The sequence below is a fragment of the Parasteatoda tepidariorum genome, chromosome 11, assembly GCF_982258835.1.
Source record: "Parasteatoda tepidariorum strain Cologne lab strain chromosome 11, Ptep-v5.0, whole genome shotgun sequence".
In the NCBI taxonomy this organism is placed as follows: domain Eukaryota; kingdom Metazoa; phylum Arthropoda; class Arachnida; order Araneae; family Theridiidae; genus Parasteatoda; species Parasteatoda tepidariorum.
The window spans coordinates 21,905,249-22,404,007 of record NC_141765.1 but is presented as its reverse complement, the minus strand read 5'-3'; the positions used below and the strand labels follow the sequence as shown (position 1 = coordinate 22,404,007).

The 498,759-nt window shown below is 28.4% G+C and overlaps 3 protein-coding genes and 1 long non-coding RNA gene across 6 annotated transcripts; 2 read left to right on the top strand and 2 right to left on the bottom strand.

Annotated features, from left to right (window-relative positions):
* The first annotated feature begins 24,914 nt into the window (after window positions 1-24,914).
* On the top strand, window positions 24,915-91,300 carry LOC107451515 (uncharacterized). Of its 2 annotated transcripts, none has more exons than XM_087154995.1 (25): window positions 24,915-25,302; window positions 43,273-43,598; window positions 47,282-47,408; window positions 57,708-57,922; window positions 59,707-59,877; window positions 59,964-60,338; window positions 61,702-61,856; window positions 62,643-63,024; window positions 64,793-64,964; window positions 67,213-67,382; window positions 71,360-71,468; window positions 72,320-72,384; window positions 73,145-73,252; window positions 73,869-74,010; window positions 78,148-78,398; window positions 79,482-79,655; window positions 79,902-80,075; window positions 82,448-82,654; window positions 82,821-82,952; window positions 84,364-84,660; window positions 86,077-86,359; window positions 87,171-87,340; window positions 89,021-89,129; window positions 89,774-89,924; window positions 90,813-91,300. In XM_087154995.1, the coding sequence occupies exons 1-25, from the start codon at window positions 25,292-25,294 to the stop codon at window positions 90,999-91,001; spliced, it is 4,665 nt and encodes a 1,554-aa protein (XP_087011121.1). In that variant the 5' UTR covers window positions 24,915-25,291; the 3' UTR covers window positions 91,002-91,300. The 2 variants fall into 2 exon arrangements, with proteins under 2 accessions (XP_087011121.1, XP_087011120.1); XM_087154994.1 differs by lacking the exon at window positions 24,915-25,302 and adding an exon at window positions 28,626-28,769.
* A 2,822-nt stretch (window positions 91,301-94,122) lies between these two features.
* LOC107451514 (uncharacterized) lies at window positions 94,123-99,242 on the bottom strand. Its single transcript, XM_016067643.4, has 3 exons — window positions 98,538-99,242; window positions 97,120-97,268; window positions 94,123-95,485 (listed from the first exon to the last, which is right to left on the bottom strand). The coding sequence occupies exons 1-3, from the start codon at window positions 99,230-99,232 to the stop codon at window positions 95,319-95,321; spliced, it is 1,011 nt and encodes a 336-aa protein (XP_015923129.4). The 5' UTR covers window positions 99,233-99,242; the 3' UTR covers window positions 94,123-95,318.
* Window positions 99,243-130,556: 31,314 nt separating this feature from the next.
* LOC139427033 (uncharacterized) lies at window positions 130,557-270,803 on the bottom strand. The gene is made up of 3 exons (XR_011638168.2): window positions 270,614-270,803; window positions 189,867-189,979; window positions 130,557-130,667 (listed from the first exon to the last, which is right to left on the bottom strand). It is a non-coding gene; the product is annotated as an uncharacterized LOC139427033 (long non-coding RNA).
* Window positions 270,436-492,705, top strand: kn (EBF transcription factor knot). 2 transcript variants are annotated; one of them, XM_071187402.2, is made up of 14 exons: window positions 270,436-271,497; window positions 278,588-278,741; window positions 307,473-307,536; window positions 320,502-320,557; window positions 342,400-342,473; window positions 347,516-347,584; window positions 452,613-452,694; window positions 472,790-472,907; window positions 479,692-479,822; window positions 483,624-483,750; window positions 486,256-486,344; window positions 487,737-487,905; window positions 490,248-490,421; window positions 492,473-492,705. In XM_071187402.2, the coding sequence occupies exons 1-14, from the start codon at window positions 271,355-271,357 to the stop codon at window positions 492,574-492,576; spliced, it is 1,554 nt and encodes a 517-aa protein (XP_071043503.1). In that variant the 5' UTR covers window positions 270,436-271,354; the 3' UTR covers window positions 492,577-492,705. The 2 variants fall into 2 exon arrangements, with proteins under 2 accessions (XP_071043503.1, XP_071043502.1); XM_071187401.2 differs by having other exon boundaries at window positions 479,680-479,822.
* Window positions 492,706-498,759: the final 6,054 nt, after the last annotated feature.

Sequence of the window (498,759 nt, the reverse complement as noted above, 5' to 3'; positions counted from 1 at the left end):
TAACAGAGATAAATATTGTAAAGGATGTTATTCTGTATTTTTCGGCATATATGAATGTGGTTTCAATTTTATTGTTGCATGCTGAATTTCTGTCATTCTCAGAAGGCGCAATCAAAAGTTAATTAATTCTTGAGAATATATGTTTATTTCATTTGTATCTTTGTTATTTATTCATATCTGGAATATCTTCCATGTCAGTAAACTGTTTTTCGTCGAGTAAAAATGTAGAATTTTCTTTTCTAAATTTAAAAATTTATGATTGATAGTTCAATTATTTTTTTGCAAACAATATTTAAAAGAATAGAATATTGAAGGTTTTATTTATAAATCTTTATTTAAAATTATCACAAAAATTGTTAACACTTCTAAAATAAGAGTAGGATATTTAAATCTATTCTGGAAAGTTTTTTTTCTTTTTTTTAAAAAAAGAATGTGTGATTAAGTGTCAATTTACTTTTGTCTTTATGATAATGGAATAGTATATACAGGAAAGATATATTAGAGAAATATTGAATCTATTTTTATTTGAATTATTCATTAAAATTCATTTTTTTTTTTTTACTCCATTGCTTTTTCTAAGGAAATAAAGATTTTGCACTTCTAATTTAGTGACATGTTTTCTTACGGTTCTCTCTTTCTTTCTGTAAAAATCTTCTAAAACTTCTTTCACTTTCTTTACTGAATAAACGGTCTGTTAAAGAAAAGCTTTTTAACCCATTATTGAAATTTTAAACAAATTGTGCATAGTAATTCAAAATTTCTGTTCAAAAATTTGAATTAAAAATGTCATTCAATCAGAATTGAAAAATAATAAATCATTATTCTTATAAATAAAATCCCTGGTGCTATGTACTGCACTTAAAAATGTTTCTTTTTCTGTAATGTAAATTATGAATCGATAAAAATTAGATGTCAATGAGGCAAAAAAAAAAATTTCTTTTTGTACTTAATTATTAGGAAAGCATGATATTTTTTATTTAAGATCCTTTTTCCTTTTTTTTCTTTTAAGCTTGTGCCAAATGTATCTTTAAACTTTTAAATTTTTTTTTTGCATTTAATAAATCATAATGAAATATTTTTAGTTAATTTTATTTGAATATTTATAAACTTTCTCTTATGCAAAATTACATGCATTTAAATTTGCTTTGATTATTACTTTTTTTATTTATTTGAAACTTAGTTTTAAATTCACCTTAGATCTTGTAAATGTTATGATGCATTTTTGTTAAAGTAAACCCACCATTCACCTTAATTCTATATCATGATTTTAATGCAAACAATATTATTGTCAATGAATATTGTGTAACTTATTAGTGTAACTGTTTGAAATTTAATTTTTAGGATATTACTGCTTAAATAAATTTCTTCTTTCATTGCATGCTTTTTTATTTTTATAATGTAGCTTTTATTGTTTTTTTTTTTTAAAAAAAATAGAGCTGATTTATAAATTAGTGTTTTCTGATTACTTTTATTAATGCTATCTGGCAGTTTAATATATATCATAAGGTTTTTTTTAAAACTAAACAAGAACAGACAAAGCACTGTGAGCACTTAAATTTTTTTAAGCGTAACTTGTTTATTCACTTTCTATATAACATCTAGTGACCACTAAATGATAAGGTAAAAATGTTTTAACATTTCAAATGCCTATTTTAATTTTTACCTAAATTTCAGGAAGAATTCAGATTTTCAGAATTGCAACCACATTGTAGTGTTTATAAGCAATGTGTCATACTACACTTTTTAATAACAAATTTTTCTTTGCATTTGAAATACAGTAAACTCCTGATTATTGACTGACAGATTATCTTCATGTTGTGTTTAGAACAAATCTTTGAATGAAATGCTTCTATAATTAAGATTTTTAACACTATTAGGATTTTGTCAGTGTAAAGTTTTATCCATGAAATATTGTCTAGGAGATTCTGTTCCACCATATTTAATAAGCAAGATTTTTTTTGTGATATCTTGATGGATATCCACATTGCTTTCTTTTATCTATCTATATATATTTTCATTTATAAAATGTTTTTAAGCCACCAAATACTTTGAATATAGAGGTGTTTTGGAATAATTAATTATATAAAGGCACAACATAGTATTTAGCTGATTGTGCCACTTCTTTTCATGGATAATTAGGAGTTAACTGTAAAGATTAATAGTTACAACTCTGCTCTTAAGTAACATATCTTGTGTCATTCAGCAGAAAATAGTTCAAAAGTGTATTTTGCAATTCATTTTTGAAAAAAAAGTGTTGAGAGTTAACATTTGCTATCAGTTCTTTTCAGCAGACCTGATAATCCTTTTTAATTAACCTTCTAGGAAATGAATTTTTTTGCCATTTATTTGTAAAGGGTACTTCTGTAACATAGCTGTCGTTTTTTGTGCTTCCTGTTTAATATTCTTTGTAGTGGTAGTGATATAACAACTGCATTTACAATTGTGAGCAGGAATTATTTTAACTTTGCAAACATATTACATTTCTTAAAGAATATTACTAGAAATTTTTTATTTATTTAAATTCTTCATGTGTAGTGGTGGTCAAAATCATTATAAATCAACTTTGTTAAACTGAGATAAAACTATGTATTAAAGTATAAATTTTTTTATCACTTTAATTAGAAAAAATCTCCCTACCAAATCGGGTGATTCGGTTATGCTGTAATATCTACATTTTTAATATAAAGAATAATTTTGTTTATATTTCTCATAGAATTGATAATAGAAGTATTAAAATGAGTCAAATGGCCTTATAACAAACTAATAATCTTAATTCAATTAAAGTAAATAATTTTGATAACCAATGTACAAAAATGATTTTAAAACTTTCTTTTTTTATTCTAATTTCAATGAATTCATTAATTGTTGTTAATAATTAAAAAAAAGGAATCATTCACTTAGTTATGAGATGGAAAAAAACATTGTTTAGAATTTCTTTTAGAGTTTTTATTTATTTTCTTCCCTTTCTTTTAGTCATATTTTATGTATAAATTCATTTTAAATTGTGCAATAAAATGTAATGTAAAAAGAATAAAAAAATGAAACAAAACAATGATATTTCAATTTTAGTAAATTAATATATACATATAAATATTATATATTTAAACATTGCATATCATTGTTTTTATGTGCTTTTAAAGTCTTATAAATTGTTTTATTTTTTACCAAAGTATTATTTATAATTTAGGTTATCTGTTTGATAAAATATTTAGTTTTATGTTATTTTTATTTTTTTTATATGAACATGCTTTAAAATGATGTGTTTTGTTTTAGTGTAAATTTTTCTTTTCTTTTACTTTATGTGCATTTTTCTAGGATAGAAGGGATATGGCCTGAACAGCTCGTTAATTATCAAAATTTATATAAGAAGCAATTTTGTATAATTGCTTAAGTACTAAGTCATGTGATTCAAATGATTATTTTCTAAATATATTAAAGTTTACAAAATTAAAACTACTAGTGAGTTTATGTATGAATGAAAAAAAAAGTATCCGACTAATTGTTATTTTATCTGTCTGGTTATTTCATTAGAGTGAGAATACTTTTTAGTATGTTATTTCTCAAAATGAAATTTACCCCTGTTGAGTGAATGCTTTATAAACATTCCAGATTTGCTTGTGAAACCTTCCCTTTTGTATTTTCATGCATGTAGAATTTTCATTGCACTTTGCCAGTTCTGTTATGTTTTTATGCAAAAATTCTGTACAGTTTCTGTATATTATCACACTCTGGTTATTATTTTTGTAAAAGGAATTTTTGTATTTTCTACATGAATTCCATAAAATAGCCTTGAGTGTAAAATTATGTGTACCTCATTGGCTATTTTTGATACATGTGTGAATGATCAATCAATAAAATAAAAATGCATTTAATATGCTCTCATGTTGTTTAATTTATTATATGAAACATACAGTAGAATCCTAGTTACCACCCTTCTTTGCCTAAATAATCAAATTTATGTAATTAAAGATGGCAGAAACCAGTTTGCTCCAAGGCAAACCAGTTTCATTGCTGGATTCAACTTCATTTTGTCAATTCATATGAGGGAAATTCATTCAAGAGCATTTCTTCAGAATAAGGGTGAAAAAAGCAGTAACAAAAACATGTGATTATAAATAATTCAAAAAGGGTGTGTGCAAAATCTGATTTGATGAATCATACCTGATCATTAAATTTGGTAGGTTTAAATACTCTGTTAAGAAATTACATTCTAAAATTTGAGAAGCCCAAAAATTTATAAAATGCCCGAAATTTTTTTAAATGTTCAGATTAACACTTTGTTCTCCTTATTTTTTTCAACTATTATTTCTCTTGGTCCAGAATGAATGCTCAATCTGAAAATTTCTATGGAATCTTGATTATCTATCTGAAAATGCCCCAATATTCTGTTTTTAAGACAGCGAGGATTCTTTTTATTTTGTGAATTTTTCTTAAAATCACTTTTTTTTAAATGAATAAATAAAAGGAAAGGATTTAATAAGAATTTTAATAGGATTTTTATATACCACAAATATCGTAAATGTTTTCTTTTTACAAGATTTATATCAATTGGTTTAAAAACTTTTATAAAGACTAAAAATATTTATATATATTTACCAGGTTATACTAAGTTTGGTTGAAAATCAAATAGATGCCAAATCAATATTAAATTAAAAGTTCAAATTATTAATAAAGTAAATAAGAAAAATTATTTCAGTGTTATGGGGTTAAAATTAAGTAAGAAGTATTTGCTTTTGAATTAAGTTTTAAATTTCTTTACTGCTAAAAATATTTTCAGCTAAATGTACACCTATTGGCACATTATTTTTAATGAAACAAAAGTATTTTTTATTGAAAAATACTTTATAAAGAAACTGAAGTATTTTTTATTGAAATATATACAGAAATTTAGGCGGGCTTGAATAGATTTTACTATGCCAGACAAAAAATGCATAACGTCAAACTGTTTCAACGGTGTTATAAACTAAGTCTAACTCAAAAGGAAAAAAATATTTGGAATAGAAGGCAATCCTCATGAGGACTAAGTTGCAAAAATTTTATCATACTTTACGATTACTATCGTAATCAAGATAAGCTATCTTATTTTAGGATTATTATTTATGAGTATTTTTACAAGTAATCAAGCAAGAGTATTTTTACAAGTAATGAGTATTTTTACAATTTAGAAATGCGGGTTCTGTTGGGGGGGGGGGGTTAAGGGTCAGACTGGCCATAGACCTAAAAAGGTGATCACCCCATGGGCCTAGCCAAAGTGGGGGGCATTCCTTAAAGGTTCGGCGCTCTGACTCCATGCCCTTTTGAAAGAGAAAAAAAAAAGCATTTTACAAAAATCAATATGGTTTTAAAACATGCTTTCTTGTAATTTGTTTTATTCTTAGCACTATGAATAAAATATTTATTTAGAATTTTATTTAATGAATACGTAAGTGCAACACAATTTAAAGAATTAAGGAAGCTGCATCTTCAACTTAATGAATGTGCATAAAATTCTGAGTTTACAAACTTTTGAGAGTGCAAACCGGGCCCTACCTACAAAATTTTGAGATTAAGGGACCAAATCAGCCTCTCACTAAAAATAGGAAAAAAAGAAAGGTAACGATACTTCTACTCAAAATTATACTTCATCTTCGCAATGATGAATTGTGAAACATAGATATACATTAATATTGTGGCATATTGTGCATTAAATTCTGAGTAACAAACCTCTGGTCTTAAAAACCAGGCTCCACCAACAAAATGTTTGAAACCAAGAGGCCTTTAAAAATTAACTCCGCCTTTCCTAAAAATTTAAGAAGAAACAATTCTACCTAAAATGATACTTAAACTTTGCAATAAAGAATTATGAAACAAAGACATACTTAATAATGCGGCATTATAATGTGTATTTTAAATTCTGAGCTAACAAGTTTTGGTTGTATGAACCTTCCTGTAAAATGTATGAAACCAAGGGGATATTTAAAGTCACCCCCTCCCTAAAACAGGTCGAATGAAAAATACTTCTACTCAAAATGATACTCTGGGAAAGATATTGTGGCAATAATATTTATTTCTGTTTAACATTTTGATGGCTATTATTAGAAATCCGCTTTATATTTTAATATTAAACAGAAAAAAAGTTATATATAAAATTTATGCAGCATTTATCAAGGCTAATTTAAGAAAAATTGATGAGCTTAAACTCCTTGGAAAAAAAATTACTTCATTCACAGCTAATTTTTGCGTAATTCATTGGCGTGAGCACAGCACAAGTTGGATGATCCCCTGCTCCGATGTATTTTTTAAAAAGCAAATTTTAAAGTTAACAGATTTTATAATCTTTAGTTAAATTGGTAAAAATCTAAGCAATAAAATATATTATAGTTCTTCCTATTTAAATCTTTTTTTATTTGTTCGTTTTGGCCAACGTCAAGGTAATAAACGCCTTTTTTAAAGAGGAAGGGAAAGAAGAAAAAAAAGGAAATTGAGCAATTGTCTCTTTTCTCGGAATTCAGGACCCCCTGGAAATTGTTTAACTGATCAGATCTAATTTCAAAAACTTTTAAGTCAAACTTGAATGGAAAAAGGACTCAAGAAAGGTCTCAACATTTTTTTTGGTTCCACAGATTTATTTTCTTTTTTCTGGGCTCAAAGATGTATTATTGTTAAAATAATTAAGACTCCGGTGCAGTTAAAAGTTGCATTTGAGTTGTAAACAGTTTTTAAGCTGTTTCATCTAAAACTGTGAAAAAGTGTTTTGTTAATTTCTGTAACATCTCGAAATAAGGAAATAAGTAATATCTCATAACAATGTATGCCTTTCAATACTTTTTGCTGATGCGGAAGATCATTTGTTTGATTGTCTATAGTTTTTTTAAAAATTGTTTTCACATATTAGTTCTTAAAAGTTGAAATGCACATCTCAGTGGAATATTTGTGACAAACATTTATGTTTCCGGAATTTCAATATTGATTGAGTAAAAGCAAAACGTGCTAAGAAATTTCTTGGATTACACTAGTTTATACGACGTTCGCCGCTCGCAGTCTAGAGCAGAGAAAAAATAAAATATATTTTTAGAAACAGAACAAACTAGTTTCCTGTCAAATATTTTATTGATAATAATTAAATTAAGGTCTAAGAAAACTAATTTTTTAAAATGTTTTTTTTTTACAATAAATTCTAAAATAAACTATGTGGACTAAAAAGTACGTGCTTTAAAATTAAATATAAAATATTTAGCCCATTAAAAACATATCTTATCATTGAATTATCTTATAATTTTTGCAAATCAAGTTACTAAGAGATATCAATTAAGCTTTTTTAAAATTTCCTAAAATTTGAGGACATTTCATTCTTTCAAGGGGCCCCTAATTCAAGTGCCCCCCCCCTTGGGCCGAAACTCCCAGTCCAACTCTGCAATGGTCGTAACTTTAAATTAAATTTGCATGTTGTTTACATACAAAATGCTTTCCAAATATATGTAATGCAAGTACTTATATATATGTTAGTAAATTTAAGCTTATATTTACATCACTTTTTGTTAACTCCTGATTTTAATAGACAATTCCTTAGGAAAAACACACATAGCACAAAAGTAGTTATAGCATTTAGCAGACTCCCATAAATGTGGGAGCTTCTGAGGCCATATGATAAATCAGCCATTGGTAATGATATTTATAATCATATTTTGTCCTGAAAGAAGTTTAAAAGAGAAATCGATGCAAAAAATAACACAAAGTAAATTTATTTCGATTTTGTCTTTTATTAATAATTTTCATAAGTTTGTGTTTTTATCAATAAATTTAATTCCGAACTTTGTTAAACTACAGCGGAACAGAAGAATTAGTATTTAAACTTTTTATAAAACTTTTCAGAATCAAAATCATAAACTTACATTTTTCATTTCATTAATAGAGGACGCCACTGTTGATTTTGTAGAATACGTATTTTTAAAAATATTTTAGAAAATAAAGTTTAAATCTGTGTACTCTTTAATAAAGAAAAAAATAAAGGAATATTCCAGTGGAGGTGTAAGCTTGAATTATAAATATATATTAAACACTATATAGATAAAAAAACACGAATATTAATAATTAAGTCAAATTAGATTTTTATTTGAGAAGGAGGAGAAAGAAAATATAGATTTTCCTTTTCTTACTGAAGAATAAGTACAATTCAAGCATAAAATTTTCTTTTAAAATTTTTATTTTGTTTAAACTTAAATTCGCGTTTTATCAAACAGCTGCAGTTAATAATTCAGTCAGTCACAATAAATAAAAATATAGCAAATAAAAATAAAACAAATAAAAATATAATAAATAAATTTCATTTGCAAAGAGTTTCGTAGATATTAATCCTTTAATAGTAATCCGTTGCTATTCAAAACAAAATAAAAAAAGTTTTAAGGTAGAGCTAATATAATTTTTGGACACATGTAAAATAAGAGTAAGCTTTGAGGGTTTGTTATATCATACCTGTGCAAAGATAGATTTTCAGCAGTTGGTGTTGGAGTAAATATCGATTGAAAATAAATATCAAAAAAATAATGAGAGTAGTTACATTAAGTTTTATACCACAATTTGAACAGATATGTAAAGAGCAGATAGCTTAACTACATCACACTAAAATAATTCCCAATACTATTCCCAATAATTTCCCAATGAATAAAGGAGTGTGGATGGTAAATTTCTCTTTATTTATATTTCCTTTTAACCTTATTAGTAGAGCCCGGATTTTGATGACCTAAAAAATCTCAATTAATGCCCTTAAAAAGTGCAAAAAATGCCCTTACAAACTGCAAAAAATGCCCTTAAAAGTGCAAAAAATGCCCTTAAAATGCGAAAATTGCGCTAAAAATGCTTTATGACATGACTTAAATAGAAGTAAAAATATTGAACTAAAACAATGTTTTACTCTTTAAAAATATAAAGCAATGCAATACTTGTTCTACGTTCATTAAAGTTTGAAAAGTATGTTTTATATCCTAAAATAGCAAAAAAAAGGAAAATATATTGACTCCAAAACATTTTCATTTTGTATAGAAACTTAAATAAATATAACAACTTCCATCTCATAATATTACTAAATATCAGAATTACAGTGGATTATTAATTTTTTTTTAATATTTTGAAATGTAAACGAGCGTCTCTTATCTGAAAGCAAATTTTTATACCAGGAGAATCTTCTTTCAACGTCGACTGATGTTATTGGTGCGTACTTGAAAAGGACGGTCACACTTACTGACAATTCTTCTTCAATTTGAAAAGATGTTGCTTCACCTTTTAATATCCTAGAGATTTTCTTCATTGTTTGGAAGCCAGTGTAATAATAAAAAATGATAAAAACTAGAAAAAAATTAACAAAAAATTCAAAAAATGCTTTAAAATGCAAAATATGCCCCAAAATTTAAAGAAAATGCCCTATAAATCTCAAAAAATGCTCCAAAGGACAAAAAATGTCCAAAAATGCAAAAAATGCAAATGTCATCAAAATCCGGGCCGTACTTATTAGTAATACTTTCTTATTTACGAGTTGTATTAGCCATTTTTATAGTCTAATTGTACAGAAAACATGCATTATGGCATTATGTGTATCTGTATACTATAAATACTTCAGACAAATATAAGACTAGGGTGTCGTGAAAATTCAAAATATTTTTATAATCTCGTAAGGGTGCCATGCCTTTGAAAAGGTTGGTCATAATTATTTCATGTTAAAAGGATTTCATCTTATCCGATACATTATGAAAACAATTTATCACTTATTATTAATATATATTATGTACTACATTAATGTATGTTAACAATACAAATTAAAATAATCCTAAAACTTGTACCTATTTTATTTTAATAATTTTATTTATCTGCCCATTTGCTGCTCCGAACAAAGGGAGAAAATGGAAATAGCATTCCTCAAATAGCACTTTATTCACCTGCGTATTATCTGTGCTGTGTCCTTTCATGTTAAGTGGTAATCAGTTTGAAAATTTCATGTTAAGCATGTCAAATACAATAATAATTGATTGCTGACTTACGGACCAAGCATGTGTTTCACAAAGCGATATTTCACGTTGATTTTGCACCAATGAGGTTCGACCGAAGAATTGAGACTTCGAATGTAGTTTCGAGGAACGAATATGTAGTTTCGAAGAACCTAAACTCATAAATGCGATGAAGTAACTTTTTTTACTTATTTTTAATTGGTGTATAAGAAATAATAAATTTTAATTTTTGGCATTTGTAGTATACTGTAAAATAATTTTATTGTGCGTTTCTCCATATTTTGGTCATGCAACAAAATCCGTCAGACTCTAATAAAATATTTATATGCTAAAAAACTGTCCAAAATTTACTTAAATCGAATTATTTACCTTTTTTTATAATTTGTCATTGTAATTAACATCTCTGATTTACGAATGTAAATACAATTACAATTTTATCTTAACAAGAGACTAAAGGCATACAAACTGAAAAAAAAACTAAAATTTTTTTAAGTGATAACTTAGTACCAAAAATATTTCAATATATACGATGAGCCTCTGGAGGATAAAGCATTAGGTTGTTCGGAAAATAATTTCATATTTTGACAGCTGATATAGCACGGCTAGCTTCTGAAAATGTGCGATTGATTCTGCACGGTAGTTTTTGCTGGATGGCCTTTCAAATATGGTAAGGGCAAAATGGAATTTTTGGCATATTTTATAGCAGGAAAAGTAAAAATGCTGCTTAAGCAAGAAAAAAAAAATCCTATTTATGTGGAAAAGATGTATTTGCTGTAAGCGAGAGTCAAAACTAGTTTGCAAAATTTCGATTAAAATGCACCACTCCAATTTAAGTCTATGAAGACACAATAAAGGCATTAATTGATGCAAATCGGCGAATAAGAGCTTGTGAGAGAGCTGAGACATTAAATTCATGAAATTCATCAATTCATGATCATTTGAAAAGCCTAAGGTTTAAATCTCAAAGCTCGACGTATGGATTCATGTTCTTACAGAAAGAAATTTGTGCCTTCCCGTTGACGTTTGTCATTTGCATCTCAAACTGGCCATTTTTGAAGTGCATCATCGCTGGAGACGAGAACTGGGTAGCCTACAACAATGTCCCGGTCTCTTCAAAATTTCTTAGATGATAAGACCTTTACTTCAATTAAGGAGGTCAAAAATGACCTGAATCAGACTTTTGCCAACAAAAAACAAAAATTTTATGCTCATGTAATCATGCTACAGCCAGAAAGATAGCAAAACGTATTGGACTATAATTGACAATATACAATTCAATAAAACATTTATTAATGATAAGAAAATCTCCTTTCATTTTCATAAAACAAAGGAAATAAATTACTTTCCGAACAGCCCAATAGAACACGAAACTCATGCAAATTACTTTTTACTAATATATAATTTCATTTTAAGAATACCAAGGGTATAATGTAACTTTTGCACTAAGTGCTATTGAATCTAGAAAATGAATGCCGCATTCACTTTCAAATCGATCCATTGTTGAGCAGAAAACATTTAGGGAAATAACTTTTATGCGAATTGAGTTTGCAATAGTGTGTCAAGGCGGCGGCTTTCGTGATTTTGTTTAGTATTAATTGGAGGAAGGAAAATAGAAAATAAAAGTGATGAAGAAACGATGCTTTCTGTTTTACTAACCTTCACCTTGTAAACATGCTTGGACAGAACTGAAAGAAGTTCAATAATAAACAACCAGACCATGAAGGACATTAAATAAGATAACTTTCTTCTGTATGAACTATGAGTTTATGGAATGAGAGAAAAAAAAATTAAAACGGTTAACAGAACCAATGTTTCAAGTCAAAATTTTATGCTAAGTGTTTTTTTGGATTTAATATTGTTAGTTCACGTTTTATAATCGTTAAATCAAATATTTATGTATTTACATTTAGGGACGGAACCTTTTATTGAAATCTTACTATCTATAGAATTAAAATATTATTCAACTTTCTCCTTTATTTGCTTTAGACATTTTCATGTTTCTTATTTTTTGCTTTCATTTACCTAATTGTAAATATTCTTTGCTAAATAAGTCACTTTGTGTATTTTTAGGTGATAATTCAAACCGCAAAAAAAATCAATTGAAATTAACAAATTATTTCATTCAAAGAAAAAAAACAAGAACAAGTTGAAGTTTATTGAAAGTATACAACATTGGCTGGATTACTGAAAGTTTGAGTATAATCTATTAACTAATTGATAAATAATAATTAAATCTATTAATTATTTCGTTCACGTTTTTCACTTCAGTTTACGTAGCACGCAGTATATCCTATCCTCCTTTTGGATCTTAATGATTTTTGATGTAGTGTTCGAATTGTCACGTATGATCAAATCTAATTCTCATGGTTCGAGGGGTTCATTGTAAATATGCAGCTATTTTTCTTGCTCAGAAGATATTTTAGGTTACAAAATCAGACGCAAAAATGTACTTTATCTGAATATATTCCTTTTAAGACTGATTTGGATTAATAACTCTTAAATTAAGGGGATTAACCACAATTTGGAAAATATCATCCCGATTGCTAAATGCAGGAAAACTGCCGAAAAAGTTTTTGTTTCTTTAGTATGATTTAGTGTATTTTGTCTTACTATAGGAAAAATTTAAGAGAACTTAAATTTTTTTTGAATACAATTGTAAAATTTGTTTATCTTAAGATATAAATGTAAAAAAATAATTTCTTAGACTAAAGTATAAAACAACGTGAGCAAAGCACAAATCAAGTACAAAAATGGACATAATTTAATAATGGTTTTCTAGACTAGCTGTTCGTAAAAGGTGTTCTATAAAGGGGAAGGATGACTGAGGCTCCGAGAGTTAAAATATTTTTTAACAGTAATAATAATATTTATATCCTACCAATGATCCCTTATTTGATATTTCGCTTCGTATAAGAACTTCTTTATATAAAATGTGAATAAAACGTAGCAAAATTTAAAATACATGTTTTTAAATAACAATATATTGAATAAATTATGAAAAGAGTGTATATTTATAAAAGTTTCATAAATATTTCCAATCAAACTTTTCAATTCAAAATAAAATAACTAAATTCATGAATAAAGAATAAAATTTTTCCAATAACTATTCTTATCGTATATAACAGTTCCTTTTTAAAAACCATAATTCAGCTTTATTTTATTTATTTTCAGTACTGTACACTGCAAAAAATAGTTCATAATATTGAATATTAACTCATAATATTATATTGAATATCTACACATTAAATAGTTTCAAAATAAAAAGTATCGTCCTTTTCTTTTTTGGTTAGTATATTCGTAGCTGCTAAGGAACTTCTTTTTTTACGATGCAGGGAGTTCCGCTGAAAGAAGCTGGATCATTTAAGGTTCCATAGCAAAATTACTCTCTAATCATTAAAATTGCATTTTAGTACTCCAATCATTAGACTAAAAGTTATTTAAGTGCTTCCTTATTTTTTTTTCGTACTGTGCGCAAAAGAAAAAAGCAGAAATATATGAAGAAAAGCATTTTTTTTTTTGGTTTACATAATTATTTTTTTAAAAATTTTGTTGGCGCAAATTAAGAAAGTCATCGTATAAAATAATTGATACAAGAAATTATAATTATCCCAGTTTAAATATGCATGAGAATTATGACGCATTTTATATCATGCAGTCTTAAACACTGATTTTTAAAACAACTTATACAATAAAATTATTTTCATCGTTGAAATAAATATAAACGCAAAAATGTTCACTTATTTTTAAATATATGCATTTCTTTTTCTATTAACGCATTACAAAAGGCAAAAAAAGTTGTTAATTGTTATGACTGTTTTTTCTCTCCTTTTAAATCCGTTTTGTTGAGAGTTGTTATGTTAGGAATACAAATTAACTTCATAATTAACTTCAAAACATTTACAAGATTTTAACTTTATAACACTTTGTTTTTGCAGTTGTAAACTTGTTGGTAAGGTAATATAAAAAAATTGTGAGCCATAAATTCTAATTAAGTGCATAAAAATATTGTTCATATGCATAATAGTTATATATTCGTCTCCCTCAGAATGTGAACTAGGTTAAGCGGTTAAATGCGTCTCGTTGTCAATTTGACAGATCTTCATTTGCGTAATCTCTAAAAATAGATATTACAGTTTGCTTCATTATTTTTACGTTTTTATTTTCAAGGTTACTGGTTGTTGGTGGTCAAATTTACTGAGAGAGGATAGTCAATACGTATGAAATGTTATATCACCGTTTATAATGAAGAATAACTAAAATGACAATATAGGCCATTTTAGGGCTATTTTCAAAAATGGCTATTTTTATGTTTCGTGTGTACATTTTTATTGCACGCATTTTCATTTATATTTATGCATACAATTATTTAAGTTTGCACAGTGCTCAAATTAAAATCGGAACACCTATAACTTTTGATCTAGTGATCGGATTTTCTTGTGTTCTAAGACGAAATCCTAAAGGTTCCAGAGTCTAAACCTAAATAAGGCGCAATTATTTGGTGTAAATGATATTTTAAAATTACAAAATTTGACACTTTAAAAAAAAAAAAAAAGAAAAAAAGAAATTTTGTTTACGGCGGTCTAACATTTTTGACCGTCATAGTATGTGGGGGGGGGGTAGTCGCAATCTGGAAAATATTGACCCAATTGATTAGCAGAAACTCCAACAACTACAACGGATTCTCAGTAGTTTCGAATAATTTTTTTCAGTTGCAGTGAACTAGAGCAGAATTTTTCAAACCTAACATATATATTTTTTTAAAAAAATATTAGAACTTAAAAACTTAAGCATTCGTTAATATGATTCGTTATATATATCTGTTAAGAAGCCTTGTTAACGACGATATTAGATTTTTGAGCCTTATGAAATGTAGGGGGATGTAGCCGTAATCTGCAAAATATAGATTCAACGGATTAGCAGAAACTCCAACAACTACTACGGATTCTCCGTAGTTTCGAATAATTTGTTTCAGTAGCAGTGAACTAGAGCAGAATTTTTCAAACCTAACATATATATTTTTTAAAAAAATATTAGAACTTAAAAACTTAAGCATTCGTTAATATGATTCGTTATATGTATCTGTTAAGAAGCCTTGTTAACGACGATATTGGATTTTTGAGCCTTATGAAATGTAGGGGGATGTAGCCGTAATCTGGAAAATATAGATTCAACGGATTAGCAGAAACTCCAACAACGGATTCGGAAAATATGTTGGAGTATAATGTAGATTAACCCTCGATATAACGGATTCTCCGTGTTACTGCTGTTTATCCGTAGTTTCGAATAATTTTTTTCAGTGTTAAGGAAGTAAAGTTTAATTTTTTGAGACAAGCAGATAATTCTTAAAAAATTATTAGAACTTAAGAACTTCAGCATTCATTTATAAGTTTTAATATATGCATCTGTTTAAAGTTATTGTGTTTAGTGTAAGACAAAATTCATTTAGTTCTAATTTATTATATTGAAAATATACTATCCTTGCTACCATTAGGAAAAATCTCCTTCTGGAACTACGGAGAAACCGTAGTAGTTGGAGTCTCTGGATTAGTCAAAAAAGCAGTCGTAAGTTTGGACCTTTTATTATTAATTATTTTCTCGTTTTGTATATTCTCCTATGTCTTTGTAACTATTTATGTGAAAAAAAAAGTCCATATAATTATAAAACATACATTATATATCAAACATAAATTTTTTTTTATTTGATTTAGCGTTTAAGCGATTAAGAATTTTATTGATTGAAATTGATTAAGCTCGCCTTTGTAACAGCTTTTTATCGATTTAGTTAAGAAATAAAACGTATTTCCATAAAGCTTTAACAAACTGTCACTCTTTATAAAAAAAAATTCCGAGTTTCAATTGCTTTGTAGTAACTTAAATGCCACAGAGTGACCTATTTTGCATCTCTTCATCTGACATTTATCAAACTTGTTTAAAGTAACTTCCTGTTTCTACAGTTTTTCTTAGTTGTCTTTAAAGCTCTTTTATCTTCTTTATTACATAGTAATTTCGTACAATCAAAGTAAATGGGAAACGAGATTATGTTGTATAATAATGTGATATAAAAAAAATAAAAAGTTGCAACTATTACCTCTGAAAACATTTTCAATGGGAGTCAAAATAAAATGTGAGTTACAATTAATAGGAAATTCGTGTTTAAGAAATAATTGGAAGTGTAGTATAGAAAGAAATGTAAGTCTAACAAGGAAGAAGCAATCTTTTTCGTTTTTTTTTAATAAACTAAGAATTACTTCAGACTTTTAATGAAGTTGTCTTTTATAATTCCTATTTTATAATTCAATTTTATATTTTTTACATATATTTCAGTAAATCACATTTTCAAATTTTCTATGGTTCACGTCCTGCTTTGTATTTTAAAATTCGCACACTAAATTTCGCATTCATTTTTCACATTGATTATGTCTGAAATAGATGTTTAATTGATGTGTGTTTTTTAAGTAATGTAAAGTGTGCAAAAAAGTCATATCTTGATTATCTTTTGACTTTATGATCACATATTTTCATTAATATAGATTGAGTCTTAATGGTTCAAAGGAGGTATATTTCCTTAAATATTCTAACTAAGATATGATTATTAAGTAAATTATAAAATCATAAAAAGAATGGATTTTTCTCAGAAATTAAATTTTTCGACGGTTTATGACTCTCAAAGAGTAAATTGGAAAATAAGTTTATAATAGTAAAGAGGTGGAAAATTTAGATTCCTTAATGCTATTTTTACCTTTTGCGTTCTCTATATCTTTTAAACTAATAACTGAAATTTCAAGATTCTTGCTTACAATTATGTTTAACAGGACATTTTTATGCAAAAACACTTTTATATTAATTATTTCATAATGATTAAAAATTTGGGAAATAGGAAAATATGCCCACAAACGTTAAGAGGTAGAGAATTTGGGTTCTCTAAATGCTAATTTTACTTTTTGCGTAGTTCTCTATATCTCTTAAACTGATTGTGGGGTTTAAAAGATTCTTGCCTATAATTCATTTAATCGGCAATTTCCATGCAACAACCTCTTTTTATTAATTTTATAATGATCAATTTTTTTTAATAACACGGGGGATCATTACTACGGAAATTTAAAATTTAATTTTATATAGCATCATAATTGCATTTACTTACACTCAGAAAACAAAAGCAAATTTGTCCTCACGTGTCTTTTAAAAATTTCTTTGTCTCATAAGTGGAGTTCAAAATTGCAAGGTAACAAAGAGGTCAATCGCGTGCAAAGGGAAGGGGTGCGAAGAAACAATGGCCCTAGGCAGCCAACTAAAGAGCAATCTAATCGACGACCAAGGACACTAAAACTTTAAAATTTAATTATTTTTAACAAACTAATTTTTTAATTTCATGTTTGGTACAAGCAAATGGGAAATGAATTGAATTTGATTTTTAAACAAATTTTATATTAGAGTCGTAAGTCATTCAAAATTTTAAAAATTTTTTGTTTCAAATAATAAATTTTTTGCCATAGAATAATTTTTGCTTATTTTAATATAAATATTAATTTTAAAAAATCGGAATTGATTACAAAAAAAATATATGTATATTTTTTCACCTCTTTCCATTTGCCCCCTTAAGTTCTTTACACATTTTTTCGGGACACCTAATTCTAATTGAGGAGTTTGTTTCGGACAACCTTACACTTCTACATGTCGAATTCTTTTTCATCTACAAAAGTAATTTAAAATTAATGAATAAAAAAAGTGAGTTTTCAAGTTAATTAGAATCAACCATGTAGTTTCAAATGCTAATTTTTTTTTCTCAAATCATTTTGAAAACATTTTTTTTCAGTATTTGAAACTTCATGGTTTATTGTAGGTAAACCTGAACTCACTTTTCTCTATACTGTAAATTGTCAATATCAAAGGAAGTGAAACAGAATTTGTCATGAAAAGTTTTTCCCCCGTTGTAGCGTTCTTTTAAGGCAGGAAATTTATTTGACGTTGATAAAAATAAAATGTTCAGAAGGCCTAGAAGATTTGGGGAATAAGACACTCTTTTTGACGTCTCTAGTTTGTTTTCACTTAAGGTTATAGCGAATGGTCATTTAGGCTAATATTAAAGTGGTATAACATACCTGTTGTTATTATTTCTAATGACACTTGGACAAGCCAAGCTCGCCAGACATCGGCTTCGCGAATTAAGTAAGGAATGTTCACTTTTGCTTGACAAGAGAGCACCGCAAAGGTGAAAATACGTCTGGACCTAAAATTCCACGGATAGATGGCAGCACCAATCATTCGTAAGGTCACTTCCTCAACTTAGACATAGATTTGAAGGGGAAGTGACCAACCACAGGATTTTCGATTCCACAGATTTTACGAGCAGGTATACCGCATATACTCGGTATGAATTTTTAGCGATAACTGTGCAATTTCCTTAAAATGACGAAATTTTTGCTTACCACTTTCAGCACATGCACGCACAAGGATTTAAACCGGCACAGTGAGAAACAAAATTTGAAATGTTTATTAGTTTAATGTTTTTTTTATTTACTATTATGTTAACGTCATCTTAAACAGTCTCAACAATATTACATAATTATATAATATATATTAATATTATGGAAGAAGTTTTCATCGAAATATAATTGGGGTGAAAAATTTGAAATGGTGTTGGAAACATGCTTTTTAACATGAAGAAAGGTACAGAACACGCTCTGACAAGAACGAAGATGGAAGACCCAGTAATTTGATTGCTGCAACCTGTTTTTTTTTTTTTTTTTTTTTTTTTTTTTTTTTTTTTGTCTATTCTGTTTGTCTTCCATTATTTGCATTGCCATTATTCGTGTTGAAAATACCGTTCCAACTCCATTTTATTTTATTTTATTCTATTTTTTTTTCTACTGTGAGCACAAAAAGCAAGGAAAAAAGTGGTTGAAAACTTTGAAATTCTTTCTGTAACCGTATGAGAGTATGATAATCTTTTTTAATACTATTCTTTATAAGCGCATCTTATAATACCTTTGAAGAAAATCTTATTTCCTTTTCTTGAACGATATGCTCACTGGAGGTTCAAATGCAGTACATTTTGCTACCTAAATACTTTCAAGTACTTAACATTTTTCATATACTGCTTTAATATAAATCAAAAAAAGTTTGCATATACTATCTAAATTTGTATAAACGTTCCCAAAATTTTTCATATATGTACTATTTAAATTTGTATAAACGTTCCCAAAATTTTTCAAATACTATCTAAATTTGTATAAACGTTCCGAAAATTTTTCAAATACTATCTAAATTTGTATAAACGTTCCCAAAATTTTTCAAATACTATCTAAATTTGTATAAACGTTCCCAAAATTTTTCAAATACTATCTAAATTTGCATAAACGTTCCGAAAATTTTTCAAATACTATCTAGATGTTACATTTTCAAGATAACATCATAGAAAATTTCTTGATAGGATATAGAAATTCTGTGTTTTGGGGATATAATAATAATAAAAAAAAAAAACACTTTTAAAATCTTAACAAGATGATTTGAGCAACTGTAGCAACTGAAACAAATGGGAAGCTTTCGAAAATTTTAAGGGCAAAAAAACTACGCTGTGTATTGGAATGAAATCTTGTTTGTTTTAAAGTTGATCATTAAAGATTGCTAAAATATTTTTAATTTTTGATCTTAAAAGAGTTTATTATCAATAAAGCTCCTTTTGGTGGATGCTGTCACAAAAATAAAAATGCCTGCTTGAAATTTAACCAAAGAAAAATAATATTGATAAAATCATTTTATCCTATAGGATTGTTGTTATCAAAAAAATGACTATTTAAAAAAGGCGATAATATCAAGACTTGTCTAAAGTAACTAAAATAGTAAAGCATTAAGTAATAACATGATTCTTAAGTTTTTGGTAAAAATATTAAAAATGATGTTTTTAACAATTAATTAAATATAAAACAATAGAATTTTTTCCGCATTATTTGTTTCCGGAGAGGTTAGTGACTTGTTTGGAATCAGTTCCTCGTATTTTGTTGAGAGAATTAGCTCGATTGTTATTAACAATGACACTGTCAATTTTTCACCGCTTCATGAACTGAAAACAATACTTGGTATTTTGAGAATGTAGCTATTTAAAAGTAACTCTAATTTATATTAAAGAACGCTGAAAATTATTTCGAAATTCGAACTTTCTACTTTTTCTGCTTGGTTGGTTGATAGGAAAAAGAAACTATTTTAAATAATGAGATTGTGAAATTAACTTACTAAAAAGGGTCAAGTGAATAGGTAACATGAATTCCATATTTCAGTTGTAGTCAAAAGTTTTTTAGTCTTTTAGTTCATAAAATGTTGAATCATTTTTTTATTTTCAATAGAAAATATTAAGTAATTTTATATATATTTATTTATGAAATTTATTTATGCCCATATTTATATTTATACCCATATATATCCATATATACTCATATCTACTCATATATACCACTTATATGTACCCATATTTATGAAACAAAATCAATACTTAATAAGGTATCTAAATTTTTGAAATGACGTAATTGTAAGACATTGTTAATGCAATTCCAACGATACGTTTTTCAATGCTAATCTTTACGTCCCGTGGTGTAAGAAAATGAATTAATTAAAATATTTATTACAATTTCATCAAAATATTTATTAAATTTTTAAATTTCACTGCACCTTTTTATCTCAAACTGCTGCAAAATTGAAGCCTTAACAGTAAGAATAATAGAGTAGAATAATTATTTAAATCAGAAACATATTAGAATAATAACTTTTCTCTGATGAAAAGAATTGAGAGTAAAAAGGGAGTGTTAAGAATAAATAATTAATGCGGAAGTATTAATTATATATTTTTAATGCCAAATTTAAGGAATTTGGCTATTAATCTCAAAAATTAGCTCTAATTTTATATTGAATTATTTTTCCATGTATTGTAAATAAATAATACTCATAAGAAATGGAGTTCTTAACTGTGTATGGGCATCGGTTTTTAGCGGAATGAAGAATTTTTGAAAAACTTAATACACTTCAAAATTTCTTTATGAGAAATCCATAAAAAGTAGGAAATATAGTATTATATACTGAATAAAAGTAAAAAAATAATTATTCAGAAATATTTTAGCTTTCAATCAGTAAAAACCATTTTCCTTTAAAAAAAGTTATAAAATTTTTTAAATATATAATAAATGTAGAAGTTCATGAAATTTTTTTACTAAATTTTTAAATAATCTAACGTGCTGTGGTTTCAAACAACTAAGACTTCGATAAATTATGTATTTTCCATCTTTCGTGTCTGTTCTTTAGAAGGATTTATAATTTTATTATTTTTTTTTTGGTCAAAAAATCTTGATAGAAATATACTTAAAAAAAATCAAATAATACTTATTTTTTGGTCAAAAATAACAAATTAGTTTCAGATTTATTTTAAATTTGCTTTTCTAAATTGTTTTTCATTTAAGTTTCATTCTATTTTTCATTTCGTTTTCTTCTCATAAATAAACGAACTCCAATTTTAAAACGATAATAACACGTACGTTTTACATAAACGATTTTAACGATTTCCTCCTAAAATTCCATGAAATTGTAAACAATATTGACTAACTCCACTTAATTCATAATCTTTAAGTACAAATTCTTGAAAAAATAGTTTATTGGTAAATAAAAAAATAAAAGTAAATAAAAAACCAATCAAAAATGTTAATACACGAGTCTGTAAGCCATATAGTAATTAACGCAGACGACAGTTACTTCCAATGCTAAAATGATAGAATAGAATTCATATAACATATTGAACTAATGCAGGCAAACAAATAATAAACGAGACGGGTCCATGTGTTTGTTGCTTTGCTTCTTTCATAAAATCTAAAATTGTAACATTAATAAAAACGCACGCATTTTTAGACTTTTCACGTGTCAGACGCTTAAAAGTATCGACTTTTCCATATTCTTCGTTTAATTTTTTTCTTCTCTAATTCATAGTTGGAGGAATATGAGATTTAACAGCTGGAAAATCTGTTTTTCTACTTAAAATGGGAGTTATCGATTCCGTTAAAGAGTCAGGCACCTGGCAAGGGGGGAAAGGGAAGAAGCACACCTTTCTATCAGGTGTTGGAAAATTTTAATAAAAAGTAAAATCTTTTGTTCTTCTTTACTGAAAAAAGCTGTTTAAAAAATCTGTCTGCCATATTTCTTTATTGCTGTAGAAAATAAAGTTTTTTTCTTTTTTAAAAATGATTTAAAGCTTATGGCAACTAATATTTACTTAAAAGAAAACGCTGCATTTAAATTTTCTGAACAAAAAAAAAAAGAATCTATTTTCAAATATTTCTCTGTTTACAAACTAGTGCTAATTCACTATATTTAATTTTATTTAACGATAAAGCTTTCAAATTGAAAATTAGAAAGCGATTCCAAAATTCCATTCTTCATGATTATCTTATCAAACAATCGTCTTTGAAAATCGAAAACGATTCTGAAGTTTCATTGTTCATGCTAATTTTATTAAACAATCTTATTTGAAAATTAGAAAACGATTCCAAGTTCTACTATTCATGGCTGTTTCATCAAACGATCGTCTATGAAAATTAGAAAACTGTTCCAAAGCTTTGTAATTTGAGGAGTCATTTTATCAATCATTCGCATAATTTTTCTTAATTTAAAGAAATATTTAAAGACATGTACAAGATACTTTTTGGTTAATAGCTTTTTTTACCTTAAATCCTGGATAAAATTTAAGACATTTGAAATAAAAATGTAAATTGCTGAATTTTCTTTCTTTTTTTCTTCTTCAAATGATCATAAAGATTCAATAATAAAGAAAAGAAACTTAATAAAAGTTAAATGCGAAAAAAACTAATCAGAAATATTGTATTGCAGTCGATGTAAATATTTAAATTTCCAACTATGTAAGTTAAAATGAAACATATAAAAACATTTATTATTTATGATATTTCAACATTTATTCCGTCATGTTTAAAATATACAATTGTTATATTTCGAATAAATTACGGATAATTTGGATCTATGAATAACAAAGTCATTTACTTGAAATATCAGTAGAAACAAATATAACTTAGCGAGGTATTTTAAAAATATTTTGGTATTTGTTTCCGAGAAAAATAGTTTTTAATGAATGAAGATAATATTCGACAGTTAATTAATTTTAATTCAAACGAGAATGTGATTTTATTTGTTATTACAATCATAGCATAACATAACGCAACCATAAATAAAAATTAGTCTGATAAATTTCTCGATTAGAATTTTTAAATTATTCCCAAATATACAAGAAAATAAACAAACCATTATGACTATTTAGAAGTTTGTTATTGTTTATTATTTTAAGAAATTAGTTATGTTTTACAGATATAAATCAAAGTAATTTTATTCCTAGAAACTAACCATTTTATACATTTTTAATGGAAAATTAAATTTTTGTTCAGAAAAAAATATATTTAGTTGTTAAATTTTGCAAAAATCACTCATAAAAAAATTCAAACAATTTTAGTTCTTTCACAACTTAAGAAGGTTTGTATTAATTTTATGTTTGATAATAGTAATTTTCATACACTTTGAATTCATATTTTCTTACATATTTTCTCATCACTGTAAAAAAACAGTGTTGTTGGCATCATCTTTGGATTTGAGGTAAACTAAATAAACTGTAGTAAATAATCTAAATAGTACAGAACTGTAGTTATCATAGAAAGAGTTATATAACACTGATAAAATAACAATTGTTTGAAAGAATTAGTGCAAATATATTACGTATTATAAAACTTATGCTTTAAACGAAATGCTTTTGCAACGAAGCCATATATTGATTGCTCTTGAAAATGTGTTGTTAGTAAGCAAACAAAAAATGAATAAGTAAATTAGTAAAACTATATCAGTGAAAAAATAAAGAAAAATGTGACTACATGCACTAAGAAAACGAATTTTAATTTCCCTCGACTTTATAAATGGCACCAAAATTTTTTCCGGAATTTCAACATAACTAATTGATTATTTCTAGTCAAATAGCGCAAAATACGGTAGCTGGTGTACTGAACTAAATATAAATATTATTTGTAATAAAAACGAATGGTATCAAACTAATTCTGGGACATAAATTAAAAATAAGCAAAAAATAAAAATAATAAATAAAGGGACAAAAATTATCAGAGATTCGTGGGCTCGTGGAGCCCATGTTAAGCTAAAGAAGATGAGAGGAAAACAATCTCTTAGTAATCAGGACAATTATGCAAAATAATTTATGTTTTGGCAAACTTATCATTAAATTGTTGTCCAAGTTTTACTTTAACTCTTAGTTCTTATGCTTATTTTTTTTATCTTATTATTTTTCTTAGCAAATTATAAAGGAAGGTATTCTGCTCTCCCACGGATGACTGTAAAAACGTTGTGTGCACAAACTTAAACTATAAAAAAATATTTTCATATAAATCTATTTTTATTTAAAAAAAAAAATACTTTTTTACCTCCATCAGAAAAAATATTCCAATTAACTAAATAGATGTACTGATACAACAAAATAAAACGAAATGTTTGAGTAAATGTAGTTTTTTTAGACCACTTAATCTGCGTGTGTCAAAAAATAAGGCTTGCGTATTTCCTGCAACTTGGTTCCGAATTCAAAGACAACCGCGATATCACTTCATGCCATGCTCACCCCTAACTGTTTCTTTGATCGCAACATGTTTGACTGTCGTTGAATCTCAATTATAACGCTATCATCGGGTGCACATTGATCTTTTTTTTTCTTTATCTATCCTTGTGTGTCGCAGACCACCCCTCATCAAAAAACTTACATCTGTCGAATTTCACTTTTCTGGGAATAAGGTTGATCCCACCAGCAAACCGAGACTCAAAGTGGATTTGGACGAGCTCACCCCCCTTGTAATACAGCACCTGGCACCCCCTTTTCGCGTGTTTCTAAATGCATCGCTAACTTTCATTCTAAAAAAGATAACAATTCGAACAGTTTCAAGGTTTGGGAGGAGGCGGCTGGACACAATGTGATCTTTAGACCGAAACTGTAGAATCTCCAGAAAAAGAATCCAATGTCTCGAATTAAGAGAGAGATAGTTACCTTCCTTAACATTCTACTCAAAGACCTTCAGTGATTTCAATGGATTGCTGGACACTAGAAAACCTTCATTAAAAATAAATGAAAATACGTCGGATCATTTTCTGGAGGTATCTGAAGAGTTATCTACTATTAAATCTTTACTTAGCGTGATTTTCTTGAGAAGTTTGCAAAGAGGAATCTCACCGTTGGCGATTTGGAATTTTAAATACAAAATACATTTGGATTTTACCAATCTACTCTCATGACAGTTTGGTAAGTACATTGATATGTTTTTAAGTAATCTGAGTTATGCGCACAAATCAGAAAATATTATTTCATTCTAATATAACTTAGAGGGATATTTTGACAACCTAACTCTTTAATAGAGGAAAGAATCGTTAAATTAAAATTTTTGATTTTGAAATTAATTATAGTATTAAAAATAAAATAGCAAAATATACTGCGTTTGTCATTTAAAAAAAAAAAGAAGAAAAGAGTGATTTTATTTACGGAGAAAAGGTAGAGCAACAATATTTTAAAAAGGGAAAGTTCAAGTTCAGAGGAAAAGTTTAAAATAAAATGCAAATCAGCATTGCAATAAAATATAAGAATGAATTAAAACAAAAACAGAATATAAAAATAAAAAGATAAAGAGTAAAAATAAGTCAGAATAAAATCAAGAAGAAATTAGAATTGAAAAACGTCATTAAAAATAAGAAATCTGAATAGAGAGAACATAATAAAAAAAGGAGAAATTAGAAGATAATGCGAAGCAAATTATCTGAATTTCAGGCAGGGACATCGCTTTGTTGTGCTATCAGTAATTGATTGTTAATTTTAATTCCAGTTTTTAAATAACAATGAAGCTAAAAATGTAATTAGTTAAAAGTAGTTTTGCCTTTTATTCCGTCTTTGGTAAAAAAAAATATCGCAGAATTTAATTTTGAACTCAGGGAAAAAAGAAATGGAATCTGTCCCTCAATAACTGCAAAAGTAAAAATAAAAACAATAATTTTAACTCTATTTGATCAGTCAAAAATAAAAAATGTGTTTGGGTTCATCCAAATATTTTTTTAAGCTTAATTCTACCTAGAGACATAAAGCTGAAAACAATGCTTTAAATATAAATAAAATAATTTACATTTTGCACTAGTTTCACGTTATTCCAGCGCGAAGATAAGTTTGCTTTCTTTCCGTTACAGTTTATAACCAACATTTAAAAACTGCTTGAATAATATCTTCTAAATTGAAAGAATACAAATCAGTCGAAAAAATTTATGTTCTTTTAGAAATTGTATGTTTTCGTAATATCTACTTTTGTATCTTAAAATACCACCTGTTGAAATTAAGGTAAGCATAAGCCTATATAAAGTTAGCATATTAAGTTTTTACTTTAAATAAGTTCAAGTTCGAACTCTGTGATATTCTGAAACTTTAATGGAGATAAATATTAAGCATGTATTTAGCCAAAAAGGTAGTAAATAGTGCTGACAAAATAATGTTAATTATTGGGAAATTTTTAAAATTTTTTCATTTCAATTTTTTAAAGCTATCACAGTTGCAAATTTAGATTTTTATTCTAATATATAGATACAATGGATTAAACTTTTAAGGTAAGAGAAATGTCTTTATTTATATATATATATAAAAACATTACATAAAAATATGTTTTAATTGCTTATTAAATGCGTTACTTATTATGCATTTAGGCCATGACTGCATTAAGAAAGAAATAATGTTTACCCTAACTAAGTCTAAGGAATGAAAAAAAATTAAATATCTATGAAATTGTAAAAATTTAATTATTTCATGGGTCATTTTGAAATATAATAATAAAAGGAAAAACAAAGCGGAACAAAAAAAAATTCAATTTGTAAGTCAAAATTTGTTGAATCAAATTAAATTTGTTGTATTTGTATTTCTATTAGTTATTAAAACAGTACATCCAAAAAAAAAAATAAATAACTATCCTAAACGCTAACATAATTTTAGGAAATACTATATTTCATACTCGTCGATGAACAGCCGACCCAAAATTTTAGGTTTACGACTATTAATGCTCAACTCAGTTCCGTAGCCTCGTAATGTTGAACCCAACCTCTTGGATCAAGTATTTGGAGGAATTTACCTTTTGTGGAATACTTTTTGATGGAACTATCCCGCATTTGCGTTACAGGGAGAGGAAAACCCCGAAAACCTCCCAATGTTAGCCTTATGGCAAGGAGGGACTAACCCATGTTCCGTTTACCACTGAGGAAATTTTACATCAGCATTGTGGTCAGTGCAAGCCGGATGCGGAATTCGCATCGACCAGTCATCGCTAGGATTCGAACCCGGTTCTTCTCATTGGAAAGCGAACGCTCTATCCCCTAAGCCAACACGACTCTAGGAAATGCTATTTTGTTTTATAGCCGTCGTTGAATAGCCGGCCCAATTTTGGATTTACATCTACTAATGAACCAAATTCAGAGGACAAGGGAACTTCTGGACCAGTTCTCCCAGAGGTATTGATATGTTATGGGACCTTGGAGGACTTTGTGACTCCGTCAGATTTAACGTGCACCAGTCACCATTTAATACACGGGGACTCTTCGGCTGGTTGGATTTGAACTCCCGTTCTCACAGACACGAGTCTAACGCCCAACCTCAACCAGGCTATCTCGGTCCAAGGAAATACTATAGTACTGGAAAAAAAGTATTGACGTGAAGCATTAGTTGTTTGAATGAAACGTTTAAAAAGGTACAAGATTCCGTACCGGCTATACAGTGCCAAAAAAAAAAACATAACGTACGCACGTAAATAAATCAAACGGTAAAAGTCTAATGTAAAAATAAAATGGGAATCAAAAATTATCAAAAGAGGAAAGAGACCCGTATTTACTCGAAAAAGGGGTGAAAAACTAATGAGAGGGTGAAAAAAGTATTGAAAAGAATGTGACAGTACGAATCTTGCTTGGTTCTGTGTGAAAAATATCATCCACAATATTTATAATTTAAATTTTGAATATCAGATTGAGAAAAGGGTGATTGTGTATTCCTTACGAACTGTGCATAATTCTGTATGATAATTATAATTTCCATTATTTACATTTTAAAATCTGAACACCAGAAATTGAAAAAAGCGATTAATAGTTTTTATGCTAATTCCACGTGGATCTGTAGGACAAATAACACTTCCAAAATTTATAAAGAAAGAAAATAAGGCAATAAGCAAAAAAAAGCTATTACCTATTAAAAAAACCTATTAAAAAAAAGCTATTACTTATTTGTTAAATTTGAAAGCATTTATGCAATAATTCTTTCCTATTCGAAAATCCAAGTTTTCACCAAATCTGTAAGTAATCATCAAAGAAACTGGGATAAAATAGAAATAAGTATTGCGCTTGACACCAAAAATGAGAGAAACTGGGAATACCAATAGCACTATTTAAAAAAATTATTCTAACAGTAAAAATACGATAATTAACGTGAGTGAAATGGGCAAAATTGGGAGGATGTCGATGACACTTGTTCGGGATGCGACGAAAGAAGAAAAAAAAAGCACGTGCATTTTCGCGAAATCGACAACACACTTTTTCCCCACCTTCAAAGTAAGTGAGTAGGCGAACTGCTTTTGAGATGCTCGACCAGTTGCCTACGCTAGACCAACTCATAACCTCTTTCATATTTGTTTTTCTCCCAAATCATTCTCTCCATCATTAGATCTATTCTGACCGGTAATCTTCAAACATGCATCCTAGGTATGTTAAAGATCAATTTATTACTATCGTTACCAATTAATTACTGAATGTATTATATTTGTATGAAAGTTATTAGTTTATCAGCATAGTTAGAAAAGATAGGTGCACATTAATTAATATTTAAAAAAAAAAAAAAAAAAACTGTTTCATTTCGTATATGTATTTTTCTCAAATCATTATTCAATGATTAGTTTAGTCAAACCGGTAACCCCAAAACATGCATGCTAAGTTCATAAAATATTAATTTATTAGCTTTTGGTTAATTAATTATCATTGGAGTTGATACACGATTTTTGTACGAAAGATTAGTTATCAGCATAACATAGCAAAAATATGTGTGCCTATTTATTTATAATACTATAATTATTATTATAGTTTATATACAATATTTGTATGAAAAATTTGTTAGTTATCAGCAGAACATTGCTAAAATGTGCATGTTAATTTATAATACTATAAAAAGTATGTTTCATTTCGTGTAGGTATTACCTCCAAATCATTTTTCAGTCATTAGTTTTATTCAAACTGGTAGCCCCAAACATGCATACTCGGCTTATACCATATCAATTTATTAACTTTTGATTAATGAATTATCATTATTATTATAGTTGAAACACAATATTTGTACGAAAGATTAATTTGTTATTAGCATTACATTGCTGAAATTCACATGCATAATAATTTATAATACAATAAAAAATTATATTTCATTACGTATATTTGTTTCCTTAAAATCATTTTTCAGTAATTAGTTTTATTCTAAACATTAACCCTAAACATTCTTGCTGGGCATGTAAAATGTCATTTTTTTAGCTTTTGAATAATGAATTATTATTATTATAGTTGATACACAATATTTGTTCGAAATATCAGTTAGTTATCAGCATAATATCATTTTTCAATCAGTTTCATTCTAACCGGTAACCCCAAACATGCATGCTAGTTATGTGAAATACTAATTTATATGGTTACGACTAATGAATTATAATTATAGTTAATAGACTATATTTGTACGAAAATTTAGTTATCAGCATAACACTGGTAAAATATGTACAGATTAATTTATAATACTAAAAGAACTGTGTTTCATTTCGTATATGTATTTCTCTCATATCATTTTTCAATCATTAGTTTTATTCTAATCGGTTACTCCGATCATGCTCGCTAGGAATGCAAGATATAAATTTATTCACTTTTGACAAATTAATTATCACTATTATTATAGTTCATACACAATATTTGTGCGAAGATTAGTTATCAGCATAACATTGTCAAAATGTGCTTATTAATTTATAATACTATAAAAACTACGCTTCATTTCGTATATGTGTTTCCTTCAAATCATTTTTTAATCATTAGTTTTATTCCAACCGGTATGTAAAATGGCATTTTTTAGCTTTTGACTAATGAATTATTATTATAGTTGATACACAATATTTATACGAAAGATAAGTTAGTTATCAGCATAATATTGCTAAAATACATGTGTATATTAATTTATACTGCTAAAAACTATGTTTCATTTTGAATATGTGTTTCCTTTACACCATTTTTCAACCATTAGTTATTCCAGCTGGTAACCCCAAACATATATGCTAGTTACGCAAAATATAATTTTTTTAGCTTTATTACGTAATTAATTATCCGTATTATTAATTTATTTAAAACAAAATATTAGTATAAAAGATAAGTTAGTTATCTACATAATACAGGTAAAAATATTATTTCTCATTAAACTATTCCAGTATAAAACTATATTTATTTCGTATGTGCGTTTCTTAAAATCATTAGTTTTCTGACCAGTAACCATTAAACATGCTTGCTAAGCATGTAAATTATTAATACAATCACTTTCAGCTAACTATTTATTGTTATCATAGTTGCTACACAATATTTGCATGAATTTATAATTAGCTTATCGACTCTAATATTAGATCAGCACATTTAAAGCAGAGTGAACCATAATCAAGTGCATCAAATAATATTATAAAAACTACGTTTTGCTATACAAATTATACAAGCAAATAAAAAATTATTCCTTAAAGAAGAGTTCCTTTAACAGTTTTAAATAAGCAGTCAATAAAACAGGTACGTTCAAACGTATTCAAACTTTTAGCGGAAAAAGGAACTATATTATATATAATTTTTTCATTTGCATTTACACATAATATGGTTCATTTTTGCCTCACAACTTAAGATTTTAGTATATTGTGAGGATATTTAGATGTAATTAAACAGTTATATGGTTTAACATTCTTGTATTATTGTTCAAAGATTATTGTTCTGATTTTGTGGTTATATTCTAGATATTTTTTTCCCCTTTATGGAATAGAGTCAATAGTACGAATTAAATAAATTGTGCAAAATTAAGTTTATCAGTGGAGTTAGTTTTGAAAAAATTTTATAGAATTAATATTGATTTTAGAAATAAGAAATGTTTGAATTCTTTTAGATATTTTAACAGGCATAGAACCCTTGTATCGTCCAAATTAGATGCGTCTCTCATGCGGTCTTAAGATACATGTTAATAAGAAAGTATATTCACTTGATTACACAGTAATATAGTGCATTTGTATCAATACAAAACAATATCACGATTACAGTGATATTCCATGCCACTTGTTAGTGAAAATTGGTCCACCTAATTATCAGATAGTTTAGAATTTTTTTTATCCTTCTCTTTAACCATAGATTGAGACTGGTCTACCTGATTAACAGATAATTTACATTATTGTTTTAGCTCCCATCTTATTCTTAGATTATATTAATCAGGCTTCCTCATGAGGTATACTAATTCATAAATTATTAAATTACTTTGAATTTGAGGTGCCAAGAAGCTTCATAAAATTATACTTCTTCAAAATTTAAAATGTTGTACATTTATATCACAACCTACTTAAATGAATTTTTTTTCATGATTTTTGCGTGATGATATTTAGAGCCTATACAAAAATTCGACATATGCCTATGAAGTTCAAATATTTAACACTTACTAAAACAAGCTATTGTCAAATGTTGTAATTTGGAGAAGCTGTCTGCGGGGGATAGAGCATTCGCCTCCCAATAAGGGAACCCAGGTTCGAATTCCAATGAAGGCTGGTTGATACGATTTCTGTTCCCTGCTCGCTCCGATCACAGTGCTGACGTAAAATATCCTAAAATCCATCACCAACCCAAAAATAATCAAAATATTCTATATAAAAGAAACGGACCAACCTGAATAACTTTTGATCTAATAATCGGTTCTTCACATTCTAAGACTCTTTCTTAATGGTTCGGGAAGGTGACCTCAACTATGTGAATTAATTAGTGGCAGACGATATTTTAAGTTTCAAAATCAGACACAAAAATGTACTTCTCTGAATAAACTTACCTTTTTTTTTTAACGGATTCAGATCAATCTGGATCAGCAGCAATCTGGGAAATATGGTCCTGGTAGTTTAGAGAGTAGTCCAAAGTTGGGACCCCTTATTGTTAATTTGACCTTTTTTGCGTATTTCATTATATCTTAAGAACTTTTTAAGCGAATTGAAAATTTTTTCACACAATTATAAAGTTAGTTTATTCGAAGATAATTTCACTCAAAAAATAAACTATAGTAAATATTTTTTTTTATCATTTTATTTAATAATAGTCGATAATATGTTGAATTCTAAGGTTTACAATTTTATACGTAATTTCAAAGTACGTAATTTTACATGGCAAAATACAAAATTTGAGTGAAATCGTTTCTGAGAAATTGAATTATAAGGAAGTCGTTTATTTGAAACTCAATTTCCCAGAAACTGTTCAACCGATTTCTCTCAAATTTTGTAGTTTGCCATGTAAAATTACATACTTTGAAATGATGCAAAAATTACATATCTTTATATTCAAACTCTTTTCGATTATTATTAAAGGAAATAACGAAAAAAAATTTGCTAAAATTTATTTTTTTGCATACGATTTATCTTTGGATAAACGTATTTTATAATTGTTTACAAAAAAGTTTTCAATTTTTCAGGAAAGTTCTTGAAATATGGCGAAATACGCAAAAAGTTAAATTAACATTAAGAGTTTCAAACTATGGATCGCTTTCCTGACCAAACTATGGGATCATATTTCCTAGTTGCGGCTATCTCATATTTTGGGGGTCCAAAATCCGAATCCGTCGAAAAAAAGGCATGTTTATTCAGAAATAAGACGTTTTTGTGTTTGATTTTGTAACTTAAAATATCGTCTGCACTAAATAATTAGCATATTTCAGGAACTCCTTCGTACCATTAAAATTGAGTCCTAAAACGTGAAGATCCGATCATTGGATCAGAAGTTATTCAGTGTGTTTTTTTTTGGCACACTGTACATTATAATTGTTTTATAATTGTGTAAAAATTAATATTAAATAGCTAATATATTTTTATAAAATGTAAAAATATTTAAAGCAATTAATATCTAACTATTGCTGTGGATTTTAAATGTTCTTTTCTTTGATTTGGCATTTAACTCACATAGTTATTGCCGACTCGAAATATTAAACTGTGCTAATTGAAATAAAATGCTGCTAGTTAAATAGATGATATATTTGAGGTTTCAATGTTACAACATGTGTGAATAACTAATTATTAAATGACGAGTCACTCAGAGTAGATGATTCTTTTTTCATCGAACTTTCGAAGTTTTTTTCCTCCATTTTTTATCTTGTAAGTAAGGACATTCTCAGAGAAATCGGTACAAAGTTGAACTAAATTAAGATTGCTGAGATATTTTGGTAACGGTATTATGGTTGATCTCACTCTTAAATTTCTAACAGTATAGGCATAAGAACAAAAACTAATTTTTTTTCCTCACACAATACGATTTTTGCTTTTGATTGTAACATACTTATATTGTGCTTGAAAGTAACATACTTAAAGTATATTAATGAGAAATATTTAAAGTATTAAAAAAAGTTTACAAAATAATTGTTTTGTTTGTCATGGAAACTTCATTTACTGCACTAATTTTTAAGATCTTTTTATTTTTATTTAGTATAATTATTTAAATAAAACTGTGTTTGCGGTTTATATCAGATTGGGCTTAACTGTAAAATAAAAATACAGTGAGTAAACTTCATTTATTGCACTAATTTTTAGGATCTTTTTATTTTATTTGGAATAATTATTTAAATATAACTGTGTTTTCGGCTTATTTCAGATTGGGTTTAACTGTAAAATAAAAATAATACCGTGAGTAAACTTCATTTATTGCACTAATTTTTAAGATCTTTTTATTTTTACTTAGTATAATTATTTAAATAAAACTGTGTTTGAGGCTTATATCACATTGGGCGTAACTGTCAATTAAAAATAATACAGGGAGTAAATTAGAAATAAACTGTTGTCTTAAAACTATTGCTAATACATATTTTTCTATTAAAAAAAGTCGGCTTTAAAAACAAAATTGATTTGCCCTAAATTTTGATGAAAGTAAAGTTATGAAATGAAAAGTTTTCTACTAATTTAAATTTTCTCGCGGTTAAAAGAAATATTATTGCATGATGAACAATGATTTTCTTTGTTAAAATGTAGGTTAAAACAACTTAAATACACACATTTTTTTTTAACTATTTTTCTTAAGAGTTGTTTTCTTTTTTATGTTGCTTCAGTTCATCGAAAACATAAATAAATTTTAAGGTCTTTTTTTCAAGCTGGAAGTCTTCTGCTTTTTCCGTTTTAAAATGTACATGTTCAAAAAAATATTTCTTCTCTACTTCTTTAATTTGTATTTACGATTTTTTACTGCTATATTTCGTAGTTAAAGGCGTTTAAATAAATGATATTAATGTAAAATCTCTCATAAAATTTGTTTTATAATTCAATACTTTATTATATTTAGTTATATATACATTTAAATAACTTGCATGCAAATCATACAAAATAATTTTTTTAGAAAAAAACATATGCTTATTAATGATAATGATACATAATTGAGACAATCTTTTTTTTAAAACTATAAGCTTAAACTCACACGAATGAGACTGATTCACCATTTGACTTGACATAAGAGGTTGTCAAAAAATATACGATTGAAAATAATAATGATACATAATTTCCCACCTGAGTATCTTTAATTAGAAAAGTTGAAGTTCGCAAAATGGCATTGATACATAAGTCTACACAAGAGATAATTTTTTAAAAATACGTATTTGAAAATGACAATGAGATATAATTTCCCACTAGAGTATCTTTTCTTAATAATACATAAGGTGTAATTCGTCATAATGTTTTCTGAAAATATGTGCTTAAAAATTACAATAATACATAGTTTTCCATGAAAATATCTGTCCTTAAAATTTAAGATGATATTCATATAAATGATGAAAATAGAGAGTCAATTCTTTGAAAGCATACCTAAACTTTGAAAGCATTTTTCTTCAAGGTATCCAACTAGTTTCAACAAATTTTTTTCAATATTAATATAAAATTTTAAAAAACTAGTTTGCTTATTATATATTATAAAAACTTATAAGACTAGCAAAGAATTATTATTGTGAAGGGTCATTTTTAAGTAAAAATAAAGAAACTTTTTTCATATAAGCCAAACACTGTAAAAAAAATTATATCACCTAAAACAAAAAATCCTTTGAGTAATTCATTTAAAATGATATCAACTCTGTTTTGAACTATTATCTTAAAAGCAAGTGAATATACTGTTAAGTTAGGGATCAATGTAGTTAAAAAAAGAAAATTTTTAAAAATTTCCGCACTTGACTTAGCGAAAAAACATGTATAAAATATGAAATTCTACTTTTTTCTCTTAGTCTGTTCGAAACATGTAGGGGAGAGGGAGGCACATGTGAATAAATTTTTTCATTTCTTCATTTTTCAAAAAATATCATCAATTTCTCACAGTGAAGAAGTTCATATGTTTAAATAGTCTTTTCTTAGTCTTATGGAATTTTTTGAGATTTTTCAATAAAATATTTCTTTACTTTATGATATTTTAGAAAAATGACTTCAATTGTTCACATGTGCCCCTATTGGGGGCACATGTGAACATGCCTGGGGCACATATGAACAAGATTAAAAACAAAGCAATCATCATATTTCAAAGAAAAAAATCGTTAATATGACAGATATAGATACGCATTATACTGAAGGGGTTGTAGCTTACTATGTGAATTTAAATTGTACAGCAGTACTGTCAATAAGAAAATAATTTTTCAGTTGTACAATAATTTTTCCGCTGTAGGGTTTTTCTCAACTTCATGTTCCTCAGGAGTTGTAATGGGCCTTTTTCTTTCTTCTCTAATACTCTGTCATGTTTTTTTTTTCATTTTTTCTATCTTTTCATTTGTAGCTTTAGCAATTCTATCTTTCTCAGGTGTATCACTTAATAAACGTGATGCGTGATCAATCATTTAATAAAAAAAAATTTAAAGAAAAGATTGATAAATTAATTATGGAAAATTAAATAATAATAATTTTAAATGCATGCACATTTTTTAAACTTATAATATTATGAGGATAAAAATCTTAATACTATGTAGGGGCACATGTGAACTGTTCATATCTGCCCCAGATGTTTTGCTCACAAGTGCCCCATCATCCTACTTAAACCTAACTTGAAAAATAAAGAATTTTTAATTGAGTAAAAAAAAAAAAAATAATTGTCATAAACTTACCTGAATGTTCATATAATGGTCTGAAATAGTTAATTTTAGTTTATTAGTTGATTTATACTATGCTATGATTTATACTATACTTCACTTGAAGAAGCGAGTGATTATAATATATAAAACACCAACTGATACATAGAAATTGTCAGCAAAATGTCTCATTGTTTTGCAGAGAGGTAGAACTAGTACTGCCATCAATTGAAAATTTTTCGCGATTTTTTATTTCAAATCATATTGGTAAAACATACCATGTTCACATGTGCCCCCTGTTCACATGTGCCCCCTGTTCACATGTGCCCCCTGTTCACATGTGCCCCCTGTTCACATGTGCCCCCTGTTCACATGTGCCCCCTGTTCACATATGCCCCCTCTCCCCTATGTTATTATCATAATATTATGTATCATATTTTAATTATATCTATTCTCACATATTATGTATTATATCTATTATCGTAACTTATGTATCATATTTTACTATGTTCATATTATGTATCATATTTTAAGTGGTGTGAAATGTGCAAAAATCTTATTTTGAGATAACGCATTTAAACACTTAAAATGAGTCTGTCCTTCGTTATCACCTTGCACAAAAACGGGTATAGCTTTGTAAATAAAAGGAGTACAAACAATAGTAAAATATTTTTAGAAAGCTAAGAGTACAGGAATGTAAATTTATAATAAACTCAATATCAAAAACTTTCCAAAATAATTATGTTTTTGCACTAGTTAGGTACCTTAAAATGTTTTTAAAGTTCATAAAAAAAATTTGAAAGTGGTAAATAAAATTTAAGCTATTATTAAATTCATATGAATTTATTGCAAACTTAATTTGATGCAAAATTAAATTCAGTTTATTATTTCTATTTGTCCTTTTTATAACAACATAAATGAAAGATTTTCTTAAAGCTTCAAAACGGAAGAACAAAACTGTCTAAGTTATTTTGTAGTAATAATTCAAGGATGTCCTTGCTGCATAGTTATGGCTATAAGAATTAAGTGCTCTTTTGTTGTTTTTCCTTGCCTTGTACCCTTTAAGTCAATCTTTGGGAGAACATTTTTTTCATGTCTTAAACACAGGTTGTATATTAATTTTACTTTTCCTTAATAATATCTTCCAAATCTTTGTGGCTTCGTGCGAAACTTTCTTCCTTAACGGATATATAGTTTGGAAATCCTAATTTCAAACACGAAACTTTTTTCTTAATTGTCGTTTTTCATTCAATTTTTCAATTGCACGTTAAGATTCGTGTAACCGATCAGAAAATGATGAAATACTTCAAAATTACTTTGCTTTTAAACTAATTTAGGAGAGCTGTTATTTTGACCAAAAATCACATTTTTTTTTTATTTATAGTAATATTGAAACTAAAAGATCTCTGAAACAATTTTCATAGCTAATTACCCCTAAATTAGTTAGTTACTTTACTATTGAAACAGCCGTATACATTTGTATTTTATAGACTAGTTTTAATGGTTAGAATAATAGTATAGGCTAATTCATTAAAATAAGTTTCTAATTCAAACTACCCTATTTAATACTATTAAAAAAAGTTACTTTGAATATTTTAAATGAGTTTTAAGTAAAAACTAATTGTACACAATATGAATATATAGAGGAACTATTCATTTTTGAATTGCTCTATTGTTTAAAGGGAATAAATAAGGTTGTTTTTTTTTTAACTGCAACAATAACCTCTCTTTTTACACGAACAACCGTTAAGTACAACCGAGAACGAATTTGCGTCAGCAGATTTGACTCACTAAGAAAGAATATAAATAGTATACAATTTATAAATAAAAAATGTATTTTATTGTAAAATAAAATAAAACGAAACACCTTGATAAACTTATGAAGTGATAAAATTTTCGTTCCCAAAGTAGCGATCCCAAGTTACATTCCTAAACCTACGTTCTCAACCCTTTATTCTTGAATTTTAAAAAAGTCAGCTATTTAAAATTTGATTTCTCAGGAACTATTCGTTGAATTTCGTAAAAATTTTTTATTTTGCCATGTAAAATTACATTCCTTAAAATTATGTAAAAATTTCTATACCTTACAATTCAAAGTTTTCCGACGATTAATAAATAAAATTATAAAAAATAATAAAATGTTATTAAAATTCATTTTTTGTGTGGCTTTATATTTGTATAATTGAATTTTAATTGCGAGCAAAATTTTATCAATTCGCATAATAAGTTCTCAATATATGGTGAAATACGCGAAAAGTAAAATTAACATATAGGGGTCCAAACTTTTATTCGCTCTCCTGACCAAGCAATTAAGATCTTTTTCCCAGATTGCTGCTATTCCCAACATTTTGGAAGTCAGAATTCATAATCCATCGGAAAAAAAAGTAATGTTTATTTTGAGAAAGTACGCTTTTATGTGATAAATAAATATTGTAATCAACAAATAAATATTGTGTGTAGGGGAGAGTGGGGTCAATTGTAACAGGGTACGATTGTAACAGAGCAAAAATTTCGAGTGTCGGGTTCTAGATTTGGTTCCTAGGTGGCGCACAAGGTGTATTTAATAAATCTACATGTACACCCCTGCTGGCAAAAATTTTTATGTACTTTTGAAAGAGTTACATTGCAAAAGATATTTTCACACTATGTAAGTACTTTTTTTGGTATTAGAATACTATATTGTAACAAAGTAATTTTGTTTAAACAAATAAAAATTATTGACCGAATATGTAAGTGGACACCTTAATTAACATTTCAAAATAAAAAAGATTAGTTTTGTTAATTAACTAGCATTGTTTTTTAACAAATAAAGCTGAAATGGCGTCTTGGGGACAAATGTAACAATAAGTAAAGGGACGAATGTAACAGCTGAAAATAAATAATCTTATGTTTACAAACCATTACTTAAGTCTTTAAGAACCACCAATAGTTTCCTATATCATTTATATTATGTTGCATGTGCATTATTTCATTTGACACCTTTCACAGCATAAATTAAAATTTTAAACCCCTTAAAGTTAAAAGTTTAACCCTTTAGGTCTCTGTTCATTATTATTTTTACTCCTAAAATATCACTACTATTTTGATCAATAAAAAAATATATCACAACTATGATAATATGTATAATTAACTATGTTTTAGTTGAATTTATGAACTGTTACAATTGACCTCGTAAGTGGGGATAATTGTAACAAGTGCACGACTGTCAAAAATTGTTAATAACTAATATAATAAGATTTAAAATAAGGTATTTATTTTTTTTCTAGTAGAGGATAGTCTACTTTACTCGTCTGTCAATTAATACTAATAATATATTTCATTTTTTGTTAGTTAAAAATAGTTAAGTAAAAAATTTTACAATTGACCCCACTCTCCCCTACTAACCAATTAGCATATTTGAAGTCACCCCCTCGAACCTTTAAGGTTGAGTTCTAGTACGAGAAGATCCAATCCTTAGATCAAAAGTTATTTAGGGTGTTTCGTTCTTATTTGTGCATTGTGCATTTGAAAAGTCAATGCTTGCCCTAACATAGAAAAAAAAAGGTTTGTCTGATTATATAAGCGAATAACTACAGGCAGTTACGCAGATATTTTTTAATATAATTTTTTTGAGAATATCGCGTTTAATTTTAATTGAAAATCGTCCTGAAAAAATGTCTGGAATATTTTTACAATAAAAAACATGCCAAAAATGGAAAAATAAAAAAAAGAATTCACTTTTGCTAACTTCAGAAAAGAATAAAGTTTTAAATATACATTTTATATCTGAAGTCCTTAGCTGAAAATTGAAGATTGCTCCTGTTATGAGTTCAGCCAACTTGAAAAATGCAGCTTCGAAAAATAAGCCTTTGAAGTTCGTTAAACAAACCGTACAGAGCTGCTCAGAAATTCGAACTTCTTAGACATTTTTCCTTGTCATAAAACTTTAGGTGCATCATTTTAGAGTGCAAAAACACCCACTAAGTTTTTTCTTCTTCTAAATCTCAGAGTGGCTTTTTCCCTTAACTAACGACTTCAAGTAAACTGTTTTTAAGTACAGAAGTCTCACCCAATGTTGAAAGAAATAATCTTACTCTATATGCATTCATTTTAGCCACAAGAAATAAAAATTGAATACGTTATCACGATTACAATATTACAATTTCTTTTTGTGCTCATTAATGATGGCTAGTGCAAGTTCAAAGGCCACATTTATTCACATCCTGATTGAGGATAGACAAGCCCCGCAGCATTTTAAGCCCACGCCACTTCGTTGCCGCCTCCGTCAAACCAAGGTCAGAAAATCTTACCAGCCATTTACTGCCTTGCAAGGGCGGTCATATACCTTCAATTTCTTTCGGAAAATTTTTTTTAGATCGGAAAGTTCTAGGAATTTAAAGCTAATGTTTGTCCTATTTTTTTAATGGATATCATTTAAGTAAATGGGAATTAACAGATCAAAAGTGATTTTTTAAAAATCCATCGTTGTGTCTACATTGTTGCAAAGAATGGACAGCTATTTGGCAATTGGATTGCTTTCGAGTACATGGTTGCATTTTGAAAAATAATAAAATACCCTATCTTTTTGAGAATTTATATCCAGTACAAATCTTTATTTCATGAACAATGCTGAACAGCTGATTTACATTATAATGAAAAATAACTCAGAAGCTCGTAGCACTGTTAGCATATATGACTTTAGAGTCCAGTTTATCTATAACGTTTAATTCAGTAATCTTATTCTTTATTTTATAACCGTTGTTGAACAACGGACCCAATTTTACGGGTTTACGACTACTAATATTCAACTTAGTAGCCTTGTAATTTTGAACCCAATCCAGAAGACAAGGGAATTCCTGGATCGAGTATTGGGAGAAATTTGCCTTCTTGGAGATTTTTGATATTTGATAGATTATTCCTACTTGTTTTTCACCACTTTATTTACATTGTTATTTGTTGACAGCAATATTTTACTTCAAAATGATTTATGAGGTCCCCAATTTATTTTTTAACTTTAGACGCTTATATTTTGTTTGTAATAAAATGCTTTTGCTCTTATAACGGCTCTCCGTTGCTATTATTTCCTTTTTCGTTTATCATTTTTAAATTATAATATCTCAAAACTGAAAATTGGTGCCTGATATAATGATACATAACAATGTTTTATTATGTGGAGAGAATCAAATTCCTTGTTTTATTTTAACAAAAACAATTGTTTAGCAATTCCACGAAAATTAAAATTGAAAAATAATTATCGTAAACAAATTAAAATCCATGCAACCTCGAAGTACTCTAAACAGAAAAAGGAGAAAAAAATTGTTTTTAACCTGTGGATTTTCTTGCTCTGCAATATTTATGTGTACATAATTAAAATCTATCAATAATAGAATACCATTTTCACAACTAAAGCGAGATCCAGCTTTGATTCCTTTAATATTTTTTTTTGTATATTCAATATTTTTATCCGTAAAAAAGTAAAAAAAGTACTCGCATTAACGCACAATTTATTTCGTTAGTCTTGTGCTAAAAAATACCAAAGAAAATTAATAGTTTACCGTGATATTGATCCGAAATATTTATCCTCCTTTTAATTATTAATTGTTTAATTTCTCTCCAAGAGTTCGCTTTAAAAGTTAACTATATGACATACAAAACCATATAACATATTTGAAGAGTGCTATAAACTGTATTATAATTTCTTATCAAAAATCGTTTAATTTCTCTCAGAGAGTTAGCTTACAAAGTTTATTGCATATCGTACAAACCATGTAACATATTTAAAAAGTGAAATAAACTGCATTCTAATTTCTAATTAAAAATCACTTAATTTCTCTCCGAGAGTTAGCTTCAAAAGCTTACTATTCAACATACAAGACAAAACATATTTTAAGAGTGCAATAAACTGCATTCTTATCATTCATTTAAGGGGCAGAATGCGAATGAGCTTAAATTATTTAGTAAGGCAATGAATCTTAAAGCAAAGTTTAGACTGATTCATCGTGACAGAGCGAATTTGTCGATGGATGATAACTAGTTGCCAGATTCTGTTGTTAATATATTTTGTAAAACGATCTTTGCACTTTCAGTCTGGCGCCTATCTACAATCTCAAATGGCTTCGAAGTAATTTCTAGTTCCTTGAGGGCCGGGGAAAAAAGTGCTCGCGCGTGATAAATTAGTTTCTCAGACAAATTAAGGATGATTATTAAATAACTATATCTCATTTGTATTTATTAAGTAAATGGAATGCTTTCATTAGGCCTTATCTTTGAAACTGCATGGATTGTACACAATCAGTAAAAGAAATCTAGTTAATTTTGATCGGTACTATGAGAACCTTTATGCGGCGTAAATTTAATGCAACTTTAATAAAGTTTAACCCTTTGACGCAAATGGAACACCGATGTCCCATTTAAATATTTTTTTCTGACGTTATAATTACAAGAAAAAAAATATTTTGGTATTTGTTAATTATTAAAAATCAATCTAACAGTTACTGAAAAAATCTGTTAAATTATCGGAATTATATTTGCACTAAAATATAAAATCCAAAATAGTAGTTTGAAACTTTTTTTTCATTCATATTCAAAAATTTATCAATAATTGATATTATAAATTAAAGAAATTTTATTTATGAAATACTGTTTCTATTAGATCTAGCTAACTGTAAATAAGTAGGAATTCCAAAAACTACTGTTTTGGAATAAGCCGTGTCTGAAATTTTCTACATTTAACGCAGAAAAAGACATCGATGTTTAATGCAATATTTCATAACCACAATTTATTGAAACTAATTATAATATTTGCTACGTATTTTGACTTAAATTAAAACAAAATAATGAAAAAAGTATGAAAAATATGTCGTAGCTAAATAAATATTTCAACGAAATTTTTATCTGCAATTGCTTTGTTCCTTACAGGTTTCGAATTATTCTTTTAACTGTTCTGCTTGAGTTATGGCTTCAAGTATTGATGTCCTCCACAGAAATGGTCGAAGTTCCAATAATTGGACGAAAAACTCAAAGAATTGTATCGAGAGTTACTCGAGGACTGAGATTACACAAAAGACAACTTGGACGATTCACTCAACATTTGAAACCTGCAAAAGAAATCGATCCTATACCTGAAGGACCTAAGGTTCGTATGCCTAGAATATCAGCTGATGAGATGAAAAAATATATAGAACAAGCTTCAGAAGTGGTACGAGTAAGAATGGAAAGTACAGAACCAAGCATTTACAGAAGTGGTAAGCGCAATTTCATTAATCTCTTCACTGCATAAGTATAAAGGAATACAGCAAAAAAAATATTTAACAGTTACCTACATAAGTTATATGAAGATAAACAAAATATGAATTGTACTGCCAGGGACTAATAATTTTAGGTACTCATACGTGGAACTCCGGTTTTAACTAAGTAAAAGAATATAAATATTTCAAATGTTAAATTGCACCTAAAATAGGAACAAACATGCATATTGTTATATTTTTTAAATAAAATGATGAATGGCTTTAATAATTATTTAGAAAACAAAATAAATTTAAAAAAAAGTTTTATCTAAGCACAATGCAATACTGCACTAAATCTCAGTTTCAAAGCTGTTTTAATTATGCAAACCATGCAAAATAAATTATTATTCAAAAGAATCTAACATTAATTATAAATAAATACTTATTTCTTGGGGCAAATATTTCAAAATTGTGGAAAAAAACACAAAAGTTGAAGTTATTAAATGTATGTATGTACCTTAATATAAAATAGTTAATTGAAATACGCATAAAATATTACTAAATAAATATAAAATTAAATACTCATAATATTATGAGATTTCATTTGACTATTATTCATTTGACTTCTAAATTTCGCTATACGTACCAAGGTACGCATGCGTGGACCAGCATGTTTTTGACTGTATTATTTTTGAATTTTAAGTAAATATAAATTTCATACGAATCGCAGAACTATTATGTCAAAAGAAAAATATTATTTTCAAAATAACTAAATTCTATGATATTTAAATTTACTTACGTTTTCGAGCACGTTTATTTAACATAATTTTTCGAAAATCACTTCTGATTACGTCTGTTTCTATTCAAATTACTTACATGTTCTGCATCTATTGGAATCCCCAGAAAGCTTAAACGCCCTCGAATGTTTCAGTGAGGGTAAATCTATGAATTTTCTTTTATGCAAAATAATAATAATCATAATTTTTATTGATTAAAAAAAATTAAGTGAAATTTTTGTAACGTTCACTACAAAGAAATTGTTTTTATTTAAAATGCGGTTATTCTACAATATTCAGCTACATTGGGAGTGTGATCGAAACATTATCCATTTTAAATAATTTTGTAAAGCTCAAAATTTGATTGTTTTCGTTTTGTTTGTAAAATGCTTTTTTTTTAAAAATTTTTTTTGTCTAAACTAGTCAGATGGGGATATCCCTTCTAAGTTTAAGCACGTTCCCCATTTCCGGAAATAAAATTCCGTATGAAATATAAGTTTATAGTTATTTTTCACAAAATGCGATTCTTCAAATTATTTCATCGCCAATAATAGTTTGAAAAACATTATCAAAAGGCAAAACAAAATTGGCGAAAAACAAAAGTTTGGAGTGGCATAATAATTATTTTTTTGTTTGTTATTTAGGATAAAGAAGTTGTAGTTAGTGAAAAATAAATCAAAATGACAGGAAAATATCTAATCTAAGTAAAGTGACCAGATTTATAAGTCATGATCATATTTATAAGCCAGTACAAATCAGCGGAGCATCTTCAAAAAATTTAACGATATGAAAACATCCATATTTTTAGAGAAAATATTAATTTATAAGTACATCCAAGATTTTTGTAAATTAATGACTAACATCAGGTGCAGAGCCATCTTCATCGAATTTGATTTCATTACTAAGAAGTTTTCAAATATCATATATTTTGCATTAGAAAAGTAAAATTTATGAGTACATGATTATTGAAATTTGTTTTCTTTTTGTCTGAAATTATTTTAAGATGAGTCTGACGTTTTCGTCTGTTAGTTTTAGCATGGTGCATTTTTGTTTTTATTCTCTGTATTACAAAACTATCTTGTTGAAATAAAAGACATACGCGTTCCCGATTCTTTTCGTTGATATTTCACTACACATAAGAAAAAAAAGATTTCATGCTTTCAGTGAAATTCGTGGACATTTGCTGGCACATGTTAAAATTTTTTCCTCAAATAATTTGAAAACCGAGGACAATCAATAAAATTCGAGAACTGCTCTCAATAATTTAGGATGTTTGGTCCCTTTAAATATAAGTGGTAAAAATGAACTGTGTTTTAACTAACAGATGAACTAATGCGAGCTTTCGTGTTACTGAATAACACTTAAGACACTATTTTTGCATTCACACTAATAGTTTCAATGTGCTAGAAAAGTTCACTTAGTCTCTTCTTTTAAATAAATAGAATAAAAGTTTAATCAATTTAAAAAAAATAGACTACGAGTACTTTAGTCTATGGTATGGATAGAATAAAGTAAATCAATACCTTATTCCGAACCCAAATCTGTTTACCAACCAGATTTAAAAACTTTTTTCCTTTTATTTTCTATGTAAAAATAATGCTTTTTATGATCACAGGGAGTCAATTTTTACATTTCCGACCTGTAAACGTCATTTACTTTTTCTATGCTTATATAATTTTAATATACAAGGTGTCTTCCATTCAATTAGGCAGTTTGTAATCTATACTGAAGAATAGTTTAATTGAGTCGGGTTACACCCGTATGCAAGACAACATTGTCACCCAAACTATATTTGAAATTTTCCGCTGTATGTCCTGAACAGTTTAATAAATCAGTAACATCCATGAAATCTTATGCATGCTTTTAGTATTACGATCGCCAGCTTTTTTTAATGACAAATTTATCTTAAAGTTTTTAGTTAAATTTAAGGGCAAAAATACGCTTAATTTTAACTTTAGCTTAGGATTAATTGTAGCGGTTAATAGTTACATTTAAAACTTATAAAATTTTGAAGGAGTGAAGGAGTCAGTATGTTAAGTCAAATCACAAAAAAAAAGAAGAAAAAAAGATAGGCATGCGGTCTGATACTGAAAGAAGCGAAATGCGATCTGATACTGAAAGAAGCATAATGCGATCTGATACTGAAAGAAGCATAATGCGATATGATACTGAAAGAAGCATAATGCAATCTGATACTGAAAGAAGCATAATGCAATCTGATACTGAAAGAAGCATAATGCAATCTGTTACTGAAAGAAGCATAATACAATCTGTTACTAATATATTACGTAAGGATGTTTTAGGTACTGATGGGCTTGCCCTATCCCTGCTTTGTCAGCAAACAGCACAGGTTTTTTTTAATTGCAAGTTTAAAATTAATTTGGGGCCTAGGCGAATATAGTCGGTGCGACGGATCACGATACAGAAATTTTCCAAAACTAAAACGAAATATATAAATTTATGTATGTAGAAATAAAATTTGTATAGTATTAATTGTGTATTTATCTCCAAAGGTAAACGAACTACGAATGATTCGATTTAAAACTTCCTTTTCAAAACGCTAGATTTTTATTATAAAATTACTTTTAAATTAAAATAATTTAATGAAAGTTTAATTGGCGAATAAATTAATTAAGTATAAAATAATTGCTTTAAATACCATAAAAAGAGGTTTACAAGTAAAAAAAATATAGAATACTAGTTTTTAAACTTGAATCGACGTCACTGGTATTCACGAAATGTTATATCATTTGAATGATTCGAAAAAAACAACAACTTGAGAGTATCTCGAACGCTTATGAATATGGTTTATGTATTTAAGAGCCAACGATATGCGAAATTTAAAAAAAATATTTAAATAAAACAATTGAAGCGCTGTTTTTGATTACTATAAAGTATCTAAATTAAGTATGGTTTATTTTTTAGGAGCTATTCAGAAACCTGGAACATCTGAATGGTATGCTTCAGCTATATCCAGATTAAAAAGTGCTGCTAAAAATTATTCTCGAATGGCATTGATTGCTGAAGAGGCAACGAGAAGGATAGCGAACGTGTAAGTTAACAATACATTTTTGTAATAATAATCAAGGCAAAAATATTGAGGGCCTAAAAATTGGCAAAAAATGCTCTTAGCCAAATATTCCTAGAAAAGTGAAAGTTCTCACACGGATTAGTTTAGTAATCCGCTTTAAGTAACATAATCTGCGCAGTAGGGGTTAATTAAGAAAGCTATCACAAAGTTTAGACAACTGGAAAATCAGATTTCTCGTATATGTTAACTCGTGCGGATGGCTTCTCCCTTCAATGAGTTGTTGCCTTAACAGTGTTTTTTGAAGCTCTTTCACCAAGCAAAATAGCAAAACCAAAGTTCAAGTGCCTTACAGTCGAGGCAAAGCCATAAACAGCAAATGTCATCTTACCGTAAAGAATTATTTGGGACTTAGAATGGACCAATACCTTAAATATTTTAAAAGTTATTAAACATTTTTTAAAAGTCAGTAATTTGGCTAGAGTTCTCCCTTGATATAAATCATTAAAATCAATAATTTTATATTTTTTCAAATATTTATGGGCCTGAAATATGAAATTTAAAATTACGATTTTAAAAGGAGTATATCAAGATTGTATTCCATTAACTCTTTTTGTCACTTGAAGTTACACTTTCTTGCGAATTTTAATAATTGTGAGGTTGTGACAGGTATTCGCGACTGTTAGGTTAACTTTTGAATATTTTCAGAAAGTGCCTCCTATGATAATTATAAAAATGGTACAAAATGCTTATATGAAAAAAAGCCTCAGATTGGTGTACATGAAAAGTTCTTGTGATTTTATATTTTAGTATTTGAAAAGCTACTTTGAATTATAGAAATCTGCAAAAATTGAGAATTAGGGAACATATTGCAGCATTTAAATCTTAAATGTTGTTTTTATAAATGCATGTGAGGTTGTAACAGTAATTCGCGACTGTTAGATTAACTTTTGCCTATTTTTAACCAGTGCCTTATACTAATTATGAAAATGATACTAAATGCCAATATGAAGAACAGCACTTGCGATTTAATTTTTTTATATTTGAAAAGAAACTTCAACGTCGCATTGTTTAGGTTCATCGAAATCTGCAAAAATTTAGAATTTAGGTGTTAATACCAAATTTAAATTCTACGTCCCTCTGGAAGTTAATATTAAAATATGCGTAAATCTTAAAATTAACATAGATAAACATAAAAATTAGAAAAGAAAACTACTTGATAGTTATATTTCATTTCTTTAGCGAATTATTTTAAAAATTCGTGTTTTCAAAGCAGTTTTGTTTGGATAATATTTTTTTTAAAATTAAAATTAAACATATTAAGTTACTTTGCGAGTGTGAATAGTTTTTAATTTATGTATATTTTAATTTTTCTCCAAATTATTATTAAAAATTAATATAATCATACTAAATAATAAATAAGCAATAATTTAAATACAAAATTAAGGATAAAATACAAATACACAGAGTAAAAATTTCAAAATTAAAAATTCAATTTTATGAATGGGCTTCACAAAATATCGCAACTTGTATAAATAATTATGAGACGAGCACGATATGGAAAATAATTATTTAAATATTTAAAACGGGGAAAAAAACATACATGGGTTAATTTTAATGACATTTTTCTGATCACTAAATGGAAAAAATAATTTTTAAATATTTTTCATTTAATCTTACTGTAATACTCGTTTCACTATTGAAAGTAATGTTTTGCATAGTGTATTGTTATTACATTTTTAGTAGTAAAGCATCAGACATTAGTTTTATTTTCAGCCGGATCTATACATAAACGATCACGTATGTTCATTAAAATATCAGCCATTTCTACCACCGATTCAATTAGTGTCAAGGGACTTTCTCCTCATTTAATGCCATTTGGAAAAAAAAGAAAAGATTTTCACATGGTAACTCGTATCCGAATCGCAAAAACGGGTTGTAAGAGAAATTATTTTGTCATGTCGATCATGAATAATAACTTAAAAATAATAAATTAGTCTATCGATATGAAAAAAAAGAATGTATTGCATAAATTATTAAACTGTGTTATTACTCTACGAATTACGCAATTTTTGCTTCATATATCATTATAACAATAATAATAATTATAATAACTATTGTAACAATTATGATAATAATAATAATAAACATTGGTGGGAATTTCAGGGTAAGTTCAAAATGACAAATGACCGTATTTATTATTTCCTTTTGCTGAAAATAAATTTGAAAAACTGATTTTAAAGTTTAAATCAGGGAGCAAAATTTATTTATAATACATAACATATTGTAAGCTTGTACTAAATTCAAGTGATATGCCTATTATTTGTAAGTGTAAATAAGTTAAACGAATATTCTTTAATTGTTTTTGAAGTGATCGTTAAGTGTTTAACTTCTAAATGTTTAAATCAGTCATATATTAAGTATACATATAGTATTTGAGAATAATTTCAATAGAATTTGACTGATTTGGCAATTAAAAAAAGCAGATATATTAGTATCTATTCCTAACGATCTACTATGTTTAGAAAGAAAAGTTTTTATTCCATGTTTTTCTTTAATTTTCTTTCATTTTAAAACATTGATTAAACTGCTCCGCAGGAAAAAAAAACTAAATAAATAGAGCCCCTATCCATGTAAAATAACGTTCTGATTCCAAATATGATCTCCGTTTTTCTCTATCACATAAGGACGCTCATATGTAATAAATAATAGAATAAATATGTGTATATGATGTATATAATAAATAAATGATACATATAATAAGTTATGTATTAGAAATTGAAATATATAATAAATATTTTACAAAATTTCCAAACTTTGTGATAATGGCTGGAATAGGATGAAAATAAGTGAAAAATTAAAGGGAGAAAAAACACTAAACTTTTTATAGTTTTTTTAACAATCAAAAAGGGAGAAACTTCCAAATCTCCATCCTCGTTTTAATTGTTCATATTTCATAATTTTTTATCTCTTTACTCTCTCAGAAGGAATTAAACAATTAAAATATCAACTTTATAAATTTATGACCATAAAAATGTTTAAATTAAGCATATATAAAAGAGGCATCTTTAGAAAAAAGTAGATTATAGGAGAAAACATGGATCCAATTCGGATAAAGGATTTTTTTTTACAAACGAATCTGGCTGATTATAATGAAGAACATGATAATCAATGATAATAATGAATCAGGGCTGATTAACATGTTATTAAACAACTATTTAGTTTTCATTCGAAAAAGATTATTCAATGTTTTATTATAGACACATTTTTATCAGTAAAATATGTTTTTCTTTTAATTGAATTCGTTTTATTTTCATTCTTACACTTTTGCGTTTTATAATTTTAAATTTGTCAAATGTTTTCAATTATTTTTTCCACTCGCTATTGCCACCACCTTGAGTTATCGCTATTTTGAATCAACGATAAGAGCATGATAATCAATGATAATTATGAATCGGGACCGATTAACATGTTATTAAACAATTTTTTCATTCGAAAAAACGTTATTCAATGTTTTTTTGAGAGCCAATTTTTATCAGTAAAAAAAAAAAAATGTTTTTTTTTTTTAATCGAATCAGTTTTATTTCAATTTTCCGCTTTCTCGTTTTAAAGTTTTAAAATCAAATATTCCGATGTTTTCATTTATTTTCTCTCCCCCATCCCTACACTTTCTATCGTCATCACCTTGAGTTATCGCTATTTGGAACGATGCATTCGATAATTATATTCCGGAAACGACGAACAGGTGGGCTATATAGACGGGGGAGTTATTTCATGCAGAAAAGGTTGGGGAAGCCCTTTTTACTTCCCCTTTTCATATGGCCTATATCTATCTCCTTTCTTTTAAACCTCCTTAATAAACTTTCAACATTTAGCTCTTGTTTGGAAACCTTATTTGCAAATTAACGCGCGAGTTGCATATTAATAACATCCGGGCATCTGTAATTTCAAATAACAAAAATTTCACGTTCAGCAACCACCTACGATCTTATATCTATGATACATTAGAAGAGTATTGAACTTTTACTGACCCTGAAAACGATAATTTTTGTGTCAATTACCTATTTTGTTTTTTTATTAGCCAGTATTTGTGTTGTGTTCGAAAAGTAAAAGATGTTTTCTCACCTTTCCGTTTGAAACGCCTGAATAATTTCGAATGAAATTCGAATTTTCATTTGAAGAGGAAATAAAAATTGAGATTGTGTTTTTATTATTTGATTCTATCCCGACCATCTATTGTTTTCAACATTTTTCGCCTTTTATTTTCTATTGTTTTTTCTATGTATTTCATTATTAGACTTGTTTTAGTAGTGTAAAATCAGGTTCAGTAATAACGCTAAATCTTTTCTTTCTTCTACTGGCTCTAGGTAAATTTTACTGCAATCGTAATTTATTCAATTGGTGTAATTTTTCCCCAAAAAACAGAGACAGAGAAATTAAGTGAAAAAAATTAAAGAATTTTTTTTTACACTCTTTTTATTTCCATTTAATCTCTGTTTTCTCCCAGGATATTAAAAACAACCATTTTTATACAGTTTTTCAAAACTTCTACAATTGAATTTACTTCAGCGTTTCTTTTTAAATATTTTAAAAACAGTGAACTTTAAATCCAAACAATGCTTAGTTAAAAAATCAATTACGAGCGAAAGTTTTAAACACGTGAATAAAAGATTAGAATTTTTGAATACTTTTCTGAAATAGAATTTCTTTTTTTCACAAAGTGATATATATTAATTATGAAAAAAAAAACTTTAAAATAATAAATGAATACGTGCTCACGAATTCATGTTAAGCGAAAGTATTATTTCTGTTAGGCTATTAATAATCTTTAATCTAGACTTGGATAACAATAATACTTGGGAAAATTTTCTGGGAATAACATTGTATATTTTCTTTGGGTCTTCACATATTTTAATAGTTTATTAAAAATTATGAGAACTAAACATAATTTTCATACATTTTTTTATTATTTTGTAATAATTTAGGTCAAAATAAATGAAAATTATTAAATTTGTCATTTTAATAATTTATGATTATGAAATACAACATGAAACCTCGGTGCCTTTTTCTGAATTAAAGGTAAAATCTTCCAAGCACGGCTCGCTTTCAAACAATAATTCTTCAAATTTGCATTTATTTGCAATTAGATATAAAAGAAACATTTATTGATCATTGGAGTTTTTTCAAAACTTGTTTACAAAATCAAGTATTGATTAATTTTTTAAATACGAATAAATTTTTTTTTTCAAACTACTTCTTTTGGATCTCATATTTTATATAGTACAATTATAATTCCGATAATATAACAGAATATTTGTAATAATTATTGGACTGTTAATACGCAAGTAAATTTTGACATTTTTGCTTCTAAATATAGTATATATATATATATATATATATATATATATATATATATATATATATATATATATATATATATATATATATATATATATATATATATATATATATATATATATATATATATATATATATATATATATATTATCAATATCTTAATCTCCTAATGTATACAGACTACTCGATGAATCATTAAGGACAATTGTTGTGTCTACATTTTAAAACAGTTATCACGTGCCCCTGACCGTGACCGTGAAAGAAGAAAGTTAAATGGGAAGTAAAAAGAATGCTCACAGGAAATTACGCTTTGAAAATCTGGCTTTTATCAAAATCTAACAATAAGTTAAGGTACGCTTAATGCATCACAGAAGCTGAATGTGTTAATCACGTTGTGATACAATAAAAAATTAACTTCATTGGAAGTAAACTCACATTAGATTGCACCATAAAATTATTTCGTTTAAACTCACTTTTTAGAGGACTTAACAAGCGTTTCTTTTAACACTGAACAAACCAACACTTTATAATACAATACAAGTTACAATAGCCGGTCTTTTGAGCGGTTATGGTTAGTTTAGTGCTACTTTTTAGTTATTCTTGAAATATTAACTAGATATGATAGTAAGAAAATGCTCACTGACTGAAACCTCTCATAGATGTGAAATTTACTCTTTAAATAATACCATACCGGAGCATTAGCCAATTTAGTTTTGGATCTCGAGAAAGTGCAATTGTCTGAAAAAAAAGAAAAAAAACTGGTTTTGGAGCAATGAGTACTAGAAGAAAATCTGAATGTATAAGATAGTAATTTATAAATAGCGACGAATGCCTCGCAATATAGTTAAAATTTCTTTAATAGAAAAATAAATTTTAACTAAATTAAAAAAATTAATTTGCAGATGCATTGAAATATACATTTTCCAAATCTTTAAACATTCGACGCAGAATAATAATTAAACATATTTTTTAAACTTTTGATTATTTTGAATTAATTTTAATGTTAAAATAAGTGAAAAATATTATATTTAGCATTTTAATTATGGTTATATAATACAGTATGAAACGTCGGTGTCTTTTTCTGCGTTAACGGTAAATTCTTCCAAACACGCCTCACTTTCAAACAATAATTTTTCTAATTTGCTCTTATTTTCAGTTATTTAGATCTAAAGGAAGCGAATATTCATTATTAAAATTTCTTTAATTTATAAAATCAATTGTTGATTATTTTAATTTCATTATCAAAATCAAATTGCTTTTTTTTTTGGATTTCATTTGTAAATGAAAATTCAATTCTGATAATCAAACAGGCGTTTTTAGTTACTACTAGACTTTTTTTTAATAGTTAAAAAATATCGAAATATATTTTTGCTTCTAAATAGAGCGTCAGGAAAATCAGTTAAAAGTATGATATCAGTTAAAAGTATGAAAAAGTGTAACAGTAAAAGAAAAAAATTTGGTTTAACTAAGAATTTTAATTAGATGAATGAAATCATTTCGTTTCATATTTCTTTCTTATTAAAACTTTTCGTCAAAAAATGAGTAGTGGAGTTAAGTGAAACGCACATAAAAGTATAATAGTGAAAAAAACCTCTGGTTTAACTGAGAATTTTCATAAGATAAATGAAATTACTACACTTCGCATTTTTTTATTAAAATTTATTGTCAAAAAATGAGTAGTCTTGTTTGGAGATCAATGAAAAGTATAAAAGCGTAACAGTGAGAGAAAAACCTTTGGATTAATTAAGAACATTAATGAAAAATGTGAAATTATCTTGTTTGATACTTTTTCTTATCTAGGGTTTCTCTTAATTTTTTTTATTCTATTTTTGAGACAATTTAAAAAAATCACCTCCACTTAGAATAAACTATTTAGGACTCCACACTTGTTTCTTAATTTCATTCCAACATTACTGAAACGCCCATTGAAAGTTCAGTTTCATAAACTAAATAACGTGCTAATTTAATATACCTCATGTTCTAACTAATGTACTACACAATGTACTAAATAATAAAACTTGCTGAACAATAAAAATTTGTCAAGTTTGTTTATTAAATGTATAATAACTTTATAGATATAATTTCATAAACTATAAGTTTATACAAAAGTTTTAATAATAGATTTATAAGTAAATAAGCTCATTATATGTTTATTATTTTATCAGAATTTATTATTTATCGATGAGTATAATTATGAAGACAATGAATGAAATACAAACTTTCAAACTCAGGCATAACTTTTTATATAATAATCTAGTTTTTCTGCCAATTTTTTTTCTGATACGCTCTTTGAAGTACAACCATAATCCCATGGTCTGTCACTTAGCGTATTTTATTCATTGCCAAATAACCATTGGTTAAAAATTGGAAATTTTTACTTAAATGTATTATAACTATAAATTACCTATTATATACCACCATAAATATTATATACCTTTTCTATACAAACTATACTTTCCCCGTGAAAAGAAATCCCACAATTGATTTTATATCCCTTTCCTAACAAGCATCAATTTCAAAGTAATTTCTTGGAAACAATTGCTTGCAGACAAAAAGCAATTTTTCATTCATCTTAATCTGTAACGGGGGATATCTCAAAACTTCTTGATTTAAGCAGTTGTCTTAGAACTAAACAATAGCAATTTTAATGCTTCCCTTATATCTAAGAATGCATTCTTTTTGTCGAATAAGTAGCTAACTAAAACTGATTAGCAGAGGAGACAAAAGGAAGAATGAAGACCCACTAACCCATGCTTTTCAGCACCCTTCGACCTTCTATCTTGTTTATATTTTGTCAAGATAGCTCAAGGGTAATCATATGCGGAAATGATGATGATAGTTCTTTTGGAAGAGTTTTTTTCACCTCATAATACGGATATTCGATTTTGTAAATTATTGTCCAATTGTCCTGCTTACAAATCTGATTCACACACCCTAGGTTAGTTGTTAAGGGATAGCTACCTATTTGACCTTAATACCTCGATAGATTTCAGCATTTGACTTATACCCAAAAACTACACTGTTACCATAACAGAGTTTAAATTTAATGCAACCTTAATATGGTTACGGTATTTATTAATATCGTATTTTAAACCTAATTATATGATACTCTGGCTCAACTGAAACGAGAACTCGATTTAGTTCCGTATTAGGGTAACTAAGTTGAAGGCACTAAACCTTAATTTAGTGCTGATTTTAACGCATTATAGTATTTTTTTTATATACTTTGCTTTGAATTTAACGAAAATATGGCTTGATTTAGTACCTCATTAAGGTTAGTAAAATGACAGCGCAGATTACACGAAACCTTAATTTGGTACCGATTTCAACATACAGTAGGGGAGAGTGGGGTCAATTGTAACATTTTTTACTTAACTATTTTTAACTGACAAAAATTCCAATATATTATTAGTATTAATTGACAGACGAGTAACGTAGACTATCCTCTACTAGAAAAAAAAATAAATACCTTATTTTAAATGTTATTATATCAGTTATTAAAAATTTTTGACAGTAGTGCACTTGTTACAATTGTCCCCACTTACGGGGTCAATTGTAACAGTTCATAAATTCAACTAAAACATAGTTAATTATACATATTATCATAGTTGTGATATATTTTTTTATTGATCAAAATAGTAATGATATTTTAGGAGTCAAAATAATGATGAGCAGAGACCTAAAGGGTTAAACTTTAAGGGGTTAAAAATTTTAATTTATGCTGTGAAAGGTGACAAATGAAATAATGCACATGCAACATAATATAAATGATATAGGAAACTATTGGTGGTTCTTAAAGAGTAAAGTAATGGTTTGTAAACATAAGATTATTTATTTTTAGCTGTTACAATCGTCCCTTTACTTATTGTTACAATTGTCCCCAAGACGCCATTTCAGCTTCATTTGTTAAAAACAATGCTAGTTAATTAACAAAACTAATCTTTTTTTCTTCAAAATGTTAATTAAGGTGTCCACTTACATATTCGGTTAATAATTTTTATTTGTTTAAACAAAATTACTTTGTTACAATATAATATTCTAATACCAAAAAAAGTACTTACGTAGCGTGAAAATATCTTTTGTGATGTAACTCTTTCAAAAGTACATAAAAATGGTTGCCAGCAGGGGTGTACATGTAGATTTATTAAATACACCTTCTTCGCCACCTAGGAACCAAATCTAGAACCCGACACTCGAAATATTTGCTCTGCTACAATCGTACCTTGTTACAATTGACCCCACTCTCCCCTACTACTTAAACATGATTACGCGATACTGTGCTTTTACAAAAACAAAAACATAGCTTGATTTAGTATATTAAGGTTTCCAAATTGATGGCGCTGATTAATAGGAACCTTAATTTGGTGCTTAGTTTAACTTATAGTACTTCCTATGGTATTATATGGTGCTTGTAGTACTTCTTAAATTTGATTACACGATTTGATTACACGGTTCTACTTGAACGAATACATGGATTGATTTAGTACCTTATTAAGATTACTAAGTTGATGGCGCTGATAACACGAAACCTTAATTTGGAGCTTAGTTTCAATATTATCGTTTTTCTTAAACTTGATTATACGATTTTATGCTTCTACTTGAATGAAAACATGGCTCGATTTAGTAGCTTATTAAGGTTACAGCAAATTTGTATCATTCAAGGTATCGATATTATAGAGTTCATTTTAATGACTTGTTGCAACAAATTTGCTCTATGTTGTGGTTCAAGGTATCAACATTATGGTCTAAAGTTGAAAAAAAATTTTGACAGGAAAATGGTATTTTCCTGAAAGTATGAAGTAAGAAGAAGTCACTAAATTGATTACCGAAATAATATAAATATCTGCAATTTTCCGAAGTAGAGGAAATTAATATTCAAAAATTATATAAATTTATAATGAAATAGAATGTCTGTTATATTAGCCAACAAATTAGCACTTTGAACATCTTTTCATGTCATTTCAGGTATGAACTAAGTAAAGACCAGGTTTCCTATGGTCTACCTACTGCTGATATAAGAGGTACTGTTTTAAGTACTAACTGTCCCTTTGAAGTCAATTTTCCTTGTCAACCAAGAAAGTACAGAGCATTTAGCGGCTTTTGCAACAACGTGCAAAATCCAAGTTGGGGAAATTCAAACAGACGATTCGTCAGATTTTTGGCCCCTGATTATGCAGATTGTAAGTAGAATTTCATTGAAATAGCAAAAATTACAAGTTATAACATGTTATTTGCAATAAAAGCCATTTTTAGATGGTGCTCGGATTGCACTGGGGAATAATTAGTTTTTTGTTTTCTATTGCATGAGATTTTTTTAAAACAGATCTTAGAAATTTTCGTATGGCTGTTTATAAATCTCTAAACTGTTTCTTTCTCTATGCTTAAATTTTTTTTTTTTAAAAAATGACATTTTTAGTCTAGTTTTTGCGAAATATACAAGTTTAAAAACGTTATATATAGCAGAGGGATCACGTAAATGTTGCGATGAACTTTTTGGGGAACTTTGAGGATTAAAATTGCATAGGTACCATGCCCGGAAATGTCGACATACGCCGCTAAAAGGCACTTCCCTATTATGAACTTTTTTTCGTGTGCATCTGAATAGATCATAAAAGGGAAGTATCCTTAGGAGCGTACTATGCAATTCCTATTGGTTCCTATGCAATTTCAATCCTGATGATCAATCCTAATTTCCGTACTGAGGTTTGTCTCAACGTTTACGTGATCCCCCGTTACGTATAACCTTTTTAATCTTGCACATTTCAACAAAAAATAGACAAAAATTGTCACTTAAAAATCTCTGTAGTTTTAAGTGCAAAACTAATTTTAGATTGAAAAGGCAAGTTGAGTTAATTAGGCAAGTTGAATTAGGCAAGATCAAGTATTTGTATAAATGTAACAAAAGTTATGTTTTTCAATGTTATTGGTAAATTTATGGCAACATATATATTATCAAAATATTTCTTACATATAAAAACAGAACAACATCACATATCTTTAAGATAAGCACTAGAAAATTCCGGTACACTTTTCCAAATGATAGGATGGCTTAGTAGTTAATGTTACATGTAAATTAAAACAAAGTATCGTCCAAGATGATCTGAAAAAAATGATAGGAACATGATTCCTCGACAGTCGTCTAATACATGGCACCGTACGTAGATTCTGTTCTAGAAATACCCATGTATATCGGCAGAATTTGTTTTTCTTTTTTATCTTACACGATCACAAAAAAGCACTATTGCTGATATCAACAAATTATACTTTGCTAATTTTATTCAGCAATTTCCTGAAATTTTGCAAAACGCAAAAAACTATTCTGTTTGTGAAGGAATAGATAATTTTGCAGCCACATTCAACAAGCTGTCGTTCGAAAATAATTTTATCATACCAGGGCACTAAATTCGCATTGTTAAAGCGTACAAGATAATAGTGATTGTAAATTTCAATCAAAACAATGTTAAAAATCACAAATGGTAAAAATTTTATTATAAACCCATACTTGTTTTGGTGTTACAATGGTTTACCTTCATCAGCAGGATAAAATATATTAAATGGTAAAAATTCTTGTATTTTATCCAACTGATGAAGATGTACTATTGTGACACCGAAACGCGAATAAATTTTTCAAATTATGATTTTTAACGTTGTTTTTAATAAAATTTAATTTCATGGCAGAAAATTTTATATACTAATTGTGGTATAGTGAAGGAATGAAAACAATTTTGTTAATACATTCAACAAACTGCCTCAACGATATCATGTTAAGTTGCTGATATCAACAGCTAATACTTTGTTAATATTATCTAGCACTTTCGAGAAATTTTGTAAAACGTACAAGGCTATAGTTATATTAAAGTAAAAAATGATTTTTCTGATAAATTCAAAAAATTTTTTTAATTCGTATATTTTCACCAGTTTATTTAGAACTTATATAATACAGAAAAATACAATCCTTTTTCAGCTGTCGCTCTACCCCGTCAATCTCTGAATAACGAATTTTTACCCAGCTCCCGTGAAGTCAGTATGACAGTACATACCGATTCAGACAGACCTCACACACATGTAACAGCAATTTTGGCAATATTTGGAGAGTTTGTTTACCATGATTTGTCTCATGTAGCTCAAGCTGGAGGTAACTATATCTATTAATAAAAATATTTAAGAAAGGATACTTTTATTTATCTTTTACTAAATTGCCTTCAATTATTGTTAATGTAGGTTTTCAAGGAAGCCGGATAAAATGTTGCGGAGTAGAAAGAAGCCAATTCCATCCAGAATGTTATCCAATTCGTATACCACAAACAGATCCTGTATTTGGACGTCGAAATCAAAACTGTATGGAATACACTAGGACTTGTTCGGCTCCTCGTATTGGTTGTACGCTAGGACCCAGGGAACAAATTAATCAAGTAACCTCTTTTCTGGATGCATCTGTTATTTACGGGTCTTCAGTTGAAGAAGCTAACTTATTGAGGACTTTCAGAGGTGGAGAGTTGAAATCTCAAAGAACATCAGTGGGTCGAGAGCTATTACCTCCTGATAATGAGCAAATGTATTGTAAAAGTCAAGGAAAAACAAGATGTTTTCTAGCAGGTTAGTAGTTACCATAGGGTTGTGGTATCCCAGTGGTTAGAAAATCAGATTCCGGTACTGAGGGGCCGGGGTTCAATCCTCAATTCTGCTAAAGCCCAACAAGTACATGCGATATACGAGCCCGTAAAATCTGTGAAATTGAAATTCCTGTGGTCGGTCACTGAGAACTAAAGAAAACTTCTTTCCCCTTCAGATCTATGTCTAAATCGAGGAAGTGGCTTCACGAATGAGTGATGTTGCCATTTAACCGTAGGGTTCTGAGCTAAAACATACTTTTACCCTTGAGGTGCTTTCTTGTTAAACGAAAGACTCATCTTCTTAACTTAATTCGCAAAAGGCCAATGGCTTGTGAGCTTAGCTTGTTCAAGTGTCAAAAGAAACAGTAGTCATCATGATTGTTGTTAGTTTGATTTTATAGTATATCGTTTATGTGTTTCTTTTTTTCTTGTATTAACTTGAAGATTTATTATCAAATGCGAACAAATACTCATGAAATATTTTCTTTAAATCAGTGCCAAACGTTTTTCAATTATTTGTATACAAAGCTTGTTTCAAAGGATATAAAAAATTAGCAGTCTGTGTCAAAATTCGCCAATTACAAAAATTGAAGAAATTTAGGAAATCGAAAACTATACATCGTAAGCAATCACTTGTAATTGTAATTATAGGTTATCAAAATTCATGACTGCTCTCAGGTTATTTGGATAATTTTACGTAATTAAAGATTATAATTACTATGATTAAAGATTATAACAATAACGCTATTTGTATATATTGGTCTGGTTATAACGCATTATTTAATTTGTATGTCAGATCAGTGGTCTCCAATCCCCAGGCCGCGGTTTGATAGCTGTCCATGGATCAAATGATACCGGGCCGCCCGGCAATATAAAATTATTTCCATTTTATTTACCGTAGCGTATTTTTTTCGGGTTTGTACAACTTTCCATGGACGAGAGGTTAGTCGCGCGGTGAGAAAAATCATCTCAAGCTGCACCAATACCGTGCAAGTAATTGCGTTATTTCGAAGGCCTGTTTAAATACAATTAAATTTTAATTAGAAATCAAAAAATCTAAAATGTAAGCAATCACCCCCCCCCCCCCCCAATCTCAGCGGGCTGCAGTAAAATTATCGAGCGTTGACCCGATAAAACTGTTCAGGAGCTCTGCGTTAGATTAGTTTCTGCTCTGTACTGGTATACTTACTTTATCAAGAAAAATTTAAAGTAAATAAATAACTTTAAAGAAGAAAGTAAGTAAATACATTAAACTTTTTGTACCTAAATTTGTGATGAGAATTTTCCTCAAATATTTCTGTATAAAATTTGCCAAAGAAATTATACTCCACGTTGTCATAATTTAGGTGATATTCGAGTGAATGAAAATGCTGGTCTAGTTGTTATGCATACAATTTGGATGAGAGAACATAATAGACTGGCACGAGCGCTTGCACAATTGAATCCGCATTGGGATGATCATCAACTCTTTGAAGAAGCTCGAAGAATAGTGGGAGCAGAAGTATGAATGAATTATGAATATATTTATTTTCAAAAATAATTACTTGCTACAAACATATTCATTGATGAATTTTCCAGAATGAAGACACTTTTCTTATAACATTACTATAAACTTTAATGCAAACAAAAAAAATTTTCCAAAAAAGGAAATTCTGCTTATTGAAAATAAAAGAGCGGTAACGTGCTGTATAAAATAACATATTACAATTATATAAATTGATAAAACAAAATGTTCTCTTTCAGTTTACTTACTCGAAATTTAAAGAATAAGTTTCACTTCGAAATAAAATATTTTGTTTAATGAAAATTAAAAAGCGTTAACAAACATAGAAAATAATGTATTACAATTGTACAAATTGATGAAACAAAATAGTTTTCTTTTATATTATTTACTTGAAATTTAATAAATATATTTCATTTCGAAATGAAATGATGGTTTGCTTAATGAAAAGGAAAAAGCGTTAACGTATATAGAGAACAATGTGTTCAAATTGTTTAAATTGATGAAATAAAATTCCCCTTTTAGTTCACCTACTCGAAATTTAAAAGAATATATTTTACTTCTAAATACAATTGATATTAGCTCATTTTTATTAATTTCAACTAGCCATATGATGCAACACATGTAACTAGCCACATGTTTAGTTAGATATTTTGTTTCTGCTTGAATTTAAATTTTTTAATAAATGTTTTAAATGCTCTTGAATAAAATATAATGTTTCACAGATTTTTTTGCTACAATTTACCAGTTTTTTGGCTATTAGATAATATTTTTCAATTTGTTTAGCTTCAGCACATAACTTATAAAGAACTACTACCAGCCATACTGGGACAAGATATTATTGATAAGTTTGATCTTCAGCCCCAAGGAAGCGGACACTACACAGGATACGATATAAACATCAACCCAGGAATCTCAAACGCTGTGGCTTCTGCAGTTTTCTCATTTTTATTTTCGATGATGCCATCCCATTTCGAACTTTATTCTCGTGATTATAAAAAAGTAGGTTCCAAAGCCATGAGTGAAACCTATTTTCAGCCATCTGATATGTATGATCCAAACAAACTGAATGAATATCTTCTCGGATTGGTTAGTCAAAAAGCACAGAACCGGGATGAGTTTATATCAAAGGAAATGACTAACAACATATTTACAGAAACCAATACAGGTAAGCAAATGACATTTACATTAAAATCTAATAGCTAGCATGTCCCTGAATGTAACTCAGCCACCGTAAGAAGACGATTGACTTTCGAAGAGTTCCCTTCGACGCGAGGCAATGCCTCCTAGAAGAGAGAAAGCCTTAACGAGAAATCTGATCATTTTAGTAGTCCGAACGTTGTGACATCTTTTCTATTTTTCCCCACAGCGCAATTTAGTAGACCTGGCGATGTGACATCTTTTATTTTTCTTTCCCTGTGCAGTTCATATTTGTTACATCGGACTACTAAATTGATTCATGCGGAGGCTTTCTCTCTTCTAGGAGGCGCTGTGCGAGGATGTCATTGTGCTAGAAAATCGTCTTTGGTGCCAAGTTCAACCCTTCGACTATAATAAACTTCTTTAGGTGCTTTTCTATGTAATCACTGTCTTAGCCTTATGGACTTAAACTACTCCATCCTCTTCTTACCCTGGATGAACTATACAGGGTGCTTTGTAATCAACCCCCTTAATATGTACTTTTAGAATCCACGTCAAAGATAAAATTATAAAATGAAGCATAAGGATGACTTATTAGATTTAACAAAGAGAAAAAGAACGTTAGAAAAATCTAATAAATCATTATCAGGACAACTTTTCTATTGATTCCATAAAAAAAATATTCATTAGGTTTTAATAAGGTTTTTAAAACTTTATTTTTAACAAAGATACCAAAAATGTATATAATGATAGCGATGGTTGTAGAATATCCTGTACATCAGTGTTTCCCAAACTTAAGACTTTTATGTACCATTTCTAAATTTTTCGTAACGCTGTGTACCACTAATAAAAAAATTATTTTTTACTATAAAATAATTGCACAAAAGTAAAAAATCACAACTGACTGTCGACACAACTAATTATTAACTGTTAACTCTGCAAAAAATAGCCAATAGAAAAATATGTAATCGTAAATTTTCATGGCTAGCTTTGTTTTTAAACAAAAGTTTTTGAAATTTCAGTTGGTTGCAAGATATTTTGCATAAGAACGCGTACCCCCGCTAAACTGTTCCCGTACCCCTGGGGGTAAGCGTACCACACTTTGGGAAACACTGCTGTACATGATCCCCACTTTTTTAGTAGTTTTAGAATTCACGTAGATAATATTTGTAAATGCATTTCCCGTTCTCAATAACTTATTCAAGAAGAAATAGCTCTTTTTTGAAACCTAAAATAACACTATTTTATACATAATTGCAACAAACAATAAGTGTATAATCAAATTACTCATTATACAAGATAATTGTCATAATAATGCTGATAAACTTATATCCGTATTTAAGCTTAAATATATGTAATTAATAAGTTCATTAACTTTTCGTGCTTTCATTGCGAATTTTACAATTTTTTTTCTCACTGTATTGCATTTTAATAATCACATTTTAAAATGCAATGACCCGACCCGACTGTATTGCATTTTAATAATTACATTTTAATTAAAAATTCTTAGTTCCTAGTTTTATTAAAATAAGTTTTATTAAGTTGTTAGTTTTATTAAATTGCAATTTTATTAAAACTAAAAACGAAGTGGTTAAAAAAAATAAAATTGAAGCAGTAAGTGAATAAATAGAATATGACTTATTTGCATTGTTCAAGTATTTATATTTTGAAAAAAAAGAAAGAATTTGAAATGAAAATGTGTGAAAGGAAAATGAATGAACTTTATAATTAATGAAATGAAAAGTGCTAGTTGGCACTTGCTAAAAAGTAATGGAGAGTTTATTTGGATTTTTAAGGTGCTGGTACTGATGTCGCAGCTTTGACAATTCAACAAGGTCGAGATCATGGCATACCTGGATATACGCATTGGCGGAAATTTTGTCGCCTAGATCCAATAACCAACACTTTTAATGATTTAAGAGCTGTTATGGCCAGTGATACAATCGAAAGACTTTCTAAAACATACAAGTAAGTACTATCAATTTTTTTTTTCTCAAAATGTTATGTTATACTAGACATGACGATAGCCACTCGCCGTATGGCGAGTCAACCAAAAAAGGTGACGACTGAAATAAGCAACTGAACACTTTTTCCCTTTTTTTTTGTTTGAAGATTGGTTAATGATAATAAAAGTACACCATTGCAGAGAGACTCTGCAAAACAAAATTTTTATTAAAGTGTCCCATTCAAAATTTTGATCCTTCAAAATCATCAATTTGTGGTGGAAAGATTGAAGATGAAGGAGAGTTCTTAAAAAATTGTAATGTATACATTAAATGTATTTTGCATCTTCAAATATTTTTTAATAAAGTCCTTTAAAGTCAGTATGTTTAACTAAATTTGTTTATATTATTTTTATTGTTGAATTAAGTTTTAATAGCCGTTGATTATTTCTAATACGTTATTATTTTAAAAAAATATTTAATACGAGGAAGAAAAAGTTTGTAAAAAGTGGCTATTTAATAAAAAAGGCCTATCGATACTCATTAGGCTTGAGGAAACCGTGGTTAGTATGTTATTAGAGTCTACCGGCCTCTGGCTACTAACTGAAAATTTATATTTTCAGGTCTATGTTAAACGAGTTTATTCATTTTTTAAATTGACGGTTAAATTCTTACAGTTTATATCCATATTTTACTTATTTCCATATCTGTGCTACCTGAAAACTTTTAATCTTTTATGGTAGGCTTTAGTAGAATATTATGAAACTATTTTTGTAGAGAAATTTGAACTTATGTGGGAGAATTTAATTAAATATTAAAAAATTATGGCTCATAGACGATATCTGTATGCTACATGCGACGATGTTTAAGATTAAGATATTTTTATAACATATATTATGTAAAATATATTATATAAATACTATATAAAATATTTTATGTAAACAGACCTCTTAAGAATCGCTAAAAATAAATCCAGTTCCTTATTCCCATTAAGTTATTTACATAAATAATTTCATTTTATTATTTATTCAAGAAAATTAATCAATTTTCTAAATATCATATACTGCCGTGCAGTTGAAAAACCAACGCAAGTGCTTTAGAATTAATTTCAGGAAAAGTGGGCTGAAAACTATTTTATCTGTATTGCTAACTCGATGGAGGGATAAAACAGACTTTTAAAATAAACTTATACAGCTAAATTAATCTCTGAATTTTTTTTTTCAATAAGTAACTTATAAAAAAAATGGCCAAGTATATAAAAATCTCAAATTTGAATATTTCGCCGCTTGCATAGATTTTTCTATTGCACGACAGTATAACATTTAATTGAAAAAGTTTTTTAGTAGATAGTTTGTAGAATATTACTTGATTGAAAATTTCATTCACTTAAAACATATACAGATTAAAAATAGTCGACATGTTTCAAGCGCTCAAAAACAGGCACTCACTGTCAGAAGTGAATGAAACAAAAGTGATTTGAAATATAAGACGTCAAGTTGCCAACAAAAATGGAAAAATAAAGGTGTCAAACAAACCTAGAAAAACCACAGAAGCCGAGGAGAAAAAAAAAAGTGAAAAACAGAACAAGAAAAACCTAAGTGGCTGAGAGCCAGGGTAAAATGAATTTACACACTCTAGATAGTGAGGCGCTTATGTCGTTAACAAGGGAATTGGCATTCATATGAATAAAACAAGATTCCAGGGTATCAAGATGAACTGATGTGACTGGGGTGGAAATAATTTTGGTATTATCGAAATTGAATTTATGTCAAAGATTCCAACAATGTACAACAGTTGATGATTTTTCAAATTCTAAATTTTAAAGAGAGTCTAGTTTGTCCGATGTTTCTACGATCTCACTGACAAGGGATGTGGTAAATGCCCTTACGATTATCAAAACTAATTTTTAATTACCTATACTAATATTTAATATTGAAAACAATATTAAAATTATCATTAATTTTATTTTGTAATATAATAAATGTAATACTAATTTTTAATTAAATAAACTCATTTTTTTTCAATTTATTTCAGTTTTGAGAATAGTTTTTTTTTTTAAAGAAAAGAGACGGAAAAATTATTTTCTTTATGAACTTTACGCAATTTACAACTAGTTCGTATAGCAGTATTTTAAGATTTATAATATAAATATTTTGTTTTGATGTATTTTGCATGTACAATAAAATGTTAAGTATACTAACTACGTAAAGAATTCTGTCACACTTATCTATCAAATATTCAGCCTGGTTTTAAACACTTTTCTGTCTTTATAGAAGCGTACATGATATTGATCTTTTTACTGGAGGTTTAGCTGAAACTCCTCTGAACGGAGCTGTTATTGGGCCTACTTTTGCATGCCTGTTGGGAAGACAATTTCACTATCTTCGAAGAGGAGATCGATTTTGGTATGAGAATGATATACCTCCCTCATCTTTTACAAAAGGTAAGATATTAAAATTTTTATTCGAACTAATAAGCTAGTGAAAAAAGGGTTTTGCTTTTTAGTGCTTGAACTTCAAGCATAAGAGATTTTATTACCATATTTCTGTTATTTCTTTTGATTTCTACTACGTTTAGGGAAGTTAAAATTAAAAAAAAAAAAAATCTCATTTCCGTTAAAAAAATAAAGTAGTTAAATAAAGGGATATAAATTTATATATATTGAAATTTCATATAAAAGAAATTATTGAGTTTTAATATAAGGAATAATATAATCTTAGATAATTTTTATTACATTATAATCTAAAAGTGGATATATATCAAATAGTTGAATTGATTAACTAAATTAAAATAATTCTTTCTTTCACAAATTCAACTTTCTTACTCCTATTTATTATTCTCCACCCATTTTTATGAATGTATTCTAGTAAATTTTATTTTCTTAAATTATGACCAGGAATTACTTTAATACTAAGAATTTGTTTTCTTCCACTCCTAAGGAAAACTTGGTGGCGTATAAAAATTGATTTATAAATTTTTTTTGTTTTATAAATATTTGTGTTATCCTAGAACCTTTTTAAAAAGAATCACTAGCCTCCTGCTTTAGATATATAAAATATTTCATTAAACTTAAAAAAATCCAGCCATTGAAAATAAGAAAGAAAAAAAATTAGAGCAATTTTATTTCAAACGGTAGTGCTGCCATCTAATGTAAAATAGGAAACATAGATGCTCAATTCTAAATTGATTCTCAAAAATCAAATCAAATTTAGTTGTCTTCCTTTTAACTTATTTTTCTTGAACTGATAAACTTAGTTATTTATTTAAACACGCGTGTTTTTCTTTTATTTTTTTAAAAAAACTTTTCTCCACTTATATACATTGAGAGGATGAATTCAAAAACTTAAATATTTTATTAAATAGTGCTGCCATCTATTAAGCACTAGAGTATTTCTGACTGCAAATATAATTCTACTATTGCTAAGGATGTATGTAAACAAAGGTGTAGCGTGAAAAATTATTTGAAGGGGGAAGCACTTTTTTTATTTCTTTAATTTATAATATATATATTATAAATAAATATGTATAATATATTTTTTATAATATATGTATATAAACTCGGAGAGAAATACCCAGAGAAAATTTTATTATAAGCTTCGCCTTTTAAGAGCAATTTTCTGGCATAATTTATACGGGCATTAATTAAGAACTTTTGTGAAATATGACGGATTCTGCAATGTATTCAGGGTCAGGGTATACTGTGGAACCATGACCAATCTGAATTTTGATGTTTTATTTTCTTAAAAATAAAATAAAGAAATAAAAATCCGTGGCAATTCATTTATTTTTCTTATTTTAACCACTTCTTATCACTGTTAAGATTGATATACAATCCTATTCAATTATTGAAAATATAAAAAATTGATTTTTCTTTTCTTCTAAATGTATTTTTAAACAATTATTAAAAAAAATATAATAGTTTTTTAAACTTCTATTTCTAGAATTTTTTAATATTTACTTCTTAAAACAAATATTAGGAAATCGTTCTTACAGGAATTATATTTCAATTTAATTTTCAAATATATAGATGTGATTGAGAAATAGTAAAAATCTAATACAATCTTAATCGTCACATAACATATTTTTAATAAAAAGAATAGCAGGAATAAAATTTACCAAGGCATGTAATTAGTGATAATGATCGCTTAACCCACTGTGCCCAAAATGTTAAAAAGTTTTTACAATTTTAGTTCGTTTTAACTATTACATGGAGGAGTATGAGAAAATCAGATCCATCATGATGCACTTTATTTATAATTTAAAAGTGCAATATCTTAATATGCGATTCCCTTAAAGTGTAAAAGAATAGCAGTTTTATTATGTGCAATGAGACATTTTTTGAAAATATTTTTATGCATTTAGTGCCTATGGAACCTTTTGGCTAAAAATTACAAGAATATTAAACATAAGTATTTCATCAAATTATAGCTAGAAATTTATCCTTCGAATAAATCAGAATGTATTTATCCTTCATAAATCAGATATCCTATATACAGTCGAACCCCGCTATAGTGAACTCCCGGGTATAGTGAACGAAATGCTCGGTCCCGTGCCTTGCTATACACGTATAATGTTATTTTTAGTGGATATAGTGAACCAAAAAAGTGAGAAAGTTGGATATAATGAACTTTTTCCTGTCTCCGACTGATTTCCCCCCATTTTCCTTGTAATAATTTTGAAATTTGTACTTCAAAATAAATACATATACCGATTTTTAAAACCATCTATAGAAACTACTTTTATGTGCTCGAATGGCAGGTTAGACAGGTTTAAAAAGCGAAATAACAGAAATTGAGGAAAAATTATCTGAGAGTCGGGAAGTGTTTCCATATCTGATGTTGAGGATTGCTCATCAGCTTAAGATTACAAATTTTTATTTGCAAGACGAAGAGTGATGAAAAATAACACATTTTTTGCTACTACATAATATTTTTCAGTCATTTCTATGAATATAATGTAATAAAAGGGAGGAGTTTGGGAACCATTAGTGAAATTGCCTGCGTAACGGATATAGTGAACTCCCGGTTATAGTGAACCGAAATTTCGGTCCTTTGAAGGTTCACTATAGCGGGGTTTGACTGTATATATATGTTACGGTGAAACACCGAAATCTGGAGATTGTCGACATTCACCGGTGAATGTCAACACTCACGTAGTCGCTTGGTGTATGTCCGAAATATTTGCTAAATACTCTTATTTCTGACTCTCACCGGTGAATGTCAACAATCACATAGTTGCTTTGGTGAATGTCCGAAATATTTGTTATATCCAATTTTATATTAATTTATTCGTTAATATTATTATATTTATTTGATATATTTATATTTATTCTATATTTTAATACTTACTGACGATAAATTAGAAGAAACATCAGTGTTTGCAGTATCGGGCAAATATATACCGGGCAATAGCACTTGACCTTAAAAAAACATCAGTGTAGGGTATACCCGGCAAATGTATACCGGGCAGTGGCACTTTACCATAAAAAACATCAGTGTAGATGCTGAATTCATTAAGTACTAATCGAAATAATTTTTTACAAAAAATAATTAATTGATCTTAAAGATACCACTTACATAAAAGTGATAAACATAGGAATATTTTGTTCAATTATTAATAAACTATCTAAAATTATTGATTTTTTCATTAAATTTAAAATAGTTTTCTTTTTGGTGTTTAAGAAAAGTAACAATTTAAAAAAGTTAAAAGTTAAAGTTTTGAAAAGTTATCGAGGGACGCGTGCCCCCTCCGACGCTACGCCAATGAATGTAAAGTAGTAGACATGTTTTGAAGATTTAGAAATTCCTTTCTAAAAATAAATTTGGTAAATTTTCAGATTTTGTTTTGTAATTAAATATTAATTTAGATAACTAAGTGTGATGAAGCGAACTTTCAAATATTAAAAAAAAATTATTTTGAAAGTTGTATCGAAATATTAAATTAAAAGACTTTTTTGAATGAAATAAATATAAATCACTTAATTTCTTAATTTTAATTTTCCAAAACTACATTAAAAAGATCAAATGTCAAAAGATTTTCGTTATATTTTTAACCTACTAATTTTAAACCATTTACTATACAAGATTTTTTAGTTATATTTTATTTTTACACTTGTTTTTATATTTGTAAGCAAATGCCTGTATGCGCATGATTACAATCACTCATTAACAAAGTTTAAATTAACTGTAAAAATGTTTCCGCTTAAATAGGAAAAGTTACCAATTTATTCAATTATAGATAAAAACTTTTTTTTTTTTGAATTGATATTTTAGTACAGCATTTAACAACATTGTGTATTATATAAATTTACTTAGCTTTAAATAAGATAGTTTACTTTCTAAACAAGCTTACTCTGAACACAAATTTTTATTTTCTATTTACTTTTTTTCTGAAATTTGTATTATTTTGCTTTATTTCTAGAGCAACTGACAGAAATTAGAAAAAGCACGCTGGCTCGTATTTTATGTGACAACGCAGATTCGGCTGATTTTATGCAGCCATCAGCTATGTACGTCAGCGATCCGTTTTTGTAAGTATCAACAAAAAGAAATTAAAATTTTTTTAAGATCATATAGACTTTTTTCATTCTCAAGGCCGGACACAGATTTTGCAAAACCCTTCCTTGAAGCTCAAAAAATTCTAGTTTTCATATTTTGTAAGACACTTGGAAAACCTTTTTCATAATAGTAGTTTACTCTTTGGTTCTCGGAAGACTTGGAAAAACACTTTTCATAATAGTAATTTGCACCTTGGTTCTCGGAACACTTCGAAAAACACTTTTCATAATAGTAGCTTACACCTTGGTTCTCGGAATATTTGAAAAAACCTTTTCTATAATAGTAGTTTATACCTTGGTTCTCGAAATACTTGAAAAAACCTTCTCCATAATAGTAGTTTACACCTTGTTTCTCGGAATACTTGAAAAAACCTTTTCCATAATAGTAGTTTACACCTTGTTTCTCGGAATACTTGAAAAAACCTTTTCCATCATAGCAGTTTACACCTTGGTTCTCGGAATACTTGAAAAAACCTTTTCCATCATAGTAGTTTACACTTGGGCTTTCAAAATATTTGTTTTTATTAACATAGTTAAATTTTAATTTCCTCTTGTTTTATTAGGGATTTTTTTTTTTTGCTTAAAACTAAACGCATTCTACTTCTTTTAATCAAATTTATTTTATGCATAAAAGAATTCCCGGCCATCTTCTCTTAAAATAATTAATTAAAATACAATCCATCCACTGTTTGTGATCAATTTCGATCAGGCTTTTAGGAATTCCAGGTCTAGGGATGCTTGTCTTTATGCCCTCCTCCCTTGAGTCCGGCCTTATTCATTCTAAATGCTTCTTATTGCATAATTAAAATTTATTTGAATTTCAGAAATGCCTATCAAACTTGCAGTTCCGCTGACATACCTGTTATGGATTTAAGCAAATGGGAGACAGGTAAATATGTTTTTTAAATAACTGAAATAGTATTGTTATTTTAGTAAGCTTCATAAATTATTGAAGTTTTTCTAATTAGTAAAATATTACTTATCTATTCAATTTATTAAAATTACTTTTTTAATTATTAAAAACTTCTATTATATTGAATATTTATTGTATTTTCTCTCTCTCTCCATAGTGTAAAAAAATAAACAATAAAAATGATTTTGTTCGTGATTTTTTGCACGTAAATGTGCAACAGCGAAAATAGTTCTAAAAATTCAAGACCTTTCAAGAAGTCTATACTTTTCAGCCCTTATACTTGGGCTTTTATATTTTAGTAGTTTACGTACCTTTAAATGCAGAGACCTATACTTCATAAAAATATTTCTGATCACTTTTAAATTTAAAATAATAGTTCTGAAGCTATCACTGATTTTAGAATAAAGAAAAACGTCTAAAAATAAATTTAAAAATTATTAACAGTGGTAATTTATTCAAAAAAATAATAATTTCGTTTTAAAATTCCACATAATGTCATTTTTGAACTTAAATTTAATAGTAATAAATAATAAAGCGATAATTATTTAGGTTAGCTTAATTTGGGAAAAATTTTTGCTTGATGCTGTATTAGTAATATTTTTTTTATAAAAAATGTTCATATTGATAACTAACGAAATGAATTTATTAGCAAAAACAAAAATGAAATACTAGTTGTGTTCCACAAACAGCCTATAATCTGTAAATCTAAATTCCTAAATCTCTAATTCTGTTTTAGTATCTCCTCGATTTCAAGTATCTTCAAGCACTCTAAAAGAATCTTTATCTCGAGCAAAAAGACAAGCGGCTGAATTATTGGAGACAGAAAAAATTTCTATTAGCAAAAGTAAGTGTTTCGGCATAAAACAAATCTCTACATTTCTCAAAATTCTTCATTTTGTTGATGTATTGAAAAAATTTTATGTCGAATTTTAAACAGTAAACGAATCCTTACTTTATAAGTTTTTGTGATGAAATAATCTGAATTTCATATTGTCTTTTGTGTATCATTTAACAATTAAGGCAAAAATGAGAAGGTAAGTTGCTCTTTTTCTAAAAAATAAATATCATATTAAAGGGTACAATTTTTTAAACTCAAGGTAAGCTTTTGATTTCAAAGATGATTTCTTATTAAATATAGTTATTTAAGTTTTTTTCATTGAATGTCTTTTGTAATAAAGGTGAAATTTTAATAATTGTAATTACTCTAAAATGCCAATAATTGCTTCAGGGGAATATGTAAACTTATTCAAATTTAAGAATTGTTTACCCTTGAATCTTACAAACTTAGAAGAAAAAACATAATTTGTTTTAAATAAACAGCTTTATACATAAATATTGTCCTTTTTTAAAGAGCATCTTTAGAAATATTTCATTTAAATGTGCTGCATCTAGCTAGATATATTTTTAGGTACTGTACTTACAACTAATTATTTTTATAAAATACATAAATTAATTTTCAGAGAATGGTTTGGCTGATAGTAAAAGTCCCCAAGCAGCTCATTTAAGTTTCTTGCGACCGAAGCGTCAAGCACAGCTCATATCGAATCAATCCGTTGTGTTGGAATTCGCATCTCAAACATTTGCAAATAACTACCTCAATCGGTAAGTAAAATGAATGATTGCTTCAGTAAAAAAATAATAAGTACCGCATAGTTAGCATTATATGAAATTTAACGAAAACTCGAAATAAAATTATTTTACCTCATTCCCCATATGACTAATATTCATTTATATTTGAAGTTTCAACTTCAAAGAAATTGAAGTTATTTGACTGAACTAGCATTTATTTTCATACTAAATGAAAATTTTAACTTTGAACTCTATCTTAAGTATTTATAATAAAATCCTAAACAAATGAAAAGCGAAAACAAAAACAATCGAAAAAACATATTGTAAAGTCATGAGCACATAATAAGTTTAAACAATCACAAGTATGCTTATTACCAACAGCAAATTCAGTTTCAGGAGTTCGGTTGACGCGAGGTCACATTTTATATTAAGAATCACAAAATTATTCAAAATTAAACACACTAATACCACATCAACATTAGTTTTAACTTAAATGTGATTCGTAAAAAATAGAGATATTACAACAGTCGGAAAAGTAAATTAATACTTACTAAACACAACTTCAAGCGTGAATTCAAACTTCCAGATTTATCCATTAGTAAGAGATCATTTCTCTCTATATAAAGTTCTGTAATAAAGTCCACCACAGATAGCACAGTAAATTTGAAGATTTAGTATTTTTTTAAAATCTTTTTTTAAAATAATAATATGAGATTTAATAATTAATTTCAGGTTTATTTATTTTACGTTTGCAATCTATTTAATTAGTTACTCATATACACATACAAACTTATTTATTTATTGGTTCACATTCACGCATGCTTGTGTGCTCAATTACATAAGTACGGCTTATAAGCCCTTAACAAGTAGAAAGATAGTACAATTCAGAAAAGGACAGCACGAGGGTAAATTTGAAGATTTAGTATTGTATCCAGGGTTACAATGGGAGTCGAACCCACTGCTTCTACACTACAGAGCGTTTGGCGGGAGACACTGCTCTGCCAGGGACGCCCCCCTTACAGACTTGTGTCAACCTTTATTTTTATTGCTACACATACTTACGCTGGCTTGTTCTTAATTATGTAAGTACTGCTTATAAGCCTTTGCCAGTTGAAGAGAAGATAGCGCAATTCAGAGAAAGACTGTAGAAAAATACATCCTGGTTTACGTCAGGATTCGAACCCGCTATTGTGTCAATTTATTTATTGGTACATATACATCCGTAGGCTTGTACTGGTAGGTAGGTAAGTATTTTATTTACGTCACACTAGAGCTGAACAATGGACTATCGACTATGGTCTGGGAAACATGCCATTGCAATTTTGATCCTCTTTAGAGGGAATGGCTCCCTTGCTTTGATAGCCCTACGACCTGCGCGTGAAGGAGAGCACTTTACGGTACAACAGTTTAACAAGAACAGATATGGCGATACCCTCGGTCCCTACACAGGTTGATCAAAGTAGTCACCCACCCGCTTACTGACCGCTGACAGTGATGATTGACTTCGGTGTTCTACTGGGAGGTTAGTACTGTGTCAATCTTTATTAGCTTCACAGGAAACGCTTTCAACACCTATTTCCACCCGCTAAATAGTCTACCCAACGTAGTCCCTTGGATTAAGGTTAGATTTCCCGAGAAGGCTAATGTCCAGACAGCGACACATGAGGCTACAGGTTCGTACCTCGAAATCAATGAGACTTATAAAATTTACGTGACCTTTGGATATTGTTCTCTCGAAATAGGCTTTAAAACGTAGATATGAGAAATTTGGCAACCTTTGTAACACTGGATGTATCTATCTTTTTTCTCTTTTTAATGTCCAACAGTTATTTGCGCTACCTGTTCTTCATTGCAGGAATAATACAATGTGAAAAGAGTTTATTATTCACTCTTGCTCACTAGTCTGAAGATTTATTAATGAATGTCTACAGAATAATATCTTAGCTTATATTACTTCAATCAAGCGCTTGCATTTTGTTCACTTCCAAGCATCGAACTTCTTTAGTAATTTCGGAGAACGAAACTGTGACATTTTCTCATATAATACTTGACCCAAAAATGCCAAAAAAAAGGTGCTTAATTGTAGAAGTAACCTTTGAAGCACGAGAAAATGGTCTCAGACAGTGATATGAAGATTTGTGGGCTCATGCTAATAAATTATTGAATAAATAAAAAAAATATAAGTGAATAATACATAAGAGCTTAATTGATAATAAATTGGAAAATGTCCATCTCCGGAAGAAGAAAAGGACTCTGTGGATAAAAAAATTTTCTTCATTGATCACTGTGAAGCGTGTGAGGTAGCTGGTTCGATTATTACTTTTTTTTCGTAAGCCTTTTCTAATGGCATGTGCTGGTTTTGCAATTAAGATTCTTTTGCTATTCGTATGTTAGTGCTAAGATTTTACTATTACTTCAGATGGCTAACAACCATTAAAGAAGATCGAAATTTAAGAAATAAGCTCGAAGATTTATGCAACAAATTTTAATGTAATGGCAGAGGATCAAAGTCTTATTCTAGGACGTAGGAGGCAGTGAGTTATATTCTTCATCGAAATATTGGGTGTTTTCCTTAATCTTATTTCGATGTCATCTTCTATGCTTACAAGCTAACTAGCTTTTATGCTAACTAGCTCTCAAGCAGATCTTGAATAAAAACTTATAAGCATGAAGTATCATGAAGCCAACATGAAGTGTAATCAAATTGGGGAAAAATTCGGCAGATTGTTGATTCAGAAGACTGTTTGATTCCCTTTATGCTTAAATAAACAGACATTCTTTCATTCATATCAACAGAAACTAGTTTAAAAATAATTTTTTGCTTACTTTTAGAACTCACATTGACTAATATTTAGGCACCTTTGCAAGAGATTAAACAGCATAATGTAGTTTCCGATAACAGTAGTACTAGTACTTTATTTATGTCGCACTAGAGAAGCTACACAAAGGGCTACTGGTGACATCCCCGGGGATGATCCGAAGACATACCCTCAACATTTTGTTCCTCAGCGGAGATGATTTCTCTGCTTTGCAAGCCTGGCAGCCTGCCCGTTAAATCGAGCACTTTACAGTAGAACGGTTTAACGAGGATCGATACCGCACTCTCTTGGTCCCTTAGCAGTCAAAGCATAGTGGTCACCCATCCTCTCATTGACTACTGTGCTTGACCAGTGATGTTTGTGTACTGTGGGACTTCCTGTAACAGACTTATTTTGCCCACTAAATCCTTTTAAAGCAAGCTAAAATATTTATAAGTTGAGATGTTACAAATATATGGAATCTGATTGCCACTGATAACTTGTCAATAATTTCTTTCTTTCTATTAAACAAATTGCGGCTGATCAAAATTTCATTTTAATTTTTAAATTAATAATTTTTTTTTAAATGTGCCGGAGGCAGTTAGTGTTTTAAAACAAAAATGTAAAATTTAAATATAAAATTTATAATTTATATTCTAAACAAAATTTTTAAAACTGAACTCACATTCGAGTGTTCGCTTACTTGCGATTTTGAAGCGTAATTGTGGAAAACGTAATTGCTCGAATTTATTAAATGCAGCATTACGCAACGTATAGTAAAATCATTAAAATCTTTTCATAAGAGGAATCGCTTAAAATCTCCTTAACACGATGATTTTAGGCATGTTAAAAAGTAAAATCGAAAATGATAGTTTCATAGAGTTTTCAAGTACAATTGTCACTCCATAAAACCAAAGCTATTGGAAAAAAAAATAAAACATTGGGAAACGATTTGAAAATAACTCAGTTCCAAAAGCTTTCAAGTTATAGTGAACCGGGGATGTAACCGCTATCATAGATTTAAAATTAAATACGGAAGGAATTAAACTATAAAAGCTATGGTCTTGAATAAGACTTGAGGCGAAATGTGAGCGAGTGATGCTAATTTACATCACGAAGTATTTTGTAACGAATTTTGCAAGCAGTTCTGGGAATTGGCTGGCGATAGCAAACAGGGGGATAGAATTGAAACATATTTGAAACAAAGTACAAATAAAATTTAGATATAAAAGTGGGGAAAAAGAATAAGAAAAGTTCCAAGGGTTGGTGGCTGCAAGCGGACAAGGAGCCCCCAAGTATTTGTTAAAAAATGATTACATTTATAAGCTTTTATTATGTTGTAGAATATTTATTTAATTTATATTTTTCATAGTGATCAAAGAGATGCAGAGTTTGGATATTCTCTGAATTCCGTCCAAGAACTAATGTCTGCTTTACCAAATGTGGATGTAACAGATATGTTAGATATTCCCAAAGTATTTGATTGTGATGATCAAACTCTTCCTTGTGATCACACCACTAAATTTAGAACGATAACAGGATGGTGCAATAATCTCAACAATCCAGAATTAGGGAAGAGTATGAGAATATTTTCACGACTGCTTCCACCAGTATATGGAGATGGTGAGTGAAGATGGTGTTATGCTTTGCATCTTTGAATCATATGTCTTTTATTTATTTAGAGCTTTATTTAGTAACGGGTAAACGAAAGCATAACCCAAAACACATGAACTTTGAGAAACAATCCAAAAGGGAAGTTTTTAAGTGTTTCCTCCACAAATCATTAGTTTAAACTGAAAGAAACTAAAATTAACAAATTCATTCTTGCATCAAAAGTAAGAAAATTGCGAGTCCTGTCCAGAAAATAAGTTGACCTTTTGGAAAAACTCACATAAACCATGTTTTTTAAAAACAAAATGTATTTATACATGAAATTTGAGTCGTCATAGATTTGTGGTGATTGCATGCAATACAGAGTCTGAAAGCTGTTGAAACTCGTCACAAAGCATTCTTATTGTGAATTGTTCTTATTTTAAGAACAGTTCACAAGCATTCTTATTTTCACAACTTTTCTCATTCACTTTTGCAGTCAAGCCATCATTAACAGCAAAAGCCTTTCCAGTCTGTGTTTGGCCATAAACATTAGCACGTATATCATTGAATTGTCAAACCCACTTTTCCACTTATTACTATCTCCTCAACTGATAAAAAATTTCAAGTAGCCGAGCATTATTTGCGTTCAAAAATTCAAAAACCGAATTTCAGAATGCACTTAACACTTATGCAAGAAGTGTAGTTGTTGTCATGACCGTATTTATACAAATTGTTAAGTCACATAATTGTAGAAATTTTAATGACTCAGCATTTTATATTAGTACTCCAATTTATTTATAATATTTTAACAGTTTGAGCATACTTTTGGTTATAATGAGTGTTTTGAGTATAAAAGTTTGGTTTTCCGATGAAGAAAACAGAACAATTCCGAAAAGGTACTATTAATGCGAAAATAATTAAATTGCTGAATTTTATTTTAAGCTTTATTTCAATCATTTTCGCTGACTTAATGTTTAGGCTTAATCCTGTTAAGCCTATCTAAACATTAAAACATTTTTTAACTGTGTTGAAAATGTTTCGATTATTTTTTGTAGCTTTTTGAGTAAATAAAACAGTTCATCCAACTGCTTTTAATTTTATTTCAATTTTTAGACATGAGTTCTCCTAGACTAACAGGCCGTTCTGGAAAATTGCTGCCAAGTGGACGTGCAATATCCACGCAAGTGCACTACGATGTTCGAGCACCACATGTACGGTATTCTTTGATGGTTATGCAATGGGGACAGTTTGTGGACCATGATATGACATTTACACCCATGAATACTGGTAGGAATTTTTTATACAGTTCTTGATATTTATGTAATGTAGTGAATAAAATACAATAGTGCATTTTATCGAAACATTGATGTTAGATATTGCATTTTTCAATTAAGTAGGAAAGCAATGAATTACCTAAATGGATTTTTAATAGTTTATAAATGTTCTTTTTTAATAAAATTCCAAAGAAATGTGAAGTTTCATTTTATTAGGTTTCCTGATAGAATATATGATTATCTTTTTTCCTTCTTTCAGCAAGTGGTCTTCCCTTAAATTGTGCTGATTGTGAATCAGCAAAGAATATTCATCCTGAGTGCCTACCTATTACAATACCGCCTAATGATCCATTTTATCCACCAATTAACAAAACTACTGGGCGACCATCTTGTATTTCTTTTGTGCGATCATTGGCAGGGCAGCTGACATTAGGTAAATTATTTATATGAGACATTTTGAGTAATTTTATTAATGTATATAAGTATCAATCTCGAAACTTTTAATTAAATTCTAAATTATTAGTTAATTTAATATTTAATGCAGTCTAAACATTTGAAGATGAATGGGGAAAAGCGGTTTATGTCCGTGAAAGCTGATTCTGAGAAAAAACGATGGAAGCTCGCGGACAAAAACTATTTTTCCATAGTCCGGCCCTGTGTAATAACTCCAGGGGAGAACCGATATTTCACTTAGTTATTTTTCGAAATTTAGTAATCCTCAAAATTCAACACATAGTGATCCAATTGTTATTCTTATGAAAAATAGACATAAACCGTTCTTCTTTTTTGATCTTCATTTATTATGCAGTTCTAATTCTTCATTTATTATACAGTTTGTCAAACAGTTTATTATACAGTTCATTCTAAACTGCATTAATTTTCATACTTTTCTCACTTTTGAAACATCATTTAATGCTTAGATGCTACGTAAACTTGCAGCCAATAAAAGTTCTATTTTTCTACCAAAAAAACTTCAATCATTTACTAATGTAACAGATTTATGCTTTCAGAAATACTAATGTTATGCTATTATAGAAATAAATATTTGGTCACGCATACATTTTTTCTGAAATGTTTAGAAATTAATGGCTGTTGATCAGTCCTCGAGGCGTTTAGGGTTAAATGCAAAAGTTTACAGAATTATTTAATTGGTAACATAACATGCAATAATAATAATAATAAATTAATTACAATCAACTGGAAAATACATTTGCCTTCCTTTTAACGGTGAATTTAATTCTCGATGAGGAAGTCTTAATTAGAAACATTATCAAGTAAGTATGGAAATTATTTGATGATGTTGAATGACATATTTCCAGTTGTTCGTATCTTATTCCAGAGTGGTACAGTCCAGCAATTATATATTAAACATGATAAACTAATTAAATGAAGAATCAAATTATGATTAACAATAAACATGTTTTATTTCAGATATATAAAGAGCTCCAAAGTAAGGAGGAATGCTCATTTTTCAAAATTAATAATAAAATAAATAAAGAAAATAGCCCGGAGAGTGGGGCTGTAGGGCTAAGCCCCACACTGCAAGCCCGTTTATCCAAAAAACTAAAATGCAAGTCATGTGCACGTTAACATAGTTTTCGCCAAGGAAAGTTAAGAAATCCATGTATTGGCTATTCATTGATTTAATCTATCGCCAAGACTATTTTTCTCAAATGTGTTGGAGTAAAATAAAGCGTGAGAAATAATAATGAATTTTAATGAATTCAAAACCCTAAAAAGTTCTATTTAATGTGTTCTATTTTATTTGTTGTAAATTTTTTTAAAATTTTTTTTAAGTGCTCCTCACACTATTGTATTTTGCTTTGGCTATATTGATACAATATTAGAAAGCACTCCTTTTCGTGGATATAATCGTGTGAGTTGATGAAAAGATTATATCTTTCATTTTCCAAATTTTTATAATTTTTTTTCCTTTTATCCGATTTTTTCCCGGATTTTTTCAAAATTATTTTATTATTATTTTTATTTTTCCCTTTTTTTCATTGTTTTGTAATTTTTCCATGTTTTCTCTACATTTTGAACATATTTTATGAGGCTATTTACTTGCAGCTTATGAGCTGTTAATAAAACTTATTGTTTTTCTTAATTTTCTCTATTTTTTCCTTTTTGCCCTTTGTGTATTTATCTATTTATCTATTAGGCTAAATATATATATATATATATATATATATATATATATATATATATATATATATATATATATATATATATATATATATATATATATTTATATATATATATATATATATATTTATATAGTAGTAGTAACTGGGTCCAAATTATCTGAATCTCACAAAATGGCAATCAAGAATTCATTCGAATTTTAACTTCATAATACGAAATATCCTAAAATTAAAATAAAATTAATAAAAGAAATTGTTTACCTATAAATTATTTATCTCTCATTTAATCAGATTTTTTTATTATTTTGTTCGCTCTGTCATATGAAAGCAAGAATTTTCCCCATCGGTCAGCAATTGCGCCGTATATTTCTTCTGAGAGGGGATGCGTAAGGGATGATTCAAGTTTTCACGAAGGAAATGTTAAAGCACGTTTTAAATTGAGACATTTTCTTAGAACTCAGACACAAAAATATTATCTACGTTTTTTAATTGTAAATTTAATTACACAAATATTGAGTGAAAAATTATAATCTTAGAAGTTGCAGTGTCCCTTCATTTATGTGAGGGGCCTAAAGCCCCCTCTGACCCCCCGATTCCATGATCCCTGTTTTCAATTATTTTTACTAGTCAAAATGTCTGAACATTTTTTGCTTGAATTTAGGCCGCCGTGAACAGATGAACCAAGTAACAGCTTTTGTAGATGCATCTGGAGTATACGGATCAGATCGTTGTGAAGCTCGAATGCTGCGAACATTTATTGGAGGCAAACTTAATGTTACCAGGCATCCTCAGGGAGCTAAAGATCTCTTACCTCAAACCAGTAACCATAAAGATTGTGTTGCACCTTCTGGTCATTGCTTTGAAGCTGGTTAGTACAAATTTTGATATTAGTCACCTAAATTTTTGTTACTTTATTGCATTTTGTTATGATGTATTATTACAAAATTGTCTTTTCAGCCTTTGAACCAACTTTATAAAACGTTTAAAAAATAATGTGTACATGTTTTAAATATTTCTCTATAATTTAATTTCAGGAGATTCAAGAGCAAGTGAGCAACCTGCATTGGCAGCAATGCATACAATTTTTATGCGTGAGCATAATAGAATTGTAACGCAACTGCAAAGAATCAATCCTCATTGGAGCGATGAAATGATATATCAGCATGGTAAGAATAATACTTCGTTTATTATTATTCTCAAATGCAATCTTAATTTTTATTTTGTTTCTATTTATTCTACCACAGTGAATTAGGTTATGTTTTCTTAATTAGACCGATGATTTGAAAAAATTAATTTAAAAAACGTGGAAACAGAATCAGTCCTTATTGGAGCTATGAAATGTTATATCAGCATGGTAAAAACAATACAACGTTTATTCTTCATCTCAAATCCAATCGGAAATTTTTCTTTTTCTTTTAAATTTATTTTTTATCACAGTGAATTAGGTCATGTTCTACAAATTAGAACGAAGATTTGAAAAATAAATTTAAAAAACGCGGAAATGGAATCAATCTTTTTAGGAGCGATAAAATGGTATATAAGCATGGTAAAAACAATACAATGTTTATTATTCTTTTCAAATGCAATCTTAATATTTTTTTAAAACTTTTTTTATTTTTTTGAAATTTGTTTTACCTCAGTGAATCATTGAATAGACTGACGGTTTAAAAAATCAATTTAAAAAACGCGGAAAGAGAGTCAGTCTTCATTGGAGCAATGCATTGTAATATAACCATAGCAAAACCTATACAACGCTTATTATTTATTGCAAATGCAATCTTAATTTATATTTTTTTGAAATTTATTTTGCTACTGTGAATTAGGTTATGTTCTTTGAACCAAACCGACGATTTGAAAAATCAATTTTAAAAACGTGGAAAAAGAATGAATCCTCATTGGAGCGATGAAATGTTTTTTCAGCATGTTAAAAACAATACAACGTTTATTATTCTTAGCAAATGCAGTCATAACTTGAAATCTATTTTACTATAAAGAATTAGCTTATGTTCTTTCAACCAGACTGACGATTCGAAAAATAAGTTAAATAAACGTAGAAAGAAATGGAATCGTGTAGTTTGCTGTACTTTACTTAGAAAACCAGGACTTTATTCTTAATAAGTTTCAAAATAAGTTACAAAAATCACCAACTGATGGAGTCCGTGTCTGGAAGAAACTACAAAGCAATGTTTCATGCTGAATATCAGAATATTCTAAATGAAAGTTTCGCACAGGTTTCTGTTAACTTTATCCTCAGACTGCGCCAACGGATGCTGCTATTGGTGGTTATTTAGACAAAAAGTGTTTTATGGTTTTTCACAGTTACGAGCACCATATTTTGACAAGATGAGTAACTAATTATGAAACTTGGTTAGAAAAAAATGGTTTTCTGAGCAGAGTGCAATTATTTTTTATTTCTATGCATTTTTATCTCTTCCTGTTTTCATTTTAATTGTTTCAAAATCCCAATTATTTTTTTGACATCCAGCATGAACTATTATTTTTATTTTAATGATTTCATGCAAATTAAACTATTTTAAAATTTATAAAACCAGCCTTAATTTTTAAAAATCATTACAGGTCGAAGAATTCTATCAGCTGTTATGCAGCACATTACCTACAATGAATTCACGCAGAGAATTTTGGGAAAAAGTTTTTCAAATAAATACGATTTGCATCCACAGGTAGAGGGATACTTCGAGGGATATGATTCTAAATGCAATCCTACAATCTTCAACGAATTTGCTGCTGCTGCATTTAGATTTGGACACAGCCTTTTAAAACCAGTCTTTGATAGATTAGATAGAGGATATAGAGTTCTGAGTGAACCACTACATTTAAGAAAAAGTTTTTTCAATTCAGATATGCTATATACTCGTAAGTTAAATTCAAAATTTTTCAAATAAATTAAAAATAATATTGTAGTATAACAATAATTTATTACACACTCATTAAGTAAGTACCGAAATTTTTACTACTATATTGTTTAATAAATTTATAAAGAAAGGCATGCTATTTACTATTAGGTCAAGTTGAAAATTAGATTAATTAGTCAAAAATCATAAAATCTCAAAAACTTTAAAGTTTTTTGTCTAACTAAAATTTCCTATTTTTGTGCCAGATTTCTTAAATTCAATTCTAAATTTGTGCCAGAAATTTGTGCCTAAATTTGTGCCAGATTTCTTAAATTCAATTTTAAATTAAGCAGTTGGAAACAAAAATAGTGTTGTTTAGCTTCTGTATGATATCAAGTTTTAAAACAATTTATATTCTATGCATTAATAATTTGCATTAATCATTAGTTTTACTTCATTGCAATTAAGTTTATGTACTTTTTATATTTAAATTTACTACTACTAAGTATTATAACGAATAAAATATTCAAATAAGTAAAGTATACAAAAGTTGATTTCAGCTGCTTTGAATCTCATAGCTTTAACAAATAATCTGTAATTTTTAAGAATTATGACCAGCTCCTTATTTTGTATATTAAATTATAATGAACAATATGCCTGGATTTTGAGAAACAAAACAATAAACTTCCTTGAACTTTGCATGTTTCTCGCATTTCTACTAGACAGCTTATACGCAAATTTTTTTTAAATTTTCATGGTGTATTTCACAAAAAAATGCTCTTCTTAACTAATTAAAAAACATGGCTTAGCAATATAAGACCCGATTCTTTCAATTTAGGAAAGAAAAAAACAAACTGAATTCTACCACTAACCCTTTCACGCAGATTGCACACCGGTGTACCTTTTGCGTATAAATATATATTTTGATGCTCTAATTACAAGCAAAAATGGATTTCGGTATTTTTTAATTATTTAAAGCAGTCTAATAGTTGCTAAAAAAATATGTTATTTTTTTGGAATTATACTTCCACTAGAATATAAAATTAAAAAAAAGCAGTTTGAATTTTTTTTTCATTCATTTTTTTATTTAAAGAAATTCCAGTGATGAATAATAGGTTCAGTGATGAATAGAGTCTAAATAAGTGAAAATAGCTGCAAATTTGAAAAATTGATCGAAAAAGTACCTTAAATGCAGAAAAGGAGCTGATATTTCATATCCATAACTTATTAACATGCTAAATATAATATATTTTCATTTATTTTAACCTAAATTAAGTAATAAAAATAGTTTGAGAATATGTTTAATAAAAATTATGCTTCAAAGTTTCAAAAATTATGCGTTATCATTAATTAAATTTAAAATTAATATAGTCAAATTAGTAACTATTATTAAAAAATATTCAGTCATTTTTTGAATGCAATTTCTCCGTCTTTTTAGAAAATGCTATTGATCATATTCTGAGGGGTCTTGTTACTAGTAGTATGGAAACTTTAGATCATTCTATTACGGAAGAAGTTACCAATCATCTTTTTGAGCTTAAAGATAAACCGTTTTCTGGAATGGATCTTGCTGCTCTGAATGTTCAGCGAGCCAGAGACCACGGGGTACCAGGATACAACGAATATCGCCAATTTTGTAATCTTACTAAAGCTAAATCCTTTGATGATTTGACTAAAGAAATACCTGCTCATATCGTTGATAGATTAAGAAATGTTTATGAGTAAGTATTTTTTAGTTTTAATTGTTAAAAAAAGCATAAAATCAGGCTGTCCCAGGATTATTGGGACAAACTTTAAGGAAAGGAAGGAGACATCACGAGAATTCAGGTTTGCATAGCAACTCATAGCCGGAAACGTCTTCTTTCGCCGCTAGGTGTTGTTGTTCTCAGGATGGAATGGGCGTGGTGGTCCAGTTCTCTGGCCACCACGCTCTCCTGATTTAAGCAGCATGGGTTTCTTTCCTCGGAGTGCACTTAAAAATGCTGTGTGCGTAATACCTGGTGATTCCGAAATGAATCTGGTTCTAAGATTCGTCTGTACTGCTGCGGGTATTGTAACAAAATTCAGGTGTATTTGGGCGAGTCCGCCAATCCATGGCCAGTCTGTGTAACGCATGCTTCGCTGTCAATGTTTGGGGATTTTAAACATCGTTTGTGACATTTTCACGTATTATCTACGGCAGCACATGTGATATCTTTGACCAATAAATATTTGAGATGATTTCAGACTTGTGTATCTCTCTTTCTTGTACTTCTCATACTACTTTCCCATGACGTTTTCGACAAAGGGTTGCTGTACAATTCTGAATCCTTGTAATGTTCACTACCACCACTTAAAGTTTGTTCCAATAATCCTGGGGCACAATGCATGGATAAATATTTGAACAATTCTGAAAACATATATCTAGTTCTTAATTACGATTTATTGATTCACTTTTTATTTCAGATTTGATCCATTAAATTAATAATTAAATATGCATTTACTCGATTGTATAAATATGCTATATAGTGAAAAACTTTATTTTATTTGCAGCAATGTTGATGATATTGATCTTTTCTCTGGCGGCTTGGCGGAAAAAGCACTTCATGGGGGATTAGTCGGACCAACATTTGGATGTATTATAGCTAAACAATTTTCATTGCTAAAAAAATGTGATAGATTCTGGTACGAAACATCTAATCCATTGATAAGATTTACAGAAGGTAAGAAATTTTTCGTTCAATAGTATTGAACGAAAAAATTTTATTATTAAATTTTTATTTTATTATGTTTTATATCGATTAATACTCAATATAAAACAATTATCTTATGCATATAAATTCAGTTCTCCAACTTTCGCACTTGTTTGATTGTGAAACCATTTCTTTGTTATTTTTATTATTATTTGGTAAAGAAAGTCCCATAAATATGAGTAAAAACTTTATGGGGAAGTAGGGCACATCATAAAGATCGAGAATTGCATAGGAACCCGTAACCGAAAGTATCACAGTACGCCGCTAGAAGTGCTTCCCTATTATTAACTTTCTATTTGTGAGCTTTTGAATTGGTTCATATATTTTGCTAAGTTATCTTAATATTATGTTTTCTAATAACTATTGCCGAGATTCATATTCAAGTAAGCTCAGAAACTACTGTTTTATCGTAATTTCAAGAATTGGTGCTACGCTTAACTTTCAAGTTAGTCGATAAAACGGGTGTTTTTGAACATATTTAGAAGCGATTTTCAGCAATAATTATTAGAAAACATAAAATTAAGATAATTTACATAAATGAATATACATTGTAAAAAATAGTTTTTAAAAATTGAGCAAAAATATGTCACAATAACTTTGAAACAAACATAGTCAAATTAAAAAATCCCATGTACTCATTAAGTATAGTGACATGCTCAAAACAACATATACTTATTTTTAAGCAAAATACATAGTTACAAAAATCACATATTATGTACTCATTTGTAATTTCTTGTTTAACCATTCGACGCAGAATTTGTATTAACCATAATTTTTATTTTAATAAGCATATTTTTATTAATTTAGATTATAATAAGTGAAAAAGTATTATATTCAGCATTTTAATAATTTATGGATGTGAAATATTGTATGAAACACCGGTATTAATTTTTTTTTTTTTGCGTTTACGATACACTTTCAAACAATAATTTTTCCAATTTCCACTTATTTGCAGTTGTTTAGTTCTTAAAGAAACGGTTATTTATCGTTGAAATTTTTTTGACTTACAAAATTAGTTATTGATATATTTGTGAACATGAATGAAAAAAAAATTGAAATTGCTTTTTTTGGAATTTATGTCTGAGTACAAATATAATTCCGATAACCTAACAGACTTTTTTTATTAATTATTAGATTATTTTTATAATTCAAAAATACTAAAGTATATTTATACTTGCAATTAGAGCGTCAGAAAAAAAATATATAAAAAGGACATCGGTGTCCTATTAGCGTCAAAGTTTAAACGAGAAAGAGCATAGTCTTAAAAATAACTTTATGCTGTTTTGAGCATGTCACATACTCAATAATGAGTATATGTAGTTTCCAAATTCGACTACATTTTTTTCGGAACTATTTTGATCTATTTTTGCTCAACAGAAAGTTAGTAATAGAGAAGAGCCTCTAGCTGCGTGCGATGACTTTTCTGACCATGAATTGCTATGCAATTCCAAACCTTTATGATGTACCATACCTCCTAATAAAGTTTAAATCAATATATATGTGACATCCTGAATAGGGATTAACAATAAGATAAGTCTATAGTTCCGGATTTAAAATTCTAGCAGAGTTTCATAGAGTTATATTATTAAAATAAGTTTTTTTATTTGTAAAGTTAGTTTTGTTGTTAAAATTTATTTCATTTATTTTCAGCACAATTGACTGAAATCAGAAAAGTTTCATTATCAAAAATTCTATGTGATAACGCCGATACAATTGAGAGTATTCAACGACAAGCTTTTGATTTACCTGATCCTTTTATGTATGATATTTTTTTCCTTTTTAATCGTATTCTTACAGCCTAGTACTTTTTAATTAATTATAAGAGTAAAATTAAATTTTTTACTAATCTCGTTTTTTTATCTGCATTATTTATTATTTGTTTAAATTATATTTTATAGATACATATTTTATTCTTCTATAAAGGAAATAATAAATGCAACTAATATTTTAATGAAATGATGTGCAAAAAAAAAAAAAATGCGCATAACTAACTTATTGCACTTTTAATCAAAAGGATAAAGCATATCCTTTCATAATAAACTAAGCATTACATTACTCAATGAAATAAGTAACTTTAATAATTATTGAATTGAAATTATTAAATAATAAGATATTTTGCTGAAATTTTTTTCTGTATTTGAAACTCACATGAGTTTTAAGCATTCTGTATACTACACTGTAAAAACTGTGGTGCAAAAAAGGAAAATTGTGGGAATGTATAGCTTACTTTAAATTAATATAAAATCGAGGGTTCGTGCAAATTTATTATGGGCGTTGTTTATTCTGTATAAGAAAGATTTCCATTTTTCAAAGTACCTAATCATTTCAGTGATTAATTTTTCAAATAGATTTGAAACATTTTCATTGTGTCTTAATCACATTATTCACATTATTTTATTTTAGGAATCCCCGAGTTTCTTGTAGTAGCTTGACATCTATTGATTTAGAGCAATGGAAGGAAAGAGTTTCATGTACTGTAGGTAAAGTGACTATAGATGTTGGATCAGCAGATAGAATATCACCATGTGTCATGTGCACATGCACGAAAGAAGGGGTGCGTAAATATTATTTTGCTAATAAAAATTTCAATTGCACAGCTAATTTAAAACTTAAGCAACCGTTAAAACCAATAGCAGAACACCACAGCAAAACTTTAAAAAAAAATGCTTTTTCTAGTTTTACATGATTCAATGGAATGCATATTTCTGAATATTGTGCGAAAAGTTTTGGTAAAATCTCGTGCATTTTAAAACGATACGGTACTTTTTAAGTTAACCCATATATAGGTAAAATAAGCAAACTTTCAATGAAGTTTAACAGTACTTTTAGCATTAATGTGTGAATGGATAAAATTAGAAAACATTCAATTAAGTTTTTTGAAAACCATGTTTTTCATGCTCATATACATTGTGAAATCTTTAACATCAAATCAATTTAACTAAAGGTTTAATAGTATGTATACCACGTTTGCAGTTAAGAATCAGAAAGGGTTGAAGGCTTGAAATTTTGAATTTTATTTAAAAGTATATGTTTTTAATGTAAAACTATTAGACAAGTGTTTTTTTTTATTTTTGCAAAAAAAAAATTCTCAGGGTTTTGGGGTCAAAATTAAATATCCTCTGAAATTTTGAGAAAAATGCATCTATTTACATGCGGTACTACTTTTTGTGATATGAGCGTACAACAGCACTGACCATTGCTTTTACCATTACTATTTCTACACTAACTATTTAGACGTAAATACACTCAGTGGACCTTTACATTGAAGGTAAAAGGTTATTCAAAACTCTTTGAAATATGGCTTAGACTTTTATCACTTAAATATACTTGTGCCAACAAAGATATAAATTTCTGTGAATGCATATTAATAAATGCTTGTAATTGTTCAGTGGAAATGCTTGTTTCATTTCATTAGTACTAATTATAATTCATTTCTTTGCAGCCCATCTGCCAATCTTTAAGGATCAATAATTGCATTCATCTTGCTAGTACCTATTCCAAAGAATCTGTACTAAATGATCACGTGTGTAAAGTACAGTGTGCTTTTGCTTTCCGTGCTCTTCCACAAGTTGACGCTGTGAGGAATTCTCGTACTTCGGGAGGAAGAAATGTCTTAGGATTTAGTACTTGAGGAGGATTTAGTACTAAAGTACTACTTAGGATTTAGTACTAAAGTACTACTTAGGATTTAGTACTAAAGTACTACTCAGGATTTAGTACTAAAGATACTGTAAAATTGTTGAATGATCTGTAGAGATTTGTTGCAATGAAAATTGTTGAAACTTGCCAAAATGACTGCTTCATTTCTTCATCCTGAAAATGTGGATATGGTTCATAGCATTTGGCTTTCATATTGTGATACTTTTCATAAGAAGATGTTTTTGTACATTGCTAAATATTTCGCCAAAAACTCATGAATGATATTTATTATTGACGATTCATTATTATTGATTTTTTTATTGATCATATTGATTTTCATTGCTGTTTCTAGATCATTGGCTTTGTTATATATTCATCCCTTTAATTCTTCATTGACTTAATTGTGAGAATGCTAGAAAACTGTTTATTGAAAAGAAGAGCAGTGTAAATTTTTAAAAAGGCTTTATACTATGTTAATTAGTTGTTTTTGCTATAAAAGTTGACGTCAAAATTTCCAAAATTGTGATTACTGAATATTTGATTAATTTGTTTAGAATGGTAAAAAATTTAATTGTTACATTGAAGTAAATTTAAATCGAACGAAAGTTTTTGCTATATTTATGACTGTTTTCAATGTTTAGTTAGTAAATTATTATTTTTTAAATAACAGGATTACGAAATTAAATTATTGTTATAAGGATTTTTTTTAATAAAATTTATTTGGGTGTGTTATAGATTTAATGAGGTTATTTTATAACGTACTGTTAAAATGTGTAACACATTAACGCAAATTTACAATAGAATTTGATTTTTCTGATTGAAGAACGTATTACTTTTGTATATTCTTAATTATTGTTTTGGAAATATTGAAAGAAAAAAAATTATATCAGAAATGTACGGTAATGAAAAAATATTCTCATTAATGACAAAATCTTCCTCTAAATGATAAAGTGTTCATTGTAATGACCAAATATTAATTCTAAGAAGTATTGTGAGATAAAATTTGTTGCAAAAATGATAATGAAGACCTTTTCCTTACTGGCAAAATTTTTACCATTAAAATTTTATTTTTCAAACATCTTATTTTAATAAAATTGAATTATTTTAAATATTATTTTAATGAAGTAAATATTTATGAATTCTTTCTTAAAATAAATGTTTTGTTTGAAAAAAAAAAATATTTTTTTGATGGTTAATTGCATTACAATCGAAATATATAATAATCGAAATATAGTAATATATTAAAAGTATATTGCATTCAAATATCTTTCAATTATTTTTTTGATTTATCTGCAATTTATTTTTAGGAAATTTTAATTTCTTAGTTCATTTTTGTTTTTACGTAGTAATGTTTTTTTTTTTGAGAGCTTAAGCTATTGATTTATTTCTTGAAGAAAATTAAAGAAAAAAAAATACGAAGCAAAAATCTATTAATTTTGTGCTTTAAATTACAATGCTGATTTATAGTTTGATTATTTGTAAATATTCGAAACTAAGCATTTAGCATACAATTATTCAACAATACAATTTATTGTAAGTTATTTTCAATAAAATTTAAAACAGGTTTGTTTTAAAAGTATTTCTTGCTATTTGAAAAGATTCTTGTTGATGCTTCTATAACTACTTTTAAAATTTATTTCTCCAGAAAATTCAAAAACATATTGAAGACATGCTGTTATTGTTTTGAGCCTGATTATTTATTACTTAAATACTAACATTTCTTTTCTACTTTTTGAAGAATATTTAAAAAATTTTGATTATATAAAATTAAAATTAGTATATATTTCACATAAACATGCTTCTATTCTATTTAAAAGCATAAATTATAAGCATAATATAATTTTGATGTTATTATTTTGAATTATACTTATTACCATCTAATTTGTATATGTAATACAGTAATACTTTGTTAAGTTTTACTTTTTTTATATAAAGTAAAGGATATTTTCGAGGTATTTATTTGCAATTTTTGTGTATAATTATTTAAAACATTTTCCGTGTTTAAAGATGCAATTACGTTTATTGTGAACATGTATTTTGCTTCTTAAATTGTGATATTTGTAATGGAGAATTAATATTCATTTTTTAAAATTTTTAAATATAATTTAAAGAACACTAAACATTCCACTGAAGATTTATGTTTTGAAATAATTATTTAAAACATTTTCCGTGTTTAAACATGCAATTACATTTATTGTGAACATGTATTTTGCTTCTTAAATTGTGATATTTGTAATGGAGAATTAATATTTATTTTTTAAAATTTTTAAATATAATTTAAAGAACACTAAACATTCCACTGAAGATTTATGTTTTGAAAAAATTATTTAAAACATTTTCCGTGTTTAAACATGCAATTGCGTTTATTGTGAACATGTATTTTGCTTCTTAAATTGTGATATTTGTAATGGAGCATTAATATTTATTTTTTAAAATTTTTAAATATAATTTAAAGAACACTTAACATTCCACTGAAGATTTATGTTTTGAAATAATTATAGCATGATATAATTAGTGTGATACCTGTAGATATAAGTGAGATACCTGTCTGTTAAAATGTTATGGAATGTTAAAATGAATTATGACCAATGAACTGTGACCTACTGTGTTAGTGAGATGACTTATTTTTACTGAATTTTAATAAAGAATGTTTTAATTCGAGTTAGTTTTGTTGTTATTTGGAGAAATTCTCTCTAATTTATAACTTTCTTTAATATAGAGTTTTTTTAAAGAGTCTGTACTAAAAAAAATGTTTGTATTAAAAAAAATGTATATTTGACTTAAGTCAATCAAGTTGTCTAAGTTAAAAAAAAGTTTAAAGGAGCTTAGTGACATCTAAACGACATTTTTGGAAAAGTTCAGATTTATCGAGGAAAGATTCTATTTTACTCTTATTTAACTACATAAAATTTTTTAATTGTGGTGTTTTTTTTTCTTTCTTTAATTTCGAAGATCTCAGTGGAAGAAAATACTAGATGAAAATATTTGTGTGCTTCGGAGTGGAGGAAACTTCCAAGTGCATTTAACAACTAACAGTAGATATTTAACCTTAAAAAGCTTTAGTTTTGGCAACAAATTGAAATGTCAAGACAACGAACATAATGATGCCAAAATAATGATTGTAAGGGATTTATTGATTTTACAAACTGAAAACTTGTGAATAAAAAATGAAGACAAGACATTATTTTTTACTTTACTGTGAGCGGATTAATTTTAAAGCGAATTTACTCAATTCACTGAAATGTTATTAAGAATCCTCATACACTCAGCTCTTCAAATATACTAAATAAGGGCTCAATTTTCTGTACATTGTTAGAATTTTCATTCCAATTTACTCCAAAATTACTGTAAAATAACCGGCAGCAATCTGTCTATCCAATTAACCTTAAAGTTTTGCTTAAAAGCACATTTTTCTTCTTTTACGGTTTTGATACCGTTTTCAACCAATATGTTTAAAAACCACGAATACAAAACTATGCGTTTTTTAACCATTTAAAACTAGCATGGTTTCAAAACCGCATATAAGAAGTTTAATAGGACATTGAAACTAGGCTTTTCGTTATGTTATGGGCATTGGAGTTAGGTTGTTTTTGAGTTGTGCTTTGTCGAAAAAACTGTGGAATGTGCGTTAATTAGTTAATCTGTTTGTTACATCGCTTGTAAGAGATGGGAAATACTAGACTTTTTTGTGTTAAGCAGCTTTATGGAGCTCCCATCTATGCTTGAATAAGAGTGTTGTATTCTAATTGTCCAGGGTCACAAATAGGGAAGCGCAGGATACTGAAAACTCTTCGTGTGTTGAAGAGATTGGTGGAAATATTGTAATATTCACGCTGGGACACAACGCGTTCTGTCGTCTATAAGATTGACAGATAGCCCGCTCGGCTATAATATGTACCCAGCTGCAAGGAACTAAGTGGGGTTTATAGGTGGCACGATAAAATTCTGGTTGTTTAACCGTATTAGGTAAAAGCAGCTAATAAACGATTTTTCTCACGGTTAACAGTTTGAATACCATCTTATTTATGGTTATCTGACTATTTTGTTTGAATATGGTAAAACAACAATTGAATAAGTTGTTATTAAGCATTTTTTTTCCGAGAAATTTCTAACAGTGTATGATAATTAATTTCAAAAAAATTAAGTTTTAAATATGAAACTAAATTTAGTGTATTACTTACAATTTTAAAGCTTCATTATAAATAAAAATTGATGTTATTATATTGCAAAATAATGTATATATGCAGTTCATAAACTAAAAAAAAAATTTAAATATGTATAAGAGTAGAAAAGAATTTTTTTATTCAAATTAGTAACACTGAAGAGAAGAGGTGTCTAATTCTGCGAGTTTCGTCTTTCTGAGAGCTCCATGGTTCATACATGTGATGCTTTTGAAATCATTTGATTTGGGAAGATTGTTTGATGTTAATCTGTTTTTCAACGGTGCAAGACTGCAATCACAATTGAAGGGGTTTTCTGAAAGGGATTTTATGCATTATTATTTATGATTCAAGCTTATAAATCAATATGAAATATTATAGTTCTGTATGAAGTATATCATAAAATTATGTAAATTGTAGCATTAAAATAAGGTGAATAGCACAAATATCGTTAGAAATTACTTGTACATTTTCGATAGGTATTTTTTCTTTACAACAGAATTAATCCACTGAAGGGTCAGGTAGAAGGATGAAGTTTTAATAGTAAAGACATATTTAGGTGTAATTAGGCCATTTTTACAGGTTAAACTTTGAACACTGTTCTTATAAAAAATTTTTTGAGTTTGATTGTTTATTTTTAGGCCGTAATTTCTTTATTTAAGGGAAGTTTTTGGTCACAGGTTAAAATGCTGTGTGCGTTTTAAAGATAAATTTTACTTCCATCGAAAATTTATACCTTTCATAACTTTACTCACCAAATTCGGAATTTTAAATTGCACAATTAGTAAGCATTTTTACCCAAAGTGCTATTTTATAATTGTTTATTTTATCTTTTTTCTGTCGTTAACGTATCTGTGTTTTCAAAAATTATTACATATAGATTAAACTATTATATATGTAAACATCCCCGCCCGGTGGCTGAGTTGTAACACTTCGCGCTGTCGTGCCACAGGTCCTGGGTTCAATCCTGGGGCCGTGCAAGGTTGACTCAGCCTTTCATCCCTTCAGTGGGTCGATAAATGAGTACCAAGCATGCTTGGGAACTAAACACTGGGGATTTCGCGTTACCACCTAACCGGAACATATGCTTCTGCACCCCAGAGCCCAATGTCAAGAAAACTGAGATGGACACAGTAGGCCTTGGCCCTCTATGGGCTGTCGCGCCACTGAGTTTAGTTTATGTGTAAACATAGAGTTTCATTGTAGAATCAAGTTTACATGAATTAGTTAGTTTCTAAAGTTATGTTATGTATCCGTAGAACTAGTGAGTAAAAGATAAAAAGAGAAGAAAATAAGTAGAAGAAGTAGTGCTTAAAACAAAAAGCATTTAGTGAATTATTTATCAGATTTAATAATAATAACTTATTATTAAATCTGATAAATAAGTAGTTTATAATTAATATTATTTGAGTTATGACTCATATGACTCCACTTCCTCAATGTATTGAAAATAAGCGGAAACGGGATAAAACCTTGAATATAAAATAAAAAATACAAGTTTTGAATTTTTAATGCCATTAAATAAAGGCATATTCTCAACAAATAAATGATTTTAAGATGTTTTAAATGAATAGTAGCGTCGTCGCGTGTTGCAGGAGTAAGATGCATAATTATGACATATTTATGGCACTTTGTGAATGGTATCTTAATACGTCGTGTGTGTGTAACTTGGGAAGAAGGGTTTTCTTTATGCCACTGAAATTGGCTTTTTAGAAAACCTAAAATATAGATAAACCTTTAAAAAAAAAAACATTGATTTTCGAATTTAACATATCAGATCATGAGATCAAAAGTTATTCGAAAGCGGAATATTTTATTGCTTACTTTACATTAAATCTAATCCATTTAAATAATATATTTCGGTGGATTGAGAGTTAAAGTGTGAAAGGCACAGCAGGAAACACGGTATAAAAAACAAAGAAACATGGAAAAAGAACAAAGAAGACTTACCACTCAAAAATAAAAACTCTAGCTGATTCCATAAAGGCGAGAAGGGAACACTTTCGAACTTTTTGAAATCGTTTCTGGAGAAATCTAGGAATTTGAGGGCAGGCATGTTTTCAAACATATTCTCATTCAAAGTGAACAGACGATTGTGCCTAAAAATGATATGTTATAAAACTTAGAAATTATGTAGACAGTACACAGTAAAAAATTCGGAATCAAATTACAGAAAAAAGTATTAACACCCTGAGTACATCATCCGTAAAATTCACTTTACCGTAATTTTTACAGTAATATTTATTTAATTGCAGAGATTCAGTGATTTTGCAATAAATATTTGTATAAAAATTACGATTGGTCAAATTATTTTTTTCCGTAAAGTTTTGTAGTATACGATAATAATTATCTAATTTTTTGTATCATAATTTCTTAACAAATGAAACTTATGTAAAAAATACTTGAATCAAAAGGGATATTTTTTGTTAGCTTTTTAGGAGATAAATTCTATATTAGATTAGATTCAAATTTTAATACAACAATCTCTCAACGTATGAAAACTTTTGCACGAATCTGATGTCCTTATGATTATGATTATTTTCAAAACTATAAAACAGAAAGTTGATATTAGGGGATGGTTTAAAAATTTAAGAAATGTATTATTTATATAAGTTCATAACATAATTTATGCTTTGCTTTTTTTTAAATTTAAAATTAAAATAATATTAAAATTAAGAAAATTAAAAATTTAAACATATTTAAGAATTTTTAAAAAAAATATACTTTAATTTTTTAAAAAGCAAGAAAGTGGATCTAATTTTATTCATTTTACATTTATCTCATTATTGCGAAGAGTCATATAAAAAAATAAAAAAAAATGTTTTATAAAGATAATTGTTACTAGCAAGCGTTACTTCTTTCAAATTTGTCTAAGAATCTTTGTGTAGTAAATTAAATGTTTTTTCTCCTACAGTTTCACCAATCTGATACCTTTTAGATTCTTATGATTATGATTATTTTCTCACTATGAAACAGAAAGTTGAAATTAGGAAGGGGGGTTTGCAAAAATTTAAGAAAAATATTATTTACATCAGTTCATGAATCAATTATAAGTTATGCTTCTTTTTTTATACAAAAAAATTTTTAAATTAGAAAAAATTTTTTCAATTTTTTTGAAAGTAAAAAAAATGGAACTAAATTTATAAGTCTCATATTTACATAATTTCTCGAAGAAAATTATAAAAATCTGAAGAAAAATTATAAAATGTTTTATAAATAACTGCAAGCGTTATTTTGTTTCAAATTTTTTACAAGATTCTTCTTGTAGTAAATAAAATATTTTTTTCTTACAGACTTCATTCGAATGTTAATTAAACATATCTATGCTTAAGTTAATATCAATCAATAAAGAAAATGTTTCAATTTACCTAAAATTCAAGATCTCTAACTTAGGAGCTGGATTAGGGAACATGGTTCGAACCAGGTATGGAAGATTATTGCCTTCAAAATCTGCATGAAATAAATTTGTAAGTTCTGGGAAAGCTTGAGGATGGATTCTATACACTCTGCTATTCCTAACTGAGATGCTTTCCAGAGATCCTTCTCCGATTTCAGCAAAAGTATGGCCAACAAAATCTAAAGGAGAATTTGTTACTGATATTTTCCTCAGTTTCTTAAATTTCTTTACATCTGGCCACAACCATTTGTTTACATCCATTGTGTTTATAATATGAACTTCTCTTAATGAATCTTCAAGACCTTCTAATGGAGACGGAGTTGCATCTTTAGGTGAATATAGGTTACCTACAAAACCATTTACTATAGAAAGACTCTTGACTGACAAACCTATAGATAAACCGGCAGGTAAAAATGGCACCCGAAGATTGTTTAATTTCAGGTTATCAATTGGGTAACCACGGAATTTCTGAAGTTCTTCGTACAAGGTGTCTTTGCTATTTATGTTAGAGCACTGTACTTCAGTACCTTCTCCATACGAGTCGTATTGAGTCTTGCATCTACATGGTGAAGAGGAGCTTAGTTTTGGGCAGGGATCTGATTGTTCATCAGCAAGCGCCAAACTGGCGATCAGGAAAATTAGCCAAGCCTTGAAAACGTGCTCCATCAGTTTTACCTGTAAATAAACGGGTTGTTTTAATAGTAAATAATTAAAAATTTATTTTGTACTGTTCGAGTTTATAGGGTATTTAATTTTAAGGAAAAATACACAGGTATTTTTATTTATGGTAAAATAGTAATTTTTATTTAATTATTGCAAGGATATATTATAAAGACTATTTTTGCTCAGAAATTCAGAGTATTGAATTTGAATGAAGAATATAGTATATTGCTAATAAAATTGCTGATAAAATATTTAAAAAAAATGCAAGGATATATTATTAAACTTGAACTCCAAGTGATTATAGAGCAATAACGACTAAAAATATTTAAATAGAATAATAAATGAACTTTGAATTTATCACATACGTAATTTAATATGAATAAAGGTTTCTAAATTGCAGCCAAATATTGAATTTCATATGTAGTTAACGTAAATATATTTTTTAAAATTTTAATGAGGATGTTAATTTTCTAATTTTCATTTACGCCCTTTAAAATATTGGTTTACATTAAAATTTCTGAATTAAAAACTCAGATGTATTTAGTTTTAGGGTTTTTTGGGGAGTGTATGAATTAAAATAGTTGTTTACTATTAATATTCGGTGGTAATCAGTTCATTGCTAACCCCACTCTCAAAATTGCAATTTCATAATTACTATTATAAAGCCAAAGAATTTCAATCATGTTTATAAACTTGAAAAAAGAAAGCATTTGATCATATCTGGTTAAAAAGAAACACAGAATGAAATTCTTTTTTTCATATATATATTTTAAAAAATCTTATAATTCTGTTTAATCTGTGTTAAAATTTGTATAAATTTGATTTGAGATGATAAAGACTTCAGTTATTTAAAAATAATTTTAAATACAAGGAAAGTTATTTTAAATGGTTATTGCTGGTATTTAATGCGAAAATTAAGTTTATTATATTTATACCACTTAATTTCGAAACGTGTCAGTTACTTGCCATTATAAAAAACATTGACTCGCGTTAACTCTTTCTTTGACAAATAAATGACACTTTTTCATTATGTTATGTATACTTAGTTATATTTAACCCCATATTTAATTAAATCATTTATAATTCTTTAAAAGATATCATATGAAGAAAGTTAAGTAAATATTGTGGCGTATGATTTAAATTTTCGATAATATTTCTTTCTACAAGAATAAAAGACTGCATTATAATTATTTATAAATTGTTTAAAAATGATAACTCAAGATCTTTTGCTGTATCTTTTGCTGTATTTGCACAAATGCTTGATTTTGCCTAATTCGGACGAGAGGATTTCAAATTATTTTTGCTCATAAAGCAGCAGATTTTTTTTAAGGTAATTTTTAATCCATTTTTTTGTTGTTAAAATGTACAAGTTAAAAGCATTATTTATTGCAGGGGGTCGAGCATATGTTGCGCCAAACTTCTAGGTGAGTTAGAGCACATTATAAGAATCAAAACTGTATAGAAATCTATGTCCGAAACGTCGTTGTACGCGAATAGGGGAGCTTCCCTACTATGAACTGATCAAAAGCACACAAAGAAATAGTTTATACTATGGAAGCGCCTCTATTGACGTATGACGACATTTCCAGGCATGGAATCCTATGCAGTTTCAATCCTGATGATGTGCCTTAACTCCCCTAGAAGTTTGTCGCAACATGTATGGAAGCCCTGTTATATATAACGTTTTTAAACTTGTACATTTTGACATATAACAGACCAAAAATGTCATTTGAAAAAGCCTGTAGCTTTCAGAGAGAAACCAATTGTGGATTTGAATTCAGCGATACGCAAGTATTTACGATCTGATAAAAAGTTTCATGCAACAGAAAAAAATTGTTCTCCAGTGTAATTTATCTCTAAAGCAGTAAAAATTAAGGAACTATTGATTCCAGCAAAATAAGCATTGAATAAATTTAAATATAAGTGCAAATATTCAAAAAAAAAATGATGAAAAACTAATACATACCATTTTGTCTGAAAAGAAAAATCACAAACCAAAAGTCTATATATATACTTTTTCCAACAGAGATTAAACAACTGCTTTTTCTCAGCATCAGAAAACTGATAAGATATATGAGAATTTTTACAGCTTTCGAAGAATGACAATTATTGTGAAGAATGCTGCTTCAAAGTTAAACTACGATAAATTTCAAAGTTATATTTTAGTACAATTATCTAGTTTAACACAATAATTACAATATCATTCTTTGATTGAAAGTGTATGCCTATTAATCTCGCTAAATGTAAATGAAATTTAAAAAATAAATAAATAAAAGTGAGCAAAAAGTAAGAACTGGAATTTTGTTTTGGCAAATACTTTATTTTTAATGAAAACAAATGGTATAAAAAAATGGTTTTGTTTTAATGAATTTTAGATAAAATAATTGATTTTAATTTTCTTCATTTCGTTTTGTTGTCTTTTTATTTAATTGCTTTTCTTTTCATTCTCCGTTTCATATTTCTTAAATAAGCGCAATTCGTGTTTAATTCTCTCAATTTTTGTATATTTCTTTCCTTTAACTAACAGTAAATGTTATCAAACTACAAAATAATAAAAAAATAGAAGAGAATTATTTTCTGCAAATGGTATTAACCAATCTCTAAACTTTAATTTTTTAAAAAAGAAAAAAAAATTTTTTTTTAAGTAATATTTTTAGTAAGAAAATTAAACAGTATCGTCGCCGTGTTAATTTAAAAAAAAATTCCCTGCAAAGCAAAAGTAAAAATTTGGTGAATGTATTAAACTTGTGTTGTTGAATAAGATTATTTCGTAATTTGAAATTAAAGCTCCTATTGATTATTAAATATTTAAGACATATTAAAATTATGCATAATATAAATTTATTTCCAGCTTTTTTAATCCTTGGGACCAATAATTTTTTTAATCCCTTCAATAACACTTTACTTCAATGCTTTCTGTAATCTCCTATGCAGTAATAAATTTGAAAACTATTAGGTGATACAGAATTTTTTTTTCGTAAACTGATAATCAATTTTCCTTACTTTTTATTTCAACCTTTTGAAGCAGAATTTTTATTAAACTCATTTTTTCATCATTTTGTATTAATTTAGGACAAAATAAGTGGAAAATATGCTTAGCATTTTAATAATTTATTGTTATGAAACACAACATGAAACGCCGGTATCTTTTTCTGCGTTAAAGGTAAAATATTTTAAACACGGCTTACTTTTGAACAATGCTATTTCAAATTTGCAAGTATTTGGAGAAGAGAAACAGTTATTCATCATTGAAATTACTTCAATTTACAAAATCAATCAGTTTTGTATTGTTTTACTAAATATTACAAAGAACTCTAATTGTGAAAAATCATAATTTCCTGCCAACAGTTATATGATAACAGAAGACATATGAACGGAAAAATTACCAAATGAATGGTTTAAATACCGTATATTTTTAATTTAATAACAATAATTGTATTTTTTAATTAGAAATGTCATTATCATACAGTAGGGTAATTTCACCAGAATTTTTTTCTCCGTGCATTCTAAGTATTTAGATTAAAATTACACCCTTTAAATTGTATATAAAACTTCAATTTAGTGTTAACCAGAAATAAAGTCTGACGTCACACAATTTTTGGGGTAGGTCAGCATCATATTCGGAGAGACATTACACCTCATATTTTACAGTAACTTGAAATCATAAAATTTAGAAATCAATTTTCTTTTAAAAAACAATCAATTCTCAATGATGGTGAGGCAAGTGTAAGTACTGGCCTGATGGATTACAAGTAGAAACGTCCTTGGTCTATAAGGATTAGATGAGATTCACGCTTTAAGATTGGTTTAAGAAAATGATAGACACTAAGTGCCTTCTTGACGGGGTTTTAAGTGTATTAATTATGTTGTATGTATACGAGGTTTAAATATATTTCAACCAGTAAAAAAATGTGAAGAAATTTCTTTGCTTTTCTTTACATTGTTCCTATTTACTTCAGTAAAATTAAGATAGCTGTGACATAATGATCTGCACCGGTTTAAACTTAAAAAATTAAAAAATTTCTTTGATGTGTTATGAAACACGTTCTATTAAGCACAAGTAAAAATAACAATTAATAATGTATGCAGTTTTTAAAAAAAAGCCTTGAAAAACAAGAATTTTTTACATTGTTCCTAGTTGCTTAAGGTGCGTGTGATAGCTGGTAAGAAAAATTAAGCCAGCTACGTCCTAATGACTTGCCACGGTTTATTACTTCAATTAAAAAATTTCTTTAATGTATTATGAAACACGTTCGATTAAGCACAACTAAAAATAACTCTTAATAATGCATGTAATTTTTTTAAAACCTTGAATAACAAGAATTCCTTTGCATTGTTCCCAGTTGCTTCAGTGTGCTGACATGAAAGATTAAGTTAGCTGTGAAGTAATGATTTGCAACGGCTTAATACTGCAGTTTTAAAATTTCCATTATGCATTATGAAATATGTTTGATTAAGCACAACTAAAATAACTTAAAAACTAAATAATATTTTTAAGAATTTAAAGAATACCATTTAAAAAAAAAATCCTTGAAAAACATAATCCAAAACTGAAAATAAAAGAACTCTTTTAAAATTGCGAGCGTTTTATGGTTTATAAACATGGGTTTTAATGGTTTTATTGAGCGTTATGTTATTTATTTCTTAGAAGTTTGTTAAGTAGAACCCAAATATATTCGTGTAAATTTTTATTAACTATATCAAAATGATGTTTTATGATGTAAAAGAAAATGAAAGTTTCTCTAATAATAAATTGGCTCAGCTGAAGAAGAGTATAAATTTATCGGGCAGTTATTAAATAATATGTGAAAATCAAATTCGAAACTTTCCGTTAAACTTTCCAAACTTTGAAAATATCCCACAAAAAGCAATTTCTAAATCTTTTTAATAAAGTCTCGAAAAAAGAGTAAGAAAGAAAAAAAAAATCCTAAAATAAAAAAGCAAAGGAAAGAAAATATCCTAAAAATTACTACTCCCTTCCAAAACTTTGCACCAATTACCAACTGTCTTTAGCTCCATTCTTGGGGGTAGGGTGAATTTTTCTTAAGAAAAACAAATAATATCGAAAAAGAAAAATATATGGAGAGAAAAAGCTGAAGGTGCGGGGAAAAATTGTTTCAGTTTTAGGGATCCAATCAGGTTGAACGGGTGGATCGAAGCGGTGGGAGTTGACATGCCTCTGATGCATCTGTCCCTAGGGTTCGATTTAATTTCGAACCCTAGTGCTAGAGTTTGGTAATAAATATGAGTTTCATTTTTTCCCCTATCATGGTTCGAATTCAAGACTCCTTGTAGAAGAAGAAAATACTATATAGATATAAAGTTCTTATGTGTATAACGTAAGTAATTTATAGCAAGACATCCACTGCATATGCATCATCTCTTTTTGACAGACCTACACTCAGGAATTTGAAATGAACCCTCGGCGTGAATATTGTCCCGCACCTTTATGCATACAATCAATCTGATTATTTTCAGACATTTATCAACTTTTTTTTATTTCTTAGATGACTATTCACTCAAAGTACTCTCGTAAAAATTCAGAAATTAAAAAAATAAATAAATAAATAAATAAAAAAAATGAAACATAAATAAATAAAAAAAATTGTGAAGTCAAATAAATTAATTTTTTAAGTAAATTATACCAACTTTGAAAAGAAATATTGCAATCGCCATCTCGTTATTGCTTTGCAAATTATGCGAGAGACAAATAGTTTTAAATCAACTTTAAAAATTGCATAGATGTGCATTATAAGGGAATAAAACAGACAAATAGAAAATATAGTAGAACATATGTAATACTTCATTCACAGAAAAAATTTAATAGCAATTTTCGTCAAAATGCGTCTTAATCGATCGTTTACGGTATCTTTGTTGGAAAATTTACTTACTCGGTCGGGCATGTAAGGTCAAAAAATATATTCAGATCGGAATTCTTACATGCTTTATACATTATAATTTTTCAGCCTTGGTGTTCTCTAAGTATAAAATAACTGAAAGTTTTTCTATACATAATAGTAATACATATAGTGATGAGTGTTGTATTTTGGACTAGTTTAATTACCTGTTTGCGTAACCCAGTGGAAATTCGTATTCACTATACGTGGAAGACCGGCGACAACAGATACTATCTGTTATGTTGGTGACCATTTCAGGTATTCCAAACACGCGTTTAAGAACCTTTTTTTTTCATAAATTTTCAGTAGTTAAATACTTTTTTCATTGGAAAATAAGAATTTAAAATACTTACCAAAATGTTATTCTCAATACCAGAATGTCATTCTCAATAAGATAAATAAGATTTTTTATTAAATGTCTAATCCTTGTTGGGTCTAACAAAGTCAAAAAAGTGTGACAAGCTAAGTGCAATAAGTCCAGCTAGCAGAAATATATTTTCATGCTGACTTCGTAACTGTAACATTTAAAATTTTTATGTTCTTAGTAAAGTTATAAAATTTTTAATTACTCCAATAAAATTTATTCGGCTTTTAAATTTATGATTAAATTGATTTAGTTTAGCTATATGAAAAATAAGTTTCAAATGCATGAGTATCTTAGTATATATCAATAAAGATGAGTTTTTAAATCACTGAACGGAAATAGTTTTTTTATAACTGTATTCATGTTCAAATAGAAGAATCAATTTATATTTTCAGTTTTAATAGAAATATTTCGGTAAATGTACGAACGTGTAGATTAAGAGCATTAATCTCCAAAATGTTATTTATTTATTTATTTACTTTTTGTTCAGGTTCACCTTATTAAAATTTCAAGATATACTAAGTTCGTAAAAATTGTTTTTTCTTGTTTATTATTCCATTTAATCATTCTATTTTATTATACTACATTATAATCATATATTATGTAAATAGCAGAATTAATTTGCAACTATTGATTTAAATTATAATTACTAATCTACTTATTAGATGAGTAACTAAGCACAAAAGCATATATTGTAATAATGTAAATAGCGTAAATAATGTAAATAGCGTAAAGGATGAAACGTAGTTTTTCTAACTAAATCTTAATTAAATGTGCAGAAATCATAGATATTTTATTTATTTATTTATTTCAATATGAATAGTTTTAAATGAGTGAGTTTTACAACTTTTTGTGTAACTATATTTCACGACTTACTTTTAAGATACATAAAAAAGTAAAAAGCCAGAAAAAATTTTATGATATAAAATAAAATTCCGTATCATACTTTTGAGCTAAGATGACATAATGTTAGATGTTCATATTGCATTAGTTATTAAAATTGAATTTAAATGTTGAATTTATTTATTGATAATTTTTTTAAAGCAATTACAAGGTTTTTGTTCTCATACATGCATAAATATCCCAAATTATTGTTTGGTAAAATATTTTTTTAAAAATTTATGTAAAATATTGTTAACATTTCAGAACATGAGGTTTTTATTAATAATTATTTTAGGAAATAGTTATTTTTAAAAATAATTATTAATTTTTAATTTTTATGTTCCTTTGAATACTCTTTTACTCTTATATTATCAAATATATATAAGAGTTGATAGATAAATATACACGTTTAGCTGTTTGTTAGAGTGAAAAATGTGTTTGAAGTAACTTGAAACATTAAAAACGTATACCAAAATATAAGAAAAAAATTTCTTTCAGAAAAGATTTCGTAGAACATTAATAGATGTCGCCACTAGATACCTTGAGAATGAATTTTCGCTGGGAATTTTTCTAAAAGTTATCCTGATCAAAATGAAACATTCTGACAATTTATTAAATAATATAAATTTATAAATTTATCTATAATATAGTATCTTAAAAAGTAATCAAGCGATTTCCTATTCCATTACTGTGGTATAATCATTATGGAATAAATTAATATAGAGTTGGAATCAATTTTAATAAGAAATCATATTAATAATGACATTAGTTATGAAATATTATGTAGTAAATTAATAACTGAAGGAAACGAAATAGAATATTTTTTAAGGCTCTGAAATATATTTTTAAGCATTTACATTCGACAAGTGGTATAGCATCATCCGTTTAATTTTTACCTCGTATTTTTGAAACTTATCTATAAAAATCTTTTTTCATTGAATATTAAATATGTTCACTACACTATTTTATTATATATTTATATATGTTAGATATTTATTTACACAAACATTTATTTTCTTAAAGTATTATGTATTTACAAATTTGAAATATTACGCCGTTATTCTATGTTATAAGCAATTTTTATTTTATACAACAATGTTTTTTTCTACTTCTTTTAAATAATTTGAGGGGAAAAAAAAACTAGTATTCTCTGACAAAAGTAATAAGACATGCTATTAGATTATGCCATTTACTTCTTTCAATTTTTAATTTTATTTCCTTTATTTTGATTAACAAAGTATTTAATTAAAAATTTTATAAAGTCACATTTTAAAATATAATTTTAAGCAATTTAAAGAAGAATATGTCGGAATAGTTTGTTTGAAATGACAAAATAAAACAAAGCTATAAATTTTTTTATCAAAAAGTTAACGGCTTTTTATTTTTTCTGTTTATTGAGACAACAAATGTTAGTTAATAATTTATTTTTGAGAGCAAGAAAAAATGCTTTTAAATTTTAAAAAGTTTAAATTTTAAAATTGTATGTTGGTATACATTTTAATCGTGAGTTCTTGCAATAACTTCCCATAACTTCCCGCCAAAAAAAAAGGAATAATTAACGCTTTAAGCTTAAAAAATGCAAAAATATATGATTTTGTGGATATGTAGCAATAGAGTAATTTAAAATGGCAGTACATATTAAAAATTTTTATTTTTAAAAGTATAATTATTCTTTTAAATTATTAAGTTGTTATTACATTATTTTTAGTTAAAGGACACTTTTTACATAAATGATGGTCTACATCATAATTTGATGAATTTCATTTTCAAACCGAGTTTTTGTCAATAAGGCAATTTAATATTAAAATTAAGTTTAAAATTAACCAAGAATTACAAGACATATTTTTAAATTTTGTTTCATAGAATACCTTAATTGAATGTCAAGTATTTTTCTCTCAAGTATTTTAATCAGTATGACACAATTGTGAAACTTTTCAAAATGTTTATTTCTTATAATTATTATTTTATTATTTCAAGCTATTGGGGGTACTGTTCATTGAGTAAACTAAATTTGTTCACGTATCTTCTCTGATACATTTTAAAAATTTTATGGGGATTAGTTATTGATCTAACTAAATTACTATACTTTAATATTAGCAATGGTTGATTTATTTTTTCGATAAAATTACCCATACTTTACTTTGTCTTCAGAGCTTCAGCAATTAGCTTAAAAATAAAATTAAACTTTTAAATTTTAAGGAGAATTTCAGTCTTATTCTTTTAAATACATTATAAATCAAAATTTAAAAAGAAATTTGGTTCTCCTGAAGTAAATTACCTTTAAATATGAGAAAAGCAAAGCATTCCCGCAAAACCCCATTGTAAGCCAGGGGTTCATAGAAGTTAAGTCACCACAATTTCGTGACCAGCGACATTATGTCGTAGGCACCGACAAGGGTCAGCGTTGTACACCGACTGCCTTTACTTTTCAGACAAACTGGAGCCTATCGATCTGAATCTGGGTTGGATTCAAGCAGCCACCAGGGAGCGAACCCCACTATTTCACATTAGCGGTCCAGTACCTTAACCATACGAAATCTTACATTATCATCCCTTCCAACTTGTGAGACATATCCATTTTATAAGCGTTGTTGAACAGCCGACCCGATTTTGGGTTTACGACTACTAATGTTCAACTCCGTAGCCTTGTAATTTTGAGCCCAATCCAGAAGACAAGGGAACTCCTGGATCAAATATTAGGAGAAATTTGCCTCCGTGGAGCACTTTTTAATCTTACCTGCATTTGCATTACATGGAGATTGAAACCACGAAAAACTCCCACGGTAAGTCTGACGCCAAGGGGACTCTAACTCATGATGCGTCTACCACAGAGGATATTTTTACGCCAGCACTGTGGTTGGTGCGAGTCGGGTGAGGAATTCGTATCCACTAGCCATCGCTGGGATTCGAACTCGGGTTACATTATTGGACGGTGAACGTTCTATCCCTCGAGCTGCCTCGGCTCAGACATTTGAATTTAAAAATTGTGAAAAAAAACTAATCATGAAACAAGAATTCAAAATCTCATGAATCTAAGCAATAAAATTTTTTTTATAACTGCTTTGAAGATAACGGCATTATTTTCTCTAAGCAATTTCGCAAATCCATAAATTTTCAAGATTTTACAACCCACAACCATGAAAAAATCAATACACTTAAACTTTAACTTGTTCAATTAAGTGTATACATCTATGTTTTTCGAAATAATTTTCGTTACATGATTAGTATTTATAACAAAGTGTGTTAGCGTATAACATAATGTGAAAGATTATGGCGTGAAATTCCTATCAACAATGGAATACAATTTCTAGAATATCATGATTGAATGAAGTGATTGAGTGGGTATCATTGAAATTCTGCTACATTTATGAAAAAAAGTTGGAAGTTTTGACAAAGAGTTCGTATTATCCCGTGAAATTTCGGAAGTCATTAAGGCGATAAGCTATTTTATGCATATCTCTATGTTGTATACTTAATGAACAATAAATAACAGTTTATATACTTTTTATTTAGTCCTCCAACTTCTAAATTCTTTAAATTAATTCTTGAGAAAAGTTTGGGAAAAAATTAACAGTTTTTTAGTTTAAGAAATAAGGCTATAAGATTAATTTAGTTCTTGACTTTACTGCGGCTGTGGTTGACAGCAAATATATCGATTGGTAAAAAAAAACTTTGATTGCTAAAAGTAGACATAGGATAAGAAAAACTTAATCGAGTCACTTGGTCAAATGAGTTTTAAAAATATGTGTAAAAATGATTTATAAAATTTCACATTTCTTGGATCAAATATGGCTAAAATAACTTACCCATAGTAATTCTGTAAGCTTCAAAGTTTTTTTCTGTAGATTTTGTGTCCGATGACAATAAAGTTATATTTTAGATAAACAAAAACAGATGAAACAAATGCAACTTATCAAACTCTACTAGATAGGCTGGACATAATGGAATACTGTCAACCCAGGAAGAAGACCGCTGATACACAATTTCCTGATTTATAACCTCAGAGCCAGCTTGTTGTTTATAAACAAACATTAACATTATATTACGTAATGTTAACGTTATATTTATTTGGCTTGTTTTATTGTCAACTTCTTTCCCTAGTGAATGAAAATTAATTGCTCATTTCTTTTTTCTGCTAAGTATTAATTACCTATTTCATTAATTTATAATAATTCATTTTTTTCGAGATTATCGCAAGATACGATCGGTAGTTGTTGTTCATTTGTAAGGTGTTTGTACATTATTTACCAATAATTGAAGCAATTTTTGTTGTTTTCCACCAGAAAAAAAGCTAAAGTGATTAATGAGAAATAGTTTTGCCGCTTGATTATTGCAAAGAGATAAGAGACAAAAGTTGTTGTTTTTTCTTAAGAAAAGCTCAAACGAATATGCTATAACCACGCATGTCCTGAGCAGGAAATAATAGAGCGTTGCAGCAATCAAATTCAATCACATTTATGGAAAAAGATCAATGAAAAATTCAACCAAAGAGTGTATACGTGCCGACAAAACAACGGAGCCATTTACCCGGTATACTAGTCTATACATAGCCCTATGCTGTATTTCTGAAGAATCAATAATAAAAAAATAAAATTTTTAATTTAATGCCTGTGTTTTCAATCAAAACTATTTCTTTTAAATTGGAATTTTTTTTATTTACTTTTTTTTAGAAAAGGGATAAAAAATGAAGGATCCATCTATTTTCTGAGCGAAAATTTTCAATTAACATCCTGTATGAAATTTACTTAATTTTTCTAAGTTTTTTTCATTGCGATTTAGGTTCTGATTTCAGGATTGGTATTTCAGATTTTTAGTTAAACTCAACTTTAGTGCTGTAGTTTCAACATTTTTGCTCAAACTAGCGTTATTATACTTTGCATAATAAGGATCACAAATAAATAATTAATAGGGATATTCAGGAATTAAAATATGAAATGAATCCACAAGCTGAAGCTAGATGTTTTGAAGTTCAGAATTGACTCTAAAATTTTGAAAATTAAATTTATTAGAGAAAATTATTTATTTTAATTTATTTTAATTTCATCGATTCCAATTTATTTTTTCCAATTTTTCCAACCAACTGAAAGTAGCAGTACTTTTTTTTTCTACTTCATTTTTATTTTCTTTATTAACCAATGCAGTATTACAAACGGAGTATATGGGTCATTTTAAAAACAACTTGCACTTTTAATGTATCATGACTTTCAGTAATTTCAGTTAATGAAATAAGGTACGGGTAGGTACTTTATTTGAGTCGCACTAGAGCTGCTCAATTGGCTATTGGCGACGGTCTGGAAAACATCACTGAGGATGATTTGAAGACATGCTATCGCAATTTTCCTCTGAAGAGGGGATGGCTCCCCTGCTTTTTTAGCCCAACGAGCGGCGCACGAAGTCGAGCACTTTACGGTAGAACAGTTCAACAAGGACCGAATCCGCGCACCCTCGGTCCTTACGCAGGTTGGCTGATTAAAGTGGCCACCCACCCTCTTACTGACAGCAGCTAGTGATGCTTGACTTCGGTGCTCTACTGCGTAAAATAAAGTTCCAAATAACATTTTTAAGAATTTAAATTAATTTACTATATGTTTTCAGTAAATGTATATACGTAGAAATTAATGTTTTAAAAATGATCTCTGTGTAATAACTTTTAAATACGTCTGATACAGTTAATTTGCTATGTATCAGTCTTCTTTGACTCGTATTTTACTGTAATTAAAACTAACTGTTAATTTAAAATAATTTTAATTTATTTAGTTGTAAAAATTGTGCTATGTGTTATACACAGCTTACCGTTTCAAAATTACTTCTGATTAAAAATTAAAAGCTTTAATTTTTCCCCAGGATTTTTTTCGCTCTGTTACCATAATAATTATATTAAATATTTACTGTTGAGTTTGCAAAGATAACTCCCATGGCTCTCTGGATGGTCTAATTTTAGATAAGGAAGCCAATTTAAAAATTGTCATCATACTTGCTATGCTCTAAGAGAATAAAACTTTGTCAAGGTAGTAATGTTCTATTCACTTTCTCCTCTGTTTCTAGCATAACTGTTTCAAATTAATCTTTCTAATATTCATTTGATTTCTTTATAAGATCAAATTACGTTTTTTTGCTTACATATATATATTTTCCTTCAGTTGATATTTTTGATACTTTTTCTTTAAAAGTAAATTGAATTGCAGTTTCTTTTTTTTCCTCTGTTTCTTTTCGTATTTCATTGTATATTAAGTTTATTAAAAAAATATAATTAGTTATTAATATTTGTATGACTAAAATTCAATAAATTGTTATCAACGAACAGTTAAAAATTAGCTCAACCGTCTGTCTTTCCCTTTGTTACCTTTTTCTGCTCCAACCATTTATTAAGTTTTATTTCACTATATAATTTAACAAAAAGCAAATTTAGCGATTTACAAGTGTAAATTTGACTGCAGTATGAGTTGTTTACTTTTTTAGGTAACATACTTTTTATTGAAATACTTTAGAACGTTGATAACACAGGAAAAATATAAGTTAATGTTTCATTATTTTTATTTTATGTACCAAATTAAAAAGTGCACTGCATGCTTTAAATTTTATGGGCAAGAAACATTCCAATTGCAGCTGAAATTTTCATTTAAGTAGTAATTGAAATATTTAATTTTGAACATTAGTTTGGTATTATTTAAAAATTAGTAAGAAAGGGGAACATGAGTTGATAATTTATTTATTTTTTATTTTTTTAATTTCATGTCCCAACCCTTATCAAAAAGTCGAATACTGCTTTAAGTTTAAAGGGCAATGAACATTCTCACTGTGGGTGAAATTTTCATAAGTAGTAATTGAAATATTGAGTTTTTTATGAAAAAATTTCAAAATACCACTCTATTTTAATAACGACCCCTGTCCATTTTTGTAATCTTGTGCAAAAGTGCAACCACTTGCAAATCTCGCTGTCTGTTAACTTGACCAAATGCGCTTTGTTGGTAAAGGGTTTAGTTCATTCTCAAAAGAGGGTGCAACACTTAACCGGTCGATTCCGTAATGATTGGTAAGATTTCGATAACCATATTTTCTGACATAAATGCTGATTTGGAACGTAATATATAAATTCTAATTACTTAGTCTTATCGAGGATTCCTAAAATATATATAATGATTGGTGCTCACAAAATACCCTATATTTTTAAATATATTTTAAACGAAAGATTTTTCCATTAATTTCTAGAAACGTTATCTATCATGTAGAACATTATTCGAAAATTTGGAAGAACCAGTAAGACTTCATGAATGGTCAAATCTCCGAATTTCGAAGGAAAACTCTGGGGATTGGTTGCAGTGAAAGGCTTTGTATGGTTTTCTTCTAGATAGAAGGAGGGCTACTTCTTGGTCCATTCGTCAAGTAGAGCAAGCTGGCGTTGATCGACGATCTACCCTAGGATCGTTTCGACCGGCTTCTTCATTTGTCACTCAAAGATGGATTGTGGGCCCGATAATCAAACAGTAACCTTCCTTCTACCAGGAATCGGAAACAAAAAAATGGGAAAAAAAGAAGGAAAGACCATCCTGGAATGGATTGCTTGTGGTTTGGGGTCTACAATGGAAAGATGTAGGCTGTGATGGATTGGAAGGCAAATATTAGGGACTTGGGAGTCTGAAATCTTGGTACCCCAATCTCACGTCCACCTACTCTCGATCTCCATTTTAGAGAGAATCATTTGTCTTTTCCTTTTTTCTTTCACAAATTCCTTCTCGCGCAATGATTTGTGGCAACAGAAACGAATTGACAATCTCACTTCAAGGTTATCGGAAACAAATCACACATTCTTGGTTTTATGTTTTCAATATAGAGTTAAGCAGCTGTTTCAGTTTTTTCTTACTGTTGATAGTGATAAGACTTTGAAAAATATATGAATTGGTTCTTGAGGAGATGTCCAATATTTCATGTGATGAGATAAATTCATGACTTACATAAACACAAAACACCAAACCTATAGCAAGAGATTTAAAAAATTTTAGTTTCGAATGCCCACAAAAAATTTATCAAAGAACCATTTTTTGTTGGTTATATCATTTCTATTATTTCGTTTTTTTATCGGAAACAAATCACATTCTTGGTCTTATTTTTCCAATATACGGTTAAACAGTTGTTTCAGATTTTTGATGAGACCTTTAAAGATATGTGAATTGGTTCCTGAGGAGAAGTCACAATATATCATGTGATGTGATAAATTCGTGATTCATCTAAACACAAATCACCAAAACATAGCAAGAGTTTTAAAAAATTGTAAATTCGTATGCCCACAAAAATTTAACTCAGTACCCTTTTTTGTTGGTTATATCATTTCGACTATTTCGTTATTTTTAATTAAAAAAGGAATACAGTTAATTGTTTTCAAATAAATTAAATTTTTCTTTTCAGTTAGATCATCTTATTTTTTAGACAAAGGCTATCCCATTATTGGTTTTAGCTTTTGTTTAGTTCAGATGTTAACTAATAATGCAAAGATAAAAAGAATTTTTTTTTCAGACATTGAATTTTTTTTCGAGGTTCTTCCAGTTGTTTTTCTTTTTTTTTTGTACCTTTAAATGAGATTTTTCACTATGATGAAATTTAAATTCGAAAAAGATAAAGCCTTGCTAAAAATCAGAAACTTCCATACAATTCCTTTTGTTCCTGTAGTGGCAAGTATTTTTCTCATTAATATTTTTAACATAAATATACACTGGTGTGCAAAACTTAAGCAACAAGTGCGCTTTTTGCCATAACTCTACAAGAAATCATCCGATTGACATGAAATTTCAATATGATGTACATTATTTTGTACTTAAACGATGGTAAAAGAATAATCGCGCAGAAATGAATATAAAGCTTAAAGTAGGGTATGGAACAAAAAAAGGCTTTATTTGACATATAGTGGCGTTACACATGATTGCCTGAAGAAGTGTAAGTACAACTGGTATAGTATGGGCAAGTAATAGTTCCCTAGTATGGGATATGCCCTCCCCTTACTGTAATTGTTGCTTGGCATCGTCTCTCCATGCTTAGCACCAGATTATCCAGGAGTTCTTGGGGTAAACGTCACCATTCCTCCTTTAACGCATCTTTCAGCTGATGGGTGTTACCAGGAGGATATTGTCGCGTCGCAAGACGTCTCCCTAATGCATCCCACACATGCTCTATGGGATTTAGATCTGGAGAGTAAGTTGGCCAATCCATTCGTGTGATATCTTCACTTTCCAGTAGCTCTTGAACATTAGCAGTACGGTGTGGCCGGGCATTGTCATCCATAAAAATGAAGTCTGGTCCAATGGCCCCTCGGAACAGACGCACATGGGGTAGGATTACCTCATTGCATAAGCGGTCTCCAGTTACAGAACCTCGGTCGAAGATCTGAAGCTCAGTCCGCCCGTTCAACATAATGCCACCCCAGACGACAACTCCAGGACCACCGTAACGATCTCTTTCCGCGATGCTATTGGGATGAAATCGAGCTCCAACCACTCTCCAGACCAACTGACGTTGAGAATCCCTTGTAGCGCTAAAACGACTCTCATCTGGGAAGAGGACGCGACTCCATTGATGAGGTGTCCAGGTTTCGTGTTCTCTGCACCACTCTAAACGGTGCCGCCGATGGCTAACTTTTAAAGGTATGCAGCGTTCAGGACGTCTAGCAAGTGAGCCACCTTTGTGGAGGCGTCTGGCCACTGTAAATCTTGATACTTGTCGTCCTGCGGCTGTGCACAGTTGCTGAGATATGGCGCTCGCTGAATGAAAACGGTTTCTTTTCGCCTGGAGGACAACGTAACGGTCATCTCTTGGTGTTGTTTTCCTTGGACGGCCACCACCAACCTTCCGAACAGCTGTACCAGTAGTTTCAAAGGCATTCCAAGCACGAGAAACAACACTTTTGTTGATCCCGAACTCTTCGGCGACACTGGTCACACTACGCTTCTCCTCAAGCTTCCCAATCATTCTTCCTCGAGTAAAGTCGTCTAAATGATTTCTTGAAGACATGTTTCACAAAACAAATCATTTGCACTTGCAGCGAATGTCTTTAACTACGGTGCTCTTCATCCTTTTATCACAGCTTTGACCTGCTAGCGCCGACCCACAAGGCTTACGTGCACTTACATCACCTACGACGTTTTATTTCTAAAATTTGCATACAAATACTCTTTCTACTGAATTACGTGCATATTATACTGCAATTTCATGGCTATCTTATACTTTGTTGGGGAGCTGTGGCCGACAAACCACTTGTTGCTTAAGTTTTGCACACCAGTGTAGTTAAAAAATAAAAAAAGTTAATAACAAAATAATTAAAACATAAATTTAAAAATAGTTCTAAAAGCAAAAACAACAAAAACTTTGAAATTCCTCTGTTTGAAATCAATACTTTTATCCTCTGTTTCTTTATTTTAATTCAAATCTACTTTTTCTTTACTAAATTAATTTTAAGAGTCATTGTAAATAGAATAACAGTAAACAAATATTTAAAGAAGAAATATAAATTTAAAGTAAGCGTTAGCACAATTCAGTTCTTTATATCCTTAAAATAAAAAAATTACAATAATACTGCAAAAATAAAGAAATCATAAGCTCTGTGCAATCTTAACTAAAGTGCATTTTAATATTTGAAAATATTCCAGTAGAATGCAATTTGTATAAGATAAACATTATCTGATTTTAAAAATATGATTGTATTAATCTTTCTTTTCATTGAACCCGCATTTAAGCTAACATTTTAGCTTTTTTTTTACCTTTGCAATCTCTTCACAATTCCTAAAATTAATTTTGAAATTTCTTTCCTTTTATACCACTCGAGAATTTAAACAAAATAAGTTATTATTTTTGACTGACAAGTCATCCAATAAATTGTCTTAGATAATTTGTCTTTGCTTAAAAAAACTCGCAGTGGAGATCCATTCTTGCGCAGAAATGACTCCAAAATTCTTCAATATGAAAAGATGTTCAATCCAAATAAAAAATACGATTCATAAATTGAAGAAAAGTTAAAAACAAAAATACTTTTTTAAAATCTTTCCAGAGAGTTAATTCCGAGTTGAAACAAACGCAATTTTTAATACGTGCCTTGGAGATTTCTCTACGATGATCAGAATGGAATATTCTGTCTCGAAAATAGGGCGATTGTTCACGTTTAATCACTAGCGAGAAACAGTTTTTTGATGGACCTTCCCCCCAAGGGGCAGTTCTTTAATAAAAGCAGCCAACTCATTTCAACTGATCAACGTAAAACAAATTTCTATTTCATCTTCTGAAAACAAGCGCATTTATGCGAGAGATTTGGAAATTGCCAAGAGAAATCATTTAATATTAAGAGAAATTTCGACGAAAGCTAATCTTATCCCTATACGAAAGGCAAAAGTTAGGTCTATGACACGACCATTATTAATCTTTCTTCATTCTTAAATCAGAACAATACGCTCGGTGAGACGGGAGCATAGAATCAAATCTCCGTAGGCTTCGAATAGCAATCCTCCTATAAAACTTCCAACTCTGTGGATGAGTTTAATTTCGAATGTATGTTGTGCACGTTTAAATATGCTGGGAAGAACTCATCCCCCCATGGTGAGTTGCGATTTCAAGTGGTAAGATAGAAAAAGATAGAAAATAGAGATTAATTGTGCATTTTCTCGGAGTCGAAAGATTGGGAAAAGAGTAAAAGTTTTGATTTGACTTCCAATAGTATAAATAGCCTTTTCGTTTTATTTTCTTCTTAATCTATCTTGTCTCGCGTCTTGACCGAATTGCGTATTTAATAAATTGCATCAAACATTTACAAACTTCTAGAAAAGGAGCGAGGGGAAATAAAAGACTGAATAAATGATTGAGTGCTTCTCTAGGTCTTCCCTTAATTACTTGCTTTCCTCCATAAAAATGTGAATATATTTTTACATGGGATAATAGAAGTTGCCGGGGGAAATTTTTAAACGAAATTGAATGAAGACCAATCTTTAAATATTGACGATCAACCGAATTTAAATAAATACGGCGAATGGGAATTATTTTATTGCTCAACATTTTTCTTATTATTTTGATATATCACCTTAAGACTTTCCCTAAGTGGCAAACTAACTAAAAGCTGCGTTGATGTTTGAAATAAAAATATATTTATATTCACTAATGATATCTTAATTTTATCACTAGCAGAAATTTTTATGGCTTTTCTCTTTTAAAATGTCTTATTTTTATTACAATTATGATTGTTAAGCAAAATAATCACGTTTTAAAACGGTACTTTTTAATATAATAACAATAATAACTTTGCTTTTAATTTTTCCTTGGGTGAAAAGAATCGAGTTTTGGCTAGATAGTTAGTTCGACTATGTAAGGCAAAAATTATATTATTTTTGATTGCATTTAAAAATTTTTTTTAAAGAAATCGTTGTTTTTCCTTACGTTTTAATTGAAGTAAAGGTAGGATTAAAAATGCTAAATTCAGGATATTTGTTTGAAAAAAGTAGCACTATTAAGGCTATTTTTATCATTAGAAAATCTCAATATGTGAGTATTGTGATAGAAAACGAATTAATATGAAAGATATATATTGAAAATAATCAGAAAATATATTGAAGATATTTTTTTTGATCATTACAGAACGTGTGATTTAAATTTTTTTTTTCTTATCATTCAAAAAACCAACTATTGACGACATGTTTTCCTTATCATTCAAAAATAATCTTTTTTTTAATATAATAAGGGATATTTTTTTATATGTAATGTCTTCTCAAAGTGATTTTCTCGAAAATATCTCAGAGACATAAAAGGTAACAAAATGTATTTTTTAATCATTAATGTCTTCCAGACATATTTTAAACTATTAAAAAACTGCAAAGTTTTGATGTTTGTTACGCTAAATTAAAAGTAACAATAACAATAAAAATACAATAATAAAAATGATAATAACAATAAAAATAAAAACCATTTATAAAAAATAAAAATAATAATAAAAATAAAAATAATAAAATTAAAAATAATAAAAATAAAAGTAATAAAAACAAGAATGATAAAAATGAAAATAATAAAATTAAAAATTTTAAAAATAAAAGTAATAAAAATAATAAAAATTAAAATAATAAAATTAAAATTAATAAAAATAAAAGTAATAAAATAAAAAATAATCGAAATAATAATAAGAACAAGTGGTTAGATTTTCACGATAAAATATTTAATTAAAAAGCAGTATTTTTTTAACTTGTTGTAGAATAGAATTTCTGAAAAAATATGTTTCAAAATTATTCACTCTTGATTGGTTTTAAAAAGAATTAAAAAATATTGTTTTAATAAATGAAATAAATCCCCATTTAAGTAAAATTGTTTATGGGGATTTAAGGTACGCTCATTAATGTCAAATGTATGTTATTTAAACTGTGGTTATTTAAAATGTTATCTAGCTTTTAAAATTCTTCGGGTTATCATAATCAATATAAATTTTACATTAAATAGCACTGTTTTTGAAAGCATTAAGCATTATCTTTCAGAATTAGCAAACAAGGTGGCATATAAAGCTTACAAGGTCATCTTCATTTACGAAAAAAATTTTTGACTTAAGAATTAACATTAGCCTTCAGATATGAAGTTAATTGTTTTTTCAGTTAAATTATTTAAAAATTTACCAAAATTAAATTACAAGGCAGATGCCTGAAGTGCCGTTTGCTGTTTACGGTTATATTTTGTATACATATGAAAAAATTTTATTATTGGATAATGATATTGGAAGAAATTTTGTTGATTATTTAATCCTTTGAGGCAGATCAGTCACCTTTACCCTTTTGTGTATCTTTTTATCTTTTTCTGACGCTCCAATTACAAACAAAAATATATTTTGATATTTTTTTAATTATAAAATAGTCTAATAGTTTCTAAAGAATCTGCTAGATTATCAGATTTATATTTGTGCTAAAATGCAAAATCAAAAAAAAAAATTCTTTACACATACCTAACTTTTAGCGCGTAAAAAGACAGCGGTACTTTATGCTGTCTTTCCTAAGCATAAATTATTAAAATGCTAAATATAATATTTTAAATTCATTTTTCTCTTATTTTGATCTGAATTAATACAAACTAAAGAAAAAAGTATGAAAAATATGTTCCATAAAAATTATGAGTCAAAGGGATAAGAAATGTCGTTTATTTCCTTCCTATATAATTTTCGATTTTTTTCATGAATTTTTAATTAACTCTTTTTTTGAAAATATTTGTATAAAAAAATGTGGATTTCAGGGAAAGCATTTATAATTAATTTTTACAGCATGCATTTTTAATTGTGTAGTCAGATTTGATATAAGTACACAGTGCTCCGAAACTAGTTAGCTTTAGTGTATAATTTAAGTTCTCCTAATCAAAGTAATATAAATCTAAAATTTATCAGAAAACGAAAGAAACAAAAGAATGCTATATAATGTGATTTTGCAGTTGGTAAAAATTTGATGATTTTTTTCCCCAACTCGGTTAATGCTTGTGCTGTTTACGCTTTCGAACTCTCTTTCTTTCCGATCAGAAGCTCAACATCTCCAATTACTTTAAACGAAACATATTTTTTACTTTTCCAGCGAAAACTGTCAAAGATCGGATTTCATAAAATTGTTTGGTCATTTATCGTTTTTCTGTGGTTGTTGTCTTCTTAGAAGTCAGAACAGTTGAAATATGCCATTAGATAATAGGTTTTGAAGTTAAATTTCTCCCTAACTGTGTGTCTCTCGTATTTATTCGCAAGTATTCCAAATTACAAGAACTTTCAGTTGGAAAAATACGGATCTAGGCTGCTCTAGATCCGTATCTCTCTCTGAATAGATGAATGATAATTGTTTTCAGTACGTTAAGTACTTATTTGATTTACACCCTCAGAAATAAAACTCTCCGTTTTAACGATTCAGCAATCCCTGAACAGTATTACGTTAATTTTAAGAAACTTTTCGTCATGAAATCACATGATATGTGACGAAACGCAAACTCTCAAATATATGACGAAAATGTTTCCTCTATTTAAAACCTCATTATAATGCATTGAAGGAGATTGTTAGCTAGAATGACGAAACTAGAATAAAGACTAGTTAATCGAAAATAAATAGACGAATTAAGATGTCTGACCTGCATGGCTGACAAGAAGTTGGCCTATTGGTAGGAAGATCCGAGGTTCGAATCCTCCTTCGGGAAAGGGTGTAATTTAACTCTCTGTTTTATCTGTCATTAATGTGTTGTGCCACCTATATGGTCTCCAATTAAAGTGATTGTTAGAAAAGTTGAAATATTATACACTACGAGATTTCCTCCTTTTTTTAAAAAAAATATATAATAATGAAATATTTCTCTGATTTTGACGAAAATCATTTCCTCGAAGAAGTGGCGAGAGTCGTTAATTTCGTCACATTGACAAAATTTATTAGGAAACAGTTTCGTCAAAAACGAAGAAAGTTTCGTGGTATTGGAATATCCATTTTTTAGAGCGAAGTAATCAGAAAATTGTTTAATTATTGCAGTGAGAACATCAAAATGTAATATAATTTTTACCAAGCACTTTGGTAATACATTTTGGTAAAATTAACAGTAAAATAAGATTTTATTATCATTCTAATTGGTGGTAAATGGGGAAAAATTTGATAATTTTGCCAAAAAGTTGGTAGTTTAGCAGTACTGGAAAAATTTGAGATAATACAAAAATGTTAAATTTGACAGGCTCTGTATTTCTTGTAAATTCTTGATAACTTTGTTTTTCGACTGATTCATTTCCATACAAGCTATAAGCTAACAACCAAAAACCTTTAAAGCTGTTAAAACAAATGCGTAATTGTAACTATAAATGCCTTGGCAAGGTAAAACTAAATCCTTATCTGTTAAGCATCAGGGCTGATCGGAAAAAATCGCTCTAACAAATGGTTCGAAATTGATGTTTTCTACACCCAAGACATTGATCTAGCATATTACATTTGAAGTACCATTTAAAAGATATTGATTTAAGCACAAATAGTGCTTCAAAAAATAATTAAAAACTGTTGAGAAAATTAAGATAGATGCAATTTAATTATAAACAGACTTTGGTAATTAGGGAACTATTACAATTCGTCTTTGGTCTCTTGCTAGTTAGCGTATTTCAGAATAAACAGAAAAGTTAGGGAAAGTTAAACTACTATTCTTACAAATTTTGCAATTTACTATCCGATATGCGGATTGTAATCAAGTACTTAGATTTAAAGTACCTATGTAATGATCTCTATTTAAATACAAATAGAGCTCCCAAAAGAAAAATTATTACTACTCTTAAGAACATTTAGTTTAATTCCAATTCATTTAAAAAAAATCTATATATTTTAGCAAACTGTTACATTTCGTCTTTAGCTACACAAAGGCAAGTTAACTCCTTTCAGAATAAGTAGAAAAGTCGAAGGAAAATAAATGATAGGTTATCCAACGGACCAAGCTGGTTTCTTCGCCTGATTACCAAGGATCAAGCTAGAACGGGCATCGGCAATCCTCGTTAATCCCAGTTCTCTGGATAGTTGGAAAGAGAACACTTGCTTTCCTCATCCAAACCAAAAGAATGAAGAAAGAAAAGAGGGTCTGTCATTCGAGTTACCCATTTAGAAGCATTGAAAGAACCCTCTAACTTTGCTATCATCCATTATCAATGACTTCCATCAAATATCAAGACGTAAAAGAGTTGTCTTTTATTTTCGGCTGCTTGCCAATGGGGATCAAGAGTAGTGTGGTATAAATTTTAATTGAGGACGGGAAAGCGAAGAAAGACGATGAATGCATTGCTTAACTTGAAAAGGATGAAAGAAATAGTCACACTTCTCATTCAAGCTTAGCCATGAATTATCAGCCGACTTGATGAATATTTATACGAAATCAAAGTCCATGCGTTAATTGTTCTTGAGATGGCTTGTTTTCTAGTCTAATAAACTTTGAAAATATTTTTTCTCTGCTTTGAAACTTTATTGTTAAAACAATGTAGCGTGACCTTTACTTCAAAGCAGATGGTTATGGAAATGCAATATTGTATTAATTTAAATTTTATTTATTTATTGCGCTCAGAATCTCACTATCGTGTAAGTTTGATTTCAAGAATTTAATTCCATACCCAGTTTGTTTATTTTCAAAAACTAAAATTTAAGTTTTAGGTGTATCTTTTTAAACCTTTTTAAATAAATTTTTATTTACTTTTTATGTCATACCCATATTTTTACTTTATTATATTAGTTTAAAAATAAAATTAAATAAAACTAAATTTCAATTTTATAATTCTACGTGATTTTTCAGTTATTTAATATTTTCTTGATGAAATGCAGTTCAACGGAAAAAATATGATAGAACTTAGGTACTTAAAACAAAAATTAATGAACCCAATGATTTGTATGAAGATTATCTCTGTTTAAACTACTTTTATTGATTTAAATACTATTTTTTTTCAATTGAGGACGGGAAGGAGAGGAAAGACGAGGAATGCATTGGTTAACTTAAAAAGGATGAAAGAAACTGTCACACTTCTCATTGAAGCTTAATCATCAACCGGTGATTTTGCTTGATGAATATTCATACAAAATTAAAGTTCCTGCGTTAATAATTCGTGAGATGGCTTGTTTTTTATTTTTTCTTTGTTTTGAATCATTATTTTTAAGACAATGCAATGTGACCTTTAATATAATACTTCAAAACAGATACATGTCGAAATACAAAATTGCGGTTATTTTAATTTTATTTATTTATTTCTCTCAGAATCCAAGTATTATGTAAATAAGATTTTAAGCATTTAATTTCATAATCAGCTCGCTTATTTTTATAAACTACTTTTAGGTTTATTTTTTTAATAAATATTTATTTATTTCTACCATGCTCATTTTCTTTTTTTTTTTTGTATAAGCTTAAAAACGAAATTAAATAAAAAGTTAATTTTATTTTTTATAACTCAATGCGATTCTTCAGTTATTTAATACTTTTTTTGTCTAAATACAGTTTGACCAAAATATAGGATATAACTTTGGTATTTTAAACTAAAATTAATAAAACCTGTAACCTGTATGAAAATTATCTCTATCGAAACTGCTTTTCATTTATTTATTTCATTTGTTTTCATTTATTTATTGCATTTATTTTGCTTGATGAATAAGTACGGGTCTTATATTTATACGAAATATAAGACCATACGTTAATTGTTCTTGAGATAGCCTGCTTTTTAGTCTAATAAACTTGGAAATTATTTTTTCTTTGTTTCGAATCGCTGTTTTCAAGACTATGTTATGTGACCCTTCATATAATACTTCAAAACAGGTGCTTATAGAAATACAAGATTGCGCTTATTTTAATTTTATTTATTTATTTTGCTCAGAATTTCACAATTGTGCAAGCTTGATTTTTAGAATTTATTTTCATACCAAGCTCGTTTATTTTTATAATCAAGTTTTTGGAGTATTTTTTAAATCTTTTAAAATGAATTTTTATTTACTTTTTACCATAGCCATTTTCTTAATTCTTTTTATATATATAAGCTTAAAAGCAAAATTAAATGAAAAATTGAATTTTATTCTTAAATTTTTTTGTGATTTTTCATTTATTTAATACTTTCTTGGAAAAGCATAGTTCAACCAAAATATTAAAGCTATGGTTTTTTAAACTAAATTTAATGAATCCAATGATTTGTATGAAGATTATCTCTATCTAAACAGCTTTTTAGTTACTTAAATACTATTTTTTTAAAATTGAGGTTGGGAAGCGAAGTAGACGATGAATGCGTTGCATAACTTGAAAAGAATGAAAGAAATAGTCACACTTCTCATTAAAGCGTATCCAGGAAGTATCATCCAGTGATTTTGCTTGTTAAATATTTATCTAAAAGTCCATGCATTAATTGCTCTTGCAATGGCGTCTTTTCTAGTCTAATAATCTTTCCGTTTATATTTTTTCTGAGAACTTAAAGTCAAATTCAATTCAATTTTTAGATAAAAAAATTTAATTTTTCTTTTATTTTTTAATTTGTTGGTAAGTCTCATGGTTTAATTGCTTAAACTATTTTTTAATCTACTTCACTTAAGTAAATTTTTTTTTTAAAAAAAATCTTGATTTAAAAGCAAAGAATAAATGCTGAATAGCTTTTTCATAATTTTACATATTTTTTAACTAATTAGTCACCAAAATATCAGACAGAATTTAGATATTTTCAACCAATTATAAGAATTCACTGATTTATTTCAAAATCAACTCAGAACTACTTTTCTAATTTACTTGAAAGCAAAAAAATATTTTCTTTTTTTTTGACGCTTCCGAAAACCCAGGTTTGTAAGTTTTGTTATTTTACAAAAATAAAATTATCAAGTTAGTTAAACTTCTATATTGAAATTTAGAATTTTCTTAGATAATTTTAAATTTAAAAAAAAAAATTTGAAATACTGCTGCATATCAAATGGTGCTGCGCTCAAATTACTTTGGCTCTAAATATAATGAAAAGTGGTTTTCATGGTGAACAATTAATTTCCGGCCTTCATTCATTACAAGCATTGATTGAAATTATATTCATACGTTTACCGCATATTTTCTAAAAATTAATCTTGATAATTTTAAAATGAGACATTTGTTTTAAATTAAGTTAAGTAAATTTTTAAATTGTTTTGTTGTTTTAAATAGTTATTGGTTGGAAAACACGATGCAATTTTGTTACGATACTTGCAAATTCAGAATATTTATGACATATAAAAATTTTAATTGCTGATTTCTCTAATGTTTGTTGGTGAATTTTATCGAAATAAGCTCTATTATATTTCAATTTCTGGATATTAATTATTATAAAAAATGTCTTCTTTTCTTAGACGCTTCTGGAAACCCAGGTTTGTAAGTTTTGTTATTTTACCAAAAATAAAATATATCAAATTAGTTAAACTTCTATACTGAAAATTAGATTTTTCTTAGATAATTGTAATTTTAAAAAAATGCAGCTGCATATCAAAAGGTGGGCTCAAATGATTTTTCCTCCAAATATAATGAAAAATTATTTTCATATGCGAACAATTAATTTACGGTCTTCATTCATTACAAGCGTTGACCGAAATTATCTTCAGACGTTTACGGCAGATTTTCTGAAAATTAATCTTTATAAATTAAAAAAAAAATATTTGTTTTAAAATCATTACACTTTTTTAATAATAAAAGATCCAAGAAATGAAACTGAAATGAACAACTGACGAAAAGTACTTGATGTGTCTATGAAGAAAAAATTTCTGGGGAAATTACCGTACTGCATAGTAATGACATTTCTGGGGGAAAAAAGATATAATGTTAGTTTATAAAACCAAAATATGATGTATTTAAACCATTCATTTGTAATTTTTAGTCTATATGGTAACGGTTTACCGGAAATTCTGGTTTTAAAAATTATAGTCTTATAATCACATAGTTAGTCACACATTATTTTATATCATATATTTAATCACCTAATATCATATATTAATCACATATTAATTCACCTGAAAATATTTTTACCTAACTACTAACATTTCAATTGTTTTAATGTTAGTCATTAGCTTTGTTAAAAATGAATATAACACAACAAAAGAAACAATATTCAATGGCTATGTAATCTTTAAAAAGTAAAAAACAATAAAAAAGTAGGAAAATAATTTTAACATTGTGCAGATTTCCACAAAAACTATAAAATGCATTCGTTTAATGTTTATATTGATATAGCTCTTTGACAAAACATTTCCTCTCTAATGAATTAGATTACAGTGGATAAAATGCGTAAAAGGGAATATCAAACCTTAATCGCGATATAAAACATAAAAGCAATAATTTCAAATACTCAGCAAGACTTATGGAGGAAATTATTAAGAACACCGGAAAAGATTCACCCAACATTTTGATTGTAAATTCTCAGCAAATGAAGAGCTGAAAATTAAATTAAATGCAAGAGTCTCAAATTCTATTTTATTCCACATATTCCTCCTATAAACGCTTTAAGCCAAGAATCTGCGAGTAAAAAAATAAATAAAAGCAAAGAAAGAACGTCTTTAAAGTTAAAAAAAGAATAACAGATTGCAGCAGTAAATTAATCTTAAAGAAGATGCAACTGCAGGAAAGTGGTTTCACCTTGGTGATTTCCATGAAATCCGTGGTATTCTTTCTTTCATTGAAAGCAAAGATAAAAGAGTTTGTCCGAATATTTAACGATGCACTTCACGGATCCTTCGTTACTCCAACCGTAAAGTAATTAAAAGTTTCTATTTAAGAACAGAATGAGAATGCAAAATCACAATGCAGTATTCATTTGAAAGGAAAAGAACTCTTGGATTTCTCAAAAATGAATTAGACGCCAACCCATCTTAAGAATCAGTTGTTGGCGTGTCACGTTCAAACGTGTGTAATTAAAGGAGGATTCAAAAGGGAACTTTTCTTGGCGAACTTCATAGGAAGAGTTGAGGGGGTGTTGGGCTTCTAGCTCTCTTTTCCACCGAAGATCATTCGCGAAACGTGATGCGCTAATTTCGTTAAAATAACGAGATGTTAATATGAAAAGGAATATGAAATATTTTGCCCTCGCAGTTCGAAAAGAGATTTAAAACTTTTCTCTGAGTTTTCCTCACCGAAGAAAACGTGGTTATGTCTTTCGGAGTCTTTAGATGTTCTCTTCAAAGCATGGAAGAACCATTTTGTTGGACATTCGTCTTCAAGAATAGGATTGAAGAGTAATCTCTAACAGAATTCTTCTTCACTTTATTGTCTTAACTCATTCGAGTTTCTCATTTGGATCTTTTAAATTCAATTTAGAGCGGCCATACATTTGCTAGAACTTTTGCTTAATGTTCTTTTTCTTTGAATTTATGGAACAAATTGGAATAAAACTCTAGTTTTAATTTTTAAATTATATATTTTGTAATCATATTTATGGGGATTAATTAATTTTTAAATGTCTAAAATAAATTACTTTCACTGTTAACACTGGAAAAGCATATGCAAGGTTCTTTTTACACTGCTAGATTTTTTCTTCTAAAATGATGGTAAAATAATCGGCTGCAGTCTCTCCATCTAATTAACCGTAAATTTTACGGTCAAGAAAATTTTTGCTATTAAACTGTTTACAACTATTACGGTAAAAAGATCTTTAATACGAAACTATACGGTTTTTTAACCATTTGCAACTAGCATGGTTTTAAAACATAGTGCTGCCATCTATGTGTGAATGAGTGTATCGTATTCTAATAGCTCAGAGTCGGGAATGCAAGACACTGGAAACTCTTCATGTGTTGAAGGGCATGTAGAAAATATTGTGGCGTCAACACTGGGACTGGGGGATAATTTCTCATGAGATTGACAGATTAGCCCTCTCGGCTATAATATGTACCCATGTGCAAGGGACTAAGTGGTTTTATTAGGTTCGTCTAGAATCTAGATGGTGCAATAGAATTCCAGTTGTTTAACCGTATTAGGTAAAAGCAGTCAAAAAATGGTTTTTCTCACAGTTAACAGTTTGAATACCATCTTATTTATGACTATTTAACTGATTTGTTTGAATATGGTAAAATAACAATTATATAAACTATTATTTAATAACTTTTTCGAGAAATTTCTAACACTGTAGTTCATGTTTAAAAACTTTAAAAAACTGTCTTTATACATTTGCATATTTCGTGTGCATCGTCGACTGTCAAAATATAATGAGTTTAATTTTTCATAGTATATATATTTTTTCAATTATAAAATATGGAATCGTGAAATGGATTGTGGCGCTGTCTTTAAATTAATGCTAAAGAACACTATAATTGCCAAAATGGTAATAGATTTTATGACTACTCTAAGCGATCTGTACTTTAAAAAATATGAAATGATTTGATAGGCATGGAGACCGTTAAATTTTAACATAAAATAATAACGTTTTACATGAAATTCATGCTTAACTAGACACTTAATTTTTTAACAGCAATTTTAAAGTAAGATTTAAAATTAACGTATTCGCATGAAATATTTCTTTAAAAGTAAAAGTTATTTTACTAATTATTTTTATATGAAATCTTAAAAAGCATGAATTACAATAATAATTTTTCAGTCAAACATGACTAGGTTCAGAAGTTATCATTGGTTCATATTTTCATATTTAACTGTTGTTTCACTGTTTATGAGCAGTTAGTAATATCTAAAATAGCTGCAGCAATGTTCTCATTATCTCATTTTTCTTCTGTCAATCAGTTAGCCTCGTTATTTCTAGTTTTTATAATCAATGCAATATGTTTGAACTAAGCTAATAAATCGCTAGTTGGTATTTAGTTCACAGCCTGTAAATTATTCCGTGGCAAGTTTTTCATTTGAATTGTATTATGAAAATAGTTTAGAAAGGTTAGGGTAAGTTGAATAAAACCAGGTTGAAAATTGGAAAAATTGATATTTTGAAGGGTAAATTTATTATTTTTTGGAAGTATGTAAATGCTCAAATTAATCCTACCTTGTATGATATCGAGTAATTATTGATATAATGAAAAAAACCTTGTTTTTCCGACTGAAATATTCATTTACAGGATAATATTTATTCATAGCTGTTTAAAAATGAAAGAGCGTAAGTAATTTTGTATTTATTTTGTTGGAAATTACAGTTAATTATTTGACCTAATTTAGAACAGAAATCACAAATAAAAACTTCAATCATGCTATTCTGCATAGCTACAGGTTTCATGTGTTCTTCATTTACAGTAAAAACACTGTATGCAACCTACCCGAGCTTTTGTCCTGTAGATTAGTTTTTTGCACTATTCGGTTATTGACCAGAAAAAAAAAGACTTAACATATTTTGAACGAGATGCGAAACCGGTTTTTAAAACTTAAACAAATAGCTTAAAGAGAAGTCATCATCCAAACGAACTTACCTGAAATAATTCTTCAAGTAATTAGAAACAGCCGAGAAAAATCAGTGAAGATCATAACTTTTTATTCAAATTTTTCAAAATATTTCGTTAATGAACAACAGCTATTTGCTATATCTTTCATTCATTTCTCAATAACAAGATAAATGTCTGCAACCAGTTTCAAGTGGTTTCTAATAAATAGCTGTAGTAATCTAGTTCAAGTTTTAGATATCTGCCCGGTTTTGTCTAACTCTCTCTTACTTTATTTGGTGTTTAAATACTTAAAATTTTTTACACTGTTCATATTGCGAGAAATAATTTTCCTTCTGGTTTTTAAATACTACAAATAAAATTTAAACTTACCTATATAAACGTTCAGCTTGATCTAAATATTATCAGCAGAGTTTTCTTACAGATGTTGTAGTTTGAATGCTACTATGCAAGACCATATAGAAGTTTTAAATTCTTTTCTAAAACGATAAAAATAATATTTAAAAAACTTTTATAATTACAATAAAATTTATTCGAAAAATACATGCATGCATTACTAGAAAATAAAAGAATAATTTTTTTGTTTCTTTTGTTTGAATAACTATGTATCTGACAACAATCTATACCCATAATGAATTTGCGACAAAATTTTGTACATTTTTTGTAAGCAGATCAAATGTTAGTAAATCGTAATTGAATTTTTTTCATTCTACAGTTAGAGGACTTTGGCCCCTACATCTTCTGGAGTAACAAGTTATCCTAAAATATTTTCAGGGACGATGATTAGCTTACATACCTGTGACAAAGAATGGTTTAAAATAAAGTAGTGATTAATTTATGTAACTGAATAAGAGAAGAATTTGATAACTTTTAAACCTCGCAACACATTTTCACTCAAAATAATTTATGCGGTTCTATGTATAAATATATATATATATATAAACAGAAAATTAAAAAACAAATAGTTACAAATTATAGGCTTCTCATAACCACAAAAATTAATCCTGTTACTCTTTGAGTTTCATAGTTGAATAAACTCTGGTTTTGGGCAGTATTAAATTTATACTTAATAGACAGTACTTTCAAAAAAGCTTCAGTATGCAAAGACCTTTTTAAAAATGTCAGGTTCTATTAATAAGAAACTTAAGAGCCGTTTTTTGCTCTTTTATTGTAAGTTTGACAGGCATTTATACTCTGGGATAAACTGACGGTTGGTTTAGAAAAAAATGGTAATGAATTTTACAGTACTTACATGTTCTCCCTTTTGTGATCAAATCACATCCTTCGAGTTCCCCAAATTAGGGTTTATTCGAATTAAAAGAGTCTTATTCAGGTAAGTAATTATTTGTAATAATTGAAACTACTATTTATTAGAATTACTTATTTACTGATTTTATATAGCAAGATGACAGGTTTATACTTTTTTCATAAAGTAACGTTTTTACTTCATGGTTATAACGAGGAATTATTAAACGAATAAGAATGTTTTCCTGAACTTCTTATTTCTTTAATATTTATAGTAATATTTAATTTTTAATATTTAATTTTAATATTCGTTTAATACTTATAATTAAAAAAGTCTATTTTAAATTTGTCTTAAAGTCAAAATAAAATGGTAAATTTCTTTATAGATAATTTGAATAATAATAATAATAATAATTTTAATAGAACGGATTGGAGTTTTTCAGAAATAACGAATTAAGTTCAAAGATTTAATTCATGGTTCTCATACGGGAGAAAAAACATTTCCTAGTTTTAAGTCTTCAATGCTTTTCTACAATTTGATCATGAATGGATGGGAGTTTTGCAGAAATAACGAAGTAAGTTCAAAGATTTAATTAATGATTCTCATACGGGCGAAAAAAAAATTCCTAGTTTTAAGTCTTCAATGCTTTTCTACAATTTAATCATGAATGGATGGGAGTTTTGCAGAAATAACGAAGTAAGTTCAAAGATTTAATTCATGGTTCTCATACGGGAGAATTTTTTTTCTTCCTAGTTTTAAGTCTTCAATGCTTTTCTACAATTTGATCATGAATGGATGGGAGTTTTTCAGAAATAACGAATTAAGTTCAAAGATTTAATTCATGGTTCTCATGTGGGAGAAAAAAATTTTCCTAGCTCTAAGTCTTCAATGCTTTTCTGCAATTTGATCATAAACGGATGGGAGTTTTGTAGAAATAACGAAGTAAGTTCGAAGATTTAATTCATGGTTCTTATACTAGAGAAAAAAAGTCCCTAGTTTAAACTCTTCAATGCTTTTCTAGTGAAATTTAAGTGTAAAAATCATATGTCCATCGTTGAAAAATAAGTAGATTACATTAGGGATAAAATGTTTAATAAAATTAAGATTAAGATATTTGTACAAATATAAACAAAGTATAGTCCAAATTAGGTGTTTTATGTTTATGCCAGAAATAAGAAGTTTCAAAGCAAAATTGGTTTGTAATCAGCTACGAAATAGTATTCCAATTTCGAGCAATGAGTTAAAGGGAAATTAAGCAGTTAATTAAGTAGACAAACTTCAGAATTTAATTAATTTCACCTAAGTCTTATTTGAATCATGAACCAACTCCAACTGTTTAATAATGGTCTCACTTTTTTTGCCTCACTTTCATATTCATACAAGTTTTCTCTTTCTTATTTTAAAGCTAGTAAATCACCAGCTTATTTCTAACTCTAAGTGAAATACACAACAAATCAGACAAGATAAAAATAAACAATATTCTCACTAGAGTTTAAGGTTCTGTGCGTCAAAGTAAAGAAAAAGAGAAGGGTTAAGATTAGGGCTTCTATTTTAGCTTATTAAACTTATTTGTTATGTACCTTTATCTACCACAGTGTACCTTTATGTACCTCTATCTATCCTAAAGGTGAATCGAAATACATCTATGCAGATATTATCATAGTTTACCATATTGTACCTTTTTCTTTTTTAATCCATTTGTAATTAAATTTTTATGTGAATTTATAAAATTCATTATGAAATATTTATTTAAGGAAAAGAATAAAAGCGAACAAGTTGACGAAAAATATGTACTTAATTAAATTTTTGTCATATGTTCTAATATCCTACAAGCGGTTTTTGCATAGTTATATTTTTTCAAATAACCTATGATTTTTCTCTCTTAACAATTATTCAATTGTCTATTTAAAATAGCCATCGCTTGCAAAAGAGTTAGAGATTTTTACACTAAAATATAAATATCGACACTAGTGCATCTAATCAACGATTGCTGATGAATTTCACAGTAAAAACCGAAACTAATATTCAATCAATTTGATTATTCAAACGTAGTGTAAATTTATCACTTTTATATGCATATATGAAAATTTTTCTGAAAATTTCAAGCATTGTTTTAGTTAAGCTAAACTCTTAACCGTAATTCATACCTACTGTAATGTATGTACTCATCATACTCTTTCTCATCCCCTATTCATGCATTCATATTTCTAATTATCATCCAACGAAATCTATCTGAGACACAAGATTCTAAAATTTAGTTTCCCCGAAATTATTCTCCTTTGAATTAAATAATTGAATCTCACTTTCAATACAGAAGGGTTGTTGGACCCTTAAACCGCATTGTGTACATATGCGATTTTGAGTTCCATTGAATCTGTTTAAAATGCATCGCTTGAAAGTGGCGTAAAAAATGGCCTATTATACTTTCTGGAGAGAGAAAATCTGAACAGAAATGACAGCTTTCCGATGATCTAGAGGGTTAATGAATATTCAAATGAGTATGTACACATATCTATATCTATATTGGAGATTCATGAGGTGATGCATAAAGACGCCGCATAAGCAAACACGTTTATTGAAATCGGGGCCTTTAAAATATGCGACCATCTTTGCCTTATTTGTCCACGGACTTTCCTTTGTGCCCTTGGAGAGTTGGGTGTGCAAATGTGGAGCCTTACCACTCTAATAAAATAATCGATACCCATTGCGAACAGTTCGACAGAAAAACGCTTGACCATAAATAGGGGAGGAATTTCTCCTACACCAAAGAACAACCTGTCAATAAAGGGCAATTTTATCATTAGAGATTTGGGGGATGCAAGAAAAAGGGTGCTCGGTCGGGAGATTCAAAAAAGAAAAGAAAGAAAAAAAAGTCTGAGAGGGGGACAAAAATAAAGGTTAACCTTACTAAACAGCAGTCACTTTTATTTTCTCCCTTCTATTCGACAGCGCAATTACGAATTCCATTCGGGGCCAACTTTTCTACACTTTTCGCTATGTCTTTCGTTTCCCCGTGAAGTGTATTTATGCAGAGCGGGCCCTTCTCCTTTGCTTGACACTTGGATAATTGGGTTGTCCCGGCGAATTCGTAGGCCCATTCCCCCAGGCAACTTGGAAAGGCACCAGGGACCAGGGCTAGAAATAATAACTTTTGGTATCGTAACTCGTTTCCCCTAGTTGCTGCTGCTGTTGGTCGGGACTCCGCGCGCAATTTGCCTGGCAAAGTGTGGACCCAATTTTCGATGCGGGACTGTGACAGTAATTTGCTCTGTGTTTTAATCTCGTTTAGAGCAAGCTCATAAATAATTATTAGCTCTCTCTCTCACTCTTGAAACGGTGGAAAACTTAGTTTACTCGCTACATGTCACACCAGCGAAAGAATCTTCCTTACTCTTCCAATTATGCAACGGAGCTGGCCTAGTTAAAGCCATTTTCTTACTTTCAAAGATTTCCTCTCCTTGCGTGGAGAAAAATATTATATTTTACCCTCGCTCATCCAAATTCGGGACTTCCCCAAAAATACTGTCCGCAAATATTAAGCAAATGAAATATCGTTACTTATGAATAAGTAGGGGATGGGGGGATATTTTGTATTTCTTCGCCTTTTTACTTCTTAAACGATGTCAGCTGGATTGAAAAATTTAACATTTTTCCGTTCGTAATTCTCGGAGAAAATGTTTATTTAAGAGAGGTTAAAGCTGCAAATCTGAAATTTAAGATTAAAAGATGAGAGGAAATATTTTAAAAAAAAATTGTAAAAAAGTTTATGCTAAAGAAATATTTTGAACAATCCAAGCGAAGAAGTAAACAAATAGAAGTTTTCATGTTTTAAAATCGACGGATCTTGTATTAGATTTAGTATTTTAGTTTTGTTTTGATGAGTTACTGCAGCTGCAAAATAATTTTGTATTTTTAATTTAAAGTCTTTATGTCAGTTGAATCTACGTTTTAATGAAATTATCTTTGCATAAAGAGGTGGAATCATTTAAATTTAAACCAACAAATTTTAAACTCCGTAATAAGTCTACTTTAAAATGTAGTGTAATTTACGAGACCATTTTTGAAGATTGGTTAACTACTTCCTTCTGGCATTTCTTAGTATGAAGTATGGAGTATAAATCCTAGATGGAAAAAAATCATTCTTAAAGACGACTATCTGAATGAGTATTCCAGAAACGAATTTTTTCTCTTCTTGAAACTGAAACAGTGTTTGAATAGTAAGCGATGAAATTTTTCCGGCTATCAAATGACATACAACTTGCAAGTTTCTGATAAAAAAAAAAAGCAGCTAGGCTAATACGATAAACAAAGGAGATAAAACTAGTTAAGTTGAAAAATTGCACCTAGTCTCACAGCCACAGCAAAGCCCCGATCACTGGCACGTTGCTAAGTTTCTGCAGTTGCATTTTAAAGAGAAAGCTAATTTCAGTATAAAATTAGGAAGTTTGAGCCTACTTAAGAACACAGAAACTGGCATTGCCAAAATGTTACTGAAGTAATTGACTCTAAAAATGCTATTAATTATGCAAATTATGAACACTATTCCTTCCCTCACTTTCTATGCTGTTTTAGCAATGATTAATGTTGTATTTACATGCTTTAATTAGTTTAATTGTTAATTTCATCTCTAATAAATTGTATAAATGTAATCTTATCTTATTCTCTATAACCATCACTATCTAACGATTTGTACTGGGCAGTTACTATTTTATTTAATAACCGGTGTTGTATACAGCCGAGACGATTCTGCGTTTGCGACTATCAAATGTTCAACTCCGGAGCCTTGTAGTTTTAAACAACTCGACCCAGAAGAGAAGGGAACTCCTGGATCAAGTGATGGGGTAACCAAGCCTTCGAGGAGGAGTTTTTAATGGAATTAAAGCTCATTTGCGTTACACATGGAGTGGATAATCCGGAGAACTACCCATGGTTAGCTCGATGGCAAGAAAATTCCAACCTATGATCTGTCTTCTACTGAGGATATTTTGTGTCAGTACTGTGGTCTGTGTTAGCTGGAAGCAGAATCCGTACCAAACAGCCATCGCTGGGGTTCGATAGAATTTGGGTCTTCTCATTGGGAGATGAATGCTCTATTCCCTGAGCCCCCGTGACTTTGAACAGTTTTTAGGAAACATTAAATAAGAGTTCACAAAATAATTATGGACAAAGAAAGTAGTAGATAATTGTATGGAATTAAAAAAAGTAAAGCATTTCAGCAAGCTGGGGACACTGCACATGATTCAGCAAAAGTCATCTTTTCTTCCTAGACTTGCTAGGACTTAGGATCCATTGATCTGAAGTTGATGGACTTCAAGCCACTACTGAGGATTTAACCTCAGTCTGTTATCATAACAGCTCAGAGTCTTTAACCACAGTGATATCGTGAATATGGAAGAAATAATTTTAAAAATCCGCTCTGAGTTTTTATGTTGTTTTGAATTTGAATTCTTACATATTTCAATAAACCAACAACAACCATGAATGCACTAAAAACTGCTTCTTATATAAATATAGCTGGGTTTGAAGATCTGCTTTTAATATTTCTACTACGAAATTTTTACAATAATGTATGTCCCCAACACTATTCAAAATGATATTTAAAAAGATGATGATATTGGATAGATACCTCAAACTGAAATTCTTTATGTTATACATCCTCGATTTATTTCCTGATGATTCAAAAATAGAAGTCTAAAATTCAAGGTCTAAATCTTTTTCGTCTCCAGCTATAAAGGGTAGAATGGAATAACCTCACCCTCTAAGAACTAGCAAAGCTACAGATTTACGAAGGAAATGGCTTTCGGGGACATTCGGATTTCACAGCTTTTCTGACTCACGGTCAGGCAGAAAGAAAAGTGGTCATCTTCTGCTTCCCCAGATCCAATTATGTCCCTGGCTATTGCCTAGCCCGATGATTGGTCTACAGCTACAGGGCAGGGTTTTCTTCGTGAGTTACATTCAACACCTGAAAAGCCGATTTACCATCCCTCTATTCTTATCTTTGCCCCTTTTTTCTTCTCTTTTACCCCGAGAACTTTCTTTTATCCTCTCGTCTTTAAAACACTAAAAGAGGAAAAGAGATTGTTACCTTTTGAATATTTTATCTTAGATAAGTTCTTAAAGGCACCTGAGGAAACAAATAGTATAGTTTTTTTCTTCCCTTTTGAAGGAAAAATACAAAATTTAAAAGTAACCTTGTATTATACCCTTTTTCATGAAGAATATTCTGATTTTACTTTAATCTCAGTTTCTACCTAAACATTTAAAGTATGCACTGTAAAAAAATGGATTCTCAAATTTCACGAAGCTTTCTTTATTTTTGACGAAACGTTTTTCTGGTATATGCTCTAATTGTTCATTTCGTCAAAGGGACGAAATAACTGTCTTCACTCCTTCAAATAAATGAATTTCGTCAATTGTAGAGAAATATTTCGTAAATCAACTTTAAAAAAATCCTGATGATTACTTTATCGTGGGCACCATATAGGTGGATCAATGTCACCCAAACAACCCAAAAAGGACGAAAAGAACAAAGAGATAAATTATTGCACACATGCTCGAAGCGAGCTTCGAACCTGGAATCTTTCTGGTACGAGGCAAACTCCTTAATCGCCATACATCCGGTCGGTTTGTTTCGTCATCTTATTTTCGATCGTCTAGTCTTTATTCTAGTTAACAATCTCCCGCTATGTACATCTCAGTTGAAGAAATATTTTCACCATGCATTTGAGAGGCCGCGTATTGTCACAAATAACATGATTTCGTGACGAAATGCTTTGTGAGATACTTTGTATGGTAAATGTGTGACTACTTAGAGGTCTTCCTCCATCTATTTTGCATTGGGTGCCATGGATAAGCATTTATATTCGAAAATAAAGGAGGTCACTGAAACATGATCTGATTACAATTTTCAAACTTGAAATAACAAGCTTCTTTAGAAAATCATCGATGCTATATCCTACTTTTCACGAGATGTATTAAGATGTGTATATCTAGGCTAAATAGAAATTCCGGCTATTTGCAAACTGTCGACGTTTCTGACAAGGTTCTCCGCAATGAGCGAAACAAGTAACGACGGTAGTTTGCCAAGAGTCGAATTTTCCAATTAGCCTATGGACATGATGGTATCTATAAAGTTAAGCAAAAATGATACAAACTACCTAAATATTTCTAAACAAAACACTCTTGCTTTTATGAAAGAATTTTGGCACATACTGTAATTTTTGCAATGCTGGGTGTACGTTATACTGTAGATTTATATATAAAAAAACAATCTCTTTTGAGTTTGAATGGTCAATAAGATTTTTACTCAAATGTAAGCTATTGTATGTACACAAATGTAATTAAATTTAAGTAAATCTGGAAACACGAAAAAGATATTTTAATTAAAAAATAATCCACTTAATTTTCTTTTAAATGATGAAAACATTTTTACCTCAATTAGAACATGATGTAAGGCTTTGTTTCTTTTTCCACCATATTGAACTTCAATTGATGTTGAAATTTCAAAAGTTTTTTTTCTCCATTATATATTTTTTCCTCCAAGTTTAAATTTAAAACGATGTATATCTTAAAATCTAATTATGATAACTGCAAAAACTTAGAATATTTTTTTTAATTATATACATATACATACTGATGGAAAGAAAATCCCAACACAAAGAAAATATTATTGTAGATGAATGAAATTTCAGCGCATTTGTCTGAGTAACATATTCAATAGATTAAAGTTTCAAGATTCAAATGTGAAATACTGGTACATTAATAACCGGTGAAACAACCAAAATTTTGAATGCAAGCATGTAAACAGGCATGCATTGTCTCATAGAGATGTCGTATGTCATTTAGTGGGATGGAGTTCCATACCTATAGTACATCGTCAGTCAATACGGGGATAGTTAATGCTGGTTGTGGATGACGGTGAAGTAGTCGTCCAGTGATGTCCCATACGTGCTCGATTGGTGAAAGATCTGGTGATCTAGCCCGCCAAGACAACATATTGACAATCAATTGAGCATGTTGAGTTACAACAACAGAGCGTTATCCTGTTGGAAAATGCCCCCTTGAATGCTGCTCATGAATGGCAACAAAACAGGTAGAATCACCAGGTTGACGTAAAAAGTTGCAGTTCAAATGCGTGAAATAACCACGAGAGTGCTCATTCTGTCATAAGAAATTGCTCCCCAGACCTGGTGTATGTCCAGTGGGCCAAAGATCGGTAGCAGGCGCTCACCTAGCCTCCTTCTAACGAATATACGGCCATCACTGGCAACAAAGCAGAACCGACTTTCATCTGAAAACGTAATAGATCTCCCCTCTATCCTCCAGTGGGATCTAACTCGACACCACTCACGTTGTAAACGTTAATGGTTTGGAGTGGAATGCAAGGAAAAGGGCGTCTCCTTGGAGTTGTACTTGAAGTAGCCGATTCGTAACAGTTCGTTATGTTACTGCAGTACCAACTGCTGCTCGAATTTCTGATGCAGACGCAGTACGATACGCGACAGCCATACGCCGTACATGGCGGACTTTCCTCTGAGTAGTGCTGCATGGTCGCCCAGAACCCGATCTTCTTGAAGCAGCAAAGCGGTGAATTGGGTCAGAATCCCATCTGGTCGATACGAAATCCACACTCGGCTCTCACCAACCGCAGTGCTGATATAAAATATCCTCAGTGGTAGATGGATCATGGGTTAGATTCCCCCTGCTGTTGGGCTAACCATGGAAGTTTTTCGTGGTTTTCCTCTCCTTGTAACGCAGCATTATACACGGAGAAAGTAGAGGACATTTACCAAGCCCTCTACGAAGGCAAATTTTTTCCAACTCTTAATCCAAGAGTTCCCTTGTCTTCTGAATGGGGTTCAAAATTACCAAGCAACGGATTTGATCATTAGTTGTCGTAAACCCAAAAATTGGGTCGGCTGTTCAACGACGGTTATAAAATAAAATGAAAAGTCATGCACAATGGATGCATTTTTTCCCAGATTTCCTGCAAGATCACGGAAAGAAAAATCAACCTTCCAGCAGCCCTATAACACGACCACGTTCAAAGTTAGTGCGCTGTGGATAATGGCTTTTTCGTCTTATTAAAGGCATTCTTGGCTAACAGCAGCTCACTATGTTAACATTAAACGAAAAATAAATCTTACGATCTGTGCAACATGTGTTTAAAGTAACCCTGATTTCCATTTTTACAGTGGTGCTACTAGTGCCAAACTAATGCACTCTTCACGAAATTTGAAAAGACATGATCTTTTGGTTGTATAAGCAAGTCAACCAAATATAATTTGTCTAGCACAACTTCTTCTTGTTGTTGGGATTTTTTTTCAGTCAATGTTCATATATAGTAATCTTGAATTGAAGGAAATAAAACAAATTGCAAGTTGAAACAGTGCCAAGCTAATATTACAACTGGACGAAAAATATTTAAAGAAATTAGAATTTAAATAAATAAAATGCAATTTAATACAAAATACCTGTCAAAAAACACCAGGAGACACTTGAAACCATCTCAAATGCACGAAGAATCCACAGACAACAGCACCACAATTTAACTAATCAAAATTGTAAATAAAATAGAAAGTGCTGATAACATGACAGCTTCCTTAGGAGGACATTACTAAGAAGTCAGTGCAGAAGCAGATTCTGCAGAGTGGTGGCAAAATAGCACAAACAATCCTATGCCCCAAAATATAAGCAAGAACCAGTCAGATAAATATTATATACTGTGACACAATGAAAACCGAAGTAGAAGTATTGAATAGATGGAAAACTCTATTTTTAAGATAAATGTAAAATTTCTGTGAGTCGAGCATTGAATTGGTTTTTAAATCCACCAATTGGAAAACCTAAAATCATAAGTCAAGGTAGAAAAAAATTGAAGGAACAAAACATATCAAATAAATATGAAGAAAAAAATTGAATGACAAAAAACAAGCTAAAACCAAATTTATTGGCAGTATGAACAGACACTCAATTATATTTCAAGGCAAGCTGATCAAATTTTCAATGCTAAAGTGGCTCTACCATAGCATAAAACTAAGCAATACTTCAATATTCGAGACAAATTCGGACGTAAAAAAATCATGTTTTTTTTTTTAACTTGATACTCATTGATTTTTTTAAAACAAAATCGTATCATAATTAAAATCTCAACGACTTGTGTTGTATTACAATACATTCACATCAAAAGCATAGTTCAAATTAGTTATTTCAGACTTAATAAAACACTGTTCAAAAGATTTTGCGAAATCTGATTTTCGTTTAAATCCTTGATTCGAAGTGCTGTTATCATAAATAGTTTTAATGTCATGATATGGCAGAGTGTATGGTAAAGTTTAGCATCTCAAACAAACTTTAACTATTTATTTTTCATGCAAAAAATAATAATTTCAAAGACTTAGACAATTTGAATACATAATATGTTTGTCTTTTGATATATTTTTAGTGAATGAATTCTGCGTTTCACTTCAGAAAATATTTTTAATAAGAAAAAATGATCCAAGGTACAAAATTGTGTAATACCTTTGACCACCATACATTGTTCTTTGGATCATTTGATGCAACTCCTTGGATAACACTTATTTTCACTTATTTTCCTTCAAACTTGTTAGTTGATAGAATATTGATAGCCATAAAACTGATGTTTTATTTTTTAACTAGTTATAGTAAAAAACACAAATGTGTTATTTTTTTACAACTAATGTTTTATGTATCCAGCATTAGCTAAAATAACGCAAGTTAAACATGCATGTAATGAAAATAATATTTTATTGGAATATTTCGAAAATTTATAGCTCTACTGAGATCGTAATTTTTCTCATATATTAACAGTAGCATATCCCACAAGTCCGTTTTCATGCTTGCTGGACCTTTTGCATATACCTTCGACCATTGCAAGATCAAGGGTATATGTAGACAAGCTCAAGGAACAACAAGCACACCACACTTGTTTGATTTTGGTGAGCCTAACTAAAATAATTTACTTTTTCTTAAACAAATGGTACTTTATTTAAAAGAGAATCACATTTCCAATTATAAGTACTATGGGGTTTTATTTTCGAATAAAATTAGTTAGAAAAATTACTCATCAATGGCAAAATAAAAAAATTCTCTAGCGCATTTTTAAAACCTAAAATGCAGCTGTACCTCTTAATAAGGAACACTGTCCGGGAGCAGATGTTTTGTCTCTTACATAAGGATGCCCCTTATTCAGAGAATGCATAAAAACTAAAAAATGGTACTAAATTAGCAATTTAGGTTCACGATTTCATTAAACTTTTTTATGCACACCAATACATGTTGCGTATCTACTAATATTTATTCATCTAAAACAGTTATAAAAACGATTGTTATATCATTAAACTTTTCTAACTATCCATTTAACAACTAAGCTGCATTTTTCCACAAACAGCCCGCGCAATAAATAAAAATGATAGAAAGGTTCACTTTATACACATTGAAATGCTCTTTTGAATTAACACCTCATCATTATCAATGGATGGTTCAGTCATTTGATCACTTTTTTCCCTAAGTAGTTAGCAGTTCCTGGGTGATAAGTCAACTTCTCCTTTATTGTGCATACATACACCGATAAAAATTCTTTGAATGTGAAATTCATGTTAATTGCACCGTTTTCACCTTTCTCTGCAATCCTCGAAAGAGAAGACAAACATATTAACAAAGAGTATTTAAATTTTTTTTCAACCTCACTTTTTTAAGCTTTTCTCAGCGTCCTTCAAATAGAGTGTAACTTATTAAGTGATAAATATGCCAAGGTTTCAAATAAAAGAGACAGGAACCAACAGATCTGCCCTTCGAATAGAGAGTGTCTCTTGGAGTTTTCCCTGACGCGAGTACTACTATAGTCTCAAACACGGTAGATAGTTACAGTTGTTACATGTATTAACGATATATACTGAATGCAAAATTCCTCCTCTGGCCGGTGTAAAAAATAACAATGTCATAGGTGCGTGCGTTTGAAAGTATGACACTCTCCTCAAAACACCTTTTCAGAAAATTCGTTCAAATTTGAACCATAACATCAGTACTTTCAACCATACATCGATTAAATTTGCTGTAACCTTAATAAAATGTTAGATTAAACCATGTTTTATTATAAGGCGAACCATACTATCATGTAATCAAGTTCAAGAAAGAATACTCCATAATATTGTTCAACTCCATAATATTGTTCAACTTGGTATCGTATTAAGTTTTCAGCAAATTTAAACAGGTTAACATGGTTCAAACTTTCTAACAATTTACGGTGATATCTTTTATAAAATTGTTTTAATCGTAAAATATACGATTCCTTATTGATATGAGAATTTCGCGAAAAAAAGTTTTTGACACATGCAATCAAGAACCAAAATCTTAGAGTTATTTGACATTATACAGTTTTTTCTATGTGACCAAACTTTGTATTCTATCAGTAACTTTTCCACGGATATTTTCCATATTTTGGAAATCTAATGTTTTAATCTTTATAGCAGCAAGAGTTCAGTATTGCTCAGATATTCGAAAAGATTAAATATTTTCGCTTTATGAGTTTTCTCTCGGGAGGCAGATCTAAGGGAAACCACTTTCAAAGTTTAGTTCGACTCCGGGGACTCTTAAATCCTTCGGGAATCGGGAAACGACGAATGCTATTGATCGAGATCCATCTTAGGATAGAATCTTTGCATAATATTTGCGACCCGTGAGTTATTAACGTAAGGGCAACTGGAAGCCCCCTGTGTCCCCAAGATTAAAAATTTCCTAACTTTGTCAACTTGACGTACACTAAGTGAAGCTTTAAAGAAGGACGCTAATAAGAGAGCTGAGAGATTCGAGATGTTGGCTAAAACTTGACTAGATGAATCCTCGGTTGGCCGCTTTAATCCTAAAGCAAATACTTGCGGCATACTGCCTACCAATTCTTTCGAGATTTAGAAGCGGTTTTAATGATGGCAGGATACAAAATTGCTGAAGGAAAAGTGCCGTCTTTCCCCCAATGTCTTAAAAACATTGTCCTCCTTTATTACTGTCTTATTTAAATGATTCGAGAAGACTTGAAAAGTTCTTCCGCAGTACAATATAGTATAGTTCTCGTAAATCGAAATGACAGTAATTAGTGAATATCTTAAGAACAAGAAATCCACTGCTTTAACAATCAGACTCAAAATTCAAGCCATTTGTTTATCACAGTAAGAATTTAATCGGAGTTTATGATATGGGGATGAACAGGATGATTGTAAAATATCCCATAACAAGATTGCCTTAAAAGTGTTATAAAATATTACCATTCAATAATGAATAACCCTAGATTTCAAAAAATCGTATTAGAGGCCAATGTAGAAGTTATTCATACATGCTATGCTTTTTTATGGGTGATTTTTTATACCTTGCTTATGTGTGTAAGTTCGATAATAGAGATTTAAAAAATCAGAAATATAATTAACGATTTTATTAATTTGAGAATCTAAGAAAATTTATCAAAGTGTAAATTTGCATCCTGCTGTTATAATAAAATTATTTTTACCTTTTATGTTCAAATATTTTCTAATATTAGAAATAGGGATAGCGTACTCTATAAATAAGACAGCATGTCATAGGAATAAAAGTAACGATATACGATAAAATATGATACGAGTCACGTTATACGATAAAAGAAGAGATTTTAAGTTTAATGTTATTAGTTTAACACATTTTAATTCAAACTTATACTTTAAAATGTTTAATAATATTTTATTGGTCAAATTATTAGGCTTACATTTATTTGTAATAATAAAACAGATTTTCTTTCAGCCATTGGGAATTTCAAAATTTCCCTAGAGAATAATAATTTTCCTTTTAATTATTGTAATTATAATTTTTTAATTCAATGTATTTTAGAAACGCTCAACTAATTCGGCCGATATTGAAGCCCACATAAATAGAGGCCTATGCTGTGATAGGAAAAATTTAGAATTTTTTGTTCCTGAGGAATATAGATGACAGCACTTTATTGGAATTTTTAATCGTTGAATGCTTTTGGCCTTTTTTAAAATTTTTTCGAAAGGGGTCAGCACTAAAAAAATTTCTGAAGAAATTTTCTTAAAGATTTGGCAATTTGTATTTTAATTTATTTTGATTTGGTTATTCTAACTGTAACTATATCATTATTTATTTTCTTATATGTGGACGTTTCATTGTTAGTTTTTTTTCTCTGTGTACTTTTGTTTCTGTATCATTAAATTTTCGTTACATTTTCATTTCAATACTTGAATTTTTGATTGCTTTTTCTTATTTAGTTTATCCATTATGGGCCTCGGGGCACAGTCAGTTTTTGGTATTACCACAGACGACAGAAAGGCTCTTGTGTGTTAGCAGACAGTGTGTCCCCAGATGAAGTGTTGCTTTTACTAACATACATATCTTTAGAAATTCTTCTTTTTTTTGCTAGTAACGATATAGTAATAAAAGTAACGATAATAATTTTATATTCATTAATTTGATTGCTATTAATTGATTCTGGTTTTGTAATTCTAATCCTCTTGCATGTTTCATTTATTTTTAAATGATGGAATTCACAAAAAAGGTGGTTAACATAGGAGAAGCGTTGTCATGTAACCTAAATAAAATCTCTTAAACAAAAAATTATTTTTAAGGAAAAAATTAAAGTTGAGTTGCTTAAAATATTACACGTAAGAAAGAGGTTATTAATTTAAAACTTCTAACTCTCTTAATTTAATTTTATTTTTATCCGAATCTTGAAGTTTCAGAAATATTCTTTTAAAAATGAATTTTTAAACTACATTTGAAGTTGCTGCAAAAAAAATATAATATGGATCTGCCTCTGTTATAAAACAAATCATTTTTATCTGTCTCATTTTGTGACTTAGAAACAACTCGACAAATTTTATATTGTCTAAGTTGTATATAATTGTATTCTGCATGATACTAAGTAGCACTTTAGTAATTTCTAAAACTTAATTTATGATAAGTGCTTTTAAAATAGGCTTTATGATTTTAAAAAAAATAAACTTTTGCTTAGAAATAGCTAATCTTTAAAGAAAAAAAATTTAAAACATTTCTGATGGAACAAAGATCAGTAAACTAAAGTTGAACTATATATATATATATATATATATATATATATATATATATATATATATATATATATATATATATATATATATATATATATATATATATATATATATATATATATATATATATATATATATATATATATATATACCAGCTAACTAGATACGGCGAACAGCTTAGCGGAGGTCGTTTAGCTCTTCACTCCTCAGATATTGGCGATAATATTGGCATTAAGATTTTTACCTGTACCCAGATAACGGATAAATACACGAAGAATACATTCTGGTAAAATGACGGTACTATATGTCAGTGACATTTGTCGCAACCGCCCCCCTTATTAATCGGGTTAATAAAACCACCAAAATATAGTGTATTTAAACTATTTATTTGGTAATTTTTCCATTCATATGGTAAAGGTTTAACGGAAATTCTGGTCTTCAAAATAATGGTTTTAATTAACACACATTTAGTAAGTAAAACAAAGAGTAAATTTAATCAAATAAATGATTTTTATGCCATGCTCTAAGGTATTACAAAAGAAATACCAACTTCCACCACATTTACCAAATTTTTAATTTATTATAAAACAATATTTTATTGCTAATTTTACCGAAATCATCACCAAAGGGCTTATTTTAAGGGCACGAAATCCTTTAGTAGGCATTTTCCTGCTTTGATATTTCGGGATTTATATTGAGGTTTCAAGAGTACTCGGTGTAAGCTGATGTTTATTATATTTTTTCAAAATACTCTCGTTTACAAGGATTTCAAAAACTAAATACTCAGGATTTTTATATGAAAAATTGCGATCAAAATTAATATTTATAATCTGCAAATAAGCTTACAGTTTCGGTGTTCAAACCCGCTTTTGTACCGAAGACTATGAAACATGCTTAGTTTTTGTGCCAAGTCGAAAATATGAAAGAAATAGCAAAAGCCCTCTTTGGTTTAAGAATTTTACCCCTTTTTTGAAAAAGCACTCAAACTTGACCGACCATGTTGGGGAGTGAGTACTGGTAACTGGTTAGAGTTGTAGATCAAACCTTTGACCTTTAACTGAAGCGTCAAAAACCCTACACTTTTGACCTATGCACTGTAACATTCTATCGAAATAATTTCTGGTAATAACTAAGAACAAAAGCTACAAACAAGAGTCTATTCGAAATTACTTTTTTTTACCTTTATATTTATTCACTTTTAAATACTTACTTTTATTCCTTTAACATTTTTAATTCCGATTTAATAAAAAAGTTAAAAAGCAAACTGTAAATATAGCATTTAAAAAAAATCAAACATAATGCTTTATTTTTCGATAAACAACAAGTCATCTGTATTAATAGTTAATAAAATAATACTTAACATTTATTATATAAAAATAAATATTGAAGTAACAAATGTTTGTTTATAAAATAATCCTACGTTTTATGAGTTTCAACAAAAACTCGTAATTCGCTGAATGATTTCAAAATACAAGCTGAAAATCAGCGGTTGATAATTCCCAAAAGAGCATAAAGCAGCACATACACAAAAATGCTCTTAATTTTTCGGGATCAAATAAATGCTTTTGTTAGTCACGTGATAACAGAGTGACCACGATTCCACTGAGAATTATGATAAAACAACTTTTTTTCCCTTTAAAATACAGCTAATTGTCACTTTAGTACAGATATTTATCTTTCTTAGAAGATAATTGAGGATTTAATTCGTAAAATGCCGTTTGTCTTTTTCCTTTTTAATCTCCAGGGATTAGAATATCGATTAAAAGTAAGTTTTTTATCATTCAACTAACAAAAATAATAACTCTTTAATACTAGATTTAGCTCAGAATAGAAAAAAAAAACTTTTCCAACAAATCATGTTTTTAAATATTTAATGGCTTAAGTAAAGAATTTTTTTAGAGTCATTTATTTCGAAAAACCCTTTTAAATCGTGAGCTTATAGAAATATTATATTATTAAAAATATATTATATTTGAATATTTAAAAAAATATACACTGATAATTTGAGTTCAAAAAGAATAAAGTAAAGGAATTTTTACATCGTTAACTTTATATTTGAATTTGTTTTAAAATAAATATTCTTTAAATTGCTTATTTTAATATCAATGTTGTGTGTCGTAACTTGCATACGATTTTGTTTCATGTTATGATTGTATGTGAAATATGTGTTTTACAGGATACACTAAATTTTTTTAAGTGATTATATAATTAATGTTAAGTGCTGTTAAGAAAAGGACCTCGTATTCATAGAGATAAATTTATTATTCTTTATTTAGCTATTCTCTCAAGAAATTCTACTAGTAAAACTATAGACACAAATTTAAAATTTGGATATTATTTACACATTAGAAAATTTTAGAAATAGTTTGACATCATAGCAGCATACTCTCTCTATCTGCAGCTTATCACATTAAATATTAATTTATTGTATCATATGAAGGACTTGAGGTAATATAATTATATGCGGCACTTAAATTATCCGACTGGGAGAAAATCAGCAATTTTGACGAAATTTTTGATTTTCCTTTATAGACTATAATTTTATTTTATAACCGTCGTTGAACAGCCGACTCAATTTTTTGGGTTTACGACTACTAATTAATTGCCTCCGAAGTCTAATAATTTTGAACCCAATTCAGAAGACAAGGCAACTCCTATATCAAGTATTGGGAGAAATTTTCCCTTCATGGTGGACTTTTTGATGGAACTAACCCGCATTTGCGTTACGTGTAGAGGAAAACCATGAACACCTCCTTCGGTTAGCCCGACGGTAAGGGGACTTCTAACCCATAATCCGTCTACCACTGAGGACACTTTACGTCAGCACTGTGGTCAGTGTGAGCCGGAAGCGCAATTCATATCAACCAGCCATAGGTTGCATTCGATCCCAGTTCATCTCATTGGAAGGCAGATGCTCTATCCCCTAAGCCACAGCGGCTCTATTGTCTATATAAATTTTTGTTCATTAACTTTCTAAATCTCTTTAAATTTTTGTTCTCCTGCTTTTAGAACCAAAATTATAGTTTTTTTTTTTTTTTTTTTTTTTTTTTTTGCATGCTGATAGTCAAAACAGAATAGTAATTGCATACTTTAAATGCATTTTCAGAAAAATACTGATTTTGAGAAAAATCTTTTTAAACGAACAAACATTACAAAAAAACGTATATTATAGAATCATTTGAACTTCGAATGTAGATTTCGTATAATGTAAGCTGTGCCTTGAACTAAAAGCTACAGTTTAAGTATGAATGTATTATTTTTATCATGCTTCAGGTAAGAATGTTTAGAATATTTTTTAAAAAAATCCATGGAACAAACTATTTAATTCTATTTCATTGTATATTTAAAGATTGACAAAGAATTTAGTTCAAACCACACGTAACTATATTATTGATCTAGAAATTTTTTTGAAAACATTTACGCTTTATAATCTGTTGTAGAGCTATTAGCATGACCTAAAAAACTAGTAGTTTTTATGCTCAAATTCGCAACAACAAAAAAAATCTTAGAAATTTTTGAAGCTTACTGTAGATTTGTAATAGAACCCTTACTTACCAAAAATAAAATGAAAATTTAATTAAGACCGTTTTAAAGAAAATGTGTGGATGCCACAAAAATGATTCAAGAAAGCATATTTTTAAGGGCGTTCTTTCTAGAAAATACCACGATTCCCAAGAAGAGAGTAAGAGCTTTCTGTTTATTTTGTTTTTGCTAAGTGAAAATTCCGAAAAAAAGCATTTATAGTAATCTATCTAGAAACAATACTAAGGAGCAGATTCTTTTGAAAGCTCTATCTTTGGAAAAATGTGACTTATCACTATATTGCTCCAAGTCTACACATAAAGATTAAATTTTAAGTATAGTAAATATTTTGAGATACTGAGTTCTTAATACCTGCATGCTCAAAACGTCATGGATTTTGTTAGGCAAAATAATAACAAACAAATTTATCAGAAATGCATTTAACTTAAATTTGGCACATCACATATTATCTATCAATTCTTCATTTATTATATTCAAGTTTTCACCTAAACTACTATTTATAAATGATTTTTAAGTATTGACAAAAAATAAAAGTAAAACTGCTGGATAAATTTATTTCATGGTAACTTGGCTAAAAATCAATTTTGGCAATGTGCAAGTTTATTGCTCTCGAAAAATTGGTTCTATTTTGAACCCTAACATTTTTACCTATTCAAACTAGCTGAAGTTAGCTAATAATGTTCATAAAAAACCGTACAAGTGCTCCTATATTCTTAGAAAAAACGGTTCAAAGTTTAATATTATTCTTGGTACCTTTGTGCAGTCTCAATAAGTTGATATCAGACATAAGTAAGAGCTCAACTCTGCAAAATAGTTTTCAAGCAATAACGAGTTTACTGCAGAAAAAACCGAAACAATCTGTTGAACAATTTTTCCCTCGCACGATGTGAAGGGGGGAAACATTTTTTAAAACTATCTACTTGATGCTTTAGGAATCAAGAGGTTAACTTTTTATAATTTTTTCTGCAGCTTTATCAAAAATTGTACAAGCAACTAATGAAATTATAAATCAAAAGTTTTAATATAAAATTATTTTTAAGAGCATCACAAATTAGAAAATTGTCAAAAACTTCCCATACATAACCCCTGAAATTACTTTCACAACTTAGTTTTAATGCTCTACCCCAGTTTTAGAAAAAATCTCTCACGGGTCAGAAGCGTTGTAACATGATATATATGTATATATATATATATATATATATATATATATATATATATATATATATATATATATATATATATATATATATATATATATATATATATATATATATATATATATAACATGGTTTTTTAAGGTCAAGTGCCATTGCCCGGTATACCCTACACTGATGTTTTCAAAAGTCAAGGGACACAGCCCGGTATACCCTCCACTGATGTTTTTTTAAGGTCAAGTATCATTGCTCGGTATATATCTGCCCGATACTTCAAACACTTACGTTTCTTCTTATTTATCGTCAGTAAGTATTAAAATATCGAATAAATGTAATTATATCAACGAATAAATCAATATCAAATCGGATGTAATAAATATTTCGGACATTCACCAAAGCGACTATGTGATTGTCAACATTCACCGGTGAAAGCCAACAACCACTGATTTTGGTCATTCACAGTAACATGGGCAATTCCATGAAAAAGGGGAAAAGCATTGGAAAATTCAAATAAGAATAATGTTATCATTTTGGATGTTTTCTGAATTAGAAAGGTTTGAAGTTTGATAATTTATAATTATTTTTTTTGAGAAATTAGTTTTTTAGTGTTGGTAACCCATTGAACATTGGCATTTACTTGTTCTGATTTGGGTAAAGAAGTTGGGTTAGCTTTTGAAAATCAGTTAGTTAACATTATTTTAATTTCAAAATGTTCCAAAGAATAAATATTGTTTATTACACTTAATAGAAATATTGTGCAGTGTCAAAATAAGTTTTTGTTGTTAAATTCACTTAATTATATAAATTTCAACTAAACATTAATGCATGTAACGTAAGTTACCAAAAACTAGAAAAAGTTTTTGTGTGTAAAAAAGAACAAGTGATACAAAAGTAAGAATAATATTTTTTCTTCCTTAGAGGCTAACACTAAATAAGCAGCAATAGTTTTCTTTTCAAATATTACTTATTTATTGTTTTATGCCCCATTCAATATGTGTAACGTAAGTTACTGACATGCATGCAACGTAAGTTACCAATGTGAAATGAGTTTATTCCTCTTGAAAATTGGCATACAAACTAAATAAGATGTATCCAGTTACAATACCAAAGTTTAAATAAATTATCACTGCCCTAAGATATTAATTTTAATGAAACTCTTTGCTTTAAGTTATTAATTTGGGTGTTGGCATTCATATGTTTTCAAAGTTGAACGAAATCTTTCGACAGGCACCGGGAGTTAAGGATGTAGTTATAATTAGAGATGCTAATGGTAACAAAAAGAAAGTACAAGCACGGCATCTTCATCATTCAGTTCGAGAAATGCACCAAATGTTTATGGAAGAAAATCCAGAATGCAAAATTGGAAAAACTAAATTTTTTTGATCTCCGTCCAAAGCATGTCTTGCTTAGTAACAAACTTCCAGGCAATGCTTGTGTTTGTAAGCATCATGAAAAGTTCGGATTGACTAAGGAAGCCTTCAGCAAAATTTATAATGTTCCATCTTACGAAATTCCTTAGAAATTTATTTTATGTTTAGAAGAAAAAGCTGAGTGCGAGTCTCTCGAACAGATGAGTGGAGTGTCTAGTCTATTCTCAAAATTTCCACAGATTAAAAACATTAAGCAGATCCACCATTTAAGAGTACAAGAAGGCATACCAGAAGAGCTTTTTTTAGTGAAAGATGTTGAAAAAGAAAATGATGAATCCAAGATAAATACTGGGGGTTGATATATGGTTAGATAGGAGGACATGTTATATCCTGGTGTGGTAATGTCTGTTGCAGAGAAAGAATTTAAAGTCAATGCAATGGCTGTTGTGGGAATCTATTGTAAATGGCCTGAAAAAAAGAGATGAAATATTCTACCAGAAAGAAAGCATGGTGAAAAGAATTGAGCCCCCTGTACTAGTTAATAACAGAGGACTTAATAAGTTTGCAGTTATGTGTGAATCAAAAGTATCTGAATTTACTTCATGTACACTTTTTCTCCCTTGCACTATACTGTTTAAATAACTTAATTTGCATTTGTACATTATTTGATAAAAGTTTGATACAAAGGGAATTTCGTAACGTAAGTTACTGTAACGTAAGTTACCCACTTAAAAAATTATATTTAATAACTTTTGAAATAAAATCTTAAATCTAGGCATAAGAAATATTTAAACATGTCAGAAAAATGATACATATAATCTTAATCATGAAACTTTTGTATAAGAACAGAATTTTGACTTCAAGTGTATTGCAAATTTATGCCATTCCTTTTTCGGTAACGTAAGTTACCACACTAATTTTAGGCTTTTACACTGTTTAAATTGAAAAATAATAATTATTTAATTAAGATTCCTTTTGGTTTTGATTGTAATTTTAAGAAATCACTTTATTTTAGTATGTGTATTCATATTATTTGCTTGCTTCTAAGTTCTCAAAGCAATAAAGTTTATGTGAATGTAACGTAAGTTACCGTGGAATAGCCCACATGCACATCATTTACATAATAACCTCATCAGGACGTTTACTTCATACTTTGCCTAAATAGCATCCGGCATTATATATAATGCCGGATTTCATACTTTACCGGTAATATATATATATATATATATATATAGCACAATAAAAACAATTAGAAAAGCGAAAGTTTTATTAACTGCGCATAAGCTGCAAGTATATAGATCTCATAAAATAAGCTTAAATATTGAGAAAAAATGGAAAATAATTAAAAAAAAAAGTGACAGGAGAATAAAATTATTATAAATAATTTTTCAAAAGTATTTAAAAAAATATAATTTTTGATATCTAAGAAAAAAAAAAGAAATTAAAAATCTGGAAAACAAAACAAAGAAAAGAAATAATCTCTTCATCAGCCCACACGATTATATCCGCAAAAAGGAGTGCTTTCTAATATTGTATTAATATAGCCAAAGCAAAATATATCAATACAATAGTCTGAGGGGCACTCAAAAAATTGAAACGAAATTAGAACACATTAAGTAAAAAATATGTACGCAAAAACAAACAAAACTTATTAATTTTCTTCGTTTTTCTAATTGTTTTTATTGCGCTATGTTATAGTGATCATATTTAAAGCAGCTTTAGAGCTTGATATTATCTACTACCTTCGTTTTCTTTTTGTTTCCGTTTTTAGTTTGGTTTTGTTTTTATTGTGCTATATATATATATATATATATATATATATATATATATATATATATATATATATATATATATATATATATATATATATATATATATATATTGTATATATATATATATATATATATATATATATATATATATATATATATATATATATATATATATATATATATATATATATATATATATATATATATATATATATTGTATATATATATATATATATAATTATTATTAATTATTACAAAATATAATAAATATTTTTTTTATATAAATAATAATTTTAAAAAATATCACAATTCGATATACTTCTGGAAACAGTTTAAACAAATAAGAAAATTGTCAAGATCCTTCACTTCTAAATCCTGAAAGATTTTTACTATTAAGTTACAACTCCTTTTAAAATGCTTCACCCCCACCTTGGATACCTTCATCTATCGGCATTCCCGGGAATGAACGCATGATGATTGATATATTATTTAACTGCCTATTTGATGTTTTAGGGCTCAAGAAGTTAACTTGTTTTAAACATTTTGTAGTTTTAAGGAAAATTCTTTGGATAAGAAAAAAATTTTGAGCCAACTAAACCGTAAAATATTTTTTTGATGATCAAACTTACTCATCGTAACAAAAAAGAAAAATAACTGAAATCTTCTTATTTCCTAACTTTTAATTTCTTTACTTTCAATCACAATTTCTATAAAGTGTATTTAACATTATTTTTAACTATTGCAGTAAATCAACTACTGAATGTATTTTTACGTATCATAAGCACATGCGTTTCTCTCTTACATAAAGTTACATAAAAATTTGTAAAATTTTGACATAGATTGTAAAACCATTAATATAAAATTGTAGAGAAGTCCTTATTATTCAACGAATATATCAGAATGGCATTTATTCTGAATAGGAAAATTATTTAAGTAGTAGTAGTAGTTCATTTACGTCGCACTAGAGCTGCACAATGGGCTATTGGCGACGGTCTGGGAAGCATCCCTGAGGATAATCCGAAGACATGCCATCACAATTTTGATCCTCTGCAGAGGGGATGGCAGACTGATCCAAGTGGTCACTCACCAGCAAACTGACCGCAGCCAGTGATGCTTGACTTCGGTGATCTGCTGGGAACCGTGTCTTAACGTTTAGTCCACTCTAAAATTATTTAAAGAGAGTTAACTTGTAGAGCTAGTAGAGGAAACTTGAACTAGCTGGTAGAGGAAAAAGTGTTAAAAAAAATTCATCTCAGTTGGAATTTTTATTCTAAAATCATGGTAAAAAAACCGGTAACTGTCTGTCCATCCAATTAACCGTAAAGTTTACGATAGAGAACATTTTTTACTTTTGCGGGTTTGAAACCGTTTACAAATAGTATGGTTAAAAAATCATGAATGAAAAATTATACGGATTTTTAACCATTTACATCCATAATGGTTTAAAAACAGTTAAAAAAGAAATCAAACTAGATATTGAGTCGTTTAGGTAATGGGCATTGGAGTTGGGAGTGCAGGACACAGGAAAATTTTAATGTGTTGAAGGGAATAGAACAGTGTCTCGCTGCGACTCGAACCCCCATTCTGTCGGACATGAGATTGACTCCCACTCGGCTATTATATGCACCCATCTGCAAGGAATTAGGAGACTTCATTGGGTGGTGCGATAAAATTCTGGTTGCTTTACCGTATTAGGAGAGAAACTGTTGATAAACGGGTTTTCTCAGATTCAACAGTTTTAATCATCTTATTTAAGGTTATTTGACTGTATTTTTTTAATATGGTAAAATAACAATTAATAAATTGGTATTTAACCATTTTTTCCCATTAATTTCTAACAGTGTTTAAAGCAAAATAACTCGATTGTAGAAAAATAAGTATTGAGTTGAGGTTGAACTAGGTAATATTAAAGGAAAGATTGATTACTGTTTTAACCAATGAGGACTTACAGAATGTATTTTTCCCAAAGTAAAACTTTTTTAACTACAGACTGTATCCCTGCATATTTAAAATTAAAAGGAAGTTCAACACTTACTTTATCCACATATAACATTACATTCAAACTTAATTTTTTCAACATTTTGAAGCAATATAATTTTTTTAAAATTTTTTAGAACTTTTAATTTTTTGGAATTTTAAAACTCGTTCATTTAAATACCTGAAAAAACAAGGAGCTCTAGAACTTCGATAAATCCACTAAAAAAGTTTAGTGTAATTTTAGATACATTAAAATTGCTCTTTTCTATTATCTGTATAGTTTGCATGAGTGAAAAGTTAAGTGTGCACTTATTTAAATTTTTAAATAAAAAAGAAACGTAATAAAGGAACAGTTGCCTTTTTTTAAATTTATTTTATTTATGTAACTGACAATTGTTATTCTTCTATTTATGAAAATTTTGTTATACGTAAGAAATCTTAATTTTAAATCTTATTTTTAATAATTTTAACACATCTTGAAACACGTCATCTTTATCTTAAATATTTTATCCTTAACAAATCATCATCATTATCTTTTTGAAATAATCTTTTCTTCTTAGAAAAATCCTTCCTTTTTAAGTTCAGTATCTTTCAGTTTTGAATTCAGCATTTATTTTAAAAAGAATGCTGCATAAGTATAAACATGATTAAAATAATTAAAATTAAAATGGTACAAATGGGGATTTTTTAATTTGAACCAAATTTTTTCCACTCAAACATTCCTCTTCATTATTTAAAGATTTATTTATGCATTTGAAGTTTACATTTTAGTTAAATCTAGCATTGTGCAGAATTTTAAATATTATCATATACTTGTTCTTTCATTTAACAAGGCTAATTAAATTACTTTAAATTAGGTGGAAGCTTAGTATCTTTTAAATTTGAATGTTAAAATCATTTGTATATCATTTTACTTTCAGGAAACAAAAAATATTTATTTATCTTTAAACTGAAAGTAAAAAAAGGGAATGCGGTATGAGAAATATTTTTGAGGCCTATATTCTTTAGAGATTAAAATTTTTATGCAATTTATTAAAGCCTAATACAGAAAGTCCTCATTTTAAGATTAGTAAAACATTTTTAACACTTCTAATTTTAAGTCAATCACAAAAGGAAAAACTCTAACAAATAACTCAAAACTCAAATTAATTGGAATGAGACTGGTTCGACGGAAATAATTCTACTTTGAGAATTCGAAAAATTATAAGTAGTTATAAGTATAATAATTGCGAACACGCATCATTTGCAGATTCTACTAATAAATTTATGATTATATTTAAATTTCTTCTACGCACGTTGAAGCTTGATTTGAGGATTGAAACTGTTTCAAAAGAAATGTTTTCAGTTTTTTTAAATTTTATTTTGCGAATAAGAACTGAAAATCCTCCTTTAATAATGTGAAATATGAATTCTTTAACTACGGCACACCATGTAAAATCTGTAAGATATATCAAAGATCAAAAACAACCAAATCTAGAGACTCATTATTTTCAACAAAACCCCATACCCCGTAGAGACAAAGCAAAGCTAGGGTATAAAAAGTTTTTATTCTTAAACTTATCGAACCTAATTTCCCTTAGCTCCAGCAGTCTTGAATTTTTGGATTTCAAGTAGAGGAGTTAGGAAAAAAAATATTATTATCTCTTCACAGTCTTAATATCATTCGTTGAAGAAAACTCTAAAAAGAAATTTTTATCTTTTCTAGAGATACTCTCGAGACATTTAAAAGAGACCTACATAGAACCGAGTAGAGTACTTCCCCCCAAAGTCGGCTATTAAACAAATGAATTTAATTAAGAAGCTATGAAATTTATCTTTAGCATTCATCATGCATATATCTTTCATTAGTAGTTATTTAAATGACAAAGGTAAAAGAAAGACATCAACTGCTAACTGCATTTTTGTTTTACGTACGAGTTATAATTTGAATTTTAAGTTCGAATTTTACTTAAAGGTTTTTTTTGATGAATTTTTTACTATAAATATCGAATAATTCTGCACACTGACCGTTAAATTTCGAAACCACTAGAGAGATGAAATATTCAAGCGATCATTTTTTTCGGTAACTGTGTTTTGTTTTATCAAAAAGCGTGTACTGGTTTGAGATTTAAATGACGGTGTTTACTTTTAAATTGCATTAATGAAGAGGTATTTCTCCGTTTATAAAATATGCGTGCTTACTTTAGAGGAAGATATTTTTGGCTAATTAGTAACAAAACTTTTTTCAAGCTGTTTTCTTCCAACTTGTAAATTTTCTTCTGATTATCTTTTGAGTTATCTTTCTCTTTTTGAATAATTATAAGACTCTCGACAAACAGGAATGTCATTATTGATATTGCGTTCTCCAAAAAAAATTTTCTTCCAACATCAAAAGTGCTTTAAAACTCTTTTCTTAAAGGTTTTGTTTCTAAAAACTCATAATGCTACTAAAAGAATGTGCAGTTTTACCTTTGTTGGGATTACCGGAATATTTTTTTTATTCTATTTTTCGCTGTTCCCTCTCTTTTGTATTTTAAATTAATATAAACTCCTCGCGTATATTTACTTTTTGTTGTTTGTCGGTTTGTTTGGCTGTCTTTTTTTTTCCTCTCTCTGCTTTCCCATTCCTTAGTGGGCGACTAGGCAATGATAATTAGCGCCCTCTGCCTGCAGAACGTTGTAACTCATGGTTTATTCATGAATCGCGCGAAAAACGTTGACTCGTTCTAATGAAGTTCTCTGCTGGGACAGCCAACTGGAAATGCTGACCTGTAAATGCTTTCATTTTTGACTTTTATTTTTTTTCCACACTACTTCAGCCTTTTTGGTGACAGACGCCAGGGGATTCACTGTCATGGCACTTAGGTTTAAACAAAGACGACAAATATCTCTGGAGCATACCCGGGACCCGATCTACCCTTCTATTAAATCAAAAATTGCCAGCTTTTCGCTAATAACATTAAAGAAACGAGATCTTTTTTTTTCACACGCTAGATTAGAGGGATAGGTTTCTCAGTCCCTTCTGTTTACTGGGAAATATTAGGCTTTATTTACACGCCCAATGCTTTATTTTGCCGTCTAATGTCTTTATTTGCATTTTGATTCAAACCATTTGACGGCAACTTTTGTTGACTTCCTTAAAGAATTTTTTTTATTTATTTCTTACGTTCTTTTATCCGGTATAAATAACGGGAATTTATGAGAGAGAAAAATGAATAAAACCTCGTTAAAACCGATATCGGCCAGGAAAGATAAATTCCTTTTTTTTCTTCCTAATTTCTTTTTGTCTTATGAGTATGTTTGTTGGAATTCTTTTTGCACTCATCAGTGGGAAGTTCAAATCCTCAAGGATTTTGTTAGAAAAGTTATGTTTTTAAATTTAATTTTCTTCTGACAAGAAAAAAATGACACCCTTCTAATATACGTAATCGTATTACATAATATGTCTATCCGAACTATTTCAATATTTGTAGATGATTCCGTATGGGGCGCTCGTTTGTGAATAAATGCCAGCAATAAAGCGCTGCTGTATAAATATTAGTTAATGATTTTAGTAGTAATTTTCATTCAGGATATTCTAATAAAACTTCGCGAATTCACGCATATAATTACGAGTTCTTAATTACATAAAACTTGATCTTAACTGAAGTATGAATATCACTTTAAATGCTCTAGAGGTTCAATAAATTTATACAATATATAAATAATATAAAATTATTATGGAATTAATATTTTATTGAAGTCTGATTCATGAGACAATTTTTTTTTATACAAGTAGTTGGTGGTTTTATGTAACATTGGCGACAAAATAGTGTATTTTTCATAAAATCTAATAGAATTTCCGAATGAGGGTGCTCATAAATGATTCTATTAAAATGATTTATGTAGCTTAGTATCTTTCTTTTGCACTGAAATATATAACTTGAATCATTAATTTTCATTAAAGTTGCACTAACATTTCTAAGAAGTTAAGAAAATTAAAGTTTTTCATTACGAAAACGAAAGAGATATTATTGATAACTACTATATGAACCATAAGAATTTTTTCCATCCTATTAGATAAGCATTGAGAAATTCGTTTTTAAAAATAAAAATACACAGGAAATGGTAAGCAAGTTACTAAGTAATTATAATCTTAGAAAATTATAAGTAGTTCAAAAAAAATATTACCAAGTTGTAATTTTTCAATAAAATGTTTTATTTGTATTAATATTTATTGTTGATAAATTAATTTGAAAACTATTTAAAGAAATTGTGTCTTAAAAAAAACTCATTTTAAAATATTGAAAAAGGTTCAATCTTTTGTGTTGAAATAACTGAATTAAATCATTACTTTTCATTAAAATTGCGATAAAATTTTTAACAAGGTAAAAAAATTTAAATTTACAACAAGTTTTAATTATTAAATTTAAAAAAAATATACGAAAATGAAATTATTGCTTGCTATATATATAATTTTTTTCCCTAAATTTTCGACACATATTTTGGCAACAAGCAAATAACACAAGATATATCATTAGATAAACATTAAGAATTTCCTAATTTAAAAACAAAGAAATGAAATTGTAAGCAAGTTACAAAAAAAATTAAAATCTTAGAAAACTATATGTCATTCAGAAAAAATATTTCTAACTTGCCATTTCTTCAATATAAACTTTTATGTGCATCAATATTTAAATAAATGAAAAACAAAATACTAAAAGGAAATTATTGCTTGCTATATATATAAGATTTTTTTTCCGTAAACCATCGACACATATTTTAGCAACAAGCAAATAACACAAGATATGCCATTAGATAAGCATTAAGAAATTACTTATTAAAAACGAAGGAAATGAAATGCTACAAAAAATTATAATCTTAGAAAATTATAAGCCGTTAGGAAAAATTTATCCAAATTGCCATTCCTTCAATAAAAACTTTTATGTGTATTAATATTTATTGTTGACTAATTTGAAAATTTTGCGTCTGAAAAATAACTTATTTTAAAAAGTTGAAACATGCGTTGAACTTTGTGACGCAATGCGAAACATAAAAAATTAGTACATAAATAAAATAAAAAACTGTCAAAAAAGAAATTAAGTGAAATTCCCCCCCCCACAAGAAAAATAGAAGATATATATATATATATATATATATATATATATATATATATATATATATATATATATATAGCAATTGGATAATGCGAGTTACAAAGATATTTCCCGTCTGTGGAAAAAATAATTTATAATTTACCAACCTTTGTGAAAAACTACTTGAAATTAAAATATGAGGTGAGTTTGAAAATGAAATTCAAATGTTAAATTACGCTAGATGCGTGCTGCCACAGATAAAATTTATGTGGGATGAATACTTAAATAATTTATAGCAAATTTTATTTTAAAAATAAAAATAACGTGAGAAAATTTGGAATTTTTAAAACTGTCCCTAAAATGAGACACTAGAGTGTTAAGACAAAATGAAATGAGATTTCGCTTTTTCTTTACATGTTTTATTCCTTTAACTTTACTTCTTTAATACATATTATGAAATTTTATTTTTTTATTTTAGCTGCACTGGCTAGAATTTAACAATATCTGCTGAAAGTTATTTAAATAAGCTTCCAGAAAGGAGAAATACTTTTGTTTACCAAGGGACAATGCAAAACTCGTTAGCACCTTATTAACCGTTGATTTTCAAAGACGGATTATTTATTCATAAGGTTACTAGAATAATTTAATTGTTAACATATATTTTATAAAACTTCCGCATTATATTTATCATAGGAATATATTTATCACTATATTTATCATAAGAAATCTGTTGTATGTATAAAACTAAGGAAACGTTTTTTTTTTCAAACTCTAGTAGTAGCTAACAGAAGAAAATATTCATTCAAATTAAATACAAACATATTACCATATTTTAAATACTATAATTATTTGTTCCGACTACAGTATAAAAACTCGGGCATTAATAGATTAAAAAAATATATATAAAAGGACTACCGTGATTTAAGTAAAAATGAAGAAAAATTTGTTATCCCACAAATGATGTTTTATTTTTTCAGTCAGCTCTTATATTTTCATTTTTACCTCAAAAACGGATTTTCTTTATTCCAGATGAAAACGTCACAACGGCTATCAGCGTTGGATGACCGATTTCTTTCCCCAACTTCTAACTTACTAACGTAATTTTCCCACGAATTCAATTTTCGCCCAAAGAAGCCAACCGAGAACTTTTAAAAACCTTTAATGCGGTGAAATTTTGTCCTGGAAACTGGTGAACTATAATTAAGTTTGTTCTATTGCTGCCTCTGAGAGAATTTTTCAGTGATTTCTTTTTTTCTTTCGTTGATTTACGCGTTGACCAACAATCTTTTTGGCCATATTCCCATGATGCTCACAATTTCAGGGCCTTGTTAATCTCGGCAAGTCTCAAATTCGTGACAAGAATCTGCCGAATCTTTTAGTTTCATCTAAAGTTTAGGAAGTCTTACGAGTTATACTCAATTGATCAATGAACATCGGGTAAAGTGGTTTTCAATTGGCATTAAGATATTTAAAAGTTCTGTATTTTAAATTTTTAACTCAATCAACAAATGCTAGTTACATTAATTAAGATTTCATTTCATTTAAAAAGGTTTTCTATAATTAGAAAATTGTACAGCTAGTTTATTTATACTTGAGAACATAGAAAAAATTTGCTTATAAGAATTTAAACTAAAACAAGAATACCCCTGGTTAAATATATATTATATGTCCCATAGTTAAATGGTATGAATGTTAATGTTGTATCCCATAGTTAATTATATAGCTAGTTTATTTATACTTGAGAACACGGAAAAAATTTGCTCATAAGAATTTAAACTAAAACAAAAATATCCCTGGTTAAATGTATATATGTCTCATGGTTAACCGACATGAATGTTAATGTTATGTCCCATAGTTAAATGACAGTTTAAACTAACCAAAACTGTTTTATAATCATTTCAGTAAAGCTCGTATTTGATTTTACTTATGCTTATTTCCTATTTCCTTGAGTCTAAAAATGCTAGTATTGCTGATTGTGTTAAAAATTAATGTGTATATTTTTAACACAATCAACAATTATTAAAATTACTTAAGACATTATTTCTTTAACAAAGCTTTTCTATAATTTGAAAATTATGTTGCTAGTTTACTCATAAACTTGAGATAAAAAAATACTTAAAAGAATTTAAACTAAATCAGCGAGATCCCTGAAAGTTAACTATCAGCTTAAACTAACCAGAACTGTTTTAAAATTATTTCAGTAAAGCACATATTTTTTTAATGATGCTTGTCTTCTATTTTACTTGAGTCTAAAAATGCTAGCATCATTTATTGCGTTAAAAAATAATTTTATATATTAGTTTCATTACTTAAGATATTATTTCTTTGACAAAGCTTTTCTGTAATTTGGAAATTGTAAGGCTAGTTTACTTATAAATTTTGTTAAACATCAAAACAATTTACTCAAAAGAATTTAAACTAAACAACAATATCCATGAACGTTAAATGCGAGCTTAAACTAACCAGACACTTTTATAATTATTTTAGTAAAGCACATATTTCGTTTTACTTATGATTGTTTTGCTAATCTTAGTAGATTTTATTTAAATTAATGCATTTATGGATGAGATAGTTTGCTTTATATTAAATCAGATACATTTATTAAAAAGTTTGTCTTTTAAAAGGATTTACGTCTTCTTGTTTCATTATTTGTTTCGTCTTTTATTTATTCATTTTATTATTTCCAAATTTTTTTTCATATACATATTTTTTGCATTTAATTCTCCAAACCTATTCTTTAAAATAGATGGAAATATATAATTGCGATATTGCACTGATAGTTTACTTATAAACTTCAGAAAATAAAAAATAAAAATTACTCAAAAGATTTTGCTTTAATTCATGAATTTAGGATAGGATTAACCTGTTTTATATAAAAGCAGATGAATTAATTAAAAAATTTATATTAAAAAGGGATCTGCGTCCTTCTTTTTTCATTATTTGTTTATCTTTAATTATTCCCAAATTTAACACTTGTTTCACATTTAATTCACTAAAATTTCTTTTTAAAATTTATGCTCAGAATATTATATTTGTTTCTAACTTAAATTCCCATCACAATATTTATAATCAGACAGCTGCAATATTTCTATGAACTAACTAAAAGCAGCAATATTAGAATTATAAAAAAAATTCTTAAAGTTGTAACGCGTGGAATACTATCACTGCAACAATATTTTCAATATCATATTGTTTGAAGAGAACAGGAAAAATTGTTAAAAAAATATGGGCAATCTGAAAAAAAAATTATAAATCATCTGTAAAAAAACAGGAGTGGTAAAGAAAAGTGTAAAAAAAGTAAAAATAACTGGAGAAGTTTTAAAGATGAGTGAAATCACATGAAAAAGAAATGAAAATCAACTGAAAAAGTTGTTGTTGTTGTTAATTTACGTCGCACTAGAGCTGCACAATGGGCTATTGGCGACGGTCTGGGAAACATCTCGGAGGATGATCCGAAGACATGCCATCACAATTTTGATCCTCTGCGGAGGGGATGGCACCCCCGCTTCGGTAGCCCGACGACCTGCGCGCGAAGTCGAGCACTTTACGGTAGCACAGTTTAACGAGGACTAATACCGCACACCCTCGGTCCCTACGCAGACTGATCCAAGTGGTCACCCACCTGCGCACTGACCGCAGCCAGTGATGCTTGACTTCGGTGATCTGCTGGGAACCGTGTCGTAACGATCAGTCCACTGCGGGACCAACTGAAAAAGTAGAATTGTAAATAAACAAAAAAATTTGAATTAACATACGTGTTCAATTCAAACATTTGCCTATACTAAGAAATAGTTCTTACATTATTATTAAAAATAGTAAATTTGTCTCCACAAATAAAATATTATTAAATTGATTTAAATATTTGCTATTCATTACACATTACAAAGTTTTGGTTTAGTTTAATTTTAAAACTAGAGAAAATAATTTCCCAATTGGTGATATAAATTTAAATTAATTAATATTAATAAATAACTTATTTACAAAATTTAAAACCGTAATTAAGAAGCTTAAAAGTAAGATGATATATTTTAATAACATTCTAGGTAATTAAAGCGATTATAATGAATTAAAAAAATTAACATTGAAGTTTATAACTAAACAATGATCCTAAAACAAGAGCAAGATTTTGAGTATTAATCTCTTCGCGTTTTAAGATTTTTCTTGAAACTAAGTTAGTTTTAATTGGAATTTTGATTAAATTTAAAACATATTTCTAAGAAATTATAAACGAAAAATACTGCGTTTGTCTTGTTTAAGGTAGGAAGTTATTTTTTCTAAGTTCTTAAATTCTGCGAATGAGGTAAATAATATACTTTGGTCGCCAAAGGATTCATTGATTTTGAAATTAAAAAAAAATTGCTTTCTCCAATGTTAAGTACAAACGTAGGGTTCAGCCCCCCCCCCAAAAAAAAACGAATTTGAATTTTCAAAATAAATTAATTTGAATTTTAATCTTTCTGTAGTGGCTAAATCTTGTTTTACCCATAAGTAAAGTGTTGTTAATTTAATTGTTAAGTCTAATGTTGCGCAAATGTTATGAAAGCCATCAGATCTGTAAAGAATTTTCCCATGAAATTTAAATTTCTTTTCAAAAATAAATGTCACCTAAAACCTTTAAGTAAAACTAAACTCTAATGAACTCTTCAATTAATGTCTTGATTATTTTAAAATTTGAAGGAAAAGTTAAAAGAAAAGAAGAATACAGCCGCATGTCTTTTTAAAATAAGATTTGCTCAACACTTTCCAAACTTAGCATTTTTAGAAGAATTATTCAAATACTTGATCGGTATTTCAGATCTTTTTGATGGTGATCTTAAATGTTTTTGTGTTCATTGCATTAAGAAAAAATAAAATTGTATGCATACATTCCTTTAAAATTTTATGCGTTTTATCCCTCAATAAGTAAATAAAGTTGCAAAAACCATGTATGAAGCATTTTAAAAAGTTTCAAAATTTAAAACTTCTAAAAATTTGTTGCTCTTAATTTTAAATAAAAATACCCAAACTTTAATTTGCATTTAAAATTTGTTATTGCATTTAAAATGGTTTAAAATGCTTCGAAGGGTGAATATTCACATTTACTTTCGCTTTCAAATCTTCTAAATGTTTTTTAAAAAAAAATTATTTTTTAAATATTAAATTTTTTTTAATTGAAATAGTAAAAATTAAATTAAAATATTGAATACTTATAATTATACTTAATACAGCTATTGTATATAATTTTGATATACCATATACAATTTTGAAAAAGAAAGAAAAAAAAAACAGATAAATAAGCAATTGAAATTTCACTTGAACTTCGGTTGGGAACGAAAAGAAGTAAGTTTTTTTCGTACTGTATATGAGGTGAAAACATATTTTCACATCATTTAAAGGTAATTAATTTAAATTACACAAAAAGGATCTCAAAATTTACTCAAAGATTTTCCAAACAAGATATGCGAGAAACAAAATTTAATGAAGTATTACCTCATCAAATTGCTACTTTATATCCGCATAAAATTGTGGTTATAGTTGAAACCTAATTTTAGAAGTTATAGCCTTCGTTTGTCACCTGACTAGACTTTCAAAATACCGCGCATTGCAAGCGAAAAAAAACCAGGTAAATTTTTTATACTGTATGGCAATGACATTTCTAATTAAGAAAAAAAAAACAATTCTGGTTAATAGAAATCGCACATATAAATTTTATCACAGATTATAAAACCATAATTTGTTGTTGATTTATTAAAATTTTTCCAGTGTGCTTCATTAAAAGTTACCTAGCTATAGAGTCAGAAACACGGTAAATTTTACTATATTCTAGAAGTTTTGATCATACTCTTTTTCAGAGTATGTAATAAATGAATGAGGGAGTAAAAAAAAACAAAAAAACAACGTAAATCTTATAAAGACGAAAATATGGCAATTTCTTATTTATGACAGATTTTTGTGACAATAGAAGCAATAGCATACATAAAATAAAAAGATTTTAAATATTGGGGTGCGTATTATGATGTTAATCAAAAACATTAAAAATTTCCTGACAATGATAAAATATATTTTTGTTCGTATAACTTGCAATGCTGGAAAGAAAGTCAGGTGCAAGCTAATGTGTTTTATGATTTAATTCTACCAACATTAGCAGCAATAGAGACATGAAGACTATGGTAAGTAACATGAAACACTGTAATGCTTTACAAAATTAACTTCATATTACTCAAAAATTTAAATTAAGTAATACAGTACATCCTTTAAATGCATCAAAATTATTGTATTATACATCCTTTAATGTAACTCCCGGAAGTAACAGTAGCTTGGGAATATGAAAAACTATTATTGTCAAAATCATCTATGTAGTAAGTTTAGTAAGTTTACTGAAAACATAAATTTTGAAAAAAATTTTCTTTTTAAAAAATGATGGCTTTTTCAACCAGAGCTTCGAATATTTTGATTATTGTAAACAAAAGAGATTATAGAGTATAAAACAATGTATAAAGCACATACTTGCCTTACTTGTATAGTAACTGACTTTTCTGGTTTAAAAAATGGTAATATAATCAAAATATACAGTATTTAGATCATTTATTTAGTATTAAAGAAATAATACCCAGAAATCGAAACAGTAAGATATTACCTGATTAAAATTCATTTCAAAAATAAACAAATTGGAAATAACAGTCAACATGTTCCAAGCTCTTAAAAACAGGCACCCATTTTCAAAACTCACCATACGTGAGTGAGAAGGGAAAAAGCCAAACAAATGGCATTTATTATTATTTAGACATTGTTTTCTTCTTGTTCATGTCTGATAAGTCAGGAAAATGGGGGCCTGTTTTTAAGCACTTGAAAAATGTCTACTGTTATTTCCATTTTGTAATTTTTTTAAAGTGATAGAATTTTTTAATCAAGTAACATTAATTTGATTATTTTTACATTCGTATGGTTATGGTTTAATGGAAATTATAGTTTCCAAAATTATAGTTCTTATCACCATACAATTAGTAAAACTACAAGACTGAAAAGTAAATTAAACTGAATAAATGGTTCCTATGCCATCACAAAATTACCAAATTTCACTGCATTTACTACTAAACAGCTTAGTAATAAAACCATATTTTATTGTTAATTTTAACATAAGTTATTACTAAAGCACTTCAGTAAAAAAATAATGTGCTTGTTGGTGTTTCTCTAGAGCCAGAAACACGGTAAATTTTTACGGTTTTACAGATAATAATAAAAGGTAAAAAATACGCATTTCTTTGGGAGTAGTAATTATTAAAAGTAATAACTTTATGGAAAAAAATGATAGAAATCATAAAATTGTAAATCATTCTATGTTTTATAACAAAACCATTAAAATATTTATTAAGGAATTATTTACTTATTTAAAAAAAGCCTGTTTTGCTAATTACTTTTTAAGGTGTGTTCTTCCAACTATCATTTTTTTAATTATTAAGAATTTCTTTTAAATGCAATTTCCATATAATTGCAATACTTAAACGTTAAAACTTGGCAATGATTAATGTTTGTAAAATAACGTTTTATTATTATAAATTTTTTTTTGTCTTGCTTTTTGTAAATTAATTTAATTGCACGTGCCTTATTGTTAAATGAGAAACATTTAAAAATTGAAGAGTGCATAATATAGAGAATTAAATTAATTTTGGCAAGCTATAGTTTATTTTTAATTTAACATAAACTAATTAGAGGCATGTTGACCATACATGAAATAAATTAATCGCATATCTCTAATAAAATAGCAAATCCTTTTCAACAAAATTCTTTTTCAAATCTTGTTTTAAATAGAACCAACTGAAAAATCCAAAAAATTTCTGAGATCAAATTTATCTTCTACTTATAAAACTAGATTATTGACCAAAAGTGTTACATAAGTTTTACCGATTCTAAAATATTCTTACACCATCAAACCTATCTAATAATAGAAAATCTTAAACAAGATAACAATATTATGGCTAGTATTGAACATGAAAATATATGTTTTATATAAGAAACACTATTAAATAAAGTCAGAACATGCATCTACGATATTGTCAATAATTCAGAGAATAATATATTTTTCTTTGTTTGGCTGTGTTATTTTGTGTTAGGTGGGAAAAATATTAGAGGCTTGTCTTCCCCAATAGGATTACGTCAAGATGGAGGAAAACTCGCAATTATTTGATGTCGTTAAGGCTCTTATAGGCGGGAATGTTCTTTGTAAGTAGTCCACGGCACCTTCAGCGAAATTCCCTTGCGAAAAACCTCTAATGTCGTTATTTACCGCTATTGCAATAACTAACATCGCCAGCAATTGCGCTATTTAGGTTTCATATTCGATAAGAGATGGCGCTACTAACCTTTTTGAAGTTGAAAAATTTAGGTTCGAAGAAAGTTTATTTTAGAGTTCTTGAAACTGGCTGGGAGAACGATTAAGTAAGAAAGTGCTAAAATATATTGGATAGCATGAGTTTACAAATTATAGATGAAAGCTTAGATTTGAAAGTGAAGGATATATATTTTAAATATTTACTGTTAACATTTGCGTTTTCTACAATATTTCTGAAATGCTGAAATGTAAAATCTCTAAATGAAATGTGAGGTTTAATTTGAACTCGCCTAAAGCTGCCAGAAACCCAATATGAAAATAATATGTGGAAAACTGTTATCAATTTATTCCAGTTACATTTTAGATAGGGTTTGAAACTTTCTTGTGAAACTGTTGTGCCATAGATAACACTTTTTTTTTTTTGTTAGAAAAAAAAACTTTTTCTTCTTTATTCCAGTTTCATTGCATTGAGTTTGAAACTGCCTTGTGCGACTGTTGGGGCATGGATCTTTTTTAACTCCTTAAAATCATATTTCTGTTTCAAAGAAAGTTAGGAATGAAAAACCTTAACTGTCACACCAACTTCTAATCACATAATTGTACAGAAAAGTACTTAATTGTGAAAACCTACAGCAAGATTAAAATTCTTATGACATTTAAAATTTCACCTACCTGCTTTTTTTCTGCAAAAGTAAATTCCAAATTATTTAAGCATATGGTATAGACGGTGTCTCAAAATTCTCGTAAAAAGTATTTGTGATAGGAAAAGCAAGTTTTTATTGCAAAAATGTTTATTTCTCTTTTAGCTCATAGAGTATGCAGTTTAAAGTTATATATTTAACAATAGGTAAGGGGCTGGATGGTTGCTGTCACATACTCACTTTTTTGTCGAAATTTTCAATGATCCTTTTTGAAAAGTGAATTTCATTGCTAGGACACTGAATTTTATCCATCAAAGTGTGAATGGCCAAAGGCTTGTAGGCTTAATTACACTTTAAATAAATCTAAAGTAAAAAATCTAACTAAGTTGAATGACATAATGTGCGGCGTCTATGCTGTCACTAAAACGAGAAATTGCGTGACCATTAAATGATGCACAATGCTTAAAATATTGCTCTCGAATATCCTTTTGTGTATCATTCTATTTTAATGATCCTGAACTATCAGCTGACACCCTTTTCTTTCAAGTTGAAATTATTTTGTGGCATAAATAATGTAAAATCTAAATCTTGCTCGCAATTGTAACAAATGCAAACAAAATAATGCATCATATTACTATTTAAACTAAAGATATAAATAAAACTTAAAATCTTTGTGGTAATTGCCAACGTCTCATTGAAATTGAATATTTCCAATATTTTTGGATAAAAACTTAATATAACATTTGGATAAATGTACGAAAGATCATTAACTGTTTCAATATGTTGATATATTGATCTGCTACATTTTTTTATTATATTATATTTCATTTTTTTATTTAGTTATTATCTCTCCCTGAACTATAAAAATTCTTCTTTTTTTATCATAAAATACATTTAAATACTTTTTTAAACAAATATTGTTTATTTAAGTGTGAAATTATGGTGAATTTTCTTTTAACACTTTCGCACACACAAGCAAAATTGTGAGACAAATTTCAATTACTGTTCACTCATTTTTGTATTATATATGAAAATTAAAATATCATAAACATTTTTCAAGATAGTTTATAAATACTTTTTAAAGAAGTATTATTCTTTAAAATAGAGAACTAAATTATACATTTTTTTTAACTTTTTTATTATTTGTGAGAATTGTTATCAATAAGATAATTTTTGAGCAATTAAGAAGAAAAAAAGAAGTAAAATAACAGAAAACGAGAAAGAGTTATTTTTAGATACAAGAAATAAATTATTATCAGAACAATGATAAATTCGCATAACTTTTTTTTCTGCACTATTAAAATGGTTTCTTAAAATGATGCGTTTCTTTTTTCAACTGAGAAAACCGTTATTAGAATTCTGTTTTAATGGCAATGAAGTCAAAGTTTTTTTTTTAACATCGATTCGAAAAATGAAGTATTTTTACAAAAACACAACGGCAACAAGAGTTTAAATAAAATCACATGTTTACTAAATTTGTTTCCCTAAATTAACTCAATATTTAAATTAAATTTAATGAGGTTTTACAAAATATTTGAAACACAAATGTTCAGATTTGAAATAAATGTCACCACAGTTTTATTTTTTTCCAGTTGTCGCTACAGAATAAAGTGAGTCTAGCTAATTAAAACCAACAAAAGCGAAAAATCCACTTGATTTTAGTTTTCAAAAAATTTAGATAAAACCTGATTATTTCAAACTTTTTTTAACTATAATATTTAAAAATAAAACTTGCTTAAATTTTTAAAGTAGTTTTTAAGTTTAAAATTCCTTCCTTTACTTTTTTCTGGATTTGTCTATTATGCTTTAATGTGCCTTTTTGTATAACAGCATTTAAAACGATAACAGAAATTGATGCAGCAATTTTATGTTTAAAAAAAATAATGGTTATGCTTGATTAATTTTATTTCACAAACAATAAATAACGCAAACTAGCAATTTAACAACTATTATAATACAGCGTTCAACTTGTTTATTGCTCGTGTTGCTTATTTTACGAATAAAAATAAGAACATCTAGTTTACGGTTCTTAGAAATAAATCATATTTAAAGTCTTTTTTTCTCACTTTTAATAAAGGTTGTTAAGGGTAACTGATATCATTATTAGCCTTAATAATTTATCTTTATTTTTATGTTAAGGGCAGCAATAGACTTCAATTTTAACTTTTTCAATTCATATTAAACCAATTTCTAAATTCTGATTTTCCAGAAATTTCAAATTTCAGCTTATTTATTATATATTTATCAAATGTTTATTAAGATCTTGATAATTTTCAAATGCATCAGTTTTTTAAACTTTTAAGTTGGATTTTTTTTCATATCACATATTATCCATAAATTCTTATGTTTTTCTTTTTTTTTCAATTTTTATAAGAAGTGAAATATTTTCCATAACATTCGCATTTTTTTTTCAGAAAAAATAATATATTTAAACAAAACTGATCGTTAACTTATGAAATAAAAAGGTAGCAAATTTCACATTGTACTTAAAAATTTGAAACATTTTGATGCAAAAAAAATTATAAACATATATGAAAGCTAAAACAGAGTAACTGCTTGTAGTTAAGTTACAAAATATAAATAAAAAGAAAGAAGAAAAAGCAAAGGAAAATGACGTGGTAGTTTTAAAAAAACCTAACTTTAAGGAAAATCATTCTTTTTTAAAAAGCCTTTTAACAAAAGGCGAATTACTTAAAGTGCATCAGAGAAAATTAAAAAAAACATATTTTGCAAAATTTTTATAAATATAATGGAATAACAATAAAGGTTATAGTATAACAAAAATAAATGCAAATTTTTGGCAAAATGTTTTAATTATAAATAGAATTTTTATAACTTATATAGCTAAATAATTTTAAGTAATTTCGTACTTTAAAGCAATGATATTTAGAAATTGCAAGTTTATTCGAATAAAAATTTTTACTGTGATTTTGTATACTGAAAAAAAAATATGGATAAAAGTGCCAAAATATGGCAAAATTTACCGTGTTTTTTGGCTATATGGGACACTAACAAGCTCAGTAGTTTTGAGTACTTTGGTAATGGCTTTTGGTAAAATTAACAATTTAATACGGTCTTATCACCATGCTGTTTGGTAGGAAATGTGGTAAAATTTGGTTACTCAATTTGATACCTTAGAGCATTCCATAAAAACCATTTATTCGGTAAATTTACTTTTCAGTGCGGCATTTTTACTTAATGCGAACTCTAATTTTGAAAACCAGTATTTTTGATAAACCGTTCCGAACGGGAAAATTGTCAAATGAATAGTACCGTATATTTTGAGTTTCTATAACAAAATTATGTTTCTTTTTTTTTTACCAGGAATGTCACTACCATACAATTACAGTAATTTTACAAGAATTATTTTTCTTCTTATAGAAATTTACTTGAAACGTTTGCTTTCAATTACTTAAAAGGTTATTAACTAAGCGTTTTGTCTCATTCATTATGCCACCTTTATCAAACTTAATGGATCTTCTATTTCTTTGATACAAAAACAATAGATGGCGTTATTAAAAGGTCTACTTTAAGTATAATTAAAAAGAGAAAGTTGCTTTAATTAACAAAAGACCGCTGAAACAATATGAAATTAATTATTACAATTACAGTAGTTTTACTAATTTATTTTTTGTAAGAATTAAATCGCGTAGAAATTATTCAAACTTTGATGTGAGTTTTTTAAGAAGTGCATTAGCACTTAATTAAATTATTGCATAAGGAAATGCTCTCGCGCTTTTGAAAAACCACTCAGTTCCAATAAAAAGTTTAAAATTTATGCGATTGTGAAAGATTCACTGCATGACTCAAAGGGTGGGAAAAAAGAACAATTCTTATAAATGTGATAAGTAATTTTAATCCAAGAGTGCACTGTTTGTTCATTTATAAGTTTTTTTTACCTATTGCGACCTTTTTTTCTAGTGACGTTTTTAATTTATGATTGTATTTTGCAATTAACCTTTATGGGGAGTTCTTCTTTCGGTAAAAATGCATAAAATCTCGGTTTCATACTTATGAATATTTATGAACTCTTCAGCTAAATGCTTTTTCGTAATTTTTCGGGTGAACTTTCATGAGGGTTCCATATAAGTAACTGTTTCAGCAATGCATGCATGATTCCTTATTAGCATATGGTCCCACTCTCTCGTATTAGTAATTTGGTGGTATTAAAAGCTGTGAACAAGGAAATGTAATATTTCCATGCATAATAGAGAGCAATGCACTAATGAAATTGACAGAAAACGTCCCTTCTACCCCACTTGGACTTACCCTCATTACATTGAGGGGAAATGCACACGGGGAAATATAGATTAAAGTGGATTGGGCAAAAATTGCCCGCTAATAGAGTCACTGGAAGGAAAAGAATTAGCATAATAGAATACTTAAGCTCTGCCTTGATGACTTTATTTAGGTCAATGATCGAGAGGGGATTCAATTGACTACTTCAACTTTCCCTCAATTGGTATACTTTTTGATCTCAGGTCCCTCAATTGAGATTTTGTAAACATTTTGGTCAAAACAAGTGTTACGCTTATTTAGCGCAGTCACTATTGAATGAAACTAATAAGAGGCGTAGTTAAATTTATAGATATTCTATATCCGCATTGATCGGCAGACTTGTAACTGGAGTAGGGGTAAAATAGATCAATAGTGTGAAAAGCGCTAAGATTAGGATACTTATCAAAAGGTGGAAACAATAATGTTAACTACAGTTAATTTTGAATTCTACTGTTACTTATGTTATATATGAACTAAATATTCGTTCCTTATGTAATAATGTATTGTAATTAGTATACTTTTGTGATTCGTATACTTTTTGATCTGAGATTCCTCAATTAATGTTTTGTAAAGATTTTGGACAAACCAAGCGTTACGCTTATTTAGCACAGTCACTATTGGATGAAACTAATAAGAGGCGTAGTTAAATTCATAGATATTCTATATCCGCATTGATCTGCAGACTTTCTACTGGAGTTGTAGTAAAATAGATCAATAGTGTGAAAAACGCTGAGATTAGGATACTTATCAAAAGGTGCAAGCAACACTGTTAACGAAAGTTAATTTTAAATTCTACTGCTACTTATGTTATATGCATTAAATAATCCTTCCCTACGCAATGTATTGTAATTAGTATGCTTTTGTAATTGGAATGTCTTTTATCTGCGATCCCTCAATTGAGATTTTGTATACAATTGAGATTTTGTATACAAAACAAGCGTTACGCTTAATTAGGGCAGTCACTATTGAATGAAACAAATAAGAGACATAGTCAAATTTATAAATATTCCTTATCCGCATTGACCTGCAAACACGCTGCTAGAGTAGGGGTAAAATAGATCAATAGTGCTAAGATTAAGATACCTATCAAAAGGTGAGAACAATAATGTTAATTACAGCTAATTTTGAATTCTATTGTTATTTATGCTATATGCATTAAATAATCTTAACTTATGTAGTGCACCATTAAAATAAAAAATGGGCACTACATAAATTTTTTCACAGAACATTAGGAAATTTGATTATCTTAAGCGATAATTTTATGGGGAACACTATCAATATTGCAATCCTGGGTCTATTTGCTGTTTCAAGTGTTAGAAAATAGCATTTTGTCTCAAAATTATTTTAGAAAGATATCAGAGAGTAATTCAAAGGAAAGATTATTTTATAGAGATTAAATGAAAGATTATTTTATGGATGAATAAATAAGATTAAAGTAGTTACTTAATCTATTTTCTTTTAAACTTTTAGCGCTAATACGATTGTTATAATGGGACATGCACCAAAACTTTGTCTTTTTTCCCGAATTCCTTCACATAGTAAAATATAAATCATATAATACTACTATTTGTTAAAAATATTATCAAGTAAACGTTCAAGTAAAACTTTATTATATTTTTTAACGTTTGGAAACTGTTCAAAGAAAGGTTCCTGGTTGATTCAGATTTAAGGCCAAAAACATTAATTAGCTTTTTTTGTATGAATAAGTATATAAATAAATAGATAAAAATTAAATAAAAAAATAAAATATAAAAATTATTTTTTAAGGTAAAAAATTTTGATATAATTTTATGCTAATTACTATCATGCGAGAGATTCATAAATATGCTCTCAAAATTTAACTGTGAATTAAACTAAATGAATTTAAAATTAATTTTTATGAGGGCTTAAAGTTTAGATTTGTTTGAATCTCTTTTGAGCCCATCTTTTTTTAATTCTTCATTAATGGGTTTGGCTATTCCCGGATTTTGGAAAGATTATTTCATGCTCATTTATGTTTTTCTCTGTCTTAAAAGATGCCTTGAAAGACGTAACTACAGTTTAAGCAGGAAGAATATCTAAAAATCTTATATTTAAATTCTTTTTCATTTTTTGCAGCTGTTCACACTTTGTGGGCTTTCAGAAAAAAAAGAAGCCTAATTCTAGAAACTACAATTTTTCTTAAGATGACTAAATTTAAAACTCGAAAACTCTATTGTTATTACAACATTATTAAAAGATGCACGTAAGGTTATTTAATTTTATTTCATAGTGTTGGTTGCAAATAAATTTCTGAAGTATTTGTTTGAAAGTTTAGAAGAATTTCTTTTTTTAAAAATGCGCTTTTTTTGATAAAATCTATCATTTAAAAAATACCGCGTTCTGTGCATTTTTTAATTATATATGCTGTTACCATATGTAGTAAAAGTGCACAGAAATAACTTATTGCCAACTTAAAATAAAATCGTGAGGTTCTTCACCCTAAAATGTTTTTCCTGAGCAGTTTGAAATGTGCCTTATTATTATGTCACCCCGAGCTCTATATAAATAAAATATTCCAAATAAAATGGTAGTATGTCAAACCTTAATTTAATTGCTTAGTTATAAAATTTTAGAAAATTTTTTGCAACAAGATAAGAACTTTTTAAAAATTTGTCTCTTATAAGCCATTATTTTATAAAAATTTTTTTCCTTTCTGCTTTTTAAATCTACCGTCAGGAAACGTTTCAATTTTTAAGTTTCAATCGTAATCAAGTTTTTTCTATAACAGATATTAAAACATAGTCTTACGAAAACATTATAAAAATGGAAAGCAAATATAATCAAGGTCTACATTTAGTAAAATCATCAAATACTTCAAACAGTCGTAATATAAAAAGGGAAGGTATACATTTTAGATCAATGGCTTATATTTCCCCCTTATGCTTGTTTTATGCATTTATTACAGTATATGGTTCATAAAATAAGGTTCTCGAGTTAATTCAGAATAATCGTACTCAATTCAATTATTAAGTATGAACGATGTTTCTATAACAATCAAATGAAATAGATTATAAAATTACTTTTGTGTAACAATATTACTTTTTGGTAGTTTTATTCGGGATATCATGATCCTATCCAGCGAAAATGGATACAATTTATCTTTCGTCACCAGCATGTTTAAGAAACTTGATTATGAAGGAAATAGTAAGTAAATAAAAGTAAATGAAGCACTGCAAAATCACTTCTCAAACTTATTAATGGAATATACCAATAAATAATTTTCTAATTATACTTTTCTACTGAAATACTTCACTTTTGAAGGAAAACCCAATCGATTGTAGCATATCTTTCAACATCCACAATGAAAAGAGCTGCAAATAAGAAGTGCATGTTTAATGCAAGAGCAAAATCTTGACTGAGCAAAAGCACTTTTGGACGAATTTTTGACATGAGAACTTTGTAAAGAGGCAACAACAAGGGCTCTCATGACAGCGCCCATCTATCTTGATACTGGGACGTAATTTATTCGCGCGGACGTCACTTGTTTGCGCTAGATGGAAAAGCAGAAAGTGTTCTAATAGAAAGAGTTTTGACTAGACCGACTTCAATTACTTGCAAGGAAAAGAGATACACTAGTATATAATGTAATTGAGCAGACGGCTTGGTAATCCTTTTAAAGGGGGAACCCCCTTTTGGCTTGAAGAATGAAATTTGATGATAAGTTAAGGAGAACTCACAACTTCGTAATTGGCGACGTTCTTTAATGATATTGGCGAAACTCTGCGATCCGTTGACAGTAATTAAGTAATTTTGGGCTTCAATAATTATGGGAAACCTGTCGATGACGGCAAAAGAAAATGCCACGATACCATCATTTATCGAGGTCTTTGACACCTCAACTCTGCATCAATCTTTTCTCCTTAAAAATGAAATTATTTTCTTCTTGATTGATCTTCATTGCCAATCTGTCGTTTTGAAGTTTTGAATTTTTCTTTTTCTGACTTTCTTCGAGAGAAACAACGTGAAAGAGTGGAAAGCTGACAAACTTTATTTCAATTTAATTTTCTATTCTTGCGTTGATTTATTATAACTGAATGAAGTTATTTCTCATAATAAACGCAATGATTAGTTTCTAAACATTAGGTTTGTGTCAGATTTTGGCTGTGGATAATATGCTGTAGATAATGTGAGGAGTAGATCGGTTTAAATATTATTTATTTTCGTACGAATACAGATATGATTTGTTTGTTACATCTTTAGCTCAGATGAGATTAAAATTAGGCGGTTCATGAAGTATATTTGTTGGTTATTTATAGAGACAGTTGAAGTTGGCAATTACTATATGTTTAAAATGGCGGTTTTGTTTCTGCTGCTACAAATAATTCATCTTCGATATACATTGGTATCATTAATAGGACATTTTTTTTTCTCTTTTCTTCGCTTCATCATATTAAATGTCTGTAAACATCTTAACATATTTTCACGGAAGGAGTCTGTCTATTTTAAAGTGGTTGAGCTGATGCAGCTTAGGGGATAGAGTTTTCGCTTCCCAATGAGGTGACCCAGGTTCGAATACATTCGGTGGCTGATTGATACGAATTCAGCTCCCGGCTCGCATCAACCACAGTACTGACGCAAAATTCCTCAGTGGTAGACGGATCATGAGTTAGAAAACCTTTACCGTCGGGATATCAGTGGGAGGTTTTCCTCTCCATGTAATGCAAAAGTGGGCTTGTTCCATCAAAAATTCCGAAGGATAGGATGTTCCAATGCTCGCTACAGGAGCTCCCTTGTCTTCTGGATTGGGTTCAAAATTACAAGGCTTCTAAGTTGATCACTAATAGTTGTATGCTCAGAATTAAGTCGAGTGTTCAACACCGGTTATAAAATACAGAATATTTAGGTAGTTGCATTATAAGTTAGTTAAAAATGCCATTTTAACTTTATAACGTCAATTTCTACATAAATATAATAGAAAAAGAGCACTTGTTGTAAAAGTTGTTTTTTTAATATTCTTTTTCAGTCAGGTTGCTAAAAAATAAAATAAAATAAGTTTTTTAAAATTTTGTGCCACTTAAAAAAGTTTTTACGGTTCGAATTGAACCCCAACACTTAGCTATAATAGCTCTGTTTCTTATCTCCTGTACCGTTACTGCACAAATGATGAACTTATCTGCAATAAAATCAAAGTTAAAAACGTAATGACTAAAAATTAATTAACCATTTTTAAGGAAACATGCATCTTTAATTTTATTTTTCATTTTTCCCAGTATTAGTAACTAGTATAATAAAGTTAGGTATCTTTATTCGGAAATTTTTATAAAAAAGTTTATCTAAACATTTATATTGTTTTACTTATTTAGGAATTGGTATGCATTTCTTCTCATATGTAATAGTACATGAACTAAAAATTAAGATAGATTTATAATGGCAAATAAAAATTAGCTTTTTCGAAGCAGATATTTATTTTTATTTTTTATTTTTACTTGATATCAGAACTTATTTTTTTTAAGTATCAGTATTTAATGCGCTTAAATGGAAGGATTTTCTTATTGAATTTTTGTAATATTATTTTCCTGTACCATTTATTGTGTTATTCGTATATTATTTAGGCATTATTTTTTTTTTCATATTATAAGCATATGTACTACTAAAAATTAAGATGAATTTGCGGTGCCCAATATACTATTACGTTTTAGGAGGAATTTTTTTTAACACACTTCATGACATTTTACCAGATAAATTGTTCTAAAATCCTTAAAGCATAAAACTGTCTTATATTCCCGCCATTTTATACAGTTTGACTACACGTTGTTAAAAAAATTTCTACAACATACTTCGCAAAATTCTCTGCTATGCTATTTTTTCCCGTTTCAGTACGGAAGCTCTTACGTATTCAGAACGCTATCTTTTATCATCTACAATCCTATTTAAAATAGAAAAAAAAATACAATTTTCCCGTTATCATTCTCCCCTTATTTCTGTCTTTTTGTTGGAGGAAACGACGCCAAAATTTAACCCTAAGTTAGAAAAGAGAAAAAGTCAATTTTGCATCGAGTGTTATGCAGGATACGGCTCAAAATGCAATCAGGGTCTATATCTTTCATCAGCAAATCTTTGATCCACATATAAGGGCTGTTGCTATGGTGATAATCTGGAGTTGGCGCAAAATGAATGACAGCCTTATATCCCGGTGATTAAAATGAATAAATGGAGAATGATAAGTTCTCCCTTCTCTTAGTTAGCGTTCGCTTGATGGACAGCATGAAATGAAGTTGCACTATGCTTGTGTTCTGTTTTAGGTAACAAAGGCTGTCCTGATTGCTTCTTCTGAACTAAATGACGCCGTGCAAGGGTTTATTCAGGCCCATCGCGTGACACTGTGGTTTCTCAACAACACAATTAGTGAAATTCCCTAAGGTGGATTCAGCTGTCAATAGAAAACTTTTACGTGATTCTTCCTACCATCATCACAACCTTCAAAGACTTCAAGGAAGAAGATTTTATTGATTAGTAACTCTTTGTGTGTTAATCAGATATTTGTTACTTTCTTCAATAGTTAGAGAAATACAAACTGCTGTTGTACACTGGCATAAGGTTTGCATAATGATATTATTTTAAATATTATATAATAGGCTATATGTTTTAATATTCAAAAATATATAAGTAAGAAATAACAGTCAATATGTTTCAAGTGCTCAATCAAGCTCAAGCGTTGATAAGTTTTACGCCTAAATTTCATTAAAAAAATGTTCAGAGTTTAAAAAATATATAGAATCAGATATCTGTTGCTCTCTTCAATAGTTAGAGAAATACAAACTGCTGTTGTGCACTGATGTAAGGTTTGCGTCATAATATTATTTTAAATATAATATAATAGGTTATATGTATTAATATTACCTGATTAAAAACTTCATTCTTTTCAAAAATATATAAGTAAGAAATAACAGTCAATATGTTTCAAGTGCTCAATCAAGCTCAAGCGTTGATAAGTTTTACGCCTAAATTTCATTAAAAAAATGTTCAGAGTTTAAAAAATATATAGAATCAGATATCTGTTGCTCTCTTCAATAGTTAGAGAAATACAAACTGCTGTTGTGCACTGATGTAAGGTTTGCGTCATAATATTATTTTAAATATTATATAATAGGTTATATGTATTAATATTACCTGATTAAAAACTTCATTCTTTTCAAAAATATATAAGTAAGAAATAACAGTCAATATGTTTCAAGTGCTCAATCAAGCTCAAGCGTTGATAAGTTTTACGCCTAAATTTCATTAAAAAAATGTTCAGAGTTTAAAAAATATATAGAATCAGATATCTGTTGCTCTCTTCAATAGTTAGAGAAATACAAACTGTTGTTGTGCACTGATGTAAGGTTTGCGTCATAATATTATTTTAAATATTATATAATAGGTTATATGTATTAATATTACCTGATTAAAAACTTCATTCTTTTCAAAAATATATAAGTAAGAAATAACAGTCAATATGTTTCAAGTGCTCAATCAAGCACAAGCGTCGATAAGTTTCACGTCTCAATTTCATTTAAAAAAAATGTATAGAGTTCATTTAAAAAATGTGTATAGAGTTTCTTTTAGGAGCTGATGTTGTGTTCGCAAAAATAAATAAATGAACAAGCAAATAAGTAAATAAACAAACAACGAATAAAAAATAATGCAACAATGACAATTTAATGCATCCGTAATAAAGTGTTTAATATTTTTTCGAAACATACGCGCATGATGCAAATATTACTTATGAAAAGGCTTTTCATGAAGAAAAAAATTATAACCAATAATAAATTTTAACAAAATGCTTGCTGAAATTTTCAGAATTTATGTTTGTAAAGAAAAGTTTTATTTCCTAATGAAAATATTTTAGCAATATGTTGTTATTTTGAGAGAAACACTTACTTTGTATTTAATAAATATTTGATAATTAAATAAAATAAACAAAAAGTATTTTTTTATTTACATTTTAAAAAAAGCGAGAAGGTTTGGTGAAATTATAAATACTGAAATACAGTTAAAGAGAAAAACATAAAAAAGTTTAAAAACAGACTGTGGTTCTCGTACAGTGCGCGAAATAAAAAGCGGATCACCCTCAAAAACTTTAATCTTAACGGTGGGATCTTCACGTTCTAGGACTCAATCTTAATGGTTTAAAGAGGAGATCTCAAATAGGACTCAATCTTAATGGTTTAAAGAGGAGATCTCAAATAGGACTCAATCTTAATGGTTTAAAGAGGAGATCTCAAATAGGACTCAATCTTAATGGTTTAAAGAGGAGATCTCAAATAGGACTCAATCTTAATGGTTTAAAGAGGAGATCTCAAATAGGACTCAATCTTAATGGTTTAAAGAGGAGATCTCAAATAGGACTCAATCTTAATGGTTTAAAGAGGAGATCTCAAATAGGACTCAATCTTAATGGTTTAAAGAGGAGATCTCAAATAGGACTCAATCTTAATGGTTTAAAGAGGAGATCTCAAATAGGACTCAATCTTAATGGTTTAAAGAGGAGATCTCAAATAGGACTCAATCTTAATGGTTTGAAGAGGAGATCTCAAATAGGACTCAATCTGAATGGTTTAGAGAGGAGATCTCAAATATACTAGTTAATTAGGGCAGACGATATCTTAAGTTACGAATTCAGGAGCAAAAACGCACTTTCTCTGAATAAACGTACCCTTTTTTCGACTGATTAGGATTTGTGACCACCAGAATATATGGGGTGGTCGCAATCTGGAAAATATGGTCTATATAGTTTGGTTAGGAGAACGGTCCTAAGTTTGAACCCCTTAATGTTAATTAAACTATTTGTGTATTTCGCCATATCTCAATAAAGTTTTAAGCGAACTGAAAAATCTTTGCACACAATTACAGAATTCGTTTAGAAACAGATAATTCCATGTTAGAAACATTTAGTGAGTATATATTATTTTTTATTATTTTATTTTGTACTAGTCGAAAACATTTTGAATTGTAGGATATAAAATTTTTTACATTATTTTAAAGAAAAAAATTTGATCAAAAGCGGTCGAATAGTTCCTGAGAAATCAAATTTTGAAAATACGATTTTTCAAAATATAACACAATACAGTTCTGTTAAATCATTTTCTGGTGCTTTTGACAGAAATAGAGTTGCATGTGTCACGCAATCACCCTTCTGTGTATCTGTCATTTTGTGTCAAACGGAATTCTATCATCATAATTGTCAACATACTCGAATTTGATGTTATCATTTATCGATGCATTAGGCATTCAATGCGAAATGAATATAATAATGTTTGAGCTAGACAACAATGGCAAATTACAGTATTGGTTCAAAGTATTGCTGCGTTACGGAAATAAATATTTTATAAAAACCAAGTCCTCTCTCGCTCTTATTCTCCTTTTCTTTTCCTTTGTTTCTTTTTTAAATAAACTTCGATATTTATGAAGTATTGTACACTATTTCTCTGAATTTCTACGACTTTGGAATAAATCATTAATTTTTTTTCCTTCAGTTCTAGAATGAAAACAAAATTTATTCCATGTATTGTGACACTAATCATCTAATAATTCTAGAAGGTCATGAAAATTTAAGATTTTTAACTATACTGATTTCTGAAATATTCATTTTACAGCTATTTATGACTTTAATGCCTACCACACCTCAAAAAATTTCAGAGACTAATTTTGACTCGATAAAAAGGTTTCCGAAAATCTCAGAGAACTTCATTCAATATCATGTTTCCGATCAATTGAGAATCGATTTCGAATTAATTGATTTCCTTTATTATTTTGGAAAGTGCAAAACAGAATCACATTGACGCTGATTCAGTTTCAAAGGATTTTTTTTTGATAGTGCAACTGTAAAATCTTACAAGAAGATTCCTCTCTAACCAGGCAATGACCATATTAACATCATAGATAACTTCCACAGTAAATGACCACATTAGCATCATTCTTTTCATTTGCGTTTCAACACGTTTCATTTTAGAACATTATTTTATCATTCGATCTAAACGTCACAGTCTTCTAATGGTACTGGAAAACATGAGGTGCAGTGATGTAGTATAGTGAGTTGGGTTGTTGTTACATGAAAGTAACGTATTTTGCTTTTGAGGAAAAATTAAAATTAGAAAAAAAGATGGAGGTGCATTAGAATTAATGAGTGGTGGAATTACGTGAACTACTGAAAACTTAAAACAATTGTTTTGCTCGATAAGTATTCAAATTAATATCGATAATTCTGGAATGAAACATTCTTAACTCTACTTGATAATGTAGAACTTTTTTTGCTTCAAAAATATGAAGATGGCAATGAAAGTTAATGTGTTTCGAGAGGTCAAAAATAGGCGCCACTATTCTCAAGATTCGCCTGACGCGAATGAGGAAAACAAAAATAATTTAAAACAGAAAAGGTAAAGTTGGCGACGAAAAAAATAGGACTTAAATGCAAAAAATGAAACTAGAAAAACCTCGATAGGTGAGAACGAAACAAAAATAAAGTTTAAAAGCAATAGAAAAACTGCAGTAGCTTGGAAGGACAAAATGAATTTCCACGAGCTATGGAGACGTGGTGAAAAACTTACATCGTTAATATCGGAATTGGCATTCATTTAAATGAAAGAAGAGTTCAGAGAATCAAGATAAGCAGATGTGACACCATTTCTGTATCACGCGTAAAGTTGGCAACTTTGCTTTTTCTGTTTCAAATTATTTTTGTTTTCCTCATTCACATCTGGCGAGTCTTGAGAATGGGTGCCCATTGTTGATCTCTCGAAATATGTTGACTTTCATCACCATCATCTCAATCTTTTCAAGCACATGAAGTCTTATAGCATCAAGTCTATTAAATTTTCTAGGGATTATTCATTCAATATTCTTAGATCTCATTTGAAATTAAAACGAGACCAATTTTTTGGTATGCTTAGTCACTCTCTTCTTCAAAATGTGATGCAAATATAAGACCATTAATTATATTGATTTTAAAATATTATGAAGCTAAATGGCAGAACGGAAAGAAGCTTTATCGTTTCAGGAATGACCAACTTCAAAATGCTTAGTTATATCTAAGTGTTTATATTTACAAATTTTATAACTGGATTACCGACTTTTCAATCATGTTTGACTCATATGTTATTTATGTAAACTACACGGATCCTTTGCACAATTTGTTTTATTTAAAAAACATGTAATTGAATGCCAATTATTCTGCAATAAAACATTTATAGCTCTAATTTGAGATTTAAAAAAAAATGATTCCACGAGTTAAGTTAAAATCTTTTTTTTTTTCCAGAACGTGACGTAAATTTAAGATCATCAACTATATCGATTTCGAAATCGTATGAGCTAAAATGTTGTTTTAGAAAGAATCCAAGACTGACCAACTATAAAATGTTAAATTATATCTAACATAAGTGCTCATCAAAACTCTTAAGCGGAAGATTACAAGAGGAGTCGCAGGTCTGCCTTGTCAATTTACCCGAATGGAGCTCTTTAACATCGGAGATGTCCTTTCTTTTTGTTAGATTTTCTTTTTTTTAACATTCTAGAATAGAACACGTCTCGACTTGGCGCATTTCTCCTCTCTTTTAGAGATTCTTTAGTTTTAAAGCTGCATCAAAGGAATGAAGTACTAAATGGGGTGCGTAACTGTAAATGCTGGCCTTCGCCGAAATTCGAACAAACTGTGTAATGGCTGAGGATTTCTTGCATCTTCATCCTCCCCTAGCCCCAATCTACCTTTTCTTTTCTACACTTGATTGAATCTTCAAACTTGAGTTTCTCTGCAGACCCCTTTCCCCCAATTTTTTTATTCTTTCTCTTGGCTTTCCTTACATTGATCTTCTTTTGGACTAAGACTTTATTCGTGGGGGTTCCTAACCCGAAGCTGTGACCTAAAGAATAACGATTTAGGACTGGAATTGGGTTCCATGCATCCCCTTGCCCCTTTTTCTCTTTTTCATTCTCTAAATTCGTTCTTTTCCAGCATTTCTTTCCATTACTTTTTTATTCCGGCACAAAGTAGATTTTGATTCGACTCCCTGATAGCGTTTTCTCCGCACCGCTGAACTTTTATTTTCAAGGTACTATGGTAAACTCGAAAATATCTTGCTTTATTGCTCAGACTCTATATTAGTAATATTTTATTATTTTGCGACATACAATTCGATTCAATTTCTCTGTCTTCGAAATATTTTCTTTCTGTTTTCAAAACTCGATTGGCCTTGAAGAAAAATTCCCAATCTTTGAGAATTTAGGAATACAAGAAATAGGATTATCCAGATACCTAGAGCTTCTTTCTTTGTGAAAATATGCACTATTTTTGCAGGAAAATTTAAAACTCTTAACTATGAGGTAGAGTTAGAAACTTACCGGAATCAATTACAAATTATTAAAAAATTAGAACAATAATTTTACTTTATTGGCTTTAAAGTACTTTTTTCTGTATCCACGCATTTCTTCTAGCTTTTGCTTTTCCGTTCAAAACACAACTGGATTCCATTTTTTGAAGAAAAAAAAACCTTCAGTTGCTTTGTTGCACTTTCGATCACTTCATCTGAATCCACAAAACTGTGACCCTTCAATTTAATTTTCAGCGGGGAAACAGGTAAAATTCCTTTGATGCTCGGTCGGGAGAACAAGGATGGTCTTCAAGAGTGGTGACACTATGTCTGTCCAGTTATTTTTCACTATCAGAGCACAATATGGTAGAGCATATCATTTAAAGGAAACCGAAATTTTGCTGCCCATTTTTCGGGTCGTCTTCATCTGATTGCATCTCATGGTTGTTTGAGAATATTTAGGTATAACTCTTTATTGCCAGTTTGGCCCTCAGGAACAAATACGTAGTAAATGATGCCCTGTTAATCAAAAAACACCGCCAACATCACTTTCTCCCGGCTTTCATCAAGCAAACTTTTTCCATCCTTTGTAATGTTTTTGTTTTCCATTCATTTGACTGACATTTAGTCGGAGAGTGGTAAAGAAAGCACAGCGTCTCATCATCTGTTAAAATTTTCTTCAAAGAGATGTCATCTTCACCCATGTCAATCAAATCCCTGCAGAGGCTCACTCTCAATTTCTTTTGTTCAGGTGATAACATTTTTGGAACCATGTGCAAACAAACACAATACGTGTTCAAATCATCTTAAAGCATACTGTGAACACTCCTATATGAAATTCCAAATTCAGAGGCAATTGCATCAATGGGCAGTCTCTCTGCTCGCAAGATTTCTCGAACGCGCTCAACATTCGGATCTGCCATGGAAGAGGAGGGGCGCCAAGTTCCCGGATCATCTTCTATGTTTGTGCAACATTCACGAAAACGCTTTTGCCACTCATACACAGCCGTTTTTTTCTCATGGTATTGTTTTCGTATGCTTTCTACACTATTCCGAGCATCTCAGGTCAGTTCTGGAGAAAAACATGCAATTTAATGTTTGCCGCTGCCTTAAAGATGACATTTCTAAGTCCGACGAGTGAAAAATTCACTCTGTCAGAAATGGTCTGCAACTAACGCTGACAGTACCAGAAATTAATTCCAGATGGTTAGTGTTGTCCACCTCTAAAAAAAGTATTTTCCCTCCAACGAACACTTGCGTGATTCCAGGTGACCATTTCGGGAATTTATTGACTCTACTTCGTAGTTTACAAAGGTTTAAATTATCATGTAAGAAACAATTTATGTTATTCCAGGAATTGCATATAATATGAGTAAAAAACTACCCTACGGAGTAATTGTTATTATTTACTGGATTATTTCTGGAGGCTTCTTGAAATTGTTAGAAGCTGTGGAGGCGTTACGAAATTTTGTAGAGTTATCACATATGCTAATCAACGTAATTGGCACGAGTTACAAGCTTATCGCTATATTGTTTGTCATAGGGTGTTCAAAATATATTTACCGTTACTAATTTATTTCTTGTCAAACTAACCTCTAAAATCTTTAAACTTCACTGACGTGTGTGAGAAATTGCGTAGCCTAAATACTTTTAAAGTCTTAAAATAATTTTCTAAATATTTCTTGAGAAAGGTGATTTTATCCAACATTTTTTGCATTATTTTATCCAACCCATATATATATATATATATATATATATATATATATATATATATATATATATATATATATATATATATATATATATATATATATATATATATATATATATATATATATATATATATATATATATATATATATATATATATATATATATATATATATATATATATATATATATATATATATATATATATATATATATTGCTTTACACATTTTTAACAACTATTTTATACTGTATAAGATAAAAGCACATTCATTATATTTTTTTCTTCTTAAAATTTTTTTTATTGACTGTTAGATTAGTATATCTGGTTTTGACACATGTTTATTTAATTTAACTTCATACCAGTAAGCTTGTTTTTTGCTTTTCTTCTTTCCTCTTAAACTCATCGAAAATAACATTGTTTAATTTTTTAGGGGCATAGACACATTATAAAGAATGGTTTTTATCTTAGAATTATTAATCTTTATTTTTAAATTATTCTTTCACTGTCGTAAAGGAATGCATCGTGATGACGAAATTGTAAAGCATAAACCTTCATGGTCCCTTCCGGTAAACTATGGGTTTTCGCTGGAATGTTTTACTTTTCTTTAACATTTGTTTGTTTCTTTATAAGGAAACATTTGCTTAAATGTTTAAAATTTAAATTTTTTATGGCATCTTAAGAATATTTGAGTAGTTTTGTATATTTATTAAATGGAGCAAAATTATCTAAGTAAATGTATAAATTTATTTAAAAAAAAAGGATCCCTTCTAAATCCGAGTGATAAAAACAATATGAATCCTACTCATTGCATGTTTAAACAAAATGTTTTCTGGAATTAACTTAAAATTATTTTTTGTGGTTTAAGCTTGTTTTGAAGCTCAACAGCACAAATAAATTTATTGCCAGAATGCTATAAAATTATATATACACAAGAAAAGGAGTGCCTATGTCATCGAGTTTGCCTGTAATAATTTCGTGGTAATAATTTTTTAAGAATTTTTTCGTAATAATAATTCTTGTGCAATAATTTCTTTAAATAAAGAAACTAAACTCATGGTTTCTAAAATTCTTGAGTCATGAGTCCTCATTACGCAAAAATTACATTGGTCTTTTAATGCATTTAGATTCTCAGCTTTTGAGAAAACAAATTGAAAAATTTGAATAGAGTGGAATTACTTTTATTGCTATTGATTAAAGAGGATTTTTTTTCTCTGCTTACAGTAAAGATATAATTTCAAAAAATTTCTTACTTTCAAGTTCATCTTTTTTGGTAACTGCTTCCCCTTCAAAGTTGAGTTCAGCATAGCTATTTCTATTAGATATTGGCACTGACTGCTTTCATGTAATTATCAAAGAATTGTGGCTGTAAAATAATAACAATGATCAATAAGTTAAGCAAAAATAATGGATGAAATAGTGTTTGTTTAACTTTAGGAGTACAATTAAAAACATTTCTTCATATTTTTATAGTCTCAAAACAATCAGTTCAACATTGAGCCATAATCAGCTCCTTGAACCATACTATTATTCAAATTTGCTGCCACAGTAAAAATGCATTAATTAAACCATATTTCTGTTCAGGATGATCCATATTTTTTCTTTTAAATAAATTTACACCATAATATGGTTTTGTTTAAGGTTGCAGCTAGCGTAAACAACAGTAAGGTTCCACGTGTTCTAAAGTTTTAAGCAGTATCTTGCCATACAATAGAAAAATTAACGTAAGCGACAATAAATTCGAAATTGCAATTTTCATGTATTTAGCATTTTTGTGTGATAAACTACGAATTTAAAAAATATTTTCAAAAACACTTCTTTTACCAGATCTGTTGACATAAGCAAGGGTACGAAAATAGCTGCAAAGCCATTTTTCTCGAAATATATTGTGAAATACATGAAGAAAAAAATTCAGATAAATTTACCATACTGTAAGGTAATAACGATTCCGGTAAAGAAAAACAACAACATAATTCCGGTTAATAGAACCAAAATGTTTAGTTTAAAATCGATTTAAAGCTTTCATTTGGTAATTTTTTCATTCATATGGTAACACTTATCTGAAATTATATAACATCAACAGTCATTTTATTATCATAAGCAATTGGATTTTAGGTATTAAATCGAAGCAATATATTTTTCAACTCATTTCATGAAATGAAAGAGAGAGAAACTTTATCAATAGAAATGAGTATTTTTATGTTCTTGTGAAAATGAATGTGTTGCCATCAAAAACATAATGCTTAGTAATTCTTTCCAATTCAACGGAGGGTTGAGGGTGTAATATCTCCTCCCATTGGTATATCTCCCTAGGGTGGATATACCTCAGGGAGTCGTTACGAGTGATAATTCATCCCGGGACCCAGATCTGACACCGTACTAATTGGGAATCATCCAGCAAATGAGCTGATGATGGCGAATACCTTTGATGAGGATATTTAAGGGTGAAACACCCAAGAGCAGTACTCTGGATTAAACTGCCCTCTTGGATCAATGGGATAGATACCATCTCAAATCTCTTAAAGGACCACAAATTCGATAAAGTGGTTAAAATAGGAAGCGCTTCAAATTGTCGGCATGGAGGGAAAGTAAATACTTTGGAATGCTACCTAAACGGGACAAATTCAATTTAATACAACACAAACTAAACATCGGATCACTGGAAAGATTTATTAAGGGAGAAGATTTAAGGCGATAAACGCATTTTTGGAGTAAAAGATTTACTTTGTATTAGAAATTTTATTAAAAAAGACTATTTTGGAGTAGCGATAAGCTTTAGAGGAAAACGAAAATAAAACTAAGATTTTTTTCTTATTAAAATTAATTACTAAGATAAATTATATGAAAATAATTTATATAACTGGTTTTACCTTTAACATGTTTTCATATATTTTATGATATTTCGAAAGATTTGCTACATTTCAAATAGATTTTAAATTGTGCAATGTTCTAATAATGTGGTATTGTCATTAGATTTTTTATCATTATAATAACTGAAGGTTGTTTTCTAATAGCTGAATCTCAATGTATGGAGATAGTTACATACTCTATAGTGTGCATTCGAAGTATATTATCATAATGTTTTATTAGTCTCAAAGTAAATCCATTAAATGGAAAAACGCAATTTTTATCCAAACAGGCAATTTTTATACACCACACGTTACATTCTCATATTGTTTCCTCTTAATATATATTTAAAAGCCACCAAAACTGAATATTCATATACAGATCTTACCCCGCGTTTTCTTTACTGTTGCTTGAAGTATAATTTTTTTTAAACTGATTAGTAAAAAAAACAAAATTTTGTTCAAAAAGAACTTCAATATTGTTGCAATTATAAAAGTACGTTTACTATTTTTATTAATAAGAGAAAAACAAGTTAAAAAGTATATTTACTGATGTTGCTATTTCTTTAATGATTGAATCTCGATAAAAACCATTATGTGTTCTAAGTATATTATCTTAATATTTTATTATTCTCAACGTAAATCCATTCAATGTATGAATGAACAATGGTAAGACAATTTTTATACACTTCGCGTTACATTCTCATAATGTTTCCCCTTAGTATGTACTTGTAAGCCTCCAAAACTGCCTATTCATACATTGCTCTTAATATACGTTTTTTTTACTGTTATTTAAAGTTTCATTTTTTTCAACTAATTGATAAAAAAAATTAATTTTCGTCCAAAGGGAATTTCAATATTGTTGCAACAAAAGAAGTATACTTTCTATTTTTGCCATTAAAAAATTAAAAATTTAAAAAGTATGCTTACTATTGTCTCGATTATTTTAATAATTGAATCTCGATAAAAACCAATATGTATTCAAAGTATATTATCTTAATGTTTTATTATGCTCAACGTAAATCCATTCAATGTGCAAATTCACAATGGTAAATGGGCAATTTTTATACATCACGCTTTGCATTTTTATATTGTTCCTCTCATTATATACAGTTGTAAGCTACAAAAAATTGTATATTCACGCACTGATATTAATGCACGTTTCCTGTGCTTACTTGAAATATCATTTTTTCAATTAATTATTGAAAAAAAATTTCATCCGAAAATAATTTCAATATTGTTGCTAATAACGAAGTATCTTTACTATTTTTACTATGAAGTAAATACTAAGTATAAAAGGTATATTTACTATTGTTATTATTTTATTTAGTAATTGAATCTCGATAAAAGCCAAAATGTATTTAAAATATATTATTTTATTGTTTTATTATTCTCAGCATATATCCATTCAATGTTTAAATGCACTATGCCGAACAAGCAATTTTTATACACCACGCGTTATATTCCCAAATTGTTTCCCTTCACCAAATTGTTTTTCCTCAGCCATAAAAAACTGTATATTCATACACTGATTTTAACACACGACTTCCTTACTGATATTTGGAAAATAACATTTTTTCAACCGAATTTTGAAAAAAAATTAGTTTCTTTTTAAAGATTTGTTTTTGCTTCACTTAGAAAATGGTAGAAGTTGCAAACTTTTAAGGAAAAACAATAATTTGAAGAGTCTTATTTGATATTAATTTGACGTAAAAAGATATATACAGTAAATGTGTTAAAAATAATCAATCACAACAACAACAAAAAATCATAAAATAAGTTTTAATACGGGGTGCTAATAAATTTGTGGTCAAAACTGTTTAGGAAGATAGTTTTTATAATAAGGATTGACAATTGCATAGCAACTACCCATGACTAGAAATGTCAATGTAAGCAGCTAAATATTTCCTTGGTATTTCATGTGATTTTGTAAACTGAAATTCAAGCTGAAGAAGTATACAAGTTTAACTAACCGAATACAGCAAGCTGTCCTTGTTTCAAATAAATGGCCAACATCTAATTTATAGTCTAATCCGAGAGTTAAGAATTTCTATATTTTAAAAATAATTAATCATCCAATTTTTCTGTGAAATAATAAAATTTTCAACAACTTTATTAATAATAATTTATCAAAATTAGGATTTAATCTGGTCTTAAAGTAGCTTTTCTCTATTATTTCCAGCACTTTTCTATTACATCGTAGTCAACAGATTTTAATTAAATGGATTATTATTACTATTATTGTTAAAATTAATCTTTTTGTTATACATATATTTTAGAAATATTTATCTATTATAATTATTTATTTTATTCTTGTGCTTCAGTGTTGCGTGTGTATTTATGGGTAATGTGCGCATGCGTCACTATTGTCTTCGGATCATCATTAAGGAGCGTCCGTAGAGCTAGTTTGTTATTAACATCTAATTTCACTGATTTAAATACTAATGAACCACACGAAAAAAATTAAAATAATTTCTTTAAAATTTCAAAATAATTTTGGAAACAAAGTTATTTTTCCAAATTTTCCATTTAAAGGAAATTCGGGAAAAAATTAGATTTAGTCTTAAAAAAGTATACTGCAATATATTAAAAAGTATCGGAATAATTTAAACTGGCCATCAATCATCTATGGCCATCTAACCTAGACTTACCCTACTAATTCTCGAATTCTGTGCTAACATACCTTTTTTTTAAAAAAAAATAATAAAAAACTTAATTGAATTACTTTTAGTCAAGTACAAGTAGTAGAAAAGTAAACGCTTGATAATTTTTTCTCTCTTTAAGTGCACATGAAACAGATTTTTAAATCTATTTTAAATTCAGTAAAAACTTTAACTACTTGAATTAAATAATTACTACTTCGAAGTTCTTTACCTTTTAGAAAAAGCAACATTTAAATTCCATCGCATGGTCTTCGTGTTTCTCTAAAAAGAAATTAACTTACAGAATCAAGAATTAATTTCTAAGAAAACATTAACTGTTTCCGAGATAGAAATAACTAAGCTTTATTTATTTTTTTATTCTAGATATTTTCTTTTACAGAAAAGAAAATACCAATGTGTTATCTTTGCTGTTAATGTCGGGGAATTAATTTTTTTCTTCTTACTCTATTTCGACGTTTTTCTTTCTAAAATCTATTTTTTTTCGAAACGGTACTTTAAATCTTGCGACAACGTCGCACCCACCAATATAATTAGACGTAATTAATGAAATCAAGAAGCTTAGGTTCACCAAACTGAGAAATAAAGCAAACGATATTCGGTTTTCCCCTTCAAAATGTTGCTAACCGAATAATTATATCTTTTCCCCCTTTCTTTTGGCTAGGGATAAAATTGGGGAAAATTCGTTTAAGAAGATAAAAACTAGATGGTGTTAAATAAGTGGAGTTCAAAATATTATTTCAATTTCTATCGGTGACAAAATGTCATTTTTTGCACCTTTTAATGCTTGATGTTTCCCATCCCAAAGGTATGAGTAATATCTTTTTCTCTTTAAAATATTATTCCAGAAGGGAAATTACATAGAAATTCGTTTAAGGATAAGTTTTTATTTGAGATAATACGAAAATTTCCATACATAAAGTCTTAATAAAGATGAAAATTTGCTAATTAATGCTAATGATCTTGATTCGTTTAATTAAATTATTTACTTCTTGCCTCTGTTTCAGTTTTCAAGGAAAAAAAGCTTTAGATAAACTGTAAGAAAGAAAAACACTTTTAGAAATATTTGTTAGGCATTATTCATAAAAGAAAACTGGATACCTGTTATTAAAAATGATAAGAGGAGAAGGATAGAACAATATTAAGAAAGGAAAAGGCAACTTTCTGTCGATTTTGCAATTTTTAAGGTTATAAAATTGAGCAAAAAATTCTGATATGCCTTACCTTAAAACCTTCTAAAAATGCATATTAAATTTTTCACCAACAATTTATTTGAAATGTTGTTATAAATAGCATTTAAATACGAAAAATTTTATTTGAATAAATAAATATTTTAATATTCTTGTCGACTTCTTCTCGTATATGTTAACTTGTAAGTATTGAAAACATTCCAAAAAATATATAATTTTCATTATAAAACTCTTAGCGGACTTGCTAGATAGCAAAAGTAAAGAAATTTTTTTCTTCCCTTTTCACATCAAACTCCACGGGATTTATTTTCAATATCACCCTCAAAATTATTAACGAGTTGTGTTTGCAGGAAAATTATTGAAATGGAAGAAAATATACTTAATGTTTCAAATTATTATTTGATAAAATAATCATGTTTAAAAGCAAATGAATTTAAAGAAATTTAAAAAGTTATAAAAAAGATAATAATGTTATATAACATGTGTGTACTTTATTTGAAAGGAAAGGCCAGGGCGAGTTGTAACACGAGCATGTAAAGCTGTGCCCAATAAGCTGTGCGAACCCGAAACTTTCGTCTCAAATGATTCAAATGCACAGAGATAAAAAAATTCTGGTCAAATTACAGTATTGTGTGGTTATAACACTTCTGGTGGAAATAATTTTGGCTTATAAAACCAAAAGATACGGTATTTAATGCCAATCCTTTAGTATTTTTTCCGCCCATATGGAAACGGTTTACCAGAAATTCTGGCTATCAAAATTTTTTATAAGCCCTTTTTTTTTAAATTTCAAATTTATAAGAATAAATTTGTAACAAAGCAGTTTGGCAATCTAAAATAGTAAAAGTGTATTCTTAAACCAAATTTTTTTTAAACTTATAATTTATTTATTTTTAAAAGAGTTAAGAAACGAAATCTCAAAACACATCTCTGGCTTTTCTTCAGTGGTTTTTAAAAAAGATAAGAATTTCTGAAAAAAATAGCCCGTTCTTTCCTTGCTTAGCTCTTAAAATATTCTGTATGCCAAAAGACTTGAAGTAATTTTTAATATCCGATTTCCCTCTTCAGGCCATTTTAATTTTAAAAAATTCACTAATTGACATTTTTTAACAATGATAAGAAGAACTTTCGGTATTCTTTGTTTTTCTCAAAAGCTAACAGTTTAACAGCCTTACTTTTTTCCATAATTATATACGGACATAATTCAAGTGATAAAAATATTAACACGTTGAAAGACAAAAATATTTATTACCACAAACAATAAATAATAATACCCTACGAAATCAAGTATTTAAATTTTTCCGCTTATCACAGTTGGTAAGAATTGAATAACTATTATAGTAATTTTACAATTTTAAAATAAATAATATTTTAGGATTTTTACATGTTTTTCATAGAGCTAATGGTTTGTCAGCGTTTCGACAATCGACCGCCTCCCCCTGCTTTTCAATTTCAAACTGTTTAATCTAGATCTACATGCAATAGGATATGAAAGTATGCTGAAATTTAGTAGTAATATATATTTCCTACACCAAACTACAAAGTGTACGCAATACACTCTTTTTTTTTTTAACTTTCATTTTAGAAATAGATATTTCCCGAAATCTATACAACCATTTCTTTCAAATTGTGAGTTTTTGTCTATTTCTTTTTTTTTTTTAAATTTAACATTCAGTGGAAGTATATTTTTTATTCGTGCATGCAATCATGTTTATTAGTAATTGAATAAATTATCTAAATTGGTTAACACAAGCAATGGACATTGCACGCAATTTCATTGCATGAATAAAGAAATTCAGTCATTCGAGAAATTTATAACCATGTTCGTTTTTTGTTCTCAATTTTACTTTCTGCGATACAATTAGGTTACATTAATTTCCCATTAAACCTCATTATTTATTAGCTGTTATTCTTAACTTATGACCAAGCGTGAGTGAAATGATTCAGAGGCGGGAGAAATAAAGGGGAAGAAGAAAATGTACGGACTTACGTTAGGGCTGGGATAGTCTGGTTGGCAGGACGTTAGGCTCGTGTTTGTGAGATCGAGAACTCGAATACCACCGACCAAAGAAGCCCCGTGTATTAAATAGTGACTAGAGCAAGTTAAATCTGTTGGGTTCACAAAGTCCTCCTAGCTCCCTTAAAAAATCAGTACCTCTGGGGGTAGTGAATTGGAGATTGATCATTTGCTGTTTCAATTTAAAATTACGATCTGGTGATGAATGAATGGAGTATGAATGAATCCTTCCTCTTAAACGGGCTGTGACGTACGTGTGACTCAAGTCGTATTCCTGGCTATAGATGGCGCCACTGAAAAACACACCCTCTGCCTAAAATTGCTTGGATTCCCATAGCAGGCTTGCTGGTATAGGCAAAAGGCATTAGTAATAACAACAGCGGACTAATGTTAAAACATATGTATCGCTGATTTCACACATTAAATCCTACTTTGAAAACCAATTATTTGGGATTCATATTATTACTGAAATATCTACTCAATTCCCAAGCCAGAATAATTTTAGCACTTAAATCTTTTATATATTTAAATCTTTAACTAAGCAATAAAAAATTGGACAATATTTTACGAGAACACTCCCGATTACGAAGGAAATACTTAATGATATATAAATACCCAGTCCATATTTAAAGTGATAATCTACGCAGAGAAAAAATTTTTGATTTATAAAATCAACATGCATGAAATTTAAATCATTCCTTTGGTAATTTTTGCATTCATATTATAACGGTTTGCCACAAATTCTGGTTTTCAAAATCACAGCTCTTATTACCAAGCATTTAGTAAAAAACTCAACATTGAAAGGCGAATAATTGTTGTTTTTGTTGCCATGCTATAAGAAATTACATTAAAATTATGAAATTATATCACGCATTATAAAACCATATTTTATATTTTTAATTTTATCAAAATCATTACCCAAGCTCTTCGGGAAAAAAAATCACGAAGTTTTTGGTGTTTCCATAAAGCCAGAAACACTGTAAGTATTACCGTATTCTGGTAGTTTCGACCATAATTTTTTTCACATTGTACAAACAGTATAAATCTAGGTAATCGTAAAAATCATCACTACCTTCAAATCAAATCGAAAGCTTTAAAACAAACTCTAAAACCCTAATCATCAACTGTTTGAATAATCTCGATCACACATCTAACCACAATTTCATCACAATGACGTGTAACTTAATAGTATCCCATATTCCATCTCCTCCACCAGTCTATTTTTTATTTTTTTTATTTTCCAGAAGAGGAGGAAGTTGATAAGGGCAAGTGTAGATAAGGAAAAGGAATGAAGAGGAGATATAAAAAAGGGGGACCCACAAAAAGAGCTTTTTTAAAACAAAAAAATAAAATAATCCTCGCTTATTATGACTCTACATAGTTTGGGTGGCCCAAAGTTGGCGAGTTGGGGAGAATCCTAAGATTTATAGACGAGACAACCGACACTTAATACAGTGTTGTTGGCTGACTATAACTCGTGAAAGCAGCGACCAGGCCTGTTTTTGTTCATGATAGTAGACCTCCCTAGCTACCTATTCATTGCATCCTGTCACACTTCTAATATCTTTTCCCCAGAAAGAAGAGGACATAGATTTTTAGGAGGGAGGAAACAATCTCTTGTCTTTGGCGAATTTTTCCATCTCCGAATTTCATTTTGAATTTATTTGAAAAGGTGTAAAGAGAAAAATATTTTTCATATTGGTAAGAGAGGTCTTATGTAAATACTAGCGCATTTTTTATTTTTACATTTCTGAAATGGATTGTGTAGTTCCGGAAAAAAAGCAATTTCGTAAATATTACAAGTACAATTAGAAGCATTGAATGTTTTTTCCGTTGATATTTATATAATATCTCTGTGAATTATTATGCCCTTTGTATTTCATTAATATATATAAGGGTGAGCAAAAAGGAGAAAATTTGAAAATTTCAGAGAAAAATTAAGAATTTAAGATTTATTAAGTTTCATAAACTGCGCATAAGCTGCAAGTTCATTGAATCCATGAAATAAGGAAAATACAACGAAAACAAGAAAAAATTTTTAAAAAAATGAAAAAGATTTGAAATAGAAGAAGAAAGTAAATATAAAAATTGTTGCAAATTTTTCTAGAAAATTTTTAAAAAAATAACAAAAATTAAGAAATAAGAAATTTAATCAAAATTAGAAATGTTTCTAATTTTAATTTAAAATAACGTTTAATATTTCTTTTAAAAAAATTTACAATAAATTTTAATTTTTTTTTCTTTTTCTCTTTCAAATCTTTCTTTCCTGGTATATATATATATATATATATATATATATATATATATATATATATATATATATATATATATATATATATATATATATATATATATATATATATATATATATATATATATATATATATATATATATATATATATATATATATATATATATATATATATATATATATATATATATATATATATATATATATATATATATGTATATATATATATATATATATATATATGTATATATATATATATATATATAGAGAGAGAGAGAGAGAGAGAGAAAGAGAGAGATGCATACCAGATAATTTGTTTCAACCACTGTAATAATAATAAAAATGAAAAAAATTAAATAACTTAAAAAGTAATATTTCATTATTTTACTGGGAATTTTCTTCAAATCAATGAATTTTATCTTTGTATGCAATTTTTGTTTTTAATTCACGTACTTATTTGAATAAATAGTTTAGTTTCTTTCTAAAGTAAAAGCATGAAAGTGCTTAAATGTTTGATTCTCCAAACAGAACAGTTTGTATAAATCAACATTGCAATTACCTTTATCTTAGTTTGCGGATTAAAAATCTGAATCCACTGATAAAAAGATAAGATTTGTGCAAAAAGTTATGTTTAGTAAATAATTTCGTAACTTAAATTACTGACGACTCTAATCAATCAGTAATGCATCCTTTGAACTATTAAAATTGTAACTTAATTACCAAAAATGTAATTACTGAATCAGTACCTACTTTTTAAATTTTTTTCAAATTCTTAATATTTGGTTAAAGAATCATAAACGTCATGGAAAACAAATTTACATGGTGATACAATGATTACTAGCGTATTCATTCATTATACGCTGACTTTACGTTTTGATGACTACCTTTTTAGATCTGTTAGCTCAATAAGCCTTTAGCATTAATCAAGAAGACAAGCAATAAATTAATACAGAGGAATACAAAACCAATCATACTAAAATAAAGTATAAGACGAATATTCCTTTATTATCAAATGCTTCTCATTTTCACAGTTTTTTTTTCTCCATAACTAAAATTAAAGAATGAACAAAAATTTGATGAAATAACTAGCAGCATTTGAGATTAATCACAACAGTATCCTTTAAAAGTGATGAAATCTATATTTATTTTATAAAGTTTTAAATAAAGTGGAAAGAACGTTTTACGGTTTAAGAGTATAAAATAGAAAGAAAATGTGTTCTCGATTCTTAAAAACATGATTAGGAATGAAGGGGTCAATATATTTTATCGGCGTGTACAATATTTAGTTAGAGAAGAATACGAAATGAATCATACAAAAATCAATTATGAAACAAACATTTAGTTTCTAAAAAATGCATTTCATTTTTCACTGTTTTTTTCTTAAACCACAAGTAACGATAAAGAAAGAATCATCTGATTAAATAACTTGTATCATTTGAGCTAAAACGTAACAGTGTCTTTTAAATGATAAGAAATCCATACTTATTTTATAAAAGGGCTAATAAAGTGAAAAGAAGGCTTTTTAGTTTAAAAGCATAAAACCCAAAGAAAGTGTGGTCTCAATTCATAAAAACGTGGTTAGGAACTAAGAGGACTATGTACTTTATCGGCATGAACAAGATTTGATTACAGGAGGAAATAAAAGGAATCGTACAAAAATCAATTATGAAACAAACATTTATTTACTAAAAAATGCATTTCATTTTTCAGTGTTTTTTTACACCACAAGTAAAATTAAAGAGTTAACCATTTGAGAAAAATTTCGATAAAACAACTTGTATCATATTAGCTAAATCGCAACCGTATCCTTTAAATGCTAGTTGGAAAGAGGGAAGTGGGAAGAAGGCGTTAGGGTTTAAAAGCATAAAACCCAAAGAAACTGTGTTCTCCATTCACAAAAACTTGGTTAGGAATGAAGAGGACTATATATTTAATGGACGTGTACAATATTTAGTTAGAGAAGGATACGAAATGAATCATACAGAAATCAATTATGAAGCAAAAATTTATTTACTAAAAAATGCATTTCATTTTTCACTGATTTTTTAAACCACAAATAACATTAAAGAAAGAAACATTTGATAGAACAACTTGTATCATTTGAACTAAACCGCAACACTATACTGCAACTGCTAGGAAATACATACTTATTTAATAAAGTGGCAAATAATGTAAGAAGAAGGCTTTAGGGTTTAAAAGCATAAAACCCCCAAAAAATGTGGTCTCCATTCATAAAAACGTGGTTAGGAACCAAGATGACAATGTACTTTATCGGCATGAACAATATTTGGTTACAGAAGAAAGTAAAAGGAATCATACAAAAATCAATTATGAGACAAACATTTATTTACTAAAATATGCATTTCATTTTTCATTGTTTTTTCACACCACAAGTAACATTCCAGAATAAATCATTTGATAAAAATTTTGATAAAACAACTTGTATAATTTGAGTTAAACCGCAACAGTATCCTTTAAATGCTAGGAAATCCATACTTATTTTATGAAGTGGCAAATAAAGTGGGAAGAAGGCTTTAGGGTTTAAGAGCATAAAACCCAAAGAAAGTGTGGTCTCTATTCATAAAAACGTGGTTAGGAATTAAGAGGACTATGTACTTTATCGGCATGTACAATATTTGGTTAGAGAAGCAGCAAATGAAGCGCCATCAGTGTAAGCAAATGATTAAAGCTTCTCGCAACTTCATCCATTATCCACAGCCCAAACGCTTTGCTGACAATTTCTTTTATTCTGTCAACGTAATTAAAATCAGCTGCATAAAAAAGAAGACTGAAAATTATCTCTTTTAGCCAGACGTTACTTTTTGCCGGCAATTAACGTAATTAGCTTTTCGGTGCTACCTCCGGTTTTAACGAAGTGGAGGAAAATCATTAGCGAAATTGTATCGCTGATACGGCTTTCTTCTTTTTTAAAAAGCTGAAACATTTTTTCTCTATCTTCTTACTTCTCACCCGCTTCTATTTCCGAAACCTTCTTTTCGATGTCTTGCAATTTTGTGGTTTTGTTCGAATTCGGAAAGCATAAAGGATTCTAATGCGTTATTTTTATTGAAGTTAATCTAGTAGGATATTCGATTTCTTTAGTTTTCAGCATAAAAAACTGAAATATAAGGAATGATATTTTGTTTTGTTAATAAATGCCGATATTGGAAAACACTTACTTTTTTGGTACTAAAAAAAACTAAAAAATGACAAAAAATAAAAAATTATATTAAATAGATAAATAAAATTATCTTCACAAAAATGCGCTAAATTCCTTTCGAATACACTTCTTTAAATTTAACAAAAAGCATGACTTTGTAAATAGTTAAATATGTTTTAAAATAGGTATAGAACAAAATGTTTGACAATTTATTTAAAAACTGCCTAAAACAACATTAAATGTAATAAAACAATCAGAAAAACTGGAAAATGCTTGCTGAAATAAATTATCTATTATTAAAAAAATCACGCGAATCTAGACTAAATAAAAACAATTATTTGAAAATAGAAGAATATGTAAAAAAATTAATAATAATTAAAAGGGAAATAAAGGAAGCAGTTCCAAATAATAAAACATATTCAAATGCGCATTGATATTAAAACATACACATTTATTAAAAAATATATAGTAACAAAAATAAATTGAATATATAAATTCATATATCAAAAACTTATATGATAGAAAGAGGTGAAAACACGATATGAGACAACTTCTACCAAAACAAAATGAAACGATTCTCATCACAATATGTCAATATGCTCCACAATATTTTCTTCTTTATTTTCTCTTCCAATGAAACTATCTTGCATTCTGTTAGAACTGAAATCAATTAAAATTTACACATTGAAGTTTCTGAAAGCTCAAAAATCTAATGCCTAAACTCTAAAATTCTTAAAAATCTTACTGACATAGAAATATTTACATTACATTCAAGTGCAACGAGTCTAGCAGACAGTTCCTCCAAAATTTGTGACAATCAGCAATGCTATCATACGAGGTGTTTCGAAAAGATCACCCTTAATGTACATTTTTGGGAATTTTTATCAAATCTGTATAAAAAATTTGGGTTGCAAATTAATATTTAGGCAATGAAAATAAAAGGAAAAAGAAAGAAACCCCATCTAAATCTGACAAATCATAGTAAAGGAGATGAACAATTCAAGTTTAATTGCTGGTGGAAACAATGAGGAGTTGAAATTTGATTATCAGAAACATCTTCACGTTTCAATCTCCAATTGTACATGTTTCAATGTTTATTAAATACACCTTCCTGCACTGTGATTAGCATTTCAATAGCATTTATTTTGTTTCGTTTTTTTTCATTTAAATATTAATTTGAGACCCTAATTGGGAATACTTTTTTTTTTCATTTTTAGTAAGGATTCTAAAAATAAATATTAAGAACAGTCGTTTTAGAACACTCTGGATAGCGTTAAGTCACCTTAGCATTATTTTGATATCATATTATGTTAAAAATTAGTCTATTGTCCATTTAAAAACATTTTAACAGTCCTTTTAAACTCATAAATATTCAGTAAGCTATTTCATTATAGCCAACTTTCCCTGCATAAGCACCATGTTATTTTAAGATTAACTTAAGATTCTCTGTTCCAAGTGGTATTACTGAAACCAAAAAGAAAACGAATGTAAATCGATAGATGAAATTCGAAAAAGACAAATAAAGAAAAAATATAGCTGAAGTTAAATCGTTTAAATGAGATATCCCATGTTCTTAATATAAAAACTATGACGTAACATTTAAGAGCATTCCACTATGATGTCACAGTAACGCATTTTTCAAAGTTTATTTTCGCCCTAATCATCGAAGTGGAGCCCTTTATTAACTTTAATAGGAAAAGCTTATTTCCGTGTCAATTTGAAGAATAAAAGGTATGCTATTTAGTGATAAAATTCTCTTCTATTTCTTGTTGTATTTTTCTGTTATATGATAAATTCTACTATAAACAGAAAAGTAAAATGCATATTGATAAATTATTCAAAAGTAATTATGCCGTAAATATGAGCAATAACACTTATCTGTTTTTATTTTTCTGTTATTATAATTAAAACGAATATTAGAGTACTGTGTCAAGCATATAAATTTGTATTATATTCAACCCTGAAATAAATTTAACAACTAGAAAAATAGAAAGAAGTCAAAGTATTAAAATCAAATCGTAATTAGATACTATTAAGGAATATACTTTGCTTTCATTAACACTCAACATCCTTTAAGGAAAATCATTCAAGCATTTTATAGAATTTAAATGAAACAAACAAACCAAGAAATTAAAAAGAATTGAATTAATTCAGGGAAAGTTATGAAAGAAAATGTATCGTCTGACTAACAGTTAAAGTTATCACCGCATCCGGGCGCTTTTATAATAGGGAAAAATCGATGCCCTTTTTTCAGCGCTTACGGGAAAAATGCCCCCCCCCTCCATGTTCTAGACTTATAGTGAAAACTATTTAATATTTCTCTGCGTTTATAACAAGATTATTATCAGAGCGGTGATGACTCAGTTGATAGAGCTTCCAATGAGGCGAACAGGGTTCGAATCCCAGTGATGGTTGATCGATATGAATTCCGTATACGGCTTGCACCAACCACAGTGCTGTTGCTGACGTGAAATATCCTCAGTGGTAGACGGATCTTGGGTTAGAGTCCCCTTTTCTTCAGGCTAACCGTGGGAGGCTCTCGTGGTCTTCCTCTCAATGTAACGCAAATGTGGGTTAGTTCCATCAGAAAGTCCTCCACGAGGGTAAATTTCTCCTAATACTTGATCCAGGTGTTCCCTTGTCTTCTGTATTGGGTTCAAAATTACATGGCTACGAAGTTGAACATTAGTAGTTGTAAACCCAAAAATTAGGTCGGCTGTTAAACGACGTTTATATATAAAAAAAAATTATTATCAGGAGCCGTGGTGGCTTAGGGGATTGAGCATTCCCCTTCCAATGAGGTGAACTGGGTTCGAATCCCAGCAATGACCGGTGGATACGAATCCCCCTCCCGGCTCGCACCGACCACAGTGCTGACGGAAAATTATTCTCAGTAGTAGACGTATCATGAATTAGAGTTATCCTTCCGTCAGTCTAGCCATGGGAGGTTCTCGTGGTTTTCCTCACATGTAACGCAAATGTGGGTTAGTGCCATCAAAAAATCTTCCACGAAAAATCTTTCTCTCAATACTTGATCCAGCAGTTAGTTCTCTTGTCTTCTGGATTGGTTTCAAAATTACAGGGATACGTAGTTACATTAGCAGTCGTAAATTCAAAATTGGGTCGGCTGTTCAATGACGGTTATAATATAAAATATTATTATCACAAAGAAATATTTAAGGAATATCAAGTATTTTTCTTTCATAAATCATATAAGGCTTTAAAATGAAACTAAATGATATTCTCAAAGAAAATACTTTTTCTTGTACTTACGAACATAAAAATACAAATCTAAACAACAAGATACAAACACATAAAGCATTATTTTTGACAACTTTGCGTTATATATTCTAAATCTCTTTTGTTTCTTCTCATTCACGTCTGGTAAGTCTTGAAAATGTTCACCTGTTTTTGAGCGCTTGAAATATATCGACTTTCATTTCCATCTACATATTTTCGAAACCAATGAAGTATTTTAATCAAATTACTTAAGACATTATTCGATATACAATAAGCATGCACATTATTTGATTTTAAGAAAAGTAAAATAAAAATAAGCTTACGACTTAAAGTAAACGAGTGTCAAAAAGTTTTTCTTAAACGGTTTCATACTTTCAACACTAATTTTTATTCATTTGTTTAGGTAACGAATCATTCAGCATGAAATTTTGTTAAACGTAAAGAAACTTATAAAAACTAAGTATATGAAAATCATAATAAGTGAAAATCAGCAACAAATAAATTAATCACTTTTAATATGTTTAAATACTTTTTAATAATAGTTTAAAACATCGCCATTTCACTAATGCAAATTTAATAATAAATCAAATTTAATTAATTAATCTTCTGTCAAATCAGTAGCGCAAACGCATTATTAATCGAGGTGTCATTAGCATAAGTTAGTAATATTACGATCTTAATATAATCCTTTGTCAAAGCAAAGTTAAATTCAGAGAACTGCTAATTTCACAAATATAGAATTCAAAAGAATAAAAATACACAAATAAGAATTCGCGTTTTTGATACTAAAGAATGAGAAAAACCGAAATATATACTAATTTCCAACTCGGAGAAAAAAAACTGGTAAAATTACCGTACTATATGGTTATAAAACTTTTGCTAAAAAAAAAAAAAACACACCCGAAATAAACGTTTTTTTTTTTCGTAAGAATTATTTACTTATCATTTAAGAACTATTTACTTAACAAATTGCAATTTCAGTTTAGTTGAAAGGAAGAACGACGCGTTATTTATAACGTATTTTCAAAATTCGCCTTTTTAAATTCATTTTAGAGAGGGAGTACATAATTTATAAGAACAGAAATACTTTTTTTCACATTATACTACGGTAATAATGGGTTAGTTCCCCGACAAGGAGCTTTTGGAGCCCGCTTCAAACTATTTTGACGATGCCGTTCGAAAATAAACAAAAGAGTTTAATCAGTTTTCACCTTAACAGAAGAGTGGAAATATTCTTTCCTTCTCTTTTTGTCATAAATAAACGATTTTGTGCAGAAATCAAATATTTTGAATTTTTCATTTCCATACGAAATATTTCACAACGCCGCATGGACAGTATTATTTTTACCACTTTTTCATCAAAGTAAAATTTAATGTAAAATATATATTTAGAAATTGAGAATTCGATTGGTACATTTAAAGTAGAATAATCAAACCACAATCAGTAGGAATTGAATCAGTAGGAAGTGATTTGAACAACTTTTGCACACAAATACAGAATTTGTTTATCCACGATATTTCCATGCAAAAAATAACTGTTAATATTTAATTATTATTTTTTATTATTTTATCAAAAGTAGTCGAAAAAAATTTTGAATTGTAAGGTTCATAAATTTTTACATCTTTTTAAAGAATGCAATTTTATGTGGCAAAATTCAAAATTTGAACAAAATTGGTCGAATTGGTCCTGAGAAATAAAAATAAATTTCTCAGGAATTAGTTGACTGATTCCGATAAAATTTTGCATTTTTCTCTGTAAATTCCAATTTTTTAAATTTTGTAAAAATCTATTTACCTTTTAATTCAAAAAAAATTTAACTGCTATTAAATAAAATAAAATGAAAGATAAATAACTTTTAAACGAAATATTTTTGACTTTATCTTCAGATAAACGAATTTTATAACTTCATGAATTTTTTTTTATATTTGATTAATAACCTCTCGAGATATGACAAAATACGGAGAAAGTAAAATTACTATAAATGAGACCAATCCTCGAACTGCTCTCCTGATCATACTTTGGGACCATATTTTCCAGATTGTGGTTACCCCATGCATATTGAGGATAAAAAATCTAAATCAATTGAAAAATGCATGTTCATTCATAGAAAGTACGCTTTTGTGTCTGATTTTGAAACTTGAAATATTATATGCTCTAATTAAGTAGCAAATTTAAGGCCAACCCTGAAACCTTTAAGATTGAGTCCTAGAACGTGAAAATCCGATAATTTGATCAAAAGTTATTCCTGATAGTACTAGTTTTGCGCACTGTACATTCGTTTTAACTCAGAAAGAATTCAGCAATTCAGACATTAAAAAAACGAAACACCAGTCTCTATTCAGATAAAATTTAATAAATACAATACATGTTTTCTTTATTGATTTAATTAATATTAATGAATAAAATTAAAAAGTTGTCTAATCAATTAAGTAATTTTATTTTCGCAATTAATTTTTGCAAAAAATAATAAACGGAAGGGCAATTTTCAAACGGAATGCATCCGAAATATCTTTATTTTTTTAAATCGCGCTTATGTAACAGCTATTGGGAAAAAAGCTTAGCTGGTATATTTTTTCAGAAAGCAATCTAGCTATTAAAAAGGTATTACTAATATTTTAACTTTCAAATCTTAAAAGTTCTTCGACTATAATATATCATTTTTAAAATTAATTAGAAACATTAAACCAAAGCTCAATTTTCACTCTAAATATATAAAAAATGCTTTGCTTTTTTTTGTCACACATATTTTTTTCCACGGAAAAAAAATTCCTGTTTTCGTTAGTTTGTAAATTTTGGTTGGAACTATTAAGAAGGTGGTGTTCAAGGGTTTTATTTGTAAATGCCATCGGAAGGAGTAATGCTGTTCTTTTGCTGTAGAGAGGAGGCTGTAAATGAGACGGAATGAAGAAGAAGAGAAAAGGGTATGGGGGGGGGATAAGCAAGGGAAAAGCACTACAGGGGAAAGTCTTCATTATAGTCTCTGTGGCTGTAGACTTGGTCTCATTTGTCCAGGGGTCGCAAGGGACTCGGGCTCATTACCAGAATCTCTAAGCTCAGCTGCGCAACCCGACCCCCAACAAGGCCACACTTATCTAACTTTCTTTTCCTTTTCATACCATGTCTAGCCTAATGCCCTTGCCACCGAATACTTCCCTATTAAGGAAAAGCAATTAAATAAAGCGACACTTTCAGAGCATTTGTTTTCTAAAATGTTGTCACTGGATTTCGAGAGTGAAAATTCATCGTTCGAATCTCGAAAGAGACTTCACTCTGAGTTAAAAAGCAAGCCGACAATTTTGATTTCAAAACTCATATCTCAATATTTGCTTGAAGTTAATTTTGATGACAGAAGCTGAATGTAATTAACACTCTTCGAATGAAAATATGTTTCAGGATTCATAAAGAAGAATGAATGTTTCAGGATTTGTAAAGAAGACTAGAGTTACCCAATAATGTTAAAGATTCGAAAATATTTGCTAAGTGTTTAACAACTTTTTTTTTTCAAATAATATTACTTTTTCAATGCAAGCGTTTTATACTTCACAATTCAGGTCTTTATTCAGAATTTTATTGAGGAGATTTCTCCTTTGTTTAAGTGAAGCTGAGACCCATTTGTTTTCACGTGGATTTAACCCATTGTCCGTTTGCAGCGGAATATAGTTATTAAGTTGCAGAATTTTCCTTATAATTAACAACAGCAGCATACTCTTTAGTTGTGCTTTGAGGTACAGGAATGACGTATTGCAGTTCAGATCTATGTTATAGACTGGGTTACTATGTACTCTGACAACGGGGAATGTATTTTGCTTGTCGCAGAATTTTCCTTATAATTAACAACAGCAACAAACTCAGTCGTTGTGTTCTGTGGTTCAGGCTTCATATAATGCACACCAGAGCTATGATATGGACAGGATTACTTGAGTCTAAGTTTGTACTCTGACAACGGTGAACATATTTTGATCGTCGCTGAATTTTCCTTGTAATTAATAAGTGCAACATACTCAATTGAAATAAAAATCCGATGTTGTTCTTTGTTTCACTGGAAACTGCTAGCATATTTACTACATGCTTGTATTTACTACTAGCATATTAAGTCCTTCACATTTTCTATGTTTAACATGATAATCGTGGGGATCGAACCCAAGATCTGTATAAAACTGGATCTAGTCATTGTTGTAATTACTGTAGGCGAGATTTCAGACTCAGTATCGATTACTGTGTTGAATGGAAACGATACTTCTGTATTTATTACAGAAAGCAAATTATAAACCGAAATTGGGGTATTTCTAGATTGAATGTGCACATAATGACGATGAAAAGCCAAAAATGGCTATGCACATCAAACGCAAATGATGTTACGAACTCATATTAGCGAAGTCAAACGGTATTGTAAAATGATTCTGACATGGAAGCAAAAACAGTAAGTAAGGAAAACAGAAGGTAAAGAGGTCTGAAGAGTTTTTAAATGTTGCAACTACCACGACTCTGAAATAAAAGAATATCTCTAACATAAAGAATAAAGAACAAATTCTTAATATTTTAAGAGTTTTGCCTTTTCTTTTAATTATATTTTAAGTATACTATGACCTGCGGCACAACATTGTATAGTGTGCAAAATTGAAACTAAAAAAAAAAATAAAAAAAAATAAACGAAACACTTTAATCAACTCTTGATCTAATGATTGGATTTTCACGCACCAAGTAGGTCACGAGAGCGATCAAAGGCTGGGCTCTTTAATCCTAATTTCATTTTTTATGTTTTTCTCCATATCTTGAAAACTTTTTTCAAGCGATTTGAAAAACTTTTGCACACAATTACAAAATTTTTTTACCCATGATATTTCCAAGCAAAAAATAATTGTTAATATTTAATTATTATTTTATTAAAAGTATTCGAAAAAATTTTGACTTGTAAGGCTCAAAAATTTTTACATAATTTTAAAGAATGAAATTTTGTATGGCGTAATTAAAAATATGTATAAAATTGGTCGAACAGTTCCTGAGAAATAAAAATAACTTTCTCAGGAACTATTTGGCTGATTTTGATAAAATTTTGTATTTTTCCCAGTAATTATTGTATTATTTCTGTATTTTTTGCTTGTATTTTTCCCTAATTTTTAAGATATTGTAAAAATTTATCTACCTTTTAATTCAAAAATCTTTTAACTCGAAAATTTTTTACGCAAAAAGTTAAATTACTATAAAGGGGAAACTTAAAGTAACCCCTGCTCTAATTAATTAGCAAATTTAAGGCCAGTCCTTGAAAAATTGAGTTCTAGTACATGAAAATCCGATCATTAGATCAAAAGTTATTCAAGATGTTTCATTTATTTTTTGCGCACTGTACACATAGATGATATAAAGTACAAATAATTAATATTCCAGATATTTGGTTCGTTTTGTGGAGTAGAGTGATTCAAAGGGGAGTTGTAGAAATTCACGATGATGACACCGTTAGTTTGGTTTAAGTGGTAATCAGCAAACTAAAGCAACGGAAGTTTAAACAACTTATTATTGTACATATGCAATTTGTAATTGCTGGGAAAATTACGTTTTCCTCTTCTAAATAAATTTTTTTTCATTATCTAGTTAAGGAAAAGGATGTTCAATATCCGGCCGGATAAGGATACATTCTTAGCTCTATTTTTTATACTTTTTTCTCAATCATTTCCCAATGGGATACTCTGTATTACAGAGTACTAGTAAGTAATTCAACATAGTGAGACATTGTTTATGATATTGAAGTTATTGAAGCTAAACTATTTAAAACCGAAGATGTCAAACAGATTTCAACATTATTGTAAAATTTGATATGAATATTATTGCTATTTTTTAATTGATATGAAGTTTTTTTTAAATTTTACACCTATTAGTCACAGTGTTTCGGATTGCATCTCAAATTTGCTATCTTTTCAAATAACTCCCGTTATAGATGTTCCTCCAAGTCGATATCTTAACAAATAGCTTTCACTTTTTATTAGACACCACAAATCTATTTTTAACACTTGTCGTCTTCAAATAGCGTTTGTTTCTGAACTTTTCCATTAAGTTGGTACAATTTATTTTAGTTTATTTATTGGAGCTCATTTTTCACAACAAATACACTTTAACGTCCCGAGATAGCTAAGTTTATCCCAAGAACAAAGACTACTTCCAATACATCCAGGTATAGTGTGCCTCCTGGGGCAAATTTCATACTTCTCTTTCAAAATCTCACGGAATCAAGAAATGAAGTGTTAAATAAATCGCTACGGGTTTGGGAGCAATATGATTCATCGATTAAATCGCTTGCCTTGGATATCGCTTTTGAGCTTAAGATAAATGTTCATCCAACTAAGAAGAATCCAGTAGCAAAAATACTTCTGTTTCCAAGATTCCCATGATAGAGCGTTCTCTGAGAACGAAGGTACTTCTGTTCTCAAGAGTCATAGGAACTATGAGAATCCAGCCTACACGAAAAGGAAAGGGGGTGGAAAGTGTCATTGGTATGCATGGTGGTAAAACTCTCTGTGGCCCACCCCCTTACGGCACCCACTCCAACAAAACGAGTGGTGAATCCTACCAATGTGAGATGTATATTTCATACATGACTGCTCGCATGTGACTCGACTTTAGCTGTTGCGCAGACTATGCCACGGAGTGCTTAATTGAGATTAATAAAGCTTCTGTTGGTGTCCCAGTATCCCCGACGTGGCAGGATGAAAAATCATCTTCTTTTCGTCAGGGGAACCTGAATCCATCAAGAGCAAGTTCCCTAAAGATTTACTCGGAGACTTGCACTTGTGCATTTATATTTATTTGTAACGTTCCATCTACGGTGGCATGTCCATGCTAGTGGCGAGGTGAGAACTTTGGACGAGTCGGGGATGAAATATAGTGCCAAAGAACGGAAACCATTTTCCGGCCCTGTCTCACTTATGCTTTTTTTTTCCTTCCAACCAGTTTCTTTTTTTTTTTAATTTTTTTTTTCACCTCTTTTATATGTGGTCGAAATGTCTACGCGGGCGGATTCTGTGTATGCCTAGAGGCTGGAAAATAAATGGTTCTTCTGCAAGAAGTTTTCCAAAGCAGTCAACATTCCTGACCTAGTGTCAAAAGCCGAGTTTTACAATGTTCTTTCTATCTCAAACCCCTTTTTGCCTCTTTCTATCTCAAACCCCTTTTGCCTTCTGGGAAAGCTTTTTGTTTTCTCTTCTTACCCTTAAGTTTTCAAACTTTTATACCTCTTTTCCGCAGTATTTTCTTTTTTAGCTGAGTAGGGAAAGAATTCAAATATTCTATGCATCTAGAAATATGTCATACGCCTTACGGAGACAAAGCACAAGATAAATAGCTAGAGAATGCCATCTTACTATTTTATGCACGCTCAAATGTTCTTATATTCAGTACGAATTCAAATATCGTCTGAATTGCAACATTATAATTTATTAAAGCTATAGCATATTTTAAAAATATATATCTTCTTTTCATTCTATTAATTCAGTATTAGATGATAATTCGTTAAATTTCCTCACTTTAATTTCAAGTAAATTTCGAAAAATAATTTATATTAATGTGATAAAAAAACTTTATAATGAGAAAAAATTGTAAAAAATTATTGCATTTTCAATATTATTTTTTTTAAACATTTCAAATATTATTCATAAGGATTCAAGGTTAAAAATAAGATTATGCTTTTTAAACAATGATTCTAGCTGTAAATATATTTAAATATCTTTTTTCTCCAAAATATAACTTTTGACATATTATTAATGTATTATAACGAAATCAATTTTCATTTTATTTTGCTAAAAACTTTACCATTTTTACATGGAAGTTTGTTTTAATTTTTGGAAGTGAATTAAATTTTAAGAGCTTGTGTCAGACAAAAATGTTTTTATTTTGTATTTTACTTCGTCATGTTGAATGTTTACTTAAACTCTTTTGCTTGGGGAGATGTTTTTCCTAGTATTTTTTATCACAAAATATTACAAATTTACCTGTAAGAATTTTTTGTTGTTTTGCATGTAATAGTTTAGATAAAAAAAATATTTTGCTAAAAACAATTAGATGAGCTAAATGAATTCAAGAAACGTCGTTAAATAAAATTTTAAATATAATTTTTTAAACATTTGAGAAAATTTAATGTTTGAGCAGTTAACAAAAATTTGAAACTGAACTAATTATTTCTTTAATTTAAAATCTCATTTAAGTTTCAAACCAATATTTTTTCCAAACAGAAAAAAAATCATAGTATGTGATATTTTTTCAGATAATAAATATTTTTAAAAGATATTTGTTTACAATACAAATTTTAAAATATCACATAAAGTAAACCCCGATAACTACTGATTTGTGTTTTGCTGTTTAAAAAATATCCTCAAGAGATCAGTTGTAGGCTTATATTTCGTTAAATATTTTTTCTTATCAAATTCTAACTCAAAGTATTTTAATTTAATTAATTATTTTAATTATCATGGTGATAATCCTTTTATTATTTCATTATGATATTAAAATAAAAATAAAACTGATAAAAAATAAAACTTCAACTAAAACATGCTAGAAAATTCATAGCTAGTAGAGTTAGGTACAGATTTAAATCACTATATATTTTTATCTGAACTGATTTAAATAATAATGAATTACTGGTTCTTAATTGTCATTTATTTTAATTTTACTGAGGCTATAGCACATAAAATTACCAACTTACCTGAATCTGCATAATTCTAAATTCATTCGATGTAGAGGCATTTAGATCTTCCATTTAAAGAATTCAAGAAATTTACATAGTGATAATAATAATAATTCTGCAGTTTCTGAAATTTCTTAAATTACCAAAATTAAAAGTATTTAATTATTTATTCATTTAGCGTCAGGGATATCTTACAAATGACATCCGTACATATATTTATTTTGGATTAATGAGAATCTTGATACTTTTTCAGTATTTTTTTCAAGAAATAGTACTCCAATGGCTGCAGAAGAAGTACTCGTAAAAGCTGGTTAATTGAACTGAAATGGAAATTGTTTTAAGCAGTGTTTACTCACTATTCAAATCATAATGAAATCAACTTAAGTCTGCTTTCCATCACAGATTCGAATCGAGTGATTCGGATAAATGATTCGAATAAAGTGATTGGGATCATTGATTTGAATTGAGTAATTCGGATCAGGGAGTCAAATCAAATTGTAGGAGGAAATTGTTTTAAGCAGTGTTTACTTACTATTCAAATCATAATAAAATCAACTTAGGTTTGCTTTCCATCACAGATTTGAATCAAGTGATTCGGATAAATGATTCGAATAAAGTGATTCGGATCACTGATTTGAATTGAGTAATTCGGATCAGGGAGTCAAATCAAGTTATTCAGAGCAGTATTCCAAACTAGTGATTCGAATCAGTTATGATTCGAAACGAGTGATTCCAATCACTCGAATCAGTGATTTGAATGAAGATCCGATACACGTCATTACTTGATTTAATTAATGATTCTAATAACTTCATAATTTGATTTTAATAATGTTCAGATTCACTAGATTTTAGTTGAATCGATTGGTGATCCTAATCATTTTACTTGAGTCTGAAATTCAAATTATTGATTCAAACAGTTATACGAATTAATTGAGTCCCATACTTATCCAAATCACTTGATTCGAAACAATAATCCAAATCACTTGGTTTGAATCACTTTATTCGACAACAAATGCATTAGGAATTCTATAGTTTATGGGGAGTTTTTAATCTTATATTGTTCAACATCAATATGACATGAAAAATTAATGAAATTTCATATACCACTATTCATTATTCTTTCAATCTATTCAAATAAAAAAACAGTGATTAGAATCCTAATTTGAATCTACTGTATCGAATCTGGATTTGAATCAGCTACTTGAACAGATTCTATTGATTCAAGTCCCTTCGATACGTTTTGCCCAACTCTAATGGCTAGTAGTTGCTTATGGATTAACTTTAATTTCTTCCTTTAGTCAATTTGAATAAATTTAGAGGCTATTTTTAACTTTAGATTAGATGTAATATTAATTATTTTATTTTTAAAAAGAGTAATGATTTCAAATAATCTCTTGCAAATCAAACATCAGAATATACTTATTTGATTTATACAAAACAAATTTGTTTTCTGTTCTCCTTTTTTTAATTCCTTAGTTACAACAGAAAATCAAATAATTTTAAACTATTGTTAACTTTGTTTGAGTTTGACAATCAATTTATGATGCGATGTTTCACATTCTATGAGTATGCTTGCAGAATATTTAATAGTTCGATTGTATTTTCTTTTAAGGAAAAAGCCCCATTTTTCTACTCAATTGTATAACACTGATATTTTCTTTAATGTGATGAAATAAACAATTGATCAAACATACCTTGATGTGAATGCAAGCGTACACAACAGGTCACATACCTAAGTCATAAACCTCAACTTTCTGCTACGCATCGTTGGGTATTTCACTTTTCGCAATCAATGTAAGTGTTCCCTCAATATATTTCTGACTTGACTTTTTTTATGGGACAAATTAATGGAGTTTCATACACACTCTAATCTGGGTTGAATTACTCATGATTTTAGTATTGCAAGTACTACATGATAAGTATAAAAAAGATTAGTAATTATAAAAATTTGATGCATTAGATACACAAACAGGTTTATTGCAATTCTTAAAATTAATCTTTTGTAAATGTGTTTTTTCTTTCAGTGAATTGAATCTTACTAAAAAAACTTTAAAAAAAAATTATTTACTGTTAAGAAGGAATATTAAGAGGAATATTTGCACAAAGGAATAGCTTTATTTCAACCAAAACAATTAAATAACCTAAAAAAATTGGTATTCAAATTGTTAACTGTGGGAAAAACCGTATATTAACTGCTCTCATCTAACACGGTTAAGCAACCAGAATTTTATCTCCGCACTTTTACTCTAAATGGCCATTTTTATTTATAAAGTTTTACAGCAATAAAATTTTTTTAAAAAAGGAAACATTTTTAAGAAAATTAATTTATTTTCAAATAAATTTTAAAATCAAATAATTTAAATTTTAAAATTCTCAATATATTATTACATGGCAAACAAGTGTTTCTTTGGACTAAGAAAGCAATTAAGATCAAGCCTAATCAGTCGAAAAACCAAAATTAAAATTTATAAGACTCTTATTCTACCTGTATTGCTCTATGCAAGTGAAACATGGACACTAAACGCAGACACTCAGCGTACTTTTGGTGTTTTTGAAAGGAAAATCCTTAGAAATATTTTTGGCCCAGTACAGTAAAGAGGCTGTTGGCGAATCAGATACAACTTCGAATTATATAGACTCTATGGACAGCCACAGATAGTGCAGGTCATCCGAAGCATTAGATTAAGAAGGCTTAGCCATATCTGGAGAGGTCCAGAAAACAATGCAGTACGAATAGCCACCTTTAAAAATCCTTCTGGATCTCGTGCCAGAGGAAGACCTCCAACTAGATGGCTCGATGACACTACTAAAGATCTCAAAGTAATAAAGATTAACAACTGGAAAAAAGTCGCTATGGATAGGAGGCGTTGGAGGCTACGCGTGATTGAGGCAGCCTAGGCCTGTAAGGGGCTGTTGTGCTGAAGAAGAAGAAGAGGAATATATTATTACAATAAATATATATTATTTGGAAAATTAATATACAGGGATTTCAAGCATAAAAGTATGACTTAAGCAGGAAAAAAACAGTGCTGTTTGCTTAGTAATTTATGCAAGATTTGTTTAAATAAAATCAAATATACTTTACCCGATTCACACTATAATTACCCAAAAAGGAAAAACCTTTTACGCTATGCAATAAAGTAAATCTTTGACTGCTTTCTTTACTCTTGGGTAGACAAATCAATCTTACTCCCTTGATTTGTATATAAAATCATAGTTAATAGATGAATTTGATTCAAAATTAACAATAACTTTTTAAAAATCGTATCAATTTTGAATGTGCACTAGATTAATATAAATAATCCAAACATTTGACTGAATCTATTGTAATAAAAAAATCCGATATATTCAACCTAATTCACATTATAATCACCATAAAGTAAGCAACCTTTTCTACCATAAAATAACGTAAATCTTTGACTGGTTTTTCTTCAATACTCTTGGGTAGTCATATTAATCTTGCACTCTTGATTTGTATATAAAATCATAATTAATGAATGAATTTTATTAAAAATTAACATTAAATTACTAAAAAAAGTATTAATTTAGACAGCGAAATTGATTATCATAAATAATTTAAACAATAGACTGAATTTATTGTTAGAAATAAAATCCAATATAATCAACCTGATTCACAATTAGCCTTGTTTATAAGGTGTTGGACTCGTGTACGAGAGAACGGAAGTTCGAATCCAGACTGTCGAAGAATCCCCGTACATTGAATAGTGACTGGTGCACGTTAGATCTGTCAGGTTCAAAAGTCCTCCAAGTTCCCATAACAAATCAAAACCTCGGGTGGTGCTGATTCGGGAGTTCCTTTGTCTTCTGGATTTGGTTCAAAATTACAAGTATATGAAATTGAACATTGGTAGTCGTAAGCTCTAATTTAGGTCGACTGTTTAACGGCTGTTATAAAATGAAATACAATTACGGTAAAATGTGCAACATTTACACTATACAATAACATAAATATTTGGGTAGTCAAATCAATCTTGCACTCTTGATTTGTATATAAAATCAGAATTAATAGATGAATTTGATTCAAAATTAACAATTACTTATTGGAAATAGTATTAATTTAAATTGCGCACTTGATTATCATAAATCATCTAAGCATCTGACTAAATCTAACGTTATAAATAAAAATCGATATATTCAACCCGATTCACACTATAATTACCGTAAAATGAACAACCTTTTACACTCTATAATAAAGCAAATCTTTGAATGTTTTCTTCTTTACTCTTGGTAGTCAAATCAATCTTGCACCCTTGATTTGTATATAAAATCATATGACGTGGGTAGGGGTTATAGAAAGAGCAGCCCTAAGGGGTTCAAAGCAAGGGCAGGGGAGGGATGACTGAAATGGGAACAGATGGTGGAATGGAAACTCTAGCCCCGGACTTCAATCCAAAGACAATGAAGCTCGAGGCCAGAATGATGGAGACCCGGATAATGCGATTTCACTTCATAAATGTCTACCATTAGTCACCCGCAGAAGCTACCAACTCTACATGCAGTCAAGTACTGGACGACGATGGAAAAGAATTCTATCTCTTTTATCTCCTACTTTAACCATCCACTCTGTCATCACTGCTTTCGAGTGGAATACTCGGAAGAGAAAATTTACGGGACATATACATATCTGAGATCTTGGATTCCATCATTCTATAGGCAGAGCAGGAGCTTTTAATTGGGTTTAATTCCACTGGATATTATACTGCATACAGGAAAAATAGAAGGGAAAAATATTGTCATAAATTCTATTCACGCCGCACATAATTTCAGCTAAAAAGGCTTAAAAAATAATAGTGGATTAAAAAAGTTTTTCTGCTTAGTACGTGGAGAGTTCAATAATGGTCTTTGTGGGTAGAGAGAAGGGAAGAGAAAAAACATATGGAGGAGAAATTATTTGATTAGTTTTTTCTAACTATTAGCAAATGATAGTATTGTTTACAATTGAGTACTGAATAACAATGAAAAAATTCTAAATATTTTAGCTCTTTTTTCTAAATTTTTCTACTTAAACCATCACTGGTTTTGAGAAGAATCACTCTAAGCAGGAATTTTACGGAAGATATTCATTGCTTTGGAGTAGAACCCACTGAGAAAAAAATTACGGGATATATTCCTGTCTGAGATGTTGGATTCCATCATTCTATAGGCAGAGCAAGAGCTCGTGGAAATTTTAATTCAGTTTAATTCCACGGGCTATTTCAGTGCAGGCAGAAAAAAACAGAAGAGAAAAAATATTGTCATAAATCATATTCGTGCACTGCATAATGTAAGCTAAAAATGCAAAAAAGTATTGTGAATTTCGGATTTTTTTCTTAGTATGTAAGTGAAAATTTTAATAATGGTCTCAGTAGGTAAAAAGACCAGGGAAAAAATTTTATAGACGAAAAATTATTTGATTAATTTATTCAACTATAAGCAAATATTTGTTTAAAAATTTTAATAAGCAAGTTTTGTTTATAGTTTAGTACTGAACAAAAATGAAAAAAATTCTAGATATCTTATCTCTTTTTTCTAATATCCAACATGAACCATGACTGGTTTTGTTCAAACACACTCCGAAGATTTATTATGGGATATATTCACTGCTTTGGAGTAGAACCAAGGAAGAGAAATTTAGGGAACATATTCATATTAGATCTTGGGTTCCATCATCTCAAGTGGCATATCAGGATGAAATTAGACTTTTAATTGGATTTGATTCCACTGGATATTATACTGCAGAATGAAAAAAAAATATTGTCATAAATCCTATGTACATAATTGTACATAATTTCATCTAAATTGTACATAATTTCATCTAATCCGCTGTACATAATTTCATCTAAAAAGACAAAAAAGTAATTGTGGAATACAGAAATTTTTCTTAGTATGTATGCGAAAAGTTCAGAAAAAGACTTGATGAAAGAATAGAGAAGCACATGGAATATTATTTGCTTGAAGTTTCTAACTATTAACAAACGATCGTTCAAAAATGTTAATAAGCTAGTATTATTTATAATTTAGTGCTGAATAACAATGAAAAAAAACTTCAATATATTGTGTTTCCTTTTCTAATCATCCTACTTTTACCACCACTGATTTTAAGCAAAACACTCTGAGTAGAAATTTTATTTTTTTAGATTCCATTATTTTTTAGATTCCATTATTCCATTCCGTATGAACAGAGAAAGATCCCATGGAGCGCTTAATAGAGTTTAATTTCACTGGATGTAATATAAAGCAGCAATCATAAAAACTAACCAAAGGAAATATTGTCCTAAACCCTATTCATGCAATACATAATTTAACTGAAAAAGACGCAAAAAAAGTTGTTTTCAACGTAATCAACGTAATAGAAGTGTATTTGAGAGTATTTTCAATATATATATATATATATATATATATATATATATATATATATATATATATATATATATATATATATATATATATATATATATATATATATATATATATATATATATATATATAGTCAAAGAAATGTTTATCTATATTTACTGAATCACTTAGTGAGAAAGGTGGGATGAAAGACGTTAAAACCAGTTTGATTGCTTGATGAAATTTAAAGGTATTTGTCGCTATTAATTTTCCATATTTGACATTTTCTCTGGCAATCTATCAAATGTTGTGGTTTTTAGTCTCGCTTTCCATAGTAAAAATTCGTTAATGTTTGATATCGTCTTTATTCTTCCTTACTAACAATAGAATTTTCGATCCCTAATATATGTACTTTTTCTCTAAACTTTGACAAGGATATGAATTAAATTAAAAATACGAATTAAGAGCGGTGATTATAGAACATCCTGGTAATAAAATGCCAGAATTCAAGCAAGAGCAACAATTATCTAGGTTTGGTATGCTAATATAGTGAACTTTTTAAATCATATCTATGAACTACATAGTTTTTAAGTGAATGGAAAGACTATTGGAAAAGTGTTTACAGAAAATCTTAATACGACTTCAGTAGGTTTTGATGAAGCTCCTGAATTTTAATAACGCCTTCTTTCTTAAAATGAAAAAATAGAAATGAAGAAAGATAATAGGCAATACTAGCAGAAAGAAGGAATTGTTTCATGTTATATTCGCATTCCATATTTTTATAAAAGCGAAGCTTTAAATTTACTCTGATGGTCTAGTGAAGTATTCTTGGGCTCGTGTGCTCATGGAATCGATAACTTCATCAATTAATCCATTTCAATTACACAAGCTTCTGCTGATTAGCTAGAATGTTACTAGGTTAGTTTATGTTGTACAGTGGGCCAAAAGAAGACATTAATCTGAGTAACTTTTGTTTTAATGCGCGGGTTTTTATGTATTAAAGTATCCATGGACTCGTTTGGTCTTAGGCTCGATAACTTCATCAGTTAATCCATTTCAAATACACAAATTTCTGATGATTAGAATGTATTACAGGTTAGTTTATGTTGTACAGTGAGCAAAAAAACAAGACATTAATCTGAATAACTTTTGTTTTAATTCGCGAATTTCCATGTATTAAAATATTTATGGGCTCGTGTGGGGCTCGATAACTTCATCAATTAATCTATTTCAATTATTCAAGTTTCTGATGATTAGCGAGTATAATATTAGGTAAGTTTATGTTGTAAGCGAGCCAAAAAAGACATTAATCTGAATAACTTTTGTTTTAATTCTCGGGTTTTCGTGTATTAAAATAAAACTTAACAGTTCACTTCAAATATGCTAATTTAATAGTGCTATCTATTAAGTAAGTTACGGAATCAGATTTTAAGACATGCTTTCTCTGAATAAATATACTTATTTTTTTACTGATTCAGACTCTTAAATAACAAGATTTTTTCTCCAATGCCCACTTGGATAATAACCTAGGTCATACAGGCACCTAAAGGGCAACGTTGCTCCCACTGTAAGGACAGGTAGTACAGAGAGGGAAAGAATATCCATGTCTTACCCGGGATTCGAACCCAGAACCTTTCTGGTGCAAGGGCAGTTCCCTAACCTCTATACAGGCCGATCTAAACAACAAGATGTGAAAGGGAATATCGAAAATACAATCTAAGAAATATTTAATTTTTTAAAAAAAAACATCGTTATAATAAATAAATAAATAACAGAATCCCAAAACAAAGAAAAGAAGAAAAGATTTATTGATTTAATTTTCCTTTCAAAATAAATATCTACGCCATCCAAATTTATATTACAAGCAACGTACTCTCTAAACAGACCTATTTTTTCAAAAACAAATAAAACCCATCACTTCATTCCATCTTTCACTACTTCATAAAGGATCTCAACATTGTTTCCGCATCATATTATGTGACTCATTGCACTAGAAGTCATGTTTCGATTCATTTTCGCTTTTTTAAAAAATCAAAAGCGAGTAATCATGATAGTGTACAGGTAACACCGCGGAAAATTATTTACGACCAATTTTGGGGGGTTGTAACAGGGGAGAAAATTTTCAATTGGAACAGCTGGCAGATCGGGATAAAAATCGTTTATTCCACTAATAAAAAAGTAATAAGAAAGTGTGCCCTCCTGACTTGCCGCAATTATGAAAATGTTACACCCCCGCTAATTTCGACGCTTCAAGCATTTGCATAGGGGTGCCCCGAATTGGTAAAGGTTATCAGGAAGGAACAAATGGCCGACGCAACGACGACACGTGACGACCAACATAGCGTGACGCCCCGAGACAGGAGTGTGCGTATGTCACGACAACCCCGTGCTTAGGTCGTTATGGACTATAAGCATCACTTCGCACACACCCTCATGTGTTTTGCCTTACTTCCTAATCAATTTTATTCAATTCTATCTTCCAATAACACTGATTTATACATTCTGTTATCTTTTTAGCAGTATTAGAAAATACCTGATGAAATTGTAGAAAAATAAAATAAATTTATTTTTAATTTATAACATACATTGAATATAACTGCAATTCAGTAAAGAGGCAAAAAAGAATTAAAGAAAAAAGAAATTTGCAAAAAAAAAAATTAAGAAAATTAATAAGTTTTATTACCTGCGCATAAGCTGCAAGCACATAGAATCCATATAATAAGATAAAAATACAAAGAAAACATGGAAAGAAATTAAAACAGAAAATATTTTTTAAAGGAAAAGAGTAAAAACTACCAAAAATTAATAAAATAATTTAAAAAATTCTTCTAAAATTTTAAAAAAGGAGTCACAATAAAAATATACGAAAAATACTTCGCATATTAAGAGACAGGAGGCTGAGGGAAATTAAAAACTTTTCAAGCACCATAACAGAAGAAAAAAATATTACAACAGTAGACGGAAAAAAAGAAATTTAAATAGCATATATATATATATATATATATATATATATATATATATATATATATATATATATATATATATATATATATATATATATATATATATATATATATATATATATATATATATATATATATATATATATATATATATGTCAAAACTAACAGTAATCTTTAGAAAGTTTTTGCTTAGAATCTACTTCACCAAATTTCGCAATGAAATTAGACAACCAAATATTTTATACTATAAAGAAAATTATGTAAACATTTTATTTTTTCTGTACGGATTACTTTAATAATATGTTATACATAGTAAGTAAAAAATTTTATGCTATTTAAAAATTGTTTATAAAAATGTTTAAAAAAATTTTCTGCAAAGCATACATTTTTACTTTTAAAAGGATTTTGAAATTTTTCGCATTAAATTATTTGTGAATATACATAAAAGGTTTAACGAAACGAAATGCATTTGCTTTTTGATTGCTTTTTCTTAAAAAAAATAATAAAAAAAACGTTTTCATTAAAGTTTTTGTAATTATTTTTTTAAGTTTTAAGTTTTTAAGTTTTTTTTATTATTTTCTTAGAGTTCCATTTATAAATGTTATTATTTCCTACAATATTTCGTAGATAATCGTTACAAAGCTCCTTTAAATTTACAGAAATCTAAATAAATTTTGTATAAATTGTCTTAATAATTATTGAGACATGCTTGATTCCTTTAGTAAATACAAAATAATTATTTTAATAAAATACAATTATTTTCTTAAATTATGATTTTCATTCTTGTTGGGAGGTGGAAATTTCATATATATTTGGCTACACTTCCACCTGCAAACATAATTAAAGCAGAAAAATAGCTTCCCTCTAAATGTGTGCATTTTTTTGCAAAGTTATATTTATTAAATTTAAAAACTGACTTCCTCAAAAATAATTTTACAAAAAATTACGATTATTTGAAAATCAGCAAAAACAATGAAACTTCTCGTTATAACTGTAATTTACGTGAAAATTAATTCAGTTTATTGAGATTTATTTATTTTTATTAATCATTACGTGTAATAAATTGATACAAAGTTCCAATTTTGATGCAAAAATTTTCAAGAATTACTTCTCTTAAAAAATTTATATATTTTTTAAATTAATTAAAAGAAACTGTGTTAATTAAATCATTTGTGAAAGGCAAAAAGTTGCTAATTTCTCAAAGTTCCTACTATAAATTTTACATTAAATTTTAATTTTATGTATGTTATTTCCTAACAAAAATTAAACTTATTATGTAAGCATAATTACAAATAAAACGTATATGTGCATTTTATAATAATGAGGTGAGGTGAGTATATAGACATTAAAAACTTAATTTATTTGAGTATTTCTCATAAAGAGTTAAAAATATTTGCAAATTCATAACAGGAATAATATAAGATTTCCTGAAATCATTTTCGTTTGTCCATGCGTGAGTAAATTGTATTTTAGGAATTCTATTTGTAAAAGAAATCATCTTACTCAATTATAAATAAGATAGCCACTTACAAAATTTTTATAAAATTACAGAGGGTGATGGAAAAAACAATTTCAAAGAAATTTAGAAGAAATCAGTGGAATATTTTCAAAGTTAAACTAACCATTTGTTAAAATATAATAATTATTTATTTCGTGGAAGACCTTTAAAATACAACCACTGTTAAAAAAAAGTAATGATTAAAAATTATCGTATATTATCAGTTTCAGAAAATAACATCAACATGATCTATTGCTTAAAAATGAAAACTACTGAAGTCGAGAGAAAAAGAAAAAAACAATTTCTAACAAATTTTGAATAAGAAATCTGTGAAATATTTTCAAAGATGTAATAAACCATTTTTTAGAGGAGCAATTTCAAGATAAAGCATTTTACTTAAAAAAAAATATTTAAAAAACTATCCTAACTAAATTATTTTAGAGATGAAAGAAATTCTAATCAATTTTCTTACAAAGGTTTTGATAATACCTAATCGGAAAAAGTTAAGATTACTTACAAATTAAATGTGCAAGTGCATCTTCTTGCTATGAGTGTATTTAAAGAAGATTTAAAAACTGAATTTAATTTAGGAATTTCTCATAAAGAGATAAAAATATTTGCAGATTTATGACAGGAATGACATAAGAGTTCTTGAAATCATTTCGGTATACCTCGTGATTGATGCATACATGAATATCATTTTTGAAATTCTATTTGTAAAGAAATCATCGTATACAATTTCTTTGACAAGATAGCTACTGACAAGGCCCTACTCTTGCTACAAAATTTTCTTAGAATTACAGGGGTCGACGTAAAAAACAATCCTAAACGTTGAATTTCCCTTGTTCGTCAAAGTCAATAGAAAACCCTCTTTTTCCGGGAAGTAAAATTCGAAAGTGAGATGGGGAATTTGATGAATAATACTGCAGCTCATGGAATTTTTAACATATCCCACCAAAGCGCACTATGGGAAAGCTGGTTCAAAAAAGTCCATATTTACGAAACATTAAAGTACAAATTGCTGCAACAATATGTGGCATCTTCCTTACTCTATTCTTGCAATGACGCATGCCAAAAATGGAAAATGGAAACTCGGGTAGGGTTGAGCTAAGAAAATTATTAAATTTCGGTGTGACTTAGAAAAGTTCTTTTCTTTTTAAGTCGTTGTAATACATTTTGAATTTTTTTCTTTTTTTTTTTACAGAATAAGCTGGTATTTTTTCATGTTTCTTTTTAAAGACATGTCGAGTAAAAAAAAAAATTGCGTTATCTGCATATGCAATAATTCTCATTTTCTGTTGAAAATATCCTTTGCGTCTAGAGAGTAAAGACGTATGTATATCTTGAAATACCCTTGTCATTTCTTAGAAAGAAGTAATATTGAATCACAAATAAGAAATTGAGATATGTTTTGGTGAAGTTACCGACATTCTTATTTTCATCATTTTTTTCTGCATAAAGTTTGTAAGCAAAATTAAATTATAGTGCTTTGTCGGTAACTTCAAGCATCACTGAATAAAGAAAGGTTCAAAGCAAATAATGTTAAAGTATAGGAGGGATTGGAGTTAGTTTTTTTTTTTTTAATTCTTTAGAAATTTATTTTAATTAATCAATTATCAACTAATTCTGTGTAATTTTGTGTAATTGTAATTTTGCGGCTTTGAAATTTTGTGTAATTTGGCATGCTACGATTTGAGTAATAAAATATTTCCAAACTCACAAATCCTTGTTAGACTTACTTTTAATATTTATCTATTTTATTTGATTATTGCCATAAAGATTTTTGACTGTTGTTGCATCTCGTATATAATATTTTAATCGCTAACCTTAACGTGATACTATTCGATGTATCGTAAAATTACTCTATTTTTGTTTATCCAATCTATATACTGAGAAAATAAATATGGTCAAAACTACCAGAATATGGTAAAATTTACCATGTTTCTGGATCTATGGAAACACCAAAAAGCTCGGTAGTTTTCATCGAAGAACTTTGGTAATGATTTTAATTAGAAATAAATAATAAAATTATTTATAAAAAAGAAAATTATAAATAAAATTATGGCTTTATAATGTGAGATAAAGTTTGGTAAATGAGGTAAAATTTGATAATTTTATCATAATACCATAGAGAATGGCATAAAATCTATTAATTCGTTTAAATTTCCTTTATTTTTTTAACTTTTTAACTTTTTACTAAATGAGAAAATAAGAGCTTAAATTGTGACCGGTAAACTGTAACCATATGAACAGAAAAATTACCAAATGAATGGTTTGAATAACGTATATTTTGTGTTGTATTAACCCAATTAATGGGGGGGGGGAGGTTGCGAGAGATGCCGCAAACATATAGTACCGAAATTTTACCAGAATGTTTTCTCCGTGCATTTCTCCTTTATCTGGTTATAGACAATATATTGATTTTTTGGTTTTTATAATAAGAATTATACTTTTGTTTTTCTAGAAAGGTCATCAACAAAAAGGACGCCAATATTACCAGAATTTTTTTCCCCGCGTAGCTATAACATAAAGTTTTTTTCTTTAATTTTTAGCAATTTAATTTACTTACTTTGGTATGGATTAGTTACAGATCTATAACATTTTACTCGTAGAATTCTCTGTGTGATTTGAATAACATAATATCACCTCTTTGTTGACACTTTTAATATTTATCTTGCTATTCATGTATGCATGGAAAGTTTGCTATCTTGTCAATAGTACTTTAATCGCTAATCTTGATGCGATAGTTAGGGATTTTAAATATTGTCAATTTCTAATACTTAGTTTGAAATACTTTTAATATCTGACTATTTCTTTTAATTATTTTGATATAAATTGTTTGTCGACAGCATTTGAATTGCCATACCTAATTAGGATTATAAAATATTACTTCCACACTTCCATATCTTTAATTTTCAGTTAAAGATATGGCTATTTATTTTTACTATTCTATTGTACATTGATTTGAATTCCTATTATACTAATTTTAATTTATTATTGCATTTATTATGCTAATTTTTAGAAATTATTATACTTATTGGAGAACTTTTTGTCATCATATATAGTTCAAAAAAAAGCAATAATAACTATAAAGTACAAAAAACAAAGAAATAAATATTTAAAAATAAATGAACAAATGTTACTCTTTTTTTAAAGCTTTTTAAGCACAGGGCAATAAAAAACATTATAAAGACAACAAAAAAAACATTATTAAGCTTTAATTGAAAAGTTATTATTTTTAACATGAAAAAAAAAATTAAGACACATTTTGATCAAGGAGACAAAAAATATCATTTGTTTAAACCAACATTTTAATTATTTTATTGTTCATAATATATCCACCCCCTTTATTTTACAGTTAAAAAGATGTAAAAGAAAAAATTAAAGTTGGAAAAAAAAATAGTTTACCAAACAACTTTTAGGTTTTTTTTTTTTTTTTAAATATAGTTTTCATGCATTATACAGACAACTAGAAAAAAATTTGTCGCACAAGTTTTTTTCTAGATATTATATTTTATCACTGTAACTGAATAAAGTTATTTATTTAACTGGCATTTCAATTATTACAGTCCCAATAAATAAAAAAAATGAAAATATATTTTACTTAAGTATCGCAAAAAATATTTTAGTTGAATAATAATTTAATTATTATTTAAAGGCACACAATGTAAATTAAATATCTTTCTTTTTTTTTTTTTTTTTTGAGTTAGCAGAGAGAGAGAGAGAGAGAACTTTACAGATTGTCTCGCCTCTTATCCTTTGCCCTTGAAATATTTGTAAATGGCAGGAAAAACTGTAATCCTATTTCAGGGAGCCATTAAAGTTCGACACACTAACAACAGGTCATAAATTAATTTGAGAAAACTCTTTGGGAGAACAATAATTTCACCTTTGGGCTGAACTTCCTATTTATTTATTTCATATATATTTTAATCACGAAGAACTAAAGTGATGCACGATTTTTCTTTCAAATTATTAACCCTTCTAAAAAATGCTGCACAGTAATCTACCTCCCCTAAGTAAAATGGGTTGAAAAGGGTAAGCCGAAGAAGGGGGAACGTTGAGTACAAGGTGGGGGAGTTTTGGGACTGTTGCAATATTATGCTTGGGGAGAAGGGAGCATTGCGTTGAATTATTTTAGCACAACAGGGCAAGTTTAGGCATGCCCGATGTAATCTACAAATAACCTGAAAGGTTAATGTTTTCTTATGGCTCATTGGATCTGTGAAACAAACAATGTTCTCTCTGACATCATATATTCATTATTGTTTCCATTAACCTAAGGTATTTTGGGGGTCGTCCGCATATGTATTAAGAGAAGCGCATATTTTTAATGATCTTTGCCCCTTAGAGAAATGATATATTCACTAAGGATCCGAAAAGAACTGGTGCACCAGCTTAGTACCATGTAAGGCATCCGCGAGTAAACAAAAGAGCCCTAACATATAGTAGAATGCATGGACTCGACTTGTATTTGAAGATATACTGGGGGAAATTCACGCAATGAATAGTATAAAGCAGTTCACACAAGTCCATAGAAGTGATGAAGATTTCTCCTGAACAATATGATACAAGATTTCTCAGAAATGGTCAATAATATTCATGTTTGAGAATTAAGATGGCCAATGGAAGCGTCTAGAGTTTGAAGATTGTCCTTGTAGTAAATCAGTAGTAGCTCTTGGCGTGTAAGGATGTCGCATTCATGCAGCAATTGTCTCGAATCGGACGAATTGCACAAGTGACATTAATAGGTACAGGTGATCGGACAGGACGCTTACATATCTGTTTTGTCTAGACATATAACGGGACTCTCACACAAAATACACACGCCATATAGTATGACAAAGCCTCTACCAGCTTGAACACTCTCATGGAGGGTCTACGGATCCATGGTATTGTCTCCATAACCGTACATGTTCATCCACCTGATACAAGTGGAAAGAGTCATCAGTCCAAGTAAAGCGTTGCTAGCCATCTCGAGTCCGACGGTATTGGCAGGTCCAGGCGAAGCGTCAAGCTCTGTGTTTCCCAGTCAAAAACGATAAACGAGTGAAGCTTCGTTTTCGGAAGCCCACATCAATGATGAATCGTTAAATAGTTCCCTCGTTGGTACTTACTGATGCTCGTGTATAGAAATCTTTTGCAATTTAAGAAAGGGTCACACGTCTTTAATGTTTAACATTACTCGTCGCAGTGTTGTCTTTTTGGCGTCGCAATTTCTGGTGCTGAAATATCATTCTGACTCCACTTTATGTTTTTTATTGCAAGAATCAGACTTCTATAAAGGAAATGGGTATTACCATTTAAAAATTTTGAAATTTCGTCATTGTAATTATTAGTGTGAGCGCTGCGCAATCGTTTATAACATCATTCTTGAGTGCATTAAATACCTATGTGCAAAATTTTATTATTTTCACTTGAATGGTATGTTCTTCATAGGGTCACATGTCGGCAAACGTTATTTGATTATTACCCTGCACATATCATTCAAATCCAGTGTCATCAACATATTGCCACTCCCTCCTGTGAGTTAACTACACCTAAGCTATAATTTGAACGTTAACTCTGAAGTTAAGGGAATTTCCGAGAGAAGCATGGAGAAAGTTAGCAACTGGAAGTAATTAAAGCATCCGCATATAGTTATACAGTTTGTCTTTTCTGACTAATTAAAAATTAAACAGACTTGTCAAGTGTTATAGGTAAGTCAGTAAAAGATTGATAACAAATATGCAGATTAAAACTCCTTTCGTTGGAGAATGAAATTGATTTCTTCGGCTTAGAAAAATTAAATATTAATTATTTAAATGCATAAATACTGAAGTAAAACCCTTTACTTTTAAATATTTTATAATAGAACCTGACAACTGCCCAAACCGGTTTACTTTTCAGCAGTCCACATAATTTAATTGTATAACAAAGGATAGAGGCTTTCTCCTGTAAAAGGTCTTGGGAAATCATACATTCATGTATTGCAAATTGTATACAAGAAAGTTGCCTGTACGATTTGAATAGCCATGCAATATTTCATGTTTTATATGAGTATTCAAATGTATTGCAAGTTTCAAAGATAAAAATTGATAGTTTCAAGCCATGAGGAAATATTACTTTAAACATTAAAATACATCCACATGCAAATGCATAATGAAATTTTCTATATAAAATATATTTTTATGTTATAAATGATAATAAAAAGTACTTGATAAGAAGATTTTTTTCATTATTTCGAAAATATATGCAGTTTCGTTTTCAGAAATAAATACTAACATATTTATTTAGTATAAAGTATACATCAACTCAGAAAGTAAGTAAACTTTTCAAAAAATTCAAAGCAAACATATTTGTTGCGCATAAAAAATTTAAACGTTTTAAAAAAATAATCTAAAGAGCAAGTCCTCAAAAATCTAGAAAAAAGAAAACTAAAAGTCGAAACTGGAATCTAGAATTAAATTTGCTTCTAAGTCATCATGAAATGTCAGTTACAAGCATGAATCTTCTCAACTGTTCATTTTCTTCCAACGGAAACAAAATAAAAAAAAATCTAAAGAACAACTCATCAAAAATATAAAAACAAGAAAACTAAAATCAAAATTGGAATCTAAAATTAAAGTTCCAAGTGCATAGATCAGTTCCAAGCACGAATCTTCTCAATCATTCATTTTCTTCCAAAGGAAACAAAATAAAATAAAATAAACTCTAAAGAACAACTCATCAAAAATCTAGAACCAAGAAAACTAAAAATCAAAATCTAAAATTAAAGTCAAATATATTTAAATTTGCTTCTACGTCAACATGAAATGGCAGTTTCAAGCACGAATCTTCTCAATTATTCATTTTCTTCCAACGGACTGTGATGAATATTTGAGAAGTGGTGTAGCGAATGGTCATTTGTAACTGCCCCCTGGAGATGATACGCGGTGTGAGGCTATCGCTTTGGCCAGACCTCTGGTAGAGCAGCGACGGGAGCTGCCGTCGCACTGATAGTGATTCTCGAGGGCCCGAGAAACCGTTTTACGCGGCCCAAAATGCCCCACGGGGGCTGAGAATTCGTCACTTTTAATCTCCCCGTGGCCAGTTCAAAAGCCTTGTATGTCCAGTTATTCCGAAAGGACTAGCCACATTACAAGCGGAACTTCGTTAAATATATTTGGTCATGGACCCTTGGGTTTTCAACGTTTAAAGCGACCGCGAAAACGCCTATTAACTCTACGATCCTGGTTACTGAATTGACACAAATTCTACCAAGTCTCTTTAATGCTATCCAATTTTCGACAGTTTATTGATTGATCTATATTGCTTAGCTATTTCATTACCCTCGTTTATTTCGTGCGTAAGATTTATAATTGAAGGAGCTTAAATAAATTATTTTTACTTCAAAAATCTTTATTTTTGACTCATGTTCTGTTTTAAATGAAGCGTAAAAAATAGCAAAGATAATTTTTATAAAGAAAAATATTAGACAGGACATATAAAAATGAATAATTTATGTGCATTTACTATTTGACGTTATACATTTCTGTTAATTATTTAATGCATAAATAAAACTGCATATATATTGAAAGTACAGGGATAAAAAATTTTTTGTAAATTTACCTCCTTGTATGGTAATAACGTTTCTGGTAAAATAAACCATAATTCAGGTTAATGAAAAGAAAATATATATATTGTATTTAAATCACTCATTTGGTAGTTTTTAAGTTCATATGGTAAAGGTTTTGCAAAAGCTTAGGTTTTCAAAATTTTAGTTCTTATTACAGGACTTTTAGAAAAAATACTAAAATTATTAGTAAATTTAACCAAATAAATAGTTTTTATGCTATGCTCTAAGGTAGCATGATAAAATTAGGAAATTTTTCCACGTTTACCAAATTTTATCGCACATTATAAAACCATATTTTTTGTTAGCTTTACCAAAATCATTACCAAAGCGCTACGCAGAAATTACCAAGCTGCTTTTTGGTGTTCCCATAGAGCCAGAAACACGGTAAATCTTACCATATTCTGGTGGTTTTGAAAATACCTTTTTTTTCTCAGAGCGCAAAAATCGTTTCGATTTTACATCAAGTTTGCTTAATTTCATCTAAAATTTATCGTAAACACTTCACTATGAGTGCTAAAAACAGTTGTATTATTTTCCTCTGTTTCTTTTAACTTTTCAGAAAAACTTTGATTTTTTACATACTTTTCTTAGATTTGTTTCTTATTAACATTTTTTTTCAACTTGTCGTTAAATAAACCACATAGCAACTGTAAATATTCATTAATAACCTGCTATTTAAAGATATTCTGATTTATATGCTGTAGATAACTTTAGGATATTATAAATACAAGTTGAAACCTAATAAAATTAGGAAAATTTTACTCGAAAATTTTACTACACTCTATTATATGAGCCTCAAACAAAACTGCTAAGAAATTTTATTTTAATAAGATCACTAAAAGTTGTGTTTTTATTTTGACTGAAAGTTACCCTTATATAAAAGTTCACATTATATAAAATTTGACATTATATTAAGCATACACTTACAAAAAGATACTTATTTTTACGTATTTCTTTTATATTTACATCTTCTCAACATGTTTTGAAATAAAAATAAAACTTATGAAAAGGGAATAAAATAAGTAAAAATGGGTACTCCGTTCACCATCGCTTAGATTAGTAAACCACTTGACTAAATAAAAAACATAAATGCTCCAAAATGCTCGTTAATAATCTTCATATTAAAATATATTCCGGTTTATATGCTGTTGATAATTATAATGCAATTTGGAGAATTTTACATACAAAAATGCAAGAACATCATTCAAAACTATTAAAACAATACAATTTACAAAATACCATAAAAAGTTATCCCAACTAGTGTGCAAGTTCTTGCTACATTTGGTGTATCTATTCTCTTTAGTTAGACACCATACAAAGCTAAAAGAAACAAATCCCTTCATATCCCGGCTTTCTTCTATACATTTTTTACAGCGTAATAAAATACCGTTTAAAATTACATTGTTATCCATATTAAAATTACTATACTGCAACTTAGTTTTTCAAATATGCATTAACAATGCCTGCATAAAAAAAATATTTCTTTTTAAAAAAAATGTATACACAAATAAAAAGAATATAAAGTTTCTCCAATTTTTACTGCTAATAATATTGATCAAAGGTTTAGCGAATTTATATCTACTAAAAACGTTACGTATAGTTAGAAAACTTCGGAATTTTGCAAGTAAATCTCTTTTATAAAAGAAAATTTTCAACAGATTACGAAAAACTTACTGTAGATATAAAGTTCGATTCTTTTATGTTAATCAAATGTGAGAATTTTCCTTGATTCTATTCTTTATTCACGTTAAATAATTAGACTTATGACTTTAGGAACAGTTCATACCAAGAACTTGAGCTTATGAAGTAAAAATTTGTAAGACATAATTTTAATGTAAGTAAAGGAAAGTGTTGTAATATTTTTAAATTTAAATATCTTAAAAAGAAAATAACTATTTTTATTCCTTGAGGTTTGTGGAAATATAGAAACAGTTTAGTCCATACATATTATACTTTTGAAATTGAAAATAATAACGTGAGATCTATATAAAATAAACCAATTATTCTTTATTTAAAATAAATTCATTAATCTAATTTGGAAAATTGAAGTTTTGGAAATAAAATCTTTTTATTCAGAAATTTCTGAGCCTCTTGAGTTTATTCTTTCCAAAATTTCCTTTACTTCAAGCGATTTTATTTAACTTCATGTTTTCTGCTTACTAAATTATATTCACAATAGCCTTCAGACTTTATAAAAATAATTATTAATAAAACTAGATACAATGATAATTTATAAGATGAAAATGAACTATGATGAAAAAAATTATTAAAGTCATTTTTAAAAGAAGGAGTGATCTTTTGTATTGTTTCCAGAGATTATGCTAATGATTGAATTAGTTTTATTCTTAATTACAAGCTGTTGATATGATTTTCATATACAACACTGTTGAAAAAAATTTCAAGTTTTTAATGCGAATGGAAAAGTTCTTACCAAATCTTTTTCTTCAAGCTTTTTTTAGATAAGAAACTGGCAAGCTAAAATGAATAATGAAAATTAAATCTAATTTAAGAAAGTTTTGTATAATTCCATAACCACAGTAAAAGTTGGTTTCTTTCTTATTCTAATGATTACATATTCTTTTGAATAAAATCATAAGTATACGATCAAAGGTAAGCAAATGGTAATGCATAAAACATAAACTTATAAAAGTACAAATATTTGGCTAATGAAGGATTTTAATTAAATAAATATTTTTAAAAAGTGTCATTATGTTCATAATAAGCATGATAATATATTCTTTTTAAATAAAAAAAATCTAACAAAAAACTAAATACTACTTTCGATTCTAATAATTATTTGTTCGTTAAATGTTGTTAATTTATTCGGCAATTAAAAAAAATAAATTTTTTGATCAGCAACTACTCATAAAATAAATTTCAAGTCTTCTGGTAAAAAAAGAAAAGGGACTTTGTTGTATTTCTTACATGAATATTCAACATCCCAACTTTTAATAACGCAAATATTATTTGTAAACAAGTTTAAATAATACCACAAAAATTATATGACAATTGGGGACCAAAAAACATTTTGAATTAAATATACAGTAAAGAAAGCGTTTAAGTTTTTGGCTGTCACTTTTATTTTTCTTGTAACTTAAAGAAACTCACGAAAAAGAATTTTTATGAATTTATAAATGACTCACCACTTGAAAGCTCGCATCTTTTCTAATTTAGTTTCGATACCTAACTGAAGCAAAATTTTATATTTTATAAGCTATATACTTGCTATTTTTTAACTTTCATCTATTGATATGATGTGAAAAAAAATCATGTAACAGCGCTTCTCCTAATCCAGTAAAATAAATTATCACGATCAATTAAATTTCTTCATTAGCTGAACATTTAAACAGTAGACCTAAAAAACTCATTGCCCAAGGCAATACGAACTAATTTGCATTTTTCGTAAACATATCTAAGAATTTGAGAGAAAAAAAATGCATTTTTAGTCAGTATAAGGATTAAAGGATTAAAATCATTTTTCGGAAAGTTTTCGTGATAAGTAAATTAGATTAATGCATCTAGTAATTAAATAAATTTTTTTCACCAGTAATATTGTTTTCGAAGGAAAAATATCTTACGCTTTTATAAGTTAATATTGTTTTTCAACTGTTCGTTGATATTTTTAGCTCATTCTGAATAAAATAAAGTAAATTTAATTGCTGGTGACTCCGTTTTTCTAGCTTATTTACCATACTTTGATCTCTGATCAATTTTGGCGAGATTTAAAAAAAAATTGTTGGGAATTTCCAGCCATTTTATCTATTTTCTTCTTTCGTGTAGATTATAAACGTTATGGAAAAAAGAAGAAAATTATTTGTTAACTGCAAAGGATGTGTCTGGCTAATTAGTCATATTAATTCTCAAAAACACACTAAACTATAAATTTATAAAATTAATATCAATGATAATAAATAAAGGATAAAGTAATTTTTTTCAATTCAAATTAATATGGTCAATATTTTATGTAACTATGCTTTGTTCTCACATTAATGAATTAAAAAATTATAATGTAATAAAATATGATATTGCAAATTAAGGAGCCGTGTAAGCAAAATCATAGAATCCCAATTTTTTAAACAGCTAATATGATTCCTTACAATCATGACTTGGTAACAATCACACTACCCAAGCTATTTTCTCCCAGAATTAAACTTACCTGACAGTTTGTTACTTCGCCTGCTGTACTTGTTATTTGTCAAATTTCAATATCTCGTTTCTAAATCTGACGGTTTAAAATCTTTGTTTTTTCTTCGCTAAAATATTAATTGTCAACCCCAATGTACATACCTTTTTGTTTTCCTTTTTAGTAAAGTTTCTAAAAGTAAACATTAAGGGTCGCATTTATGGAACACTCCGTATGAGGAAAAATTAAAAGGTTTTAGATGAAAAGAAGAAAGAAAATATTTTTCTTTAATTTTTGAATATTGCTTTATAGATTTAACTGAGCATTATTTTCATTTATCAAATTAAATCATAATTCAACCCTGTAAATTCTGCGAAACAAATTATAAGAAATGTTTTTTTTTTAACAATCTATACGATTTTTAATTTTAGTTTCATTGTAACTATATTATTTTTATGTGAATGTTTCAGATTTCCATAAAAGCAATGAAATGTTTATTATTATTAAATGTTTATTAACAGTGCTTTGCGTCACACGTTCTATCTTAAATAGCGACTCGTCTTTTCTGTTTAATATTAAGCAAAAAAGAAAATTTCAAAGCTCGCAGTAGGAAGAACTTAGTAACTTTTAAGTTAATGATTGGATTTTTATAAGCTTCAAAATTATATACATCCAGTAACCTAGGTTCATTAAAATATAATATTCAGTGAAATATCATGCAAATTTATACACAAACTATTTATACAGTTTTTTTTCTATGCTCAGCTTTTTAAGAACGGTTCTGTAAATTACATTTGTTTTACAATAATTTAGTAAGTATAACAATAATTTAGTCTCTAGAAAGCATGTTTTTCATTCACTGAAATTAGTCCTTTCGTTTTGGGTTTTTGTGTAAAAGTATTTTATTTAATCAAAAATGCAAATTTGACAATTTCTTAAAAATATTTTATCAGATTTCTTTTGAAATCAGAATTTTATCTGTGGGCTAACTTCAGTGTGAAATTAAAATATTTAAATCAATTCAGAGTTGAAAAGTCAAAACAATAAGCATCATATTTTGTTTTTATTTGAAAATAACATCTAATCTAATGAATCATTTTTTGCCAGTGCACCATTTTTATCCCATATTATTGTGATTTTAAAATTCAAATTCAAATTTTCAAAATATTTGGAAAAGTACAAAAAGAAAATTAAAAGTTTTTTCGTCTTTAAAAAAAATAAATTTAAGAAAATATAAATGAAATTAAATTATTTTTAATTTTTATTTAGCTTTAAAAAAATAATCAAAACACATAAAAACCACCAATTTAATAACTAAATTTGGGTACTTCTGTTCAAAAAATAAATATATTAAAATAATTACAAAATATTATAAGAATTATAGTAAATTATAATAATCATATATTTACTATGTTCAAAACATGAAGAAAAAAATTCAGTTTAACTTCAGTTTTATTTTGAAGTTATTTCTGTCTACGTTAACTATTTGAATATTCCTTAAGAAACGCAGAGGGGACACTGGTGTATCTTTTATATATATTTTTGTCACGCTTTGATTACAAGAAAAAATTTATTTTCATACTTTTTAATCATAAGAAACAGTCAAATAGTTACTAAATAATTTTTTCAGGTTATCGGAATTCGTAGTAAAATTAAAAAAATCCAAAAATCGTAGTTTGAATTTCTGTTTATTCATACTCAAAAATATATCAATAATTGATTTCATAAATTAAAGCAATTTCAATGATTAATAACTGTTTCTCTTAGATCTAAATGCCAGCTAATGAGTGCAAATTTGAAAAACTATATGTTTGGAAGTGAGTTGTGCTTGGAATATTTTACCTTTAACACAGAAAAAGACACCGCTGTTTCTACTGTATCTCATGACCATAAATTATTAAAATGCTAAGTATGAAATTTTTAATTTATTTTGACCTAAATTAATGCAAAATAATGAAAAGTATGAATAATAAGCTTAATAAAATTTCTCCTTGAAGGAGTTATCTATATGACAGGGGTAATCTTTATGATATATCTGCCTCTATATTAACTAAAATCATGAATTTATTTATCCTTCAACGGTAACGATGCTAAATATTAGAAAGAAATTATAGGTATATAAAATGAAAATTTAATTTAAATAAATATTTTTTATTGTTCGAATATACCTTGACTAAAGCTAAAGCCTTAAAAATAATAAATAAAATAAATTTTAACTTCCTTGGTCACTGAGCGGTTTTTAGATCTAATAATACAATAGATATCTACTACCCCGTCAGCATATTTCAGGCTGAATACATTCCGGAAAAGTAAATATGGGAAAACGGTTCTTGAAAGTTTAAATGGGATACGACCGCTATAGAATTCAGTTCACAAATGGATTTGAATAAATGTTCTCAAAATATTTCCTATCACTAAGCTCTATAACACACATAAGTACTATGGCCGATATACAAGTTAAGAAAAGTTGAAATCGCTATCTATTCTAACGTTTTTTTTAAAACATTTTTTGATGTTTGTCAAATCAAAATTATTTAGCTGTGCTTGATTACAATTTAAAGAATATTTGCTTGATATTGCGCTTTCCATAATTTTTTCACTTAACACGTTCGAATTTTTATCAAGGCATACCCTTCATTTGACAATTTTTCCGTTCTTACAGAAATGACTTTCCGGAAATTCTGATTTTCAAAATTATAGTTCTTATTTCCAAACATTTAGAAGACAAATACAAGACTGAGAAGTAAATTTAACAGAATAAAGGGTTTATATGCTCTGCTCTTATATGCCCTGCCTATGTATCACTATAAAATTACCAAATGTTACCAAACTTTATCACACATTGTAAAATCATATTTTATTGTTAATTTTACAAAAATAATTATCAAAGCATTTAGGTAAAAATTACAAACCCATAGAAACAGAAGCATGGTAAATTTTACCATATTCAGGAAGCTTCGACCATTCCTTTTCTCTTAGTGTGCATAAGGAATCCAAAGTATTAAGCTTGTTCGCTACCAACATTAAAAGTATTAATTCGAGTAAATTGTATACATTAATTATTTAATAAATAAATATGCATGCCAGAAATGGGTTGAAAATGAATGTACAAATTTTACTACAAAAAAAAATTCTTTTATAATTATTTATCGATATAAAACAACCTACTTTGACCTGTACATCTAGAGTTTTGTAAATATTTCTAATATAATTATTTTTTTCAACACATTATGAAGCAAAATATGCATGAATAATGAACAACATCTGAATCTGTATCTTTTGCGATATTCAATGTGGTTTTGAAACATAATGTACCAATTTTTTCTACCTAAGCAAAATATAATTTTTTTCATAAATATTACACAATTTTTAAAAAATAAATCGCGGTTTTCTGCTCACTCTAAAATTACAAAAAAATTTGACGAGCATCATTTCTTCTTGATACAATATTTGTCTTTTTATTAATCTAAGCAAAATATATTTGTTTTCAAGATTAAAATCATATTTAAAAGAAATTGGTTTTTGCCGTTTTCAAAATCGAGAAAATATTTATGGAAATTAAAATTCTCAAATGAAACATTTTTTTTGCTCTCCCGAAAAGTTTCTAAAAATTAAATTAAATGGTTTTGAAACCAAGTTAATCAACTATTCCAAAAAAAAAGAAAAATACATAAAATGTTATTAAAATCAAAAACCAAAAAAATTGGCGAATTTCTTGAAAAATGTTTCATGAAAAAATAAAGACAGTGAACTCACGACAACTTTCACCTTGTAATCAAGAAATATAATCTCGTTGGTGAAATTTGGAAAACAAATTTCTGAAATCATTTAGAAGAAGACCCCTTTCTGAAAAGTCGTACATCTTGCAAAATAAAAGAGAAAGATATCGCAATCTTTAGCTTGGGTCAGTGCTTGGAGAAATGGCCGGTCCAGGGAATTGGAAAGAACTGCTCAATAAATCTTTCAAAAAATATAGCTTTTATCTGATGCTCTATGTTCAATCCTCGGTGGGCAACCAGTCGTGATAACGGTATAGGTTTTCTTCAGATAGAGACAGCTTAAAAAGCATTTTGCATTGCCCATTTTTATCTTTCCTTTTTTCTTTTTGCATCACTTCAAGACGCAAAACAGGGATTTTTCATATTGTCTACTTTTTGCTAAGTCCCACAACACTTTACTTCTTTGCGACCCCTTCCATTTCTTAAATATTGGATTGAAAAATAAAAACTTTTTTTGAGATTTATAACCCTGACTGGTTGAAAGGTTTTACAAAGCAAAATAAATATAAATTTTATATTTTTCTATTATGTTAAAAATAACTTAAGTGAATTTCTAAAATAATAACTCATATGATTTTTACTTTAATCTGTATGGCTACGAGATGTTCTATAGTGACCACCTTTGGTATATAATTTTTTTTAGAATTCGTTAAAATTAAGGAAAAATACATACATTAGAGGTATACATTTTTAAAAATATTGGTGTATATTTTTAAAACTTGCATTACAGGATGTTCTGCTGTGACGTCCTTGGTATATATTTTCAGAATTCTTATCAAAATTAATCAAAGAAAAGTATACACATGACTGTTTATCTGCATAAATTTACTTTATTTTGACTAATATTTTAAAAATATGCAAGAACGGAATATGCATTGCGGGATGTTCTGTAGGGCGGCATTTAGAATATATTTTTAGAATTCTTTTCAAAAATTAATTAAGGAAAAGTATACACATTTGAGGTCGCAAATTAATAGTTAACCGAGGATAAAACAAAAAATGCTATCAAATCACAACTGAAGTAGGCGAGATTGAAAATACCAAAACCTGTGTACTGGAGGAAACAGGGAGGGTTTAAAATACGACCACTCTTAAAATTTAGCGGACTATCTAGTAGTTTTGATCTTTTTTCATTCTTCTTCATTGGTGGATTTGTGGATTTCGATCTCGCGTTTTTTTCCTTTCTAGGTTAAATACTATTTTGCGAATCTTAATCTGCATAAGTTAACTTCATTTTGACTAGAATTTTAGAAATATCCTACTAATATTCGTATATATTATATCATATAAATATCAGTATTAAAGCGGAAAATTTATGAAACAACCTATATTTAGTTATAATTCAGATTAAAATCTGTACTAATAATTTAAACATTGACAGTGAATTATGAATTTAGTAAAATATGAAGTAGATGTGAGTTTAAGGTTGACAAACTTTGTCATGTTTGTTATTTCTATTCAATTTAAAAATTTCCATATAACTCAACTAAAAAGGTCAAGTAACTCAACATTTTATTATTAAAAAATATTTCATTTATAAAACGTTCCTTCGAGAGTACAATGAATTAAAATCATTTAATCATCTTCTGATGTCTTTTAATATATAGTAATATTAAAAGATATCAGAAGATATTAAAATGATTATAATTCATAGTCCTTAATATCTTTTAATCTGTATTCTGAGCATTGTAAATTTTACATCAAACACATTTTACGCCATACATATTTTAACATAAAATTACATTTTACGTCACATTAATAAAATAAACATTTTAAATATTACTATGTAGGATAGGTCTTCTATAATGTTAACAATACATAGTTCTTAAATTAAATTAAAATTAAATATTTGTTAGCATTAAATATTATTTTAATAATTACCATTGTTAAATAAAAAATAGGAAATTAATTTCTAGAACGTGATCATAAAAACTCAAAAATGTTAAAGCAACACACCTACTATGTGACGCTTCTGTATTATAAATGTTATTTTATATTTGTACAACTTAAAATATGTTCTGAAACACAACCTGAACACAACATAATAAATTCAGAAAGAAAAAAAGCATATTATTTAGTTTGCAAATACACTTATTTCGTGAAAATAATTATTATTCTATGCATAGAAAAGGAAAATAATTTGAATTTATGTGAAATTATAAAATTAATTGTTACTTTTAATCTTTTAATCTTATAATTATTTTTTTTAATTATTTATAGGAAAACGGAATTGAGAAAGAAGAATGAAGTAAACTTTGCATCAAAATAAGTAAATAAATAATACTTATAGTTATAATAGTAATAATTACTTAAAAGATTTCTAGTTCATTTCAAGCCCGTTGTAACAATAATGTAGTTCTGTAAAACTGTTTTCCTGCAATAACACATCTGTTTCAGGAAAAACACGCCACGAATCAATGAACGATTTCTCCCTTCGCAAGCTGAGGGCAAAAAATATTTGACGGAGTTAAATGGTTCTGTAATCAAGAGTATTTATTTTCAAAGTTTCAAGGAAAAGGTTAAAAGACTTGATGGCAATAAAAATAATTTTTTTAGTTTCTACAACTTGCGTTAAACAGTGTTTAAAAAAAAATTTGGAAAAGCATAGGGAAAAATGGAGTCTATTCAAAAAAATAATCTGAATAACGTTTGATTGCAAATTCACGCATTGAGTTGCTTTGTATTACCTTGTTTTATTTACCTCATATAAGCTGCCTCAGTTACTTTGATTATTAAGTTGCCTTAGTTACATTGGTTACTTAGTTACCTTAAATAGATTACCTTTACTTAGTCATTACCTTAGTTAGTAATAAATTTTCTTATTTACCTAGGTTACTATGCGGCTTTATATCTTTAATAAAAAAGGCGTAGTAGCAAACTTTTTTTTCCAAAGTTATTTAAATTTATTTGTTTTTAAATTTTTGACTTTGGTTAAAAAAAATGAGAAGAAAAAGGTTTTATCACAGGGCAGAAAACTTCACATTTTATAATTAAAAATCTTTTCAATTATCATTGAATTGAATTTTAGAAATATATTTGAAACGTATAGCGACTACCATAGAGAATGTAAACTATTGTGCAATAATTCGAGAATTAAATTTAAAATTATATGCATTCAGGTTTCTTTTCCTTGCTGATAAATTGTCACGCAGTAAATTACAAGATTCGTGGTTCGAAGTTGATGTGCAAATTGTTATTTCTCAAATCATGTGTCATGGGATTCCATTTTGCTGAGAATTAAATATCCTAATCTACCGAGAAAGTAAGAAAAAAAAATTATTAGAAAAAGGTGCATAAATCAAACTGTGGTTAGATTTATATAGTTAACAAGTTTTGGGAAGGATTTTTTAAGCAAGAAGAATGTAACATATATTATGTAAAAATTCTATAATAATTAGATTTAAAAATATAATTTCGGGTTTGGTTTTCGTTTTCCCTTTACTGATCAATTTCCACAAAGAAAATTACAAGATTAATGATTTGAAGTTGATGTGCAAATCAAAAATGATAATAAAGTTCTATTAAATGATGTAACATAAATTTAAACCAGCTTTCACACAAATGTACTTCAGCTGAAAAAATGCCCTTTTTTCTGACATATTCTAATTCAAATTTATCCACAAATGGAATTGGAAATAATCTTAAAAATATGGAACGAATGCTTAGGCCCGGGGGAATGGGGAAAGTTACATTTTTGCAAGCTGCTAATTCTGGTTTTGGATTTTTGGCCTGTGCATTAATATATCTAAATGTTCAAGAGATACCTAAATTTTTCATGTTAGTTTTTAGAATGTGAAGGTACAATAGGAACTTCGGCTTTAATCATAGTTCAAAATTTCGAGCTATTTAATTTGAGACCCCCAATATGCATTTTTTTTTTATTTCACTTTCAATAAGGATATCAAACATGCATGCTCAGGGTAATCTTTACGGTACATCCTGTTGACACATTGATTCTTTTAAACTTTTTTCCAGATAAGATAAAAGAATGCTTTTTACGTATATAAAATAAATATGAAAGTAAAATGCCTATTAATTATTTAAAAGTATGAAACTAATTTTGCATATATATATATTTTTGATAAAGTAAAAATATTAAACTCAAAATCTGTAAAAAATTATGCTGTTCAATCCATCAAATTTAATAACAATTATAACTTATATGAATTATCCATTATTGTCAACGTTACAATATTGTCCATAAAATAATAATAATATATAAGTACATAGGAAACATTGCAGAATAATGTAAATGAATGAATGAAATCGCACAACAAAACCTATATATTATCTCCTAATAACATAATATATGCATTATTACTTACAGCTATTATTCTGTTTTTCTTCTTAAAGTAAAAGAGAAGAGTTTTACCACTAATTCATTTCACTACACAAGTCTTTCAAAAAATATATCATTGTGTTCTCCCTAAACTCAAGGTAGATTCCGATAAATCTCCGATAACTACCATTTCTACCCTCCCAGCCACAAACTTAGCCACAACAACAAAGCGCTAAAAGTTTTAGGAGCGGTCACTGAATGTGTTAATGAGATAGCTAACAGATAAGAACCCGACTGACCTAAAACCTCGGGAAAGGAAACTCAGGACAAAAGGTAGCCATATTTGGCCCCATCGAAGTTGCAATAAATAGTTTTAAGTGAACGTTCAAATTGTACTGACGAGCGGTTTGTTGCTAAAAAGGAATTTAAAATACTTATTGAAATTAATTGCTTTTGTTTTTTTATAAATGAGTTGTTGAATAATTTTTAGAATTTCATGAATGTTTGTTTGAAATTATTATGAACTAGTTTAAGACAAAAGTCAAAATTTGAAAAGAAACCATCCAGAAACTATAGATAAGTGATGAATATTTCAGATGAAATTAAGCTTTTGTATCAACAATGCTGAGTTTTAAAACATTCAATAGAATTAATGTGATTTTTAGGTGGCAAGCATTTCACGATAGAAAAGTTAAAATTATTTACAAATGAACAATACTTTCATTTCATCAAATAAACGTAATTATAATTATAATAATTCATAATAAGATAATTCTGATTTAAAAAAAAATTGTACTACTGTTCCATCTTCAGTGAGAGCCACAAATCACAGAAGGCTTAAAAAATAATTTTTTTTCATTATTTCATGCTGCAATACTTATGATATATGAGCAATTCTACAAATAAACGTCAATTAGGCGGCCAAAGAAAAATTAAAAATTTTTTGGGGGGCACACTATTTCTACATGAATTTTCTTCTTTTTTACACCCTAAAAAGGCAAGAAAAAATCGTGAACATGAAATTTTTCGTTTGTGACATACTCTTTCTGACATATTCAGATAAATTTGAACCATTTATTCAGATAAAACGATTTTTACATAAATATAATATTATTATACTCTCTAAATGTATTTATAGAGATTTCATACTATAAGATTATATTTCAGTATAAAAATTGGCGTTTATTTGTAGAATTGCTCATATCGTCGCTTTGAAACTAAACCTTGGTAACTCAAAAAAGCAAGTTTTTCAGTAGAGCAATTTCTAACTTTCCGCGCTAATGCTAATCGCGCCAATGCGATAACGATTTATCTGCTCTCTAAATTAATTTTATGGAACTATGAAGATAACATTTTGTTTCTCTAAAAGGGTGATTTTTTTTACACAAAATGACCCAAATATCTCATTTTTCGATTTTTTTTGAGTTACTACGCTTTAGTTTCAAAGCGACGATATGAGCAATTCTACAAATAAACGCAAATTAGGCAGCTAAACAAAAATAAAAAAAAAATTTGGGGGGGGGGCAAGCTATTTCTGCATGAATTTTCTTCTTTTTTACACCCTAAAAAAGCAAGAAAAAATATTAAACATGAAATTTTTTCTTTGTGACATACTTTAAATGACAAAATACCAATTTTAAAATTTTCCCGATTTTCTCAATTTAGGAACTTTGATTAAATTTTTTTATTTTTGTTTTTTATACTAAAATATAATCTTATAGTACGAAATCTCTATAAATACATGTTAGAGAGACTTTTTAATAATATTATATTTATGTAAAAATCGTTTTATCTGAATAAATGGCTCAGATTTATCTGAGTATGTCAGAAAGAGTATGTCACATTTAAAGTATGTCACAAAGAAAAATTTCCATGTTCACGATTTTTTCCTGCCTTTTTGGGGTGTAAAAAAGAAGAAAATTCATGTAGAAATAGTGTGTCCCCCCCAAAATTTTTTATTTTTTTTTGGCCGCCTAATTGGCGTTTATTTGTAGAATTGCTCATATATATATATATATATATATATATATATATATATATATATATATATATATATATATATATATATATATATATATATATATATATATATATATATATATATATATATATATATATATATATATATATATATATATATATATATATATATATATATATATATATATATATATATATATATATATATATATATATATATATATATATATATATATATATATATATATATATATATATCAGATTTCATCCTTCCAGAATGTATCAGATTTATTACATTTATAATAAAAATAGATGGGATTGAGGGTACAGCGTCTGATGAGTATTATGGATACAATAGAATATCCTAACTGAGATCGAAAAGCCATCGAGTTATTGAAAACACAAGAGTCATGTATTTCTTGTATGAAACATGATCTTTTACCATTACTTTTCAATAGCGTTTTTAATTTATTTAATCAGAAGGGATTGATCGAATCACTCTTTTCAGACGTGAACGCAAGTTATTTATTTTTAATTATTTTAATATATTAAAACTTTTTTTATGTGCCATGTTTTTTATGTGTCAAACGATCACACCCACTTTAGAAGCAAACCAACACGCCTGAGTTTCTCTTTAAAGAAAAGGTCATAGATGCTAAATTTCAATTTTCTGCAGTTAATACAAACACCCTACATGGAAAAGGATATTTTATAATAATGAAATTTTTTTGATAATTTTTTTGATAATTTTTTTGATTTTTTAAATTCTCCATAAACTTCGAAAATGCAATGTATAGTAATAATAAAAAGTAATAATTATAAATTTGGCAAGTTAAAAAAGATAACCAATACAAAGTATTTGTATATTCACCTTAGAAAAATCTCTATATTTTAAAGTAAGCGTCATTTAGAATGTATTAAAACACATTTAAGATAAGCGATTCATTCTAAAATAGTTATTTAGGCTAACAGAAATGGGCAAAACGAGGAATTTCTTATCACATTGAGGAAAGTCCCAAGAATTAAGGCCCGGGAGGGCATAGTGATTATTACAATTATCTAGAGAAAAAAAAAAGGAAATTGACATTTATTATAATCTTGTGTTGCACTTTGCGTCTTTGAAATAATTTTTCCATAAATTACATGATTTGAATGAATAATCATCTTATAAATTGAAAGTTTAAGCAATAAAGACTCATTAGTGAATTATGGAATTCATTTTTAATAACTAAATTTTATTCAAGTTTAAAAATTCCATCCTGATTTTTGAAAAGTATAAGACTTGTTAGCGATTTATGAAAATACAAATTTCATATTTCAACTTTCAAGATTGTTAAAATAAAATAATAATCAAGATTGTTAATAATCGAGCTTAATATTTAATGCCTTTTTATTCACATGAATCATATTTTTAAAGCCATTAAAAATTCTAATCTGAAGCAAATCTGAAACAAATTTAATGAAAATAAAATCATCACTCCGTTTTTTGCTCTTGAAACAACCTATCTACATCGAGTTTGCATCCAACTTACAACAAATTAATGTTATTTATTTAAATATAAACACCTTGTTGCATTAATTAGAGCGCAATGTGTGCTACTAACCTAACTTCTATCAACAATCAATGCAAACAAATATATCTGGTGATCAACGTATAAAAGGACTATCACCTGAGATTGAACTAAATGAACGTGTAGTTGTCAAATTTTAATTCAGACAAGTAAAAAGAAAGCTAAAAATTTTTTAAAAATAAGTTTTTTTGTCTCTCTAAAGATGTGCTGAATAAAAGTTATTTTCTTAATGCTGAAAAACATTTTATTTCAAATTTAAGTCTGCTAAAAATGTTTCACTGGTTCACTTTATAAATAAAAATAATACTTTTAATTATAATTTATGCAAAAATTGATAAAACAACATAAAAATAAGAGATAACTGTCACAAATGCAGAAATGCAAAAAAATATACTATTTAATTTTTCAACCATCTATGATACGTTTTTAAATTATTATTTAGATGTAAAAATGCATTATTCAAATTTTTAAGAAAATAAGCTTAACGCAAGCATAAATAATGTTTCTATATATAGTTTAAAAGAATATTAAATTTCTATAAAAATAAACAAAATAAAACGACCAAACTATAAAAAAAATTTAAAAGTAATTATTGTTATCAAAATATGCTCATAGTAAATTTGCAGTTGAAAACTTATATTTAAAAAAGTGAACTTGTTTAGTGAATTAATCTCTGAAATATTTCTATTCTCATTATTGTTTCAAAAGTTTTAATTAGTTTTATTTTGGAAATTTTTTTTGTATAAATCTTAATTTCTTCGTAAAACTAGCTGTGAGCTAATACAATTTATTATAAAAATTATCAGTTATCATTTGCAAGGATAATTTTATACATGAGTTATTCTAAACAGTTTAATATCCTAATAACTTTAGAATCATTTACAACCAAACCGTTTCGTTGTTTTCTCATTACAATAATGTAAGAGAACTTCAAATGTTGGCCTAATATAATTACACATTTTTTATTAAACCAATGTAATTTAACTAAGCACATTATCATCATTTTAATGCATTACTTTTTATTTAAAATAAAATACAAGACAATAAAATTGTTTCACAACTCATTTAATATTTTTGTTAATTATATCATTTACTAAAACGAAAGCAATTTAAAAACATTTTTATTTTAAAAATAATATAAAAATTAATAAACTTACACATTTGACTTACTTAACAATAGCTTAAAATGAAACATAAATTTTGATTTATAGAATTAGAATTGCATTATTTATCTTACAATAGAATTCTAGAACTAATGGCTTTACACAACAAATACTTTTTCTCTACATTAGCAATTTAAAAGGAAAAAAAAACTTAGAATTTGAATGAAATTTCTTCAAACAAACATTCTAGCTCGTAAGCGTTTGAAAATCGTTTCAACAGAACACGAAATAATTCGAAATAAAATAAATTAACAAAATAACTCTACACAAAAGAATTTTAATAAAAAGAAAATATTTGTTACAAAATAAAGGCATTTTAGTAGTTTACCTTTTTGTTTGATTTATTTTAATTTTCTCGCTCTCTTTATGTACTATTGTTTCAAATGGAGAGAACCCCAAAATTGTTTGAATTTAGGAATTTTTATATTAATTTCGAAATAATAATTTTAGAAACTGAAAAAAAATTAAATAAAGATTGGAAAAGTGGATTTTAACAATAAAGCCTCATAACAACACCAATGTTTAGATAAAATAAATCTAAGCATCAAAAAGTGGTTTGTGTACAAATTTGTATTGTTATTTTTTGTTATGCGAAATTACAACAAACAATTATTTTGCTCCATTATCATCTTTAGAGAATATTAGCTTGATTCATTTTTTTAAATTCTTGATTTTGAATTGCATTTTGTGCGGAAACTATCTAAAATTAGCAAAAAGAAACCAGCACGTTATGATTTTACTTTACCAATCTTTAAGAGTTTAAAGTTCGGAAAGAAAATAAATTAAATGAAATTAATGAAGCTGTTTTGAGTCAAATTTACAATCTAGTCTAAAATATTAAATACGTTCTGTCTTATATGCATTTTTCATACTTTAAATAATTCAAAAATATGGATAAATTTTTATCTCTAAAATACAAAAAAAATTATTATCAAAACTAAAGTTATCAATTTCTTACAGTACTCGTACCTGCATTAATTATTATTCATCGAACTATTTAATGCCTCAAATTTGGTTTGTAAAGCATAACATTTTAATATTCATAAATTTTGCTTTATAAGTTCGTGTTTATTTGTATAATTTCACATTTAAGCTTAATCAAATTAAATTACTCGGTATCATTATGGTTTATTTTTAGACAAGTGCACTATTAAAAAATTTGAGCAAAAATGTGTAGGATAGCTCCAAAACAAACAACAGTTTGATTTAAAACCCAATGTATCCAAAATTGAAGCAGCCTATACTCATTTTTGAACAAAATGCATAGTCTCAAAATTGGTGTTCGTTGGCTGCCGGCAGGGATTGAACCTATTACTTCCGGGTTCTCAGTAAGATGCTGCAATGTAGAGGTTGTACACTCAAGTCCAGGTGCGATACAAAGAGTTGCAATTTAGAAAATTATTTCCCAATAGCTTTGTCTGGTTATCGGTAATTTTAATTTTTGCTTATTTCACTATATATTAAAAACTTCTAAGAAAATGGAATACATGTCTGATATGTATCCTATTTACCCCTGCACTTACGTGTACAACTATGGTTGTTAGGGCCCACTATGAACCCACAGGGTGTTAGTTCGAATCCTGCCACCACCCAAAGAATAAATTCTGTCTCAAAACTCTCTCAAATTTCTCCCTCGACATCACCTTAGAGATTATGTATTTTGCTCAAAAATGTACATATACTGTTTCAATATTGATTATATGTAGTATTCAAATTACAATTATATATATATATATATATATATATATATATATATATATATATATATATATATATATATATATATATATATATATATATATATATATATATATATATATATATATATATATATATATATATATATATATATATATATATATATATATATATATATATATATATATATATATATATATATATATATATATATATATATATATATATATATATATATATATATATATATATATATATATATATATATATATATATATATATATATATATATATATATATATATATATATATATATATATATATATATATATATATATATATATATATATATATATATATATATATATATATATATATATATATATATATATATATATATATATATATATATATATATACACCGAAGAGCCATTGCATTATGACCACCCTGCTAATAACATGTAGGACCACCTTCAGCCCTCAAAACTGCTAGCACCCGCCGTGTCATTGATTCCACAAGGTGCTAATAGGTAGTCTGAGGTATCTGGTACCAAGCGCTCACCAACAGGTCCTGCAATTCCCTCACATTGCGAAGGGGTAGCGAGGCAGCACGAATTTGGTTTTCCAAGTAGGACCACAACTGCTCTTTTGGATCAAGATCAGGTGAATTTGGGGGTCAAGAAATGACTTGAAAGTCACTGGACTGGATTCGACCTTTATAACCATTGTGCATTATCATGTTGGTAAACACCATCCCCCGCAGGAAAAACTGTTGCCATGAATGGGTGAACTATGTTCAAGTAGTTTACAGACGTCAGGGATTGTTCTATGAGTATTATGGGTCCTACTGTGCCCCATGAAAACATTGTTCCTGGGCGAGAACCCATGAAAACCTGGGCGAGCCCATTGTTATAGATGGGGGGTGGTCATAATGTAATGGCTCTTCGGTGTATAATATATGTAAAGCTTGGAAAGTTGAAAATATATGCAGGAACAAGGAGAAAAATAGAATTTCATTTCAGTAAGTAAGGACCGGAGGCTCAAAAGTGAGTATATTGAATTCTCGAGACTAGAGAAAACAAAAAGAGGCAATTTAGCCTAATAGAAAGGGTTTTTATAAAATACTGGATTAAAAACTCCATTCGCTTCAAAAATATTTAAATTGGAAGTAAAAATCGACAAGTTTCTAGCTCTCATAAATAGGCACTCATTTTCAAGACTTGCCAGACGTGAATGAGAAAAAACAAAAGGGGATTATTTATTTATTAAAGGGGATATGGTATAACTTATTTGATTGCTTTTTATTTTTCTGGACAATAGATTTAAATATCAATAGGTCATAGTTACGCTGAACAGATAAATTTCACTTACTATTAAAAACACATTATTACATTTTCTGAGGTAATTCTATAAGCATTATTACTTTCTTTGTGGGGAAGGTTTCAAATGATTGTGCTTCAGATATAAATACTATTTATGGATTAGATTTAATATATAATTCTTTTAATAATATATATATATATATATATATATATATATATATATATATATATATATATATATATATATATATATATATATATATATATATATATATATATATATATATATATATATATATATATATATATATATATATATATATATTACTTTTTTCTCATTTGTTTCAAACTAAAACTTATTCTAATACAATCAAAATACACTTCAGTAGTTTTGCAATGCTCATTTCAGTAAAAACATTTTCTATTTTTCTATTTTCATTTAATATGTTTCAAACAAATAATTTCACCATTTTATATGTTTCAAACAAATAATTTCTCCATTTAATATGTTTCAAACAAATAATTTTTCCATTTTATATGTTTCAAACAAATAATTTCTCCATTTTATTTGTTTCAAACAAATAACTTTTCCAGTCCTATCAAGGTACATATCATTTGTTTCACAACGCCATTACAGTAAAAGTCTATCCTATCACTAGTCCTATTATCTCTCAAACCAATTACTGATTAAGAATTCGGAAGAAAAACAATATTTTCTGTTATCAATCGAAAACTAATAAGACATGATACTTGCAATGTAATTGTAGTTCTGGTCACCCAAAATGGCGGTCGACACTGCAGCTTTTACTTTTCGTTGACCTATGCCGATGACCTGGGCCATAATTAACAGTCCACTATGAGCATCGGGCCTTGATGTACGCCATGGGTACCATTCGGCAGCAAGGAGATAACTATAACATGACGGGAAATGAGCAGCTTGGCCGCAAGGCGCAAATGGTTCATGGGGCAGCCAAGGGCTTTAGTGAGATCCCGTGAGACCACTGTAAGAACATCCAGTCAGGAAACTGAATCAAAGGGCTGAAACAAATATTACGGAGATAGGGGAGTTTACCCTCACAAAGAATTCTTTCAAAATTAGCTTCTCTTTTTACTCTTTAGGAAAGAATTTCCTTATATACACTACCAATCAATTGATAAATATATCATTTTAATCAGCCATATTTCAAGTTCTTTTCACCTATACATCTATTTTTTGAACAAATGCATGGATTATTTATGCTTATTTATTTCCCTTTGATTATAATTCTCTTAATTATTTTTATATATTTAGTTTTCATAATATTTTCATTTTTTATTCTGAGCTTCATAATGGTTTTAGCTTGCAAAATGCTTCTGTTATTCTTAAATATAGAAATAAATACCTTATTTAGTACGATTGATTGATAAATTTCTAACTTTAATGAAAAAATAAGTGGTTTTTGAATCTTTATGGTGTCTTATATTCTGTGTCTGTTTTTTGTAAACTTTCCTGTTTTTGCTCCGTTTGTATCAGTTTTTTGAATAAATGCATGTATTACTTATACATACTTATTTCATGTTGATTTTAGTTTTTATAATTTCTTATATTTATTCCGTTTTCATCATGTTTTAATTTTTTATACTAAACTTCGATTTTAGAATGATTTTAGCTTTCAAAATGCTTTCATTCATCTTAAATATAGAAATAAAATACTATACTTAGTGGATTGTTAAATGTCCAACTTTAAAGAGAAAATAAACGTTTTTTTAAATCCCACGATTTATTTGATGTTTTACTTTCAGTGTCTGTTTTTTGTAAAAATTTTGTTTTTATTCTTTTTGTATCTGTCTTTTGAATAAATGCATGTATTATTTATACATATTTATTTCACGTTGATTTTAATTTTCATAGTTTTCTATATTAATTTTTGTCATGCTTTTATTTTTAATACTGAACTTTATAATGATTTCAGCTTTCAAAATGATTTCGTCCTCCTTAAAAATAGAAATAAAGGCATATTTAGTGCGATTGATTGAAAAATTTTATTACTTAATCGAGAAAATAAGCAGTTTTTAATTCTGGCCAATTAAATGTCTCTTAGCTAGTGTCTGTTTTTGTAAATGCTAAAGGTGCATTCAGTATTTAATTATGATTTTATTTATTTATTTATTGATATGCTTTTAGTTGATATGTTTTTCTGCTTTTTCAGCTTTTATTATGTTTTCTTTATTCAAAATGCTTTTATTATGCCGAAATGTAGAAGTAACTATTATATTCACTATTTTCCACAATTGATTGATAAATGCTTTATTTTAATCAGAAAATAAACTTAATTCTTTATCCCTCGTTTCGTATTCTGTGTGTGTTGCTAGTTAATTTTATAGATACATTTATAATTAACGCTTATAAACTTTACAATGATTTTAGTTTTTAGGAGCTTTTATTTTTTTGAAATGTTTAATGTTCATAAAGTTTTAAATTTTCTAAATGTTTTCATAACTTTTGAATACACAAATAAATGCCAAGTTCAGTAATTCGCTGTTGATTTTTTTTTTCAAATAGACATCTTTCTAAATCCTTCATTTTGTCTGGCATTTTATCTGCATTTTCGGTTATTTTTGAACTTTAAAAATGCATTTTAAGTTTATGACTAAGAATTTCCTCTTCGAATTGAATAAAAATTAAATAACTCAATAAACTTGTTGATGGTATGCCTCACTTATATAAGACAATATCCATAGTCTTAAAATATTTTTAAACTGTTATTTAAAAGTATAATTTATTTTTATTTTATTTTTTTAAATTTTCTTGCTCTTTCATTTTTACTTAGTCTTAAGCATTTTAATATTTTTTTATTTATATACGCAATTTTATTTATCTATGCAATATTTTTTATTTATATATTCAAGACGACTAAATCTTTAAAAATTGATTGATTGATTGATTGAATGTAGGGTTTAGTGGCACAAGGTCCAAATGAGGACATGCTGCGCCAAACAGTACGGTAAAATAGCTTAAAAGTCTAAGTGCATTCAAATTTAATTGTAATACATTTATAACTGATAAAACAGTACTAGCAGGTGAATAAGACAAGATTAATGACTTTAAAAATTGAATTTCTGCGAAAAGTTCATTTATCTCTGCTTGAAATGTCTTCATTTAAGCTACCAATTAACTTTTTCAAAGCCCCTCATGTCTCACTTTATTCATTTTAAGAAATACTTCGGAACAAATTAAAAAATTGCAAGCTCATGAATTTTGCTTCTGTAACTATCTCTCTTATTAAAAATTAATTTTAATACAAATTATAAGCGTTCTTTACTAAACTGTAAAACTATATTAAACAATTGAAAAGCTTAATTAAGCTAATTTTTAATTTTTACACCAAATGTAATTCGTTGCATAATACACGTTATTATAACAATTCGAATTTTCTAGCACATAAAATTCCCTGTTTATGACTAGAAATTATTTACCGCTAACAAAGAAAAATTATAACATCGTCGAATGATTAAGTGTTATGTAAATTTTCACGAATTGAAACAGAAAGCGCAATAAAGCAGATTGCATTCGCCATTTTTTAAAAATATTTATGTATTTTTTTCCTCACATTTGTTTGATTCTTCAATTTCTTTTCTACACTAAAGCACAAAATATGGCAGAATTTTAAGAGAAGGAGGGCAGGTAGGCAATAGAGAAAACGCGCGAAGCACGCAAAACAATCTTTCCTGTTATATCATATGATATAGCCGGCCGTTTTATTGGATAACTTTATGACCCCTCACTCGACATTTTGCATCTTCGAATTTCGGAGAACCCTCCCTCCTTCTCCTTTCGAAACATTACCAGAAAGTTGAAGTGAAACGGGTTGCTGCCTTTTCTTTGCATTATTGGAAAGAGAAAAGCTGAAACTTGGGGGGCCCTGTCCCCACTCAGAAAAAGTGTCGGGCCCCCTTCTCTCTCGTTGAATCGTAAGATACCCTTTACGGTTGAAGCTCATAAATTCAAGCCTTGTCCCGTATCCGGGACGCATTTACGGTTGGTCTGTGAGTCTCAGAGAAGCCATAAAGCTGCGAGAAATTGAAGAGTGCCAGAATTACAAGTGTGATGCAGAGAAAGAGGAAAGGGGTCTAGTAATGTATGCAGAGGGTCCCGCGACGCTCTCTTGATGAATACGAGAAAAACTGGCGTTGAAAGAGGACAGCGGTTCGCGCTTTACCTCACCACATTCAGAGGCATCTGTAAGACGCCCAGGAGGACTGCAGCCTCTTCGGAGATGGACCATAAAGTCTGCCTCTGCTTTTTGCATCACTAATAGAAGTGCATGCTAGAAAGATTTCTACTCTGACCTCTTTCCTTTCATTCACGCTTTAGCCTCACTCTCCAGGGTTTGCTTAACCACACCTGCGAGTCATGACTTTCTATATTACCCCAACGCCTTTCCCCTAATAAATAACTAAATAAGTAAACGCTTTTTCTCCCAGCCTCTCAAACAAAATAAATTATTTGCCTCGCATGAAGAAGCAACCGGAAGAAATGACAAGAAAGATGACTTTGATCCCGATGCAAGATCTTGAGCGTTTGAAGTAAGGGCAACTTTCTTTCAAATTGTGAAAAATTGGTTACTAAATGAATGACAAGTTTAAAACTTTCAAGTATCTTTGATATAACAAAGAAAGATGGAATTTTGATGCGCACTTTAAATCATTGTCATTCCGTGAATTATTTGTAAATCAGAGAAATGTAAATAAACTGTTTTTGTAAATTCTTGTTTCGCTCTACCCCTTTTTATCAGCACCTATTTAATGTTGTGATAGCTAAAAAGGGAAGTTGATTTCCATGTTCGTGTGTCGTTTCAAAAAGATGAATTCTTTTATTCAATCAAAACTGTTCAGTCTTTACTTCAACAACGAGTGCAATAACAAGTTCCAATTTCTTTGACTGTACCCTGATTTTTAAAAAGTAAGGTCGTGTTATTTTCTAAAATAAGTTGCATGTTTCTCAAGTTACTTAAATCTAACATCTTTTACAAACTAAATTTTTCAATCTTAAACAATTTACTTACATTTATCTTAAAACAACAAGAATTTACACTATTTTAAGTTTAAATTTTTCTTTCATTAATAAGACATTTCGTTTCGCTTTTGTGGTATGCATTGTAAAAGTAGTACTAACTACGATAATGAAAATACAAAGTGATTAGACTAGGCCTTTGCCATTAAACTAGGCACTAGGGCTTTACTAAGCAGCACTATTTTTCGTGATCATTAAAGAGAAGAGAGTGTAATAAAAACCTTTAAAAACAGAACGGAAAAGATGGATATGAGAGGACATGACAAAAATTTTTAAGACATGAAACGTTTTCTTCCTAACTTTTTTTCTATTTTGATGGTAGTCACGAAATGGTGGTCAATCTCCCTAATAATCACGAAAAATAGCAATGCTTGGCAAGAGCCTACACTGCTAAAAAATTCCGGATCAAATTAGGGTAAAGAATACCGGCACTCTGGATCCCGGTACTTTTTACTAAAATTGCTGGCATAATAGAAATAGAAATTTCTAATAATTTTTTCAGAGTTTTCCAATATATATATATATATATATATATATATATATATATATATATATATATATATATATATATATATATATATATATATATATATATATATATATATATATATATATATATATATATATATATATATATATATATATATATATATATATATATATATATATATATATATATATATATATATATATATATATATATATATATATATATATATATATATATATATATATATATATATATATATATATATATATATATATATATATATATATATATATATATATATATATATATATATATATATATATATATATATATATATATATATATATATATATATATATATATATATATATATATATATATATATATATATATATATATATATATATATATATATATATATATATATAGTAATAATAAATTACTTAAGTGCCATGCTTAACAAACTTAACAGCATGATAACCCTTTTAATATTACCTTTCAATATCTTTTGTCTATAATATAACTTAAACTCTTTTTGGAAGGGTTTGAACGAAAAGTAAGGATTATATGCCATTGAGGGATTTGAGTCTCATTTTTAAATAGTGTTAAACTGGATGGATAGGTATCTAAATTTAAAAACTTTCATCCAAATTTATCTCACAAATACTAAGTAAGATTGAGATCTGAAGTTTGTGGGGGCCATTACAACAAAGTAATGTCTCAGATCAATTCTTCTCATCTATAGAAGTTTGGACGGATGAGTTGTCATATCATAATAAAATGGTGTCTCAGTACACAATACCGTCAGATGGTTTTTAGAAAGAATTCTTTTACTGTTTGCACGTTGCTTTCATTTAAAAAAGAAAGGATTTTCGTTATTTTTACGAATTGTGAGTAATTTTTTGGCTTATTTATCGCAGCTTTTAAAAAATTGAAGAGTTTTAAGTCCATGGATCGGTTTAAGTAGATAAAAATTAATTCTAAGAAAAAATTAAAAAAATTAAGTTGGTCAGGAACCGTTTTTCTATAACACGGCCCATCTTTACTGAGTAAGAACTCTCTTAGAGAACCGATTTTCCGTGTTAATGATTTACCAAAACTTAATAATCCTCAAAATACACCAGATGTAGATCTAATCGTCATTTTTGAGAAAATGGACAAAAACCATTCTTTTCCCATTGATCATTGGTTAAAATCCCTTATAACCAGTCAATTCTAGTGAAAGCTAACACGGAAAGAAAACTACGAAAACTTTCTGGAAATTTTCTGAAAGTCATATGAAATGAGAAGCTATTTAAAAGGAGTGTATTCTAAATTTTCTGTAGTTCACAATTAGAATAAACTTCTATTGACCCAGAATACTAGAGACAAGAAAGTCATTTTAACTATGTGATCACTTATATATAGTGAACAGTGCACTAAAAATGAACCTCCCAGAATAACCTTTGATCTAATGAACGGATTTTCACGTTCTATAACTCAATCTTAAGGGTTCAAAAGGATAACCTTAAGTATGCTAATTAATTAGTGCAGATGGTATTTCAAGTAAAGAAATCAGACACAGAAACTTACTTTCTCTGAATAATCATATTTTATTTCGACTCTCAAATTGTAGGGAGAAGCCAGAATCTGAGAAATATGATCCCTTTAGTTTTGTCAGGTGATTGAACCAAAGTTTGGACCCCTTAATGTTAATTTCGCCCTGTCTCAAGAGCTTTTCAAGCGAATTGGAAAATTTTTGTGTAAAATTGAACAATTTGTTCATCCAAAGATAATTCAATGAAAAAAATAACTTTTCGTAAATATTTTTTATTTTATTTTCATAATAGTATTTTGTTTAATAATTTTGAAGTACAAGGTGTGAATTTTTTTTCTTTTTTGCACCATTTTTAAGAATGTAATTTAACAAGGCAAAAAGCAAAATTCTAGCGAAGTAGTCGGTCGAATAGTTTCTAAAAAATCAATTTTTAAAATGCCGTTTTTTTTTTCTTCTTTTTTTTGCATACTGTACATAACAGCTTCTATTTTAGAATTCAGGGGAAGAAATCTTTCTATTTGCTTGATAAAAATTAACTTAATGCTAAAAAAAGTGATAAATAATGTAACATGTAGCATAAGGAGTTGCAGGTTCCAGTTTAAAAAGCTCTTATTTAGAGAAGTGAAATTATTACTTTTTCAGGGATCCTTATATTGATTTACTTAATTTTTATGAAAAAACTTTAGCTTAGAAGAGTATAAAAATAGCACACTGCAATAAAGAAAAAAAATTGTAGAACAACTTTGTCTTCATATATTAAGATCAATATCAACAAACATTTAACAGCATTAAAAGATTAAATTATTGTGGAAAGGTGTCATTTTGAGGGACATTTATCTTGCTCTCATGATTACTGTTACAGTGAAAAAATTAGGAATTTTTCAAGTAGCAACACTTACTTTCCTTAATTGAGATGTGATCCTCACAGTAATAAAGCTTAAAATGGAATAGTAACGTTACTCAAATAACGTTACTCAACGTTAACAACGTTACTCAAAGAAAAAGAGACCAAAAAGTGGTATATAAATCACTGGACTATTTTCCTTCCTGATGTTGCCTCAGAGCACGTTCAAAAGTGATAAATCATTTATGCAATGAAAATGTATAATGAACTTTTTTCATCTCTGTCAAGCGCAGCCATTTTGACTAAGAAGCAAATTACATATAACGTTTTCTCAAAACTAACCATTTAATTTTAATTTCGCCACTGTGAATTTTTTATTTTAATTTTACCGCTGTGAATATCATATTTTAATGAGAAAAAAAGTAGTTGCTGCTGTTCGAAGATTTCGAAATTCTTTCACTGTAACAGCAGCAGTAACAGCTGCTGTTACAGTAGCCGTACGTTTGCTACAACTTTATACAACATTTTCTTTTATTCTTTTATTCTGTTATAATGAATAAATAAATGAATAAAATAAATAAATAAATAAAATAAGAAGAAAAAGAAATATGTTCTACCTTTTAAGAATTTACTCTTTATACACTAAAGATATAAGACATTGTTTATTTTTTTACTTATCAAAATTAAATGAATGTTGTAATATAATATTCTGAGTTAAATGTAAGTCGAGCTAATGAATTTTCCTCAGAAAAATGAAATTAATTATCGTACACTGAAACAAAGTAAACACAAATTGCAAAATATTATATATTCTTCTGTTTACCATACAGAAATTCTCTTGGGTATAAAGGCGATGCAGGATATATTCCATTGGAAATAATTTATTGTATTCCGTCAATTGCGTATTCACAGTTCGTAATAGGTAGAATGTTAACATCTTTTATAGGGAAGCTATTGTTTACTTCTATTTCGAATTTTATAATTAGTAGTACATTTTGCGATGATACGAGAATCGATACAATTTTGAAACTGAAAATGCGCATTAAATTTTATTATTAACTACACTGTGGTTGAAATTCATCGAATTGTAAGTATGTCAAGAACTTCGTATGATTAAATTAAATTTTTAAAATATAGAATTTAAATAAAGCTTTTAAAATTTTAATTAGAAATGATGCGTACGTTTTGCTAGAACGGCAGAATCGATATAGTTTTGAAATCCAAGAAACTCATCAAATTAGATTATTGACGACAATCTTAGTCAAAATGCATAAAATTTTAAATATTTTTTAAAATCAAAAATTAATGAATCAAATTTTAGGAATAGAGAATTTAACTAAAACTTTTAAAATTTTAATTTTAAATGATAGTGTATGAAAGTTAGAGCAGCATTTTTGTTCTCACAGCTTAACATACTCATAACTTTATGTACTTCTAATAGCGTCAGTGTTTATATAAAAATTAATATCATTTCCCTACTGTGAGATTTTACTTCATCCTGCAAACCAAAAATGGCGTAAGTTGATAAAATTTCCTACCCGAATTCAAAATAAAGTAAAGTATTCTTGCAACATCCCGTAATGGGCCAGGAGGGTCAGGGCGACATAATTTCGAGACCAATGGCATGATTAGAGCAATGCCTACAATACTGTCTTTACTTCCCAGGAGTTAGTACCCATCGATGCGGAGACTGAAGTAGATAGGACTTCAAACCGCCACAGAGGATCGAACCCCACTCCTGAAAATCGCAGCTCAGTGCCGTTGCGCAACGAGGAGTCATCGTGGCTTCGAGCTGTAAAAGTATTACTCGTCTTTTCTGGCTCAAAATGCTTAGTCTTACAAGTACAAAGTCTTAGTAGTCTTACTCAGCACTATACTATCCATATTTATGTGCATATTATAGTGCAAAAGAAGTACCAAGATTCATTCACAAAAGCTCTAATAGTTATTGGTCTTTATGCATAGTGCATGAATAAAGTATAAATACAACTTTATAAAATGTATACATTTTTACCTAAGCTACATGATTTAAAGAACTCCAACTAAGATATGCTTTATAAAAGTTCTATACACTTAACATATGAGAATATGTGATCTGCCCAATTATTGCAGATGGAAAAGCGTTCTAAAGTTTAGGCCCCCCAATATTGATTTTAATTTTTTGCCTTTCTCCTTTTCTCTTCAACTAATAGACAAAAGGAAAAGAATTGGGATTTGAAGAATAGATTGAAGGGCATAATCACGAAAAGTTTAGCAGATAATTGCATGCAATTTGTAACATATGTAATTTCTTTAACTTGTTCATAAAATTCAACAAAAACTTTTATATAAAAATTTATGAATATTTTTATAAAAACAATTAAACTATAAAATAAGTAATTTCATATCTCGCTCTTTTTTGAAATTATTTTTTATTTAATGTTAGCAGCCAAACATAATAGAAACTAACTAAGATATGGATATTTTTGTCCAAAATAAAATAAAGCGTTATTAGCACTAAAAACCATAAAATTTTCAGTAATATTAAAAATTAAAACATTTGTTCGAGTTTTCAAATTATTTTTTTTATAATATCTTGTAGCAGATTTACGGTCGTTTGTAATATGCCTGATAAAAGATTAATTCATAATAATCATTAAATATATGAGATTTAGGTACACAAAATAAATCTAATTATAAAAAAAAGTAGAAATAATATTTTATATACTATTTAGTTTAAAATATATGAAGATAAAATTCAGTTAAAAATATGTGTATAAATCTGAATATCAAGTCGTAAATTTGTCGTAAAGTCGGCTTATTTATTGCCAATTCTTAATTATATTTCTTTTTTCAACAACTTTATATCTATGATTAAGAAAAAGGCTTCATAATTATTTATCACACTTATAACTTACTTTCATTAATCATTTACGTATTTTTTATTTTAATTCATCTGCTTTTTATACTTTTAGGCTTTTTTTTCTGCTTTTTATACTACTGCATAGATACTTTTAGTAACAATTTTATTCCTTGAATATTAATAAATCTTAAAATTATTTATAAATTACAGATTATTGAATATAAAAGAATGTTTTGATCAATATTTTACACTGGTAAAAAAAAATAAGTGAATAATGTTCCACATATACTTTGAAGAATTAAAATGAAAAGAAAATATTTTCTTAAATGAGCTAAAGTATGCCTTTCATTAATAATGTAATAAACAAGGCAAGCACATCACACATCAGCATAAAAGGTGAAAATAGGACACTTTATTTTATGAAAAGGTAAATTTATGGTAAAGTATTAATGGTAAAGTATTATTATGGTAAAGTATGAAAAGGTAAAGTATTTTACCATTTATCAGTGGCCTATGCAAAGTTCAGTAGAAAATATACATGCAAAATTATACATTTTATTATTGATCAATTTTTTCACGGATAAAATTTTTTTCCTTTAATTTAAGTGCAGAAATGCATTCTTAGTATGTAATAAAATGTGGTTAATGCAAAAACTTCTATGTAAAAACTCTTTTCGCTCCATGAAATATTGTGCCTAAAAAAGAAGAGAATATACTGTGTTGTAAGAAATTTTTTCTGTTCTTAGGGATATCAAGTGCACTATATTTTTAACAAGTAGACTATTTATGTCTGAAAATTATTAACTATATTTTTTAGAGTCTTCCAAAACTTATAAGAGAAAGTTGAGCTTAACTTTAGACTAGTACATCTTTGCACTAAATAATAATGATATTGCTCCAACATTATACAAAATAACTCTTTAAAAGAAAATGTATTAGTAGGAAGATAAGCCTTTGTCCTTGTAAATAAAAGCTCTGTTTTAGCTTTTATAAAAACTCATAAAAAAATTTTATATCATCTAATTTTGTTATCGAATTCAATTTTTAAATAGCAAGATCAAATATCGAAATTTCAGGAGCATTCTTCCTCACATATAAATTACAATAACTAGGTCAATTATGTAAAAAACAAGACAAGGTATAAAGGGCCCAGACCTTTATTTTCTGATAGGACTTGCTTTCGAGTGAATTTATTTGCCAAGTAAAAACAGTTAAATTATAAATTATAACAGTTAAATTATAATTTTGTTAAAAAAACAGCTAAATTATAAATTGTGGCTTCTTGATTTATTTTTGTGGCTTAAAAAATGATTTAGGAAAACTGCAAATATAAAGTGTTGAAAATTAGCATAACCTTTACTGTGATATTGTTTGTGAACATATTTCTTCCAAAATATAAAATGTTCACGTGTTGTCACTGTGTGCAAATTTTTTTTTCACTGTTTTCTATAATAATCCTGCCTTATTTATTTATTATTATTTTTACTCTTGGTTTTTCTTAAATAATCCGAACGTAGGAATATTTTTTGGATGAACTAGGATCTAATTAGGATGATTCTTTTTCTGTGACATATTTCCCTTTCAATATAACATAAATTTCCATTTTGTTTTTATTTCATAAAGAAGTACTTTCAATGAAAACTTTATGCCTGATTTCTTTATTAGTGCTTTCCGTCTGATAATTAAGGCTGTAATCAGTGATTTGAATCCAAACAATATTTTTTGCAGTAATTATACATCAAAGATAGTCTGAATTTTTTTTTTCAGTACACAATAAGGCTAAGAAAGTTCTGTCTAAATATTTTTGAATGTTGAATAAATAATATGTTTTTGGATAAAAGAGATCAAATTAGTTCAGCCATTTTAAATCTAAATTCAAAGTAAAATTATATTTAGGAAAAAAGTACGGTCAAAACTACCAGAATATGTTAAAATATACAGTGTTTCCTACTTTATATGAACATCAAGAATCTCGGAAAATCTTGTCGAAGTGTGCTCTGGTATTGATTTCTCGAAAATTATCAATAAAATATGCTTTTATAATCTGTGATAAAATTTGGTAAATGAGGTAAAATTAGGTAATCACGATATCTTAGAGCACTGCCTAAAAACCATTTATTCGAATAAATTTATTTTTTTTGTTTTGCTTTGTATATTTTACTAAATGTGTGGTAATAAAAACTATAATTTCGAAAACCAGAATTTCAGACAAACCGATACCATATGAACGGAAAAATTACTAAATGAACAGTTTAAATACCGTATAATTTAGTTTTTATTACCAGAATTATTTTTTTTAAAACCGATAACCTTACAGTACGGTAATTTTATCAGAATTTTTTACTCCATGTGGGTATCAAGTATGAGCCAATTGATTTGCATTTATTATTTATAACATGAGCGTCTTATTGAAACAACATTTTGTTATATTTCGATATTATGTTAAAATTAGAGTATCTCAGCTTGAGATTCGAAAGTTTGAAATTTACAAATATGGAAAATTAGTGAGAGGTATTTTTCTAAAATTAATTAACTAATTCATTAATATAGAGTGTTAAAATGTCACGTACGCTCCACAAGGAATCGTAATTGCTTATTTCACTATATATATATATATATATATATATATATATATATATATATATATATATATATATATATATATATATATATATATATATATATATATATATATATATATATATATATATATATATATATATATATATTATTTTTACTATAGCATAACTGAATTTGCGATTTGCTAATTTTCGCTTATCAGAGTTCATAATGACCAAACAAATTCTAATAAAATAATAAAACAATCTACGAGATTAAGCAATAATAATGCTGATAAAATTTACGTTTTATTTTATTTAACAACAGTCGTTGAACAGCGGACCCAACTTTTGGGTTTACGACTACTAATGTTCAACTCCGTAGCCTTGTAATTTTGAACCCAATTCAGAAGACAAGGGAACTCCTGGAACGAGTATTGGGAGAAATTTGCCTTCGTGGAGGACTTTCTGATGGAGCTAACCTGCATTTGCGTTACATGGAGAGGAAAACCACGAGAACCTCTCACGGTTAGCCTGACGGCAAGAGGACTCTAACCCATGATCTGTCTACCGCTGAGGATATTTCACGTCAGCACTGTGGTTGGTGCAAGCCGGATGTGGAATTCGTATCGACCAGCCATCGCAGGGATCGAACCCGTTCACCTCATTGGAAGGCGAACCCTCTGTCCCTTGAGCCTTCGCGGCTCAAAAATAAATAAAAAAATAAAATAGAAAACTACGCTTTGGAAATTAGCAAAATATTAAAACATTTTATCATTATATATTCAAATTTCTAGAAATTCCAAAACTCAGTTACTCCCGAATTGTCCACAAACAATTTTGCGGTGAAAAGATACAGGCTCATTTTTTTCATGTAATTCATGAATTTTCATGTATTATTTAGTGAGTAATTATATGAATATTTTTCTCATAAAATGTTATTAATTTTTTCTGTACTACACAGTTAAAATAATAGCATTGCATTCGATATATATATATATTTTTTTTTTCAATTCACAGCTATTGTTAAATCATTTATTCTTAATCTAACCTACACTGATAACATGCGATATTCGATGCCCTATAAAGAGCCCGAGGAAGTATTCATCTACATATCTTTTATTTCAGACATAGTATTTAAATATTTTATACTTAAGTTAATGACATAATACAGTGTATTCAAGATTCGGTGTTATTGTTCCAACTCTCCCCCCCCCCATACACACCCTATCCAATTGAAATTTACCACTGGTGGTCACAACCATGAGGATATTTTATCTTAGAATAATGAAGAATAATTTTTAGAATAATTTTTCCCCCCTTCAAAGATTGATATTCAGTTACAAAAATTTATTCATGTAACTGGTAATTATATTTCTATTAATTTAAAAATATACATAATAATTAATTTTATTTAGCATTAGCTATCAATCTTTCATAAATTAATATGAAATTTTTACTATTATTTATGAGCATTTTTTCCGATGTTTGCCAAGAACAAGAATACAAAATGCATGACTGTTTGATATTTATCAATGTATTATGTTAAACACTGTTCAAGTTAAATAATTATGTTATTAATACAGCAGAGTATTCAGCAGTATCGTTCTTTTTTTTTCCTGCACTGAGAAAAAAAGTATAGTCAAAACTACCATAATATCATAAAATTTACCGTGTTTCTGGTTATATGGAAACACCAAGAAGCTTGGTAATTTTTACTGAAACACTTAGGTAATGATTTTGATAAAATTGACAATAAAATATGGTTTCATAATATGCTATAAAATTTGGTGAATGAGGTAAAATTTAGTAATTTTATCATGATACCTTAGCATAAAAACCCTTTATTCGGTTTGATTTACTTTTCAGTTTTGTATATTTTACTAAATGTGTCGAAATAAGAGCTATAATTTGGAAAACCAGAATTTTTGGAAAACCGTTGCCATTAAAACGGAAAAGTTACCCAATAAATGGTTTAAATACAGTATATTTTGATTTTATTGACCAGATTTTTTATTTTTATTTATTATTTTTTTCCACCTTGAATGTCATTACTATACAGACCGGTAATTTTAACAGAATATTTTTCTTCGGTTGAAGAAAAATTATAATTTTTAGCACAATTATTGCACTGTAAGACTTATTTTGAATTTTTTCGCTCCTTCATAATAAGATAAATCTGAACCATAAAAACTTAATTACTAAATATTTTCATTATCCCTTCAGTATCTTAAAATTTGTAAAAAAATATCTAATATTTTCAATTATTTAAATTATTAAATTTTTCAATATTCTTCATGAATTTTTTCGTATTTTATTTGATGGGCTTATGTGTTATATTTTTATTCTTTGCAGTGATTTTTAATCTAAATTTGTAGCTCGGATACTAATACTAATATATATATATATATATATATATATATATATATATATATATATATATATTACTCCTTTTTAAAAAAAATTTTTAAAATTTCTTCATAAGATGATATTGAGACAATTGATATGATGAAACAATCTTTATTCAGTGAATAGCGCAAATTTTTTCCTGTTTAATACGCTGTTTTTTGCTTTATTTGTTTTTTTTCTCTTATGTTTTATTTGTTGTCTTTTTTCTATATTCTGTGTAAGTATAAATTTAATAGCTTTAAAAGTCTCTATAATGAATCGTGTGTCCTCAGGAGACCAAAATAGTTTTGTTAGTTTATTCTTTGTAAAAATATAGATGAATAAACAATTTTATAAGTAAAAAATCGTTCACAAGTATGTTTTTGAATGAATGAATATTTTAAGTTAGTTTTTTGTGCAATTATTGAAAAAATTGAACAATTAAATATTTTGAAAAATATCTGTGTTTATTTTTTATTTTTTATTTTATAAAGTGTTTTCTATTTGTGTTTAACAAATAAAAATAAAAAACTTTGATAGTTCATTTTTAAGAACAGAGATAAAAATTCGCAAGTGAATTTTTAACAGAGACTTATATTAATTTGGTTTTATGTATTTTTAGAATGAGAAAAATTTTTTAAATCAAGAATTGGTAAAAATATTGATTTTTTAAAATTATGTATTAATTCGTAAACAAATTTAGATGAAAAATATATTGGTTGAAACACATGTCCAAATATTTTTTAATGATAAAAGAAACGGTAGAATAATTGGATTACATAAAAATACGTTTAATAAGACACTTATAACATTAAAATACAAATAAATGAAGACAAAATATTGCAAATAGTAGAAACTCATGATATTCATTACTTTTACGGAACTTTTTATTGATTTAAATTGCATATGAATAATTTTTTTTATATTTACCACTTTAAATGGAATTTTCAAGTCTGATGAAAAAAAAAAAATGTAGTATCATACGTAGGTAAATATTATTTTTACCCAAAACGCTTTGAGCTTTTATATTTCCAAATTATTATTTTTACTATTTCCGAAATTTTTCAAAATATGTACCATACTAAATTTTGATTACGAATCAAAAATGTGCTTATTTCAAAAATTTACTAAATTAAATTAAAAGATGCATTTAATATAAAATAAATCACTCTTAAATAAATTAATAATTAAAAATTTGTCTTCAGTCACCCGTAAACTATTTCAGTCTCAGAACAAGCGAAATTTTCCCCACAATATTTTATTTCTTTCCTCCCCAAACGCTATCAACAAATTCTAAGTCTGAATTTTGGCGCGCTTACAAATATAGCGTGCTATATCTTACGGAGATATCGCTAAAGGCGCAACTAATGTGTGCCAAATAGACTAAGGGTCACTTGTCAAACATTGAGCTAGCCGCTTCAGAGGCCAACTGAAAACATTCGTCTCAAGTCCAACGATACTATCAGAATAATAAATGCTAATACCATGAAGCTCGGACTACATCACACGGAAAGACGGGCCTTTCCCCATTGGCGCGATTCCTACGCCTAATCATTCCATTGGTTCTTGGCACCCAAAATGGGCGGAGCTTTAGTCAGTCACCTGTTGGCGTTCCCGCCAACCGCTCCCAAGGGGGCGGTCTCCTGCGGGAAAGAGCCTGTTACTCTGGACTAGTGAGTAGTGAGCACAAGCACAAAAGACATCCCCCGGAGGTTTAGTTCCGTCAAATCGTCATTTACAAGCAGGACGTCGTTCTGCGTCCGGCGCCTGTGAATCGTCTCCCGTTCCGGTTATAACACCGTTTTCCAGGCACTCCCGATCTCAAAGGCGTACTATTGCTCAAAGCTTTTGGGTTAACTTGGGACTCAAAGCGATCTAATAAATAAACAGCGCACTTTTCAAGTGAAGAAAAAAAGAAGTGAGGAAAAGCATAAAAGCTTACCTTCTAATTCCCTTGTGGAATGTATAACTCCAACTGGTGACCCAGGCGGGACACCACTCGACAACTGTCCCACGAGGGTCATTTTCACTTTGGATGGACTTCGTAACTCGCTTAAGTGTCGCCTAGGAACTATAGTGATGAATGTGGACATTTTTTGTCTGTTTAATATATCTCTTCGTTGTTTTGGCATGCATCATATGACTCTGTTTAGATGATTATGTACTTTGCGAATAAAAACAGTTAAAATATTATCAAAGGATTTGTTTTTAGTACTATCGCAATCATTTGACATCTCAAAAAACATCGTGTTATTCATCCCAAAATCTCATACAGGATGGAAAAACAAGATTGAATTAAAAAACATCTAGTAAAGATGAAGTCCGAAGTTTACAAGTTGTAACAGACGGTTAAAAACAAGCGATCTTAAACCAGGACTATCAGCACAATCAATTTCCTCTAATCCATCAAGAATCAATAGCTTTGCAAAAAAGAGAATAAAAACATTGCTAAGTTGTTGCTAGTGGCTGTAAACAATAAGTCGATCGCCGTACACGGCCAAACATCGAGTGGAGGATTGCAAAAGTGCGAACCGAGCACCGTGTGACGTCACCATCCCCAACACGTGGTCCAAAGCTGAAGAGGGCGGGCGCTGAGAGGACTCACTAAAGATCTCATTGTTGTTGGAAAGTCCCAGGCGCTCGCTTGATCTATCGCCGTGAGGCTTACGACAAACGAGTTAAGATGATGTTCGGGTTGCAAGATCCTGGCCTCCAGCCCAGGGGGCCCATGGCCACTCTCAAAGAAGAACCTCTCACATCTGCCCAACTGGGCAGTGTTCGAACGGGATGGATGCAACCGACGATGATTGACCAGACAGCCGGAAGGTGAGATCTTTCTTTTAATCGCCACACGTGGTATTATAATATTCTTGTCAATTTTATGTGTCATAGCTCTTAACGATAACTTGTGTATTCATATTTAATAATATTTGAGATTGTGTTTTAGTACAAACCTAATAATGTTGGACTTGTAGATGATGATAATGACACTAATTTATTATTTTAGGTATCATCTTAACTTATTTCTTAGACATGACACTTTGTCAAGTTTTATGCTCCAAACATTTTAAATGGCAAATACTATAGATTCTATTTATGATTAACATTCAAATTGTGAATTTTGTTATTACATATAAATCTCTTCTTTTATCTCTTTGAATTTTATTGATATTGGTATAATGATTTTATTTTTTAATTTTAGATATTTACAAATATGTTTGATAATTGCAATGCTTCTATAAGCATACAAAGTGATTGAATTTTTTACTAGTTGGCTGTAAAAGATAATAAAACTTAAACTATACTTTTCACAAAACATTGTGGATTGAAATCACTCTTTGGATAAAATATTATTTAAATATTGATATTCTTTAATAAAAGGCATGATTACATAAAGCATATTTTTAAGAATTATTACATTTTTTGTCAATTTTAATTTTATTTATTTGCGTTTTATTTATATAATATGTTGAGAAAAAGGTGCATATATTTTAATGGGATGCAACAAAAAGCAAATTCGGATAAAAACAATAAAATTTCGCTAAAATTTATTTTGCGTCTAATTTTTTGGCATTAAATTGTATTTACTAAATAGCTTTGTATTTAGTGTCACTATACTTTTTTGTACTTTAAATTATTAGAAGCCTTTATGGTAACACCTAGAATTTTGTAATAACTTAAGTTAATTTTAATAATAGCTACTTTTATTTATATATTTTTTCAATAATTCTTTTAAACTGAAATAATTGTTGGAAGTTTTTAAAAACTCTACATTATGATTTTCAGAAACTAAATATATATATTCCTTTTAATAATATTAGAGATTAAAAGTTTCATGCTTTTTTAATACACAATCTTGATATAAAGAAATAGACATGATCTTTCATTAAAATTGTATTTCTAGCTTATAAAAAATTAACTAACAGTGTTTTGCTAAACGAAAACTAAACGTAATAATAAGTGAATTTAGAAGACTTAATATATTTAGGTAACAGTAACATTAAGTTCGAAGCATTGTTTTATTAAAATCATTGTTATGACAAACAATAATGAATAACACAGAAACTGAAGAATTGTTTTCTATGTTATTTATAAATTAGGTACATATTACATTTTATTATTTTTTATATATATTTATTGAAATGTATTCTAACAGTGCCCTGCAAATTTCGTAAAATTTTTTTTTTTAATATTTATTATATACAAGCCAATTTATTTTCTTTTAATGCATTTAATAATTTTTTCTCACGAAAATTTAGCTTAATCTTTACATAAATTTGAAAATTATGAACCTAAAAATACTCTTCTAAATTTTTAAAAAAGCGTCAACGAGTATCATTTTTTTCCACCGTGGCTTCGAAACCCATGAAAGCCGTCGGGGAAAAACAAAACCAGGGTTTATATTCGGAGACTCTCTCCTCTTTTCAATAGAACCAAGTTATGAAAAAGTAGTTTTTCTTTCCTTCAAGAAGTTTCCTTAAATTAAAATTTATTTATTATTATTATTTTTTATTATTATTATTTTTTATTTTTTTTAGTTGTCCACAGAAAGTTTAGCTTCAAATATTTTAGAAATGCTTATTATAATTCCTATTCAAAATTTTCAAAAAACATTTTATCGAAGTTGTTTAAAACTTATAAATTAATAGTTTATGGTATTACAATTTATGTTATTGCTAATATATTTTCGTTTAAAATTTGAATTAAATCTTTAAATTAATGTGTCACATCTGGATTCTCTATTTCGAAGTTTCTGGTCTATCTTCATTATCTATTTCAACATGTCTTGAACTACTCATTAATTTTCCTTTTTTTAATACAATAATATTTCTAAATGCGTTAGATAACTTTAAGATAGTGTTATCATTAGTATGATTATAGATATTAAAAATAATTTGACATTGTACATGTTTATTAAAATAGTACTGTTATTAGTTTTATCTGACTCTACATATAATTATCTTACATGTAAACCTTACTTTAAACTTACTCTTATCTTGCATGTAAACCATGCACTGTAAAAGTTAGATAAAACAAGATATAACTTGTGGATATAACATAGTAATTTTCTATTATAGTATTTGCTAAGTTCAATGATTTGTTATTTTTAATCGGTCTTTGTGTAACTTTATTACTTGATGGCGAAAAAGTTTCATCATAATCTATTTCAACCATAGTTGTTATGCATAATAAACGTATATTTCTGTGATTTATAAATACATTAAAATATTACGTTTGCTTAGAGAAAAGCATAATTGTGAATTTAGAATGGAATTGTTATTATCTTTTTTAATTATTGTGTCAATATTCGAAGCTAATATAACAGTTCAAGTGCAAAAATTGTGGTAAACTCATCAAACTTTATTATCCTAAATATTGGTCATTCCGTTTCAAATAAGTATTCATTTATTCGTGAAACTTTTATGCTTATTTAAATAGTCCTTAAGCACCCTCTTTTTAATTTTCACTTTTCGGTAATCCCATGTTAATATCAAAAAAAATGTTTTTTTCATATCATTCATTTAATAAATATATTCTTTATTTCAAATTATTTTTGGATTAATTTAATATTATACTTATTTTTGGATTATTTTAAACTTTCTGTTACATAACATATATGGTTACATGCCTCTGTTGTATTAAAAAGTATGTGTGTTGAAAATTTTTTAACATATTCTTTTAGTTAAATTATTAAAATTGTTACAGCATTATTATTATTTCTTTTAATCCTATGTACAAATTGTTGTAAAGCGTTATCTAAATAAACATATCTTTATTTTAAAATATTTATTATTTTGTCAAATTGTTTTTGAAAAATGATTTGAATATATTCAATTGCTGAACGTGAATTTTTTTTATCAGTCGCCGTCACTAAAAATTTCGCATTATTTCATTAGCAAATTATATTGTTTTATAACGTATTAATAAATCTTTCTTACAAATAAAATATATATTCTAAGAAAAATTCTTGAAGGAGGATATCAAATATTTTGATGCCTACACTAAAATTATTATTAATTAAAAATTTTTCCAGAATATTTATGCATAAATCTAAGCATATATTGCATGGCATACATACTATAACCACGTGCGCGCAAAGAAAACTACATTAAGTAAATAGACAGGCCATTCTAAAACTTGATCCATTAAGGGAAATCGTGGAGCATCATTAACTTTTTTAAAGATGGGGAAAAATTCAGCGGCCGAGTTGGATTTCGTGGCTTTTCTTTGCTTTGATATAAAGAATCCGTTTGTAAAGTCTAAAAACCAGTACAAAAAGCATACATTAATTATTCTGAATTCTAGAAGAAAATGGCGGAATGGTTGTGAAATGAACTTTTGGTCTCACAAAAGTGAATCCCATGTGTTTTAAAATTCTCTTCTTCCTCTCTGCAATACTGCAAAATTCAAGAAACTATGAACGGGGGACTACTAAATCTAAAATAGACCCTCCCTAATCCTGTAAGATGCCAGCTCTTCGCATCTAACAGCGTTATTCCTTTTGGAGAAAGAATCCCGCAATTTCATTACAGTAGCTCGCTCTTCTTACCATTTCTAGCAAACTTTTCCGAATGCTTCCAATAAAATCTAAATTTATTTAGACTTTGGCTGAGTTTTCCTTAAACTCCGTATAAGAGCCAATATTCTTTATTCCCGCCAAGGGCCTCGCTTATGAAAAATAGAAACTTATGAACTTAAGAAAGGCTTACTAATTGAGATGATAGTAGAAAAACAAAAGCTAACTTTGGGGATATATTAAATAAACTCTAATAATGATTGACTAATTGGAATGGCATATGGTATTTGTTAATATTGGAGTAGTAACATTGAATATGCGTCAATAAAAGCATACAACTTAGAAAAATATTAAATATTTATTTAAAAAAATCTTTTCGATAGGGATCATATTGAATATTATTTAGGAAAGGCTCGTTAGAAATATTAAAGATGACTGCAAATTTAAAAAGAAAAGTATTTTTGAACCTCATTTGTAAATGAAAAGAATCGAGACAAATTATTTATTTAAATAATAATAAAAAAAGCATGTATTTTTTGGTCTTTATTACTTGTAGTATTATATACTAAAGTTTATATATTTATACAGAAAATAATTTAAATGAATTGTTTGAGAAAAAGTATTATCACATTATTTTAGCACTTGTAAAAAAAGCTTGTTATATTTTACATTTTATTCTTGTTTCAATATGAATTTTATGTATTTTTAAACATTAGCTAGTTTCTTGGCAATTTATTACATGCATTGCTTGTTCTAGTAGCATTATGATATCAGGTTAAATTCTTTGTTTAATGTTTATAACAAAACATGTGCAAGTTTTTAAATTAAAGAATATGGTATTCATTGAAAATCATAATCATTAAATCATTCTAAATTTAGCAGCTTTTCCCTCAAATTTTTTAATCCATCTTATTTAATTTTGTTTTTAATTTTAAACAGTAAAATACATTGTAGTTAAAAATTTCTTCTTTTAATTCTAGTCTATTTTACTATAGAAATTCATTTTTAATAGTCACCACAATGTCAAGTATTCTTTTATAACTTTCTTTTAATATCCCATTATTTTAATGCATTTTAACAGACTTTGAAAGTTTTCGTTGAATTAGCAAAATAAAATGTATTTTAGAATATTTAATGCATTATTGTTGAAATTGATATTTCCGAAATAATACAACCATGTTTATCTTTCGTGATAACAATTTTTAAAGCATATTTACAATATTTGAATTTAAAAAAAAATCAAATATTGTAAACCTGCTATTTGCTGTCTGTTTTTGGAGAAAATAAATTGAAAATATTATCAATACTTTTAAATATATAGTTGCGGTCTTTAAAATTCCCTTAATGCAATAAAAAAATTAGTCGAAAATTCCCTCATAATTGCATATTTTTAAAACAACGCGAAAATGTTATTAGCATTTTTCTTGTCATATCATAAGCATTTGATCATAAGCATTAAAAAAGTGATTTAAAAATTATCATAGAAGCGGAAATTTTTCTTTTCAAGCAAAAAAAAAAAAAAAGTTATTTTTTTTTGACGTTTTTTTTAAACGTTTTTGCTTTTTATGAACTAGCAGTAAGATTTGAGTTTTATAGTTTAATAATAGTGACTATACATTGAATGACATTTAAAAGCATATTGCAATAAAAATACTATACTTTTATTTTATTTTAAATCAAATACTGCTATATAATATTGTAATATTATAATTAGTAAGCGTCTAATATATTTTTAAATAAAATTACAAAGTGAAAAATCGCTAAAAAAAATGAAAGTCAAAACAATTAAATTCGGCCAAATTATTTTTCACCAGACACTTGAAAACATTATGTAAAAAATCTGATAATTTTATGTTAAAATACTTTTGATGTTGTAAGTATTAATACTTAAAGTGTTTACAGATATTTAATAGCAAAAAAAATTATCATCAATGACACATTTTGATAAAAACAGAAAGAGCTTTGTAATAGAGCTCAGTTTATTAAATTGCCAGTTAAGAGTATTTATACTTCACCGTTTAAAATCATTCAAATACATTATAAAGTCAATTATATAATATCACATCAATCATATGAAATTGTATCTAAAAGTATTGAAATGCTTTTCATTTATTCAAAAAAGTATTTAGTTTTTTTGTTAACTTTAAGTACACGATATTCTAATATCGTATAAAATTCCAGTCCCTAAACAGGCTTTTTAATGAATATTATTGCAAGTTATGTTTTGGAAATTTTCATATGCTTTTTACAATAAATTAAAGTTTCTGCAAATGAAGTTGCTAAAAAATATATTTACTGACCTTGAAAATTTACTTTTTAATGCATATCATATTATCTTATGATTTCTTATAAAAAAATCTACACAGAACTCTTAAATAAATAGCAGTTCTTATGAGTTTTAATTACTCGACTAAACTTTAAATGGGCTCTTGCACAAATTTGGATTAAAATTGTCGGACATAACATATTTAAATATCTAAATGTATTTAAGTATGAAGTAATCTTTGTAACGTATTATATGTAACTTACTTTTATTTAACATGCATGTAAGAAATTTTACGGTGGGTTTCACCCGCAGTTGCTGAATTTTAAATGAGTTTATTGCCAAAAATTTGCTGATTGAAATCAGAATTTAGGAAAAGTAAAAGAAGCATTTTTTTAAATACTTCCTTCTAAGTTTAATTTATTAATTCTTTTATAGGTAAATTGAAACAGTTGATTTGGAATTATTAAGAGTTATTTTTCACGATATTTTCTAAGTTGCATTGTATTCAACTTAAAAGATCCGCTAATTTTTACATCGGATTATTAATAGTTAAGAAACGATTCCAGGTAACAAATTTTCAAAGAGATTCTGCTCTTGAGTATAGTCAATTCTTAATGAATTTAATGTGCTGAACTCGAATATTGCAAAGAAACAGCTAAATAATAGGCTAAAATTATGCTTTATTGATTTTTTTTCCAATAGTATCTCAAACTTGTTTTTATTTATTTTGAAAGGGCTTTTTGAACTTGGGGTCTCTTAAAATCTGATCGATTTGAAGCTCCAAAAAAATATTTTTTTCTTTTAATTTTTGTGACACTGAGATGAGAGTTCAAGGTACTTCAGGATATATAAATAAATAAATAATAATAATAATATATAATTGATAATTATAATTAGTATCTTATAATGAAATTTATGACATAATGTATTTATTACATAGTACTTAAACACCTTTCTAACAAAAATTTAAAAAAATTAAGGGTTCTTGTCATGAGAATTGTGATATTTTTATTGCAACATTGTTGCCCAGTTTAATGTGTAAGATTATCTTTCTATTTTTATATAACTTTTTGAATATCTGTGAATTGTTGTGAAAATTTTTTTACAAATTATTTTTTTCTTATTTTTTTCAGTGTTGGTCTAGGTCGAGCACATTTTGAAAAACAGCCCCCAAATAACCTCAGAAAAAGCAATTTTTTTCATTTTGTCATTGCATTGTATGATAAAGCTGGTCAGCCCGTTGAAGTTGAAAGAACAGCTTTTGTGGGTTTTATAGAAAAAGACCAGGTAAGTTGTGAATAATGCATTTAAATACTTTTTGTTAACTTGATTACATTCAATTAAAATATTTTTTACTTTTAAATTTGTTCAATGTAATGTAGTTCCAGTTAATTTGTCCAATGTAATCTAATGTAAGTCCAGTTGAATTAACTTAAATCGTGAACTTCTACCCCGTGGTACGTATCTCGGCGTAAGGCAAGGCAGAATTTTAACATTCGCGAAGACTAAACGAAAAATTAACAAAAATTTAATCAGGAATTTTACCTAATTATTACTGCATTGCAATAATTGCTGCGGACATTTTTACCAATAAGCGATTTTCCACTTTAACTCGATTTGGTAGTCAGATATTGACGTAGATTTGGTTAAATACCTTAAGAAGCAAATGTTGTCTGTATGAGCATAATAAAATCAAAAGATCGTTGAGACAAATTGATATGCACCCAATACACTAGTTTTTTTAATATTTAAAAGAGAGTCGCAGTGGCTCAGATGTTAGAGCATTGGCCTCCCAATGATGTGATACAGGTTCAAATCCCAGAGATGGCGGATTAACATGAATTCTGCTTTCGGTCCGGAACTGCCACAGTGTAAACCAGAAATATCCTTAGTGGTAGGCGGATCGTGGCTTAGAATTAACTTTCCGGGTGGACTAAAGGTAAGAGGTTTTGTGGTTTTCCTTTCCATATAACGCAAAAGCAAGTTAGTTTCATCAAAAATTCTCTGCGAAAGCTAGTTTGTTTTCTGTGTTGGGTCTCAAAATTTAGAGGTGACGGAGTTTAATATTGATAAACCCAAACCTATAAATGTGTCAGCTGTTCAACGTCGGTTCTAAAATATCTTCAAGAACTGTTCACAATATAGATTAGCTGGCAAATAAAATTAAAAAAAAAACACATTAATTGTTTAATGACTGTTTAATAATTAATAAGAAATGTATTTTTCTTGTTACTTTATACATAACTGACTAAACCTTTAAAAATGTTTTTATTTTATTTATTTAAAAAAAAAAGAAAAGAAAAAAAGCAATAGTGCCTAAGTACTTGCTTTCGTTTTATTGCTTATGCAATTTTTTAATCGCCACCATTTAGACCAATAAGAAAAAAGAAGTGCTATTTTGGTTACAGTCCCATAATAGTCCATTAAATAGCATTTTTTTTACATTTTTCCCGTAGAAAAATTGGAAATGGCACTCATTTTTTTCCTAAAAAGGCCTTCCGCACTGAGAAAAAAAGTACGGTCAAAACTACCAGAGTATGATAAAATTCACAGCTCAATGAGAAATATGGGAACAAAAAAAAAAAGAAGGAAAGTTTTTCGGAACGCTTTACTAATGATTTTGGGTAAAATTAATAATAAAATATTATTTTATAACCATGCTGTTTAGTAGTAAATGTGTAAAATTTATTAATTTTATCATGATACTTTAAAGCATGGCATAAAAACCATTTATTTGGTTAAATTTATTTTCAAGCTTCGTATTTTTACTAAATGTATGGTAATAAAAACTTAATTTTGAAAATCAGAAATTCCGGTGAACTGTTACTGTACGAACGGAATAGTTTAAATACCGCATATTTTGATGTTATTACCAAAATTACTATTATTTATTTACTTTTTTAAAAATGTTTTTATCATGCAAGTACAGTAATTTTAGAGGAATTTTTTATTCGAGTGGCGTAAATAAATAAGGAGAACGTATGAAACATATCAACAAACTTAACTTTTTGTTTAAAAAAAAAATAGTTTAAAAATTGAAAGCAAGACAAGAAAGAACTCTCGTGTGCAATTAGTTCGAGGAATTTTACTGTTATAGATTGACTAATAAATTTTCCTAAGTGATGTGCATTCTCATTTACACAAATAGCTACATATTTTAAATTTGACTAAAAACAACAAATAAGACAACATATGTTCATTTAAGTTTTCATTTCTATAAAAAAATTATTTATGCATTCCTTTATTTTTCAAATTACAATCAATGGAATACTGAAAGTTTGTTCGTATTCCGAGCATTTGAAAAAATTTTGTTCTTTTGGGTTGCGCTGCAATACTATTGGATACTAACTTTCAATTTTATTACAAATACTTTTCTCTCTCAAAACTGAATGATGTAAAAATCAGCATTTTAAAAGTAGTATACTTTTATCATCTTATAAAGATTTTGAACGAATTCGCGATTAAATGCATATTTTATGTTTATCTTTAAGTTTTGATGAAAATTTTATATTAATATTTATTGCTGTAAATGTTTGAAGAGTAAGTAAAACTATTCGTACATAGTTTTTTTAAAGCGTAATTTAAATTGTTGTTCGTAAATGCTCATTTTCCCGTAGTTAACAAATGTAGTTATGTTTTCCATTTTTCATTATATTTTACCAGCGAACAATATAAATACTGTAAAAATAATTAGTAATGCCAAATAGGATAATCTGTCTTATAATTTAATATTATTTGAAACGTAAACAGTTAAGTTGAATGCAATAATTCAGAACTATTGCATTCCACAACGATATATCTATAATCAACATTATATATGTTCAATATCTGTTTTTTTAACTAATTTTGTTAATGCAAGTGATTTTCAATCAGTATTTAATGTTCTCGTAGTTAATATTTTTAAAGGCATTATCTTAGGAGATCACTCATGTATTCTTCGCTGTATATATATATATATATATATATATATATATATATATATATATATATATATATATATATATATATATATATATATATATATATATATATATATATATATATATATATATATATATATATATATATATGGAACGTATCTCAATTTATTAAGTTACAATCTTATAACACATTTTCATTATTAAATTATAGCAAATTTTGTCATTAAAACATCAAATTATTTAGAAAAATGAAATAAATAGAATTTTTAATTCATCCATTTTACTTAATAGTTTTAAGTTTTTCACGATAACATGAAACAGTCATGTGTGCTTTGAATATTTTAATCGTTTATAATAGCTGGCTAATTTAAAAATTACCTTATGAACTATAAAAAATTTATAAACTAAAAAAAAGTCCGACATAAATTAATAATTGCTCTTTGTTAAAACTTATTTAATGACTATTTGGAAATTTATCATCATTTAATTAAATGTTTTAAATAAGTTAAGCAATTCTGAACTTACTGAAATATATTCTAAGTTAATAATGTTTCGCAATAAAAAGCAGCAACCGAAAATTCTTTTCAGCGGAGCAATTATTTCACCTGTTCTAAAGATAATATAAAAAGCTCTCGGAGTAAAGATATCTTAGAATATTCAGAAAACTATACAAAGCTCTTTCAAAACTGGTATAATTTGAATTCAAAAACTGTTCTAATTATATTTAAAAGAGAAAGTATGTTTGTGAAATACAAATGAGGTAAAATAACTCATCCAAGATCTAAGTATGTACAGGTAGATAACTTTACAATCAAGTATCGTTAGTACTAAATTGAGTGCGAACTCTGTTAACTTAATTCAATTTCATCCAAAGAACGTAATTAAATTTTAAGCAGTCGTGTTCTTTCTTTAATGATTATCCATATTTTAGCACTTTTAGCAAGATTTTGATAATAACATTTCAGTTTCAACTGCTTTAACTAAATGAACGCTTTAATTATATATTGGAGCCTAAGTGTTAAAATAGATTATCTTCTATCATTTAATTCAAATAAATTTTAGTTAGATTGGAATGTATTTTCGGAATTTTAAATCTCTCTAATGAACTATATTAAATCAGTAAGAATGCATATAAAAGTTAAATATGATAGTTACGATAAGCATTTGATTCTATATATTTTGCTGTTGAAAATATAACCTAAGCAAACATTATTTTCAGGTTTGTACAAAACAGTATTTTCTTTTTGCTATATCAATACAATTCCTGATGTTCAAGACACAAGTTCTGTTATTGATTCTATAGATTAACAATTATGTTTGCGAGAAGTTAAGATTCTATTCTAAACTGTTATCTCTTTTAATGTGGAATTTCTTTCACGAAATTATGAAGAATAACTATTATTGGTTGTTACTACAATGTAAAAAGTACCGGCACTCTGTGCCAGTACGTTTTACTGTAAAACCCATTAGACAAAATTTTAAGCTAAAGTAAAATTTTACAGAGCATAAAATCTTATTAGCCGTAACTTTCACTAAATTATTTAATACAAACTACTGAATTACTGTAATAAAATAAACATTAATGTAAAAACTACGGTTTACAGAAATATATACAGCAAAATTACTGAAATACTGTAATTTATTAAAAATTGCGATATAAAATTTTACGGCAAATTGATTTTGCGGATGCTGGTGCCATTGCTTTCAAGCGTAATTTGATGTGGAGTTTTTTACAGGGGCTACTAAAAACCATGGAGGTCCAAGAGTAGTTGTTTTATTAAAGGGAAATATATAAACACTTCAAACCCAATAAACAAAAAAAATTGTTTACCAACAATGAAAAGATAAAGTATATTATTTCAGAACGTAAAGAGTAGGTGTTTAAAGCATACTCAATATTTACGAAAAGAATAGATTGATTAAGAAGTTCAGAGGATGCGAAATTTCAATGAATTGAAAAATACAGATTAATTAATCTGTTTTCTTTGCGTGCTTTTCTCCGTTGAAACCCACCTCTTTTTAATCTTCGTCGATGAATCCTGACAATTGACATTTGAAGCTGACAATTGACATTTTTTTACATTTTTTATTTACTTGTTTTTGCTTTGATTATGAAGCTAAGAAAATTTTGTTGAAGAATTTTTGTTGTCGCTAGAATTTAGATTTCGAATGCATATTATAGGATATAAGGAGAGAAAAAAACACTGTTCTTTTAGAAATATTAAAGGATGTTGAACCATAATGACGTTCGAATTTGCTGTCGCCCTAATGCCAAAAAAAAAAAGAAGAAAAAATAGAAAAAGAAGCTGAACCACATTATTCTACTTTATGAACTTGATTACTCGATATTACGGCTCTAAATTTGATTCAATTTGCAATGCAACAAATTCGCTCTGTAGTATGGTTCAAGGCACTAAAATAAATATTCTCCCTTAAACCTTCTGATCTCGTATTTTGATAATTTCAAAATGACACTATTTTTTTAAAAAAAAATTGTATTCAAATTAAAGTTTTGTATCAAAAATTAGCCCACGTTCGGAACGATTTCAGGTTTCATTTTTTTCCTAATTTTAAGCATTTGTTGCACATTATTAAAGTTAATTTAATAGTTATTATTTTTATTGCATGTAGTTAGAAAAGTCTCCATTAACTTGACTGAAGTATATATTTAATCAAAAACTCATCATCTTGACTGAGCTTTTAAGATTACAATAAGTAGGCGTGCTTTTTGACAAACTCGTTTTCTCCTGGCACATCCTCTTTAACAATTTTCTTCGTCTCAAGATTAAGAGACCTTATCTCAGTATCAAATAACAGATTTTCTTTCTGAAACTCGGAGAAATAACTAATATGGTCTAATTTCAGTATCCTTTAGTCGTAATTTCTTGGCAGAACCTTCATTAACTCCCAAGATTTTCTATCCACATTCTAGAAACTGACAAATTTTTCTCATTACTCTGAGTAATTTGCGAATTTGGCTTTTATTTTGTGCGAAAGTAAGTTTCGGTTAATTAGTGAGACAAAGAGAAGGGGTCCTGATGCTTCTGCCAAGGGTCCTGGGCTCGGTGTTTGAGGTTACAGCCATCAGGATTTGCTGCGGCGATTTGGGAATTTGTTACAGTAAACACTTCATTAGGCGATGGAAAAGAGATGTATCCCATGAGCCTGGCCTAATGGAAGTTCGTTAAGACGGCGTGCACGTTAGCTGTTGATCTGTTTGTTTGCTTGCTTGGCTATCCAAACTTCTATTGCCCTTCTAAGTCCCCTGTTGGGAATCCTTGCAAATGTACACTAAAAATGAAACTTTAGCAATAGATTAATCTTCAATTCTTGAATCTTTGATAAAGAATCTGCCTTTAGCTATCAGGAAAATTTTCCGATTTCCTAAAAGGGGACCAACTTGACCACGCATTAGAGTTTCAAAGAAATTCCCGAGAGAGGAATTCAGTCAACTAAAAATCTCTTTGAATTTTAATGCAATCGAGGAGCTTTCAGGATCATCCATTCATTATTCATACATTTCATTGAAAGGAACTTGGTTATAAATATTCTTTCTTTTCAATTAGTCATTTACTCAATGCATTTATTTGACCATAATATCGGGGCAACAAAGTAGCCACAAATTGAAATGCATTGATTTATTTAATATTTTCTAGGGGAAAAATTTGAAACTTAGCCCGTCTGCGATTTTAATGGACATTTTTAATTAAAATATTCAATTAGATAATATTGATACACTTCCATGTATATTTTCACTCATGGCTACTTCTAGATGTTGTAATTCTTGAAATATTTATTCCTTCTCGATGTAGTTTAGACTCCTTTTAAATAGCAAAGTAGCATCCGCTGGCAAAAATCTTACATTTTAAAATATATAATTTTATGTCACTAATAATTTCAAAATGAAGTATAATCAAATTAGGTTATTGTTTAATCAAGACTGACGAATGGAGGATAACAATTGAAGCCCAACAAAATCAAAGAATTTGAGATTGTTGAAAATAGTAACTCGAGTTTTCCATTTTCATTTTCGACACTAACCCATTATTATCGGTTAATATAAGCAAGTTTATATTATAGAAATACTGCTAGCTCGTTATTGCTTAAACTAAGTGTGTATTTTATTGTGTTAGCTACCACTTAAATTTTAAAAAAAATTATAACTTTTTAATTATGGATTAAACACGGCGGCAGGGTTTCACTAAAGCAGTATTGGCAATGTTTTCTTGCTATGAGTCTTATTCCAAAGCACAATTACTCAACAGAGACAATAAGGCGATTCATACCAATATAACTAAAAAATTTTTGTACTGTACTGAAATAACAAATAAATAAAATTAATATTTTATTCCTAATTTAGGAAGTACTTACGAGCTTTTGCAATTTTTAAATGAACATATTTTTTACGAGCACTCGGTTGCAACAAGTCACGCTCCCTATAAATGAATTCGAGTGTGTTTTGTGTATAATAGTTTATTTTTGTTCCAAGAAGTGAAAATAAATTTTAAGAATCCTTTCCGAATTTAAACATGTATTTAAATTTCTTCAATAAAAATACAGAATCTTAAGAACAGCTATCTTTTTTAAATTTATGATAATCTCTGAACGTTATTTTTATTCATTATCCTCATTATTTAGTCTTTTTGGGAGCCATAAATTGCCTCAATTTTCTTAATAACATAGGAACTAAAAAAGATAAAACACGTTCGTAAAAAAGATAATAAAAAACTCGGTGAAAGCTATTTCTATTCTTATCATTATTCATGAAATAACCGCTAATTCTGTGTCATGAAACAAGAGTCTAACAGAGTTACACTAATTTGAGCGACACTGATGAAATTCATCTTAAGTTTTAAGCGGTTGCAGAAGAAAAAGAAAGAAAAAATAGAAGAGAGCAAACAAGGAGTCTTCTTCGTTTTAATCATAATTTAACTTCCTTGATCTTATTTAGCCGATGTTTTGACATTGATTAATGCAAAAGGTCTTATACCTTCACTCAATTATTGTGGCTACTATTTAAAGAAATGTCGCTTTAAGGTTGATGTCATTTTATAACGGCTGACAATTTTATAAAATGGTAACTTCCTACTTTAATAAATAAATGAATGAAGGCGAAGTAAAAAAAAGAAGAGGGAGACGATTTAATAATTCTTGACAACCTTACAGAATGGAATTTTCAAGCGTCGTCTTCAAATGTGCCGCAATGTTTTTGATTTGCAAACAAAGTTGAAAAGAGTAAAGTAAATAATTAAAAAAAATCAAGCAAATAGTCGCAAGATTTAATGGTTTTCCACGCGGACTTTCGAAAAATGTTGTTTGGAGTTGCTTAATTCCAATTCTTGCCTGCATCTTCTTTTGGAGAATGCAACTCCCCCTCTTCTTTCTAATGATTTGATCCCCAATTTTTCCCATCTAAGTTGACACCTCATAATCCCAAGGTATTTTCGTCTTCATGCTATTATTAAGCTTCACTTCTTGAAACAGGGGAGGGGAGGGTCATGCGGTGGGCTCATTGCAGAAAATAAAAAAAAAAAGAAAACACTCTCTTCAGAATTAAAAGGAAGGAGACAGTTGTAATTAAAAGGAATAATTCATTGCGAGGGAAAGGAGAAGGGAAGATACAGTAATGTAATGTTACAGGCGATTAACTTTTTTATTTATTTATTTTGCTCTTCGCTATCTGTTGAGGAAAAAGGATTGAATGATCATCTATCCCCGAGAATTGCTCTCAAATATAACATGTTTTTCTTTTAAAACCTCAAAACCAGTTAGTAAATTGAGCGGTATAAACAATTAGGAGGAAGTGGATAATTTGATGCTGGGTGATGTCGTTCTAACATTAAAAATATCTCTCTTTCCCTCAAATGTTTTTACTTTTCATTGGCCACTTTAGCAGCAGCAATTTGAAATTATTTTTATTCAATTCTTTATTGAATTTTTTAAGGCTAAAAATATTATTTTTAAGCTCTTTTTCAATTTACCTAAAACACTTATTTTTAAAATTTATTTTCACAACTATATTTGAAAATAGTCTGAAAAGTAAGAAAAAAATTAAACTTTTAAAGGGCACAATTTCATCCTGTTTCATCATTTTAGACGCTTTTTTAAAGCATTTCTTAAATTTACCTAAAACCAGTTATTATTTTTGTAAATGTTTAGAGTATTGAAAATTTATTTTTAAAATAAATTTTAATAACTATATTTGAAAATAGTTATAGAAGTAAGCAAAAAATTAAGCACTATTCGCTTTTTGGACAAAGATTAATTAGGTTTCATCCTTTTAGCCATTATTTTAAGAAATTTTTCAATTTACCTAAAACCAGTTGTTATTATAATAAATACTTAAAAGCTTGACAACTTATTTTAAAAACGTATTTTAAGAGCTATTTTTAAAAATAGTTTAAAAAGTAAACAAAAAATTTAACTTTATTCACTTTTAGGACAAAGTTTTATCACATTTCGTCATTTTATCAGAATCAATTTAAAATTATTTTTATTAAATTTTTTTATTGAATCTTTTAATTAAAATCATAATCTGTAAACAGTAATTACCTTTATCTAAAATAATTCCATTTTTTAGAACTAAAATATTCAGGTTTTCATTTAAGAAATGTTTTGTTCTCTTATTTATAAAATTTGTTAGATATTTCCAAATGTATGCATTTGAAAATAACAAACATTGAAATATACCATAATCATTAAATTCAAAGCAACAATAAACTTTGAAATAGCTTGAATTTAAATAAAATATAAATTTTATTAAATTTTAAGATAAAGTTAAAACACAATTGCGTATATAATTCATAATTAACTTAAAATATTCGCACTGAAAAATTATATATTTTCAATAACTCGGCAACTTTAGCAATTTAAAATTATAATTATTAAATTCTTTTACTCAAATTTTTAAAATTAAAAATGATATTTTTAAACCATGTTGCAATTTAGCGAAACAAGTTATTGTTGTTGTTTACAATTAAAAGACTTAAATCTTTCTTTAAAACACTATTTTAATAACTATATTTAAAAATATTTAAGGAAACAAACAGTAATCAATCTTTATTCATTTTAAAATACATTTAGAAAATAATCTAAAACTATTTTAGATTTTACTATTATAAAACTATTTTAGATTTTACTATAATAAAACTATTTTAGATTTATTAAATTATTTATGATTTAGATTATTTACGATTTAGATAATTAAATTTTAAAATTCCTTGTTAAAGATTTCATATTGTCAATAGAATTTTAGTTTGTCTAAATATTATATTTTTATTCAATTCTTATTGGATAACCAATTAGATATTCAATAAGAGATTAGTTTACAAAATATATAATACAATGAGTCGCAAGTTTTTATTTCACAAACATGAAAATACACAATGAAAATCACAAAGCAAAAGCCTTTAAATGTAACGCGCTTGCTACAATGAAATGATGAGCCATATTTCAAATGGTCATAAAATATTTTGGTTAAAAACAACCTAATTTCCATGTAGATAACAAAATGTTTAAGCGTATGTTATTTTTAATTGATGGAATTTATCAAGGGCCAATCTGAAAACAGTACTAAGGACCAGTTTGATATAAAAACTATCACCTTTCGAAATAATTTAGCATAATGCAATATTTTTCGGCAAATCACTAGTCCCGTCATATGCATTAGAAAGTAATATTTTTTTTTAGATTTTTAAATGTTATAAAAAGTTAAACTGTCTTTGTGTTAATATTTGGAAACATTTTTTGCATGCAAGAAAATTTGTCTCATAAACATTAAGTTTGTACCTAATATAATTTTTCGGATTCTGAAATAGAAATAAAAAGTTCTGGTTAGGAGGAATTTAATAAATATTAGTTACAAAATGTTTACATATTTATAAAAACCATTATATAAAAATGTTTTCAAGTAAATTAATGTTTTACATCTAATTTTTATGGGCATTTCAATCTAATGCACATAGAAATGTTTTTTAGGAAGACTTAATATAGAATTTTAATTTCTTAAAATACACATGGTTTTTTAATCAAATAGCATACCTGTTTACCTTCAAAAACAACTTTCGTGAGTAAAAAAAGGCTAATAAAGTTTGAGTTTGTAAGTGAAATATTTAACCAATACAATAGATTCTGAAATATTATTCATAAAATAGAAGTAAACATTGAAGTAAACATTAGTTACAAAATGTTTTCATACACAATAAAACATTATCTAGAATTTTTTTAAATTAAATCAATATTTTAAATTTAATTTTCAGCAGTATTTCAATCTAATGCAAATAACAAAATACTTTATTTCACTTCTGCGAATAGAATTAAAATTATGAAATCGTATTAACTAAAGCTTTTTAATCGAAAATTTGATTGGGTTATTACAAAATTAGACTGATTAATTCAAAATAAAATATGTTTATTCTCACACGGAAAATATGATTACAAATTTATATTTAATTTTTTTATGTGCCAATATTGTCTTGCGTTTTAATGAAATCAAATATAATCTTGCACTGCAATTATTGAAATTTACATTTTTATGCTATTGTGGCAAATATTTTTTATACAAAACATTTTGAAGCTAATTACAAATTATTATAATTATTCAACAATATGTATTTAATGATAACAATTTAAATTGAATTAAAAGATTTCTCCACCTTTGAATGAATAAAACATTCAAAACGCTAAGTTTAATGAAATTCATGGTGAAATTTGCGTGAAGTTTGGTTTCTAAAAATTGCAATTAGATGTTTAGAAAAATGGTGCTTTAACAGAAATGCTTGAAATTGTAAGCTTGAAGATAATTAGATTTTATTTTGCCTCTAAAATATTTTTTTAGATAAATTTCAAATATTTAACTGTAATAAGAAGGTTTCACGGAGAAAAATTTTACATATGATATTCATACTTTAATGAAAAATAAGGAAAGTTCATTAAGTAAAAATCAATAAAATTTTTAATTCTCATCAAAGTTAATAGTTTTAATAAAAATTATAGTTTCAATATAATTAATTTATACTTCAAAACTCATGTTTCCGCTGCATATGATTAAGCGATGTCAACTATTTTAGATTGTTTATGCGTGAAATAAAAATTATTTAATTGTATATTTATCACTGCGTTACTGTAAAAATATCGAATTTCTTCACTCTAAGTTTTTTAACAAATCCATTTATTTATGATTCTTTATAAAATAAAAATCATGTAATGTATCCAGGATAAGAATTAGTACTTTTGCGTCATGAGCATGCTGTAAAATCCTTACTCAAATAAAGAACCTTTACCAAAACTGATGATATTTGGTTTCATTTTAAGATTTTATGTTTATACTGGCGAATATGTTTAAATTGTTTCTCTGTATTAGGAATATTAATAAAAAAATGTAAACAATCTTTAAATTTTATATAATTAATATAGAAATAAAAGCAAAAAATTTTAAAATTTTTTATGCTTGCTCTGTTTGGGAAAATTTTTATACATAATTTTCATTCTAATCCAAGTAATAAATCACCATATGTAAGCAAAGGCAAAATTATTGCTACAAATTTAAATAGAAAAAAATGGTTTGATTCATTTTAAAAAATTGTAATGTATTGTAAATCGGGTTATAATAACCAAATACAATTTCTATAGTAATTTTTTTTTAAACAAAAAAGAATTATTTTTGTCTGATACTTCCAAGAACTGTATGCTTGAATGTTTATTTTTCAAACCGATATATATTCCGATATATATTCCATGATAAAAAATATATAATGTACAGATGTTTTTTTTTTCTCAAAAAAAACTACTCATTCCTGACCTCAAAGTACCGAGTACTCGAAATATGGAATTACATCATACATCATACAATTTGAATGCATTTTACAATAAAAGTTTTAAACGTAGCAATAAAGAGCAAATGAAATGTACCTTAACAGCATCATCACTAAATGATATGCATTCTCAACTACAACTCATAAATCTTGACTGTCGATACTTAAACTGCTAGAAACCAAACATCTCCCAACAATTCAAATGCTTAATTCAGGTTTCGTAAAGCACCATTCTAGAATCTTAATTTAGCATTGTAAATCTAGGTATATCTTATTGTAAATAGGGGTATATTACGCAATAGTAAGAAAACACAATTTTTACCGTCATTTTTCAAAACAAAAAGTAATTAACTTTTTCTAATTATTCCAGGAACTTTACGCTTTCGTGGCTGCTTTATAAACCAAGTTATCTTATATAAAAAAAAATACATAGTTTAAAAAAAATACTAATTCTTGATCTCAAAGCATTAAGTACTATAAATTAGCAATGGCATCATACAACTTAGTTGCACCATACAATAGAAGTTTCAAACATAGCTATTAAGAACAAAGGAAATGTAGCTTAACCGCATCATCACTAAATGATATGCGTTCTCAACTACAACGCGTAAATCTTGACTGTCGATACTTAAACTGCTAGAAGCCAAACATCTCCTAACGCTTCAAATGCCTGATTCAAGTCACGTAAAACACCATTCCAGAACCTTAATTTAGCTCCCAGACAAATCACCGATTCTTTTCCACGCAGTTACTTTCACTTGCACACACACACCAAAACCTCTCTCCCAATCTTCGCTTTTTTTTCTATTTCCAACTAAATTCTAGGCGGCTATAAGAGGCCTAACAGGTGATGTAGAATAGATGTGACAAGGGCTTCGACAAATCATCTTTAGTATCGCTTTTTCTTCTGATTTGATGCTTAGCTTGAAATACTCTCTCACCAAAACATCTTTCGTTGATGCTGTTTTATCCTTCAATCTAGGAAAGAATTCTTTTTGCTTTCGTTATCTCTACAATTGTTGTTAAAATGATTTTCTCTCCAATTGCATTAATTTATAATTGTACGAGATAATAATTCGTAATATAAACGCATTTTTTTACGTATAAAAGTTGCAGTTCAGATTTTTCACGCAAACATTTCTAGTGTTATAGAAGATACTAAGACAATAATATTTTGTTTTAATAAAACGAGGTAGTTGACGTTTAAAGTCATAAAAATTTAATTCTATGTAACTAAATATGATTTATTATGGCTCTGTAACTAAAGAAATGATTCACAATGAGAAAAAAAGTATAGTTAAAATTACCAGAGTATGGGACAATTTACCGTGTTTCTGGCTCAATGGAAACACCCAAAGATTCTATAATTTTTACCGAGGCTTTTAGGTAATGGTTTGGTAAAATTAACAATAAAATATGGTCTTATAACATTTGATAAAATTTCATAATTGTGTTAAAATTTGGTGATTGTATCATGTTCTCTTGGAGCATGTCATAAAAGCCATTTATTCGGTTAAATTTACCTTTTAGTTTTGTATTTGTTTTTCTAAATGCGTGGAGCTAAGGACTATGGTTTTGAAAACCCGAATTTTGATTACACCATCAATAAATGAGTGGAAAAATTACTAAATAAATGGTTTCAATTCCGTATATTTTGGTTTTATTAACTAGAATTGTTTTGTTTTTTTACCATAAATGCGTTTACCATACAATATTGAAATTTTACCAGAATTTGATTCTCCATGCATATGCTACTAATTAATACTAATTAAAACATGCTTTATTTATATTTACTTCATTCATGTAAAACAGAGGGGAAGTACTCTTAGTTTTTAATTAAAAAATTTAAGACTTTGAAAACTCTAAAATGTTACGGTTACTTCTGGAATTTTTAAAACTGACAAAAGTAGGTATTCTATTTGACGCACGTTTAGTTACTTGGGGGTTAACCTCTTGTTCTTTTGTATGCATTCTGATTTCATGATGTTAAAATGCCTCTTTTATGAAATATCTATTTTCCTATTATTATTACTATTACTAGTATTTACTATCATAGCTATATAACAATTGTATTGTATAGTTTTTAATATTTTGTATTATATTATTGACAAGTTCGTTGCAGTAGTGATATTTCAGAAGAAGAATTATGTATTATATCTCATTTTATATCAGTTTATTTATATTTTAAATTCCGAAGTAGATAATCAAAGAATATCAATAAGAAAAAACTATAGTTATAAAAATTTCTCCTTATACAAAATGATGAACAAAATTCGTCAGAAACAAAATCAGTAAAATCCTGTAAAACTGCTAACATTAAGCGAGATTTCTCCAAAACATTTATATTTTTCGAGCTATTATCTGAACCAAGTATTCATATAACTGATAACATTCATAACTGATATATTCATAAAATGATATATGTTATCCACACATTATTGATATTTGATAAATGTTACCATTTGTGTTAATAGAGTTTTAAACAAAGAATATTCCTAATACAAGTTTAAAAAAATTTCTTTCCTCAAGCAAAATAATCATTTTTCTCCGAACCAAAGAAAAATGAAATGAAAAATGAATCCGAAAAAAATAAAATGTAGTCTAAATTACTTGCAAATAAAATCTGCTAAAGAAGATTATGTGGGGAAATACGAGTTTTTCCGGACCTGTAAAACTACTGACACGTTGCCGCTTTTTTCTAAACACTTAATATTTTAAGGTCATTACCGTAACCAAACAACATACAACTGATGACATTCATCAATTATCAATGATGTAAGTCAAAATAAGAGAATGACATATTCAAGAAAATGATAAAATATCTAATTAGTTTTTTTTTATTATATGTATTATGTGTATTCGCAATACAAATATTCTAATATTTATTCTAAATGCACATAATACGCAAAAGAAGCTGATATATTTAATCCAACCATTATTGATAATTGATAAATGTTATCAGTTGCGTGAATAACATTTTAAACTAAGAATATTCCAAGCAAAAGATTAAAAAAATTTTCTCCCTTCGGCGGAATTAAAATCAAAGTTCCGCCCGAGAAAAATAAAATGTGGTCAAAATTAAAGTAGGAGGGTAAAATGCGAGTCTTGCGGGACCTGTAAAACTACTGACACGGAGCCATTTTCTCCTAAACACTGGAATTTTTAGGGTTATTCTCTCAACCAGGCAATGCCAGCGTTTGTTCCATTTGTTCGTTCTCTAAAAATACTCCTCAGGAACAATTTCGATAAAGAAAAAGAAAGAATAAAAAAATAAAATTGCTACTGAAAATACCGAGGGCAAAAGAAACGTTTCGCCGTGGACTTTACCCGAAGATGTATAAAAAATAGAGCTACTGTAGAGCGGGTGAAAGGGTAGCGGGGGAAACAAAAGGCGATAAAAAGTGTTTCTAGAGTTTACAGAAGTTTTCCTTCATCTATCTTTCTTCTACGGTACTCGACTAGGGGAAAGCCATAATTGTTTTCTTCTATCATAATTCACATTGGGTTCTTCTGCCAGATAAAATAGTTTCTAAGGGGGATTCAGGAATGGAAAATAGTTAAACCAACTTTATTTGGCAACTTTAATTCGTAACCTATCAACTTTTTTTAAAGCGTATTTTAAAGTAACACATTTCATTTCATCGTATACCAGCTAATTTTTTTAAACATAACCAAACAATAAGTAAAACATTATGCTTGGCTTTTAAAAACACATTTAAAATTTCTGAAATGTATAACTGTTTATTTATTGCCCTAAAACAAACTAACAATTTGCTTGCTGATGGCATAGTGTCAAGGACACTGGGCTATCAATGTGTGAGACTGGGGTTCTACTCAGCTTCAGATCGATGGGAACTATCTAATTTGAGAAGTAAAGGTAGACAGTGCGAAATGCTTACCATATTATTGATATAATACCGTTGGTGTATCGAAATCGTGGGTCTTTATTTCCATAACCACTTTGCCAGCAACTAACTACACTACGAAAAATTCAGGATCAAATTACGGTATAAAGTACCCGTACTTGGGGTACATTCATTTTACCATAAAATCCATTTTTAAAGTAAAATTTCAGTTAAACCGCTACCATATAATTGAAAAAGTTATCAAATCAGTGGTATGCTTTAACATGTTATGTTAAACACCATATGTTTTAATTTATCAACCAGAAATATGCATTTTTTTATTTATTTATTTTATTTATTTTTTATTTTACCAGAAATTTTATTAGACCGGTAATTTTACCAGATTTTTTTTCTCCAAGTGTAAATTGAGATATAACCGAAGTAAAAATACATTTTTTAGAATTTGTTATGATCAATAAAAGTTTTATAATATTCAAACATTTAGAGAACACTAAAAATGAATCGAAATATAAGTACGCTATTACTTATTTTCATTTATTTTGGAACATTTTCAAGAAATAGTTATAAATAGTAACACGTTTTTTTTCCATATAACTCTCGATTTGTAATACAGAAACATTAATCTTTAACTGGAAACAGGAGTGTTTAATTTAAAAAATTTCATGGTTTGAGAGATTTATCTTCTGTTATAAACTTAAATGTGTATTTATTATTAAATGTTAAGTAAAATAAGTCAAAAACTAAAAAGTGTTAAAAAAAATCAGTATTTTTAATTTTGTTTTATGTCAGAAAGAGTGAAAAATATTTTTTGAGCTTATTTATGATTTATGAATCTTATTTTTATCTTATTTTTTTGATTTATGAATATCTTTATGACGAATAAATTTTTAATCTTACGTGCTTGATATCTTAGCATTATCTTGATTTGCAAATATATGCTCATTCGAATATGAAATAAAATTTTTAAAACATGAAAGAGATGTGAATTTATTACGAGCATTTATTAGTAGTTCAAATGCTGACAGTAGTTCGCAAAAGCTAAATCCTGTTAACATTTGTAATCATCCCAGGAGATTAGCGTCCATAATAACTGCGTTTAAACTTCCAAAAGGAAATTTTTATGGACAGAGTTGTTATCTTAGAAAATTAGAATTATATTGCTTCTGCGATATCTTTAAAATTGAATATAATAGTCATACTTAGTAACTTTTATTAATATAAGTGTCTATTTCTAAACACTAGATTAACAAATGCAGTAGAAAATGAATCCTATTACAATACGGAATGAAAACAGTTTATAAATGTAATTTTTCATTTGATAAGCAACAATGTATGTTTTGAAATTAATTTTCAGAAAGATTTTAAATTTTTGAACCAAGAAGATTAAAATAATGCAGCTATCTCTTTTGATTTGTTTGATATTTACTTTATTTAAGATTATGTATTATATAGTTTGTATAACAAAGATTGCGTTATTTTTTTTATCTAACTTTGTAACTTGATTTAACTAATAATTGACTTTATTACTAAAAAAATGAGATCAAAATAATTGAATGATTTAGTTGAAAGTAATTGACAATTATGTGCAGTTGAAAAAAAAATGATTTTAGAATGTATAGAAACATCATGTGTGCTCTGATGGGGTAGTTAATAAAGGCATTGTTCACTCCACTGGCATAGATCTGGAGGTCGTGAGCTCGATCATAGCAGCGGGGTAAACAATCGACGTCAATGTATACCCATCAAAGTGCACGCTAAATTTGCCGAACTGAAAGCTCTTTCATGGGTTATGTTGTTGAAGTTTGGAGAGAGGGATACCAGCTCAGGTGCTGATCAAGTTCTCTGGCCGGGGTCGAATTTACGTGGTATTCCTACCATGACTATAAAAAGATAGATCCCTAAAAACGGTTCTACGTCATGATCAGGTGGAGTGTTTATAAAATATCTAAACCACTTTTGTTCATCCAAACCGCTCTTTTTAAAGGCTTATAACAATAAGTTAATACCTCATGCTTTCAACGGACCATACAATTTTCTTATAATGTTCTTCTATTAAGTTCTTCAATTCTGAATAAAGCTATTTAATATTTCAAAAGTTTTAATTGGGAACAGATTGTGTCTGCCCTAATTTCTAAAAAAGAAACTAATTTTAAAAAAAAAAGTTGTTAAGGATCTTAGTGGAAGAACACGCTAATTAATATTTTTACAAAATTGATGGAAAAAAAAATCAAATATTGAATGAGTAGAATTATTATGATTTTATTAGAAAAAAACTTTAATAAAAGACCACCTTGTTTAATAAAGACCACCATTGGAGACCACCTTGTTTAAAGTTTTGTAAGAATATGGTTTGCTATATGCTCGTTGTCTGCCATAAGCAATCCAATCATAGTGCTTTCAAAATGCCACTATTCAAATTCAAATTGTTTTTAGCCTAATTTTTTTTCTTCAATTCTGAATAAAACTATTGAAAATTAGAGTAATTTTAAATTCAAACAAAATATAAAGGAGTAAAAATATGGTTATATTAGTATATATATTTTTGAAATGCGAATTACATAATTATGATTCTCTAAATAAAAATTAAAATTACTGAGAGCAACCTTACAATTATCATAAAATTAATTTGAAATGCTAAAGCATCCTTTAAGAGGGAAAATTTTTGAAAAGTAAAATAAATCCTTTTTAAAAAAAAAACTTCCACTTGATTCTTATATATACATGTTAACTGGATTTTCTCATTGAGTAATTACGAAACTAAGCATAGAAACTTATTAAAAAATGAAAACTAAGTTTGTTGTTAATAGGGAATGATGATAAAATACCTAATCCCAAATAATAATGATATCTTATTCTTAGAAATAAACATTATCATTTACGGAGTTAGTTTTCCTCTTTTCTAAACTCGTCGATATGAGTAATTCCAGAAAGAAAGCCACAACTAATTATTCCTCGCAATCTAGAAAACAATTCAAACCAGAAGCAGGGCATGGCGGAACTAGAAATAGAGAAGTTTGGATAGCAAAAAATAAGTTGCTTTTCCTTTGAAGAAAATGTTGGGAGACTTTATCAAGCTAAGTGTAGATTAAAAGAGTAGAGTCGGCTAATTGAAGATGTTTAAAGCCCAACCAAATTACTCGAACCTAACCACGTCCACCTTCTATCAGTCGTGCATCCTACCCGTGGTAACCAAGGAGATGAAATGTGCTACTGTAAACAGTTCATTTAGTAATAGCACTAAAATGGTTCCCAAGGGTATAGGTTCTTAATTGCAAATGAAAGAAAATTAGGGTAGTACGCCCGAGCCAGCGTAAGGTTTCAGTTTTATTTCGCCCTCCTATGCCGGCAATTTTATTAGCCGCCTTCATTATCATATTCTGTTTCGTACCCACACTTTCTAACTTATCTCGCTCCTAATCTTTATGAGGCAATCGTTTCAAACTTTGCAGCCATCTCTAAACGAGAACCGAAGGTGCGAGAAATAGCTTCGAATAAAAGTCGAGAATTAGATAGACATCAATAAATGCGAATATATTACAAAAGCAAATGTCGAGAAAATTACAAGGGAGTCCGGCTATTTTTATGGTACAAACACTCAACCCCTCGTTTTTTTCAAAAGTTTAATTCTTTCTTTTCTCTTTATCGCTTTTTTAGCTCCTTATTTTTTACTGCAACAAGTCGGATAACTGAATCTTATAATTTTACTTCCCTTTTTAAGCTTTTTAATGAAAATGTCCAATTTCAGTAGCTATAGTCTATAACATATGGTTATATAAATCCGGTAAATTTTGTGAGAACAAACGCATCGTTTCTGATGGATTTAAGGATTTGTGTAATGCTAGATTCAAACTGCTTTATTGTGCTGCTTTATCATAACCGCTTTATCATATCTTTAACAAACTGCTTTATCATAACCAGAATTTTAGGATACCTCAAAGCAAAATGTGAACATATATATATATATTATATATATATATATATATATATATATATATATATATATATATATATATATATATATATATATATATATATATATACAGTGGAGCATCGTTTATACGACGCCAAAGGGACCACCGAAAAACGTCGTATAAACGATAACGTCGTATAATCGATTTTAACTTCTAAAATTTAAACTAACTCTGTTTTCAGTTAATTTTAATGTTTAACGTGTTGATTTACATAAATTTCTAAATTAGACAAAGCAAAACAAACAAATAACCAAAGAAGAAAAATTGCAGTGAGCAATTTGAATGTATGTTACCTTTAATTATATTTTCCTGCTATTAGTCTCTACAATGCTTTGAATAGCGAGTTGAACTTACTGCTTTCTATGATGCAATTTTAGATTTCTAATCACTGCCAAATCTAATGGCTGAAGCGCACTTGTGCAATTTGCAGGAAAAAAGGGAGCTTTTACATTTTCCGAAATAATTAGTATCGATGGGTGCGCTGGACATTGGTCGATGAATAGCAAAATTTTTCGTTTTTCCTTCTTCATAACATTGTCAAGTTTTTTCAGTCATCTAGTAAAAATTACGGTCGTCATCCAAGCATTCTTGTTGGCACCCTTTTCTGTATCATTCATGTTGGCAAATTCCGCCCTTTTTTAAAATACACAAGTAAAAATAAAAAATTAAATAAACGTGAACAAAATCTAAAAACCGACGTATAACCGATTTTGTGCGTCGTATAAACGATATATTTTTACATTAAAATGAATAGGAATGATTTGGGACCACACTAAAACGTCGTATAAATGTAAACGTCGTATAAGTGATCGTCGTATAAACGATGCTCCACTGTATATATATATATATATATATATATATATATATATATATATATATATATATATATATACTGTAAAAAAACTAACCTAATATTTTTGCATCTGCATTGAGTTTTGAATAGTCATCCCTGCTTACGATATAAAATGGCGCCCACTTGCGTAATTTCTATTCAAATAAAAGCATGTTTAAGTGGAATGAAATATAGTTTAGGCTAGTTTAAGTACATACAAACATTGTTTAAAATAAAATTGAGAAAAAGAAGATTTAAATAGTATTTAACTTGGAAGCAATTAAGAAAAGTCACTTTTAATTATTTCAGGGAAGTGATCTATTTTTAAAAACACAACATCACTTCCCTTAGAAAATGCTATTAAACAACTTGCTCATGTAAAGCAACTGGTAAATGAATATTACCCCATAAAAGGCTTTTAAAACTTCATACTAGGAACTTAATCTCAGTGAATGCTGAAATTGGTGTCTCAATTTTGTGCGCTGGATTGTGCGGGCAAATTACGGGACATTAAAAAGGACTCAAAGCTCCAACCGTTATGGGCAAGACCAAAGCCAAGCTAGAAATCCCACCTTCTCACATAAAAGTCATTCCCCTTTTGTGATATTTTCAGAGGGATTTAAGCAAAAGGGACATTCATGTAATCGTTACAAAAGAGCTTGCAATCATTGCTAGAGAAACTTTTTCTTTATCTATGGAACTAGAAGAATAGTAAAATTTTGCCTTCGAATTCTCCTACAGAGACAAATAATGAAATTCTAGTATTTACTGTTTCGGAATTTTTTATTTGAACTAAAATAAAATGTTCTTTGAATAATTTTTTAAATTAAACTCTAATAAATATTCTATTAATTTTTTTAATTAATAAGTAGTCGGATATTTTTCAAAACTACAAAAGATATAAATTTCTCAATATGATATTTTTGTAGTTTTTTTTATCATTTTTATGATGTTTATTGGTATGAAATTATAAATAAATAATGATTAATTTCAATTTTTTAGGCATTTTAATCAAAATGAGCAACCTTGTAATCTTCAGAAAAGAACCTATGATCATTGCTAAAATAACTTTATTTCTACTAAACAAAATATGATAAAACTCCAAATTCTCTTAGTAAGAGAAATAATTAATAAATAATATTTATAATTTTAGCATTTCTTTTATTTAGTTTCCAATAAAATATTTTTCAATACATTATTAAAATCAATCATAACTCAGTTTTCTACTTCTTTCCCCTTATTGAATATATAACTTATTGAAAAAATTTTAGCAGAAAAAAGTTCTGATAAAATTACGGTACTGTATATTAATGATATTTATAGTAACACAATTTTGGTTAATAAAAAGAAAAATACGGTACTTAAACCATTCATTTGGTAATTTTTCCACTGATATGGTAACTATTTCTAGTTTTTCTAGAAATTCTAGTTTTTAAAAGTAGTTCTTATTACCACACATTCAGTAAAAAATACAAAACTGAAAAGGAAATTTAAGTTAATGAATGGTTTTTATGTCATGCTCTGGGGTATACTAATGCTTGATACAATTACCAAATTTACCACATTTTTCAAATTTTATCACATATTATAAGACCATATTTAATTGTTAAATTTACCATGATCATTGTCAAGGCAGATAAAAACTATCGAGCTTTCTGGTGTTCCCACGGAGCTTGAAACATGGTAAATGCTTCCTTATTCTGGTAGTTTTGACCATAGTTCTTCTCAGTGTACTTAACTTGTAGCTGTTTTTATATAGTTTTTAATTCATTCATAACTTATAAAAAAAATTTTGAGGTAGTTATTTTTTCACATTAATAAACTTTGATTAAACGCTTGTGCACTTCGTTTTTTCTGCTTTTTTTTTCAAATTAAAGTAAAGCTAAGTTTTTATAAACATAAATTTGATTCTATGAATTTCAAATATTGACGCTTCCAAGAGATACATATATAAAAACTCAATTCCGTCTTGACTGGGCGTTGTAAATTTTAAATAACGATCAGATCATTCTAAATAACGATCAGACAAATTGTGGTTTCATTTTGAAACCTTTCCCTTTTCCAGTCCCTTTTCGAAAGGGCTACATTCTAGGCCTGCGGTGGTAATTTTCCAGCTTCCCCTTTCCTCAAAGCAGATCTAGAATCCTTCAGTAAATCCTTTTTCAATGATACAATAAATATAACTCCTAGAGTGCCTCAGGCACCAGCTTGTAAACCTAATCTAAAACCTTTCGAGAAAGAAGAAAAATACCGCATTCATTAACTTAACTTGATAAGAAAACGGCTCGTCATTAAACGGTCCTCTATTATTTCAAAGGATCAAACTATACAAATAAAAACATGCCTTAAAACCTTGTGTTTTATTCAGTTTTGTAAGGTTTTAAGATTGCATATTTCAAATCAAAAGTTAAAACTTTATGAAGATGAATAAAATGAGTGCAAAATTTGTAGTTATATTCGAGTGCAGCAAAATTAATTAAAAGTAAGGTTAAAAATCTGATTTCAATATATTTTTATCTTTTGTTATAAGAGACATGGTAATTTATGTATCCTTATGGTAATTTAATTTGAATATGAAATAATCTGTTTAGTTACCCATCCTGTAAATCATTTGTTGTTATTATCACCGATTTACGCTTTCATTAATGTTTCCATTAATTTCTAAAGGGAAAATTTCGATAAGAAAATACGAAACCTTCCACGGTTAGCATGACGACAAGGTGACTCTAGTCCATGATCCGCCTACCACTGAGGATATTTTATGCCAGCACTGTGGTCAGTGCGAGCCGAGGGTGGAATTCGCATCGATCAGGGATTCGAATCCGCGTTACCTCATTGGGAAGTGAGCTCTCCTTCCCCTGAGCCACCACAGTTCCGACATCACTACTTATTTATTTGTAAATAGCTAAGAAATACCACAGAATTGGTTAATTTGATTTTGTATTATCCACGCAGATAAGATATTTCCTAGTGTTCGCCTTTACATTTTAATATATTTTTAGAATTCTTAACGGTTATGAAATGAAAAATTATGCATTATTAAAAAAGCAGGCCACCCTTAAAAAAGTAATAATAAATAAATAAATAAAGGAGAGACATAACAACTCGACTGGTTTTTTTTAATTTTTTTTTTATCGGGCTTTCAGATTTATTGGGTTTTTAAAATATTACATAGAGTAACTCTTTTTGGGTTTAAATCTTAATTTTTACTTCCAAAAAGAGGAATTTTAGTTTAAAAGTAAACATTCACAGAAAAATAATAATTCAATAATTCAATTAAATAGAAAATATCTTAAACTTCAGTGTAGTGGCTACCATCTTTTCCTGTAAGTATTAATAAAAGTTTCGTAATTTATTTCCTTCTATTGCCAGAGATAAAATCAGAACACAGTTACTGTGAAGTCACAGTTACTGTCTTTGTTAGATTGTATTCTATTGTTTTTGAAATTCACACAACAATTTACTTTCCTTTTAAATTTTTTTGTGAGTATTAAAAACTCGAACTGGTTTCGGTGTTTTAAACCAATTTTTTCTCACATAGATATAGTTGTTAGAGATGTTTTTACATCTTCTAAATAAAAAGTTGTGATCTCTAAGGAGTTTAGTTTCTTTTACTTTATCGGAAAAGGATTCTAAAAATATATATTCAGAGTGGTGATGGCGAAATACCCTGCATAGGAATTTGAAATGTTTTAGATCGGAACATAAATGATAAATTCATTAAAAAACCATCTTTTAGTTATACAGCACTATAAGTTCCCAAAAATGAAAAAAAAATAATAATAGAAGAACTAAACCATTTGAAAACGTTACGGGAAAAAATTATTTAGAAAATTTTTTTTTTCTCAGAAAACGTGTCTTATTTTTCTCGAAAGCGTCTAAACAATTATGAAACTTAAAACTATGTAATTGAATTCATAATAAAAAAAATAATTAAACATCAGTGAATGAAATCAACAATAAAAGCAGGGAACAATAAATATAATTTAATTGTGAAAATATAAATTGAACAAAAACAATAATAAAACTAAAATACATTAAATCTTACAGTCCGTGAGCTTCAAGAAAATAACTTTATCACATTTAGCAACTACAATACCGTTCATTAACTAAAATCACTTTATTTATTGCACTCATAAAACCTTTAATACAACTCAATTCGTTTTATTTGATTTTGCTAACTTTAAAAATGAATCAATTCGCAAATAGCAATTAAAGGTGTATATTTTCCTCATTACTAAATTGCTGCTTCACCTTCAGTGATTCTTGCGAAATTTTATCTTTCTTTGCGAGATGATACTGAATGCGGGTACTTCGGCTTTTGAAGTAGAATTAATCAAACATATATTACTTTCAGACTATCTAGATTAAAATTCTTCATGCTTCTAAAGATATATCGAAGCCCGTTTGTTTTTAATCATGTTATGGGGTGGTTTTCCCCTTTCTGCTGTTTGATATTGGATCCGCAGTCTATGTATTTCTCCGAACTCAAAAGAAAAAGTGATTATTTTAAGAAAAACTAATATGTATACGTCATTAAAGTTTAATTTTATTTTACAACTGGAGCGTTGCTGACATAATTAGAAAATATTGGATTTATTTAAAAAGAAACGATATTCATTCAACGAATTATCTTAATATATTAAAAAAAAAAGTAAAAAGAAAGTTTTTTTTTTATTTTGCTTGAAGAAGATTTTTGTAAAACAATTTTATTTTCATTTCTATAAAATTCTTTTTGAGGTATTTGCAAATTTTATAAGACATAACTGTGTTAGAAATAAATTACATGATTTTTCAAAATTAGTCTTTATGTTTAAAAGTTAATTACCAATATGTTTACAATTTGTATCAATTTTAGTCCTCTATTTAAATTAATTGCATTTATTAGAAATGCAACATTATTTCAAATTATAAATGTAACATTATTTTGGACAAGCCCATAACATATATTGATTTTATACTACAGCTAGAGAGTTGCTGAAATTATTAAAAGACATGATTTATTTAAAAAACTATATACATTCATCGAATAATTTTAAATAATAAAAAAATAAATGTGTAAGAATTATTTAATACGTTTGATGAAGATTTTTGTAAAATAATTTTACTGATATTTTAATGAAATTCATAAGATTACATATGAGTATTTTACTAGACATAATATAATGTAGACTAGTAAAAAGTAAATTACTCCTTGCAAAGTTAATTTTTATATTTAAATGTTAATAGTACCATAATTCTAGATAATAAAATCAAAATATAAGGTGTTTAAACTATTCATTAGTTAATTTCTCACTGAAAGCAAATAGCCTAGATACTATACTCGGGAATTCTATTATCCTTTGAGTTAGTTTAAAAGTTTCAAGAAAAAGAAGGTAAACTTTATTGTTTTAAATTCATAAACATGGATGATGGTAATTGGGTAATAAAATGAAGTCCTGATATTGAAACATTGTTTGCAACTTTTAAATTTTATTTGAAAATTAAAAAATACTAATATAAATAATTTATTTGGACGTTTTAATTCTTTAATAAAGGAATAACTGCTAACACTACATTTATTGCAAACGCTACATCTCATTGAATAGCTGCTAACACTACATTTATATAAAAGTTCAAAATTTCAAACGGCTATCAGCAATGCCATATATTTCATTTCTTCCACTAAGTCTAATAAATTATTAAAGCCATCTTACTAATCTACTACTGAAATTCTTGTTAGCATAACCTACCAAGCTATTATAATTGTTAAATCTCTGCTGACGTTTGAAGTGTAGATTAATTTACCCCTTCCACCAGATCTAGTGAAATCGATACTTGGATAACACTTATCAGCCTTAGTTATTAAACTATTTATGCTGATTGCAAAATCTTGGAAATGGAACAAGCATTTAAAGAGCGGCAACTAAGGATTTGCCACCAGTCTAGTTGATTAGAGTTGGGAGGACTATCTCTATGGGATCGGATTCATGTCGTCTTTATTCTGTTGCAACGATTTCGCCTGTCCTACAATTAATAACAACCGCTAGAACACAGTCCAGTCCCTGAAGGATTGTCCACGCGAAAGGGTAATGACAGACCTTTCGCAAGCACTTTCCATTTGGGCTGCGAGAATTGCAGATTATGTCCTTTCTACGGGATAGCTTAGCCGGTAATAAGCTCTCCTGACGTTTGCCCTTGTAATGAGCTCCAAGTACCGTATTCTGGATCGCATTGGGAATATTGTGCCTCGCTTCAACTTTAACTTATTGTTCGCTATCGGAGGTCCAATTTTCACCGTTAAATGCATCGGTTTCGTATGCTAAACGTCCGTTCACACTGACCACTTCAAACATTCACCGCCTCTTTGAGATGGCTATTCTCTTTACATAGATATCTGAATTGATTTCTAGCTATTCACATTTCTAATTGTTTCCTTCTCTTTATCTAGTTCATTTAAAATAAGATGGTGAATTGAATGAATAAGTGTTATATTCATTTATATTTTGTCAAAACTGATTTAGTTTTATTCTTTATTTATTTATAAGATTGTTTTTATTGCATCTTACTTATTTTATGCTTTTAAATATTTTTTTTTCTAAAGACAAGACAACTAAGTTAAATATAAACTATTAATTCCAAATAAGGAAATTATAATGCTAGAAATGTAACAAAAATGTTTTTCTAACGTTACATTATTATGCAGTTGAAGATGCATCGTGCATTTAAAAAAAAAAGCACAAAATTTTGTGTTTAAAAGTACGTTATGATCAACATTATCTGTACATGTATGTTTAAAAGAAAATCTTTTGTTTATTTGCGAAATTTAAAATCCTTTTATGGGAGAAAGTAAGCTTTTAAACAGCTTTTTACTGTTGATAGTTTTTGTTAATGAAATTCATGCACACAAATGTCTCTTAGCTACCTTCTTCAACTAGTTCGTCAAAGTCTATAAAATTTTAAAATTAAAGACAATTTTTATTAACAAGAATTTTTCAATTATTTAATATTACACAATACGGCATAAATGATTGTGATGACATTATATTTATGATAATTAATAATATTAAGGTTTTTGATAATAATAATTTTGGAATGAGGTTAATAAATGCAGTGATGAAGAAATACAATAATTGATGGAATAAAAGAATATATTTTTATTTTAAGTGTAATTGATTGGAATAATCGAAAGTTACCTTTTTCTGTTTCATTTTTAAATGAAGGCCAAAAAGGTAAATATATATCAAACAAAATATTTAGAGTCATGCGCAAATTTTTTTAATATTTTGAGCTTGCTATGAGCCTTGAAAATTGGCATGCTGTAATGAAGCCAAATGGCGATGCTTTTTTGAGCTGTGGATCGAGTAGGTAGAGTAATTTTGAAAGGCGAATATTAGCCAAAAATGGATAACTTCTTAAATTATAATGGGTAAATGCCTTCATTAGAAGTACTCGGTTAACGAAGTTAAAAATTAAACAAGTAGAAGGAAATGGGCAAGGTCTTATTGAAATGTAGAGGCACATTACTGGGTGATTAAAAATTGAATATCTTTTAAGTGAAAGAAAATTAAATGAGTAAATATATAGGATTATAATTTCAATACGACAATAATGATTAATAATGTAATTTTGTTATAGGAGGAAGAAGGTCAAAAAACAAATAATGGTATTCACTACAGACTACAGCTGCTGTTCGCAAATGGTAAGTATACTATGCTATTTTATTTTTTATGTTTAAAAAATACACTAACTTATTTTATCCTTATCTCAAATTTGAATAAATAACTATACATAATTGATTGCTTACAGTAATGTTCGATGAGAAGTTCTCAAATCTATACAAATATTCATTATAATTTCGAATTTCATTTATGAAGCTTTATAAATTAAACTTGATTCAAGTTTTTTAAGATGTTTTTATTATTGTATAACAAGTCATATTTGTTGAACAAAACTCTTAAAAATCTGCTTCAAACTTATTTTTTAGTAATCAACTTTTGTTCATAGAAGGTAGAAAACAAAACGTAGATATACTTGAATCCCTCTTATATAAGTCAAATATATCTACCCAATTAAAATTTTAAAAATATTTTTATTAAGTTATTATAACTATAACTTTTCACGAAATATAAATATTTATCGAAAACTTACTAACATGTTTTAAAGAATAAACAGAAATAGGAATAAAACTGACAATGAAATCTTCCCAATTACTTGAAAAGTACATTTTGAATTTGAATAAATATGTAAAGATCAATAACATTAGATATTTACAAAACACGAAGAATAAGTTTTGCGTCGCCTTCCTTTCACTAAACAGACTTTCTTAATAAAAGCTTCGTTTCTTACACCGTCATTCATTTATTTTGTTCGAAGATACAATTCACGATATCAAAACCTATAAATATTTTAAGGTATATTAAGTTCTTCCCTATCTTCTATACTAATCACCATTTCCAACATCCTATCTTCTTTTCTAGTATTGACTCAAGGCATTTCTTAAGGCATTATACATTCTTTTCTCTCAACCCCCTCGATTGCAGACGATTGAGTAAGTTATGCGATACCACCCCTTACCACCCCTGAAAACGACCCAAGCCGTTTTGCGACAATTTTTGAAACTTTAAATAATTCAACGTTTCGCTACTACTTCTTATCAAATTGAGAAAACGTCATGATGGCGGGGGGATGAATATTAAAAGAGAATGTTCTTCTAGAAGATCATGAGAAACTGGGTGATTTTTCCGTCGCTATCGAATGAAGTAACAATGATAGGGTGCGTGAACAAAGCACTTTTTGAACCATTACCTCTCCTAGGGACACACCCTTTGCTCTGCTTCTACGAGATAGAATGAAGCCTGTTACTTTTGTAGTAATCTAGGGTACAGGTATCGGCAAAATGTCAGACGGTTCACAGTGAAGCCCCATTTGCTGCTTTGCTTTTTTTTCCCCATTCTTTTCGAAACTACTGGTCATGAAAACTCTTGAATAAGAGTCAGCTTATGTTCACTTCGGCGAAATTTTGTTTAAGTAATTGTTTCATTTGCAAAAAGGTGCAATTATTTATAGCAGCGGTTCCCAAATGGTGTTCCGCGTAACCTTAGGGTTCCGTGGAAAGTTCACTGGGGTTCCATAAGTTAATTTTTTTTCCCAATTATGATTTTTCGAAATTTGTAACTATATTTTAATTCAAACGATAATCTATAATTTATTTAATATTTCAGTTAGTTTTGTGAAATTATTTAAGTAAAATATCAATAAAGATAAACATAACAAAATTTAAATAGGTATATATACTTTCTAATAGCTTTATGTTGTTATAGGAAAATGCGAAAACGAAAAGGAATTATGAAAGGAATATGTATTACAAATAATTGTATCAGTATTTATCATCCAACCTTACAATTCAAAAGAAATAACCAAATTAAAGACTGAAGAATTTTTCTCTCTGATGACCATTCTCGCAGTTTATAACAGTTCTTTTTCAAAAACCATAATTCTACTTATTTTATTCAGTTTTAACTTACTCATACGACAAAAACTACTCAACTAGAAACTACTACAGACCTTCAAATTCAGCTGCCAAAAATAAAAACAAATTTTAAGATTGTTTTTGAAAAAAGAATGAAAAAGTTCCTTTTAAATTAGTTCGTAGTCTTTTCTTATTAGTATATTAAAAGTTGCTAACGTTCTTTATTCATGAAGTCGGGGTTCCACTAAGAGAAGCTCAACTATGTAGGGTTCCGTAACCGAGAAAAATTGGAAACCACTGATATATAGAAAGGTAGAGCGTTCATATTTGTAGCAAATGAAAAGGTGATTACAGACAATACATTATGCCTATTCTCTTAAATTTAATTTTTTGTGAAAGTAAACAAGATTATTTATTTTTATACATTTGTTTACGGTTCAAAAACATTCTATATTTGAGCTTTTCTTACTAACCCCTATTTTTGTGTAAATTCTATATTTTTTTATTTAAAACAATAATTTGCAACGCGAATGGGGTGGAGCAACTTAACTACTTACGTTTCCCGCATAAGCTAGTAAAGAGGTTCAACCGGTTCTGTTATATATAATCTGTTCTATTATTCTGTATATGTTTGAGAAATGAAAAACCTCTTCGCGTATTTCAGAACCGGTTTCGTTTATGATCAGAGCAAAAAGGAAGATTTTATGAGGATGCTTTAAGCCCTGGCTTTATAATCGGTTAACAGTTAACTTAGCTACTTCATAAAATGAAAATTTTTGTACTAAATTTTTTTTTCAAATGTAATTGGAGAACTAATCCTTACAAAAATGTTAATATTCCTTCACAATAATTGAAGATTATTATTTTTTTTTCCATAATCACCCACTGAATTAAATATAATTTTTGAAAAAAATGGGCGAAGATAGTAAAGTATTTGAAATATCTAAATTTGAACTTGATTTTCATAGAAAACTGACTTAGGCCACTTTCAAAATAAACTATTTATCGAGCCCTTTTTTATGCTACCAACTTAATTAAAATTGAAAACGTATGGCAAAAGCTTTGAATCTCATGTACATTAAATATTTGCAACGTCGATGCTCTTAGCAACTATGCCATAGTTTCTTTATTAACCTTCCCAATAGTATTAGAAAAATATCTTTTCTCGTTGAGATTTAGAATAATAATATTCATTCAAAATAATAAAAGATTTTTCTTTTCCTAATCACCCACTGAATCAGATATAAATTTAGGGGGAAAAAGGGGGCCAAGACAGTAAAGTAATTGAAAGACTTAAAATTTAGCTTGATCTTCATAGATAACTGATTTAAACCACTTTTTTTTAAAAGAAGCTGTTTATTTATCGAGATTTTTTATATTAACAACTTAATTAAAATTGAAAATCTGTGACAAAAGCTATCACATAAACTATGCATCAATCTCATGTATATTAAATATTTGTAACCTCGATGCTCTTAGCAACTATGACATAGATTCTTTAGTAACCTATCCTATAGTATCGGAAAAATATCGTTACTCGTTGAGGATTTAGATTTAGGAGCCGATGAATAAAGAAGATGTGTTGTAAGGGAGCTACAATATAGGCTGTTACCATTAATCCCTTTCTTCTGGTAATACGTTGACCAGGGAATGTTATGGTCATCGGCAGACGGGTGAAGAAAGGTTGTAAACGGGTCTTTATGGGTATCTTTCTTGTAGAAGAACTAGCTCCTCTTGGGGTAGGATTAAATAAATGGCCACTTCCAACTGATCATTCTCTTAAGGACAATACCACCTTTTTTTACTATGCTTTCATTCCATATGCTGTTTCACAACTTTTTATGTCCCTTCATTTTTTTTTCAAAGTATAATATTCAAACTGTTGATTCAAGTTTTGACTTAAAATATTATAGAATACATGTTGTCCAACCAACTGCGTTGCAATTTGGTTTTTAACCAAAAAACTCTGAAAATGTTCAAAGCTATGTTATACTAAAACACTGATTGTTTTATTTTTACTTTTAAAGCAAAGAACTATTTGAAAATGTTCAAAGCCATGGTATACTAAAATACTGATTGTTTTATTTTTACTTTCGAAGCAAAGAACTATTTGAATATGTTCCAAGCTATGTTATACTAAAGCAGTATGCTTGTACTATTTAAAAATATTATGGACAACATGTTATCCAAACACTGCATTTCAATTCGCTTTTTTACGGAATGAACTATTTGAAAGTTTTTAAAGCTATGTTTTACTAAAACACTGTTTTGTTTTAATTTTTGACGTAAAAACTATTTAAAACTACTCAAACTATAAAAATGCTAATATACTGCTTTAGCAGTTATTCAAATCGCAAGTAATGGTAAAGTACTATGACATACATAATTAGGAAAACTATCATATTAATATTATTGCCATTATATAATTTCATATAAGAATATACTAACCAAGTTTCATCTGGCCAACATTCATTAAACTGACTAAGTGTTTAACTGCAAAACTTTGTACAAACCAAGAAAATACTTAATATAATGCTGTTCTTTGTTTTAATAAATGATTAATAAAGAATACTTTTTGTTAAAAATGCTTATTAAAATTTACAAACTAGGAAGACTAGAAATAAAATAATTCCTCAAAATTTAAGCACTGAACTAAGCATTTAAGAAAAATAAGAACCGCGTTTTAAATGAAAATGACGAAAACTAACGAGTATTTTTATGAAATGCTGGGTTTACCAAGCAGCCAAGACACTTCCAAACGAACATAAACGTTCACTTTTTTTTTTGAGGAAAAACTTCAATGAAAATATTGTAAAAAGATAGTTCAATAAAATTTTACAATGCAGCTTTAGAGAAAAAGACGCAAAACTATATTTTAATGACAATTAAAATAGATGCTTGTCGTATAATTTTAAATATCTGTATTATTCGCTAAAGTTGCTAAAACTACGACACCTAAAAGTAAAATAATACACAGAAAAGAAGAAAAAAAGCATGTCTTAGCCGAAAATGATATCCATGTAAAATAATCACGGCAAAGAAAAATTCAATTAAAAATTAAAAAATTAGAAAGAAAAAAACAGTAGTTCTACATACTTGGAACATTATACTAGCATGTGGTGCTGTCTGTATCTATTTCAGAAAGGCTTAAGCAGAATATGCAAAGATATTGAAAGAAATCAATTTTTATTCAAAAGTATTGTTAAGTGTTAGTTTTTCCAAACATGAGTATTTTTCCTCTAAGAATTCTTTTTTACCACTTAAAAACAAATTGAGAAGTAATAAGAATTTTATCAAAATATTATCTGATACACGCACATTTATCGAATATGATATACTCGAATTTTGTCCTCAGAGAAAATGTTCCCGTGAAAGCACTTCATTTTTTATAAAGCGCAATTCTTTTACTCAAATTTCTTTTGTTTTAATAAAAGAGAAAAATTCGACTAAGTCGTTGTTTTAATTCGTAATTGAGGAACACATTAGTTCTCCTTTTGCTGTTTCCTCGCTTCTTTGTAGCTATCTCAGCGCTAAAATGAAAAATAATTTTAAAGAAAACCCAAGTCAAGTTACGCCAAGGAATAAAGAAAAAAATATAGCTGAGAAATGAAAAAAATCAGCTTAAATCATGCTTGAAATTTAAAAACCAAACAAATGGCGGTTTTGGACAAAAATGTTGAGAGAGCCACTTGCAATTCTCCGGTGCGTATTTTCAAGTTAAACAGCCAGAGGCTGTAAGTTAGAAATGATTGTCTCATACAACAAAAGGAAGAATGTTTACTTTCGTTTCTGTACTTTGCATCCTCATTAAGAATATTTAAAACGTTCAGCGCAAATCTTCTTTTTTAAAGAAAAGAACAAACAGTCTTGTTAAATAACGCTGTATCACCAGTAAAGTGAGCTGCGCTATCTTCTTTTATTTTAATCTCAGTTAATCTCCTGTGCAAAACTTCAACGTACCTCGTTTTTTTTTTTTTTTTACTTTTTTCCCCCTTAACATATCCTGACATTTAACTTATGTTTAGTATTTATTGGTGGAATTTCTTCTTGCTTTTTAATTTTTTTTTCCTATTTTTCTTCATCTTTTACGACTTGTCATTTTTCGAGAATCGAATAAATCTTTTTGACGTAGAAAGGAAAAAAAATTCCATCTTAGTTAATAAGAAAAAGCTACAATATCTTAAGATATAATAATTTGGGATGATGCAAATCATGTTCTTGGCTGAAATAGATTAGTAGTTTTTGATATTTTTTTTTTTTTTTTTTTTTTGATAACGATGTCTTGAGGAAATACGCGGTGTTTTCGGAATTTTGAATCAAAGAAAATGGAATTAACTTAATTCTTTTAATTTTTTTCTGATTTTTTTTTTGCTTCTTACAAATAAAGATCATAAAATATAAATGTTGTTATTTTTGCGTTTCGAAGTTTGTAAGAAATAATTTTTTGCTTTTATTGTTTGTTTGAATTTAATTGAAATAAACATTTTGTTTTGAATAAGTATTTTTTGTTAGAAAAAACTAGCAACATAGTTTAAAATAATAACCAATGCACTTTTGTCACTAAAAACAACACTATTTACTTTTTAGGAAATTAAATGTATTTTGCTTTTGTTGAAGCTAGTTATTACATCAGTATATAAGAATTTAATTACTTTCAAAAATGTCAATCATCTGTAAAGCATCATTTTTATTTCTTTATTTCTCACTTATTAACGTATATTAAATGAGCATTAAAAAACTATGTCTTTATTTAAAAATGTTTACTTGAATAGGGTTAACTTGAAGAAGTTTATATGTGAAATGCATTTGAATAGAAAAATTATTTTACTTTCAAGGCAATCAAAATTACAAAGACCAGTACTTTTTATAGTTTTTACTTAAAACTCTTTTAGAAATTTTTAATTTTTATTTAAAAGTCGTTTTTTCTTGACTCATAGTAAAATTCTATAATTTCCTTAGTTTTTTTTTATCATTATAAACTGAGACTGACACTATGTTTTATATTTAAGGGGAATATGAAGAAATTTTTATTTTCAAACTTTAATTTGATGCACCTTTTTTGTAATTAATAGATATCAATTAAAGGAAATATACTTAAAGTAATTAAATAAAGAAGATGCAATTAAAGGAATTAATTAAAGGAAATGCAATTAAAGGAATTAAATATTATGTGTTTTTAAAATTAATATCGATTTTCAAAGCATATTTTTCAATCCTATTATTTTTGGGCAAAACTCTATACGCTAACAAAGCAATTGTGTAACAAAAATATAAGACCACTGTGGTTTTTGTGACTCTTATTATAAGCAATATAAATTTTACAAAATAAAATTGAGTTATTGAAAATGAATGAAAAACAAAATGCGTGCTTACAATTTTTAAGAGATATATTTAAAAATGAATTTTTTGTCAACAATTTCACAAATTTTCCTCTGAAATATCGGTTACCAAATTAGACTCTAGTTTTCATCTACTCAAAGGCTAGACCCTACAAGTTTCTTGTAGGATTAAGACCAGAACTACGGCTTAGCGAGCTTTGGACCTCACTTTTTTCTTTCTTGAACGAATTTTTAGTTGATTGGGACGCTTGGCATGGCTCATTGTCTTCCTGAAATTTATGGTCTGAGCCTCCAAAAAAACTAAGAGGTAGACCAAAAGGTATAAGGTGCTGGTAAGGTAGTTGTTGATAACAGCTAGAGTTCATTTTGTTAGAAATTCCCCTCTGATCGCATTTACCATCAAACGTAAAATCTCTCCAAATCACATACTGAGCCACTACCCACCTGCCTATCAAAGAAATCACCAAATTTAGTTCGCAAATCATGCCAATAGTAATTATTATCATCCGGACCATCTAAATTGAACCCATTTTCATCGGAATTTTTTTTTCTTCATATAGGTCATGATCTCCTTCACCCTGTCTCCTTTGCTTTCAGTCTCTCTTCTTTATGATGCCTTAACAGTCCTGGCTTTCTCTTTAATTTCCGAAGAATAGCATTCGATTTTTATCTTTAAGTACTACAGACTATTGTATAGATTGCTGAGTTATTTTGCGAGTAGGCAAGTTCTGATTCATAGCAAGTTTGAAAATGTATCTATTTTCCTGAGCTGATAATTTATGCTTCCTACTACATCTTTTCTGTTTTCCATAAGAATCTCTCTTGGTTTAAAAATTATGAGCAACAGTTTTAGAACGTTCAATTAATTTACATATTTCACGTTCAGACTTGCCAGGGCCCTTGAATTTCCAGCTCAGATAATTCTTTTTCACGAAGCATAGTGAATTTTCTTATAAAAACAAATCAATTTAATTCTAATTTTCTTTATAATATTATTGTTTGCGTTTTCTGCAATGCAAAGTTGCACTTTACATATGATTTTCAAATAAAAAATAAAAAGTATTTTGAAAACTCAAACTATTTTGAAAACAGAAATAGGTGGTCTTATACTTATGTAACACCCAGATTTCAAAAAATTGTTTTTGTGTGAAACTAGCTAAATATTTTCCCTCTTTTATTTATATGATAAAATATAACTTATTTCAGTTGCTTCGCTATTTTAAAATTATTGATATTTATGCAGTGTACCCTTAAAATGAGTGATATTTGGGGTGGTCTTATAATTTTGTATCATACAGAAAGCTTCCTTTCATTTAGTGTTCAAGCAACTGGTATTACATGTGAACATTTTTATTTATTAAGCTTTCTTAAATATATTCAACCCAAGTAATTAGAAAATGAGGTTTATCATTATTTTATTACTTTAAGCCTTCACACAGCTATAAAATTTATATATCATTAATAATAAGATAGATAAAAAAATTTAACGCTGTTTACAAGGTAGGTGGTATCTTTTGTTTTTGTGAAGCCTAATTTCAGAAAGTATATTCGAAAGTTACTAAAACGCAATGTCATCATGACCTTTAATTATAAATATTATTAGTAATTTTTCCTTTTTTTAAATTTTTTTTTCTCATTTAAAAAAACAAAAACATTTTAGCTTTTGAAATGCTAAATATAGTTCACTATAAAGCATTATCAAATATTTCTTCCATATTTGTAGTAACAAAAACTAAAATTGAGATTGAAAATTCAAATTAATTAAGATATAAAATACCGTCTTCATTATTTCATGTCCATTAGCTGATCTTTAAGATCAAGAGAAGCGCTAAAAAGGAGGCTTTTATTAAAAATTTTGCCTAAACGTTTTTTGGCTAAAGTCTCATTAAAAGTGAAAGTCTACATAGTTACCTGAAAAAAGTATCAAGTTAATTTCTAAAACTTTTAAGAGTTACAAAAAGAAAAGATAAATTTCCTCCAATAGCGTGTCACCGTAAGTGTAATTAAAGATTTACTCTTTTTTCTCCTAGAAAAGGTACTTTTTAAATCAAGTCATCTCCTTATGCAATTGTAAACAGTTTCTAGATAATTAACCTTCGGGAAATGAGTTTTTTTAGTTTTTTTTCGTCGTTGTTTGATGAGAAATATGCAAAGTCAACTCATCGACTTTGAAAGGAACAATAAAAAATCAATTAAAACAAGTTTTAAAATTCCCCTCATTATTCTACATCGAGAAGTTCTAAATTGATTATTCATTAGTTTTACGTATTATGCAAATTCTAATCTTGTGTTACTGAGACTTTTATGCACGTTCATCTTATCATTTTTAGATGTTTTAGTAATTGATCTATTTATAAGATCAAGAATTTTAACTTGATCCAAAATAAAGTTTACAGATTAATGCTAGTAGAAAAAATTTAAAAAAAAATTGATCTTTGTGCTATGTGTGTTTTTTAAAGGAATTCTAAAATTTTCCGTCTTTATCATTAAAATATTTTCTAGGTTTTTATTTATCACATTGATTGTTAAGTTAAAAATACCAAAATAAAGTTGTTTTTCTTATTTAATCATATCAATATTTAATATCAATACTTAAGTTATGACTTGTATTTATAAAATTATGTTTAAAAAGTGGATGAACAAAAAACTACTTTTTATTATTTTTATAAAAAAAGAAATTTTATGCACGATTTATACCGTTTTGATCATAGTACTTAGCAATTAATCTTTTCTTACTCGTATAAATAACTTTTAAACTGGCTTATTAAAAAAAGGAGATAAAATGCTTCTAATATATATATATATATATACATGTATGTATGTATCAATTTTTTACCTTTACAAATTACCTCTTTCAGGAACTATGCTTTTGCTTTTTCTCTCATCATATTTTATTTAAGTATAAAAGTTTCTTTTAGAAATAAAACTTTATATTACGTTAAAAAATTAAGAATAATAAATTAAAAATAATTTATTCGAAAGTATTTCAAATAATATAACACAATAAAAAATTTTAAAATATGCCACAAATCTGCAAAATTAAAAATTCCAGAACACCAGTATCGGATTCGTAATGTAAGTAGTGTTGTCATACGGGTCCTACATTGCATTGGCTTTTATTTCATCCTCATGTGCTGAGTGATACAAAAAATCGTCTTCCCCCCCCCCCCAACTAAAAAATTCAAAATTCCACTTTTTTCAAAAATATTTTACAATAACATTTGAATCCACATTTTGATTTTTTCTACTTATATTTTCCTCAAATTGTTGAACTAAGTAAATATTGAAAAATAGTTTCTCTCTTATTTGCTGATTGAATTAAAATAAATCTTATAAAATGATTCATATTATTCATAATAAGTTCATCAATAAATTTCAGAATGTTCTTGTTAGAAAAAATACACTTTTGCTAATCCGAACTCCAAATGAAAATTGATTTCAGTATTAATTAAATTTAAGGCAAAAAGTAAATGAATAAATAAATAAATATTCGAATTGTTTTAGTTTATTTTTATTCTAATGTAATGCAAATTTTATGCTTTTTTTTCTTTATATTGTAGTTTTTACACTTTTCTGAAATTTTAGTCAAGATAATAAATTTTAGCTTAAACATGAGAAAATGTATTTTTCTTAATTAAATAATGATTGGAAAACTCTTTTATGAAATATTGAATATTTAATAAAAAGTATAAATTTCTGAAAGTATCTAATTTTTCAGTGAAAAATATAATCACTTTATGAATAACATTTATTTTTTCAAAATATTTATCGATTTGTAAATAAACTGGTGTAAAAAAATAACTCGATTCGTTGTAAAATTCCAAATAAAATGCAGGTGAGATTAAATAAAAAAGAAATTTTTTCATTTGATTTTCTGAAGAGTTGGAAGGAGTTTCTTCTTTTTTATTTCATCATGAAATCCTTATTATTTTCTTCTTTCACAAAATAAAAAAAAGTCTCGGAAATAAGATACGACGTAGTATTTTTTACATCGCTAATACTGAAATTGGGTTGAATAATTATTTGTTGAGATAAATAACCGTGAAGTCATTAAAAAAATCTCCACAGCGCAAATCTATCCTTCTTAATTTATTTTCGGTGTTTTATTTTTTATTTGTATTTTTTTTAATACACTTTTTGTTCTTTACCAAAATAAGCGTATAGTTTCTCGCGGTGGGCCGCATAGAATTACCATTACGGTCACAGAAAAAAAAAGAGTGTAGCAGCAAACCTAAGCGTTCGTACAATATTTAAATAAAAGGCACTAACTGAATGAAGATAAAGAAATGAAAAAATTAAATTGAAAGAAATATAATCGAAAATAAACTAAATAAAGGTAATTCTAAGTCAAGAAGCAGCTAGTAGCATGCTTATTAAACATAATTAACTCTGAATTTCTGTTTCTTTCAATGTTTTTGTTTTATTATAAACAGTGGATTTCGGTACTATTTTAATCCTCAGGATTAGTCCTAGACAGCAAAAAGTCTCATCCTTTAGAATGATAGGTAAGCACAAAAAGAGAAGGAGCTAAATTGGAAGAAAAATTAAAGATTAATTAAGAAAAATATACATGGCTAGATTGTTAATACTTATAACATAAACCTTTTTCTATTCAATGTGGATAGTGAGGAGTTGGTATTTTGGCGTAAGTAAAGTGTCAGATAACTTAATTAAAAAGTCCAACATATACTGCTGCTTTCCGCTTAAGTATTTTTCTTGCATTGTTAGAATATTTATGTAGTAATTAGCTAACATTTGTTTCCTTACCCTTTTGCTGATGCTAAGTTTTATTCGGAATATGCAAATTTTAACTTTCTCGGGGATCTCTGGTAATTAAGCTCAGAAGGAAGAAAACTGTAATTTTTTTTAATGAAAAAAAAAGAAAAAGAATTATACCGGCGGAACACATCTTTTTTCTTGGCAAAATTCTTTTATTTCTACTGTGGTTTCATGTAGGTTGAGATGGATTAATTTTTTTATTCAAAATTTTTTTTTTCATTTTTACAGTAATAAAAGCTTTATGGTGATTTTTTTTAAATTCTTTAAATGTAGTATGTTTTTATGTGAGGAAATGATGGGGGTTAAAAAATGTTTTAAAATCATTATCTCTTAGAACTGTGATTTCATAATATGAGACTCTTACATATTTAAGTTCAAATTTGTGAATTAAAAAAATATCTCTCCCACGAATAGCAAATCCTATAAGCATTAAAGAAACATTTTGGTAAAATTCACTAAAAAGTTTTAAAAATGTACATTTCAGTAAGAATTCCGTAAGAAGTACAATTTTTTTTATAAATACAGTTATTTAGCATGTTTTATGAATTATGAATAAAAAAAATAGTTTTTACAGAACATAAAGCATATCATTAATAAAATTTCTAAAAATGTAAAATTAAATTCGTCGCATGTTTTTTATGACATTGCGAATTTTTTTCAACGAAAATGTAAATTGTGTAATTTTTTTTTCTTCAAAAAATTAGATAGATGCATTAAATAAGGCAATAAAATTGCGGCAAACTGCTTTTAGCTAATCCATATGAAGAAAATTAAAATCTTTAATGCATAAATATATTACAAAATATATAATTTTCAAAAATAAAAATTTTTTTCATTTTAAACATTTGATTAGAATTGCTTCAAAAAAATAACTATTTTGCTAATAAATCTTGATGTTTATTAAAATGCATTCAAAAATAAAAGATTAAAAGAAGAGCAAAATATAAGAATACTTAAATTTATTTATGAATCAATAATTTTATAAAGTAATTCATGTTTTAAATTTTTAAATTATTATACATTTAATTTTTGGTGCAGTGAATTTATTTTGGTTTTTCCAAAATTTATGTTTTATAGGAGTGCGGCAGGAGCAAGACCTATATGTTCGACTAATAGACCATCAAAGAAAAAAGGTAAGCCTTTTTATTCATAATTTTTTCAATAGTATTAAATTTTTCACTAAAGAAATGAACATTTTGCTATAAATGAAACAATTTTTTAATTCTACTTGTAATTATATAATTTGAAATTCTACATATTTCGCTATAAATTAAGCAATTTAAAATTCTACAATTAATCCTATTCATTATTAATTAACGCTTACTACGAATTCAATTTTTGTATTACTACTAATTACTACAAATTCTACTTTCGTATTTCTGCTAAAGCCTACTACTAATTACTACAAATTCTACTCATTTCTACTAATACTACTAATTACACCATGCTCATTACTACCCATTCCATTTATTGCTGTATATTCCGCAACCTCCTCTCACCGACTCTAAGAATTCTGCATCCTTCTCGCGCCGACCATAGTGCTGACGCTAAATATTCTCAGTGGTAGACGGATCTTAGGTTAGAGTCCCCTTGACGACAGGCTAACTGTGGGTAGTTTTCCTCACCATTTAAACACAAATGTGGGTTTGTTCCATAAAAAAGTTCTCTGTGAGGGCAAAGTTTCTCCCACTACTCGATTCTGAGCAGCGATGGCTCAGGGGATAGAGCGCTTGCCTTCCAATGAGGTAAACCGGGGTTCGTTCCCGGCGATGGCTGATCGATACGAATTCCGCATCCGGCTTGTGCCGACCACAGTGCTGAAGTGAAATATCCTCAGTGGTAGAGGGATCATGGGTTAGAGTCCACTTCAGGTCCGTCGATCAGGCTAACCGTGGGAGGTTCTCGATGTATTCCTCTCCATGTAACGCAAATGCGGTGTAGTTCCATCAAAAAGTCCTACATGAAGGCAAAATTACTCCCAATACTTGATACAGGAGCTCCCTTGTCTTCTGGATTGGGTTCGAAATTATATAGCTACGGAGTTGAACGTAAATTTCAAAAATTGGGTCAGCTGTTCAGCGACTGGTTTAGAACAAAAATAAAATATACACTCCACTTATTACTACTAAATCTACTTATTGCTTCTAAATCTACTTATTACTGCTCATTCTAATTATCACTACTGACTTATTAATTTTAACTATTAACAATCACATGAAACTTAATATAATTCATTTAATTCCATGCTATTACACATAAAAGGACACGTTTAGCTGATTACAATAGAAAAAATAAATTTAAATTTTAAAATTATTCAAATGCTTAGGAAGGGTTAAAGCGGGGAATCAATTCTTAAATAGGGCAGACAATTCACTTTTACTATCGAAAAGATCTCACTTGATCGCCATTAATCAATTTCCTTATGGGGAGGAGGACTGCAACTGTGGGGAGTCACTCATTTGCATACCAATATGGCCTCCCTTTATCCCTTATCGTGCAATATGTTATGTATTTATATTCTAACTTTTTAAAATAAAAAATGACTGTACAAATATCGTTTAAATTTATTACTTTCTTTTTTTTACATTTTGAATTATTATAAGTTTTAAGCGTTGTCTAATTAAAAACTACGCTTTTATTTTCTTGATTTTTAAAATATGGGTAAATTTTACTTATTCCTGTAAAAATGTCTGATATAATCTAGCTAAATTATACCTTGCAAAGAAATCTTGACCTTTTGTCAAATGCAGACTCTCAGTTGGAATTTATTTATTTCTAAATTAATATTTGTACTACATATGAATTTATGCTCTAGGTTTAAAAATCGCAAATGAAATATAGAACTTTAAATTTAAGCTCTGATTTCAATATACCAAAAATAGTACAATTTACAGTTCAAACGGAGCAATTTTAAGAGTATATATGCAGGCATATGCGTTTATTTGTATGAAAGTTTTTACGTCTATTAATCTAAGATTCTTAAAATATTGTAATATTTTTGCATGTGTTCTGCTTTTGTTTAGCTTTTAGATTTCAGATCAGCATTCATGTTTATTTCATAAAAAATGTGTGCATTTACAGTTGACCACAAGACAATTTCGAAAAAATAAAGCCTCCTAAGAAGTCACAAATCTGAGATAATTTTCCTGCATGGGTACTTGTGGGAATGTTAAACATTTTTAAGACATATGAAAAAGAGTTACTTTCAGTTACAGAAAATAATTTAAAGAATCAAATTGGGGCAACCTTGGTGAGACTGACACAGTAATAATCATGCTTTTACGAACTCATTTCAGTTACAGTAAATAGTACAGAAAAACTAATTAAAATTGCGAACAATCTTTGTGAAACATAATAGAGATGCTTTTCATCACCTCATCCAAATAAATCAATTTAATCGGTAAAAAAATTTATTTCACATAATTCCTTATTTCAGAGAGCAATTGTTTAACATCATATGCAAGTTGCATCATGTACAATGTGTAATTGTATTTATGCTTATAAGCAAATATATTAAAAAAAACTTTGCTGCAGGAGCTTTTCATCGAGAGAAAATAATTAAAAAACTTAATTACTAAAGCTATTTGTATTCCATCTAAATTAATAATCTAAGCAAGCCAATAATCTAAACAAATCATCGTGATACTTTTTACCATCTCGTCAAAATAAATCGATTCAACTTTGCTAAAAGATGAAAAATAATCTTATATAGCCTATTATTGCAGAAAATAATGCTTAGATATCATAATACTAGTCGAATTCCGCTTCGTTGTGTTTATGTTCGATTGTAAATTCGAAATATTTCTTTCAAGTAGTTAATTATAGCGCTTTCAGCTACAGTAAATGATTAAGAAATGATTAAGAAGTAATAAAAATTTCTAAGGATCTTGGTGAGTCATCTAAATCAATCATCATACTTTTTACCACCTTGTTCAAATAAATAAATTAAGTAATTGGTTTAAATGGTGCTTAAATGGTAATTTCATATAATGCCTTTTTACGGAAACAATACGTAAATATTATGCAACAGACGAAATGTGCATCATTATATGATTGATTACATGCTCACTTGTAAGTCAAATAATTTATATTATAAATCGTTTTTTAGTAAGTAATTTAAAAAACCAAATTTCAAGGAATCTTAAGCTCCTTTAAATAAATCATCATACTTTTTACCATCTCGTCCGAATAAATCGATTTAATTGGTTTAAATGTTCATTTCATCAATTTTTACCGAAAACAATACTTAAACGCTATATAACAAATGAATTTATGTTATATAACAAACGAATTACGAATCATTGTATAATTGAGTGCATGCTCACTTGTGAAGCAAATATTTTTTTTAAAATCATTTTTAATGCGAGTCAATAATTTAGAAAACCGAATTTTAAAATATCTTACAGCAATAATAAATTATAATACTTTTTACCATCCAGTTCAAATAAATTGATTTAATTGACTTAAATGGTAGTTTCCTATAATGCTTTTTTACCGAAAACAATAATTAAGTGCTACATAGCAAATTAATTAAGTATCATTATTTGATTAAGGACATGCTCACTTCTGAAAAAAATTGTATTTTAACATTCATTTTTCTGCTATAGTAAATATTTAGAAAATCTAATTTCAAAAGATCATGGGGTTCCATCTAAATCAATTATCATAATTCTTACCACTAGTCTAAATAAATTGATTTAATTGGTGAGCAGTCAACTTAATTGGTTTAAATCGTAATTTCATACACTGTTCATTTTTTTTTACCAAAACAATACTTAAATGCTACATAACAGGCAAATTATGTGTATCATTGCTTGATTGAGGACATCTCAGTTAGAAGGCAAATATTATATTTAAAAATCGTTTTTCAGCTAGATTAAATTTCGGAAACCAAATTCAAAGGCTCTTAGTGCGCCATTCAAATAAATTATCATACTTCATACCATTTCGTTCCAATTTGAATAATCCAAATCCAAATAATAATGATAATCCAAATAAATTGATTGATATATAACAGACGAATTATGCATCATTGTTTGATTGAGTACTTTCTCACTTGTAAAGTAAATATTATATTTTAAAACTCGTTCTTCAGCTAGAGTAAATAACTTGCGAAACCTAATTGGGAAGAATCTTGGCGTGCCATCTAAACCAATCAACATGATACTTTTACGATCTCACCTAAAGAAATCATTTTAATCGGCAGAAAGGCACCTGAAAGTTAATTTCGTAAAATGCGTTATTACAGAGAGCAATACTCAAATATATCAGTGGAAAAAGCTAAAAAAAATGCCATCAACCTCCTCTAGATCTAACCTTATGGTCTTTTTTTTTTCTTTTTGTGTCCCTTATAAAAGGGGTGTTGTAGAGAGGGGGTAGTTGTTTGCAAAAGCACTGTTGAGTGCAGTCAACCAGCGATTCTCTTTGCAGTGGAGAAAACTCGACGAAGTCAGTCTGTGGCTGCTCTTAACGATATTGAAGCGATTCACGACATAGGGATCCATCCATTACATGGATCCCTGGTTTCCCCTCCCCATACAACTCAGCCCTTCCGCACATGGGTTCACATTTTTATTTTTCTTTCCCATCCCTCCACTTCTCTTATTCTTTGTTTTTTTGTCAAAAAATACTTTCCTATTCCAAATCAGACTGTGTCGAGGTTGTGTTTTTCTTAGAATTTTATACTCACCTAAATGTCTTCATTCAAACAAAATAACAACCACAGCAGTTAAGGTTTGATTAATAACATTTTTAATAGTATTAATTGAGCACATTTTAGGATTATAATACTTGACAAAAAATAAGTTTCTCAAAATTTATAAAATTTTATTCGTTTGTTGACATAACCGTTACACGGGAAATGCTCCGAGTTAACATTTTGTCAAATTAGGATAAGTATTATATTCAATTGTTGTTCGTCAAAAAACAAAAACAACAGTAAAAAATTCATAATAAATGCACATTTTAACCCAACAAATTTTTTTCTTTCAAAAACACTTCCTTATGTTAAATTAAACTGTGGTTAGGTTTGATTAACATTTTAATCGTATTGATTGATCAGCATTTTAGGATTATTATACACTGCAGAAATCGGAAACTTAAAGTTCACGAAATTCTCTTTGTTTGTTGTCGAAACCGTTACCTAAGAAGTTCTCCACGCGAACATTTCTTAAAATTTGGCAAATTACTAATTCAATTCTTTGAGAATACAAATTTTGTCAAAAAGATCCGGCCAAATTCAGATTTTAATTCACCTAATTTTTCTTCCTCATCCTTCGACTGCTTGCAAGCTAGGATTTTTTTTTAGTCAAAAAGACTTTCATATTTCTAAATCAGTTTGTACCGAGAGTAGATTTAGATATATTTTGTTTTTAGAATTTTATACATACCTCAATTTTTCCTTTCAAACAAAATAGCCACCACATCTAAATTTTGATAGATAATATTTTTAACAATATTAATTCAGTGTAGTATTATGCTTATCATTCGCTGTAAAAGTTAGATACTCAAAAATCATCATGACATTTTACTTATTTAATTTTGTTTTTGATGGAACCCCCTTTTTTTAAGTGAACATTTTGCCAAGTAGAGAAATGTTCAATCTTTACTCGTGTAAAAATACATATTTCGTCAAAAGTATTTATCGAAATGTTACATATTGAATAACACAATTGATTAAGAAATACAACCTCAAATAAATTTAATAGGACAGAACGAAATCTCATATCAGCAGGATTTGAACCCAGGATACTATCTTGATAAATAAAAGCACTAACCTCATTACAATCTGTTTTGATTTGCTTAAAAATGGGAAATTATTTTTAGAAAAGGACATTTATTCTTTCTTTAAAATTGAGTACCAATCTTAGTTCCTTCGGAAAAAAGTGTATGTAAAAAAAAAGTATATATGTTTTCAAATTGGGAGGATTGACGCTAAATAGTTTCATACAAAAAAACAAATAAGTGATAAAAAAATTTTTTAATTAATAAATATAAATAAATAAATAAAAGTATTTAATTAACAAGCTCTAACAAAAATGATAACATGACAATGCTCTAACTATACGCATTAGTGAACCCCTTAAGCGCTAAAAAAATAGCAATCAAATGATTTCAGAGCATTGAAAATGTATTATGTTGGAAACGAAAATCTTTTTTTTGCAATATTACTCAAAATATAATAATAAATGACAAAAATTACCTAATTGAGTTACCAACCCAAATCCCTTTGAAAAAAACGTATATGGAAAAAAAAGTATATATGCCTTCAAAATTGGAACATTGATGCTAAGGAGTACGATTCAAAAAACCTTGAAAAAATAAATAAATATTTGTCTATAGGATTTGCACTTAAAAACAGCATGGCCTAAGCTACCATAATATGTGTTTTCGCAAAATTAGCAATTAAATATGGCTTTATAATATTTGATGAAATTTAGTTAATGGGGTAAAGTTCGCTAATTTTATAATGATATTGTATTTTATAATGAAACCATTTATTCGGTTAAATTTACTTTTCAGTTTCGAGTTTTTTACTAAATATGTGGTAATAAGAACTAAAATTTTGAACACCAGAATTTCCGGTATACCGTTACCGTGTGAAAGGAAAAATAATCAAATGAATGGTTTAAATGCCGTATATTTTGGTTTCTTTAACGATAATTATGGTTCTTTTTATCAGAAATGTTATTACCATACACAGTGCATTAATTTTACCAGACTTTTTTTCTCTCCATATTTACAAAATAAAATTGCTCTCAGCTAGTTATAAACCAATTTTAACACCCCTGCATTACATAACAAAGTAAAATCCCCGGTAATTAATATATCAGGGCTTTGACACCTCTATAAGCCTCTTTCTCGTCTCAATCAGAATGGAATGTAGATGGCAGGGGGGCTCCCTTATTACTTTTGAATCCAAAATTGGTAGGAAAAGATGGCAGGAAAATGAAGCTCATGAAGCAATCACAGAACGGAAGTAGGGTGTCCCCCTAACGGGGTTGGTTTTATTGTAACAAGGCGCAACAGAGTCCTTAGGGGTCCCATATGGTAGAGTATGGGTGAACTTGGTTTTGGTAAAAGCATTGTTCCTGCCTCTCCAAAAGCAGAAAGGACCTTTGACGATGAACAGGATTAATGGCTCACCGCTGGGTGGTTCATTCATATCCAAATAAGACTGTCAGTTCTCTTTTTCGATTTATCGTATTACCCACTCTTGGATAACATGTGTTTGGAAAAAGCTCAATGCCTCTATCTCTTCTGTAAATGCCTCCTTTTTATCTTATGCCCTTCATTTTGATGGCTTATTTTTTTGATTACTCAAGATGCAAATTGCATATAGATTTTGGTGTTTTCTGAAAGTTAGAAAGCGCAATGTTAATAAAAATCCCCTTGTACATGCCCTTAAAAAAATTAGGATGTTAAAAAAAGTAGTTTTTGTAAAATTTCATCCAAATCCTAGACGGATTGACAGTCTAGCAAAAGACTTTCGAGTCTAAAAAGTCAAGAACTAGAAAACGTTAGGGGATATAAGATTTGCCTGAAAAAGGGCTGATGCCAGGGTTGACATTCCAGCCACTGTAAAAAAGCAACTACTTACAGCTAAATATTTAATTGTTGACCCCATGGCCACTATACGTTCATGGGGGTAAAGTTAAACAATATTTAAATGCCTATAATTACGTTGTTAAACACATTCTATTGTAAAGGACATTTATATTTGCTTTTAAAGGAAGAGAACTTTTTACTAATGCATGGTGAAAAATAATTTAAATATTATCGGATATTCTAAATGAAACAAGGCACTAATTGAACTTAAGTTGTTTTGTCAGTCATAAGAAACAATATAATTTAATATTTCTATTTTACTCCACAATTCATAACCTTAAGTAAATTTCAGTAAAGTTTAACTCTAAAATGTTAAAAAATTGCTATGTTATCTCGCAACACTTTTAAGCACCCTATGTTAAATAAATAACAATGAACCTTCGCCAACGAAAATATATTAAATTAAATTAAAATAATGTGCACTTTATTTTTCTAAAACTAGCATTTAAATAAACAATAAATATTTTCTTCTATCAAACTAGTCCCTCTGAAAATATGCATACATGCGTGTATAAAGCAAATTGTAATTTTTGAAGTGCGATTAATGGAACATTTAAAGTTGAAATAAACTAAAACAATAATTAGTTCATCGAAAATAACAGAAACAAAAAATTATTTCTGGGAATGTTTCAGTATTTTAAAATTTGTCACAGTATTGATCTATACCACCAAAATGTCCCTATAACTGTTATAAGAAAAAATCGCAATAACAAATTAACACACTCCATTCAACATTTGATTCAGAATTCTCCGGATAAAATCGTCACTAAAAAAATCGAGCTATTAATTGAATTGAGAAGGCATTATATGAGAGGAAGATATTTTATTCAAACACATGTCTCTAAATGATACTTAATCTAGGAAAAGGTTTTTCATCAGATAAAAAATATCACAGCCTCCCTAATCCAAAAAAGTAAACAACTTTATTTACTTACATAAATTTACCATTGTCTGAAGTTACACCTAAAAATAACATGAAATTACTGAAAATAAACTAATCTGAATGAATATCTTTTGAAAGAATTAAAAAAAAAAAGTCTCGAATCACTCCCAAGAAGAAGCAATTAAGAAAGTCATCTCCCAAAGTGTCCCCTCAACAACAACAAGAAGATTTTCTGGAAAATGATTTGAAGCAGAAGATTTTCACACCTTTTAAAGCTTATTCCAATCAGGTTCCACACTTTCTTTGCTTTTTAGTAATTCCCCACTGACGGGGGAGGTATAACCTCAATTCAATATTTTCGAGCCTTTCCTTGCTTGTTCTACGTAAATAAGCGTAGACCGAGATTCCAATTCTTAAAGGAAAGTCCTCCCCATTTCAGCATTTAATGTATTCCCCTGTTCTTTGGGGCAAACGATTTCTTTTTCCATCCACCCCCCACATCTTAGACCATGTGATACCAACTTCAATTGGCTTCACATTCTAGTAATTACTTGTACTAAAGCTAAACGGGGAATTTCTCCTTTACAAAAAGAAAAAGTGAAAGGAAGACTTTAGAATATAATGAATAATGGAGGACATGGACTAAGATGGGAGTTAAGTGCTTTTTTTCCCTGGCTATCGTCTGCAGACCTTTTTACCACCACTCCCCTAACTTCTACACTTCTTTAGCCCCGATTCCTAGTGCAAGCGAGATCTTATTTTCACCGAAATCACTAGAACAAATTGACACGATTTTTCTGCAGCTTAATTTCGACTTTTATTTTTTTCCAGTCGTGGCAACGCCGGTGTTAAATTGATCCGCATTAACCTTTCTTCTTCGGCTTCACCAATGAATTGCATTACTTCGAACTTTTTTTTTTCTTCCTTTTTTTTTTTATATTTGTTTTCCTTTTTTTTTTGGTGATTAAAATAGTATTCAGTAAATATGATGGAATCTATCAGTGATTTCAGATAATGCCTTTGTCAGATACATCATCAAACTGGAAGGCAGAAGTGAAAAAGATTTTAAAAAAATATTTAAAAAACTAAAAACATTTTCCGACATTGTTTGGAGTTCTTTTTTTTTTCCATCTGAGTAATTTTATTTTTTTACCCTCGCTCTTACCTTTGAATTTTTTTTCCCTTTATTGATGCACCAGAGTGCGAATAAGAAATACTACTTAAAAGCCATTTTTTTTAACATCTTTATTTTTTTTCTACCTTTTCTTGAGAAAAGTAATAAGACAATAAAAAAGGAAGAAAAAAACAACGGAGGGGAAGGAGGAAAAAAAAAGAGCTAGCTGGAAAACTTAAGCCGTCTATTAAAATAATGAACGCAGTACGAATGGTAATTGCACGTGAAGTCGACATTTAAATCCCGAAGCCTTTAAATCCCTTTGTAAAAATACGTCTCGCAATGTGTATAGATTACTACAGTGTTATTAATTTTTTACGTGTTGCCCTATAATTGTATTAGAACATTTAATAAAGCTATCGGATTACTGACAATGAACCAATCTTATGCGAGACAAAAAATTAAGAAGGGGGAAGGGGAAAAGAAAGAAAGACTTTTTTACGATGCAAAAAGAAAAATAGAGATGGTGCGAGTTTATTTAATTATGAGGAAGTCCATTTTAGATTTTTATCGTCTTTTTTCTTTTACCACCAAAGAACCAGAAATTATATTTTCTATTCATTGAAACTTAAGCAACTCGCAATACATTTTATGCATGTGGCTCACTGATTTACCGCGAATGAAAAGTAAAACTAATTTTGAGGATTTTTCACGTTGATTTTTTTAAATCACATTTATATCGAAGACTTTGTTTTTTTTTCGTTCGTTTTCTCAGCATGTGTTTTTTAAAGATGGCGCAGTTCAAAAGAAAGGAGTGAGATCTTAACTTTGTAAGAAAATAATTTGGTTATCTTTAAGAAAAAAACTTATTTTGTTTGTAGAGAGGTTTTCAAAAAGAAAACTAATTTATCAGATGGAATGGAAGAGCTGTTTACCGATTTTGGCATATATTTACTGTTGTTTCCGTTAGATATTAACATGAAAAAACATTATTAATTTAAAATGTAAAATACTTAAAAATTTTAATTTTTAAAATTGTTAAGAGCAAATCTAGACTTATTGAATTTAATTTTTTAGTACAACATTAATCTATGAATTGTAAAAACATACTTATTGCATAAAAGAAAAGAAATCCAAAAAAACTATATTACCGAGGAATAATCATCGGTAATAAATTACTAACAGAAATTAGACTAATTGCCCAAACTTAAATCTGAGATTTTAAAAGATAAACTTCAATCTATAACTTATATACATATACTAATATATTTAATAGTGTATTACTATATGATTATATTAATATATTACCCCTGATATTAAAAGTCTTGTTGTCTTTATTTGTATGCGCTCTGGAACGAAAATTTGTTTTGCATAAATATAATTTCTTTTTGAATAACTTTTTTTTTCTCTTTTTACTCAAACTTTCTAAATACCTTTCTTCTTTTAATAAAGAATGAATTTTAGCAAAGTTCTAAGTAGAAATTAAAAATTTTTTTGAAGATTTAAAAAATTTTCAAATTATCATTTTTCGATTAATGTGCTAATGGCATAAGTACAGATTTAAATAACTGAAACTACACATTTTATTTTGCATTTTAATTGACTGTTTTAAATAATTCTTTCAAAATATTTAAATTTAGTAATTAATTTAGCTTATAAATAAAACATTGCTATTAAATAATAGAAGTCATTGTCAAAGTATAGTAAGAATGACACTAAAACCACCAGCTGTTAAAAAAAAATAATAAGCTTGATTTAGTAGTAAAGAGCAAAAAGGCGAAATTTCAATTAGCGTTTATTTTCAATAGGTTTGAAATTCTAGTGTTTATAACACTCGTGTTATTTTGATATTTTATAAATATCAATTATAATACTTTTAAAAAAGTTCTTTTTTCAAATTTTTCTTACCGGCATTAAATTTCATATTAAATTTCAGCATAAAAATTAGCCAAATTATAGCCAAGTAACTTAAAGAGAGCAGCGTTTACTTCAATAAGTTATTTCTGTCCAATTTTATAAATAGATTAGATATTTTATCGTGATTCTAAAATCATAAATCTAAGCTAGTGTTAAGAAGCACTTATTACAGTCATTTTGAAATATTTTTTTAATATTTATTTCAGTTATTCTCAAGAGATTTTTTAGCGTCTTTCATTTTATGTATATGCATTAAATGGTAGCTAAGATTTAAGCATAAGAAATCCTCAAAATGTAACCTGGTAACGTATAGAAATTCATGTTATTAAACTATCCCTGGTAATTTATTGTTTCATTTTACTAGACAGAATTTGGAAAAATTAGCCTAAACTTTAAACCTTATTAAATCCAGCTTACGTTAGATTAATTTAATTATTGTGTTATTTGATTAGATTATGCTAGATATGTTATTAGAATTTTATATTAGATTTATTCATAAAAAATCATCTTTGCGCTATCTGGTGTAACTTACAGAGATTCATGTTACTTTTAAATTAACCACAATAATTTATTACATTTAAATTTACTAAATGGAAATTGCAAAAGTAGTCTGAACTTTTCAAAAATCATCGTCCAAAAATGGATTCTATACATAAATTTATTAGAAATTAAAGTAATTTAATTCCACCAATCACGTTAAAGTAAACTTCATACCAGAATTATGATGGTGGCTCATGATAAAACATGAGTAGACCTGCACTCACGTTCAACAGATGTGCTCATCAATAGAAGTTCAGAGATATTCTAAGACTCAGAGATAATACGCTGTATTGAGACCCTATTAAAGCCAGCGTATAAGGACCCTATTTCTCCCCCTTCCAATAATTCCCTAGGGGGGCGCTATGCAAATAGTTGGATTTACTGTATCAGGCGCGTCACTTCTACCGAATGTGTTTCCCCCCCTCATTTATGCAACCCCTTCTCATTTTGTGCATCCCCCTGTCCACGGACTCTTGGATGACAACTGACGGAGTAACTTGACAAGCAAGACCCATAGTAATGGCTTGTAGGGATGGTGAATGGGGATGATTGTCCACCCCCTTTCGATTTGAACATCCAAGAAGAGATAGAAAAAAAAATCTAAATGAGTCAAATGTAATAAAAAGTATAAGTGGATAATGAAGATGTAAAGGTAATGAGCACTCAACAAAATTGTTACAGTTCGAAATTTCCTATTTAGCATTTAGAGTAAGGCTAGAAAAAAAATTTGACCTAATTGTATGCTCATCACTTCAAAAAAATTGCTACACGAAAACAAAATAAAACTTTCTGCATAACGTTCCTCTTTGTTTGCGGATATTGTTTTAAAGGGGGCTTTCACCTAATGTGTTAGGCTAACAGGAAACATTATATAATGATGCAAAAGTAATTGAAGACGACAAAAATGTCGAACCAGATTATCTGTAAGAGCTTTAAATATCAAAGCAATTTGATGATTAAAAAAACTTATTAAGTTCAAAGTAAAAATAATTGAAATATTTTTTTATATACTTATTAAACTTGTTTTCTTCCCGCTTGTCATATAATAGATAAAATTTCATTTTTGAATTACTTTGGTAGTAAGACAGTAATTTGAAAAAGGAACCACTATACACAACTAATCACATTATTTTTACAGGAAAATATAATGCGTGTACTGTGATATTTTAAATATCAATAAACATTGGTGTATTAGGCTCAAAATCCAATAATTTGCAAATGAAGAATAATACTTATGACTCATGAGTAATTTTGTAAGCAAAATTAAATAATTCAATTCGACAACATTCGTCAAATAGCCAATGTTTATCAAAGAGATAACATTCGTCAAATAGATAATGAAGCATTCGCCATAGATAACGACCTTCTTTGTTTTATTTTTTATTTTTCTTCGCCCACGTATTGACAAGTAATGCCCCTGTAAATCTGTTTCTCTGCATGAGCAGTAACTGTGCAACAAAACTATGATGAAGCTGTGTGAAAATTTTCGTATATAACTCAAATTTCAGTCTTAAATTTCAATCAGAAATGTAATTTTAAGAAATATATACATTAAAAAAAATTATTTTATGATTTTTTAATAGTTATAGTCATCACCCTCAGTAGTTTTTCGTATTGTTTTTTCTTCATCTTTTTTTTCTTTGCTCTTTCTGATAAATTCAGAGCTGTGACCCTGTAATTCTATTTCACTGCAAGTAGATAAGCTGTGCAAGGAAATTACTATAAAACATTGAACTGGCATTGAAAGCACTTTTGATATTCAGAAATGTAAAAATTAAAAAAAAAATTCAAAAATCAAAGAAAATACAAGATAAGTCGCAATGTTGCAGATGGGGGGATAGTAAACGTTTAAACACTGAGTCTTAATTCTTATAATCAGAATTCTTATAATCAGAAATCTTATAATTTTTATTATCAGAATCTATAGCGCTCTTTTTTTTATCTTTGTCATACTGAACTTTTTTCGATGACGAGCAGCACACGATTTCTTCGAAACAAATTAATATTAAGGAAATAATGAAACTATTTTTCATTATTAATAATTTATAATATATCACATTAGATATGATAATTTGAGCCCCATGTAATCAAATATCTAAAAATAAATTATTTTAATTAGTAAATTTGTATTAGAAATGAATTATCACAATTATTTCATCATTAATCGGAAGCAAAAATTTTAATAACATATAAATTTCTACATTTATTTAAATTTTCCTTACATGGCATTAATACATAGTATTTATTCGCATCAACAAATCTATAAATTATTTCAAAGCATTATAAGGCTTGCTTAAAGCTAGAAATTGTTTTAAAAGGTATTTCTAACAATGTTTGCTTGAGGATGTGCTTGTTTTTAATTGCTGTTGATGCTAGTTTTGAATATTTTGAAATAAATGTGTTTTAATTTTGTTTTCACATAAGTACTTTAATCTTTCAAAAGCATCTTTACGAAGCCGTTAAATAATATTTGGTTTTAATTTAATCTTCTTTTATTTTCTTAACCCTGATTCAAATTTAGCATACAAAGCTTCAGTTTCTATGAAGATAGTATTACAAATGTTGTAAAAATAAATGACCTTTTATCATTTTCGTATTTTCAATCTTATTATAAAAACCACAACATGATCTTTCTATTCGAAGTAATTTGTTATTTTCTATTAATAATTCATCGAGTAAGAGCTATGGTCAGAAGTAACACACTACAAGTAGTGAAACTACTGTAGTCGTTACTTTTTTTTTTGCAGTTTGTAGTGTGATGTGATACTTTTTTTAAAAAAAGTAGTCTAGTAAGTAGGGAGATAAAAAAATAACAGTAGTTTGTAGCTATTCCTGGAAACTGCTTTTAACGTTAGTTCAGAATAGAAACAATGTTCTAACGCAACTAATTGTTTGAATTTGATGAATACAAATCTTTGCTGGTCCACCCATGGATGCAATGAAAATGACCTTTGGCTGCAGATGAGCTTTAATAGAAATAACGTATTTAAAATCACGTATAACTAATATTTAAACTAGCCATTATCTAGTGTGTAGTGAGATAAAAAAAATAACAGTAGTTTGTAGCTATTCCTGGAAACTGCTTTTAACGTTAGTTCGGAAAAGAAACAATGTTCTAATGCAACTAATTTTTTGAATTTGATGAATACAAATCTTTGCAGGTCCATTCATGGATGCAATGAGAATGACCTGTGGCTGCCGCTGAGCTTTAATAGAAATAACGTATTTAAAATCACGTATAACTAATATTTAAACTAGCCATTATCTAGTGTGTAGTGAGATAAAAAAAATAACAGTAGTTTGTAGCTATTCCTGTAAACTGCTTTTAACGTTAGTTCGGAAAAGAAGCAATGTTCTAACGCAACTAATTTTTTGAATTTGATGAATACAAATCTTTGCTGGTCCGTTCATGGATGCAATGAAAATGACCTGTGGCTGCAGCTGAGCTTTAATAGAAATAATGCATTTAAGATCACGTATAACTAATATTTAAACTAGCCATTTTGAAAAATAAATAATTAATCACTTTGATCACGCTTTCACATGCGAATGCACACTCAGGAAACATTGATGTTATTTCAAGAAAAGGGGATGTATTTTCGATGTACTTAATTTTTATAGAAAATAAAAGAGCAATAAACAATTAAATTGCAAGTATTTGATAATTTTGAAATTCTTATATTAAATAATCGCTGTCGAAAAAGAATGAATAAATAAGTATGAATAAATATTTCTTAATTATTCCCTTATAGTTAATGTTAACCAATTTTTTATCTCAAAACCGTTTCGAACATAGATCTAAATTAAGTTCTTCAGAAAAGTTCGTGTCCTCAAATTAGTGAAGTAGCTACTAATTCCAAAGTAGTTTGTAGACACAAAATTTTAAGAAAAGTAGTTGTAGTTGTAGTTAACTATATTTGTAGTAGTTGTTTTAAATTACAGCTGTAGTAAACTACAAAAGTAATGAAGTTTTTCCAACCATTGAGTAAGAGCTATTTTGGTTTTAAAAGTTAAAAAAAAGGGAGAAAGAGTTATGTGAAGTATTCCGAAATGATATAAAAACATTCAAAACTTACAAAGAAAAAAATTTCCCATTATTCTCAGACATCACTCGTAATTCGAATCAAGATTAGTGATTAATGTTACAATTTCCTCAAAATAACGAATCAGGGAAATTCTTGGAATAGAAGCCGTTACAATATATTTATGACTGATAATGTGGAAGTATTTTGCCCGATTTGCATATTTTGAAAGTTAGTCTCGCAATTATAAGCGTTCTACGCCCTTAAGCGTTACTACACTTTTGAGCGGAATGAAGTGAACTTTTCAAGTTTTAATGGAGAGAAGAATTTTATTACCACTCTATCGTCATTGCTCCTTTCCTAATAAAATTTACTTCTCTAAAGGGATCCAGTTCATTTTCTCAAAACCCTCCAGTAAACTTCCTATTCATAATTAGATGTTTCTATGATTCGTCTGTGTTTAAAGAGAAGGATTCTTAGCTCTTGATTCAACTCAAATCAACAGCAATCTGTTCAAGCAAATTCTTTGCACCCAAACCGCAAATTAAGTCCATTTTGTTGTTATTTTTAAATTTATGGGTCAGTAGCGCATGATTGAAGGTATGATTTAATCATGTGTCCTTTTATCATTTCTTTTTTGAAATATTTTTTTTTCATTTATCATTTCATCTTCAAAAAATTTTTTTTTCATTTTCAAAATAATTTTTTTTATTTATCATTTCATTTTCAAAAATTTTTTTTCTCATTTATCATTTCATATTAATAATTTTTTATTTTATCATTTCATATTAATAATTTTTTCATTTTATCATTTTCTTTTTAAAATCACTTTTAATCTTGTATCATTTTATTTTTAAAACCAATTTTAATAAATTTTTATTTCATCATCTTATTTTTAAAATCATTTTTAATCATGTATAATTTCATTATTTAATTTTCAAAATCCTCTGCAATCATTATCATTGTATCATTTTATTTAAAAATCATTTTTTCAATCATTTTTTATTTTATTATTTTATTTTTAAAATAATTTTTAATCATCTATAGTTTTATCATTTCATTTTTAAAATTATCTTTTATCATCAATTTATATTTTCATTTTTGAAATCATCTTTAATCATCAATTTATAATTTCATTTTTAAATTCATTTTAATCATTTATCATTCCAAAATCATTTTCATTCATTTATTATTTTAATCAATTCATCACTTTTGTAAATCATAAATGAGGTATCAATTTTAAAATGTGGGTGAAATGTTTAAATTACACGTGAATACTTATTACATATTATATGTTTATTTTTTAAAGATTATAAAAATTGTTTCATTGACTTATCGCTTATACTCAAAACCACAAATTAAATAAAGTTTTTAGGTTTGTTGCTATTTTTAATTTTTTGGGCCTGTGCTTATGATTGGTTGATGATTTATTTTAATTAGATTTCTCATTTTCAAACTGTAAGTTATAAGTTTTCAAATATTTAATATTTAAATACACGAGAAAAACATATTTTAATATTTTTACATATTATAAATGCGTTTAAAAAGCGCAAAAAATATGTATAAGCATGCATTATGTAGTTTTATCATTTCATTTTTAAAATTATTTTTAATTATTATCATTTCATTTTAAAAATTATCTTTTATCATCAATTTATATTTTCATTTTTGAAATCATCTTTAATCATCAATTTATAATTTCATTTTTAAATTCATTTTAATCATTTATCATTCCAAAATCATTTTCATTCATTTATCATTTTAATCAATTCATCACTTTTGTAAATCATAAATGAGGTATCAATTTTTAAATGTGAGTGAAATGTTTAAATTACACGTGAATACTTATTACATATTATATGTTTATTTTTTAAAGATTATAAAAATTGTTTCATTGACTTATCGCTTATACTCAAAACCACAAATTAAATAAAGTTTTTAGGTTTGTTGCTATTTTTAATTTTTTGGGCCTGTGCTTATGATTGGTTGATGATTTATTTTAATTAGATTTCTCATTTTCAAACTGTAAGTTATAAGTTTTCAAATATTTATTATTTAAATACACGAGAAAAACATATTTTAATATTTTTACATATTATAAATGTGTTTAAAAAGTGCAAAAAATATGTATAAACATGCATTATGACTAGTTTTACAAGTTTTAAATTTTAAATGCTGTAACTACATAACCCTTAGGCTAATCACAAGTGGAACCTAGATGCGTTTGCACAAGGTAAATCTTAAAATGATACAAAACATGAATTAAAAATATAAATATTTTTTCAAAAAGTGTTATAGAGTTACCGAGTTTTAGTATTACCGAGTATTTCACAATCATGACGATTTTACAAAAATATTTTTAAAAAAATTGCATAAAATTCTGAATAAATAATAAGAAAAACTGTTCGTTCATGGAATAATTTAAATCGTTCATTTTCGTTTCATGAGATTTCAAAATTAACAAATTTTATATTCTTAAGAGAGAAAAACATTAACATTGAATTCTTTTTGTTAATGGCTTCCTCTCATGCAAATATAAAAACTAATTTTAAAGGGAAGCCTGACAAAATACCATCTATTGAAATATATGAGAAAAAATCACTCGTCTTTCTTCGATAATTTAGCATTTTAATGAATATCTGATAGCAATAAAAAAACGTTTTTATTTATATTTCCATAAAAACTAGTTTTATGTTTATTTTAGGAAGTATTTCATATTATATTAACGAATACTTAGTAACAAAAATATGCTAGACGAAATAAATTATCCAGTTATATGTACAAAAAATATAATAAGAAACAAGCAAATTTTAAAAAAACTAAATTGACTTTTAAGTAAATAAACACAAAAAAAGGAAAAGTAAATGTTTATCCTTGTAACAAAGATATTTTATTGCAATTTTTCTGACACTTAGAACTAAACTAAAAATTTTGATTTTATCAAAAAAAAAAAAAAAAAAACAACAATCAAAATAAATAGTTTAAAAGAATACTGGTACGTTTTTTACGTTATTGTTCACGTTTAAGTTGTAAAGCAAATTAATTTAGCTTGTTTCATCATTTGCATTTCGCTTATTATGTTTGAATCATGAAATTATATTTATAACCGAATACCTCATACATAATTTGTATTTATATCTAAGAAACTTATCCAATATCTATATCATAAAATCAAATTTACGTTAAAATAAAGCACATTTTACCGCTTTCAGCTGCTTAGTTATAACCTCAGCACCTTAAACACAACAAAGAATATATAAATCTTTTATATCAGAACTAATTCATTCTATTTTTACAAAAACTATCGAAGATACTTTTAAACACTATCGACTGCTTGAACTAAGTCTAAAATTTAAAAAAGAAACAAAATCGAAAGATCACTCGACAGAATTTTGCATAATTGGTATTTATATTTAAAAACAACTCATCAATATCTATATCATAAAATAAAATTTACTCTAAATTTAGAAGCTCAATCAACCGCTTTCAGCTGCTTAGGTTTAATCTCAGCACTTTAAACGCAACAAAGAATATATAAATCTTTTATATCAGAACTAATTCATTCTATTTTTACAAACACTATCGAAGATACTTTTAAACACTATCGACTGCTTGAACTAAATCTAAAATTTAAAAAAGAAACAAAATCGAAAGATCACTCGACAGAGTTTCGCATAATTGGTATTTATATTTAAAAACAACTCATCAATATCTATATCATAAAATAAAATTTACTCTAAATTTAGAAGCTCAATCAACCACTTTCAGCTGCTTAGGTTTAACCTCAGCACTTTAAACGCAACAAAGAATATATAAATCTTTTATATCAGAACTAATTCATTCTATTTTTACAAACACTATCGAAGATACTTTTAAACACTATCGACTGCTTGAACTAAATCTAAAATTTAAAAAAGAAATAAAATCGAAAGATCACTCGACAGAGTTTTGCATAATTGGTATTTATATTTAAAAACAACTCATCAATATCTATATCATAAAATAAAATTTACTCTAAATTTAGAAGCTCAATCAACCGCTTTCAGCTGCTTAATTATAACCTCAACACCTTAAACATAGCAAAGAATGCATCAATCTTTTATAACGGAACTAATTCATTCTATTTTTACAAAATTTATCGAAGATACTTTTAAACACAATCGACTGCTTGAACTAAATCTAAAATTTCAAAAAGAAACAAAATCGAAAACTGGTTCGCGGTCGCAGGAACTCATTGCCACCTGGTAAATGCGACGAAACGCATCGGGAAAAGTAAAATAAAATCCTGAGAGAAATTGGAAAAGTTTTCCCGTTGAAAGATTTGTAGTGGTGTGCTGAATCCTCAATGATGCGCACAAATTCCCAGCCAGGCTTTGAAGCTAAATAGGTTTTAAATATGAAAAGTTTCAGATAGTTCCAGGCCATTAATCTTAATGAAGAAGGATGAAACATTCTCAGATCAATTATAGCAATAATCATTTGCCATTAATCAAAGTAGGGATCGGAAAGCATTTTAAGTGCCCTCACCCTTCCTCTGTCAAGCAAAGCGACAACCTTGATTTATCTTGTGCGTCTTTTACAGGTACAGCAGGTATAGGAGAAAATCCTTAACAAAGTTATTCCGTACGGGATTCCAGGATTCTATTATCCTAATGACTTCCAGCCCATCTAATGTCATTGGACCCCTGCATCAACTAAGTTATTTCGTTGCTTCTCTGCTACTGCTTATTGCCTCTAACTCACTTAATAAGTATTTTTGATCCAAGATTGATTTAGACCGCTCATAACGTTGTTATTCTAAATACTTTGTTACGAATTTTAAAAGGGAGCTATAAAAAATAATTGGAGAAGTTTTTGAGTAAAACAATGCTTTTTTCAATTGCGGATTATGTGGCCATAATCCATTCTGAATTTCATATTTTTATGAATAAAAAGTAAAAATAATAAGTTTTTGTTTAAAAAAATAGGAATGTTATGTCTAAGAGAAGTGTATGAAATGTATATTTTAAACATACGTTTTCTTTCAGTAGAATTTAAATTGCGGATTATGTGGCGTATATCATAACCCATTTAAAATGTTTTATTTTTAAGAATGAAACGTAAAAATAAGAAATTTTTGTATGAAAAAATAATAATGTTATGTCTAAACGAAGTGTATATTTTAAACAAGTTTTCAAAGGCTGAATTTATATTGCGGATTATGTGGTGTATATCATAGACCATTTAAAAAACTTTTTATTTTGATGAATGAAGAGTAAACATAATAAGTTTTTGTTACAAAAAATAAAAATGTCATGTCCGAAAGAATCGCATATTTAAGTATGAGTTTTCTTCAGTTGAATTTAGATTGCGGATTATATGAAGAACATCTCAATCCATTTAAAATGCTATATTTTTATTAATGAAAACCACAAATATTAATTATTTGCTCAAAGAAATAGTTTTTAGAAGGTTACTGTCCAAAAGAAGGGCATATTTTAAATATACGCTTTTTTCAATTCAACCTATATTGAGAATTACGCGTCGTATGTCATAACTATTTATATTTTTTTTAGCAGTTCTATGAATGTAAAGTAAAACAAATAAGTTAACTATACACTATACATTAACATTTTAATATTGTTTTGTTATAATTTTACATGTTCTACATTTGATATATATATATATATATACATAAGTTCAAAATGTAGAGAAAAAAAGAGAAAAATAATGAAAATAATATATATATATATATATATATATATATAGTATTGTATAGTATAGAAAAAATGATAGTTTCACTTAAAAAATGCACTGTTTCATACATATAAGCACATAATCATTTATTACATTTCAATGTTATTATAAAATTTTTATCTTACTTCATGTTCACTATGTTTACTTATTTTTCAGGCCGTCCCTTATGAAGGCCAAGACAAAAACCCCGAAATGTGCCGAGTTCTTTTAACACATGAAGTAATGTGCAGGTAATGAAATATGACTATTTCTTCATCATTTCAATTTCTTTTATATTTTATGCGTTTCGCATATTCTTCGAAAATTTAAGAATTATATTAGCAATAACAAATAATTTTTAATCTTTTCAAACTTCGTTTAATCAAGCATTAGACTATTTATAGCACTTAAATCTAGAAAATTATCTTAAAAAAGCCTGCAGATGCAGTTAATTTTTAGTTTATAAGTAGATTAAAAAAATTAAAATAATTCCTCCCTTTCATGGGCATATAATTTAATTTTTAATTATCATTAACAACAAAATTAAATCCCTCAAATAGTAATGACCACGTGTACTAACCAAATACATCTGAAATGAATATTTAAATATTTAAATAATATAAAATTTTAACTGTGCATATCAATTTAAAAAGAACAACATTCTAAGAAAAAAGTGAATGCATAAATAAAATTAAACTTTTTGCAATCAACAAATTCTGCCAGAAAAGATAGTTTTAATTTGAATTTATTACTTTTTGTGATTAAATATGAATTAGAATCCGCCATCTAAATTACGATCTATTCACGAATAATTCAGAATTAAAACGCGGTGAAATACTTTTTCATTTTTAGATAAAAACATATTTTATTCATAGTAATCATCCATATATTAACAACAGTGTACCAAAATTGAAGCTAAATTAATAAGAAAAATACAAGAAAAGCCCTAAAAATTGTCGCCAACATGTGGATTTATAATCATCCATCTATCTGCCGAGTACAAAAAAATACCGTTCATAAAGCTATTTTTATTTCTTACGCTCCACGCTTTAATTATATGTAGGTTGAGTCAATTAAGATGAGCCTCGCTTTAGATCTATGTCTTTACTTACGTTAAAAAGGTGAAAAAAGTATTTTCAGTCGAATCAGACTCAGTAAATAAAAGATAATTAGAGATATCCCTTTCATATATCTGTTGCATGCGCTTGATTTTTCTTGTTTAATATGATTACAAAGCGGCATGCAACTAAAAGAGAGATTGAAAAAAGTTGATTTATATAACTTTCTTTCTTTTTATTAAAAAGAAATTTGAATCAAGGCAATGAGTTTAAATGACGAATTCATATTTTTTTCTTAATTTCCCACAGAGAAATAATTAGACAACATTCTGCACTTTCTCTTACTTATTTCGAAACCTAAGAAATACAAGCATCTATTTAAAAATAAAAGCTAGTAGTTTGTTTTAATCTTAAAACTTACAATAAGATAATATATTAAAAAGTTCCGATTTTCTACAGATGAGACTTTTATAAGCTTAAATATAGTTAGCAGTTTTAAAATTTGTAATTTTTATTTATCTTTGAAAGAATTTGCTGATTTTGACATTGTGATGTACAGAATAAAATATAAGCAATGAAATATCTTTTCTGATTGATAATAAGTAATTGGATTTTGCTTATTAGAATCAAAATATTTTTTTCTTTAGTACTCGCGGGAAAATATATATTTCAGTACATAATGATTTGAAACCCCAAACCTTATTAAACTTCAATCCCATCAAGTATTGAACGATATTTTTCTTTTGATTTATTCAGATAAATAATTTAAACTTTTTTAGATACATTAATTATAATCTTACAAATTATTCCTGCAAACAGGATTTGATGAGAATATTTGAAAGCGAAATACTTAATTTACCTTAAAATTTTCTATATGAAGTTGAATATTGAATATTGAAGAATAATATTGAAAATAATATTATTGAGAAGTTAAATATTGAAGAATATTGAAGTTGGACATTTCCAAAATATTCAAAAGAATTTTTATCAATCCTTATCACTAAAGTTATTGAGAATGAAATATATGATAATTGTGAGGCATTTTTTGAACTGTTGTAAAAGTAGACACAATAATACCAGAAAAAATTAGTAATGAAAATATTTATGAAATATTTACAAAAAGAAATTAATATTTTATTATTTTTAAACGCATGAAAAATCTACTTTAATGATTTAATAAAAAGCAAATTGCTAAAATTTCTTCTTTAAAGTTTAGTCTTATATAGAAATATGTAAATAATGAAGGAATAATATTGAAAGATAAAAAATATGTAATAATATAGTAATAGAATTATAGAAATAATATAGGAAGCATGGGAGTTATCGTATCAGCTTGTAGTATGTAGTACCAACTAAAAAAATTGTTTTGCTTGTACCTGTAATACAAATACATGTAATTTTACTTGTGTACAATTGTTTCATTAATTTCTGTATTTATTTTTATGTGCTTTTAATGTGTTACTTCATTTATTTCTACTCGTTGGTACTTGTTAATAATTTTATTTTCATACGTTTTCATCTGTTTTTATGTTTATTTCCATATATTGTGTGCATTGTTTAATTTAACTTCATGTTTTCCTGAGAAATTTATTACGACTTGTCTTCTTATGTTTGATTATGTTATTATGTTAAAATATTAAAGAGAGATTTCAGTCTACAACAGAAAAGTGCATTGGCTAAGCATTTTTTGTTCATGAAATTAAAGGAAATTTTCTCAAAACTAAAAATAATATACAAATGCATGTCAGAAACAATACCCACAGTGTTTCATAGTGTTTGACAGCTAACAGTTCCTTCTAAAGGATAATTCATTAGATAGAAATTTTAAAAATAAATACATCATGCAAATAATACATTTGATTTATAATTATTCAAAAGGTGTAATAAAATTTCGAATTCAACTTAATTTTAATCCAAACCAATAAAGTTAGCTTTTGTTACAGGAGCTCCAAGAAAGTTAGAACTCTTACTTTTTAAATTCCACTTAAGACACAGACAAAAATATGCAAGAAATAAGACATTATTTAAGAACTGATTCATATCTCGTTTAAATAGGCATGCGTCAATTATTTAAATAAAATAATCCGGCAATTTGCGGTTATCTTCTGGGTAAATATCCTCATACTTACATTTCTAAATAAATGCGATTTATTTTAATCTTCTACAACTAACTTCTGCCTATTTCCCACTGCAATTTAATGAGCATTATCAAAACCCTTTCATAAAAATAAAGGTGAAACCCTCATCCTTTGTTAAGGATTAAGCCAGTTTGTTCTTCAATTGGGAATGGAAAATGTGAGGAATTTAATCGTTTCCCCAAGTTCTTGAGCAAGAGGCTACAAATGATGCGGCCCAAAACAGGCAAAAAATCCGTACATCCGGATTACCTAGATGTCCTAGAAGTTGGTGATTGTGAACAGAAAAGTATCTCTCTCTCTGGTGAAATGAGAAATGGTATAATCCATTCCGTTAACAGAGCCAGAATTTTGTTTACAGTAAATTTAATGAGTAGTAACATTATACGCTGGATTATACGGAAAGAGTCTAAAGCGAGGGGAGAATCCGGAAAAGGCTGACTTTAATAATACCAATCAAAGAGGATATATTAAGACTAGGCTGGGAGGGGTGGATATTATTCTTCTTGAATACCGAATGCTAAAGACAGAACGAAAAATAATTCCAAGAGTAATTACTTGGGTTTCAAAGGGTAAGGGGATATTACAATATTTTATTGCTTTCCTTTTCAAACTATCAACTTAACACTTCAATACTCAGTTTAATATCAGTTAAAAATATCAGGTGTTTTTTAAGTTTTAATATTTTAATAAACAGATTATGGATCTAATGAACTCCTATAATTCATTATTGGTAAATTTTTTAATTAATCCCAAAGCCGATATTTAAACATTTTTACTGACCCATATCTCTTGATTTTGTTATTGTTTTTAACACCTGAAGAAATAAAGAAACGAGTGTACGCATGAAAACAAGCGGAGTTAAATTAAACAAAGCATGGAAAGAATTGAAACTGCTGATGGTATTTATGAATAGAAACAAAATAGTTTCACGTGCTTTAGTTTTTAATTTGTGGTTCTTATTTTATTCATTTATTTTTTACCTATGAAAACGTTTACAGTGTGTCTAAGAATTTTTTTTGTGATTTCCTTATCACTAAACTTTTAATTATGGAGCATCACATAAAATATTTGTACACATTCGTAAAATTTTTATGAGATAGATTTTTAAATGCAGTATGAATAAAGTTAACGTGCCGATCACCACAAATTAATTTAGAAGCAAATCTGCCGTGCTTTGTTCAAAAATGTTGAAAAACAAAATCCAAACTTGAGGTAGGTAAGTTTTGTTTGTGTTAGATGAGTATCGTTAAGGGTACATCTCACGGTTTTTGGTACTGGGCTGTATTGCTAAACTAAGTGATACTGGATTATTGTTTGGCTTGCTATGCAAGTGAACTCTACCTTGCTTATAATATGGTAACTCTCCAAAGCTGATTTCAAGTATTTCGAAATTAACAAAAGTTTGCAACTTTAAACTACAACTGCAATACTATGCCTCTATTTTGTGTAATGAAAAATCTTGCGATGCACTTAGTTAACAGTAATAATATTTTTAATCGTGCACTATAATGTAATTTCAATGACACACTTAAAAATTCAAGAAATTTTAGAGATAAGTATTACTGTATCTACAGTACAATTCAACTTTTACAAAACTATACTAGAAAGGTAGTCTATATTAATATCACAAAACTGCTATGTCCTTCATTTCATTCCCTATGGCATCACAACTGATTCTTTAATATAGTCTAGGTGATAATATGGTTTATATTTTTCACAGTACAACAACAATAAACTCGAGACTCACTGCATTTTGTATTTAATTTTATTATTTATGATGCTTTTTATATATTATTAAGTAGCATTCATTCTTAATTTTATACACACACACACACATATATATATATATATATATATATATATATATATATATATATATATATATATATATATATATATATGTGTGTGTATAATATATATATATATATATATATATATATATATATATATATATATATATATATATATATATATATATATATATATATATATATATATATATATATATATATATATATATATATATATATATATATATATATATATATATATATATATATACATATATATATTTCTTAAAAATTCTTTTTTCACTAGTCGGTGCTGCGACAAGAAGAGTTGCGGAAACAGGAACGAAACCCCTTCAGATCCTGTGATAATTGACAGGTAAGAGCATGAAATTTTATGCACGTTTTCTTCAATTTAACATTAATTTTTTCTTTTTGTATATTGTTAATCCAAAATTAGTCATATTTCCTTCTATATACATTTAAAAGTTTACGAGCTCCAAGTTTTTAGAAATTTAGCAATATTGTCGGACTTTATTGAAATAAAATCAAAATCTTGAAGTCAAAAATCAGAAATGAAGTCTAATTTTCAAAAATTAGTTATTGAGGATTGGAAATAATTTGTAACATTCTTTACAAATTAATCCAATTTCAAAATGCTAGTATTGGAACTTTTAATGAAAATTCTTTTATCATTCAGTGAAAATTTTATCATTCCTCTCCCCTCTACGGCTTTTTATTCCTTAATAAATATAAATATATACTTAAGGATATTATCCAATTAATTAGTTCAATTATCCAATTATTACATCCAATTATTTAGTCCGTACATACACGATAATTTAATCTATATTATAATAATGATAGAGTTTGAACTGATAATCAAAATTCTTAATTTATAATATTTTAAAATGCATAAATATGTCATATACTTTATTTTATGCACACGTATAATCTGCTCAATTTCATTGAGTTTTACTTAGACAAATTTAATATGTAAACTAAATCAATCACGCCAGTATCTACAAAGAGTAATCCAAATATATCACCTTAAAATACTTGCTGCTATATTTGAGGCTTAAAGTGAACAAGAATAAATTATCAAACTAAATTTCACAAATTCAATATATATATATATATCAAATTTGTGAAATTTGCTTTGATTTTTATCTATAGTTATAATTATAGATATATTATAATTTATATATATATATATATACATATATATATATATATATATATATATATATATATATATATATATATATATATATATATATATATATATATATATATATATATATATATATATATATATATATATATATATATATATATATATATGGAGAGGAGGTGGCCACTCATGCGTCTATTGTTGGTGCAGGGTTTTATAGTTATATGAGAATTTGGGTATCTCGGGAACTATCACCCTTATTAATATGGTTGAGAAGCCTCAGTTGAAGGGGGTCGTTCAGTAAAAGCCCGCTTCTTCAGTGATGACATTATCAGTACAAACCATCAAGAGCGTAGACGAAGACCAATTCCGATGCCACGTGGCTGTTTTAATCCGCCGCAGAGATAAGCCCACCATTTCTCGCCACCCTATCATTCGTAATGATTTCCTCTATAGCGAGGGTACTTGAAGGGTATAAAAATTTTTTTATATAACAGTTTGCGATCGAAAACTGGATAGTCTCTCATGGTTATGACAAGGGTTTTATTTGAGAGTAGCAAACAGTTCGTCAGCTGGCAAATGGTGAAGTAGGATATTTTCCACCACTCGTAGGGTTTTTGAGAGTTTTCAATAGCCACTTGTCGATCCCACTCTTAAGGTGTGATTTGAAAATCCCCGGAAAATGATGAAGGATAAAATGTTTTATTCAATTGAAATGATTGTTTATAGGCTGTTGTTATAGTTGTTTTCCTAGTTGTAAAACTCGTAAAAGTTTTTTTTTTTTCTTAATAGAAAAAAATCTGTTCATTTGCAATCTGGATCTGAATAAATAAAAAAAAACTTTTTTATTTTCCTCCTTTTTAAATAACAGTTGGTAAATGGCAGCTTTATGTTTTAAATAGTAAATATATTTTGCACTTTAAAAGCACTTTATTAACTGTATATTTTTTTTAAAAACTCAAGCCTAAAGCAATCACTGGAAATTTTGATGTAAAAATAAAATTTAAAGAGAAATATTGTTACATATTTATTGCATACTTTATACAGCTTAATAAAATATTTGAGTGATACTTTTTTTTAATTACTAATTATTAAAATATTTCATATTGCTTTAACTTTAAAAATAAAATCAATTATATAATCTGACAAATGTGGTTTCCACCATAGAAGCACTCGTATGGTGTGTGTTTACAACTATATTTATTACATTGATAAACTGAGTGTTTATTACATTTAAAGCAATACTTGCAAGCATAGATAATTTCGAACCATCTGAAAATTGTCTTTTATACGAGGTTAGTTGAATAGCGATATAATAGCTGGGCTAAACGTAAACGACATTACTTACTTTAAATAAGTTGATTAAACTGTTTTGTAAACTAATTATGGCGTTATTGAAAAAAGTCAAGCAAATTAACGGGAAAGGGGGCTTTTGGGGATCCGTGTAAATTTGAAAAGTGAGACTTGTCTATTTTTTATAAATTTATGGTGCCATCGTATAATGCAACTTAAATATCAATTCTGTATTTTGTTATATGATTTTATTTTTGTTTGTATTTATTCTTAAAATTTAAGCAAACAATAGTTTGTGTTTTTACTAATAAATGGGAATAAAATAATAGCCGCAGGAAATTAAATTCAAGCTAGTAATTATATATCCTTTTAACCTGTCATCATCCACGTAAAGTTCTTTTAGATTCGTTTTCGAAGTATATCCCTCTTTTTTCCCTAACTGTTACAGATATTTAACATTCAGATTGCATATACTTTATTTTAAATATTTTTTTAACTGAGTTTAGTCTTGATATATAATGAGCATAACAAAGCACATACTCATGCATATCTAAAACATAACTAGAATTGTGTATACAATAATTTGACATCTCTCAGTTAGAATTAATGGAAAAATAAAACTGGAATAAAATTAGCTTTTTTAAAGATTTTTTGTATAACAGTAAGCATTTGAATGATTTATGACTCGGTATGACGCATGAAAACGTGATTGAATTGCAAAACATCATTTGATTCGAATCCAACAGTCTCTACAACTTAATCTGTTTTTTTTTTTTTTTTTTTAAATTTGATAATTGGAATCTGAAATTGTTAAAAGAGAGAGAGAGAGAGAGAGTGTGTGTGTTTACTTAATTTTTCATCGCATCCTCTTCTCTTTTATCCCATCATTTTCAGCCACCAAGTTTAAAACATTTTTAGAATAAAAATTATTAAATCCTGCTTCAACTTAGAAAAATCTCAAATAATCCATTTATATACGCAAACAATTCGTAATCTACCAATATAATATATAACAATAAACCACCTAACCCCTTGAAATCATGCTTCCACCTTGCTTTTCCGCTGAATTGGTTGTTGATCAACAAATTATTTCATGCTGTCATTTTTTATTTTGGGTATCAAACAAATACAACTTGTGACATTTGTCAGTGCATTGATCATGAATGAACATAAATTGCATTTGCCCAACTTTGCAAAGGGCAGGAGGTACCAAAAAAAGGAAAGAAAGGACAGCTTTTTGCTCATAATTGTCGATAAGGCTGATCTCTCTGATTTCCAACAATTCGTTTGATACAAAGGATCTCTCCTCTTAGAGGAGCAGATGGCTCGTTCAACTAGATCCAGTTACTACACGGACTCCCCTTGCTTGTCACCTCAAACCCTGCTGCTCATTAGATGCCAGAAGGAAGAAACGATGGGGTGGTTCTCCCTGTACTCCATCATAAAACGCTCTATATTCACTCCACTAGCTCGAGAAAAAAATAGAATGTGGCATTAAAATTTATAACAATTGAGGTGAGTCAAGCAAACAGCCATAACCCTGAAACTGCAAAGTGAAACTATATGGGGGTACAATTGTTTCAAAAGAATACACTTGTAACTATGTCGTTTGTTCCACAGTTTTGCACTTTGTAACAAATGCGTTCTAACTAGGGAAGCTTTTGTGCCACTTTTCCGTCATAATTTATTTGCTTTGTGCTTTGATATCAAAAAGGTGTAAACATTTTGAGAAATTACCTTAAATATTTCCCCCAGATGGCCTAGAGTAATTCAGGATAAAAAGGTTGCTTTTTTGCCCTTTTTGTTTATTAATTAAAATATTGCTGTTAATAGTAGTTATTAAATTTTTTACTCGTAATTAGTTTTTGAAATGGAAAAAACGTTTCTTTCTAAACTTTCTGTGTCACTTGAAACAAAAATAATTTAAAAAATGTTTTCACAATTTTGAGTTTTCATTCCATTCATCATTTTACTGAAACTTATGCTTAAATTGGGTAGATTTTGCTAGAATTTTCAATTATGATTTCTAGAAAAATTAGAAAATTATCTCCTAAATTGTTTTGATCAGGAATTATCCATTGTGCTGAAATTCATATATAGAAAAGTTGACAAAATTGTCTCTTTTTATGGAAGGAATTATGGTAATTCGAAATAATTGCTATTAAAATAACTGTTAAAATCTTCATGTTGCCATTTGAATTTATGGTGAAGAATTTGATGAATTGAAATCAATATTAAACATTTTTATTTAAAATAAATTATAAAAATGGGCATCAAATCAATCAAGAAAGGAATGTGCTTCATATTTCTCATTTTAAATACAAATATTACTAACTTGTTGATCTAAGTAGAGATCTAAATATAACAAATATTAATAAAAAGTATGTAAGTTAAAGATTTGCTCTCAATTTTTATTAACCTCATTGTTAATTGGTAGATCTCAGTTGACATATAAGCCATCTGTGCTTTAGAACCGAACAATAAACTCTTTGGTATCACCAAATAAATATTTAAATCATGATAGACCATTTTTATTGTAAATCTTATCGTTTTCGTAATCAATTTAATCAAATAATTGATCGCGGTCGACATATAGACCAGCAAAACAATAAAGTGTTTGCCAAATAAATATTCAAATTGTGGCTTCCCTACAAAAAAAACTTTTCTTTGGTATGCCAATTATAATTATAAATCTTATTGTCTTCATTATCAATTAGTCGATCACAGTCAACGTATAGGCCAAAAGTACCTTAATTCAAGACAATTAACTCTTACGTGTTCGCCAACTAAATGGTAAATTTGTAAATTGTGGCAGACCCAAAAAACAATATTGGTTTGAAATACCAGTTTTTCTTATTGTCTTCATTATCAATTAATTCATCACTGTCAACGTATAGACCAGCAGTGGCTTAGAACAAAGCAATTAACTCTTAGTTATTCGCCAAATAAGTGTTAAATGTGCAAATTGTGGCAACCCTACAAAAACAACATTGGTTCAGTAGACTGCTCCCTCGCTAGTTTAGAGAGATAATGGTGTCGCGTGCCAGCAACCTTTATCCAGCGGCAAATCGACACCACCAACAGCCACCACCTCCACTAGTGTGCCAGTGCTTGTTACATCAGAGGCCTCCCACCCCTGCTATTCACTTTCCCTGATTTAAGCATAAGCCAAATGTTTATTTCCTCAATCAAGTCATAGAGAACATATGTGATTTTTTATGGATATATTAAGCATAGCAATTCAAGCATATATATATATAAATATATATATATATATATATATATATATATATATATATATATATATATATATATATATATATATATATATATATATATATATATAGTGATTTTCAATATAATTTATGTTTTAAGCATAAACAGTTTGACATAATTAGGGAGTTGTATCATGTGCTAATAGTAGAAAAGAAAGGAACACCAAGTTGCGGAAAATTGTGTTGCCAATTTTTTTTGAATAATTATGAAATATTTTATTATGTACTTTATGTCCTCAACAATACAAGTTCAGAAAATATTTAGGGAATTTGCAATTTTTAAAAAAGAAATTGAACAGAAGACATTCTTCACAAATTTATGAATAGTAATATCTGGTAAGCAATATATGCAAGGTAAAAATTTCTAAAAGAAACATTACATGCAATGTAAAAGTTTTTGAAGAGAAGGTTGCTTCATCTTAATCCAGAAAGAATAAATTTCGAAATTTTTAAAAAAAAAATCCCCTTAAAGTTTGAAATTAAATATCAAAAATTATTTTACAGAAGCTATAAAAAGTTTGATTCGGAGTATAAATAATGTCTTCAAACGGAAATAGAGCTTAATGAGGATTTATACAGTGCAAACATCTCTTCATATAAATAAAAAGAAAACTTCTAAACTTAAAACAAATCCATTTCACAACATAAATAAAATAAAATGAAAAGAGGATTTATTGAAGTCCCTATATTAATTGGATACAAAGTCGAGAATCTTGGCTTCCAAATAAAGCGTTTTCGGAAATGTTTCCTCAAATGTTTGATGAGCAACTCGCACATCTAACTCAAACGAAACAAAAAAAAATAATAAACATAAAAAAGCAAAAAGCAACAGCAGCGTCGGTCGAAACGCCAAAACCAGGCTCTGCTTATTGAAGTGAAACCGAGACGATATTCTTTTTACAAAAAGATTCACAGTGAGCCGTTTTTGAGATAGTTGTTTGAGAAGTGGGTAGAATGTCCCTAGTGATTTGCTTTCTCACTCCTTTCTGTCCCTAAAGGACACTGTCAAGTAGAATGCTAGAGGATGGGGTACAGGTTGGGCGGGGAAGTCCGGTGCGAGCAAAATAGACATCTTTCGGAATTTGTTTCTTTTGGTTCCTTCCCTTACGAGCATCACGTGAGCTTGGAACGCTTGCCTCGTGACTTAGGAAAGCGGAATTCGGACAAACGTTGCTTCCTACTTTACTCATACCAATTGTTCGAGAGAGGAATTTCTGGTACAAGTCGAAATTTTTAAAAGAATAAAGTATTTACGTTCGAGTTTATCGCTAGTTTATAAAATGATTTGACTGTAATTTAACCTGTTAAGAAACGTTAACTTTGTGTTTGCTTTAGATTAGAATTAATGTTTCAAAACGAGCAAAAGACTAATTTATGAATTAGTTGTTTTTAATGAATCATTAATAAATAATTTATCAGATTGATATAATTTTTCTATACAAGTACGCTTATGGCTGCTGTTGGATAAATATCTGGTTACTTTACAGTTAGATCATCATCACTATCCGGGTTAATATTTTCATAATATCCAAACCAGATCAATTTAAATAATGTTACTCACGAAAATAAAGTTTTTTTCAAGTCATTCCTACTTTACTCATATCAATTGTTTGTAAGGAATTTCTGGTACAAGTCAAAGTTTTTAAATGAATGAAAGTATTTAGGATCTGGTTTATAGCTTGCTTATAAAATGATTTAACTGTAATTCAGCCTGTTAAGAAACGCTAACTTTGTGTTTGGTTCAGATTAGAATTAATGTTTAAAAACGAGCAAAATGCTTTTACCATAACAATTAATTATTTTTTTAAAAAAAAACTTTTGTTTTTAATTTATTGAAAATTTTTGTTTTAATAAACATGTTTTTAACCTAAAATAAATAAAAGAAAAAACGGCATTTTACATTCATGGTATTTAATAATTACTATGTAGCATGTATTTCGGATTAAAAAGCATTATAGTGTGCTAGGTATTACCTCTAGCAGTCAGACAAGTATTAAGGGGGTAATATCTAGTTAATACAATAGAAATATATAGTGTGCTTTATGCGTACATAATTAATTAAAGGCAATGACTTTATAATAGTGAGAATATTTAGTGAGAGCTAGGTAGTATCTAGTTAGTTTTTGGTGATATTTAGTTAGTAATAAGTAATATCTATAGGGTATCAGGTAGTATCGAGACAGTATTAAGGGGGTAATATCTAGTTAATACTATAGAAATATGTAGTACATTTTATGTGTACCCAATTAATTAATGGTAATGACTTTATAATAGTGAGAATATTTAGTGAGAGCTAGGTAGTATCTAGTTAGTTTTTGGAAATATTTAGTTAGTAATAAGCAATATCTCAAGGGTATCAGGTAGTATCAAGAGAGTGTTAGGTATTTAAAGCAATAATTAGTGTTATCCCTTCAATATTATATTACTGCTATGATATAAAGGTAATTAGGAAATAATCAGAAATAATAGTTTAAGAAATTACTGCTTCAATTCTTGCTTTGTTTCACTGTATACACTAGAGTGCAAAAGGTTTTGGTCCATCTGTGTGGTAGGCATTTTGGCCTTTATGTGCCTTTTTCTGTAGAGTTCTTAATCAAGCCAACATATATACTGTACTTGATTTCGCATTTCTTTATCAACATGTTATTTATTCGCAAATGTAACCTTCTTCCGATAAAATTTAAATATTTGCACGCAGCTCAGCTATGTAGTCCCTTTTTTTTAAATTTCGAGTCATGTAAGAACTAATTTTACAAAAACAATTGTTAATATTAAATTAACAGAATGCGTATAAAAATTCGATTAAGACTCAGCAAATAAATCTGCAAATATTATACTTATTAGTTAAAATTGTATTTCAGCTAAATATTATTATTATGAGCAAAGAAATTCATCCAATACTTATTATGATGCATAAAAAACACAATTAGTTTAATATTTGATTGATATGAAATTTGTATTTTATTTAAATTGATTTCTAAAGCACTTACTTTCTAGTTGATAAGTATACTATGAAAGTTTACAAATGAATTATACATTATTTTACTTCATTTTAAGTCAGCAATCCTTAATATTGAGTTCGACCATAGACTTTGCACGCTAGTGTAGGATAATTGAAGAACCTATAAAACGAGACTTTAATTGATGTTTTATTCCATTTTTAAAAGGATTAGACTATTTTTGAATGATGTAAGCCTGAAAACAAACAGTTGTGTTAACTTTCAAAGTGTATTAGATCGATTTCTTATACATTTATTAAACTTAAATTGGATCCAACTATAATATCAATACTACTAATTTACAGTTTTTCTACATTTCAGTAGCAATTCCAGAGACTTTAAAGTTTCCATTGATTTACTGGTGTTATCACAAAAGACTTTTGAACAGAATTTTACGCACTATTCTTTTTTTTTATTTTTTATTTTGGCGACAATTGGAAAACAGGTTTAAAATCCCTCGAAAAAGGGATGCCAATTAGATGGGAATTTTAATAAATTGTAGAAAATATGACTCGATAATGAGAGGGCGATTATTTTGGAAAGAAGGGTAAAAAAAGAGGCCAGGAACCGACATTATTTTCCCATAAAATAATTTAATGAGGATAGAACGTCTTCGGAGGAAAGTAGAATGGGTGTTCTGCTCTGGAAGGTCTCTGGGAGTTGCCGATAAGAGCCTCCCACACCACCCCCACATCCAACAGCGCCAAGGCACCGTGACTGCTCAACAAATGAATTTTAGTCAACCTTCGATAGCAATTAGGGGGAAGTATTGTAAAAAGAAAAAGCGTCGCGCTGCATCACCGTAAAGAAGCTAAAGTTAGATCGAAATTCCCCAACTCGACCACCGCACCAGCAGTGGGGGTGTGTCAATCTTCGGGGCCCTCGTGGGACGGAAATCGGTATCTTTGCGGGACCAAACTTCTGGCCTGGGCCCGTACCCGTGAAGCGTGACCACAGTGAGATGTGGGAAAGAGGCCAAAATGCACTCCTGAATGCCCGAGATAGTGTCTTTTGGCTTAGGGTGCATCCTCAACTTTTGCAGCTACCGCCCTCCCTCAATGGTTACGCTCAGTACCTGAAGGGATAGGGAGGGCGCATGTTCGCCGCCCCAGTCGATATACACGGCCGGATAAAATATGATACCTTGGGGAAATCTAAGCTCTGCCTGTTTATTTTGCCAATAAGTTTTGGCTGCCAGAACTACGACTCTAACTTAAGAAGTTCTTCGAATTTGTTAACACTTCAGCTTTAGAATACAGTTTGAAAAATAAAAAAAAATCCACCTATTTTTATTTTTTGGTCTCATTTTAAGGTTTATTTCTATGTCTTTATCTTTGAGCTGATAAATTGGTTCTGAATAATACTTTTGAAGAACTTCTAGTGAGTGTGACTTTTTCCTTTCCCTCCCTTCCATTTTTTTTTTAGCGGCAGTAAAACAAAAACGTAACGAATCTGATTGAGACTGAAATTGAAACTGTTTTTTTCCATTCCTTTATTTTTATTATCATATAAATATGAAAAGTTTTATGAAGTTTGAGAATTTTAAAAAAGAAAATTTTAAAAAATTCTAATTTAACTTCAAGATGGAAAACACAATAGATTAAAAAAAATTTTTAAGCCATTTTATATTTTATTCTATGCACACTTTTAACAAATCAGGTTAATTCAATTTCAAATACTACTTTTGCTGACAAATTGGATTTGATTTGGGAGACATTTTGGCTTATAAACCACGGACTAAACCTCTTAAGGAGACGGCATTAATCCAATTTATTGAACATTCAGAAAGCTAGATTACAGACGCCACCATTTAATTCCCAGCTAAGATACATAGCAAATATCTTCAAAATATCTCTACCACGACGAAATAATATATTCAAAGCAGATTTTTATATACACGTGGCTTGTTTTTATTTTCCACTCACAAGTCATTTGGGCAAAGTACAGTTGTCTCAATGGTCTAGAAAGGAACGCAATAAGGAAAGGACTATCTGGACAATCAAGCCCTTTCCTCCTGCGAATATGTCTCTGAGGAATCGATCTTCTCTTAGCTGTTAGGTCACCATATTGTCCACACTCCCTGAAAGCCGCTATCACTCGGTCCTTCTACACTCGCTTAGGGGTTATTTCTGCATTGAAAATGGATTCGCTCCAGACCTTGGTTGTTGAGAATGTTAAGCTTAAGATGGTCATTTCTCCCCTTGGACCAGCATTTAATTGCTTTAGTTTGAAGTAGCAGAGATTGAATCATTGGGAATAAAAATGTCTGTGGCGGATTTGAATGGGTTTAAACTAGACTGAATTGCTTTATCAAATAGGGTTATTTGTCTGGAACTTGTCTGAGGGTTGTTTTGAATATGTCTTTAAAGTTTGTATTGTAGTTTGGGGGAAGAAAAACAAAACAGCTGGATGTCAGCGTGATATTTTAATTCCATTTATTTTCTTCAATTGATAATATTATTCCAAATATATCTCCACGCATTGCTTTATATTAGCTTTATATTAAATTTTTTTTTTCAGTCTTTGCAATATAATAACTCAAACCAGTCATAAATTGATTTTCTGAAAATCATAAAATACTATAAAAATATATGTACTTTGAAGTTTTTTTGTATGTTTGGGGCAAGAAGAACAAATTAGCTGGATATCAGTATGATATTTTAGTTCCCTTTATTTTTCCTTAATTTATAATATAATTATAATACTATTCCTGATATATTTCTATGCATTAATTTACATTTGCGATATATTTCTTCATTGTTTAAGAAGCTTTCCTTAATTTGTTTGCAAGTCTATATAATGATTAAAGTCAGCCATAAATTGATTGTAAAAATTATAAAATATTAAAAAAATATAGATGCCTATGTATATATTAATTTTCTTTTAGAAATATAACTACAGAATTCAAATGCATATTTAGACAGTTGTTTTATTTAACTTATGAAAGAAGTTAACAAGAGATAGGAGAAAGAGATTAAATAATGAATTCTCAATAATGTTATTATCATTGTTTAAAATTTTATGAATATATATGTATCTTAAAAATTCAAGAACTGAAAATCTTTTTACATAAAGGATTTAAAAAAACCTTTTAGATGAATAGGATGTGTTTTTTATTAATTTTTAATCCCAGTCAAACTAATAGTCATAGAAATTAAGGAAATAGTTAAATTTTTTGAATTAGATCAGTTTAAATTTAACTAATTCAACTGTTTAAATGTGATTTAAATTCATTCGATACCCATAAAATGTCACTCTACAAGTATAGGCACATTTAAAAAAAGATTCATTCTTGTCTAGTTAAAGAATTTTGAGAAGTGCTTAATTAATTTCAAATATATTTAAAGTATATATATATATAAATATTTTCAATACCATACTTTTAAAAATGCAAGCTATTGTGTAAAGGATTTCAAAATTAAAAGAACTATTAAGTATCATAATGTGCTGATTATATATCGTAAAAATCAGACAATAAATATTTTGCTTTATATGTAATTTTTTACTGTAATACGTTTGAAATTAACTTAACTAAGCAAATGAAATAAATTATAAATATAATACAAATTGCAAAAATTTAGTGTCATTAAATGTAATCTCAATCACTGACATATTTTTTTTCTGATATACCCTGGTTATCTATAAGTAACTTATTTTTAGATTATTAGACATTGCATCAACAATAATTATTTATCTTTACTTCCTAGTCGAAGAAGCTTTGAATTTTAAGTTATAAATTGTAATTGTTAAAATACTTTAACTCCTATCTTAAAGTAGTTACTTTGAAAGGAAAAATTTGAAAAATAGAATTTTCACAAAGTATTCAATAGTAGAATTTTATATATTAGTATTCAAGTTAATATGAATGAAATATATATTACGATCTGTGTTCAAGTTAATATGAATTGAAAGTTACACACAAAGTAATTTATTTTTGTTACAGTAATTTTTTTTTTTTTTGAAAATTAAACTGAAATTTCCAAGTCTCGTTCTCTTTATACCTATGAATGCTGTTTATACCAACGAACAGAAAGAAAAGAGATTTACTTAAAAAATTTTAAAAAGACAAAATCTTTGAAAACTATCTAACAATGAACATAAAATTACAATAAATAATTTTCAAAAAATTTATTCTTTTAAGTGTGATTTCCATTTTCTTTTCTGGGAATTATCATGATTAAAGAGCAAGACAACTAAATTAAAGTCCTCTTTTAGTTGTCTAATGCTTAACATTTGTTCTCTTTATACCTATACATGCTATTTATTTCAACGAGCAGTAAGGTTAAAGATTTACCTAAAAAATGTTAAACAATACTTTAAAAAGGACAAAAACTTTAAAAATATCTAAAAATGAACATAAAATTATAATAAATAATTTTTAAAAAAAATATTCTTTTAAGTGTGATTCTCATTGGCCTTTTTGGGGATTATCATGATTAAAGAGTAAGATAATTAAATTAAGGTTCTTTTTTAGTTGTCTAATGCAAAAACAATGGACAATCAAAGCAGTCTGTAATAAATGAAATAAATAAAAAACAAAATGTTATTATTTTGATTTTATTTATTTATTGTACGAAATGTAAATATCTTGTAACCATTTCCTTATGATTAATCATTTAAAGTTTTAAAACCTTGACACATCAAACATTGACATTTGCCAAATAAAGAATCTGTGATTTCCATTTTTAAACAAATTTAAAGCAACTTTAATGCTTACTGCATAAACATAACATATCCTGAATTAACTTAAAATGCATCAAAACTATCATGCACCTATCTCATACGTATACTAGTTTTGATATTGGTGATGTCGCGTCATAATTTCATTTCAGGAAACAAAAAATAAACAAAATTTTCCCTATTTATTAACTCTTTTTTCACTATACTGATTTCAAAGGGGTTATTAAATGCTCCTTTATGAATAAAACCCACATTATACAGTCACAAATACAGTTCTCGTAAAACATGCACTTCAACAAGCTTGCTGATGCTAGACACGGTTTTCATTTTGAAGGAAACTTAATGAAGCTTTAATGAGGATTGCATGATTAAAAAATTAATTAGCATTAACTTAAAAATACTAAATTCAGTTCATTGCCTAATATGATGTAAGCGCCATAATTTCGTTTCAAAGGACAAAAGAGAAACGAAATTTCTCTTAGCTATTTACTCAATCCTTACAATGCAGATTACATAGGGGTTATTAAACGCTCCTTCATGAACATAACCTGCATTATGCATTCACAAATCTAATTCTCGTACAGCATACACTTCAACAAACTTGTTGCTTAGTATGTGTCTAACTATTATTAAAAAGTGAAGTGTTACTATTTCCATTTTTTTCTCGTATAAAATGTAAATATTGCGTAATAACATTCTTATGATGCAACATTTAAAATTCTGAAGAATTATCATGCTTTATATAGAACAAAACAATCATTGACCATTGCTAGACACGATTTTCACGTTGAAAAAATTAAATGAAGCTTTAATGGTGATTGCATAGTCCCAAAATAATTAGGATTAACTTCAAAACATAAAATTCAATTCATTGCCTAATATGATGTAAGCGCCATAATTCCGTTTCAAAAGAAAAACGGAATTTTCCTTAGCTATTTACTCATTCCTTTCTGTACTGATTACAAGGGGGTTATTAAACGCTCCTTCATGAATATAACCTGCATTATACATTCACGAATCCTAGTACAGCATACACTTCAACAAGCTCCATTGTGTCGGATCCTAAATCAGGATTTAAGCAAAGAGAACGGGGAGAATTTTTGTCGAAGAAACTGTCATACGAACATGGGTACTCCGGGCTGCTTTTCAATATTTAAGGATTCAGGTTCCCCTACCTCCCATACCTATGGTGGTCACTCCACAAGCAATGAAAATTAAATATGAATAATGGAAAAGCCTCGTGTGGAGATAAACACGATCTCTCTAGGACTAACTCTTGACCCTCGATGCACGGTGGGAGAACTGTTTCAACCAATCCCAGTCCAGAGACCGCCTCCCAGAGGTATTGTTGGAGGAGAATGATAGATCTATATCTTCCTCTTGCTACATTTCCACCAAGACTACGCTTTCCATAGCCTGTGCCAACTCTCTTGGTTTGTTTGCTGCTTCAATTTCTTTTTCTTTTTATATTTTGCTCGTTATTTTCCTTTTATAAAGTGGTCCATCAAAAAAGCACAGTAATGCCATGTATAGTTTGACTACAACTTAAATAACGTCCTTTTTTCTGAGCTTGTGGTTACTTTTTAAATGCTATTAAATATTTATTGGAAATATTTCGATCTTTTTTTCTTTTTTCCTTACCATTTTTGAGTGAAGCATGGAGTTGAAAATAAATTTAAATTTTCTTTTCGTTTGTCTACTGAGAAAGATTAAAGTTAAAATATAACATGTTTTATAGGAGCAGGATTTCATTTTTATTGATTTTCAAGGTTGATTTTCCATAAGAATAATAAACTGCATTTTAAGAATTTTCAGTCCAAAATTACGGTAAAATAACCGTCAGAAGTCTGTCCATCCGATTAACCATAAGGTTTATGGTTAGGAACATTTTTTTACCTTTACGGTTTTGAAAAAGTTTACAACTGGTAAAGTTAAGAATACTATACGGTTTTGTAACTATTTGCACTAGTATAGTTTCTAAACCATAAAGATCGTATTTAAACAGACATTAGAGCTCTATGAATGCTGCGCCATTTATGAGTGAAGGATAGTTTCTTATTCTAACAGTCTAGGGTCACCGATTCAAGAGTGTAGGACGCTAGAAACCTTTCATATATTGAATGGAAGAAATATTGTGGTATCAGCGCTAGGATTTGAGCCCCTATTCAACCGGTCATGAGATTGAAAGATTAGCAATCTCATCTAGTGTTTACCCAGTTGAACGGAACAAAATATCTTTCTAAGATGGACCTAGTTGGCGAGGATAGAATTCTGGGTTTTAAACCGCATTAAGTAAAAATAACCAATAAACATTTTTCTTACACTTAACAGTACAGTTTAAATATAATCTTTTGTATAGTTATTTGATGGTCTTGGTTGAATACGGTAAAATAAAAACGATTAAATTGCCATTTAACAATTTTTACTGAAATTTTTTTAACATTGTAACTAATTTCAGCCATTTTCTTAGTATGAAAAGTGTAATTTTTCAAAAAATGAGAGACATGATAAGCATCAGCTATTACAAAACCATATTTATAAAAAGTCATAATTAGGATCAATCAGTAATTTTAAGAAATACGTTAATTTTATCTTAAATTTGAATTTATAGAAAATACTTTATCCAAGTAAATAAATATCTCGTACAAATATTTATAAAGAAGGAAAAAATATTACGTTAACAATGCACAAAATTTTTAAAGCTATTTATTTGTTTAATATTCAAAACAATCAAACTCCTTTCTAAAATGCCAAAATTCTCATTTTTCTTTAGAAAATATAAATACATATAAATCGGAAACATTTTTGTAACATTTTTTCAAAACCTCAAAGAATAAATAAGGTATTTCGTTCTTGATTTACATTCGTATTTCAATTATATTACTTATTTCATTCGCCTTGCTAAAGTCAATATAAAAAGCTTAAAAACAATTTGATTAAAAAATCTATGTTGATCATATTCTAGGATGGACTCTTTACTAAGCATTTGTAAATAGATTAAGTTAATGCTTCAACGTGTAACTTTAAGTTACTTTCTTAAAGGAATATAAATGATTAGGAAAAGTGGCAGAAGGTTAGCAAGTATCCGATTTTTCGGTGATTAATAAGCATAATATACATAGTCGTGTTCTTTATTATTCTTAAATTTTGTAGCAACACTTTTATTTAAACACAAAAAAGAGTTACTATTTGTCAATGTCACATTATATAAAGGCTTTTGAATATAAAGCATGCATGCGAGCAAACAGAGTGCTTCGACTATAGTTTAACGAAGTTGTTTTCCAGAAAGTAACATTTACAAAATAGTTTTATGGATTTGCGTCAATCGTAAAATCTTGAAGCGAAAGTAATTTTAAAAAGTTAGCTTAGCACACTATTTTTGTCTTAATTTTCTTAAAGTTAAAATTAAATATTTATTTATTATTAGAATATTCGAATAATAACAAAATTTAAAAATGAAAGGCATATACGCGAAAGAAAATAAAACACCACGACTGTTTTTTTTTAATACTACTGGTAAGTGAATACTAACCAGTAGAAAGTAATAATAACGGAACAATTTTGCTGGTTTACTTTAATCGTGAAATCTTAAAACGAAAAAAATTAGCAGTGATATTTTTATCTTAAATTTTTGAAAAGATAATTTTTTAAAAAAAGTAAAGTAAGTAATGCTCACATGTTTTAATGAAAAGCTCTAATTCAATGAATAGCGACAAGATTTTAAAATGAATCGCATAAACAAGTACAAAAATAGAGAGCTTCGACTGTAGGTTAAAGTTGTTTTCCTGGATGAATGCTAACCAGTAGGAAAAGTAACATTTACAGAACAGATTTGTGAGGTTTTATCGCTTTTACCATACTTTACCATCCGTCGAGCGTAATATAAATATTTGTAATATCGTTTTTGACATAATTGTTTTTGCCTTATTGTAGTATAATTAAATGCCATGATCATTCATCAATTACTGTTTAATAATTACAATCACTTTTATATTACATCACATTACAACAATTTAAACAATTTAACGCAAAAAATAAATTTCAATGTTTTCAAGCATAGAAAATTTAAAAGTACAATCATAAATAAACATCATAACCTTTATGATTAAAACCTTATAAAATTAACTTTACATCGCTTCATAAGAGTTTCATGCAAATAGACGTATAAAATATTAAAACCTAAAAAAAAAAGATCGTCATTAAACTATATACGAAATTATAAACATAGATTTATTACACAAATAAAACTAAAGATTAGATATAAATCAAAGTAATCTGACATTATTAGTTATTTAATAACTTATTTATTCGTAACGTATTAAATGAAAATTTATTATGATCCCAAAAATCAACACCTCTATGGGTATTTGAAAGATCAATGAAGCACCTGTGTTTATACAACCAATGAGTTTTACCATTTAAGGGAGCAAAGTAATGAAAAATGTTTGGACACTATCCCATTGTTGGGGTCGACTCCATAAAAATCATACAACTTCATCAAATGAGTTGAACCCTTTGTTTGCAAAGGGAACTCTCTTCCTAAATTTTACTATCTCCAAGCAACCATTTTACACCCGGTAGCAGTCAATCGCTTACCGCCTAAGTACAAAGCACAGATGTCCTGGCTACTTTAACATTATTCTCCTTGCACCACCCCCATTGCGCAAACATGTTAGGTCCTAGCAAACCACTAAAACTCACCCACTCCGTACGCGCACCCCCCTTTCAGTTGCTATGTTTTTATTTTATTTTGGTTCCGGACCCTCTATTCCGTCTTTAATCCGTGTAATGAGAGAATCAGGCTGGTTTAGGGGTGCGTGACAGGCTTTTAGCGACGGCGAATCTGATTCCCCTGCTTTGCTCGCCAACTTGATTTCAACTAAAGCCTTCTTCTTGTTTGAACAGTTTCACTTTAAAACTCGAGAAGGAAGTTAAGGCCTAATATCCTTTTCATTGTATCCTAAGCTCGTTTTAGAATGTTATTTTGTTTTTACTCGGAGGGGAATTGATTGATAGTTTGTTTGTATTTTTTAATGAGATTGTAATTACAAAAGATTACAAATTTTTCAATGCAGGTTTCATTGTTTTTATTTTATAATCTTTAATTAAAATATATTATATTTTTTTTTAAAAAAAAAATCCACTTTATCAATTTTTTCTCTCCTCCAATCTTTACTTTAAAAAAATCTAATCTAATATTTTTAATTAAATCATGATAAGTTTTGAAAAACAGTGAAATTTTTGAAAAAATTGATATTAGTTTAAAATTTCAAAAAAAATCTAGTTTTAATGCAAAGCAAGTATATTTAGAAAACAATTTCAAATTTTTCAAGTCATTTCGACCCAAACTGAAAAAAAAAAAAAGAGATTCAATAGTTTATAATTAGTGGTCTAAAGTAAATATTTCTCATAGTTGGTGTAATTTGGTTCTAAACGTAACGATGACACCTGAGAATACTTTATTTCCACCCTGTATATTTTACGGTATATTTGATTATTAGCTCCACCAGATTGACCACATCCGGCAGTAATTAAAGTAGTAGAGATGGTTTGAAGAAACAAATTGTTTTTACAAATTCCGATCTGTCAAAGTAAATATCTGTGAATTGTGTGATACGTATCTAGATCTCAGACCTGGCCAGCTTCATACCTAAAATTATAGTGGAACTATAATGTTTAAAAGTTTCTAAAAGCCTCACAAAGCATTTGCCAACACCTTTTATATTTTTCCAGGTTGTTGTCAACCTGCCCAAACATCTGACTAATTTTATTACCTTCTTGTATGATTTAAGGGTTTTGCAAAAACCTTGCATAGCCCACAACTCAAAATATAATTTAAAAGCTTTATATTAGTATGGCTCTAAGCAGCTGATATTGTTTTATTGCTACACTAAGAAAAAAATACGGTCAAAACTACCAGAATGTGGTAAAATTTCCCGCGTTACTGACTCTATGGGAACACCAACATAGCTCAGTAGTTTTTATCGAAGTGCTTTGGTATTGATTTTGGCAAAATTAAAATATATGGTTTTAAAATATGTGATAAAATTTGGTAAATATGGTAAAATTTGATAATTTTTAACGTTATACTTTAAAGAATGGTATAAGAACCATTTATTTCGGTTAATTTATTTTTCAGTTCTGTATTTATTACTATATGTGTGGTAATAGGAGCTATAATTTTTAAAATCAGAATTTTGTGTAAAGCGTTACTATATGAGCAAAGAAATTACCAAATCAATAGTTTAAAAGTCGTATATTTTTTTTTATTACCAGAATTATGTTGTTGTTTTTTTTACCGGAAATGTCATTACCATACAGTACTGTAATTTTATCAGAAATTTTTCACCTTGTACTCTGTATATTTGAATTTGAATTGTATTATCTGTATATTTGAATTTGAAATTTACATTATTACTCTATATTATAATATACTGTGTACACGTTACAAAAAATAAGACAAATTTTGATTCCATTGAATGTAAAATCATTGCTTGAATAAATCCGCCAAATGAGCACTGACTCAAACGATATGGAAGGCCAATCTATTGAATTTATTGTAGTAGGTGAGATGGGTCAGGATCGACAGATGGGACAACCAGGGTTTAACTATCCATCCATAAAGTATGGTTTCCCTTTGTAGGGCGTGCCCCCGCATAGTGCACGAGCCCCTCACCCATCGTGTTGTTCCACCTCGACAATAACACACGCCCGAATTCAATAGCAACATACAGGGAGCCCCACTTTTTTTTTTCCTAGTATCCCTACCAACTTATGCCATTAATACGCAGACGGAGTTTCTCCGCAAAAAGGCAGTCGGTAAGCACTTGTGTATCAGACTAATTGGATGAAAACCACTGTGGCATATGGCACACCTAGCACAGGTTAGTTTGGTTGATTATAGTATGGCGATGAACTTCATTATATTCGATTGGTGGGGGATAAGTTGAATTATTAGGAAAGTCAATTACCTAAGCTGAAAAATAGTGTTTGTTCAATAAATGCATTAAAAAAATGGGAGGGGGGAGTACTAACAGCAAGTTGCGCTGGCAGGTGTAGAGTACAGATTAGAAAAGTCAAGCGTAAATGGTTTTTATTACCTTACCAAAGATATTCTATAACATCTAGACTACAGTGTTGTAATCTGAAAACCTTGTCTTTGAGTGTTATAAAAATAAATGTAATTAAACAAAATTCACTGTTAAAATAAAATTATGGTGCAAATAATTTAGCAATTTATTTTATTATAATAAAATATCTAAATATTAATAGAAATTTGTAATTTTTCTTATAATCGCCGTTGAGCAGCTGACCTGATTTTGAGACAGCGACTACTAATGTTCAACTCCGCAACCTTATAATTTTGAACCCAATCCGGAAGACAAGGGAACTCCGGAATCAAGTAGTGGGCGAAATTTGCCTTCGTGGGGATCTCTTTTTTTTTTTTTTTTTTTGTTGATGAATCTAACCCGCATTTGCTTTACATGAAGAAGAAAACCCCGAAAAACTCCCACGGTTAGCCTCATGGCAAAAGAACTACCATGAACCATGTCTACCACTGAAGATATTTTAAGTCAGCAATACTCTGTAATCGGTGTGAGCCGGGTGCGAATTCATATCGACCAGTCATTGCTGGGATTCGAACCCGTTTTACATCATTGGAAGGCGAGCGCTCTATCCTCTGAGCCACCACGGCTCGATGCTATACATTTGTATAAAGTTGGCTTTTGAAGTAAGCATTATTTAATTCGATTTTTAAGAAATATACTTTTTAAGTAAAGAATAAGAACTATTACAGCAAAAGCAAATAAAGTGTATTGCGCTAATAAGGAATACAATTTGCTTCATAGTTGTATGCACTTAAAATTAATAAAACTAAATGCAAATCAATAATTAAATTTAGTATTAGTATTTTCATTAATTTACTATTATTAATGTCTACAAAATGAAAAAAATATATAGGTATTAATAACTGTTATCATAAAAATTATTAAATTCGATCTTTAAAATAATATATATCCATTTGGACTTCAAAAAATTATGAATGAAATAAATTTACACATAATTAATTTATTTCATTCATAATTTTAATTTAAAATTAATAAATAATTAATATTAAAATAAATAGAAAAACCAAGAATGTTATTGTAAAATATCATGACTGCTGCAGTAAAATTTTATTGATAAAAGAATGTAATTATTCATATTTGTTTTAAATAATGATAAAATTATACTTTAAAATTGTATTTTAAATAATACGTATTTAATGCAAAAAGTGTGAACTTATTTTAAATAAGGGTAAAATATTTTTAAAGATTTTTCCATTACTGAGTACCAACACTTTATCATCAATTCATCAATTAAAATTTAAGTTCGAAGAAATCATTACTGTGCGAAGATATCAATATCTAGGGTGCGTTTTTTGGGCATTTTTATGTATTATTCTGACATACACAAATTAAATCAGCTTAATGGTTTTATTATTTACCATTTATTACAGAAAAATCCATTATTAACGTAAGGTGAAGTCAATTAAAAACTCAATTTAAAATAAATGTATAAGTCCTTATTGTACTCTTATAATATTTTTTTTTGTTATATTGGCATTTTCATAACTCAAAATAGATTTTTCTTATTTAAAAACTTAATCGCCCAATCAACTGCATTTTTATATTGGTCAAAAAAGAATCAAGGAAAAATGAGTCAAAATTTTAAGCGAGTCTTTATTTTTACAAATATTGCTCAAAAAAGTGTAAAACAAATAATTACATTACTTATAAAACAAAAAGTTTTTAATAAAATAGTTCTTAATTAAAACAGGTATCAGTTGCTAGACAGTCACCGGAGTAAATAAAACATAAATAAAAAAAAAGCCAATACCAGAACAGTTCGAAACTTATTTACTGCCAAGGGGAAAAAAAAAAAAAACAGGAAGCGTTCCATAGAAATCTCAAACAAAAAGAAATAAAAAAGTAAGAAAGAATCAGTAGTAAACATTAATAGATAGTTGTAGAAAAGCGAAGAAAGGTAGGGATTGTTGATTGCACAAGTCCCATCAGTCTGCGAAGGCGGTCAAGAAATTTTAGTGATCTGACCGTCAGCCTACCCCTAGGGTGATGTCCAGGAGGCCCGAGGGAGCGCTACAATCGGCGACAGCGAAGCGGGATTACGTTAGGCTTAGCGTTGATGGTCCAAATATAGCTTTACTAGATCTAAAGTGAAATTCGATCAATCAGAGAGTTCGATGTTGTAGCCTCCGAGCTTTTGCCAGTCCCTGCTACCAATTTAATTGGTTTTCCCGAATTACATTTCAACTCCAAGGAAATCGCCCTTTTCAGGCGATACTCTTTCAAATTTGCCGACTTACTCTCTTTTACAAATATACCGCCTCTCGATTTCATTGCATTTTCACTTATTGAAAACTAGTGGTCGCTTGTCATTAGAATAATTTTTTGTCGCTTTAAGTACTCGATTCTCTTTTGTCTTTGAGTGAATTTTGAGTTAAAAATATTTGTCGTACGATTTCAAATGCTTTTTAGTTTGTGGTACGCGTTTACAGTACTATTCAAGTTTTACAATAAATAAGGGGAAAGTAGTCTAAATTAATAAAATCAATAGATGGCCATAATGGTTTCTTTCTTCACTCACTATGACGTCAAAGCCAATTTTTTAAGAGCTTCTCGTTTTTATTGCGTTTTCACTCATTAAAAAATAGTTCTGGTTTATTCTCGCTTTTCTTTATTCTTAATATTTTGTCTCCCTTTGCACTCGATTCTCTTTAAGTGATTTTTGAAGAATTTTTTTTTCTCTGTTTCAAAAACTGGGGGATATTACTCTGAAATATAATCTGTATAGTACTATATAATTTTAATGGTATCTTTTACGGGAAAAGTATTTTATATTAAAATTTGTCAATATACACAGAGAATCTTGATAGTTTTCTTCTCACTATGACGTCATCACTAATTTTAACAGATATTTTGCTTTCATAGCGCTTTGACTGAGTTTATTGTTAAAAAGAGCAGGTTTATGCCAGATTTTTATTATTAATTTTTTTTTCTTTCAGTGCATGATTTTCTTTATTTCTTTCCGAGTGAATTTGAAAATGAAAATTTTTTTCACAATTTCAAATTTTTTTGGCTGTTCTTTCACGAAATATTTTGTAAAATCTTTTAAGTTTTCTGTAAAACGTAGTCTTTACATTGCTATTAAACCTTTACTAAAAACAAAGTATAAGGAGGAAATAGTTTAAATTAATGATGTCAATAGAGAACTACGGCAGTTTTCTTTTAATCCGCAATGATGACCGATTTTCTAACACATTTGACCCTTTTTGAAACACGCTGATGTCGTGACAAATACATATTACTTTACCTCAGCAGAGCATGGCGATTATATTACATGTTTGATTTATGATGAATTAAAAATCATATTTATGATAAATTAAAAATCATATTTAATTTATGATAATTTTATTTGCAACAGTGTTCTAATTCGTATATTCCGAGCTATTTGTACGCCAGTGAACATTTTAATTAATTTCCTTAAAATATCATAAATTAATGTTACACATGATAGTCAAGAATCGACTTAAAAATGTAAACTTTTTAAGAAAAATGTATCACTTTAAAAAGCTGAAAACTCTTAACTTTTTAAAATGGATCTGCAGAAAGCATTTATAAAATTCTTACTGAACTATTATCTGAGATTACAAAAACTCGCTTTTTCATGATATATTTGCCTTTAATGCTAAGCACTCAGAACAAGCTTTCATTCTTGCTTCATTATTGAAACAATCATTATTTTTTGCCAAAAACCAAAGAGCTAAATTTCATTTCATTTCATTCACAACAAGAAAATAAGAAGAAAAAAAATTACAGTTATGACTAAATTTTTATGCAATTTTTGTGAAGGCAAAATTCAAGTTGAAAATTCGATTGAAAATAACTGTTATACAAGTTTTACTAAAAAATTATTAGTTATAATACAACTTGCTGTGTATAATAAAAGCCTGAATCAATTACAAGCAGGTATATTTATTTATGGGCAGGTATTAGGACTACAGTTTAACTGTTAATTGGTATATGGTAAATATCGCTTTAAAAAATACATTAGATTTGAGTTTAAAAAATATTTCTTTTGTGCTCTATAAAAAATCAAACAATTACTTTTCGTATTAGCAGAGAAATAAGAACACATTCACCCATACTGTTGTCATGTAAAGTCAAAATTCTGTTGTGGTGTTAAATTGTGCGAAAGAAGAAGAGCAAAAGAATCGAGGTAGAGGAATCCCCGCGGCCTCAGCACGGATTTAGTGCCGGGGCGCACTACGAAGCCCTTGCTCTCGTGCGGTAGGCTTACACCTAATGAACAGAAGCCGTTACACTCTTAACTTTGTTGACAATGGGGAGAATGAGGGATTTCCGAGGGATCAGAGAATGGGTAGGGGAGAAGATCTCAGGAGTTGACAGGTGGATTCAGTGACTCAGTCTGCTACAAAGTTTCAATTATTTATGTAAACGTGAGTGCAGGGTTGGCCAAAATTTGGTATTAATGGTTGAATCTAGATTCGTGACTTCGATGGGGATGCACGCGAACCATCATTGAAGAACTACTCATCCTATGGTTGGGATGACGCAGCTATGAGGCAACTGCCCTTTGCTTAAAAATTTAATACTCTTCTCGATCACTCACTGATTTCTCTCCGTTACGCTGTTACTGGAATGACTTTAAAATTTTTATTCTTTAGTTTATTTGATAAAAACGTGACGTCTCCAAAACTGCTAAATTTTGTTATAGCACTCCGATGCCGAGAAGGATCATGATATAAATAATACAGCTAAAGTTAAATTTTTATAAAATTTTATTCTCGGGAACTATTTGATAAAAGTCTTACAAATATTGGAATTTTTTTATTGAAATAACAGAGTTTAAAAATATGAAAAACGCTTTATGTTTTACAATTTAAAAATGTTATTGCTTTTATAAAATAACAACAAATAATTATTAATTATTTTATTTTTGTATCGACGAGTATTATAATTATGTTCAAGAGAATTTGATTTGCTTAAATAGTTTCAGAAGTATAATGAAATGTGCAAAAATAAAAATTAAGATTAAGGGACTCAAAACGTTAACGACGCTCCTGACTTAACGATTAGGATAGCATTTCCCTGATTATGGCAATCTCTTTATTTCAAGAGTCGAAAATTCAAATCCTTCAATAAAAAAGAGAGAGAGAGACTTATTTCAAAACATAATTTTTGGGCGTGATGCATGTTTAAACACTGCCCCTCTAAATATGATGATTGCATCTTAGTACGTAAAAATCCCCTAATGAGATCAAAAGTTATTCAGGTTTGTCATTATTTATTTTTTATTTGCGTACTGAACGTTTAAACATAATAGTAGGACAGATATAATAAAGATAATATAGATAGATAGCAAGATAGATATAATAAAGATAATATAGATAGATAGCAAGATAGATAGATAAATCGTACTCTGAATGCTTAGAAAAAGAAATTACAAACTATAAATGATTTTTGCAAAAAATATAGATCATAATGAGCAATAATGAACAACAAAGAACAACATCTTGCATTTGATAACTTTAAACAAAATTTGTCTATTTAACAAGTTAATCAAAATATCTTGTTTCTTAGGATCTAAAAATAAAATGAGCTGTTTTTAATGGCACATTAAATTCTATCGTTGTAAGTATTTACTTAAAAGTAAAAATTTAGTTTTTAATTTAAAATAAATTTCTTTTAAACACGTAACGCATGAACATAATTACTAAGGAATACTCTTGAAAAAACGCATTGACCTGTTTTTTAGCGATCTCTAAAAGTAATCAATTTCATTCCCTATTAAAACTCTTCTATTTTGTATACTATTAATTGCAATTAAAAGAGTACTTGAGAGAGCCGGTAACTGAAATTATTTGGAGATAGTGGCATTCCATGTTATATTCTTAAAGTTTTTTTCAAAAGAGACAAAAAAAAAAAAAAAAAAAAACTAGAAAATTACTAGTGATACATGTTTTCTTTCCAAATCGCAACACATTTGGAGCAACGACGTAAATTTAACCTTTCTGAGTTAGTTTATACCATCTACAACATTTTAATCTCTTATAAAACTATAATAATCCACTACCGTATTTAAATACATTCATTAAAGTTAGCTATAGAAACACTAAATATGATTGCTTATTATATTCTTATTTATTTTAGCAAATTAAAAAAAAGCAAACTTTTACTGCTGATTCAGAATTTTATATTTTATTTTAAAGTAATAAATTAAAAAGAAACGTTTTCCAAATAAATACCATTATCCCCATAATTTAATATATTCATAACCAGAATTATAACGATATTCATTACTAACAAATTCTTTTAAAATATTTTTAGAACGCCATTTCCATATCTTGATTGTTAAAGAGCCGCTTTTGAAACATCACGATCGTAAGCTTTTGCATGTTTCTTCATCGCGAATAGAGAACAAGGCGCGTAATTATTTTCAGTGCCATCAATAATTACTCAGAGTACAGTTGCAGAGAAACCGTCTCTCGCAGAGCTGCAATGGGGGACAACATTTAACTAAAGAGGAGAACGGGGCCCTAAATGCACGATATGAATAATCGCCGTACTGGAGTAACTGGCGAGAAAAGCGGTCCTACAGTTAATACAACACAGATAGGTCATCTTGTTATGAGGCAATGATACAGTTGCTAATATTGCATCGCGAATGTTGCACTGTTCTGGCGCTAATAACGTCTGCTTAATTTATATATGCGCGCCGTGCGGCGTGAATATTCTGGAGATTATGCTCGCTATTCAGACTTGGCCATTTATGAATAAATAAGGCACTGTCCTTAGATGCCTATCATGTTCGGAAATGCCTTAAACTTTGCTAGTAATTATGTCATTTATAGGATAAGCAGGCAGGACTTCTAGTCTACGTGGTAGTTGTAAATCAAGAGACTGGTATTTACTACTGTTAAGATGCATTTTAAACGCTCGTCTCAATAATATCTCTCTATAGAATTATTTGTCTCTTTAATAAATTCGCCTCTAATATTGTTGTCGAAATCCTGAAATTTTGCTAGTTTGTATCTGGTAATTTTTTATATCTCCTGAAATAACAGTAACCATTGCGGCAGTGAGTTAGAAAAAATTTCTATTGCACGGAGAGAAAAATTCTGGTAAAATTACCGTACTTTATAGTAATAACAGTTCTGGGATTCAAAAAAAAAAAAAAAAAAAAAAAAAAAAAAACTTTTTTTGGTTAAAAAAACTAAACAATTCTGGTTAATGAAACTGAAATATACGGTATTTAAAGTATTCAAAATTATAGTTATTATAACTACAAACTCAGTTAAAATTACAAAACCGAAAAGTAAATGTAACAGAATAAATGATTTTTGCACCGTACTCTAAGGTATCACGAAAAATAACCAAATTTTTTCCGCATTTATCAAATTTTAGCACATATTATAAAATTTTATTTTATTGTTAATTTGACCAAAATCATTACCAAATCATGTAAGTGAAAATTATCAAGCTTTCAGGTCCACCCAAGAGCGTCAGAAACACGGTGAATTTCTTCATATTCTGGTAATTATAACCGTACACCTTTTTTTTTTTGTCGGTGTGTTTTAAATGATCTTTTCTCAATAATCTAGAATTATTTGATCCTTTAGTAAATTCGTTTCTATTATTGCTATCTGAATCCAAATCCTGTTGCGTTTTGTGCCTGATAGTTTTTAATCCCTGTTAAGATATGATTAAAAATAATGATATAAATATCAACTATAATGAATTGAATATTTCTTACTAATGTTAAATTGTATGTTAAACGCTGTTTACAATAATATTTCTGACCTTGTATCTATTTGATTCTCTTATAAATTCGCTTCTTTTATTGTTATCAAAATCTTTGAAACGATATTTTTATTTGTCTGATAGTTCTTAATCAGTTTGAAGATGCAATTAACAGTAGTGGTAAATGAGCTAACACTATAATGAGCTAGAATTTTCCTCTTTAAATGTATATTAAACTTTCTTTTCCATATTATATCTTTCTCAGAGTTACTTAAATATTTGATAAATTTGCTTTTAAAATTCCTTAAAACGATGTTTTTATTGTCAGGCAGTTTTTCATCTCTGTTACAATACAGTTAACAGCAGTGATAAAGTTATTTACAGCAATCAGTTCAAAGCTTCTCACCGTTGTTAAAACTATATTAACCGATATTTTCAATAATATACCGATCTTAGAGCTATTTGAATCTATAACAAATTCAGCTATAAGAAAATATGTTGAACAGTGCTGCATTTGTGCTTAGTAGCTTCTCATCCTTTTCAAGGCGTAGTAAGATATTGTATATAAAACAGTAGAATAACAGTATGTATAACAGTAGATATTATCTTATTCACAGTAATTAGTAATACATTTTTCACTTCTGCTAATCTGCCCTCGTTTATGTAAGATCTGTGTATACAGAATGATTTGCTTTTCATTAAATACCCTTAAATTAGTTTATTAAAATTAATGCTCTATTTTTCCTATTTTATTTCCTGGTTTAACAATCTATTTTCGAAATTATCGGCTACTTACGCTAGGGGTATTTTTTATTTAAACTTTGAATTTAAAGGATTTAAATTTGGAACTAGACAGCTTTGGAACTATGTATCTTTTTTTAAGCATTTTTTAATCCTTTAACGCAGATGGGACACCGGTGACCCTTTTATATTTTTTTCTGATGCTCTAATAACAGACAAAAATATATTTTGGTACTTTTTAGTTATAAAAACTTATAGTTACAAAAAAAACTGTTGAATTATCGGAATTATATTTGTACTAAAATATAAAGTCCGATAAAAAATAGTTTAATCTTTTTCATTCGTATATCATATTCAAAAACTTATTAACAATTGATTTTGTAAATTAAGGAAATTTCAACAATGAATGACTGTCTCCTTAGATGTAAATAATTTAAAATAAAAGCAAAATTGAAAAATAATTGTTTGCAAGTGAACCGTGCTTGATTTCACCTTTTACAATAAAACCTTTAAGGCATAAAAAAATAAAGGGGTTGAAAATTTTATAGTGCTTTTATACTTCCTTTTTGCGTGTCAGAACACTTAAGAAATAATAGTTTTAAAAAGCTGAAATTCTATTTATCATCAATTATTTAAACGCAATTTTCAATATATATATACATGTAGAAAAAAATATTTTTCATTTATACATTTTCTCAAAATAGCTTCGTATTTTGTTTTTCGGATCAAAGTTGTTTTAAAACGCTCTTTTCCTTTTACTGTATTTTCGTCTTTACTTTCCCTCGAGCTCAATATTCATCCGAATATGATCGATAGGTATCAGGGGAAGGACAACAAGTAAATGTTTTCTCCTTAGTCCCTGTTTAAATTATCAGTTCAACTACACAAATCATTGTTTCTTAAGTCTATAGTAAAAGTAGACTCGTTTAGAAGTCATATCCATTTTTCCTTCGCAATGTGGTCTGTCACGGTTTGAAAAATTCAACCTAAGTAGACTCTATCTAATGTTTGCCTCTTACCTCTATAGCCATTCGAGATCTTCAGAGGAAGGGGTGAACACCTCATCACCCGAGGATTGCATTTCCCATTTTTCTAAACTCCATCTCTCTTAGGGATAGTAAGGGGTGCATCCACAAATTAAATTTCGATTATTTTCTTGATTACTAAAATGCAAAAGAGAAAATTTTCTACTGAAGTTTTTTAAAATGTAGTGCTAAAATCCCTTTTAAAATTGTGGAGTTTATGTTTAAAGGTTTATAAAATGTTTGAAAGGCAATTTAATTCTTCATAAATTCTTGATTATTTAAGTACAAAATTAACTTTATTCATTTAGTTTCATTTTTTTAATCTTAATACAAAAGTAAATTTATTTACGCAAATGAATTACAGTACTTGAGTATACATTGTTGAAACTTTTTCTAAAACTGTAGCATTTATAATTGTAAGTGTAAAATGCTTTTTTGTTCAATTCGAGAAATAAATATATTCTTCGTTAATTCAAGAAAATTGTGTAGCAAAATTTTCTTTTTTATTTTATTGACTACTGAAATACAAAGTCAAATATTTTTGCTAAATTTTATTAAAGTGCTTCAAAATGCATAGCTAATATCTTTCTTGAAACTTCAAACCTTACATTCGAGGTTTATAAAACGTTTCTTTGTTTGATTTTAGATAATTTAAAAAAATTGTTCCTAACTTTAATGGAAACTGAAGTTATTATAAAACTGGTTAAACTGATGTTATTAAGTTGAAGTTATTATACAAATTACTTTTCATGTACATATTCTTAACTAACATTAAGAATTTTAAAATATATGAAAAAACAGCAAGTGGTTGAAAAAGTGCACATTATTTAAGAAAATATTATCGATGTTTCTTGTCATAACTATCAGTACACTGTAAGAAAGAATTTCTCAAAATTAAGCAAAAATGTGTTAAAATAACTGTGAAACAAGTACGGTTGAATTTGAAAACCTCATGTTCTATCTATTGAGTATAACAATAACAAAATATACTCATTTTGGACCGAAATGGAGAGTCTCAAAAATTATATGCTGTTTTTATATGTCAATATATGCTGTTTTTAGTATGTCGTTGCTAATAATAATGAGTATATGGGTTTTTCAGATTAGACTATATTTGATTCGGTGCTATTTTGTCACATTTTTGCTCAGTTTTGAAAAACCCTTTTTTACAGTGATGGTAAAATATTAATTTGAATTAATTTTGCACAACGTTATAAAAAATAGTGGATCATAACTTTGTTTATTAAGGTCTATTACACGGTAAAAACAGTACTAATTGAAAAAAATACGAGGATACTTCGAATATTACAAAAAAGAAACATTGAAAACTTGAAAGGAAAAGGCTTATTTATATCCAATCCGCAATAGTAATTTTAATATCTGAAAATAGGTAATTAATTATTATTTAAGTTATCGCAAGCTGATCCCAAATTTCTCTTCTTTTTCAGAACAAACTAATTTCTTTCTCTATCGGATGAAAGAAACCTTGCATTAAAAGAACACTTAAAAAAATTTGTGGGAATTTAACAATAAGTAACCAAAAAAGAATTAAAAACACTACATATTAGTAACTTTTAAAATTTATATTTTGGTTGTTATGGATTTTTTCCACTCTCTTAATCTATTAAACCAATAAATCAATAATTTTCAGCAAATTGATTAAATTAAGTAAATACTTTAATCAGTAAAAATCAGGCTCATTGGGATATCGCTAAAAATAATGCATTTATCCTTAGACAAATTTTTAAATTATTTTTGGTCTAATATATAATGTAACAAAGATACAAAATACACAGCAAATAAAACTGAATAAGCAGAAACGTGAAGAAAAATGCATTGAAACGATTCCAAGTTTGTCGGCACAATGGAAAAAAAGTATATCGTTGCATAGTACATTTAAGTTCTGAATTTCTTTCACACCAATTTGTTCTCAGATTTGTCTTAAAGAAAGATTATCTCATGAGTTCAATATTTAAATAAGGAAAATAAATATACAAAAGTAAACAACACATTTAGAGTTACTACTACAAAATCCAATCTTTATGGTATCGAAATTAAGGTAAAGAATAGTTAAGTGTAATTTCGAAAATTTAACATGCTTTTCTTTTCATTTTTCATTTTAATTATAAAAGAGTTGTGCTTTTAAATAGTTACCTTTTCCATATTTTTGAAAATAATAATTGTATTAAATAGCAAGAAAATATAAATAACTGTATAATCAAAATGGATCGAAGAATAAATAATGACTTATAATTGTTTGCATATGAAATAATATTTTTGAAACTATTATGTTTAAATACTTACTGTAAAAACAAATTGTGTCATGATTTGACAAATCTTTTTATTTATGAGTTATTTTCGTTTTAGGTTAAATATTTTGGCTCGAAGAATATCAATATCTAAAATGTTTGAAGTAAAAAATATCAGAAATTAAAAAATTGAATGAAATAGATGTAGAAATAATGAGCAAGCCATTTTTTTAAACTGATTTATTCATGGCTATAAATGAATTTGCATTATCATCAGTAATGAACTTATTTTTCAACATCCAAATCGAGGTTTATTACCTTTGAATCTGAAATAATGCCATTATATAATTTTTATGTAAATTAAATTAATTAATAAAATTTACTCCAGACGAAGTAATTATTAAGCAAACAAACCCTGGATTGTAGCTAATATTTATAAACTTCCTCTTTTATAAAAAATCAGTTTGCTTTCATACACCATACAGAAAACATTGGGTATCTGAACACCAAAAATGGTGGCAACTACTTTAAATCAAGTAGTGTTCCACTACACCAAAACCAAGGATAATTCTTGGAGCAGTAAAACACCTAGAATCTTCTTTTGCACTACTTAGTGTAAAATAGCTGCCACCAACTATTATGTTTCTTATTTAGTAACACTAAAATTTACAATTACAGTAAGATATGATGCACATAAGAATAAGTAAAGTTATTTTCACGAAACTCTATAGAGAAAGAATCATAATTTAGGTTACTTACATGAACTAATCTTTAAAATAAAACGAATTTGTAAATCAAACAGAGCAGAGTAGCAGAAAGAATATTAAGACGAATTCGTATTAGGCTTAACGCAATTAGAGTGAAAAGAAATTATGCAAAATAAAAGTATTTAAAACTGCTTACAGCGACTTAAAAATTCAAATGTAAATATCCTTTTATACAACCTTTAAATTGTATATGAATGCTCGATTTGGTATTAAATTGAAGAAAAAAAATGTACAAACCTTTATACAACTTTAGGCTGTTCGACCAAATTCAGGGAGATATGGCACCACAGTTTTTACGGTGTAAGAGTTTAGACATCAAAACAAACGTATCGTTTTGAAAAATTGTTTAAATAATTCTTTTCTTTTCTATACATATGGCAAATTTTTTTTTTGAAAGAATTTAATGGCAATGGAATTTTAATTCATTTTAACAACTTTAACGTCAGTGCATGGGCAATGCATATAAATCCAACCACTAGAGTAGAGTTTCAAAGTTACAACTAGAATGGAGTTAATGTGTAACTCAGGGAGGCACACTATTGTATTGCTTAACTCAGATTAAAAATTAGTTGAGGGAAATCTGTTCTGCTTAAATAATGACTTTTTTAAAATTTTCTTACCCATAACATACAAGTTCATTAACGTACATTTTTTATGAATTAATTTTATTACATTTTATATGACATAACTGTTTTTCTTGATGTATAAATAACTAGATAAATTTAGCGTTTTTAAAATAGGAGTTAATGTTTTATCTTATAAAACAGGTTTGTCTGGTTTGCGTCCTGACGAGGACTTATTTGTTCTTTATTCATTCTAAATCTACTTTGTTATATAGTAAATTCACTCAGTAACTATTTAAAGTTAAAAGTACTGGCACCTTGAAAGCATTTTTTTCTTTTGCCGTAAATGTTTAGGGATGTGTTATACAGTGTATTGAAAAGTGTTGAGATTACAAAACACTTAAAATAAGACCAAAAATCTTTTTTCCTTCGAAACAGATGTTTTTTGTTACCTTGTTATAACACTATACTTACAATAGAGTCCCCAAAATCAGTTGTTATTATAAGCATTTTAAGTAGTAATAAAGCTCCAAAAGAGCGTTAGTTTAATTTTGGTCACTAGGTGTTTATAAATATTTAATATATTAATATCACATTTTCCTAATCTTTCAGAAAAATAGTCTTCGTATCGTAACTGTGACCAAAATATTTTACCACTAATACCTCTTTGTTGAGCTGACCTTATTTTGGAAAGGTAATGATTCAATCGAAATATGTGGTAGGGTTGGTAGATTGACAAATGAGCATCCAACATTCTATCAGGAGCAGGGTTGGATCTCTTGAGAAAACTTCCTCAACCCACCTTTCCTAGATGTTAATTATTCACAGGTGATGATCGGTATACCCCGCAGAAAAGAGTTGCTCCGAAACATGTAATTGAAGCCTCTCTCTGCTCAAATACCTAATTGGTTTAGCCCCCCGCGCCTTCCAAGACTTTTCCATTTTCTTTGTTTGTAATCCGATAAAACGTTTAAAGATCATATTCCCCGAGAAATCTCACTCCAACCCATACATACACAAAGATCTTTTTAATGTGATCAACTCCTCCACTCAAACATTTTTCTTCAACGAGCTTTGTTTTTTTGTGCGACACCTTTGCATCTGGATGGAAGAATTTGTGACGTATTTGCGAACGTGAATAAAAGAATAAAACTTTCCCGGATTCGGGATTTTTTTTTCTTCTTTTTTTTTTTGCAACACCTTTGTATCTGGGTGAAAGTATTTCATCGTATTTGTACATGTGAATAAAAGAATATTTGGAAATGGTGTTTTTTCTTTGAGACACCTTTGTGTCTTGGTGGAAGAATTAGCGACGTATTTGTGTATGTAAATACTGGAATAAAATATACCAAATTCGGTTTTTATTTTTTTGCAACACATTTGTGTATCTGGAGGGAAGTATTTGCAACGCATTTGTACCAGTAAATAAAAGAATATTTGGACTTGGTTTTTTCTTTGAGAAACCTTTATATCTTGATGGAAGAATTTGCGACGTATTTGTGTATGTAAATAAAAAACTAAAACTATCACAAATTTGGGTTTCGTTTTTTTGCGAAACTTTTACATCTGGATGGAGGAATTTGGGACGTATTTGTGTATGTAAATACTGGAATAAAATATACCAAATTCGGTTTTTATTTTTTTGCAACACATTTGTGTATCTGGAGGGAAGTATTTGCAACGCATTTGTACCAGTAAATAAAAGAATATTTGGACTTGGTTTTTTCTTTGAGAAACCTTTATATCTTGATGGAAGAATTTGCGACGTATTTGTGTATGTAAATAAAAAACTAAAACTATCACAAATTTGGGTTTCGTTTTTTTGCGAAACTTTTACATCTGGATGGAGGAATTTGGGACGTATTTGTGTATGTAAATACTGGAATAAAATATACCAAATTTTTTTTTGCAACACATTTGTGTATCTGGAGGGAAGTATTTGCAACGCATTTGTACCAGTAAATAAAAGAATATTTGGACTTGGTTTTTTCTTTGAGAAACCTTTATATCTTGATGGAAGAATTTGCGACGTATTTGTGTATGTAAATAAAAAACTAAAACTATCACAAATTTGGGTTTCGTTTTTTTGCGAAACTTTTACATCTGGATGGAGGAATTTGGGACGTATTTGTGTATGTAAATACTGGAATAAAATATACCAAAATCGGTTTTTATTTTTTTGCAACACATTTGTGAATCTGGAGGGAAGTATTTGCAACGCATTTGTACCAGTGAATAAAAGAATATTTGGACTTGGTTTTTTCTTTGAGAAACCTTTATATCTTGATGGAAGAATTTGCGACGTATTTGTGTATGTAAATAAAAAACTGAAACTATCACAAATTTGGGTTTCGTTTTTTCGCGAAACTTTTACATCTGGATGGAGGAATTTGGGACGTATTTGTATATGTGAATAAAAAAATTAAATTTTTCAGCATTTGGACATTTTTTGTGACACCTTTGCCTCTGGGTGAAAGAATTTATGACAAATTTTTACACATGAATTAAAAAAATAAAACTTTCACGCATTTGGTAGTTTAAATTTTAAGATTATTGTTTTCCTTGATTGTATATTACTTTCATGATATAGCTATTTATCAAATATCTCTTAATAATGTTACAGAATCGGTAAAAATAGTAAAAACCCTTCATGAAATTGATGTTAACCGATGATTTACCATGAGGATTTAACATTAATAAAAATTTTGTTGAAAGTTAATTGTATTGTGAAAAATTGAGTCGTATTTGCGTAAAAAAAAAAATAAAGACCAAAAATAATGAAGATTCTCACGTGTAAAAATAAGTTTTGCAGCTTATTTTTTTTTTAAAAGTTCTCTTTCCTTTTTTTTTCTTTTTTTGCTTTATAGCACATAATCAACAAAACTTTTTTTGTAATAAGTTTAGAAATAACTAGTGTTTTAGTAACAACAGAAGATAATTATCGATTTAAAAGCAGCTGTAAATATCAAAAATCAATAGGCTTTGTGATTGTATTCTTTAATTTTAAAAATTTTCCGAATTTTTTTATTTTCCTAACTGATGAAAATATTAATATAAGGCTAAAATAAAGTTATTGAAACTGTGTATGAGATTGCAAATGAAAATAAAAGAGAAAAAAATTTTCCCGTGCTGAAAAAAAATTCTTTAAATTGTTTTAAAATATTTTTTTTCCAGTGGAATAGAAAATATTTCTTTTATATTTCTTTTATATGATATTATTCTTTTATAATGTTATTTTCCACACATCTTTTTTTAAAGCAGTAATGAACTATCTTCAAAAATAAAGCTTAATATATAAATAAAATCACTATAAAAGATTTAATCACTCTTGCTACGGAAAAATATTTTACAATTTCTCTTTCTAAACTTTAAACCCCACTCAGACCGACCACAGAGCTGACATAAAATATCCTCCGTTGTCGACGGATCACGAATCGTGGGTTAGAGTTCCCTTGCCATCAGGCTAACCGTTAGAGGTTTTCGTGGTTTTCCCCTCCATGTAACGGGCTAGTTCAATCAAAAAAGTTTTCTACGAAGGCAAATTTCTACTAATACCTGATATAGGAGTTCCCTTGTCTTCTGGATTGGGTTCAAATTACAAGAATACGGAATTAAGCATTAGCAGTTGTAAATTCAATAATTGGGTCGGCTATTTAACGATGGTAATTAAATATTTAACTTAAGAAAATTATTCGGATAAACTACGATAAAAAATATAAAAAGAATTAAGTAATTATTTATTTTCAGGAAATGAACAATATAATGACAGCAAGGCTTAAAAAAATTACAGAAAAAATAGACTCGCAATAAATTGTTTTATATAATTTGCAAGAGCATTGAAGGAGAAAATTATTTGATAAAATTGATCACAAAAAGTTTGAAGCACGTGATCGGCTTTTTAACATTTTACTTACTTTATTCAAGCATAAAAAGTCACATGAGAAAATTAAAAAGAAAAAAAAAAGAAAGTCGTATTAGGATATTTTTATTTTCAAAAAATTCATAGAGCTATATATGATTCCATTGGATTTGCAAATCATGTGATCAAACAGAAATACCCCTAAGGGAAGCTTTTTCTAGAACCTATCAGTAAACTTTTAACTCGGTATCCTGTGTCAATACTTCCAGAAAGGTTTTTTTCCCCCCGTTTTCTTTATGCTCTGTATAAATCAGTCCCTAATGTCCTAAAAAAAGTGAAAAGCACTAGGGGAGAAAATCGCCTTAAAAAAGAGCCACTCCGTAGCTTATATTTTTGCATATTATGATCATAGAGTAGAAATGTCCCAAATAAACTGTTACATTTTTTTTTACGTTTATTTTTTTCAGTAAAGATATATATTCAGAGAAATTTTCTTCGCTTCATTGAGAAAAACATTAAGTAAAGGCAATTTTTTTTACACTTCAATAAAAACAAGCAAAATCTAACAGTTTTTTTACACCCTTTTCGGCTCTTTGAAGCATGGGTCGGCTTTTTTAATTACCTTGGGTAGATGAGAGTTTTTAGAAGCTAATAAATTACTGGTTTATTAGAATTCATAGGAAGAAATAGGTTTGAAAAAACACACCGTAGGGCATTTAGGCAGTAAAAAAAATGATCCCATAATTACGTTTCAAACAATATTGAAATTAAGCATATGAGTAGAGATCTTGCAGAGGTGTCACAATAATTAACGTTGATTTCAATATTTTGATTTCTTGTTTGAGGGGTATGGTGTAGTGATGACTTTTTTGCTGATTTCCTTTGATGACATTTTTTTTTAATTAGTCTTAAAAAATCCCTTCCGTTTCGTTAAATACAGTTTTTATTTCATCTTATAATTCAGTAAAAATAATAATTAAATTGGCCAAAAAAGTATCATTTGGGATGGGTCGTTAAAAAAAAAGAAGGAAAAGGAGTATTTCAAATGTAAAAAAAAAAAGTCTAGCTTGTCTCGATTCATAAACTCTTTCTGAAAGAATTATTAAGAAATGCTAACATAATAAAATTTAATGAATAGTTTAAATGCAATGAAATAAGATATTTATTTTCGTTATTTATTTAAATTTCGCACAAAATATAATTAAGTTTCGAAAATTTTTTTTTATTTATTTTAAAAAAAAAAGAATGAATTGAATAGTTTTATAAATGCATTAAAATGGGCTATTTTATGGGTAAAGATGATTTTTAAAAATACTTCCATATTTTCATAAAATTAAATACAGCTTAATTTTTATGTTTAATTTTCGCCTACATCCACTATTTTAGTCATATCCTATTACCAAAGAGTCTCTTTGAAAGCATTACTTTATAAATCTTGTATTTTTTTCTATTTTTCACCCTTTTTTCTTCATGACTTTTAATACTTTTTTTTCCTTTGTTAAATTTCATATTTTGATGAATTTATAATGAACCAATGCAATGATAATTAATTTATTTATTTACTTATAAACATATATATATATTTACCTAATGAAACTGATTTGACTCTCGCAAAATTTCCAGTGCTGATTTTGTTTGTTTATTTTGATATTTCGCTTTGAAAATTTAATAATCCCTTCTTCAGAAATTTTTATGAGATATCATTATGAGATATCCTTATTAAAACATCGGTATTATCCATTCGTAAGTAAATCTTTGTAGCTTCACTAGATTCTTAAATATAATATTAATTTCCCGCAATAATTTTACAACATAATACATAATTTTTGTAAGGAAAGGTGAATTTCAGACATTTCTCGATTCAAAATTTCCCTTTTGTGAGATTCCTTTAATAAAATATTGCTTTTTGCAAGTTAAGATAAATATCAAAAACAACTTTATTTTTTATTATCTAATTTGATTTGTTTTTGTATCAAATAAAAAAGGCTAACTAAATACGATGAATTATGCGTTATACAATTTCAAATAGCAATAATTGTTTAAAATTGTATTTTTCATCACTGTTTAAAATCATAGTTCAAAATTTGTTCTTTTATTACGAACTAAACATATAATTACTGCATAATAATAAGAAGCGTGTTTTATTGCCTTTTAGTGATTTGAAAAAGGAGTAAAAAGTACTTATATAAACAAATGTAAATATCCAAAATTAAAAATATGATTTTAATATTTTTCACCTCATCAGTTTAAATAACAATACAAAAATCCTACTATGAAAATCAAATTGTATTACCACAGTATTTGTACTACCACCTTAAAATCAAAAGGAACATATTTATCAAAATCGTTTGTGATTAACATAAGATACTTAAACACATTTCTTAAAAGAATATCTTTAAAGAGCAAACTGAAAAGATCATTAATAGCTCAAAGAAAAACTTTTAAATGTTTTTATCCCTTAAAAATTCTAAGTATGAAGTCAAGATCTTTATTTCATTTAAGTATTTTGACCGTCACATTCAATCCTGGTCCATAATTGGTTCTTAACCGCTTCGTCAAGGGAGCAGAGCTTAACGTATTTTGAGTGGTTTGAAAGAGAAAAAAAAACTAGGCCCAAAAAGAGGAGAAATTGACAATTACCTTTTCTGAAGCTAGCTATGAACATTTGCTTTGGTCCCAGTAGAACCACAAGATTAGTAGAGGTAGGTTGTTCCATTCAAATGTTGGAATTATCGTTTGAGAAAGAGATAACGGCACGGTTTGTTTGTTCATTTTCACTCTTAATCTTCTTTCCAGTTAACATTTAAATGTTCTATCAAAAGTAAATACGATTAATAAAAGCATCTGGAATTACGAATGCCATTAACACGGAATGGCGACACAGTCAAGCCATCCGGAATTGCCTTAAGTGAAGGTTAATTGGATCTTGTTTTTGTCCATAATCCACGTTTGTTAAAATGTTCGTCTGCATTTTCTGACGCTTTTAATGGTCGTAAATGACTGGAATTTTAACTGGAAAAAGAAAGACATGTAATATCGTTTTCTTAGAATATTATTTCAGTCACCCCTATTTTAAATTTTATTTATTTTATTTCTTTGTTTCTATGTATTTCTAATTATAAACAAAATAAGCTGTTAATTGAGAAAAAAAAATCTATTTCTTGCCCAGTTACGTTTTTATTTGATTTGCAAGTTTTTTCAAGTTTATTTTTGTATTTTTATACTTCAAAAAGAATTATTTGAACAATAATTTCAATTAAATTCTTACCTAATTTTGTAATGAATAATTTCATTCTATACTCTTTTAATCATACAATTGAGCATAACTTTACATATTAACTTCAAAATAAATAAAAGAAAAAAAATAGCTATGAATTGTTACTTACATAATATTTAATTGTTATTCAACAATACTTGCAATAGAAAATATAACTTTATATTTAATTAGCTTACTCAACTATGCACTAAGTGTACTTTTGTTTTAATATTTAAACCAAGGTTAGAATAATAAATTATAAAGTTAAATTTTGAAATTTATCTCAAATTATTTTTCTTCTTTCATTTTATTATTTGAATTTTTTTTTTACTATAAAGAAAAAAAAACGTACAGATTTAATATCATTTTATACTTTTTTTTAAAGTTACGAGTTATTATTAGGTATTTTACAAACTATTTAAGTTAAATAAAATATAATCCATTTTTCACTTTCAACGATTTCGCAAATAAATTAAATTAGAATTTTCAATGAAAATTTCTCGTTTTTTGGATAAATTGCAACGAATTAAAATAATATTTTACTTTAATTTAAACAAAATATACAAATGCTGATAAAAGAAGATTAAAAATCAAGATAAATGAAAGTCTTATTCGCTGGAATATTAAATTAAAAACCTTCGGATTTTCCTTCCTATGAAGCTCGAAAGAGAAAACAAAAAATTCTAATATTTAATAAAGATCATAAAGTATCAATCTCGCATTTTATTAATCTCAACGAAGCCTTGACGGTTTTCAATCTTTCTAGAATATATCAAATCGTTTAATTTAAGTCACGAAGTGGTATATTTTTTATTGTAGTGATAATTTTTAACATTGATTTTAACAAGAATAAAAATACGATTAAATATATGACTGAAAATTGTGTTATATTTAAAATTTTTACAGTTCAACATGCATTTTTTTAGACTTGAATATATAAAAATCAGTTTATTTAACTATGATATACAATAATCATAAACACAGTTAATAAAAATAGCAAAATTAAAATTATTTTTATTTATTTTAAATTTTATTTCTGCGATTTAATTGTATATTTATTATTTACCTTTTGGTATTTTTCGAAGATCATTTAAAAACTGAAAAAAAAAATTGAATAACGAAATAAAACAGGTTTTAAATGGTGATTTAACTTGCATTATTTGAATATTTCTAACTTGAAATGTGAATGACGCTTTGAATTACCATATAAAAAAATTGCATAGAATATGGATTAATTTGTGTGAAATTCTCTATAATTTGAGAAAATACCAATGCTTATATTCATCTCTAAGTTTAATTATATGATTAGAATCTTTCCATATATTTTAATCCCCATTTTCTTAGATCTCTAAAAAGTTTTATATTTTGAAATACTCCTCGAAAGAATACCAGAAGAATCTCTCATTATGGTTGTGCTGTCTGATTGTTAAATTGGTGACAAAGGTTTCATGAATAATTTATATAATACAAAACTGTGTTTCCAAATTTAAAGGGAAATCGCGCATGAAATAAATATGATAGTTAAATGTCTTTGCTTGTGCCGGGCCTAACAATAACTAAAGCTTTCTTTGATATACATTTTTTGACTTTTTCGAGCTTCATTTTTTTTAAATGTCCAATTCCACCGATAAATGATGTTCATGACAAGTTTGTTCTTTTTTCTTTGTATTTTTTCTCCCCACACAATAAAAAGGTCTAACTAATTTGTTAAACATATGTAGGCAGCAGGACTCATATAATATATCTCTCATTTGGTGAAACAATGACGTAACTGCAAAATCAAGTTACGTCATTGTATCACCAAATGAGCGATGTATAGAACACTCTATTCCCGCTAAAATATCGAAAGAGATTTTAAAAAACTAATAAATAAAATAAATAAATAAATGAAAAATCAATCCGAATTTATCCTTTTTTGCCATTGGTCACTGGTTTTCAAAGAAAAAATAATATTTTCTCATCGCTCATTTGGTGAAACAATGACGTAACTTGAATTTGCCGTTACGTCATTGTTTCACCAAATGAGAGATATATCAATTTTCTTATGGGGGACATCGATGCTCTTCAGTTTTTCTGTGCATATTAAAGTAGTTCTTTAAATAATACATAACTAAAATACTAAATCAAATATTAACGAAACATTTTTCGTACTTTAAAAAGTTCATGAATTTTTTTTTAAAAAGTTTCTGAATTTTTCTTATTTATCATCATTCTCTTCACTAAAAATAACATTTAACAATACAAATTTAGTTTATAAAAAGTCATAGGGTAATTAATTTTCTCCAATAATTACCTCATTTATTAATGAAAGGATGTGTGAATAAAGGATGCGTGAAAAATATAACACTAAGAAAATTTTTCAGTTGATAACTTAAAAGTCCTTTATACCTTTTTTTATACAACTTCTCCATCTTTTATGGAGTGATGACTCTAGAATTTTACAATAAAAAGCGGACAGAGTTCTAAAACAGAGCCAAATGATAGATATTTTATATGCGTCCTAAGCAATGCAACCTCCTTCCACCACTTAACCTTCCCAGTTTGTCTAGTTAACCTTTTAATCATAATTAAATAAGCAATTAATAAATTTTTGAAAGCGATATGTGTAGGATTAATACTAAAAATGCAAGATTAAAATCTCTCTTCCTTGAAGTTTCATAAAATTAACAAGAAAAATGTACATAGACCAAGGTATTATAAGTTCAAAATCTTTTTTAAAAAACATACAAAAGACGTAAACATAGCCATGGGCATCATAAATAAAAAATCATTTCTGAAAAATGTGCAAGAACTATATGCGTAGTCTTAAACGATATAAACTAAATAAAAAAAAAACGAAGAAAAGAAAAGAAAAACATACAAGAACCATAAACATGGCCTTAAGCAATATAAATTAAAAGTTTCAGTCGAAAAAAGGTGCAGGAACTACATACCTAGTTATGATCAATATAAATTGAAAATCATTTTCGATGAAGAAGCACGAATCAGGAACATATTCTGAGGCACCGTAAATTAGAATTCAATTTTGGAAAAGGGGCAGGAAATACGCTGTTTTGGGCAATATAAATTAAAAATCCTTTTAAAAAAAAAGGTGCAAGAACCATAAACTTAGCCTTAGGCGATATGAATTAAAAACCTCTGTAGAAAAAGGTGCAAGAACTATATACGTTGCCTTAGCAATATAAATTAAAAATCTTTTCTGTAAAAGGTGCTTTTTGAGTAAAACAAGTAGAGAAGTGGACATTCCCCTTCACTCTTTATAGATTTCTGACTGTTATGACACCATGCCACAGGTATGATGGATAGTGTGCCAGTTTTGCAAATATCTTCCTGGAATTCCCAAGAGTTCCACGGTTTCTCCTTGCAATGTCTGCCACCACAATTCAAGTTGATTTTGTCAAAAGTAACTTCGTATAATGGATGATCTCATTCTCTAAGCCCATAAAACAAGCTTACATTGTTTGAGCTTTGATTAAAGATAAATTTTTACTAGTCGGTTATTTTTAACAGAATACACTCCTTGCATTTTAAGGATTTTTATAACAAGACAATCTTGTCCTGTGGAAAAGAATAATTCAACAGTTTTCATTATTTTAACCGATTATTGGTTTATTTTTGAATATTTTTTTGATTATCCTGTATTATTAAAAATTCATAATTTGGATTGAAAGATTTAATTTTTTAAAATATATTTTATTTTAGAAGAAAAAGATATTAAATGATTTATAATCTTTCGTGTTTGTTAGCTTTAGAATTACTTTTAACCATAAAAAAGAAAATTTATGTAGAAAATATTTTACTCTTCTTATGTTTATTAGTTATTTTGTGGACAAAACTTTAAAAATTTAAAATATCTGTTAAAAATTATTGAGTTAACTTATGCATTTTTGATCATAAAGTTGATTGTTTTCAAGTAATTTCAAGGCCCATATTTATTATACAGACGCGATAAACAATATTTGAAACAAGATTGAAGAAATTTTAAATAACATTTTCTATGTGTAAGGAAAACAACAGTCTTATTAATGATCAAAGAAATTTTTTTAATTAAGTTTATTTCACTCTAAATTATTATTTTCCATACAGAAATTACTTCGGTATATTTCCTAGTTTTCTCAAATTTTTATAAATGACTTCTGAATATTTCAAATTTGTCACCATTATGATAATTTTTTAATTTCCTGTATAAGCAATGCATTTTGTTTACGTATTTTTGGTATTCTTTTTACACAACAAAGGAAACATTTTGTGTATAATAAAATAACATTCAGTGAAAAATTAATAAGAGTTTTCAAAAATGAATAACAATGATATTTTTCTTTTAGCTTAACATAAATGGCATTCCATATTGATCTCTGATTTTACAACAAACACAAATAAAGTGATTATGTTTATCGTATTAGGATACCATTTATGTTAGTAGAAATAATAAATTGTGTTCCTATTTTATGGAATATATATTTTAATAGAATATAAATTTTAATAGAATATATATTTTAATAGAATATTTTATAACTAAGAGTTAGATTTTTCAATAGAATCTTTTAAAAGAAACTTTGAATATAAAGTTTTTTTCCCCTACTAAGCAGTTAAACCAAAATTTTGTGAGAAGCATATCAAGCTGATAAGACAAATCAAATTCAAAATCAAATAATTTTAACGAAATTAATTTAAAAATAAGCCAGTTAAAAGCAAATTTTATAAACGAGATATCAAGCTGATAAGATGGATCAAATACAATATAAAATAATTACAGCCAAATTGACTCTCAAAAGACTGCTAACCGGTTAAAATCAAATTTAGTAAAAGAGATACAAAGATAAGACAGATGAAATACAATATAAAATAATTACAGCCAAAATAATTGAAAAAACTGCTAACCGGTTAAAACCAAATTTAGTATAAAAGATATCTAGCTCATAAGAGAGCATAAAAATTTATTTGCCGGAAGCGTTTTCGAAATACTCCCTCTCAAAGCATTTAATACTTAAAAAGAAAGCCATCATTTCCATAAGTGCATTTCCGGAATCAAAAATCAGAAACAACAATTTATCAAAATAAATACTCAACAAAAGCTAGTTGTTATTTACCACTTTGGGCTGTCAAATGGTAAGGAAAAACAAAAGCTCTAATATTTTTATCACGGTGGAAGAAAATTTAATCAATATTTTTCCTACTACCTAGACATCGTTTCCTACTACACATTACCACGAATTCCGTATATTTATACATGGCTAGATACGGCTGTTTCTGGAGGAAAAATTGAAGAGGGTTATTTGATCTTTAGGAATTGTAAAGCACTTTCGAGATCAACGCTTGATCCGTACAGGTACATTTTCGACTACGGATATGGATTGATATATTCTGATATGTCTTTCCTTTCGTTCCTGTCTTTCTCATGAATAATGGAGTGGCCATTTTCCACGCTCAGAAAAATATTTGAATCTATCGTTGGATTCCGTCTTCGCAAACTCCTTACTACTATATATCTATTCCTAGGGTCTAGCAAGGGGAGTTAGGAGTGCAGGGTCAGAAGTGACCCGAGAACTGATCATTTTCTAGAATCTTTCCTAAATATGAGGAATAATGGAACGGTGGGAAAGTGTCATTCAGAAAATCACTATGAGATTGTATGGAATAAAAAGATATAGTGGGCAATAGCGTGAAAAAGAAGTAATTTTGTCGGTTCAAATATGCTTTTGTATTATGATATATAGGAATACCTGTAGATATATTTTTAAGTAAAAATAAAAATAATCTTCTCTCATCATTAAGTAAAGTAAATCGTTATTAAAGCAAAAATTCTGTCTTTAACTGGTATTAAAAAGTACGCCTGTGCGGCTTGCTTCTATTTTCGTAAACAAAATAAAATGGAATGGAATGAATGTCATACAAATTTAACTTTTTAACCCTCACTAATGATTTCTCAATTTATCGCAGTATTTATTAAAAAAAAATTTTTAGATAATGGACAGATAATTTACTACATTTGCGGAATTTTTAAAAAAAATATTAATAACTAAATCTATTAACCATGTATTTTAGAATGGTTCGATGTAGAATGGCGCAATGAATAAAAGCACTATATTTAATAACAATCAAATTTAATATAAACAATAAAGATAGACAATAATGATGATGTGATATTTGTTAGGCCACCCAACGCGCTTGACATTCAAATCCGTCGCCTGACACACAAATGATACATATTCATAATTTTTACAGCTCCCGCTGTTGGTCAGGCAGAAATTCTCGACACTATATAAATTATTTAATTCTTCATGCTGTAAAAATTTGGTTTCAAGAAAAATGCGATTAAATTTCGAAAAATCATATTCCTTACACGACTGTGTTTGTTTCTTACATACCAGTGTTTATAAGTATCGATATATTTTATTTTATCTTTGTCCTGAAAGTTACTTGCTTTTTTTTAAATCTGTTTACAAACGCTTCTTGTTTGTTTTTGGATTTTGTAACTTTACTTCTTTAACTTTACAGCATCTTTAGTAAGTTGTTATATATAACTACGACTCCGTTCAAATCGAACCTTAATATCATGTAATCAAGTTGAAGGTAGCTTAGTTTTATGTATCAATATAATTCAACTTGATACCCCTGTGAAGTTGCAGCAAACTCGCACGATATTGGGGATCAACGCACTTCAAATGTATGTTTTTGCCATGTAAACATTGATATCATATTTTATTCGTGCCATTTTAATAATAGGACCCTATTTAATTTGTGCCATTCAACTGCATGTAGCGTTTATAAAACGAATTTAAATAAACTAGCGATTGTTTTGCTTTATTTATGAAACATAAAATATAACAAACATCTTCTTTATTCTTTCTAAGAGTTAATCAATATATGAATTTATATTTAAATTTCGTAGCATATGAGAACAAACGTTTCTGAATGCGTTCTCTGCATCAACATTCCAGAACAATCTTTCATGTACAGAACACAATAATTTAAATGATAAACGCAAACCTAACCGGAAATTAAAAAAGGGCGCCATCTAATTAAGAGTCGTCATTGAATCTAAGAGAATAAAAAATACATATAAATCACTAAAGAAAACGAGCCTTGAAAAAAAAATTTTGTGTGTTGCCTTTACTGTAATAACTGCTAGCTAGAATAGAGCAATTGGAAGAAATAAAGTTAGCAGTACATCATAGCGTGGACACAGAAAAGCATGCCGAAAACGGGCTGATTAGTGCGGTTCTATCCTAGATGTTAGGGAAATGCAGAGGGAAAAAAATTTGGCTGACGGGTCGTATCGCGTTACCTGTGACGCGTAGTGTTGGGGAGAAAATAGGGGAATTGGGAAAGAGGGGGACGGTAATGGGCCTATGGCTCTCTTTCGGATGAATCCATTTTTATCTTGAAGGGAAAGCTGGTGGTATTTTAATACCATAAGCCCTTATCAAATCTTTTAAGAAAGTACCATTTTTAGGATTTTAATAGAAATATTTTAAATTCCACGTTACTTAGCTTACTTTTTAAACACTGCTATGCTTGAAGATGTTTTTCGAAGTCTCGTTTTAATATGCTATTCTTATAATTGTTGCGAATTTGTAACAGTTGGAAGTTAAGTTTTGCTAGTCATGACTGTTAAGTTTTGCCTATCTTTAGTCCGCGCCGTTTTTGTTGATCATCAAAATGGCGCAAAATGTGAGAGTGAAAAAAAAGCCATGATTTGTAAAATTGAAAAGCGTTCACGATCTATATTAGTGGTTCCCAAATGGTGTTCCGCCAAACCGTAGGTTCCGTGAAAGGTTCCGATAAATAAGCATTTTTTTTCCAACTAGTTATAATTTTAGATGCCTATAATTAAGTTCTTTAAATATCCAATTAATAATCCACTATTTTTATGAATATTTCCGTTATTTTCATGAAATTATTCAATTGACATGCTTGTAACGAAAGAAATTTCGAACAACGTGTCTTCTAATAGAAAAATAATGAATGAATTATAAAAATAATATGTATTTGCGAAAAATTCCTTTAGTATTTCGCATCGAATAAAAATAACCAAATTAAGCAATGAAGTATGTTTTTCTGAACCATTCTCAAATTTTATTTTCTACCTTTTTATTTTTTATTTTAATGGGAACCATATCTTAGCTCATTTATTTTTCAGTTTATGCATGCACTAAGCTCAAATTGAGAACTAGACTAAATGCCGCTTCAGACCTGTGAATTCAACTGTCCCCTTACCCATTAAGGAAACATAAAACCCCTTTAAAGACGGATATTGATAATACGATATGATAAATAAAAAAATTTCTTTCCCTTATACACTAAATATTTTCAAAATATTTATTACATTTAAATCATTACTAATTTCAAAATAATTTGTCTTTCGTTAATTAATATACTCACAATGGATGATGAAGTTCATGCATTGAGTTTCAGGGTTCCGCCAAAAAATGTCATTATTTAGAGTTCCACAGTCAAAAAAAAATTGGGTGCCACTTATCAATATAGTGTTTACTAATCTCAAAGCTACTGCTATATGTTGTATTGTCTGAGTCATGAAAATATACAAAAATTGGAGAATCTTTCCCTTATTTTCATGACTTTCTCCTAGATTAAAAAATCTTGCTTAATTGCTGGTTTTTTTTAAAAGATCCCAATATTTTTTTGTAAAAAAAAGATAACTAGGCAATTTGTTTGTTTTAAATCCCAGGTAATTTTTATGGCAAGATTATATAAATTAATTAAAATTATGTTTTTATTTCGGGTTTCTGATACTTAAACAATAGATTTTGTATTTCAATTGCCGAAAGTGTTTCAAAAATCTATTTTAAAAACGTTATGAATATAGTCAGACAACAATCTTGCAAAAGTTTACAAATACATCAGAAAATAAATTCGGTAATAGCATATTTAGGAAAAACAGATATTTAAAGATTGTGTCACCAATTTTTAAGTATTTTAGCTGAACTTAGTAATTGTAAATTTATTTTATGTTCGTATGATTTCGAATTCCAACATGAAAATTTAAAAAGATTTCGCTCAAAGATAAAATTATTTTTTAAATTGTTAAGCAAAGCTTCGGAAGACAAATCAACAATTAATAAATAAATTTTTTATCTATTTATTTATCACTTCTTTTACAGTCATATATCATGATATATTTTTATAATGCGTTAGATATTTTTATAAGCATTAACTCATTAACATTTTTTTTTTTTTTTGCATTCAAGTAAATGCATTAGCTTTCAAAAAAGAAAAAAAAATCCGAATTACAATCAACAATTATTAAATAAAAATTTCTAAAATACTTTGTCACCAAAAAAAAAATTTACATTTTATCTCATTTAATAGAAGTTGCGTTCAATTTTATCACCAATTATTTTCCTTTCTATCTATAAGAATGAATATTTTTATCGGCTTTTTTTATCTCTTTCTTTACAGTACGTCAAAACTCAAATTAACTGTAAGCATTCATTTGTATATTGAGGCTCGTGAATTCTGTGTCGTAGTTATGACTGGAAATCTTTGATAAGTACATATTATAAGAATTTTTTTCTCTAACTTAAGCGAGTAAATTTTTGCGTTATTATTTCTGCAAAGTAACCTTCTTTTTCTATCCTGGAGGTGGAGGGGGTAGGGGTAGAAATTGTCGTCACGTCTTCGTTTTATCTCCCTTTTTCGTCCGTTAATGTATTCCGTAGACGAGGGAAAAATTGAGCATATTTATTTGATGTAGTTCATCTTTGCAGGAAAAACGACTGAAAACCGAAGCTAATATTATATTAGTATCTCGGCATTTATGCTTGATTTTTATCCCTTTTTTTAGCGCGTTTTCCCTCTTCGCAATTTAAAGTTAAATCCTTTTAAATTTAGGAAAAGGGAAAATTTTCGATTAGCTGGTCCATGCTGAAACAGATGTGGCCTAATGCGGGAACACGACTAAACTCTTACATCTGATTTTGAATGCTTCACAAAATGCTTTACAGCTTGTTTTTCTTTTATATTTATTGATTTTTTTTCCCTTAGCATTTACATTTTAACTCAATGTATATCTAAGATTTAAAATGGTTTAAGTCCCTGCTTTTTTCATATAAATGTATATTTTTATTGCTTTCTTTTATTTAAGTAAGAGGAGAGAATTTCGCAAAGAACTTAATTGATAAATTGTTGCGTTGGATTGCTAAAAGAATGCAATTTATGCGATAAAAATTCTGTAAAAAGAATTACGTTAGGGTTCCTTTAAGAAAAAGAGGGTAAAAAAAGCAAGTAAAAAATCTTTTCGAAATCGCAATAATATGAATACCTTTTTTCGTTTAGGAATAAAATGGACGATAATTTACTCAAAGCGGACGAAAATCATTCTTAAATATTTTAATATTTTAGTTTTATTTTTTAGACTAATCGCGTTTATTGCAAACACTTCTAAAAAAAGTTTTCGCTTTCATTTGAGCTTAAATTTTAAAAAAAGTTGCTTTTTTTTCTATTTTCAGGAAATTGATCTTTACTTGGAAAATTACTCATAATGGGCTATTAAGAACAATATTGCATTTTACTATTTTCTACTTTTTCATATTTATTATTTTAGATATAAAAATATAAAAAATATATATAGTATTATTCAGTTTTAATGCACATATTCTATGAAATCTGAGCATGAGTCGCTTTTATGTGCCTACAATATTTAAATTCCTTTAGATATTTCGGTAATCAAATTTGCTATTGCTGCATGGTACTTACTCAAATTTATTCTGTAAATTTTGAGCTTGAAGTATAACGTAAAATTTGAAGCTAGATATGGGAAATTTGTTGAAGTGTTAATGCATTGTGAAATATAAATTATTAAATCCTATTTAAGGGGTACGTTTGAAATGACTTAGCATTTTTTAACTTGGGAGCCATAAGTTTAGAAGATGGCTACAAATACGAAAATGAAGAGAATCCGTCAGAAATGGAAGCCATTGTAGCGGTAAATTTACATTCAAAATAACCATAATTGAGTTAAGTGTGATTTTTAAACATTTATTCATTTAAATGCATATCTGTTCACTAAGAAGATGTTTCGTACTGATCTCCCTTAATGTGTATTTTTAGAATAGTTGCAAAATTAAGGTCAAATTATAAAACACTTAATGACCTCGAATATGTAAGCGAGGGAAAATTTTTTTGAACTTATCTGAAAAATTATTACTAAAGAAAGTGGTAGTAAAACAGCAAAACTAGTTTGATTACCTGATGAAACCCGATTAAATCTTCGCTGTTTACTCCAGCAATCGAACAGGTTTTGATGCTTTCTTCCACAGAAGTTTTGCGTCATATTTCGTTCAAACTTTTTTTTTTAAGTTTAAGTTTAAATATTAATTTGTGACCCTTAATTTCATACTTTGTGTACAAGGGCCTTAAAATATGTATGCTAAGAGCCATCACTACAAAGCAACCTACACATACTTATTGAAAGCATTTCCCCTGATAATTTTATCGCATTTAGAATATTTTGCCAGCTTTTGTTCGTATAAATTTTTACTGAAAATTTAAAGAACTTATTTTGTAATGTCAACCGTTTAATCATGAAAAAAATTATTTTCAATTCTTGTAATTTAAAACAAAGTGAGATACTAGAATGCTGTTTATATGTGTACAAGTATTCAGCAAAAGATTTTACTTCATAGCAGTCCTTCAAAAAAAAAAAAAAAAAAAAAAAAAAACAGTTTAAAATCATACAAAATAGTTAAAAAAAATTTTTTGTTTAAGTACAAGATAAATTTACCCAGACAATCAATTTTAATTTTAGTAATTCAGCGAAATTTCATTTTTTTGTAGAATTTTCAAGTATTCTCTGGATCTCAGATTTTTTATGAATATTTTCTTCATCCATAATTATTATATTAATTAATAAATAGCTTAACTTTCTAATAAAACGAAACACGCGTATTAATTTATTTAAAAAATATTTAAATTAACTAATTGTTTTAGCTATAAACACGATAAAAATGAAAATAACCGACTTTAGTTATGCAAAACGAAACAAATTTAATTTTAGTATATTTCAATTTAATGGTAGAAATATATCGTATATTATTTATGAGCTTCAAATTAATTTTGAGCTAATGTAATCAATTGCATCAGTCTACAGATATTTAATAACCTACAACATAATTTCTAAAGCTATGCTTCCAAAGTTTTTAAATAAAAAAAAAATTATATGTATATCACCTTTCATATTTTACGAAATTTAACGCATCAAAAAGAATAGAGTTTATTAGATTTTTCCATTACAAAACTTTAAAAAAAAAATACATGTTTTATTGTTTGCATCACAGATTGAAATTACAATAATTAAATTAAAAGTTTTTTATTTCCTGATAAAAATTTCAACAAGGGATTAAAATAGCGCGGCCGAAATCATTAGTTACAGTTCATTTTTTCCGGCGCTAGTCCTATATTTAATCCCAGCTCTCAATAACAATAGAACTTTATGCTTCGAAACAAACAAGGCTTCATCTAAAAATGAAGAAACACTACTTTAGATGCCATTTTGTACAGTGAAGAAAAGGGGAGAAATTTAAAGAAAAAAATATTTAAGAAAAAAAAATCACAGCTCTAATAAGATTCTTTTTTTTCTATTACGAAAACAATACCGATGGGTGTTGCATCAAAACGTTAGGTAGTGCCCCCCCCCCACTCCTAAGATGCAAAAACTTTACGCTTTATAAGAAAAAAATAATTAAATGTTTTTTATGCTTTAGTTTTACCTCACGATTTTCTTTGCCACTACACATACATGCACCACACTCCTACTTTAGTGTAAGATCGGAAAATAAAAGGTTCTAAGGTGGTGTGGAGGGGCAATTCTCCAAAGAAAGAAGAGGGGTGGGAGTTAGGGAAGCAACTCGAGAATTTAGGATAAAAGTATGTAGCTAGTTGTTCGTTGTCTTAATCAAAGCCTTGGCCTTAATGAGTCTACGAAATGCTTCAGAAGATTTAATAAAATTCCATACCCTTGTTCTATCTTACGCCAAGCGTAAGTTGAAAGACTGGGCGCAAGCACGGGAGGTTCTTAAATGTGGATAGAAAAAAAAGAAAGATAATCGGAAACCAGGGCAATAATAGGAAGACAATTCCTTTAATAAAATTTGAATAAGAATTGGGGGGAAACAGCATCGTTAAAATGTATGCAAATTAGATTTTCCATTGGTAACACAATCTGTGATTAAAAAACTCACTTGGCGACTGAATAAAAAGTAAACCCGACTGCATGGAGTTTTTAGTATTGTTTCATATCAGTAAATGTAATTTTATATTATGCGTTAACAGTTTACTTTTGTTTTTGTTTTGTTTTTTTCCTCCCCTAAAAGTAATGATTTTTTTTTTTTTTTTAGAATATCTTCTAGTCTTACCGAAAGCACTTACCTGCGAACGCTTTTCTATTAAAGTCCTTTTGCTAATTTAATCAAAACAGCTTACTTCAGATTTGCAATTTTAGTTATTGAATTAGGGAAACTTTTTTAGTCGAGTATCTTCTGAAATGATAAAAACTATTATTATTATTTAATTTATTGTTTAACTGTAAGCTGTGGTCAAAGAATACAACTTGATTGTAAAAAAGTTTTGAAGATGAAAAACTGGTTTTGTTGTTATTATTCGACAATTCTTTAAGCTTATATTTATTTGAAATTTAGATAAAAAGATGTTTAAAAAATAGACCGCGAAAGTTATTCATTAACGTAATTATGTTAATTGAATATTTTATTGAGCTTTTCTTTTTATTCTTGCTAATGAACTAATTTGTGTGGTTGTATTTTATTAGCGAAAGATAATAACTGTGAGGCTTTTGTCTTCCTTTGTTTAGCAATTACTTTTTTTTGCGTAATTCTTTTCACTATTTAGCAGTTCGAATTTTTAAAAGTTGAAACTTTTTCTATGTTTTAGTTACGTGATTCGTAAGCAAAAAGAAATTATTTGAATTAATATGATAAACTATGTCTGATATATAAGAAGAAAATCTCCGTAATATTAAACTTTTATACTGTTTCAAAGGAAATTTATGGTAATATAAAATAATCTTTATAGCAGTAATTCCTTAAACATGACTTTATTAAAAATATATATAAAAATATTAAATATAGTGGAAAAAAGACAATGTTTGATCCATTGATTATTATGAAATAAATATAGAATTCCATATAAAAATTATAATGTCCCAAATCTAAAAATGAAATTTACAAGTAAAATTTACAAAATTTTAATTCTTATTCAAAAATGATTTTGCATTAAATAACGGCACTTATGCATTACAACAATTACAAACTGCATGCTACACATAGAAAAAAACAATGCTTGATTAATTGAATATTACATAAGAATCGGAGAATGTCATATGATTATAACTCAAACCTTTAATTCAAATTTTAAAGTAATATTCAGTACCTATTTTTTTTTTAATTTAAAAAAGATTCTGCATTAAGTAATGACCTACGCATTGCATCCATTCTAGACGGCTCGTAATGTATCCCAGAAAAAAAAGAGGGTTCGATTCATTGAATATTACGCAAAAAATGAAGAATATCATCCAAAAAATATGATTATGACCCGAACCTGCAACTCACCCCAGTTGACACAGCAGCGGTATATCAGAAGAAAAGCTTCGATTTCTATAGCTTTTCCACCGCATAATGCATGGTAAAGGCAGATACCTAGGAAGTGGGGAGATGATACTATGAAGATGGCAGGTGGGGAGAGACACGACAGCAGAAAATAAAAACAAATGGTCCAGTTTAGTTTCACCCTGGTTCTCTCCACTTATCCAACAGCGAGCCATCACTACTTTCTCATAAAGGATTTATAAGACGTCGTTGGCTTCCCCCTTTTCAATGTGCTTTTATATTTATTTCATCTATACTTATGCACCCCACACTTTCATAGAGCCCTTTCTAGTCCCCCTCATACTTTGACCCTATTCAATGAATAATTTTTATTTCTGCTATGTTTATTGACCAGTTGACTTATTGAATTAACGAGGCAATTTTAACTTCAATCTACGGATGAAGTTAATAAAAAAAGAAAGCCCAAACAAAATGTGTTTCGATATATTATTGCACTTTTGACTGTAGACAAAATGCAGAGTGTCCACTAAATTTTGAAAGCAAGCAATAAAAGAAAACAATTTTGGGAAAAAAATTAGCCGTTTGTTGCATTGTTGTTAGAAAAGCAATAAATTTTGAAAAAATAAAATGCCTCGTGTTCAAATAGTTCCGAATCTCGTCGTTAGGTGGCTTTTGTGTTCTTCTAATCGCATTGAATTTTTATTGGAAATTTTGCCTGGTTTTCACAACGCTATGGTTCAGGTTGTGAAATAAACATATTCATTGTTACACAGATTGAATCAACTTAGTACAGAAAACTTTGACATAAACTCATTCAACAACAAACAACAGAGATTTGCCACTACAGGTGTTCAGTCCCTTGTGACACAGTGGACTATTAAACCACAATGATTTTTTTTTTTTTTTTTTTTTAATTTATCGCTTTTGTATCAATGCAACAAATATCTCAATTTTTATTTTTGAAGAAATTTGCATTTCGTTATTTGCGTTCAAAATGTGCTAATCATTTAATGGACCATATTTTCTCGATTATTGTAAGAATTGAGCACAAATGTAAAATCAGTCTTATCATAAATAAATAGTATGGCGGAAAACTATGCAAACCTATTGTGTTTCAAAATTCCAGTGAGTTTCATCAACAATTTGTGAATCTGGACATATCTTGTTATTATAGGAAACCCTTTAATTTCTTTCAAAATTTGATTTGTGTCTAACTTCAGTACTTTGAAAAGTTGTTGTACTCATGTAATAGTTTATTATTTGATACTGGAAAAGCTTTAATGTGCACTCGTAATCAAGGGTCTCCAAGACTTCGCAATTTCTGGGCTTCAGAACCAATTTCAAGGATACAGAATTTTATTATTCAGGAAAAACTGTATAGTTATATTTTCCTTTTTTTTTTAATTTCTTAAATAGATTAAATAAGCACAGATCGAAAAGCTAAACTTAGCAAGGCGATGATGTTATCCAATTTAATATGAAGGACGACCAAGTCGTGAAAAATAGGGCGCAAATAATAACATTCAGGGGAAAATAATGTAAAAGCAAATCAAATATTAATATCACTAATTATAGTAATTAAAGTCCTCAACATTGAGTAAATTATTCAAAATATAATGGTATTTAAGAATGATATACATAAATGTTATATTTGTTTACTATATTAAAAGTTTTCTGAATGAAAAAAAAAGGGAGAAAAGGTTAAGGGTAAAAGTACTTAAATTCTGAGAAAAGTAACACAAAGGAAAATCAAAAAGTAATAATGTCACTAATTATAACAATTAGAATACTTATCGTCGAGTAAATTATTCAAGGTATGATATATGAGAAAGATATACATAAACTTTATGTTTGTTTACTATATTAAAAATTTTCTAAAAGAAAAAAAAATTAGAAAAAGTTGGAAGTCTAAAGGTGCAAATAACAGAATTTAGGGGAAAGTAACACAGAAGCAAATTAAATATTCTAATTATTATAATTAGAGTCCTCATCGTTGAGTAAATTATTCAAAATATGCTGATATTTAAGAATGATATACATGAACTTTATATTTGTTTACTATATTAAAAGTTTTGTGAAGGGAAAAAAAAATGGAGAAAAGGTTGGGAGGTTAAGGGTGCAAATAATAGAATTTAGAGGAAAGTAACACAAAGGCAAATCAAATGGAAAAGTCGCTTGATGGTTGCAGGGGATTCCTGGTAGATTACGACGACAAATGCAAATGTGCAAAGGCAATGAAAGCTCCTTTATTCCCAGGAAAGCCTAAGGGAAATGCTTTTCCCAACTTTTGCTCCTCGCAAATATCTTTTCCTTCTGCCTTTTCCATACACCCCACCCCGACCACCCCGACCGGGGAAAGAAGACGTTGGAAAATTGGCCTCTCCGCCGATGTCCCTAGCGTCGTCTACTCCTGCTGCCATCTAATGCCGTTTCTAATGTGAAGTAATAACCCCGGCCGTCGGCATTCGCCTGGGCCCCCGCGGCGAGCGACTCTCATCAACGCCGGCCCCGCTCCACGAAAGAGTGAAGAAGTTCCCCGGGGCCCCAGATTCGATAGAGTACGTTGACAGCCTCATTAACAAAAATCACTCGCTTCATAAACCAAAGCTTTCTTGAGAATTCCACCCTACGCTTTGTATACAAATAGCTTCTCAATACAATTACGAAAAGCTCAAATATTCACTCCTTTCTACCTTCACCCTCATTTTCGGTACTTATTTTTTCTCTTTCAGACCCCCACTCCACCACCCCCCCGATTATTATTTATTTATTTATTGTATTGTACATCTTATCTGCATGTATTTCTTTTCCAGTTGTTTCACCTTTTGTTTTACTCCCTTTTTACGCTCTCTCTCTCTTTTTTCATTTTTGTTCCGTGTGCGAGCTTGTTTTTCTCTCTAAATTTTGCTTCCACAGTTATCCCCAATCTCTGTTTATAACGAGTTCCCGTGCAGTAGCAAGGAAAAAAAAATTTTTTGCGAAATTTTTCTCTTCGCCTCCCCCCTTGCTTTTTGCGATATGAGATTTAAAAGAGATCAAATTATATAATTCGGATTTTCAGCTAGTCGCTAGAGACAGTGATAGAACCGGGTAAGAAGACAAATAATAATAGTAAAAAAGTAAAACACAATAAGTCGGAAGCTAAAAAAAATAATGAGGATACATCCTAACACACTCGCACAATCCCACTGAAAAACTATTCGTCAAGCTGTTAGAAGAACGCGTTTTTGACGAAAAATTGGCTCGCTTAGGGAATAGTAATAGAGAAAAAATACAATTGAAAACATTCACATCTGGAGCAATGCGTTCTATGAAACATGGCATCTTGGCGAAGAAAAATGATTGCAAGAAAATGAGTAAACCCCCCTATAGTACTTCTCAGTTTCTAGATATTTCAGCCGTAACTGACACACTGGGGAGCTAGATCCTTTTATCTTAGATCACAATGAAAATACCTTTGTGAGTTTATTTTCTGTATAAATTATAAGTTACGCCAAATCTCTTCAAAAACCATTTTTCTCCCAGGTCATAAACTAAATAAGTAAAGAATAGGGAAAAAATAATTACAGAAACTCTTACTCCAAGTTTGAAGAGAAAGAAAACGTATGACTTCATATTTTTGTTATAAGCCTAAAGTTTTTGATGTTTAAAATACTTTTAAGTATAATTTCGATTCGCAAAGTAAAAGGTAAAACAAGATTATCTAAAATGAGAGTCCTTATTTGAAAAAAATATGCTTCAAGTCGAAACAAATTAAATACTGCGCTTTTTGTTTTATATCTAATTATTTTAAAAATTGTTTTTGAAAACTTGAGCTAGACTTTTTCTTTTTATTTCAAATTATCTCGAATACACTAATGTATCTCATTTTTTTATTGGTATTAATAATGAACAATTAAAATTTTTAAAGCGTGTTGAACTATAATATTGCTGCGACCTTAATATGGTGCTGAGTTAAACCATATTTTCATACCTTTTAAAAGATATTATGGTTCTACTTTCATGGAAATGCAGTTCAACTTAACACCTTATTGAAATTGTAACAAAATTGCATCGTATTACGTTTCAAAAAATCGATATTATGGTTCAAAATTGAACGGAATTTTTTCCCTTTAATTGAATTCTTTAGCAGTATATTTCCAAACACTATTTCAATATTTGAACTTAAAGAATGAAACGATTATTAAAATTAGTTTATGCAAATTAAAAACATAAACAGTAATTTTCATAAATTTTGCTGCAATTCTTTTTTTTTTTTTTTTTAAGTTGATATATGAGCAGATAATTATTATCGACTCGTACTTTCACAAGATTATGCCTTGGACAATGTTATTCAATTATTTTAATTTTTAACAATTAAAAATTTGCTTCGAATTGTTTTATAGTAATCATATCATATAACAATCCTAAATAAATGTTTTCTTCTCCTTGTAAAAATTATAGCAGAATTAATTGCAAAAAAAATTTTTTTGTGGGAGGGGGAGTTATTAAAGACAAAAATAGCTATGGAACAAAAAATAGTTGTGATTATAACTAGTTAGATTAAAAAATAGCTTTGTAAATAAAAATAATTCAAATCATAAGTAGTTTTATGATAATAATCCTTTTTTACAAAACGATTATTTTTAAATTTTATCATGAAACAAATCTTTATTCACTAATAATATTTCTATCAATTTATTCAATGGTTATTATTTACATATTTAATTATTATGCTATTTATTATCTCTCTAAATTGATTGCATTATAATGGTTATTATTTCTATATTAATTATTTATCAAATTTGATATTCATAAATGCTGACAAATTATTATTCTGTTTAATTGTTTTTTTATTAATTTTCCATTAATGTATTTATTAACTTTGATTCACCTCATTGCTCTTTTACTTGGACAAAATCGTTATTTAAAATAAATGATCTCTATCCATTAAATAAATTTGTTTTAATCATTTGCTCTGAATATATAGTCTCTACGTTATGCATGCATATATAAATAACTTGTTAAACTTTTAAACTAAGTTTTTTTTCCATACCTTTAAGGAAAAGAACATACATTTCGAAAAGTAATCTTCATTTTCATCTTTTCAAAAGAAGATCAATAAATATCTTTTTATAGTCTATCATTTAATATTTACCAAAATAATTTTTAGAAAACTATTGCCCACCAGTCCAACGTCCTAACATTAATCCACCTAGCAGTTTCACTTTCAGCGGAATTTCATTCAATTCAATCGATTTTCAAGTTGCGTATTTATTATCTCTTATTTAGTTTAATATTTCCTCAATTCAATGCAAGAATTGATTTCACGATTTATTGCCGTCATACGGCTATTTGATTTTCGGGGATTTTGAGCCACGGCATTTACCGTGTTCGCATATAAATCGGATTGAATAGATGAGGCTCACTTATTTGATTTCAGGATTATAGACACTGGAATTAATTGTTCGGCGCCTTTTGGTTAGAAAGAAATCAATTGAGTATAATTGATCTTTAGATAGGAAAATGTAGACCTGTTTTCTAGTAAAATAAAAGTTTTTGTGTGGGTTGAAATATCAGAGTTATCCGTATTAAAAGCTAAATGTTTTCTACAGTCAGAAACATTCGTAAAATTGTAAATGTTAGGGATTAATTTATGAAAAGAATGCTTTTTTTTTCAGTGAAATGAAAATTTTCATTCAGAATTGAGCTGCTAGATGGCGTATTGCTTTGAAAATCTATAGTAAAAGTGCTTTCCTGTCCCCAGACCTCAATCTGTGTAATTTTTGACAATATATGAATTTTTAAGGGTTGAAATTCGTAAAAACCAACAGCTTGATCTGGTTTTAAATGCGTTCTTGAGTCAAATAAAACTTTCTTTGCCCCCAGCATTGTTTTCAAGAGTACCCTGGGGTCAAATTATACACCCCTCATCCCCCATGCTAACCTATAGAGGATTATATGAACTCCAGTTCCTAATGAATATAGTCATTGGCAGATATTTTTTATTGTATTGTTATTGAAATAAATTACCGAACTTTTGCAAAGCAACATGACAGTTTTTAAAAAATTTTAAAAGCCCTGAACACAATGATAACAAAGCTCAAAAGTCAACGTAATAGAAAATCCAGCGGCACTTTGAAAAATAAACTAGCGCATATTACAGAGCTTAGGAACGTCTGATGAGTATGAATCACTCCGTATGATCATTAGAAAAGAACATATGGTCATTTTAACAAAGCCGTGCATCCGAATAATTATATTCTAAAAGCAGCCGGTCCCTAGAGAGGGTGACTTCTGACCATCTGACTAATAAGCAATTGCGTTTAGCCATTAGAAATTAAAACTTGCTAAGCACCACAAAATTTATATTCAATAAAAATTGAAACAAATAATTATTCTAGAACATTAAATAGTGTTTTAAATAATCGAGAAAATGTGTTAATATAATTGTCTATGGGATAGAATGAGGTATGAAAATCCAGTCTGATCAATAGACATGTTAAAAGCAATTTTTTGAGGATGTTATTTCGTGCTTGTCATTTACTCGCCATTCAGCCGTGAAATAGCTCCCTTTTAAAATGCTATAACATCCTGAAATTTCAGATGGCGGCAGAAAATGATAATAAAATGAACGTATAACATGTTTTGTTGTAAAATGAAATGGTACAGTTATTATATTAGCGTGGCTGTTTAATAATAAAACATACTCTGAAGTGTGAAGTTTTGAACTAATATTTCTGGATGAAAAAATATTCACTTCTTTGTGCAATCGTGCACTCAATTACACAAAACAGTTGCCATAAAATTTAAGAAGTTTTAAACCTCACATTTACAAACCTTCATTATTATTATTATTTATTATTATTATTGTTGCTGTTAAAATATCCTTCGGAAAATCCTTTCCGCAATGATCTTCTTAATGATGATCCATGGCCGCATTTTTATTTTAATTAATTGTTTTTAAAGTATTTCTAATTTCGTTTCATATGTATAAATTAAATTATTTTAAATGTATTAAATTTTTTTAAGTTCAGATATTTTATTTCATTCTTAAATGAAATAGTTGTTCATTAAGAAATATAAATTCAGGCTTACATTTTTTATGTACATTAAAATTAAAATACATTTTTTAACTGCAGCAGCGATAATCTAGAGTTTTTCTTTTCTTTTTTTTATTCATTAAAACTTAATATGGAAGATAGCATGAGTGAATGCTTATATCAAAAACTAATACACAAAGATAAACACTGAATGACGCAATTACGCATTTAACTCTAAGATATGCAAGTTTAATTGCAATTTAGTTAGTATTCATCTTGCATGTGCATAGAAGACGAATAAATGGTATATATCTTCTACCACATATTTAAACCTATAAAGATAAAAGATAAAACAAGTTTAATTCAAAAAATGACGGAAAATTAATTTAACTTTCCGTCATCAGTGAGTGGTGACCAAAAAAAAGGTCTAAAAGATAGGCCTGCCATTTTTCAAGTTTGGCACTTTGTTAGTAGCTTCCAATTTTCGATCGAGGCATTAGGGCATGCTCTTTCTCAGTGAGCGATAGCTACGAATAATTAGTGGTTAATGATATAGCCTAGTATTAGCGCCCGCCCGTGTTTTTGTGCCGCGCCTTCCATTGCGGGCGTGGTCCCTTAAGCCCATATCTGATAAGCATTACTTCCTCTAAAGCCTTCTCATTCTGACCTTCCACTAGTATTTAAATAATATACCACAAAAAAGAAAACGAAATATTCGTTTTAAGACAACGCAATCAAGCTATGTTGCGTGTTTCTTTTAAGCTGCCCGTTTGATGATGGTATTTCCACCTATTAGCATTTTTTGTCCATCTATTTTAAGCCATTTTATAAGGTTTTTGAAAAGCTTTAATTTATATGTTTCTGTAAAAGAAGAGTATAAAAGAAAAACTAAAAGCAAAATTATTTTAAAAATTATAAAAGAAAAATTGAAATCCAGAAGAAGACTGAAAAGAAAAAAAAGATCAGTTTGAAGATTGCATTAGCGCCGTTTCTTAGAAAATTTGAGAAGTTAAATTTCTAAAACGTATGCAATCATCTGGAATCCATTCACAAAACATTTTGTTCCTTAACCCCCTTAATAAAATTTGGTACAAGGTATGAAAAAAATATTTTTAAACTTTATTATTTGACAAACATATTTTTAAACTGCATATGTTTTATGTCCCCATAAACTGAGTGTCTTCAGAACATCAAAATTTTTTTATGCCAAGTTCTTTAGCAACCATTTCATAATTATTATTTAAGTTAACTAAAATCACCAATTCATACCCCCCAAATCTTATAAGTGCGCAACATTCCTTTTATTTCTACTATTTAATATATAACAGGATTTTTCTCTGATAATGTTTTAAATTAAAAAATTATATGTATTTAAAATATTTGTTGTCAAGATATAATTTTCAAATAAATTCCAACTATTTTTTAACAAAATTATAATTTCCTAAAAATTCTTGCCAAAAAAAAACTGTTTTTGTCATCCAGTAGCCAAATAGAACATTCGAAATAGAATGTGGAAAAAAAAAGAAATAAACAATTTTTCTGATCACTCGAGAGAAAAGCGAATTGAATTTTCTTGAATTCATAGCTGAAGGAACAGTGTGTGCACGTATTAAAAAAAATCAAACGAAATGTATGGGAGGAAAAAAAAAAAGAAAGAAACATTGAACCAAACAGAAATAGTGAAGCAGAAGCAGTCAACTAAATATATAGAAGCCTCCCGGTCAGAGAAAACTGGTTGAAGCCTTTCAGCAAATAAAAAAAAATAAAAAAAAAAAAATAGGAAAGCAGGCTTGCCTTGGCATGTCTATGTTATAAAGGGGAAAAGTTTTTCCCTATTGTTTGTATAACTGAAACAAGAAACATAGATTGGGGAAACTGGGTTTCGTGAGTCCTATAAAATGCGATTAATGCTGTAAAAAATGGGGGAGGGGATTCTATATATAGTAGTAAACCACATTTTATGTTATAAATGTTGTCTATTATTAATAAATAGAGGTCCTAAAACTTTACCTGATCCGGGTAACCGATTAAAATTTATCTTTTACCTGGCCAGTTCCGGTTACCCGGTCAATATTTTATTTGTTACCCGGCCGGTTTCGGGTACCTGGAAAAATTTAGATTTATTACTTAGCCAGTTCCGGGTACCTGGACAGGTATAATATTTATGCGAAACAATATAAAATTCTTTTAATTTTCTATCGAATAAATATTTATAAGGTACAGTTCAAAGAAAAAATTTTTAATATTGTGTAATAAAAATTATTGTGCATGAACAATATTTTTTTCCATAATTTTCTGATTTTGTCTTGTTTACCTACACCTACTAAACGGCAATAAAAATTAAGTTTTTGACTTGCGTAAAGAATAACTTTCTTTTATACTTTTGTATATTATCCAAAAAAAGTAACTTTTAAAAAAAAAATAAAAGAGTAATAAAAACAATTTTACTCTTTTAAGTTCTTTCAAAAGATAAAAATGGTATTCAACCTTAAATTAGGACTAATACCACATAGAATTAGCTTAAGAGAAAATGTAATAGTATTATTATCCAATGTTCGCTTACTCTTTGATTTTTATGAACAGTTTGTAAGGTTTCAAATCTCGATATTGAAAATATTCAATATTAAATCCGCTACTCTTTGGTGCTCATAAGCAGTTTGCAAAGTGCCAAGACTCTAGATCCAAAATTTTTGCTTCAGCCGATCATGTTTTGCGTGCTATATAAAAAAAACTTCAGCGAAGTAATAATGATAATTTTTTCAATTTAATAAATGCCAAAATATTCAATACTAAATCCGCTACACCTTGGTATTCATAAGCAGTTTGTAAAGTGCCAAGTCTCTAGATCCAAAATTTTTGCTTTAGCCGATCGTGTTTTGCGTGCTATATGAAAAAACTTCTGCGAAGTAATAAAGATTATCGTTTTCAATTTAATAAACGCCGTAATGTAATCCTTTTTTCAACGCATAACTGAGCATTCGGGGGAAAAAATAAAATACCCCACCTTCCTGAGTTAGTTTTAGTGAGAGGGGAAAGGTTAAAAAGACCCCTCTTTTTTTTCAAACAGCTTTGATATATATAAAAGTCGTGCTGAGAAGACACAGAGGGCACTTTAGAAGTTGTGTCTGCAAGGCTATCAACACGGGGAAGGGGCGCACTCAAATGGCCCGAGTTGAGGCCTAATCCCAGAAAAATACCAAATGACAAGACATTTCGATACTTCTCCTTCCAGCGTTCCATTTGGAACGGCAGTAAAAGACTTAAGGAAGTCTACAGTACTGCAGAAATAAAGATGGAGAATTTAATGTGAAGAAGAGAAAAAGGACTGGAAAAAAAAGAAGATGAGCAGAATTGAAGGACTTTAGGAGGGGTGCTGAAGAAAAAAAAAAAAAAAAACATTATTGAAAGAAAACGAAATGAGTTTGCGTTCAGTTGATTTCGTCAACGTTTCACGTTCTTACATCAAGCAATCTTAAACGCGAGAAAAACTTAAGGAACGCTGCCAGAGTTCGAGAATGGTTGTCTTATAACGGTAGATTTTATAAAGAAGTAGAATATAGAGTGTTTCTATTGTTTCTTTTAGTGTCATTTCTGCTTTTATTTTTATAGGTTTGTTGTTTACGAGAAAACGGCTACTAAAATTTTGCGTAACACTCTGTCTGTGAATGACTGATACGGTTATAAAATACGTCTTAAACAGTTATGGAAGCTAAACTTCTTTACTAAGTATAAAAGATGTTTAACAGTTCTTAGTGATAGATCTTTCGAATTTTACATCAGTTTGAAGTTTAGAAATGATGTTATAATGAATATTTTTATTTTAAGAGTCTTTCAAAGGTTTTCAATGCGCTGTAAATAAGTGAGACAATAGACAGAAAATATAACGAAAAGATTTTGAATTTGCGATGATAAAAACTGTCTTCAATTTTTTCTTTTTTTTAAAATTTCGAAATTAGAAATACTCAGAATTTTAACTAAAATTCAATATATTCAAGATAAAAACGTAAGAAAATATGTACTCACAGGAAACTAAAAAAATGAACATATTCATGACTTAGAGCAAACAATTTTGACAAAATTATTGCTCTGGTTTAAAAAGGAAGCATGTTTAATTAAAACCTGTGCAAGCAAACATTTATAATGTGTCGAAAATGAAAGTAACAGGAAAGTTTTCTTTACAATTACAATATTTTAAATACAATATTAGTTACAATTGACAATATTTTAAAAATGAATTTTATATTAATAGCATGTAACCTTCTTATTAGCATTGGAAGACAGGATTTGATAGAATCCGTAATAATAAATTACACAAAAAATTTGGTTTGGATCAACGAATTTTGATTGATAGCGGCCCTATAAAGTTATGCTAGCTATTTTCCAGATGGGTAAACAGTCATTTATAGTTTGGCAAATGGGAAACTTGCATAATTGATAATGGTAAATTAAAGAATATCTGTATCTTTTTCTGAAATTGAAATCAAAGTTATAAATTAATTTCTGAGCTTTGTGCGTAGTTGTCGGAATTCCCAAGTACGTAGGAAAAAAATTTGGTAAAATTACCATGCTGAATGGTTATGCTATTACTTGTATCTTTAAAAAAACACACACACACATAATTTTGGTTTAAAAAAAAATCAAAATTTGAGGTATTTAAACCAGTCATTTGATAATTTTTACTTTCATATAGCAACCATTTACAGGAAATTCTGGTTTAAAAAATTATATTTTTTATTACACATTCTGTGAAAAATACAAAACTAAAAAATAAATTAAACTGAATAAATGGTTCTTACACCCTGCTCCAAGGTATCATGACAAATTTAATAAATTTTATCACAGATTATAAAATCATATTTTATTGTTAATTTTATCAAAATCATTACTAACGCTTTATAAAAGTTAACGAGGCCTTAGGTGTTCCCATAAAGCTAGAAACATGACAAATTTTACTATATTCTGGTAGTTTTGACCATAATTTTTTCTTGGTGTGCATTCTCAAAAAAATCTGTTCACCATTGAATCGTAATTTTTGTAATTAAAAGCAAAATCTGGCTAGATGAAACCATCTTTTTTATGTTCAACATAAACCGTAGTATCATATAAAAAAGAAACTTAAAATGGCTTAATTTGCACGATAATGCCGCTCAACTTCGCCGCATACTTGCACGATATTAAGATTAATTCCGTGCCAAAAAATGGAACAGTATTTATTGCATGTCATTTAAGTATTACTTTGAATACACTATGCTACTCTTATCCCTTATGAAAAGTAAATATAATTTTATTAAATTTAAAAAAATATATGAAACATTGTTATATAACTATTAATATTAATTTTCTTAACTCTTTCTTAATTTTTTTAACTTTCTTAAAATGAAAATTTTGTAAAAAAGCATCGGTGCTTAAAACCATAAAATAATCCATCGAATTTCTCTTAGAATAAAGAACCAGTCTTGTTATAAAAATAAAGAAGTTCATTCTCCTTGGATAATGGAAGAATGTTTTTTTTTCTTTCTTTCCTTTTCAAACGAAATAACCCTACGAAACTTTAGAAAGAAAAAAAAAACTTTATTTTTGCTTAAAAAGTTTCATATCCCTACAATAGTATATATATATTATTTATATATCTGAAGAGAATTTTGTGCATTATCTAACTTTTTTAACTTTTTGAAATCCCCAAAAAATAAAAATACACATAGCTTAATGATACACGTATTACCTACAACAAACTTAAGTATGAATAAAGGAACAGAAAGAAAATAATGCTTTCAGTAATAGTTAATTTCTTAAAAATTTTTAGTAAGTAAATAATGAAGCAGTTTTAACTTTTACATCAAAATTAAAAATGTTGATATAATTTTTCACGATATGATGTTTTACTAAATATTTTATTTAGGCATAATTGCTTTGTTATTTAAAATATGAGATGTTTTTATGAATTATTAATAAATTGGCAAGTAATTGTAAATAAAATAAAAGGGAATAATAACTTTTAAATTTAAATTAAAAAACGTAAGTTTAATTTAAAACGAAATAAAGTTCAACGTTTTAAAGTTCTGTTAGATCTTTCTAAAACGTTGAGAAAAGTTAAACTTTTTTTAATTGTTTAAAATTATTTAAGACGTTCACAAGACTTTTTTTCTTATTTTTGCTTTAGTGAGTTTACTTTTCACAATTTTACAAAAAAATTTAAACAAAATAACCCTTTCTGCAGTAATTGTGCTTAGAATCAGAAAATTTTGATAACTATTCCAACTATAAAATTTAGCATTTTGATGCACTTTAATTTTACCATGAAATACAATATTCATTTAGTGGGGGAAAAATGTGATAAATCTCACAAATTCCGAAAAAAAATCTATTTCCATTTCTTATTATTCATTTATTTCAGCTTTATTTTAATTCATGTTTTTCGCAGTTGGAATTTAGAAGATGAAGTTAATGGGCCAACTTGCCTAATACTGAACTAAATAACTATACAAATAGCACATTTGAAGTTAGACAGCCATCGAAATGGAATCATCCTTAACTAACGAAGACAAAAAAAAAACAGTATTTTAAGAAATTTTATGAGGAAGTACTAATAACATTCTGGCAGTAAACGCAGAATCCTATGCTTTAATCTGCATGCTTTCGTACAAAACTAACTTGTTTACTACTAACTCTTGACGTAACTCTTGACTACTAACTCTTAAACTAACTCTTGACGCAAACAATAAAACTCTTAGAAATTCAGCTATTATAGGGGAGAATTGCAGAAGTTTAAAATAGTTCTAATCTTTCTCATTCTTGTAACTGATATTAATCGTTATTTCTCATAATACATTTTATGTTCTTAAAACTATCGATTTGATTTCGAACCATAATATCGATAATAATACGATGCAAATTTGCTGCAATCTTAAAATGGTGTTAAAATGAAATAAAATATTATCGCACTTTTATAATCGTACTATATCATACACTCTCAAAAAAATCGATTCATCTTTGAACCATAATATCGGTACTTTGAATCATTACACGTTGCAAATTTGCTTTAATATTAATAAAATGTTAAGTTGACTCATAGTATCGCCGCACTGTCATTATCATACAACATCATAGACTCTTAAAATAATAGATTCCACTTTTAATCATGTAAAGCTTAAAATAATATTTAAGTTACATTAAATTTAAACAATATTATGATTCCTATATTCCAAAATATCTGTTAGTGCATATTGAATCTTATATATCATACAACATAGACACTCAAAACTATCGAGTCCGCTTTGAATCATAACTCATTGCAAATACGCTGCTATCTTATTAAAGGGTTAAATTGAACCATAATATCATGCAAGAGCGAAAGAAATGTTAAACTTAGAATAATATTTAGGTTACATTAAATATAAACATTATTATGATTCTCGCTTTGCAAAATATCTATTAATGCATATTGAAAACTGCATTTTTTTAAATAAAGGATAATAAAAAAATATGTAGATTATGTACTAGTTGTTGGCGAATACTTTTGATCGAATAAATCTCTTCTTGTTTAGTAGATGATATCTTCATAAAGGTTTTTTTACAGCACTCGTGTTAAGGAATTCTATGTAAGAAAATATGATTATATACAAAATATTCAATATGTCCTTTCTAAAAAGAACAAGTGTTCTACGGAAGAAGCAATTTTCCTCACCATTTTGTGCCCTCATCACGCCTAAATCTCCGTCCCTAAAACTCTCTAATTGTGAGCTAGGCGTCAGCGCCAATAGGGGTAAATGAAGATTAATGGCTAGTCGGTCACAAACCCACCCACTTCCACACTACTTTTTCCTGGGCAGCGGGGCATCTAGGGCTACGTGAGTTGTTGCCCATCTGCGAAGCTCACGTGTTCGGTAAGCACGTTCCACGGCAAATGGCTATCCACAGCAAGGAACGCGCGTGCAGAATTGTCAAACGTTGGCAGCTATCCTACTTGAAAAGCTTCACAGGCGTTCTTTTTTTTTTTTTCTACCTACCACTTCTTTTTCTTTCTCATCTTCTAGCTCATGGAAGGAACATTTTGTTGCTACAACGCGATTGAACAGTGAAGTTCAATCCTAAATCGAAAGCGGAAAGTACAGATTGAGAGGGTCATGGCGTTTAGAGGGATTTTTTTTTACTCCATCTCCAGTCCATCCTCTTTGCACTTTTTTCGCACTTTCCTAATCTTTGTTAAAGTGAGCCCAGAGCGGCAATTTTTAAGGGTTAACTCTCTGCACCTGGAGACACAAGGAAAGCTGATTGAACTTTTACTTGTCCTAGTTATTTCAAAATGGGGGTAATACAGGTTGTTGAAAAACGAAGTAGAAAAAGAAGAAAAGGTGGAAGAGAAATCGAAAATTGCTGGGGTAAAAAAAAACTTTGTTTCTCCTTTCGTTTTGAAGTTGTATTTTTATAAATTGAAGACGGAGGCTTCTTTTATTTTTCTTAAAAAAGCTTGCCTTCTGCCAACAGCATTTATATTTCAACACATACTACTCGATGCGTTATCAAGAATAATTTAAGAATTCTTATTTTTCTATAAAGAATCTGAAAGCAGTATATAATGTATAAAACAAGAACTATATTTATGATTGTTAAATTTTCAAAACGTAAAGACACAAAAGTTTCTGAGGTGAGAATAATTGTGAAAAAATAAATGGAGATGTTGAATTATTTCAAGTTTGGTATCTAATATTAAGAAGTTTTTCTGGGAAAGTGCAGTTTCAGAATTCAACTTGTAGAGAATTAAAACATAAATTATAAAAAATATTAAAAAAGCTTAAAACAAAATTTTTTGTTATGATAAAATTTTTCTTAAATATTATATGGTATTTTTAAAAAGTTTAAAGCAAAAAATATTTTTTAGTTGAATAAAATTATTTAAGTAATTCAGTTCGAGAAACGTTAAATTTATTTAGCATTAGGTTTTTAAACATTATTTATTATTTAAAGTTGCAAAATATTGTGAAAGGGGCATTCATTTGAAAGTTAGACGTGATATTAACATCTGAGATTTTCGTGAAACGTCGCGTTTTTCCCAACAATTGAAACAATAGTAAAGAATACAAATAAAATAAATTTTGAAAGAAAACTGTAATTTAAATGTGTAATTTCACACATTTTAAATTATCTACTAAAAATTAGTAATTTTGAATTAGTTAGAATATAATATAGTTCAACTTAAAAATAAGATTGATAATTGATCAAATTGAACTGAGAAATTTATCGCTATACAATGTGTTTAAATTGGAAAATATTATTGCTCTTCGTTGTAATAAAAATATTGTGCAATAAAAAGGTAGAGTTACATGGACAACGCACCTAATTTTTCGCTTTTCTTATCGAAAAAAATATTTTTTTAAGTGGTGCTATTCTGTTTACTTACAAGTGATTGTTCACTTACAAGAGTTTTATGTACTCAAAAATTGGAATTTAATGGATGGCATTTACGATTGGTAAATATTTAATAATTTTTCTGATTAAAAAAGCATCAAAAATCCAATAAACATTATATGATCTCCTCTTGAGCTTCAAATTTCTTTTCCGTATAACAGAAATAAATTTTAAACAAAAGCAGAAATAGAGCAAAACGTTCTTCTTACTTACAACAAAAATAAATTTTAACTATCTCTCCTTCCGTCTTCATTAAATTCAATTTTATTTCATCTATTCATATTGTGTAAACAAAAATTTATGTTTTGTATACTCAAATAAAATAATTTATTTAGTTTATTATAAATAATATGATGCTAACTTTGCTCTGAGAAGAGAGAGGGAAGGGGAGAAGGAAAAGAAAGAAGAAGAAAAAACGAAAAATCGTTATAAAGTTTGACATGATACTCTTTTAAGAAGAGTTTAAGGCACGTGTATATTGTTCAATTCAAAATCATTGTTTAAACAGTATAAAAAATATTAAATAATATTTCAAAAAGCGAAATTATATCATTAAAAAAAAATTTCAAGCAATTTGAAACAAAAAATTATAGTAAAAGCTAAATGTGTTAGAATTGGTTCTAAAGTTTGATTATTTTAAAAATTACATGGCTTTTATATAATGTACATAGATCATACAAAAAAAAATTAAATTTATTAAATGAAATTTGAAGAAAATGACTCCATTAAGCAACACGTAACATAATTTGCATGAAATTTTGACATAAATATCTGATTTTAGAGATTTTTTTTTTCCTGGAAAATCTTGGGAATAAAGCTTATTGAAAAACACAGTAAGCATAAACACACAATGAACTTCGAAAATTACAAGCGCAATCATTCATTTACGGCAACAATCAAAAGTTGTCAAATCTTTTCGGTAAGATTCAAAGAAAAGGCTTCAACAATAAAAATATACTAAAATTTACTAAAAATATTTACTATTATTTGACATATTTATATAATTTGGGAGATTTTTGAATAAACTCTTAAGCATTAAATTTGCTGATAAACACTATAAACATAAACACACAACGAACACAACGTATAGGCAAAGAATATCTATAATATTAAAAAAAATAATAATAATTATAATTAATACATCTTGAGTAAGCGACTTCTCTTTTGGAGTTATTATTTTTGAAGAACCAAACCAAGAAATCTCTAGGGCTGTGACCCATTTGATAAACCCCATGACTGTTCCCGCATCTTGGTGACCACTGTACCTTCGGTAATATCAACATCACACTTTCAACTTTTCACTAAAGCGACAAACATTATGTTTATAAATATACAAGGATAAATCGCATTAGGATATGCGTACAGACATCCATCTAAAGTTATGAAATCTTTTACCCAACATTTTAAAACTAAGTTTCAATTAAAAATCAATAATAATAATAATATTAATTGCATTGACTTTTACATAGTTTCGTCTTTTAAAGATTTTTGAAGAAATTCTTTCGCATAATCTCTGTTGACAAACAGTTAATATAAATATCCAATGATATTCAAGAAAATAGCTCGCAAACACCAATCAAAAGTTATGAAAACAGTATCGACAAACATTTCGCCCCATTTCCCTGTCGATTATATATTACATAAGAAAAGAATGTGCATTGTGATATAATAAGACAAAGAATAAAAAAATAGATATATCTTGAGTTTGCGTCTTCTCTTTCGGAGTCATTATTTTTGAGGAGCCTAACAGAGAAATCCCCATTGGAGCCATGGCTGTGATCGCATCAGTCCGACCTTTTCTAACCACTGTCCCCGCGTTAATACCAACATCTCATGTTCACCTTGGCGGAGGAAAAGAGTCCCTTGGATATTGTGTGATGAGTTTTAAGCACACACATCCACTTCGCAAGCCCCATGTCTCAAGAGTACAATCGCAAAGCGCTAGTCTGCCATTATATACACGAAGGACTACAAAGGAGTTTCTTTGTCACTATTGGGACTTTTATTTCTTCCTCTTTCATTTTCTCGCCTCGATCTATGACACAACCAATCGTTGCTCTTGGATTCGCGTGCCAACTAAAACAATGTAAAGAGTCTTGTGTCAATGAACTCACAGACACTTTAATTCTTCGCCAAACCATTTTCAGATGTCCATTTATTTATTATCTTTTTAGCGGTGCAATTGCGTGATGAATTTATGTTTTTAGTTACACTCTTTACTAAAAAAGATAGCTTAATGGATCTTCTTGAATAGGTTGCGGTTTATATATATATATTATATAAATATATGTTGATTCCCTTGTTAATGACATTAGTTCCTCTCCATATCGCATTTCCTCCTAATACGCCTCAGTCGCAGTGGTTTTTCTTTTTCTTTTTTTTATTTTAATGTTTATTTTTACTTCCTCTCGGCTACTGAGGATTTTCCAGTTTTGTTTCTCATCTTTATTTTCCGTTTTTCTCTCGGCAATTTTACGTTTTATATTTCAAATCACTTTTGTGTCTTCGCATTCAAGGTCTGGCAGGTCTCGAAAGGTGCCTAATTAAACATGTCGACTGTTATTTTCAATCTGCATGCTTTTGAAGCGAATGAAGTTTTTTAATCAAGTAATATCTTATCACTTCAGCTTCTTGATATTAATTGCATAAAATATATATATATATATATATATATATATATATATATATATATATATATATATATATATATATATATATATATATATATATATATATATATACTTAGGCAATTATTTGTGAATACTTTATTTGAATTTGAAACTGCTTCTGTTATAATTATAAAATATTTATATCATATAATGTCATTTTACATAAATCAGCTTTTAAAACGAAATGACGTGGGCAAAAAAATATCTATGTTATTAAGTTTCATTTATTATTTTCTTAGCATAGCATTTGGTTAAAAGTTGAACCAAACTGTTAGAAATTTTTTTTAAAAAAAAGAAGAAAGAAAACTGATGAAAATATTTAGCACAAAATTATTACCATCGAACTGTAAACCAATTCACTTACTTTTTACAATTCATTCACTTAATTTTTCAGTTCACTGTTTACAATTCACATACATATCGTACTTTACTTAATTTTTCAAATACAATGGAATAAATAGCCGCTGCACGCAGCATACAAATCAATTTTATTTAAATTCATTTTCGAAATACCATTCACTCACTTAAAAGCCAAATCAAATACTGTCTCAAAGTGTATTAGTTCTCAGTTACGAATGAAAAACCAGCAAATATCGCGGTCAAAATCTGAACCAATTTTTTCGTTACATTTACTAAAATCAAATGAGTTCAATAGCCACTACAAATTTTCTCCAAATTCATTTCATTATTCAATTTCCTAAATCTCTTTTTTTAACTCTTTGGTTAAAAGCCAAACCAAGCTGTCCCAAGTGTATTAATACGTACAAATGAAGGAATAAAAAAAAAAAAACTGATAAACTTTCTAAAAATGAAATCATCCTTTAAGTGATGCGCCATTCAGAGTAAAACAAGACAAAAAAAGAAAAAGCGTAGCTGTAGTCTATATGTGTGTAAGATGAGGAAAGAGAATGAATAGAAATTGAAATAAGAAGATGGGTGATAGGCGAGTTAGATGTGTTTTCCCAAGGGATTGGTTCAGCAGTTCAACGCCATCGATTTTTCAGAGGCCTCGCAATTGTGGTTCTAAAGCTCATTGGACAAATCACCAGCCTCTAGGGTGGGTTTTGTGACAGAACTGCCCACGATTGTCTTCTTTCAGTAAAGGTACTGAAGGTTATATGCTATATTTTTACAGTGTATTGATTCATATTGATTCATTTTTTTTTTTTAAATTCATGCTTCTGTTTAACTAGAGGTTTTTATTTCGAGGTTGATGATCTGAAAAAATTGGCTGGATTAACTGGTTGTGGTATTCGTACATTCCCCTGAAAAAGTTTTTTTTTTCTTTAAATGTTTAAAATGTCTTAACGTTTGCTAAATTTGACGCTATTAGTTAGATATTGCCTGTAAAAATATGCTTAAATTGGACAAAATGCTCCCACCCAAAATCAAAAATAAAGTTACTTTTATCACAGAATGCTTTTGAATCGTTTCTAAGCCCAAAATTAAAGCATGTACATTTTTTAATGAAATTCTGCGTGTAGAAATTTAAAAAGATTCAATATTAAAAAAAATTTTAAAAAAAGAGTAAGAAAGGCAATTTTGAAAAGTATTAAAAGCAACACTGCTCATAAATATCATAATTTAAGTTTCCATTCAGTCGAAAAAAGTTTGAATCAAAATAAAATGTCACGAATTAAATTTAAAGCTTAATCAATACGTATTTCAAAAACATTTGCTGTAAATTGCTTTTAAACGCTTATTTTCTTTTCAATCGACTAAATTTCATTTTTATATAGACGGACAAAACTACAAAACTAGACACACACACATACACTCTTATTTTATAATGAATGTGTGTAAATTCATTTTAAAAAAACAAGTGATAAATGCATTTAAAAAAATGCATTTCAAATTCAGGAACGAATTTCTCTGAGAGGTAACAGACACGTGTAATAGTAACGTTAAGGTCATTTTCTTATATTTCTCGATGTTTTAATGATATTTTAAAGGACGAATTCAGATTTCCATAAATATGAATTACAATAACTCTGTCTACTTTAAGCTTATATACATAAATAAGGATTAGAAACTAGAAATAAATTCAAATATAAATTATCATCAATTGAAAATTTCTTAAAAATTACAATACATATCGAAATATTTCTTGAATTAGCAAATACTTTCTTTAATGAGTTTTAAATATTAAAAGAATAATTGTAACAAGTGTTATGATGTAGAAATATTGACACTTTATGTAATATTGCTGCATCAGTGTATATTTTAATAAATGCAATTTATATTATAAATTATTTTTATGGTGCATATTATACATAACAAAAAATATTTTACATACACTCAGTCCAGTAAAGTTCTCATGTAACGATGAAATAAAATGTGACCAAACTTCAGCACTTTGAACATATTAAAAATGAAACAAGTAAATCTATTTTTAAATGAAAGAGATTAAAATTATTTTGACGGTTGGGCTCCCTTAGCAAACCTGTAACACTGTAAAAAATTCTATATCAAATTATGGTAGAAAGGATTGGCATCCTGAGTGCAGCATCTGTAAAATTCATTTTATAGTAAAAAACCATTTTTACCGTAAAATTTTATACCTTCATTTTTACAGCAATATTGATTTAAATACGATGAGTCGGAGATCTTGCACTAAATATTATTTTAAAAATTACCCTCGAGTGCCAATAGTTTTCATCGGAATTCGATCTGAAGTTTTTCAGAGTGTACAAAATTTTCCTGCCAATTGCAGTTTATCCATTAAAGCTTGGAGAAAACCGGTTTGCTAGGCGGAAAAGTGACTAGCACATCCTCTCCTTTATTTAGTTCGTAGTCGATAACCTGTATCATCACCATCTATATGTATCATCACCGTCCTTAATGAAAAGAAAAATTATGCAAACTTATCTTATTTCAGTAGTACATTCTTACAGATAAATCATAATTCTTACAGAAACACATATTTCAATAAAATAAAAAGTAAAATAAAGTGCAAAATCACGCACATGGCACATGAAAAATAGAAAGACTCTAGAACCGTTGTAAATAAGTATTACTATGATTTTTAACTAGATACTCTAACAAGCCGATAACTATTTCAAATACTTATTTAAAGAATAAAAGTATGACGATTTTTTTATTAGTCATATTTTGTTGATCATTTAAGTAGGACACCACGCTCTTGAATAATTCTTGTATAATTCCATGTTCTTGTTATATTCAAACACTTCATTATTGTAATTTTGGGTTCTCTAACTTTAAAAGCAAAACGATTTCTGGTGAATAATTAAACATATAAAAAAAATCCAACTAATCGTACTAATAAGAAAATAAGCTATTCATCTGGCTTCACTTTAAGATCTCAGTGCATAAGAAAAATCCCATTTAATATAAAATAAACTAACATTAAGTTATCCTAAATTGCTCTTTCTTTAATTGATGTCCGCACTTTTACAAATCCACAATTATACCCCTTATAAATAAAAGAAGGCTAATCAATAACCTTCTTTTCGTTAGAGATCAAGCAATTCTTGGCGAACATGAAAAGAATGAAAAAGATCCAGCCATTAACGGCTCAGGGCAATAACATTTCCGTAATGTTGCAGTTGCGCAATTCCCTTCAATTCGACCTTCTGCAAATTGTTCGCAGAGATCTGAATGACTGCTATCAAGCTACGAGATGAGGTCTTCTTCGCATCTCCGTCGCAACAGACTCATCCCAAAGGATCAAAGCAAACTGTAATAAAGACCAAAGACTAATGAAGAACCTTAATGTAAAGTTATTGCCCAAACCACCTTTCCTGTAAGGCATTGGCACACCGTACAACGAAATCAACGTAGAAAAGGATAGATAGTTATCAAACAAACATTGCGTTTCGGCTTTCCAACCTTTGTACCGCCCCTTTTCATTTGTTTCTTTCCTGATCCTAGCTTGCTCTGTCAACCGAAACAGGATTAAATGTTTCTATTTTCGTAAGTAAAATAAACGGAGAAAGGCAATGACTTGGCTTTCCTTTTTTTTTCCTCTCCACTTTTCCACCTTATTCATGAGCCCGTTTCGGTTTTTTCTTTTTGTTTCCCAAAACACATCTCAAAAGAATGAAAGAAAAACAAAGAATAAGCAAAAAGAAAGGCAACTTTATTTTTCTTATAAATAAAAAGAATTAGCTGAGAGGTGCTCACTAATCACTGGAATTGATAAAAATCCTTTTCTTTTAGCCCTATATGCAAAAAAATTCCCAGTGTACTATTTCTGTCTTAATATATAGGGATTTTTTGCCCCGCTTAAAATATCACCGTCAGAGAAAATTTATCTAAAAGAAAGAATGTGTAGGGAAATAATATTTACTATATTTGTTGACTATCTGCTATATATCCCTATGATTAAAGCCAACCGATACGCGCTTTTTGCTATGAAGAATGAATACATTCTTTTTTATGATCCAAACATATCGGAGGAAGCGCTCTCTTAACGACTAGTATACATCACCAGAATCCCAGCATTCAAATCTTCCACATCTGCGATTCAAGTTTCTTTCTCTTCCTTCGATATCAAATCTCCCACGGCGTGCTTTGCTGTAACTAAAGCAACCCCGAAACTCCAAGCTTTTATATCTCTGCCAGCACCATAGTGGGGTTACGTGTTGGCATATGGATCCTGAGAGACCCATCTACTTCTACGATGGTTTTCATCTTCTCTTTAGGCCTAACGACCCCAACAGGCCGATCTGCAAAGGTAAGTTCTACGTCGTATACGTTACCCTGGAGGCTCACTGGTAATAGGCCCCTGACGCCTAGGCCCAACATGTCCGTCTTCTTTCTTTTTCTTCCCTCAAGTAATAGAGCCCAGGGAGATCTATGCTAAAGGAAGAAATGGATTTTAGTGGGTCGCTGTGCTCGTGGCGATAAGCGTGGGAGGGGGTTTCAGAAAGAAGCAACAACGGAGACCTCCCCCACGGAGCTTCCGACTCAAGCGCATGTGTTTGACCAACTGCGAAGTGCTCCCTGGACGTCAGTATTAGAAGAATCCTATTCCTCTGCCGTTGGCCATCCTAAACGCTATAGATTTGCACAGTCGCTCTCTTCTGTTTTTTTTCCCCTAGTCTTCTTCATTTTTCGCAATATATTTCGCGTTGTTTCCTTCATCTTCCTTCTACTCGTCCACCCTTTTTTTTATTTATTTTCCTTCCCTCTTTATTATTTTTTTTCTTCTTGGACCAGACAGTACAGAGCTGCACCTCCAGATAACGAAAGGCAAGCCCAAGTTGGATAGAGTTTTTCGGGGGATGTGTCTACAGGGGTGGAGAGGAAGATAGGGACGCACATGTAGGCCAGCGTCCCTGCACTCTCGCGAAAATCGGTCGCCACAGCCGGAGGGCGGATTCCCTTGGGACATCCTACACAGAGGCCTCTTCTCTCCATCTTCTTTTCTTTCTATCTTTCTCTCTCTCAGTATAATCAGAGATGGGGATCGGAGAAGCTTTCTGCCGCAGTCCACCATACGCTTGCATTTACGACTTACAGGTATCATTTGCTGACGAATCATCTGCCCTGCATATTGGCTTAGACTCGCTGGCCGGCACCGGAGGTAATTGAAGTATCCTATCCACCCTCCTACTCTTTCATCTTTCCTTGTCGTTACCCTCCCCTTCCACCCAAATACCATTTATTTTACCCCCTTTTTTACCCTCTGTACAATACTCTGCAAAAGCTTCTTCCTTCTGAGATATACTGGATTATTGGCAGATAAAAGTGGGAACGAGTTTTCTTCTTTTTTTTTTATTACATGGACAGAAAAAATATTTCAAAATATAGTTACTCCATCCGTCACTATAGTTAAGATTAGTCGGACTTTACAAGCCAGAAACTCGTTTCTTACAGTCAAACCATTAGTAATTCATGTCTTTCAATGTAATTCCTAGCATATAACCAGATATATAATGATTCTGAAATAAAAGTATTGTTGATTAAATGTAAATACAACAAATTTATGTAGTACTAGTGGAGTATATGAAGTAATTCTTGCATGAAGTTGAGTAATTTTTCGTGCTCAGATATTTTGCATTTGTATAAGATATGATGCAGTTTTATAAACGCTTTCAAAGAAATTTGATAGCACTTCAGATCATTTTTTAACCTTACATTTATTATAGCTCAATAGTAGCTTTGTTAATTTAAAATCCTTGACTTCGTAGCTGACACGGTTGTTTTATTATAGAAACAGTACCTTGGTGTTGAATAGTTTTATAATCAAAATGAAAATCTAAGGTAAACTAGAAAAAAAAATTTAGCGGACTATACACAATAAAAATTTGCGATAACTCAGAAAATAACAGCGTTATAGTTCAAAACATCACTCTTTATAAATTAAACAAATTCAGCGGAACTATAGACGTTTGAAATGTTTTGTTTTGATGATTTCAGTATTTTATCTTAATAAAAAAATTAAAAAATAATTGTGCTAGTGCACAATTTCATTTTAAAAATAAAAACCCAATCACTGTAATGACTATATCCGAATGAAATCTAAATAAATACCCAATTGCATGTTTATTAATCTGCTAAAAAAGAAAAAAAAAATACAAAATCATCAAAACTTATATTACAGTCATTAATGTAGACAATTTACTGACTATAATTTAAAGTAATATTATAATAGCATATCAATGAGAATATTTAATGCAAGAATTTTCGGTACATTTCAAACTTAGCAACTCACAAATTCTAGAAATATTAGAACTTGCAGGTCAATCGAAGCTGTCTGCTGTCGTTATTGTTAAGCAAGATCATAATTACGGTCGGTGGAAACTCGAGAAAACCTTTTGAGCTGAACTCGCGAGTGACCACATCCACGTTGCTCCTCTACACTATTAATTAGGATGCTGGACAGAATAAACGTCAAATATCAACTACCAAACAAGTCTTGATTGTACTGAGACCTTGCACATTTCTGTCATTTTACAAGATGCCCTTTGATAAATTGAATAATTGGTCAGAAATTTGAAAACTAGTCAGAACTCTGATTACTGCTCAGAAATTTTTATCACAATGTGGGAAATTAATTCGTCGAACTAAATTTATGTTCGCACTTATTAGAAAAGGCATTAAAATGATTTAAGTAATTCTTTTTAGATAAATTTTTATTTAATGTCCCTATTTTGCTTGATTACCTTACACGTTTTTGTCATTTTAGTAATACCCTTCGATAATCTGAATAATTGGTCAAAATCAATCAGAATTTAAGTACAAAAACAATTAAAGAAGATAAATTACAGTTTTATGTAAATTAAAATTTTATTTATATCCCTATTAATTACAATGGGAAGCAAGTTCTTTGTTGCATTTATACAAATACTTGATCTTTACTAATTTGGGTGCGGAAATTTCAAATCTGAAATTAGTTTTGTTCCTAGAGCTACAGATTGTTTTTTAAAATCATGTTTTTAGTTTTTTTATTTATTTATTTTGTCGAAATGTACAAGTTTAAAAACGTTATATATAACAGGAAGTCAAGTAATTGTTGCGACAAGCTTCTAGGGGAATTAGGGCACACAAAACTGCATTGGAACCCATGTCCGGAAACTCCATCATATGCCGCTAGAGACTCTTTCCCTATTTTGAACTGTTTCTTCGTGCGCTTTTTAACAGGTCATAATAGGGGAAGTGCCTCTAGCCGCGTATGATGACATTTCCGGGTATTGGTTCCTGTACGAGTTTAACCCTAATTATATGCCCTAACTCCCCCAGAAAATTGTCTCAACATTTATGCTTCCCCTTGTTGTATATAACGTTTCTAAACTTGCGCATTTCGACAGAAAAATAGACTAAAAATGTCAGTTTAAAAAAAAACTATAGCTTAGAAAGAGAAATCAATTGTAGACTTGACATCAGCAATGTGAAACTATCCAAGAACATTGAAAAACTAATGCAACAGAAAAAAAATTATCTTCTGTATTATTGATTAGGATTGATGACAGTATTAATTACAAAGTTGAACAGAATAAATATAAATTGTTAAAGTAAAATTGATTTTTATCTGAAGTCAATATTTTACCATTTCCCTTTTTGATTTCGTATTAAGCAAACTGTCTTTTTATTTCTCATATAATATAGCCGGTTTTGTCCGCTAAGACTGGAAACATAAGTAAAATTAAAGAAGTCATAAATAAAATTCAAAACAAATAATACCTTTCGAATAAAAAGCGTGTTAACCTTCGAAAGGTTAATTCATCAAATTATTTAATAAAATAACTCTCCAAAGCTCTTGCAGAAGACATTCTATCCCTTGTAGGCCTGTTTAATTTTAAAGTTAATCTTAGGCAATAGAGACTGCTAGTAGAGATAACACTAACTCCGGAAACAAGGGCGAGCACCCCCGTAGACAGGCTCATGATCGCTCTTTCATATCCCCCTGAGGGTTATTTATGAATGCGACTGTCCTGCTCAGTGTATGTGCCGGATAACCTCCTGACCCCCCGTCGCACAAATAAATTTAGCCACGTGTGCTCTTTTCCGATTACACTCGTATTGCCCCAGCGTTTGATCCAACTTTAGTACTACAAGCCAGGCTCAATATTTACCTATCATAAATTTCAATTACTCTTCAATTGATACGTTGTCGAAGATTTCTTTTTATTGCCTGAGAGGTCCTTAGATCTCCCTAGAATAAATGAAATAAAATATTACTTGTAGAAATTTCTTATATTAATTATTTCTGCTCGCTGCAATGATGTCGAAGGCTGTTTTTCAAAGGCCCCGTCGTCAAATCAAATTATACGTTTTTGTGAATAATATGCTATTTTCGTAACTGCTGTGAGTTTGCAACTGCTACTCATGACTGTTAGTTCAAGTTAAGAATATCTAAAGCCAGCGCTGATTATGCTTATTATGAAAATTATGATTTTTAATTCGTTTCTCAAAAAAGATATTAATTAATTAATTAATTTTTTTGCCATATATTTCAATATTTATTTATCTCTGTTACTTTTTCATACGGATCACTACTACCTGATGATATATATCGCTGACCATATATCACATACCATATGATATGTATTATTGACACTATTTCTGATGATATTTGACCCGTATGGTGATTTATTATATTCTCTCGGAAAAATCGGTACAACGTAGAACCATAATATCGCAATACTTAAAACACAATAGTAGTTCAGATTTGCTGCAACCTTAGTAATCTGTTAAATTGAGCCATTTTTACATTCACTTTGAACCATATTACCATGTAATGCTGCTAAAGAACTAATTAGCATAATATGGTTCTACTCGGCGCCATATATCAGCTAATTTGAATGATATTATGGTTCAACATATATCATAGGTCTTATATCACTTACAATACGCTATACATATAACATAATAAATATATTATAATACATAAGTAAATTGAAACTAAAATTACTACATGAATTAAGCATTGAGACTGACAGCCATAGAAAATACCATACAGGCACATGCATACTTTTACACATACATACTTTTTTACACATACATACCTAGCACATACATACTTTTTGCTTTATAAAGCTAAATTTGGTATTCAGTCTATGAAATTGTTCATATATTGATTACTAATGTTGCTGAAATCCTTGATTTACAACGAAGGGTACCAAAACAAAGACATATATATACTCACAAAGCAAATTTATTTTTCTTTCTTTTTATTCCAAAATATTGATAGGCACCCTCCTATATGATTCAGCATTTTCCTCCTATCCTTATTCAAGCACCCAAATCAGCATTCAAAGCCTAGCTTCCTTTTGTCAAAGAATAAAGGCAAAACAAAATCGTTAGAAGAAATCTATTCTTATTTATTCGCTTTTCTAAACTTTCCTAAAAATAAAAATGAAAAATAAAAAACGAGGGGAACGTGAAAAAAAAAGAGAAAAATTCAGCAGATTTTGACGCTACGTGGGTATGTTTTTTCCAAATCAACTGTCACTCAATCTAAAAAGTATAAACTCAAACTTCAGCCTGCTTCTTTTTACCCTCCCTAGCTTGAAAACGAAGTTAGGTAACAACCACTACAAGACATTCTGATACGTATCGAAAGCACGCTCACTTCTATATAGACATCGATGTGAAAGAGAAAAAAAATCCCTTTTTCTATCTATATTTTTATTCCTCACATATTTTTCCGAGTTATGTTTCCCCTTCTCTTTGCTTGCGGGTGCTACCAGAAAATCAGCATCAAAATAAGACTCACCCAGTATCGAATATCGGCTCAGGCTGGGTATATGATTATTATTCTAGTTTCCTAAATCCAAGTCTCTACTTGGAAAGGGGATGTGTTCGTAATGAGGTAAAACCTGTTGCCTCTTTCCTTGATATAGGCAGGGCTTTGAAAAAAAAAGATCGAAAAGCTGGGAGAATAATCCTTACCTGGCAGAGTAGATTTTTAGCTTGTAAGATACTTCTGATGATGTCACGGCCTGCAGTAATCCGCGGGTAATTACTTCCAATCTGGCACTTATTTGAAATACTATAGACACTTAAAGTGGTAGATATGACAGCTAAACGAGCCTACTCATAGGTTGAGAAGGTTCTTAAAAAAAAAAAGTATCATTTTCGGCAAAAGTTTTTGTAGTAGTTTTATTGCATTCAAGGTAACAAGGGCTGGATATAAGGAAACTGAGTTCCAATAAAAATATTTTTTTCTTAGCATTAAACGACTCTTTTAGTTTTATTTATTTGAAGAAAAATAAGGAACTTGTATTACAAAAATGTTGAGTAAGGAAATTGTATTATAAAAAAAATTAAAAATGTGGAAATTGCGTAATAAAAAAGTTACCCGAAATAATATATATTAGTTTTATGAAATGCTTTTGATCAATAGCTGATGTTTACTTACTGATAAAACAATTGATAGTAAACCTACTCTCAGGTAGAGAAGATTCTCTTAAACGTTTTTAATTTGGACAAAGAAACTATAGTGTGATGTTTTTGTATTAATTTGATTGCAGTTAAATTAACATGTTTTTCCAAATGGGCATTAGAAAATTTAATTCGAATAAATTTGTTTTTTTCTTTAAGATTAAATGATTCTGTTAGTTTTATTTATTTTTAAAATAATCAAAAAAATGGGGCAATTGAAAAAATAGATGCTTTTTTAAAAAAATTGTTTTTGACCAATAGCTGAAGCTGATAAAATGATGTAGCAATACCTATTCATAGATTGAGAAGGTTCTGTTAAAAACATTATTTTTGACAACGAAGTTGCCATCAAATCGCTTTTCTATAATTTTCAATTTTATTGCCTTCAAGATGGCAAACGTTCTCAAAAGGATTTAAGTTTTAATGAAGTTATTCTTCGTTAACATTATATGATTCTATTAGTTTTACTTTTTTGTAAAAGAACTATGATTCTATTAGTTTTACTTTTTTGTAAGAAATCGTTATATTCTTTTACCAATATTCTTTGATCAGTAGCTAAAGTTTACTTATCGGTAAGGAAACTGATAGTAATACCTACTAACAAGTACAGAATGTTTTCTAAAAAATATTTTTTCGACAAATTTAGTTAATGGTTTCGTATTATTCAAAATAACAAGAGTTTCCAACTGAATTCTAATCAAGTTATTACTCTTTAATACCAAACGATTATTTTGATTTTTTTTTTCAATCCCTTCAAAATTGCGTTAAAGCAACTCATTGATTTTCATAATTATCGCCACCTTGGAATAAAGAAAGCACTTCAAACAGAATCAAATGTTAAAAAAAAATTAAACAAAACAACAAATAATTAAAATCTAAATCTAATTAATTAGGAAAATCAAACAACAACAGTTTACACAGCAACGAAACTTTATCTCTTACTTTAATTCGAACTTGCATACCTCATGACAACTTTTCCGTTAAGCAAATCAACTAGCATTTTCGTTTTTATGTCCCTTTTCCTCTCAGTGATTGATCAACTTTATTTTAAAAGCATTCGATGCTTTTTGCATAAAAAGTTCCAAAGATAGATTGAATTAGATGTAAGATTTAACGATGCGATTCAATTAGAAGCATGGTATGCATTTTGACTTCTAATTTAAACTGAAAGAAAGAGAAGAAACATCGCTCTACCCTAACAAAAATTCTATTAAAATCTTGATGTTTTAAGGTTCAGTCTAATTGAAAAATATCCTTGTATTCTCCAGAACATTTCAGTTGAATTCCTCATAGACTTCAACGTTTACAGATGATTCAGTGAGGAATTCTTCAGCTCACGAGGCTTAGGCAAGATCAATTACTCTGGTTTGGAAGTTAAATCGTGTATCTGTGTTGCATTGAATGGATAGCATTTTATTTAACTTGAAACTGTCCCAAAATGATTCCAAACAGCATGTTTTCATAACAAATCTTATGGATAAACATGAAAAAAAGGGTTCTTTGTTTTTAAAGGATTTCTAGTTTCGAATTTTGCAGAGATTAATTTCGTTAGAAATCGATTGAACTTTTAAAAATATACCTAGAATGAAATTCAATCCCGTTTTTAGATGGTACCAATTTTTTAAATAAATCCGAAATTGTCTCAATTTCAGAATTACTAATTCTGAATAATTAAATAATTAATGAATAATTAAATAATAATTAAATTTGCCAGATGACATTTAAGCTTTATTAAAATTTAATCTTATTTCTAGTTTTTTGGTCAAGTACAAACATGGTGTTCCGTAGTAACCGTATACAACATATATTTTTAAAATCTGTGCAAAAATGAAATAAATCAAACTCTGCACTCTAGGGATCATAACTCAATATTTAAAGAAAACGAAAACATCGGGAAGCCATGGACATTGAAAAGCAAAACATTGAAAGGAAAAACGCAAAATCAGTTGGTTTGCCTAACTGGGCTAGAATATGTTATCATTATGTTAGGAACCGTGTTTAAGCAATCCTCAAATAAACTTGTTTTAAATAAATTTTAATCAACTCTTTGCTCGAAATAACCTCAATAGTGATTGGTCATAGTTTGAAAATTATTTGATACATATTAATTTGTAACACTGTATTGTGCATTTTCTTTTGGACTACATATTTTACAAGGATTCAAAAATTATATACAAAAGGTAACCATTACAGAACACCTTGAATAAATATTGCTAATGCAAACCAGTTCCCTGTATAAATAAAATTTTTAAAAATTGCTTGTATTCAGTAAAAACAATACATAATTGATAATAATTAATGCATCAAATTAGCATGGTCATTTGGAAAGATTTTACAAAGTGGCAGTAAAACAACATATTAAATAGGAACAGTTTTCAGAAACTTGATCAACATGAATACTGATTTGTCATGGTAACTAAAGCAATTTTTTAAAACTCCTGTTAGTTTAAAACGCAAATATAACTACCACAATAAAATTATTTTCTCAACGAATGTACAAGTTGGCAACTATGATAATGCTTAACTCGCATTAAAACTAGTAAACATTTAGGATTAAGATACGAGAATAGATAGATTTCAGCATTAAATAATGCATCTAATTTGCACCGTCATTTAGAAAAATTTTGCAAAGTGGTAGCAAAACAACATATTAACTAGGAACAGTTTTCAAAATGTTAAGCTACTTCGTTAACACGATTACTGATTTATCATTTTAAATGAAACAATTTTTTTAAACTTTAAAAACTAAGTTTTCTTATTTAAAATATAAATATATCCACCACAAAGAAACAATTTTCTTAACGAATATAACTATGATAATGCTAAACTCACATTAAAACTAGTAAAAATTTAGGGTTACGTTCCGAGAATAGATAGATTTATTCATTGTGAAAAATAGCTTCCTCAATTTAGCCTTAGGCATCCAGTAGGAAATACTCCAACGCAAATTGCTCAACCATTTCAGTTACAAGCCTATCGAATTAAAAAACGAAAATAATTTGTTCTGAAAAGACCAAAAGCAAAGCGAGAAATAGAGTTGAACGGTGAGGAGGAGGGAAATGAATCGCTTCAAATATTAAAAGCATTTTCAGAATAAAATATGGATAACGTCGACGAAGCTGAAATTAAATTTCCTTAATGTTACAACGTTAATTAGCGAGTAGGCATTTTGTCCGTTGCTTTTATTCACTCTATTCATCCGTCTTTTACATTTGTAAGAGAAATGCAATTAAGGGCCTTACAATTTACTAATTTGTAATTTTACTAAATAGATCAACTCTTCATCGATAGGTATAATTTAGTAATGGATGCATTTCATATAAACAGTGCTCGTAATAAACATAGAGCCCGAGGGTTGTTCTTAAATATATATTTAGGAAAGTCCGCGTAATTAAACTTATATAAATAATTCGTCTTTTTCATTAAAAACGTAATAATTACAGGCATTCTTAAACTTGAAAAGAGGCTAAGTAATGTAAGTAGCAGTAATCATTTGCGTTTAAAAGAAATTTAGTTCAAAAAATCTGTACGTTTGAATATAAACGTTATGATGATTAAAATTTATAAAGTTATTTCCTGATAACTTAGAAATTTAAAAAAAAAAGATGGATGACTTTTATGTAAACAGATTAAGAGATATATTGACTTTCAAAATAGTCAATCATGATGACTACTTTAAAAATTAACGACTTAATATGTGAAAAATTAGGTCTCACTGCTAGCTATAATGTTTAAATATAAGCCACCATTACAAATACATAAAAACATTCTTCCTAATACGCAATCCATAGTCGATGTTCATTACATAATAATCATAAAAAGATAATAGCTGTGTTGGAGAAATTAGAGTTTATGGCATAAATTTTCAAATGAATTTGTTATAGTTAAATTTTACCGTAATATATCTGATTATTTTTGTTAATAATGATAAAAAATAATTATGATAAATTTGTTTCAGATTTTTTAAGCTGAGTTTTTAATTCCTTCTCAAAACAAAATGTTCCAAAAAATAAATTAGTTTTGTTAAAAAAGATAAAACCGAATAACAATGCACTGCAAATCGGTATATGACATATGTTAATTGAGAAATCTTGCTCGTTGCAGTTGCTGTCATCATTTTTCAATGTCAGGTTAATTAAAAAATTTTTCAGTACTTTTTAATGCACCTGATATTTTTGAAACTTATTCGAATCAACACATACGCTTTTTGGCTAATTATGAAATGCATGAAAAGTTTACCCTTACGTTAATTTGCGCTGAGGCTTATCCATGCATAATATATATATTTCAAACAGCCTGGAATAAATCAGGCTAATTGGGTAAAGAATGTTATATTAAATAACCCTTAGGGTTCACAACATTGAGTCTAAAAAGTATCAGGCTGATTTTATTTTATTTTATTTAGTAACCGGCGGCGAAGAGCTGGTACAATTCTGAGTATTTGACTAGTAATTTTCATCTACGTGGACTTGTAGTTTTGAACCCAACCTAGAAGACAAGAGAACTCCTGGATCAAGCATTGGGACAAACTAGCTTTCGGGAAAGACTTTTTGATTAAACTAGCCCGCATTTGCGTTACATAATCAGGAAAACAGTTAGCCCTACGGCAATGGTATTCTAATCCATTATCCGTCTGCATCTGAGGATATTTTACGTGTGGTCGATGCAAGCCGGGAGCAGAATTCGTATCAACCAGCCACCACTGGGATTCTCACCAAGTCACCTCATTGTGAGGTGAACGTTCCATTTCCTGAACCACAGTGTCTCTTTACAGGCTGATTAAAAAGACTTAAGACATTTTTCCAATTAACTTAGCGCCTTGAAAAATAACGGCAGCTATTTGCTAATATACTGATCATTCAATTGGCCAATGACAACTATGTTTATATATATATATATATTTTTAATAATGTTTTTCGATAAACTGAGTTTGTAAAAGTAGTGAAAAAAGTCTTCGAAAAGCAACTGTTTATATTACGATTTTTTGTTCACTCGCTTGCTTTTTAAAATAGATTTAAAAAACTAGATATAACTTTATAAAATTATGCACTTTTTTTTTTTGAATTAGCTTCAAAAAATGTATTTTTTTATACTATGTGAGGGTACAAACGCACAGAAGCAAATAAAAACATACAATAAATAAAGATCACATTCTTCGAAGTAAAGTTCCCCTGAAAGTAGGCAAACTAGTAGAGAACGGGGTTCTGAAATAACGTTGCAAATGCATAATACATTGACTTTTCGAAAACATTCGGAGACTGTGTTTTTCGTCGTGTTTCGATGGGGGGAGGGCCTAAAATCGGATGAAAGGGAAAATACGTTGCATGTAAAGGGCATGCAGATTGTGCACATTAAGCTTTAAAAATCGCAAGGCTACAAATGGCTCGTCCTTCTTCACAATCCGTGTCTTATTCCTCTCCCATTTATCTGCGGAAAGCGCACAGCTTTTTCTAGAAAGATGAGAAAAGAATGGCCGCATACCAAAATTCTCTCTCCATTGCTCGCTTTCTTTTCTTTTCATCTTTTTTTTCTTATTTCTCCTATTTCTTTCTTTTCCTCCCCCTTTCCCTTCTTTTGGTGATGCTTTGAAGATACTTCTTTACAACGGAAATATTTGGCGGTTTCTTTCTCATCCGATGGCGAGACTCTTTCGTATTGACCAATACCATCTCAAAATGCAACGCCACTTTTATAAATTCGATTAAATCTTTAATAAGTTTGAGCAATTTTTGGCTGAATATTGTTACATAAACTGTTTTGAACGTGCTGAACTACAATATCGTTGTACTACAATTTCGCTTCTTTTAAATTTGATTATGTAATATTATGGTTTAAATTTGTTCATAAATTTGTTCATTGAAACATAATTCAACTTGACGCATACTTGAGGTTGCATAATGCGAAAAAATGGACCACGAGAACTCTTGATCTAATAATAGGATATTCACGTTCTAGGGCTCAATTCGAGAGTGTGACTGCAAATATGCTAATTATTTAGCTCAGACGATATTTTAAGTTAAGAAATCAGACACAAAAATGATTTTTTTCAGAATAAACATAGCTTTTGTTCAACTGATTCAGATTTCTGATCCCCCAAAATATAGAGTGTAGCAGCAATCGGGGAAATATGGTTCTGATAGTTAGGTCAGGAGAGGGGTTCAAATTATGGACCCCTTAATGTTAAGTTGATTTTTTGATTATTTCGCTATATCTCGAGAATTTTTTAAGCAAATTCAAAACTTTTTTGCACTTAAATATAAAATTAATTTGTCTTAAGATAACTATGCAAAAAAAGTTTTTTGAAAATATTTAATACTTTTATTATTTTATTTAATAATAATCCAAAACAAATTGAATTGTAAGATATAAAATTTCTTGCACCAGATTAAAGTATGTAATTTTACATGGTAAAATCAAAATTTGAGCGAAATCGGTCGATTAGTTCCTTAGAAATCGAATATTAAAAAAGTTCTATACTGAAAATTCGATTTCTCAGGAACTATTCAACCAATTTCGCTAAAATTTTATAATTTGCCATTTAAAGTTACGAACTTTAAAATTATGCAGAAATTTCACACCTTATAATTCAAATTTTTTTCGATTGTTATTAAATAAAATAATTAAAGATAATTAATATTTACTGACATTTATTTTTTGCATACAATTATCCTTTGACAAACGAATTTTATAATTGTGTTCAAAAATTTTTCAATTCGTTTAAAAAGTTCCAGAGATATAGCAAAGCACGCAAAAAATTAAATTAATATTAAAGAGTTCAATATTTGGATCCCTTACCTGACCAAACTATTGGGACCATTTTTTCCAGAATGCGGACTCTCCCTATATTTTGAGTGTCAAAAATCTGAATCTGTTGGAAGAAAGGTATGTTTATTTAGAGAAAGTTCCTTTTGGTGTCTGATTTCGTAACTTTAAATATCGTCTGCTCTAATTAACTAGCATATTAAGGTCACCCCCTCGCACCATTATGATTGAGTCCTAGAACATGTTCATTAGATTAAATTTTTATATATATATATATATATATATATATATATATATATATATATATATATATATATATATATATATATATATATATATATATATATATATATATATATACTATGTAGCAATTTAAATTCGAATAAACTATTCACATTATAGCAATTAATGAAAATGAGTAACTGTAACTTTTACCAGTTGTGAAAGCTAGCATTTTTTTAACTTTTCAATGTTCTCACCTAAAATAAACTATATTTATAATATTCATCTTCTTTTCCAACAACTTAAACGAGCAGATAAGTTAAATGTAATGTTTCTATTGAGTTTTGAAACATCAGGTAAATTTGGCGCCTTTTGGCGCCTTACAGCAAAAAAAAAGTATATTGAGGCAGCCCTGTTTACCTTAGAATGACTCGTCCGTATAGTAGGGCACACTATTTTATTTTGATCCTTCTAGATCCGATCGCTATCAGGCTGGATGTTAGGGATTTCAGCTACCAGTGGGAGTTTTCAATTACTCAGAGGTCCCAGATTTCACCATTTATCAAGAAGGCTTTGGTTCTGAGATTATAATGTCGCACTGTTGAATCAGCGCTCCTCCCTATCTTCTACAGTTTAGTTTCCTCTTTGTCTATTTCTATGCCAAGGTATCCAACCATTTTTTTCCCCCGTTCATTTTATATTCGCCTAAATATCGTGGATTTCTTTCGGGCCACCTGCCCTTAGTGAAGAATTGTTCGGAAAAGATTTTTCCAAATTATTCTCCCCTAGAATCCGCAGGTGGGATTGATATATATGGGCTCCCGGGCCTCCCAAAGCTTAGTTAAGTGATAAATTCTGGAGAAAAGGAAAACGAGGTGCACACATTAGGTAAAACAGGTGTTTACTTGGGATAAACGGCCGATTTCGTTGGGCATTTTCTTCCACCTGCTACGCAATTTCTTTCCTGCAAAGATTCTTATTTATTTATCTTACTTTTTTGTAAATGGTTTCAACATTTAGAATAAAAACAATGGTATAAAGCGTAAAAGAAATACCCAAGAAAACGAGTGTAAATAATGTGTTGCTTTGTTGGTATTCTATATATATTCGCTACTAAAGCTGAGCATTATTTCTATTGTTGTATGACGCGGTTTCCGTGTTGAAAATAAATTCCAAATTATTTTTTTTAGTTTAACTACAAGCCAATCAAAATGAAAACATTGTTTTGATTCCATAAAGTTTTCAACCACATTGTTAAGTTTTTGTTTATTATGAAATTTCAAGGGAAACAGAACACGAAAATAATACCCCATTGCTCACTTTTAGCTATTGATAAGATATATTAAGAAAGAGAACAAGAAAAAGGAATATCTTATCCTGCATTTTTGGTTATTGATAAGATTTGTACAGCCAGTGAACGAGAAAAAAAAATGATCCTATTGCTCATTTTCAGTTATTGGTAAGATATATAAAGAAAGAAAACAATAAAAAGAAAGAAATATACTATTGCTCACATTGCTAAATTATACTATTGTTCATTTTCGTTATTTATCAGATAATATTAAGACAAAAAAAAGAAATCATCGCATTACTTCACTCTACAAAATATTGAGATTTTAAAGGGAATTTGACAAAAAGAAGGTAAAGGAAATTCTAATCATTAATTTTTATGACTAATAATTTACATTGAGTTCAAAATTGAAAAATAAGCACACAGTATTGCAAATTTGAATTAAATGATTTACTTTTGTCAAAGTATCACAGATTGTCCATGTCAAATTAGCAACATGGTATCACATAAGTGTTATAAAATATTCAGTCTTGAGTATATTAACTACACCATGTATCTGTGTATTGGAATAACATTTCAATAAAATCTATCAATTTCAATTTTAAATGTTTATGAAAACGCGCATAATTTTTGTTGGCTGTGCAAGGCATGCATTAAAAAGGAAAAAAAAAAAAAAAAAAAAAAAAAAAGGCACCAAAGAAAAGAGAGAGAGAAGGAGAGTAATATATGAAACATTTCTTCTATAATGTAATGAAATAAAATGCCTACTTCGTTTTTCGTTAAATTGTTTATCTTCTATTTTCTGATGAAAACTTACATTACTATTAAATTAGTTAAATTGTGTATAACGTAGTTCCTTTACAATTAATACCATATATAAGAAAACTTCATGTAAAATATACTGTTTTATAATTTGTCCATATATATATGCTTTATAATATGTTCATATACTGTTTTATAATTTGTTATATTTTGAATAAGATTATGATCATTATAGGTTGATTCATAAAGGCTGCATTTCTTATGTGTTCATAGAATCCTTATCAAAAATTAAAACAAAAGAGTATACTCATGGGAAGTTTCAAATTAATATATAAGCAAGGAAGGAACACACTATCGAAATCTGATCAATCTCAGTACAGGAGGGTGGATGTAATAAACAACATGATTGGCTTGATTGCGTCTGGAAATAGCCTCTAAAAGATGATTATTGGGAGCACCCTCAAGTTCCAGCCTCAAATTAAATCTGTTTTGATGTTTATTACATGCGCCTTCCTTTACTTTAAGATGTCAGATTTTGATAGTGTTATTGTTTCTTTTTCAGTTAAATATTAATTTGTGACCCCCTATGTGAATATTTTTTGCTTTTATTCTTCATGAGGATTCTTAAAATATTTAATAAGGGCAGTTTTTACAGAACATCCTGCATACATTATTATAATGCAGTAATATACCATTACACATTTGCTTATAAACATCGAAATTAAAAATGCACCTACGATTTTGTCCAATTAATGTAAATTTTCGTAAGTAAAACTCGAACTTTATAATGTATCAAAGAAGTTGAGAATAAAATGTGAGCTTGATGCATGATTATTACTTTTAGCTATAAATTATTAACAGCCTAAATAACACGCCTTTTTTTATCTTCCTTTTTTAATATCTCTTTTATCATTCACATAGAAAAGTGCAGAGATTAAGCTACTATGAAGGAAATAAACATAGATAAATTATAATTCAATAAAAAAAAAAATTTTTTTTTTACCTTCGAGTTAATATACATAAAATAATCTATTTTAGTATTAATTTTAAAATATTTTTTTTTATTTATTAAAAGTAACTAAAAGGTTATTTAAAACTTGAAAAAACTATACTATCTTACTATAATAAAAATATGAGATTGGAAATAATAATATTTAGTTCAACAAAAGCAAAGCACACTGAATAAAGTGAGCATAGAAAGGAATAACATCTGAGGATATTACTCAGGATATTCAACTTATTCAAAATCATTCATAATAACTGAAAAAGAAGATAAATTATATTCTGTGAGAATAATAGAGAATGGCATAGGCTGTAAATTATTCATTTTAGAAAAGTATTCATATATTCAATCGAATTGTTCTAAAAGAGACAAAAAAATTTGAATGATTTCTGTGATTTTTTTGAATTACGAAAAACTAGCCGTTGTTTTAGTTGACAATTCTTTTTAAAAATGTTTAACATTTACAAAGTAACTTTTAAGGAAATGAGATGGTAAGTAATAAAAATACCAATTTTAGAAGTTTGCGCATTTTGTATATGGAAATAAAGAACATAGTACAAGGAACTACATGGAAATAAGTATCGTCATATATGCAATAATGAAAAACCAAGCAAAAATTGTGAATGTTTTGAATTTTTGTTGGAGTAAACTTGTTGACTTAGCAAATAAAATTTAAAATCTCAAATGTTAATGTACAATCCGAAATGTTACTCTTTTATTTAATAACACATAACAGAATTATATCTTTGGATAAAAATGTCAATTTCAAAAATTATATATATATATATATATATATATATATATATATATATATATATATATATATATATATATATATATATATATATATATATATATATATATATATATATATATATATATATATATATATATATATATATATATATATATATATATATATATATATATATATATAAATAGATTTAAATTTTCAAATAAAAAGTTTTATGCAATAAAATTTTTTAAGAAAGTTAAGTTTTCTTAACTTACTAAACTCTATATAATTTTATAAATATGAAATAAAATTATAATATAAAAATATTACTATTAAAATAAAATTATACGCATTTAAAAAATAAATAAAATGTATAACATCCCGATTTCCGCAAACGAAGAAAATTTATTAATAAAAGTGATAACATATATTAGTTGCAAATTTAATGTAATCCCTCAAGTTCATCGCATTTCATATTGATAAAAATATCAAATTCAATTTTCAATATGGCATGTATCCTTTCAATAATATTATGAAGATTTATAAGTAAATATGAATTTACTACTTACACCACTTTACTGTATAAATTTTTAGTTTCTGTTATAAAAAAATTAATATTGTGACTACAAATTACATTCCATATATATATATATATATATATATATATATATATATATATATATATATATATATATATATATATATATATATATATATATATATATATATATATATATATATATATATTTATATATATATATATATATATGAGCAAAAATATTGATTTTTTTAAGTTGAAAAAAGAATCGAACATATTAGTTTTTGAAATAATTATATAAGTTGTTATAAATAACTACGCAGTAACTGTGAAAGACAAATAAAAATATTTCAATAAAAAATACTTTGCCATTTGACTGACTGAACAAAAGTTCGACAAAAGCTCGAAACACGTGTGAAAAAGATTAGACAAATAAAAAGATCACTTTAGCTTAAAAAAAGTAAAAAAAATATATCGCCAAACAGAGTAGAGTTAATGCTTTGAACCACAGGACATGAGGCGTCTCGTGATCTCCCTGTGGGCCTAGGTTAAGAGGAACAGGTAAATCCCCAAATCTGGTTTAAGAGGTCTCAAAGGGATTAAGCAAGAGCGACTGACATCTGGGTTTTAAGGCCGCCGCAGACAAGTCATATGACCCATTTGGGCTGTCTGCTCTTTAAAGATCGGTGATTGGTCCGGCGATTTTCTTTTGCAACTGGTCGCTGCCTTATTATTACGGTCTCAGACCTTTTGGGGTGGAGTTGAATGTGAAATATTTGCTTTAAACGATCTTGGATATGATGCTTTGAATATTATCGCCTATTACTTATTGGGTTTTAACTTTGGTTGATGGTCTTTGGTCAACTATGGTGAGCTTTAACAGTAGTTATTTTAAGATATCACTTTATCGAATGCATGTAAGATCTTTTACTGTTGCTTCTCCTGTTGTTATTCTTTTTCAAGTTTTAATATCTGTTTTTAAGGAATGCAAATGAAAAGCTATCATGGATTTTATTCGATGATAAGGTTTGAGTTACCATTCTTAAAACATTAATTGAAGAAATATAAAGATCATTTGCACTGAAAAGAAATTAATAAACTAAGTCAATTTAAGTAATTAATAAATTGGTCAACTATGGTGAGCTTTAACAGTAGTTATTTTAAGATATCACTGTATCGAATGCATGCAAGATCTTTCACTGTTGCTTCTCCTGTTGGTATTCTTTTTCAAGTTTTAAATATCTGTTTTTAAGGAATGCAAATGAAACGCTATCACGGATTTTATTCGATGAACAGGTTTGAGTTACCATTCTTAAAACATTAAGTGAAGAAATATAAATATCATTTGCATTGAAAAGAAATTAATAAACTAAGTCAATTTGCAGCGTATTTTGTCTTAAATATGAAGTAATTAAAAGGCCAAATGGAATGAAACCACCAATGAATATTTGAAACCACCATGATGGTTTAAAATTTTTGTGTAAAAATAATGAAAACATTGAAAAGTAACGTGAACTCAGAGTTTGAATTGAATTTAAAGTTGGCTCAACTTATTAATGTCTCAGAGAGGGTAACAAAAAAAAATTAATGCAGTAGTGGGAATATCTCTGCTAAAAAAATTTTTTTCATTTAAAAATAAATATGTTAAGAAAGTGACGATTTGATTCAACAAGGAAGAATCTTCTTTTTTGTTTGAAACTAAACTAGTTTCACAATGCTCGCCATAGTTAAATTACAATTTTGCATTTCTTTGTCTTTGCTGATGAATAGATTAACTTTTTAAAAGTTATCTAATGAAAAGTTTTTAAATTAAATTTCAAGAAGAAAATGCTATTACTTCTTACAATTTACAATTTAGATGTTCATGGTCTAAACTTAAGATGTTCTGACTTTTCAGTTTCAATGTTATAATTTATATTTAAACAATTTTCCACAAATATATTCTTATAGATTTTATAAAGTGCAACACTACAATTTTAAGCCTAAGTATTATTTATATGTTCTAATAATGAGCTAAACATTTAAAGAATAGTTCATGCAACAATAGACTGGTAAATCGAATTCGAAATTTGTGAGTCATAGTAACAAGTAAATTGCTTTAAAAACCACGTGGAAATAGCTTAAAAAAATTATCAATAGTAAAAAAAAAAAAAAACTGAAATAATGATGATTTACGGCAGGATAGCCACAAACTGAGCGCGTGAAAAAGTGACAACTCAAATATGAAATTCTCGTATCGTAATAATGACACTGAAATACCAAAATTTGAAAAGTCATGTAGAAATTGCTAGAAAAATGATAAAGGTCTGCTAAAAAATGATCGGGCAAACAGACTATTCAGTCTCTAGTCTAAGACCATAAAATATTACTAGCAATTTTCGTTTCTGCGTTTTTCTGTATCTAATATTTGATTTCTTTTACTAGCAATTTGCTACTTGCTATTGGACGAAGTCATTCTTATTTTGAAACTAAATATTACTGTAATAATAAAAAGAATAAAATTCTTCTATCATTAGGATTATAATGCAAAATTAAGGAAATTTTATATCAAACACAGGTTGGTTACATGCTGTTGTGGTTTAGGAGTTGTATCTTATTATCGTGCTTCAAGAACTTCACCACTTAATATTATGGTTTAACTTTTGTTAAAGAATGGTTCATATTAAGGTTTAAGCAAATTTAAAACTCTTACATTATAACTTAACACTGAACTGAAGAATTACTTACTTGAATAGTTATGAACTGTGTGCTTAAATCAATAATTTATTTAAATATTATAATATTGAGATATTATTTATAATATTAATTATTAATATTAAATATTGAGCGTTTTTTCCTCCAATATATTTATATAATAGGAAAAAAAGACTCAAATTTTCGAAAGAGTGTAAAGTGTTTGTACATGTAAAATAACCAGTTAATATTGCCTAAATCGGAATGATAATTATGTTTCGAGTAAACAATAACTTTTGTTGGGAAAATATTCCCTACCATAATAACATCCCTGTTTTAAACATTTTACAACTTTTGAGAAACGTGACACATTATTTATTTTTTTACGATTCTATCGGTGAATTAATGCTTTTTTCCTAAAAGCTAGTTCGCTTCCTAACTCATAGAACACTCTTAAAAATGCTCAAATAGCGATAAGTAAGAGAAGGCTTGCTTGTAATGAAACACCGAGTTACAATATCAGGTCTTATCAGGAAGCCTCTTTCGTTTAAGGATCAAGCCAGTGGAAAAATTGACAGAATGCATATTTGAATACAAAGAACCGCCTCAAGTAGCGATGATAAACACAGCCATAAATTTTATCATCATCATTATCGCGGCTGTAATATGATTAGTTTTGGAAAAGCTTTCAGCACTCACACTGCTTTGTGTATTTTGCTTCTTTTTCTCCCATGTGGTGTTGATGAACAGGCCGATGAAACTGGCTAACTTATCGAAAGAAGGTATATAAACTATCCACTCACGATCTTTTCCTAAAACTCTCGTTCGTTCCTTTAAATGGGGGATCCTCTCATGCAAATAATACGCATTTAAGGTAAACCTGTTAATTAATTTAGCGTTCATTCTATCTTCTGGCAGAAAGTGGTTTTCTCCATTTACAAGCAAGTATATCTAGAACAATCAACAAACTCTCCAAGTCTATCTGAAAGGAGTAATTTACGCTTGGTTGTACGCTATTGAATTAAATCCATCGTAAATAAACTGTACCAAAAATATTTATTGAGACGCCTTTGCTAACAGAAGTTTGATTGATCAAGGAATCTATTCTTAATTTGATAGTGTTTCATTTGTAGGGACAGCGAAATAAATTTTCGGATATTATTAGATTCTTTCTTTTAGAAATGTCTAAGAATAAGTTAATAAATTTAATCCAAAAGCTATTTTTATTATTTTTAAAATATAAATGTATTTTCCCTAAATGTGGCCTTATTCCCTAAATGTGGCCATTGTTATCCAAAACTAATTTCAATAGTTATTATTTTTATTTTTTAAAAATGAAAAGAAAATGAGAGAAATAATATGTATTCATCAAATGTGGAACTGTGTTCATCAAAAAATAAATCTAATCTTTTGAATTTATGAAAAATAGGGAAAAAAAATAGAATTAATGGGCATTCGAAAAATATAACATCCCTTTATATCATTACATTAATAAATATAACTTCAAACGCTGTATTTTAACTTTTAGAAATCGAAAAAATTATGACAGAAACAGTGAATATTCGTCAAATATACTTTTATTATACGCTATAATGTTGATAAATCAAATTTTAAAGTACGCTTTTAAAATTAGAAAGAAGAACTATTCGAGAAATAATATTCATATGTCAAATGCGACTTCTTTATACATTTGTATGTTAATCAACTAATCTTCAAGGCTAGTTCTTAATTTTAAAAATGGGGGAAAATGATAGAAGTGTCTAGTCATCAAATTTTGCTTTATTGAGAGTAACTAAAAAAGTTCTAACTTCTTAACGTTATTGTTTACAGATTATTCTAACACGCTAAGTTTAAAGTATTAGAAACTACGATAACTTTAAACTACAAAACTTTTAAAAAGTCTTGAAAAACTTATTATTATTATTTTCAATTTTTCTTATCCTATCAAAAAATAATATTTTAAAAGAGCGAAATGAATTTAATTTTTTGATTTAATTAGTACAAATACCGTATTTTCGAAATATTTTTTAGTTTCGAGTCTTTGTTTTTGTATAAACTGTAATATACCGAGGAATTTTATACAATTAATTCTTTCAAAGAAATTTGCAAAGCTTTAAAATGTATATGCAATGTTTCGTATATTTTGGAATTCAGGTATTACGTTCTGAATTTTCTTAAATATCTCCGGACTGTTTTACGTTATTCATATTTGTTGACACTATTGCGCATGTCATCTTAAATATCTTAAATTTAATAACGAGAAATCCCATAGCAAATCACATTATGTACACATCAGCTACATTGCATTCTTAATATTAGTAATGAACAATAATGTTACTAATTTTACATCTTAAACTGTCTTCACCTTTTTTAAAAATTCATTTAATTTTAACAACATAGTAATTTTTTATGCTTATTAGAGAGCAAATAAACTAAGAAATTATAAGAAATTAAAAGAAACTATAAGAAATTCATTGAACTTTAGCGACAATAGAACATTTTATTGCTTATTGAAGAAAAAAAAAATTCATGCTTACAAACAATGTTAATAATAAGAAAATAAATTATAGTGAAGTAATTTTTAACTTTCTCTAAAAATGCATTTAACTTATAACAACATAAGAAATTTTTATTGCTCATTGAAAAAAAAGAAAAAGCGTTGCATATATTTAAACAATGTTATTGTCATGTACATAAATTATAATAAAGCAATTGAAAAAATCTGCATGAACACAAACAATGACAAACAAATAAATTGTAGTGAAGCAATTCTTCAGATTCTCATAAAATATGTATTAACTTAAACAAAATCTTAACATTATTGCTGTTTATTGAAAGAAAAAGCTGCATTGAATGCTAATAATATTATTGTGATGTACATATATTGCAGTAAAATTATTCCAAGAATAAAAAATAAAAAAATAAAAATAAAAATAACCCTAAGCAAAGAAAGTCTATAAAAGCGAAATAAAATTTTCTTCGTATTCCCTTAAAATATGTTTAGCTTTAACAACATCCGAACTTTTTATTAAATAATTCAAAAGAAAAAAAAGATGAGTACATAGTAATAATATTATTATGATGCACAGAAATTATAGTAAAGTAATCCCCTGAGTCAAAAAAAAAAAAGGAGTATATAAAAGCGAAACAAATTAGCGATTGTGATGAAGAAAATCTTCACATTCCCTTAAAATTTATTTAACTTCAATAATATCCGAACTTCCAATTGTTTATTGAAAAAAAAAAAAAGGCTAGCTACGAGTACACTAATAATATTATTGTGATGCACATAAATTATAGTAAAGTAATTCCCCGGGAAAAAAATCTAAACAAAAAAAAGTATATAAAAGCGAAATAAATTGAGATTAAAGAATCCATCCTACAAAAAATCTTAAAATAGCGAATAAATCACCGCAGTCTTCTACTTTACGCTATTTATTGCCAATAATATCTATCATGAAGGTTTTATCGTGAAACATCTTTAGAAAACAAATCCAAGCCCCTTCAAAGATTCATATTTTTGACACGAAAAATAACCTTTCGTTCCGGCCCGTCTTATGTAAAACAGATCAACCATCTATTCTACGGAAATTTTTTTGTACATCATTTAGCCTTATTTCTGGGAACATTTGCGAAGCTTCTTCAATAATGCTCTAGTACAACCATTGAGTAATGGGATAAAAAAAGATCCTGTACAGACGAGAAAATAAAAATATTCTCATGCACAAGTGTGCACGCTGTATCATACTTTATCTCTCTAACATTTTTCTTGTTGCCCGAGGGACAAATTTTTGGGGCCACCGAAGCTATTTTAATGAGCGCACCCCTTGGATAATATGAAAAAATGATGATCGCTTTACATTCCCTCGCCTAAGTTGTATAAAAATACTCGTACAGTTGGCTGGGGTAGGGTATATAAAATATAATGGGGAAGAGGAATGGTCAATGATACCGTTCGCTTGTGTAAAGGATTGGATGGCTGTTAGTGCTGGAAAAACGATGGAAAAGTGAATATGTGCACTAGCTTATAGCCAGAAAATGAATATGTTAGAGCAAAGTCAGAAAGCCATCTATTATTTAAAACTAACTTCCATTTTGCCCCAACATGAATGTATTATGGAATGCAAAATTTATGAACCTTGAGCTCCGGAAGGGAATGACAGTTCAGGAGCTGTTTTTCCTCTTTCTCCCGCCTTTTTACATCCTCACTGTAAAGCCCGCTCAACACTTGTTTTCACTTAATGGGCAGGGGGTGATCGAACCTTAATAACACAGGTAAAACACACCGATCTACCTGAGGATGATGAGGTTACCATGGTAACCGGGAATAATTAGAGATTCCGCTTTGCATCCTCCACGTACTTGGTAACTTTAAATGAATAACTACAACACTGACACCTTGAACGTTCATAAAGGGTTTAAGGGGGCAAAACATTACATTAACTTGCTTTTTAGCCGAAAGCGTCTTTCTCGCTTAGACATTTTTAAAAAGGGGGGAAGGGGATTAATTTGCTCGGCTTCTCTCAAATTCCTATTTCTTTTTTATTCGATTCCATTTAAAGAAAGAACATTCTTTTTATCTTCTGAAAAAAAAAGGAATCAATACTAAAACGGAAAAGATATTTTTAAAGTATTTATTTTATTTTTTATTTAGTAAATAAAAGAGCCGAAATTATTTATGCGAGTAATTTAAATCTGCTTTACTAGAAGACTTCATTTTATTTTGAATTTATTTAATATTTTTACGATACCAGAGATAGATATTTTACTACAATTCAGTTTTTGTTTTGTATTTTTAGAGTATGAGGAAATTTGTAAAATCTATTAACTAGTATTTTTTAGTAACTTTCATTTTTCATAGATTTCAAGTTTTCTTTTTTTCATTTAATTTACTATAACATATACTTAAATAATATATATATATATATAAAAACGTAAACCACTTGAGAAATTGCTTTAATTATTTCGTTAGTATCCCGAATAATAATTTTTATTGCTTAATTTTTAGCGTTTATATTGCTAGGTATAATTACAATATATTTTTGTTGTAGAATTTACACTCGTCCTCTCTATTTCTGTAAACAAAATAAATTATATCCTAACTTGAACATTTCTGAAATTGTAGTTTTTTCCCATTAATTTTAGGACAAAATAAGTTTTTCATTATTTTAACTTTAAAAAAAATAATAATTTCTACTTATCCATAGTTTCCATATAAACATAGTACTGTTTATATGGGCATAATAAAATGTGTCATCATTTGTACTTTTATAAAAAAAAATGGTTTAAGATTAACATAATCTACGTCTCGTTTGCTATTATTTAGGTTTTTATTTTACACAAATTAGGATTAAAGTTGGTATCTTTTACGATGCATAGTGTACTTAATAAGTACTTAACTTACAATGTTGTGAAAAATAAAATGTAACTAAATAAATAAATGTAATATAGGTAGTATAACTTTTTTATTTTATACTGCTTATTGTTTATTTATTCTATTTTTTAAATTCTTGTTGTATCTTCTAACAAAAAATGAATAAAAGATATAACAAAAAGACCTATGAACATCAACGTAATTCTAAAAATAAACACTGATACAATTTTATCTTCTATCCACGATTGGTCAATGGTTAAAGCACTGAACTGTCATTTTGAAGAATTGGGGTTCGATCAAGTAACAGCTTGAAGTTCACCCAGCTTCAGATCCGTGGTTATCAACTTGTTTGGGAAATAAAGGCGGCCTGTGCGCAGTGCTGACCACGCTGTCACAATCAGGTCGTTGGTCACGAATTGTGGAGCCTTGACCAGCATCACCCAACAATAAGCTGTTACGGGAATGCTTTTATAATTTTATCTTCAAAGTCACATTACTAAATACTATAAGAGTTGAACAAAAAAATTAAATTTTAATACTAGATCTTTTTTTCTTTCTTTTTTTACAGACCACTTACCGAAGAAATAGTTTGAAAAGATTTTATCAAATGAGCCTCAATAGTTTTTTTTTATTGTTTTTTAAACAGTATTCTTAAAACACGTAGTTAATCCTTGTGATGAATTTAAGTTTCTACTTACATGAAAATAGAGGGGGAGAAAAGATTATTTAAATTTTGTCTTTATATATTAATTTCTTTTTAGTGCTTTTCTTTTTAACATATTACAAAACACAAAATTTTATTTCCTTGCAGATTTTTCCTCAAGTTCTTCTTGAAGTGCAATCAGAATTGTTTAAAAAATGCTGGGAACCCAAGAGACATGAGGAGGTTTCTGGTAAGGATTTAACACTTATTGTTTTATTTTACAACAATGAATACATATTCCGCGCATTATGCTATGCTTGATATTTTGCCAATCTAACCTAAAAAAAAGAGGAAAAAAAAACGTTCTATACTATCAACTCCCCCTCCGTTAATGGTTTCCAAAGAAATATGGTTTGATAAAGCGCAAGTCCCATATGTACTAAGGAATTCTATGTATGGAGGTTCACTCCGGTTAAAGGGTTGAAGTAGGGTCTTCTGGATTGGATGGGAGCTTTTCTCTCCGTTTTCATTCCTCTTACGTAGACACCCTGAGAATGTCGCCCCGCCTACCCCTCACAAGATAGATGATGTGGAGAAAGCCATCCCAAAAGGGCAGTAAAGCTTTGAGATAAAAGCGTTGTTGTGGCCATTGGGAAGAAGTGAGAAATTTGTCGAATGCCCCCAAGGGGTCTTTTTCCTGGGCGACCCTGTGTCCAAGTTTCTCACGGAGGGGTCGAAGCCCACAGGTAGTCAGGAAAGGGACTGCTTGTCAAAGGAAGAGACTGTTTATTTATGCAACTCTTTTTCCTTATCAGCTACGGTGTCCTTACGAGTCCTTAGGGAGTCAGGAGGAGGCGAGGCTGGGGGAAAGGCATTTGTATGCTGATGTGTCGTGCGGTTTGCGCAAACGCTCGATATGCATTCCATTCAAAGTGTCGAAAAGAAAGGCAACTTGGGGATCGAACTCTTCATTACAGATGCGAGAGCTGTGCCGGGAAGACATTCCCAGGGGAAGCTCGTAAGTGAAGAACAACTATCGCCCTACTCATATGGAAAAAAACACAATGATCTTTAACATTTTTCTCCCTATCGTATATTTGGTAGTTGCTGCTTTACTGTAGTGTATCGAGTGGGGTTTTCTGTCTATCTTTTATCCCCCTCCCCTTTATTTTTTATCTTCCTTCGACGCGCGTTCCACGATAAATATGTGCTGAATAGAGTCGCACGTCTCTATACACAAAAGACCACGTTCAAGAAGAGGGAAAAAGAAGAGAAAGATAGGGAAAAAAAGAAGAAAAGAGGGAAGAGTGTAAACGAGTTGAGAGTTAACAAGAAAAACGCCTCCAGCTCGGTGGGCCATTGTCAAGGCTTCACTTAACAATGGAAGTAGCAAATCTGGATATATAACGAAGCTTCATGGGCGCGCCTGCTTTTCAACGTTTTCCCCTTTCCAATCTCAATTGAAATGGATTCTTTTCTATTCTTCGTTTTAAAGGAAAAGTGGACTTCATATTTCGACATGTTTTTCTTTCTTTCCTCGCTTTCTTTTGTCGAAGGGAAAAATCTCTGACGATTTCATTAGTCCACTAAACTCAGAAAAAGAACCGAGAAGGAGAAAGTAATAAATATTCACCACATTTTCTGAGACGTTTTTATTTCTTGGAAGCGATGATTCAAATGATTGACTAAATATATGACACAAATTGACTGTGCATCAATATTCCTTTTTCGATATTTTTCCAATGGATTGAGTTTTTTTTTTTCTTTCTTTACATCAATCTAATTGTTTGTTTCGGTTTCTTTTTCGTTTCAGAATTTTAAAAGCTTAGAAAAACGCAATTTTAAAATAGAAACTTTTTTATGCGATATTTGAAGCTTTCTCAGTTTCTGCCTTCAATGCATTTAGAAATAAATTGTATTAAGAAATAAAATTTATAAAAATTGTACAGTTTGCATTAAGAAATAAATTTCAATATATATGCTTAAGAGTTAAATAAACAATCCCAGGAAACTGAAGCGATACGGAACTTTAAACTTAAGGAACACGTTAGATATTTCTGTTTTTAAGAATACGGGAAATCATTAATTGTTGCAAACTGTTGGAATCTTGGGCATAAATTCAATTTCGACAATGACAAAATTATTTACACCCCAGTCACATCAACTCATCTTGATGCCCTGGAATCTTGTTTGATTCATACTAATACTGATTCCCTGGTTAACGATATTATTTCCTCACAACCTCTCCATACCTCATGGAAATGCATTTTCCCCTCTCAGCAACTGTGGTTTTTCTGGTTCTGTTTTTCATATTTTCTCCTCTCTCTGCTACAATGGTTTTTCTAGTTTCGTTTCTCACCTTTATTTTTCCATTTTTCGGCCTCAACTTAGCTTTTTATAGTTCAAATTACTTCAGCTTCTTTTCATTTACGCCTGACAAGTCATGAAAATGTGCGCCGCTTTTTGAGCGCTTGAAGCATATTGATTGTTATTTCCTATTTATATGATTTTTAAGCGAATGAAGTATTTATTTAGGTAATGCTTAAGAATCTTAGACGTGAAAATATGGATAGTAAAAATGAAAATAAAATTTTGCCGTTATACGCTAACTTAAAAGAAACATTATTTCTAATTTTAATTAAATGCTACAATAAGTTTTTCCCCTATACTGTCATTCTATTTATAAACCTTATAAACGAAAAAGAATTTTTTTTATTCATAATAATTTAATAATATAAATGAAAATTTAGGGAAAGTAATGTTTTACTGTGAAAGAATACTAAGTTTATCAGGAATATTAATTTAAAATTTTGATAAAAATATAACTTAGAGTTTTCTTTATGCATCTTTTTTTTTTAAATTAATATCTTTTTAATCTGTTTTTGTAAAAATATTCAGCACTGCAGTTATTGAATTTTTCAAAATCTAGAATTCATAATATAAATATTATTTGCGCATTAAAATATTTATCCAATTAATCCATGTAACACGAAAAAGAACTGAAACATTGCAGGCGATTTTCATACAAGTTATAGAATATCTTTTCTTAATTTTTAATAAAATACAATACAATAACCTGAGTTAAACTCTGAAGTTAATAAAATATTCATGTCAAAGTACTTATCAAAGGAAAGTTTATAGTTATGCAATTAAATTTGACAGTATTTATAGAAAATAGTGAAATTTTAATTATTTTTCTATAATATTTTTAGTTTTTTTTTCTTACCAAAAGCTTAACAACTATACTTATAACAGTTACTGCTTGATAATTTATTTTTCATAAATTGTTATTTAATTACGTGATTGTACATTAATTTGATTTTTAAGAATTAAATGTAGCTATTAATTCAACTAAAATAGGAGTAAAAAGCACTTGATATTGTTTATTGAAGCTTCAAAAACATCGAGTTTATATGTTAGAGGTTGCAATCATTTTACTTTCTGTTTGATTAGTAAAACGCAGCAAGAGACAAATAACTTTCAGCGGTTAATGTATATTCTCCTATCGGGGCAAATTAGCATATTTTATAACAAAAAAATAAGTATATTTTCCTCTACAAATTCACGTAACTAAATTCATAAATTTGGATTTTGAACATATTCTAGGGCAAGACGGTGGTCTCTTCTCGCTTAAAGCACTCGCTTCTCAATGAGGTGACCCATGTTCAAATACCAGCGTGGGGTGGTCAATACGAATCCCGCACCCGGCTCGCATAGACCAAAGTGCTAACTCAAAATATCTTCATTGGTAGACGAATCATGGGTTATACTCCCCTTGCCGTCAGGATATCAGTGAGAGGTTTTCGTGGTTTCCTTGTAACGCAAATGCAGGTTAGTTCCACCAAAAAGTCCTCCAAGAAGGCTAGTTTCTCTCCATCCAAGAATCCCCTTCTCTTCTGGGTTGTGCTAAAATTTACTATGCTACGGAGTTGAACCTTAACAGTTGTAAACTCAAAATTGGACCATATATTCAACAGCGGATACAAACTAATATCAGATATAGGACAAAAGATATGCTGACGGAGTTCAACTCTCTTTTAGGGGAGGACCTGACTTTGCATGGTTCTTAGCTACATTATAAAAAAAAATTAAGGATGTTACCATAGCATTGTTCAAATTTTCAGCAAGTATCTAGTATCAAGTTAAACCTCTTTACTAAGCAACCACTTGAACTTTATGACACGATGACTCTAGTTAAACGAAAATACATCTCAATTTAAGACTTTAATAAGATTGCAACAAGTTTGCGCGATGGTTCAACGTGGAGACATTTTGCTGTGCTCTTGGGCGTTTGCTGGTATTTCGCAGATAGTATATTGTTGAAATGGTAGTATTTTTCTCGTTAAAAGAAAGTAAAAAATTCTTTCTGTAGAGCTTCTTAAAACCATTTTCACTAAGTTTTCTAGTATGAAAGACTTATCAATATATTCTATATGAGAATATGCATGCCTTTTTCTTTAAAGCATCAGAATTTCGGTCGTTATGATGCAGTTAACGTTGGAGGAGGGAAAAAAAACTTTTTTAAACAAATTTCCTACAACAATTTTTTGTTGGCCATAGTAGTGAAGACATTTTGACAATGAAATCACGAAGACAAGCTTCCCAAAATTTAATAAACTTCCTTACTACAAATCCCTATAGACTTTCCTACCTAAGACTTTCAGTTTTTTAAGTTGAAACGAAAAGCGCATCCTGAATTTCGAGTTTAAAGTGGAAGATAGAAAAAGTTTAAATCTAATCCAAGAGTAGTTAGCATTCTCTACGAACTGCCCCCATAGGCCTTTATAGAGGGGGGGGGGGTGAAGACACTGGTCATATCGATAGAGCCATGCTTGGCGAATATACGGGCTAAATGCTAGAAATGGGAGATTCCCCTTGTGCTTATTCAATTGATACTTTAACTGACTCGGGAGTGGCTCTAATTTACTTTTAAGAAAAAAAAAAATCTCTGTAAGAACAAAAATTGAAACTGTTCCTTTTTGAAATGAAATAAACTTTTTTAAAGTGAAACTAGTCCCAAGTAATAAGCAATGAGCAGCACAAAACTGCAATCCCATTATTGCAAGCCAATGCCCGTTGTCCACACTTTTTATTTCATAAAATACAGTTTCATATAGTTATAGAAGAAAGTTCCAAATCATCAGTATTGCCTGAAATGTTCAAATGGTTTAAACTAATTGAACTGGTAGAGTTTCTGGTCACATACTTTCTTTATGTTGGGAATAAGATTTTCTGATTCGTAAAATAAATCCGATTTAATGTTAGTTTGAACAACAACTTAATATTTTGAATCAGTTGGCACAAAAAACTTGCAAAAACAGAACGTGAAAAATTGAAATAATTATAAGAATTGAATTTAACACACGATATGAGTTCATAGCTATTTCAATTGCATATCCAAGTTAGATAAAATTACACGCTATCGGCTTATAAATGTCATCGTTATTTATTAAAGTGACATAGATCTATAATAAAATTGAAAAATGGTTTACTAAACTTGAATTATTTAAATCAAATTTCTTTATTAGTACGAGAATCTGGTGTGTTTTCATTTTAACATTGATAATATCAAATAAATAAATAACAATGATAATAATTGTCCTTATGCTAAACAAAACAGTTTACATCATTTAAATTCTTAAATCAAAAAGCATTTTCAATGCCAACATTTAGTTATTAATACAAAATATATATTATCCTGTTATTAAATTATCATATACAGCCATCCGAATACAAATTTTAAAATCTTACTTTCTTTTAGTAGAAAAATCGTAAAACTTAAATTTATTTAATCTAAATATTCATAATTTCAATTTTTGAAGCGAAGTAAATTAAACTAATTCAATTTTTAGAATGCAAAGAAAAATCATAAAAACCAAAACTTCTTTTAACCAGCATATTCAAAAACTGATAAACATAAAAAGGTTCATGAGTTAATAAAATAATAATTTTCTCGATAAGAAATGTACAAAGTCTTAGCAATAAAAAAAAAATAATGAATCATGTTTGCACATATTCTACATGCTTTAAAAAAAGAATTTTTTTTTATACTCTTTTACTATCATTTGATGGTTAAAAGTTTTTGTTTCTAATACTCATGTCCTTACATATACTTATGCACTGAATTTGCAGAAATGCTTCAAAATATTCCTACCTTTATTTCCCCAGCTAAGTTTTATCTTCTCTTTTAAAAGTATCAGCAAAAAAAACAAGAAAAATATTGAAAATTTAAACTTTGCTACCTTTCAAAAAAATATTTTGAATCTAGTTTCAGTCGTTTTTTCGAAAAAATATTTGCTTTGTAACATTATATAAAATATATGTAGCTATAAATTTATAATCTAAAAAGTATATTGCATAACATAGAAAATCTTCTTACATAGAAACATAGAAAATCTTTTAAGCATAAAAAGAATGAGTATCTTTCTAATAAAGACAATATTTCTAAAAGATACAAATAAATTTAAAAAAAACCTACATTAGTCTTAGTCAATGCCATAAAATAAATTATTATTAACACTCATTTAAAGAAAAAATAATAATTCAAAAAAAGCCGCGGAGCATATGTCTGAAATTCTGAATATTGAGGGAAACGAAACGAAATTCACGGCTTATATTTTCATCCTTTTCCCCGTAGTTATTACGTAGACTATCATTCAATATCTAGAACTAGTTTCCTTCCTATTTTCTTGTATTTTACTGAAGGGCGAAATAAAATATAAAAAAAGGAGAGAGAGCGAACATTCGAAAATATCGTCAGGCTTCAAATCAAGTTCTAGAACAGATCGTGAAAAGGGAATATTCCGTAGCAAAGCATTGAGACGTGCGTATAGTATTTTCAGAGTCTAAGATACGATATTTTCTCCCTTTTGGACTACAAGATAAAATATATAGATGTATATATCTATCTATCCATATATCTATATATAAAGTAGCATTGAAAAAGATTCTGACAGAAACTGGAAAGAAAAAGGCCGTCCTGTATTATTCAGCGTAGCACTCTTGTTCTTGCGTCAGGCCCAAAACAAGCAAGCTCTTGCATATTTTAGAAAGCTAAGAGTTTTCCACTGTCAACGTAGTGGCGTGTTTTGCATGCAAGAACATTTTCTTTCCCCCTAAAACTTGCATTTCCTGTGTCTTTCGTTGAACTAGAGTAAAAACGAATTGTGCTTTGACCTTTGTAGGCTGTTATTCACAGAGAAGTTAGGGGGTGCGAGATATATTTCCTGCACTTGAGGAAAATTTTACTTCGATTTCTGTGACAAAATCGCTTTTTGCTGCATTTTTTTTAAACCCCTTTCCCTATCACGAGAAAGATTTCGGCCCGGTTTTACACATTCTTGAGCTTCCGTAATTTCATACTCCACTCCAATTTTAGAAAAATGTCTACAATGCCGTGTTTTCATTCGAATTGAACTTATTCGGAGTTACCCAATGGAATATTGATGTTGGATATATAGAAGAAAGTGTGGATGCATTGCGGTTGGGTAGGTTTTAAGAGAACTTTTTTTATTTTGTTTTTACCACGTTTTTTGATTTTTGGTAAAGTTTGCAGATATCAAACTTTCTGAAAGTAGGTGGGAGTGTGTTTTTTCTTTCAAATAAAAGTTTCGCCTCGTAAAGTGAAAGTGTTTGATACTTTTTCCCTCCATTGTTTTAGAAAAAGATAAAACTACATCTGTAGGGTAAACAATTTCATTAAGCTAATGCAGAGAGCATCCTTTATTATACTTATAATTGTATTTATAAAGTTAGTTAAAAAGTTAATAAAATTGAAACTGTTGTAGCAACATTGTGATACTTACACTTTCAGAAGAAATTACGTTAATCCATAATATTGTGCAAATTCGCGACAACCTTAATAGCGAGTTTAATTGAAATAAGCTAATGTTCAAAGTGAACCATAGCATCATAAAATCACGTTTAAGAAGTATGATGATTAGGTTCAACTTAGGATACTAAGTCAAATTAAATTATTCTTTCTTTTCCGTTTTCCTTAATCCTTTTATTTTTGCGCTAGATTTCGTTTTAACCACCTTTTGTCACTCAAGTTTGGGGCCATAGGATAATCATTTCCAGCCATTTTTAACCATTTGTGCCATTTAACTTCACATTCACACAAACCAATATAGAAGTTTATGACACTGAAGACATTTTTTTGTCAAAAAAAAAAAAAAAAAACAAGCGTAATGAAATAAATTTAAGCTAATTTTTAAACATTGTTTATAAAATTTCTAAAATTTGCATTATTTGAAATTTTATTTAAATAGCGAAGTAATAAAATAAATCTATTGAGCTTGTTAGAATTGTTTTAAATTTTATCCAAAGTTATTTTTAAGAAAATGTATCGATTACAAAGATGAAGAGAAAACCTCGCTTTTATTTTATAACCCTCCTTTTCTCAGTTATTCTTTTTGTCTTTTGTAAATACTCTTTTATTGATATTTTTTCTTTTTCTTTTTTTAAATTACGAACAATCGACCAAAAAAATTATAATTTTTTTTCTTGCGGCCTTCATCCAATTATACTATCACAGAATTATTTTTTTTCACATTTTAAGAAAGTAGTTTTACACGTCTTAGAAAGATTATATTAAGCAGTTTCTTATAGTTATAAGTTTTGCTTCTTAATTTTTATAAAATGGATTTATTTTGCATAAAAGCCTTAATAAAGCTTTATATTCAAATTAAACAACTAAATGCTTTGTTTCATTTAATAACAATTATCTAGGAAGCAAAGAATAACAGTTAATGATTTGTGATGTTTAATAAAGCATTTGAGTTTAAAAAATATTTTAAATTTAAAATCGTTCAAATTTTAGTTTTCCTTATACTTCATATTTTTATGAAGAAGTAAAGTTTTTGATTGAAAAATATATTATACAGGATATATTTTGAATTATAATAAATAAAAAAAGTATTTCTATGGAAGCCGAATTTTTAAATTAACATTGATATGATGGTTCGTTCTATTAATCATTTTTTATATAGACGATCCGATTTATTTTATGATTTTTACAATAAGTTTCTCTCAAGCATTTCGTTATAAATCAAGATGTATTAGTTGTTTAAAGAAGTTGGTAGTTGTGAAAGTTGCTTTCAAAATAGGTGTTAAAAAGTATAATAAAGCTTATGAAATTACAAGATCGATTTTTCTTTAAGGTGATTTAAAATCATAATAATATTAGCATTTAAGCCACTCAGAATTACATATAACTATAGCGAAGTAAAAAATACTAATTATTTTTTTCAACTTTCTTTAAACCATTTCAATTAATTAGTTTATTTAAAGGGAAACAGAACTCATATTTACTCGAAACAGATCCTATAAGGTGCTGTTGTTTAAAATGTTTATTTATTCCGAATTAAACTAATTGATACTAAATGATATAAAGATATTGACTTATGATTATTAGCATCGCATATAAGTTTAATCGGTTGTTGACATAAGCCGTGGAGCATAGACCGGAAGACGATACTAACATATATTACATTGCAAAACTTTAGATTGGAGGATATAATGGTAGTAAAGAGCTGTTTGTATCCAGAAAAAATTAATATAACTGATAGTAATACTGGTTCATATCTATTTTGCTTTGTGGGGAGTAAAGTTGTTGTTGTTGTTCATTTACGTCGCACTAGAGCTTCACAATGGGCTATTGGCGACGGTCTGGGAAACATCCCTGAGGTTGATCCGAAGACATGCCATCACAATTTTGATCCTCTGCAGAGGGGATGGCAACCCCGCTTCGGTAGTCCGACGACCTGCACGCGAAGTCGAGCACTTTACGGTAGCACAGTTTAACGAGGACCAATACCGCACACCCTCGGTCCCTACGCAGACTGATCCAAGTGGTCACCCACCCGCACACTGACCGCAGCCAGTGATGCTTAACTTTGGTGATCTGATGGGAACCGTGTTGTGGGGAGTAAAATATCCCTGACTACCAAGATTTATTAACAGTTATACAGGACTGATTCTTACCTGGAAAAAAGTAAATAGCATTGGTTAGTTTAAAATTAAGAAGAAAAGCTAGAACTTAATTTTTAAAGAAATTTAAAAACATATTTTGCTCCCAATTTTTCTTCTTACTGGGTAGTAAATAGCCTGGTAGTAACCACTCGGTCTCCGCAGCAAGCTGTCCAAAAACCTAATTATCGAATCCGATTTTAACATTTTTAGGTTTTGAAGTGCAAGAGAGCAATAGATTAGAGTGAATCAAATTACTTAACTACAATAAAAGAAAGAGCAATCCAAATTTTAAAAAGAAAAAAAAAATTAAAATAAATTTGAAAATCATTTGATTTTCAATTTTTCCTCTGAGAAGAGAACTTCGGGCCCATTAGAAGTGTTAAGTGATAAATAAATAGATACATATAGTATTTTTGGGTTTTAATTTTGAAAAAAAAAGAAGCATTATCAACATCAAAATTGTAAGTTAGTTCACTGTAATTTTTATTCAGTTCTATCTGTTTAGTGAGAAATTGAGCCATTATTATTCTTTTTCGTACAGATTCCTTGTTTTTAAAGCCATTTTTAGGTAGTACTGTGCTTACCTCGCAGAAAAATCGGTTCATTCCCTTATGGTCAATAAGATAGTAATATGATGAAAATTTACGGCATTTTTAATAAGATGTCAAATGGAAAAGTATTTTAGCTGAAGATGTAAGCAATTAATCAAGTTATCAAGTAATTAGGTACGATAATATGATTCAGATTGGTACCCTATTAATATTGTCGCATATTTAAACGATGTAATGGTCAAACGACATCGTGTTAAGCTCCAAATTTTGTAACAGATTATTTCAAACATTATAACAGACTATTTCAAACATAAAATATACGATAAAAAAAAAAGAAAAAAAAAAGGAAAAAAAAAAACATTTTTTGAATATTTTGTAAGATAAAAAATTTTTCCTAAATATAAACCCCATTTCCTTCTATAGACGACCTCAAAATGATAATAACAAAAATACTTTTGTGAGCAAGTACATTCAGCTAAAATAAAAAAGAAAGAGAGAAAAAAAAATGATAGAGAGAAGGATAAAAAAGAAAGCGGAACTGCAAATGGACGAGGCTTATAGCCTCCTACTCTTTCATGAACGGTTGTTTTTCCCAGGGGACCGCCTACCAGGGGTGGGGCATCATCTAAAGAGGAGGAGAAATTCCCTGCCCGCGAGCATTTCACGGCTTGACTACGAGTTAATGTGGCGGTATAGCATTTCGTGAGAGGCATAGCAAGATTTTCACGCTGTTTTCTTCAAATATTGTCCAATATTCGCATTTTAGTTGTACGTGACACTGTTGGTAGCATCATTTAAGGAATGTCAATTGATACTGTCTACCAAAATAGCACTACCAAAACTGTCTTAACATTTGACAGTTTTGATGGACAATAACCGTGAAAGATTTTTTTTTTTCTTTTTCAAGAATGGAACATTTTAGCAAGAAAATAGTCATTTACACAGGGTTGGAGCTTTCACCACAAACGGTTAAGAACACCTTTTAACTTCGAGAAGAGAAAGAGGAAAATGAGTTTTTATATCGTAACACAATACATTTTGTTTTGCACTTCAAAAACGCTTAAGATGATTTATGGTTCATTAAAATTTTTTGTTTTAGATATATTCGTGGAACAATGATATATGGTTCTTCTATTGTTACATTTTAAAGCTACATTAATGTTTTATATTCTTTTAAGTTATTCTTTATTTTGCGTTACGAGATAGGTAAAGTAGCAAAGGGTGTTGCGTAATGACTAACTTTAATGCATGTTTTTAGAATTTTTGTTGAAAGTGAAGTTTAAAAAAATGCACATTATGGCTGCAATGTAAACGAGTAGAACAATAAAGCTACTGAGCTGAAGAAGGTGAGACAAACATCAATATCTGTTTAGTCACCGGTAAACATTGAAGGTGATCATTAGAAACACTTTCCAAGTGTCGTTAGGCAAACAAACTGGTTTTCATATTTTTCATCCCGCCTTCTTCACTAGAGTTTTTACAGATTGCGACAGTATTTTTTTAGTATTTATTTGTGACTCCTAATGAGCATATCTCATTTTACTTCATTTTTGAAAAGGATTTTATAAATAAATATTAAATTTTATCTTACAATAAGATTGTACAGATTAAGACAAACTCTTAAAATAGAGCCGCGATGGCTCATGGGATAGAGCGTTCGCCTTCCAATGCGGCGAACCGGGTTCGAATCCCAGTCGATACGAATTCCGCATCCGACTTGCAACGACCACAGTGATGACGTGAAATATCCTCAGTGGTAGGTGGATCATAGGTCAGAGTCCCCTTGCCGTCAGCATAACCGTGGGAGGTTCTTGTGGTCTTCCTTTCCATGTAACGCAAATGCTGGTTAGTTCCATCAAAAAGTCCTCCACGAAAGCAAAATTTCTCCCAATACTTCATCCAGGAGTTCCCTTGTCTTCTGGATTGGGTTCAAAATTGCAAGGCTACGGAGTTGATCATTGATAGTCGTAAACCTAAAACTTGGGTCGGCTGTTCAACGACAGTTATAAGAAGTATAATAAATATAAGTTTTATAATTTAGGAAATATGAGGATTAATAAATATCAGTTTTAAAATATAGGAAATATGAGTATTGATAAATAAAAGTTTTATAATATAGAGAATATGAGGATTAATAAATATAAGTTTTATAATTTAAGAAATATGAGTATTAATAAATATAGTTTTCTAATATAGGAAATAGTTTAGTTAATAATCTAATTTGTTTATTCTCAATCAATGTTAGCGCTTCAAACTTCTCGTGGAACTAAAAATCAATCAGAAAAAGAAGGCGCATTTATGCTATCAATCTTACGTCATATTATTTTTAAACATACGTGTATAATATTTTTAAACCATTTACTCACTTTTATTAAGGGGATACTTCATTAAAAAATAAAATATCTCCCTACCTTTTTATATGGTAACTTCCTGGCCCAATAAATATGACTGGTTTCTTTCATTGGGCCAATGGCACTTATTTTTCAAATATTTATTTATTATGTTCATGTCTAGGGATATGGGTGGTAGGGAAGATAATTAATACGTTAACACGTACAGGTAAAACTGCTTAATTTGACGCCAAAATAGATAAGAAGAAAAAAAAAAGAAACCACGTAAGTTTACGTAATCAATAAAAAAATTGGCAAATTACGCTCATGCATTCCATATTTTTTTTAATGCATTCGAAAGTAAGAGATGGAACTTATTCGTACAAAAATACACTATAAATAATAATATTTGAAAAAAAAGTTTACGAAATACTTTACTATTTAATCTGGTTCAACTAAAGGAACTTAAATTAGAGACTTTAGTGTTGTTTATTACGAAAAAACACGTAGCTTAGTTAAGTGAGTGGTCTTCATATATTTTAAAGATTTAGCTTTAAATCGAAGCATTTCCGGTAAATGCCACGAAGGTAAAGACCTTGGTGTGAAGGGCTTTTAAAGAAGTATCACATCTTAGACCAACATCAAAAGAGAAATAATAACGCTTTGGTCGACGTGTAATCCCATGGTACCGATTACGATACATAAAAAAGAAAAAGAAGACTATGTTTTCACATTAGACTTATTTAACAGGATAAAAGAAAAGTTTAACAGGATAAAAACATCTTTAAAAAAGATCTCTAACAGAGCTCATTTCTTTCATCCGAAAGATTTTCATGTCCAGCTTCGTTTTAATCTTCATAAAAAATATCGTTATCTTTTCCTCTCTGTGTGGTTCTTATCAAATGTAATGATATTTAATAGGCATCTTATTTATATCACGTTACGGGGAATATGATATACATTTTAGGACTTCAAAGGAGTCTCGTCATTAAGGGAGATTTTGTTACTAATTAATCATTAAAGAATTTTCAGTTTTTTTTTTTTTTTTTTTTTTTTTTTTTTTTAAATATATATATATATATATATATATATATATTTAGAATTGTGTTATTACGAGAAATGATGGAACGGTGTCGTTGTAATTTAGTATCTTGTTTGAACAACCCCCTCCCAAATAATCTTTCTCGCTCTTTTTAGGGATGAAATTTTTTTTTGGCGCAGCTCATAGATGTGTTTTTTTAGAAAATTCCCACGAGGTAATAACAATAGACGCAATAAGTTATTTTCACACGGATGCAATTCTTCTTTTTTTATTTTTGTAATAATATTTTTGACACTATTGCTTTCCGTACATGTTTTTTTTTTAAATTTTTTAATTTTTTATTTATTTATTTTAAAAAGAAAAAAAACTTAACACAAGGCGAAACTGACAAGGAAGTTAATTATTTTTATACGAATGCATTTCTTTCTTTCTTTTTTTTATATTTAAAATTTTGAAACTATTGATTACTGTTGATGTGTTCACACAACACAAGGTGAAACCAACAGACGAATTAAGCTGATTATTTTCATACGGATTTTTTTTTTCAATCGTTCACTATTTTAAAATACAATTTTTGGCACTATTACTTTCCGTAGATTTTTTTTTCGTTCTAAATTCAAGCATTAAGCGATACCACGTGACGAATCTAGTTGAATAATTTTATACGGATGTCTTTATTTTTTACATTACCTTATTTTGAAGATAAATTATTGTAGTTTTGACAATTTTAATTCCCGTAGTTATTAAGTAAGTAGGATTATTCTTTTGCAAAGAAAAGCCAATAGACGAATTAATTTGACACTTTTAATGCTTTTGCATTTATTTCGTTATGTTTCAAAAATAAAAAAGTATTATTATAAAGAAGTATATAGCCGTAGTGGCTTAAAGGTTCACCTCCCAATGAGACGAAACAGGTTCGAATCCCAGCGGCGGCTGATTGATAACGATTCTGCTCCGGGCTCATACCGACCACCGTGCTGATGTAAAATATCCTCAATAGTACACGGATCATGTGTTAGAATGCTTTGAAAACAAAACATGTTTTAAAAATTAGCAAATTCTTAATGCAATTTTAGAAAAACTCAACGGTTCTTTTTAGACAGTAAGTATTGCTTTTATAGTTGTTATCTAGAGTTGTAAGACATTTTTAAGTAATGAAAGTAGAAGTTTGAAAACTTAAAATTCAGTTATAAATTTTTTAAACATTTTAAAAACAGTAAAACGAGTCTCTGGGGGTTGTGAAATTCTACAAATCAGCACAAACTAAGAATATTGTGACTATTTTTCTCCAAACAATACACTGGTACAATACTATATACTTCGTTTTTATTTTCATTCACTTGATTATTATTAGAAAATTTAAACCAATCAACTTACTGCGCGAAGATTTAAACATTTTAAATTTCTCTATAATTGTACTATTTTTTTCAATGAAGTAAATGTTTAGGATATAATTCGTTTATTTTAAAAATTCTAAAAATCGTAAATTTGCTTAAATTTCCATTTAGTTTTAAAGAATTATGAGCTCAAACGTTGAGAAAACCTAATTGCTACAGTAAGTTATATTCACACAAATTTTTATTCATTTTAACGAGCTCAATTAGACTACATGTTTTCTTTTAAGAAACTTAAAAGTATCGAAGACGTAGCATAAACATTTAATTATTTTAAACGTATTTATTTCATTTGTTCAAGTAAAATGTCTATACAAAATAATTTGTTCACTTTAAAACTTCTTAAAAACTGAAACTATTTAAAATTTACATTTAGTTATGCGGAATAATTCATGCTTAAATTGTGGAAATAGGCAATCATGAAGATTCTTTTCATTTTAAAGAGAAGAAAAAGAGTTTCGCGTATTATGTTAATGACTTTCTTTAATTAACTATAAAACAAGTCTTTAAAAATACTTTAAGTAAATTAAGTGTAAATTAAAACCCCTCAAAACTAGTTGTATCATTTATTTGTAATTTGTAAGAGCATTTTTCCTTTTTAGAAACCATAACAATTAGGAAAACATGCTATGAAAGTAAACATTACATTTATTATGTAGTGGTTCATTTCATTTTTACCACACCAATTACAAATAATCATTAGAAATCCTGCATCAATTAAATTTAATACATGTAGTTAAATTAACCTTTTAAAACATTTTCTCTTCATAGAAATAACGCATTGACCTATATCGCCAATTTAAAAGCAGAAACAAAAGGGTAGAATAATAAAACCACATAAACGGTTGTACGCCTAGGGGGAAATTCGCATCACTTTTTCTTTACGGATTTTTATAAGAATATCCAATAAAACTTGGCGAGAGTATAAGCGAGAGTAACGAATGACCGTGTAATTTGTAACCGCCAATTAATTGCGAAACTGAGGGTAGGGTTGAGAAGATAAAAAAAGAAAGCTCAGTTAATGCGAGGGAGTTGATTCGAATGGGTTTTGCTTCTCGAAGTTTATGAGTGGTGGTGTTTCTTCGCTAGCTAAAACCCCGTATCTTTATTATGTCCTGCAGCAGACGAGGAACTAACAAACCTTAAAAACCTGGAGGTTTCGTACTGGGTGAGAACCTCCAGGTTTTAATACCTCTGATAACGCTTGAAAGCGAGGCCGGATGATTATTGCCTATCATATTATTATTGCTTTAACTCTCTTCCTCTCTGGGCAAGAGGAAATGCAATTTAGTTTAATTCATTAACAAATTTCGCTCTCCCCATGCGCTCTAGAGTAAGAGAATAATTGGCTGGCGCAAATAAGACACCAGAGGCTAACAGGAACACTAGAGTAGAGGGGTTAATCCTGGAGGGCATTAAAAGCCCCTCTACACAAGTAAAGGGTAAAACTGAAAACGAAGGGGGGAATTGAAAGACATGAATGAGCAAACACAGTGCCTTCAGGACAGGTAAACAGATCTCTTTGAAAACCTTACTCTTCGCAAGTATAATTTCACCACAGACAAATTAATTTGCCCAATATGTAAATAGTCGCCAGCGGTCATATCCTTTTATTCCCAATTGTATCTTCTTTACCGAGTATCTATGTATATTAACAATGAGAAAGAAATTTACTATAGCAGCAACTAAGATTTGGACTGTTTTGTTCTAGTAATTGAATAATTTATTTCAGAAATATGTTTCGCACTTTATTTTCCATTTGGAGAAATTGAAAAAAGTAATTGTGGATTTCTATTTGATAATAACCAATTTTGATGGAAATTATATATTACAATAGTGGAAAACTCACTTGACCGTTGAACCAGTACCTTAAACCGTAATGCTGTATAAGTTTACTATGACCTTAATGAGGGGTTAAATCAGATCATGTTTAAGCTCAAGTTGAATTATATTACAGTATAATCGAATTTGACAAGTATGATAATAGGACTCAACTTGGCATCATATTATTATGGTTGCAGCAAATTTGAAAGGTGTAATGATTCAGTACGCTCCAAAATTTCTAACAAAAATCAAGATATTATTATTACTATACTAATGATACTGTTATAATTGTGAAATATTGATATTATTATAGTACCATTTTTATAGTAAAGATACTATAAGTCATATATTATTAGTCATAATTAAAATATCATTATTACGGTATCATTATTCTCGTAACATTTCTACAGTAATGATACTATGATATTGTAACATTAATCTAAATTATGACTTTTGTTAAACTTAGTTCGTTTAAGTTTAAAGCCGTCGTTGAGCAACCGACCTAATATAGAGTTTACGACTACCAAGGTTCAACTCCGCAGTCTTGTAATTTTGAACCCAATCCAGAAGAGAAGGGTACTGATCCAGGATTTTTTATATTCCATAAAAAAATGCATATAAAAAAAATAAGTTCACATTTTAGACAATAAGTTCACCTCAATTACTTTTCAATTTTGCCTTGTAATACGATGCAACGACTGTTGTGTTTGACTTAAAAGCACTCATTACGACATAACTTGTTTACATAACAAAAATAAGTTATAACTTATTTACATAACATAAATAAGTTATATCATAATTCTCTTATTTGACATACATATTCTAATCTGTATTCAAATTGATGATCCGTTGTTATATAAAAAATTTTATTAGTTCCTTAAGCATTCGTGAAATAATTTTTTTTTAAATCAAAAAGACTTCGAAAAAATTTAAAATTCAAATATCTAAATCAACCATCAATTTTTGAAAAATATCCAGGCAGGCTTTTCTTTGACGGCAAATATAAGCGCATCTTTTTAAAAAAAGGACTCGTTTCAGTCAAATACCGCTCATTGTCGTCTTCATATCGTACTTCGGAGACAAGAAAGTTCAACGAAAACATAAACAGAAAAAATAAAATTCCTGAAGAAAAAAAACAGGGTATAGAATAAAAATGTGGACCCAATAGAAAGCAAATTATTCATAACCAGTCTTTTGAAGTACAATTCCCCCGGGGTAAGGTAACGCATTTATCCAACTTGTTTCTTATTTGAATTTTTGCTTGAGAATTTTTTATTTTTATTTGCCACCTCCACCTTCAAGAATTTTTTATTCTTTTTTCGAAAGGCAAGGTCGAGTGCGTGCCTAATGGAATGGAAACAAATTGGAAGTGAGTGATTTGGCCGCTAAAGCGCGCCCTCAAAACTCATGCTACCTAACTACGTTGAAATCTTAAACCTTTTTCCTGCAGCGTTTTTGAAAGACTGCGACTTTGTAGCACACCGCATCACCACCCCCGCTTAATATGATGCAAGCATCTTTTCTCTTCTTTCTCTTAGGATATTTTTGTTGTTTTCTCTCTCTTTCCCTCTTCACATTTTATCCCTTTCACCTAGCCTTTTTGTCGAGCCCACGGCCCCTTTATTTTTACCCTACAATGATTTTTTTTCCCTGATTTTTTTTTTTTTTTTAATACTTACTCCTTCTGCTGTTTCTCCCCCTCCTTGAAGACTTTTTTTTCCCCATTCGATACCTTGTCCTTAACACATTCTCCTACCTACGCTCGATAACTTTCTCTCTCTTTTTGCTTCTTTTTTCCCTTGTTTTTACCATTCTCGAAGATTCACTTCCACCCATTCAAGCCGAGAGATGAGTGTTAAATTCAAAATCGATTTTTTTTCCTTAACAGAATGAAGTCAAATGAGCCAATAACGTAAGGAAAAAAAAAGGAAAGATTTAAGTTTTTGTATTTTTATTTTAGAGTAATATACAAAAGAAATAAATCATAATACATTTTACCGATTTAAATGTGTAAGTGACAATTTGGGAACAAGTATCTGATGTATTACGGTATGCACAATGAAAACCGTAAAAGCATTTCAATTATTGTTGAAAGAAATACTTTTCTTGAATATTTCTCCCGGCTATTGCGTGAGTTGTAAGACAAGGAACATTTCTCTTAATTTAACTATTTGACTGTAAATCAAATATGTCGATTTAAAATTTAGTATTCAACTTAAAAATAAAAATATAAATTTATGACGAAAAATCATTGATGAAGCATTGCTTGTCTTCAAACATCCTCTCTTTAGACTACAAGGAATAAATAAATTCATGTACACAATAGTTAATAAAAAAAACTTAATTAACTTTTTCTCACCAGAAAATTTCATAAAAGAAAATGCTGTTACTTTTTGGTGATTACCAATTTTATAAATATTACCTTCAAGCAATGTTAGAACATACGTCGTAATGATTTTTATAATGTACTCTTATACAATGTGCACCGCAAACAAAATAAAAATATTGTTAAAATTTTATTCATACACAATAAGACTTGCATCATAAATGATACCAAGATAATGAAGATATTAAAATTGGGGGAACGAAAAACATTTTTGGTTTAAAATTTCTGGTTATAAGCCGGAGGTCATGGGTTCGATCCTGGAAGTTGACTTTGGAAACGGTGTTAGTCTAAATCCGTCAGACTGTTAAGGAGTAAGAACAGAGAGATATCAGCTAGAACGTTCATCAAACTATATTCAAAATTAAATTTCTTCCTATCATGGCGTTTAACCTTTTGCTGACCGTTAGCATGATGAAGCTATTCTGGTCCACTTATTGCACCCACCGAAAGCAAAATGTTAAACTAAAAATTCCAGTTTCGAAAAAAAGTTATAGTAAAAACAGGAAAAGTTAAAGTATTAACTTGGACTGCGTGCTCGTGCAATTATGTAAAATATCAGATTTTATTGCTTCCTTTATTTTTTTTTTTGGTTGAAGCAACGTTCTTTTGTTTTCATGGATTTATAACATTGCATTATAGATAAACTATTTTACAAATTTGATATTTTAAAGCTATGTATTCGATTGAAAATGTTATTTTGCAATGTGCCTGTAAGCCTAAAACCAATAATAAATATGTATTTCAAATTTATCAAACTAAGTTTAAATAAGCGACGCTGGGTAACGTTTCTCAAATTTGTAAAAAAAAAAAAGAAGAGATTTTTCAGTCTTTTTTCTTTTTTTTCAGGTCGTCATATCAACACAAGTTAGTGTGGATGGTCCTTTATTAGCTGTTTCTGATCCTATGTTTGTACACAATAATTCTAAACACGGAAGAAGAACAAAAAGACTCGATCCAACAGAAGGTAAAAGAAAAGAACATTTCTATTTTAAAAAGATTTACAGAATGTGTTGATCACTTAAAATTTGAATGATAATAAAACGCAATTAACACTTTTTGTCAATAATACCCAGAGTATGTGTTTACTGGAAAATCAATGAATGTACAATGATCTAATGGTTGGATATTTACGTTCAGGGACATAATGGTTCAGAGGGAAAAAAATACTACTTTTTTTAAATTCAATTTCTCAGAAACTAACTATTCGACCGATTTTACTCATATTTCATATTTTGCCGTGTAAAATTGTATTCCTTAAAATGCTTTAAAAATTTGTATACCTTACAATTCAAACTTTTTTTTCAACTATACTAAATGAAATAATAAATATTTACTGAAAACTGTTTTTTGAATGGTATTATTTTGGGATAAACGAATTTTATAATTTTGTACAAAATCTTTATATTCCTTTAAAAAGTTCTCGAGATATGATGAAATACGCAAAAAGTATAATTAACATTAAGGGATCATAAATTTGAACCGCATTCCTATATTTTGGGTGTCAGAAATCCGAATCCGACGAAAAGAAGTATGTTTATTCAGAGAAAGTTCGCTTTTGTATCTGATTTCGTAACTGAAAATATCATCTGCACTAATTAATTAGCATATTTCACAACCTCTAACCACTATGATTGAGTCCTAAAGCGTGAAGATTCGTTCATTAGATAAAAGTTATTAATGGTGGTCCATTATGTTTGAGTACTGTATATTATATACATTTAAACTATTTTAGATTTAGGAGCTATTTTACGATAGAAATACTACCTTTTCCTTTTTTATAAAACTGTATTCATGTTAGTTTTAGTAGTAGTATTCTTAAAATCCAGATTGAGAAAATGTTTTCGCTGATCGACATTCAGCCAAGTCTAGATTTTACCGTTAAAACTTTAGTATCTGCAATGCAAACTTTGGAAAACGGCTTTTAGCAACTTATTCCAAAAATGCAACAGGCTTTTGAGTTTACGAATGCTATGGATTATTGTAAACATTGATCCAGATAACAGTAATCCCACTGGATTGTTGGTAGACATGGAGAGATGTTGTGACAGTAAGAAACTACAATTGTATAAATACTTTTAAAATAAATGCTCGAAATGCGTCCATTTTTAAAGTTCAAACAAGGAAAAACGGGTCATATGTGATCAAAGGGTATAGAAATATAAAGACTGGGGAATTTACATTTTCAGATTGAGAGTAAGAAGAGCATATAAATATGCTGTGTGTACAGTTGAGAGCGCATGCAAAATAGTGCTTGAAATACAAACTTTAAAGCTGAATGCGTATTCCGATTGATCAAACAGGGGCCCAACGACATCCTGCATATGGCTAGGATTTCCATCAAATATAGCCATTTCGCCCTTTCCCTACTATATTATCTATTCAGAGGAATCTTTGCACAGATGCACGTAGCAGATGAGCCAGAAAGGGGTAGACTCTTCGGATGGTAAACATCATCTTGCTCTTGAGATTCAAGACTCCGTAGGTCAAAAAGAAAAAAAAGGAAAAATTTCTTCTAGATTTGCTCCCTGATACGGCAGATTTGAAAAATGGCAACAACTAAAAAATGGAACTCTCCGGGAAAAAAGGCATTTTTGGATGAGGGAGGGAATGAAGTTCTACCCGGGTCGGTTCTATCCCATCATCTTGCCCCCAGGCCCTGTGCCCTGACGGTCTTCCTCCTCTGGGACTTCAGGCTTTGATTAATCGAGTCCGACTCATCTTTGTACAGCCCTTCAGACATTCAATCACTCGTATTGACCCAGGTCCATTGCTTCACCTCCTACACCTCACTTCCTTCCTGCTACTTCTTGGTAGTTTGCTTCTGCTATTTTCAAAGAAAAGAAGATTGTCTAACGAAAAATGCTAGTGTTCATTTCTCTGACCTCTTCATCTTTCAAGCATTCAGATTGATAGATTTTGTATCATTTGTGTATATATATATATATATATATATATATATATATATATATATATATATATATATATATATATATATATATATATATATATATATATATATATATATATATATATATATATATATATATATATATATATATATATATATATATATATATATATATATATATATATATATATATATATATATATATATATATATATATATATATATATATATATATGCTGGTAAAATTACTTTAAGTTGTTGAATAAGCATTATATAAAGTTAATCTTTATTAAAATCTACAAGGACAGCAGGCCTAGCTTTTAAATAAAATCCACCGAGGGGAATTGACAGTATGTGTAGAATATAAATTTTTAATGAACAATTTAACATTTATATAACTTTCGACTGCAGCATAATCTATTCAAACTACATTTTACCGTGGTGGCTCGGAGGACAGAGAGCTTGCCTCCCAATGAAGTTACCCGGGTTGAATCCCAGTGATGGCTGGTTAATACGAAATCTGCCCCTGGCTAGCACCAATGATAGTGTTGACTTAAAATATCCTCAGTGGTAGACAGATTACGGGTTATAGACCTTTTCCGTCAGGCTAACCGTGAGAGATTTTCGTGGTTTTCCTCTGTTGTAATGCAAATTTGGGTTAGTTCCATCAAAAAGTCATTCACGAAGGCTAGCTTGTCCCAGTACTTGATCCAGGAGTTCCCTTGTCTTCTGGATTGAGTTTAAAATTACAAGGAGTTAAACCTTGGTAGTTGTAAACTCAAAAATTATGCCGGCTGTTCAGTGACGGTAATAAAATAAAACTGCATTTTCATTTAAGTTTTACAATTATAATTTATTTTTTATCGTACGCATTTATAGAAATATTTATTTTCATAAAGGAAAAAGAAGTTATTCAAATTAAATTTTTTAGTTATTTTTTTAATTCTTTTTTATTCAATGGACGTTAAAAAAGGAAACTGTACACTAAATACATATCTTGTTGGTTTCAAAATCCAGAAAAGTTAATGTACTAATGACTAAATGGTTAATAAACCATTTATAAAAATTAAATTTCTATATTCATTTTCTTTCTCCGTGACAATTTAAATCAGTAATAAATTATTAAAGTCATGCGCTGTTAACTTTAATGGACTCTATAGGTTAAGCAATGGATTTTTTAATGGCTTTAATGAGCTCACGAAGCTTGTCTAGACAAAATTAGTTAAATTAATATCTTCCAAGTTAATGTTTCTATAAAAATTACAGACTTTAATGCTGATGGAGACATGATAAAGTGAAGTTAAAATAAATTTTATCCTCACACAAGGGTTGCAGAAACATACATAACCTGTAGGATATACGATTTAAACACACATGCACGCAGTTAAATTGACCCCTTGATATTTCAAATTGGGAAGATACCCTAAAAAAAAAAAGCGGCAGCAGTTTTCAATAGCAAAGAGCTCTTCGAAGTAAATGTTCAGTATCTTCGATCAGAAACATTCTTTATTTTAAAGTTTATTGAATTCTTACTAGAATCGTATTATTGAAATCTTACTATTGAAATCTGGTCTAATTATTTAAAGGTCGTTATGATAAAAAAGACTATTTTTACTGTGCTTGATCACAGTGTTGAAATTTTCTAGCTAGAGTTTGAATTGTTTAAATATAAAGATGTCAAATTGTGGAATTGTGGGCTGATATTGTTGTTCACACCGAAAACACAATTACTACTAATTTAGAGAAAAACAAGGGATTACTTAACATAAATAATCCAGGAACTCCAGAGACAAGAGAAATATCTAATAATAATTATAGTGATATACAATGAAAGAAGCAAGCAAAATATAAAGTTGGAAGATATAAAAAAAAAACATTGGCCTACTTAGACTGTTTGGAAAGTTTTAAAAATTATCCTTACATTAAAATTACGTTAGTTACGTTAAAGTTACGTTAAAATTACTTCTCATTATTAAAAAGAAGATATCAAATTTACAACGAAACCCTCTTCCTCTCAAATAAAATGATGTAAAGAGAACAGTTAATGCGAAATTTTATGAGAAAAAGTACATTTTCGTACTGTTTTTGTCGATAACACTATTTCTATCGAAATAATTTAAATTTTAGTCATATACTAATTTGGCCTGTAAATTCAAGATAAAATTTCTTATAAAGTATTAAGTGCTAAAAGAAACGCTGAAATTCTGGAAATAAAATTTCATATTATCTTTCATATATTCATATTATCTTTATAATTAAATGGTTAGTTGAAATTGCTAAATGATGATAAAACATGGCTATCCTTCTGATATTATTTGCTAGCTGGAATTTATTCAAAAATAATAATAAATAAATCAATAAATCCCTTAAAGAAAAAGCGTGTGAGGTTTAAATCAACAAAAATTGAACTTCAATTGCTTAAACGATTTGAAAGTCCCATTGAAAAGAAAAATGAAAGTTAAATTTTTAATTTACGTCATTTCTCTTTTAAGAGTCAATGCTTACGGTTCGTCGAGACCAATTCCTCCCGGAATGCTGGGGCGCTTAAAGACGGGGTTGCACAACAACTGAGGAATGTATCACTTAGATGAATGTAAGAAAGGAATGGTAGATACTAGTTTTTCATTACGACAAAATCTTCTCAATTAAATTTATCTCCCCTAAATTGAAGCTCTCTGGTTCGATTCGCATTGAAGAAATTGCTTGGAAGGAAGTCAGAAAAAAAAAGGGAAATAGGGGGGGGGGGCTTAGAAATTGCAAAGCCGTATATAGTTAAGAGTAAGGGAAAAAGTGACTCTGCAAAGATGACAACGTGGGACCTCGAAAAAAAAAAAGGATAGTAACAAATAAATAATAAAAACACGACCAAGAAAAATCAGAGATTTTCGCCAATCAACGACGCAAGGGAGGGTTAGAAAGGAAAAAATATCCCCGGCTTGAGGGGTTTCCGTTAGAATAGAAGGGAAAGTGAAGAAGAGTATGTACATGCGAGGAGGTTTATGGGGGTCGCTTTGCGGGGGCGGGGGTTGAGGAAGGCGTAGAAGATTGAGGGTGGAAACAGGGCTAGAGGAAATGAAGAAACGAGGATAGTGGGAAGCTGTCCACTGAAGGATGAACAACATCCAAACTGAAGGAACGAAGGAGAGAAATAGAGAAAGATTGGAAGAGGAGACAAAAAAAGAAGAAGAAAAAAATAACCATAAAAAAAGTTGTTTAGAAGTTGACGTCCGGTTTTTGGATCGATGAGTAAACGTTGACAGAAGTAAGACTGCCTTTTTTGGGGTATCGAATCACTACGAAATGCCTTCGGAACTCGATAATAACGAATTAAGTGAACGTCCGCACGAAATTCGAAAAGAAGAAGATAGAAAAATGTAACTCTCGAAAACTTTCGAATAATAGCTCGGAAATGTTGCGGTGACCGATTTTCATTTTAGCTGCAGGGATCTTTTAAAAATTTTATAAAGCTACTCTGCGGGGTAAGGAAGATCTGAAAGAATAATAGAACAGTCTAAAATACTGTTATTCTTACTTTTAGATTCGTTTTTAAAAAATACTTTTTACCTAACTAGTGAAACTTTGCTAAACGCATTAAAATAACGTATTTAATATGCCACAAATCAACAAAGAGTCTTAATTGAAATAAATGAGCATATTATTTATTATTTACATCCATTAAAAATGTTTAAAATTTCACAAAAAAATAACCTTTTTAATCTTAATATCAGTTTTTCTTACGTTAATTAATTTTAAATAGGTAATTTGTATTTCAATGACTATTGGTGTATAAACTGCTCTACATTTATTAAGGCATGGTTTACTAAATAAATACTTTTAATATTTAAACCAGTGGTTCCCAATTTCTTACGGCTACGGAACCCAAAATGGTGAAGCATCTTTTGGTTTAACCCCAAATATATAAAGGAAATTTATTAGCAACCATGAACATATTAACTAAAGAACGATTACAAACTATTTTGATAATATTTAACGTAAAGAAAGAATTTTTTTTCAATAATCGTTTAATCCATAAAACTTTTAAAATAATAGATTTTATGTCATGCAGTTAAATTCGCAGGCCTAGAATGATATCTAATCTTGCTCTGAAGTTGTTTTTGATTCATACATTAGCTGAAAATGAATAAAATTAGCTGAATTATAGTTTTTGAAAGAAAAAAAAAACTTTTTACAAACTTTGAGAATAGTTCTCAGAAAATAATTCGTTATTTTTTAATTTGGCTATTTTATTTGAAAAATTCGACGACAAATACTGATGCAATTTTTAATAAATTTTGTCATTTCTTTTTTTTTTACTGGCATTTTACTCAAATAATTTCATTAAAATAACCAAAATGTCAAAGAAATTATGTCTTTTCGTACTGATGTAAATATAATTACAAGTTTAAAAAATTATGACTGATTAAAAGAAATTAAATTCTAGGAACACCTGTAACCCTTTCACGGAACCTCAGGGTTCCACGGAGCGCTATTTTGGAACAGCTGACCTAAGGGATTTATCACCTTATCAAGGTTGCATGAAATTTGAACGATATTAATAAGAACTTTTATTCTCATAGTATATAACAGCGGTTTTCAAATAGTGTTCCGCGGAACCCTGGGGTTCCGTTAAAGGGTCACAGAGAGAGGTTCCTAGAGTTTAAATTTTTTGAATCAGTCATAATTTTTTTGGGGTTCCTTCAAAAGATGCTTCATCCTTTAGGGTCCCGTAGCCGTAAAAAATTAGGAAACACTCATAATATTTTCATACTACTATATTTATTGCATAATATGGATATAGTTATACCACAGTGCTGTAACAAGTGCATAGTTCATTTTGCAGCGACGCCGTGTATCAAGGCAATCAGTCCTAGCGAGGGATGGACGGCTGGAGGTTCCACAGTCACAATCATAGGTGATAACTTTTTCGATGGGCTACAAGTAGTCTTCGGAACGATGCTGGCATGGAGCGAGGTAAGATTACATTTAGTTTAAAAGTATTTGTCAAAATATCTTGACTTGTTTGTCAAATTAAACTTTTTTAAGGACAAATATACTAACTATTTTGACTAAATGATCAGATTTTTCTGCTAAAATTCTTCGACACTGAGAAAAAAAAAGTATGGTCAGAATATAGTAAAATTTGCCATAGTTTTGGTTTCATGAGAACACCAATAAAGCACGTTTTTTTTCACCGAAGAGTGTTGGTAATGATTTTTGGTAAAGTTAACAATATGGTTTTATTGCCGTACTGTTTGGTAGGAAATGTGAAATTTAGTAATTTTTTTATGATACCCCAGAGCACTGAATTCGTAATTCAATTCATGGCACAAAAAAGAGCATTCGATTCAATTTACTTTTCAGCTTTGTATTTTTACTAAATGCGTGAAAAAAGAATTAGTATTTTAAAACCAGAATTTTCAGTGAACCATTAACAAACGAACGGAATATCACCCACCTAGTGAATGTTTTAAATACCGTATAATTTGATTTTATCACTAGCTGTGTCATTACTGTAAAAGTACTGTGATTTTACAGGAACTTTTTTCTCTTTGTAGAAAGAATAATGGAAATTCGATTGTCTACATATTATTTATTTCACTCTCATATTAAATAAGATTTGGGGTGAAGAAAACAAAGTCATTTAATCTTCCAGTAATTTTATAAAATTTTTAAAAAAAATTAACAAAGGTAATCGTTAATTCGAATTATTTCGTAAATAGTGTTCAGTAAGACAAATCTAATTTCAGCTGATTGACAATTATACTACTTGCATTCGTTTTTGGAAACTTTTATTTTGTCATCAATCATGAAAAAAAAAAATGGTTGCAAAATGGGAAAAAGAAATTATAATTACAATTTTGCGACAAACAAATAGTTTAATAGAAACAGTTAGGCAAGTTTTTAATCTGAAACAAATATTTTATGTGTTTCTTTGAAAAGGTTTTTACTAAATGTCTAGATGAAAAAACTGAAAGTATAAGTGCTTCTCCAGAGAAAATGTTAGTTTGTTTATTATTAAAAACATATAATTTCTTAAAAATTTATATACATATATTTACATAGTATTATTTGCATAGTTGATTAAGTAATTAAGGACATTAGAGAAAATGTAAATAGTGTTGACGAGAGTTTTTAATCTCTTTGAAGGAATAAAGAGGAATAGAATAAAATATTTAATTTTCGATCCCTCCAGACGTTTCTCTTTTATCTGGACAGACAGCAGTTTGCAATTGGTTGAACCTAACAAGTTTTCCATTGTCTTTCGGGCTTAACAAAGAGTCTCGCCCTTAGCCTTTAAAGCCGTATGATCATGTTGCAAACAACCTCTTTCGCAATGCGATCATTAATACTTCAAATTGTATTAACTCCAACCACTCCTCCACTGTTGAGCGATCAACTAGCAAAGAAGTTTCCCCAATCAACCATTCTGGGGTTCCTGTCGGCAAAAGGAGCTTATTTTGTCGAACGGTATTTAACCTCATCGACGAGTCTGTTGCTATTTGACAGTCGCTGCTCTTCTTCTTTCTTTTCATCTGCTTCATTAATTCAGAGGCCTCGACTTAGCTTACGGCTTCCTATAAATGCTTAATGGACGCAACTAGTAATTCCCTTCATTCATCTGCACAATATCTGTTTTGATCTTTCTCTATGAAATTGCTACCTTCTATCGATTTGTTAATTCTTTTACTCTTTCATTTTCAAACTTGTCTGATTTGCCTTGCGTTATTTTGAGGGCAATGGGAAAAAATCATTCTTCAAAATGGCGAGTTTTGATTTTTATCCTATTAGTGTCAGTTCAATGAAAATCTAGAAATAAAGACAATCGAAAATTTAGGAAGATTTTAGGCAATTGATAGTTGGTTTTAAGGATATTTAGAAAATATTATCATTTTTGAACTTGACTCATTTGGCTTGCTTTATTTTGCTACGGTCAGTAGAAAAAATTATCTTCCAAAATGGCACATTTTAATTTCCCTCTTATTAGTGTCTGCATGGTGCCTGGAAAGAAAACTATTAAACTCAGAAAGTTAAAAAGATTTTGTTCAATTAATGTTTTATTTTTAGATGTTTAGAAAGTAGTTTCATATACGAAGTCGGATTTAGATTGTGTTATTTTGTTATGGACAACAGAAAAAAAAAACATTCTTCGAACTTGAGTGCTTTAATTTTCATCCTTATCAGTGATAGTTTAATAAAAACCTAGTCTGTTGCCATGGCCTTGTCTGTTGATGAGTCTGTTGCTATTTGACAGTAGCTGTTCTTCATCTTTCTTCTCATTTGCTTCATTAATTCAAAGGCCTCGACTTAGCCTACTGCTTCCTATAAATGCTTAATGGGCGCAGCTAGTAATTCCCTTGATTTATCTGCACAATATCTGTTTTGATCTTTCTCTATGAAATTGCTACCTTCTATAGATTTGTTTATTCTTTTACTCATTTTCAAACTAGTCTGATTTGCCTAACGTTATTGAGGGCATTGGGAAAAAAATCGTTCTTCAAAATGGCGAGTTTTGATTTTTATGCTTTTAGTGTCAGTTTAATGAAAATCTAGAAATAAAGCTAATCGAAAAGTTAGAAATATTTTGGGCAATTGATGATTGGTTTTAAGTATATTTGGAGAGTATTTTCATTTTTGAACTAGGCTCATTTATTTTGTTATGGTCAATGGGAAAAATTATCCTTCAAAATGGCACATTTTAACTTTTTTCCTATTTGAGTATGTATAGGAAAAAACTATTAAACTACTAAAGTTCGAAAAATTTTTTCTAATTAATGTTTGATTTTCAGATATTTAGATGTTTTATTTTGTATTGTATTCTAAATCATTTAAAGTATATTTACTTTATAATTATGGACAACAGGAAAGCCATTCTTCAAACTTGAGCGTTTTAATTTCATCCTTATTAGTGAACGTTTGATGAAAACGTAGAATTTATATACTATGAAAGCTTGAATAGTATTTCGCAATTAATTAATGATTTTTAGGATATTTAGGAGACTGTGTCTTAATCAAAGCTATCTATGTTTTAATTTTAAAGGAATACCAAATTCCGTCTTCCGATTTTTGAAATGAATTTAATTCAAAATTTAATTTTCAGTATAACTCAATAAGAATTGAAAACACTAAATTTTAAAAAGTAATTTCTCATTACATTGTTTGCGACTTTTTTCTATTCAATATGCATTGCTCGAAAAATAAAAATACCTGAATATATAAAAGAAACAATGTCTTAGCAGTAAAATTATAATTTTCCAGCACTTAAAAAAATTTTGTAACATAAAGGAAAATGCCAATGCACTCCTTAATGAATGTTTCATTTATGAAAATACATTATCTTAAATAATTATGAATATATGTTATAAAATATGATTCATTTAATGTATGCTTATTTTATAGTTATTGTATAACGGCAAATGACTATTTTTCTCTTTATGTTAAAAATGCTTAACGATGTGTTGTAAATTATATTCAAAACATATTTTAATGTAGTGCTGCACTTGTTCTCAAATTAAAAATAAATTTATTATTTGTTAATAAATATGTTATTCACAATATAAAAGTATGTTTATAAAATACCTATTAAAATTTACTTAGCTCCAATTACTGACCTATAATTAGAGTTTTTGCCTCAGTTAAAATTTTGTTATGACATTTAGGATAATTCAATAATGAAGATATCTTTTTTGTGATTTTTTTTCATCTTACTTTATAGCACATAAATTATTACTTTAAAGATTTGCAATTATTAACACTGAAATTTTTTTATTTTAGCTCATTACATCACACGCTATCAGAGTTCAAATACCACCTCGACAAATTCCAGGTGTTGTTGAAGTCACGTTAGCATATAAATCCAAACAATTTTGTAAAGGAACACCCGGAAGATTTGTATATGTTGGTAAGTTTCAACTTTACATGCTTATCATTAATAATTATAAATTATTAATCAATTATAATTAATATTAATAAATACTGTCTATTTAAATGACTACAATAATAATATACCTAATTTATAAAGTAAAAAAAATAGCCATTTTTGTCATAACATTTTTTAACGAAGTTACGAAGCTCTAATAATATATTAATAATTTACTAGTATATTACATTAAACATTTTTCTGAATATTTATTTATTATTTATTGATTTATTTCATATTGATTTATTATACTATGTATTTATGCTGCTAGATTATATTCTATATTTATAGCATTTATTATAATTTAAAACAATTTGACTCTAAGATATATTTTGTCGTAAATGTTAGACTTTAAGTGTGGTTAATTTCATTGCTTTCCTTATAGAATTTTAAGAAAACTGCTTACATCATAGATATTTAAGGCATAGATATATATTTAGAATTGAAAATAAAATGTGTTATGAGTTTTCGCACATACTCTATCGGATCTAAATCTATGTAGATTTAAAACGATTCCATAAATCTGCTCTAGATTTATATAGATGCATGCGATCAAAACTTATACAGATTTAGAACCCATAGATTCTCATTAACAAAGATATAATTCTATCAAATTTAAAATTAGGTCATTAATTAAATATTACTTTCCTCTAAATCTGCAAAAATGTTTATTTATTTTAAGAAACTATCTATTAAAGATATTGCTATCTGAGTCATTTGTAATATTTAATTAAAATTTTAATTCTGTTTTCAACAGCCTGAATAACTTCTTTTTAATTTTATTAAAATCAATATATTTTGCATTTAAAATTAGAAAAAAAGAAAATTTTTGTGCCACCGAAGATGTTTGTTTTTTGTAACTTTAATGCCCTGCGTACATTTGGCGAACTTTTAAAACAGTTTCAGTGCATGGAAATATTTATCACTGCATCAAACAATAAAACATTTTTCTAAGCAATTTTCCTAATTGGGAAAACTCTTAAAAAGAATTATAAGTAAAGTTAATGTTTATTGACGTTTTATCTAAATGCTTTAGGGAATTTTATTGTTTAGAGAAAACATGTGTAATTCCATAACTTGAAACATAAATTGAACTTAAACAAATTGCTTAATTTCTCATAATTTAAAAAATGAAATCATTAAATCACGCTATTCTAGGAAAGTTTCAAGCTTAGCTGGGTAACATTTTATAGAAGATTGGCAGTTTGACGGATTTGGGCACTTTCCAACTTCTTAAGTTTTGATAAAGCATCCCGATTTTTGGTTTAGCTCCAGACAGTTTTCCAAGTTGTAGCTACAACTGGTCCGATATAATCTATCTCCAAAGTCGTTCTATCTGTCATCATTTGGAAACTTTGGTCGTAATTTCTCTTGGAGAAAAAGAAAGATGCCGCTCCCCCTTTAACTCACTAAAATGTTTTCTTAGTAGTAAATCTTGGCTATGTCTTTGCAAAGTACTTAATAATGGGTTGAAGTATATAAGAGTTGAAAGATAATTTAACTTTGAATGAATCTGTTCATAGAATCATGACATAGTGTCATATAAAAGCTTTATTTTTATCACTGATAATTTTTGATGTGAGAGGTTGCTTTAAACTATAGCCAACGAGTGGTTAAAAAAATATATTTTTAAAAAAAGAAACAATTATGTTGAGAAAAGTTTTTACTTGCCCTTTAACCCTTTGACGTATAATTTTTTTAAGCAAATTTTTCATACTTTGATTTATTATTTTGTATATTATTATTATTTTGAATTATTTCAATTTAGGTCAAAATACGAGAAAAATAGTAAATTTAGCAATTTATTAATTTAATCAATGTATGGTTATGAAATACGGCATAGAATTCCGTTTTTTTTTCTTAATTTTTTTTTCTGCTTTTAATTTTTTATCTAGTGTTAAAGGTAAAATCTTTCAAAAGCGGCTCACTTCCAAAACATTTTTCGCAATTTTTATTTATTTGCAGTTATTTAGATCCAAGAGAAATAATTATTTATCAGTGAAATTGCTCTAATTTACAAAATAATTTATTAAACAAGTTTTTAATATTAAAAAAAAATCTAACTATTTCTTTTGGATTTTATATTTCAATATAAATATAATTCCGATAATCAAAGAGATGTTTTAGAAACTATTAGACAGTTTTTTACGATTAAAAAAAGACAAAAATATATTTTTGCTTGTAATTGGAGCGTCAGAAAGAAAAGCAACACCGATGTCCACTTTGCGTCAAAGGGTTAACTATTCTTGTGTAAAATTATCGAAAATTCGAATGTATTTAAGATAAAATAATTGAAGATTTTAAATTGAAAGGAGAACAAAATACAGGCTTTACTCTGTCTAAAATGATGCTTTATACCATCGCTAGCATTTTTAAAGCTTTTTTTTTTGTAGAAGAATATAATTACAAAAAATATCTAATAATTTTAAATTTGTTATACATGTTTTTAGTATAATACATAATATTAATATGAGTATTTTTTGCTAGCTTTGAGCGAACCCACCATAGATTATGGCTTCCAAAGACTCGCGAAGTTAATACCACGGCATCCTGGTGATCCAGAAAAATTACCAAAGGTACGTACATCTTTAAAAATTTTATTCGATGTGAATTAAGATATTAAGATTTTATCATTTCGATGAAACAAATGTCGCACATGTGTTTTATTTTTATACTATCAATACGTACTGATAAAAATATAAGAGAATAAACTTCTTGAAAATATGCCCTAACAGTAGAAAATTTGACCTAAATCTAAAATATCTTACAACCTAATATTTTACAGGGCTTTTCATATTTAATAGTAATATTTTTTATCAGATCAATATTTAAATCAAAGTGCAGCTCTTATGATAATTATCAATCAGTGCCATAAATATGGTAATAAAAATTTATCACGAAATTGTTTTTGATGAATTTCAATTTTGCCTCGTGTTTTTGAAACAGGTTAAGAGCATTTAGTGTTTTTTTAAAAAAAAAATTTAAATCAAAATGATCTTTATGGCAAAAATTTTAAATTTTTCAGCTCATATTTTCATGTTTATGCGTTTGCTTAATTATTTTATTCCAAGACAAGCAGTGAATTATTCCAGAAAATAATAAAGACTAACTTTTCTATTGACTTGCGTGCATAGGCTTTTGCTGAATACTTAGAATATTTGTAAAGTTAGCCATTGATACGTCAACACACTTTTTGTTTTATTCAAATTTTAGAAAATTATTTATTTTTCAGGAACATTATTTACGAAGTAATAAATAACTAAAAATAATGAATTCAATTAAATATATTCAAAATAATTTTTTCAATCCAGGTTAGTTGGTTAAAAGTTGATAAAATATTGGAATTTAATTTACCACCTATTTATTTAGAATACTAGGAAAAAACTACGCGTTTATATTAAAAGATTACCACTGATTCATTTTTTTATATGTTTATACAAAGCAGAAAATATTTTTAGAATTTTTTGATTTATTTCCGAATATTATATTAAAAAAAGTGTGACATAACTACATGTGATTTTTTTTTTTTTTTGGATGGCTTTTTGATGTTCGTCAAAAAATTAAGAATTAAAGTTGGAAATTCTATTCTCGTGTCTGAATAGTGTTTTTTGTAGTGACTTGTAGCTCATATATTAATCAGTAACCATGTCTGTCAGCCAAATAAAAAAAAAAAAATATTAAAATTCTGTTGGGTATGTTCTGTATGTTGTATGCGCTAGGTTTGAAAAGGTTATGTGATAAAATTTTTAAAATGTGATAAAATTTTTTAAATAAGGAGTTGACAATGGAAAGAACTTTAGTATATAGAAGGACTAATAGGCACAGAGAAAGAGAATTTTCTTTTCTTGGTAAAATAACTTAGAAACCATCTTTAACTCCTTTTCAATGTTAACTCCTCACAAATGTAATACGTAGTACTGTATATCAAATATTTTAAGCTAATTCAAAATAAATTTATTTTATTTTAGGAAATAATTCTTAAGAGGGCGGCGGATTTAGCCGAAGCTTTGTACAGTATGCCACGAAATAATCAGTTAGCCCTACCTGCACCAAGATCACCAGCCTTGAACAACGCTGTCGCCATGTCCGGCTTCAACGCTTATACAGGTCAATTAGCTGTCAACGTTCAAGAGAACGGTAGGGACCCATGGCCCCACGTTCACAATGCCTACTGCCACTGTTCAGGCAATCATTCATGTTTAGGCGTGCATGAAAATTCCTTTTGCATGTTTCTCAATTTCTAATTTTTCTCCTACGGTAGCATAATTTTAAAAAAGGTACTTCATGCATATTTTTAATTGAAAAAAATTAACTTTTATAAATTAAAATACATTTTTATTTGTCGGATATGAACCAATTTTATGATTGCCTGCGCATGAACATGGTAGATTTTGTGATTTTATTCTATCTTCTTTTAATATTTCTTTTTCCAAATAAATAAAATAAATATATTAATTTATTAACAGAAATTTAATATTAAGTAGGAAGAGAAAACCAATATTTTGACTAAAATTTCAAAGTATTTAGAAATCAAGAAAAATTTAAAAATTATGCATTGAATTCTTCCAGAATGAATCGAAATAAAAATAATATTTACAAAATATAAAAATGTAAAAATAATATTTATTTCAAAAGTATAAATTTTTTTTTAAAAATTATTTTTGAAAATGTATATGCATTGTTTATTAACGTCTTTGGTTATAACGTAAAAATATTATGACGGAAATTTAAAAAGCTTTAAATCTATTTCAATATTACAAATAACTAAAATAAGACTTGTTGAGAAAATAACGCAAAGCGTCTATTCGAAATTTTTAGAACATCTTTCGAATTATGAAATTTTTCTTGAATTTTTTACGCACTGTGAACTAGAACTTTAAGTTATTATTTTTATTTCTGTAAATTGTAAAAAAAAATAATTTTGAAGTCTTTTAGTGAATAAAATTAATTAATATCATAAAGTTAAGTTTGAGAATAAAGTTAGCGAATATTGCTGAAAGAGATATTGCTGAAGAGTTTGATTCAAATATTAAGAAAAATAATAATATTTGATTTTCTTCGTATTCAGTAAACATGATTTGTTTTATAACAAAGAATTCAAATTTAAATAGTCAGTGCACAATTTTCCAATTTTTTTTTCAGAGTACGGATGATTTATAAATCCTAGTTTTTTATAATTTAACTTAATAAACCGAATTACTGCCCGAAATTAATAAAATCAAATCAAAATATTAAAGATATAATTAAGAGTAATGAACAATTAAAATTATTTAAATTTAAAATTATTAAAATTAATTTATATATATTATCAAGCTCTAAAGAAATTAAAGTAGGTCTTATTTAATGGACTAACTCAAGTTTTTCTTATTTTCCTTGCTTGTTTTATTATAATTTTTATTATAACTAATTTCTATCGTATATTAATCAAAATAGTTTTAAATATTTCCTTTCCTTTCTTTCATGTGAAATTTTCCTTCTCCATTATAATATTTAATTTAATTTCATAAGTAGTAATAAACAAACTGCTCATAATTAACACGTCTTTATAAAATAAAATATTTGATTTTTATGAAAAATTTTCTTTAATTTTTGTAAATTAAAGTTGAAAGTTTTTAAAAATATTTTACTATTATAAACAACAAAAAAGTTCTTTGTTTTAATAGAAACATTTGTAATTATTGTTAATCATCATAATTATTACAAGTATAATGCATTTTGGGTGGGGGTTGTCTTATCCTTAACTTCATAACCGAGAATTTAAATTTTTTCTCTGTGTAATGCAGATGACTAAAATGATACAAATTTTAATAGGCCTGCAAAATAGCAAAATAAACTGCATTAAAGTGCATTAATATTTTGAATTTCCCAATATACAATAATATTTAAAAATACTCTATAGTGTATTTATCTATAGCTTAAAATTATAAACTAAAAATATTTCAATTATTTATCTATTTCATAATATGCAAAGCAATTTTTTTCTTTCGTTTTTAGACCAGCCGCGTTTAATACGTTTAATATGTTGAGCAGCAGTTTTTTCTTTTTCCACTTTTATTTCAAAGTATTTAAGTGAATTTTATTTTCAAAAAAAATAATAGCGAACTTTTCTATTAAAAGCTAGTAAAACTATTAAAAGGCTAGAAAAAATTGAGAAAAATGCCCATATTTCAATAACAATATTCTTATGTACAATATTCCTGTGTAAATATTATGCTGAAATTACTACATTCAAAACAATAGAGTGCGTGGGAAAATATTTTCTCCAACAAGCGTAAATACCACAATGTCAAAAATATATTAAGTAACATACATGCATATCTGTGAGTGGAAAGCAATAAGAAAGGAACGCCAGTTTATATGATTAACTAATATTTATATAATGTAAATAAATAATTCTTTTTAGATTATAATCTTATGATAAATGATATTTTTGAGAGATGTGTTTAGGAAATTTAGCTAATAAAATTAAATTTTTGTAGACTATGGAAGGACGCAGAGCAACAGTGTGTCTCCAAGAGGCTATGGCTCTAATGCGTCAACGCCGCACAGCGCAAACGGCAGTTCCTACAGCACCACAGCAATGAATGGTGGTTATGGCAGTCCGCCGAATCTAGGCAATATGGCCGTACCAAGTTCTCCGGGTCTCTTTAATGGTAATGGCTTTTGTTTAAAGTTATTATAGATTTTTTATTACTTTAATTTACTTATGAAAATTTTTATGGTCAGTTGCTAATTACAACGTATCATCCTGACACGGCAAACCACCTAGCCCTAATTATCAAGGCTCTATCTTATTACGGCCTCTGCAGAAATTTTATATAATTTTGACTCTGGTTAGCAAAATGGACGGTGCCTGATCTGCTACCCCTTCTATAAACTTTCACACTACAACCAACTAAAAGACTTTCCATCACAACAGATTTTGCGTGCATTTTGTGTGTATACATGTCGGTAGATTAATCGGCTGCCACAATCGAACTCACGACCTCCAGCTCTTCATTAGTGGTAAGACGTCTTTACCAAGTGTCCTAAATTAAAACATGGTTATTAGATAATTACCACATGAAAATTAGAAAATAGCATCCAATATATATGGGGTTCATATTTAGTCCTTATAACGGCTGTAAGTTACAATGTGCTATTTTTCGAAAAGTAGAATAAAAAAGGTAAAACGGTAATATTTTTTAATAACTAACTATGACTGAACAATTTATTTCATATACATCTTAGCAAACTATTGTAACTATGCTTAGGAATTTAATTTTGAAATTTAAAAAAATATAATTCTTGTTTTTTTCTTCCTTAGCTCGTAATCTACACAAAGTGGTTAATGCAGTTTTGGTTAACCACTCTGTTGATAACGAGATCATCTATTAAATATAATTTAATATGTTTGAATAATTTTATACATTTTAAATGAAATTTAAAGTATATTTTCTAAAATGTTTGATAACGTTTGCAGCTAATAGTGACATATATATTATATTCAATTTTGCTTTTATGATTATTATTTTAACAGTTTTAAACGAGCATTCTTTTGCAGTTTAAAAAGTCTCATTTTTAGTGAATGCGTCAAGTTGGATTTTCGAAAATGTTTTCAAATTCATTAAAATAATATGTTTCTGAATAGAAATTCTCCTATCTAACTGAACAATAGAACTTCGTAGCAAAAATTATGTATCAACTTAAATTTTTTATGAAAGAACATATATATATATATATTTTTGTATACAAATAAATTTTTTATTAAGAATGAATAACCTATTATATGCTTGTTCGCTTATACTAAGAATTTTGTCACACACTTAGATAAATCAGTCTATAAGCAGAAATTAAGAAAAAAAATTCATGTGGAAAGTTATGTGAACATGATTACTACAAATTCCATATTCTGACAATTAAGTATTTATATGACTTTTATGTTCGCATAGAACTCTTTTTAATGATATTTTCCTTTTAATGTTATTTTCTTAATGTTATTTTTTTAATGTTATTTTATTTTTATTCGCTTATTATTTATGGTATTCTATTAATATTCTATATAATTATTGATGAACGTTTCGGTACTGACTTTTAAGCCGGGAAGTTATACATGTAAGCTTGCATTTTTTCTGAAAAAAATATTAATTGAAAAATTCTGAACCTATTCACAGAAATATACAATAGTTATAAAATGTAAACATACATACAAGTGACAGCTTTTTTTTAATTATTGTATTAATTTTATATTATTTTTTAATTTTTAATTATAATTTACTTTCTTACCAAACATTTTTGATGAAAATTCTAAATATATATACTAAGAGTGATGTTTAGAGAACTCTCTTTACCAATTCATTTAGAGAATAATATCATCAAAATTATTTAGTCTTTATTAAATAGTTTTTGACCATTTCTAAAAATATACAACAAGAGCGATGTTTGGAGTCCCTTAAACAATTATTTATCACTCAAATTACTTAGTTTCATTTAAATTATCATAGACAAAAATTCTACAAATATACATCAAGAACGGAAAACTCATTTAATCAAGGCGTGAAGACAATCATTAACACCCCAATTGTCTAGCTTTATTTCAATAATTTTTGACAAGTATTCAAACAATTCCTGAGTGGTATTTGGAGAACACCCTGTAAAACTTTTGCACCATTTTTGGATAATGTTTTTAAATTTTTTTATTAATTTTTTTTTTGTTTTGTTTTAGGAATGGGAAGTATAGTATCCTCGCCTTTCGCAGCCATGAACCCCTTCGCGCTACCAACGTGCAATGGTCAGTCTTATGGTAGCTCAATAGTGACATCTAAATGACGGTGGAGTTGTGCACCTACAGACTGGAGGTTGTAAATCAGCCTATTTCCCCCCAAATTGGCTTCTTATGGACTGTCGTGGGTCAAGTGCACCTACAGAAAGAATGCCAACAGATTCAAGACACGAATGCTAAAATAACTGTATTGGTTTATCAAAATACAAAAACTGATTTGGACATTCAAGCAAGTTTTGTTTCTGTGGCAATCAAAAAACAGCCTGTTATGAAAACTCGGATGCAAACAAAGAGAAGTGGACTTTTTAAAGTTATATGTTTTATTAACTTTAATCGCGTTGAAAATGTTACAATGAAAATAAGTATTAAGAAGCTGTTCGCACCATTTCATTTTTGGAAACATTATTCTTGTTCTTTAACTATAGAATATTTTTATTCCATTTTAATATAGATTAAAAACAACGAATTTATTAGTTTCTTAAGGCGAAGAATTTAAGTTTCAATTCAAATTATTACAAGTTAACTTACAATGCTAAACATTTGAAGCTATCCCTATAACGTTTTATTAATTTTAATTGTCATTCTTGCTTTAGTTTTTTAATTACAAGAGATTAATGCAAATTTGCTTGCTTATAGATCCAAACTTTCTTAACTAATTTAAATATTTAAAAAATTTTAAAACTTCAATTATTGATACAAGCTATGTTAGACCTCGAATACAAAAGAATGAGTTTATTTCTTTGCTCGTGATATTATCAATATATTTTTTCACCTAGTTTTATTTATTTATTTATTTTTGTATATATAAATATATTTATAATGAATTATTTATTAATGTAAAATTTCTGTTATTTATAATTAAGTGCAATTAGTTACACTTTAATGGAAAGATTTTTGTTTTACGATATATTGTCATATTTAGAAGTTTTATGAAAATGTTATTTTTCCAAATCTGTTGCTAGTCTTTATTTATGAAAATTATACTTTATTTTCAAATATTTCTAACAAAAAAGCCATAAAAATAATAGTTTGTTGCAACACAAACTTGTAGCTACTGCCACTTGAACTCAGCAACAGTTTGCACGTAAGTTGCAAGTAATTTTAAGAACAACAGATAGACATAAACGAACTGTGTTTGGTTTCTTCACCTGTAAAATTTAAGCTTTTAAATTTAATTAGTAATGTTTTCTACTAGGCACAACATGAAAATATAAGAGATTTTAATCTGACATCGGAATTAATTTACAATTTTTTTTTCTTCAAAAACTCGTAGAAATTTCTATTTGTTAAAGCCTTGGCTTAAAATTGAAATAAGGCGCTAATTTGACGGTTTTAAATTTCTAGTGCAAATTACCAAAATATACGACAAGCTTTATAAAGGCAATTTTAAAATAAAAATAATTTTAGAGGTGTTGATTTCAATCATAGTTCATTTTTTAACAATCATAATATCATTAGTGAGCAGGATTGTTTAAATTTGTGAAAAATGAAATTTAAGATAAAAGACTTAAAAAGCCCCCCCTTTTTTTATGAAATATTAAAAATTACATAACTTAAAATAATTTTGTTGCATCTAGGGATGTGAATATTATTTCAAATATTTGTAAGAAAAGTTTGAACTTTTCATTTAAGTTTTCAGTTTATTTATCAAATTAGTGATACATATACAAATTACAATTAAAAAAAATTCCTTATTTATAATCATTATTATTAATAGTTCACTAGCATAAATCGCTGTAAAAACTACATTATTTCACAGTCTTTTAGCCTTTGTACACAAATTTCTTAACGTAGTTAAGAGTTTAAATTGAAAACATTTTATAATCAAAACTCCGATCAAACTAATTTATAAACAGTTAAATACATATCCACTGCTATAATTAAAATATGAGTTCCAGATATTAAAAAAAAGTTTCTTTAATTCTCTTGTTCAAAATACCGTGTTTCTATAAATTAAAAATTCTTGAACTCCTAATTTATGCCATGAAACTTTTCAGTAAACTCGCCAGTTTTATCTTTTCTACAGTCTACGAGAACAAGTTAAAATTATCTTAATTTGTTAAATTTGCTTTAATATGATTTTGGAGCACCATTATTCGAAATTATATGCGGCGTAATTAATTAATAATTATAATCAGTTTCCAGCAAAATAGTTTCCTTCTCTTACGTTGAATACTTTTTATTGTTTTCAATAGTTTTAACTATTCATTTATTACAGTCATTTGAAAGAAATTTTTCACTAGCACTTATAGGGTAAAGCTTTAATTAGTGCACAGTAAAAGTAATTTAATAGATAATGAATTCCAACTTAATTTACATAATATTTTAAAACTTATGGGACATTTTAAAACATTATCGAAAAGATAATGCGAGAAAAATATATATATTTTAACAGATGCTAATTGAATTTTTTCTCGTAAAGTTCATTTCAAAATCAAATTATAAATATTAGAGTTAATTAATTCTTATAAGGAGAAATAAATTACTACCTTTACTGTGTACTTACTTGAGAAAAATATAAATAACAAAGCTTTAATTATTTTTATCAATATCAAACATTTTTCACTCGTTATGGTATTTTAGGATTAAAGCGAAAGGATTGATGTGTAATCTTGTAACATTGATTTTTAAGAAATGTTCATTCTTGTATATAGTCTATACAGACGTATGGTCAATTTTGGCATGTGATAAATTCCATTTCTAAATAACTTCTGTAATATATTCCTTCTTCTATCTCTGTTTCATCTCTGAAATAACAGAAAAGAAGACAAATTAAAGCATTCTCTATGTACATCCATTTCATGATGTGATCGTGTTCAGGTGATTCCATTTTTTACCGACAAACAAAAATTCATCTTTAAGGATGTTTTTCAAAGCACTTTCGCTAAGGAAGCCACAGTTTAAATGCTTTAAACTCGTAGCAAATATACAATTTTAAATTGTTAAGATTACCTTACAGTGAAGAATTATCTGAGCCTGAGATTAACAAATATATTGAAAATTTAAAAAAAGAATTTTTTTTTTAAATCACCAATTTGGGGAGACTTTTCCCCATAAATTGAAATCCTTCAAATCAGTGAATAATTCTCGATTTTCGCTAGCTTTTATTAGTCCAGGCAATTTAGTGTTAGATCACAAACGATTTTCATTTTCTAAAAACTGTGGCTTTTCATAACATTGACATTTTTCGCCATTTTCATAATTAGCTGAAGATTGGAAAAACCTCATTGAAACAGTTATAAATAACTGTTTCAAACCAACAACTGTTATAAAAATATCGCGTTATTTTCTGAAAAGCGTTTTTTAATGTTACGATAGAGCTTTCAAAAAACAGCCTTTATGATGAAAGGCAAAAAATGGAAACTATTTGCTAGTCACACTCATCATACCATTGTTTGGTGTTTTTAAAAAATAAAACAAAATGTAATTTTATGCTAAATGATATTTTTGCTTTATTTATGTGTGCACCATAACAAGTTTACTTAGAAGTAAACGCAACTTGCGCGGAAAATATAATGTCGGGAAATTATGAGTAGATTTAATTTTATTTAGACACGTTTAAAAATTAGTGCTTTAAGTTCCAGTTTATCTCGTTCATTATGAAACTCTCAGAAATTTCCGCAAAAAAATGTACTTATTGAAATGGCACTTATTACTTATATAAATTCAAATATAAATGTTGGAAGAAAATAAGATCAATAGAAAATGACTATTAATACAATTGAAGGAACAAAAATTATTAATAAAAATTTATAAGTTATTGAAAAAACTTTTATAAAAGTAAAAAAAAACATTGATACAAAAATAAAACAAGGAAATTGTGACGAGAAAATTGATACAAAAAGGTATCTATAAAAGGAAATATAGCGAAAACCGTATCAATTGCTTTTTGAGCCTTTAAAACAAAAAATTGGATATTAACTTATAAAAAAGGCTTAACTTTACTGGTCTGTTTAGAAAACAAAGGCTTGTTTTCCATGCTGAGATTTCTGAGAGAATACGGTACACATTTACGGAAAGAATAACATATATTCTGAGTATATTAAAATAAGGCTTAACTTTACCAAAATGTGTTCCGTATAATATTTCTTTTAGATCTACATCATATTCGACTCATGAATGTAGAGTCTTTCTATCAAACCTTCCTAAAAAAAGAGTTGATTATAAAAATAGAAAAAAAAATTCTAGAAAATTCTCATCCATCCCATCTTTTTCACCTTCTGTAAGTACAATTGTACAGCCTGTACGAATTGGGTTGAAAACGATATTGACATTTGAATTGAGTCGTGAAAAGGAGTGTTCTGCTATCGGTTTAATGGATCTAAATCATTGGAGGTGAGTTCAATTGATTCCTATAACAGGAATCAATTGATTCCTTTAACAGGAATCTCATAGGAGTGTGCGAAGTAAGTAAAAGCAGTCTCTGTAACTGGGCACTTCTTAGAAAAGTAAGTAGGAGTTGGTCGCCATTTGTTCATTTATTTTTCCTTTACTTCTTAGCCCCGTGTGATTGGAAGCAATGGAAGAATTCGTTCCATTGATTGCTCTTAGAAAAGGGGGACCGAACATTTTTTTGTTCTTTCATGAATTGTATTGATCTGAAACTGTATACGATATCATTAATCTTGATGTATTGCAATTCTATTGTGACATTGCTTGTGATGTGTAATGCTATTGTAATGTAATAAAAATTGGACAAATAAACTGTTTTATTATCAAACTTGGAAGTGTTGCAATAAGTAAGTCAGTTTATTTTATTACTTTAAAGTCTTTTAAACATTGCGATATTAAACCTTCCAATAAAAGCAGTTAGTTTAGAATACCGATTTGAAGACTTTAAGTTGATTAACAGAAGTAAATTGCCCCTTCCCTTGAAACAAAAAGAAGCATAATATTTTATGTAGATTCTATATAAAAGAGACTTTAATTCTTTCGTACTCTAAAGTACCTCTGATAACTGTTGTATTTTCTGGTTTTGACTCGTGCCATTGGATTAAGTTTTATTACTTAAAAGCAAAAAGGAAAGAAAGTATAGATCATTTTTAGTTAAATATATATATATATATATATATATGGAGAGAGAGAGAAAATTATTTAAAACTGTTTTGTTTATTTGAATTGATGAGTTCGTAAACACGGATTTTCCGTATCAATGATTTGATTTCGGATTTGTTCATTCTTTAGAATTATTTTACTAAAATTAAGTTTCTTTTTTTTAAAAAAAAAGGTTGAATGATTCCGCTAACCTGCATTAAATTTATCAATATTATATTTAATATTTATCAGTATACTAAATTGTGCTTAAAAAATTTTATTTAAATTTCCCCTTCAGAAGAAAATGGGAACCTACTAAAAACTATATGAATGCCGTTTCCTTATTTATTAAGTAAATATTTTGTATTTGTGAATATTTTGGTTTCTATTCTATTTACATGTATCCCATTAAATTTAGTTCCTAAATTTAAAATTTTAAGGTTGAAAGCAATTTTAAAATGTTTTCAAAAGTTCAAGTTTTAGAAGTATTTGCAGTGTAAAATTTGGAAACTAACTTCAAAAGTATATACTTCAATAAATAAAAAGAACCGAAAATATTAAAATGCATTAATTAGTTACTTAATAAAGAAATTTTATTCATATTACTCTCCATAGGTTATATAAAATCTCTTTTCTGTCTTTAGGAGATCCTTAAACCAGGAATATTAGCGTTAGTTTTGACCGTGGTATTATTGTAAATTGGGAAATAAAAAGGTTAGCTTTCCTGGGTTAAGGTATGTTTAATATCGCAGAATATACATATATTTTCATTTATCTAGCAGTGAACTTCATTGATTTGATCTTTTTAGTTTAAAATTGGTAATGAAGCTGTTCCTTACATGGTAAGCAAGAAGTTTTGAAAAATAGTTTTCATGGATTTATAAAGGTAAGACAGTCCTTAAAATCAGATTTCTTTGGTCTAATTTTAAATGGGTAAGTAAGTATTAAAGGTAAAATTATTTATACATGGCAATGAATAGAACAAAAAATAAAATCAGCTATCTAAAATAAAATAATTTTGTTACGTTTCGGAGAGATATTTAAATACATTATGACTATTAAATATCTGGAGATGCCAAGAACATTAGTTCTTAAGAAATAAACTTTATAAATAGCCTGTTTAACTTTAAACCATAGCATTTTCCAAGTTACCTACAACTTTACACTGTGATGAAATGGCCATTGTTCTATTCAAT

What these genes read in the sequence shown, in the direction of transcription:
- LOC107451515 (XM_087154995.1), top strand. An exon ending in ACCAAGCATTTACAGAAGTG is followed by an intron (nt 43,599 to 47,281) that starts GTAAGCGCAATT and finishes TTTATTTTTTAG; the next exon opens with GAGCTATTCAGAAACCTGGA. An exon ending in AGATTAAGAAATGTTTATGA is followed by an intron (nt 86,360 to 87,170) that starts GTAAGTATTTTT and finishes TTTTATTTGCAG; the next exon opens with CAATGTTGATGATATTGATC.
- LOC107451514 (XM_016067643.4), bottom strand. Translation starts at nt 99,232, where the DNA reads ATGGAGCACGTTTTCAAGGCTTGGCTAATTTTCCTGATCGCCAGTTTG. An exon ending in TTAGAGATCTTGAATTTTAG is followed by an intron (nt 97,269 to 98,537) that starts GTAAATTGAAAC and finishes TATCATTTTTAG; the next exon opens with GCACAATCGTCTGTTCACTT. An exon ending in AGAGTTTTTATTTTTGAGTG is followed by an intron (nt 95,486 to 97,119) that starts GTAAGTCTTCTT and finishes AATCCCTTTCAG; the next exon opens with AAAACCCCTTCAATTGTGAT.
- kn (XM_071187401.2), top strand. Translation starts at nt 271,355, where the DNA reads ATGATGTTCGGGTTGCAAGATCCTGGCCTCCAGCCCAGGGGGCCCATG. An exon ending in TAGACCATCAAAGAAAAAAG is followed by an intron (nt 320,558 to 342,399) that starts GTAAGCCTTTTT and finishes CTTATTTTTCAG; the next exon opens with GCCGTCCCTTATGAAGGCCA. An exon ending in GATCCTGTGATAATTGACAG is followed by an intron (nt 347,585 to 452,612) that starts GTAAGAGCATGA and finishes ATTTCCTTGCAG; the next exon opens with ATTTTTCCTCAAGTTCTTCT.